We start from the raw sequence: 562,276 nt of genomic DNA, 5'->3' as shown, positions 1-562,276 counted from the left end.
AAGACCTGGTTGGAAATAATACTAAAACTAAATTGGATTCAAACCACAGAAATCTGCATTTGGGGATAATACCAACAAAAGGTGTATAGAACACTTAAATATATTTATTCCAAAATTTACCGTTTCTTGGGTTTCTTTCCAATCATCCCCAGTCATCGGTGCAGATGCAGATGCGTCGTGGCTGTACCTTCATCTTCCTCTTTCCGCTCTGTGCTTTTGGGCACAAATGCAGGAGGTGTGCAATAGCATCAATATTTTGCAACGTGGGAGTCAGGAGAACCTCGAGCCAAACATTATTTAAAAAACCCCAGTCTTTCCTGAGGCCATATTCTAATATTAGGTCTCCGTTATCGCCTCTCCTCCTTTCCCCACCCCAACCACCGACTTCCTCCTTCCTTCCATATTTGGTATCTCCAGGTTTCTGTCCCCACTCACTGCTGCACATTCATTCCACAAAACGTGTATTGGCAGGCGGTGTTCTGAGCGCTGAGAATACAGCAGTGCTGGAATGAAGCGTCCACACCAGTGCAGTGGACGGGGTCTGATGGCCGCCACTTCCTGTGTCACCATGCCTCACTCCCACGGACTGCAGCATGGCGTGGAGAATGGGGCAGGCACTGGGCAAATCAAACATATGGACACGTTGCTCGGGGTCTTCTTTGCATGCAACCTGCCATCTGTACCGTGGGAACCACGTCTTACGGTTCCCAGGGGCACGGGCTCCTTACCCCGTGTAGCCAGTGGCCACTCAGCAATATTGTGTGCTCTGCCATCAGGCAGCCCACAGGAAGCGAGGCAACATTTTATCCAAGAAGGTGAAGTGGGCACAGAATTGCGTGTTGGAGCTCGCGCCCCGTTTCATTGTGTGTTTACTGGAAACCGACACAGAACAAGGAAAAATAGGCTTGGGCTCAATGATAATGCCCTTGTCTCCTGGTTACAGCTTTCATCAGCTATTAAATCACATCAATCCTGTTCACTCAGATTAATTTAACTCACCATCAGTGGCTGTGGATGGATGTCAGGACCTGTTTCAGTTTCAGCTGTCGGCCAAGAGCCCTCAGCGACGTGAAAGACAGAAATGTCAAACTCTTCTCCTTGGAAGGACTTCAGAGCTTCCGTCACTGGACCTCTAATTTCTTAGCACAACAAAACCTGCTAAAAGAACATCTCAGGCTAAATGCTTCCGCTCTCGTGAAGTTAATCAGTGTGCCCCCTTTTGTTTCCATGAGTCGGTGAGTGGCGTGTGCAGACATTGGACTTGGATGAACGTTCTTGAGAACTCTGCAAGTTTTCTTGACTGTCCAAGAGGGATTGGATGCAGGTGGGTGAGCCTTTGGCAGACTATTTGCCCTGGCAAATCTCCCAACAGAAGTCAGAAAGAAGGCAAGGAAGATGAAGAAAGGCACACGTGGAGGGAGAGGCTGGACGGGACATCTTTTCTCTCCGTGTGGATTTCCAAGTTGGCCACCATTTAGTTGTTACGCTGCAGCTTAGGGAGGACAGTTTGGGGACCTGGAAAGTGTTGTATTAAGCTTGGCCATAACCGTGGGTAGCATTTGATCTTCCTCCGAATTTCATACTCTTACGTCAGAAACAGTCTATTACACAGAGGGAACAATAACTTAGGACACACGCCACATGTTTTGGCCGAAGAGCTTGGGCAAAAGAGAAAACAGAAGTCATTTTATTAAATGCTTACTGTTTTGGTTCCGTGAAATAAAGGATTGATTAGTGTTTTTTTTTTCTTAAGTAAGCTGTTCATTAATTTGATTCATTTAGTGTCCATACAGCTAACTGATTTAGATTTGACATTGCTTCTATGTTTTTGCAGGTTGCATTAAAGAAAAGGGAGATTTTTCATGGAATGAAATTTCATGGAATCCCTTTCAACTAAAATGATCTAAACACAGAAACACTGACATTGAACGGCATCCAGGGTATAGAAATAAGTCACGAACGCGTGACCCAGAGTGAAATATTAAATGACTGATTGGGTGCCACAGAAGGGTGGGCCCTGTGGGACCAGTGTGGCAGTGCTTATTTTATTTTCTGTAAGCATACGGTTGTCATCTCAAAGCTAACATGCACTTCGACAGTCTTTTTGAGTAGCTTTTCCTCTTCCGTGTCCGAGAGACACGTTATATTGGGGTGAAGGAGATAGTTTGCTACAGAACTGTGGGTGGCAAAGCTCTTCTCCGTTTGCTTGCAGGCTCACGCAGCCGTGGGATGGCACGGGGCGGGGGGCGGGGTACGCTGGCTTCATGCTCAGTGTGGCAGAGCCGAGGAGCGTCTCATTGCCTCTTGCCTCGTCCGGAAAGCTTAGAACTCATCTTCAACACTTGCCTAGAGCTTTGGTCTGTATGGCTGTTCTTGTCGGGGTCTGGTACCCCTCAAGGCAGGAAGGAAATACTGATTCCGTGATCTCCTGCAGTGTTCATCTCTCACGAGTGCTGCATGGGAAGTGCACCCACATTGCCAAAGGGGCTTCACCAGAGTTCAGAGTTGTCGATGGAAAGGGTCTCCTAATGAGTCCCTGTCTCTGGTCCTTTGCCACCTGCCTCTACCCATCGGCACGCTAATAATGAACTTCCCTTTTCTACCGATATGAGCACATGTTTTGTTTTTTTCTCGAGATCGAAACTGGCCCGTATCCAGTAGGAAGCGGGATGTCACACTCACCGGTCTGACTTTGTAATCTCTCCGGGCCGGAATCTCTCCATTCTTGGGGTTCCGTGTGTCTCCTGGTACACACGGTCCTACCTACACCTACTGCAAGACCGAAACATGCACTGAAGTCCCCACGCACTTCGGGGTGTGCCTGCAGCGCCCCCTCCCATCGTGGCTCCTGCGTATCCCGCCAGGCGCGCCCCCAGACGTGCCCCCTTTCTCTTTGCATCCTTCACGTCCCCGTCGGCCTCTTCCACCCACAAGCATCTGGAAGCCACACGTTGTCCCAGTGTCTCTGTTGTGCATCTGCAGTGTGTTTTAAACTTCCGGTTTGTTCGTTAACAGTGTGAGTCCCATCTCCTCCGAAATATTGAGAGTGACCTGTCAGCAAGCGGTGTTTCCTGGAATTTCGATCAGACTCTGGTACCCTTGCCTTGAATAACTGTTGAGTAAATAAACACCTTGGGGCAAGAAGAGTGTGGTTTTACCTACAGAGAGAGGACGTGGCACACACACGTGCCTCCGGCTACATTAAGTAACTATACTTACTCTCACTTCCCGCGTTGATTATTCAGGTGCGTGAAGTGGCACATGTGTGTTTCGTAACCATGAACGTGTGCCCTACACCCACTCATATGCCAGCACCCAGAACAGGGCGATGCCCTGTGGGGCACTGACGTTAGGAACAGGGGATGCCTGAGAAGTCGAGCGGCCAGAACCATCCTCCTCTTGGTTAGGGTGGCGTGAAGCTGCCCCATTCGTGCTCTGTGGGCAGAAAAGAGACTCAATCGTGTGACTTTTTTTTTTTTCCATGATGGGTGTTTTTGTTTTTGTTTTTTTTTAGTTACAAACTTGATTGTTTATTCACTTTCATGTTTTAATTAGGAGTGGAGAAGTACCAGTGAAAAGCTTACAATTATGGGAACATTTTTCTATACATAAATGTGTGTGTGTATGTAGGTAGGTATCTTTTATTTATTTATTTATTTATTTATTTATTTTTTAATTTATTGGGGTGACAATTGTTAGTAAAATTACATAGATTTCAGGTGTACAATTCTGTATCACATCATCTATAAATCCCATTGTGTGTTCACCACCCAGAGTCAGTTCTCCTTTCATCACCATATATTGGATCCCCCTTACCCTCATCTCCCACCTCCCACCCCCCCTTACCCTCTGGTAACCACTAAACTATTGTCTGTCTTGTCTATGAGGTTTTTTTTTTTTTTTACTTAGACGTTTATCATTTATATCCCTCACACTGTGGACACTTCCCCCATCCACTATCTCTCTGACATTGCACCGAGCCATCTCATTTCCACTGTCTCCACTCCCAATGCTGTACTCTGCCTCTTGTAAATGTATACATACCTATATATACATATATATATATATAATATTATAGTTGGCATTCATTATTGTTCAGCTTCAGGTGTACAGTGCAGTGATCAGGCTCCATGATGTTCTTGAATGCAGAGGTGACCCAATGGAAGAAAGAAAACGCAATTTATTTCTAACACTATTGTTTCTTGTCAGTTTCCTTTGTAATTTTTAACAAAATGCCTGACAAGTAAGTTAAGTGAGGAGTGTGAGCCGTGCGGACGTGGCTTTTAAGGAGTAGTGAACAGTGATGGGAAACATTGTTTTCAACATAAAGGGTTGTTTTCAGTATATAGGCTGTCTTCCCAGTGTGGTTCCAGGGCTTAGCAAGCTGAAAGGCTAAGCTTGCCCCCTGCTGGAACGCCACGTTATGCCACTGGCAGTTTGATGAGTGCAGGGACGGGCGGATCTGTGTGTCTTTGCTTTGCACGTTTCAAATGTAAGCCTCCTTTTACCAGCTTGGTTAATCCGTCTTTGTTCTAAGCATAGATCCAACTATAAGAACCCACCATTTTGGGGGTACAGTGTCAGTGTCCGTGGAAGACAGCTTTGGATAGCAAGTGATCAGGTGGTCTGCAAAGTCCCCTGACAGTGATTTTTGCAAAACAGGAGTGATCAAATAACAGATAATTAGAGGTTCTGGTAGTTTCGGATTCGGATTCGTGTTAGGGACCTAACATAACCCCAGGAATGAAATCGTGCCGAAATCGAACACATCAAACACGTGGCCATGAGGGCAGACCTGAGAGTTAAAAGGGAAGGGTGGCGGTGGGGTCAGGGTGCTGGTCACTCACCTTTGGGAGAAATGGCTCTCCCAGCTCACGGGCTCTGAGCAGTGGTCTGGGAGGTGGTGGGATCGTGGCACCTGCCGCTGGACCGATACCCGTGAGGGCTGCAGGCTGGAGACTCTTGGGGAGGTGGAGTCAAAAATAGGGATCAGCAGGAAGGGAGGGCCCTGACAGTGGACGTCAGGCAGAGGACGTGGCCCCTCACGCCCTCTCCTTCCAGGCAAACACTTAGGTCTCCTCTTGGCTGATGCCTGTGTCATGTCGGAACCCAACCATGTGTATCTGTGCACAGGTCTCAGAAACGGGAAACCGGAAAGTTGGCCGTGTGGGAGGCTAATGCCACTCAGCTAATGAAATCATTGCGTCTGCTTTCTTGGCTCAAAGCTTCGTCACCTTTTATTGTGTCGGGTCAAAGTTTCAGAGAGAAAACAGGGGCAGTGTTACCTCACAAAGCGAGAGCAAGTGTTTGAGGCGGGAGGAAAGCACCCCCTGACCTAGCCAGTACCTGCTCTTTAGAAGTAGTGTCTACAAATAACGGTTTGCTCTGATTTCAAGGCAGCCAGAGGAAAGTGGGCTCAGAAGTTATTTATGCCTCTGCAAAGGACATTATGGAAGCTTGCCTGGCTTTCTTTCATAGTAGAAACGGCCTCCTATTCCCTCGACCAAGGTGTGATGCTGCAAATACAGAATGATGCCATTTCCCCCCAGTTTGCATCAAAGTTGTGGACTAAACTTTAGAGTTCTTCTCTCAATACTTGACATAAGTCCTGCCAGGACTCATCTTTACCAGAAGGTAGCTTATTCTAGTCTCCAGGACGTGTGTTCAGAGTTAGATCATTTATGTTGAACTTATCATGATGCTTCCTGAGCAGGCCATGCATTTCCGGGCTCTGCCAGGTAGACAAATCTTAGAGACACTCTGAATTCTGCTTAAAATTATGATCGAAGTTCAGATGGATTGTGGAAATCAAAGGTGTTCTGACGCTGCCGAGACAGAAGCTTCCGGGTAAACTCTGGTTCCACTTGGGGTTCAGCAGTGTCCCCCTTTGGTCGCAGATGTACCGACACCACCAGGTGCAGGACACAACGTGGAGACTTAATTATTATCCTGCACCACTGAGAAAGTATCTGCTTGTAAACAATGGGGTCAGAAGACAAGAGTTGATAGGGTTTCTTTTCAGAGCATAATCACTTCTAAACATTGGGAGATTCGACAGGATTCTACCTCAAGAAAAATGAGAAAGTTCAAGGTATTTTATCTCCCAAAATATAGAAGCTGTCAGTTACAATGGGATGGTGCATGATTTTATATCTGCAAAAAAAAAAAAAAAAAAAGGATTTTTCTGTTTAATCCAGGCATTTACAGTAATATCTATCAATTGTTGACTGTCAGCTATGAGCCGTGAGTGTTACAAAAATTAATGAATTTGCTGTTGCTGCAAACCTGCAAGGCTGGTAATTACTACCTTAAGGTTTAGCTTTTTTAAAAAAAAAAAAAAAAATGGAGGCTCACACAACTTAAATGGCTTAACCGAACTCACTTAAGCTGAAAAATAGTGGATACAGGAGTTGGATGCATGTTTGTCTAACACTCAAGCTCAGATCTGTGCCCTGCCAACTCCCCAGGAAAGGTATTTCATTATAAGCATTTTCCCGCCCTGAGTAAATAAATTTCAGCACCAGTGCAGAACCAGTTTTCTACGACTGTCTTGGTGAATATGTAAAGGGCCAACGATAGTCTTTCAAAGTACCGTAGATTTTTTTGTTTTTAAGATTTTATTGGGGAAGGGGAACAGGACTTTATTGGGGGAACAGTGTGTACTTCCAGGACTTTTTTCCAAGTCAAGTTCTTGTCCTTTCAGTCTTAGTTGTGGAGGGTGCAGCTCAGCTCCAGGTCCAGTTGCCATTGCTAGTTGCAGGGGGTGCAGCCCACCATCCCTTGGGGGAGTCGAACCGGCAACCTTGTGGTTGAGAGGACGCGCTCCAACTAACTGAGCCATCTGGAAGGCAGCTCAGCTCAAGGTGCCTGTTCAATCTTAGTTGCAGGGGAGGGAGCCCACCATCCCTTGCGGGACTCGAGGAGTTGAACCAGCAACCTTGTGGTTGAGAGCCCACTGGCCCATGTGGGAATTGAACCGGCAGCCTTCGGAGTTAGGAGCACGGAGCTCCAACCGCCTGAGCCACTGGGCCGGCCCCCTACTGTACATTTTATAGCTCCTTTTAGATCTCACTACCTGCCTCCCAGGTGGGTATGAACGAAGCTAGCTTTGGGAAGGGGGTTCCGTGGGAAAAGAAAGACAAAGCTATTCTTGGAGTGGTGACATAAATGGGGCCAGGGTGACATCGCCCAAGCAGGTAGTGACAGTGTGTTTGCACGTGAAGCTGCAGTGTTCGCACGCGCCCTCCTGGGGATGAGCGAGGGTGTCAGGAAGAGGGAGGACCTGTCATCTCCCCGGGGACACGGGTTCTTCCTGAGACCACAGCCCAAGCGGCCGAGGTGTGTCCGGAGGTCAGAGTCCACAGGCAGCCAGACGCTGGGTGTGGGGTCCGTTTGCAGATCACAGAGGGCTTCTTGCTCATCTGGGCTTTACTCTGCAGTGCGTGTTGGGTCAATGGCTCTGGACCGGAGACGCTGATGAAAATGAGCGGACAGTTCCCAACCTGGAGGTTAGCTCTGCCCCTAACGGAGGCACGCAGCAAGAACTGAGAATTATGTGACTATATCGTTGTGGCTGAAACAAGGTAGAGATAGAACAGAAACAGAGTAAGTGGCGAGCAGGACCCAGTGCCTCCCATGTCTGCGGCACCGAGAACGTGTGCTGATCTAAATGACAGAGCACAAGTTAGTGCAGAAGACACATCTAGTCTCATCTGTCACCTTATTCCAGCTCAGAAGTCGGAAACTCATCCAAAACCTCTAACAAGAACACAGCCAATGGCTGGGTGGAAACAGCCTGGGTCGTGTTTTGCCCGTAGCTGGTTTAGCTGGAAGGGGGCATTTCCTTCAGCTTTAGCTAAATTAATGCTAGTTCACTAAATATTGCCCCGGTTGGAGCTTATAAATGAAGCTCTTCCCCATTTAAAACTGGGAAATTCGGAGCATTGGGAGCTTTGGAATAACATTGAGTCCTCTACCCCAGTGGTTCTCAAACTTGCCATTAGAATGGCCCGCGGGACTGCCGGCCCCTCTCCCACAGCTTCTGATTCAGTCCATCTGGGGTAGGGACTGAGAATTTGTATCTGTAAAGGTCCCAGGTGACATGGATGCTGCAGGTCCGAGGACCCCAATGACAAAATCTGCTCCACACGGATGCCTCAGACGCTATGATGAAACTCTTTCTGTATATTACTCTGGTAAACCTCACCTTTTAATCTGGCAGATGAAATAAAACATACGTGCAAGGTGATCCCAGTAAGGTATAAAAATATTGAATCACTATATTGTACACCTGAAACTAATATAAGCAATGTAAAATTGTGTACCACCTATACTTGAATAAAAAGGGAATAAGAGACTTAAAAAAAACACACACAAAAAAAACGTAGATGCAAAGGCATCTTATCATTCGTCAGCTCCGAGGTTCTTAGGGGTGGGTGTTCCCTGTGTGTTGAGACCTTGAGAGTGTTGTTCCTTCCCAGACGTTTATCAGTGGGTGGCAGCCATGGGCAAAGGCACAGGTGTTTCTGCCCAGGACGCAGTACGTGCTCATCAAAGGGGCCTGGGCTGGGATCGTCGGGCGGGGTGCTGTATTCACCTCCAGCGATAACAGAACCTGCCCCTGACTCCTTACTTCAAGGAACAAGAGAGCTTTTCTATTTGAGCCCCGCCTGTGAAACCAGAGGCCAATGACGTGTCAGGGGAGCAGCGCACTTCTCACGGCCCTGACCCACCAGGGAAAGGGTGCCTGATGAGACAGCAGATGAAAACTCTTCCTCCTGTAAGAGAAACAAGCGAGAACTGGAAAGAGAGCAGAACCTGCACCCAGCACCTCCCCAGTGTGCCCTGGTTTGAGACTCAGACAGGACAGAAGCGCCTCCCACTCCGATCTAATGAAAAAAAACACCAGCCAAACTCCTCATCAGATCCTGATGATACTAAACGTCGTCGTAATAAATATTACATAACAGTGGAGATTATGTAACCGTGGTGCAAAGAACTCTGGAGAAATGGATTCCCAGACTTACACGCTTCTGATTATGTTGCTTATGCTCCAAGATGACTTCTCAGTTTGAAAGTCCGAATGTCACGTATTTCATCCCTTAATTACATGAGTAACCTCCAGGAAGTTGCACAGGGAAAGCCTCGGTTCACAGGTGACAAACGATCTGAGTAATTGAGGTACCCTTCTTCAAGATTTAAACCATCTCGTCTCGTTGACTGCCCATTCCAAATGCTAAGTTCAGTCTCCTCCAACTCATTTTTCTTGTGCTGAATGAGGCATTGAATTAAATTTTCTAAACACAAATTAAAGGGTATCTCTGTATTACCAGAAAGATTTGTGTCTCGTTAAACAATATAATGGTTTGAGTCCAATGAGTTTGCAAGAACTACTCAAACCAAATTGGTTTTGCCCATATTTTAAGATCTTTTCACATTCTGCTTATATATTCCACACAAATGCATAAATCTTAAAGCAACTAACGTCAGCTGAAAAAGCAATGTTCTAAGCATTTACCGTGAAAGAAAAATTCGAAAAAGTAAGCTGAGGAAGGTTAGGAAGAAACTGAAATGAGCAGCAGTGACTGATGAGCTGTGTTGATTTAACATACTTCAGGAAGACAGTAGACCAGCAGTCATGTGACATAGTGGTTTTCCTTCTATGTGAAGTATTTATCTTGTGAAAGAAACTTCCAAGTACAAAGTAACTGTCATAATTGTCACTATGTTTTTAACTGTATCTGATTCACTAATGTAATGTAGCCATGTTCTTCCTGGCTTCTCATTGATGGCTAAATGGAAATTAACAACAAATGATTCTGAGATGGAGGGAGTTACCATGAAATGTAAATAGATAAAAACAAGAGCTTGTTGCCTAGATTTATTTCCCGAGAAGTGAATGTCAAATACACATATTTAAATCTTTTAATCAATACAGCAAATTTGCCCTTTAGAGTGGTTACCCAGGTTTATAGTCCAAGTATACAGAAATGCTACTAAACTTGACTCATCCCAAAATAATTTAGTATTGCTTCGAAAAAATATTTCATTATTGGATTAATTTGCATTATCTTCATTTATATTATCTAGTTGTATTGCTTCTTTCTAATTTATCATTCTTATTCTGGGCCAATCATTTTGACTAAGATATTTGATCAATAATTAATATTTCAGCTCTTATAATGCAGTTTGCTTGTGGTTAATATTCTTGTTATTTGCCTCATAGTTTATCTCTCTTTTTTTTTTTCAGACACAGTAGTTTTTTGTACATATTTTGCATTCCGTCTTTTCCTTTACTGTTTCTCACTGTATATTCATGTTTACAACTGCCTTCCTACTCCAAAATTATATAAATCTTTATCTTAATTTTCTTGTAGTCTTTTAATGGCTTCATGTTTTACATCATCTATATCTTCAAACCATTGGATTTTACTTTACTACAGTGTGTGACAAAGAGTTTACCTTAATTTTTTTCCAAAATTGAATAGCCAGTGGTCACAATACCTTTTGAAGTAATGCTTTCTTTTCTGATTGGAAATTCACTTTGATCATATAGTAAATTATTATTTATATTCATTGCTATAGTTCGGAGACAAATGTTAGTTCAGAAATAGAAAAACTATACAGATGATGTATTATAGAAATGTACACTTGAAACCTGTATAATTTTATTAACCAGTGTCACCCCCAATAAATTTAATAAAAGTATAAAAAAAAGAAATAGACCCAAATATTGGAAAAAATTTTAGGACATGTAAGGTGTGCTATATTCAACTCTCCTCTAAAAATGCAACTAGTGATATTCAACTCTCATTCTAATGTGTTTAGTCCTTTTTCCTGATAACTTAGAATGTTGAGCAACTTCTTTTTCTCCAGTGCTATTGGCTCTCAGATTAATTCTTCTCTGAAGTGTCTCTTCAAATCCTTTTACCATTTTATTATCGGGTGGTTTATGTTCTTGCTATTGATTTTTAGGGATTCCACATGTATTCTAGATACAAGTCCCTTGTCTGATATATGCAAATGTATTCTCCCGCTGCCTTTCATTCTGTTCGTAGTGTCTTCTGGTGAGCAAAAATTGTCAACATTTGTGATGTCGGATTTATCGGTATTTTTTGTGTTTATTTCTTTGTGTGACTTTTCTGCGAAACATATTAAGATCTGTTTTGTGGTTCAGCATATGCTGTGCTTCAGTGAAGTGTCACGAGCGTCACTTTCTCTGCCTCATTCTCTCTCTCCTTCTGGAACTCCAATTATATGTATATTCATTCTCCCATGTGATATTGTCTGAGAGCCTAACATGACTTTGTCCTCTTGTTTAAATCTCTTTTTTCCTCACTGTTCTTCTGATGGAACAATGGCTATTGATCTATCTTCAGTTCAGGTTCATAAACTATTTCTCCAGATATCTCCAATCTGGTGTTAAGAACATCCAGTGGTTTTTGTTTGTTTTAATTTCCCATCGACTGGAGGGTGTCATTAAGAGGAAGCTGTATGAACATGGCTTTAACTTGGTGGACTTTTCTACTTTCAAGCGTTCGGCTTATCCCTACATTCAGGAATGTTCTAGAACCATCAAAGTGTGTTACATTTATATTTCCCCCCAAAGTTTATAAGGTTGGCCTGATAGAAGCTACTTTACCATCAGTAGCATGAGAATTATCCAAATCGATATTGTAATTCATGGACTCTCTCTCGAGCTGTATTTTATATGTTGTTATATCCATCCTTTAAGATTCTATTTTTGCTTTATATATTTTTATTTCTATACATTCTCTTTGGATATTCTCCTAATTTGGTTTGTCAGTTTCCATAGTCTCTTGTTCTGTTGTCAGGCTGTCAATTACTTCTTGAAGCACATTGGGCCTGGTCATTTTCTTTGATCATTCCATTCTCTTCTGTATCTTGGGCTCTGATGTGTAGGGGGAGGGTTGTTTCTTTAGATTTTAATATTTTAATTTATGGTGACTTATTTCTTTCTGTTCATTCGAATTGTTTTCATTGTAAGCTTTTCCCCTTTGGAACTTTATACAAATCTTTGAGGATAGACATTCAAGTGCATTCCTATAGAGAAGAATTTGTCTTTTCTTTAACCAAAATATGGGGGCTATATCCAAAATTGGATGGCCTTAAACTAATGTTTGACTTGATGTTTTCTGGGCAACACAATTCCTGTGAATGGAGGCTCTAAACCCAGAAGCTGTTAGGAATAATTAGTAGGGAGATATTATTTTCCTGTTTTGAATGTTCCGTGGAGTCTGAAGGCTGTGTCAGACGGTGACCCCATGGGTCCCTCTGCAGAGCTGGGCCACCTCAGGTCCCCGACTGCTGTCCTCCTGCCGTGTCCCAGCCTTCAGCCCCGTGTCCCCGATTTCCCGGGATCTGGACCCGTCTCTTTTCCTGATGCTCCCTAAAACCCGAGATTTTCTCCCACTTTGACCCCTATCAGGCCAAATATGTTTTAAAAGAAAGACTAGTTCAACATTTTATTCATCTTATTATTTTTTTGAATGGCATAAGAGTCAGGTTTCCCCCAAACCTGTCTAAAATTGTCTGTTTAACAATTTTACCGGAAATGGAAGTTTTCCTAGCAGCTTTTGCCTCATATATATCGAGGCTGTGTTTTTAGGTACAAAAGGGCTTCTGACTTTTTTCTTTTTTTAATGTTCTTGGAGAAGTGTGCTCGTCACCAAAATGAGACGTCATTCTGTGTCCATTTCACTGCTGTTCACTTGGTACTCCCCTTTGTCGTATACAAACGTTGTCACCTGTCTTCTCTTTGTCAGCATTTGCTTGGTGTTCTCTTTATAGACCTTTATTTTCATCCCTCCTATATCGTGTTAAGTGTCTTTTGTATTGAGTGAAAAGTCAAAGTTAATTTGTGTTCTATTTACAAGAACATCTGTGATTTAACAGGTAAATCGGCCCCGTTGGTAATTATTGACAGTGTTAATATTCTGGGACAGACGCCTCCTGTACTGTTTTCTGTTTTCTTCTTTTAATGCTTTCCAGTTGCTCCCTCCCTCCCTTCCCGTATTGTTATGTTTCTGTATAACTAACAATGCTACTGTACTTGGTGGCTCAAACAACACACATTTATTCCCTCGGTGTCCATGGGTCAGGAGCCCAGACACTTACTGGCTGCCCTGCTCAGGCTCTCACGAGGCTGTAATGAGTCTCACGGGGGAACACCCCACCTCCAATTCAGCTCCCGGTGGGCTGTTGGACTGAGGGCTCGTTTCTGCTGGTTGTTACCTGGAAGCCGCCTTCCTTGCCACGTGGGCCTCTCGTCTGACAGCTCACACACAGCAGTTTGCTTCTTCAGAATCGGCAGGGAGCAGGCTAGGAGAGGGCTGCGGGCATTGCCCTGGCCATGCTCTGTTGGCGGAAGCAAACCCTGGTCCCCCACACTCAGGAGAAGGGGTCCACCAGCTCATGAGTCACCGTCACGTCTCTCCACCACTTCCCATGCTTTTTTCCTGGGTTGCTCTCATTTTCTCAGTCGTATTTTTTAATGGTTTGGGTTATTTATATTTTCGCATTCCAACTTACACCCATCCTTTCCCAACAGTGTCTAGAGTTGATCAGATTATATATCGTTCCCCCAAATGATCCAAGGTTATTTAACTCATAATATTATGGATGAATTTGCACGAGTGCAAATCCAGGGCATCGGATGTGATCTGGAGAAGAGGTGGCCCTAAGCGTAATTCTGATTTAGGAGGAGTTACCCACTGTGGCTTCATAGGTGACCCACCCGTAGAGCAGTGGACTTTGCGTTGTCACCTCTGAGCCCAACTACAGACACACCTGCCCCACATCCCAGCCAAGGGGACTTATTTGCTAATAAGTTTGCTAATGTCGTAGGATAGTGAATTTTGGTTCAAGTGTGAATGCCTGGGAACATCTTCGTACAATATGTGATGGGCCAAATCACATTTTCAGGGTAAGCAGGGCCTCAGCGCCTTAACCCGAGGGGGCAGCATGTGAGGACAGACTCCGTGACAGGGTCACTGTGCCCCACAGAACGAGCTCCCCGTGAGACGAGGAGCCAGGCAAGTCACGAGCGGAGGCAGAGCTTCCTCCGCTGACAACGCCAAACACAGCTGTACCCCGACATCTCAGAAACAGCAGACTTCCGTCACCTAACTCACTGCCTCGCGCTGTTCACTTTACACGTGTAGAAAATGCAGACGACAAGTGTAACGCAGGCTCCGCATTAATTCCTTGTCTGTTATGAAGAAGATTTTAAAACTGGAAGTACTTTGTTTCCTTAAAGACCACATTTTTTAGGTTACACACTAGACTAAAGCTTTCCTGTAACATTTTTAGTCATTTCCCTTTCTAACCGGGTTAAGCAAAATCCTTTGTAATTATTTAGAAAATATTGGACATGATTCCAGTTTATGCTTCTTAGTATGTGTGTCATTAGAACTCAGAAATTCTGTGTGTGCGCGTGTACGTGAGAGAGAGAGAGAGAGAGAGAGAGAAAGAGAGAGAGAGAGAGAGAGAGAGAGAGAGAGAGAGAGAGAGAAATTGCTGGCAATGGGTGTTCTAGTCAATATTTAAAGTGCTAAGCTCAACAGAAAATTTAAAATTCTGTCAGAAAGCAGCTATTTCTACCACTTGAAAAATGTCCTCTCTGCCTGGCCCCTGCTCACAGCTTTCTGGCTGTGACGTTGGACCAAAGCCATGGTTCTTCTACCAAAACACGCTTGGGGATACACTTTGAACGTTGAGCCATTTGGGATGATGTGTTTTTCATTCGACGCCAGCTAGCATCACCATTCATGCAGTATTAAGACATCCGTTAACCTGAAGAGCATGCAAAGTAGATATTATATTGAGACTAATTATGTGGTTTGCATATAAGCATTTACCTGGCATCGTTTCTTATAAAAAATATGGCTGTGGAGACGTTAGAAAGGTTTGGTTTGCCTGGTATAATTCCGATCAGACCTGCAGAGGACTGAGACCTCCCTGGGAAGAGTCCCGCATATTTGGAATGTGTGACAGTTCAGTTGTGACCAAGGTAGGTCGTCCTTTGTATAAATGGAGAGCAGGTTCGCAAGGTACACTGATTGTATAAAAATATAAATTGAGTTCTCAGTTGACGCAAAGGTTCTCTCTCGCTCCAAACTTGTGATGATGTGATATTTCTTTTAAGCACCATTTGCACACAGATGTGTGTGTTCCATCTCATTCTAATCAGTCGTTAACGCACATCTTCTAAGGCCAGTGTCAGGGACAGTCCCTCAGCAGGGCCTGAGTTAGGGGTTCTTGCTTTGAGTTGTTTCTTCTTCTCTTTCTCCCTTCCCTTCTTGCTTAAACACAATGAGATAGTTTTCTGTGCGATCAGTTGAAAGAGACTCGACAGAATCAGAATGAACTGATTAACTGTAGGTGCGTGGTCACCAAATCTGTGGGAAAGACACGGCACAGATGCTGACAGCCCCCAGGGACAAGGTTGTGGTGCCCAAGTTTGGGGGAGTCTCCCCAGGCGGGTGGTGCTCCTGCAGCAACGGGATGGGACAGTCCCCACCCCACCCGCCCGTGTGAAGGGAGAACAGAGGGGCTGGATGCGCACGTCCTTTTCTCTAGGGCAGCTCTGTGCTTGCCCAAGACGGATGCTTCTCAGCCTCCTGCTTCCCGTGCATTCTTTGGCCGCCCCCAGAGGACAAGAGAGGCTTCACATGGTTGTATCGTTGGTGTGTCAGGTATTTATTTCCAAGGACGATTTGCTCCTCCGGAAGCCCTACCTGTGAGGTGCTTCTAGCTTGTCATGTGAGGGCCACTGTGTCGGAGGACGTGGGGCTGTACAAGGCACCCCTCTTACCAGTGCCTCTCATCTTCTCCCCCATCTCAGTGCCTCAGGAGGCTGGCTGGCATGGCTGGCATCCTTGCCCTGTGGCTTCTGACTACAGTGGGAGGCGCCTGCAGGAGGTGGGGGGCAGAGGGACCCGAGGTCCCAGCATCTCCTCCCCAACTGTCAGGCAGTCTCTGCCTGCAGCCACTCTTCCTGGGGTGCAGCCTCTGCTCCCCACCTCTAGCCCCTTCAAGCCTAAGATGGGGAATGGCTCCCCAATCAGTAGCCCGGGGTACTGCACAAAAAGTTGGTTTTCCCAAATCTTGCCGGCACCTTTAAAAATGTCCCTTCATTGAACTTCCCTGCCTTTGGTGTGAAGGCACCGTCTCCTTCCTGCAGGGACACTTGGTCGTCTATAAACCACACCCTATAGCTCCCAGGCCTTCTCGACTATTTAGAGAACATCCTGCCTCATTCCTTCTTTTCTCAGCCCCTAAAACAGCTGACAGTTTAACCTTTGGCAGAGAGACCCTCAGGCACACACTTAACATCCAGACAATGCCAGGAGAAATGCACTAATGCTCTGTGCTGCCTGTCCCTGTGTTAATTATGTAGACGATGGTTATTTTTAAGAGCATTACTGGGAGGTTTAGTAAAGTCGCAGGTGTGACAAAATTGGATTTTCATTATCCTTCCCCATATCAGACGTGGCAATTATGGTCTCTCCCGCTATTTTGCCATTTGCTAAATGTTCCTAGTCGGTTATCACAGATAATGCTTCTTTTTAAATCATATGCAGACACTTAGAAACTTTTAGGTTAATTAATTTTCTGTATTAGAAGGAAATAATTACATAAATTCAAGGCAATGGGATTAATATTATTAATAACAACAGTTATCACAAGCCATAAATGTATTTATAATGTTCACCTACAAAAATGGAGCCCTTGCTGTAAAAATACTGAACATTATAGTTAATCCAATTTTCAGTCTCAAAATGAAAACTTTCTGCATAGCTCCACTTTGTAAGTGAGATCTACCGTGTTTCCCCGAAAATCAGACCTAGCTGGACCATCAGCTCTAATGCGTCTTTTGGAGCAAAAATTAATATAAGGCCTGGTATTATATTATATTATATTATATTATATTATATTATATTATATTATATTATATTATATTATATTATATTATACCCGGTCTTATATTATAGTAAAATATAATATAAGTCTTATTTTCGGGGAAACATGGTATCTGGCTAATGGCTTAATATAAGTAAATAGAAATCGATCATCCACACGTAACCATTATTCTCTAGTGCATCTGGCATATCCAAAAGATACATGGCATCCCCCAAACGGCCCTGCCAAGTTGGGTAAGGAAGAAAGTTTTGGTGAAGTTACAGTAAACAGGAGTTGATAAGAAGCCAGGAGTTGGGTTTGAGATAAAGGTTGCCCGAAGCTTCTCCACTGAGCTGTGGGCTCCACACAGCTGAGGGAAGTGCCCGCAGGTCATTGTACACGTGACCCCGCAGGCAGCGCTCCAGCACCTGGCCAGGTGAAGCGGATCCCTGACCAGGACTGAGTTAAAGACGAGTCAACGCATCAAAAGCAACTTTGTGGCAACGCGAGCAAGAAGGCGCCAGGGGACGTCGTTAAACTGATTTCATAGGACTGTTTTTATTTTTTTTAATTGAACTCTTCAAGGTAGACAGATAGCGTACCCCAAAGGACAATTTGGTGTAGCGCTCCTTCAAAGAAAAGGCTGTACAAGGAAACAAGTGTTTTTCCTTCCCGACACACACAGCAGTTCTGTCCCCACACATGTGGGAGTTTTCTCCACACCAACCAGCTCTCCCACCTCTGGACCCAACTGCACAGCCCACAGTTTCCTTCAGTTCTGACACTGTCTCCCTGGAGTGAGCACAGACCCCACAGGGTAAGGGCTCAGCGCCACCACCTCAGATGCCAACAGCAGGTTGTGGCCCCGTGGGTGACCCACACCTCTGTCCACGACCTCCTCTCAGGGTCAATAATTTGGTAGGATGGCTCACAGACCTCAGGGAAACACATTACTTGTATTTACTGGTTCCTTATACCGGGTACCCGTGGAACGCTGTGATAAATGAGGAGGTGCATGGGGCAAGGCCTGGGGAGGCGGGCAGAGCTTCATGCCCTCTCCTGGCACATCTCCCTCCCAGGACCCCCGAGCGTCATCAGCCGGGGAGTTCTCCAGACCCCTTCAGTTGGAGTTCTTTATGGAGGCTTCCTCACGCAGGTGTGGTTATTAACTCAGCCTCTCTCTGCACAGAGGATGCGCGGCGGGCAGAAAGTTCTAAGGTTCTAAATCATGGCAGGTCCCACCCAGAGTCACCTCATTACAACAGAAGACACACTCCTGTCACCCAGAAATCTCCAGGGAACTAAGAGCTCTGTGTCAGGAACCAGGGTCAAAGCCCAAATGTCGGAACAAAAGCTGCTCCTAGCACCCCCATTGCTCAGGAAATGACAAGTGTTTTCAGAACTCAGTGCTAGGAAATGGGGGCCGACACCAAATATCTATTTCTTATTACGTCCAAGTCTCATAGTGGTATAGACAGGTAAAATGCTGGGATGATGGTGCAATCAGAGCTGTCAGTTTATTTTTCCTTCCCCACATTTTGTTGTATCTGAGAAGATGGATCTCTCAGGAGAATCCCAAGAACTAAAATACAATGAGCAGTGGCGGGGAACTTACACGGGAAAAGGTGAGGGAAAGGTGCCACATCTGCTCTCACGCTTGACTTTGTTCATCTGCATCCCTGCAGAGCCTGTCACGGCTCTGGATTTCAGGGTAGTGGCTGAAGCTGCCACACGTCACTCAGTTTGGACTTGAGAAATAAGAGGGAAGATGAAGATGAGAAGAGGCAGAAAACTTAGAAACAGTCAGGCTGGAGTTATAGTAGATGCAGTTGGAAAAGATGAAATAAAGTACAGAAGGAGGGGAGGGGAAAAGGAGACGAGGGGAGGGGAATGGAAGGGAGAGGAGGACCTGTAACTTTAATAGAGTCTATGATGCACCGAAGCTCAGAGAAGCCTTGAAAGCCTCCATCCTTTGCTCAGACATTGGCTGGTTCGCATCAGAGTCAGATGTGATACCAGCTTCCCCTCCAGCATCTCAACGCTACGTTTTGAATTATGAGCCTCTCACCGTCAACAGCACCTACTGGTCTGTAATTGACCTTCACCTTCACTTCGCTCAGACTGGGCTGAGTTCACAAAACAGCCCCGGCTAATTCTCAACTCAAACTCTGGGTTTTTGTTTGGTTTTGCGACGTTGTACCTAAATAATGCCTAGAATGTTTTCTCATAGGAGACAGGTTTGTTTTTCTTCCCTACTATCTCCACAAGTCAAGAGTCAATCTTGATGCATTAAAATACTTGAAATATATTTATAAAAAATTTATACTATTAAGTTTAGAGTTAAACAACAAATGGTGAACATGTTCCTTAAGACACATATCAAGGGTCAATTTTCTTAATGCAAAAAAGTCATGGAAATCAATACAAGAAAAAAATAAATAGACCAACAGGGGAAAATAGGCAAATATTGTAAGCCAGACAACTTACAAGAAAAAAGATATATAAGAAGATGGATTTACCTTAAATAATATTAGTTAAATAAGATGTTATCATAAATGTTTTAGTCATACTAAAAAAATTTAAATGTACATTTGTTAGCCAATCTTTTGACATAATTGGCCTTTCATGTTTTTAAATTACATAACTATACCCATAATGCCTTTTATTTCCAATTTTAGTTTCTTTAAATTAAAACTTAAAAATCTTCTAAGTGCAGAATCCTTTTAGGATTCCTTTTACTTATTTTTCCCTCAGATCTTTTTAAGACAGTTTTATTAAGATATAATTTTCATTAAAAAATGTTCACTCATTTACAACTTACAATTCAATAATTTTTAGCATGTTTACAGAGGTGTGCAGCCATTACCTTAATCTAATTTTAGAGCATTTCATCACTCAGAAAGAAAGGCGTCCTTCGAGCCATCAGTCCTTACACTCCCCACCCTCAGCCAGCACCGACCCCTCCCTCTACCCCAGCCCTCTCTCCCGTATCCAGTCCTAACCAATCACTTTTCTTCCGTCTCTCTAGATTTACCTAAGCTGGACACTTCATGTAACAGGAACCATCTAACATGTAGCCTTTTGTAACTGGCTTCTTTCAGTCAGCGTAAACTGGGGGTAAGATTCCTCGATGTGGCAGTGTGGCTGCGTAGTCGTTCCTTTCGTGGTTGAATAATACTCCATTGTGGGGCTAGACCACATTGTTGATTCATTCTTTGCCACATGGACAATCGGTTTATTTCCCCCTTTGCCCATCCTATACACAATGCTGCTCTGAGCATTTGCGTGCAAGTTTTTGGTGGGCATTCGCTTTCACTTCTCTTTCGTCTGACATTTTGAGGACGTGCCAGACTTTTCCACAGCAGCTGCACCATGTCACACTCCCAGCAGCAGTGAATGAGGGTCCCCGTTTCTCCACATCCTTGCCAACACCGGGTACTATCTGACTTTTTTATTATAGCAATTTTAATGGGTGTGAAATGGCAACTCATTGTGGCTTCAAGTTAATATGACTTAGAAAAGCAGAAAGAGTCAAACTTATGTTTTTAAAACTAGGTGCTTGGGGCATGTTTAGTAGAGAAGAAACAGCGGGTGTTGTGTGGCTTCTTCGGCCACAGATTGGCAACTCCCAAACATGAAGGGTAGTGATAATTATTCAGGTTTTCCTTTCTTTCTGGGCATAGATAGCCCGTCAGGCTCAGTGAAAAGAACCCTGGCAGAAGTCAAGACACCTGTGTCTTCCCTAAACGGGCTGCAGAATCTTAAACACAAGTGAAAATGCCTACATTTTCTACGTCCGTTACTTTCATTGTGTGTTGGCCATTTCTCTTTTATAAAAGATTGCACAGGAACCCTAGAATATGTATTCTGTTCCACTGATCCTGTAAAGTAGATATGTCATGTAAAGGAATTTCACGCTGCCTAACGATAAGGGGGTTCCCATATGCTTAACTGCTTATTTTTTCCAATAATTTGCTGATTTACAAAGCTTTTTTATATAGATACTCTTATATGTAATACTTCTTCCCTCTCCTTAAGAAGGCTGTTAATACCCACAAACTGCTGCACGAGTCAAGAGGTCTTAACTGACCAGTTAGAATGAATATTAGCTGAGTGGTTGAATCGTTGCGGTTTTACCTTACGTGCTGAAGAGTGAGGCCTGATCCTGGATCTGACCCCAGCTTCCGCATCCTTTGTCGCTCCACCTGTGCACTGGGTATAGGGTTCAACACACGCACTGATGCTCAAGACACCAGTATGAGGAGGGAAGAGAGACACCGACCCACACGTGCTTTTGTCCTTAGACACCTGTTGCCGGGATGAGAAGACCACTGTGGTCAGTCTGATGTAAGGGACTGGGTCAGAACTATCTCGTTCCCAAGAAGTCTGGCTTCAGCAGGCCAGGAAGTACCCCGTTCAGTTGAACGAGGCCAGAGATAGAGATTAACTTACTTTCCTTGACTCTTGGTCTGCTCTGGCAAAAGGAAACATGGCCGAAGGTGGGGATCTTCTCATTAAATTTGGCAGGTTGTTTATGTATACACTCGGGATTGCTCAGATATATTTTTCAATAGATCAATGTGTGTAGATGTAAAAAGTGATTTATGTAAAAATTGTCTGATGTCATTTTTTTTTTTTAACTGGGGAATATTAGGGAACAGTGTGTTTCTCCAGGGCCCACCAGCTCCAAGTCAAGTTGTTGTCCTTCAATCTAGTTGTGGAAGGCACAGCCCAGCTCCAAGTCTAGTCGCAGTTTTTCAATCTTTAGTTGCAGGGGGCCCAGCCCACCATCCCACGTGGGAATTGAACCCGTAACCTTGTTGTTGAGAGCTCACACTCTAACCAACTGAGCCATCGGCCACCCCTCTGGAAGCTCAGAGGCAGCTCGTTGTCTTCAATCTAGCTGTGGAGGCCGCAGCTCACTGGCCCATGTGGGAATCGAACCAGCAACCCTGTTGTTCAGAGCTCGCACACTAACCAACTGAGCCATCTGGCTGCCCCCTGATGTCAATTCTTGGTTGAGAGGGCAGTGGAAGGAGACACAGTGACACAGATGCCGCTCCATTCATTGTTTCATTTCTTCTAGAAACACGTATTGGACCCCTGCTGTTCATGAGTCAGTTTGAGAGCATGCAGATGCAAAGAAAAGCACGATGTCATATGCCCTCCGTTGTGCACAGGGAGGCAGACATGTGAAGGGGCATCGTAACGATGAGAAATCGGTGCCTACGTGGCCAACAGAGCAGCTGGAATGTTACATTATCACTCAGTTAATAATTAATTTCATTTCCATTTCTCGGGAATGTGCCACCGCGTGGCTGTGCAAATGTAGTTGAGAAATGTGTCAGACGCCAGCCTTGGTGACGCTGGACTTACTTGTTTTATGTCCACGACCCATAAGTGACTCTTCTGTCCTCTGGACTTCCGGCCCCCATACTCACAGCCTCGTTGTCCCGCCTCACAATTCACGCAGGAGCTTCTGCACGGCCTTGCCTCTTTGTCTTTGGAGGGTAAATTAGAGGAGAAGACACTCATTCTTCCCCTGCATGGATGTGGCCGTGCCATTCTTGATGTGGGGGCCTCCCCCTGGGCACTCCGTTTCCCGTAGGAAATGGCTCCCACAGCTTTCACTACTGTGCCTTCCACTCGTGTCTCCGTCACCCACCCCAGCCTCCATGCGTTAGCTCTCTGAACTGTGAAATCCCCCTGCTGGCCTCACCTCCCCTGCTCCAGGGCCCTACGTGCTAAATTTACATTGCTGCTTTGAGATGTGTTTCAGCTGGCACCACTTGTTTTAGCTTTCTCCGATATTTGCCCAAACACTTCACAAGCCCTATTATTTAAGTTCCCGTATCACGTTTTTATTCTTAATATTGATGCTGTGCGTGTTGCTAATTTTGATGTCTCCCACCAGACACTGTAAAATCCTTGACGATAAAGACTGTTTCCTATACTGAAATCACTGTGATTGGCATATCATTTGTGTTGCTGCGTATTTTAAGATAATTTGTTTAATTCCTAAATTTTTTCTCTAAACCACTGTTGTTATACCTGTACATTTTGTAAAATAAATACTGACAGATCTCATTTTTTTCCCCCCGAAGATAATGTCCTGAAAATTCATGGGTAAATCAAATTATATGGAATGAATGATGTTTTCTATGCAATAAGAAGGCTCACAGTTTAAAAAATGTCAATAATGAATTAATCTGTGAGTAAAAGAATAGTTTGTAATCAGAATAATCACTCTTTTTTCCTGTGCACTGTGATGGTTAATTTTAGGAGTCAACTACACTGGGCCACAGGGTTAAACGTTATTCAGGGTGTGTCTGTGAGGATGTTTCTGGATGAGATGAACATTTGAATCAGTAGACTGACTAAAGCAGATTGCCCTCCCCAGGGTGGGTGGGCCACATCCAATCAGGTGAAGACCTGAACAGAACAGAAAGGCGAAGTAATGGGGAACTTCCACCTGACTGCTTGGAACTGGGACATCCGATTTTTCCTACCTTTGGGCTCAAATTGAAACATTAGCTCTTCTTGGGGAGTCAATCGACCTTTGTACTTGAACTTAAACCGTTGGTTCTTCTGGGGCTCCAGCTTGCTGACTGCAGATCTTGAGGTTTGCCACTCTCCAAATTTGAGTGAGCCACGTCCTTTAATATATAGATGTGTATATTTCCACCCCATTGGTTCTGTTTCTCTCACTTTCACTTTGATGAATTGGAAATTTCACAGGCTGAGTTTCCTGACAGTGGAATTCACGGTGGTAAACTTAAACTTGTAGTCCTATGTAACAAGAAAAGAGCACTGATAAACTGACACAACAACTCTGCTCTTCTGTCGTGAATATTACCTGATGTCAAATGTGAAACTGAATATTTTGCCAAAAGCCTCACCTTCAATCAAATCTATTTTAGTCAGAGCTGTCTCTAAGCCAACAATGTGTAAATTCAGGATGGACAAAACCAGGGGTTGTGTTACAGCCAGCTTGGAGAAAGCCTGCCAGGTTTCAGTTGATACCCATGACTCAACACTGAGCAAGCGTAAAGGGGACGTAGGTACCATGAAACATGGCAGGTCCTACCTGCTCAAGCCCAGCAGAAACACTGTGCTGCAAATCAGGAGCTAAATAAACATGCTCTTTTGCAGATTGGAAAGCAAACAGGAAATACAACTGCAAGAACTAGAGACACGAGCCAAATGTGTTGATAAATATGGGACCCCGGGGACACCCCCTGCTCACAGATGCCCACTGGTTCACAAATGTGATCACACAGGAGAAAACCTTTCAGGGGTGGGGGTGGGGAGAGAGGTCCCGCTGGCCAGGTCGTTTTCAAGTATTTTCCAATCGAATTTTCTCATAAAATTGAATATCCCAAATTAATATAGCAACTGAGCCTCCTCCTATTTTAAGCAGTTTTTAAAAATGCTCGTCTTGCCCGCCCGCTCTCTTCTGGATCCCTCTATCTGTGCACGTCCTTTCTCTCCCAGCGTTCTCCAAGCCAGTGACTACAAGCAGCTGAGTGAAGAGTCACCGTTGACTATTCAGAGTTGCTTTGCACTTTTCTTCCATGCAGTGTCCTCTCTTGGTGCCTGCTCTTGATCCTGCCACTCTGGGGGGCTTTCTGCCAGAGGCCAGGTGGGACAGCCACAGATGCTGATAGCTGTGGGGGGAGTGTTGGGAAAAACATTTAGTGTACTACGGCATTTGCTTATTCATTGATTAACGTGAAGTTGGATGCGTGGTCTCTCACTTTCCATTTCCAGAGAGAATTTAAAGGAAGCTATAACAATGACAGGTTAATAATATTGTTTTTCCCCCTGTTTTCTTGATTTTCCCCTCCCCATTCCATTCTAGGGGGATGCGGCAGGAAAAGCAGGTTGTAGGGGGAGGGGCCGTTCCAACTGGCTGGTTATTGGTGGGAAAGAGAGGGAAGGAGATTCCAAATGCATTTGTGCTGTTTTAGATAAACAGAAAGAACGTCTTCATGCTGCTTACAGACAGAATTTCGATTGGCTGTCTTTTCTTTCTCTTTCTTTTTTTGTCTACGTAAGGCTGAGTTTTAGTGTAAAGTTCAACTGTGCAAGGATTTTCTGGACCATGTTCATTTCTAGAGGAAAGTTGTCATTAAGAATCTTTAACACAGGAGGAGAGAGCTTGTAAAACGAAGTCTTCTGCCTGCCACTTTCCAAGCAAAGCCACGGTCACTGAAAAGCTACTTTATAAGCTTTCAGTTTTGTTCACCCATTTCTTCCACCTACGTTTTAAGCCGAATTTGTTCGCTTGCAGTAGCTTGCACCTAAAACCCAACTGCTTGTGTGTGCTTATATGAGTATATATTGTGTGTATATATTATATGAACATGTTTTTTATACATACATATATTATGTATATAATGTATAATACGTGCATGCATGCTGGCATTGCGGGTAATTTACATATAATTTTGTAATTGCTCAGAATTTTCTGCTGCAGCATGGGTTCGAAACTGGCCTCTTCCTCATTCTTGCACACGATTTTTTTGTGAATGTAAAAAAATAGAAAGGCGACTCAAACCCCTCCCAGCTTTTCGTGCCGGCCACTGTCCCCCTGGCGAGGGCACGCTGTCTCTCTCTCTCTCTCTCTCTCTCTCTCTCTCTCTCTCTCTCTCTCTTTCTCTTTCTCTCTCTCTCACACACACACACACACCAACGTGAGTTCAAGCCTGTTGGCGTCCATGCTGGTTGGAACGGCTCCAAATCCTGGTTTAGGGGCGGCCTGGTCCCCGGTGGAGCAACGCCGCGGCGTGGGAAGACCTCCTGTCGGCTCTTCCACCCGCCTGGCTGGGTTGGTCAGCATTAGAATTGGACCATCCTCTGCGTGCGCGCTCTCGGAAGCGCGCGTCCGTGTGTGATTGCAGGAGAGACCCCGCGGTTGTGATTTATTAATCCCAGGAGCGCCCAGGGGTGGCGATCGGGGAACCCAGAGCCCGGTCGTTGGGCCACCGGCAGCTTGGAGTGGAGGTTGTGTCGGGGAAGCGGGACTGATTTGGGCGTGGGGAACGCACTGGGGCTCCGGGGCCATGCAGACCCCTTGGCGCCTCCCTAGGCTGTAGGAAGCAGATGGGATCAGGTCCGTAGAAACAAAGGCTCCCGGGGGCCGCGGCTGGCGCCGAGGCCCTGTGGGAAGTGGAGCCTGGGAAGCCAGGTGTGTGACTAAGGGCGGCGGTGCCAGCCCGCGCGGAGCTGTCCAGCACGGTGCCGGGGCCGTGCAGCTGCCAGCAGCAGAATCAGGTGCAGACCCGGGCGCAACCATGGAGACGCAACGTGTGTCCCTTAGTAACCCGAAACAACATGATTTATAAGCTGCCATCCCTGCCGGCCCTCGGCTTTCCCCCTCAGCGTCCCCACTCTCGCGGCCGCGGCGCACCGCGCGCCTGGCGCGCCCCCTGCCTCTCCCTGCCTCCCCCTCCCCTCTGGCAGCGTGGCCAGGAGGGATTCACAGCCCATCCAATTCACCCCAGGGCAGGAGGAGGCGGCTCCGTCACCGCAGAAATCACGGTGTGCGTGTTTGTAAAAACCCAGCGTGCGTGCCCGCCCCGTGCACTGGGCCCCACTGGGAGGGCGCGGCTGCCTCGGAGCCGGAGCCGATGTTTGCGGAAGGTCTCCCAGCTCTCCCGTTTGGGCTCGCCTAACCTCCATGCAGCCTGAGCCTTCCTGGTCCAAGCAAAGCACCCAGGGTGTACACACACGCGCAGACGACGACGACACACACACACACACACACACACACACACACGCCCCTCCCCGCCCACACGCCCCTGGCGTCACGGCGGCCCCGCCGGGGCCCCCGCCCTTAGGGACAAGTGCAGCGACTGCTGCACCCCGCGCTGCCAGCCGGAGAAGCCCCCAGCCGGCCGAGCCGCCACTGTGCCCGAGTGCGCCGAGCGCGCGTCGTGCCGCTGTCGCCGCTGAGCGCTGAGGGCGAGCCGCCGGACACAGAGGCGGTGTGAGCGGGTCGCTGCCTGTCCTCCTCCCCGGCTCGGCTCCCGCTTTTGTTTAAAGCGGCAGCAACCCCGCAGTGTCCTCTTTGGCTTTTATTTTTCTTCCTCGGCGGCGGCCAAAGGAGTTGATTGCTATCGTGACCTGCCTGGGAGAGCAGAGGGCAGGGCGGGCGCAGGTGGGCCAGCCGAAGACCAGGAAGAATTCTCTCCTCCAGAGCCAACTCCACCCAGTCGCTGGCGGGTCCAGTCTCCACTTGGATCACCACCCAGACGATGGATTAAGTTACTCTTTCCTGGGCCGAGAGTCGGGTTCAGATTTGGGGCAAAATGAAGGAAAAAGCAATGATTAAGACGGCTAAGATGCAGGGGAACGTGATGGTGAGTGCGGGTGGGCGAGACTTGGGGGTGGGTGGGCCACCGTAGGGAACGATGACGGTGGGGGTGGGGGGGCTGGTCTCTCGAGTCCTGAACCTCCCGGGGTGGCTGCGATCCGTGCTGCATGCAGCAGCGCCTCCCCCAGTTCCCAGCCGAACCCGCCTTTGGCTTTAGGGTGCAGAGGACCAGGTGTTTATTTGCAAATCGCAACTTTGCTGCTTCCTGGTCCCTCTGCTTTGGGCATGTGGCTGGTGTGGGCGAGGGGTACGGGCTGTGCGCGGGGAGGAAGGGGCCTGTCGGAGTTCCCAGCAGACCCCCAGGGCTGTGCTGGGGGAAACACGGAGGGAGGAGGTCTTCGCGGTCACGGAAGGGCCAAGGGGCCTGATGCCTGCGCGGGCCTTGGGCTGCGAGTCCCAGGAGCCGAGACCTGTTGGGGTTAGCTGAGCCTTTGGTATGCTCGGCGCGCGCCGTTCCTCTGCTCTGATGTTGCCCCCGCGGCCGCGGCCACCCACCGGGTTTGAAAAAGATGATTCCCAAGAAGGGTGACCGTGCCAGGGAGCGTAATCGTGGCAGGTGGTCCCGCAGGATTACTGTGCGCCTGCAAACACTTCTGGTCCACGGGAGGCGCGGGGCTGCAGGCCCAGGGATATCTCAGCATGGACAAGTTTGCTAACTCAGAATCCCGGCGCCCAGCCTCTCCAGCGAGCCCACCCCTCGCCTGCCCCCGGGACCTGGCCGCCTTTGGCGCTCCTGCTGTCCGGTTTCCCTGGCGTGGGGAGGAGGGGTCAGGGTGCTGGCACCTCCTGGTGAGGACGCCGAGGTTGCCATCTTGTTCTGTTGAAATTATGCGTGTGCCTGCGTGTTTGTTTGGGTGATGTCTTAACCCTGGCGGTGTTGGTGTAGGATGGGTAGGACGAGGGTCTGCGTTTTTATATTGCTCGAGGATACTTTTTTGTAAGGGAAGGACCGCAGATGGGGATTGCCCCTGTACTTTTGAAGGTGCAGCTGGAAGTGCAGGAATTCTTTCGGGTTCAGGGTCTGGAGTTGTTTACGTGCGAGGTGGGTTGGGTCCACGTGATGGGGGTGGGGGAGTGGTGTGTGTGTGACAGCCCAGTCAGTGATCCATTTTGGAGTCTCGCTTTAAACAAAAAGAGCCAAGAAATGAAAAATGGATTGGACTTGAGCAAATCCTCAGCCGGCTTAACCACACCCACAGCAAGACACCTGTTGCTTGGTGGAAGGAAGAGCACGTCTGCTCAGAACCTGACTTCTGGCCCGAGGGGGGCATGTTCCATTCACCACAGCCCTAAGGGGCGCAGTAACTGTGTGTGTGGGGGTATTCTGCAGGCCCCCACTCCCCACACCGCACGCCCCTCATTCAGGGCCTTTCATCAGTCTGTGGGTTCTCCCGCTGGCTGACCTAATTGTTTGTTTGTGAAAATACACGTTTCCTGAATTTCCCCACTCCCTTTTCAGCCATGGTGTTGTTCAGCATAATTTCTTGTATAAACAGGGCAGAACCGTGTGTGGAGTGATGTTTTCCGATGACTTCCCCCGCCCCCCATAATTCCTCTTTTATTTTATGCCTGGCAATGTGGTATTAAAACCTCCACATTTAGGACTGAGGCAGAAGGAAGGGTTTGATTTAATTATACTGATGGTAGTGATAGTGATATATTATGGATTTGTTACCTAAATCTGTTGTCAAATACGTTCCTTCTCACATCTTAGATGCTCGGTTATGACAAAGCAATGTCTTTATTACCAACTTTACGGTACTTCCCCCCCCCCGCCCCCTCTGTCTTTACTTACGAAAATGAAGACTAAAAGGAATGCTAGTGGCATTTCTCACTCATCCCCTGTACTAGGATGGTCCACGGTGCCCACTGCACAGCCTCCTCTGTCTGCTGTTAATAAGTAGAATTAGAGCACGTTGAGCTGCGCCTAGAGAATTCTACAGCAACTGGTCATACTTTTAGGATCACCCGATGGCCTAACAGAAAGCTGAGGCACAGGCTTACTCACCTTTGAAGTATTCTATCAGTTCTGGTTGATAATCATTACTCTGTGGTCTGCTTTCTACCTCCAACGAAATCCACATGGCTTTAATTGAATGATCGTTCTGCACCGAAATCGTTATTTTGGGATTTACCCATCACTAATTTTTCACCAGTTGTTGGGAAAGCCTCTAGCCAATCACAGCGTCTCTTGGATTAGGTGCTGGCAAACTCCTTGCACTCACAGCTTCATTGCACTCCAGTGATATTTTTCCATCTGAGATGGGGACAGGGTCATTCATCTGGCTTCCTGATGGCTGAGTGGGTGCACGTGTGTCTGCTGTGAAACGCTGCAGAATGTGTTACCTTATCCAGCATCGGTGCGTCCACTGACCCAGAGACACGGAGACGCAAACCACAGCTCAGGGCAGAGCGCTGGCATCCTTTGGGCCATCTAGACTCACATTTGAGGTGAGATGTTTAAAAGAGGGACACTTGGTAGTGCCTGGGGTAACAGAAGGGCCACATGCTGTGACCGCCATGCATGTAAACTGCTGTGTAAGCCAGTCTCGTCCATCCACTTGTGTTCACACTGTGTGATGATCCTGGCTGTGCCACTGGCCCCTTCCAAGATCTGTGGCCTTCGCACCCGACTGCCTTGGCCGTACTCCATTGTGCAGTGGAAAGGGAATTTTTATAAAAGAGAGTGTTTTATTCCTCACACGCTGCTTTAGACATTGAGTTCTGACGAACAATGAGATGATGAAGAGAAAGCAAACTTAGTGGTACACTCTCTGCTCTGCTGTTAGGTTTAACGAGTGAAAGGAACGGCCTCGGTGGGAGCTGTGCACAAGCTATATTTTAATTCTGGAGAAGAGTCTGTGTCATAAACTTTAGTTTGAACATGGTGAGAACCCCCAGTCTGTGCCTGCCACATTCTGTCTGCAGTTTCATACACTGAGAAAGACATAGAAATTTTTCCATTCTCTCAGAAAAAGAATTTTTTTTTTTAAATTAACTGTATTTTCATCAAATCTTTGGAAATTCATGGGGGATGACTTGCATATTTTCTCAGTCTTCCTTGATCACTAATACATTGACGTCCTACTACCTTAACCACTGTTTAAATTGAAGGGGCTGTTTCAGAGGCATATTCTCTTGCAATAGGCTCTAGGGGCAGTGGAAAACTTTATTGTCCAAATCAGGTCCCCTCCTCTGTCCATATGAGCTTTCCCCAGACATTTAGTTGCTTAATGGAGGCTAAGTAATGGTTGGTTAAAGAAACGAAAGTCTTGGGGACCATCCTATGCCCATGGGACAGCCTCCCCCTTCCTTGGTGTGTGTGGGGCTCTACAAGTAGATGGTGAGTGAGTGATGGTGCCGCCACAGGAGGCTCAGGAAACAGACATGGAGGCTCGGAGGTCTGCAAGCGTCAGGGACACCTGAACATCTCCCGGTCACTCGATGTCGGGTTTACATTAAAGAAAATGTGGGGATTTCCTGGACAGGGAATGCTGAGGTTTTCTCCTTCTGGTCGCGGGAACTGATTTGAGGTCTTTGGTCACTGATGGGATGTAGCTGCCATATTAGCAGCCTAGGATCTTTTCAGGTCTGGTCTTTCCCTTCCTGTGTTGGGTGAAAAACCCCGCTGAAAGGAAGAGGCTGTTTCCTGGGTTTGGAGTCCCTAAGTGCGTCCGTTAGGTGAAACGGTGGCTTTCTGGCACTGATGCCTGACTTGCGTACAGCCCAGGTGAGCAGGGGAGGCTCTCTGAGGTTCTTTCTCTTTGAGGTTTTTTGACAAGATGTCGGGTTGTGTGGGCCACAAGCCTCCGGGTATGGAGCTCCGCTGGGGAGCAGAACGGACATTCGTGAGGCGACTTCTAGGGGTGCAGCTTGTAGTGATGTGTGGAGGGGGTACCTGGAAACACAGCTCCCGCTGCCTTATACTGGTTGGCACCTGGTGCCACGAAAGCATGGTGCTGCTTCTCGGTGACCACCATAGCATGTATTTGGGGAGGAATTTACCTTCTTGAAATGGGATCCAAAAATTACTTCTTAGGTCACAGGTCATTGAGGTATCACTGTGCGCCACGCCACGTTGGGGTAACGATGTTGATATTTCTCTACTCCCTGGTTGTGCCCCAGCCCTGCATAAAATCAACCCTATAACTGGCTCCCATCTCATGCCTGAAGCCTGGGGGCCTCTCTCTCACCTCTCTCACAAGATTTCCAGGATTGGGGCAATTTCCAATTAAATGCCAATGAGAGATACCCAGAATTGCTAGAATTTGCAGGACGAAGTTCCCAAAGCTAGAAAGGGGTGGTCAGCCATTTATAAAATGTCTTAACTGACACTTTGGTGACTAGGGCTGTTCTGTTTTCCCAGAGTCCCTTGCGGGTCCCGAGTCGTGGATCATGGGGTGTTGCTGCTGAGACGTCAAAGTACCCTAAGTTGGCCTTTTCTGTACCAAAGTCACCCCCCCCCCTTTCTGTGACCTGTCCTGGTCGCTAAACACATTACTCCAAACTAGTTCATCATTTGGACTTTGAACTCCCTGCGTTATTCCTGGGAGGTGCGGTGCATTTTGAAATATTAGCATCTTTTGTTCATCTCTAGCCAGGAGTTGTGCATAGTGAGTGCTCAGATAGATGACTGTTACATGAACGGACAGATGTTCGTCTCTGTGCACTGACTGTGCTTTCGTGAGACAGGTCCAGGATTTCAGCTGCACGTTCCTCTTTTTTGAAGAACTTCAAATTCGAATGTATCAGATACGTGTATGAGAGAACTCCATGGATGGAGTGTTTCCCACTTACACGGTTACAATACAATTGAAGGTCTTGCTCACTTTAGGGGTTTTATATGTAGTTTTTTCCAACACCATCAAACAATTGTCTGACACCAGCTGGGTGTGCTACAATTCAGCTCGGTTCCAGCAGCAGAGGTTCTGTCAGATCCCACAGGTTAGGGGCTCTGTCCCACAAAACTGCCCCCATTTCAGACGTCAGTGTCAAGTCCAGGTGTTCTGTGCTTCTGACAGATAGGCCAGAAGCAGAGGTACCCGCCACCCCCTGCTCAGGTTCAACTGATTTGCTAGAGTGGTTCTCAGAACTCGGGAAGCTACTCACGAGGTTACCGGTTCATTACAGAGGATATTAAAGGATACAAATGAACAGCCAGATGAAGAGATACTTAGGGCAAGGTCCAGGAGGGTCCCAAACGCAGGAACCAGGTTTATTTGATTAATCTGATTAACAGGACCACATGTTAGAACGCAAGAAGGAGAGAATCCCAGCCCTTTAGGACACGTGTGTATACTGAGCGGAGAACAGAGCGGGCCAGCACCAATGGGAATCCGCCTTCGTCACTGTGCTTCCTGTGAGGATGGCGGAAGGGTTCCAGTCGAAAGGTAGAAGGTCTGAAACCCCACCTGGGAAAATAGGTCAGCAAAGGCCGGACGAGAGAATGAGCAGGGAGGTTTTGAGAAACTCGGGGGCGTCACGTGATCCTCTGGGCAGGCAGAGTTGAGGCTTGTTTTTAGATAAAGATCGTCATCAATACCGGAGGAAATAATCATACCCTTTATAAGGAGCCCTTCGGTTCGTGGAAAAGCAACCAAGTGGAGGAAGCAGAAAGTCTGGAAGGAGAGGTAGACATCACAGAATAAAGAGACGTGAAGTGACACCGGAAGAAGCGATACGGAAATGGCGTCGAGCAGGGGACAAGCTGAGGGAATGTGCTGAGTCTTTACTGCCAGTTTCTCGCCTCATGTGTAGGCTGCAGGTGGGGAAAGCCAGACGCTGGGAGGAAATCAGTGGGCTTCCTCTCCTGTGTCTTCGCACCCAGCGAGGAGCAATTCTTTGACTGTAGGATCCTCTGTCATTTGTCTGTGACCCACCTGAAAATATATTTCAAACCAAGTGGAACTAGTACAAACAAGGAGGGTAAAAGAGAGCGTAGTTTCTGGACCAGCAGGAGACGTTCTGGAATTTGCCACCAGCACAGGGTGGTCTCTGCAGGAGGCCCTGGACCTCTGTTTCCTCATGTGTAAGATCAGGAAATTTGGAAAGACTGATCATTCCAAAGTCCCTTTCAACACCCTCTCCCCAGCCTTGGTTGGCTTATGATGGTGTCTTCAACATTGACCCCAGGACATGCTTGAGAAGTAACTTTCCACGCCAGAGCACAGATTTGGCTGACATTGTAATCTTTCTGCCCCGACTTCTGTGGCATCTCCCAGGCCACCAGTCTGCCTTGCAGTGTGTCACTGTTAATAGGCAAAGAAAAGAGATGGTGAGGTCACAGAATCTGGAGCTGTCATGCCAAAGGCTCTGGTGACCCAGGCAGAACTGTGTGTGTGCGCTCGCATGCCCAACACGCATGTGCAATCACACTTCTCAGCGGTAAAATGCATGCATCCCCGTTGAGCATAGCCGTGGGTCCTTGGAGAGCTGCTGTGACACAACCACTCTGATTGCTTAACTTCCTCAGTTATTAAAAACCTGTAACACACTGTAATATAACCATGTGCCGAGGGTGTTCTCGTTTCCAGGAGGAGTTACTCATTGGTGGGAAGGACAGAGATCGCTGGCCAGCTGGCCAGCCATGAGACCCGGTTGACAATGGACCCATCGCTGGATAGGGTGGGGTGGGTCAGACCACGGGGAGAAGCAGGGGATTGATCCCAATTTCTTCACCCTGATGGCGTTTGAAAAGTACGCTTTTCCTCTCTCTCTTTTTTTTCTCACACTACTAGGCTAAAGCCTCTATTAGGCAACATATAATTTTACTTCAAATAATTCTTATTTTATGACTTTAGTTATGTATAAACATGTAGGAAAATCTCTACCCATGGGAACCCAACAATGAACTTGAATAAATTAGATTAACAATCTCGTACGGGTCCAACACTTGAAGCTAAAATGGAAGTCTTAGGGGACATCCTTGCAACCATATCCATTCAGCTCAATTTCCTACATCTTCTAGAATATTCTATCTTTTTGGGAAATGAGAATTAATGATCTTCGAGGCAAAATTCTTTGATCCTTACACAAAAGACTGATGGACTAGATTCTCTATGCTCAGGCAGAAAAAAAGAACACATAAAAGTTATCTATAATTATGTGTAACAGAAAACCAAAGATTTCCTGGTTAAATACTTGTTTTCCAGAATGAAATCCCGAGCAAACTTTTTATACGAGGATTTTTTTTTTTTTTTTTTGCTATCCTTCTTCCTATGACTCTGTAAATTGAGCATATATTTTTAAGATTCTACACCCTTTCATTTCAAAACCGAATTATATTAATAACTTACGGTTTGCATTGCACCTTTACAGATCACAAAGTAATTTCACATGGCCTATTTTATTATATTCGAAGAACCCATTGTGAAGGCCGGACAAATATTAGTTCTCTCTGTGACTGAAAGAGTTAAGCCTTGGAGAGAGGGCTCTGCAGGGAAGCGAGGAGCTCAGCTGGCCATCCGTTTCCGGGCCACTTTCCTCGTAGTCTAGGCCATAGCCTAGCCTTCCAGAAATTCTCTTTTCCAGTCACAACTGGAAGGAAACAAAGAGCCTGGAACATGGAGGGGAACCTAAAGAGGCCTAGAACGACACCTCTTTGTACTCTCTATCCATGTAGGGCTTCTAGCTTTTTCTGGTTGACCAGAGTTTACAGGCCACTGCATAATCCTTTTCCCTGTGTCTGGTGTTGGGTGTCCTTTTCCATGTCTGTGTTGCAGTTCACAACGCTCAGAGACACTCTAAGATGTATTTTGCATCTTCCAGTGAATGTGCGGTGCCACTGTGGTAGGTGGACATACCTCACTTCCCCCTGTGGAGCGAAGTCAGGGCCCTTAGAGGTCCAAGGGGCCGTGACGTTCAGTATGCCTTCACCCACAAGGGCACCATGTGTTCCCATCCCCAAAGGTATAACTGCTGCTTTGGGCAGCTACCAGTGAATGGATGGAAAACGATGGCCTCCAGCAGCTGGGTGGCCTGGGAACGTGAGAGAAAGGTCATGGCAAGGTCAGAGCATTAGGAACTAGAATGGGTCTGTCAGGAAGTTGAGACAGTGGGAAACACGAACAGAGCCTTTGAGAACTTCTGATTCCCGACCCTGGAGAGAAGGACAGAGGCCTCCCTCAGCTGTGGGCTTCACAGGCCTTCCAGGAAGAGCAGAGGTGGCCGGGAGAGAGGCTGTGTGAAAACACAAGTGATAAAAGCTGCCCTGATTTCCACTAGCATCCGAGGTCCTGCCTGACTTACGTGCCATCTGTGTGTCACAGTCACGTCTGAGACTGTCATCGCATCTCTTGGGCTTTGCTGATTTCTGTATAAATTCTACTCAGAGGTCCTTCACTCTAATAATGTAGTTGTTGTTTGCATTCTGATGACTTGGCATTACAAAATCTTCCTGATGAGTCATAATATGTAAGGAGGGACAGAGAGAAAAATGGAGGCCCTGGGCTTCCCTTCAGATTCAGAAGTACGGCTGCACGGTAGTTCCAAGGTGAGCGAAAGCAAACCCCTTCTCCTACAGCCGCTGCTTTCCCCTCTTCCTCCCCTTCCTTCCTTTGGGTCCCCTAAACTGGATTTTTACTCTTACCTGAGGTTGTGAAGTGCCACCTTTGTTTGTACAGTGGGAGACTGCACTCCGTCGCTCGGGGAACTGAGCCCAGCTCCCAGAACAGGCCCACGCCTCCCACCTCACCATCCTGCCATAATCTCAGCCTAAGAGAAATAATTCCTTACCACTCACGAGAGTCCGGAGCTGGCTGACCAAGCCATGTGACAGACGAGTCTTGTCCCTTACCCACATTGTGTTTGTGTGCTTGTTGTGTTTTCTCCTGAATGATGTTTTCCTCTGAAACTGTAAGTTTGGGTTCATAAGCCTGCTGGCGAGGGAGTGACCAAACAGTCACTGGTTTCTTGGAAGAAAAGGAGGCTGAATTGGTCAACTTGGTGAGACCAGCGTAGCACATACCATTTTCACAGGTAGACTTACTTTAGGATTGATTGCCTTCGTCTCGGATTTTGAATGTCATTCCAGTTCTCCAAGAGCCTTGCAAGTAGCTGCTTTGTGAAACGCAGCAGTTGAGCCTGATTTGACCTCTCACGTGCCGGGCTTCTGAGAAGTATTATGCTCAGAGCGTGTAAGCTTTCGCTCACACCGAGGGTGCTGCACTCATCAGTACGCACTGACTCCGTGTGAGTGTGTCTGAGTGTGCACATGGGGAAGGACGTTCACCCACGGGTACGTGAACGTTAGGAGGCTGGACTCGGTGTCCCTCTCGTCATGGTGCTGTAAGACCATCCGTTAGAATCTAACCGTGAAAGTAAAACAAACACCAGTATTAGCCTGACGTAATTCTGAAGATAAACTAGTCGTCAGTTTGGTTTCTGAAGATAAACTAGTCGTTCCTGCTCTGAAGTATATTCCGGAGAGCAGTTCTCAAAGTGTGGCACCTAGATTGGCAATACCTGTGTCACTGGGAACCTTAGAAAGACACATTCTCAGCCCTCCCCCCAGACCTACCCAGCTGGAAGGGGACGCCCACATCTGTACCTGAACAGGTGATTCTGGGATGTGTTAAAATGTAGCTCCGAATTTACCAGTGTTCAGACTAACTGTGTTGAAGGGCTAGTGTTTTCTTTTCTTAAAATGTCTCTTCCATCATGGATCGGTACTTTTATAAAATATAGTAAAAATGAAATAATTACAAAATAAAAGATGTACAGCATACACCCCAGGTTTTGTATTATTAGACCCAAAGATGCAAAGTTACGCCGTCGCCTTGCTATAAACCTTTCCACTTGGCGCAATCTCACTTTCTGTACTTCTCTCTTAGAGAACCAGGGACCAGCAGTTTGACCTTGGGCTCTAGCCTGTGACCACACCCAGAGTCGCCCTGGGTTGGTGGCCTCAGGAACCTCCCTCACTGGTGAAAGCGCCTGGTGTGGACATGCAATTAAAACAAAATCTTTTCCCAACCCAGAAAACCTGCCACAAAGTCAGAAGAGAAAGCAGCTACTTTTATTGTTGAATAAGCATGAAACCACACTGCCAAGACAGAAAGAAACCTCAGTCTTTTGTGGAGCTAGGGGTATATAACCAGTTATCTAAGGGAGGTTGAAGACTGGTGTCAAGTCAGGCTCCTGTCTCCCCAGGGAATGGGGTGGGGGTTGGGGCCTTCTCTTTCTTGGTGGTCATTTTCCAAAGACATGGCTCCCAGGTCCTTGATGAAACACCTCTGAGTTGTGAGGCTGGCCTGAGATTTTTTAGCTGTTAAAAAGACAGACATATAAACAAGTTTTGAAAAGGCCAGAGAAAGAAATTCTGAAAGAAATTTCCAAAGGGAGAATTTTCAACGGGGAGAATTAAGCCTCTTAGTTTTAATTTGTATTTGCCCCTACCCAGCCCCAGTTTTTTTCCTTTTCAGCTTTATTTATAGCGTGCTTTTTGGTAGCAAGCAAGCCTGTGAGTTATGACTCCAAAATGAATTTACTTTATTGGTGTAACCATTTTGTTTTATATTTGATTGAGGTGGGTAGAGTTTGGGTCAAAGAGATGGTTTTCCTCTTGGAGATGGGGGATTCGAAAGAATTGGGTAGTATCCCACTTTTCTCTAAAGTTTTTATTTTTGAGCCATGATTATTTAAAATGACTCATTTTTTTTTTTAAACCTCTAGGGAACGTTAATTGCTCCCGAGAAGAGTAATCTGAAGCCTGCCACAAGGCTTTTCTTCCTTCTTCTTCTAAAGGCGGTAAAGTCAAAATGCTCTTATGCAGATTTTCAATTCCAGGTTCCATTAACATTGCTAATGACAGTGAATGCATTCCCAAGGCTTCTGCCCGATCCAGAATGTTCCCAGGGCTCAGCAGTGTTTCAGGACCACCTGCAAATAGATGAGATTGTTCCACAAGCCTAGTTCCTTGAATACGATTCAGGACGAATTGCAGGGCTGAGGAAGTGCAGGACAGAGACCCCGAGGATACACTGAAAACCTTCTCTTCCCAGATCCCCACCTCGGGGGCAGCTACAGCATCTGCTATGAATGGTCATGGCCTTAAGTGAGCAGGAGAAATGGTCCTTCGGAAAGCAAAGAGAGGAAGGGGAGGAGAGGGCCATCACAAGCAAAGATCCACCCTCTCGATGAGGGTAATGTCACACTTCCACCGGGACCAGCTGGAATGACTGCAGGCAAAGACGTCCCTTAGCTGGTTTCTGCCTTCAGCTCCAATCACGTGAGACAGGGGCTGATGCTTGTCTACTGACCAAGGGACCTCTTCCTGCAGTGCCTTTGAAGAATGAAGATTCAGACTGTTTGCAGATAGCTATGTAGGTTAGATCAATTTCTGAAGAGTCGTATTCTAGAAGCTTCTGACTACCTCAACCTATAATAAGTCTTTCTTCCTTTCCTTTTTGAACTCCGTAATATTAAACACAAATGAGGAAAGAAGGGAGGAAATCTCGCCTCGTCATGTGGCCAAGCATCCAGCCTACTCCATAGGTGTTTTCACGATACGCAGTGACTAGTCCTCAGGTAAGAGGACTTTACAGCACTGTTTGTCACACAGTTTGTCCTGACTTTACCTGGTAATTGGGGTGGCCATCCGTGGCAGGGTGTTGGCTTTATCCTGCGGAAAACCACTCTCAAGTCTGTGGGCAGGAGGTAGTTTTCCATGTTGGAAGAACCAGGAGATGGGGAGCTCTCTCTCTCTGGACGTTTGCTTTTCAAAAAGATGGTTCCCAGGTTCCTGGGAGAGGCCTTCCTGGGTCAGAAAGCTGACAAAAGGCCTATCTAGCCTTCAAAAGGACACATTTCAGAGATGAAAAAGTTTTCTAAGGTAAATGCTGTAAGAAGAAGGGGAGGAGAGAAACCTTTTCGCTTATTTTCAACCAGGAAAATCACACCTCTTATTATTATTATTATTATTTTAATGCATATGGGACCTTAAAGCCAGGACATTCAAAAGAGTAACCTGTACAACAGCCGGCAAAACCACGGACACTCACCCAGAGTGAATGGAGCCAGGTTTAGAGGCTGAGGGCTTACGATGTCAACGTGATTCAGGCCAGACAGGCTCAGGTGACTGACTGCGAAGGACGCCGGTGCAGCATGGAACCATTCCTTCTTCCAAGAATCTAAGAGCGAGAAACACACTCAGCAGAGCCTCCGGTCCTGGACCCTGTGGGGGAGAGGCTGTCTGGGGCGGCGGCAGAGGCAGTCACAGACCTTCTTATTCAGGAGTCCTTCTGCAGCCAGCCTTCCAAGAGCAGGGATTTATTCGTGTGGCAGTGAGGTAGCGCTTGGCGTGCTGCATCTCCCTCAATTCCCATAACAGCCCTGGAGGGAGCTCATATTATCTCCGTTTATCAAATGAGGCTCAAAGTCGATCAGTTGGAAAATTGCCTGTGGTCACGGTAGTAGGTAGAAGCCAGTGTCCAGCTCAGATGTCAGCCACCAACTCGCTTTTCAGATACAGGTCAGTTTCCTTCACTGCCGTGTTTCCCTGAAAATAAGACCTAGCCGGACAAACAGCTCTAATGCGTCTTTTGGAGAAAAAATTAATATAAGACCCCGTCTTATTTTACTATAAGACCGGGTATAATGTAATAATATAATAATATTATAATATAATATAATATAATATAATATAATATAATATAATACCAGGTCTTATCTTAATTTTTGCTCCAAAAAAATGCATTAGAGCTGATTGTCCGGCTAGGTCTTATTTTTGGGTAAACAGGTAATGGGCGTCTCACCTTACCTGGATAAGACCCACATTCTTCCCTGGACACTACCTGGTTGCTGCAAATGGCTGCAAGCTCACCTGCTGCCTCCCGCCCTCCTCCAGCCTCCTGGCCTCACTGAGGTGCCAGGGCATGTCTCCTCAGCCTCTGTTCCCTTCACCTGCTTTTCCTCTACCTGGAACTCTCTCTCCCTAGATGTTGGCTCCTTCTTTCTGGAATGCTTTGCCTCTAGACCTCACACAAAATCCTTCTCCAGCCTCTCTTGCAATCTTATTATTTATTTATTGGTTGGATTTACATCTCCAAATTAGAATGTGAGCTCCCCCATTGGGGATTTCCCTTGTTCACTTCCTGCTCCCCCATGCCTGCCAAGGAGTGGGTCTTCTGTTGAATCTGGGTGGAGTGAGTTATGCAGGCCAGGGGGTGTTCAGATTATGAATGTTTACAAACGTTTTGGGCTGGCCATCTCCCTTTTTGAAGATTGAAATGGAAAATGATCGCAAGGCAAAGGAAGCACTAGTTGGTAATGAATTGGAGCCGAGGGGAAGGAGAGCAGTGCAGCAGTTTTCCTGTGAAAGTCCTGTGCTGACTGTCACGTATGAATGCAAAGACGGCTGTGTCAGATAGCTTCCAGTGGCGCCGTTATGGCACCCAGATTCGTACACCGGGGTCGAAAGAAATTCCTCTGCGTGCGCAGAGCACGGAAAGAAGCAGCACAAGTCGTGGTACATCACGATCACCAACTCAGTTGCAATGCTGTTGTGTTTTGACACCTGCTTTTAAGTACTTTTCCTGTTACGTCCCCTTGCCTTTCCCTCAGGCCCCGCGGAGTGTTTTCGGCAGGCTGACATCCATTAAGCACTGGTCAAGGTGATAAAGAAAATGCCTCGTTGGATGCTGTGTGGCCGGCCGCGTGGCAAGCCCTCAACGCTTCTCTGAGAACCTCGGGCTCAGTTTCCCGAGTTTAAGGAACAAGCTCAGTGCTTTCATATTAGGTAACAGCCTCAGGGGTGTCTGGGGTGCCACCCCCTAAACAAACTCACTGTAATTCCTGCAAGAAAAGAATGCCCACACGAAGTGGAATAAATAGAAGTATCAGTTGCTTCCTATTGGTTCTACTAAGTTTTACCACCAGATGGGTTCAGGTCAGAGCAGATTTGGTTCCCAAATGGTCTCACAGGGCTTTGTGGGTTTAGAATCTGTGGCCTACATAGGCGGAAAGCATTGCCAAGTCGGGATGTATACATACTCAACTGAAGGGAACGGGTGTCGACACGCAGGGTACAGATCAGCTAGGAGAGGGGGACCCGTGGGGACCCAGGCAGCAAGCATGTCACGGAAAAGGTGCCCCCTGAGTTTGAGCTTTAGGTGCAGGACCCTCTGCAAAAAGCTGAAGCCTCATCAGCCTGGACCCAAATTCTCTTTCCCTTACATTTCAGCTGCCAAAATAGGTCTTTGATTTTGGTGCTTAGAAGGGTTTAAAGAGACTAAAAATTGCAGCATTTCCTACAGGGCTGTTTGTAAGAAGAAAGAAGTGGAGGTAGAGAAGTGGGTTGTTGAAAATAACAGGGTGAACTTGAAAAAGGGGAAAAAATGAGGATTGAAATAAGGGCAATCTTCCTCATATTGAAACTGCTCCAACTCAATATTCTCTAACAGGTTTCACTCTCATTTTTCTTAAGGGGTAGAAAATTAAACTTTAGAAATCATATCTATATGTATTCTTGTTTTGCAGGAAGGTAGATGTGAGCTGTTAGAGTTCCACCTACCAGGTAACCCTCTGTCGCTCCCTCATTGAGACTCTCATGAGCCGCTAGGCAGCTATGATAACTTGAGAAAACTAGTAAACCTGTGGAATAACCTGAAAAAGGCGAGTGTGAGCATCTTCAGTCTAGCTTTTGAACATTGTGGTGTCTGGTGAAAACCCTGCTGTTATGTTAGCTGGTAACCCGGGCTGGACGTCTCTTTTCTAGCAGTAACTGTTTGTAAAATGTCTTCTGGGTAAACTGTGTTTGGAAGGCACGATCCATCTTCTCCTCTTCAAATAATGGGTTTCAATTAAAAATGAGGTTCTTTCTAGTTCTGAAATTTGCCGTCTTTGATTTGATCTAGGATATATCACCGTAACTTAAAGCAGAGGTCCATGACTTCTTCGTGTTTCTATAAACTCCCTTCTGGTGTTGTTGCGTCTCAGCATTGGGAAGTGTGCTGGTTAGAGATCATTTGCTATGGCTTCCTCCTGACTGTAAAATTGCCATTTCTGACCTGAATTTCTACCTCCCTGTACTCATGGGTTCTAGAGCTGCAGGTTGGACCAGTACGTCTTACCTTCGCTCACTGGGTATATATTCAGGGTCTGAGGAAACCCATCACGTCTTCCTCTTAGCGTTCCTTTTGCAAGGGAAAAGGCTGTTGAGTCCATCTTGGGGGCTATCATTGCATTTTACTTTTCTAGACCTTGGCAACACTTTAAAGCTCTGCAGGGGAGCCCTTTGTTATTGCATGACGTGGTGGGGGAGCCTCCAAAGTGTCCACAGAGCACAGAGAATGTTCCAATAGGTCTCTAGCTGAGTAATGATGGCAGAGCTGGTTCTGGAGGCGTTTTATTTGCAGTGCATTACCAAAATTTTCACATTTGAGAGTTATATGCTAGAAATACGGAGTTTCTTATGAATGGTAAGAAGCTAGTATATTTCTCTTGTCTGAACAGCCAGAGAAAAAACCTGGATTTTGGTCTTCACTGAACACGGACTTACTTGGCCAAGCCAGTTCCTGACCCAGGAAACCCCAGGTCTCCTTGCGTTACCTGCCAGCTGTGTGTTGATTAGAATTGTTTCATAGGAGGGAGCACTTGTAAGTTCCAGAAGTACTTTCTCCTTTCTCACCAGAAGTAGATGGGGTAGGGGTGGGGGGACAGCGTCTGGGAGGAAAGGTCTGCTTGGAGAAAAGATGTCCCCTTTCCTGTCTCTTACCAATTTTCTAATGAGGCGTCCTGGGCTCATGCATACGGTGAGGAGTGTATGCCGCCTTCGGGAAGTCGCAAACCCTGGGCTGTTGTACTGGAGGTTGCGTCAGGCCCGCGCTGGCAACAGGTTGGTCCTTCTCCAGTACTGTCCCCAGGGCCACAGGAAGCGCTGCCACAGGTCTCCTCCCAGACAGTTAAGGTCCCTGACAGTTGTCTAAAGGCTCATGGAAGATAGACATGAAGTACCTCCCTTCAAAGAACAAGTTTCTAAAATCTTACTTTTTGGTTCACGTATCTCCCGTGGGCTATCTGTGACTTTCTAGTCTGCTAGTCTAAGAATGGACTGAGCCCTCTGTTTAAAAGCGGGACTTTGGAAAACAAACAAACAAATAAATAAAACACAGGACTTTGGTTTTGCCTGTTTAACGTTGCCACTGTTTCAAACTGCACCAGGCTTAACTCTCAGCAAAAGTGTCAATGACTTTCATCTTTCTCCTGATGGAAACATAAAAGGAACATTTGAAAGACCTTTCCAAAGATGATTGATCCCCTCAGTTTTTCTCTTGAGGTAGAATTGGTCTATACCATTATATAAGGTTCAGGTGTATAACATTGTAATTTGACGTCTGTGTACGCTACAAAGTGCCCACCTCCAAAAGTCTAGGACCTTCTCTCACCATGGAGTGGACCTGCACCCACTTTGCTCCCCCAACCCCCTCCCCTCCGGTAACCAGCAGTCTGTCCTCTGTGTCTATGAATTTGTTTTTGTTTTTCTTTGATCTCCTCCATCGTAGCACCCTTAGTGACAAACTTCAGAAATTGCATATTCCTGTATGAACAGTTTCTTTGGTCATTTGTGGTGTTTTCTGTCATCCCAGAAGAGCCCTTCAAGGCTGCAGGATGTGGGTCTGGTGTATTGGTTGTGAGTTTTAAGCAAACGAGGACACATCACACCTGGCTGTTGGAACTCACGAACAGAGCTGTTACGGTAACTACCACATGTTCCGTCTTTCCCAAAGCTATTGTGGCAGACAGCACTTTCTGGAAAGAACGTAGTTATAAATCATCATGTCTTACCATTCTCCACGACACAATCTTAAGATGTACTTTGACTACTGTGGAGATTGACATTTAATTCACAGTGAAATATCATTTTAAATTGCCTGTTTGAAGGTTTCTTCATTATTTCTTATTACAAGCTGTGGAAATAATGTGTCACTAAAGACTCCATTCCACTGAATATCTTTTGCTGTTTTAACATGATTGATCGCATTAATCACTGCGGCCATTTCTACCAAGGCAAGAGGAGGAGGTCATTTTTTAAAACATTACTGAGTGATATCATCTCTAGGAAGCCAAGCAAACCACCACAGAGCCTTATCTTCAAGAAGTTCTGAGTGGCAAAATCAGAACTAGTATGTGTCCCTGGGGAAGGTCGTGTGCTGTCCCCACTATGGGGCAGCTGTAGAATTCATGGACTGGAAATAAGTTCTAAACCACAGGTGGATTTCCTTGGTCTTACCCATGAACTGTTTGTAACCAGCGAGAACGCTATGAGCCCAGCAGAGGGAGAAGATGCTGCACGAAGACACTCTGTGTCATTCAGGTGCCAGGTGGCCTGCTCTTATGTCCCTTGTCCCTCACTGGAGGGTCAGGTTATGCATTTCTCTTAGCAGCTTCTCATGCAGTCTTCTGGGAAGCCGGGCATCCGTTTGCAGGATGCCTGGCTGGGCTGAAAAGACAGAGCATTTACGCAGGCTGGTTCCAATACGGTCCCCACCTCCGTTCCGGCCTCAGCCACACGAGTCCTTACCCACTGTTTTCTGTACGTTCAATTCCACAGCAAACGGTCTTCTCTGTCTATGCTGCACAGGTGTCGACTTTGATGAAAAGAAATGTGTTTAACGTAAGGTTTCCTGATTTTTCCTGATTTTCAGAGAATTCGAAAAATGAAATACACTTTATTCAAAGAAATACAAATTCAGGTGGATGGATTGTAGAGGGCATTGATCCCACCCCTTTCATTTACAAAAGGGGACTTTTGTTCCCAGGGTATTAGTCAGAGCTCTGCAGAGAAACAGAACCAATGGGACATAGAGGGAGAGAGATACCTGTGTGTGTGAGATCTATGAGCTGTTGTTTCATATACTTTAGAGCAGAGAAATGAACTAGGAGCTATTGATGGTGCAGCCGTCTTTATTTGTGGGTTGCTTGTTGGTGCAGAGTACTGTAAAGCTGGCCAGAAAATGGATAGACTTTCAAAGCTATAGATACATCTGTCCCGAAAAATAACCCCTCCGGCTAGCAGGGGAGTAACAGTATCTGGAGGTAACATGATCTTATTAATGGATGTTTGCTGCTGTGTGAGGCCAGACTCCCTACAAAATGTCTTACAGTTACAGTGACTCAGATGGATCTCATGGAAAGTCAAGTGAGGTCACATAAAGAATGGGAAATCTGCAGATTTGCAGCGAAGGGCGGAATCCTGTTCCCAGCAGGTGTAGCCAACAAGCCGCTCTAGTCTCACTTATAATTAGCTTTCTGACAGAAGTTTGGGAGAGGAAGTGTAGACAGGTCAATGGATTAATAATTGTGTGTGTGTGCGTGTCAGTGAGTGTGTGTGTGTGTATACTAAGCATTTGACATTTAACTTACAGTCGATCGCACTAAGCTGAGGGCTACGCTGATACCTTCTCAGGCAGTTCACCAGCCTATGGAAGCCGTGTCTGTGACTCCTCCACCTTGGCAGGGCGGGGGCCGAGGGAGGAACCATTGTGTGTCACTCTTAGGATTCTCGTGTCATCATCAGCGAGTCTCTTTAGATCTCCAGGCTGCCACGCCTGGGATACAAAGGGGTAGCGTGGACACACACTCGTCAGCAGCATGTTGTGCATGCCATGGTGACATGGCGCCCAGCTGGTTAAATCTGTGAATAAAGTTGTAGCTGGATGACTAGTGATTGCACTAGTGATTTCTCTGTGCCTTGTTTCCTCATGTGTGTCACATGGAATACTACCCTGTTTCCCTGGAAAGGAGACCAAGCCAGACCATCAGCTCTAATGTGTCTTTTGGAGCAAAAATTAATATAAGGCCCGGTCTTATTTTACTACAGTGTAAGACCGGGTCTTATATAATACAATGTAAGACCAAGTCTTATATTAATTTTTGCTCTAAAAGACGCACTGGAGCTGATTGTCCGGCTAGGTCTTATTTTCAGGGAAACACTGTAATAGTATCACCATTTAGGGTTTTGAGGAAGTTTGAATGAATACACATTATATATATTCATATATGCATTGATGTTGGTTAAAGTTGTTACTAAGCCATCTGTCTCACCCCGTGGCCACGTTTTTCTCCTCCTTAGAGAGCTTACTCAGACTCTCAGCTTTCTGGGCCCTTTTCAGGGTTTTGCTTCCTCTCTATGGATCTGCGCTTTGGCGGGTGGCTCTGAGCGTGGCCCGTGCTCTGGGAAGTGGGAGAACGATCATAGCTGTGACTGGCTGGTCTTCGATGCTGCTGAGCATGGTGAGCCTGGTGGTTGGTCTGAGTCATCAAGGACCTGATGCAAAGAGCCGCGGGCTCCTGGGGCAGATGCTGGAGCAAGGGAGGCTGCCTGCGGAGACAGCTGCAGAACGGATATTCTGTGGGCTGAGGGAACTGCCAGGGACCTGTTGAGAAATCAGGATCCTGGGCCTCAGGGTTTGGGGGGACAGGTTCCCTGAGCTGGGGGTAAGGCAGTCAAGTAAGATTCTGAACTTGACACTGACAATGTCTTCACCTGCTTGGCAACACTTGGTCTGGTCATCGACAGTGACTTCCAGGGCCGTGGGTCTCCCAAGGCAAGGACAGAAGCCTGCTGGCTCGCCCCCAGGTGGACCATGGAAGCTGTGGAGCTGTGCTGAAGGGTGGGAGAGGAGCCCAATGACTTGAAGCTCAGAGAGAGCTCTGGCTCCCTATGAAGGCTCGTCCACGAAGCAGCTGAATGAAGTGCTAGGTTCTAATGAAGGCTGGCCATCCAGCGTGGCGGAAGAGCTAGCCTAGCAGTGTGGCCTGAGGGAGGTGCCCTAATCTTCCTGTGCCTGTGTCCCTACAAACTCCACACGCCTCTTCATTAGGGGTAATTGTATTTACGTTTGCTGCATAGAGTAAGTGCCTGGTGTCTTCTAGTTGCACCCTGGGTATTCCTCGTGTGACGTGATGGTGATGGAGGCTTAGTCCACTGCCGTCCACGGTAGGTACCTGTGATCACTGGGATTTCTCGGAGGTACATTTCTGGTCCCCCTACCAGCTGCTCACCACCTCCTCCTAGCATCTGCCCCTTTAGAGCCGCTCCAGCCAAACTCAGTGACCCATTCATTCAACAAAAAGTGACCAAGCCCTGAGGAAGCACCAGCCATTCTTCTTTGCTGACATTCACGTCCTGATTCACAGCCCCTTGGTCCCTGTGTCATCTGTTTCCTGTCACTAATCATGTACATGTTTCCCTGTCCCTTCTTGTGCTTCTCCATACATGTCAGTCACACCGGAGCAGGAAATTGCTTAATGGATTGTTGGTGAAATTCTGTTGCAAATTGCTTGAAATCACATTTGTATCCTAATAGGAAACAGAGAGCCTAGAACAGCAGATGCCCAATTTTGTGTAAGAAAATGGCTGGATGAGGCAGGGGAAATGGTGCTTTGGATCCAGCAGGGGGAGGATGGCGCCAGTCCTGACTGCCTTGCCTTTGTCACCCAGTAGGGGTTTTGAGGACAGTATTTGGGAAGATGGGCGAGTTCTATCTACTTAGGTTCAAATGTCTGACGTGGAGAAGTTTGATGGATATTGATAGGTAATTGTTATTTGATCAAAGAACGAATGAAGAGTACAAAAGTCAAATACACAGTTTTCCTCCTCCATCTTTTCCTTGGCTACGGATGCCAAGACCTGAGACTATGTCTTTGTTATAGAAATTGGTTGTTCCATGGACAGGGTTGGAGAAATCATTTGCTGTTTAGAATTTCTCCTTACCAAATATACAGGTAGCTGTTCCCAGGTCCTCCTACCAAATATACAGGTAGCTGTTCCCAGGTCCACTGGAAAAATGCAAATTTTTAAAAGTGGTATTTGTCACCAAAGTGTTTCCTGGGTATGTGTTTTCACTTGATAAGAAAAATTCATGTGTTTTACTCAAAACTCTTGTTGCAAAAAATGCTCATTGTAAGAAATTCCAAAGTAAAATTATACCTGAACGTTCTGTCCTGCTGATGTAGTTCACCTGTGATCTCCTGAGGGCACCTGCATATGTCCGTAGGTAGTGGAGCATTTGCATGTCCTGAATGAGACCGTGATTTCTGCTTCGGTTATATTCATTATAGCATCCACCAGCAATGTGGGGTGCCTTCGAGACATGGCCAGCTAAGTGACTGCATGCGTGAGCAAGAATATCATGTTAGCTTCAGGTTATTATGTTCTGACACGTGTTCATTGTGGATGGATGAGTTAGAAAATACGGAGAACGTAGAGAGAAAAAGCCACAACCCTGTAATCCTACCACCCAGGGAAGACCATATTATGCCATATTATACATTCCCCCCAGGATTTCTCTCTGTCTCTCTTTGTCTCTCTGTCCCTTTCTCTCTCTCCATACACATGCATGCGTGCACACACACACACCTACACACATACACACACACACACACACACACACACACACCGTGTTTCCCTGAAAATAAGACCTAGCTGGACCATCAGCTCTAATACGTCTTTTGGAGCAAAAATTATTATAAGACCTAGTCTTATTTTACTATAATATAAGACCCGGTCTTATATGATATGATATGATATGACATATATAGTAAATATATTATAATATAGTAAAAAATATATATAAACACCTAAGCAGAAGAGTATCACTGACAGACAAGCCTGGTGGGTGCGTCCACATGGGGGTGGAGGGGCAGTTAGAGCAGGGACCCTAAGCAGGGAGGTGGCCGGCATGTTGAAAGTCAGCAGATGAACAGGAGGGAAAGTGAGAAGGGCAGGTAGGAGAGGTCCGAGAAAGACCAAGGGGCAGTGACCGGGACCTCACGGCTGTGGAAAAACGTTGACGTTTCTCTGGTGAGATGCAGGTGATTGTAAGGCTTAGAGCAGAGACGTGGGGCGGTCTGACTTGGCTTCACAGGATCCCACTGCCTGCTCTGCTGGGAAGAGCCGGCAGGTGGGGAGGTGAGGCAGGGAGACCTCCCGGGAGGCTGTTTCTGTAATCCAACCAAGAAGTGATGGGTGGTGGCCCCGACGAGGGGGGTCGTGCTCAGGTACGAAAAATAGGATTTCAGGTCTGATTCGATTTGGGGGATAAGACACAAAGCGGGGCCAAGGCTGCCATCATGATTTGGGCCCGTGGCACTGGACTAGTGAAGTGACATTTTACTGAGGTTGGGAAAGCTGTGGCTGAAGCCATTTGGGGCTGAAGGTTTCTGTTTTGTGCATGTTGAGTTCAGAGTTCACCTTCGGAGATGTCGTGCAGGAAATTGAATGAATGAGTCTGGGGTTTGAGAGCAGGCTGGAGGCTGGGGGCATCCTTTTAGGAGCCATCAGCAAACGATGATATTTTGGACAACCTTAAGATAGAAGAGCTGATGAGGGAGCAATGATGGGGAGAAAGACAAAGCCTTGGGGCAAACAGGAAGACTTCAGGCTGCTGGTGACGTTTGCAGTGGCTTTGGAGAAAGGAACCAGGGCGTTTTCCCACCCACATGTGGGTTGGTTGATTCACTCACCGTGCCCTCATCGGGTCTATTACCAATTTTTCAATCACGGCCAACTTCAAAAGAAACATTTTGTGCTGAATTACTTACTGAGTTTGAATTGCAATTGATTTGATCGTCAGAAACAGTGAATTTTCATAAATGTATTAGTCATTTGCATTACTTAGACCAAAGTGTGAATTATTGGTTCCTTTTCTATAATTCCAAGTCAGAGAGATTGTGTTTTATTCTCTCGTAGTGGAAGCCGCTGGACATTATAAAGAGCACAGCATGAGCGGGTGGTCATTTAGGGCATTAACAGGCGCGCGTCTGTCTCTGCGTCCTCTCTTACAATTCACTGCTGAGGGAGCTTCAATCTTCTGGAAAGTATGGAGAAACTGGTTTGGGATAACTCTTTGTCGACTGTGCACGAGTGAACTGAGTATGAATGAAATGAAACCCCTAGAGTTCTGGTTGGCCACGATGGAACAACCCCCTCGAGTCATGTCAGCCGTAAAGCCCAGCCCCTGAGTGTAGGAGAAGAGACTTTACCCTTGTCCTTAAAGCCATTGATCCCCTCTAGCCCCTATCAGTAATAAAACGGGAAGTGACGGCGCCATTCATACCCAACTGAAGCAATGCGTGTGTAGTCACAGAGTGACTTGTGGGTCGTTGTTTTCAGGGGAGGTGACATGATGTCCATGCTTGGCAGCCAGTGTCCTCCCAGTGGTCTCAGTAGGATGTGGTCCCAAAAGACGTCTTAAAAGCAGAAGCCATCACAGACCCTCTTGTGGCTGTCCCCGAACCTTGAACGTGCTCAAAATGTTACCGGTAGGTAGCCAGCTCGGGTGGCCGGCTTCAGCGTTGGAACCGCCTGTCGAGTCTGGGGTTTATTCTAAGGATGTGTTCTCTCCAGTCTGGCTTGGGGAAATAAGTACTAAAGTTGGCTTCGGGTGAGCTAGCAACGGCGCCATGCTTCATCCACATGCCTTCTTTTAGGGCAGTGTGACTCATTTTCCTTGATGGTCCTGAACAAGACTCTCGAAAAGGAAGTCCGAAACTATCGAGCACAGTGACAGCACTATGAGAATTCGCTGTGTTCCCTCCTCAGGTGACTCTCCTGCCGGAGATGACATTTGGGTGTGTGTGTCTTGGTTGGCCTTTGAAAAGCAGCCTCGTGAAACTAGAGTTGCAATTGTGTACTTAGAGCTTCCCCCATTGAAGTAACAACACGAAATAATTACTAGACGCTATGCGCTGATATTCACCATCGATCAGAATCACACAGAACTAAGAGACCACATTACCCCCTTTCTTTAAGAAAGTCTAATTCAGCACTTAAAATCAGAATGGAGGCACGTGAAAGATTTGCCCTTTTATGGGGGAAGAAGAGTATCCCATTCCTGACAGCAGGTGCCACGAGGAAATGACAGCGGTAGGTTACCTCTGGCTTCTGGAACCTGTGGCTGACTTTCTATGATGTTAAATAAGACAAGTCTTGCCGTCATTTCAGGCTCATAGTTATCTGTGCCTTTTCTGTCTTCAGGTAAACGTCTAGGAAGAAAAATATTGCACTTTGCTGAACAACGTAGTTAAAGTATTTCATGGGAGAAAGAAAAAACGATTTAAATTTATTATTCTGCTGGCTTTGGCTGAAGCCCTCCAAGGCTGTCAGTAACAGCCTTTTCTCTGCACAGTTGTTTTTGTTGTACCCTGAGTACACAAATTCTTTTTACAAATGATTTTTCCTTGGACTGCAGTTGAATTTTAATATGTTTATCTTGAACTTGTACTATGGCTGGTAGCCGAAGCATTGTATTTCAACAGCCTCTTAACAGTGTCCGTAATGGGTGTGTGAAATCAAAGTGCCACCAGCCAGTGGTTTCTTCCGCCTTTTGCACCTTCATTTGCACGGCTGGGTCAGCGGACCGTCTGCCTCCAGCAGCCGGCATGTGCCATGCTCTCACGGCGCTGCAGACTCGTGGGTCTCCCAGCCACGTGTGAGAAAGCGGTTCCTTCTCATGGGCTGTTCGATCAGACCTGCAGAAGGGACTTCATTGTTAGTCATTTACAAATGACAGAAACAGGAGCTTTGATAAAAGGTAGGAGGAAATCCTCTCTTTTATTTTAGGTCCCTACTTGCCTTTGACTTATCATTGTGTTTCTGCAAAGTGTGGGCCACCACCATCCACAGAGGGAACATGTCTTCTGATCACTGTAGCTTTCTTTTCTTTTTCAAAAGAACCCTGAGAGAGAAATGGCCATTGCTCAGGACAACAGGCCGCTTTGTCATCCCACCTCGCGTTATGTGGTGGGAACAGGCAGGTGGAGAAGCTGGTGACAGTGAAGCCACACTGCTCACTAGACTTGCTCCAGACCTAGGGGGACACAGTGAACCTGGTCCATTTACCCGGCAAACCATTGTCATGGTTTACAGAATGCTGGACGGGTCCCCGAAACCTGGCTTCTCTTCCAAGATCTGCCAGCGTGTCTTTGTCCCTGGGTGGTTATCTCTACATGTGTAAGGCCTTGGTTTCTTCAGGTGTAAATGAGGGTCATTTTTGACTTTAGCTTTGACCTTCAGTGACCCCATGAAAACGGCTCCATCTGCTTGGGAAGCATTCGACTTCTTGTCTCTGTCGGGACAGAGTAGTCCTGTGGGTGCTGCGAAGGGGGACTGACTGTGCCCACATGCTGTCCAGTTCAATTCAGGTAAACCTTTGTCACTGTTGAAAGTATCATTGCGTTTCTGATAGCTGGAAGGAAAAGCCATTCGAGAATCGTCTCAGTACCTTTATCAGTTCTAGGAACGCTTGTGCCATTGCAAACAATGCCCGTCGGAGGAGCCTCAGGAATGGCGGTGGTCAGCCTGACCTGAGTCTGAGCCAGTCCCCGTGGGGGCTGTGGAACTGAGATGGAAGGACTGGCTCTGAGGACAGTGACAGTTGAATAAACTCATCACTTCTGGGCTCTGTGGACAAGTGACAGGGCGGACGGTGGAGGGAACTGCTCACTGTGGAGAGAGAGTTGGTGGGAAAGAAGGGCCAGGAATCCTTTTGCCCTGGAAATAGGCACATGGGGACCTGGGGTTGTCTGGAGGGAGAAGGAGTGAGAATCAGAGCCTGCATGAAGCCCAGGCTGGGTGTCACAAAGTGGTGCAGTAGGGTGCAAGTTTTCTTTAGAATCTTATAAACTAGTCGGTGGAGACCAGGCTAAATATCGTAATACACCATTATAAGCAAGGCAGCAATGTACAAGAAATCACCTAGCAATACAGGAAATGTTTGGGAGGTGATCAGCTAATTTGTGCGATGAATTGAAATCAGTGAGGCGTGTGGGCCGGAGTGGCCGTGCCAGGCTCAGGGTGCAGGGCGTGGGTCAGACAGTGTGATGGGGACCCAGGTTCACGTCCCGCGTGGCACAGCTGGGCACTGTTCCCCATCTCCTTGCAGCGGGACGTAGCTCTGAGGCTGATTTACTGCCCTTGCCGTAGGGGAGGATGTGACGTCCGGCGCTTCCAACAGCCTCCAGAACCGCGAGGATAAACGTCTGTGCGAGCCGCCCTGCGTGTGGTGTTTCTGTGGCAGCCTGAGCAGAGTAATCCACCGTCTAAACAGCAGTGTGATTCCTCAGGGAGAAAAATGCAGGGTGGGGACACTCAGGCACCTTGACAGTGGGGCTGACATGTGGTTGGCTCCCTGCACAGTGTGGTTGGCAGGGGACAGAGAGTCACACGGGGTCACCCTGCAGAGGCTGGCATCAGTGACTAGTGTTGGGGCCGTGCTGCCTGGGTGGGAACCTCTGACTTAACAAAAAGTGTCTTGTCTCAAATTAAGGGGCCACATTTAGGATAGACAGATGGGGCCCTAGTAAGTCCCACGAGCCCCACGCCCCTGGCTACCCAACGGCGAGATGGGGCTATCAGATTCTGTGCGCTGGCGCTACCTCGAAAGATGAGTTTATTACATAAAAGCAGCCCCCATTCCTTCCTAATTGTCAGTGAAAAGGAGGGTTGTGCCACCAATTCTTTCAGGACACCTATCCTGAGTTTCTGCTTTTGTGTCTTCCACCTGCAAAGCTGCCCTTAGTACCCATTTGAATTGGACCTGACCTGGTGAGGAGAGGGTACCGGAGATTTGTCCACAGGGGGCTCTAGGGGTCGTCCTTGAGCTGCCCCTTGGAGTCCCGGGCAGCTGGTGGCGCAAGAATGCACACCTTTTGGTTAAAACCAATGAAATTAGACAAGCTAAGTGCCATTCTTCTAAGAGACAGGGTGGCATAGGTTGGGACATAGGTGACATAGGGTGACAAGATGACTCCAGGGACTTCACGGGCTAGCCTTGTTCTGTGTTAGGAATGAGAGCTGTGAGTCAGCCATTCTCCTGCATGTTGCTTTCTAACCAAGGTCCCTTCTTTCTCGGGAGAATGTGACGAGTCTTTTCCCAAATTCTGATCTCACTGATTAGAGGCGTGAGTGGACCCTGAAGAACAGGGCATTTTTCTCGTGTCTGGCATCTGATGTATTACTGTTTTCCTGCCTGCCTCTTTTATCTTCCTTCTGTTCACACATTTGCCTCAGATGAGCAGGTAAGCTTTTCAGATCTGGAGATGAGGGACTTCCCATTCTGTCCTGAAATCTGTCATCGGATCTGCTAGAAAGGGGCATAAGGAATCAGTCAGATTTACTCTCTGGATATCCAGAACAGACATTCACATCCTTCTAGAAAAAAATGAAGCTTTTCAGGGTAGAGAGCCAAACCTCTAAGTCTTAAGGGAGCAAAGCAAGGAAAAGGATATTTGATCTTTCAGAAACCATAAAGATTTCCTGCTTGGAGGACACTAGAAAAAGCCCAGTACATGACTTGAGAGAACACAGCGTGAATCAAAGTTGATAATACAGCCACCCCAGGCCTGCGTGTGCTTTGCCTTGTAAAGGTACCGGCGGTCAGTCCCACAAGAATTGTGTCGTCCCCATTTAGCGTGGCTTGTCCATGTCCCTCTCCTTCACGGCGCTCGCCAGTTTTCTATTCTTCATCCCCTTGAAGAAAGCAAGTGAAGAATGGTGGGAAAATCCACACACAGAGGAACGACTGTTCTCACAGCCGGGAGCTCTGTGGGGTCATGTGAGTTGTCACACTGCAGGGCACACCGGATGCCTGATTGAATGTCGTCAGTGTGGCGTGGTCACACAATACTCAGTTTGCCCCACCAAATCCTCTAATTACAAATTCTTAGGCCATAGACACAAAAGCACTTTTCCAACACACATCAATGCCAGCACCAAAGTAGGTTTTCTTTCATTTGTATGTTCTTGTAATACAAAGGTTGGCTGTTTTTTGGATATTTTTTTTTTTTGCCTTTACCTAAATGAAATGCATTTTTCTGGGCCACCACTGTCATTCTTTACAATCAAGATAAAAATACTCAGTAAGAGGGAGAATGATGTCATTTTGGATCACGTTATTTTTATTTTTCAATGCCTCAAAGAAGCTGCATTGAGGTCCTCGTCCGTTAAATTAGAAGTGGCGCCATTGCTCACATGTTTTATGTATAGTCCAACCTCACTGTCACTGTTTAACACTGACTCACACGCACATCCTGGGGGCTTCCCGGAGTCGTTCCAGGACAAGCGTGACATGACAGCAGTGTGTAGTCCTCCTCTGATGGCCCAAAATTATTCTCTTATTTATTCAACAAATAATACGCGTTAAGTGCCTGCCTTGTGCCAGAGCTGTGAGCAAATGAGACATGGTCCCAGGGCTTGTCAGGAGTGCAGGTTCACAGCCTAGCGAGGCAGACAGATATTCAACAAACTGTCACCCACCTCAGGCTTCAGTTATCCTTGCGATGGGGACGCAGGTGAGTGGTGGACGTGAGGGCAGCGATGACAGCACTTACCTCTGCTTGGAGCACCCTCCCCGAGGCCTGGTTTTGTTCAGTGGCTGCATTCATTTCCTTTTCATTTATTGGAATGTGCTGAGCCCTGTGCTGGATTCAGGGACATAAGGTGAGGATGACAAAATGCCTATTTTCGGGGAGCTCACCCCCCAGGAAGACACATGTAAAAGCTAATAAGCGACAGAGCCCTGCGGTCACTTACCGCACTGCGCAGTGAGAGGTAGCGTGCTGACACAGCCACCTGGGACGTGGCACTGAGTGACAGCTGCACAGAGCGCCGAGAAACCGGGAGGGTCTTCGAGGGAGGGGTGGGATGTCAGCGCAGCACCCCGGTGGCGCTCACTGACCTGAAGGAAGGAGCAGCGTCAGAGCGGCAGGAGGTAGAAAAACCCCGCTGAGTCTGACCCCGCCGGTGACGGAGATGCGAGGAGAAGTGGAACGGCTCCTTTCCGCCAATCAAACCGCCCTCACCACGAGTGCTTTTCCTCCTCCATCTTTTGCGTCTGCTTCCCTGGAAGTGACTTAGCCCGTTCCTACCTATGGAACGCAGACAGCAGCAGGAGGAAACGGGGCCAGCCATCCAGGGGCTCCACTCAGAAGCTGACACTGACCCACCCTCCCCGGGGGGAGGGTCAGCCAGGGCCATGGACGTCCAGTTCCCTGGGTTGTGGCTTCAGGAGGCTGATCCACGTGACACAGGCAGTAACTCAAGGCCGCAGGCCAACCAGACCAAACTTTCAGCCACGCGAACTCAACATACACTGAGAATTAATTGTGAGCGGGTTTGCACTGAAATAGCCTTTACAGGATGGGACGAGGGGATCCTAATGGCTGGGACACGAAGGTCCCAGAGAAATAAAGTGGTCAGGAGAGACACGGGAGCCCGGTCCACCCACTCCACCTCCTGTGCCCCTGCACTGTACCCACCCCTCTTTATCCCCAAACGGCTCTGGTGTCCACAGGTGCCGCAGGTCATCCGCAGCCCTCAGCTCTGGAGGAGAAAGCTCATCCCGCCCACCCCACTCCCGGCTTCTGGAGCAATTTGCATTGCCCCCTTTCTTGTACCCCAAATGCACATAAGATCTAAATAAATAAAAACCATGTGTTTTCTAAGCGCATGTCCCTTCAGGACTGGTCACTGGACCTCTTCTTTCAGCCCGATCGCTGCTCCTTGTCTCTCCCGTGGAGAAATTCTGGGGCTCCCACACTCATGACTGGCCAGTATTTGTGGCGCTGGGTCTTGTCAGAAATGTGGATTCAAAGGATAGGGTCTTCAGAGTTCGTTGTCCGTGGAGCTAAAGGAGTACCCAGCACATACCGGGATAAGAAGTATAATCCTGTTCAAAAAGGATAAATTTTTGTCACTGAAGCTTCTGCATGAATAATCAGAGGAGTTTCCACAGTATGAATAAGAAAGAACGAATCTCTGTCTCTCCCCGTCTCTGTCTGATGTGACACCTCCCTAGCACACGTTTCTATGAAAAACAGGAAGGGACAGCCGTCCCTTCACTCAGTCCTGCAGCAGCTCTTCATTATATCGTCTTCATGCCAGGCATTGCCCGTGCCCTGGCATCCTCGCCCTTCAGTCCTTCCCGGGCAGGATTTTGCATCTTCTTTCTCTGTGATACCCTCTCACATGTCACCATGTGATGAGATGGGAAATGCAAGTCCCCTGGGAACCAGTGGGCGTGGGCACGTGGCCCCAGAGGCTCTTGCTGTCGTTGGTCTTTGCTGAGAGTTCACGTTGTAGAAATGGGCACAGCAGTGAGCAAAAGGGACACAGCTGCCCAGGGAGGGTGATGGCAGGGGTGTGGAGAGTGCAGGGAGGGAGGCTGGGCCACCTCAACATTGGTGTCAGGGGGGGTACCCTTGCCTGGTCTCCTTAGTGGGCAGGCTGGCTGGTCTCTGTGACCTCTCTTGGCAGGGCAGGTGGCACCTGGTGCCGTAGGCACCTGGAAGGTGGGATCCTTGGGGTGTCCACGTATCTGCCCTGGGCCCGGCTCTGAGGGACCGATTCTGGCTGCCTGTGAGTCTGCCTCTTTCCTCCCACCCTCACAAAACCTTTATTTTTGTTGCTTATCTCTGCGCCCGTCCAGCAATCAGAGGATTTGGCAGCCAAGCCGTGTGCTAACTGTCCCATGGCCCCTGTCCTCAGAACTGACTTTCTCAATTGCTGGCGAGCACTTCACTGGAGGCTGGGCCAGCTGAATTCTGGACGGCGAAGCAGCGCGTGAGCCGGTGGTGCGATTTCCCAGCCCCCGTCCTGCCCCGTCTGTTTCATGTCCTGTCCCCTTTTAGACGGTTCTGATTTTGTAAGAGCCTTGCTCTTCACTACCTATCAGCATAGTCCTGATAAAGTTTCATTAAAAAGGGCCCGGAGGTCATTGTTTTATGAATTGGGGAACTCCTAAATACAAAAACGTAAAGATCCAAAGGAATGAATCTCTAATGGCTAATTTGTGGCCCTCTGCCTGGCAGCTGGGGAGATAAATTGAGGCAAACAGGCCTTCTCATGTCTCTCAAATTCTGTAAATACACGCCTGCTGGTTTTGTAGGTTTGGTCTATCCGAAAGAATGGCTCGTCGTGGAAATATCAGGCTTTAGGTTCATTCAGTACTTTTGACCCGTGTCGGGGGTCCCTGCAGGACTGTCCACCAGTCCGGCCTTGTGTGCAGACGTCCCTCGTCTCCTCGTCTGCTCACCTGACCCGCTCAGTCCCAGGGCTCCATCATGGTTTCCTTCGTGTGCTCTGGTTTCAGACACTCATTTGCTTTCTAATGACTCGCCTCTGTTTTCATTCCCAGTCTAGCGTCAACCTCAATTGCAAACACCCCCAGGAAGCCACACACTGGGCCCCATTCAGCTCCTGCCGTGGTGAGAATGAACAAGGAACCCAGAAGAGTTTTCTTAGATTATTGCCAGAAAAATGTGTCTGCCAGCCTCAGTGTTTATAAAAAGCAATGTCACTTCCCCATAAGCCGCAGTGTTTATTAAACACGTAATAGGGAATTCATATTCCACAGCTCAGTGTCTGTGTACTTCGGTCTGAGTCATGCGCGGCTGCATGTTTCAGGAAGGAGGTTTTGAAAGGAGGCTGAACGCCGGCTCACAGCCCAAAACGCAGGCCGTGCTACTCCGCCCTGGCGTCCCCTCCTCAGGGGCGGGCTCATGGTTCCCACACCGGCACGTGGCCATCTGCTGTGGCCCTGACGGCGGTCCACGCCCCGCCGTGTGACACGGCCCCTGAGCGATGAACTGAAATAGGACTGCGTAACGCACCCGCTGTGATGGGCCTCTGCCCACAGCCCGCAGCACCCCAGGTCCGGCTGTGCGGCCGTTCCCGGAGGCCAGCACAGGCTCCTGTCCTCTGTCAGTGCACTTGCACGTGTGTGCGTGTGTGCGTGTCCGTGTGTGTCTGTCTGTCTGTCCATGTTTGTCTGTGTGTGTATGTGTCCGTGTGTGTCTGTGTGTCTGTCCATGTTTGTCTCTGTGTGTGTGTGTCCGTGTATGTCTGTGTGTGTGTCTGTGTGTTTGAGTGTGTGTCCGTGTGTCCTCGTGTGTCTCCGTGTGTGTCCGTGTGTGTCTGTGTGTGACCGTATGTCAGTCTGTGTGTGTCCGTGTGTGTCTGTGTGTGTGTCCGTGTGTTTGTGTGTGTGTCCGTATGTCCTCATGTGTCTCCGTGTGTGTCCGTGTGTGTGTCTGTGTGTGTGTGGGGGGGTGTGTCCATGCTTACTCAGCACTAAAGTCAGATCGTTTTCAGCCATTTGTTTGAACAGCCATTTAGGACGGACAAGTGCTTTCTTTGGTTTTACTTAGAAATTGAAGCATTACTATGTTGGTGTATGTGAGAGAGAGAGGCAGAGGGGGCAGGGAGAGAGGGAGAGAACACAGAATACCGTCTGACAGTAAGATTGATGGTGCGTGGCGACTTCTGTCCTGCATTTTGGACACATTACGAGCAGACCAGCAAGCCTACGGCAGTTGTTCGTACGTGAGCCAGGACTCGCTTGTCCTGATCAATAACTAGCCTCAGGGCTTTCAAATATGAATATTAATATTGCGATGGATAAGTGTGGCCTGGACAGATTTCCTAGTCTACCTCCTTACAGGGATTCTTAAGGTAAAATATGCAAACTGATTACAGAATGTGTGAGGTTGGACAATTAAGTTCACAAACTCCTCTACATAGCTCACTGCTGAATATCACTACGGTCACTTTCAAAGGACTCCCCTTGGCAAGCTATGCACCGACGCCAGTGCCTAGTTCACCCTTCAAAGCAATTTTGGAACTGTTTTTCTGGAATGGCCATCAGAGCTGTCGTCGTATTACCCTTGATGTCCTGAATGTCATCAAAATGTCTTCCTTCCTATATTTCCTTTATCTTTGGGTAAAGAAAGAAGTTATTGGGGGCCAGATCAGGTGAGTAGGGGGGGTGTTCCAATTTATTTGTTATTTGTGTACTGGCTAAAAGCTCCCTCACAGACAGTGCCGTGTGAGCTGGTGCATATCGTGATGAATTGTGGGTGAAAAGTTCAGGTTGTCTAACTTTTTCACGCAGCCTTTTCAGCCCTTCCAAATAGTAAACTTGGTTACCTGTTTGTCCAGTTGGTACAAATTCATAATGAATAATCCCTTTGGTATCAAAAAAAGGGTAGCAACATCGGTGCAACAAGTTTGCGAACTTAATTGTCAGACCTCGTACAAAATGCAATACATGTTAAAAGAAGGTTCTACTTGACTGTCACCTCTAACTCAGAGCCCCTTCCCCACCCCAAAGCCTCCCTGAGAACAGTAACTGTCGCCCCTGGAGAGGAGCTCTGCTTCCTTTCACTCCGGCAGGCATCAAGACTATCCAGTGTGACGTGTTAGCAGGTGCTGAACAAGTAGGTGCCGTTAACGACACCTGAAGATGTGGCTTTGACTCCCATTTGGGGTGTGTCCTTCCATCAGCCAAAGTTGGGAAAGAATATGCAAGAGAAAATATGCGTGGTCCGTACTCGAAAAAGCCCAGAATTCATTTTGCCCTGATTTTGAAGATAAATTAAAAAGACATGCATGTAAAACAGAGTACTATGTGACTGAAGGAGTTCTAGAAGCATTAGCCAGAAGCCATGTGTGAGCTGGTGCTGTGCTGATATCCGTCCTCAGGCCCCTCCGGTGATCTGTGCCCAGCCTGCTTGCCTGGGGTGGGGCGTGCTCAGACTCCTGTCCTTTCCTGTACACATGGATAGAACATTGTAAATGTAGCTGTTACACGTAGCCATAAACATTCAGTATAGCAGCCGGGACCCTTTACTTTGAGGAAGGAGAAGCGGTAATTACGCCACAGACCCAGACTCGGTGGTCCGTTTGCCCCGATGCTGCTACTGGAACAGCCCCGAGAGGACCCAGCCGTCATTTTCTTGCAGCTAAAGCCTCGTTTTGCTGTTCTCATAACTCCATCCCGGGCTTGCAGGCTACGTGACGCTGGCCCTGCTTTCACAGTCTTCTTGAGAAAGATGTTACAAGATCCCTCTACAAGTCTTTCATATCTCGAGAAATAGGTTTCATCTTAGTGAAGACATTTGAAAATCAGAAAAGGGTAAGAGGGTGGCATCTGTCAAAGGGAATCATGAAATTGACTTGCATCTCCTCCAAAAAAACGAGCTGGTTGATTCCTCTTACACCTAAAGGTTAGAAAATTCCCTTTCTGTCACTCAAGCTCTGGACTTGAGCACCCATCCTGTGTATGCACCTTATCAGCTTTATTTTCTTCTCACCATTTGGAAGAAGAATTCAGTTTATTCTGTGCATCTCTGGGGTGGTGGTGCTGGTGGCGGTGTTACAGGTAGACATCCGAAGATTCTTCTTGTCTAAGCTGAACCTGCCTAAACACTGGGGGACCCGCTGGTGACAATACACTGAGCATCACTGCAAGGGCTCGCACAGGCCTGGAGGATGAGTGGCGGGTGTGCCAGCACTGGGAGAGGCTAAACCAGAGGGGTCCAGCCCACAGATCCTAGTTCTCCCACTCTGGGCTGGGACTGAGGGTGCTGGTGGCTGAGCCTGAAAGGACGCTTGTCGTACAGGGGACACAAGTGGGGAAAGAGCAATTACTCTCAGAATTGCTATAAAAAGGGATAATTAGTCTCAGGCGCTAGGTGGTACAGGAGCCTACCGGAAAGAGCACCTGAGTTGACCTGAGGGCAGGCAGGTGAGGCCTCGTGGGTGAAGGAGAATTTAAGAAATGGAAATGGAAAGCTGAGGCTCTGAAGTTGCCAGGAGTTTGTCAGCTAGTCATGTGGTGGGAAGGGGTTGCCGGCAGAGGTGGCAGTGTGCACAGAGGCGGAGGGCCCAGAGAGCATCTGAAGCTCACCTGCTAGGTAGGCTTACCTGGTGGGATGCAAATGTGTCGGGCAAATAGTAGGAGAAGTCAGAGCTGGACCAGGAGTCAGAGCCTGGTTGTGAAGACCCTTCCGTGTCACACAAAGGGACTCCGTAGGTGACGGGGAGCCATGAAATTAATCTGAGCGAGGGAGCACTGTGGTCACATCTGCTTCTTAGGATGGTTTTGAGGGTGGGGAGCAGACTGGTAGAAGTGTGGCTGGGGAAAGAAAGGCTTCGGGGAGCTTCTGTCCAGGAGAGCATGTCTGAGGTGGACATGGACAGGAAAGGTGGAACGACTCTTTAGGGACAGACTTAGGCTTAATAGGACTTTATAACTGCTTATGGATGGAGGGGTATGTCTCATATTTCCTACCTTGACAATTGGCTGGATGCTGGCTGGCCTCATCCACTGAAAACAGTGATGGAGAAGGAGCAGAGGACAGAGAAGATGGGAAATTCAGACTTGGGGACATAAGGCTGAAAGGGACACATCAGGGCAGGATGGTAAAGAGCTGGTTGGATGTACAGGTCTGGACCTTGGAGAGAGGGCAAACCTCAAGGTCAAGTGGGGGTCACTGACGTTATCTGTAGTAATGGAAGCCACAGGCACACATGTGACTTTTTATGGAGCATAGGAAGGACCCAGGGCACAGCCAACATTTGGGAGGTGAGCACATGAATAGGCCACTGGCAGGGAGCTGCTGGGAGGAGAAAGGGTGAGACCGGAAGTGCTGACAGCAAATCTGGGGGAAAGGGGCAATTCAAGTAGGAGAAGAAGAGGAAGAATGGGATTAAGATGCCCTTCGTACATCCTCAGCTCTTTAACAACCGTGGCGAGAGCCATTTTGAGGACAAATGGCGATGGAAAGCCAACACTTGGGTGGCACCCTGAATAGACAGGGAAAAAAAATAGCTAAAATCAGGCAGATACTCCATCTATAAAGACAGCTGCTATGCAACTACTAACCAGTACTGACCGAGCTAGTCATAAAATAGATGAGAAGAAGGGTTTGTTTGTTTTTCTTATTCGGGGAGGATCTGAAAATATTCGTGTGTGAAGGTGAGATGCTAACGGGTAAGGAGAGCTTTGGGAGAAATCGGGCAGGACGGGAAGAGAAGGACAGGCGGAGGGTCGCCTGTCGCTAGGGAGAACAGCTTCCTGCTTTTCTTCTTTGTTTCATCTGCAGAACTTTGTGCATCTTTTAAGGGTTTCCTTGTGGGTCCCCCCTCCGTGTTGGGCTGACCCAGGCTGCGGGGAACTGCCTGTCTCTGTCCAAACTCCCGTCCTCGGTGATCTTTAGTGGCGGATGTTATTGAATAATAACGATATGCAGAAATGCAAATAATTGCATTTAATGGCCTTACCACGGAGGAATTTATGGGCGAGTTGGTGAGAGACTTATTTTATTTTACTTCATCTTGGATGATCTCCTCCTATCCCTGCTAGCACCAAGCATGAGAAAGTTTCCCTTGTATGTTTTCTCCCAACAAACAACAGAGCCGAGAAAACCTTACTGAATTTATCTTGTCACCCAGTTGAACGGTTCTGGGCTTGACAAAAGCTTGTCTTCGTGGATTGTGGTGGAATTTGCACCTCCTACATGTAAGATCTGCTGTGTGTTGTTCTTTGTATCGAGAATACTGTGCTGACACATAGTACATGCTCAGTTAACACTAAATTGGATTTTGTGCCCACGGCGTTATTTCTGTGTTGCTACCGTGCCCCAGTGCCTGGCAGCCATACTGAGGAGGATGTGGTATCCTGCCTGCTTCACAGAGGATTGAATTCAGGCCAGAGGATTAAGCAACTGTTTCAGAGGGATGCCGGCTGTTGACATCGCTGGGTGAATCTTGAGATTCAAATCCAGATTTTAATCTTCTAAAGTATCTAGAAATCAAATAATACATTTATTTATTTATTTATTTTTCCTTGAGAGGATTTCAGGAAGAAGGGCAATTTGATTTTGCCGAATGCAGACTGTGATGTGCTTATTCGCAGAGCTTATTACCGATGTAGGCACTCCCAGAAGGGCTGAGGGGCCAAGGGGGGGTGTGCCTCTCAGGATGGGTATACTGACTCCTTTAAGGGAAGAAAGGACAACTCGAAAGGCAGATATATTCCCTTATACCCGCCACACTTATTATTAATAGTTTATGAGTCTCTGCTAAATCTCTAGGGCGTGATAAATCACCTCCTTCCCCGTGAGAACTTGAGATGAACAGAAGCACTCAGTTATAACAATGTATGGTGAATGCTTAAAATCAGTATGCCGCAGAATCCTTCAAGGTTTCGGCAAGTACAGAAGTCAGATACAATTTTCAAAGGCTGACTGTAGAAAACTCCAAATCTTTGCATAGTCAAGTACATCTTCATCTAGGAGAAAATTATTTTTGTACATCTTTTCCTAGAAGAGCTTTCATGTTCTCTTCTATAATCTTGTGATGCAGTGTGATGGTGGGGGAGAGAGAAAACTGCTGCAGCGGTGAAATGAGGTAGGTCAGACGGTATTCCTTGGGAACCCCTGGAAATAAATGGGAATACAGCATTCTCTTCTTTTATTCGGTTGTCTCCCCCACTTCTCAGAAAACATTTTGTCATTTTCTTTACCTTTTCAGAGTGCCATCCCATCTCTATTTTATTTTATCCTGAAACCCATTACAATTAAAGCAGGGTTTTGTTATCACTGACACTTCGCAGATAAGAAAACGGAAGTCAAGGGAGTCTGGGTAATTTGCCCAAGGTCACAAGGCTGGTTACAGATGGAAGCAGGACAATGGGGCAGATCTCCCTGCAATTTTTTTTTTAAGTAAAACAACGTTTAATCTCTTCAGTATTTACCCTCAAATACTGTGTGTTTTCACTCATTCAAGAATTGGGGTGGTTTGGGGGACAGAGCACATCAGGAGGGGAGTGGCAAGGAGGGCCCCACACCCCCTTCCTCTAATTCACTGCCCTGTTTGGGCAAGTCTGTCCTTTTTCAGTGTCACCATTTCCTCCTTTGTAAAATGATGGAGCTGGAAAACAATGGTCGCCTGATTATCTGGGCTAAACTTTGAGATTTGAGATTTTTTTTATGCTGTTATATCTGCAGGGGTTCTCCAGACAAACGGAATCAACAGGTGTGTGTGTGTGTGTGTGTGTACATACCTAAACAGATTAGACATTTTAATTTCATTAGTTTTGCGATTTGATTATCAAAAAAGGAAATTCTTTCTTTGACAGAAAGAGACTTACTGTAAGGAATTGTCTTACTTGTGGGACTGGTGAGCGTGGAGTTGGTGGGGCAGAGCAGGCAGGCTGCACAGTCAGGAGTGACTTTTGTTACCATCTCGGGGGCAGTTACTTCTTCCCCTGGAGACATCAGGGTTTGTCCTTAGGGCCTTCAATTTATCAGATAAGGCCCATCCACATTATTGAGAGTAATCTCCTTTACTTATAATTCAAATGACTGTAGATTTTAACCACATTTACAAAATCCCTTTACAGAAACACGTGTTTGACCAAACAACACGGCGCCGTAGCCTATCCAAGTGGACAGGTAAGATTAGGACACATGATGAGACGTCTCCTTGGACTTGGTGATATGTGTCCTTTTGGACCAAAGATACATCAGTTACGTACTAGTAAGCTATGACAAAACATGTCCTGTCCTAAAGACAGGGCAGTGGCAGCCGCCATCTTAGAGGGCTGCCGCACGTGGACTTGCTGGGCACAGCCCGTTTGACTCGGGCATCCAGGGTGCCCAGCCTGGCACTTTCTCCAGCACTGACCATGACGATGGGCCATGTTCAGTTGGTATGGCCAACCACAGCCCTCTGTCATTTTCAAGAATTTCATTCTTCTAGCCTGTCATTGGGCAGGTTTCTTAAATGCAGCCCAACCCTGGGAGACCCTCTCTTGCACACTGGCCCAGTCCCAGCTCAGCACAGAGAGTTAGGGCGTGCCACGGCTCTTGTCAGGTACCTGGCATGTGTGTTCTTCTTTAACTACTCCTGGGAGCAGCGTGAGTGTGGGGCTCCGTTGCTGTCTGTGGTTCCATTGCTGCTCTGGTCGTTCTCCTCAATCAGTTCTACCCAGCGCCTTCAAAACTGTCTTCCATCTGAAAGCTCTTCGGAGTTTTATAGAGTTAAAAAAATAGTAAAACAAAAACGAGACAGATGTAATTTTAGTTCTAAATTCTGACTAATCAAGGAGTTAGGAGAAAGCAGGCTCTGGATGAGTCTGTTTGTAAGTTCTTCCTTCCGTTGTTCCTAAGTGGAATAGATTACCTGGGGAGCAAGTGAGTTCCCGTCACTTGTGACATTCGAGGAGAGAGGCAGGGGTTCAAGCACGAGATGGGAACTAGAATGATCCAAGGATGAGAGGAAGGAAACATGAATGGCATCGCAGTCACAGTTGTGAGATGTCAGAAAATAAGGATCAAGTTGGAGAGGGGGTGGGTGAGGGTTAGAAGAGCCCTACGTGCCCTTTGAACTCTGAGTCCCCCCAGATCGTGACAGAATCAACACTCTCTGGTCCATGTGTCTGCAGACGGGAAGCAAGACACCGCGGTGCCCGTAGCTGTACTGATGGGTGAGCACAGGCCTGGAGAGGTGGGAGGAGTCTGCTCCGGCCACACACGAGACCCTGCAGAGCCAGCCCTTCTTCCAGAGCTTGTGAAAAGATCATGTCAACCTACTTCCCATTTGGCCAGAGACCGTGGAGCGTAGAGTGGGTGGGACTTGCACACAGGCAAACCCCTCAGTTCATGGGGTGAGGATGAGGCCTGCGTAGGAAAAATGGCATGGCCTGCCTGTCCCATGTGAGCAGTTTCTGGAAGCATCAGCCGGCCCCGAACACCCCTGGCTCTAATCCAGCTGGTCATCCCTCCCGTTCTCCACTCTGTTTTCAGCTGCTCGGGAATAACACATCCAGAACCACCTGACTGTGCTTCTCACCCCTCTTCCATCTGCAGCCGGCTGCTAATTTGCCTTCTCAGCGCTTCCACATGCTCCTTGGTCAGTGGCTGTGGGCAGGTTCGGTGTGTCACTGTGCGTAGGGCAGGGGAACTGCTACAGCAGACAGACCCTAGGATACGTCTCGGCTCAAACACGATAAACGCCTTCTTAGGCCGGTGCATTAGGTCATTGGGGCAGGAGCCGGCACCTCTCGGTTGTCTCTGCCATCTCCACTGCAGGGGGGCTTCATTCACCACCTGGAGGGTACAGGGCGGGAGGCTGGATGGTCCTGCACGCATCCCGTTATGGTGCGCAAAATGCAATCATGTGACCAGGCCTCGCTGCAAGGCAGGCTGGGAAGTGCAGGCAGGGTGGGTGAGCTCAGAAAGAAGGGGAGCCCTCGCCTTGCCCCGGCTTCACTGGTAGGTGCGGCCAAGCGCTGAGGGTTTGCATACTGCTGGGCACGTTTCTTTTGAGCCTGCTGCCTGGTTTCTTTCTGAGCCATAGGGTCACTGGGTGGGGCACGTGCCCAGTCTGCTTTCTCCCTCCCATGCACCCAGAGCTCTTCTCAGGCGGGTGGAGGACAGCAGGAGCGGGTGTTCCAGCTCAGGGCAGCTCTCTGGGCTGCGTCCCCTGGAAGCCCAATGCCTAGTCTCCTGCAACCTGGCTCGTTTCCTGCCGTGTGTAGAGAGGCCCCCGTCCCTGCAGGTCCTCGGCTCAGCACCTGTGAACATGACAGATGGGTTAGAACAGGGGTGTCCAAACTTTTTTCAACGGTTTTCACCAAGGGCCCTATGCAGTAAAATACACAAACAGCCGGGCCACTCACTCGAGGTGAAGGACATGTTGCCTCACCTGGTTTATTTAAGTAAACTAAATATATTTTTGGAATTTGCTGCGGGCCAATTAACAATGGATTGCGGGCCGCCGTTGGCCCGCGGGCTGCAGTTTGGACACCCCTGGGTTAGAACAACAGAAACACGTCCCGAGCTCTCGGAGCACCGTCTGCTCTGCGGACACCCTCCGCTCCCTCTCCGTGTGACAATATTTACATGTGGGTCGTGATGGAAAGCTGCAGGGGGACTAGTGTCCACCAGCTGTGATGAGTTCAGAAACTCTCTAACAAAAGGCATTTGGTGGCAAGAATTAATTGTGGCAAGTTCCAAAGGCAAGCCAAGAACGTGGCCCCCTTCTGGCTCGGGGTCCAGCCTCTATTCTCCCGGTGCTCACCGCGGGTAAGAGGCTGACAGTAACAGTGAGGTAGGACGGTTTTGCCTTTTGTGTTTTGCTGTAATAGACACAGTGGGGTCTTCACTGGCTTCTGACCTGCGCCCCACAGCCTCTGACTGCAGTGACTCTGTTCCCCGCACGCGGCAGGCTTGTTCTTCACGGGTCCCAGAGAAACCCACGTGTGCTAGTGGTGCTCATGGTGGTGCAAACCCACAGGCTCAGCGAGGGCACGACCCCCACTGCCGTCATTGGATTTGGGGGGAATGCAAATGGTTGCCCTTATTTTTTATAGCAGTATCCTACGGAGAAGCATCTGATTTGTTGAGACAGTAAGAGAAACACATTAGTGGCAGACACTTCAGGTGGAAAGCCAAATTGTTAACTTTTTCCTGATTAATTCCCATATGGAAGAATTACATAGAGTTCATTGTCCACTGAGTTTGGGGAGAGCTGACTGCAATGAGATTGATGCCGGTCGTGCTTCTGGGTGTGGGCACTACGCAATGTGGTGCTTATTTCTTCACTTTTTATTTACCATCTCCTGTTCTCATTCTCTCTCTGTCTCTCTGTCTCTCTGTCTCTCTGTCTCTCTCTGTCTCTCTCTCAGCACATGTTTAAGACCTGAAATTGGTGTGTGTGCTCAATAAACTTGCTGGCACTGTTGGTGTTGAATGAGTTTGCACGAGTGCTTGGTGAGAAGATTGTAGAGGGCTCCTTTCAAGGTGGCTTCAGTCCCTGTCACATGCCCTTGACTGTGTGTCTGTGTGTGTGTCCTGAGGGGTCGATATGTGGACCATGGGCAGATACAGGACTGTGCACGGAGATGTTGTATATACTTTAAACGTTAATTGAAAAGGACAAGTCCTATTCCAAGTGGTGGCCCCAGGTACCGTCCCTCCGGCAGTGTATGAAATACACATGTCCCTCACTTTTTCTGATAGATTGGTTTTTTAAGCAGCTGGAATCTGGGAAGACTCATGAGCATTTGTGATTTTCCCCCTGTATTTTTTAGACAACATGTACTGCTCTGTGAAGTGCATAGAGGCAAGACTACTTAGGGATGAAACTGACTTCTGTCAAATTTACTACAGATGGTGACCCGCGTGAGAGGCCCTCCCCACAGCACATGGCATAACGCCAAGGTCGTCACGGGAACAGTTTTGTATCTTTGGAATTCTGTGACACATCCTTTTGAATCTCTTCAGAAACGGGGGGCAGCAAGGGATCCCTTGAAGATAGATTTTTGGTTTCTGAAAACTGTCCAAAGCCGTTGGGAGCCAGACCTGCGAGTGAGGTGTGTGGTCCACCAGCGCTGGCTCAGACGTCTGGGGCCGTGCAGCAGAGAGCTGGTCTTCTTTGCGTAGATATCATCTGACCACTGGAATAATTTTCGTTTCTCAAAACAACTTAGTCCCATTCTTTGTAGTCACACGCCATCTGACTCAGGAAAAATTCTTGTGGGAAAAACCTATAGGTATTTGCTCTTCTCATTGCTGTGAAAGAAAGGTCACTGATGGTGGATGTGGGAGGGAAAGTGGAAATTGAAAAGTGGGAGCAATATGGAACTTGGTCCCAGGGGTAAAATACGGTACTTTCTCCTCTGAACTTAGCAGTCTTTGGCTGGGACCTTAATTTAAGCAAAACACTGCAGCCCAGCTCACTGTCAGCACATGAGGTTTCATCTCAAAGGAAAGGTGTGTGGTTCACCTGTCCAGATGCCTGGTTGCCAGGTAGTGGTGACTGCATTTATGACCTGTCTCACTGAGTGTGTGTGGGTGATCTGAGATCGCGTCATTGCCTGAGGACAGATGTCCCGTTTCACTGGTATCTCCTCAGGAAAGCATCTTGTGTTTCACGGGTGCTTTCCTTCCAAAGGCCACTCCACTCTGCAAGGACGTGGGTGGGATGGGCCTTACTGCTCTTCCCTCTCCATGGGGCACAGCAGCATGTTAATGAGGTAGCTGGGAAATCCTGCTGTGCTTTCAGTTTCCCGATGTGATTCTGCCCATTTTATGACAACTGTTCCCTGCAAATGGCTCAGACCTATTTTAAGGAGCCTCAGAATAACAAGATACTCTCCAGGAAGGTGACAGAAACAGATGCCGAGGGCTGCTGAGAACTATGGTTGTTGGCATGTATCCGGTCCCCTGTCCTTGCAGTTCAGAGGCTCACTGAACTCACCTGGCTACATCGGCTTCAGGGATGCGAGAGCAGTGAGCTGAAACCTCGTCTCCTCTGCTTCTCCTCTGGGGACGAGGACACATCCTGTCCCTCGCCACTTGCCCACGGGGGCTGCTTTGGCTTGGAGGCGTAGGAGGTCGGGCCATATGGAGCACGATTCCAGGAGAACGGAGATGCTGTTCTCCAAAGGGGCTGCACACTGTTGTCTGCGTCTGTCCCTTACCTGCCCAGAGCACCTGGGCGGCCACCGTGTGCATAGCTGGTGGCTGATGCGTTTCCCATACCAGCACCCGTTACACAAAAGGGGTGCGTGTAGCTGGGGAGAAAAGAAACCCAGACAGCACCCATCTCCCTGAAAGCCTGTTTAAAGGTCACCCAGATGGGTCTTCGTAAAACGTTATATAAAAGAGCCTGAGTGGGTGACTCTAGGTGTCTAAAAGGGAAGCGCTGGAAAGGGCAGTGGGAATGCTGAGGGACACCTATCCCATCGGACCCAGTGTGGACGACAGCTCTGTGCAGTAGTTTTCTTTTTTGTCTTGGATTCAGTGGTTCGTGTTAGGTCCTTATCCTACTTGAGTTTTCTCTGTGGGATTTGATACTAACGACCACTCATTCCTGTTTGAGGTTTGGTCTTCCCTTTGCTACCGTGATAACACCTGCTCTTGCCTTTTCTGGAAACTTACCCAGTTCCATCCTTTTTGCCTTCGGGCTCTTCTCTTCCTCTGCCTGTACTCTCAGGACTGGTGTTTCCGGCCATCCTGTCCTCGGTCCCGTTCATTACCTGACGTCACTGTGCTTTCTGTTTACTCCTATGGTCTCATATTCCACAACCATCACACCATGGGTTCAATCCCAACCCGTCTGGAAGCTTGATTTTTATTTTGCTACTTCCTCACAAACGTTTCCAAATGGAGCACCGAGGAGGCCTCGTGCTCAACACATCAGAAAGGAAACACACCCACTGCCCCTGGAAACTCTCTCCTTCCTATTTTTCCTACCTCGGTTAATGGTACCACCATCTGTACCCCAAAGGAACCATCTAGAAACCCGAGAATCAGCTTCCATCCCTGATAAGCATAGCATGTGACGTCATTTAGTTCTCGGTTTCCCTTCAGGAGATTTCCTGGCATTTTGAACTCCAGTTGTTGCTAGGAGCCACTGAGGTCGATGGGCCAGCCACTGTGTGACGTCAGTGTGACAGGCCAGCAGCCCACAGTCAGCGGGTATAGCAACCCTCTGCCCGAAATTACCTGGAGCTCCTTGCAGTGAGGGGCGGGGTTTTGGCGTCATGGCCCCATCTTTTCTGTGACGCTGCTCACGGGCAGTCTGTCTAGCCACGTCGTCCTGCACACGACCACTGACGGAGTACTTGGCAGGTGGACCTATGTGTGCAGATCCAATAGCCTGTAAAGGAGCAGGCACACTGAGCTTGACCTGCCGGGGACGTCTCAGGCACTGGGTGACCTCTGCTGCCTTCTAGCGGGGCCATGGCCTTTTTTGCCTGGGGCCGAGCACGAAGCCTTGGGGGACCACAGCGAGGGGCCACAGCTTCGACTGGGTGTGTCCCTGGTCAGCCCCTCGCACCTTTCCTCAGAGGCTCTCCCCTGAGTGGGGGTAATTCAGTGGGGTAGCTGCCGTAGGCAGGCGTCTTCATAGTGGACCGGGAAGGGGTCTGTCACGTTTGTCCTGTGGAAGCGTGACCATCGGGCTGAGTATTTTCAAAGATTCAGCTCCTAGAGAAGGAACTATTGTAACTCGTCTGTTTCCTCCCTGGTGATCCCCCGCTGCCCCCCAAAAGGGGTTTGGGTTAAACGGCTTCCAAGACTCCTTTGGCTTTCAGAATCTACAGCACACATCCTGGTTCAGAATCATAAATGTGTGGGAGTGTGTAAGTGTGTGAGAGCAAGGGTGGACTAGAACACACACACACACACACACACACACACACACACACACACACACACCTCTAACACAGTTAAGTGGGAGCACATTCTTCCCCTCCCCCTTTCTCTTCCGTCTCTCCGTACGTCTCTCAGGCTCACCTCCCAAGCACTCTGCCCTGAGGGTCACTTGCAAGGAGCTCCAACGTGAAGTCCCTCCTGGAGCCTTTAGTTTCATTTCAGGGGCTGTTGGCTCACACTTGAAGTCAAGGCTCCGGTGGCCAGAGGGACCGTGGTCTGCAGCGGCCGGCTGTGGACCGCTGCGCTCTCGGCTCCCTGTCAGCAGGCGAGGAGGGCGCCCAGGGCCACAGACCAGGCCTGAGTCTCTGCAGGGCTCAGCTACGCTGTCACAAGTGCTCCGATCACTGGGGCTGCAGCTCAGCCTTTTTCAGGTGTGTACGTGCTGGGGCTCGCATGTGGGTGAATACATCTGAACCCCATCTCAGGGAATTCGGTTTATTCAGTGCTCCTCTTTGTGTAGCAAACACTTGGTACCTGCCATGTGCCAGCCACCGGGGAGATGGGAGGACCCGCGAGGACCAGTCCAGGCCCACAGTGAGAAGGGTAAACTGGACTGGAGAATCCAGGTTCCTATCCAAACTAAGAAAACCTAGTAGAAGAAATGTCAGATGTCAAAAGAAACAAGGCTTCTTAGCCTTGCAAAGAATTGTTTCACTTACAAGAAGAGTCATCTGGGACACCACCCTTAGGCACAAATTTTGAGGCTAGATCACTGGAAATAGGACAAAAAAAGCCCCACAAAGTGCCTGGGAACTTGAGCCTATAGAGACTTTTTAGACTGTCTGTTAGAGAAATTTTACCAAAAGGTTATCTTTCAGGAAAATGGGAATCATTTTGCCCAGAGGCCCTTGTGAGTTCAGAGCAAAGTCTTGTTGTTATGGGTCTGTAGGGAATTGAGGCAGCTTGAACTAAAAGAGAAAATATGGTACATTCTCCAAAAAATACTGCGATGACCGTTCTTTTTCTTTACTTGGCAAAGTAAGTCATACCTATAATTTCCCTGTGAGGCCTTGGTCAAGATAAGAGGTTTCTTACAACTTTGGCTGAACCTCAAAACAGTGCAAACAGGACACAGAAGTCAGGAGAGTGATTTTCTTTACGTCTTCATTGCAGATCCTTGAAAAAATAATAAAAGCATCGTAGCACAGAAATGAAAAGTGGAGGTTTTGGAGTCAAAATACCTGGGATCAAATAATGGCTCTCTATCTCACACGATGTGTGATCTGAAGCAACTCACTCAACCTCCCTCAGCCTCAGTTTTCTCATCTGTAAAGTGGGGGCGATGACAGAATCTACTTCACAGAGTTGTTATGAGAACCAACCACGTTAATTATTGAAACGCCCTTTAGCAGGTGCTCAGCACATGGGCATTTCCCAGAAATTTCAGTGACTGTTGTTGTTTTCATTTTATGATCATGATGACCTACAACGTGCAAGGTGTTGGGAGGGCCTTGAACTTGGGAAGGCGTGGAGGCGGGTGTGCTGCAGACAGGACCCAAAGTCAGTGTTTGTGACAGAAAGAGAAGCTGCATGCCATGGAGTCGGGGAGGAGACTGTTGAAGATGTAGACCTTTTAGAGCCTGGCAGCGTCGCCTGGTCCCAAATAGTGAGGCATCTGGGACGCTGTATTGATTCTCTTGGGGACATTTGTCTAAACCACAATAATGAGGAAACCAAATCTAACCAACACCACCATCCAAAACCGGTTCGTTCCACATTGCCAAGCGTGAGCCGAGGCTGAACGTAAGGTTTTCCTCTGTGCTCGAGGACGAATCTCTCTTCAGGGACTCAGACGTTTAAACACTAATCATAGAAAATGAATTTTGTTAAAAAAAAAAAAGAAGAAAAAAAGCAAGAACTTCAACTTCAGTCGAAATATGTCGGAGAAATAATTTCATAGCGAAAGTAAAAGATCTGATGTTAAACCAGGTTGGGAGGGCAAGAAATTATTTTCATGGGAAGCGAAAAAATAAAATTGTGAGCATTTAGCAGTTTCAAAAGCTCAGCTGCTAGGAGGTTATAATGAGGGATGAAGGAACATTGCACACAGGGGAGAGACATAATACAACAAGAGGGGCCCACAGGGACCCCAGTGCTGGACACAGAAATGAAATGTTAGGCCAGGCGTGCTCATGAGGATCATCGAGAGATGGAAGGGACATCGGGCTGCGAGCTGGCTCCCTCTGTCAGCTGTTCCCTCCCTGCTGCTCTCGCCAGGCCGACCCCCGACCTGCCCCCTCCCCCAGCATTACCTACCCAGGCTTGGCGGCTTCTGGTTCTTTTTCATGTCACCAATGTGTCTTGAATACATAAATCTTGGACTTTCTTCCACCCCCTGTCTCCTATTGTCATTGTCCAAGGCCCGATGCGGTCGCATGTGCTCCACTGGTACCATCCTACTCTCGTCACAGAACCGACCACGCCACACGTTCATGCAAGGGATGCTGGGACATTTAGCCCTGGGCTGGTGGGAGCAGAATCACACAAGGGGGCACGTGCTTGTGGTTGACAGTCACAGCTCCGCCACGATGGGGAGTGTCCTTCTACTCTGTCACATGTGTTGTCACAGCTCCCAGGCACATCCATCTCTAGGTTATCAGCTCCTTGAGATACATGCTGAGGCTTCTTTATCGTTGCTTCCCCAAGACTCAGATCCATTTCTCACACATGTTATACACACACACACACACACACACACACACACACACATGCATGTACTTTACAGATGCAATTTTGGTCAATACGAGGTCTCTGAATATCATTTAACATACAAAATACATAATACACACAAATACAAAATTCATGTCAATCAACCATTTATGTTATCAGAAAGGCTTGTGGTCACCTTGGGTTATGACTAGCTAAGTTTTGGGGGAGTCAGAAGTTATACATGGGTTCTGACTCGTGGGAGGTCAGTGTCCCCAGTCTCTGTGTTGTTCACGGATCAACTGTATAACTTCTTTTCAAAAGAAAACACACACTTGATATGTTGTTTAAAAACTCTCTCTCTAGAGAGAGGCGGGGGGAGAAATACCCCTTCGGTTCCAGTGGTTGCGCAGTCTAGTGTCTGAACTACATGCCTTCTTCTGAAATCCAAACCCAGTTATTCTCTTTCTCAGTCCCCATTGGAATCAGAAAATACATATCCATTTGTCACTCTTTAAAGATGACTTCATGTAAAAAATGGTTTTTGGACTCCTTCCACGCCATCATGTTTTCCTCAGAAAGTCTCACTGCCTTTGGTCTGTTTGTGTAAGTAGAGAAATAGGTTATCTTACTGACTCTTTCACGGCTTGTTCTGAACTCCTTCCAAGATCTGTTCATCTCCTCTCTGCACGCCCCACACTGGACACAGTAGTTTTAATTAAGATGTGATCCAGCCAGGCGTGTGCTTAGATTTGCAGATCTGAAAAAGTGCCCTGAAGAAAAGATTGGGCAAATAGAAAGCACTGAACCTCCTTGTCTCGGGACACACTTTAAAGGACTCACGGTCAGCCAGAGCAGGCGCAGAAAACCACAGGGGTCACGCAGGAACTCAGTGGACGCTCTGCAAGGTCCATGAGATGCCAGGACTCTGAGTCCAGCTTTGAGCAAGAATCACCAGTGAGCTTGTCCTTTAAAGTCCTGCACGTTCTTGATTTTTCAGGCATAAATGAATTTATCCTAAAAATATCATAGATGATTTAAATTTCAGCAAGGGATGCCACCGACTTCCTTTGAGGAAAACTCGGGAAGCAGTTTGTAAATTCTAAGGGCAGGAGGCATTCATACTTCATATTTCTCCTCATACAACCCCTCGCACAGAGATGGGCTCCTACGTGGGTGCTCAAAAAGTTAAAGCCAAATCATTTAATTTCAATGAAGCCTAAAGAAAAAGAAGGGAACAGAGACGTGTGTAAAATGAGTTTGTTATGCAGTCACGTTATCCCAGATTAAGGCTTGCTTGGTTCGGTTTGATTTGTTTAATTTTTAGGCAGGCACAGGCGATTTTGAAAATAACTCTCTCTCCCCCCGCCCCCCTTTTTTTATTTGTTTGGATGTTATTTGCTGTTTGGTAAAAATTGTAGTGCACCGAGATGTAAGATGTCATACCTTTCAATTGCACGGTGTCACCCCTGTTGATTTATTTATGATCAGGAAACCCACAGTAACAAGGAGCAGATTGAAATACAAATTGTTGTTGTTTTTAGACGCAGTCCGTGCCTAGCTGCTCAACCCAGGAAGACGCTGGTGTGGTTACTGTGGCTCAAATGCCTTTTCATTTTGTGGCCTCACTTGCTGTCAGTCTCCCTTTGTGCACCGAGCAGTTTTAAAAACCCACCCCAATGTAGGTCTGTTTGCCGTGGTCTCAGCACAGAGCTCCTGGATGCTCACGCCCCCCTAGGGGAGATGAGAGAAGTGCCCTCTTGGAGTGGCCGTAGAACTAACAGACCTGGGAAGGGATGACATCGGACCAGCATTTCTTTTTGCCCTTGGAAAACTAAACTAAGTGTCGGTCCCATCCCCTTCATGTTGGGCCTCAGTGCTTGGTCTCCTCACCCAGGAGCAGTGACACTGGACCAGGGGCAGCGGCCAGGTGAGTGGTGGTGGCCCTGAGTGCCACCCTGCCTTCCTGGGGTGTGTGGCCGTCCCAGGTCCAGTGGCGAGGCGTGCAGCCTTAGCCCAGACGACACACAAAGGTTTCTTCATGTGCCTCTCCTTGGCACCGCTGATTTGTTGTCTGATTCAAATGTACATCGTGCGGGTTTGTTAGTGTGGCATAGAGAAATGGGGTCCTCCTTCAGGGCAAGGGGCTCCTGGTGAGGAGCAGGCGGCAGCACCGTGGGTGGTGCCCTGTCACCAGCCAGCGTGGAACTGGTCAGACAGATGAGCTTAGAGGGGAGTCGCGGGAAGGGGAGGATAGGATGCCAGCTGGAGCTAAACGGGGGCACCGGGGCCTGCACCCCAGAAGCCAGCCCAGAAGACACAGAGCTGCTCCGTACTGACCCTTTGTCCAGGGAGGAACCCCCAGGGCAAGCGTGGGGTTTTCTCCATGAGCTTCCCGCAGGTGGGTGGTTTGCTCCCCCCTTTTCTTGCCCTTGATGGAGGTGGGCGGGAAGGCATGGAAGGTAATGCAACAAGCAGGATGACAAGAAGCTGGCGGCTCTGGCTCCACTTCCCGGCCAGCAGGGTTGGAAGTGCTGGAGTGGGACACGGTGAGGAGCGCCTGGGACCTGGGTGCCGGCGAGCGAGGCGAGTGGCTGGCATGGCCGCCATGTCCCTCCTGATCGCAGCCCATCCGAAGGTGGAGACCACGGTGTCCTCGGGGGTTCCTGGCGTGCTGGTAAGGGGTGTGGCGGCGGCTGTGTGTGTGAAAGGGAACAGGCCCTGACAGTTTTACCTTTATGCTGTGGAGTGTGGATTGCGTCTTCAATCCCATTTTTCTTTAAATCGTCCAAGTTCGGATCTCACCCAGCCCTTTTCCAAACTTGAATGTCACCCAGTCTGCAGAGGAAGCAAAGAGGAGAGGGGTGAGGGAGGGAAGTCTTTCCCAGTCCCCCAGCTGAGGGGACATGGGGGATGCCCGGGGTGGCCCTGAGAAGAAGGGGAGCCTGAGCTCATCCCTGCTCATTTGCTGGTGGGGCTGGGCAGGCTGGGGGCAGGGGCAGGGGAGTGCTTCCTAGAGAACCAGGGAAATGACAAACAGTGGAGACTCCAGCAGTCCCTCCGAGGAGTAAATGAACGCCCCAAGTGCCGTTCCTGTGAACTCTGGATTACTATGGAGATTGCATTGTTTTCCGGAGACGGGAAAATGAGGAGTCAGTGAAAGGTGTGAGAGTCTGACGCATGGCCGCCAAGCGGGCGCGTGGGTGCAGTGCCGGAGATGGATTATTCATTCCATTAAACAGGGATTTCTTTGCACAGAAAAGCTCCATTAGCGTTTTGACCCAGCGGGGAATCGATGTGTGTTTCCGGAGATAAGGCCCCTCCATCCCCTCACAGAGACCACCACCCTGTAGGCTGCGGGGGCAGCATTGTGACGAGTGTGAGTGTGACAGGATGAGTCTGCGGTGTGAGGACACGTGCGGAGTGTGTGAGTGAGCAAGCGGGTATGCGTGTGAGTGGGTGTGCATGAGCAGAGCTCTGCGTTTGTAAGTGTGAGACCATGTGTACGTGTGTGAGACTGTGTGTGAGCGTGTGACTCTGAACGTGTGTAAGTGAGGGGGTGAGTGGCTGAGTGCCTCTTACCTGTGCTCAGGGAAGCGCCTCTGGGCACCTCTGCAGCCCGTCCTTCAGAGGTGCTGCTGCGACTACGCGAGTGGCCGTTGGCTAAGTGTGTTGTCCCATCGGTTTCCTTCTGTAGGAGACTCCTGAAGAAACGTGTGTCAGAGCGGCTGGGTCAGGGTCTAACATAGCAGACGTAGGCTCTATCTACAGTGTTAGATCTGGCAGGAGCCTGAGGAACACAACTCCGTCCTTTTACAGGTGGAGGTGAACGGTGTCTCTCGGGTGAGTGGTAACGAGTTCTAATTGGGCCGTATCACTAACTCCCATCTCAGCGTGTTTCGCTATCGCGTGCTGCCTCTTCCCTAAAAAGACTCAAAGGAAGAGAGTTACAGTGAGGGAATAAAAAAGTGTGACGCTGTTTTTAGGAAGGTGGACTGTCTCTCTACTCATCTTCTGTAACAGCAACTTCTCTGCCCGTGGAGCTCACACCGTCGGTTTTCAGTGAAACATCACTGTAATATTCATGGAATAATAGGGCGTGCGGCTGGGCACTGCACTGAAGATACCTAGGGGCTAATTCTTAAATCATTTTCGTATCCAATATTAAATGTATTGTTAGCGACTCCAGGCATATCTGAGATAAATGTTGCACCGTGGAGAGTGGAGTCTAGAGAGAACCATCCATCTGTGAGAACGACGGCAGGTTGAGACGTGTGTGGAACGTAGGGCTTATGCGATAAGGCTGTTTCGATAGAGATTCCCAAACATCTGCTAGAAGTCGCCTGTAAGCCAGGGGTCTCAACTCACTTTTCTGGTGTTTTGTTTCTTTTTATGAAATGCTCTCTCCTCAAATTCTTATTCTATGGGAATTCTGATTAGTTGGGAAGTAATTTTTTCTAATTGAAATACAACTCAAAAGTACTATTGACTTCGGGCATGAAATCCTTCCGTAGTGCTTGTGAAAAAATTAAACTGTCCTGTGCACAGATGTGCCTGCCGAGACCCCTAGCGGTTTCTGGAAGATGCTCGGAGGCTCTTCACTGGCCCCATGCAGGCATCCAGCATCCGTCAGGGGATGTGGGATCCAGCGTTAGAGCTCTCTGTTTACTTCGCATCTGCCTTTTCCCTGAGAGTTTCAGGAGCTTCCAAAATACATGTCCTTTAGTGTGTAAGTAATCAATGGCAGCGATCCTGGGGCAGCAGAGCCAGTGGAGTGTTTGAGGGCAGGTACCAGACATCAGCCATAGGTTGAGCTCCAAGCTTTCTCAGAGCAAGCAAGGAGGGAAAGCCATGGACAGGCCGTCCGCAGAAGTCAGCTGGTGGAACAACGCAGCCGTTCCCTGGGCAGGTCCTGCTAGTGAAACTCAAGGGTGATTTCTCTCCAGGGACGGACTGAAGGCAGATGCTGTGGGATCCAGGGATTTAGTGGCTGCCGTGCTTGATAATGTCCCTCAAAAAAAAAAAAAATACAGCTTTCCTTAGAAAGTGCCATCCACATATATTGACATATGGTAATTATATGTAATTCAGGAAAGGCCATTCTTAGCGGGGATAAACACACCTGGTGGGAGGTGGCGGTGCCGTCACTTCCCTCTTAGTCCTACGTACCTTCACGTCCCACACGAAGCACCGTTTCCTCCAAGGAGCCTCCTCTGAGGGACTCAAGCCACATTGGTCACGGTCTTTCCAAACCTCTGTGGCATTTACTGACCTTCCGTTTACTTAACAGTGAGGGAGACCGCATGGCTCCAGGTCTGTGTCTAGTGGGCACCGTCCCGCACGGGCTGGGGTTGCGTCATATGCTGTTGTAAAGCCAGTGTCTGGTTCATGTCCTGGCACACAGTAGGCTCTTGGTTCCGTTGCCGTCGATGAGTGAACGCAAAGCCAGAGCCGCCGCTGGCACTGGGGACCACAGCCTCGCGCTTCCAGTGGCGCTCTGTGCCTGCATGTCATGGAGACACGAGAATTAATGCCATATTGAAGAGTGACAGTGTCTGCTTTCATTTCATTTGGTATTGGTTTGAAGAGATCAATGATTTAGGGTACAAACAGTAGTGTTCTGTATTTGGACATTTTAAAAATGATGATTTCTTCAGTGTTCTCATTAGGTAACGATTTCCTCCAGTTTTAGAAAGATATGGAGGAAGAGAGAACATAGAAATTCATACTCATCCTTCAAGGCTCAGTCTGCAGTCTTTTCCTCCCGAAAACCTCGAGCCCCCCCAGTACACACATGGCTGCCTCGGTCCCCAGACACGCCTGTGTGACGTGGCTTCAGCCCTGAGGATTAACTGAAATAAGCCTTCTTCTTGTGTATTATCAATGTTTTATAACCACAGTGTATGATAAATGGTTTGGGGGTGGGGTGGGTCGGGGGGGAACAGACCAGAAACACACACACACCAGAAGGTGTCTTTTCTTTTCCCTTCAGACTCCTTACTTTGGTAGTTGTCTTGTGTGATTGCCTTTGAAGCCTTTAGAATGACGTTGAGGTTTGCAAGTTTTTAAATCACCCCAACCGATAACTTGTGCAAACAATCTGCAAACAACACAAAGTCATTCAGTGCCACGAATTCCAAACAAAACAAATATTCAAAATGTGATATGAGGTCTGGTTTCCAACAAACAGTTGCCCTAAAAGTCAGGAACCTGGTTGTGTCTGTTTCCTAAATGCGGGGCCCGTTTTGGAATTACCCACAGAGCGAACGTGCCCTCACCATGGCAGGGACACAGAAGTAAATGAGAAGGCAGCGTCCTCTTTGAAGTAAACATGGGTACCCCTCTCTCAGGACAGGGTGTCCATTCCGCCAAACTGAGGCTCCGGTCAGGAAGCCTGAATGCTGCACCGCTTTCTGGATTATACTGCAGCCCCAGTGCTGACCTCCAGCGGCTCTCCTCATATGGAAACCATGGCTGGGCCGTCCAAGATTGGACTGAAGGGAACCGTCACCATGGGATGAAGCCCCTGCACCATACGTCACAGTAGCCCCACTCCTGAGACTCACCTGCATTTTGGGGTGCTCAGAACCACCCCTGTCCCCCAGCTGGATCTGGGACTGCCGCTCCCTCTCTAACTGTCCTGCCCAAGGGTTAACTCCTGACATGTTTAGCCGAATGCCTCAGAGATGGGAGCCTTGTTTCTTTTTAGGATATCCTTTTCCCGTGCTCTCTGGTAATGAGTGAATCATATGCCATTTGTAAGTCAGTTTCATGCATCACATTGTAGTGAGCACGTCCTCTGAGTGAGGCGTGCACCTGGTGGTCAGCTCGGGCTTGTTTCCAGGCCTCCAGCTTGCTCACGTATAATAGGCTCTCTCAGAATGAACATGCACACACACACACACGCCTGTTTTATATTCAAACAAGCTCAGCATGCTTATGTACATACAGCATTTCCCTTATCTTAGGTGCCACAAAAATGAAGGCAGCCGACAATCGGATCAGGCAAATGCATTTATCAAACATTCAGCCACAATTAGTCCCTGGACATCCAGACCACGCAGAACAGTCCAGAGGTTGGGGACATACCTGGTGCAAAAGAGACCACGTGTCTGCGTTCATGCCACTTGCATTTTCATGAGAGAAGACAAAATAAAAGAAACACTTGTCTGTTGATGACCAGTGCAAAGGAGAAAAATAAAGGAAGGGACATGGCGCGATGGGGAAAGCTTATTTCAGAAAGAAAGTGACTCGTGAGAGGAGCTGCGTGAGGAGAGGGATGGAGCCATGAGGATATCTCAGGGAAGAGGACAGCATTCCTTGTTTTGTCTCCGCCGAGTTCTACCCTGCTCTGGGTCCCAGCACGTGACAGTGGGATGGCATGTTGGTATCGTGTACTGTAGCTAGCACCCTTCATTTGACACTTTAGAAAAGTGAGACCGAGAACAGGCCACTAGTCCAAGTTCAGCTTCACAAAGACATATCTCTAGGTAGGAGGGGAAAAAAGAGAGACAGAAAATCTCAGACATCAACTATGCAGAGAACCTGCCAAAACATGTAACAAAATGTGTAATAAACTAGCTGAAAGAGAAGTTCTTGAATGTTTTGTATTTGATTTCATGCAGTGGTACAGTAAATATTTTTCTCTGAGTTCGCAGCAACCATTGACGTCGTTTATAAAGTTAGGTAATGTATCGATCCATAGCATACCCTTAGGTTATAAGAAAAAAATGTCAGGGAACTGTCATCCCAAATCCTTAAATGCAGCTGATACCCTGGTTTCAAAACTCAGAAAAACTTTTGATGTCTGCTTCTACCACCTTATTCTAGACCTTAGTCTCCAGGGAGGATGACCGAGAAACTGGTCATATATCTAAGAGAGAACATTACAGAAAACCGACTAAGAAACTCACGTGCAGTGAGATGGGAAGTGATTCTGTTATTCTTCTTAATACAGTTTATAGTTTTAAAGGCCTTCTCTGGCCCGTTCTCCTGGAAATTCAATGTTCCCGTGACTGACATTTTCCTATTAAAGCGTCCATAACAAGTGGTGTTTGTAGAACTGTCTGTCCTTTCTCTTAGTCTGGGTGCCGTGCGTCCACCTTTCTCAGGGCCTGAGCTGCATGGCTTCAGGTTGGTGCAGGGACCGTCTCAGTGTCAAGGCTTTGGGCTCACGAGGGAAGTGATGGAGGCAGTGACCTTGGGCTGCAGCTCACTGAGCGAGCGCACGACAGGGGCCGGAAAAGAGTTTGTGCCGCTTTTGGTTGTAGTGAACTCCGCGAGGTCCCCGGCACCGTGTGCAAATACGATTGGTCCTGCAGGCGGTGCCGGACCTGATAGGAGACTGCTGACCGCTCAGGGAGACTGGCCTCGGGTCTTGTTCATTCACTCTGCTGTTTCCCTTGCTTGGCTGCCGGGCGCTCAGTGACTCCTTGCTTCTCTAAACCCACGTAGCATGTACTGTTTCAGCCTGTCGGTTCTCTCCGTGACTGTTTCCTGAGTGCCCTTTATGGCCCATGTAATGGAAACAGTCATAATTGGGGGCAGTGAACTCTGTAGAGAGGCCTTTTCATCATGGAATTCTACCCTTTGTAATAGCAGTCTTTAGTTTCGGTCTGGCTGGAGAAAGAAGATGAAAACACAGTTTTTAAAAAAAGGCTCCTCAAAGGTGGAAAATTTATATGCAGATCGTTGCGGAAATCCGTGTTAGTAACTTTGCTGTGTAATGTTTACAGATGTACGGTGCGCGTAGCATGTATGGCGTACGTGGCGGCGGACGTGAGTAGGTTCTGGGTGCAAGTGTTTTCTTTGAGCACAAATATATCTTGCGTCTGTCAGACCAGTGGGGGAAATTACTAAAGGACCTAAACATTGTTTCACTGGGACAAAATACTTTGACATTTTCATTTCAAATCAAGATGCTGAGATACGATTCCCCAAGGAGCAGAAACCCGCATGTCAATGGGGTTTGGTTTCCTCATTAGCTTCATGTTCATCGTGAACCAGGGGCATCTGCAAAGGTTTTAGTCCCTGGTCAGCTGCCGGAGGAATCAGTGCCCACGTCTCTATGTCCCTGATATGCACTTGCTGATACAGAGATGTCGTGGGTGACAGCCCCTGCCCTGGTCCCCATGTGCTCTCAGGAGAAAGGACGCCCTTTCTGACACACAGAGCCCAGGACCTGGCATTGGACGTGGCACCAGGCAGGCTCAGTACCGACGTTCCAATCTTTACATCACAAGAACTGCGTTTCTTGACCTTGGGAAACCATTGTGGCTTCAGTGTTCTCATCTTTAAGAAGAAGGGTTTGGAATAACAGAAGAAATAGCAACAATAATTAGCGTGGCTTGGGCACTTACAGTACGTACCAGCTACTGTACTGTTTTAATTCACGCAGCGCAAACAACTCTGTGACTACGTACTAGAGCTATCTCTCTCTCAGAGATGGAGACCTGAGTGACAGGTCCCAGGTCACACAGCTAGTAGGCCAGGCAGTGAGATGGTGGATGGATGGGTCCAGGCGAATAGTTGGCTTGTGAAATGGAAACTGTCCCTGGAGGGAGCAGTGATGAGAAGGACTGGAGCATTCCCCCACTGGTGGTAGAGGAAGGATGCTGAGGTTAGCCACCAGTGTCCGTCATGGCAGCATGAGGGAGGACAGATACCAGGTGTGTCTTAAAGTGTCACCTCTGCTTTAGAGTTTGAAGCCCCTGCAGGCGGCAGGCAGCTGACAACAGACCCAAGCCCAGAGTGACAACTGTACGAGGGTGGGTTTGACTCAGAGATTTGGTAACATGCTCGCAAAGAGAGACGTACGTGTGACTAGAAGACTCCACGCCCGCTCGTGTTCCCGTTCTGCCCAAGTCTGTCACATTGCTGTTCTGCAAATGTCAGGATAGCTTTCCTCATGGCATTTCAGGACCTTGAGTTGCGATTCAAACAGGACATTTAGAGGGGAAGGGGGACAAAAAAGAAGAAGAGGGGGATAAAAAAGAATGAAGGATGATTTTTCTAGACAGGTTTTCAAGAATGAAGACAAGGGCTCCGGTTAATTTTTGAGACCCCTCCCCCGAAAGGTCAGGTTATAACTAAAGGGACGGGGAAAGGTGGTGCTGATTTTACAGGAACTGCTTTGCTCATTTCTGCTCTGTGAGCAGACGTCGTTATCAGTGTGGGTGACCTGTGGAACCCTGTGTGAGCAGTCCAGTGGCTGCAGGACAGCACCCGAAACGCGCTACTTGCATCCGACAAATCTTCCCTAACGTGTACGTCCCAGATAACAACCTTGAAACACACAAAATTAAACCTGTGTGCATATTTCGGGGATCCGAGTTTTGGACAACAAAGGATGCTTTGAGGGAGAAATCAGCATTACACCAGCTGAGCCATGCTCGGGATCGATCGTCAGATCGTAGTCACAGACGCTAAGCTTGTCTGACGTCATCCTGACATGAACTCCTGTGACAATTTGGGGGATGCCTTTGCTGGGTGTATCAGTTAGATACACTCCAGCACTCAGGGGGCTTAACACGTCTGCCATTTAGTTGCTAAAATCCTGCTTCCGGGCTTGGCTGGTCTTGGCTGTGTTTTGTCATATGTCAGCTACTTGGCTGGCTTGCTGCTGCATATGTTGTGTCCCCTACTGTAGACTGAGCTTGCCGGGGCATCTTAGCTGGGGCAGCCCTGCCCTGAGTGTCTCTCCTTCTCTGCCTCCTCAGACTAGGAGGAATGGTCTTTGCAGGGCCACGGCAGAAATGCAAGAAGGCAAGTAGACACATGCAAAGTCTCTTGAGGTGTAGACTCAGGACAGACGCACTGTCCTGTCCCCATCATTCCATTGCCCCAAGTAAGTCACATAGCCAAGGGATGGGGAAAGGCGTCCCGTCCCTTTGGGGGAAGGAACCGCAATGACATGTGGGGTATGGAAAAAGGGAGGCGTGAAGAATGGAGACCATGAGTGCAACTTACCACACTTGGACAGGTCTTGTGAGCTCACAGATTATAGTAAGGACAGGTCAGATCCTGAGAGTGCCCGGGAAGCTGCTCAGGTGGAGGCTGTATTGTCATGGCTTTTACTCTCACTTTCAGGATTGTTTTCTGTAGATTTGTTGAGGTTTAGATATCTGTGTTGCTATAGAAGTGTAGTGCTTGGAACTTTTTTCTGTCTTCAGTTAATAAATCAGCCAGCATCAACTGGGTAGCTACTGGATGAGAAGCAACCGCTACTTCTTGGTTTGTGGAGACAAAGCATAAGGAGGACTGACATTTTGTGGGTAACCACCTCATGTCAGGAGCTGTGGTATGAACTTTGCAATCTGCAAATTAAATGCATGAGACATTTTAGTAGAGATACTATGTGCCTTCTTTTATTGTCCGTTTGGGCCTATTTCCCAAGGGTGAAGGTTTTTTAAAGCCATCGAGGCTGAAGAAAGGGGACTCAGATGAGGTCTTCAAGAAAGGAGAAACGGGCTCCAGTTCATTTCCAGGGTTTGGGTTTGAGTGCAGAAAATCAATATGTGAAAGTTTTCTGTACCTTTGCTGATGGCTGTTTTTGATATGTAGAAAACAATAACTAGTACTCCGCCAAAGTCGGACTTCATTTTAAAGGATGTCTGTGTGCAGAGTTTAAAGGCACAAAGATTGCTTTCAGAAGGCGAGAGGCCATTTTCTCCTTGCTCTGTAAGATTATCTGAATTGTGCCCATGAGCTTTGGAGGGCTTAAGTGATTGTAGTTTACATGGAGAATTAATTATTAATGCTTTAATAAGGCACATTTCTCTTAATAATGCCCTCTGCACCTCTGTCGCCTAGAATAGTTGTTGATCGTTTTAAAGGTCATCATGACTGGTTATGTCGAAACGTATTTCATTTCTTTCTGCCTTTTTCTGTGTGTTCATGGTTTTCAAAATGAGGGTACAGTCAGACCTGGAAAAAAATATGACTTTCCTTCCTGACCTACGAAAAGCAGTGTTAGGCATGACACAGTTCTTACTCTCCAAGTGTCCATGGTGGCAAGTGACGGAAAGAAGTCAAGATCATATGAAAAGGCCACTTTTCAGATTGCACCGTGGAGGTCTTTAATTACAAGTCTTACCCACAGAAAATAACTAATTTGGTTAGACTCTGGTATGACTCTGCTCCGCCCACAGAATGGTCAGATGAAAGGCAAACTATTTAGTGGTTGGTCCATGTGGTCAGACCTGGGATCTGGCTTTCAATCCTCTTTAAATGAGAATTGCTCCGGAAGGAAGTATATGAATCATAACATTAATGAATGACTCATCAAGAATTTGGTTTGGGGGCTGGGAGACTCTAGAAATAGGCTTGAGGATGGAACTCGGGGGACAAAGCTAGAAGGGGAGATGGCAGGGGGAGCCCAGATGGGGCTGCTGATGCCCAAGAGGCGGGTGTGGTGGGTTGCTGTCCTGCCAAGACAGGATGGTTTTGAGGTGCGAGGTGTGGTCTGCTGCTTACCTGGAGGGAAGAATGACCAGAGACAAGGGGTGAGCTTTTCCTCAGACTCCCGTGTCACCTCCCACGTCCCCCTCCAGTTGGCCAGGCGGTGTGTGTGTGTGTGTTTCCCTCTCTGCGTTCCAGAGTTCTGGCAAGTGTGGACAGGTGGCAGGCCCACAGCCTTGACTGCGTGCATCCAACCAGCTCTGATGGGCACTGTGCCCAGTGAGAAGACTGATTCCTGCCACCTTATGTCAGTGGGGTGGCCAGGCCTGGAGGCTTGCAGGGGGCATCTGGGGTGGGGCTGGCCCTGGATGGGACGTGAGCAGCTGCAGGGCTGGAGGAGTGCCTGGCAACTAAAGTCCTGTCTGAAGGGTGAGTGCCAGCGGCTCCCACCAGTGGGTGTGGTACAATAACAGGGAACGCAGCTCTCTGGAGACACGAATGTCTGACCATCCTCGGTCCTGTAATAATGCGCACGTTGTCCAAGACGAGTAAATAATAGCCAACAGTAGGCTGGCCCCTCAGCTGTTCTCCCTCCATGCTGGGTGGACCCCAATATGTTGGGGTGCAAGGTTTTTATAATATTATACCTAGTCAGAAGCAGAATCCATCCTACCTGTAGACCTCAGGATGTCTGGGTGTAATAAGAAGGGAAATTCAGTGGCTGGAGGCAGAAATAGGTTTTCTTCTGGCTCTGTTATCTGTGGTTCTTTCCAGGTTCCCAATGTCCCCAGGCCATGCTCCAGTGCTAAATTCAGCTTCCTTTGAAATCACAAAAAGGGCTCACCCCGGGCTATGCCAGGCTCTTCCCAGCAGCCAAGCAGAAGCTTACATAATTGAGCAGCGGGCAGGTCTGCAGCCACGTGGTCTGGGCGCCCTGTCCTTACCACTCACAGCTAGTGGGACCTTGCCTGAGCTAACCAACCTCTCTGTGCTTTGGTTCCTCACCAAACCTGGAGGCCACACCTTGTACATTGTTCCTGCTAGGGCCACCATGAAAATTAAATGTATTCATCCACGGGAGGGCATGTGAGCCTCCAGTTTATGGGAAGCCATCAGTATGAAGGTCACCCTACGTGCAGCCAGGGATGCCGTCATTTGCCCTGGTTGGCGTCACTGGCTGTTTGGTGCAAGGACGGCCATGACAGGAACTGGGCCTTTTTAGGCAGGTCACTGCTTCCCCTGAAGGGACCTGAGTCCTGTTGTTTTCAGCCTCACTGCAGCTGTTCCCCTGGGAAGATACTCGACTCTTCCTAAACTACTGGGGGTTTAGGAGGTGACTGCACAGGGTCCTGTCATCCGGTGGGTCACGGAGGTGCAGGGCCACCACACTGCACCAGCCTGGACCGCTCGGCACTCTGCCAGGGGCTGTGAGAGGCGCCCCCTGGAGTTGTGAGACATGGTGACTCAGAGGGAAGGCCACTTAGCATTCGTCTGCTCCCCAAGCTTTTCACCTTCCCACTCAGACTGATGTGTGTTTGGTCTTCTTGAAAAAGAATCCCATATCACATCTTAGGGTGAGACTCTGCCATCTGTGCTTCTCCCTGTTGGAGTGACTTAATAGTTTGGATGGTGGCTGTCGGCCTCTGCTGTTCTTCCAGGTCCCACGGGGAGCACTGGAAACGTCCCCTGTGAGGGTCCCACTGAGGGCCGACCAGGAGACGTGCTCTAGTGGGACTTCCAAGAAAACTCAGATATTGATGTTTTAGAAAACTCCTCAGACCAGCAGCCAGGGGAGAATAACCTCTGATCGGTTCTCTTATGGTTGCTCTCACAACCACGCTGTGAGAGAATGGGACCGATGTCACTGTCCCCATTTTATAGGCTAGGAAGCCAGTCCCTAGAGGTTAAGAGTTGTCTGAGGTCACCTCATTAGTTCGTGTATTGTTCAGGGTCATTATAGCTCCATGCATCAGCCAACACTTCCTGAATCTCAATGGCTTAGCCGGGAACATGTATGTCTTACCACACAGTTACATGTCAGCGGTGGCTCCCCTGGACACTGTTTGAGGAGGGTCCTGGGGTCTTTCCATCCTTTTGTCAAAACCCCTTTCCTGTCCTCTGTAGTCGCACATCTCAGCGTCCTTCATTCCCAGGTGTGTGGGCAGAAGATACAGCACAGTCATGCTGTGGCCCTGACTGTGGCAGTCATGGCCCTCCTTCAGTACCCATTCTGCTGCCCTGACCTCCAGCATGCAGGCTACCTGGGTGCAAGGGGTTCTGGGAAAAAGGTAGTCTTCTCGTGTGTTCAGAAGGACCAACTCAAGTTTGTTGGACACACTGAGTAGTTTCTACAACGATTAACACCCGTGATGCAATGAAATCTAAGAAGTGGGACTCTTCTTTATGTTAGAACTATATTTCCACTGACATTTTATCACCACAATCCAACGAGGTTGTTACTTACCTCCCCATTTTTTTTAGGATGAACAAACAGATTCAGGAAACTTAAGCGACTTGCAAAAGGCCATACCCCTAAGCAAGGAGGGAGACAGCTGACTCAACTTCGCCTCCCAGCTCTGAAGTGGGGTGCTTTGGCCAGACCACACCTGCTCCCCAAAGCACGTGGGGCTAGGAAACAAAGCTGGATCTAAACTCAGGTTTCTTGACTGCCGCTGTGGTGTTACTTTTTCCACCACATGTGTTGAGCGTGCTATAGTCCTATATGGACTGTGGACTCAGGTTTAGAAGTTGCTGGAAGGTTTTCCTGTTACCAAGTAGAAATACGGAACTTTCCTTCTTCCTTAAATCTGTTCATCCCTCTCCTGAGGGCCCTCTCTCTAACAGCCTCACAGAACATTCCATCTTTCCCAGATGAGCGGCTGCAGGATTTAAGAATATTATTTACAACACACAAGAGTCCTTCTGCGTGTCTCCCTCCCAGAGAAAAATATCCTCCACTGCTGTTTTCCCATGTGAAATTTCCAAACATTTTCACCCCTGCTGTAAATTGATGAGCGAGGAAGTTTTGGAAGCCAGTGATCTAGGACGAGTTTGTCTTCCCACGTTGCATTTCTCCTCACTTTAGCTCCTTCTCCCTGATGGTAGAGTTTGTTCCAGTCGAGCCCAGCAGAAGCCGGTTCCTCTGGGAGCTCAGCACCCGAACACTGGTGGGGAGCCACCCACTACCTGACAATAGCATATGGCCTGAGGGCACCACAGCAGCTCCAGCCCGTCCAGCCCGAGCAGCCAGCCCTGGACTTTGAACTGTGAGCTCAGGCTTCTTGGAAGACAAATGGCAACACTCCCCTTGGCCTGCTGACCTCCCAGCAGGGAGGCTCCAGGACCACTGCACAGATGTCCAGGCCCCAGGTGGGACTGCACAGACATAGCTGAGGCCTGATGCGTCTCCATGCTGGCCCTTTCCTGCCCTGAGACTGCTTGCCTCTGAGGAGGTGAGGCTCACCGCTTCAGCAACACGGGGTTTTGGTTGTTAGTCAAAAGCCTCCAAGGAAAGACTACAAATAAGCTTAGCTTCTCCTCCGAGGCCTTGCCTGATCGGCCTTTCCGACACAGAACATAGCGCACGTGTGCTCACAACTTCACCTGAGCTGCCAGAAGGCAGTGTAGACACAGCCATAGCTCCGGGGCCCTGGCACGTTCCAACATCAGATAGAATCCAGAAATCTCAGTGGCCGCGACCCCCATTTAGGCCTCTGGAAGTACCGGAAGGCAGAGGCAAACTCATCCCTGAGAGCAGAATCATGTGTTTATCAGAATGTCTGCTGTCCGTGGCTTCAAATGATTTCTCCTGAAATAATGAGCCTATCTACTTGCGTATCAGTATCACGGTTTGTTTTAAACCAGAAAATAAAACGCAGGCTTAGGCTTTGTTCTCAATGTCTATTTTTTCTATTTTATCGATCCAGGTAGCAACTAAAGATTGAACTGCAGAATGGATTCTTTTTTTAATTCTTCTCCTTCTCTTCCTCCTCCTCCTCTTTCTTCTTCCTCCTTCCCTTCTCCTTCTCCTTCTTCTTTTTAAATGGGCTTTAGCGGTGATGATTGAAGGGAGCTTGGCTTGAGCAGATGTAGACTGAGGTCACTGAAGTGGTCCATAGTTTGGAAATTCTTATAAAACCCAACTGTGCAACTGGATGGAAATGGTGCTAAGAACAAGCTTCTGTGCAAGACCAGTGCCCAGTTTCATTTGGTTTCTAGCATAAAACCCTTGAAGGACGGTACTTGATTTTGTTTATTTGGCATTTTGAATGCTGGTGCGTCTGGCTTCCGTCTGGTCTGAAGTGGTCAGAGCTGGAAGTGACAGCATCTAGACTAGGTCCCCAGCATGCCATCACCATGGTGGTGAGTGCAGGATAACCTGTCATGCGGTACCGCTGTGTCCCCTCCTCTGGCCTCGTGGTGGATGCGGTCATCTTCCCTCAGGCCACAAATAGCTCTGCACGGCCCAGACAAGAAACGCCAATGAAGAACTCCCCGATCCAGCCCCGTTTTCCAGGGCCTACCTCGTGCATCACAGAATTTCCCCTTGGGAGGTGCAGGGATGGTGGCATTGGGGACCGTGCTGCTTTTCAGCAAGGAAAAATGAGCGTGTGGGATAATGGGAACTGATGATAAAGGGAACTCATCTCTTTAAAGAGCTGGGTTTCCATCAGGAGATCCCACTGCTTGATTTGTAGTGTTTAGGACCAACACTCTGAGTGCAGGAGGCAGCTGAAAGCTAAGCTTATCTCACCGGGCATAAATCATTTTTAAGTGGGCTATGAGTCCTAAAAAATAAACCTCGGTGCACAAACTTTAAAAACTCAGAAATGATAAAAAAAAAAATTGTATTTGTCTTTTTACTAAGAAAATACTGTCCCAGGTAAGAGATGCCGATTTTAAGTATTATCTTCTCTACCAAAAGTATTCTCTCTCTCGCTTGAGACAAATGTGTTTTTGGAAGCTGCAATTGCTGCGGTGAAGCCAAAGCTACCAAACTAAAAGGCAGTTTTTTAAACAAAATGTTATGCCCTACGTGTGAATCTAAACAAATTGCCAAATGCATTCTTGAGGTTATAACAGAAAGCTTAGCCCTGGAAAGGACCTGAACGACCGTCTAACTCATCCTCCATTTCACAGATGAGGAAACTGAGCTTTGGAGACGCAAACACATGTCACGTCACAGAACTGGGACGTTGGAGAGCTGGTTTGAATACTTGTGATCAGTGATGACAGGTTAATGTTCTTGGGATGAAACTGTACAAAATGATGGAAAAAATGTAATAATGGCCAAAACAGCTATTGACAAGGTGATGTTCTCATCTTCATCTTGCAGGGGGAAAAACTCAGGCTCAGAAACATTAAGTAGGCTTCCTGGTATCCCGTGAGGCTAGTACCTGGGCTGGTCTCACCAGATAGCCAATCTCTTTGTTAATTTTCTTTCCATTATATGAGACTGCCTTTTTGTTGTCTTTATTATTATTATTATTAAGCAGAAATCTTTCTTTCAAAGAAACCAATGGTCAAAAGCCTAAATGTAAGAGCTAAAACTACTAAACTCTTAGAAGAAAACATAGTCATATATCTACTATAAAATAAAACCACATGGAAATTTTTGAACTGAAAAAGACATATCTGAAAAGAAAGAAAATCGTTAAATATGACCTTGGATTAGGCAATGATTTCTTAGATGTGACACCAAGAGCACAAATGACAAAGGAAAGAGTAAATTGGACTTGATCAAAATTAAAAACTTTTGTGCATCAGTGAACACCAATAAGGAAGTGAAAAGACGACACTCTGAATGGGAGAAAATGTTCTCACATCGTACATCTGACAGAGATGTGTATCTAGAACATACAAAGAAGACTAGAATTCAATAGTATAAAGACAAATGACCCAATTAAAAAGGAGCACATATTATATACACATCTTTATTTAAATCATTGAAGAGTTTATGCTAGCTCTTGCCTCATTCATCCATCCATTCATCCATCCAACCACCCATCCTCTCAGTCTATTTCAGTAGAATTATTTTCTCCTGGTTATGGCTCGGTTTCCTGGTCCTCTGTGTGTCTGATAACTTTGCACTTGAGTGTAGCACCTTGTGGATTCTATGCTGTTGAGAAGATGAACTTCAAAAATGTCTTGGTAGAGAGTTTGCGTTTTGTTCTGAGAGGCAGTTACTTTACTGGCTGTTCAGGCTGCTTTCTGGTGTTGTCAGGAGCAGAGGTCTACTCACCACCCCCATTCCCCGCTGCCTGGCTGACCGGCTCTGCTCCTGCTTCTCCCCTCGCCGGGACACGGCTGCCTGGTGGTGTCCACTTCTCTGCTGCAGGTTGGAGAGTGACCCAATGCAGACAGCTGGTGCGATGCCCAGCACACCTTCTGCTTCCGCTCTCTCAAAGGTCACAACCTTGCTCTGTCTGAAAGACGCCTGTTTTATTATTTTGTCCAGTTTTATAATACCTTGTAGTAAGAAGGTGAGTCTGATTGCTCATTGTCCTCAGCAGAACCACAGGTCCCTCCTACCTCATTTTTATTCATTCTGTTTGAGATACACTTAAGTGCTTTGCCATGTGTAAATTCCTTGATGGGGAGAAGTTCAAGATAAATAATAAAATTAAGAAGACTTTTAGTGTAGTATGGATTCCTTAGAGAAACCTCAGGTTTATTTAAACAAATTTAGATCTTTATAATATTTTAGAAGTCAAAAATTTGGTAAAACCTCATATAGTTAAAACAAGGGGTGTCTATTTGAATGAACCTCATACCATTGTGCTTGAGTGGATGTCATGTTCAGAAAAATCACATCTGTTATAGCTGTAAAAACGCAGAGGTCAGCTTCTCTGTGTAATCGGATCACAGGGGGCAATCACTTAGAGCACGTCCTCTTGTCTGGAGCTGCTCGTGTTCAGACTGCTCTCTATTCTTAGTGCACTTTTCTGTTTTGACTGGCATGCGATTTGCCCCACCCCCTCAGACATGCATTCTTTTAGAAAATTCTCTAGGACTCTAAAAGAGACAGAATAGAAGCTCTCCTGCAAGTCCCTTTCAAATAACTCCACTGTCTTTTGGCTTTCAACAAGAGAAGTCTGAGTCTTAACCTGCTTGTAGTCAAACCAACGGAGAAGAGATTTGGGGCCGTTTGCTTACTGTTTCTCGTTGATCTCTCTTTGGCCATCAAGATGCCTTCAGCTTTCCAATCTCTCTCTGCCATGTTTTTCAGGCCAGACGTGCCTCTCAGCCTCAGGTTCTGGGACTGCTAAACTAGTTCCCCCAAGGTGTGAGTGACTCAGGCTGACTCCCTGTGTTTTGGAAAGCATAGCTAAGATGGGACCCTCGAGAACACCATCTCAAAGTGACGAGAACTGTGGGAATTTCTGAGCACGGAAGGCATTGGGGGCAGGGACACATCTTTCCTCAGTGTGTGTCTGCCCCTGTCATTTATATAACGTTTCAATTTCTTACGCGCTCAACATTGTTCCTTTACCACAGCTCCCCAGCTCAGTAACTGGCACCGCCAAGCTCCCCGTTGATCCAGTCAAAGCCCTTGGACCTCTCCTGGGTTCGCCTTTTCCATCACACCCCATCTCATTCCGTTGGCAGGTCCTGTCAGTCTCATCTTCAGTCCACACCCCCAGTCAGTCCACGATACCCCGCTCCCACTGCCACCATGCCAGTCCCGGCCTCCATCGCCTCTCGGCTGGGTCACTGACACCTCTCCCCAAGGGCGCCCCTGCTTCCGTTCTGCCCTCCTGTGGCCCGTTCTCCATGTGGAAGGCAGAGTGACCCTGTTAAAATGTAAATCAGGTCAGATCCCTCCCCGGCTTTGGTTGGCTTTGTTTGCACTTCACAAATGGCAGCTCCTTCCCGGAAGCTCCAGCTGTCCACACCCTGTTTCTCCAGCGTATTAGATCCCTCTCCCCTGCTCGCCAGGCCCGGCCATGTTGGTCCATGCCAAGTTGTTTCTGTGTGACAGCCTTCGTCTCTGCTGTGTCCTCTGCCTGGACTCTTCACGCTCTGTCCTTCATTGTCCCGTCAACCAAATGGCCGCTCCTCAGAGAAGATTCTCCCGAACATGCTAACTAAAATCTCTGCTCCAGCCCATCACGCTCTTTCCTCCTTCTGTTTTATTTCCTTCTAAGCGTGTATCACTATTAGGGTAAAATGAGGAAATAATCATAAATTATCATTTTAGTTTCCCCGTGCAAGTAGGGCAGGACCTTGTGTATCGTTGCTTGCTTTGTCGCCAGTGTGCTTGATGAATATTTATGAAGTCAGTGGATTTCAATTTTAAAAATTGAAGCATTCAGTTTTAAAGGTGGGTTTATTTGTCTCTGTGTTGCCAAGTAGCTGGTGTGCGTCGTAATAAAACATCTGAATTAGGATCCAGAAGGCTTGAAACCTAGCCAAGACTCTGCATTACCTGGGGTGACCCTGAGCTTCCATTTGTTCATCTGTTAGATGCCCGTCGTCTCCTCCTTGTCTCCTTCATGGGGTTAGTGAGACGGTCAGATGAAATAAGCCTTTGTCCAGTACAAAGAGAATCGTAAAGCGCCACACATGTACGTGGGAGGGTCTTGTTTATTTGACCCTGCTAGCGCCCCCTGAGGGCTTTTCTTTGGCGCTGTGTAAAACCAGGTGAAGTTCGTGTGAATGAGGCTGTGTCAGGACGCCCGCACCTCATGGCCCGACGTTATCGTGCGTCCCCACAGGACCAGCTGGTGGCCAGAGCAGGTGATCTGCAGCTACCACGCCCACACCCACCCAGGTGCCACACCGGGATGTTCCCTTTGCTCTGTCCCGTGTCGCATTAGACACTGCCTCCTGCTGGCCTTGACCTTCGCCCCCTGGGTTGCCCATTGCAGCACCACAGAGCCCAACACCATACCTGGCACATGCTACACGCTCAATGACTATAAGTTCATAAGGGAGCGGGGAAGGGCTGCTGGTGTGAAACAGGGGAGAAGGGCCCCGGCAGGGAGGAAGCTCCTCGGAGGCCACGTTTTGCCCATTCAGTGGTATTTCATACCCTCTGCAGCTGGTCTCCAGGTCCCAGGTTTATTTTTCACGCACATGAGTGGAAGCCCACTCTTCGTGGAGTCGAGGGACAGGAAACTGTCCCTGTGTTTGCAAAAGAAAGAGCCGTTCACAGCCTTTCGAAACTCACAACCCGCCTGCCTGGCTTTTCAATAGAGTGGTTGCCATGACATTACGTAACTTGTGCCAGAGGAGAACCTTCCAGGCAGTTCCCATGCTCAGGGCACAGGGTGACTGTGATATTAAAGGAAGCATTTGTTGGTCTTTATACTCAGAGGAAATCAAAGTGAACTCAGACTCATTAAGAGCAGGGTGAGCGCATTTCCATGAGCAGAATGTGGGTCCAGGTGGCGTTTGGCTGACCATTCTCTCCTGCAGGGAAGGCGGGAGCTCCACCTGCCACCGTTTGTTCTTAAATAAGAGGGGTCCTTGGGGGATAAGGAAGCACCCTAATGGCACGGCCACCACCCGTCACAGCGTCTGGGTACCTTCCCCCACATCTTCAGAGCTCCACAGACAGCCCTTACAGCAAACTGAAAAGGGGAATTGCAGCAAAATGCACAACAAACACAACAACTTCAGAAGATTCTAACACAGGTGAATAATGCACTCCCCACCCGCCGTGTTTCTTATGTAGGAGACAAACATTTAATACTAATCCTTTACCCAGAAAAACGGCCGTCACTGGTGGTTAACGAGGCGCGTGTGTCTGGCTGCAGAGCTTAGGTGAGCTGCCGTTCCCACAGGGCCCGTCTTATTAAGAGTTGATCCTTTCGGGGCAGCTGGTTAGCTCGGTTGGAGCGCGGTGCTCATAACACCAAGGTTGCTGGTTTGATCCCCACATGGGCCACTGTGAGCTGTGCCCTCCTTAAAAAAGAAAAAGAAGAGTTTATTCTTTTAAAATTTAATTTTGTGAATAATATAATGTTTAGAAGAGGAAAAAATGTCCTATCTAAAGCCAGACTTTCCTCACTCCCTCCCACGTCTATTGAATATTTATCTGCCTCTGCCATTTTCTTTTCATTCCGTTTTTTTTTTTTTAAAGATTTTATTGGGGAAGGGGAACAGGACTTTATTGGGGAACAGTGTGTACTGCCAGGCCTTTTTTCCAAGTCAAGTTGTTGTCCTTTCAGTCTTAGTTGTGGAGGGCGCAGCTGAGTTCCAGGTCCAGTTGCCGTTGCTAGTTGCAGGGGGCACAGCCCACCATCCCTTGCGGGAGTCGAACCGGCAACCTTGTGGTTGAGAGGACATGCTCCAACCAACTGAGCCATCCGGGAGCTCAGCGGCAGCTCAGCGGCAGCTCAGCTCAAGGTGCCGTGTTCAATCTTAGTTGCAGGGGGCGCAGCCCACCATCCCTTGCGGGACTCGAGGAATTGAACCGGCAACCTTGTGGTTGAGAGCCCACTGGCCCATGTGGGAATCGAACCGGCAGCCTTCAGAGTTAGGAGCACGGAGCTCCAACCGCCTGAGCCACCAAGCCAGCCCGTGTTTCCATTTTTTTTAACTTAATTTTCAATGCCAGCCTTCATATTTCATACACACAGTGTAACCAGCTTCAGGAGTCAATCATTTTTGTCTTCAGAGATGTTTTAATACGAGGCAGGGAGCATATGCAAAGAAGTTGCCTTGTTTTTGTTCACAGAAATTCCCTTTTCTGTGACTATAGCCATTAAACAGTTGTCTCAAGAGGAAACACTTCTGTGATGTGACTGGTTTCGAACTGTGGAGGTGGTGTTCTTATTGATCTAGTAATAGCTTATAAGAGTGATCCCAAATAAGTTCTTCTGAGCTTATGGTTTTCCCCTCTTCATAAAACCTTTATTAAGCAACCGTTGCCAATAAGAGTAGATGCTCCGCTATTAAGTTCAGTCTTCCTAGAGGTCACACGAAGCCTCCTTCAGGAGGCCCTCCTTCGTGTGAGGGCCCAGGCAGCCTGCATCTGCTTCGGTTTCTGCAGGAACCGCTTTCGTTGTGGCGTCTGGCTGGTCACATGGCCCCCACCGCAGTCTGTCTGTGGAATGCATGGATTATCCGTCTCGCTGTGTCCTGCTGACCTCACCCTGCGCATGCAGGTTTTACATGAAACCTCATGAGATTTTACACACACACACACACACACACACACACACACACACACACCCCTTACACTCTCATACATAGCCCTACTCTCTAAGATGTCACAATGCAGGGTTTGTTTTGTTTACATTCTGAATTCTGGGTCCATAGGTGTTTCATTTTTTTCTTCAGATACAACCGCAGTAGAGCTTCTGCACAGAGAATTCATGTAAGAACTCCCACGACTGGATGCAGTACAGGGTGAAGGTACAGGTGCCGAGAGGGGAGGAGAAACATGAGGGGCGGAGAGGTAGAGAGGATAGTAAGTGGAGAAGCTGACCGATGACTTTGAACCCTTGTACATCACAAAATCGAAACCTCCCATTTTGCAGGGAGTTTTGAGAGCATCACAAGATGAGCCTGGAATGGGAGGGGCAGCACTGGGACCAGGTCTTCTCAGTTCTGACCCAGACCCTTCTACGTGGCCGCGGCCTCCATCCCATCCATGTTATGTGCTAAGTATTTCAGCAAGTATTCATTTAGGGCTGATGTTTCCCCAGCGTGATGGTCAAGCCTCTGAAAGTTGCAAGGGCCTTGAAACAGTCTCTGACCATCGTGAGCTCAAATTCTCACTGTGGAGGCGGCTCCCAGCCCACACACTGCCCCACGGCACACAGGCCAGTGCAAAGGTGACTGGAGGCGCGTGTGGGTTCTAGAAATGCCTGGGGGATGGAAGGCGGCAGGAGATGGAAGACGAGGTGTGCAGAACGCAAAGAGCTGTGAGCCCTCTCCCCAACAAGCTATGGTCCACGACCGGGACGTGGAGGAAGCAGCAGGCAGAGGGGAGGAGCGACAGCTGGACAATGGCACCGTCTGTGCTAAGAGCTGACACACAGATGGGTGCCACCACCCGCACCCTCAGCCCCAGCCGTGATGACACTTAACTTTGTGACACTTGTCGCCCACGGGCTGCGCTCAGCACGCAGTGAACATTTGCTGCTGCTACTGCTTATGGTCCCCGTGAGCCTCCCAACTGCCCTGGGGGGTCGCCACCATTTTCTCCATGTCGTGGATGAGGCCAGGAAGTCACAAAGGGAGCCTTCGGTCTTAGGGTTTGAGGGGTCATTTAGCCATCAGCACGGTTCCCATCATTTCCTTTCACTGGGTCCCCATGAGTCCTCACGGGGTGCATGCTGGCTCTCAGGGGTGCACTGCTCCAGAGTCCAGCTGCTCCCGGAGGGCTGGCCCCGATGGAGAAGCCTTGGCTCCACGCCGTCTTACAGCAGCACACCCAGTTTCTTCTTCCTCCCTCCTCTTCCCTTCACTCTGCTGAGTCAGATGCAATCAGGAGAAGCCCAGAGAGGACTCTGGGAAGGACATTCGGTGCTTCCCCATTCCCTTGCAGCCTTCATCCATCTTCACATGAAAATGGGAAGCCCTGAAGTAGGAGAAACCAGGCGTTCTGGAACGCGGGCCAGCGTTCCCCTGGTAATGATGGTTGGGCTGGAGACACATGATATTATGAGCTACTGTTTCCTTCCTTGAGGTGCAGTGAAAGAGGTTGGGGGTGTGCCAGCTCCACTGGCTCACTCGTTCTTTAACAGAGGCGATTATACTTTATGCAATTACTTGCAAAATGCTATGCACACTCTGCTCCTGTCCCTTCTCCCGACCCAGGCCTTTGGACCTGAAGCCTCTCTCTTTTATTTACATATGGCTGCCTTAAAAACCATACAAAGAGGTTTTCAACAATTATTTTATATTTTTATAATTTTCATGGGTATTTTCTGGCAAGGCTGGGCCGGGCCACTTTCCATGGATTGTCACCTAAGGCCCCTTGGAAAGGCTGGTCTGTAGGATCCCACATTATCGGCACTCACAGGTCTGGTCCTGGGCAGAGCAGCCTCACGTCCTCATTTTTGTGACTCGGGACTCCGCCAAGCTGGCATCCTGGAGTCTCAGGCAGGAGCTCTGGGGCTTCTTCCGGTGTAGCCTCGGAAGTCCTCAACAGAAATCGGCTGCATTCTGTTGGTCTAGGAAGTCATTCTGGCTGCTCGGACATCAGGGCAGAGGGATTAGATTCCTCGTCTCAGTGGCAGGGCTCTCAGAGCCACCAAGGTTTCCCACCAATATTCTTACCAAGGGCATGAAATGAGAATGAATTGGAAACACTTGAGAGTTGCGAAAGATAATGGAAGATGTGGTGCAGGGGCTTCTGTGACGATGACAGTTTCACTTACATGTTTTCTGGTACGGAAGCAAAAGTAAATTATTGTAACATTGGCCACCAGACCTTTTCGTAGTGAGAGAATGTACTTTCTTTAGAAAAATAACTTGAAGAGTTGCTTGAATGTGAAAAGTCATACGCCGAGGACCCAAACCACACAGAGATGGCTGAGCCCCACTGGGTAGGATGTGGGGGACATTTGCATTTGCCCGGGAGTGGGAAGGAGAGAGGAGCGGATAGAGAGACAAGAAGGGCAGGTGTGAGGGAAGAACAGAAAGACAGTGAGCATGATGTGAAAGTGGAGGCTAGGCGAAAATCGTAGTGATCAGGTGGAGACGAGACCTTCTGGCGTTGCCTAACACGTGCTAGGAACAGGCATGTCATGCTTCCCGCCTTAGACCTGCTCTCCTCACATCTGAAGGCAAGTTGTGTGGACTAACAGCTGCTGTGTGTGCGTGCAGTGTGTACGTGTGCGTGTGGAGCATGAGTCGAGGAGTCAGCTGGAGTTTGCCCAATTCCTCATGAGTTTCATCGCATTGCAGGGCATGGGCAAAGAGACAGAAGCAGAAGGAGGAGCTCACCAGCCGCGGGGTGGGCATGACCTCCCTGGGAATCCAAGGAAATCTTACTCAGGATTTTGGACTTCTGCCGAGAAAGGCAAAGAGGTCAGAGCTAGTCTTAATCAGACCTCAGAGGGTGAGGAGAACCCAGCTACCATCTGGATTTCATGTGGAATCAACAGCTGTTTCTTTCTCAAGTGCCAGCCTAAGAGTCAGTGCAGGACCTTTTCCCCTCCCGTCACGCGCTTAGGACCAGGCATGTGTCTGATCAAGAGCTAGTAGGGCTATTTCCCTTAGCACTCAGGACACCGTGCGTGGACCCTTTGAGACCCAGGAGACCCAGTGTGTGGTACCAGGCCTGCCTCTGACACACACTTACCCTTGGCACCTTTGCAACCTGTGTCCACCGCGTCCACATCTAGTGTGGCCCCAGGCTCTGGGCCAGCTAGTGGTGTGACCTGACAGGGAGGAGTGATACCTCCTAGAGCAGGTTCTGGAGGTCGTCGTACATACATACATCACCACATGCACACACACACAAACGGCTCCCATGCACACATGCTAACACACACGCGCGCACACACATGCACTCCCCCTGTATTCTCACACACACACACACACACATTTCTTAGCCTGCATTCCCCAAAGCACAGTAAGAGGCATGTGTCTTTCTAGCGTCTTGCACTGCAAAGCTGGTGGGGCCCTACCAGATGAGCTGATGGGTTGGGTCCATTGGAAGCCGTGCCTGTGCATTTTTCAGGTGGCAGATTGTGGTAGTACAATGACCTACACTCCTCCAATGATAATTTAGGTCGTTTTTCTAATGACTCAAAAATGGAGAAAATGATGATAAAAATGTATCTGTCGCTGTTAAAAATACATCCAAACACGTATTGGAAGTTAGGGCTGTCAAAACACCTTCCCTGGATTGATTTCAAGTTGAGTCCCGCTACTTTTACGGGTTTACCTGTGCCCTTGATGCTCTGATTACTCTCGGAGCTTCCGGGGCGTGGATTCCCTCCGTCTGCCGAGAGGAAGCTGCAGTACCTGGCTGCATCCTGTCCTTCTCAGCTGTAAAATACTTCTATAAAACAAAGTGTGTAGAAGAAGGAATTATGGGAGCAAATACGGTATTTATCATTTGAATTAAAAGACTAGACCTGGCAGACAGTCCCGCCATCAATCCCGGAGTAGGGTCTGTTGTTGGGTGCTTAATTCAGAGAATTTGATGAGCTGATATATTGTGTGAGCATCATGACCATCGAAACCACTTTCTTGTGTATTATTTTTCTTGTCACCCACAAATCACATTGCAAAGAGATTGATGGTAATTGAATAAATTGCTGTATGTACTTAAAGACTGGGCTTGTTGGAGACAGATTTATTAGACGATCGGTTGCGGCGTTCTCCTTTCTGCCGGTGCTCATCAGAACACAGCAAACATAGGAAACCAGAAGAAACAGGCTGAGGTGTGAAGGGAGGGTCTCTGAAAGGTGATGTCATGTTCGGGAAAACGCTGAACTGGAAATCAGCGTCCCGTGTACAGACCCCGAGGCGGCGCTCTGTGCCTTAGATCATGTCTGGCGTCCCTCTTAGCCCGGGCATGTTATGATTCCACAGTGCGGTTCCTGTTCAGAGGTGTGTTGGCTGGCTCTTACCTAAACTATTGCAGTGCCCGGAAATGGTGTTTTGACAGGTGAGCTTCTGCCCCCATGAGCGGGAGACCTGGGTGCTGACATCTTTACTCTCTTACTTTCTTTACCAGGAATCAGAGTCTGTGTAAGATGCTACGAGGCGATGTTTTGTAATATCAGGGTTACAAACATGTGGTTCCCTGCCCCTGAACGGGAGGCCTCCAGGGTCACCTCCTCACCCAGGAGCTCTGGGTAGGTTATAAAGCCACGTGGCAGGAAGTGAGGGTCCTTGGCTCTTCCAGGGCTTTGAAGTCTCATCTGCTGGCTTGCCAGACTCCAAATGTCATGATTTTATTGGGGTGTGGGGGATTAAAATAGTGTCACTTCTAAGATGCCTCCTTTAAAATGTCAGTACCCATCGGAAATAATTATCGACTTACCAACACTTAACCCTTTGTGCTAGTCAGGTCATCTGGTTATTTTCTTATTTCGTGGTCTCTGTCTGAGACAAAATAAGGGCCAATGGAAGTCAGAGATAAAGAACAAATTTCTCAGAAGACAAGAAAAGGCCACGGTGTGCGTGTTTGTCTGTCGGACTGGGGAAAGGAGAGTGGAGAAGCAACAAGGTAGTCAGGAGGTGATGGGAACCTCGAGAGGGAGAGTTTGGAGGGTGCACAGAACATGTTGTCTCATTAGAATTTGACCAGCGTGGTGCATGTTTGACTTAGCCAGAATCTCCTTTCTTGCTGTCACGCTGTTTTGTTTATCTATGCGATACCCAACCTGACCACTGGCACAGGGAACGACCCAAAGTCCTGCATGGTTACGAACGTGGCTGCCATTTCTCACAATAAGGGTTGTGAGCCCCTTGGCACTGTAAATGTTTCAATTCTCTGGCATATTCATTTTAGCAAATGTAGGTTATAACACGTGAGAAGGTCATGAAATTAATTTAGTGGGTCATGATCAGCTTAAAAGATAAAATGCACCATAAAACAATACCCAGTGTGCAGTAGCCAACAGAATGAAATCTTATATTGTGGAATTTGGTCTATTATTTATGGATTTAGTAAGTATATCAGTTGCTGTGGAAAGCATGTTTCTCGTAATAGATGGCAGTCACAAAAGTCTGTAAACTTCTGACCCCCCCCCCTTTTATTTTGACCAATAAAAGAAAGAGGGACGCTGACCAGGAAAGGGGTAGCTCAGCAGGCCTGCACTGCTCAACCCTTGGTCCTTCAGAAAGGCCTGACCCTTGGCTGATTTCCATGATTTCCATGGGAAATCAGCTCCCAGCCCTTGCAAAATTCCGCTTCATGTGACCATTTTCTATTCCTGAGCCAGTTAAGTCAGATCATTTGTCCTAACGGTGTGATTTATGGTGAATGCTTGATTTTGCTCTGGGGTTGAGGGGTGACTAGCTGGGTTCAGTCGTGCAGAAACTACATGCCTATGTGTCCAACCCCCAGTAAAAACCCTGAGCTCCTAGGCTGGGGCGAGCTTCCTTGGTTGGAAACATGGTTTCTGGGAGAATTAAACATGTCTAGGCACCTCCACCAGCAAAGGACACCTGGGAAGTTACACCTGGGTTCTGCTGGACTCTGCCTCATGCACCTTTTCCTGTTTCTGATTTCAGCCTGTATCCTTTGGCTGTAATAACAACTGTGAGTAGAACAGCTTTTCCGAGTCTTGTGAATCCTAGTGAATCCTACAGCTTTGGGGCGGTCTCAGGGCCCCCCGACATAGCTGCAGAGGTAGGAACTGGGGCCTGGAGAGGTGGTGCTGCCTGCTGGACTGCACACATTGAATCTGAACCTGGATGCTTAGGGGGCGTCGGGCTGCAACGGTCCACACTGAATGAGTACGTTTTTGCTGAGGTCGTAGGAAGGCGTCGCCTTCCAACACTAGTGACAACCGTGATTCCTGGGCACTGCTTGTTCAAGTGTCACTGGGTGGTTGTCAGTAGATGACAGCCCATCTCAGTCTCCATCAGCGGAACGGACGGCAGGAGCCTGGTACAGAATAACAGGCCTCACTGGGAGCTTTATCTCCAAAAGTCGTTCTAGCTTTCTGAGATCCTTCAGCTGGGTCTATTCTGTCTATTACGTAATGATCTCAGAGGTACTTAACTTTTAAAGTTATTTTTAATTATGGTGTATTAGAAACCAGTGAGATATCTCTTCAAAGTCTGCATGAATTAAAATCAATGTACGATTCAAATCCAAGACACGAAAAGAAAGTTTGTGAAGCTCTCTTCTGCCTTACAGGAGGGCTTACTGTTGTCTTTCCTTGTTTTGTTTGGGAAAATAATACCAAGAGATTAGTAGTACAAGCTTTGCAATTTACTTATTATATAATGAGGGAGTTCTAAAGGAAATTAAACACAGCCCGATTACTTTTGAAAAATATAAATGGAGAACAGCATCTTAGCAAATCACCTTATCCACACTGCTTGCTCATTTCCCTTTAGGAGGTAGGAAAGAATTTTTGAGAACTCTTATGACCTAAAAATAGTGTCTGGATTTTTAGGACACTTGTACTTTTTCTAAACAGTTTCATGTATCGTCAGCTTACGTGAGTCTCCCAGGTTGTACGTGTCATTGCAGTCATGCTCACACAGTACACGGTTTGAGAACTAACTCAGGATGCCCTCTCGGGATTCTAAAAGCACTGGGTGTGTAGTGGCAGGTCCCAACTCAGACGGGATTGAGGGCAGGAAAAGGAAGGCACAGTGAATAGCCACGGCTGTTCTCCTCCCTCGCTTCACCGAGAGTAGCCGGAAAATGTGGGGAGCCATTGGGTGGGGGGCGGGAGTCCTGAGATGGACACCAGTGGACCTTGATTCTTTCTGGGACTCTCCTGCTCAGGAGAACCTACCCTGCCCTAAAACATGGCTTTAGCTTCTCTCCTTTTCCCTGGACTTTTCACCATTTTCTGTGCCTTGAGGAATTTTCTCATCTTCCACCTGTCATGCTGAATTCCTTAGGTTTTGATCAATTCATTTTGGCTGTCACCACAGCATGATCAGAAAAGACAGCACCGCCCGCGAGATGTCCACGTGCTCTGTTCTTTCTTGACCATAAATCTTGTCAGCGGCACTTACCCACTTTCCTCCTTTAAATCTTCATCCAACACATTTTACTTTTAATCTAAGTAAGCGGCTGTCAGCCCTCCATTCTTATACACCTAAATCTAACTGTTTGGTCTCCTAGGTCTCTCTTATTTATTCTCAACCCTCATCTTTTTCTGAAACCCAGTTAAATTTCATTCTCCACACCCCCCTTCTTATTGGAAAGGCTCTACTTTTAAACGATTTTGTTCCTTCATCATTTCTTCAGTGTACAGAGGATTTTACACATGGAATCTTCCACCTTCCCTATCACATACCTTTCAATTTGAGGACAAAGAACTTCCATATGTCATTTATTAAACAGAAATCTCATCCATGTTGACTCTACTTTTCTCTCTCAAATGTCAGGAATCTCAAACTCATAAGTTTTGTCTGCAGCGCGATTCCTTTTTCCTATCACCTCTGCCTCTCGGTCAAAGGTTGAACCAGGTCTCTGTTTTCACTGGGCTGTGTGGACACGTCTTAGCTTCCTGCATTTCATGTCATGTAACCCTGCATTTCTGGCTAAGCTGTGCTCTCCCCTTCTCTGCAGCATTGTTTAAACCTTTGAGGCTGCTTGTGAGGCCCCCCCTTTCCCCGTTTTGTCTTCCTCTTCTCGCAAGCCCTTCTCCGAGGCCCTTGCTTCTCTCTGTTGTTGTCCCTCCTCCCTCTGGGGCATGTGCTCCTGGTCTGGTCTCCTGGCCGCCTTTCCTCTGGTCTCCGCCGGCGTATTCCTCAGATCGCCCCTGCTCCCCAGGCTCCCTCATGCTTCTGCTGTGGTCTCAGGAAAACAGAGCCGTCTGGGGTCAGTTCTCTCCCACCACCTCTGCCCGCTGCTTCTTGCTCACCCTGGGCACGTCCTGGTCCCTTCTGCGTCTTCTCCAGATGATAAACCCCTCTTCCTCCCCATCTCCTCCCCCAGGAGTGCCCTGTCTCAGCTTCCTTCTCACACAAGCGCTGGGAAATTTGTCTGCTTCTCCTGAAGTGATAACGCAGCCCAGATGTGTCTTTCCACGGTCCATCCTGGGCCCCGAGACAAGGGAGCTGGCTGCCTTGTTTTGCTCCATTCCCTTAGCGGTCTGAGACCTTGGATTTTGTTGGGAGGGACAGGGTTGTATAATCCACAGATGCGGTGGGTGTGGCGTCTCTTTCCCTACTCTCAGGGGCTCCCGGTGTGGCCTTACTGCACTGTCCCAAGGAAGAAGTGGGCCCGAAGCCAAATAAAAATGGCCTTGGCCCTCACTTCAACCTGATGGAGAAAAGATGGCAGAAAATTGCTCTTTGGGGCCCCACTTCTCATGTCCACAGCTACCCCCGGGTCAGCTCTGGCACTGGTGGATTTTTTAATATGTTGAATGGGACATGCCCAATATGTGAGAACCACAACGTCCCAAACAAGCCCTCATGTGTTGTTTCATTTGCTGAAATTCTTTCTTTATTTTTTTGACATTCAATATTATTTTACGTTAATTTCAGATGTACAGTATACTGGTTAGACATTTGTATAACTTAAGAAGCGATTCCCCCCGATGAGTCTAGTACCCACCTGGCACTATACATAGTTATTACCATATTATTGACTATCATTTGCTGAAACTTAAAATGCATCACGTCTGGTATCTCAACAAGGTGACACCTATGTCCCATCAGCCACTTCAGTCCTGAGTGGGTGGGGCGTCTCTACCCCTGCCCGTCTATGGGGTCCCAGCCCAGCCCCCCCACAGCCCTTATAGTACTGCTCTCTCTGCACAGAAACCCCACGTGTTCTGCTCTGGGAGATACATATGAAATGGCTCAGTGCCTGGGGTCAGAATACGTATGTGTGCGTGTGTGTACACACACACACACACACACACACACACACACACCCTCTTCTCTCCCCCAGCCCCACCTGGTCCTGCAGCCTGGCCTGTCTGTCTCTGGGGGGCTGAGTTCACGGGGGGGCCACTGTGGTACCCATTGTGATCTAGGGTGTTTCTCTCTGAAAAAGTCCCAACTATCAGTTTTCTGCCATATTTTCAATCAGAATGAAGTGAGGGGCATGACACCTTGTGTTGACTCCAGGCCCATGTCTTCTCTGGGACAGCGCAGTAAAGACGAGAAATGCGGTTTGGGCCTCTGGCTATTTCTCTGCGCCTGAGCCACGTGCTCCCAAAACGTCATTGACCTACATCTTCCGAACGGAATGAACCAGTGTCAGAAGTCGCTCGTTTGTTCCCTTCATCACACAGTGTCCTGGCGGACAGGTCGGGAGCCTTCTGGGGCCGGGGGTGGGTGTGGGGGGTGTGGCGGGAGCGTCCAGCCGCGGTCAGGGACCTGGGCTCATCCTCATCTTAGGTCGTGATGCTGATGCCATGGGTCCCATCAGGAAGCCGCCGGTTCACTCACCTCGGGGGTGTGCCTGAGCGAGGTCTCGGGGGGCCACATGCCCACGACGCTTCCACTGCCGGGAGGTTGTAAGGTGTGATGCCTCTGAAAGCTCGCCGGGCAGACGTGGCCTCAGTTCTGGTGAGGTGACAGGCTTTGTCAGCTCCCAGCACAGCGCTCTCCCTGTTGCCTTGGGACTCTCGGCCTCACCCCGGGATTTCCCTCCCCGACCACTGCCACTGTCCTGGAAACTCCCCTCTGGAAGCCTCAGGGGACCTGCCACTCAGCCAGACCTGTTACCAACGCTTCCCTTCTGTTGGCAACTTGCCAGCTCAGAAATGTTTCAGAGTACCATGTCCCGGAAGCGTTTGTAAACATGCGTGTCCTACGTACTAGCACAAAATGCCTCTTCTTCCTTGGTGCCCATTCCTGTGCGAACAGGAACAAACAAAATCTCGTACGAATGGCTGCTGCTTCGGTGCATTCTAGTAGACACGGTTTCTAGACCCCTTTGCAATCTGAATGGAATTAATTAAATAGAACTCATTAATAGGCACCAATCAGGATCGTGTCTAGAGATACTCAGCAGAATACGTCCACCGTGGTGGTCACTGAGGCGATTTCTAGGAATAATGTGAACGCTACAATTCTCGTAATACTGTTTACAGCTGAATCAAATGATGGCTTCCTAACGGGGGGCCAACTAAATCACCCCGCTTTTCCTACATGACTGTTGCCAGGCTGTGTGTGTTCCTCTCCAGAAACCGTACAATCTCTATTTTTATCTGAAGACAGACCCTTACCTGGTCAGATTCTTTCATAGCAAGGAAGGTATTTCTGCTGCTCAGTATCTTTCACAAGGCTTACAAAATGGAAGGACCTGAAGCGTTCCATTGTTTGAGTCCTTTGGATTTGTAGTTGAGCAAATAGAAATCTAGGGGAGACGTGAGCCTCGTGGAGAGTCGTACAGACAGAGGACATGGAGCCTACACCACATTCACTGCCCCGGTACCTGGCCGCGGCCTCATGTGAACCACGGCTACTGCCAGGGCCTCTCAGCTATGGCCATGGCCCCTGCTGCCAATAAATGCATGTTCCTTCCTCCCTGTCTCTGTCCTGCCCGCTCTCCTTCCTTCCTGTGTGCGTGTGGCTGTCAAGGTCAGTTGTTCCTCTTTTGTCCTGCTTTTGACTTAAGTCAAGATACAATTTGTTTGGGAGCGTGCCATGTATTGCTCCACTGAGCAGCACTCCCCTTTTTGTTAGTATAAATAGTGTAGACCCATTCTTACGCCCGTTATCAATACATATACTGCCACGATCGAGTGGCCGGAAGTAGCCACGGACAGCTAGGTTGTCCTGCGAACGTCTGGCCATGGCTTGACTCTCCCTTCACTGATCTTGGCATCTGAGATGCATTTCGATTTTTTTGGTCTCTAGTCTCTTTTCCCTAGTTCTATCATCAGTTTACTTGAATGTTGGTCTTGTTTCATGAAGACTCAACCAGTAGAAAATTGAGAAGCTTCATCTATCAGTTTATTTGGTCCGTCCTCATCAGTGGTTTGATCCAAAGCCCCACACTCATCCATTTCAAGTAGAGAAAACTGATCTTTTCTCGAGCTAAAACATATATAAACCACATGGCCAATGTCTGCAGCTTCAACTTGACCTGCTCCTAGAGTTTGGTTTCCTGTAGGAGCAACCCCCCCACCCAATCCTGAGATCCCTGGATCCAGCAAACTCCCTGTGCACTAAGATTTCCAACCTTGAGGGTCTTTCCCGGGGTCTGTTTTGGGGAGGTAAAGTCTTTATCCTTCCTTGTGGAGAATTTGCTCCCTACCTAATCACGAGGTTTCAGTGGGCAGTGTGTTCTTCTGTGCCATCTCTGAATGAGAGAGTGAAAAGGCTCCATTAGAAAAGAATTATGATGTGGTCAAGTAATGGATTCCCGTTAAGACGTGGAAATAGATAACTAAAGTGAATAAGTTGCACTCTGGAATTCACCTTTCATATATAACAATGATACAATAATTACTTTGGCTTTCAATGTTAAATTACGTGGATCGTTTCATTCATTACAGATAATGAGCCAGTAACACAAGCCTGAAGTGATGTCTCCCTCACACCTCTAATTCACTTTATTTCCTTTCCGCCCCACATCGGTGGACAAAGATCTTTTTCTTTTTTCCTTGTAGGAATTACTCGTGATGATGGCAGTAAAACTAGGGATTGAGGCATCTGGCTTCTGATGAACAAATTTCATCTGTATGTACAGTTAACCCTTGAACAATATGGGTTTGAATTGCTCGACTTCACGTATACGTGGATTTCTTTCAACGAATACTATAAATGTATTTTTTTCGATGACTTTCTTAAAAACATTTTTCCCATCTTACTTCATTGTAAGAATACAGTATGTAATGCATATAACACAAGATATGTGTCAATCGACTGTTTATGTTATCGGTAAGGCTTCCGGTCAACAGTCGGCTGTTAGGAGGTAAGTTTTGGGGGAGTCAGAAGTTATACATGGATTTTTGACTCTGCGGGGGGTCAGCACCCCTAACACCCCCATTGTTCAAGAGTCAACTATACTATCATTATGCTTTTATCCATAGAGGCATTTATCAGTTTAAACACAACTAGAAAGAGTATATGGAAGATATAAAAGCATCCCGAAGCTCAAAATTACAGCAGAAGCACAGAACGAGTGCTTTTTAAATCTTGTCTCAGCCAAAGATATCCACAAAGCTTTTTTCAATACATCATTATGCCACCACTTGCCCTTTTAACATCTTCAGTACAATATACGTATTAGCTATATTTTAAAAAATGAATAGACTATCTCATAAATGTGAACCATTGGCTGAATCACTCAATGAAAGGGCAGTAATGGTGTGACACCACAGAGGTTGATGAAAAGTGTGGTGTGTATGCGTGAATATAAACATCATATATAAGTTTATTGAATCTTTTAAACAATCCTCTGAAGTAGGAATTCTCTCTCCTTTCTCTAGTAAGAAATCTAAAGGAAGGGAGCTTCAAATGTCTTGCCTATGGGGATTTCGCAGCCGTGAGTTAGGGTTTTTCTTCTGCCATTTATGAAGTCATCCAGTTGTGGGGTTCCACTAGTCACGAGCAGGTGGGATGTAGGAAGCGCCCCAGCTCAGGAGGCGATCATACCCTGGTCGTCGTTTTACCCATCTTTGGCACATAGGACTAGAAAGGGCCTGCAAATGACTTTCCTTTATGGCGATGTTCTACCCAAGCAAGGAGACATTGTTCCACTAGGAAATAAGGTTTGTGAACAGAACTGCCACTTCAGCAGTCACTCGTTATACTTCAGTATCCACGGGAGACCGAGCGAGTGTCGTGAGAGGGTGTGGTGACAGAAGTGTCACCCGCTGCATTATTAATGTCTCACCACTTAACCACGACATGTGTTCCAATGAGCGGGTGATGTTTCTTAGCATCTAGAGACCCAATGGGCTCATCTTTGGTGAGGGTACCTGGTCATCAGTGAATTCAGTAGAAATTATACCTCCAGGCAAAAGGAAATCAAGAAGCAATTTATCTTAGAATTCTATTAAAAACTGTGACATCGTTTTGTTGCATCTTTCTTCGTCCTCCCAGTTCACGGTGGATTTAGACCTGCGAGTCTTGATTCAGACATGCGGAAATCCCTGGGCTCCGTGGAAAACCAGGGTAACTGCCAAATCAGTGAGCAAGTTGTCCGTGAGCTGTGTTGGGCTTGGTAGGAAGGCAGCCCTCCCAACAATCAGAAAGGAGAGAGGTAATTGGCTGCGACTAGCTTCAACCGTGGCAGGTACCTTGGAGGAACGGTTTCAGTCTGTTTACATTCTTGAATCCATTTGCCCTGCTAGTATTCTCAGGGTTCGCTGGGACCAAACCAACATTTGAAAGCACGTGTAAGTCTCCCAGGACCACATGGCAGCTGGTTCAAAGGCTCTGCCTGGAGTCACACATATTTTTCTGAGGTTCACAGGTAGCCCTCTAAGCAAAGTTGTACAGAGTTGTTTTTAAAGAATCACTGGTGCTGTAATGAAAAACAACACTTACCCTTTAAAAATGACTTACTAGAGGAAAAAATAAGGGAACAGCCGATGGTAGGTAGTCCTTGATACCAGCAGATTATTGCTCACCTCCAGCATTGCAGAAACTGTGACAGCTGCTGGTTCTGACCAGTGAAGAGGATGGCGGCAGTCCCTCCTCTCAGGGAGTTTGTCCTCCGGGGGAGGAGACCTTCCATCAGGACAGCCGGTCTGTCTGGGAGGAGTCCAAGGTGCCTACAGGAGGAAGACACACACAGGGTGGACGATTTTTCCAAAGTTTCTTTAAAGTCACGCACTGATTTCATAGCTAACATGACCTCCTAATGGATTACAGCCCATAGTTTCTGAAAGAGTCTGTCGTGGGTAAGAAAGCCTCTCCCTGTTGCTGGTGTTTCAGCAGCCACCAACGCGAGTGCCTCCAAACAGACTCTCAGGTGGTATGTTCCAGAAGACCTCCTCTGTGAAGACTGACTGTACATAAGTGTGGCTGGCATGAACTTCCTGCTAGTTGGAACACCTCCTCTGCACACCAGAGAGTTCCTGGTATGAACTTGAATCAGACATATGTCTTCTTATCAAGGAACTTAGAATGGGGAGATAAGATGTGACCAGCCACGGAGAATGTTCCCTAATGTGTGCTGCATGAATCCCTGAACGAATAGCACAGGTAGAGACTGGCATGTTTTGTGAAGCAGGTACTTACAGACGTTACAAGAGCTCAGCAAGACTTGTACTAACTTCAGAAAAATCATGGAAGGCTTCTTGGAGGGAGTGGCTTTTGATCTGGGCTTGGAAGTAGGGTTATGATTGTGCCACCAGGAAATTCAATTTCAGAACTTCCTGGGATGTGTTTAAGTGCGTGACTCACCAAAATGACAGCAATAAGTGTGGAGAAAACAGGTGGGGATGTTCTCTTATAATGTAGCCCTCAGACAAACCTGAACGCTGATATCTGCACCTTGAGGCTTGTATGATTATTAAATGTGATGATCTATGTAAAACATAGGCTTATAAAGCTCCCCTCCCAATTGAATCTAAGATTATTCATCTAAGAGTATAGATCAAAAGTTTACACATAAAAAAAAAAAGTTTACACATAAGTTCAGAGCTCATGTGGAGGTGTCCAGTGGACCTCCTGATGCCCTCACTTCCCAGATCCATTGTCCTTTTATATAAACACATACGTTTTAAAATATGACTGAAAATAAATTGTAAGGCTGATTTTTTCCAAATTAACGAATAGCTCTTCAAAGAGCGTAAAACTCATGTTCCCCGAGACTTGTGCAGACCTGACCATCAGAAGGCTGCTGTGCATGGTCCTCAATTTGTTGGCCATTTCCTCGGAAAGGGTGTCAGCTGTCATAGCATAACCTCTAGTCTCTGGATGCTTTTTATCCTGGAAGAAGGAGGAGAAGGAGGAGAAAGAAGGAGTGGAGGAGCAAGAGGAGGGGAGAAGAAGCAAGTGACAGGTGGAATAAGCCAACCCCGGCCCAAGGCAGCTTGTTTACAGTCCAGCCACCGCTTCCCTCTCCGTGGCTCCCTTTCTGCTCCCCGCTCATCAATGCCTGAAAGCCCACCATCCCATCCACTGAGGGCCCAGTGGACAAAACGGCCAAAGGCGATGCACGATCCCTTCTGAACCACGGACTTCTTGGCACACGCACCCGTCTATGTGACAGGTGCGTCCTCCAGGACGAATGGGAATTTAACTCGTTATTGTTCCGCCACCCCCCACCCCCCACGAGTATCTGAATCTTCAATAAATGGAAAGACAGTTATGGTTCACTTACTGACTTGACTTTAATATTTCTGAGAGCATTTAAAACATTTATGGAGCAGCAGTGTTCTTTTTCATTGGAAACAAACGTCTTTCAAAGGCTGCCTCATTTCCTGTGTGATCCCTTGAATGCAGAAGTGGTGTGATCAGGACGAGGGCCGCCCCTCGCCAGCCAGGGCCGAGCCAGCCTGCATTTCTGCGCACCCTAGCACCCTCAAGCGGCCGTGTCAGGCTCTGAGCTGCTCTCCCTCCTTGGCTCTACTCCGGCTGTTTGTTCGGCTTTCCTTCTCTGTCGTTTGTTTGTTGCTTTTATGTTTGCAGTTGATGGAGTTCATGCCAGCATTGTCAAAATAAAAAGCTGTCTGGGAATTTGCCAGGTTGTTTGAAATGACGGGGATGCCGCCGCAGGTGCTGTGGGTGTGGACCCGGCGAGAGAAGCGCTAGGAACAGAGCCAGTCAGTGAGCCTGTGAGGAATGTGTTTGTCTGGTTCCTCCTGTTTCCTTCTCCCGGATCAAGGCAAAGAATGAACAACAACACACAGGGTCCAGACAATCAAAACAGGCTGCGCGGTGAAGGGAACACACTCTACGAGCTTGTTTCTCTTGCTTTTCTCCCAGTCCTGGGGAAATCGTCTGAAACATTGCTGGCCCTGGCCCTTTGCTAAACAGGGCTGGTAATGACGACGTGGAATTCACATTCATCCAACTTTTGGGGGGGCGCCACCTCTGGGGGCTGGGTTAAGACTCGAAGACCTTGCCCCTGCCACGTGCGAGTCCAAAATGACATTTTTTTTTGTGACATAATAAAAAACATATACATGTACTGAACATAAGCTCCCTCCCAGGTGTTCTGAATGCTGAGTTCTGCATGTTCATCAGACCTGGGTATCTTTGCTTGTGTCTTGAATTCTTCCTTTGATTCCTGGTGCCTGGACTTAGGCTTTGCTTGCCTGTGGCACAGCCGTGTCACCCCTGGGGACTCAGGGCTTCCAGTCCTGTCATCTGCTCACAGCAGCACTGGTAGAAGGGACTCCAAACTGGCTGATCTGATGCCAACTCAACCTGTGCTTCTTAGGAGCTGTTCAGGGCCAGGAGGTGGCACATTCGAAAGCACTTTGAGTCAAAAGTACTGATGAACATAAGAGTTTTTTTTTGTTGTTGTTGTTGTTTTTGTTTTTTAATTGGTAAAGCAGCAATGCTCTTGTCCCTGGCCGCTCCTGCTCTGGACCCACACGCCTTCTCTGTGGCGTTAGCACCCCTGGATAGAGACTATCTCACTGAACATCTTTCTTCACTTCACATATATGACAGTTCTTGGGGAGCTGAGATCCATTTTCCTCCAAATGAAGTAGTTGGAGGAACGTGTAAAAGTCAGTAAAGACTCCAAATACAGTGGCATTTCTCCTCAGAATCATAGACAATAGTGGGGAAGCTGAATGCTGTGTTCTGTGGATTGTTAGCTAGAGGCAGCCACGATTTTCCTGAAGGGCAGGTGTGTAGGAGAAGCTCGGTCCCTCCACAATAACACTCTCTGTGCTGTGGGTGAGGCTGATGGGAGGAGCTTCTCGAAAGACCCCCCTCCGCCCCCCCACCCCCGTTGCCCATGAGAAAACTGGTGCACGTTCATTCTCCTCATGCAAAGAGCCCATCTGTGGGGGAGCTGCAGGGCACACTGTGTCTGTTAATTAAACTTTTGGGGACCTATCAATTCCTGATGAAAAGGGGCTATAACAGAGGGGTGTCTGTGTGGAGTGGGGGGCTTCTGGTTTTAGTTCAGCTCCCTGCTGTTAGTTACGGCCCTGGGCCTCCATCTTCGCCAGGATGGTCCTCTCTTCTCATGGCTACAAAGAGGTGCAGCCGCTCTCAGCCTTCTGGTCTTCATACAACTGTGTTTAGAGACAGAGAACTCAGGGGACAGAGCTGGCAGGGGGCAGGGGAAAGGAGGGTCCCTTCTCTTACCCCTCTCTGTTATCAGGAAGGAAAAAAGTCTTTCCAATGACCACCCAGAGAACTTTTTACGTCTTCAGCCATGTAGATGCCCTGAACTGAGAATACAAATCCGGTATTGGTCGGCAAAAAGGGAGAGGGCGAGGAGCTAGATTTGGGCTAGAAAAGGTCGGTGACATTGGCAGTGGTCATCACTGAGAGTGAAGTGTGAGAGGAAGGATGTGCGTACAGAAAGATTTCCCATAATTTCCTCTGGAAAACAAAACGATGCTTTGGCTTTCTCCAAAGCACCAACTCAATGAGTAATGTCCGGCCCTTTCCCCGGGTGCAGTGCAGTACAAGTCTAAGGTGGTTTTCTAAGTCAATGAACACTAAGGAGATAGCTCTGTAGAAACCCTCCCGGATGCCTTGAGCTGTGCGAGCTGATCAACACCATACAGGGAAATGGTAAGAAGATAAAAGTCACAGAAGCTGGGAGTAGGTCAGGGCTAGTCACTCTGTCAGCACCCCCCGACGTCCTCCCAAGGTGAGACTTGAAACACCTAGAATTGTGATCCTCTGAGTGATGATTTCTTCCCCTCAAACATCAGTGACATCAATGGGAGAAGGAAGAGTCTCTAGATCCGTTGCTGTGTTTTTCTTCCTGTCGCCGTGCTAGCTTGTTCAGGAGGTTACCGTCACTCCACTGTCATCGGAAATGGTCACCAAGGGCCGGGTGTGGCCTAACCATTGGGGTGCTCTGTGCGGGAGAAATGCCATCATTTCCAGGGGCTGTTTTTCATCATGTGGATAAAGCCCAAGCAGGCAACCTTCCCAAGGAATCAGCTGCTAGCTGTTAAGTTCCGGGCCTGCAGTTCACAGTTTTTGATGGGAAGATGGAATAAAATGCAGCTGAAATCAGGGGATAAAATGGTAGACTAGTACCTAGTCCAAGTTTTCCATTAAAGTGCCCCCACCTTTTTTTTTTTTTTTTTTTGCGTTTTCAAATAGCTAACTTTATTGTAAGTGGAAAGGTAGACACAGAGTAGATTCAAACCTGCTTAACTTTATTGGAACTAGCTCAGGTGACTACAGAATGGGGTCTTCATCATAACGGGACCACATGCATTTCAAACCAAAGGTGATCCTTCTCTAGCCATCTGCCAACCCCAGCTGGATCTGAAGCCTTATATTTTATTTTGGCATCCTCATGAATTCTGTAGCCTATCTCATAGGATATTAGATTTGATAATGTTACAGTATTTTTCTTTGAGCAAATGAAGTGCTCAAGAAAGATAATCATCTGATGGATTTGGGTATTTCAACTTGGAAACAGGATTTATTTAGATCACAATCCGCCATTTACATCTCATTTGGCATTGAACTTGAGACTGTGTGATGTCAGAGCTCTGAGAGAGAGAGAACTACAGGAATCCTGAAAGACAGATAGGAATATAGCCATCTGGTGCTTTTCCTCTTGTCACAAAATGGCTAGCACTCCTACAGTCCTTTGAAAGCATTCAGCTACCCATCGTTTTTCATGAAGATCGAACAGGTTCTGTATAAATGGTGCAATTTAGGTATTGTTGGGTTACACAGAAACAAAATGGTGGTGATTATGGGTGCAATACAGAGGGTTGAGGTCACCGGGATCCGTCAGGGACTCAAAGTACAACCCCCACAACAGATGGGACCCACCTCATCCTACTGCAGCTGAGAGTCAATTTTGTTTTTGCTGTGAGCAAGGAAAAAACTGTCCAAATTGCAGGCTGATTGCACTAATGGATTTATTTCACCAGCAGGCAATTTCTGTTTACCTGTCAAGCAAAATAGAAATATAAGTAATTGTTAGGGGACTCCCTTTTTTGAGTGCCAGTTCCAATGATTTGAAATGCAATTAGTCGTATAGACAAACCTGAACTTCCCCTTTATGGGAAGAAAATTGTTCAGAAATGGGCAGACTGGAGTTGACAGAGTTACCGTGCACGGTGACTTGAACTCCCCCTGTGCAGCACACGTGTGCCCTCATTTCAGTTTTATTGCTCCTAATGTAATGTTTGCACGAATGAGAACCCACTCACTGCTTCTGGTGTCGGACACGTCGGCATAGGCACGAATCAGCATTTTGCACGGATACCTCTTGTGTGTGCGTGAGACGATGTGAAGATCCAGAGCTTGACGTTTCTTTTCTGTCCCAGGGTTGAGTCCCAGCCTTCACATTTGGCATCAGTTGTGTGTATATGGATTGTTACCCATAAATGGTAAACATGAGGATGTGATCCGGAGAGCGTGTTAAAATTCAAAAACTGTTGAGCCACCTTAAGTGACATCAGTCCATTTTTTAATTTGTAGGTATGTCCCATGGACATTTGGAGGGAATCTTAAGAGACGGAGGAAAAAAATAACGAAGTGGATTGTGTAATGAACATTTTAAGGTGCTGTAAGGAGTAGATTCAGGAAAATTAAGTTCATAAAAGTCAGTTTTCAACTTAAATATGTTTATTAACTTCATCGATTTTTAATTCACGACAAGGTTTTTTTTATTGCATTAAAAAAAAGAGCAATGAGTCTAAATGAGAGGCATGGAGGACTTTTTAATGAAATCAGTTTTTGAAAGTAAGGCTTTTTTTTCTTCTTGCAATTCTGCAGAGCTGATCTGCCCAATTGCATATATTCTGGCAAAATGGGAGAGGCTTTCTGCTAATGTGCAAAACCAAAGTCCCTCTGAGATCTACCCCAGTAGGCGTGGTATTTTAGCTTTGACAGTGTCTTTGGAGTCTGCTTTGTCATTTTGAAACCCGAGGCCAAAGGAGTCCGGGTCTCACGCTGCCTGCGCCACTCAGCCAATAGACTGACAGGGACTTGGGTCACAGAATGAGCGTGTATTGTCGGAGCACTGGTGGTCTGAGAAGGCAGCGGGTTAAAACCTCCAAAAACTGCCGTAACCTTCTCAGAGCAGCCTGGGATCTTTAAGGGAAAATCTGGGCATTCCTCCAGAGGCTACCTGATGGTTCCGGGGGTCTGCGTGGAGCCTCCGCTCTGGCGGTGTGGCTCTCAAATGTGGTCACCAACCCAGGTGCAGCGATGACAGTAACCTGGAAAGAATGCTAGGCCCTAAAGATTGTAATCGTCAAGCACGGGGGCGGGGGGCGGGGGGCGGGGGAGCGGGAGCGTTGTGACTGGTGAGCAAACATAAGTTTCAGGGTCATTATCTAAAGCAGGGAACTGGGACAGGGGACATCCTAAGCTCAGAAACTGGGACAGGGGACATTCCAAGCTCAAACCGCAGGGAGGGGGTTGATCATTTGTCAAGCTTGAGCGCAGGGAGAGGTGAGGCCGCTTTTGTGGGGGTCCCAACAGGGCCCTGTTTCAATTGCCCTTTTGGCCACTGTCTTCTTCCTGAGACGAGCCTTAAACATCTCCATTCAAGGGCAAAACAGCCTTCTGAAAATGTCCTGCAAAGACCAGCTGCACTCCATTCTACTCGGGCTTTGAATCAACTGCTGACATAACTGCTGTTCAAATGAGGTAGATGGGCCTTTGCACATTCTCGAAAAACTCCTGCCATCTGGAGAAACCCTGCTACGTCCTTGAAATTGGTAAGCCCCGAGAATGAGCCCATGTGGTGGGAACCTTCTAGGTCACCGGGATGCCGGGTAGAAAAGCATTGTTTTGCATTATTCTAAGGCGGTGTTTCTCAAGCTTGAGTGTGCGGCACCATCACTTACTAAAATGCAGATTGCCAGCCGCTGCCTTGAGTTCTGATCCAATAGGTTTGGGATGGGTCCCCCGATTTTCATTTCTAACAAATTCGTGGGTGATCCTTGCAGGACTGGCCCAGAGGCCACTCTTGCAGGGCCGCTGCGTTACTGGATTGAAAATGCTGCTGTCCTGCAATAAGTCAGGCGGGCTTTGTGGGCGTGTTTGGGATCTAGTGGTTTCTAACAGCCTTCTCCTAATAAAACTAGCAGAGCTGTAAACCTAGCAAAATGAATAAGAAATTGAGAAAACTACATCTGTTCACAAAAAGAAAGTCTTTATCGATCTGGCCGTGGAATCGACAGCGTCTGTCCTCAGGCAGTGTTGGCTGTGATCTGCTTGAAAACAAAGACTGGGCTCATTTTAGTTCCGCATTTCTTCCCGAGAACGTAGCACAGTGACTGGCTCAGAGTCGGTGCTCAGGCATTTCCTGGATAGGCGAGCGGGATGCTTACAGTTAGCACTCACCTAAGCCTTCCCACTGCTCACGCGTGGGTGTGGGTTTTGTTTTAGGGAGCTGGCGATGCAAGCACACTCTATAACAGAGCATCCCAAAGTTGACGGCTCATACCACACATATTTAGTCCAAGACCCACACTCCTGCAGGACTGACATGTCCAGGAAGCAGGTGGCCCTTCTCCTGCCCTTGCCGTGCCTCAGAGATGGCTTCCGGTCCTGACTCGAAGACGTCTTACTGTCCCTCTTCACCACTTAGAGGAGGCCCTCTTTTCTCTTCCCTCTGTGTCACCCAGCCAGATGCAAGGATACACTGACATATGCATGCGTGGCCAGCTCACGGGGCTTGCATCTCTTCCTTTTGCTATTTCTGGTGGACCAGCGCCATCTTCCTAGGGTGCGTTAAATCAGCCCCACACTCAGCCTCCCTAAATTTCAGGCCTGCCTGCCGCCATACCCCCTCCTGTTCTTCACAACTGGCGTCCTGTTTAGTGGAGTCGCATTTTAAATTTTCTGTGACTATTTCCATTGCTGTGTGAGTGAGGGTAACTTGCATGGCATGACAGGAACAGTAGTCCTGTTCTCTAGGATCTAAAGAAGACCCTGCGTCTGAATGACCTTGTCTCTAGCTATCCTTTTCTAGTCCATTGCTGCTTTCAAGAAAAACCCTGAGAATCCCTTTGGGTGCCGTGATGCAAAAACAAAAGCCCCACGTGAGGGTGTGAGCCCTGGGTCCCCCATTTAGTTCTGTGGCAGACTCGGCTTTGGTCTTTCCACACGCTTGCTGTCGGTCACGAGATAAAAGCTTTCTCTTCCTCCAGAAAACAACCGTTGCCTCTGTTGCTTGGAAAATTGGAGCTCTGAATTGCAGAGGCTCACCAGCGTCACTTTAGCTTCAAAGGGAAGCAGATTTAACTTAATTCACCGGACTCAGATAAGCGCAAGGTTGGAAAGAGCACAGAGCCCTAAGGGCAGAGCAGTCACTTCCTTTCAGAGAGAATATGCCTGATACAGAAATGGAGACATTTCAGGTAATGGCTTGGTGACACTCAAATAATCACTGGGGACACACAGTGATCACAGCCTCTCTTCTTTATCTCATGCTCTAAAAATCTTAAGAGCTCTTGGCAAACATCGTGGCAACTATCATCAACCTTTAGAAAATGTGAAAAGACAGAAGTTGGTGCGTCCTCTAGGAGGTAAAGTGATTATTTGGATCATTTCTGAGACAACGTTGGTCACAAAGAGCAAGGTTTTGTAAGTATTCAGAGACCGGCAAGGAATTTTTAGAGAAACAAAATAGATAGCTCACTATTGATCGATCAAGAGCAAAGACAAGAATGAGTGACAAGAAAGAGAAAGGGAAGAGAGGAAGATAAAAGGTGGGAGGAAAGAGAAAGTGGGTTATGGTCCAGCCTCCGAGGGGGAGGTGACAAGTGAGAGGGAGAATCTGCAAAGAAAGGAAGGGCAGGTCCTCACATGTTCTCACTAGGGGGACATGAGCCTTTCAGCTGCATGGATGGTTGTTTCACTTCCTTGGCCATTAGCTCTGCCACTCCTCTTGATTAAGCATGTGCGGCTGTGTGTGGGCTGCTAGGGTGGTTAGTTGTACTTCTGTTTTCAACTGTGTGTACCTACCAGGCGGCTGGCTGCACGATGGCAGTCCTGACATGCAGAGAAAAGTGCTCTTGGCAGATTAAAATTGAACTTCATTAATTTTACAATAAGCCTTTTTCGTTGGGTTGAAATAAATGTTTTTCTTTAAAACATATGAATCTTTCAGTACCAATTTGGAAAGCTCAAAATGAACTTCATTCATTCTTGAGTGCTGTGGTTTTTAAAAGCCAGGGACAGCCATTCTTTCTCTCTTGTGCTGGACATTGCCTGTTTGTAAAGTTTGTAAAGAAGTCATACTACCCAGTCCCTAATTGGTAGTCATCTTGCAAAACCCATTTTTTAAATAAAGAAAGACAGAGGGAGAGGGAGAGGGAGGTGGAGAGACGTGAGAATATCCTTTTTATGTGTTTAGCACTGTTTTCTCAAGCTACCCAATTATTGCTTCATTTCTCCTGATTTACGTGAGTTCAGGTGCTATTATCAGAAAGATACCGATGTCCAGTGTTTTAGGAAGTTCTTCCTTCAGAGTGTGCTACGTTGGCCATTTCACTTCTCCAATATCAGTGTTTGGAAAAGACTGAAAGTCTGAAATGGGGTTCTGCCCTCCTCCTTCTCACAGAGAAAGGAGAAGTAAACTATGGGATATAATTCTCTCCTAGCAATAAGAAAACCTCTTAGCTAATAAAAATCATGCTTAGGCTGCTGAACTCAGGGTGCTTTTGGTATTTTTATAATGCTTAGCTTGCATGGAGACCCAAAAGTTGCCTTTACTGTCATTAAAAAAAAAAAAAAAAAAAAAGACTACCCACCATATTTTGCAGCATCTGCCCAAATCCATTGAGTTAACATATTTGTTTTGTGATTTGGTTCCAGGGAAAATAAACACACTCGTGCCTTTATTTAATAAAAAGGAAGACATAATCCTAGGAAACTAGGTAGGGAAAAGGGTCAGTGGACATAGTTTTTAGTATTGAGGAATTAAAATCTTGGTATGAAACAATCTGCAGAATATGTTTTTAAACAAACCTTCCCATACTTGCCCAATAAGCAGGAATGGAAATCTACTGCAATACCGCCTATTGGGGGGTGTTCAATGATAGGTTGGTTGAGAGGGGACAGTTCTTGATGCCATGTTCCCTTTTGAAATGCCACAGCTATATTTAAATGCCCACTGCAATGCTTTGCTGCTTTTCCAAATATCTTTTTCCTTATTCGGGGGATGGGGTTCTGAAAAGTTATTGAAGGCAAACAGTAAATTAATTATGTATCGTATACGTTAGGTGGCACCATTTGTACGTCTCTGCTTTGCATTACTTCACTCATCCTACAGTATTCACCGGTGTACTCTTTTGCATTTGGGACTTCAGAGTCCTGACAGTATATATAAAGGGATAGCCTGCAATCCATGTATCAGTGTGTAGGGCAGATTTGGACATGTGCATGCACACATGCTGGAAACACGCGTGCACAGGCTTGCACAGCAAGTCGAAAACGTCCTTTGAAGTGAATCGTGTTCCATGTGCAAGGTGGAAGAACGTAGCCAAATTCTTTTTAAGTTACCCACTGGGCCCTCAGTCTAGACGCACCTGAGAACCCCTCCCCGCAATGTGTCATCGTGTGATTTCTCCTTTCACACTTGTCTCAGAGGGGTCGTGCTTGTCCTGAATCCCCATTTCTGTTGTTCAATTTTCGGATTTGCTTCTCTCAACACAAATTTGTGCCTCAGTTCTTCCCCCTACTGTTTATGAGTTTTATAGCTATGTTTTTTTAATTTTTAAAATAATTTTGAAGGGAAATCACTTATCCTATTGTCTGAATATTTTAATTAGGATTTTTAACTTGGACCAAATGGCAGCTTGAATATCTACGCGCTCACCTGAAAACATAGCTTTTAAAAGTGAGGGACACGTGTATCTTCTTTATCTCATGTTCAATCTATTATCGTGGATATCCATAGGTTTATAAATAATCGTGCACGCTATATAACTATTTCCATAGAAATACTGTTTTGTATAAAATGTTAATACGGAAATATGTATATGCTTCTCACACAGTTGCTATAACACATGCATGCATATTTCCTCTATCTACATATATATTACGTAAGTTAGACCCTAACGGCATCTATATTTAGTGAAATGTCAGGATCTGGCCCCACGGCTAGCAGCAGGAGCTTTCCTTTCAACTCCCTCTTAGGGAAAGGCAGCCCAGCTGGGGCGAGGGATGAGAGCAAGGTTTTCTATTTATCTAAATGTGATGACTTTTAAAGTTTATCGCTTTGTGGCTCTTATAATTGTTGCCTCTGTCTTCCAAAGTAAAGTGGGGCGGGGAAGCTCTCTCCGCCCCCCAGGCCTGTGGTGGCACCTCTGCTTGTGTAGGGGGCATCAGCCTGGCAGAGAGCCTCTTCCTATGGGGACACTGGCTTTCCTTGTTTTTGTAGCTGCTGTAAAGAAACGTGTTTTTAAACTACCTGAAGGATTGCACTTCCTACACAGTGATAGGAAAAACACACAGGATTGAACAGAGGATGGGTGTGTATGAATTTTGATTACAACGGAAAACTGCCCCTCAGGCTCCAAGCTTAGGGAGAGTGTGGAAGGGCCTGGAAGTTGTCCTTTCCCAGGAGATCTATCCGTGAGCATCCAGTTCTCCCTCCGGGGAAAGGAGACAGAGGGAGGGGACAAGTTCAGGACTAGGCTGGGTCTGTCTGGGATTTCTGGTCTTGGGCAGTGGTGCCAGGAGATGGCCTTGGACTCAGACCCAACAAAGGCTGGCGACCAACAAAGGCCTGCTGAGTGGTGGCCTCACCTGAATAGAAGTCATCCTGGAACCTCAGTGGAGCAGGGAGCACTGTGGAGTCCTGGCGGAGGATCTGAGCAGGTGCAGAATCCCACCTGTCCCCTCCCTCTGGAGTTTGGGGTCCTAGTCCCGGATGGCACTTAAGATGGCACAGATCATGGCAAATGCAAGGGCTGCCAACAAAAGTGAAGGGACCTCATGTGGAGGATGGTGGGGGGCGGGGGAGGAGGAGCCGGGGGACAGGTGGGCTCCAGACGGGAACCAGTACTGCCCAGAGCCTCTAGAAGGATGATAGCGCGGATTCCAGAAGGTGGGAGAGGGACCCAGAGGCCAGGAGGGAGGAATCCACGCTAGGAAAGGGAGGGCGGTCTGAGTGGGAGCCGAGCCCTGAGCCATAGTTCGCGTCTCTCCACACAGGGGCGCTGGAGCACGTTGTAATGCAGCAACAGCGAGCGCGCACCCTGACCCGAGCACCTTTCCGTGTCCTTTCTACGCACCCCCACTAACCCCCAGAGGGGCAGGTGTGGGAGTTGGGGTGCGAGGAGCAAGCTTTAGAAAAGTTGTCCGCATCCCAAGTGTTTCAGCCTCTGCCTGAATTTATTGAAAACGAAAATGGAGTTGGCGACCTACACAAATAGGGGACGTGTGGGGAGGGGCGTTGAATTGAGTTGCTGAGGCCCCAGCAGGCCTCCCCACCCCCGACCCCCACCCCAGTCTCCCGCCCCAGCTTGCCTTCCCTGGCCTTGCCTTTCCTTCCTTTTGAGGCTGGGTGGAGGGAAATGAATCTGTTTTCGGAAAACAGCTTGGTTTGAAAAGGAAAGAGGGCGCATCAGAAAGCGGCTTCCCCAGAGCTCCTTCCCTGCCAGCCCTACTGTTTACTCTCCCGCACCCCATGTACACCCCCAGGGGTCCTGGCTGTTGTGATTTCAAGTTAGGGAGAAAAGCTGGGGGGGGACACCGGTGGGAGCCAAGGCTGCAGCTGCTAGGGATGCCAGCGCGTGGATGGAGCACAGCGCAGAGGAGGGCGCCCTGGGGTGCTGTCCCCCCAGACCCCCCACTCCTCACCTTCGGCCTCTTCTCATGCTTTGTCCCCCGTGCGACCTCCGGTGGGGACAGCAGAGCTGAGAGCCCCCAGCGCATACCCACTCCTTGCCCTCGCTCCCAGCTGGTACCCACAACCTGCCAGCCCCCCTTTCATCGCGCCCCCCCCCCCGTGCCCGCCCCTCCTCGCCGCCAGCCCCTGGCCACCCAGGCGCCATTACCCGGCGGGTGGCGGGCCGCGTGGGGAGGAGGAGCCGCGTGGGGGCCGGGCGGGGAGCGTGGCGATCTCCGTGCAGGTTCGCGGCTCTCTCGGTGGTGCTGACGCTGGGGCCTAGGCATTTCCCTCCCTTTATGCTGTTCTGGATGTTCCTTCCTTTCATTAGGCCCTACGTGGCCCGGGCGAGGAGTTGAAAACAACAGAAAGGGAAAGAGAAAGAGAACACGCCCCCAGACCCCGGCCGCGGACGCCAGGGAGGGGGCCGCGGAGGCTGAGCCAGGCGGTGGCCGGCGGCGAGCGGAGTGGGAGCCGAGGAGCGGCCGCTGCCCCTTGCCTTCCGCCTTCCTCCTCTTCTTCCCTTTCCCCCTGGAGGGGGTGGGGAGCGGGAACCCGAGAGGGAGGACGCGAAATAGAAAACCGCCCCGCAGACAACCAGCCGGAGCGCGCGGGGACCCATGGCTTCGCTGTACCAGAGGTTTACGGGCAAGATTAACACCTCCCGGTCGTTCCCGGCGCCGCCGGAGGCGAGCCACCTCCTGGGCGGCCAGGGGCCTGAGGACGACGGCGCGGGGCCCAAGCCCCTCGGAGCCCAGGCGACCGCGGCGGCTCCCCGGGCGCGCGGCAGCGGCGCGGGTGGCCGGCCCCGGTTCCAGTACCAGGCGCGGAGCGACTGTGACGACGAGGACGTAAGACCCTCCTGGTGGGTGGGAGGCGGCACGGGCTTGGGGCCGAGCGCCAGGGGAGAGGCGTCCACCCGCATCTCGGATGGTGTTTGGCGGTCCTCCTCCCCCTCCCTCCCCCACCGCTCCCGGGAGCGCCCCCAAATACACCCTTAACGGCAATCGCTATCACCACGGTCCTGGCGCGGGTCTCTGTCACAGCGGCGGCGGCCAGGAGTTGGTGGCTTGAGAGCCGCGTCTGTGGTGCTGAGCTGCGGGAATGTGGAATTCCTGGGGGTTTCCAGGACGCGTGGACGTCTGCTGTTCAGCGCGTGGGGCGGTGGGTCCTAAGCAGAGAATTCAGTCTGGTTGTACTTACAAGTTGATTTTTCTTTCTTTTTCTGTTTTAAGACTCTGGGAAGATAATGTCCCAGGCTCTTTTTCTCTCCCTTCCACCTGTCACTAGATTCTATCCATTGTTTGCACCCCCCCCCAGCTGCCCTGACCACGCTGTCTACTTCTCACTTCTCCAAGGCACTCCCCCCTCCCCGCCATTGCTGGTGGCGGCCTGGGTGGTGGTGGTGGTGGTGGTGGTGGTGGTGGTTAACAACAACAAAATAGAAGCACCAGCACCCGAGGCCCAACCACCTGTCCCAGGGCCCAGCACAATTACTGCTGCTGGGCTTCAGGCCCCACCTCTTCATCACACCTAGTCTTGGACTGGCAACTCTACCTTAGACTGTGTTAGCTGAAAACTTCTCAGCCAGCACGTTTCCTACTCTTCTCCTCCGAGCTGGAAGCCTGGGTTTCAGAGGTTGGATTTGCATATCACCTTAGTAACCAATGACTCAGGCAGGACAGCAGGGGGCTGCATAGGTGGATGTGTTCTACCATTTCTGTTGACCCCATCCAGCTATTCAGAGGGCCATGGGCGACCACGAAGAGAGGCAACAACTGTTTTTGAGACCTTCTCTTCCCAGGGAAAAGAGAAAAATCCCAGACAAGCTCTCAGACAGGCAGCAGGGCTGGCTTGGCTGGTGCAGCCCCTAGAGATATGCAGGGTGGTAGAACCCAGCGCGTGTACCTTTGAGGAATTCCCACCTGGGCACTGGTCCTCACACGGGACTCTCAGCGGCCCCTGTCATAGCCGGGGAGGTACAGGTCCCTGCACCGAGTAGGAGTTGTGGTTATTAAACAAGTCCTGCCTTGCATCACACTGCTTCACCATTGGCTGTTGCTTTTATAGTGCAAGATAGGTGAGTGGGGGGCGGAGTTCGAGTGCTTTTCACTTGGGCAATTCTGAAAAAGTCACTGTTGTTGCTACTGGTCATCTTTGGTGTGTTTTATGAATGGAGGATGTAGAGACTGTAATAAAGATGACCTAAATTTGTGCGTGCGTGCACAGACACACACACACAAACACACACACACACACACACACTGCATCCGATCTTGCATGAGATTCTCTTATTTTCTTTTGGAGTCTCCCCTGGTTCCATGGAGACAATCAGAGAGATGTCCCTCACTTCAGTGGGTCAGGACCTAAGGGAAAATCAGGAATTCTTCAGGCTTCTAATTTGAGGAACTGGACGTCTTTGAGGAAAGGTTTCATTGGGGTTGGTGAAAAATTCTGGAGGATTATACTACTGGAAATCTTGGGAAAGACAATTCAGCTGCAGTGCAGACAGAAATGATGCACTTTTTGCCTTAAATCTAACTTAAAACTGTCCAATTGTGCTATGCTTGGGGTGAGAACGATGCAATTTCTTCTCACAGTCTCTAGGTGTCGCTAAGGGAAAGGAGAGGCAAGATATTCTGAATTCTGTTTCAGATGATCTCCACCCATCCTTTTTTTTTTTTCTTCTTCTTTTTCATCTTCGCCTGGGGCACATAGTTCCTTCTTTTCAGGCTGACATTTGTCTAGAACTGTTTCTCAGAGGAGCAAAAGAGTTGAACTAAGGAACAAATCGAGGATTTAACATTTGCAAATGATTTCCACTGACAAGGCCTGAACAGCATCTGTAACTCAAATTCATTAAGTCCTGACATCGTTGTTTTTTCTCGGAAAATTTAGAAGTGTGTGTGTGTGTTGTATGTAATTATAAGGATAGCATATGTATATGCAGTATCTTTATGAAGTATATAAACATATTTGAACTGTGCAATTAAACCTATGACACGGGGCTCAAAGGTAACATCAATTTCTTAAAATCTTTATGTGCTCTTCTCAGAAAAATTATTAAAATTGGAAAAATATGTCTGAAAATTGACTCAGAGATAGATGTGCGTGGTAAACAAATCGCTTTACTTCCAGGAACACCGTGCGTAATTAACTTAAGATAAGAGGAACTAGTTAAACACAGAGCTATGAAAAACTGCTTTTCTGATACCAGCCCTTGTCAAGATTAAAGAATCTTGAGTGATCATTTTGCTGCCCAAATTTAATCCTGAGCATGTACGACTAACTGGCAACATGTGGCCCGTTATTCTACGTGTCTTGACTCAACCATGTGAAACATGGACTTAAGCAGTTTGGGGAGCGGCCTGCTTAGGTGGGCGCTGTCTGCGGTGCTGAAGTAGGCTCTGTGTTAGCGCCCGGGAAATCGTGGGCAGTTCTCTCTGCTCAGTTCCAAACTAAGGTGAGTGGGTGGCTTTCCTGCTCTTCTGTGGCTTGTCAGTCAGAGAAAGCTGTTCCGTGACACAGAAACAGCTGCCCCGCCTTGGTCACTGAAATGGTGATAAGCAGCATGCTTTTGAAACCCAGTGGGCTCTGTACCTCTTGCCTTTCATCCGCAAAGGGGAAACTACAATGAGTTCTTGACCTCTGTATTTGTGCACCATGCATGCCTGAATGAGACTGAGAATGGATAATTCCCCCCTCCCACATTTAAGTTTAAGGGAGTCCCAAGGTCTCGCCGACATAAATCAGATGCTGAGGTTTGCGTAGCAGGTATGAACTAGCATTGCATCACCTACCTGCACAAACTAAACGTGTACGGGAACCCCCCCTGCCCCCCAATATAGCACCACAGAAAAGCCTGTTTGGGGCGGTCAGTTCTAAGATGTGAAGTTTAACTGTGACGTAGAAATACAGCCAGAGCGTCTTTCCTGTCAGGGTTTCCTCCTCCATCTTAGATTTATTTAAATGTGAAGTCAATTACTTGAGCAACCCCTCTGAGGAATCAATGGCTATTTTGATTTAAAGTTCATTTTGTAGGTTTAAAAATAAGTTGACTCTTAAAGGAAATGTTGATGGAAGTGACTTTTAATAGAATTTAGTCACTTCCAACAGGAATTAACTGTGATGAATTTTAAAATACTGAACTTTGTCACACCCCTGCTTGAGCATTTCCTTTTGATTTCTTTTAAAACGATTTTTCGTTAAAATGTAGTTGGCAGACAATATGATGTTAGTTTCAGGTGTATCTTTATGATTTCTTAAAGGACTTTGGAGGCCTTGGTGATGGTCAAAACAATCGTCTTGTTGAGGTCACATCAGCATATGTCTTTATTCTCCATTTTTTGGTGACATGTGATTTCCTAACAATACAAATGCAGTGACAACAGGATTTTAAAACAGCAAATTGGCCGAAGCGGGGATTGACCAACGAGTCACTGCCCATGATCTCATGATGTCTGCTGGCCGGACGGGGCCAAGGTCACGGCCCTTTCAGCAGCCAGCCCGTCTTTCTCTCCGTCTTGATTTTTTCCACTGGTATGATGTCAGCATCCTGTTCATCTCTCCTTGGGATTCATCAACTTGAATGTTTTAAGTAGCTTGACTCTGCAAATATGTTTATGTGCCCTATTATTTCTCTTCTGCTCTGGTTGTAAATGTTGTTTTTAAAATATGTAATTCCACCTTATTATCCTAACACACGAAAAAAAAAGGGCTAAAGCATCCAGTTCTCTCTTCATACTTGATCCCATTCCTGTCGTTACTAACTTGGAAATGCTGAGTGGACCAACCGACGGCCTGGCTGTGGGACAGTCTAGGATAGCTTTCACTGAGGATGCTTGTAGAGTTACGACCTCCACTCCTCATAAAGAAAGTACCTACAGAACAGGTGCTGTTGTGTGCTGGGTCCTGGGAAGTGTTCAGTGAATATATTAACATGTTGTTGCTATTACTAATAATATTACCATGTTTCCCTGAAAATAAGACCAAGCCGGACAATCAGCTCTACTGTGTCTCCTGGAGCAAAAATTAACATAAGACCTGGTATGATATTATATTTATATTATATTATATTATATAGACCTGGTAATAAAATAAGACTGGGTCTTATATTAATTTTTTCTCCAAAAGACGCATTAAAGCTGATTGTCTGGCTAGGTCTTATTTTCAGAGGAACACGGTACCCCTTACTCTTTCCTTCTCCACCAGTTCTTTCTTCTTTCCCTGCAAAGAGAAACAAAGATCAGCTTCATTGGCCCCTACTGCCAGCTCTGCCTGCTGTCCTGTTTTTCTTGTCTTCTTTTCCTGTCCAACTTCTTAACCAAGTAGTTACCCCTGATTACTTGTTATCAATAATCCTTGTTTCCTTATGTAGCCTGGTGGCAGGCTTACACTCTTACTGTCTTCACTACAGACGCTGCACACAGAATGCCATCGATGTTCTCTTGATGACCTGATACATGGCCTCTCGGATTCCTCTCTGGTCTTCGTGCCTATAGCCTTTGATCTTGATGACCATCCTCCTTCACATGAAGCTTTTGCGTCATGTCTTTCCTGATGCGACATGAATTCATGCCCTGCCCCTCCTCTCTCTCTCTCCCTCTCTCTCTGAACTTGGCCTTGGAGCTCTTTGGTAAATCGTTTCCTTCTCCTGCCCTTAATGTCGGAGTGTGGGAGAACCTACGTTCCAAGGTTTGGGTCTCCACGATTCTATTCTTGCCTTTCCTGCCTTCCTTCTCAAGATAAATTAGATATTAGGTAAATTGGAATGAAGACAAAGGGAGCTGAGTATATTCTGCAGCTTCTGTATTAGAAGACGATGGAAGCAGCATCATTCGGCTGACGTACATCTCGGAGCATTTCTTCTGAAGATACTTTGCTTTTCTGTTTTACAGACATGTAGAATTGGAAGCGCCCAGTGGCCACCTTCCTGAGCTCTCTGCCAAGCTTTTGTTGCACAGGTCAGGCAGCTCGACGCTGTATCAGTTCTGTGGTGGTGACAAGACATCCACATGCAGTGTATACCTAACTTTGCCATTGCTCCTCTCTTTACATCTGCTTAGTCTAAATACCTTTCTGCCTAATCTCCTTCATTCTCCTGCTACTGGTGTTGCCATTCCTTCCACTTCCGAGCTTGGTGTACAGTATATGTAAGCATGTACACATGACTTTCTCTCAACGTCTTAGTTTCTTTCTTGTAACATGAAGTGTCCCCTAGCTCAGCCTTGAGGTCCCCTGTGGGTTTAATGCCCTGTAACACTATATCGTAGCGCCCTGCTGGATGCAGTAGCCATCCTCCTGAAAAGTTGAGTTTTTGCACGTCAGAACATAATTTAAACACAGGGCAAGTGTTTACTACCTAAAACCATCTCTCTGTGAATGTTTTCATAAAGCGAATGATCGCTCAACTTTTTAAACTATCATTCGATACCTTTAGAGAATTTTCTGAAATTTTGTCTATAACAAAATTACATGACATTTTGCTGACTGTCTAGCACAGAGAATGTGTTGATAATTAGGGAGTTGTCTGTATTAAGGGAAGTGAGACCAGTGACGTGGACAGAGAGTTCCAGCCGAGTGACAGGTGAAGCCATATATAGCAACAAAACACCTGGCCTCTGCACTGTGCTTTGTAGTCTTTTAAAGCTGGCCTGCATGTCCCTCGTGTCTCCATAATTGCCTTGGCTAGAGAGGAAACCCATAGCAAAGAGCTAATCTGTTGGCTTGAAAAATTAATAAGGGGAAGCCTAATTTCTTTTCATTTGGATGAGTCAATTGTCAACTGCAAATTATAGCAAACAAATGTCAGTGTGTTAACAAGCCTTTGCTATCTATAACCAGTCAAAAACGTATGTATTTGCTTAAAGCCAAATTTGTTTGTGAAACATGACAATTGTGCCTTCCCCATGGATTTGAGCTCTGTGTCACAGGAAGGCATTTGCAGGTGGGCATGGAAGCCTACTTTCTATGGCATGCGTTTTATTGCTGCCCGTGCAGCTTTTTAATAATTTACTTGTACATGCTACCTTAGATTTAAGGAGGTCTGAAGCATTAGACTAACATAATATTAGATTTTTGACAATGGAATCCACTTATTTTCACACACGAGATTAATATTGTAGCGTCACTACGTACACAGGAATTTCTCTAGTTGTTAGTTTTGGATATTTTTTTTTTCTTCATAAAATAGAGCTTTTTTAAAATTTCGTACCCAAAGCTTTTTCTCCTTTTGAGTCAGAATGATTAATGAGCTTAATTTTTGCAAACAACTGGCAGGAGTGGCTGAGTAAGATGTTCACGCCGATGGTATATAACCCTGTTCCTTTTAATTACTGTGACGATAACCGCACATTTACCAAGTGCGTGCGGACTGCTTCTCTGCAACTTATAGTATTGATCCCAGGCGTGGAGCCTTGCCTTTCCAAGTAATATGGAGAGTGATCCTTTCCAAACGAAATTCTGCCCAATGTAGTGTTTAGGGCCACAAGCACCCACGCGCCCTGTTAGGATTTGCTTCCATTTTAAGCGCATTGGTTTGATTTTATGTACACGCAAGAACTATTCAGGCTTTCTGGTTAATGACTTGGGGAGCGTTATATATACATTGCTGCATTAATTACAGTGATTCTGTCTTTAAAATAAATCTTGCTAAATAGTAAACAATAGGAGGTAGAAAGGATAAATTGGTCTGGACAATTCCAAATCGGAGAAGATGCATGTATTGCATATATGTCAGGAAGACTGGAAGCCAATAAGGCCTGCAAGGTCCAGCAGGTGGGATTCTAGGCATCGAACCCCCTGCTTCCCCGAGTCAGAACACCTCAGGTGACAATGCAGAGGCTTTGGGGGTGAAAGCTCAGTACAAGGCAGGGATTGGACGTGCGGAGGGCTGCGGGGAAGACCCCTGTAGCTGCTGAGAGCATGGTTCCCGGGTCCTGCAACGGCCTGTGCCTTTAATAAAAGGCAAGCCTGCTCTCCGTCATCTCTGCGTATGCAGATAAACAGCTTGGGTGCGTTCACATCATCCTAACAGTGTATCTAATGGAAATGGGGGCAAAATACACACACACACACACTTTTATTTTTAATTGAAAAGGCACTGAAGGATTTTCCAGGGTACCACAGTCATTGTAAAACTGTATTTTTAACTTCTATAGTGTTCAGATTTCACTTGACATCTTAGATAATTTTTGGTCAACTTCAACCTGTTTATGTTTTTTAAAAACGGGAATAGAGAATATAAGCATCTTCTCCAATTTGGAATTGAGAAGAGCAATTCATCCTTTCTACCGCCTCTTGTTTACTATTTAGGAAGATTTATTTCAAAGACAGAATTACCGGAATTAACACAGCAGCTTTCATATAGCAATGGGCTCTTTGTTATACCATCTGTGACATTTATGTAATTGTACGTATCCATTATATTTTATATATTGTGCACATAATATATTTAAGGTGGCATCGGCCAGAAGAAGACCTGAAATGGAATAAGCACTGAAAGACCCAGGAATCCAGGCAGCTGTATAAAGGGAGATGGGGCAGGATGAAGCAGAAGTTAAAGGTGGAGAAATCCAAGAGAGAATCTCTGGTTTCCAGTTCCCCCAGGCATTCTGTCCAAAACACTCATGTTTTCTAAGCTGCATTCAAACCCTTTATATGCCTCATGCAAAAATCCCATCCAGTCACTTTTTAAAAAAATTAAAAATGAGTGGAAATGAGAAACCTTTGTGAAAAGTCTGGAGAGGTGACGTTATTTCATCTCTGAAAACTTTTAGAGTCACGGGGTGTTTACACCCTTATGAGGGAGCCAACCCCGTGGGAGCAGCTCTGGTCCCTGGGGAGGCATGTCCGGTCCTCTGCGCCTCTGTACCTTCTGCTCATGACCCTCATGTAGCTTCCGAGCCAAGGCACAGCTGTCCTCACACACTGGACGAAGTCACGTGGTCCCATGTCCTCCCTTCTCATTTTCTGCCTCAAGGGTTAGTTTCCTCACCGCCCACCTTTGCACATTTTCTCATGAATCTGCGTGAACGGAATTGATGTATCATGATTTTCTAGGACACGTGGGCTCCACGACAGGATACGGAGCTACTTTCCCAGGTGAGCTTTCAGGTCTTCATCGTGCACATTCCGTCTTTCCCAACCTGGGAGCGGACGTCTCCAGGGCCAAGTTGAAGAGAAATGGGCTGCGGGTGGGTCGCCGAGTCTGGAGGGGGCCCACCTGTGAGCAGCTGCGTGCTCGTGGTTCCTCCCCTGCCAGGGCCCACTGCCAGCCCTTCAGAAGGGACACAGGCCTGGCTGAAACTTACAGGAGGATGCGGTTAGGTGGACGGAGGCCGAGGAGATGCCATTGGGTAGAGGAAGGGAGTGGAGAAGTCGAGTTTGGTTCAAACTGGAGCTCACGCTCAGGGTTTGGAGAGGCCTGGCTTCTCGCGTGGGCATGTGTGGGGGTCGTCCCTGCGGCTCTGCAGTGTTTCCCGTCTTGTGGACACTGATAGCACTGCGCTTCTCTTCCCCTTTCGTGTGGCCATGCGGGTTCCTGGCGGGTGCAATGGGGTGTCAGCGGGCACAGCTCCTGTAAGTGGAGCTTCAAGACCCAGCGCATGAGTTGCTGTGCTGTCTCTTTCCATTTGCCATGGAAACCACCCATATTTCAGGTAGTGTTTGTTCAATGAGCAAGAGACAGACTTTGGTTTGTGAGATGGTGTTAGTACGGCATAACCCACCCTGAGCTGACAGACCCAGTGGGATAAATGTGAGTGGGGGTGGGTCGCCGTTCCTTGTTTCTGGGTGTCCGTGGCGTCATTTTCAATGGACAAAATTGGCACTTTCTAAACTTCTCTGCCTTCCTGTGTCGCACAGGAAACTTCAGTTCTCAAGGAGACTGAAGCGGAAAGGCCCCCGAGGACGGTGGAGAGCACGAGTCTCACCAGTTCCTTCGCCTGTCCCCGGGGTCTGGGTGCTGGCAGAGGGACCGGGCCGTCAGTGGAGGGGGCGTGATGGGCTGCTCCACGGCCGTGAGGACAGCAAGCGGTGCAGCCTGGGGCACCGAGGGTCGCGCTCAGAGGCTGTGAAGGTTCCCGTGCGGAGAAGAATCTCGGTCCCTCACGCGTGTCCCCACTGTGTGCATGCCCTTCCATCGCAGGTGGATTCAGGCCCCGCTTATTTACAGTGTAGCCATTGAAGGGTACGTGTCTTCATCTAAAGAATAGAAGTGGCAGCAGAAACCTCTAGCTCGAGCACAACGCTCTTCCTCCCTTAGTGAGTGTCCTGCCCGTGACCATTTCATTTGCGGTTTGTAGGTGGAAACGTGTCGTGCGTTTCCCTTCCCTCTTTGCAGACTTTCCATTCCTCTGAGTGGAGAGGAGATTTGGCTCCTAAGTGACTGGTTAGCTATTAAAGGGAGGAGGGGAAGCCGGGAAAGACGGGCCCTGTTGCTATAGAAACGGGCGCTGCTGGCGGGGAGCGGGGCGTCTGGTTTGCTTGTTGGGCGCTGGCTTCCTGAGGATGCGATCCCTGCCACGCTTCCTCACCACTGTCCTGTGGCTCCGTCAGCACATCGGTCAGCAAAGCTTCTGTTTCCTCAGGTGCCAGGCGAGCACCTGAGCAGAATCCTAACGTCCCCATTCCCTTTCTAGTCCTGCCTCTGCTCCAACAAGTCTTGTGTCCACCACAAGGAAAAGCGCAGTCTTGTCCTTCAGCCTTTCATTGCTCCCGGAGCTAATGGCAGTGTCTCCCAGGCAGGGAGGACCTCGTCTGGCCGTCTGCCTCGTTATCTATCAGTCCCTCTGACACCCGACAGTCCTTTTCTCCTCTCATGGTCGCCCTCCTGGGGAAGGAGTTCCCACCTTTGTCCATGATACACATGCTCTGGCTCCAATCGGTCCATCGTGCTACAGATCACGTCCATCTCCTTGTGTTCTGACCTCACCACAAACAGGCCTTCCTCCCGGTTCCTATGGTGACAGGAAGGCCCTCCCCACTCTCACTGTTCGGCCTTCGCATGGGCTGTTCCATCTGCCGGAACATTCTTCCCTGCGTCCCCTTCTCTGGTGCCTTCATGCCTTTCGGTCGCTGCTCCGGCGTCATTCCCCAGTCGAGTCTGCATTACCCACCCTGTCCTGCTGTGCTTTTCTATTACCTGGTGTTTTTCAGCTTCCAGAATGGACTTTTCTTACTGTGCCTCTGTTAGTTGTGTCTCCCCTGTCAGAATAGTAGCTGAGCTAGAACGAGGATCTTTGGCTGACGCGTCCTCTGACGTATTCAGGTACCCAGGACAGTGCCTGGCACAGCCAAGGTCTCAATAACTACTTGTTGAATGAATGGATGGATGAATGAACGGTATCCTCTCTGAAGAAAATCTCTATTCTTCTCTAGCTGAATAATCAGAGTTCCTTTAACCCTGTTCTCCAAACTTTTTTTGAAATTCAAGTGTTCTGCCCCTAGAGCTCTGAACCCCTTCTCTGGCTGCTTACACGTGTCTGCAAATTGATCCTCTTCGTTTCAGGATTTCCTTTATTGTTTGGTTATAAACAGGCCCCTCCTGATGGCCCAGTGTAAGACGATGGTTGAGAAGTCAAGGGACTGATTACAGAAACAGTGTAATTAACTTTTGTTGGACCTGCTTAAAATGTGTAATACTGTGTCTGAATTTAAAACTAAGCATGAGTTAAATATTTTTTTTATGCATGACTATTTTTGCTGACTCTTTTATGTGGTTATCAGAGAAAGTAGTAAGACGGGAAGATGCCAATCCGTGAGCAGAAGAGTTTCCCATAAATATAGAGGGATGATAAGTTGCTTTTGATTAGAAATTTGCATTACCTAATTTTCAATTTAAGTGAGAGAAGAAGACTACAGCTTCTTTTTCATCCCTTTATCTGGCAGGTAGAAAGTCAAATCAGAGTAGTTTTTGTAGTGAGTATCAGTAGAGGAAAACTAAAGACCCTGGACCACAATGCAGAGTTGCTGGCAGAAGAAAGCAGTTTCTGGAATCTGGAATCTATCTGAAACTGCCTGAGGCCCCTTAATGACCCATGACATACAGTTAGGATAATATAATCAGAGCTACGTGGATCCCGGGAGGATAGGAGCCGGAATGCTTCAGGTTCCATCCTGATTCTCTGCCGACCTGCCCGCACTCCCCTCCTGAGGAGTCTCAAGGCTGCAACGAGACTTTGATTTGAGACCCTTGAAATACATTATGCAAAGTAAAGATTTGCAGTTTGCATTTTCTGCTGCCAGACAGGGTTGGAACGCTGCTACGTGCTGTGAGTGTTCTGTTGGCATCAGACCAAGCTGAACGGTGGGACCGCCCTGGGGGCGTCACCGCCACCCTCCCGTTTGAATCCTGTGTGTGTCCCAGGCAGCACGTGGAACAGGTGACCCCGAATCTGCAAGCAGGCCGCATCCGTCCCCTAAAGATGTGATAATAAGCATGTGTAGTCCTGGATTTGTCAAATGGGGCCGAAGTGCACGCAATTAGTGCAAGATAGGCAACAGGCAATGAGGAGATGCGTAGCTGTGAGAGACCGCTCTCTGACCGCGGAGGGCGAGTAGTCAGCGCCTCACAAAAGCACACTTAATGCTATGATTACGTGAAGAACAGGTGTGTGAGTGAATGTGCCAAAGTTTCAGGGCTCAGCGCCCCTTCGCATCCAGGGCAAGAGAGGAGCCTATGGCACGCACACCTGGCCTGGGGGGACCCAGGAGCCCTGGACACCTGCAGACCTGCCAGCTACCCGCCTAGCAGCCCAGGCAGGGTCCAGCTGGGGTGTCCTGCTGTCCCCCCCTTATGTCTCTGAGGGGTCAGAGAGTATGATTTCCGGTGCCTGGGATGATCCCGGGCCACCACACTCAGCCTCTCACTGGCACAGCACAGTGACGTGCCAGTCATTGGGGACATGCACACGGCCCGAGGAGGAGGAAGGAGGACACTGGGCACTGGGGCGGGGATCTGGACGGGGAAACCTCAGACAGGATAGCAGAGTACAGCCTGGCAAGCAGATGTGGGGTCCTGGGGACCCTGGGGAGCACATGGAATTCAGCCAGGAAGGTTAAAGGTCTCCGGTGACAGCATGCAAGCCACACTGTGCGTCAGTGATACCCACTTTACCTGGCCCCAAGGAGCCTGATCCAGGCTTTGGTTTGGAGCCATGATTTTCAAAATCTGCTTCCCAAAGTCACGGGATTTTGGACGGGAGCCGCCCAGCGGGGCAGGAGAGACGGAGCCAACAGAACTTGGCCCCCTCCTGGAACCAAGTGCCCTTTTTAATACTTCACTTGTGTACACAGGCTCAGTCACCCAGTAAACTCAGATGCGGGCAGGGTTCTGTCATGAGCTGCGCTCGTCACGGTGTATAAAAGTGTCGCACGTAGAATTTGGTCATGAATGTGCCTAATACCATGATTGCAGGAGACACGGCCGGGTCCTCGTTTGATGGCTGTCTCAGGGGTGCTGCAGCTCGTCCCACATCACAGAGGGTGGGTGTGCGCCCCTAGACTCAGTCTGCCCGAGCCTGAATACTCCCCACCTACCCCGACTCACCACTTAGCCTTATGAAGTTCCTGAACCGTATTTGTTCTGCAGTTTCCTCATTTGTACACGTCAGGAAAACATTGTGGCGTCTGTGTCATGAGTCTGTTGGGAAGGTGGACTTAATACAGGTAAAACCCTGAGGCCGGCCCCTGGCACGCCCTATATAAATGCAACGTTGTCTGGCAGACCTTCTTACGAGGGCTGGTTGCTCTTGGGAGGAAGGAGGAAAGACTGTTCGGGCAGAGCGGCTTGGGTTAGAAGTGTGGAGAGGAGGGAAGCTGATGAGCCCTCAGGGCTCACGTGTGTCCTGGTGATGTAACTGCAGCCCCACGTATTTATGACTCAACTGTAATTCTGACGTGGAGGTGAGGTGAGTGGTTTGGTTACGGGAGAACGGGGCTGATGGACACATGGTTTTAGGAGGAGCCCACGATGACAGGCTCCGTCCAGCTCTCCCATGGCGTGGCTTTGCCGCTGCACCCACGTTCGTGGAGGAAACATGGGGAGCTTTGAAACAGTGGCTTCTAGGTCAGCCTCCCCTTCTGAGCGGAGGACACCGAGGACGTGCATTCTGATCCTACGTTAACTCCTGGGTCCCTGTCACCTCAACCAAGAGCAGACACAGTCACCAAGGTCGTTCACACAAAGGTCCCCGCTGCCTTCAAATTCAACTAGAAGACGGTTGTGGAAAAACATTGTTTCTCTCGGAGTCCATTTTATGGTTGAGAACTTGAAATATTACACACAGTAAACAGCTTGTCCCCGTCGTGGCCAGAGTGGGCCCACCCAAAAGACATTTAAAAGATCACTGAGGCACTGGCTGCAAGGCAAAGAAAAGCCATAAATGCAGGTGAGACTCACCTGGGGAATTTGTTCCAACAGGACACACCAGCAAGCGTGGCCGTGTGTGACACAGAGTGGAAATCAAGGGGGAGCTTGGTGGCGCTATTTACGGAAACAGTGGGACATTGTCCAGATGAGGATTCTATTGTAGTCATTTAAAAACAAAAATATTGAACCCACTTCTCATTATGTTTCTCCTAAAAATTTCACTTTAATGTAGTCGTTGACCTTTAATGACCTGTCTTCTATATGAGCAATTAGACCGGGAACTTTCCTGTTCCTTGTCAACACTCCAGAAGTCTCTTCACTCAGGCTCCAAAACCAGATGGATGGCGAGCTGGGTGTGTCATCGAATTCTGAGACACCACGGTAGATTTGAAGTGGTTTCTGTAGCTTTGGGAGGTTGGGGCGGTCTCTCCACTCCGCCCCAACAAGGGAGCATGTCCTGGCTGTCCGGAGTGGAGAGCAGAGGACAGGTGCAAAGGATATTAGAGGTGAAACAGCATGGGGTGACATTTCTTCTCGCAGAAAAAATCAAGGAAGCCAATACATTTCTTTCACTCATGTTGGGCTTATCTAGTCAATTTTGGGTTTTACCATTGTGCACGCGTGTGCAGACACACACACACACACACACACACGATCACACAGACAGGTGAACGGCTAGCACAGTGATGAGCCCAAAGCAATGTGACGCACCACCCTTTAAATCCGGGGTGTCAAGACCTTCATCTGAGGTGTTCTCAGAGGTCAGAAGACGGCGCTCACACAGGCAGATTCTGGCCTGGTCCTTGCTGTGGCCCAGGGCACACACCTGTGTGATTTTCCCGGACTCAAGTGATGGTGCAAAGACAGACCGTGGACAAAACGTCACGGGTGGAGTCTCTCCTTTGATGTGGGTGGTCGTCTACTGAGAGCACTGATCTCAGAGCAGCCCGTTAGCTAACGTGCCAGAGAATTCAACACCACTGGAGAGAGAGAGAGAGAGAGAGAGAGAGAGAGAGAGAGAGAGAGAGAGAGAACACATAGGTTTTCCCCAAATGAAACAGAACCAGTGCTCCATTCAAAGTGTCTTTGGAGAGTTTTCTACAAACTCAAAAGTCTTCAGGATCAAAATGCTCCGAGATGGACTCAATGGTCAGTGAAAGCTTTGCAAAAGTATCGTGTCTCATGGACAATGGTCAGCCCTGTGGCCTCAGACAACTTGGGGTCACTTGTGGGCATCAAGGATTCCAAGTTTGCGATGCCTGGAACTCGGAACGTCAGCAGTGAACTAGGAGGGCCTAGAAACATCTCTGGGCACGTGGCTCGCCTCTGAGTCAGTGTCTTCCAAGCATCACGCCCACCAGCAAAGGCCCTCCCAAGAAGGCGGCATCTCCAGCTGACAGCCCTCCTGCACGTTTCCTCCTGTCACGTGTTTCTAGTCCAACATGGAAAAGTCAGAGGACAGCTCATTGTTTCAAATTATCAGCAGGTCTGGCACTTTTCCTGGTCTCTGTGGCTCCGGGACTGGCCTGTTCTCTCATTCATAAAGCTTGAATGAAATCTGTTGACTTGTAGAATAGAAAATTCCACTTAAAAATATAATTATGAGGACCCTAATTTAATCTAATTCTTTTGACATCCATAGTGCATCTATATATTTAACTGTCAGCTTTACAGTGCCTTTTAAATCAGATTGGGTCCTCGTCAGCACAGAGCTTAGGGGAAACCATACAGGGCCATTGTCCAAGCTGCCCCTTTAAAAATCTGTTCTTGAGCAGAGAAGAGGTCGTGGCCAAAAAGTCTGGGGAACACTGAGTTCTTCAACATCATCTTTGTGCTTTAAGTAAGAGTTTCACTGGTAATAGGAGAATATTACGTCAATATTTATGGCAGGATTTCTCACTTGTTTGTGTCAGTTTGTGGCAATGGCTGTATTTTGGGAACAGAGAGTGTCTCTCTCTCCTTTAGAAGGAAGAGGAAATCTTCACTTCAGGCTCCTGCAGACTCTTCTGGTTACTTTACATCATGTCCAGGTTAAAGAGTCAGCCTCTCTGTGACTATTAGTTTCCCAGGGCTGCTGTAACAGAATTTCACCAATTGGGCGGATTAAATCAACAGAGATGTATTGTCCCACAGTTCTGGGGCCAGAAGTCCCAAATGAAGGCATGAGCCGGGCTGTGCTCCTCTGAAACCTGTGGGGGGAGGGCCTCTCCCAGCTGCTGGTCGCCCCAGGTGTTCCTTGGCCTGTGGCCACATCACTTCAGTCTCTGCCTCCATCGTCACGTGACCATCTTCTCTATGTATCTCTTCCCTTCTTCTTCGAGGGACACCAGGCACATTGAATGAGGACCCACCCTCCCCCAGCATGACTTCATCTCAACTTAAGTAATGACATCTGCAATGATCCTACTTCCAAATAAGGTCACAGACTGAAGTGCTGGATTAGGACAGCGTATCTTTTGGGGGGGGTATGCAATTTAACTCATAACACTGGCTTACTGACATTTTTCTCAAAGCGTATAGGCTTTTTGGTGATTTTAAACTATTGAAAGGGTCGCTGTCTATCCTGTGGAGATTTTAAGGCATAATATGTTTGTTGCTGCGTTCGACTCATCTGCTCTGTGTAGTGGATCAGTGGTCAATCATTATTGCCAGTCGATTGGTACTTAGCGTTCTCGGTGGCTTTTCTTTGCTGAGAAGCAATGAGGGAAGCAGAGAGGAAACAGATTGCGATGTACACAAGTAGGATGGCCAGAACGATACCACCTCATCCATTGTGCTTTGGGGGATCTAGAATCAAGCAGAGACACATCACAGCTGGATGCATTGACAGGAAAGGGATTGTCGTAGGTTAGTTGGTGCCACCGGGCTCCAGAGAATGGCAGCAAGATGTTCCAAACCCAGAGCCAGCCCCTTGTTTGCAGGCAGCTCAGTCTGCACAGACTTCTGGTCGGTCAGGCTCGGAGATGCTGCAGTGGTGCTGGTCTTGGAATGAAGGCACAGCTAATTATGTGACAGTGAGACGCCGGGACATGACACACCTGTTTCTGTCATCCTGTTGTTCCAAGAACTGGCACACCGGCCTCTGGCAGGGTCACTGCTGGCCGCGAATGCCAGGCTTTATTTGTATGTCTCCTTTCTGTAGATTGCAAACATGAGTAGCGGGGAAATTAGAAAATGAAATGAAAGACGATGGCTGCCAGACTACACACCAAAACCTCTGTGTTCTGTGCTGTTGCAACAGAAAGGCCTGTAGAACCTGGTGCTAGGAAGGAACCTAAACAACATCGCACCGCTGCCTAGAACCAGGCTGGATCCTCAGTGGGCCACGTCGTTGGCACATTATTTCCTCTGCTCCTAAAGCGTGGGGCGGGGGCTCCCGGGAGCCCGGGGTGGTAGGAGACAGGTGTGTACTGAGCCCTCGTATAAGGATTGCAGGTTCCAGGGAGCCAGCCCTAAGCTGCCTGTGGGTTTAGACCTACCTTCAGAGGGGTGGCGGGGTAACGTCCTGATGGGGCCCTGAGGTGTGGAAGCGCGGGAGCTCCGTGAGGACAGCGCGAAGCCGGGTGATCTGCTCCACCAGCGGCTCCCTGCCTCTGTCCGTGGTCCTGACGTGTCACTGGAGCCCCTGTGCCTGAAATCTATGGCTTCCCGACTGTGTTTGGCGCGGCAAGGCTGTGGCCACCGGACTTTTGGTTGACCTGCACTCTCCCTTCTCCCTTTGCGTCTCGGGTTACAGTTCAGACTCTGCTGTTTCCGCGGAAGCTTTCAGGGGCCAGTATGTGGCCCTTCCTCCTGGAAGCCACCCTAACCCCCTGATGACAGGCTTCTGGAACGCTCCGTGTGCTCAGTTGTGACAGCGCCTATCACACCTCACCGGAATCGGCGCTTCTGGAGGACGGTGGCCGTGCGTCGTCCTCCAGGCGTCTCCGGGACCCAGCCCTGTGCTTGCTATGTGGTCGAGACTCAACATTTGTGCTGTCTGCCTCCGCTCGTCACGCTAGTTCTTCATTAGTCCACCAACAAACAGTCCAGGGTGGGAAATGAGGACATAAATAATGAATTCCCAGTGCCGCACATGGAGAAGTAGGAAGTTCTGCGGCACGTCCTCCAGCCCCGCGTCCCTGACATTTCTCCATTATTCATTACTTCCGACCCAGGCACCTCATTTCATGCTGCGTCCAACTTAAAAGAAATGAGGTTATTTTTAAGATGTGTCCTTTCGGTAGCCACAGCTGCATCTCTCTTGGGGTTTCCATGCCTTCCTGGGCAGTGGATAAAATCTATGTTTGGGGTTGAACAATACAAGGGAAACGTTTCCCTGGGAAAGAAAGAAATGTAAAATGTCACAAGCTATTAAAGAGGCATTGCCTTCATTCCTTTTCCGGTCTAGTCCGTCAACTGAGTAAGCGTATACCTCAGGGGACGTTTCACTGCCACAAGTTAGCTTTCCAAGGTGACCCATTTCTGTCCTTGGTTGGGACTCGAGTGTCATCTTTATGGCCTGTCTCACAGTCCAGCACCTTTTGGGTGCACCCTCTCCATCTGACACCTCTTTCTGTGGGCCTGTGCCACAACGGTGGGCCCTTTGTGCTTTCTTCCAACCTCCCACGCTCTGACTTGTCTGTACTTTGGTGTACAGGGTGCCCCATTGCCCCTCTGGCTGCCTCCCTTTCCGGAAAGCACCTACACACCCTTCAAGCCCAGCATGTGTCACATCCTGTGAGGTAAGTTTTGAGGAGGGAAGAGGCCAGCCAGTGGTTCCCTCCTCTTTGCTCCTGTAGCACCGGGCCACACAGCCAGGGCAGAACCAGGTGATTTCCTCACAGGCCAGCATTGCCGCTCAGCCAGAGCCCTTTAAAGCGAGGTGTGTCCTATTCCTCTGGAGTCCCCAGTGCTGGAAGCACATACACGCTTGGAGTGCAGGCAGGACAGTGTGGATGGTGATAGACAGATGTCCCGTTGCTTTATTTCTAGAACATCTCCAGCTCTCTGCTTTCTGAAATAGGAACTTATCAATAAAACTAGTGGAGGCACCAATAAAATGGATTTGCAGATCACTGGTCTGGTCCAGGAACCAAGTTTTCGGACCCAAATTTTTCTAGGACGAGCCAGATCGTACGTACTCTTGGGTTTGTGGGCCATTTGGCCTGTCATAGCTACTGCATTCTCTGAGACAGGATGGCAACCATAGACTACACACAAATGCACAGACATGGCTGCGTCCAGCACGACAGGCAGTGAGCAGGATTTATCCCCTGGGAGGCACTTTGCAGACTCCCGAGTTAGAGGAATGAGACTTGTGACAACGGCGCATCAACATAAAAGTGGGGACACAGTGGTCTACTGACCGAAGGCGAGTTTTATAGAGGGCCTTGGTGACCCGGAAAGTAAAGAGTCTCCCAGTGGATGTGTCATAGGCACGGGTGGGTCAGTTCTGGATGCTGATTTGCCAGGACAGCTCTGGAAGATGGCAGTTTTGGCTCTTGGGTCATTTGAAAAGGAGTGAGTGTGAAACACCAACAAAGAAGACAGTGATGGGAAGTCATGTCAGGAGATGAACAGCAGCCAGTTCCGGGAAGATTCCAGTCAGATGATGGAGCCAAGTGCCCAGGGAAATGAGAAGAACCCACGAGGAAAGCAGGCCCGGGACGTGGCGCTGTGCTTGAGAAAAGAGTCGGCAAGTTACTACGACCCAGCCCCCAGTCGAGGCCCGGGATGAATGATCTGATAGTGGCTGGTGCAGTTGGGATCGATACAGACTATATCCTGGCCACGCGAGTTCAGATTGGAGGAAATCAGGTGTTTTATTTTATTTCTGTCACTAACATGAGGCATCGGCTTGAAGAGCTAGGAAGATTTGACACTAGGGGCATTATTTTTCCAAAGGCATGTTAGTATCGTGCTAATAAGGCAATTTCGAAGCCTCCAAATAATGGCTCCAAAGGCTCCCATTTGGCTTCGTTAGAAAGCTCTGTGAAGACAGATCCTCAGAAGCTTCCTGGGTGTCCCCAGCCTTGCTGGGCCATTTCTCCGTGTTGAACTCCTCCAAGAGGCATCTGCCCTCCTGCTGCTGTGGACAGCGGAGGGCTGAGCCCTGAGTCAGGCCAGGTTCCGCTTGGGAGTGGTGAGAGCTCAGAGCCTGCCCGAGAGCTTCCAAATAGGAGTTGTGTTTTCTCCTGTGGGCGGCCGTCTGGGGTCCCACGGGCCTTAACACACACCCAGAATACCTCTCCTTTTAAATGTCGGAAACCTCCGTCTTTTTCTAAGCCTCGTCTTGCCATGTCTGTAAGTACTGAAGTAAATATCAGCCATGACCAGGTTCCAGCTTCCCTACAGGAATGCTGCAGGACAGTTCACGGGACTGGTCCCTGCAAGACTCAGCCCTCCGCTGGGCTGCGGTGGGGCCAGCCTGCCAGGCTGTACTCCACTGACCGGGCTCAGGGGCTTCCTGGACCCCAAAACCTACCTATGGTCAGATGGAAACCACACAATGACATAAGTAGAGCAGCTCAGGAGAAGGGGCTCCTGGGCCCAATCTCTGGAATCTGGCGAATGAACTGTAGTATATAAAGATAATCTCACAGTATTGATGGCAGTTATTCCTTCAAAATGTCTTTAAACCATCCTCTCTGGATAGTTTAAATGGAGGCTTGAGATACATAAGGGGTGGCAAGCAGGGATGTTTTCATATTGAAACAACCGAGAATAACATATAGTATAAAATAGTAGCTTATCGTATACCTACATGCATGTTACTTTTTTGCTGGTACAATTTCAAGGATCTTATGACAAATTTCAAGGTGAGAGGCTGACACAGAGCTAAGTAACCATTTCGACCAGGGCTAACAAGTGAGTTCTCAGTGGTTGTATTAATGACCATTGAAATTTGCATGTATCTGGGGGTTGCTGGAAAGTGGAGAAAGGGAAGCTGTGTCCTTTGCCTGCTGGATGCTGAGCATGTAAATACATTCTCTCACTTTATCTCCATAGTGACCCTGGCTGGTAAGTTTTATTATTCCCATTTCACAAATGTGGAAACTGAGTCTAGAGTTAGTGACCTGCCCAAGGCGTCCCAGTTAGTGGGAGGCAGAAGCTTGAACTTTCTGAGTTCAAAGCCCATGTTTCTCCCACTCCCCAGTTCCCACATCAGAATGTCTCGTCTTCATCCTTCAGCTTCCGGTGCTCAGTCTTCATGAAACTTAGGTGGCGGGAGCCTAGGTCACGGGCATTTCCAAATGCACGTAACAGTAGAGGGCATTACCTAATGAACTCAGCACACCCATTTCCCAGCTTGGTGGTTCCCCACCCTTGGGGAATCGTGCTTCTTCCATTTCACCACCACTGTAATCTCCAGGTAAATCCCAGCTATCATGCAGTTTCCACGGAAAATATTTCATCATATCAGTGGCCGTGGGTCCCATTTGCCTCCTCTTTTGTGGTAAGACTTCACAGGAAGGATGTTCTAAGATGTCTTCAAAAGAGTGTTAAGAGGGTACCTCTCCTTGTTCATAAAAGACGGGTTATTGGGGAAAGGGAGGGGTTTTCCTTCTTTCTTCAACTTCCCGAGGTATTTCAAGGAAAAATGCAACTAGTGAAATTAGCCTGAAAAAAGCTCAACGCCTTGTAAACTGAAAAATCAGCAGTTTTCAGCACACGCATTTCACCCCCGAGGTAGCTTATGGTTTCCATCCACCTGCCTGAAGTTCGTGCTAATGTGGAGGCAATAGGATTATGTGCTTCCTAAGTGTGGGCAGCAGAGGGCAGAGTTTACTGCTTAGAGCCTGTTTTCGGGCTTTGCAATCCTGCCGTGAGGCTGGAGGGGGAGAAGCTGCAGCCGATGAAAAACCGTTCTTTATGCTGATAGAGCAATCGTGTTACGTAAGGGAGAACCGGGCAGATGCAAGTGCTCCTCACCCTTGCCATCCAGTCAGTGCCCCTTAAATTCTGTACATCTTCGCAGGATTTTCATGACAAATGCTTCTGAGGGTGTTGAAGTTTCGTGACACACAAAAACCCTGTCTGGAGGCAAGACCCTCTGGAGCATGCTCGCAGCCCAGCTGAGCAGAGCGAGGTGGGCTGAGAACCTCCAGGAGTTCACGGCACACCTAAAGGAATAACTGCGGCCGACAGGCAGGATTTGATTCCGTTCGGTCCTGAGAGAGCGCCCTGGCTGTGCATTTGCAATGCAGGGGTCAACCCTGCTTCTAGGCTCCCGTGGCGGAGTTGGGCCGCCATTTCCTATGTCGTTCTTCTGACACAACAGTAGGTGCTGGAAGAACAATGTTATCGGTTATCAATAGGCTTGTGCTTGTAAGTGTGGTGTTTTCATTCCCTGTCCACCAAGCATTGCTAGGCTGCACTGAGTCCGATATCAATAAGAATTGTCGATCACCTGAACTGAACCGTGTGAGGACATGAGCTCAGGGACATGGCCTCACTCTCTGGTGGGCTGGGCAGTGTGGCCTGGACGACCACGTCTGTCAGAAGCCACCCTAGCCCTGACTCTGGCCTGTCCTGTGAGTGACTGCTGTCCTCATAGGGACCCCAGGCTGGGAGGGAAGAGCCATAGGGCCCCATTGTACGCACATGCCCTGCCTGTGACAGTGAGGCCTGATGACTGTGAGCTGGGGGAGTGCCGATCACCCCATCTGCTGATCCTGCCGCCTCTAGTTTGTCACCACTTCTGGTCCAGGACATAGGGACCTTGGCGTGGCCACCTAAGTGCTCGGTGGAACTTCTCTGAGGTGGTAGAAATCCCCAGTGGGACCCTAACTAGATGACACATCTAATCCTTCTGTTGTTCTGTTACAAAATCCTGACCCCGGCCACCTCCTCTCTTCATTATCTCAACTCCTTCTGTCATTTCCATTTGAAGGACTCCTGGACTTTATTGTAGGTCTCATCTCTCTATATTGTGACCTTATATTTTAATTCACTTTTTCCAACCAGCTATTAAGTGTGCCGAAGACAGAAGATGATGTCACCTGCTTCTCTTGAATCTTTTAGAAATTCTAGCACCGGGCTGAGAATATGATAAATGCTCTGAGGGAAAAAAAAAGAAGCATGTAGATAGAATGATTAAAGAACGAATCCGTCCTTAATTCGTGTTGCAGCTCGTCAGCCTACCTGCACACACACGGCACTTTTTAGGCCTCATTAAATCTGCATTCATCTTCCACCCTGAAGACGGAGAAAGATTTCAAAATGTCAGAAATTTTTAAAATTCTCTTAGATTGTGAGCAATATGGGGGAGAAGTCACGCTCTTGAATTATTCCCTGAAGCTCGTTTAGTGACAAAGTTGTGGGTTGGTGAAGTCAGCAGAAGCCCAAGCCAAGTATTAGTTATGGAGTGGGGAAAACCGGAGACGAGTAGAGGCTATAAATTAAGATGATCTGGGAGCTAGGAAGATTTGGGGATTTTTGTTGTTGTTGTTGTGAGACTGTCTAGGCAACTCCTGAGAAATAATGAGTGGTTGCCATAGCAACCGCACTCTCACATGGCGCTGGGAAGAACAGGAAATGGATTCGGCATGAAAGAAAGACACCTGGTTTTAGACTTTGGTTTTGCAGAAAGACATTCACCCCCAAATGAATTTCAAAACACACTCTTTGATTTCCTTTCCAAAATTAATACAGAAAAGAATGATTTTCCTTTTAAAAATTCAACACCTTGATGTCAATCCTGTTGAGAAAATTGCTCCGTCCGTCCTCCCCCCGTGCACCCCCTGGAATGGAGCTGTTTGGGGCATAACTGTCCTTACATGTCAGCTCACATGTGTGTCACCGAGCCCCTGTCACCTGCGGGGGCTTCTTGTGGCCTCTGCTCTCCAGGGGCTGCTGTGCAGGGGACCAAATGAGAACTACTCTTGGGAAACGTGGGGGGAAAGGAAACAGTCAGCAAAGGAAAAGGAAGGATGTGTTCTGGGAGAGGCTCGGCTGAGGGCGAGGCGGGCCTGACATCTTCATCAAGGCGACTGGGGGGAGGCGGGGGCAGGTGACACGGGAGGGGGCGGGGGAGGGGCGCTGCCCAGAGGAAGACATGTGCACGGCCGCATGCGCTGGAGAAGGGGCCTGCGGCGCGGGGGGGATGCAGAGCTGGGAGACGAGGACCGAGAGGCTCCAGGACAAGATGGGACCTGGGGACTCGGGTAGTGGGCTTCGGGCTCCAGGCAGTGACGTGGCTGACAGCAGCAGGCTCCTCAGACAGGGGGGTGGGGGTCCCTAGCCCTGTGTGCTGGTCCCTGCTGCCTCCACGGCTCCTTCAGTGTGCTGCTCACCCCAGCCACCGTCTGCACCCCTCGCTGGTCCAGCGTTTATGCTCCTGCTCGGTCACATCCAGTAGCGCCCCATGCGACATGGGCCTGGGAGCCAGCAGTGGTGCTGCCAGCCTAAGTCCTGGAGGAAGTGCCAGGCCAGGAGAGGAACCTGTGACACCGTGTCAGGGCCCCAGGGGAACAGACGGGGCACCAAGTTAGGACAGTCCAAGGCGGGTGTTAAAAAGGCACCAAACACAGCTGGGGGAGTGGCAGGGGACCCGCAAGGGACGTGGTGGGACATCTCAGGGACATCTCGGGGGATTTAGCTTCAGAAGTTCCCAGTACAGAAGGAGGAGGGGAGGCACAGCTCGTCGCTTGTCACCAGCTGTGCAAGCCCACAGCATCTTCTGCGGGAGGGCACCCGTCGCCGGTGTGCTTCCGCCAGAAGGCCAGGGCATGTGGGGGAAACGCCCCCACATGGGAGGGGAGCAGCCTCACACATGGCCTGGGTTTCCTCGGCCTTGAAACTAGAACGGAGACGAGCAGTGTTCTAGGAGTCCTCGGAGAACTGCCGTCGTGAATGCCGTGCTTCAGAGCTCATGGTGGGCTTTGCTGGTCCCTGCAGACAGTGCGTCCCCTGACTCTCTCCCCCTGGGAACTGGGGACGTCGGCTCTTATCATGTAGCCAGAAAGCGTCTGAGACTTGGGGTCTGAACCCAGGCGCGTAACACAGGGCAGGGCCGTGTGAAGCCCCGGAAGTTGCCAGAAGGAACAAGAGTGGGGGCTGAGCCCTCGGGAAGAGTGGAGATGGACACGGCCTCCATTTTGCAGAAGGAGAACGGTAACAGTAACACGAGCAGATAAAACATACGCCATTTGTTTGACTTAAAACAAGGGATTATTAACAGGCTTTACCTGAGAGTGGCGTCTTCTAAGGAGACCATGCGTTCCTCCCAGTGTCTGTCCACCTTCCGCCTTTCTCAGAAGCGTTTCTAGCATCCTCGAGGGCAAACGGAGACCTGGGTCTAAGTTTGCGCAGGCGGGCCTCCCGTCTCCCTGACCAAGTCCCATGTCCGGGAACGCTGCCCCAGCTTCCCGTCCCCGGGCAGGCTGTCCGCCCTTCCCAGGAGAGCTGTCCTAACCGGACACTCCCAGCTTGTCCCGGCGTGAGCTCCCTGGAAAAAAGAAGGCAAAACTGCCATCTTCTTAACTTCCTAAAAGAAAGGACATGTTAACATTCTGAATACATACCATAGTCTTTAATTATGTATATATATATATATAAAAAAAACACTTTCCTTGACAAAACACTCATTATCGCTTTCTACCTTTTGAAAATTTTACCGCAAACTGAAAACTCTTCATTTAGGACCAGCAGGTCACGGTTGGGCACTTCCTGGTTGCTGACAGGTCTCACCGGGCAGATAATACTTCTCCATCCAGAATGTCGTCTTATACTTCGTTTTATCCAGACCCCAACTGCCCTTCCCAGCCCCAGGGGCTCCCCTCCTCCGTTCCACGGCCTCCCCTCCCCAGCCATCCTGCAGCAATCTCCTCCTCATCTGGCCCCAAGCTCTTGTCCACTCTACTCAGGTTGCCTTTGTCACACAGTCTTGTGGCATCTCTTATGTAGGCACTCGTTTCGAATATGTCTTGCCAGCTAGACAACAGCATTTTAGATCTCTTTTTAATTTCTATTATTTTTGTCAACATGGAGTTCTTGCTAAGTAAGCGTTGGGAGTTTGCTGAACGCACAGAGTAAGTTGTACATGATACTTCCTGTTCCAGGAACTGTGTTTCCATTTGATTATATAGCCACATAAGCAGGGGCAGGAAGGAATTGAGAAACTGGCCCCTGACGTGTGTCATAGTGAGAAATCAGAAGCTAAAAACATTAAGCCATGGCTTTCTATTCTAACGCATATGACACTTAGCTTTGTTTCTAACCCCAAAGCAAAAATACAGATCTTTGATTAAAGCTTACGAGAAGGTAGCATTGTACTTGTTATTTGCAAGTAGATACATAGATTCTCTCTGCTTTCCCGGAGCCCAGTGGTTCTGAGACAGATCAGGACGCAGTGAGTGTAAATGGGAGACTATCACAGTGAATCAGAGTCCGGAGAGACCAAGAGGCAGCAGGTTTTGACAACTTGGAGAAACGCTCTGGATCCAGGAGACACTGAGCCATAACTGAGGAAGGAAGAAAAAGTGGCCTGGTGGACAGAGTGTGGAAAGCTTACAGATATGCGTTTCTTTGGCTTTGGTTCTGTGCTGGCCTCACATGTGAGGACTGAAGGGGAGTGACTGCAGGCAGAGAAGGGTGACCGAGCTCTGGTGAGTCAACACGCTCTGCGGTCTGCAGGCTGGACCCCAGGAGCGCCGGTGTGTGACTCAGCGTGAGTCTCAAGGGGGCGGCGACAGGGTGAATCCCATCCGAGGGCAGAAGGGATGTCCTCTGTCTATCAGGGAGGCAGGAAAAAGCGTAAGTACCCCTTGCTCCCCTTCTGTTGTACTCGGGGCCTCCAGTGACTGGACGTGGTCACCGCCTGGGGGATGGCGGTCTCCCCCCCTGAATGCACTGCCTCCCATGAGGCCTCGTTCGGAAACAGTGTCACAGACACGCCAGAGATCGTGTTTCATCTGGGCACCCCGTGGCCACTCAGGTTGACACACACAATTAACCGTCATGGACCTAAAGAGTTTAAACAGGAAAGTGACAAGATCTGAAACGTGCTTTTAAAAGATTAATTTGTCTACTGCCTGCAGTGTGGAGAGGGACGACTGGATCAGACAAGACAGAGAGCAGAGGTGATTGGGAGTAAATACGGGGAGACGCGAGTGGAGGAGACAGCGTGTGGGAGGCTCGGGACCCACAAGGAGTGTCTCTGACTGTGGGTGTCCGGAGGCATACCACACAGCCCTCTTTCGAGTGAGCGGTCCTTTCCCTGGTGTTTCTCTCACTGCCCATCCCTAACCCAGACCAGGAGAGGAGGAGAGCTCTCTATCTGAAAGGCTCCTTAGTGTTCTGCTGCCTTTTCCTGCTTTTCTAACTGGGTCTTGGTTCTCTGAACGTATATTGTTGGCAGCCAAGGAATTTCAGGGCTCAGTGGTTAACTCTACATGGGGTGGTCCCCAAAGCTCAGTGGTGTCTGTGACCCAAAGATACCACGCTCGGGGATTACCGCGCACACACACACACACACACACACACGCGCGCACACACACGCGCACAGTGTCCCTGGGTCGGCGTGGTTACCTGGGAACAGGGAACTTCTGCTGATGTTGGCTGTGCACAATGCACTTTGCACAGCTGGAAAATCGGGGTGTTCACCGAATGCACAGACCCGCCTCAAGCCTGGCCTTGGTGCCCCTGTTCATTTTCTCAGGTGTGCTGGGGTGGGCGTCCAATCATATGTCCTCTGTCAGGCTCTGCCTGCTCCGCCAGTCTTGTCCAGCAGGAAGCTGTCCTGGCACAGAGCTTCACGGGCACCCTGGGCCGAAACGGAAAAAGCCACACGTGGCCTGGAAACGTGGCTGTTGCCATGGCTTGGCCCTCGGAAGGCCTGTGCGCCTCGCCTGCCCATCGTCCCACGTGCAGCCCGATTACACTACACGTGGCCTTGGGCAACAGCAGCTGCACTCCCTGCCCACCTGTAGGCTCATGAGGGAGCCGTGACTGATGCTGTCCTCCCGGACACATTACATGCCGTCTCCTCTGAGACGGTTCTGAGCACAGCTGCTTGGCGGTGTCCGTCCTTCAAGGGTTATGGGCTGAAAGCAGCACGACATGTAGGAAGCTCGCTGAGTCAGTCAGTAATGTCCGTGCATTCAGGCAGCCCCCAAACCGTGCTAGGCCCCTCCTTCCTGCAAATCCTGTTTGGAAGCCCCGGATGGTGTCTGGGGACGGCAAGTACAAGGGGGATGCACGTCACTGTGTGAAAGGCTTGCAGGTTTTAATTGATTCTCAGTGCAAGACATGTCATCCAGGTGACACGGCCACCAGGAGAGCTAATGCAATGACAGTCGGAATCTGTAGAAAGGCACTGACTGTCACCTACATCTGAGGCCCTGAGATCAGTTCTGGAAGACACGTGTGTGGAGAAACGGGTACTTTCCTGGAGGCTCCAGGGCTGTGACTGATGTGGTGGCCACTAAGCAAACGTAGGCATTTACATTTTAAGTCATCGCAATCATTAAAGGTAAAAGCTCCATTCCTCCAGCACTAGCCACGTTTCAAGTGAGTGAGTGGCTGTGCCTACTTGCTAGAGAGTGGGGCAGCACAGATACGCAGCAATTCCTTCTAGAAAGTTCCACCGGCCACTGCTTCTCGAGGGAAAGGCCAACCATTATGGAGAGAATCTGGAAATATTATGCAGTGAGGAATGGATGAAAAACTTAAAGCTGTTTACCCTGAAAAATTGTCCCCAAGCAGGCCAGGGTCTACGATATGGAAACAGAGACTGGATTTCTTAGGAATGACTCGAGAGAGCTTAACTTGGACTAACGAAAGCAATGTAAAATGAGCGGGTTTTAGCTCAATATAAGTCCCCCGTTTCTATCAGAAATGTTCAAAATGTGGAATGTAATGTTTCCAGGTACTGAGATGGTCCTTTCATTCAGGATGTTCAAAGACAGACGTGTGTGCAATTAGTGGAGGTACTGAGGACAGAGTTCCTACCCTGGACAGAGGCTGTGCGGCCCAGAGAGGATTGGTCCTCATCCTGGTCCTGTCATCCAGCTATATCCGTGCTCAACTCACCAAACCCCTCAAGAGTCTTCCCAATACGTGGGATGATGGTAACCATGGTCTCAGAACACCATTTTGGGTGTTACATGAGACAGTGAATATGAAATGTCAAGGGCAGTCCTGACACACAGTAGGTGCACAGGATGAGCTGGTTTGCATCCTCCCTTCCTCTCATCAGACAGACAGCTGCGCTGGACACACCCCAGCCTCAGAAGCAAGTCATTCCCAGGGCCATTCTTCTGCGCTCTCGAAAACACCCCACTTGAGACATCAAATCGAAATGCAAGGAAATGACAGAGAGGCCCGTCTAGGGATAACCCTTAATCCTCTGTAGCTTGTGTCTTAGGTGCGTTATTTGCAGAGTAAGACCTCAGTCTGACTGGCAGCAGCTGAGTTACGGCGCACTGCACAGTTATCAAACGCTGTGACCCAGGAGTAGAGAACCGTCATCTTTGGTGGGTTCTAGGTCCTGTGCAGCTTGGGGGTGAGGTCACAGTGCTTTCAAGAAGCTTTGTGTTTTAAGGTTCCTGCTGTTTTATTCCAGGGGAATTTAACTGAGACCGGGTAGTTGCAAGGGGAGGTGTTGTGCTTTCTTGATATTTTTTTAGTGAGACCTTGGGAAATGTTGCTTCCTGGACAGGTTAGTCATATTTTAGGAAGACCATTCGTCAGTGGCTAGAAACTCGGACACGTATGATATATGCCTGGGGAGGGCTGCTGAGCGGGGCTCTTCCTTCAGCATTTCGTCGCAGTCAGGTGTGATGCCCAGATTAGAACTCACTTGTGTCTTCTCAAAAGAATCTGCTGCCGTGAGTTTATGTGGTTCCTTAGATGTGGGACACATTTGGGACTTTTCCTCAGGGACCCGACAACGCTCAGACACCTCTGGGTCTGTGCTATTTGTGAATCTACTTCTGCATGTTTCACTCTTAACCGTGGAGGCATTCATTCGACACGTCACACCCGAACAGGGATAAACACTCAAAGTGAGAGCAGACTCCGCTCCAGCCTGCTTGTGCCTCACCGATACTCTAATACGTCAGACATGGACAACAGAAGGCGGGGGGGTGGGGGTAAGACCCGGCACTGGCCCGGTGCCTCTTCCTCCTTTGATGCCATCGTGAGCGTGCGGAATCGGCCAAGAAACTTAAAGTGGACCGTCCTCCATTTGAGGGACTAATCAGAGGAGCATCTGCCTCTGGGGTTCCCAGTGGAGCCCAGTCCCCTCAGGGCTGAGCCTGACCTCTGATTCGTGTTACCAGACATGGCTCCAGTCCCCACTCAGCCCTTCTTCCTAACTCTCCAGCGCACACCTGCCTACCCCCGTGTGAGGTGCCCTGATCGCAGACTTTCCACAGCTGCGTCTTCAGGAGGAGCCCTCACTGCCCGTCACAGCTCCGAGGCTCTCAGGGCATGGCGGGGGTCCCTCCCCCTCATGCACCTGAAGGGTTGGCTGGAACCCATTGACGTGTCCTCCCGAGCGCCCCCAGATTCTGAGCCTTTGCACACCCCGTTTCCACTGGCCCAGGGAGAAGGGAGCGGAGCCTTTCTTGCGATGGGCCTCTCCATCTTGAGACTTTCCCAGAGTTAACTGCTTTCAGAAAACACCCTGATCACCAGGCCCAACTCCTTCCTTCTTTGTTCCCAGAGTATCACCCCATGAAGACTTCCTGTTGTAATAACCACGTTTTCATGCTTGTCTGTCTTCCCTGCCAGGGCTCAGACCCTGACTTTCCAGGGGTGAGCAGAACAGGTGTGATTTATCATCTCACGAAAGGGTTAAACAAATGCAATTCAATGTATATTTTAAAAAAAAAACCATAATAATTGTCACAAAAGGGAAAACAAAACCAAACCAAAAAACGCAGGATCATGAATCCGTGCTCTGGCTGCCTCACAGCATTGGTCGTGGGGATCAAACCCTGAATGATGGCAGCAGCCCTGACACACAACACTTGCTAGTTCATGGGGTCCTTTCCTTTGTAGTTTTTTATGAGCAGATACTGGCAGGTGGATCCTGCCGTGTCCCCTGTACCCGCCTGGGGGCTGACGGTTTGGTACCATATATTCAGTTTGTGTTCTGCTGGAGGTCAGAGGCCATAGATAAATGCAAACCTGATAATAATAATCAAGTGATCACGACATTTAGGAGATGGTGAAGGGTGAGCTTTGGATGGGGAACCTTGGAGAGGGGGTTCTGGAAGCGCTTTTCTCTGAGAAGGTGACATCTGAGCTGAGACCAAAGGGTGAAATGCAGCCAGCTGTCACGCAGGGGGAGGTCAGAGCTCCTGCAGGACCCTGCAGGGGCAGAAACTGGACACTAGTGGCAGGGCCAGGGGCCTGGCGTGGCTGGGCGGCGTGAGTATAGGGCAGGGCGAAGGCTCAAGTCCGAGGCCTGTGAGTCTGGGGGCAGCGCCCAGACAGTGACCCCTGCAGCCGGGGAGCCCTGGGACTGGGTTTCCCCTCCAGTGGATGTGCAGGCTGGGGGCAGTGACCATGGTGGTGTGAGAAGGGCAGGGCGGCGGTGGCTCTGGGTGGCATGTTGCGACCAAAGAGGAAAGCCTGAGCCAGGCACCGGCAAGACGGCCCTGGCTCTGGGGCTCGGTTGGTCACTCTGTGGTATTGGCACTGCCCGGGGACCTTCCCCGCCTGGTGACACCCATCCCAGACTCAGGCCCAGGAAACCCTCCTTAGGGTCCTTCCCTGAAACTCACCCAGTATCTGTGTCCCCCCGAGCTCATAGTGGTCGTTTGATGGCATTTGATCTTTAGCAGTTTCCATGACCTTTGAAATCTCATTCAGTTGAATTTAATAACAAATAAATAATTCAGGAGGGCTGGGAAATGAATGGAAAAGGAAAATAAAGAAATGTATTCACCCCAACATATAAACAGGCACCGTGTCACTCAGCCCTGTCCCCTACGTCTGAGCTCAGCAGGTCCGCTTCCTTCTGAGCAGAGGGAGGTGCACTCACTGTCAGCACCCCCGGGTTCCCACGTCACAGGACTTCAGTGGGCCACAGGCTGGGACAAGATGGACCAGTGCCCCCACTGCAGGCCCATGGCCCACGGCTCGCCCCGCTCTCAGCCACCAAACCGCCAGTGTCCCAGCAGTCTTCTCTCAGCCTCTGTGCGCTTGCGTGTAAAATGTAGGAGCTTTTTGTAAAATAATTGATTCAGGCAAATGTCCTGACTGCATATAAAAGCAGTTAGATCAGGGTATTTCCATGGTGCTAAAGTGTCACGTCGTCAGAGCTTTATCGTGGGCAGGGGTGACTGCCACCACCATAGCTCACCCAGTCACCGCACTCCACACCTCCCACAGTGGCACAGACGTTTGGTGATGCAGCCTGATGCTCCCAACGTCACCTGTGAAAAAGTGCCAAAGTGTTGAGGCCGAAGTTCATCAAGCTCTCAGGTCTCACTCCGAGTTTTTAGGAAAACACAGGGCACAGAGTAGCTTGACGATGGGCACCAGGAGGAGACAACCGGAAGAATCCAGAAAGTGAGAAGTCCCACAGAACAACTGGCCCATGACGTGTGGTGGGGCTGGAGGGCGGCCAGAGTGTCTCCTTCTAAACGAAAACACGTGGAACCACAGAGGGAATGCGTGGGCCTTGGCTACGTCCTCTCCAGTTCCACATCCACAGCCATGTTTGAATAATTAGGGCAGTTATTAGATCAGAGTGTATGTGACACGAGGAAATTGTGTTCATTTTTTTATATTGTGAAAATGTTCTCAATTGTATAGGAAAACATCTAGGGCCTGGGGTCCCCATTCTTGAGAGGTGACCAGCACTCACATTATAGGTTTAAGATGAGTAGAAAATTATTTAGGGGCAAAGTGTCTTAACGTCTGTATTTACCTGAAAGGATTTTTAAAATAGGTAAAGAATAAATAAGAAAAATGAGTAGCAATCGTCAACATCTGGATGATGGGAATATGAAAATGAATTATGCTCTCTGCTGCCCTCTGTTCTTCTAAATGTTTTCAATAACATTTTTTTAAGTTGCTCACAGTTTTATTGGTGATATGTACATTTTGTCTCTAGGAGGACATTATTCTCCCGGGAGGGGGACACGGTAAGCATGTGTTGATCTGATTAGCAAATCTTGGCCACCCATTGCCACCCATCAAAGGACCCTCAATCCCTGAAAAGATAAGGCCTGGAACAGGCATGTTTGATGGCAGAACAAGGAGAGGGGACCCATCTGAGCTCAGTGTCTTTGTGGAAGAAGGGTCTGCAAGGCCAGCAGCCTCCGGTACCTGGAGGGTCCACACCAGGGCAAGGTGACAAAGGCTGAATTGGAACCACGATGGGGAGAAGGTGAGGGCCTGCAGAATTCAAAACCCAGCTCTTCAGACTTTGACTCAATGCTGATTGCTACTTGTTTTTAACGACTGGAGGGCTTTCCGTGGCTCCGGAGTGGTGTTGGTGACCAAACAAGTCAAAGAAGGAGGAATGGCAGCCATGCTTTGCTGGGGCGCTTGACGGCTGTGTGTGTATCGGGGGGTTTTCAGGCTGCAGACGGGAGGGGGCTGTGTGTGGGAGGAGGGCCCAGACGGCATCCTGTCGTTCGCCCAGTGGGGTTTCGGATGCAGAAGTAGTGAATTCCAAACGTTTTTCAGTTCACTCCAACTCGAGTAAACTCACTTCAAGTAAATACAGTGTTTCTGCTCTTCTGGTGCCGGCTGCGGGAGACACGGAGATGTGGTTCCAATCCCGTGTTTCTCTGAGGGGTTGAGTTCCTCATAACAGAGAACCCCTGAATGGATCTCTCTGCTTGGACAACCAGAGCCGAATCTTTGTTGCCCCTCGAACCTGGAGTTTACCGCAAAGCAGACGAACACTAATAGCCAGAGATTGGCAAATAGACAAGAACAGAAAGGGAGAGAAAACCGCGGCGGTTCCTCAGGCTCTTATCATACAGGTGCACATAATGTGACAGACCAGGGACCGCGCACAGCTGTCATTCATGGGATGGAACCAGAGACATGGGGCATGGCAGGCTGAGTGCTTTGCCACGGGCGCAGCCAGCCTTGACCTGAATGGCGGGCTTTCTGAGAAGGTTCCGCCTTTAGATCTCATCCTGCCAACCAGAAAAGGTAGGGAGGCCTCCGCAGTCTGAAGGTCATCGAGCAGACAGACCGTGGTTACAGGACAGGCTCTGGAAGGTGTTCTTCTGGCCAGTTATAAAACCTTCCAGAGCCTGGGGTGTCCGAAGGCCTGGACAGATAGACAAGCAGCAACCAGAGGACATGAGGGCTCAGTGTGGGCTGGAGGGGTCAGCGAGCGCAGTTTTAGGGTAATGGGGAGTTAGAGACAAGTGGGGAGGGGCACAGAGGGCGGACACAGTGAGGAGAAAGGCCTGAAGGAAGCTGATGAGTCCTGGGACAGAGGAGGACCCAGCCCATGCGGCATGGCGATTCCAAGTTCAAGTACCAAAATAGATGTCAGGTGGGTACAGAAAAAGGGGCTGGACAGCACCACACACTAGGACAGACACGTGCACCCTTTGCTGTGATTGGTGATCGTTTTTAGTTCCATCACTCGTGGAACTGAGCGTGATGCTTTCTGAGCAGGGCTCTCGGAACAGGCGGCTGGGGTTCCGCGCACGAGCAGAGTAGGCCTCCAGTGGCAGGAGAACGGAGCTGAGTTAACAGAACAACTCCTGGGCAGAACCGCTTCACCCTACGGTGTCTCGCGGTCCTCACCTGTAACACATGAAAATTTGTGTCTCCCTCATAACAACTCGGTGAGAATCAATAAGAAAACCTACGTCGGGCTCTCCGAAAAGTGCCTGGCACACAATCAGCACTCAATAACCGTTAGCCATTATTATTATTATGACAGGTGTTTATTCCCCGGAGGCACCTGTCAGAGTGAATCATGATGTATGCCAGCGGCTAATGGGAAATAGTTATTTCAGTTCTTTTCTTGTCTGGGCAGTTCTAGTGGGGAATGTAAGAATACAAGCACACAGGTTATTTGGTCTGTTTGTTTGCAGGCATGATTTAATTGATGCAATTAGATGTCTCGTCTGATCTGTTTTCTCTTTGTCCTTAGACTGGAGCACACAGTCCCGTCTAAATTTAACTAAAGAAAATCTCCATGCAGTGTCTTGCTGGGAGCATGGACAAATCTTCAGAATGCTCGTGCGTCGATGGGTAGGCAGGTTGTATAATTAAGGGTAATTTCTCCACATCGTTAAACTATTTTTAGGCATGAGGCATGATCCTTTTTCTTAACAGAAAAATAGTGAAACACACATATTTCTACATTTTTAAAAAAGTTATGTTTAAAGCTCATGTAGACCAGAACAGGCAGGGCCTGGGTGAAAGAGCCATGTCTTCCAGCTGGCCTTCCTCTTCTCCAAAAGGTTGCCCTGCCTGTTGGCTGTCATGCGTCACACAGATGGAGAGCTAGGAATGTCCACCGTCTTTGAAGTCCAGTGAATTCAGGTGGGCCTTGAGGTGGGCAGTAGCTACTGCAGTGAATGGGATGAAACCATCCCCAACACTGACAGTTCCCATCAGACACCAAGGAATTTGCTGGCAAAGAGAGATCAATCACTTGGCGAATTTAAATCAAAGCTACATTATCAACCAAGGAAGAGTGAAGAAATCTATCAAGCTTTTTAGCTAGGGATGCGTTGACAATAGGTAAAAGGGATCCTTCTGTAAGAATTAGGGAAAGATGCTACAAAATGGCTTATCTTCACAGACTACTTGGCAAGAATATTTTGCAAGAGTTGAGCTCCTGGAAATGGATCTCAGGTCATTTCTTTCTCTGGCCAGTAACAGGGTCACCCTACCCAGAGCTTCGCTTATCATAGCCCTGGACCCACCAGTAGGTCTCCACCAATGCTGGGCAATGTCCAATTCAATGGCACGCTCTCGGTGATCCATGGCAGAACCATACCTTTTGGGTTATCTCCGCTCTGTCATGTACTAGCTGAGTTACCTTGGGCATGTTACTTAAACTAAGAAAACTCTCGGTTTTGTTAACAGTGCTTATGCCACGGGGATGTTATAAAGATGAAATAGATCATGTCAAGCCATCCAGCCAAGCCGTCTGTCCTGAGACTGACACATGATAACAAAAGCTAACACTTATATAATGATTGAGGTGGGGGAAGGCGGAGAAAGAGTAGGACCAAAGCACAGAGGTTGTTTCCCAATGAAGTTCAAAACTTCCCCCGTGAGTTTCACCTTCTTGAGTAGGTGGTCCTTAACATGTTCATGTTAAGGTGGATTCCTCCCTCTTTCTCCTCTAGCTTCTCTTGCAAACCTTTATTTTTTCCATTGTTCAACTTGAGCTGGAAACTGCCAGCCCCTATGACTCACAATGATGTTTGCAAAATGCCTTGAACTTGGGAACTATTCATAGTGGAGACTGCTGCTTAATGAGCTGAAAGGAACTAGTCATTTGCTAAACCTGCTTTGCCTGGTGGGGTGGGTGGGAGAATGTCAGATAAGGTGTGACTAAAACAGGTGAGCACACAGGTAGCAGAGCCATGTACGGGGTTTCTGAGTGAGGACCACGGCATGGCCTGGGGTGGCACTAAACATCTCTGACTGTCTGCGGCAGGGCTAAGCCTGCTGATTGTGACAACTGAGAAAAGTAGCAACTGGGTGAGATTGAACTTGCCCGAGGCAATGGTACTAGGGAGGATATGCCTGTACCTAAAAGTCATATTCCTTCCTGGGCCGGCAAGAGAGGAGTAGGCAGTGGCGGTTGAGTTTTGCTTCTTCTCTACCTTGTTGACATCATATCTTCATCACAGATCTTTAAAATCCATCCCCCATTACCCCTGTGCCTCCACAAAAACCTGGAAAGTTCTTTCTTCCAATGCGCTACCTTTGGAATTTTTCCAGCTTGGTGAGAGGTGGTCATGTAACCCTGGACATGTCTGAGAGATTGTGGGAGCTGGAAGGGATCTCAGCGAAGGTGTCCTCCAGTCTGGTCGCAGGAGTTAGAGTACCCAAGGTGCTACGTAGGAGGGTGACTCTACCCAGGGGACCTCTCCAGCTAGCCAGGCCAGGTTTGCGCCTCGCTGTATGGCTGAGGTGTTTTGGGGGGTGGCTCCCTTCTAACCTGAGGTGGTTCATGTCAGAATTGTGGATTAGCATTCTGGTGGTTTGGTTTCATTGTTTGTTTTGATGCTGAAGCCCGAGATCTAGAGTTCTTTTGTTTTGAAGACAAAACTGCCAAATGGAAGTGACAGATGGCCCAACTTAACCTTCCTGCCTTGCTCCATCTGCCTCTCGCTGCTTTAACCTGAGAACATAGGCGTGTTCAAAGAGGACATCCTCTAGACCTTCAGTATAAACATGAGTATAAGCATAAATACGGCTGTACTTACAGGTTTCACAGTACAAACCACACAAAGCGAAGCTGGGCTTCTCGAGATGTGGCACAGGCCGCTACTGAACAACTCACCAAGGACAGTGTCACGGCAGACGTTCACGGGTCCTTCTGGAACACACTCCCATAGGGGAAATGATACTTTTGGTCGAGTGTAGCGAGCATCCACGTGGACATGAATGAGGCCGTGGGTTATGGTACATACATGATGACCCAGGGTCAGTCAGTGGCCCACTCAGAACCAGGAGCCAGATCCCTACCCGAGGGAACTCCGGCAAACGACTGGACTTCCTGAGCCTTGTCTTTAAGATGGGGGTGGGTTAGATCGCTCTCTTCCATCATTCCACAGGGTGGTAGGTGGGGGGAAGAGATGACCGAAGATGTTTGAGAATTCTGGATTCTGCACAATTACATTTACTCATTTGTCCTAAGACTTAGAACCTACGCTAAGCTGATGTGAAATACAAAAGTCCCAGAAGGGAGTGTGGTGTGCGCATACATGGCCCAAGCTGACGTGGCCGTGACATCTTGTTTGTAAGGAGTGTCTTGTGACTGATGCTATCCTAGACCCATGCTGGGGAAGCTGAAGAGCTGGTCTCAGAGGACTCTGCCCTTCTACCTCCTCTGGCTCTGGCTGCAGAGAGGAGCCAGAATTAGAGCTTCACGTCAGAGGTCCTCGGTGCTCGGTGAAGGAGGAGCTGAGCAAGATCAGTGAGGTCCACTTGGAAATAGGTCCTCTCCTTCATTTACTTCCTGGCTTTTGTTCTGTAATTACAATGTGCATCAGGAAAGGTATCAAATCCTATTTGGAGAATATTGGATTAGCAGAAGTTTTGATTAAATCAATAATTGGAATGGTAAGGGACTTTTCTCGTACTAATTACATCTGGAAGAACTAATGCTGTCTGTGGGGATAAAATGTGAAGCTTTGATCATTATGTAAATGAAGATAACTCAAGGAAAAAAATATTTTGAAAAAGTGCCCTTAGGACTCTGGCTTAGATATGTCTAATGGAGAGATACTCAAGGAGAAAAGGATAAACAGTCTCCTGAAACTTTACATGAATTCTAATTATAATAGAAATGAGTTCAATTCATAAATTGTGCACTACTCTGAACAGTCAAATGTTAGCCTGGAAATATAAAAATAAATTGGATCTTGCATTTTTATAGGCACACACTCCTTTTTTCCCTTCAAATAGATAAAACAATATCCTTGAAGGAAAAATATGGCAAGCTCGAGTGTTCTGCAAATTAGGGTCAGGCCTTATTCTTCCTAAATTTAACCTGGGGGAAGAAGTAGTTTCAGTTTCTGTACGTTGAATTCTAGGCCTTGACATTCCACCTGGTCATGACAGGTACTGAGACAGGAATCACCAACCTCATATCTCCATCAGCCGTTATCATCAGAGAAACTTGGGTTGGGCAGCTGATGGATGTGCTGGTTTTACCGCTGGCTGGTCATCGATCCAAGTACTCCCCTTGGCTTGCTAAATATATTCTGTGTACATCGAGCAAGGTTGTTGATGTCTTGAAAGGAAATGAGACTGTAGTGATCGCCTAAGACCCGGGGAGCCGCAGTGGGGCAGCGCATGGCGTCATCGTCGCCACCTCTCAAACCACAACTGGAGCTGCACTTTGGCCCCTCCCTCTCCCTTCCCCTGTATCTCTGGTCTGCAGTCCCCATCGTCCCCACCTCTGCTGCCTCTCTCTCATCTCACTCTTCTTCCTCCTCATTTTCCATGGCCACTGCCCTGCCCCGTGCCTCACGCCAACTTAGTCGTCTTGTAAGAGGCTCCCTCCTGCTCCTTCTTCCAGGGCATTGTGTGCTCTGCAGCAAAAAGGGATGTTTCCTGTCTTTGGGGGGATTTCCATTGCCTTAATGATAAAAGCAGCGAAAAGACTTCCATCACGTGGCGCCGGCCACCATGCCGCCCATATGCTCACACAGGAAGCACGTGGCCCAGCTCACTGGCCCTGGTACGGAATGTGCATCTGTGTCTTCGCCCTTTGTCCCATATGATTCTCTTTTCCTGCACTTCCCTGCAGGTGGAAACATGGCTGCATCCAAGCCCCAGTGAGTGTTAGCTCCCCTGGAATGCTGTCCTACCTGTGGGATGGGACCATGCCGTCCCCCATGCCCTGTACCGTGTTGTATGCAGCGCTGTGTGTTGGACGCATGCATCTTCCGTGTGTCCCTGGTTTATGAACCCTGGACAACGAGAGCAACAGAGACAGATAATGTAATTAAAGCAGCAGTTATCCTCATTATCGCCCATATGAATGTATATATTTAGAAAGGTAGCCCTGGGCCAGAACTATTTCGGTTCCTTAAAAATGGTATCTGATTTCATCTTTAAAATACGCCATTTTATCCTACCTCATCAATAAAGAAACAGGTTCAGGGAGGTGAAATACAGTCCTCAAGTTCACACAGCAATTAGCTGTAGCTTTGGGATTTGTCCCTTCCTGCTGCTGCTTCAGCGCTCACCTGCCCGGTCACGTGTGCCCTTCAGAGGTTAGTCACGACACTTCGTGGCTACAGAAATGTGTCTGCGTGGAACCACATGGCTTCTTCTCGGAAGAGAGTTCTTTGTGAGGAAATGTGAAGACACCCCAAGGTAGAAGAAGATACTGTACCCTCCCCAGGGCGCTCACGAGCCAGAGAGAGGAGATAAGTGAGGAAGTGTTTTGAAGTGGACACAGGCTGATACCAGTCAAGCACAAAGTGTAATACCACTGGGAGAAGACAGAAAAATCATTCCCTTTCAACATCCTAACTTCATAGTTTTTATACAATTTGGAGTTCGTCAAAGAATAGATCATGCAGGGAAAAGGTAGGTCTTTAGGAGGAAAAATGACAGGGGCAGGAAGGACTATTCCAAATCGGAAGGGGCAAGTTCCCATCGTTTCTGGGACAGAGTAATTATTCTCAGTAGTACCTTTTTTTTTTTTGACTGTATACCCTGTGCTGTAATTTCCACCCCCGTGACTGTTTGGTGACCACCAATGTGTACTTCTTAATCCCTTCTCCTTCCTCACCCAGCCTCCCAACCCTGCTCCCATCTGGCAACCATGAGTTTGTTCTCTGTATCTATGAGTCTGTTTCTGGTTTTTTGTGGTTGTTGTTGTTGTTGTTGTTGTGTATTCTGGTTTTTAGATTCCACATACAGGTGAGATCATAGGGTGTTTGTCTGTCTGTGTCTGACTTTTGAGTCAATGGGCCACACTTCATCTTTCGCTTCCATAGCTCAGTGCCTCGTTCTCCTGGCATCACTTGGCCTTATCCCAGGGAGGTAGAGAACGGACTCAGTGGTTCCCACAGGACCAGGCAAGTCTCCCACAGGCTCTATCGACCCTCCGTTGCCTCTGCTAATTAGGTTCACCTCGCTGCTCAGCAGGCCGCTAATGGCACGACACACACCCCACGTGGAAATAGCTTCCGACCTGGAGTTCATGGAAACTCATGCCTGAAAGTTCAAAATGGTTAATTCTGTTTCACACGGGGCCGTGCTGCAACTCATTACAACCTTTGTGTTTAGAAATATTCCCTCCCTCAGCGGGCAGTTTGGCTGTGAATCAGTGAGATGGGTCGTTTCCGTATATCACACCGGGGACTCCAAGAATGAAGCAAAATAAGGCTAATTCTTTGTTTTGCTGTTTGTCCGCTGGACACTCCTCCCCCTTCAGGCAGAGACTGCTCTTTCTAGCATAGAAACCCAGGGAGGAACCTTAGAGTTTTAGTGCCAGAAGTCTCTAGATCTAGGATCTCATGCTCATGCCCCTGACCCCGTTCCAGTGACGTCATTCGGTTCATTGACAGACACCTGCAGAGAGCGGTGTCAAAGTGGGGAAAGCGTCAGCGCGCGCTTTGGGGTTGCTCACGGGAGAAAGGAGATGCTGTGAGAAATGGCCTGATTCCCAGACCTGCTTGTTCCTACTGGCTCCCTTCCTCACAGTCAGATTCCATTCAATGCTGGGTCACATCCTGACTCCTCCATGCTGACAATTCCTCTGGGCAGATGTGGACAGAACCCAAATGGTGTGTGAATATAATGCTGTTTTTCTTCCTCAAGTAGTCTTGTGTGATCTGGCCCCTGCTGGTATGTCCACCTTCCACTTCCTGTGAGCACGTGCTTCCCGTGAGTGCACACTTCCTGTGTGGGTACTTCCTGTGTGCATACACTTCCTGCGAGTGTGTACTTTTTGTGAGTGCACCCTTTTCTGAACTCTTACCTGCATGGTCGCTCCAGACCCACTGGGCCTTCTGGTTCCGAGGACACACAGCGTTCTTTACCCTGGAACCTGAACCTTTGAACAAGTTGCTTTCTCAGACTTTTTCCTCTCTCTTCTTCACCCAATATCAATTCATCCTTTAGCTCTCTCCTTAAGTATTGTTGATCTCCCTGTGGTGTTGAGACCTGTGTTTTTCCTCGTGACACAAACTTAGAAGGATCCTTATTTAATGACAGTGGACATCTCCCCCATTTTAAAGGGCAAGTTCCAAGGTGGCAGAACTAAGTCGATGTTGTTCTTTGCAGAATCTCCAGGGTGCTCACCAAATGTTTCTTAACTGAAAGGATTTATTGCAGTTGGGGTTTCTCTCTTTAGGAGAAATAATTAAATTTAAATATGGGCTTAAGCATTTTTCTTATGCATCTTTTACGAGTGAAATTTATGTCAACACATACAACCTATTGATTTCTCAGCAATACTTCTAAGCACATTACAGAATCCTTATTCCAGATTTTTGGAAAGGTGGAGAGTAGGTTTTATTTAGTTTCATTTATTCTGGTGGCAATATTTGTATCCTCTTATCAATACATCTTCAGACACACTTCACTTGTGAAACTCCTAAGATCCTTTGAAAATGCTCTCACAATCCATTTAAACACATTGCTTCTCTCTTATTATTCAGACACTTCAGACCTAGAGAATTGCTTTTGGAAATCTTGATTCATAATTCCTCAAAGATAGTTTTCTTGAGAAAGGTAAGGTCCAGTAAAATGTTATTATTACAACCTTGGAACCTTATGAAAAGAAGATCCAAATCAGACTGATAATTGAGGCAGAGTTCTGGAAAACATGAATCTCCTAATATATGTCTAATAGTGAAAAAGTTGCGAAAATGGCCGCAAACATCATATTATTCCAGCTGCTGAGTGTGGTGCATTAAGAGCGCCCTAAAGATTACAGTGCAGTCTGATCGCACAACCGTGTGCTCAGTGATTTATCTGTACACACAGGTGGCAGGATTGCCCTGTCTTGTCACAGTGCAGCGACCTGGGAAGATACCTCTCGGGAGATGTGCTTGGGAACCTCAGGTGTCTCCTGATCATTTTTTATAGTCTTCTGGATTATTTATTAGGGTAGAGACCTAACCAGATTGTTAGGGGGTAACTTCTTTGTTACCCCCTTTGAGGGCAGCTTCCTAGGCCGACTTTCATGCCAATCCCCTGGCCTGTCCAGTTGGGGGGCTAGCCCTTGCCACCCCCCGAGTGGTCCTTCCTTGAGTGAAGTCCATGCTGGAGGTCAGCCGTCTTCCCATTCACAGCCCATCTGTGTCGCACAGCCTCTGCATGCCTTCCTCTTTAATGAGGTCAACCGTTCCAGTCACCTGCTCCAGGGCTCCTACAAAAGCAGAACCATAATCTTGGGACATGGAGGGAGCTTAGCGATGTATGGGTCCAGTCAGTGCTTGCTTACCAAATCTCATCCCACTGACGAAATGTGGTATTTTTATACATAATTAAAATCTCTGAAGAACGGCTTACAGTGAGAAATTCATACATCACTGATAGCAAAGAGCCACTTGGCTGGTGTCAGGTTCTTTGCCAAGGGTCTGTGGTGCTTCTGTCACAGGGAGAATGACGCTGAGGGAGGGGCAGCAGCAGGGGGAGGCACATGGCAAAGGTAACTATCCGTGTTGGAAAGAGCCCAAGACCGTTGGATGAACACACTCCTTTCCGCTGAAGAAAGTGCTCAGGGGACCATCATGGCCGCCAGCTGCCGTGACCTCCATTTCTCCTCTCCCAGGGCACTGAGCCAACATACATCACAGGGAAGGTCGTTAGTGATTTAAATCGAAAATGACTGTAATCTGCAGGGGGTGATCAGTGTGGCTTCTTCCTCCTGCAGCATAGGGCCATTATCACCGCTGTACCTCAGTTCTTTCAGAAGGCACTGCTCTCATCCTAGTCTCGTCCCCTAGGCCTTAGCTAACATGATTCCTTGGATCAGGGACCCGTCCACACTTCTTTTCTTCTGTTCAGATAAAAGCACACCAACATTCAGAAATCGCCATCCTGGCTTCTGCTACCCTGTCTGGTTTTTCCATCCTTTCTTCCCTCCTTCCTTCTTTCTTTCCTTTTTTCCTTCTTTCCTTCCTTCCTTCCTTGCTTCTTTCCTTCCTTTCTTCCTTCCTTTTGTCCTTCCTTCCTCCCTCCCTTCCTTTTTTGAATACATACCCCTTTGCAAACAAGGCGTTTTCAGGAACAGAAATGGTGTAGACTTTACTACTTCACTAGCTATCTCCAAAGTTTATGAAAAGCTTGCGAGCGCACCAATCAAAGCTTTTTATCAGTCACAGCCGAGATGTTTCACGCGTGTGGTGTCAATAAACACACTTCTCCAAAAGGAACCAGTACTACGTACATAAAGAAGACGCTTAATTCAAGTGAATGGAAGGAGAAATTAGGGAAGGCTTGATTATGGTCTTGAAGGGGTTTTTGGAATGAAGATATGATTTGGCAAAGCTTGCTCAGATCTTGAGGACAGCCTGGATCAGGCAGGTAGCTCCCTGTCATCAGCCTGGATGGAGACTCTAATTCTGGGCCAGCCCAGCTCACCTGGAAGGCTCAGCTCCGCAGGAGACAGGTCAAGCGGATCCCTTTGATGTGTCAACAGTAGGGTGTGTTTGTCACTCCCACTCTGGTTGTGAGACTTGAGGCCGATCCTCTGTGGGCACCAGCATATTGGGTCAGCTCTGAAGCTAGTGTTGTCACAGCCTGGACCTATGACAGCACAGGTGGACCTATGACAGCACAGGTGGGAAGGGAGAAATGTCACCACATGTTTTGGGGGACTTCTGCTCCCACTCACAATTCGAAGCCCACATTTGTACTTTATTTGCCCCAACCAGAGAGCTCTTCATTTATATGCCTTTTTAACAAAGGGGCCAGATCTAATTAAACAAGCATGATTCTGTGAGCACACATCAACCCACGTATTATAACAGAGAGCCCAAATACCCCAATGTAATTGTGTTCACAGCATTGCTCTGTAGGATTACATAAGACAGTCACGTAAACGTGGGTTACCCTTCACCACAGTGTAGTTCCCATGCTTGCCTTATACAAACCCATGAGGTTGGTTTTAGGAATCCTTTGAATTATCAGGAGGATTCAGCTTGTTAGTATTTCTTTCAAAATGCCACCATGTAGGAACCCAATAACTTGAATCATTTACCTAGTGTGGTCTAAATCCATGGAGTTTTAGAAACATTATTTTTCAAAGTCTCACTTCTAATAACAACACAATGATTGGAAAATTGCCTCAGCGCCTTTCTGGAGGTCAGCAGAGTATAACTAAATCAGCTGATATGAAGTAAGATGCTTGAAGCTTTGTGACCTTCTGGCTCTCAGGTTTCTACATATCGAATTAGAGGTCGACCCCGTTAAGATATCTCTAAAGTCTCTGTAATGTAGAATTCTATGAATTTTCTGTGAATCCATGTTAAGTTGGAGGCCAGTTGACTTTTGTATTGTTGACCATCTTTTGTAAAAATGGAGTCCACTTTCCTGCCAAGTTCAATGAGCTGGGATGCACGTGTCATGTCCAGGCTCTGAAGGACTCTGAGGTCATTCTCATTGTACTGTGAGGGTGTGTGGGGGCTGTGGCTGGGTGCGCACTGTGTGCTGCGACAATGATTTGAGAAAGCCATAATTCGTAGTTTATTTTCTTTTTCTTTGAAGAAGGTAGCTTGTTGCCTTCCGGAAAATTAGAATTTCACCACACATTTCAGTTGAGAAAGTACAGCTTGTTCTAAGAGCACCACATGTGCTTCCTCCATCTTCCTTCTCTTGCCTTCTGCTATAAGAGCCCCTCATTTTACAGATGGAGACCATGAGGAGTGCGCCTTGCTTTCCCTGAGCTTCCAGAAACATCAGGGTTTTGATTCTGTGTTGTTGACTGCTATATCCCTATGACCCAGCCCTCTGCTTAGCACACAGTGGCTGCTCAAGGATAACATTTGAATGAATGAAGGAACGAATGAATGAGGGACATGTTTCTGAATTCCTCTGGGCCCTGTCTGTGCTTTACAACACTTCCATGGCTTCTGCTTCTATCAGAGGGAACTTGATAAACTTGATGAGCAGAGCTGCCTACACAGCTCATGTTGTCACTATTCTAACAGAGGAGTCACAGTTGCACGAAATTAGTGTTTCTGTCCAGGATCATTTAAAGTAAGTGGCTTATCCTTCATGTGATGAAAAGAAACCCTCAATTGAATATTTCTCAGTGGTAGCAGCAGGGAGACCCACATTCGAGGCAATCCTGGAAGAAGAGTTGCCAAAGATGAGCAGGGTACCAGAGAAATTCGTATGTATGGGTTTGAGAAATTCATAGCAATGTGCTCGTGTGACAAATGGATTTGGATATCACTTACTGACTGCAGTTCATGCCAACTGCTTGCTTGCAGCAGAGCTAATAAAAAAGAGCGAAACCTGAAGCCCAGAAAGAGATGTTGAACGACTGTAGCTGAGCTTATGCCATTAATTAAGCGTCACCTTCAGAATCTACTTCTTGTGGCTGAGAGTTGAAAGACACCATCTTCCCAAGAAAGGTACAAAGATGACCACAGATATAAACCGATAATTACCTCATCCTCAGTTCATTCCACACGTACTCACTTAAGTGGTTAAAATAAGTGATAGAGGCTGTTATTTCAAAGTATATTCATGGGAGAATATTTGAATTTAAGTGAGGTTAACATAACGTGCTGAGTAATGGGTGAGCAACTGGTGTTTGGTTGGCATTAGATAACTTACTTGGTTTGGGATTTGGGGTTCCAGACTGAACCTGTCAATGCATGGGCAGGGAAATAGTGAACACAAATGTAAATAAAGACAATCTGTGTTTCTCGTTAGTAATGTATTCTCCAAAATACGTACGAAAGTGGAATGTGAAAACAGTCAGTAGTGACCTTCCATGTTACGAGATGGGGGAGATTGTTCTAAAAGCTACGAAGGGTTAAGAAGTCTCTCGTTGCATCTCATCTTTAAGATACAAGACTCACCAGTGTATCTGTAGTGTTTACGCATATTATTTCCTTTTGTTCTTGTCTAGCCAGATGAGTACACAGTGGACTACCTTTGGGTGGGCTGTCATTGCCATTTATCCCTTGAGCATAAGTTAGTCCGGTCATATAACTGAGAAACCTATGGAAAATGAGTTGATGTGATCTATGCGTCTTCCCTTTGGAATCACTGCTTCAATTTTCGCAGTTTTTTAAATTCATTTTCACCATGCGAGCAAATTGTGAAAGGAAAAAAACACATAAACACTTATAGGTGTGTGTGGGAGGGCGGGTCCTGATGCCAGGCAAACAGAGTCACAGCAAACAGTCCCTCGGCAGCTCTGAACGGAGTTTGGAATTTGACGTCCCAGGTGGCCTTCCAGATGGCAGCTCCCACGTGGGGCTCCCAGTGTGTGCCGTCCCAAGGTCAGATGAATCCTCCAAAGGATTGGTCCTTTCTGGTGCTCTGCACTGAATAGTAGGGGGTCCCTAAGGTGTGAGAAAGCTGGCATAGGTGCCGGGGGCTTCATGCTCCATGGTGCTGTAATGTCTGCGGGCTGTCGGTGACGACAGGGCAGTTTCGCATCCGCTTCCTGGGTGGTGGACAGCTCCAGGTTGTGTACCAGGAAAGAAGACAGGAGAAGCAGGGTCTGCCTGTTGCCAGAATCAACAGGCAACAAGACCGAATGTTCTAGGGGTGCCAGATGCATCTTTCCCGATGACTGATCACCATTCTTGAAAGTTCTAAATCGAGACTCCTTGGTATGAAGTCTTTGAGGCTGACGCCACGCATTGAATCGATCACACATGGTCATGGTGTCAGTAAATTTGACGGTAGATGTAGCTGGAGCATAGACGTGAGCCTGGGGGGTGGGGGGCTTCACGCCCCAGAGGAAGCACAGCCCGGGCTGCTCTCCTTGTGCAGTCTCCGTCCCCTCCCATGGCACCCAGCCTTTTCCACAGTGGCAGCTCACTATGCATTTGTGCAAATGCATTCTCCTAACTGAATACCCACATTGCCTAAGCATTTCATGTCGCCTCTGTACTGGGTGTCTATTGTCCTTGTAAATAGACGAGGTCGACCTGTCAAAGCAGCCTGTATTGAGAAAGATTGGCTAAAGAGGCCAGCATGTAACGTACCCATAAAAAAAGGGGTAGAGGGAGTAACCAAAGGGTTGGCGAGGCCACCTCTGCCCCTGATTCAGGCTTCCTTCTCCATGGAGGGCACCCTTCTCTGACGCCAGGCTGCTTGTCGGTCACAGATGTCATCCCTGTCTTGTTCTGCCCTGGCAGCCTTCTCTTATCTCCACATATCTGAGGTGATTCAAATAAGAAACAAACAAACAAAAAACTCGAGCCATGAAGATTTCCAGATGGTTTTGTTGCCTCGCCTCTGTTTGTGCCATGATGTCTCTCTGTTGTCTCGGATCCCTTTACCAGGGATCCCAGTAAATAGTCACTCATTCTCTTTCCGTCCTCCTTAAATCGGGGTTGTTCTTTGCTATCCAGAAGAGCCAAAGGTTGTGTGTGTGGTCACGGGGTCTTAGAGACGCGGGAGGTCTCTCTGTCCCTACCGCACCTGTTACTTTCTCTTGCCCGTTGTTTCTTCTCCATTCCAATCAATCTCCCTCCCTCCCTCACACACACTCTTTTCTTTCTCTTTCTGAGAACGGGTCCTTGCATAAGCATGAAAACAAAGGAAACCTGAGGACATCTGTACAACTGTTCTATCTGTTCTATCTGCCTGTAGGTTGGGTGCAGGACTTTTACTTTTTACTTGATTAATTTCTGCATGTGATTTTCTTCCCCAACACACATGCAATACTTTTACAATTTTCACAGAGCACAGCAAACACACAGTGTTATGTGTATCTCAGCTTTATCTTTCCTCAATGAACTCAGGCCTCACTGTTACGTCCCCTGATGCCCCCTCACCCACCCCGACTGCATCGCTTCCCATGTGGACTGCAGTTGAGAGCAGCACCCCAAAGTTTTCTGGGAGCCAGCAGAGGTCTAGGAGAGTCTGGTCGCCGAGGTCCTGCAGTCATTTCATTTCGAATTTGCAGTTAGAAGACCCCAGGCTGTGGCCCCACGGGAGAAGTCACCTCCCTCACTTGAGCGCAAACTTGGGTGAACGAGGGAAGGTCCCTGCCTGGCCTATTCCTGTGTCATCGTCCCTTTGGGGGCTCCTGTAACAAATACCATAGACGGGTGGCTTCAGCAGCAAACATCCATTTCTCACAATTCTGGAAGCTGGGAAGTCCAGCAGATGTGGTGTCTGGGGAGAGCCGGCTTCCCTGGGTGCAGAAGGCCACCTGGTCCCTCTGTCGCCACATGGCAGAAATAGGGCTCATTAGCCTCCGCCTCTTCTTACGAGGACACTGATCCTGTCACGACCTCACATAATCTCCTAATAATCTAATAATATAGTGAGGTGGTCACAGCTCAGGACTTTGGGTGAGGCTCTGTTCCTCACATGTGGCTTTGTCACACGCTTTGTCCTAAGTCTGACTCGCCTCATCTGGGAACCGACTAACACTTGTCAGCAACTGTGGAAATTACAGGAGAATTCGGTGGGTGCTCATGTGTGCCAGGTGCTGTCATTGGTGCTGTCCGGGTGTCCCTGGGTCACTCACGGATGCTGGTAAGACGCTTGAGCGTGACTAAAGCGGCCTTAGTTTCCGAAGCAATGATATTTTAATTGATGAAATTTCAAATGTCGTTAAAGGAGCAATGCTACTTTTAGGGCATGAACTTAACATGCTTCCCAAATACCTCACCCTCGTCCTTCTTATTTAAAGCATGTGTTAGTTGTTCCCATGACTTGCTGAAGCTCCACGTACAGAGTCCCCTGTGCCTGAGGCGGGGCCACGGGACGTGCACACACACACGCGCGTGTGCCAAAGCGTGGATCCAGCTCAGACTAAAAGAGTGTTAAGTAAATGGATGTAACCTTGACTGGGTCCAGCGGGCCCTCTTTGGTGGCACATGGCAATAGTAGAAGACCACAGAATCCTTCTTGAAAGCAAATGTCACATGTGTAGCTACATCTCCAATTCGTAGGAAACGCCCTTGCGGTATTGCCCTTGTTTACCCGAATCACCCTCCTAATCAATACCTCTTAGTAAGTGGACAGAGCCGGGCATAGTTTGGTCTCTTGATCCAATTTAGACCTTGAATTTAATAGGGCCTATATAAACAGATGACCAGTGAGTATCAAAGGATTCCATCTGGATCAAATTTAGCCAGAAGAGACCCAATGATCTAATAAACTTGTTCTTACAGGGAAAGCACTTTCAAAAACCATGCTCTGTTGGCAGGCAGGGGAGTTACATATTGGTGCCCTTGTTTGTATCGCTCTGTGCTGTTTTACTAGAGGCAAAGAACAAGGTACCTTTGTCATTTCTGGAGAAGAATTGAATTTAAGAGCTATGCCCTCATTGAGATAATTAAGTCTTGATATGTATGATTCTTTCTGTTTCTCGGGTAGAAGAAGATGTACTTCAGATATTCACAGTTTGGTTATTCTGAACACTTTTACTGAATACACCACAGAGTTGCAATACTTCAGGGCATAATATTTTTGCATATATAAGAAATATCCTCATTTGAATTCTTTGAGCCAAAGGAAGAGAGGAATCGGGGAATGCTAACTCAGTGATTTAAGCTGCCACACAGGCTCTCTGCCCAATGCGTGTGAGGGAACTGGCAGGAATTTTCAGCCAGCATCCTGACACAGAGTTCTCGTTCCCTGCCCTGCTCCCCCTCCCAGTTTCTGTTTCTAGAACACCTGAGAGAGACTGCAAGCGGGCGAGAGGAGAAGCTCTCTGTGGATGGGAATGGACTCTCTTGAATTCTCAAATACAGAATTCTCTGTAACCTGCTGCCTCAGGTGACAGAGGACCCATTTCTGTTCCCCAGAGCCTGGCACCCACCACCCTCCTTCCCACACCAGCAGGCGGAGACGAGCCTGATATGTGGGATCCCTGGACTGACAGTGTTCTGAGCTGGCTGTGATTTTCTGTTGCAATCATTTTGTTTGTCTCTTTGTTTCTTTTCCATTTCAACTCACCCTTTAATTATCTTTAGCATTTTCTGTTTCATTTGTTGGCTTAACCAAATAATCCACCACAGATCTATTCCAAAAACTATTCGACCTCAAATTTCCCAAAACTCATGCATAAGAGTTGTATGTGTTGTAGCTCAAATGTAAATGATAAATGCTCTGATTAGGAAGGCAGATGCTTTAATGAGATCTCCCAGGGTGCTAGTAGCATAGTGACGCTTTCTTATTTCCACAAATTCTTTCTCCAGTGGGGTTGGTGGGCTGGAAGGTGATTTATCCTGTGAAAGCTGTGGTCAGAAAGGTTTATCAGCCACCAGAAAGGATCTGTGGCTTTCAAAGGGCTCCGTGGAGCTGCAGAAGGACCCGGGCCCTGGAAATCCAGTGAGGAAGGCAGGACTCCTGCCCCGTCCTACGTCAGCCATCACTGCTTTCTCCCTCAGGCACCAGGGTGTACCTTCCTACCAGCTGCCCTCAGGGACAGGCATGTCCCTGGGCTCCAGCCTGGCACTCAGGCCTTCCTCTCTGCCTGCCAGTGACCCTTTGTGATGTTGCTGTCCCTTCCTCTGGGAATCCCGAGTGGACATGGCGCCCTCACTTTTCCATCTCCCTGCCTGGCTTGCCCACCACCACTAAGCCCTGTGCTGTGCCTGAGCAGAGCCTCTTCCTGGCACCTACAGCCTGGCCTCCTGCACGGTCCAGGCCGACAGGTGCTGGACCGTCTGTACATTTCCTTTCCCAGTATCGGTTATAGGAACCTGGGCTCTTCTGACTGTTTTCCAATATAAGGCCTTTAAGAGATCGCTCACTCTCCCCACCTCCGTCCCTCCAGGAATTAAGACATTGAATATTCTAGCTCACATCCATGATTTTTCGCCAGAAAGCCGACAAATGACCATAATTATCTCCAGATTCCTGTTGCAAACATCATTTGTTTGACTTAATATGGCACTTCACATTGACCATTACGTTTGTTTTACGGCTTCACTGAGGTATAATTTACATACCATAAACTCCACTCTTTTATAGGGTGCAATTCAATGGTTTTTAGTGTATTCACAGAATTACGCAACAGTCACCTCAGTCTAATTCTACAGCATTTTCATCACCTCAAAAAGAAAGCCAGTCTCCATTGGCAGTCACTTCCCATCCATCCCTCCCCGGCTTCTGGCAACCTCTACTTGTTGTCTCTTTTTGTCTTTTTGCCTATTCGAGTCATGTCATATAAATGGAATCATATAACATGTGCTCTTATGTAAACGGCTGCTTTCACTAATGAAGTTGTAAAGTAACACTGTTTTAAAGATTCGTCCGTGTCGCAGCGTGTGTCAGAACTCACTCCTATTTGTGGCTCAACACCATCGCTGTGAATGGACATAATCCCACCTTTTGTTTATCCGTTCATCATTTGACGGCTGTTTGGGCGGGTTCCCTATTTTGTCGCTTATGCATAAGGCTGCTGTGACCAGACATGGATGCGTCTTTCGAGGGTGTGGCCACTAGACTGTGCGATGGGCTGTGTGGAGAGGCAGCAGTCACGGAGTCTTGCTGTGACAGGGAGGCGTAGAGCTTGCCCTTAAGGAGTGTCCTCTCTCTTAAAGATTCTGGGCACCATCCTAGTTCTTCTTCTCTGTCCTCCCTTGTTTCATTCATTCATTCGTTTACTTACCCAGAAGGTCAGCGATAGGCCCTATTTGTGGGGTATTTGACTAGGTTCTGGTGATACTCTATTAATCAGCCATTTTTATGTCTTTAAACGAAATTGGCTGTTTTCTTCCTTAGAGAGAGAACGTTTTAAATTCCAGAAGTACGTTGTGTTTGAGAATATTGGTGCCGCCTCTTCCGGGCATCAAACACTCGTTTAAGAGATTCCAAGATACTGGGTTTCGCTCCAGCTGCTGCCTCACCTGCCGTTGTTCTTGGTCAGTTTATTTTTGTGTGTGTCTTACAATTTCTTCCACCCCTGGCGTCCATCCCCAGAGCACTCTATTCTGCAGTATTTTAAAGAAACTTTGTTTCCTAACTGGGACCTGTAATACAGTATGAGTCTGCATTCTTATTAAAGTCCCCCAGTTGGCGACGTTCTTTCATGCTAGGTTTTGGATTTGTCAATCAGAGCAGGTCTGGTAAGGTGTTTGCAGCTCTGCAAAGCCCCCTGCTCAGTGCTGAGGCCAAGACAAAGCCATCGCATCCCGACGGCGATCGTCCCCAGGTCTTGCAGTGCACTCGCAGGGAGGGCTGTGGGTGAGGTCCCCGTGGAGGGCCTGCCTCCGGGTCTCGTGAGGTGTCCTTGCCAGAGGCTAGCAGGGTAGGGAGCCAAGGGAGTGGAATGGAAGCTGAGCCAGGAGGGAACATTCATGCAACATAAGGGGAGAGGAGAGACAAGTCCACATGGCAGGTGGCAGGGAGTTCTGGCATGCTGAGGGAGGGAGTAGAGCGCCAGCCATCACCTGAAGGACTTTTGAGAATACAGAACGAGGACACCTTGCCTGCTCTCCCAAATCCAACAGCCCAGTGCTGGAACCCAGGTACGAGTGTCTACAAACAATTTCATAGGTTGGCTGGCATCCTCTCTTCTGGAGAATGGAAATTGTTAAGATCGTGACTCGGAAGGTAGGCCTCTACCCCTTTACTCAAGCCTGGGCATGCCCCACTCCCTCCACAGCTGCTGGTCCAAGGTGAGGCGTCATGTGCAGAAGAGAGGGTACCTGCCCTCATGTAGGGCAGCGTAGGGAGCATAGACCCATGAAAGCCACGAGGCTATTCATAGGGACAGTCACAGGACAGCACATTGAGTTCTGCACTGACCAGAGGAAGGAAAGGGCAGCCCAGAGATCCAGGGCTCAAGAAGGCTTGGGTGAGAGGTGGGTGACGAGTCTGCACTTGAAGGAGAGTTTTCTCTGAGAAGGACCCCATGAACCACCCTGTTTCTTCCTTTGTATCTCCTCCTCATATCCAGTTCCTTAACTCATTAAGTCCACGAGGAACCATGTATGAAGCACTATCTGTGTGTTAGGTCCCAGCGATACTCCATCTTTCGATGCCCCATAATCTGGTGGAGGCAGGAGTAAGTGCATTGTAGGTTTCCTTGTGTGATTCGCTGTCATAGTTGTCACGACAGACGCTGTGTGTGCCGGAGGAAGGTCACTTAGCAGCTTCCCCGCAGAAGGTGTCATAGCTCAGTGTGGATTTGAACAAGGGGCAAGGTTTTTCCGATCACCAAGAGCCTCACCTTTCTGATTTTTCTCTTTATTTCTTTTCTTGCTGCATACTTTTCCATATTGCTCCCTTCCTGGTCCGTCAGTCTATCTAGATCTTTCTGTATGTCAACTCGTATCCATCCTATACGTCTCTCCTCTTTTCTTCAATGTTTCTTCGTATAGTTTTGAGCAGGACTAATAATAGATGACTTCAATAGGAGAAAACGTAAGCATGAAGGAATCTGTGTGTCATTACATTTGGAGAAAAAGCTTTAAGATATTCTGTAGGCACACATTTAACTCTGGAAAGATAAAGTGGTTTCCGGTCTCCTGAAAAGGGGAAAGGGTCTGTCCTTCCTTCTCAGCGTCGCTTCTTCCCCTGCTGACGGCCAATGAAATCTGAGATTTTATCTCCCTCCTACCCCCCGACCAGCAGTACCACCAGATTATTCTGCCGTAGATTCTGGTGCATTGACCTAAACGGGAAGAGTGTTGGGGTCCTGGAGGAAATACTCTTCACTGGCGATTCTGGTTTTCTCAGGAGCTGCTGCAGTGGGGTCAGCTGGGCAGCATAGTCGTGCAAATGCAAATATGGGAGAACTGTTCCCTGTTCTCAAGTCCCCAGTTTGCGAAAGATGAGATAAATATTTTCGTATTTAGTGGCTGAGAGGAAGTTACTCACCGGTTTGAAGGCAGCCTAGCCCATTTCTACACCAGTCACCAAGCATCTGTTAAGTGTCTCTTCAAAACCCAAGCCTGTTCTGGACGTTTGGGGCTTTGAAGCAGAGAGGGAGATATTTTCCATCCAAGAGTTTGAAATTAGATTGCAAACCCCTGTGTGTGTTCATGTGCGGGTCTTGGTAAGGGAACTCTCCCAGGCCCCCACGTCTGTCTTCAGAAAACCACCAGCTGGGAGACCCCCTTCACCCCACAGCTTCTCCTGGTGCCAGCCCCGCCTTCCTGTCACATAAGTGACGACTGGGAACCACACCTTGTTGGAAGGCACCAGGAATGGCGAGAAGGCATTGCGGAGAGGGTGGGCAGATACACAGAAAGTCAGCACTGTCACAGAAATCACTCTGGACCTCAGAGTTTAGCAGCATAGAAAAACTGACAAGTGGCGTTTCCCAGGAAGCTCCTTGATTCATGCCAGACGTCTGCATGCAGACAGGGTGGTAGGTGCCAGGTAAGCTCTAAGCAAAGCCATGCTCAGAATGTTTCAAGCTGGCGTTTCAATTCCTCAGCAGGAGCTTACCTGCTGAAGGCATGTGTGTTGCCCAAGGCAAATGATCGCTTGGAAACGCTTTCATATTTTAAGCCAGATCTTTAGATTTGAGGAGCTAAACTCGCTGCATAAGCATTTTACAGCTTCCCAAAGTGACTGCCCTCCTGAGGGGTCTCACCAGCCACTCCACCTGGTGCTTCCCGGGACAGATTTCCGGGTGGAGAGCTGCTGCATTCCAGGAAATGCACACCCTTCCTGGAGCTAGGACTCTGGGAGCGCTTGGGTCCTGTTTCCCAGGGGGCTTTGATCTCCCTACTCAGGCCCTACAACATTAGCTCTGTGTTGACTTAGCCAGAAGAATCCAGACTTTTCAGTGAATTTAGTGCCTTCATCAGTTTGTTAACCCGTTCTTCCTGTTCATAAACTGCTCAGCACAAATGATGTTCTTTAATCTCCAAAAATGCTGCAAGATAGTGACCATCACCCTTATTCTTCAGAAGAGTAAACTGAGGCTCAAGTGGGATGATCTGTGGGCCTCAGTCAGAGAGCCCACCATGAGAAGAGTGTAGATTCCCACCAGCTTGCCCTTGACGTTCCACGATGCCTGTCGGTCTCCCAGGGCTGCAGATGGAGTCTTCTTGGAGCAAATGGTGCTGCTCTGCCTCACCCAGGACAGACCGGCCTGTCTCGCACCTGTCAGGCAACTTTTGTCCTCACAATGCTTTCTGGGCCCCAATCCAAACTCATTTGGAGCCGTTATCAGTGTGCAAATCTGTTTCTTTCTATCAGATTCAAGGAGGCAGAGAAACACTAGGAATAGACGAGTGGCTGCAGATAACACCAGGAAACCAGCCTCCAAGGAAGGAGCAGAGCCACTGCAATTAAAACTGTCACTCAACCCAGGGGTTATGGAGTCAGTAGAAAAGCAGCTCAGAGTCAGTCTAGACTGTAGCAGCCCAGACAGACGGGAGAGAGGAACAGCTCAGGAGGCCTTATTATTCCAGCTGTAGGAAGATCCATGGGATCAATCAAATAAGTGAGCTGTTTATCCAGGCCAGCCATTGTAACGCAGAGACAGACACACATATACACACTTGACCACCCCACCAGAGCCTGCTGGTCTACCCTTCAAGGAAAATGCAAGTGGAAAGAATGTATAGAAGAGACACTACATATATTGGGGCCATAGGTCTGACCACGGTCACCTCTTTCTCTCTGAGGAGGGCAGGACACACTGTGATCTGTCCTTCAAAGCAGAGGCCGAGGTCATGAGCATCACACGGCCGATGTGCTCCAGGCTGCGGCTGAGGCTTGACTGTTCCAACAGGTGCCGCTGCCCAGGGCCTTGATGCGGCGCTTCAAAGCCAGTGTCTCCTGATCGTGGACTCTAACTTGACTCGTGTGCCGCTGAGATTGGGGCTGGGTAGGTGGCAGGATTTACAGGACCTGTCGGAGGGTAGGAAGTGCATTCCTCTAATAATAACGGCAGGAGCAGTAGTGACCCTTCCTGGAGGGTCACGAACCAGGCAGTACTCTCAGGACTCCTAAGTACCAGCTTTTAAACCTCAGCACTACCCCGTGGACTGTCATTGTCCCCATTCTTACATGAGGACACTGACGTTTAGGTAGCGTATACTTGGTAGGTATGTTTGTATAGCACAGATGAGACTCAACTTGAACTTCCCTCAGCTGAAAAAAGGCGAAGCTGTGGATCAGGCATGAGCCAGGCTGGTCTTGGGGATGGCTGTGCAGGAACTCGGGTGCAGGAAGTCCCCTCCCCCCACCACTCCTAACTCTGGCTTATCACGTAAGGGAGGGGAGGACATGACCACCTGCTATTATGAGGTCATTTCCTCGGGTCCCTGAGTAAAGCTGAGAGAAGCCTTCTCCAGCTCCAGTTTGAAGAACCTCAGGCAGGAATCCTGCTGGCCTGGCCTCGACCCTAGACCCAGCCCTGAACCAGTCCTATCGTTGGGGTATCAGATACTCAAATTGGTCCTGAAAACTGTGCCATCCTGTGGCAGGGGTGCGGGGGCGCAGAACCCATCCCCAGCGAGAGAGGGCATAGGGAGCACAGAGGGAGTTGGCATGAAGCAGGCCTTCACGCCGGTCTCCACTTCCACGTGGGAAAGTACCGCGTTCACGTCCCAGCGCCAATACCGCCTAGCTCTGCGTCTGTACAAAGACTGCTTTCTCTCGGTGTCTCCGTTTCCTTCACTCCAACACGGTGATCGTCACATCTAATGCACAGGATTAGTGGGCGAGTTACGCGGGTGACCACCTTAGCACAGCGCCTGGTACAAGCTAGGTCGTCGTGAACGTTAGCTAAAATACTTATCATCACGCTCGCTGTTGCTGTTACTGTAAGGAGCTGAGTATCTGGTCCAAGGCTCCTCCTACAGCTAGTAAGAGTGAGAGTCAGGATTGTTCCAAGGTTACAATGGGCGATGCGAGCTCGTCTTCCTCAGAGTGTCCTGGGCCCTCGTTCGCACACCCCTCCTTCATTCCGAGGTTACACTGATTGACTCGACAGGCATCCCAGAGGCTCTGATCAAAGCCATCTGTGTCTCAGCTGACCCACCACTGTGCCAGCTCCATCCAGACTGGGGCATGTCTTAGGCCCGTCCTGGAAGCGTCTCCTCTTATCAACCATTGTCCTGAGGGATCTTCCCATGTCCCACGGCCCAATACTAGCTCTAAATGTGGTGTATCACCCTGGACCCCTTTGTGGTTAACCCTAGTCTTCCTCTCGGCCCACCCCTTGGACGTGCTGCTTTAGACGGCCCCTGCTTCTTAAACCAGCTCTTCTCGCCGTCCGTTTGTTCTCTTTCCTGAAGGCCGTGCCCACGACCTGGCCCAGGCTCTTCTTCATCACAGGGGGTCAGCCATGGCCTGTGACCTCAGGACCTGTATAGAGATTCCTCACTTGTTACAAGTTAGGGCCCGAGGTGCCTCCTAGGTTTTGACAAGACCTCGCTGCCATGGCTGAGCTTCGCCTGTCTAAAACCTCACCATTTCCACAATGAGAGAGGATGCAAAGACTGACCGTCGCTGGGGAGAGGAAGGAGGAGGAGCCTACATATGCAAGGGCGCAAGCCACAGGCGTAGAACATACTGGAACTTCTCCTCCAACACGGAACTCTATGGATTAGTTCAACCTCGGTCGCTGCGTTCGCCACGTGTTCCCAAAGGCTGGGTTTGTGTTGCAGAAGTCACTGTCCAGCCTGCAGAATTGGTTGACCAGGATGATAGGACTCACAGTATTCCCTCGGGGGTTGATTTCTGCCACAAAGGAATGATGACATCTCTGCAATCACAGTGCCGCTCCCTTGGTACCTACACTACCTCCTTCTCTCCCCGCTGCTGGCAGGTGTATGCTTGGAAAACCAAGTCCTTTACTTACTGGCTTAAAGCAAGAGGCATGTTCTCTGAGTTTGTAGGTGAACTTCAAATTGAGCTTTTGTTCTTATGGCGTGGGTTGTTTGACTTCAGGCTGATTGCCTCATTTCTCTGGGCTTGCACTTCTCCCAGGCAAATGCAGGCTTCCGCCAGATGGTATCCTCTGACTCTAAACATCCCGTGTTCTCCAAGACAACTCTGCTGTTAATAGGACCTCCCAGCAACTCTGCGATTCGTGTCGTTTCCTACCCTCGGAAACTCTGAGGTCAGGGACGTCCTTCGCACCCCGGCACCACCAGTGTCTATCCCAATGCCAGGCACATGGCAGGTGTGCTATAAATTGTGCTTTGGACGAGCGCACAGTGTGGCCTTTCGCTCCTCGAGCACAGCTAATAGAGGAGGCACTTGAGTCAGAGTCTGAAAATTCCCTCAGGGAGCTTGCCTGGGTTCTTAGCTTATCTCAGTGCCGCTGCCTGCTTGATGGGTGGGGGCCAATTGAGTGTGAGTGCCAAGAACTCACCTGTGTGTCATTTCAAGCACCATGTAGAAAGCAAGCCTCTGCTTGAAGCGCACTATCGTCTCCCAACTGGAACTCTGGGCCTCAGAGGCACATAACATGCAAGCAGAATACAGCCCGGCCTTAGCTGAGAGCGCTGACAGCCCAGGTCCAAGGAGAGAGTGTACTGGAATATTCCATAGCCTCGCTGTCTATCTTTATAATCCTCAAAAAGAGTCCAAGTGTCCCCACCAAAACCTGTGACTTCGGAACCGCCCCCACTCTTTCCTATTCTCCCCACCCTGCTCCAACTACATATATGTACTAGATGTATGTAAAATTGAAACTACATGTTGTCCCTGATGCTTAAAATGCACAGCCTCTAGCATGCCAATCTCGCTCTTCAGCATGTTTTACATTGGTAAATGATTTCTATTTTTCCTCACTAATATGATGAATGAAATAGGGCAAACATTATTATTCGCATTTTACCAAGACACACAGTTGGATCCAGAGAGATTATGTGACCCAAAACAGGCCCAAGGTCAAGTCTCCTTTGGCTTCTGTCTCCCGTTAGAAAGGATGTGCTTCCCTCTAACTGAGCCACGTCCCCAAATTATAAGGACACCATGCCAGTTCCTTCCTTCTTTCATTTATGCTGCACGTATTTAATGAGCACCAGTGGTGTGCCAGGGGCAGTGAAGTGTACTGGAAATAATGCCAGTACATTATTTAATAAGAAAGTGCCAAGGCGTGGTAAGAGCCCCGGGGGAAAAAAAACGTAAATGGTGAGATTGCAAATAATTCATGAGAGCAGGACCAAGCAGACCATTGTCATTTGAGCAGCCTACCCTGTGAAGAAATGGACAAAGAACATTCCAGGTAGAGAGACTCGTATAGTTAGGGTCTTTGCATGTGGTCATCAGCTTCGTAGTTCTGCGCATGGGGATATTAACTGAGACTTTCACGCTTGACCTCCTTGCCTCGGAGAAGGTGCATCTCCATGTCCTGGACCACCCTTAGGAAATTCGTTTTGGCAAATGTGATTGGCTCTCCCGACGTTTGGAGACTGTTGTGGTTGGAGGCTTTAACGGAAGACATTATTTACCAGCGTGTCTTCACCAGGAAATTTATTTTGTTCATTAAAAATCCGTAGTGGGAAAGGAACTGCAGGAAAGGGCAGGCTATTTTTGCATTTAAAAGCCGCATTTGGAGTAAATGGATTTCCTGGTGAATTCCAGTAGAATGAGTCTCAAACCCGAACTACTTTCACTTACTTCAGAGGAATTGTGTCTAACAGAGTTTGCTGCTTGTTCTAATTGATGGTCCTGGTTAATGTGTCCCAATAATAACAACCTTACGAGTATTTGTGTAACGAAAACTATTTCTGGCTGTGCCAGCATGGATGAGATGAAAGTCATCATAACTTGCTTTAAGGAATGCAGATTTGGATGATTAAGACAATTCTAAGTGAAATATATGGACAGGAGTTTTGTTCTTCGTGGTTTTCTACAAGTCCAGTAAAGGAAACAGTTCAGGTTAAGTCCCAGCTTCTCCATCCGGTGTTTAGGTTAGTTGGGCAGCCCCCAGATATGAAGTTGACGTGAGTTTGACAAGTCTCCTGCTTTTCCGGAAGTAAGTGTTTCTTTCTGGAGGCTCTGGGAAGAGCGTGCTTCCTAGCTCCATCTGTTGTAGGATCCTCTTCTGCATTTTAGGACGCTGTGGTTCCATTGCCTCCCCCCAGATAATCCAAGATAACTCCCTATTGTAAGGCCCACAGCTTAGTACACGTAATGCCTTCTGCAAAGTCCCTTTTGTATGTACCTTAATGCATCCATGGGTGTGACACCAGGGGACAGTGACCACTGGAGCCAAAATTCTGCCTACTACAGTGGGTCAGAAACAACTTTTTTTTGCATGGAAGTCAGTATTAAATATTAAGAATAATTCAAGCATAAGGCATTTTAACGGGGAGATAACTCCATATTATGTGATATTAAAAACAAATAAAAATTAAATTAATGAGGGTTTGCCCTATTGAACACCAATTCATCCAGAAGTCTTTGCACAGGCAAATAAATGACTCAAACATAGTGTTTGGTTACAGTTTTCAGAGGTTGGGAGCCAGCAAGAATCCTCCAAAACTTTCTTGAATAATTTATTTGCATAGTTGGTTTTGCCAAAAGGAAACTCAGTTATGAGGACAAAAGCAGCCCTTTAGCCACAAATGTCAAGTCCTTTCCCTCCTCAACTAGCACTGCCCTGCGTCCCTTCGGCTTTGCCAGGGCTCAATACTGTTTTCATTTGAAAATCAAGTTCTAAGTATGTCCACTGGAAAAATAAAATGGTAGGAATACCAACCTTGCATGGTTGGGGAGAATGAGATGAGCTGATCCATTTATAGTGCACAGCACATTTTTAAAATTATTATTGAGGGCCTGACGCTGCCAGGTATCCAGGACACCACGCTGCCTGCCACCGAGCAGTGCCACCCCTTTGACCAACCACGGCGCTTCGGAGAGAGTGAGGGGTGAACCCAACCTCGGCACAGATCCTGGGAGTCAGTTGTAAGTCTTTATGCTGCTTAATCCCTCCCGAAGGTGGAAGCTGCATGTTGTGTTCAATGAGCCCTGAAGAACGAAAGGTCATTGCTAATTTGAAGGTAAAACCTTTATATAGACAACGTCCAGCACTTACTGCACGGCGGTTGGCATCCGCCATTGGCTCAGGAAGCAGAGAAGGCGTTGTCGAGCTGCCTCTGAAGTCCCCGAGGCCTCACGGGTCAGCAACGCCGTTTCTAAAGTGCTTTCTTGCTGAGCATCATGTTTGCTCTTCTTCCTCTGGCTCACAGCTTCAGTCCCAGACCACAAAGTCAAAGCCACAGGAAGGCACAGAGGCACAGTCATGGCTGCCCTCCACCCACCCCTGGCAGACGTACCGTAGTTTCCATAAGTTGTGAGGGCTTGGAAAAGGAACACCCGAAAAGCACTAATTCTACGTGAGCAGTAAAATGGCATTCTGCTGGACACGGAACTTCGGACACAAATATCTGGATATCTGAAGGAAGTCACCAACCCTGGCTTTATCCTGAAAGGGACAGCTAACATTTGTATAGAACTGTACACCTTGAAAAGATCCCTTCTCCTAGATGATCCTGGCTCGTTCTGTGACAGCGCTTTCCAGTTTATGTCAGGGTCCCAGACTGGGAGGGGGAGGCTGGAGAGCCTTTGAAAGACCTAAGAGAAGAAATATCCCCAGACTAGGAAGGGAAGCAAAGTTGGCCTGTCCACCTGAATGGGGGCCTGTGTGCTGCTTCTGCACAGAACCCAAGGAGAGAGACAAGACCCCAAGGGGAAGCCTGGATGGTGCCCTTGCTAAGACTGCGTCCTGGGCCCTTGGGCCTCCATCCCATTAGAGAGTTCCGTGTCCCAAGCCAGCTTCTAGATAAGTGGCAGGTCTACCACACCTGCAGGCAGGATGCCGCATGAAATAATGTCCTGTAACCCAGATGATCCGAAGGTCCCTCCGCTCTGCTTTGTCACCACATAAACCCACAGCCTTGGTGTGGACCTGGAAGGATGTCCCAGTGATGACGAGACAGAGTGGCCTGTCGTCCAGCCAGACAGAACATGAAATTCCAATTCTATTTGCCATAAAGAAAGTAAGGAAACGTGACATTTCTTGCACACTTGAATGTGTAGATTACACACAGAACAAAGAAAGGACAGAATGAAGGTGCAAATGGTCGTGCCGTGTGTTTATGTGAAGTTTGAGGGAATGGAGAGTAACCAGACTTAAGTGGCCACTGGCGTCAGATTAGCTGGTGTGAGTCCTGAGATGGTTTTTCACACTAGAAGCTATTAATATTCTGAAGCTAAAATTTTCACTACCTAAATTTCAGCCTTTATACATACAAGTGATAATTATTTGATGAATGCTGACCCTGAAAGTCAAATGGTAAATTCCTTGTGATTACCTATAACGCAGGGGAGACCATAAAGACCTGTTAAGCATGACCTCCCCGGCTCCCTACTACCAACCCAGCCCCTAAAACGGCTGTCACTTCCTGTTCCCCTAAATCAAAACCCTAGTTTTCCTGCAAGGCTTAGTGTCAGGCTTACTTATGCTAAGGATCACTACCTTGCTCTGGAAAGCTGGCCTGGTTTTATGGCACTTTCATCTTTTTAAAGTATAAAAATTGCATCTGCGAGTTGTTAATTTTCTATGTAACCTCCCAGATGTGGTATTTCATGCTACTCAGTGATCACTTTGGGTCTATTCACTTTATACCATTTTTAAAAAGCAAGAAGGAAGTGAAGACATGCTTCTTCGTTTATGTAAAAATCAATATGTCATTCGTGTTACTTTTGATACAATTTAAACCAAAATGACATTACAATCCTTGGTTTGCCGACAGTGTCATAAAAACTTAGACTCTCACAAGTGGATTCTGATTTCAAACAGAGAAAAATCCTTTTTATACAGAAATGTAAGAAAGTGCACTTTTAAATATGGCGTATTAACAGAATATTTGAGTTAATATCAACATTTATTAAACTTTAACAGCTGTTCCTTTTAGCCCAAATTCTGAGGCCCATGTCCTATTTCTTTAGAGACGACAAAACTACAGATGAATTGGAAAACATATGATACGTTTGACAGAATCTAATTTTTTAAAAGCTTTGCATGATGAAGAAGTGTCCGAAACCTACATTTTCTTCATCAGATTTTTCAGTGATTTACAGTTTTTCTGATGCGAAGTTCCTCCATGGTCTCTTTCCAGGGTTACGAATCCATCATGCCTCCCTTGCAAAAATCATATGCATTCAAATTCACTTTTTTTTTTTTTAATCAGCCATCAATTAAATATGCGCCAGCTTTTCCTGGTCCTTGGCCCACAGACCTTACTTATAAAACTCTTTGAGAGACGATACTGGAAGCCCTGCCAGTTCAAAGTCCTTGGCTTGGAATCCTGTCATTAGCGATCCCCATTTCAATAGCCATCTGTGTTGCTTAACTTGCGACTTCTCTTAAGTGGAAAGTTGAAGAGCTTGCTGGGTACTCACTTGCTGTTTCCATATCGACAGGATCAATGCTCCACATGCAGACCTGATGCATTTAGGTCCTCAAATAAAGGGACACACCCGTTGGAAACTGCTTGTGAGAGCTTCTAAATTCCAGTAAAGCTTTTAAGCTCAGATGGTGATGACTATTTCTTTATCTTCGTTTTCCATTCAAAGAAAATAATGTGCTGTCTTGCAGATAAGAAGGGAACGTTACTGTCCAGACAGTGGGGACGTGGCATAATTTGAGAGGCACTAAAACATCTCCCCACCCCACCCCACCTCTACCAACCTCTTTGCACTGGCCGGCTCTGGTGCCGGAAATGCTCCAGTGTTTTGTTGGTTTCAAGTGAGGCATCACTTGCTTGAATGTGCGTGGCTTAAATAGCAATAACCTATCATCGATGGCCTTAAATAGAACTCCTGAGGTCTCTGTCCTCTCCGTTCAGTGCAGGAAATTCAAGAAAACCTCGACTTCATTTACACCAATGGCAGAAAATGTATATCTTATTTTACAAACAGATTTAGTATATAAGCTGCTACGATAGTAGTATATAAGCAGTCGTTTAGATCCCTTGTATCTTTCCATGTACTTAAATTGTACCTTTTGCTGTTTTAAAAACGTTGGAGGTGTAGAGAAGTCAGGGACATGTATATCCTAATGCTCTCTGGGCTCAGCCATGGGCTGTCCGTCTGGGCCGTTGCCGTGTGATCCTGCCTGGGGTCAGCTGATCTCCCTTCAAAAACTGCAAAGTCCAGTGACACATCGAAACCTTTACAAAGTCACTTGGGCCGAAGTATTGATGGCTTTGGGAGAAGACAACGTAAGGAACTAACTTTAGGAGTTGCAACAGCCAGCGTAGGCCAGATTGTGCTCCAGTAACGAGCAACTCCGAGAGCTCCGAGGCTGGAAGAAGAAAGACTTGTTTCTCACTCGTGCCACGTGTCCAGCGCTGGTCTACAACGGGCCCTGCTCTGCACGTCCTCACCCCACCACCAAGTCAGACGGAGAGCTGGGAGCATTTACAGTGGCCATTTGGGGCGCTGATGCTGAAGTGGCACTTGCTTCCTTCCGGAACACATGGACCAGAACTGTCACCTGGTTCCTTCCAACCACAGGGACCAGGAATGATCACCTAACATGCGCCCAGAGCTGGAGAGCCAAAAATACTTGGGGACCAGCATGACTGCCACGCAATGGACAGACGTGTGGTTTTTCCCGGAAAGACAAGCCTCCTTCTGGTAATGAGATCCTCGGTACTCGGTCCTCTCTCCCCGGAGTCTTGCTGCCTCTCTTCCCTTTTTCTCTCTGTGCCTTACAGCCCCTTCCTTGGACTCAAAGGTGGCGTTCTTCCTGATGACTGCTCTGCAGGACTAGAGGTGACACTGCCGAGAGGCTAACGCACCAGTTATTGAAATCGCTTCCCAAGCACAGACTCGCGACAGTTGTGTTAATGTTTTGCCATCTGCCCACTTGAATCACCAACCACCTGGGTCTCCTGGGCTTTATCGCTTTTCTATTCCTCCTCCCTTCCTTGCCCCTTTGGGTTTAGTTGCACTGATTTTTCTCAAGCTCTTTGGTCTATTCATTTTACCCCTGCCTCTAAGCCACCTTTTGAGTGCATGATTTTCAGGACACTAAGATACCCTATAACACGAAAATCCCCCAAAATGCCCGCTCGCTGCTGGCGTGTGCTAACTAGCACTTCTCCCAATGCTAGAGGCTCTTCCAGTGCGTTACGACCAGAACAGACGGTGTGTGGGCGAGTTGGAGGAATGGTTTAGATGCAGCGCCTCTTGTAAAAGGTATCTGGGTGGGAGTTAGCTAAACGTGTCCCGTCCCCCTGCTGAATTTCGGTGCAGGTAGAGTCACTTCCCAGGTTGGTGACGGGACCCCTGAGTGCCATGCAGACAGCCCTGGTTTCGTTGATCTGTGCGCTGCTGTATTTCTTCCTCCTCTTCTTCCTCCTCCTCAGTCACTGAGAACTGTGAGGCTCCCCACACCGTGCTGGGCATTGGGTCGGGTACCAAGAAGGTGGCCGCCCGTCTCCACCCTGGAGAAGCTCCGGGTTTCACTGGCGAGTTGGTGTGCCCATGGGGACAATAGAAGATAACTAAATCACTGCAACGCTGGACTGCAAGTGTCACAAGCACAGAGTTTGCGCCTGTCTGGCTCACACTTCTGCACCCAGAATCTGCCGTCGGGTCTAGTATAGAGTCATGACTCAAATAGTGTGTGTTGAATGAGTCAGTGACCGCCGTGGCTCTACTGGAAGTGCGTGTGGTAGACGGTGGGTCTTTCTCTCTGCAAACGGCTTTCTCTGCCAGGAGATCTCTATGAACGCACCTGCAGGTTGACTCCTCTGTTTCCTCAACCTGCTTACCACCACTCAGAACACCTGTCTATTTTAGCATAATAGTAAGTGGACAATGGCCGGATCTCTATTTCTCTAAGTAATCAGCCTTTACCCTTTATGGGGAATCGTGGAGAGAAGGCCCAGCCTCCACTACTGCAGACATGCAGCTGCCCATGGTTAGAACCCAAAACCAGAAGCAAGGACCAGCTGAGCCCTGCAGGGACCCTCAGCACTAGGCAGGCTGGTGGTGTTGGGGTGAGACGAATGTGTGCGTCTGTCTTTCTCAGGCAGATGCGATCCTTGCTCTAGCCCATGTGAAGTAACAAGAGAGGGCCGGGGTTTAGGAAACAGCCCCAGTTTCTCCCAGGAGGCTGGCGTGGGGGCATTTGCAGACACTCGGGTCCCCATCTGCCTGCAGCAGCTCGCAGTGGGGATCTGGGCTGCTCTCTCATCCCCAGAGGCTGGAGAATGTCAAGTGCAGCTATTGGTCGCTGTGTGCCGAGCGGCAGACTCTGTGGTCATTGGCAGGCTGCCTTAAAAGCCGGGGCACGTCTCTGGTTGCAAGAACCCCAGGCGTCGGGCATCCACCATCTCAGACCAGCTGTGGGAGCCCGCTGACGTCCTGGCAGCTGCTGCAAAGGGTCCCCTTCTGCCCTGAGACCAGCAGGCATGAGCGCTTCCAGGCTGCCCAGGGTGAACAGATTAAAACAATGTTGGAGGGTGAGTAAAAGGAGACAAATCAACGTATGGGAAAAACAAGAAAGTTTAATTTGGGGGTGTGGGGGGAAACAACAAAAAGCTAACCTGCTGTTGGAGACGTGCAGTTCTTGCGTTATCTTCCAGAACTCCCGTGGGGAGAGTCAACCGTGCGTTTTGGATGTCTTGCCAAAGGTTTAGCATTTAATTTTAACTAAGCGGCAGCAGATTCGATCAGCAGCCGGTTCAGCTTTGGATGTTTACTCAGAGACAAATTTGTTTTTCTAGAAAAGGCACTTTAGCCTCCGAGCCACAGGACAATGCCTGACCCCGTTCCCTGCCAGCCCTGCCTCACCCGGCCTGTTCTGATCTCAGCCTCTGGGAACTCTGTTGCAGGTGATGGCTAACAGACAGAATCCTGAAATGAAGCCTGTATGTGTTTTGTTTCAGGCTGCATAGTCTATCAGAAGTCCTGTGTGACTAGAAAGAGAATGCTAAGAAAAATCTCAAGCTTTGTGTGACACTATTGTGGCATTAAGCATTACTAAGGCAACTATAATCACCAGCCATTCAAAGGTGTGATACACACGGTCTGTTATCATCAACTTCTGGAATTTCAGCCTCTCCCCCCAGAGTGACAAAACACCTGTGGAAATCAGCGCTTATTTTCAGTTGTCAGAATCTGGATTCAGGGCGATAAGCAAAGTATTCTTTTCTTAGTTGCGTGGTCTTCCGGGAGATGGCTGTCTGTGCCGTGTGTCAGTAACAGTCAGTCCCTTGAGACTTTAGGACCTCGGGAGACAGGAATGGTCCTAACGTGGATTTTCAATGACCCCCGTGATGCATAGTACAGAGCTGGAATAAAATCCTGCATACATTTCCACTTGGCTTTCATGTTAGTTGATTCCATGATTGTGTGTGTGTGTGTGTGTGTGTGTGTGTGTGTTTGCTAGTATTAGCGTGCTACTCATGAGAAATCACTTCACTAGAGGAGTAAATAAGCCGTTCGTGTGTCTAATGCATTTTTGACTCTCGGTGAACTGTTTTGCTTTCTGTGTGACGCTCTAAGCCATTTAAGAGGGCCCGGGGTAACGGATGTGCTGTCAGTGACCTAGTGAGTCATCATATCTCTTCATCGAGACTTGCGATGCCCAGCTAATGAGTTTGCCGGTAATTTTGAAATTACTTCTTTAGCAATGATCTACATTCGACTGGGTAGAACCAAAACAGTTTCTTCCTAAACTGAAGCACGTGTGTGGTATGTAAATGGAGCATAGTAAAAACATGAATGAGGAAGCTGTGCAGAAGACGCGCCCTAGTCCAGCTTTGGGCTGGAAGGCCGACCCCCACCTGTGTCGTCTCTGGGATCAGACTCTTGGGCTTGGCCAAATCGCTGAATAGCTTTCACGCCCTGCCTATAAAGCGAGCGATTCCTCCCAACTCTGAGATGTCATCTGCTCTAAATTCACCATCTCTGTCTGTGTTGTGTCTGGAGAAGTCTGACTACCTATGTTGAGTGTCACGGTTTTCCGCTGCTCGGGGGCTCTGAGGATGTCTCATTGAAATCAAGCTCAGATCTGGCTTCCCAATTCGGAAAGGTCCCTTCTCTGCACCATCAGGGATCAGGGATCAAAGTCACGTGTAGAGATGTTGGTGACCAGTAGGATAATTTGTATTTTCTCTGTCCCAGAGTGTCCCCGTGAACATCTCCAGTGGTCTGAAAAGTGATTGCATGCAACACCCCAAAGTTTCAGGTGAACCCCTCCATACACTGTGTCTGGAAGGGAGACCTCAGGGCCATGTAGCATCCACTGAGAGGGTGTTGTCCCAGGTGCCTAATGCTTGCAGGCTCCAAACTCACAGCACTCACGCCGGCCCCGGTGGAGGCCTCAGCTCCATAGGAAAGACACTCTGGGTTTCACTAGCCAACAGCACGGTCCAGATAGGAGAGCACATTCTAAATAAGCTGGCGCATTCCTTAATTATTTACGGGTGGGGAGTGTACATGGGTGATGTAATTACTGTGTCGTCTCAGCTCTGCATTATTCATTCCCTTTGTCATGGTGGTTTGATGCTAATTCCAGACTATTGTTAATAAAATTTTTAAAAATCAGAGATAGAGCAGAAAACAGTTTCAAAGACAGGATCTAAAAAGCCTCTTAGTGCAGGAGTGGCAATGTAGCGTCCATTCAAGCAGCTGAAGTGGAAGCCAACTGTTCGGCTTCCTGCCGTCTGTCTGCCTGGTTTCCTGAGCCCGTGCCCGCTCAGAGTCCTGGGCTAGATGGAGAGTCCTGTGCGGTCAGTGGACGCAGCGGAAATCCTTGCTTGCGTTGAGAACAGCTGGAAGGAAGCACACCCAGGGCAGTCCGCAGCCAGGGTTCCTTTGAAGACATGGGTGAGGAGTTTCAAAGTCTGGACCGTGAGCCCTGCCGTGAAATAACGCTTGGATCCCACCGATGTATGCTCATTAACAAACAATGGCAGTCTTCCCATGATTCCCTGTACTTATATATATATTTTTAGTAGTAGCAAATAGGCACAAGAAAGGTATTGTTTAAACAAACCCGTGACTGGTACACCTGACGTCGTCAGAAACAGAAAACCTTTGGAGTCGCTTCTTTAGATGACGTGGTTATTTCAACGGCATGCACATGACAGTTGCCAAATGACATTTGATATCACCAGGAAATCTGCAAATCCCGTTCTAGGGTACCGTGTGAAACCGTTTGACTCTACAGAGGTCTGACAACAGACATCTATGTACCAAAGAGCTGGTCCAACTTTACCAGTGGATGCAAAATAGGCTGTTTCCCCCTGTGGACTTTCTATTATTGATTACAATGACGACACAATCCACACCTGAACATTTAAGAACAGCCACAATCATGAAAGGCTGTGTGACTCAATAGAGCAGGGAACAGCATGCAAGAAGTCCCATCTTTTCATTATTTTGCCGAAAGCGGTCCCTTTACCTCTCTAAGCCTTGGTTTTCTCACCTGTGAAATTAGGAAGGAGGGTGTGATCCATCGATGTGATTGTGTGTCCAGGTAGCATACAATGATCTCCCAGAAAGCTTTCTTTAAGTGTCCCTTCCCACAGCAGGTAAGTCAGAGTCACAGTGGGAGGGGCCCGTGACACCAATATATGTTTTTAAAGCTGCACATTTCACTGTAATGGGCAGCCTGAATCGAGAACAGTTAGACATCTGAAGGTCCCTTTCAACCCAGCGTTCTATAGACTAAGAGTCTAATGGTTAGTTCTCAAGGTAAAAGCACCACACAGTTTATTTTGTGGTGGTTCTTCCTCCCCTTCTGGGCTCTCCAAGAGTTGATGACGTGAAAGTGATCAAGCATAGGATACAAAGGACTTACCCCTAAAGTGGCTTTTCAAGCTAAAGGCTCTGAGTATCTTTGGTGTGGACAAAGCATCCAGTGGCCACCTGAATTTTTAACTCCCTAATGGGATATTTTTGCTCCTAAGAGCAATGAACTCTTGTTTCAAGGGTGAAAATGATACTCTCCCTCAAATATTAGCTTGTCTTGGTTGGCACTGAAGTCTAATCAGGTGTTAGGTATACCACGATGACGAAGACACTTCTGGCTTTAATTAATTTGCGACCTAGTGGAGGTGAGAAAAAAATGGTGGCCGTGCGGTTTGGGGTATCTGATGTTGCTTGACTACGCAACTGTCCCGTCTCATACACTTTTCTGATGCATTCTGACCTGGAAGGAAGACCCCCCCTCCCCATCATTTGCCCGTGGAAATGTAGCTGAGTTGCGCAGGTGAGCGTTTCATTATGCTGTCCACATTTCTGTGAGACGCAAAGATGGCCAATAAGCACGTGGACTCCTAGACCTCTACCTCCAGATATTCTGATAACACAAGGGTTTAGACTGATGCTCAACAAACATGTATGCATTTAAATATGCAGACCTACGTTTATGCATTTCAGTGAAAGAAGAAGAAACACTGGGATATTTCATAAGTATTGACACTGGTGGGAAAACCAGTGTAAAACCTTGGCTCACTTTTGATTCCCAGGCAGTTCCCTTATCGCGATACTGAGTCTCCCTGTCCTGGCTTTGCCTCCGTGTCTAACCCGCAGTCCAGATTTCTCCAGATCTCAGGGACAAATGATGGTCTGGGCCCCTGGGTTCTGGTTCCAGCTTTGTCTCTCAGGGGTTCGGTGAAACAGGACACGTGACTTCCTCTCTGTGGACCTTTGTCTCTTTTCTGTGATATGATGAGTATGGACCAGACTTCTGGGGGGTCTCCTCTTGATATCTTCTGATTCCTCCTGAATCATTTCCTTTGTGCTGTTACGAAGCAGGGACATCTACTCTAAAACCGTTAATCCAAAGAGGAAATCAGACAGGCTAGCGATTCCTTCCCACCCCCAAGGGGCCAACTGTGCAGAAAAGGCATTTGTACATCAGACACGTCAGCATTTGATGGCGTTAGGACTGGTGGGTTTCAGTCCCCCTGAACTCACGTTTCCTCCTGTGTGAGATGAAGACGGTCATGCTTCTGCCTAGTGTCTGGGGAAGAAGAGCAAATCTGCTCAGATCAGTGAAGCCCCTGTGAAGCGACTAGCACATAGTGGGTGCTCCATGAGTGGCCTCCAGGATCCGTGCTCACCATTGAGGGGGTCTTAGCCGATGTTTGCTCCCGCAACTCAAGTATCTACTTAGTGGCTCTGTGAGGTCCTGGGGGTGCAGTGGTGCTTTTGCAAACAGGAAACCACTACACCTTAACCTCCCAAGATACTAGAGTAAATTGCACAGATTTATATCAACCAGTTCCCCTCTTGCCCTCTTCCTGGGCGTCTCCGGGTCGGAACCTTTGAGGCTGTCTTGTGTTGGAATCTCTCTTTGCAGTCTGGCATGTGGTGTGTGTGTGTGTGTGTATCTTTCTGCACAAACCAGACCACAGAGGATAACAAAGAAACAAAATACAACGCATCCCAACAATTTTACTTCTCAATGCCTGTGTGACTCCGGTGACCCAGGGCAGTTTGCAGCCACGCGTCCTACTGTCACATAGAAACCAGTCACGCCTCTTTATGTGGCCTTCAGTTCTGTCCCTTTGGAGACCATTTGCAGTGTCTTTTTAACCAACACTCAAAAATTATTAATTTGGCTCTTTATTCATGAACATTAAAAGCTGGAAGTTAATAAATATTTTATGATCCTAAAGCTGAAATGCATATCTGATTGATATTGAGGGTTGAACAACTGAGGGCAGGGAAAAGGTCTCCTCTTTCCAGAATTTGCAAAATCGATGTAAAGTGGGCTTGTGCTAACCTGCCAAGTGCATAACTAACATGGGCTGGGGCAGGCAATCTCTGACGGAATGGCACTGCCTGGAAATGGTGGCGTTGTCAGCTCTTCCTTCTCAAAAGGTGATGGGATTCTGGGCTAGATGTAGGTTTGAAAATCCAATGTCAGTCGTGGAATAAAAAGCCTTTCTTTCTTGTACCCACTGCTGGTGTAAAAGAGGCTTAAGTACACATTTAGTTCGTGCTGTGTAATTTTTTTTCTGCAAATATGTTGAGGGACTCAGCTACAGTGTTGGTTTTCTTTAAAGATTTTTTCTTACCCCTAGTGAGCCAGAACATATTCTTTGGGTTTGCTATCGATTAAACAGATAGATGGAACCAGGATAAATAGGGCCTCTCTTTTCCTAAGGTCTAAAAAGCACATGAATTCACCTTGTGTGCTGGCAAAAGCTGTTATTCCTTAAAGAAAGAAAAGAACATCAAATAGATTTTTCATGGGGTGGTCTTTCAAAGAACCAGTCCTAGCCAACAAAATCTTTAAGAAGGTTGCATTGCCTGTGCTCATGGAGGAAACATATGAGACATAAATTCTCAGTTGTGTTTGATAGCTAATAACCAAAGAACAACTGACGAGGGTGGTGGAGAAGCCCAGTGGTCAGATTTATGAACTGGGAGTCTGCTGGTATTTGAGGAATGTATGCGATTGAGAGTGCATGCTTTGACTGTTGGTGCCATTTTCTGCCCGTTGTTGCCTGGGCCAGGTCACTGATTGAAAAGATGAGTTGTGTGAAGTATACTTGTAAGATTTTAAAAAATATTACAATGTAACTGTGGTTCCTGGCATGTTAACAAAGAAAAGACTGATAATTATCCTTGACAATGAACATGCAGAGAACCCTCTTTGGTAGGCAGATGGCCTTACTAAGGTAACTTGAGTGGTTCTTTTTAAAAGATTTTTATTAAAATATAGCTAACATACAATATTATACAAATTTCAGAGGTCCACCATAGTTAGTCATCATTCATATACCTAAAGAAGTCCAGCAACCATCTGACACCGTACCACACTACCATATTTTTAACTTGGGTGGTTTCCTTAAACACCTGATCTCAGTTGACTTATCTGTGAAATAGTGACAAGATTTTGAGAGAATTAAGTAAGATCCCAAATGTAATATGCAAGCAGAGGGTCTGTCACTTCTCAACAAATGCTTTTCTCACTTTCTGTGGGAACTAGTCCAGTTTTAGCTATAGCATGTAGGCTAAGCGTTGTGTGCTGAGTAAATATCCATTGGATAGATGGATAGATGGATGGATGGATGGATGGATGGATGGATGGATGATGGATGGGTGGATGAAGTTAGCTTGAATCCAATTTATGTCAACATTAAAATTTATGATTGGATATGAATCACTTAGGAATTCACCCCATCCATTTTTAGTTTGCATGTGTTTCTGCCCCATTGCTGGTGTTCACCTTAGCATGTCACCTGAGGACAACAGAAAAGGTTCCTTTCCTCTGTTGTATTTTTCTTGCTTGGCCCCCGTTAGGAAATGAACATTACTAGGTAGTTTGGCTATGAGCCATTGTGTGTATACATACAGACATTATGAATGCGCTGTTTGTTATTCACCTTTAAATTTAAGACAGCCCTTTGATAGAGGAAGTAGAATTCTGCTCTGCAATTTATCAGTTAGGAAAGGAAGGCAGGGGAAAAAAATAACATTTGACCTAAGCCTTTTAGGGGACAGATGGTGTGGATTTCTTAAAGCTTGAGTATCTTCCTCCTGCTTTCAGCTGCAGGAATGCTGACAGGGAGGTAAAGATGAATTTAAAAGAGCCTTTTAGACCATGATGCCTTGTCTTTGCAAAGATTTGAAAGGATAAAGTCTCCGGCTGAGTAGGCAGTTATCACTGAATTTCCATTTTTTTTCCTCAGTGGTAGAACTTGTTGATAGCATCATGTATTCCTCACTAAAACTCCCATTTCCTGTTTGATGAGCCCACCTACAAGTCACAAACTCCTCCCAGATTTGATCCCTGCCAAAGCTAAGACCTAGTCGCTGGTTAATCTAGTAGCCATTTCAGCCCCTTGACTGTTCCCAGGTACCAGGTGTTGTACGGGCAGCACGGCAGGCGGCGTGGGAGAGAGGTAAATCAGGTGCTGTGAGCTTGCGGCCTGGCTCAGGAGTTCAGCGTCAGGAAACGTAGTACAGTGTGCAAAGTGCCAGGTGGAGATGGGTCAGGTGTTCTGGCAAAACCCCAACGGGCAACTCACTTCACCTGGAAGGCAGGGCGCTTGGGGGAAGACCACAGAACGGACATTTCAGTTAGACACTTAAAGTCAGTACAAACATCCCCAGATGGGCCAAATGGGTTCCAAGCGGAGAAAACAGTGTGATTCAACGCATTGAACGTAAAATGTTATGGAAACGGAACGCAAACAAGAATGTTCCAAACCAGCCAGTGAGGTGAGTTGGGAGGTGGGGAGCTGGAGCGAGGGGGGACCGAGATGACAGAGCAGGGTGTGAACACATCTGTGTGTCGATGGGTGTGAAGACGGCAGAGCAACTGAGCTGAGCGAGGCCCAGGAATTATTTCAGTGAACTTAGAAATTAACGCCCTTTGTGTTTGGGGTGTTCAGTGCAGAATTCATGGAGATAATGCCTCCGAGACATACGTGTATTACTGGGGGCAAAACTAGAGGCTCTGAGGCACTTTTTACCTTCTGTTGCCATGGAGCTGCTAACCAACTATGCATGTGGGTGCAGGAGTCCTTCTTCGAGGCTATTTACATGCAAATTTCAATACCAGATGGAAAGTGTTGGAATGATTTTGCTATAAATAAAAAGCACATTATACTTTTAGATCCTCTCCAGGCTCTGCTTTTGCGCATTACCTGTGTGTGTGGCTACGTGCTGGAAATCTCGGGGGTAACGGAAAGAACAGGCGAGACCAACTTTCATATGTGCAATAACTAGATCCCTCTATCACATAATGTTTCCTGTATCTTTTCCATTTGATATCACGCTCTCCTCTACCTTCTATGAAGAAGCAAGACTTGGATATTTGTTGGAGCCTCACTTGGGTCAAATTCAAATAAAGGAGTGAGCTTTTGATGGAAGCCTTGGATGGCGCGTACCATTTTAACAGACAGAGAATTTGGTGGAGGCGCTGTGAGGAGCAGGGTGAAGGAGGGGCACAGGCAAGAAGGCAGAACCCCGGACGGTACGGCTGACCCCGGGGCTATGGCATGTGTTGGCGAGAGTGGTCAACAAGTGTGAAAGGCTGGGTTGAGACCTGAGTGTGGGAAATCTTAAGACCCTTTATTCTTCTCATAGAGGGTCTCCCTTTACCCGCAGGGAGGAAAGAGAAATCCTCATGGCCTCGGGATAATTAGGACCTGTGAAGGAAGGTTTTACACTGAGACTTATTGTCCATGTGGAGATAACTTTTGCATGTCAGAGGAAGCATGGATTGAAACTCATTGTTTTGCATACAGATATCCAATTGTTCCAACACCATTTCTTGAAAAGGTAACCTTTCTCCATGAAATATGGACTCGTCCTCGTAACTAAAATTCATCTCCCTCCCCAAACAACCCCGTACGTTCCTACCTACATGACTCTTTGCCTAGAAATTCCCTGAGAGTCAAGTAAAATCACGCTTCTCTTTCATCACCCACTTCCCCCATTTGGGGGCCCATCTGAGTCTCATCCCCTCCGTGAGGTCTCCCTTCTGAGCTCACAGCTTCCACTGTGCCTTCCACACATAACCCAGCACTGGCGTTGTTACCGAGCTTGGCGGCCCGACCTGATTGTGTGTGCAACGTGGTGCAAGCTAACGTGGTGCAACCCCGTAGTTACACATGGATATGATGATGGTGGTGAACTTGGGGATGGGTAAGAGTTTGTTGATGGTGAAGCAGATGTAGGAAAGGCTGTACCTGTAGAGAGCGATTATTGATTTGGAGAAATAAGTGAATCCACAGAGAATGAGTGGAACACGGCTTCCTTCTGGGCAGGAGCACTCATTCCTTTGCACGCGTGTGTCCCTTTGTCCCCTTGGACAGTGTCTCTCCCAGTCCAGCGCAGTCTTGAATACCACACATAGGGACAATGGAAACCTGAAGAAGAGCCTTCCATCCTTCCCACAGATGTTCAGGTGAGGTCCTTCCCTCAGGATACCTCTTCATCCATGGACGTTCCTGATCTCTGCTTTCGCAAACAAGAGGTAGCTCAGCTGGAGGGAAAAAAGAAGCATCCCCTGAGAGCCACCTCCTCTTGTCCACTTTCTGCTCTGACACATAACAAAGGGCAGCAGGAGGCGGTGCCTGCTGACCCAGTTCCATCAGCTTTATCCACAAGCGATGAGGTACTATAATGCAGCCCTTCTGACATGTCAATATTCCGTGCCAAGATACCCATTTGTTCTGAAGAAGAATCAATAATGCGCAATTAATATAGATTATCTCACCCAGCAGTTAATTTGGACTGTCGTTGCTTTGCAGTTCATATCCCGACCATCTGAGCCTAATAACATTCACCCAGTGGGTCACACCTTTAGGATGGAAAAGGTCAGAGCACCAACAGCACCAGCTCCCAGACTAGAACTTCACACCAGCAGGAGCCGCCCGCTCACGGCCCCTCTCCCCACGAGCAGAAGAAAGAGGACTCACGCGCTTTGATGACACCACTGGCTTCTGGGAAGGCAGCAAAGCCCTTTGGGGGGTCACAGATGGAATCAGCTGTACACGTTAGAACCTGTGACCATCCAGGAGCATGGAGCCCCTGAAAGTGGGTCATGCTTCGTGGGTGCAGATTGCAGTGTCACTCTTTTGGGGCTCCTGCCTTTTCTTTGTCTGTAGACAGGGTTGTTTTCTTGCTTAATGCCATCTTTTGCCTGTTCTCTCTCATTCATGCAGAGGCTCGGGGAATGGACACATAGGGCCACTTCTTCCATTTTAAAATTACTCCAAACAGTCTAAGCATTACACCACTCCGATTATATAACAAAGACAACCCTCCATCCAAATGGTCACAGATCTTAACTAGAGCATTTGTTGTTATGCAAAAGTCATATGATTGCGTACATTAGGGTTCTCCAGAGGACCAGAACCCACAGTGAGTGTGTGTGTGTGTGTGTGTGTGTGTGTGTGTGTGTGTGTCAGGGATATAGTGTAAGGACTTGGCTCACACATTCATGGAGGCTGACAAGCCCCAGGAGGTGCAGATGAGTTGGCAGGCTAAAGACCCAGGATGCACTGATGTTTGAGTCAAGTCCAAAGGCCAGAAAAGATCAATGTCTCAGCAAAACACATCACGCAGGAGCAGTTTCCTCTTACTTGTAGGACGGTCAGCTTTTTTTGTGCTATTCAGGCCTTCAGCTGGTTAGACACGGCCCACCGACGTAAGGGAGAGCAATCTGTGTCACTCACTTTTCTGCTCCGAATGGTACTCTCATCCAGAAACACCCAGAATAATGTTTGACCAAGAGTCTGGCGACCCCGCGGTGCATCAAGCTGACACATACAATAAGCCATTGCAGTGCACCTGGACGTCAGAGGATTCTTAATGCCTCTCTCCTCTGTTTTGGAACTTGCCCTTCGGCCTCTAAGCTCAGGAATACATCTTGGCGTTAGATGAGGGCCTGATGAAGATGGAATTGCTGGGGCCTAGTATCTATCTTATTTTGCTGTCCTTCAGAAGCCACAGCCCCTCTCCGGACTTTCTCTGACAAAGCCCCTGGTGAACGCTCCTTTGATCAAGCTGCTGCTGCAGGCCTGTGACCCCGTTAGGTCACCCCAGTCTGCTCTGCAGTCGTTTCCAAAACCTTATTATTAGGCAAAAGTTGGCTAGCAAAATCGAAGCATTTCCTAGGAGAGAACTAGAGTAGAACGGTGCTCATCCCAGCTGCCAGTGGCACGTTGCAGACTTACTTCTCTCCAGTATTCGAGGAGCCATGGAAAAACAAAGATACCCAGGGCTCAGCAATATCCAGACAGCCTGGCTGACTCATCCCATCTGGAACGTGCAGTGGGCCATTTGTCACTGCTCTTGTCATACTCTGCTCGGCCCAACATAATAAATATTAAGCAAGTGCTATGTACTTACATAATCTGCAGAATTGCTCGGCTGACTTAAAAGCTTGGTTCCCCAACAGAAGAAAACGGAGTGCTCTGTGCAAAGGTTAGAGGGACAGCTTAATTGGCGATTGTGCGTTGGAATCCTATTGTAAGACAATCACAGTTTGAGGGGATGCTTCAGACCAGGGAAGTACGTTTTCGGCTATTTAAAAAAAGAAATCAAGTCCTAGAATTGAAGTGGAAAAACGGGGCAGCCTCAGTGTGGATAACTGTTTTACCGGAATGTAATTTTGTTCCTCCTGCACTCTACCTCTTAACTAACTCAGCATTTAGAACATATTAGATATGCAGATTTCAAAAATCATTTCCTTGCCTAAATAATTTACCCGAAATCTGTCAAATTGTTAAATTTCACAACACATACACACACACACACACACACACTATCTTGGTCATGTGTGTTTACCGTGTAAGTTAAAGGAAGTGACTGTCTAGAGAAGTCTTAGGAAAGTAATTCAGACTGAATAACAGCATTTATTAATGGTGATTTCCCCAAAATAGTTAAGAGAATGCCTCTGAAGGTCATCTTTGAGGTCACCTTCGAGGAAGAACAGGAACTCTAGTTGCTGCCAGCGGTCGGTACTGTCCAGTTTTAACCTGAGACCGTCTTAGGAGCTAGATATTCAGACCCTCATTTTGCAGACCCTCGGGCCCAGTGCCTCACAGCCAGGGCGTTGTGGAGCTGGGATCTCCACCAGGTCACTGCCCAAGGGTTCGAATCCACGTACCCTGTGGCTGGGTCCTCCTAGCTGTCAGGCCAAGTGCTGGTGGGATCGGGCCCCTGAGGCAGTCCCAGGAAACAGTGCAGCCAAGAGTCTGTAACACAGGGCGATGTGAGCACAGGCTGGGTGGGGGCTCTTTGGAACACGAAGGAAAGAGATGGAGAGGAGACACCACCTTTCCAGCGACCAGGCTCCATTCCAGCCCAGGCAGCTCTCGGCCTTCCCACACATCACACCAGAGGGGAACACACTGGAAGACGGCCTGGAGGGTCGTCGATGTCCTCCTGTCCTGCAGCTAACGTGGGTCTCTGAACATCAGTTCTGAGCAGACGTGAGCCCCCAAGGACAGGTGCTGGAGACCCTCAAAGCTTTGCCGGCACTGCCACAAGTGAGGAACAAAGTCACTATTTATCTGAAATGGTGACACAGCCCCAGAAGCTATCAGCACACTCCACACATTTCAAATTTGTGTTTAGGTTCCAAATGACAGGGATTTCGAGACCAAAGTCTGTCTGGAAAGCCCGGCAACCCACTTTGTCCCCCAAAGCATTAAGCCAGCATCCTCTGTTACCTCAGACTGTTTGAAATGGAGATTTGGGGAGTTCTCTTGATGTAGTGCCTCCAGAAAAAGACTTTAGATGCTGGGGGATTCTCAGGACCTTCAAGGGCTTCTCTGGGGAGTGTTAACGAGCCCTGGTTCGTCCCGGGGGGCTCTTCAAAGGTATTAGCTGATGTGCAGAGCAGAGTGTAGGCTTTGGAGTCAGACACACCCAGGTACAGATATCAACCTGTCCCCCTCGGACTGACATTGTCAGCAAAGTAAACTTTCTAAGTCTCTGTTTGCTATCTGTGCACTAGGGTTGAAATACGTAGCTCGTCGTCTCGTTGCAAGGCTCCCATGAGCTCTTTCTTGGTGTACAGAAGCAGGTGAATAATGTCAGCTCATCAGTGGCCTTTCCATTGGATGGGGGACCAGGAGACTTGGTCATCTCCAGTACAGCTGGAGAAATGAGAGAGGCTGGGAAGCTCAGGGCTGTTTGGAAGGGCCCCAGAGGTTAAATGAAACACAGGATACTGATACCCGAGTTTCTTTCTCCAAAACCAATTGAGGTCTCTTGTTTGCAGTCAAGGTCTCGTCTTGACCCAGTGGCTGGAGGGAAATACGTTTCCTTGCTTTGCCTTCTAGCTTTGCTTCTCACGGGTCTGGTCTACAGACCAGCATCTTGGCTTCATCTGAGAGCCTTTTGGAAATGCCGCGTCCCAGCTCCCACCACAGGCAGGGTGAGCCAGAACCCGCATTTTCACGACATCCCCAGATGGCTCATTTGCACTTGGAAAGGACACACTGGCCTATAGCTCGTTAGTCATCCCTGGGTTACTGGCTTCATTGATTAGGTCCCCGTGGATGAGCCAAGTGGGGGGAAGAGGGAGCCATTTTGGAGATTTTTTTGAATATTAGGTGGAATTCTTCAACCAGCCAACAAAACACCAGAACAGATCTATCTTTTTCTAGACAACTACTGCTTTTTTAAGGGGCAACAAAGGGACCAGTCATGGCCACAGTAAACAGATGCATTTGCTGGGTCCTCTTGTTTCCTCCCCTGCCAAAAACGACAACAATTTTGAGGTCCTGTAAGGACATGCCCAGTTGTCAGCCAGTATATTTCTGAGTGTCTGAATGGCAGGAGAAGTCAATACTGCTTGACACCAGCCGTCCCACGGGAGCCATCAGGGACCCCGCGCACTCCATGTGGATGAAAACACGAAAAATACGAGCTCTGGGAAATCAGGGGAAGGGTGGGCCTCCGTGGATCCACCCTCCTCCCACGCTGGACCCAATCTGCCCACAGCTTTCAGCACCCACAGATCATGCTGGACAGCTCCTACAAGCTTCCCTTCTGGAAAGCAATGATAACCCCTTATTGGAGAACATGGAGTCAGGTGTGCTGCCATAGAAAACCAGAAGGGAGGGTTTGGAAGGTCTGTGGTATGCAGGGGCCCACGTTCCAGGGACGGAGGTCACACTTGGCCCAAGGACCAAGGCAGGGGCTGCAGAGCTCCTGGCTTTGGGGGGGTGGGGATAGAGGAGAAGGGTCTGCGGGAAGGGCTCAGACATTTTTACAAACCATTTCTCATCCAGAAGAAGGAGGAAGGGTTTATCATGACCTGTTGTTGTTGTTGTTTTTTTTTAAAGGGGGAGGGTCTTGCTCAGATGAGAGAGCCGCTGTTAGTGGCCCTCTCTAGTGAGCCAGCCCAGATTTCCGCCTGGTGCCGACTCCCAGAGGAAGACCGCGTGTCCTCACTCTCACACACCTGTCCTATGCGCGGTGTGTCCCCAGGTCACCTGGACTTGGAGGTCACCTTTGTTGTTTCAGCACCAGGTTTGGTGTGATTGTTTTTGCCCAACTACAGATGCACATATGTGTTCAGGCTTTCACACTTTTCAGCTAAATTCAGTCTGACTTAGTGATTGAACCATGGAAGCGCAAACCCTCTGTGAAAGAGAAAAAGGAAAAAGGTCCAAGGAAACGATGAAAAACGGACTATACCAACTCTGACTGGATATGGCATATGGAAGCAGTTTCACTTCCCACAAAATGGGAATAAAAAACGTTACCCTGTCACGTTTCTTTGGGGGTTGTGGACCAGCATCAATCAGTCTGCATTGCTGGCCCTTGTCAAGTTTTAAACACCATCCCCCACCTTAAGAAAATTGAACCAAAAAGAAAAAAACTCTCACGTTATCACTGGGTAAATATTCCATTTAGACGCCTTTTGTCAAAAGCATAAACCTGCACAGATAAAGGAGGGTGTGGTCAGCCCCACTGTAGACGCATGGTTTGAGGGTTTGTACCTATTTTATCAGCCCATTGACTACACGTGATTTTATCCGACAGGCAGGTAGGCGCTCCAGCTTTCTGCAGTGCATTTTAAGTAAGACTGGTCCTAGGAACTTTCAGATGTTGATTTATATACAATGGCTAATCATTTGACCTCTTCTCCCCAACACACACATGAAAGATAAAATGGGACGGAACAGAAACTCAAACTTAAAGTATTAAGAGCTTTGGCCGACTGAAAATCATGTTTCTCCGAAATGTTGCTGTATACCTAGGACAATAAGATTCAGTTTATGAGCTATTATAGAATTATAATAACTAGAATTATACTCAATTTTGTAGGAAATTACATTTAGAAAAATTACATTTTAAAAAGAAAAATAAAAGCCCATAAGCTATAAACATATTCTTTTTTTAAATTTATTGGGGTAACTGGTAAATGACATTACATAAGTTTCCCGTGTACATTTCTATAATCCATCGTCTGTATATTGCACTGTGTGTTCACCACCCAAAGTTAGTTCTCCTTCCATCATCATATATGTGACCCCCCCTTTACCCACTTTATCCTCCCTGGTAATTATATCTTCCCCTCTGGTAACCACCGACTGTTGGCCATGGCTATGAGTTTGTTTGTGTTGTTTGTCTGTTTGCTGCTTTCTGTTTTATATCCCACATATGGGTGAAATCACATGGTTCTTGTCCTTTTCCGTCTGACTTATTTCATTTAGCATGACACTTTCAAATTCCATCCATGTTGTTGCAAATGGCAGTATTTCGTCTTTTCTTATGGCCGAGTAGTATTCCACTGTGTATGTTTTACATCTTCTTTATGCAATTATCCATTGAAGGACACCTTGGTTGTTTCCATGTCTTGGCCACCGTGAATAATGCTGCAGTGAACATAGGGGTACACATATCTTTATGAATAAATGTTTTCGATTTGGGGGCGTACATACCGAGCAGAGGAATTGCTGGATCATATGGTAGCTCTATTCCTAATTGTTTGAGGACCCTCCATACTGTTTTCCATAGTGGCTGCACCAGTTTACGTTCCCACCTGCAGTGGTGCCTTTTTCCCCACATCCTCTCACCACTTGTTATTTCTTGTCTTGTTGATGACAGCCATTCTAACCAGTATGAGGTGGTATCTTATTGTGGTCTTAATTTGCATTTTCCTAATAGCTAGTGAATTTCAGTATCTTTTCATGTATCTGTTGGCCATTTGTATGTCTTCTTGGGACAAGTGTCTATTTAGTTCCTCTGCCCATTTTTTTTTTTTTTTGGTTTGTTTGTTTTTTGTTCTTTTTTTGTTTTTTTTTTTGTTTTTTTTTTAGTTTCAGGTGTACAAAACAATGTAAAGTTAGATATTTACAATTTATATCCCTCACAAAGTGATAACCCCACTCCCTCAACCTACTACCCCTCTGACATCGCATACAGCTGTTACATTTTCACTGTCTCTGTTCCTAATGCTGTACTCCGCTTCTTGTGTGTGTGTGTGTGTGTGTGTGTGTATATATATATATATATAAAAGTATAGTTGACATTCATTATTGTTCAGCTTCAGGTGCACAGTGCAGTGATCAGGCATCTACCTCATCCCTGAGGTGGTCTCCCTAGTAAGACAAATGTCCATCGGAAACCCTACAAAATCTTTATAACATTACCGATTACATTCCCCAAATTGACTTTTGTATCCCCGTCCTCTGCCCATTTTTGAATTGGGTTCTTTGTTTTTGTTGTTGTTGTTGTTGAGTTGTGTGAGTTCTTTATATATTTTGGATATTAGCCCCTTATTGGAAGGACCATTTGCAAATATCTTCTCCCATTTGATTGGTTGCCTTTTTGTTGTGTTGATGGCAGAGGGCGTTTTGTGAACTTGGCCCCAAAGGCAGACATACTATTCTTTAAAAAAAGAGTACGTTCGTAGTCAACTTCCACTTGCCTAGGCTCGTGGAAGCAAGGAGATGTCTATGAAGGGAACATATAGGCAATCAATGCCCAGAGCTTCCGGGCGTCTGTGCCCCCACCCCCGTCCCTTCCTTACTCAGATAGATAGAGGTGCCACTGAAGTCCTTTATTGTTTCCATTTTCGTCTGCCCAGCTCAGGACAGAGAAGCTGAAAAGCACAGATGTGACCACAAAGGCAGAAGAAAGGTGAGTGGGCCCAGGTTACCCACAAAGTGCCAGCTGGATAATCCATCTCGGAGTTTGGGGCTGATGAGCAGAGGACACGTAGGTTCAGGGGCGCCAGGTCGGAAGGAGTGAGTTGTGACTCATTGTACCTTCTCACCCTGCTGTAGCCGGCTGGGTATTAACGGCCATTTCTCTGAGCACCCTGAATGTAATTACTATAAAAAGGAAGCAAAATAAATCAAGGAATGGAGAAGCACTTCACATTTAAAATCCATCCAGCGTCGGTTTTCCCTTCTTATCAACAGAAAACAAATGATGTTGGTCCCCTGATAACGAGATGGATTTTGCATTCATACTGCCTTTGGGTGGAGGGTCCGTTGGAATGTTGGGGAAGCCAGCCACCTGCCATCAAAGGGAGCAGAGTGGATGCAGAAAGCGCCATTGTCCCCAGGCTCCTGGTTTCCTAATTCACACACTGGGTGCCCTCCCCACCTCCCCCACCTGAGCCATACAGCCTTCAGCACTTACCGTCACCCTAAATTGCCTGGACTTACAGATTACCTTCAAAGAGGCGTGAGAAGGCAACTCGGTCTTCCAAGGTAACTGAAATATCATATTGTCATTAAATCAAATTATTCAGCTAATGTACCAGTTACCTTCAGACTTAAGGGCACTGCATGTGTGCTCACCTTTGGTGGCCTAATGCGTGGGGGCATAAATTATTCATGGGCTACCCGTGGTGGCAGGAAACCTTAATATAGCTTTTGTTTCCTAATGTATTTGATAGGCTCTTTTAGTATGATCACATTATATGGACATCACTGGCAGTAAATTTTAAATTATATAGTCTGCAGTTTTGCTCTGAGAGATGGTAAGAGATGATTCATCCTTTTCCTTGTCTTCCTGTTTACATGCAGACACATAATTCATGCTCAGAAACCATCTTTCAACTCTTCTGGAAGCGCTCCACTGCGCTGCCACAAAATCTGTGTCTGCCAATCTGACATTATAAATCACTTTTCTATTAAACAGTGGGGCTAAAAATGCAAGCATACGTACTTTAAATATATGTAGCCATCTCTAATTCCCAGCAGATGACCCCAACTTAAAGGATTGTCCAAGGAAAAAAGCAAGAGCTAGGATTTACTGAATGAATTCTTTGACTTTCGGGCATGTGACATTTGCATCTCTATACACTTATTAAAGAGACATAGGTGTATAGATTTCCCAGGTGGGTCCTTTTTTGGGGACAGCGTATTTTGCAGAATTCTTGGCACACTAAATCTTGATTGTTCTGAAATTTCACTCCCTAAGGTTTTCGCCCAGGCAGTGTTCTAAGACAGTGCGTGGCAGGGGAAAGCATCTGCTTAAATTCTGGGCTGAGCGCCACCTGAAGCTCTTGCCTGCCTTCTCCTTGGTACTTCAGCTTCAGATCAGGAAGATGAAGCCACTAGCTCAATTGATGGCCCCAGCCATTCATCTCCAAACAAAGACAAAATTCTGTTCACCAAACCCACTTACTACTATGGGGTGCGGTTGAGACATTCCAGAACTATTTTCACCAGTAACTGTTTCTTCCCAACAAATAAACACAGTCATAGCGCTGGACTCCCGGGAACTTCCGTATGAACTGATTTAAACTAAGATTGTAGATAACACACATCCTTGCTGACAACACATACATGCACATCGAAACCCCCTTTATCTGATGTTCTTGAGGAAGAGAGAGCTTTCCAGGTAACTAGCCGAAGGTCAGCCATTTAAAATGTTTTAGTTTAACATCACAACTGTGTTATTGGAATCTTTCTGAAACTTTCTTAAGCAAAAGGCACCAAACACAGTTTTGTTTCATTCTTTGATTCTGCTGGTTTGTGTGATGACGACGTGGGTTTCGCTGTAGCCCGCCAGGTGCCTTCCTCGGAGCTCACCTGGCCTTTTACCTGCGTCTTTTATCAGCACGTTCCAAGAACCAGCTTGCTGGACTTCTATTGTAAATTGGGAGTTGGGAAGCTCTGAAGAAATGACTGAGTCCCCTTCTTACAGAGTCAAGCGTGAAGGCTTTCGTGAACAAGTCTTGCCTTAGCATGTTTAGAGGCCCCAAAGCTCTTTGTCGGGGTGGGGGCACATGAATGCTTTCGTCCTCCTCTCGTGGTTGGTGTTCTCCAAATCAGCAGGGTCTCACCTTATGTGTGGGCAGCATGCACACAGCTCAGTTGAAACTCGAGTCTGAAGAGCTTTGGCCAGTTGCCTGGCCCGGAAACAGGGGTCCCTGCTTATCACTCAGGTTCCCTTCTTTTCCCACCCAGCCTCCCTTCCTTTATTACTCTTATAAACCGGCCTAGTCAATGACCTTCTCAGGCCTGTGATTCAGTGCCTTCATTTATTTAGCAATAGATCTCAAAAAGGTGGCTTCACTATTGAAAGTTTTATTAAAATGGTTACGATAATGACTTCATTACTCTCTGAGGTTCCCAGATCTTGTCCAAGACCCGGGGAAGCCGGCCGTGCGAAGGCATCTGAGAATTGCTCTTAACCTCCGCTGAATTCAAAATAGGGCTGGATGAACCACGCTGGAAGCAGGCCAAAGCCGTTTTCAGAGGAAATGGTCATATTATAGCATCCCTGGTTTAAATATAACTCTTCTGCATTATTAAAACAAAAGTATATTAATTCCTGGTAAATGGAGAATTTAATTTAATTTTTCCTAAATTAGTTAGAAGATAATGAAGAGCCTTGACTATGTTTAATTCAGTGGCCACAGGGACAAAGTCTTTGTGGCAGACCCCCTGTGACATGTCACGGGACCGGCTGCATTTTACCCAAAATGCTCAGCGCTGTCTCCCCATGTACTTTTCTCCATGAGTCTGCCGTAGCATCCACAGTTCTTGGTCTTCTCTGGGACGTGCGTCTGTTCAAAACACATTTCCATCTGTAAGGCTTTACTGCTGGTCACTTCTGCCCCGCCCCCCCCCCCCCCCCACAAGCCCCATTTTTTGCATCTTCCAAAGCGAAGCTCAAAGCCTACAGGCTCCACCCTTTCTCCAAGCCACAGGCCGACATCTGGCTTGGCCCCCTAAGCTCCTCGGGTTTCCACAGTCGAGTGGGGGATGAGAGAACTGAGCAATCTGAAATAAAATAAAACACTGTATCGTGCAGTGGAGGGGACTCTTGCAGTCCATTTGCCCAGGTCACGAAGCTGTTTCCTGCATGTTTTTACCTGCCTTGTGAACACCTGCCCCCTTACCTTTGGGTCTCTGCCGAACGGTGCACCAGGTTGTGGTGAAAGCTCCCGTGCTCCCCCGGGAACCTTTGATGGCTCAGTGGGTGAGAGCAGCGTCACCCTAACCTTGCGGGTCACGGGAAGTGTTGGTTTGCTGTCCACCATCTGGGACCTGAACATGCCTTCTGAAAGCTCTATACTGTTCACCTAAAAAGAGAAGGTAACCAGCTCTTATTCGAGGTCAAAGAATAGCTATGTGGGAACCACTGATTCAGGCCGAAGCCCAAATGGTGTTCCAAGGAGGAGACAAAGGTGATGGATATTTATGAGAAGGGGAGGGGACAGTGACATCCACAGAAGGAAGGCGTGGCTCTTGGGGCGGAAAGCTCTCACAGAGATGCTGATTCTAAGCAATGGTTGACTTTTCAGTCCGGTTGGCATCGTACCTGATTTCTTGTTACCCTCGGGAGCAGCTCTCTGGGACACAGAGTTGCTGTAGGGCCCCGTCCAAGGTTATGTTGCTCTGTTTGAACATTCCAGAGGTTTGCCACCTGCAAGGCGGTTCCTCTGGGGTGGAGCTCCGGCTCCATTTTAAACTGGCTCTGTTTGTTTTATTTTTCTTTACAATACTGTATAATTATTTGTCAAGAGAAAATCCTTGTGAAAATTGGAAGCAGCCCAGGGAGGTTGTAGAGCCCAAGGTGAAAACTGTGGTGCCAGAGCGCTAACGAGAAGCATCTTCGTCTCCAGTCCTGCGGCCGTTAGACTATGTGCAGCAGCCAAGTCCACTCCACAGCCCACCACAGACTCCCGGCCCCACGCTAGCCATTACAGGGATGCTGCTCCTGGTCCACACCAGGCGGTGACTGAGGACAAGCAGGGTCTTCTCTGCTGGCAGAAGCACAAGTGACCAGGGCCTCCCCACTGATTGTAGGTGACAAACAGGTGTGCTTACTACCCCCTCATTCCATTGTTCGTCCATCCATTACCGCATTCTGCAGATAATTCGTGGGCATCCATTACGTGCCAAGGATCAATGGTGAGCACACATAGAACTACTGATATGTATTCAGGGGGACAGATAAGAATCAATGTCACTACGTGACAAATGTGAGCTAGTAACTGACCAGCATTCTGAACCCGAGAGGGAGGTGAGAGGTGCTAGACAGGGCCCCAGGCCTTAAATTTAAGCCAGACTGCTCTGAGGGGCCAAGCAGAAGCTGAGACCTGGAGGATGAGCAGAAGATAAGTGAAGAAGTGTGGGAAGAATATTGTAGAGAGAAAGAAGGGGCTGGTGGTTGAGTGTCGCCAGGGTAAAGAGAGGAAGGGAGAGGGTGGCAGGTGGATAGCCCTGCAATGTCCTGGGGGGCCGTGTTGTAGAGTTTAATGACATTCTAAGAGCTACGGGAACCCACGACCAGGGGTCCAGAGTATCAGAGTAACGTGGGGATGATACCACATCTGCACATAGAAAAATCCCTTCTTCTTTGGAGTGGAGAGCAGATGGTGGTGAGTCAGCGTGGAGGAAATAGAGTAGCTCAGAGGTCACATGGTACCCAAACCAGGACACAGCCAGCAGGGACCACGGTGATGGCTGAGGTGGGGAGAAGCAGACACAGCAGAGATTGAACGGTGTAAAATCCATGTGACGCGGTATTGGGGGACAGGAAAGTGGGGTATCCAGGATGGCAGCTACGTTCTGTGCCCCAAGGTAGCAATATAACCAAACTTAGAGGAAACTGTATACAGTAAATGTTTCTGAATTGGCCCCCAGGCCACTCCAATCAACTGCAAAGCTTCATCTCATAAAACATGACATTAAATTAAAACCTAATGAACTTGAAATTTGCCATGTACGTCGAACAGTATGATGAATAATATGAAAATGATCATTTCCAGATTCTTTGTTTAACGACGACGGCTTGAGTCATTGTGTTTTCAAAACAGAAGTCCAAACTGTCCCCCATTTACAGAGAGAGTTAGGTTTCACTGTTTACAAAAATTTATTAACTACAAAAATTCCAGTTATAGCCAGAAGAAATTAACATGAGCAACACAATTTGATGATGTAAGAAGACTTTTGCAACATATGATTAGTTCCTTAACTTTTACCATTTTGAAAAGGTTTTGGGCCGGCCCGGTGGTTCAGGCGGTTAGAGCTCCATGCTCCTAACTCCGAAGGCTGCCGGTTCGATTCCCACATGGGCCAGTGGGCTCTCAACCACAAAGCTACCAGTTCTATTCCTCGAGTCCCACAAGGGATGGTGGGCTGCGCCCCCTGCAACTAGCGACGGCAACTGGGCCTGGAGCTGAGCTGCGCCCTCCACAACTAAGATTGAAAGGACAACAACTTGACGTGGAAAAAAGTCCTGGAAGTACACACTGTTCCCCAATAAAGTCCTGTTCCCCTTCCCCAATAAAAAAAAAAAAAAATCTTAAAAAAAAAAAAAAAAGATTTTGATGTCAGAGTAAGCATATTATGAATAAGAAATGACACTTAAATCTTTCATCCTTTTCTTATTCTTAGAAAAATATTTCTATACATGCAGTTTTCTGAGAATAGTCTGCAAAAAGTTAAGAAAATAAGAGTTTCCTTACAGAGACTATGTATGTTACACATATACATGTATCATGTGTGTATATACCTATATGTGTTTATATACCGGGGGTGCCAAAAAATGTATACACATGACTTGTATTCATCTTTTGTTATTGGTATATATTGAGTATTACAATTTTAATACAGTTTTTTCCTTTCTTAAAATGTGCATGCACTTTTTGGTGCCCTCTATAAATGAATGTGTAATAGGCACATGACTTCGAGCAAATCACATGACTTCTCTCAACCTCACCTTGTTTTATGATGGAGAGCTGGGAAAATATATTCTCTAAATTCTTTTCAGCTTTCCAGATATTTTATTTCAACTATTTTAATGTCACTACTTCTCCCCAGCAATAAAAGAATGCTGATTGATACTTTCCCCTTTATTATAAAAAAATATTGGGCAGAACACAGAATCTCATTGGTTTGGGAGTCAAGTATGTAACAGGCTGTGTGTGTGTGTGTGTGTGTGTGTGTGTGAAATCTCACTAGTAATCACAGTACTTGTAATACCTGTGTGGGTAAGGTTTCATTTCACCCCATCTCTGGATTAGTAAGCTGATTTTTAAAGGACAGACATATTCATTAATTTCCCTGAAGTTACTCAGGGCAGGATTTAAACACAGGATGGTCCGGCTTCAGGGACAAAATTCTTTCCCTGGGTCCTTAGAATCCGTCATCTGCCGTCAGACCGGCTCTCCATGGAGATGGTAATACTTGAACTTCGATTAGCAAGTAATGCTTTAAAGCAAGCTCACAGTTTTCATCCCAATCGCCCGTAAATTTGGACGGCAACTGTTATTACCCACTTGTCATGAATGAGCCAATGAAATGATTAAGCAGCTGCAGAGTGACAGACAACTAGAGCTGTGTCGGAAACACTCATGCATTTCTGATGGCACAGTGCTCCACCTTGAGATTCTGGGGAGATGGAGCCCCCAGAGAGGAAGGAGGAAGAGAAACTGGGGAGGAGGAAAGATGGGAGCCTTAAGCTGGATGGAGGTCAGGGCTGGAGAAGGGGAAAAGAGAAGACAGAACCTTTCACCAAACCGCGTTATGTGTTGCAAGATACTCCTCAAGAAACTCCCGTAAGACTCCAACGTGCCAGAACCTTCCCTGTGTTTTGGTGGTGGGAACCCCAGTCATTTATGTGAATGGCCCAGCAGACAAAGCTAGGCCGTGCCATGTGTGGTTCCACGTCGGCCTTTTATCCCATATTTCCTACTCGCTTTCGTTCAGTGTAGGTACAGTTTATTTCACCTGCTTAGAAGTTTCAGGAGGAAAATAAGTGGATGAGAAGTCAGTCAGTAGTAATGAACCAGCTCCCATTCAGAAATATCATCAGAGATTATTTCTCCTTATCCCGCTAGTAACAGCGAATTTAAAAGACGTGATCGTTACAAACTTGATAGCTTCAGCTTGATAGAATTAATAATCAAACAGGACCTTCAGATCAATAATGCTCAAATTGTTTTGTGTAGTTCGGTAATTCCCAGTCACTACTTCAGATTGAGTCTGACACAATTTTTAAAATAATTTGGAGTGACTTGTGTTCCTATGAAAGATGCCAAATTGCTAGTTGATGAAATGGATAGTTGAAACCCCGCACTGAAGAGGCGGTGTGTGATCAGTCCTTTCTCTGCATTTCACTGGGGTCTTTGACTCATCAAACCACTTTGAAGCGCTTATTTATTTAATTCCCACTACAAAAGAGACTTGTAAAAAGGTACGATGCTCTTGCAGTGAGTTAGGAGTAAAAGAGGTTGACACAATGTTCCTTTCAAAAAGTCATTATTTTGTTTTGATAGTTAAACAGCAGAGATGCCTCACTGAAAGGAAAAGAGACGGAGGTTGGGAAAGGATCTGTTTGTCTTCATTTTAAGTAGGCCCCTCCAGGTATTGTCCTGAGTTTCCCGAGGGACGGGAGGATCTGAGTTCGCATTAGTAATGATTTTTGAAAAGAACGACATTATTTTTGAATAGTGCTTTTATATTTTAAAAAAATACCTTTTAGCATTATAAAGAGATTTGAGAAAAGATATTTCTGGTTTGGGAACTGAAGGTCACAAAGGAAAGTCAAAGTTACAAGATCTGAACTGGTGACCTGAGAAGCCTTTCGACTATTAAGGGTCCCCTCTGCTCCCTTTCTGCACCCCCCTCTGCTCCCGCCTCCCCCAAAACACACACACACAAATATCGACCTGATGTCACATGCTAAGCACATGAAAAGTTCTGTGGGGAAGCGAGAAAACAAGATACAGTCCCCACCCTTAGTAAGTAGCTGGAGAGGGTTTGCTCCACAAAAAAAAAAAAAAAAAAAGGCAACCAGTAAACTATTTGGGACTGCTCACGAGGACAGAGGAGACGAGCGGCCGTGGTCACAGGCGGGGAGCTGACACTGCACGGGCTTCTCTCACGCGTCTTTCTCCCGCTGCTGTGGCTTCCTCCTCATGGCGGGATCACGCCACTACTCCCACCTGGGAACTGTTCCCTTGGGTTTTAGTTGAAAGTTCCTCCCAAGCCATGAACTTGAGCCATAGGCTGTCGCACTGTCTTCTGGTCCAGTCCCCTCCTTCTACAGCTGAGAGGCTTGTGGCTCAGACGATGACACAGCTGGGCCAGCACCCCTCCCTGAGTGAGGTGTACGACTGGGACCAGCCCAAGAGCTCTGGACTCAGTCACCGCCCTCTATCCCTGTCCCTTGTGCTTCTCTCTGTCCTCGCTGGAAGACAAACACCAGGGGCTGTGATTTTCCAGACACTCGGTCACATGTTGGTCCTTGTAGATTTTCTGGTTCATATCATGTTCGCCACTCAAAAACACTCATTGCATGAGTTCTATGAGCCAGGTACTACACTAATCTATAGAATATTTTATAAACAGCAGGACCAAAGTAAAACGCAGCTGATGACACATCAAAATCAATCCAAATTATTCTACCTGTGAGTGCTTCAAATGGTAATGCGTATGTTTGCATGTCTGTAAAGAGAAATGCTTTATCTCACCCGTTTACTTCAGGGCACCATAATTTCCAGTTATTCTTGACATTTGGAAGAGACTATGCATCCTGCATCTAGAGATAGATTATTTTTGCACGTGGACCATTTCATTACCTTCTCCTTGCTTTAAACCTGAATATCGACTGGAACCCCACGAGTTCCTGGCAGGGTCTTCTGAGCTCAGGAGCTTAGCTGGCATCCCTGGCTTAGTGCTCATCACACCAAATCCCATCTTGGAAGCCGTGTCTCTGGTGTGGAGAGACGGCCATCGTGACCCTGTCGGCTGCCTCTGCCCTTCCTTGTGGCATAGACGTTTCTGATAAACACTGGCCATTCCTGAGACAGAGATAGAGACATCCCAGGATGAGGCTGCGACCTGCTGAGCTCCACCGTTTCGGGCACTTGGTTAGAGATGTGGCAGGAGCAGGTCAGACCATCCCTGAGACCACAGGTCCTCACCTTGGTACATCAGGCTGACATGAGACGAGACGCAATGTCAGGATGAGGTCAGGCCAGGGAGTCAGAAAGATGCCCCTCTCCGGGCTGGTAACACAGAACAGCAGGCGTCTCAGCAAGCAGAAGCACTGGGGACATCAACGTGAAATGTTCTTGCTAGCTCAAGGAACAGGCATGCTCCCCAGCCCTGACACCCAGCTGGCAGCATGGATCAGAGAGTGTCAGCCCGGCCCCTGGGGGAGGGGTGGGCTGGACACGCTCAAGGTTCTCACCTCAGACGGTTGAGTTCCAGTCGAAGTATCAACACGGCGCTCGGGCTCAGGAGGACGAAAAGGGCAGGCAGAGGCAGACGGGGGCCACGGCAATGGGAGGCTGCGGCCGGAGGGCTGGACCGCAGGGCACCTCCCCGTGGCAGGGCTGGCGGTTTGCTGCTTATGTTCCGGAAGGATTCTCTCATTGCTGTTGTGCAGTAAGTGACCTGATAACAAGCCTTGGCTTCGGCAGTGTTTGAACTTACAGCGCTGGAAGTCCAGGCCGGGCAGTGAACCAAAAAAGTCTATACGAATGAGCTACTTTTGACCTTGAACGAGGTGACTCTTGCCTCCATCAAAAAAGCAGGAACGGACTGTGGGAAGGAGGTCTGCTATCTGAGATGGGCTGGGGAGAAGGACAAAGAAGGGGGTGGGCTGAGTGAGCCTTACAGTAGAGCATGGGCCTGGGGACACAGGTGGATGCTAACTAACGAGTGATGCCTGGTTTCCAAAGACAGAGCTGTCGGCGGCCCTTCTGACTCCGCCGTGCGTCCTTGACTTGTCTGTGACATGGTGAGCCTTTGTCCCTACCTACTCCTGCGCTCGCCCTGGTCCTTCCCCATCATTCTCCCACCCTGTGTGTCCCTCCGTACGTCTCCGCTTCTCTTACGTCTCCCCTGACCCCCAGGTCTCCTTTGTCCTAGATCATTTTCCAATCATTGATATGAGGTAATGCACCGGCGCCTTCCCACAACCTGAGAGGTACGGGCGCTCACCTCGCTGAGGGCTGTCACTCGCTTATGGATGAGTAGCTAACGTTTGAGCATCCTCGTGGCCGTTGACGTCAGTGGGTAGCCCTGAAGGTAGCCATCTTCTTACCCCTCCCACCGGGGAGGGACATGGCCCTGGCCTGCGGCGTCAGGAAAGAGACCAGGAGCTGGGAGGGAGCTGACAGGCAGGAGAGGACGATGGGGTGGGGTGGATGAGGTGGGGTGGGGAGGGGACAGGTGCTGGAATAAACCCCGCTCCCTGACAGGCACGCTCTTCGATGGGCTGGGTGATGTCTGGTCCAAATGGCCAGCAATCAGGGGTACCAGGAAGCAAATCCCGGGACCCAGACACGGACTGGAGGGTGCACACACCTGGACGTTCAGACAGGGAGTCCTCCGATGTGGGACGTTATCCACCAGCAGCAACAGCGCAGGCACGGAGCAGGGTTTGGGTCAGGGCCCCAGTCTCTACAGAGAGAACACAGCAAGTAGAGCGGTATGTCCGGATCAGACCAGCATGGAGGGGGCTCGATAACCATCCTCCCTGCTTTGTTCTGTTTGCATTTTGTCAATTCCACAGTCTTCACACATCATACCTGTGCCGCTCAGATCAGGTATCTTTATCCGTTTGTCCAGCTGTATCTGTATTTGTATCTCCCTGCTGCCAAGCCCAGGGAAGGCAGGCATAAGCCAGCAGTCAGCAGAAAACCGTTGAGATAAATCACACACGACGCAGAAGGGACGCAGATGGCAAGAGATGGCACAGGAATTTGAAGAGCCCAGGACTCGTGCAGGGCTCCAGTCAGCAAGGAGGGAGGCTCTCGCGCCTTTCACTGTTTATACTCGATGGCTATGTTTCCTGCTGGTGTCAAAATAAGTCATTGCCAGTTGCTCTGTTCTGAAGAGATGGGCATGGTTAAAATTATTCCACTCAGAGACCAAGGATGACACTCTTGGCTGCAGGAAGGGACTCTGTGTGGATAGTCAGCTCTACGAGCTGTGAACCAGGGCAATCTCTAAGAGCTGAATTCAGATTTTTTTTTTTTCTTTTTGAGAAAAGCTGGGACAGAGAGGGAAGCACTGTAGCTGGCAAACATAGCAGGAGGATGCAGTTATGAATTCTAAGTAGTTGAGGAGAGACGAGGCTTCTGCAGGCATTCCTTTGTTGAATAATGTTTCAATAATAATGTTTTCTTCATCACAGTGATACAAAATAGCAAGCACGGCGCCTGTGGCGAAGGCGCTTATGCTGCGATGAAATGTTAAGCATACAGGTTATGGCTGGAATTGTGTCCACAAAAAATGCGTATGTTGGAGTCCTAACCCGTGGGACCTCAGAATGTGGCCTCCTTTGGAAATAGGGTCGTTGAAGATGTGATTAGTCAAGATGAGGTCCCACTGGAGCAGGGTGGTACTTAATCCAGTATGACTGGTGTCCTTGTGAAAAAGGGACGTTTGGGGACGCACACACACACACACACACACCCATGCAAAACAGGGTGTGTACAGGCCAGTATTAGGTTTGCTTTATGGAGCGTAAGAAGGTGGGTTGGGGGGACCGTGGAAAAGCCTCATAGAAAATTCGAGCTGAATTTTGAAGGGAAAGTGGGGTTGGTCTGGGAAAAGGAAGGGAAGGAAAAGAGAATGGATTTTTTTAACACTTACTCTTCAGTCAAGCGGCCCAGCCTATTTTCGGGGGGCCTGTGGGGTGCCAGGTGTCCTGCTGGGTGCTGGCAGAAAGAACTGAGTTTGGAAAATGCAGCGATGGAGTCTTTCAACAAGAAGGAGCGCGCAGACAGAGAAAGCAGCAGGAACAGGGGTGAGGCTTTGAAGATGTGCCTGCCCTGAAGGTCTTGTCGGGGGAGGACGTAACTGTGGTGCTTCAGCCGCTAGTTAGACGGGACTCTCTCCGCAACAGCCTGTGTGGTATTTGCTGTGTAAGGTGTGGGAGGTAATCAGCTTTCAGTAATGGTAAAACTCTGCCATCTTAAATGTATGCATGAAAAAAGTCAGCTCTGAGCGGGAAGCTTCACAGAAAATTCCACTGACAGCTGTTGACCTGTAACATCTTCCTCTATTTTTAGCTTCCTAAGCACCTGTCTTAGAACAGCCAGGACCAGCTTTTCCTTCTGGATTCCAGTAACCAGGCTTTTCCTCATAGATTTTTCTCCAAGCTCTATCTCTGGGTCCTGATCCCCACTTCTGGACTTGCCCTGGGGGACCTTAAATGTCATCACTTAAATGGACAAACCGTCCAATTCAAGCCCCCACCTCCCGCCCCCGCATACACAAAGCCAGGTCTCTGGAGAATTATTACAGGCAGATAATTAATAGAAGTTATCACCTTTACTTTCATTTCTTAGATGATACAATTACAAACAATGTATTGAAAGGATCATTTCAGAAGCTCAATAAAGTCTAACAGAATGGCACATTTAAGCTAGAGAAACCAGAAATTTGGAACCACACAGCACTTTGGAGATGAGAAGTCTGAGGTCTCCACGGGCCAGCTGGCCTGCCCTGAGTCTGGGGGTCCACAGGGGGTCTTCCCTGAGTCTGGGGGTCCCCACGGACCAGCTGATCTACCCTGAGTCTGGGGGTCCCCATGGACCAGCTGGCCTGCCCTGTGTAGGGAGGGGTGAGGAACAGGAGTGGAGAACAGGGGATGGGTCATGACTTTTCTAGCTCAGACGCACCACGGCTGGAATACTATTTCCCAAACTTTCTGATTGAAACATCGTAAGTAAATCATCTAACTTTTGTAACCTTCCAGTTTCCTCACTTGTGAAACAAGGCTACTAGAACTGTTGAGATGCAGTGCTGTGTGGACCAGCTGGCATGGCGTCTGCAGGCCGCGCAAGTAAAGTGAATGTTTCCACTCTCGGTCACCAGGCCCGATGCTGGTCACCTCACCTGGGCCTCTGGCCTCGGCCCTTCCTCCCTTACAGCGTCCTGGGCGTGGAACAGACCTGGCACAGAGGGCCTGGTATCCCAGTGCTCCTGTCACCTCCCATCCCAAACCTCGTCGAGGGTGAAGGGAGGAAAGTACCACCATCAGGCAGTGCGCTGTTTGGTGTGGTAGCGCCTTTATCGAGAGCTAAGTCACACGCCACGCAGTTCTCAGCCTTCTCCAATATGTTCGCAGACTGTGCAGCCATCACCCGTCAGCGTGACATCCCCCCGCCCAGCCAAACCCAGCTCCACCGTGACCGCGCGTCCTACCCTCCCCCAGCCCCTGGCAAGAGCGAAGCCACTTTCTGTCTCTGTGGGTTTGCCTGTTCTGAACTCTTCACGTAAGTGCAGCCGTACGACACGTGGCCTTGTGTGGCCTGCTTCTTTCAATAACCACAGGGTGTTCTGAAAATCCCCTTTCTGTGTCATTAGTCCCACCGGTGTGCCTGACCCCATTTTCAGTGCGAAAAGCCAGGGAATTCTTGTCTTGTTTTTGGTTTCTCCTCCCTATAAAGACCAACTGTAGGTGGCGAGTAGACTGTGGGCTTTGAAGCCCAGTCTGCTGGGTGCCAGTTCCGCCGTGCCTGCCGCAGGTGTCCCACGTGGGTGCCGGCTCTCCTCAGTCTTCTTCTCTTTAACATGGGTTTAATGAAACGGCCAGACTCACAGGGTTGTTGTTAAACTGAATGATTTAATAAGTCATTAAGTCACACGGAATGGGACCTGACCCACAACAATCACCCGTGGAAATCCGATATTGTATTCTGTTCTTTAACACAAACGCGTTGTGTTTACGGTGTGTCAGCACACAGATGCAGGCTTCCCATCCCTCCCACTGACTACTTCTGATCATTACGACCCCAAGTGCCCCCACAGCCCAAGTAAACAATCTCCCTTATAATTTTAGGCAACAAAAATTGAGATTTGTACCGACGATCTGAAAGAAGTTTAAATTCCTGGAATAATTTCTTAGTCCTTAATGAAATAGGCACTTTCTTGTTTTAAAAGATCAGTGGGATTTTAGGAGAAATGTACGTTAAGCCATTACTCTGAACGGGAAGGTGACCCACAGCCTGCGTGTTGGGCTCACGGTCCTTTGCGTGGAGTCATGGAACCCACAGCCCCCACCCCTAAGCAGAGAACCGTGCAGCGGTGTGCGTCTCTGACGTCCGCACTGTCCTGTGACGTCACACTGTCCCGTGACATCAGCACTGTCCCCTGACGTCCGCACGGGTGCCCAGGACTGGGATGGCTGGCGTCACTCATTCCTCTTTCCATTCTGTTGCCATTTTCTCTCACTCACACTTCCGAGCAGATAAAAAGACCTCATGCCAGGGAGGAAGTAGCGATCAGAGGGCCACCCGCTTTCCTAGTCCAGCACGGGGTCCCCGCTGCACCCCCATGGTGTCCGTGCTCCAGTCCTGCCACCCTCGCTTGTAGAAATCCTAGACTCATTCCCTGTGAGGTTCAAATGACTGGTGAGGCCTCACAGCGTCACAGCCGGGAGGCCGCGTCGGCTGCAGGGACAGACACGGTGACACACATCTCCATCGGCCGCTGGTGGCAGAATTGCAGCCGGCAGCCGTGGTGCGGAGGGTTCGGGTTTGGGGCACCGACTCCCCTACACCCTTTTGAACCCTGCGCGGTCCGCAGTGGCCCTGAGTGCCCCGAAGGTTGCCCTGGGCACTGCCTTAGTGTCTGAGTTTGCGCGGATGTCACCCGTTCATCGGAAAGGCCAACGAAGGAGAAAGTCCCGCAAACCACTTTAAGGCGGCCGCTGTTCGCAGTTTGTAGCGCTGAGTCCGACTCTCCAGAAAACGCCCATAAGGTTCAAACTGCCGATGTGGGGTACCCCCGCTGATATAAGTGGTCTGTTTCCCGCCGCGTCACGCTTGCCTTTGCTGCGCGAGATTCACCCGCGCCCTTTTGGGCTCAGAAAAGGGACGCGTTAGTGACGGGCAGATCTGCAGCCAGGTGCCTGGTCACCTCGGACCCCCCGGAACCCATGGGACTGCCCGGCTCTGGGAGGTGACTGGCTCATCTGCTCAGTGGTCACCAGGGCCTCAGGCAGATCATTTTCATCTAGAGACTCTCCTCTTCCGTCTCTCTTCTCTGTTCTTGCAGCTGATGGGCTGTGGACAAGCCACCCATGGTGCGTTGGGGGTCAGGGCCGTCCTGGCCAGCGGACGCCTCAGGGGTCTGGCTCCAACCCTGCACACTCAGATATTCGCGCTCCCAGGAAAGGACGCGAAAGGAAGAATAGCACTGGGTCTGTAGTAGGCGACCCCTCAGCATGCCCTGAAATGATACTTTGTAGGAAGGAGATGGCAGGTCCAAGTGTAAGGTGGCCCTGGGGGCCCAGAGATTCACTGAAGGGCAGGGCAGCTGGTCAGACGTGCAGCTGTTAGCACACAGGGTGTGGGTGAGGGCGACAATGGGGGCTTGTCCCGGGGGTATCGCTAGTTGGGGGGTAAATGCCGAGCAACACCACCCTTTAGAAGCTCGTGGCTTCTAAAGTGGGGGGTGAAACTTCACCGAGACATGGTAGACGCCGAGAGATCCTTTTCCTCACCAAACAGATGTGTTAGTTGGTATTTTTAATAGCCCCAACTGTCAGCCAGGGAAAGCTCCGAGTTGCAATATTGATCTTGTCACTTTGGGGAACAGTTTGATATTTGGGATTATAAATAACATTTTCATTTGCTCTGTGATCGTGTTCACCTTGTGTTTGACAACTGAACCCAAGGATATCATTTCTTATCAAATATGAAAATGTGTACTTTTCTTGCGGTCCGCATCCTGAATTCTGAAATGCCATTGGCATGTGTTAAAGAGGAATTCACTCTAAAGCCATCACAATTCGAAGGAGCTAAACATTTTCTCCTTTAAAATTAAACAGAGGACAGTAAGAGTTAGTAATAGCAGTAAATGGCTAACATTTATTATGCCCTGACTTTGAGTCAGGTTACAGTATCTGATTCAAGTCCTGCAACCGCCTAGTAATGAAATGCCACTGTTATTACCGTGACTTATATAATGTGTGTGTGTGTGTATATATATATATATATATATTATAATAATACATGATAATAATCTCCATATAGTCTCTTATTATTATGTTTTCAATGTCTTCAATATTTCATTTCACATGTTTTGCTTTGTTTTTTTCCTCTCCCTTGATCCTTCCAAAAACCCTTTGAAGTACACGGGATAAATATTATCCCTACCTTGCAAATTAAAAACCCGAGGCCCTGGGATAACAAAGCATTTCCCAATGCCGTATGGTAGTCAACAGCACACACACTGCCTCACTCAGACTCACTTCTTTCTTTGATTTGAGCAACATGAAATTTTCAGCATTATGGTCATTATTGAAAAGTACCATGGTTACATGGCAAAGATAAGGCAAGCTGTGCATATCTCTGGGTGACTAGGCAGGTAAAGAGTGCATGCACGGGGTCTCTGATGACCAGCTCTGAGAGAATGTTTTAAATGGGTTTATTCCCTTTTTGGGGGGTGCCAATTGGAGCCCATTTCTCTGCCTTTTCCCAAGAAGGATCCTCAGCTCACCCTTTCATGGGATTAAGCTTGAGCTATATTTCCATGGACCAATTGTATTGCACTAGAGAGTATCTGGTTTCCTACTTGGAATCGAGTCCTTGTGTTTTCAAGAGAACAACAGAGCTACCCCTCACCCATCCCCCCGAAAACCTCCTGCCTTTTTAGCTCTTGATTTCTTCTTTATATATGCCTTTTGCTGTGGTGTAAAATATTCCAGAACCGCATTTAGTGTTAATTTATCTTGTAAATTTTAAAAGTAAAAGGATCAACTCTTTGCTGTGTTCATGTCTGTGTGTAGCTAAGTTGTGTCCCGTGATGTGATTCTAGTAATATTTCAAGACACTCCCTATGGAGATTCTGACTGTCCTCACCGAACGCCACTCTTTAGAAGGCACTTGTCCCACACGTCAAGCAGTGCGAAGGAAACAATCGGGTCTTCCTTTGATTGGCCAGCCCTGCCTACCTGTGCACGCTAATTTCATCTGAACACAATCCACAGGCTTTTGTCTTTTGATTAGCTTCCCTCTACATTAAGAACCGAAATAGAAAATGACCACTGAGATCTAGAAAATGACCCTGTGCCTCTCCCAAGGCAAGATGGCATAAGGTGAAATAATGGCTAGCGTATGAGGAACAACCGTCTCCTGTGAAATTATGAACAGTGTGGCGTCAGTTAGAGATATGCAAATCCTACGTCCTTGATGTTTATTGGTTGATATTTCCTATGAATGTTCCCTCCGTGTTCCAAGATTCAGCATATAGCTGCGTGGGCAAAGGATCTGAGCTGATATTTGCCTTTCACCTGATTCTTTAGGGACTGACTCCATTTCATCACGTCCGGCTAATGTGTATAATGATTATTCCAGTATTTTCTTACTAGCAAATCAACAGCGGCAGGGTTTAATTGCTGTCGGCGGATTTTATGCATGATAGACAGTGAGGTACGACCATTCGATTCATTTGTCATGGACAGTATTCCACCTTGAACTGATGTTACATATTTGGTATTTCCATGATGTACTGGGCCTGGACCAATGGAAGTTTTGGGGAATAGTCTGTGGCTTTAAGGAATTCAAACTAAGAATAATACAGGCTAGCTCATTCTCAGGTCAGGATTCTATTTGTTGTTAGAACACTGAGAAGTTTCACCGATAAAGAAATTGTTAAAACTTCCTTCTTTATAATGTAAGCAGATTGTGTTTTGCACCACTGGTCAGGCTCAAAGAAAGCATATTATCAAATAGCAGATAATTTAATAAGCTTGGATATATACAAGTTGTCTTTTTGTACTTTAGAAAAAACAAACATATTCTTAATTATGTTTTCTTTTAAAATGTTATTAATAAGAGTGTCTTCCTGCCTTTCCCTATTTTAACCACACCATCAACTTTCTTAAAGATCTAACTTCACGCCTATGTACTCAAAAAAAAAAAAAAAAAAAAAAAAAAGAGCTTTCCTTCCTTAAATATCCTTGTATCCATTAATTCATTCCTCCTCAACATTTTATTACTTTTTGACTCAGTGTTATACTACCTGGCACTGGATTATCGTAATTCTATTTTATTTTTGCCAAAAGAAACATGTATGTTTAACTGCCTCTCCCGTAAAGTTTCAAGTTAAAATAATACCTGCTGACTGCAAGTCTATCTCAAAACTAAAGAAAAGAATGACGTCTTCCGTTTCCCTGAATTAGAGCAGTGGGTCCTCTCGTTGCCCGCTCCTCACACACATTCCATATTATTTGTCTTCTGCAATGTGCAGAGGATTGGGGTCCTAATAAGTAAACACTTAATGGCTTGGTGTTTGGTTACTAGGTCTCTTACATTGAAGAGGGATCGCAACGTAATCGAACAAAGAACAAGTTCAGAAGTCACTCTTGACTTTTCAATGTTCCTGTTTCATAGACTCTGCTTCCATTTCCCTCTCTGAGGGAGACTGTAAAATGTATGACAATAATAGCATACAGGACATAGAGTTAAAAGGTGTGAAATTGTTATATATTTCTTACGTGTCTGTGAATTGGTATAATACTGACTTTACATAGACTAGGGGAAGGGAAGGGTGCACATTGGAATCCTAGAGGAGCAAACAGACAAAAATAATACCAAGCGGTCTTAGGAAAGGATGGTAAAACACATCCCATGAAAACAGTAAGCGTGCAAAGTGGCTATGGCTGTGTTAACATCAGACAAGGTCTACTGCTGAAGACTAAGACAGATACTTGATAACAATAAAATTGATAACTTACCAGGAAGCCATAAACATAATAAACATGTATGTATCTAGTAATAAAGCTTTGAAATACATAAGTCAAAAAATGGACAGAACTCAAAAGATAGTGGATAAGTTCATAAATTTTTGGAGAGTTTAACGTTCTTCCCTCAGTAATTGATAGAACAATTAGACATAATTTCAGCAAATATGTAGATTTAAAGTACATTATTAAAGTACATTATCAAAATGCCTTCCTTTCAATATTTCCTTTATCTTCGGGTAAAGAAAGAAGTCGTTGGGGGCCAGGTCAGGTGAGTAGGGAGGGTGTTCCAATACAGTTATTTGTTTACTGGCTCAAAACTCCCTCACAGACAGTGCCGTGTGAGCTGGTACATTGTCGTGATGCAAGAGCCACGAATTGTTGGCGAAAAGTTCAGGTCGTCTAACTTTCTCACGCAGACTTTTCAGCACGTCCAAATAGTAAACTTGGTGAACTGTTTGTCCAGTTGGTACAAATTCATAATGAATAATCCCTCTGATGTCAAAAAAAGGTGAGCAACATGGTTGCAACAAGCTCACAAACTTAGTTGTCAGAGCTCATGTAAACGGTCAATACACACACGAAATGGTGCTTAGCGTCATTCATCGGTAAGAAATACCAGTTAAAACCACATTGAGATACCATTTCACAACCCACTGCAATGGCTGTATCAAAAAGGTTGACAGCACCAGATATTGGCAAGAATGGGAAACCATACGAACGGCCATACATTGTTGGTGGGAGTGTACAAGAGGTAGGACTACCTTGGATAACTCTTTGGAAGTTTCTTGTTTGGCTAAATTTGGAGCTTCCCACTGCAGTCGATTGCACTCCTAGTTATTGGCCAACAGCAGTGAAAACACAAGTCCACAAAAAGATTTGTACAGAAATGTTTACAGCAGTCCTAGTCATAGCACCCAAAACAGGAAAGAACCAAGATATCCTTCAGCAAGATAATAAAAACATAAACTGGTATAGTCACACGAGGAAGTACTTGTGAGCAGTAAGGAGACCTCATTTCCAACACGCACCACGCTGAGGGTGCATCACGGCTGGGAGTGTCACGTCTGGCTGGATAAAGCCAGACAGAAAGGACACGCTCGTAATTCTGTGTATAAGTTCAAGCAAGTGGAGGAAGTCAGAACAGGGGTCGCCTCTGGGAGGGAGGGGTTGGCGTGGAACTGGAAGGGGAACCAAAGGAAATGTGGGAGAGGATGAAAAGGTTCTACATCCTACTAAGTGCGTACAGTTGTCAAAACAATGAATTGTATACTTAAGGTCTGTGCATTGTACTGTATCTGAATGTCACCGCAGTGGGAAAGCGTGGGGCACGTCTTGATATGTGCGTCCATTCTTGAAGCATCATGAGGACGACACTGGGTTTCTCAGATCCTCCAGCGTAACCATGAGTAGGGTTGTCTAGGAGGCAGAGACATGAAGCTGGGGCCCGAGGGCGTTGAAGACTCAGGCTGACCGTGGTCGTTATCTGGTTTTTGGTACCGTCTCAGACTCTGACCCATGATGTTGATATTCATCCAGAAACACTTGTGAGCGCAGGGTAAATCGCTTCACGAGACATGAGGCTTTCTCTGTCCGAACATGCCAGCAAGAGGCCATTTTCTGCTTTTGTGTATCAAGCATCTGATGCATTTCTGGAAACCAAATCAAACTTGAGGAAAGCAGCTTTCATGTGACAGGGAACGAAAAATATCAATTAACCTATTAATTAACCCAGAGAAAGTCTTAGCCAGGGAGATCATCGATTGCTTTTTAAAAGATTCCCTGACAACAGACAAACTGCACAAATAATGACCTGTGCAGATATCATTGTTCCTCTTTGTTGTCTGAGACGCTTGAGAAAATGTAGGTGTCAGAGAATCCTGAATCCTTCCTGGCTCGTCAGCTTCATCGATGCCATGTGTGTGTTTCAAGGAGTCTGCTGGGTTTGGCTTCGCACGGGGAGTGGGGAGCTTCGGCGCCGTTCCAGGCCTTGGTCTCCTGCTTCAGAGCCCGTCATGGGTCCTGGCTCTGTGACAGAGTGACAGGTGCCATGGAGTTGTCCACAGGTGCCTTCTCTTACGGCTGCAGGCATCACACAGAACTGAGCGTGTGGTTTCAGGTTTGAGGGCCCCTAGCATTTGTCTGGAGGTCACTGTAATCTGGATGAAAAGCTCTAGTTCTCATGCACTCTCCTCTAATAAAAAAATAAAGCGGTCTGTCTGTTGGCATGTGGAATGCGGGTCTGCACCGCGGGGTGTGCTCGCAGGGACAGGCTGGGGGGGGGGGGGTTACCCACACTGTCCACCTCACAGGTCTTTGAAAAAGGCACTGGCGGCTTCATTCTCTGCCTGTGAATTCAAGGAGGAGACAAATGGCTTTCTCCCCTCTTTCTAATCCTGTGTGGGAACTACAGAAAAACGGGTGTTTCTCCCTCGTTAGAAAGAAATGCCTTTCCCAAAGATGAATTCAGACAGCTTTATTTAATGGGAAAACGGACTCGTCTGTCTCTACATGCAAGCTTCCCTGGTGGCTTCTATATGGCAAAAAGAAAAATTAGTCTCTCCACTGGAAGGAGGCTGTGTCAAGATGAAGGAAAGTAAAGGAGAAACAAGGCCTGGGGTGGGGGTGGGGTGGGGGGCGTGGAATGGAAGCCAAGCCAGGGAGGCGAGGCAGAGGATTGCCTGGGGGTGTGCCAGGTGGCACAGCAGTTCGGACGTGCTCATGCGTGGGCCGTGAGAGAACTAGACCCAGGACACTGAGCGGCCACATGCCAGGTGTGAGACTCAGAACACCAGCTCACGGCTGGCTGCGTTCGGGGACGTTCCCTCGCCGTGTGAGACTCCGTTTCTCCATCTGTATGTGGCAGCAATGTCCCAAGTGTTCTCCAGAGTAAATGGGCAGGCACTCAGGGGCGTGTGGGTCGCTGCGGGAGTGTCGATGTGCGGAGCTTCCTCCTCCCTCAGCAGTGCAGCCAGGCTGCCGAAAGCCTGCCCACCGCAAAGGAGAAAGACCTGGAGAAAGGCAGCAGATAGCTGCTCAGGCCGCATCAGCGCACGGGTGTTTCACAAAAGCCATTTGTCTCACAGGAGCAGGGGGCGCTGGGGAACGTTGGGAGGTGGGGTGCTGCTCTTGGAAGGAGGGCAGGAGGGCAGCCCAGGAAATGAAGTCACGAGGCCACCATGCAGCCTACACTTTCAGGCCAAGGCCGCAGACCACTGTGCAGGTTCCATGGGGACAGGCGTGCAGTGGAGATGGCGTGGGGGGTGGGGTCGGGACGAGAACGCTGGCCGTGCACAGCCTGGCATTGGCCTGTCCCCGCACAGGGACTTAATTCTTGGGTAGACATGGAGATGCCCGGCTACTGGATTTCACTAACTATCGTCCACAGAGGGACAGCAGATTTATCCAATTCAACTGAAAGCCGAGGCCCCTGGAGTTCACAGTGTCACGTGTGTGCAGGTGTGTGAGCGTGGTGACAATGCAGGAAGAATGACGGAGATAACGCTAACCTTGGGTAGGATTCCTTCTGTGCTGTGGCGAAGCAGGGCTGGGGACAGAAGTGTGGGGAGCAGACCGCCCGGGCAGGGGGCCAAGCGTGGCTCACCGCGTTCAGAATTGTGGTCTGTGGTCTACACAAGGCCCACCTGCCCTTAGTCAGATCTGTCATGCTTTACATTCTCAAAGGACAATGTTCTTTCTTATTTCCACACCTGGACAGGCTCCTCCCCTGCCAAACCCACCCCACTTCCCCGCCACGCACACTGCTGTTCCCATCAATAGCTTATGAACAAATTTCATTAAAACTGTTCCCGGCCAATCATTGCCCTCTCCTCCAAGCAGGGAACGCTTTAGCGTTGAAGGGTTATACCAGCGGTTATAACAACAAACATTTCCATGAAAGAAAGACTTAGATTCCTGCGCTGAGAGTGTCCGAGCCAGTTGGAAAGGGGAGACTAACTCACCTCAAACCTGAATGAACTGCTTTGCCCGTCTCTTGCCTCTCGTGCACACGTCGGCTGAAGCTACCTTCCAAACCCTTCCTGAGCCCTGTCTGTCCCCAGATGTCACTACAAAGACTTAAGTCCTGGGAAAGGCGACCTGAAGCTCATTTAAGGTTTCCCCTTGTGTTGAAGGGCATCCTAATCTGCCAGAAGCAAACTACAATGGCAAGAAAACATAACTTAGAATATCGCTGGTAAGCGGCCAGGGTGAAAGACGATGGAAGGAAAACTGGGGGAGCCCGGGGTGACTGGGCTGTTTTGAGGAATTAGCAAAACCATCTCAGACATTCTGTGCACCGTAAAGCTGTGCCTATGCAATAAATTCAGGGAAGATGGCCGTGAGTGACAGAGAGCCCCGTTTCCACCATCACCAGTCTCTGCCAAGGGGAAAAAAAAAAGGAAATAGTCTCATTTTTCTTGCAGCTGAGTTGACTGAAAAGCAAGGGAAGCAGCAGATGGGGCCCGTCGGAGAGATCGTTCTGAGAGGCAGGTAGTGTTACATAAGGTGTCACTTCACACCTCATTCTCGTCCCTAACTGGAGCAGACTGAGATACGCAAAAGTGAGTGGAGGTGACACAGACAAGCAGAGGCCATGCCACACGTGCAGGCGGAGCACACAAAGAAAGTCCTGCAAGCGGGTCGGTAATGCAAATTGATTCCATCACGCCCGCTGCGCTCTACGCACACTCCCCTTAAGTGTTACCGTTCCTCTAACACGTGCCTTTGTGCTGTTTTAAAGTAGGGGATGAGTTGACGTTTATCATTATTTAGCAGAATACTTGTAGTTTTATAGGACTGCACATACGAGTAGAATTACATGCTACTCAGCCTCCTGAGGATAAAAACAATGGAGATAAGAATGATCGGTGACGGTGACGGTGACGGTGATGGTGGTGGTTTGCTCTCCGTGAAGACGAACCATGCCCCAGTATTTCAATATGTTGTCCAATTTGTTCATTCCGACGGTCCTTCCCAGCAGCCATTGTTATCCCCTTTCGATAGCTTTGGAGACGGTGAGGAAATTGCCCACAAGGACAGCTTTGCCCGTAGCGGTGCCCAGTCTAACCGTTGTGCCATCAAGTCCACCTGCATCTGTGCCCTGGCCTCGCTCAAACGCGAAGATTCCTTTTAAATCATTATTTCCCTTTTGCTGTCACAAACCCACCGCTGAGGAATCTCATTGCAAGTCCATATATTCCAGGTGCACTTGGAGGCAGGTTTGCTTTTTCTGTTTACTTACAGGCTTGGTTTACAGTGTACTGCCAGTGACGTGATGGCAGATGTCACAGCCCACCATGAATTCTGGTGGGACAAGCAGTTGCACTGAGCTGCTAAGAAAAACCCCAGTGGGGAAGCACGAGTTCTGCAGCCTTGAGTGCACTGTCTTAATGCAATTACTTAGATGCTTCTGTTGTGCGTTTGTGGGGGTGGGGTACATGCGCCGTTTAATGAGTCACCAAGGACAGACAGAGGGCGTGTCTTGGTGGGTGGTCCCGTTCTCACTGTGTTAGGAATTCAAACAGGAATAAAAGCTGCAATGCGGGGAAAGCATAAATCACCCGTGTTATTGAGCGTGAGGGCTAGAGCGTGTCTGAGGGGAGGCGTGCAGACCGATCCAAAGGTAGGGGCGGGATGGTGGTGAAAGCTAAGGAGACAGGAGGAACTAGGAGGCCATGCGTTACTAAGGAGAAGGAGACCGGTCACTGCACATCTGAAGAAAGGGGGTGACTATGAGAACCGTGGGGACCAAACAACTCAAGATGCGAGAAAACTTCTGGTAATGTCGACACATGAATAAAGGCGCACACCCCTCATTGGCTTAGGGCAACTCGTCTGTCCAGGCGGGAGAGTGGAGGATGGTTGGGGCGTCAGGGACAGGAGGAGGCAACAGACGAGGGCGTGTAGCTGAAGCCTGAGTGACCTCCTGCCTCCATGTTACACAAGAAGAGCTGAAAGTCACATTCTGGAAACTGACATCTGTTTCCTGGGGGCAGCGTGAAATGTGGAAAGGTTTTATGATGATGCCGAGCTGGTGGGTAGACAACTGGACCTATTTGGAGGTTGACAAGGCAGCAGGTGAATTACGTCCCGGAAGTGGGGAGAGGAAAAGCCAGTGTAATGGGAAATTGGGAGAGGTGGAGCCACTCCCCAGAGTGGCGGAGGGAGGCACGGGACCGAGCAGCTTGCCTGAGAGCAGGGGACTGGCTGAGCATGGAAGCCAGGGGCCCACGGCGCTTACGGCACTTTATCCCATCGCGCGGTCTGGAGCAGGCCCAGGAGTCTCTTCTCTCACTTCCTCCCACCCCCCGAGAAGAGCAGTGTCTCCTCTCATTCTGTTTCTATTTCATCTTCATCCTGCCCTTCCTGACGAGTGCATGGCTGGTCTGTCCCACTGCAGAACAGGAACGAGATGTTTCCAGAGTTTTCAGGCCGCAGTTCTTGAACGTGCTCTGGTTTCACGATGCTTTGACACTTCAGAGACAATATGATACAGGGAACGATTCTAATGTGAAAAACGACGGTCACGTGAATTAGAACACCTGGTTTCTACATCCGACAACAGCAGTATTGTTTCGCTCGCCTGTCTGAACTTCTCCATGTTTATTTTGCTACCTGTAAAATCAGAATAGTATTATTAGCTGCTTTCTCTGCCATTTTTCCTAAGGACCCCGTGAGCTAAATCCATGAAACACACTGTGAAAAGCACGAAATGTTTTATAACCTATGGTACTATTTTTGTAAGGATCAAGCAAAACTATAATTTGTCTGAAATCTAAAAATTAATAAGGGAAAGATATATTTTGCTGCAGATGCTAACAAAGTATAATTAAAGTCTGACTACAAAAAATCACTTCCTGATGAATTGTGGGATAAATTATTGGACTGGCTTTTTTTTTTAAGTCCAATAGCAGTGATAATTTATCTTGATTAGGAGAAAGGTTTCATAAGCTATAATGTACAGAACATTGATCCGCCCGGTAAGCGCGCCATGCTGACAGCTGTGCCCAAGCCCGACGTCACTTGCCCTGCAGAGGGCAGCTTGGTAGCGTGATGTGTTCGTCACCGTCGTGGGACTAAGGAGAGTGGCATCATGATTGTAATGGAAAACCATCAGTCTGCATGGCCGGTGCTCAGAAATGAGGCGTGACCTTTGAAAACACATTTCCTCCAACGACTTTGAAAGACTTTTGAAATAGAGTTCGTCCCCGTATCTCTGTCCTGCAGATTATAAAGGCAGCCATTGCCGATTTGGGGGTTGCCCCCCGCCCCATGGCTTTGCTGTCCCTTGCGCTTGTAATTTATTTTTGCTACCTGCTCAGGCCATTGCCAAAGAACAGAAAGAAACCAGGAGGCTATCGCAGTGTGGTTAGCCCCCGCTGGAGACGGCTTTGGGGGAAGGAGAGAAAATGAGACTCTGGGCCCTTAGTTAGCTGCTCTTGGGGAAGGTGGGGTGATGACAGCCTGAGGTCTGATAAGGGCTTAGGAAGGGGTCGCACCTGGAGTTCCACCATATTTCCTCCTCAGCTTCTCGTTAGGGAGGTCAAGTGTGTTTAGAAAATGTTAGGCTTCAGAATGATGGCATGAAATAGTCCTCTCATTTCTTTAGCAGAATATACTTGAGAAATTCTCGCCCTACCCAGCGGCTCTTCTCTCATGGCACCTGGCCAAACCCTCCCCTCCAGCCACACCCCTCCGCCCCACCCGTCCCCAGCTTCCCTGTGTCATTCATCCTCCGGCGTCACACGCCTGTTGTGACATGGACACACACCGCTGTCCTCAGTCGGCATTTCAACAATTTAGAATAATCCAATTTAACACAAATGGGAGAGCCGTCAAATAAGGCACGAGGCGGTAATTTCAAACCTTTGCATATGAAACTCGTGTTCGGGCACGTGGCATACATGGGAAAGCTGTGAGGACCTGGCATGGCTGCACTGTTAGGAGAGACCCTGACAGCAACCCCACCCGTCTGCTTTCCGGACTCTTAGCTTTTTCTCTCCTTGGTTCCCAAGCACAAATACTAAAGGGCAAACCACTTGACATCATTTCTAGTTGTCATGTCTTAATGCAGGGATCTTAATGGCTGAGAAGCCAAAGCCATCACTGAAAATTACACATATCATTGGGCAGAAGTGGACGTTGGAGCAAGAGAGGCTGGACGGGGGTTAAGAGGAGGGTAAATGGCGGGCGAGAAGTGCCCCACGGTCGACGCCTGTCCAGATACGTCCGGCAGCTTCTGAGGACACTCGGGTCATGTTTCAGGTGAAGTGCAGCAAAACTATCAATTAGATGTTACATCGCGCTAATACACCTCTTGTTTGATTGTCGTAGCAGCGCAGTGTCTGTTTTGATCAGGCCCATTTGAGAGGTGAGGGAGCCAGGCTTAGCCCGACGTATGCTCCCTACCCAGAAGGGCAAAGCTAATTGGTCACAGAACTTGAACAGGAGTGGAGACCCCGTAGAAAGGCAGCAGCCAGGGAGCTCGCCTTGGTTTCAGGAATGTGTGTGTTTCATCTGTTATTCCACCCCTACCCCCTTTTTTTTATCACTCTGTACAAGCAATAGCAAAGGCTACACGTATACGTTATAGGGCAATGCAAAATGAATAGAATCCTATTGAAGTGCATTTTTAACCTAACAGTAAATATTGAATTAGAAGTGTTTAACGATGCCCATTTCTTCAAAGTGTGTATTGGAGCCACCAGGTACCATGGCGTTCCCTCACACAACGTGCCTTCCTTGGCACTTAGAACGGGGACACAGAAAGTCAGAGGGTCAATGCTAGATACATGGGCTCATCGGGCTGCCATCCCGTGAAGTGACACACAAATGTTGTCTCGATCATTAGATGTGAAAGGAAGGCCAACATACCCTGAAGGGAAAAGACCAAAGAAAGGGGGACAGGATTATTCATCGAGGCCTGGGGGTGTTTCTGTCTCCGTAGATTGGCCGCAGAGGATTGATTGGCTTAGTAACGAGAGCTTTGGATAAAGTCTGTAACCAAATCCCTTCGGTTTTATTGAAGGACCACTGTAGGAGTTTCCTGGTTTGTAGTAAAAATTGCTCAGAATTCCCTCTCCACCCAGTATCTGGATGGACCCTGGATCCTGTCCACCTGGATAGATGGTTAACGTCCTGAGCTCTTGTTCACCTGCAGATGCCCGGCCCTGGCTCAGTGCCGTGAAGTGAAGTAAACGTCCACACACACGTTCCAGATCTTCTGCTAAAACGGGCCGCGTGCACCACCCGTTTGTGACACGGCTCTCCTAGTATTTGCTTTTCATTAAATGGAATGTCGGTCAAAGTGAAAACCATGCTCCACTCAGGACATTCCCTCCCACTACAAAGCGCACCTCTCTTCACTTCTCACGGTCCTTCGGGGACGCTGTGAGTTTCATCCCCTAGACTGCGTTGGTGTAATTGAAAAGGACGTTACCGCAGGGAAAGCGTTTTGTACGCTGCCTGGGGAAAGCGTGTCTGAATCTGGTCCTGTCGGCCCTGTGCTGGCTCCTCCCATTCCGCCTACAGAGCCGTTGCTAAGCCCACAGCCAGAGTTCCCTTTTCTTATCTGGAATTCGATTTTCGAAATGAGGGGATCTCCAGAATGTCACTGAGTCTCATTTCAAAAATACCATTGTGCGGGGGCAGCCCGTTCGGAGTGCCGTTGGGGGAACAACAGGGAGGTATTTAAAATCCTCAGGAAAAGGGGGTCAGAGCAAGAGCCAGTGCAGGATGAGAGGTGACAGCAGTGACGTCCCTCAGCCCATGTCGGGGGCACACTGAGGAGCTGACAGGGCTCCCTGTGGTGTCTGAGGCTGTGTCTGGCCCATCTCATCACAAGCCCCCAACACTGAGTCCCATCCCGTCCCAAGGTCTGGACACGTCGCTAATGCATGGAGCTCCCCAAAATTCTGCTTTGCAAGACAGCCTTCTCCAAACCAGCCCCGTGGGGTTCACATGCTGTTGAGCACACACTCCATTTCGTTTTGTTCCCACCCAGGGCTCTTTTGCCATTTCTCTCACAGAGAACGTTAGGCATTTTCAATCTTCCTGATCTAGAATCTAGAAGAGTTTCATTGATCTGGGGACACAATAAATATTTGTGGCTGCTCGTCTCTCACACTCCCTTTGTCCCCAGGGTCTTTTGATCTGTGTTGATTCAAGTCCAAATGATTTGAAATTCCTAACACCGGAGGGCCCGCGCTCTTTGCTCGGCTCAGCCTCTCTGTCACCAGCTGTGCGACGTCCCACAATAGAGTAAAGGACGCAGAACAGAGAGAGGACGTCCAGATGGGCGAGAAGGAGCCTTAGATGAAGGGTCAGGGCCGGGGCCCGTCCCTGCAAAGACAGGCTAATTTAATGACCAAGCACAACTTGTGTCCCAGCCCGCGGCGCCGGAAGCCGCCTGTTCTGTGCAAAGAGGCGCATGATTCTCTCCCCGTCACGGTGACCATTAGGTTTAAAGTCACCAAGTGTCCATTACCCGTATGTGGGCACAGGGCACCTTTTCTGGCTGAAGCGACATACAGGCTTGTCGGATAATTGTCTGTGTAAGCGTTCTCTTCATTATGTAACATAGAAGAAAAGAGGACGGGTAATTTTCTCCATGTTCTGTACATTATTTGATCATGTTCACTTTTATTAAGAAACAGCGTATTTTAAATGACAATTTCAAAGTAAAACATAACCTTTGGCGGGTTTTTATGTATAAGAGATTCAGGGGGGAACCGGTTTGTTTGTTAGAATGATTGATTTTTTTTTTTTTTTTAGATGTAGCCGTTATATTCAGATTGGCACTCACAGAAAACCATCGTTATAGTAGCACCAACAATTAGGAGAAAACCTGCACGTCACGTGAAACAGTTCTAGGTGTCTCACTGTAAATGTTTGTCCCTGCCTTTACTGCTTGTTCCAGAAAGCCAGATAATAAGCCTTGTTAAGAGTTGGCTGTGCCACGTGGGACTCTAGAACACTGCATCAGGAGGCAAGGTAGTTTCTGCATTTGCTCTCTCACTGATTTAGACAAAGTACAGATTGGTGTTAACTCATCTGCAAGGACCTTTTCAACTGTAGACTTCCGGCCCTCTGTCCGTCCCTTTCACTATCCAAAACTCCTCATTGTAAAATGGAAACCTCATTCCAAGTTCCAAGTCCCACCAGCGTTTCGATGGCATTCCATGGTCCTCTGGCATGGCACAAGCAATACCAGTAACAGTATTACACATGCACGTATGGCCGCCACTTCCCCACAACAGAACACGTAGGAGCCATTTCTAACTGGAGCTGCTCTTGTGTACAAGTCGGCTGCTTCTAAGACTTGAGGCCCATTTGCTCACCCCTGGACTGTCTGCATGGCCACTGACGATCTGGCCTGCTGGCAAGGGGAGTCCTTGACTTCTAGGCACCTAGACGTGTTACACCCTAATTTAGCATTTCCTAAATCAGGATTCTTCCATACACATAAGAAGCAGATTTAATCCTTCAGTAAGTTAAATTCAGACATGCAAACTAAGATTTTTTTTTTCATGTTCTCCAACACTAGTTGCCAAAATCTGCAAATCGGTCTCAATTTTTAACTTGGCCTTCTTTTCAAAGCATTTCACTGCCTACACGTACATGTGCTTCCAAACCTGGCTCTGGAAAATCATCGGTTTCATTTTAAACCTAGTGAGTTCTGAAGTCACTGCTCTCTTTGCGTTTCATTACAAAACGTCAGAAGTTTTTAGAATTAAAATTGAGCCTTTTTTTAGATACACGCCCCTTGATCTCCATCAATGTCACCACATTCTAGGGCAGTTGCAGGACACTGAAGCACATTTCTCACCAACGTGACCATCCTGGCATGGTGTGACCATCAGACGTGCTTTGCTGTGTGACGTTGGGCCGATTGCTGTCCCCGTGCACACCTGCCCTGGTGAGCTTTCACGCCCGAGGCCAGCAGCTGTGTGTCCAGTTAGAGAAGCCTCCCAGGACAGACCCTGCTGTGGTTCTCACACAAGTCAACTTCCTGATTCTTTTCAGAAGCTATCCTGATTTGAACCATTCTGCCCTGAGCCGTTTGTTTTGAGAATTGTTGAAACTATAGCTAAATTAATTGCTCATTCATAATAAATGCAAAAATGTCTAAAAAACGATCAAGCCAGTCAGTAAGGCCGCGGCCGTGCTTCCTCCGCCAGCCTCTCTCTCCACGTCTGATTGCTCTGGATTCAGAAGGCAGTTTAAACACTCTTAGGAGGCCAGGCTCTTCTCCTGTGAGTCTTGTCTCGGAGGTTTGTCGGACCTTGCTAGTGTCTAGGAGATAGCTGTTTAACCTAGAAAGGCGGTCAGTGTGGAAGCAGAGATGTGCATTTCTAGGCTCACCGGCGGGTAATGCTGCTGCTGATGGTGGTTGTGCCAGAACAGTACCACACTTTTGTCGGGGGTGTACCTGTGCTGCTTCAAACCTACGGGCATCAGCTTAGAAACGCATACTAAGCCCCAGCGTAGGGATCATTCCCATTTTAGAAACAAGGCAGCTTTGACTCAGAATTGCTAACTGGTTTTTCCCAGGGTCACCCAGCTAAACATGGCCAATCCCAAGTTCATATTTGGGCCTACCTGCTGTTAATGTCCCTCAGGCCTCTCACTAACCAAATGCCATATAGAGTCACTGTGGGGGTGGTACAGGTACAGTTGAGGAAGGAAGGAAGCTTCCCTTTCAACGGCTAGAATAGTAGCGATTCGGAAATAGTATCGATGAGGTCGAGAATTACACTGGACATGAGACACTGGACACATGTTCCGGCCTCTGGGGTGACACGTGCTGGTGGACAGTGGAACCTCCACTCAGCTTTCGGTGACAAGGGACACAGATCGTGACCGAGCCCCGGACATGCGTCAGTTCTCACTCCTTGCAGTAATTATGTTCTGTAAAGTCATCAAGAGCACAGAGTTGACAAATACTGAACCCCTGCTCCCAGCAGGAGTATAGGGCTGGGTTCCCACAAACCTCCGGTCACGATGCCGTCTTCAGCCAGTCAGCAAACCTCCTCTCATGTGTTTCTGTTTAAAGACACGTTATTGAGAGTCTGCTGCTGATTCGTTCCCACTGGACTCGCAGTCAGTCAGCAGCCCCGACTCAGGCCGGAACCGAGCTCATCGAACGCGTTTTCTCCCCCTGCCACATCTCGGCCCCCTGGGTGTCTAAACACTAGACAGCAGTTCAGCGCTATGCTTAGGGGTCATTTAAAAGAGCAAAACCATCACCACGAGGCCAAAAAAAGAGCGAGCCGCATGGCGCTAACCCAAACAGTCAGACGAGCTGTAATGCCCGCTCAAGACAAACAGGAGGGGGCGGCATGAGAAGACCCTTGTGTCCGTAGTTGTACAGGTCACCTTAAAAGGCGGGCAGGAACCCAGGAGGTCCTGAATCGTCCTGCTGTGGCTTGTGGATGTGTTTGCTTTCCACGCAAATGTGAAACAGTGTTGCTGGCATGTCACGTGCTAGGTGGAGGGCACACAGCGCCGTCTGACAAGAGTTTCCCAAGCGTTTGCTGAGTCACCGTGAGGAAGCTCGATTGACTCTTCCCACCGACTCAGAAAACACGCCAGACCCTCCGTGCGACTGCATCACGTGACCTCTGAGTTTCATGAAACGGGAGATTCGTGCACAGGCCGTTCTCTGGACGTGGAGGGAGGAACAGGGGGCCGTCTGACTGCACGTCTATGAAACACAAGCACTGGAATATCACGGCCGTTCACCAACTTGCTAAGGAAAAACAAATAGCTCAGAACACTTTGAGACAGTCTTCACACACCAGAACCTTCTCCCTGACTTTCATTGGCTGTTGGATCAGATGCCCTTGGGAAGAATTCCCTCGCGACCGTGTTTTCCTACGCAGCTTGAAGGACCCAGAAGAATGGATGCAATTCAGGCTGCGATGCCTGCGCTGTGACCATATCCTGGTGCTCGTCCTGCAGTGTCCTGTCTGTCACGACTACAGCACTTACACCCACGTCCCCACGTAGGAAATAGGTACAAGGAGCCTGGGCGGTGGGCTGATGCGACTTGTCAGTCGTGTTACCCAGCCCAGCCGTCCACACACGTCTTCCCGTTCAGGGGTGGGGGCTGCTTCGGGGGCAGTGTCCTGGTTCCATGAGGGACGCTGCTGTGTCCACCGTGTTTGCAAGTGTGTGAAGTGTTTAATGACATGAAATCACAGTCCCTTAAGGAAAGATGCACGTGTGTGTGTGTGTGCGTGTCCAGTGTATGTGTGGTGTGAATGTGTGTGGTGTGTGGTATGTGTTGTGTATGTGTGTGTGTTTTATGTGTGTTGTGTCTATTGTGTGTGGTGTGCATGTATGTGTGTGTGTGTTTTATGTGTGTTGTGTCTATTGTGTGTGGTGTGCATGTATGTGTGTGTGTGTTTTATGTGTGTTGTGTCTATTGTGTGTGGTGTGCATGTATGTCTGTGTGTAGTTTATGTGTGTTGTGTCTATTGTGTGTGGTGTGTATGTATGTGTGTGTGTTTGTATGGTGGGTGTTGTGTGTCTGTGTGACTTGTACGTAGGGTGTGTGTGTATGCAGTATGTGTGTGTCTGCAAAAACACGCACGTGTGTAGATCTAATCATTTGGAAGCAAGTATGGTGAATACCATGGTTGGTCATCTCGATAGTTTTGTGTGGATTAAAAAAGATGAGATGTGTGATTATAAAACTTTGTGGTTGACTTTGTTTCATGGTCCAAAACTGACCCTGGCCGGATGTTGTGGGTTGCCTTCAGTGGCGGTGTCGTGGGGATAAGAATCTGGCTTTCAGCGGTGGCGGCCGTGATAAGTAGAGTAATATGCAGAGTGCGACGCCGTGCTTGCGGATTAAGAAGTTTCGCGTTAATGGGAGGGTTTCTTACCGTGGGACTGATGATAATTGTGTTTAGATTGCAGAGGCTCATTAGTTTGATTTTTGAATCCAAGATAAACGCTTTCGAGAGGGTATGATGTCCCCACTGAACACTGAGAAGGCCCTGGATGGAAACCTAACTTCTAATCACGTGGGGGGCAGGACGTGTCCCCATTTAAAGGACTTGCTTGCCTAAGAGCGTGTTGGCAGCTCCTGTGATTTTGTCTAACTTTTAGACCACTTGTCCTCAGATGGACTTTGCTTTCAGTGAAGAACCTGCCTCAGTAACTGCTCAGGGGTGAGCCTCTGAAAACACAATTCTGAAAACCTCTGGAGTCGCTTGTGGTTTTTTTCCCCGTTGCGATAATAAGCGTGTTGGTCATTGTTTTGAATGATATCACTTATATCATATTCAAAGCCTGGAACATTTTATTACTCAATAAATGGTAAGAGCAGTCAGCAGGATATCTTGAAAGAAAAGTTACAGTTAGCATAGATAAGAGCAAAATAATTGTTTATCTCCTATAACTGCATTCAAATGGGCCAGCAGCAGGAGCAATCACGCCAGAACCAGTGACAGGGTAACAGGCCATGACTGTAAACTGCATATTTATCACTCTTGCTGCTATTTTCGTGGGTGTTTTTAGGTTTCCGTCACAGCTGTTGGCTTAGACTTGAGCTAAGGAAGCAGCACGTCTTAAACCCAATGCCCCTGGTGGCACGAGTGCTGGACCCCCATGTGTGGGGACAGCGGGACCTGGGCTGACACTGACCCTCCACTTCCTCTGTCCAGGGCTTAGGCAAGTCACGTCCCCGCTGACTTTGCTCCTTCGTCAGGGAGGCAGTGACACCCCTGCGGGGCTGCTGTGGGGACTCGCAATGGGGCCCCCGACAGGAGCACGGGCTCCCCTAGTGATCAAAGAGTGAGGACAGGACCGTGCCTGCTAATAGTTAATCAGCCACTAATTCAGTCTGCGTGTGGGTTTCCGCAGCGATGGTGCTGCGTGGGTTCCTTACCACTCCGATGGCAGCACGTTTGGAAGGTAACAATTGCTCCAAGGGAATCACCAGCTGGGTACCTTTCTGTTCTTTACGACTCGTTGTTCCAACGCAACATTGATGGCTCACAGTGTGTCAAGCCACCTGCTAAGCGCTTGGCAAACACTTTTTTTCCAATGACAGTCGACATTCGACATTACATGAGTTGCAGGTGTGCAGCCTAGTGGCCACAAGTGTGGATCCCTTACGAGGTGATGTTGCCCGATCCGTCGGGTCCCCACCTGACACCATCCAGAGTTATTACAATATCGTTGACCATGTTCCCTATGCTGTGCCTTGCATCACAGCCACCCAGGAGGTAAGGACAATTATTATCCCATTTTTATGGATGGGGAAACTGAGGCAGGTTAAGAGATTTGACGAAAGGTACACAGTTAGTAAGTGGTCGACGTAGAATTATTAAATGGCAAGAATCGGGTTTTAAAAGCCAGGATTTCTATCTCCGAATAAGACGGCTGCCCCATACAGGACTGGCACATGGCTTCTCCCTGTGCTGCAACCTTTGCTCCTGAATTGTGTTCAGAACCATTTCTGAGTCACACTTGGATTGCGTCTCTTCATGCTGCTACTTGTCCGTAACCCCAAACAGTATTATGCAACCTCACACAGCCCTGTCCATTGTAAATGGACATAACTGGTGACCGAATTTTGCCAAAAACAAATATAGCCACAAAGCCCAAAGATTTAGCACGCCTGACTACCTAAGAGAATGAACTAGAAGCCCTTAGGGTACCAGGCCAAGTGGTATTTTGGGGGCATTTTGCGTCTCAGTGTGAGATCTCTGGAGTAAGGATGGCATTTGTCGAGGACCTGCTTGGAAATGGGCCAAACAGATGGATTTTAGCACCAGAATTTATTCATTTATATCAGTGGCCCCTTTTTATAGTCACACCACAGATTTCTATGCTTGAGCTCTCTCTAATGCAGCAGGAAAAGGCAAGAGCTTCCCCTTCATTCTCAGGGTCAAGGACACAAAGACGGTGCAGTGAGGGGTTCAAGGTCAAACATTGGCTTGAGTCACAGTCTCAGTGGCAGCCTGTCTGTGCCTCAGTTTCCTCGCCTGTCCAAGTTGGAGTCACCCTGCCTAAGGGAGTTCTTGAGAGGATTCTGCATCCTAATGAGTGCCTTTGGGGGCCATGCAGGGTCTGGCATGTTTTCACCAAGCATGTTACCTGCTTTCCCTCCATATCCCGTTCTGTCTGTGGCCCCATCAGGTAGGCTCGGGTCTATAGTTTGCGTCTGACAGTGGTTCCTTTTCCCAGACATTCTGCCCTCAGCTGAGCCCCTGAGTTACGGCACTTTCCTGGGAGCTGTGCTTGGGTATCCTGGCACAGGTGTGCCCGGCGGCCCGCGGAAAAGACTGTCTCAAACGCTACATGCATAGAGGTACAAAGTGGAGATGACGAACGGCTGTGGGGAGAGGAAATAGCACTTTTGGCTGAATGGTTACAAAGTTTCTATTTGGGGTGATGAAAACGTTTTGGGTACAGTTAGTGGTGATGGTTGCCTACTATTGTGGATACACTTTCTGCCACTGAATGACACCCTTAAAACTGGTTACAGTGGCAAACCTTACGATACATAAAATGTATATAACCACAATTCAAAAACACTGCTCTAGGAAATTTCTGTGAGGAAATGGTTTTAAACAGGGAGGCGATGGCAACCTATGGAATATTATAAATTAGGAGAAGGATGATAAGTTCTTAGATTCCCAGGAGAACGAGTACGATGTCACAATGCAGAAGTGATCTTAGTATAATTTGAAGACTGCTTATTACTGCTGTACCTTTATGAGATATGTGTAGAGTACTGAGCGTTTAGAATACAGAAAAGATAGAGTCAGGAAAGAGGTAACAATTTAACTTTGCAAGAAATCTGGTGTGTTTGTCTCTGACAAATTGATGACAGGAAGGATGTGGGGACTACTTCTGTAAACTTGTTTATCCTTCTCAGGAGCCATTTGTCATCTGTTTTTCCTTGTCACACGGAAATATACCTCTAAGCAAACGTAGCTAATTTCTCAATATTGTTTTTGCCCTTGGTCGGTGTGCCGTATAGTTCATAGTTTGTATGCTGTACATTGGAAAAGAATAGGGTGCGTTTTCTAAAACCATGGGACCAAAAAGAGCACTTACATTTTACAGAATGGTCAGGAAGGTTCCCTGAGAGGGGTGCAGGTTTGTGGAGTAATGAGGGACAGAGGACGTGATCGCAGGTCCTGGTCCCAAGGCAGCTCATCAGAAGACTTGGGCAGCGCCGTCATCTCTGCATCTGGATGCAGCCATGAGCAAATGGTGTGTGACACTTGTTTGTCCCCAGGCTGCATGTGCAGGACAGACGCTGAGCCTGGGGGCCACGGGCCATGCAGGCTCCCGCGCCTCAGGCCACTGTGGAACATTCAGACTGGACAATACAGCAGAATGCTTGCTTAGGTCAAGGCAGCAGGGTGTTTGTCCATTGGACGACCTTGCCAGGAGATGACTTTGGAAAGCGCTTTCCCCTCCAAACAGGAATTATTGAGAAGACCTGAACTTAAGGCCAGGCTCCCCCAGTAACTGAGAGATAGGGGCCAGTTGACCTTGCAGACTTCACTGGGGCCCGGGAACTGTCCAGCCAGTGCCAGGGGAGCGGCTCTTCGCTCCTGACCCTCCTTGCCCCCCGAGGCCAACATCCCACTGTCCACACCCCCACCAGCTCCACTCCTGGCATTTCTCGACTTTGGGGAAGTAAAACCCAGACAGTGTTTGTCTCCTGAGAAGGCTTAAGATTCCCACCAGCAAGACGGGTGTTACAGGGCTGGAGACACTAACACTTAGACAGGAGGAGAGATGTGTGCGGTGAGGACCAGGTCCCCTCGGTGGTCAGCTTGTGAAACATGTAAAATGACCACAGAGAGAAGGAGAACGGAGAAATCAAACATTGCTGACTCTCAAGTGTGTCCCGTTTCAGCACAGATGACCCTGTCTTTATAAAGGCAGGGGACGATTTCATCCAGCCTCGTGGCTGCATTTCATTCCTTTTTGGAGAAGTTCTACTCAGTGCGACAAGCATCCCAAGTTAACACTCTAAATCATCTGGTTCAGGGAAGTATCGCGTGGTCATGCAGACAGACAGATGTCATTGGGCCTGTCCTCTGCTGTTTGATCTATTTTCCAAGAGTTCTGTCCTCAAGAAAAGGAAAAAGGAACACAGCCTGGAGCTTAATCAACAGACATGTGTTGCTCACAGCTCTGGAGGCTGGAAGTGCAAGGTCACGGTGCTGGCCGATAGTGTCTGGTGAAAACCTGCTTCTTGGTTCATAGGCTGCCTTGTCGCCATGTCCTTACGTGGGGATGGAGTGAGGGGCTCTGGGGGCGGCCTTGAACAGGACACTAACCCCACTCTCAGGGGGGGCCCCACACTCAGGACCTAATTATCTCTCAGAGTCGCCACTCCCTAATGCCAGCACACTGGAGTTAGATTTTAACCTATGAATTGGGGGGCCGGGGGTGCAGACAGTCCATCTGCAGCACGTACTGGGACTGCATGTCCTGACGCCTCCTCTAGGCTTGTCCCACAAGCCCACTGACGAGGTCCATCACACAAGCAGCCGAGAGAGCCCTCAGGTTGAACTGCAGGGCTTGGGAGAAAGAATAATGCCTGGAAGAACGACCAGATGGAGCGGATGTTGAAAAATAAATGAGGTGTGATCATTGCCATTCATCCCCATCGTTAGGAAATGACTTATTAATAAGTCCCACCCGGGCACAGTGCAGTGCCAGGGGAAAGTACGAGAGAAAGGTGAAAGTAAATGACAGTGGTTTCTCATGTGCCCAGTGCCTGGTTCTGGGCCCTCCGGAGAATCATTTGTGTGGCTGTAGCTAAAGTGATCGAAAGGAAATGGATCAAATCTTAATTGGTCAACAGGTCCGTTCAGGTCTACCCTGATACCACAACTTTAGTTTTCCTTTCTTCCCCACGCCGACCGTGCTCCTTCAGGCACTTCTTCTCCCTTGCTGGGACGACTCCAGAAACCTCCTCAACTGGTGTTTCTGTCCCCGTTCATTTTCCACACTCTGAAATGAGACCGTTCTAAATGACACATCTGCTCGTGACAGTTTAGTGCCGAAATGTCTTCAGTCGTCTGCAGGGTAGAATCGGTACCTTTGGTGAACGAGAGTCTTCCTGCTCTGGGCTACCGCACACACCGCCCGCAGGCTCAACCCCTGCCACCCCCTCAGAGAACCTTCGTCCTGCATCCCCCTCCCCTTTATTTATGCACGATGCCCCGGCCGGCCCTTTCTCCACGGACCACCTGGCCCCTACTCTTCCAATGGGACTTCTTACAAGCCTTCGGAAACCCCAGGCCCCTTGCATTTCCTCTGTGTTCAAGGACCTTAATGGTCGTCTAAAGATATCCTGTTGGTGAGTGGACACATTGGAGAGGGGCAGACTCTGAGGGGTGGGGCTCAGGCTGCTTGTGGAGCGGGCTCTGGGCTCCGCTTCTGAGGCTTCCTGGATGAGCTACGGGCTCGGGGCGGTCTCAGAAAGGGAGAGAGACGCTGTGGAAGAAAAGAGAACACGGACCCGGCACAGGCAGTTTCTCTTTTGGCTGCTTATAGAGCCCAGAATGGTGGCTTTCTCATATGCCCCGGGTGACCCTTCTCACGAAGGTTTTTAAAAAGAATAATACCCTTACTAAGAGCTGTATCCACCAGTGTTTTCTGTTTCCTTCTTCCCTCTCTGTTTATGCTGGTTGACACAAGCAGTGACGGAGTGAGTTCATCTCATAACGTAAATCTTGTGTTTTACTATTTTAGGGGGGTAGCTGTCCTCATTTGGTTGGTTTTGTGTTCACACCCAGTGGTCATCTTTTCTGGTTCTTGTGGGGGTGTGTGGGGGTCCCACCTTTCCACTGAACACTCACATTGGAGATTTTGTCACTATTTGATCGGCTGGGCTCTAATACTCAAGGACTATCACTTAGTTCTAACTTCCAGCAAAGGAGACTCTTAGAAAAGACATAGCAAGGCACGTAATTTATGCCTGCCTGATGGATTGATGAAATCTATCCTTCTCGTGTGTTTCATCTTTGACTTCTATAATGTAAGAGGTGTTTTTCTCATGTGTGGCCGTTGTTCTTCCCTTATCCTTCTTCCTCCTTTGAAAAGGGGTCGTCCTCAGTGAGGGACTCGCTGGTCCTCAGGTGTTTTAAGCTGTGGAGCCCTTTGTTCCAGTGACGTGCACTCCAGTCAAGGAGACGCCGGGGAGGTTCCCTGGCTGGAGGCTAGAATGGGGTGGGGTAGGGATGGAGCCAGAGCCCCACGTTTTAGGGAAGCCCCCCAACCGCGCCGTCTTGGCAGTGTGTAAGGTTTCCTGTAGCACCACTTGAAAACATCTAGCGTCTGTGCCTTTCCTACATTCCGTCCTGCATTTCCTTCCTGGGCTCCTCTTCTGTGCTCCCAGAACACACGTACGTGTTTGCTGTTCTGTGTTCCCACCAATCAGTGCCACGTGGATTGAGACCACGCTGCCCCCGCAGGCTCCACAAGGAGTGCTGCGTGTAACGATTCTGTCTGCGTTTCCCTGCTACTCGTGAGTTGCTGGAAATGGACAACCTCTCCCCGTGCATCGCGGGGACAGAGAATCTTGATTTCAGCCCAGGAGACTCTCGAGTTTTCCACGCGTTTTCTCCCCGACACACCCGTTGTTGTCTGTGTGCTAAGAAGAAGACAGGCCCTTCAGGTGGTCTCCGCCGAGCAAGGACAAGTGCCATTTATCGAGCTTCTACCCTATGTACCCAGGTGATGCGGTTCATCTCCCCTACTTCTGACGGCATTCAGCAAGCCTCCTTCTAGTGTGTTCATTTAACAGCTGAAACCTGCACTCAGTGGTGTGCGCGTAGCCGGCAAGTGGACAGACCTGGGATTTATTCTGACCTCGGAGGCCACTTTTAACTGATATGCAGCAGCTCATGTTAGTGAGGCCCTGCCCTGGGAAAACCTACAAGGCAGCCAGGAAGCCAGGCAGGAGGTAGGCAGTGATGCTGTGATGTGACCAGGACTTCCCCCAAGTGTGGTCCATAACCGGTGTGATGGGAGACCAGTGGGCCAGAGGTCAAGCCTTCGGGGAAGGGGGAGGTGGCTTTCTATCTGGGTGTTGAAGGATGAATAGGAGCTCACCAAATGGAAGTGGCTGGGATGGAGCTAGTGTGTTGGTGGAAGTCGAGGTCTCTGGCTCTCCTGAGTGAATGCCCTTGCTTTGGCAATGCCTTCCAAGAGAAAACACCGTGTCTTAGATTGCCATTGCTTTATACATGTCCCTAACTTCAAGTGGCCCATTTGGATGTCATCCATGTCGTCATTGACACTCAGCCCCAAAGCCATCCCAGATGTGTTTTTGCAAAGCTGGACAATAGGGGTGTCACTGACTGATCCTTCTCTGGGAATTTTCTGCAGGGATCTGCTTATTCGTTTATTTGGGGTTGAAAACGGAGTGTGAGAACTTAGAAGTTTGGGGGACCTGTCACATAAGACATATTTTCCTCCACGGGTATGAAAACGCTTCCTGACCCCTGCCCCCCTGCTGAACACCACACCTAGGCCAGGTGGGGAGGAGAGCCGAGGTTGAGGGTGTGAAGGCCCACACCCACGCCAGGAGGATCACCCAGGGGACTGCACCCAGGCTCGCCTTTCTGAACCACCACTGGAGACAGTGTGACAGTGGAAATTCCCAAGTCCCCCTCCCCGTACCTTGTGTTACACAAACGTGAGAGGCACTTCCACAGCTGGCACCAAACAAGGACCGTGTAAACAGCCCCAGAAATGTCCACTGGGGCCGTTAGAACCATAGCCAGGATGTCTTCAGAGCTGCTGTTGCCAAGGTCATCCTGGTGGCATGAGAGGCCCGAGGAGGAGCAGGGAGCACCCGGCCGTGACCGGCTGTGACCTGCCAGCTCGCGCGGCCCAGCTGCCTGGGCGCCAGTGTCCCCTTGCTCTGCGGCCCTGTTTACAGGTGCAAGGTGGCTCAGGGGAGACAAAAAGGCAAAGCATTTCAAATGGGATTCAACTACTTTGGGATGAAACACAAAAATCTGACAACGAGGTTTTCCGAATGTCACACTGTTAGCATTACTTTTGGTCCCTGTCGCAGCTGACGTGAAGCTGCCGTCTGAGAACTGGGGTGTGAACATAAGAGTGAGTTGGTTTAAAGGTCTTTTCGCAATAATAACAATTTTCAGAAATTTGATCATTGACATTGGGAAATCTACTCAGACTGACAAAATGGAATTTTCCAGCTGGACGCTAATTTAGGGAACGCCTAATTTAGAGAGCGTGGTTCTCCTACACACAGAGCAGACAGGGGGGCTTAGATGTGGATTCACGCCCAAGCCCAGCAGTCAAACCACCGTCTGTGCAAATGGTCTGTTCTAAGGCCCCGTTTCCTGATCTCTAAGTAAAGAATGAGAACTGTGGTTTCCCAGGCTCCTTGTCCGGGTTGAATGTTAGCGAACAGCTGCTGGGGGCTCTGACGCCGATTGCATTGACTTCCCGCCCCCCCTTACTTACAGGACAGGAAACGAGGATTACGGAGGTGCAGTTTGTAGCATATGAATCCTCAGTGGTCCCGGCAACACCCCCTTCCTTCTGCCTTGATTCCCTTTTTTTCCATCTCCCTCCTTCCTGCTTTCCTCCTTCTCTTCCTTTTTCATTATTCAGCTCATAATCTAGTCCCCTTTCCCTCCCATCACCAGCAAACACTACATTATGTTTGATGGGTACCTTTTTGTTTGTCTATATTTTTGCAAAACACACATTTTGCACGACTGTGTTTTTTATTTGTTGAAAGGTTCGAGTTTATGTTAGCTAGACATAGATGTGTTTTGTGTACGTGTACTTATGTAAATGTGTATTTACATGCATCTGTATTTATGTATGCATGTGTAAATAAGTGTTGGTAGTTCTTACTTTTTGCCCTGACACAGTTTAGAACCCGTCCATGCTGCTCCGTGTACACAGTTCTTAATTCACATTGCTTGGGGCCCGTCCTACATAGCCCCGCCCACCTACATAGCCCCGCCCACCTACATAGCCCCGCCCACCAGGATGGGCCCCCAGGTCTCCTCCTACATTTCTCCTTGTATTTCCTAAGGCAGGACCAAAAGACGTTTATTTCTTACTACAAGTTTGCCTCCCCTGTGAGGCCACGAGAGCAGACTTCCCGACTTACATGCAGAGTCCATGGTGTCCCCGGCAGCTGGACGCCTGGCTCAGGCTGAACACCCGGTGGCCGTGGCCCCCAGGACAAGTGGTCAGAAGTACCTTATCTCATAATGGTTTGTGATCAGCAAGGGAACCATCTTTTAGGGCAAGAAAAGATGAAAATATTCAAGTGTGACTTATCACTGAATTCCTTTGGATACACCACCTTTTTCGTTTATCCAAACAAATACTTTTGATCTCTTCCTCTAAGTGACGGAGGGATGCATTTGACAAAGCACTTGAATGCTTCCAGGAGTTCTCAAATCCTCAGGCGATCCCTGCCTCCAGGGCACTGAGCCCTTTCCGTGAAGACACTGTTCCGATGTACACATGGGAGGGCATACTCAGGCCCGTTCAGCAGCCTCAGTTTACCTTACAAGACATGAGACGTACTCGACGAGCAGTGTGAGAGGTGAACGGTCGAAACGAGCACAGATATTCCTGCGAGTTATGTCTGCTAGGCTGGTTAGTATTTTCAGTTATGTTAATATTGTGTTAGTATTTTTTCCTATTATCTTGCCTTTTGTGGGGTAGGGCAGAGAGTCTGCCTGGCTGCTGGAGATTGTTCTCTGTTGAACTGGTGATTCTGAGTGAGTCAGCACATATAATATGACGTGACACAGAGTCCCTTGAGACCAGGGGTCTGCAACCTTCTGCAAAAAGCTAGACAGTAAATATTCCAGGCCACGTGGCTTTGTCACAAGTGTCACCTCTGCCGTTGTAGTACAGAGCCGCCATTGAACAGTACATGAGTGGGCACAGCTGTGTTCAAATAAAACTTTATTTAAAAAAGCAGGAAGCGGAATCGTACTGGCCTGTGGGACATAGTACTGGCCTGTGGACCCTGGTTTAGATGCTCACTTGTTTGCTCCATGTAGACATTGCCGTAGTTTAATAGATCTAAAGATAGTTGACTCGCGAAGTCAAAAATAGTACTAACGCATTGTGGGTTTATAGTGTAAAAATGAGACGGCTTATAATAACGTAAACGTTGAAAGGGAAGAACTGGGATCGTCCTGTTGAAGGTCCTTACACGGCAGATGAAGAAGAACAATATTACACGGAGGGAGGCCATGTGAATTAAATATGCCTGTTTTAAAAAACAGCATGTCTAATAAGACAGATCAACTACCGTTCCTTCCTAATTTAATCAGCTGTGACCTTAGGGGGACACCCTTCACATAGCGGTTAGGAGTGAGGCACACAAGGGGAGTTTGTACCTCATTAATTGGAGTTCAGCGTGGGTGTGTGTGCCATGCCAGAACACCTAAAAGAACAGGGACGCATAGAACACAGAACTTCAGTTCCTTTTGCTGTGTATAAAATTTGCAGGTGAACCGCCGGGATGCGATGGCAGCCCCCACAAGACACTCAGTCGTGTCGGCTCCCTCTGTTTCTCCCAGGAATGGTCTTGGTCTCATGGTACAAGACTGCAGCCAGCACGCCAGGTAGAAAGATGGGAAAAGAGAGGGAGCAGAAGGAGAGGAAATGAAGAACACTCATCGTGCCTGGCAGACCCTGCCACCAGTCCCTTCTGCATGTAGCTGAGCCGGGGTACCCCGTTTTGGGTCAGATTAGATGTTGCTATGCCGGTTTCATGTGTGTGCGTGTGCATGTGTGTGCATGTGATTAACATTTAAATCAGCAGAGTGTGACTAAAACATCCCCCACGATGTAGGTGGGCCTCACCTAATCAGTTGAAGGCCATAGGTGAAAAAAGGTAGATCTCCACCTAGGAAGAGGGCGTCCTGCCTCCAGATGGCCTTTGAACTTGACTTGCAGTATCAACTGTTCCGTGTGTTTCTGGCCTGCAAATTCCTTCCAACGCCCACAATCAAGGGAGCCACTCCTTTTCTCTCTCTCTCTCTCTCTCTCTCTCTCTCTCTCTCTCTCTCTGTTTTTGAATCCTAACCTGACTCTCCAGGGACTGTTTACTGGCTGCCCATATTCTTTTCTATTTTCAGGGACTTGTAAGTTAGAGATAGCTTCTCTTGCAGAGGGTTTATGCAAAATGGAACATCTTCATGGATCCTACTCTAAAGACATTTTCACCTGTACCTCACAGCAACAAGGCAGCCAGCGTGCCTGTTTCATGTAGGTGGTTTTGCTGTCTGCATATAGTAGGTGCTTGGGAAAAATGCTGAGGGAGGGATTCTTGAAGCAAAACTGTTTTGGAAATCAGAGGAGTGAGCAGTTGCATTTGGCTGCAGAGGGATCCAGGCCTGCATGTCTACAAACAAGCCTAATTAGCTGAGCCTGCGCCAGCTGCCCTGGTCAGACATACCTGGAGGGTACAGAGGATCGTGGCTCAATCAGCGTGGCCACGTGAGCCAGCCTCTATCCAGGAGAACCTGCAAACACCTGAAGTGTCTCAGACATTTTTAATGGAACTGGGCAACTGTGCCAGTGAGAATGGGGGTGAATAGCATGGCAAGACAAGCAGCTGGTAGCGTCCTCCTTGGCAGGCAAGCCTGCCCCGGGCTCTGCCAGGCTCCAGCTGCCTGGGCCCCACACAGGCGCAGTGAAGAGATGTTTGGCCGAGAATCGGGCACCAGCTCACTCCTCACTCGGGGTGCTGTGGCTTCAGACACTCCCCCTGCAGAGAAGGTCCGTCCACTGGCAGCTGCTTCTCTCCCTGCACCCCTGGCAGCAGGAGCATCACCCGGGAAAGGCTGACACGCGGTGAAACAGGATCACATGGGCTGGATCCTTGCTAGACACGAAGCGGGGTCTCGCCCAGAGGACAGCCTTAGCAGGACCGCCCGGCTGCCTGCTGGATCTAAAAGCCTGACTACTGCCTCCGTGACTCTGGAAGTGCTTCTCAATCATTTCGATCTCAATTTCCTCATCATAGTAAGTGTTAGAGGCTGAATCGTGCCCTCCCCCCATTTGTGAAGTCCTAACCCCCCAGTACCTCAGAGGTGACTGCATTTGGAGAAAGGGCCTTTAAAGAGGTGATTAGTAGTACACGTTTCTCCCAAGAAGACATGCAGATGGCCACACGGGCTTGTGAAAAGATGCTCAACATCACTAATCATCGGGGAAATGCAGATCAAAACCACGGCGAGGTAACACCTCACATCTGTCGGAGTGGCACCATCAATAAATCAACAGACCAAGTTTGGCGGGGATGTGGAGGAAAGGGAACCCTCATGCACTGGTGCTGGGAATGTAAATTAGGGCAGCCACCATGGAAAACAGTGCGGAGGGTCCTCAGAAAATTAAAAATGGAACTACCTTATGACCCAGCAATTCCACTCCTGGGTATTTACCTGAAGAAATCCAAAACACTAATTCGAAAAGATATCTGTTCCCTTATGTTCACTGCAGCACTATTTACAATAGCCAAGATACGGAAGCCACCTAGCTTTCCATCAGGAGATGAACCGGCGAAGACACGGTACATTTATACAAGGGAATATTCATCAACAATAAAAAGAATGAAATCTTGCCCCTTGTGAAAACATGGATAGATCGAGAGGGTATTATGCCACGTGAAATAAGTCAGACAGAGAAAGACAAATACCATACGATCCCGTTTATATGACTATGTGGAATCAAAAAAGAAAACAAATGAATAAACAAAGCAAAACAGAAACAGACCCATAGATAGGGAACAAGCTGATGGTTGCCAAAGGGGAGAGGGGTGGGGAGGTAGACAAAAATTAATAAGTAAGAAGAAAAGGAAATTTGGGGGGAAAAAAGAGAAAGAGAGAGAGAGAGGAAGAGAGAGAGAGAGAGAGAAGAAAAATAAATAAGCAAGTTGTTTTCAACAGGAGATAGTCACTGAATAATATTTGTAGTATCTGGAAATTATGTGCCCTTCCATTTTCTTTAAAAGTGATTCACTCCAGGTAAATAAAAAGTAAAAAAATAAAGAGGTGACTAAGGTCAAATGAAGTCATGCAGGTGAAGCCCTGATCCAGTCTGCCTGGCGTCCTTACCTGCAGAGGAGATTAGGACAGACACACAGAGAGGGACGGCCCTGTGAGGACACGGGGAGAACTCCCCCAAGGAGAGAGGCCTCAGAAGGAACCAACACCTTCCTCTTGGATTTCTAGCCCCCGGAACTGTAAGAAAGTCAATTTCTGTTGTGTAGGTCACAGAGTCTGTGCTACTTTGTTGTGGCAGTTGTAGCAAATTAACGCAACATGTATCTAAGATTTTAAAGGGTGAAGATACTATGTATAACATGTTGCCCTGGAGCACAGAGACCAGGTAAATATTTCCACCGGTCTGTCCAGGCATCTCAAGGCTGCAGTAGGGTCGGCCCCGCCTGAGCTGCCCCGGGAGAATTAAGTTCTGGTTTGACTGCTTATTGGCGGGGTAACCATGGGTTGCCTATTTAATTTCTCTAAATACCAATTTCCTTTTGCGAAATGGGGGAAATCCCAGAGCCTGCTGTCACAGAGTTGTTGGGGGTTGGGTGGCCTTTGTCATTGTCATTATTATGGAGGCAGAAGAGCACTGACTTTCTCCCTTTGTTAGGTGTGTCTGGTGTCAATTAAATTCCCATTGAGAAAGGTGTGGGGAAGGGGTGTAGACGCACATTTTGGCTACACTGCTGCCCATACTGGACTCAACTCTCCTCTGAGCTGTATTCCTGCAATCTATAATTATTGAGAACCATAGTGTTTATATGCTGCTTTCCAGAAATGTATCTATAAATTCCTTTTATTTTTGATCTGCCCAGCGGTGGGGGGCAGCGTGCTCTATCCTTGCCGGCGGTTAACCTTGTCTCTGCCCCATGAGTCTTAGCTGATCCTGGGATAACACACAGGAGACTTCACTTGTAGTCTCTCCCTGGAGGTGGGTCCCTCCGTTTCCATAGTAACACTCACATGCCTTTACCGTGAAGGATAAACTTGAGGTGTCTGTCCTCTGGAGGGCTACTGATTCATTTTAAAATATGGATTAAGGGCAGCCTTTCCCTCACTCTACGGACCCTCTTAACAGATTTTTAAGTGAACAGTGTGGTGTTGTAAACGAGAAGCACGATGTTGCAGAGTTCTAGAACTTTTCATCTTGCATAATGGAAACCGTACACCAATTGAGCAGCACCTCCCAGTTCTCCTCCCTCAGCCCCTGGCAGCCACATGGTCCTCTCTTCCAGGAGTTGGACGAGTGCAGATTCCTCACAGAAGTGGAATCGTGCCGTATTTGTCCTGAGACTGGCTTAGCTCACTGCGAGTGACCTCCTCCAGGCTCATTCTCGTCATCACATTTCACAGGAGGTCCTGCCCTTTCTTTCCAAAAGGAGTCAACGTCAAGTATGCAGAAAAGTTGGCCTCCGGGGTCCTGGGGCCAGAAAACACCAGGGGAAGGTCTGAGAGGCCCAGCCTGTCCTGTCCCTGGGCCAGGCCTTCTCCCACGTGTCCACCCAGGGTCCCTTGAAGAACAGAGTTGACAAATGAGTGTGAGGGGCCTTGGGGGGTGCTGGACGGGGCAGGTGCCCAAGTGATGTGATGATCTGATGCCAGCAGACTCCTTTGAAGCATCAAGTAGCATCTTGCAAGGATGTGTAAACTCTGCCTTACATCCGTATTCACTTTAGATGTAAAATAATGTTCAAGGTCTTTACCATGAAGAAGTAAGACAGACAGAAGTGCCCCAGGGGGTTTCCTGTTGTCACCACCACACACATCCGAGCCCCCAGCGGGTACCAGGAACTCAGTTTAGAAACAGTGGCGAGGGGCTGGGTCCTGGGTCCCTTCACGTCCCCCTCCCCCCACCTCATCCCTGTCCTGGGTGGTGGTCGCGGCCCCGTGGGTTCACAGTGGATCCTTTCAGAGATGTTAACAGATGGTGGTTTAAGGTGTGACCCACCTCAGGGGTTTCAGCTCTGAGAACAGGCCAGTTCTGAGATGCTCAGGAATGAGACCGAAACCGTGAAAGGACATTTTGCGGCAGGGCTGCTGATCACACCCTTCAGCAGGGTCCCCCCGGGGCTGCTGTGCTCCAGGTGTGTGGGGGAGAGTTTGCACCCACCTCACTGCGCAGGCGTCCGTTCCGAGTCCCTGCCTCCGTGGCAGGTTTGTTTGGGGAATCAGTGGCTTCCGTTCTCACTGAGGAGCTAGAACTGTACAGGGACTCCCCCGAGCGCGTGCTGGCACACTCCTTTCAGCCAACACTGATAATAACTCATGTTTAGACACTCTGGGAGCGGAGTCACAAAGATGAATTAGACAGGGATGCACACAGCCGGCCGGGGTTCCCGCCCTGGAACCTTCCCATTCTGCAGGGGGTGGAGACAAAAGGCCTACATTACACACACCACAGCCTTCCTGTGGGAAGGGTCTTCCATGGGGTGCTCCCTTCTGGGACCCGTGGCCAAACCATGCAGCACCCAGCTGCCTATGCTGACCTTCTGGAATCTGTGCCAAGGAAATACTTAGACCAGAATGTAGTTCAGGCTGTGGCAGAGGTGACCAGGCAGCTCACCAGCCACCCCTAAAAGACACAGCACCTGATTTTGCCGGTCTGTGTGTGTTTTGTAAAATAACTGGGGCCAGGGGCTTTGGGAAGTCGCTGAGCAGGGAAGGGAAGGCTTCTCTTAAACACCTTTCCGATGGAAACCTGTCTCCTTTGCCTTCTGTCTCCAAGGAGCTCCCTGGACTTCCCAGAGGAGCCAGGCAAGGACATCCAATGCATCTGGAAGGGTTTTCTCCCAGACAGTATTTGTTGATGGTGTGTGGGGGCCGTTGCGCTCTCCCAGGCCAGCAAGTGCTCCAGCTGAAGCCCTTCTGGGGGCGGCAGAGGGTCAAGGCTGGGGAGAGCTGGAGGAGAGGAACAGAGGGCGCCTCATACCCTCAGGGGCAGGCAGGAGCCCTCTGGCACAGGTTAGTCCTCATTTTTGCAAAGCCACCTGCAAACTATCAGCCAGTGGAGCTCCACTCAGAGCTCCCCACGGTATTTCTCTTCTGGTGGCCACCTTGGGTCCGCCCAGGGGTAGGAGCCTGGGAGGGACAGAGCCCCTCCCCCACCCCAGACAAGGCAGCAAAGACCAGAGGCAGGGAGAGCGGGACTGCCACCTCTGTCCCTGCTTCTCCTTGAGCTCCAGACTCAGCAGGGAGCCCTTCCCTTCCTGTAAGGTCACCCCACAGGCTTTTAAAATTTTCTTTTAACTAAGAGACACCCTTGAGGTTCTGACTGATTTTACAAGAGAAACAGGAGATTCTTGGAGTTAAAAGTGAAACATAAGTTTTCTGAATTTTAAGGACCATAAAGGCCAAGATTTCCATCCACAACTCGCATTTGCACAACTCACCGGGCACACAGAAAAGATGTCATTTTCGGTGCCTACAGATCACCTGTCTTCTCAAATGTGCCGGGCACTTGGCAGAGGGGAAAACAAAGAAGATCCTCCTGTGGTTCCCTCGTGCCCCCCGCCCAGGTGTGACCTGCCAGGCAGCGCTGCTGAGGGGCGCAGGCTCGGCCATCTGCACCGGGCGCAAGGGAGGCGACAACTTCCCGGGGATATGGACCGCCACCCCCTCCGGGTCCCTGCCCGGTTCCCTACTCCGTCCCTGGCGCCCTCTCCCTAGCCTCCTTTCCCACGGCGTGCCCACTCCTTCCAGGCGCCCCCTCCCCAGCCCTCCCCAGCCCGTGTCACCTACCTAGCCTGTACCCCGAGCCCCCTCCCCAGCCCCGCCCCCGGCGCCCCCTCCCCAGCCCCGCCCCCGCCGCCCCGTCCCCAGCCCCCCCCCCGGCGCCCCCTCCCCAGCCCCGCCCCCGGCGCCCCCTCCCCAGCCCCGCCCCCGCCGTCCCCTCCCCAGCTCCCCCCCCCCTGGCGCCCCCTCCCCAGCCCCGCCAGGCTGCAGGAGAGCATGCGCCGTGCGCGGGTAGGCGGGCGGGAGCGGCGCGCATCACTCGGGTCCCCTTCCTGCACGGCGCCGCCAGTTGCCGGTTGCTAAGCAGTTACCGTTGTTTCTGGGGCGATTGCAGAGGCTGCTGCCAGTTGGAGAGGCCCCACTAAGCCGTAGCATCTGCCCTCCTCGGATCCGCTCGACTCTGGGCGGATTGAAAGGGGAAACTAGGCTGCTGCACCCACCTTCCCTCTCCCACCCTCCCCAAAATAGCCGTGCGGGGTCGGAAGTATGGACTGAAGCCCAGTCGTGCCCGCCGGTTGCACAGTGGGGGCTCCACGCTGACCGTCACGCCGCGCGTGCCCCCGAGCCGGTGAGCGCCCGGCCCGGAGACCATGACCACCGCCAAGGAGCCCAGCGCTTCGGGGAAATCCGCGCAGCAGCAGGAGCAGGTAACGCTGCCCGGCGTGTGCTCGTGAGAGGTGTTCCGAGCGGTTTTGTGTTCGTGATGACCGCGGCCCCCCGAGCCGCAAAGCAGGGCTGTGGAAGAAAGTGCTGAGCGGCTGCCGCAGGGGGCTGCCTTCCCCCTCCCTCCCCACTTCTATTTTTGAATGATCCCCTGGTGTGTCCCTTCGCGCGGCACCGGGAGCATCTGCTGAGGTCAACTTGATGGGAAGAGACCTTCCCACAAAGGCCTGTCTGGGCAGAGCTGCCTGATGGAGCGTGTGTCAGCCGTGAAGGTTTCCACTACTCGCTGGGCTTTTCTTCTGGGGGGTGGAATGGAGGAGGCGGGCAGCGCCCCCTCAACGTTCAGCTTATGGTGACCCTCCATCCAGTAGGACTTTGCTCCGGTTCAGACCTAAGTCACATGCAGATGCCTGTGCTATGTTTAAAGGACTTTTCTCTTCCCAGCTATGTCCCTTTTCTCGTTTTCTCCTGAAGTGTTTCTGAAGGAATGACAGACAGCTGCTGCTTCTCCTGGGCAGGCTCTCCCTGTGAGGAAAGCTGCAGATGCAGAGTCAGGGCCCACTGGGACCCCCGGCTGAGAGGTGGCAGGTCTTAAAGGGCTGGCCAGGGTGCCAGGACTGCCCCTGGGGTGCCCATAGGGCCCAGGGCAGCCCCCCCCCCCCAACCTGCAGGGAGGAGGCCCACCACCAGCAGCATCTCCGGGCAAGCTGGGTTTTACCACTCGTGGAGATATCGAACTTCCATTCTCAGAAGATCTGGAGGGTGCTTATCTTTTAATCACTGCTTAGTTCTCCTCAGGCAGATCATTAAAATAGCCCCTGGGAGACCCCAGCAGAGTCACAAAGCAGTTTGCTCAAGCTCGGTAAATCAACAGCATCCGCTGATTTCAGTGTTGATGTGAGGCCTGTGCTTGCTAGGACTGGGGCCAGGAAAGGAGACCCCTCTCGAGTTCAGGAAAGCAAAGAGCCTCTTTGGGGACATTGTGTGACAATCCCATCATCAACTATTCAGAGACCGTGTGAAGGGAACTTAGGATCTGTATGTAGTGCCAGCTGTGTTTTTTTGGGTCGTTTCCTCAAAGCCCATTTTCGATTTAAAAAAGAGAGCCCATCTTATTTGTAGCGTCACCCCCATCATCAGCTGGAGAACTTACATGCAATTTGATTTCTTCAGGGAAGAAGATTTTGTAAATGCAGAAATCTAAGAATTCTCATATTCAGGGGCAGAGGTTGTGTGAGAGCTGATGGTCCCTGTAGCGTGAACACGGGGGCCGGCCAGTCAGCAGACTACCAGGCCTCCTCCTTGCAAATAATTCTACACGATTGTTCCCTAAAGAAACATGTCCACCCTGAGTTAGCATTCTGTGACCAACAGGGCCTCCTTTCAGGACCGTTCCACTCCCTAACTGGCTGTGACATAAACGTGCCCTGGGCTTCCAGGCTCCCCCAGCAAGGACCCGTAGCATTTCTGACCACGGGACAGAGGTAATAATAATAATTAGGGAGCGAACACATTGCCATTCACAGGTCCAAACCCAGGGCGGGCACTCAGACACCCCGTCTGTGTTACATAAACGAAGGTCCGTGGCTCCTGCAGGACCTTGGTTCTCATTTTCCCGTTACCTCCACCTGCCAGGAGAGTGGAGATAATTCGGTGTAGGGTTTTGGAGGATGCATGAGCTCTTGTTTGATTTAATGCCTGTTGATCATTGGAAACACTTCATACACGCACCTGCTTTACTCATGGAAGACCTTACAGCTGGTGTAGCACCGATGGCCGGAGGTGCTATGGGTCCAGAGAGCAGGTGGGACATCCATTCTCAGGGCGGCGTCTTCTTGACACTGAGAAATGCACAGAGCCCACCCTGCGAAGTTGAACAAATAGAGGGTCCACACAGGAGTCAAGTATGGTGTTTCCCCAAAAATAAGACCTAGCCGGACCATCAGCTCTAATGCATCATTTGGAGCAAAAATTAATATAATACCCGGTCTAATTTAATATAAGCCCAGGTACTATAATATAATATAATATAACATAATACAATATAATACAATATGATACAATATAATATAATAATATAATACCAGGTCTTATACAATACATAATGCCGGGTCTTATATTAATTTTTGCTCCAAAATACGCATTAGAGCTGCTGGCCCGGCTAGGTCTTATTTTCAGGGAAACACGGTAAGAGGCAAAGTCAGGTGGAGCACAGAGATCTCACCTCTCAAACAAACACCCCCGTAGGTGACTTGGGTTCAAATTTTAACAAACTGCTCAAAACACAGAGAGGTCAGTAAAACACCTATTTCATGAAGATGGTCTCTTGTTCTTTCATTATCAATTTTTTTAAAAGGCATTTGGACTATTTATGTGCTCAGACCGCAGAGCTCTTAATGGGTTGTCAGGTTCCCTGTGTGGTCCATCCTTTGCCTCTGAAGCCAATCGGATGACAGACGCTCCTCCTGAGACCGCATTGGCCCGCCCCCTGGGTTCACCGCATGTCCAGTTAAGCCTAGTAGGTGATGTAGAAAAAGCTGAGGCTGATTTGGTTTAAATTTAGTGTATTCTCACAAACACACTAAATCCTTTCTGAGCCAAATAAAGGATTTTCCCTTTATCGTAAATAAAAGCACAGATTTGTTTTAAAATCTGCTGTCCTCATTCCAAGTGACTTAACATTGGAAAGCAGTGATCAGTGACGCTGTTGAGAAGTCATAAAGACTAGGTCTCCACACTCCCAATGAATCGTGACACATTTTGGTTCCAATATTGAGCAGGGGTCAGTTTTTAGTGGCAGATTTTGTATGTGTGTGAGTGTGTGTGTGTGTGTGTGTCTGTGTACACACACACACACAGGGGCCTCCTGCATCACAAAATCAGGGTGGAAAGGTCCTGACATTTGCACCCCAGGACCCGACCCTCTTGGGCTCAGGAATCTCACAAATAAATGAGAACATGGCTTTCCGTAAAAGATCTTCAGAAAGCCTCTTTTCGTGTGGAGATGTTCTGTGTTTTGTTGATTAACTTGGATCTTTGGTTCTACGTTCAGTTCAGTCACCTCTGTAACTTCTTTAGACCTGAAAACTGGCTGGTCTGCTGTACTTCGCGGATGTAACAGTTAGTTTTGTATTGCGTCTTGGTTTTCTTTCAGCGGCACAGTTCCTAGTATATAGCCCTTACGCATCTATTCTCTTAAATGATGTGCCCCAGGACCTCGTGTTGGCTGATGTGTTACATTATTTATCTGACCCTTTGTAATAATGAGGCTGGTAGAGAAGGGTTGTCTGAAGTGAGTGGAATTGTAGAAACGCACATTCTGTAAAGTGGACGTTCAGATGCCTGGGGCCTGGAATTCTGAGCAAGGACAGCCCTTGCCAAGCACACGTCGGTGACGACCTCTGACATTCTTTGTGCAGTCTTCTTTGCATGAGATCCTGTTGCTTCTTTCAGTAGTAAAATTAGATACTGAAACAGAGGGCCCAGCTTTGACCATTGTAAGAGTTGAATGTTTTATGTTAGTTGTTATAGGAAAAGGCAGTAGGAGGCGTCTGCCGCGAAGGTGAATGTGTTGTTAAAAAAAAAAAGAAGTGGAAAGAAACCCAGAAAAACAAGATTCAGTGTTAGGACTTCTTTTATGAGTCTCCCAATAAGGGAAGTGGTCCTTTCACGATTCCAAAAGTGGCCACGGGTGCAGTCATTGCGTGACTGTAAGTTAAATTCTATGATCTAAGTTAGCTGCGACCCTCAGGACAGAAAGGAAACTTGGAGGAAATGGGTGAAGAATAGGGAGGACAGCTGATTAAGATTGGGCAGAAATGCTTCTAGGATTCGTGAACTTCTAGAAAGAACAGGGAGAAAGAAGCACTGTGGCTGCAAAATGGGCTGATATGGGAAGGTTTGAGGGGAGACCTCGAGTTGTGGGTGCCCTGGAGAGAGCATGTGCAGGACACGATCTCCATGGCTTGTCCTGGCGTGGACGGTGAGGGGGCGTGAGTGGGGGAGCGGAGAGGAGGGGTCGGGGGGCCTGGCCCGGCGGGGGCGTGGAGCAGGGGGAGCACGGCGTGAAGTCTTCGAGGAGACGGGGGAAGGTGGCAGGTGTGGTGCTCTTCTCAGAGGAGGGAGATGACGTTTAGTGTCGTCACCAGACCAGAGGGAACAGCATGGCAACAACACAAGCCACTAGCCTGACGCCATCATCTGTTGGGCTGTGGGATCTCCAGGGCATTAGTGCCCAGTCTTGTGAGATACAAGTCACCTGATTATTGAAAGTCAGTCAGCAGGCATCACGTCATAGACTAAATGAGAACACAGACAAGCCCAGATGGGCTACAGGCACAGCCGAAATTCAGCCCAAGTGGAAGGTAGTTGACTTTTCCTCCTGGAGGGAAAAGACACACACACCAAACTCTTCTCTGTGCATAAACCCTGACGTTCCATTGAGCTCCATCCTCCCCTTCCTTGTCAATACTGGAGTCACCCTGGAAAGCTTAGCCAAGACCTTCAGAGGCTCCAGAGGAAACCCGGGCGACTTGGGGGCTAGGAAACGTTTTCCATCGACCTTCACCAAAGCATCTCCACCCTGGCGGCCTGTGGAGAATGGTAAGACGCTCATCACTTAGAGTAATGAACAGTCGCCATGCTTCTGCCTCGCCGGGACTTGGAGCCTTATTACCTGGTATGGAAACGAGCCATGCCTGTCTGTGACATTAACTGATTAGGTTTTGCAATAGACATCTTTCACCTTCTCTCCATAAGAAAGGGAGGGCAGCATGAGTCTGCTGATTTAGAGTCCTAAAAATTGAGGGAAATAATATAATTTGGGGGAAGCAGTGGTTCTCTGCGAGCTTTGAGAGATCAATGGTTGTTTGAAGTCATAGCTTTAAAAAGATCAGACAAGCGGAGGTTGTGTATTCTGGTTTCAGACGAGCTTTGGAAAGCCAAAATGAACTACGATGCTTTTATTTCAGGCTTTAGGTTTGGTTACCTTGTGGCCTCAAAGCTCGGGAGTAGAGAACCGTGTCAGTTTGGGTGAAACTCAAATCAAGCGTCACGTCTCTCTGTTGTAATTTTCTGAAATGCGGCTGGCATTCTCAACTCCTCCCTGACTTGGGTAGCCTGTGTTCCTTGATGTAGGAAAATAAGTGAAAGGGGGTGCAGTCATGGTGGAGAGGGTTCAAGAAACTAGCCCACGTAACGTGATCTAATCAGAAAGTTCATGCTCAGTCCTGCTTCTCCTCCATCTGTTGTTTTCTCGTCCGGACTCTTCACTGCTTGTCCCACGTCAGTCTTTGATCACCACTAGCACCTGTAATGTGCCATTTTTTGCTTATAGCCGAGTCTCTAGCAAAACCTTTCCATGAGCTGTCCCACCCGGGCCTTGCTAAATAACTGAGACCAATCCGATCACTCAAAAAAATGTGGAAGGTCACTGCAATGCGTTATTTCTCCTTGAGAGCATTTGTTATTTAACAATAGCTGTTGATGATGAAACCCAGTGGGCTTATTAATGGTTAGAATTCCAGGTACAAGGTTAGGGAAGAGCTGATGGACAGTAATAATTATAATAATAATATGTAAGCTGTTTAGTCACAATCACTAATGAAGGATTCCGTGGAGGTCACCCCGTGAGGACAGCCTTAGCCCCCTAAAATCACTGATAGGCTGTGGATACCCTCTGAGTACCTGTTAATTCTCTATTTATATTTAGAGCTGACCTGTATCAGGCAAGTAGCAAGTGACATACCGTTGCTGCTCTCAGCTCCCAATTCTAGGAGGATTTTATGGTAATGGAGGTGAAATGTGCAGCAACCTCTTCTCGAGAAAAATTGCCATAAGCTCAGAGCCAGTGCTGGGGCCCCACTTCCCTTGGGGTGTCACAGACTGTTAGCCACGGTGGCCTGGCTGCCATGGGACCCGGAACGCAGCCCTCCACAGACAGCTTTATACAACACATTACTGAGATAGTAAAGTCTTGATAATAGAATTTTCTGTGGCAATTTATACATTATTTCCACACTAGTATCTGATCAACTTTTTAAGAGATTCAACCTCACCAGTCGGAACCCAAGAAAGACTGCCTGAGATTCTGAGCATCAACTCAAGCTGCTAAGCTGGTGATTTGAAACACCAGCTTCTAAGAAATGTCTGTGTGTGCACCTTTTTGTGCATGTGTGTGCACGTGTCTGTACATGTGTGTGCACGTGTGCATGTGAGTGTGTGCGCATGTATGCACGTGTGTTTGTGCATGTATGTGGGTGTGTGTGCATACACATGTGTGCATGTGTGTGTACACGTGTGCAAGTGTGTGAGTGTGTGTGTGTGTGTGTGTTTGTGTAAACAGAACAAAGGCACCAGCACAATCTGCTGATTAAAACAGGCAAACGGTGGTTGGGGCACCGGGGGTGGACTGGGAGGGGGAACACTCTTTTAAATATTTTAGCAGGTCAAGCCCATGTGCTGACGTGCTTTTGAAGGTAGTGGGGACTCGCGCTCCGGGAAGGACAGAGCCAACCCTTTCTGTAGCTTACCCATAGCAAGACGGACACCCCACCCAAGGAACTCGAAACATGCCCGTAGTCTTTCTCTCATAGAAATGAATGTGTCGCAGAGATGTGCTTGGATGGCACGATGGACGTTTTCAAATTAAGGAAAGGATTTTACCTCTCAGTTTGGAAGAGGCATTTTTAAAATTTTTCCTGTTAGAATATTTGAGGCTGTAGAAGCGTTCGTTTGGGACATTCTAAAATGATGGCAGTGACCTATGTATCTTAAATCGGGTCCCTAAATGAATCGGGAGAGGCAAATAAACATTTTTTTAAATTTTAACAGCCTGCCTAATACCCCATCTGTGTATTAGACAGATGTTGGATCAGAGGAAGAGTTTTGTTTTGATAAAACAGGTGACACAGTAAGAGGAGAGGCAAAGTCAGGGAAACGGAGAGCTCGGGGGGACGGCGCCAGGTTGGGAGAGCTGGGAGATTCTCATCTGTGCCCTCGGACCCCGCGGCGGGCTGAGTAGTCGGCTTTGGAAGGTAGAGTGTGTCTGGGCCTGGAGAAGGTTCCGGAAAACAGGAAACGTTTACCTAAGAGGGTTTCAAAGTCACGGTGGCTTGAAGAGTATTAGACCTGAAGCAGCCGAGACTTTGTCAAATTCTGGAAGAAAGGGGAGAAATCGTAGCTGAATGTGACAGGTTCCTGCTTAAAAGAATAGGAATTTGGGGTTACATGAAACTGAACCAAGGCCTGGACATAAAACTGACACTGTGTCAGTGTGTGATTGATCCAGGCTTGTCGTGATGGACTGACAAGGGCACTAGAAGCTTCCGGTTGTCAGGGGCCTCCAAGGGTTTGAGAAGTCCCAAATTAAATTCAAGCTCACGTGGAAGCAACAGGGTATTGAAGGCATTATGGCTGTGTACACACAGACTTACGTGTCTGTGTGTATGTGTACGTAGTAGTTCTTGAAATGGCCTGAGAAATGTTGAAGACTCATGACAATGAGAGTTTCTGCCTCTGACTTTGAAAGGCACCCTAAACACTGCACTGCATTCCGTCAGCTACGGCGCAGGGTGCCCAGTAAAAGAATGAGGTTAACCGATCAGAGCGCTTCAGCAGGAAAAACTGTTTTATCCTTAAAAATCATGACACTGTAACGCTCCCTGATGCATCCCACTCATTTCACCTGCTTGTGGCAGGTGGAGCAGGGACGGGCACGTCACCTCCCACCTTGACCAGAGCCCTCTTTCCGGGCCCCTGGACCTGGATTCCCTGACTTCCGGTCCCGGCTCTTTCCCTGCCAGCTGAGGGGCCTTGGGCACATCTGGTCCGTCCCCGCTCTGGAGGTAATGCCTGGAGCACTGCTGCTGGGAAGACAACGTTAGTTCAGCACAAATCCTGTTCTTAGCATGGAGATTCCAAACTACTGTTCAGTAAGATCTTACTCCACGTGTCGATGTAACAGTGACATTGGAGTAGGTCTCCTTTTCAGCGTTTGGTGAAGGCTCGTGCGTCCGTCCTAAGAGGGGCTGTGCGATCGAATCGTAAAGTATTCGATTCTAAGGCATTTTATAGAGCATCTTGCGCAGTGATTTGTTTTGGACTCTTATGTTAGTAACAGAAGCCCTTTCCCCATCGGAAATAAGCCAAGTCTGACATGTGAAAGAGGTCAGAGCACTCCCTGGGGCCCCCAGGTGTGTCGGGGAGCTCCAGAGCAGTGGGGAGCCGGGCCTACAAACTGGGCATCTAATTCAGCAGCCTGATTTTGTACAGCAGGAAAGAAGGCTGAGAGGGGCTGAGTGAACTACCAAAGCCACACAGCTTGCAGACTGCACAGTCACACACAAACCTACTTTTTTTTGTCTGCACTAGATTGAGCCGTCCTGGGTGAGATGCAGTAAAAATAATATACCAAGAAAATGAATATAAAAACTGATATTCATCACAAACTGCGAAGGAAATAAATGAATTAAACATAGATGCATTTTAAAAATCTTTGTCTGGAGATCCGTTGAGAAAAGTTATATACTTAAGGCAGTTAATTCCGTGATTGATGGAGAGACAGCTGTTTCTTCCTTTTTAAAGGCATTAGGTTTTCCATAGCAACTTTCCATATTTAAGGAATTAGTTCTTTAATGAGTTGCTTTTGAAACAGGGAGATATGAGGGTGTAGCAAATGTTTTTCTCCCCAGATTTTAAAAGTAAGCAGCAGATAATAAACGCTGCATGTTTTGGAAGTAGGCAGGAGGTAATTTCCAGCCTCATCTTACCCTTGAATAACTTCAAAGGCAGTCGTTACACAACAGGTGTGGGAAGACGGAGAGATACCCCGGCATCTCCCCCGTACACACTGGAGGGTTCCCCACAGTGGGAGTCCAGGTGTTGAAAATCTGGACATTTTATTCATTCACAAGCTTACTCTGAATCAGTGGTACGGTATTCATTACCCTTGGGTTACTGGTGCCTTTTGAGGAGGTGATGAAAGCCAGGGACCTGCTCAGCAGAAAATGTCACCTACCTCCCGATTACGTGAGGCTCACAGATGCCGTCATGTCTGTCTGTGGACTCCAGGCTGAGTTTCTGATCCCTTAACGTGGTCTTCCAGCCAGCGAGCAGCCTTACGAGGTATCATTGGAGATGTGCTCCGTGCTCAGACCTCACAGCTACACGCCACACATCAATGTTCACTCCTGCCACGACTCACATTCATAAAACTCTCTCGTTTACCAACTGAGTGGATTAGCAAGAAAACCCATGGGTGGGAAAAGGGGACCTGCTGGGCACTGGGCAGTGTGCAGCCCCAAAGCGCCTGGTCCTCACTGAGGTGGAGTCACTGGGCGCTTTCCGTTCACTGAAAAGTGATGGGCTGAAGTGAGAAGATGACGAGATCCACGCTGCATCACCTTCTCCCAGACGCAGAGGATGCTGGCGTGGAGACGCGGTCGGTCTCCTAAAACTCATGTGGAGGAAGGGTTTTGGGGGAAGGAGAGAGAAAGAGAAACACAATGAACGGAATGGAAAGGTCTGGGGCGTCTGCCCAATTTGCCCTCCGCTGGGTGTGGATTGGCCAACTTTGTTGCATTTTTTTTATGAAGCAACACAGGTTCAAGAGCGCTTTCCGGGGTGGATAACAGGATGAAGTACTGTGTTAAGAAGAACTAATGAAACAGTGACACTGTGGCCAAGGGCAGGGGTGGTGGTGTTAGAGGACGAGGACCGGCTTTGCACTCAGGCTGCTCTGAGTTTCAGTCCCCGCTCTGGCCCTTACCAGCCAGGCAGCGTTGGACAATTTGGGTGCCCTCAGTTTCCACACTGAGCAAACGCTCCAGTAGTAATAGCTGCACGTGTTACTCGTGTGGTAATTAGGGTATCATAACATGTAAAGAAGTAGAGACGCAATGACATGATAAGAGTGGGATCAAGGTTTTTATTGCCTCCATGCCCCTCCGCAGTCTGGCTGTAGGACATAAGCTGACAAATGGATACAAAAGTCTCCTTCACACAAAGTGTGTTTGCCGCATCGAATGAAGCCGTTTATTTTTCCTAAACTGCCTCTGTGTTAGAAATTGCACAGATAATAAGCTGCGCTTGACGCAATTAGCCTGCAGTTTTTGACTCTATTAAATTCGCTTGGGCATGCGGCTGAATAGTCGTGCTAAGCGCCTTGAAGCTCAGCTGTGGGTTACTAGTGGTCAGAAATGTATTTGCGACTTAGATGCTTATGTGACTTAGTTCAGTATGATGCTGTTAGGGACCTGGCGTTGTCAGGCAGCTCACGCATGTCCTTTGGCACGCAAACTCGGCGCTGTGTTTTACATTTATTAAAATCTGACAGTGTGGCCAGGTTTGAAGATGAATTTGGGTGTTGAAGCATTATGGTCCTTGTAACAAATGGATATACGATTAGAATTTTTTTATTAGTTTACTTCTATGCTGTAATAGCTCCGTTGAAAATTTCAGATTTATATAATGGCGTTGTCATTGCTTGCATGAGGAAATTGCATTGAAGGTAACAGACAGTAATGGAATCCAAGGAAAACAGTAAAGCAAATGAAGATCACCATGCAGTGAGACGTAAGCGTGTGTCTTCTGTGGAGCTCATGGCGGCTTCTAGAACATGTTCTCACCAAATGACTATGAACGAAAGGAAATACTAAACTTCTGTGTGTGTTGCACACAAGTCTCAATTGCATGAAAGAAACTGAAAACTTCTTTAAGTGTGTAGTAGCATCTAAGCTGGTGTACTGTCTTGAATTTTAGGAGTATACGGAGAAGTTTGAAAAACATCAGATTTTAAATTTTCAGAAAGTAAAATTTTACAAGCTCTCTCCTATGGGAAAATCTTTACTTCTAGCCTCAAATCACCTGTGTGTTGGCATTGCAATACTCATGACGATTGTGTTTTCTATAGTTTTCTTTATAAGGTGTGTGAGAGTTTAAGAATGTCAGGCTCATTCTTTATTTTTTTGCCACTCTTGCTGTGCTTAGGCATGTGAATTGTTTTCTGTCGTTATCCTGTGTAGAGGTGTAAAGCATTTGGAGGTGATGAGCATGATTTTGGGGAGGAAATCCTTAACCAACAAATCACCTACACCCATCAATCGCACTGTCTCCTGGACTCCTTACCCTTCTTGCAGCTCCCAAATAAAGGACCAAAAAGCTAGGGCTCACTTCACTGAAGGTTCTTTGCAAATGATTTGCACTCTGATAAAACTCTCTGGAAAGATACATCCCTTGACTGATTTTCGTTAAGCAGATTGAAAATTCCCCCATTCAGGCCTATTGTAGCAGAACTAAAAACCAATGACAGAAGGTAAGTTACACCTGCAAGGTAGGAAGGGGGAGATGTATTTCTTCTGTCCCTTGGTCCATCAGGATGTATCATTTTATTGCTTGTTAGGTTCAGTAAAAAGAGTGTAGTGACAGGCCAACATCATGTGTCCCTGCCCATATGCGTGGACATGCATGTTGAGAGAAAAGAAGAGGCTTTAGTGTGGTTGACCATGTTAGAGATATGACCTCTCTTAGTTTCTTTGTTGGAAGAATCGTGGGTATAGAGGGTGTGTGCTGACACACGTGTATCTGTCCTTCCGTCCATCCTGTCCCCCTGCCCCGGTGGGTGGATACACATCAGTTTGGTGCTGTGTGCATTTATTTATTGGGTGCCTCACACTTGCAACTAAGGAAGGTGGCTGTCGTGTCAGAGGAAAGTAATAAAGTATAAACACCCCAGGATTGCCCAAATGCCGTCTCTCAGGGGGTACGTGTCCTCATGAATGTCTTCAACCGTTTCACTGATTTTCTTAAAGCAAAAATTACACCTGATGATTTTCTATTTCATGTAAAAGTACAAAGACAGTTTTGATGTAAGGATTGAAATAAAGCATCACTTTTTTTTTTTTTTTTTTTTTGCCCTCAAATTGTTTTTGCTTTAATACAGGTGAAAATGTTATTTCCAAGGGCAAGGATATAGCCCCTAATTTTTCTCACTATAATTTTAATATTTAGAATAGAGGAATAATACATTTTATACAAATTATATGGTTGTATAACATTTGACACCAGTGCTAATAAAAATGTAACACAAGATACATATACAACTTAAAATTTTTTAGTAGCTACATTAAACATTAAAAAGAAATTGGACTTAATTTCATAATACATTTTATTTAACTCAATATATCCGAAGTCTTATTATTCCAACATGAAACCAATATCAAAAATTAGTAGTGAAGTCTTTTACATTCTTTTGTTCATATTAAGTGTTTGAAATTGGCTGTGCCTTTTAAACCCACAGCACATCTGGGTTCAGACCAGCACATTTCAAGTGCTGACTTTCCATATGCCGCCAGTGTTAACAGCCTGGTTAGCAGCTCTATAATGTACTTGGTTTCACAGAAATCATCTCATATCCTCTTCTGCTGTCTTCATTTCTGTGGTAAAATCAAAGATTCATCTCCAGACAATAGAAACTATATCTTAGGTCCATATTGTGAAGAGAAAAACTAGCGAGTTTTGTCCCTGTTTGAACTTACAAATTGGCAAATGTAATAATTTTTCTGAAGTCTCAGAAGAGGAAGTATTCTTTCTATATAAATATTCACTGGGAACTAACTGAGAAAAAAGTAGTATTCCTTCATTATAAGTATTTACTGGGCATCTACTAGGTGTTAAGCAAACGCTGGGCACCATGGATCCAGAGGAAATAAAAGAATATTAAATTTAGCAAGTTTTGATTATGTGCTAGGCATTGTTCTGTGCACTAATAGAATTTACACCTGTGGCCTGGATTAGCTTTTACCAAAAAAAATGCACGGCGATTTTTTAAGACCTGCTTTCTTTGTGTCCCTTTCTATTCTCCTTAAGATGAATACTGGGTCTGGAATGAGGCTCCGGAATGAGGTGGCAGCCTCAGCTCGTTGAGGAGGGAGTTGGGAGAGGAATCGGAACCTGAGTTTGTTTGTTTGTTTTTAGGTTATTTTGTTATCTGCTCCGTGGAGGTTGGTGAAAATTAGAAATGGGAGACGGGCATATACAGGAGGTTTGGTAATTGTTCTTCTCTCCCCTGCAGACATAGGCCTGTGGACGTGTGTTTGTTTTAAGCCCGAATGAGATTTATTGGAAAGATGCTGGGGTTGATGATGTGGAATTGCAGAGGGCTGAGAAATGGAGACTCGGGGAGAGCAGCAGCTGTGCTCTCATGGCCCCTCATTTTGCTCATACGGAGAAGCTGCCTGCAGCAGTTTCCTCATCCGCACCCCAAGGCTTAGTCTCTAGGGCAGGCTGTCCCCTCACTGCCATCCCCAGCCAGAAAAAACTCGTGGAAGGACTCGGCTTGGCCTGGCTGAGTCACGAGTCCAGAGTCCGTCTGTAATCCACCTCCTGGTCTCGGGGCAGATGCACTGTGAGCCCACATTCTGAATGTAAAAGGTGACCATTGGGAGGAGAGGCCAAACGCGCATACCTTGTTATGATGCTATGCGTATTTGTGTTTTCAGAAGGAAAAGCACGTGAAATTAGAGAAGCAGAACAGCGGGCTCTCCCCTCACTTCTCTTTGGGCAGCATAAGCCCAATCTGACTACACCTGTGTTTCTGATCTCGTCATGCTCTGACACTTTAACAACAACAAAAATAAAACTATATGAGCAGAATGGTCCACGACAGAAGGAAGGCAAGTTTAGTTTGGTCCCAAACTTTGTACCTGATGATTTTCTCTGCCACGAAGAGAATCATTCTTAATAATTCATTTTTCAGCTTTGTTAGGCGACGTGGAAGGTTGTAAACAGCACACAACCTTCAGGGAGCTTGTTGTTTTCTGTGCAGGGGAATTAGAGTAGGTTCGTGAAACCATAGTGGTATAGGATGTAAAATGTCCTAGGCGCTAACAAACCTCTTAATCCCAGGTGTGCTCAGGAAGGTGGTGGCATTTATTGGAGATCTGCTATGAAGAGAAAGGGTTCAAACACTGAGAGGAATTGTATAGGCATAACCAGTGTAGCCCTTGTCTTCGAGACGTCTGAAACAAAACACGTTCACATGAGCTAAATATGCTTCAAATGCCTGCCCTTACGTCACATGGCTGTGAAGTTACCACCGTGCTTTCAGAAGCCATGCAAAAATCAAGCCAGGTCACGTGTGTCCGAGTTTATCCAAGGTTATCGAGAACTGTAGTACCATACAGACCAAGGTCATATGACTGTGGTCGTACCTTCCCATGTTTGGTTCACCATGGAAGCTGGTCTGCTTGCAGGAAGGAAGGGCCCGTTAGCCCCGTTCAGGAAAAATAAATGGAATAATGAAGATGATTCAAGACCACATGAAATGCCATTCCATATGCACCTTGAAAAAGGTTATAAAGTGGTTTAGGCATGAAAGGCTATTGTAAGCCTAACAATAAAGTGTAAGGATATCGCTTTCTTTCCAAGACTCAGTTTTCTGAGATGTCTCTAACATGAAAGTCTCTTTTGGAGTTAATGTATAGTTCTTTAAGTTGGCACAGTAGCCTGAAGCTAAAACTCTGTAGTTTGTATTGAAAAAGGAAGAAAGGAAGTGGCCATGTTGCACAGAGGCTGAGGGAGGTGAGGGCTGTGTATAAAAAAAGAGCGTTTGGGTGGTTGATGCCACGTGTACGAGATCCAGCTGCCATTTGGCATGGCCCCTGCTCGGGGCAAGCTCTGATCTGGCTGATGGATGATATTGTCAAGCTCTGTACAAAAGGTACATGTCTATTTTCATCATCAACTAACTTCTATCGAGCACTTGCTGCTTTTGGTCCCCCAACCGTGAAGTTTTATTGACCCATTTGCCATCTCTCATATAAGTAGATGGAATCATCTTTCTTGACGGGAGAACTCCAAGAAAAATAGGAGACTTGTTTCTAAGCAGTTTGAGCTTGCTGATTTTTATAGATTTCGGTATTAGCTCTCGTCTTCTTTTTCTGCGGGGTGGGAGGGCGGTCAGGCATGGTCCTTAGCTTCAGTAGAAATTTCATAATAGTTCTAAGTCCCCTCTTTAGCTGATACCCACAAGTTCACAATGGTTTGATCTCAGCTTGTTGAAGTTTGTAATACATAAAACCAATCTGGTTTCATTATAGCAAAGGTCTGATGGGTTTGGTATCAGACCTTTGGGTGAAGGCTGTCTAGAGGTCCAAGTGGATTGTTACGGGTGGAAACTTTAGAAACAGTCTAGTAAAACAAATGCATATCATACACACACACACACATACACGCACGCACGCACGCACGCACTTACATACACTTTCCATTTACAGTTTAGAGGAGTGAGGACAAGAGGAAAAGCTGAGTACATATACAGTGTACCATTTCTTCAATCAGGGCCAAGCGTTGAATGAGGATTAAGTGGGCAGGGCTCCGTGGAAGAAACAGAACATCTTTTTTCCTTTCTGGAGATAGCCTGCGTGTTGATTATATTCTGACGGCCGCCACGCTTGCTGAACACTTCCCGTTCACAGTTACCGTCTACTTCGATAAGAAGTTGCTTGGGAAGGTTTCTATTCCAATCCTTACCATTCTAATCCCTCTGCCTGCTTTAACCGTGCTCCCACTAATTGAGAAATGCCGTGTTTGCTAGTGAACCGTTCTCTTTTTTGTCCCTTCCATTCAGGCACAGCTTTCTACTGGTTTGTTTCCATTTGCCCGTTTCCTTTACCTCTCATTGGTCCTTCTCAGAACCAAGCTTCACCCTTGCATTTTGTCTCTGACCACAGACATCCCAGTGTCTGGTCGTCCCCACCGGGTTTGTCTCCCTGTCTCCTCTTTAATCACACCCACATCTCGTCATTTCCCCAGGCCACCGAACTCCACACCAGTTTCTGAGTGAATTCTGGTCCAACGGGCACTTTTTAAACCCAGACAGGAGGTTGTGTCTTTTATGGATATTCTGAATTTCAACATGATTTAGAAACCATGCTGCTGACTGACACTGCAGGCGACTTCACGGGTTGCTCAGGGGCAGGCGTTGATCTGGTCCTCCCAATATCTTGGGGGGGGATGGTTACTGTCCCCATGTCCCCCCTGAGGAAATGGAAGCTCAGTGAGAGATTATGTCCAGGACCACGGAAGCTGGAAAGTTATTGGCTTTTCTCTGTCCATGCCCGCTGCACCAGCCCTTCCGTTAGGGGGGACTTGGCACCCATATAGCAAGTGATGTTTTTCAGGGAAACTTTTTACAACAAGAACATTTTCCTGTGTGGCATATTTATGCCTGGCCTTGAGAACTGGGGTCCCCTATGCTCACCATTCCCTCTGGGACTGATTCCACGGCTTTGTTTCAAATGTGAACTGGGTTCTCATGATTTGGCGTTACACTTGATCCCTTTACACACTGCCCTAGGAAGCACTTTTAAAATCCTCAGAAGTTTAGCTAGAGTCTCTCTTCTGTGATGGAAATTCCATTCCCAAAGAAATAGAGCAATGTTTTTAAATTAGGGATTTATGCTAATGATTCAGAAAGAGACTCAGTTGGTCCCATTTGCTTTATTTTCATTGTAAATCAAAGATTTGGGTGGTGCTTTCATAATTTATTGAGAACTGCACCAAGACTGTCAATATTCAATAAATATTATGAATAATCAGAGGAAGGACACTTATGTTTCCATCATACACACATCCCTAAATATTTAGGCCAAGAGCACATTTTTAATGGCGTCAAGTAACAAATATAAATTGTGCCTCTCTGTTAAAACTTAACTATCTTACCTTTTTGGAGGTTTTAGAACATGCATGCATCATTTGAATTGAACCTCAAGCCTGACACTTTTATTGAAAAAAAAAAAAAAGAATTTCAAGTTATTTTTCATACATACAGCCTGCTAAGCCTATGCTTCACTGGTGAAGGCTATCTCAGATGTGGATGTTTCAGGAAAAAATAAAACCTCACTGTCTCATATCCTTGAGATGTGGCAACAATTAATCAGTATGTCTCCAAAGACCTATAATGAAATGACTGTATTGTGTCCACTTCAGGTCATCAAAATACGTGGGGCCCTGTAGCAGAGATGCCTGTGGCATTCGAGCCTGGGGTTCTGCTTATGGTGACGTCACCCTCGTGTGACTAGTCGGAAACAGGACACGGTCACACCTCTGGCAGTTCCTAATTCGCATGACAAAACTTTATCCAAGCTGTCGTGAAATTTTCTTTCCATGGTAGAACTGGAATTCAGAACTCGAAAACTCCATTGTTTGTACTAACATCCACCCCATAAGGTTGGGGAAATGGAAAAAGCCAAAGAAATAATCGGTTGGAATGGATGTGTCTCTTTCCTCTGTTTTGAGCTTGTCCCTCAACTATCACCATTTACACTGGATATGCGATTTGGTTTGCCAGAATAGCAAAGAAAAAAGACAGATATTACAAGCCTTGCGATACTTGGAAAGGAAATCTCATTTGGCCAGGCTATTACATTTCTGTTCTGCCTTCAATGGAAATACACATTACTATGAGTAATACCCGACACCCCAACGCTTTTAAAACAGGAGTGCTAGCTGTGTTGGTTTCCTGGGGCCCCTCTCAGGGTAGTGGTTGTTATTCATGTTTGCAGAAACAATCTTCACGAGGTCCACGGACTCAGGGAGGTCACGGTCTCAGAACCGTAGAGCCCCGATTGTCAGAGACTAAAAGAAAAGGGACAACGTGTTTCCTCAGATCTCCATGGGCCATTGCCATCACTTAGAGCATTCTGTGTGATCAGGGCAGAAGGCAGCCTGGGGAACGGCCGCGTGTGGTGGGTATGGGCTCCCAGGGAGATAGTCGAGGAGCTGACGAGGCCGGGTGAGGTGAGGAAGTGCAGAACTGAGACCTGCGATAATCAGGATGCCGTCTCCCTCAGCAGCACAGAAATTCTCAGCACAACGACGGGCGCGGAAGAGTCGTACTCAGTCAGCGGAACAGTCACTGAAGTGTTTTTCTGAAAATGGACATAATTAATGATGTACCTGGAAGGTGAAATAAAATGAAGGGAGAAATGGGGATGGGGAATTATTTTGGCACGGATGTGGCCTTGAAAATACTGTTCGTCGGTCTGCCCGGAGTGGTCTAAAACAGCAGGGGAAGCCTTGGGAATCCTGCCGATTTTCGGTATCGGGGAACCAGAAACTGTTATAGCAGAAGGGAGCCTGGGTGACCACTGTTCATTGTGAAGTGAGAAAAAGTCAAGCCCCTAGAAATACAGCATTTCCTGAACTCCCAAGTTTACAGGCTCATCGGTGGCAGGAATCAGGGGTACACACACCTGCTGCCTCCCTGACGTCAAGCCCATTTCCCTAGAGAGCAGAGGGGACCCTATGGCCATCTGTGACAGACGCAGTGTGGGCAAGGTCAGAGCCAAGACCTTGGGAAGGAGGCTGTCACTTCACGGACATGGGTAGGAGTCTCCCACTAGGTTATTTCTTTACGTTTCTCATCAAGAAGTTTCTTCTAAACAGCCAGGATTGTTTAGAAACAATGAAAATAAATGTTTCTAAACGTACACATCCCTGTTAGTAGGATCTTGCCTCTTTGTAACACTTATTACAATTAGTTTTCCTGTAACAATTTTGAATGAGAAGTCGAAACCAGTGGTTTTGACCTATCTCAGGGGAGTACAGATAGCAGGACACAGATGTCTTTTTGTTGCTGAATTTACTTAAGTGTTCTGTATTTAAGCCGTCAGTGGTGTCTGATTTCACCACGACTCTACTGTGCTCCAAATACAGTATTTCCTAGATCAGCCTGGTCCAATGGAACTTGATGCGATGACAGAATTGTCCAGTACCTGCACTGACTGGTATGACCAACAGGCTAGCCACCAGTGCATGCTGCTATTGAGTGCTTAAGGGATAACTGAGAAATGGAATTTTTAATTGTATTTAGTTTTAATAAATTAACATTGAAATGTCTACAAATGGCTAGACATTTGTACAGCACAGTTCTAGATGCTGGTATTGGGTGGAAAAAAGAAAAATAAGTCATGACCTCTGACTACAAGACACTCGCAGTCCAGAGGGGGGTGGAAGGGCAGGAGATGGGTAAAAGGTCATGACCCTGAGGGGGACATACATACATACATTTATAAGTATGTGTGTTCTCCGTCCCCCCGAGGGGTGAACGAGCGGTGGCTCAGGTGAGAATTTACCCTGTGGTATTCTGCACATTTTAGCCCTTGTTCATCTATAACGTGCTGTGTGACCTCAGACAAACCAACCTGCTGCTTGGAACTTCAGACTCCTCTTCGGGAAATGAGAAGTTGTGACGTGAAGCCTGAGGCATGGCTGGGCTCGTTTGGAGACTCTTTCCCACCGCTAGCCTTAGTAGTTTTTAGCTTCAGTCCAGTTAGCCACAGGTAGCTCTTGCATTCACTACTTCCTATGATGGCCTTCCTTCAAGACCACGAAAGCGTTCTTGGTGTGGTCTTTGACACTGGGTAGTATTTAACAAGGATTCCTGGAGATCTCTGACAAGTTGAATAGACTGCCCTGTGTGCTCCTCTCCAGCTGGCTTCACTGTTTCGTGCCCTGAGTGTATGTACGGTAGCTGTATGATTTCCTCCCATTTTAGGTGTCATAGACCCCAAAGATAAATGGCTTTCTGTAGAGCTTGTGTAAAGACTGAGTGGTATTTGGAGCTGGTGGGCAGAGGTATGATTTTGGAGGTTCATTCATCTGTCATTACCGCAATCAGCGGTGCCCAGTTCACAGGGACCGTCTGTGTGGCTTTTTGCGAGAAGAATAGAAGATGTTTTTTTTTCCATGCCCTACCTGCTGGCAAGGCACACAAGGTCTCCACCAAGCCCCAAGGGACCTCAGTAGAGCTCTACTAATAGGCAGATGGATCACTGGTCGACCAGAAGACCACAGCTGAGAAGAAAGAGCTCACTTTTGTCAGTGACCCTCTCAGCCTTTTGATTACGTGGCCCCTGGATTCTCTCTTCATCCAGCGTGGTCACGCTAACCTGTAGGGGAGCTAGTTTTACGAGAAATGTAACAGGAGGGAGCTGCTGTTGGATGAGGAGGATCCAGCTTTGATAGGTATTAATGGGGGAGAATAGCCATCAATTTGGTGTTCTCGTGTGTTCTATCCATCCACAGCACACCCAGGGCGTTTCGTATCTGTCATCTCTCAAGGTGGACAGAGCATCACACGTGATGGCATCATTAACTCAGCAGGTGTGGTTAAATATAGAGGTTGAGTGTGAACTTAATAGCCTACTGAAGAGCTGAGCCAGTCTCCCAGGGTCCATAAAAACATGCTCTTTCATTTTCCCAAAATAGGGTTACTATGCAGACGCCTCGCAAAGTTCAGTATTTTTTTTTTTTATTATGGTGTGCATGTGTCAATACCCACACTCATGTATATGTGTACTTGGGAGTGGGCTACGCACATTATGCCTTTTATGTTTTCACCTGTTCGTGTGATGGGGTGTGTGGCCACTTTTCTGTGGTTACAGAAAGGAACGCTGAAGGGATAAAAAAGTGTGTTCTTCATTAGGTCTTAACCTAAGCTCTTCAAACGTCTGTGTGCACACACATCACCTGGAGGTTTGGCCAAAACGCAGACTCTGATTCGGTGGGTTTGGTGCGGGACCTAGGATTCCGCCTTTCTAACGAGCTCCGCTGTGATGAGGCTGCTGCGGGCCCCTGGATAAGCCTTTGGGGAGGGAAGCTTCGGGGTCTCCGTATGTGTGTCCACTAGGAAGCAGCTGTCCGAAATCAGATGGCAGCCTCGTGGAGCTGGAAGCTCCAGGAGCAACAGAATCGGAGAAATAAAGAGCTGTGATTGTTTAGCCGTGGACCCAGGTTTAGACGGTGTGCGCAGACATTTTGGGATCCTGGGGTTTTTCCAAAGAGAAGCAAAATGAAGTCTTCCATTGTCAAGGTCTATGAATAATTTGTTTATCTCAAATGCATGGTGGAGAATGTGTGTGTGGCCCTTTCTGGAACACTCACATTGGACTCCAGTGTCCCTGACAGCACCTTGGCACCGCGATAGTTGGAAACGGTAGAGAAGTCTGGCCTTGGAAGTGAGATGCTTATCTGGGTCTTGGGCTCTGGAGAGTTGCAGGAGCGGCTGGAGGCAGAGTGCGGTCTCACGAACAGCTGCTTCCCTCCTGCAGGAGGAAGCGCCTGATGTCGAAAAGCCTGTGATGGATGCGATAGCAGCCAGCCCCTGTCTCATTAGAGAAGATAGCTCTATGCCTCCATATAACCACGGCAAATGTTCCCTTTGGGTTGTTTTAATAGTTCTGCTTCAAGCATATTTGTTTTTCCTTATTTTCCAGTGTCTTTGAGCAGAATCTATCTTCTACTATATAACCCAGTTTGGAGAGAAACGGCGTGTTTGACTCTGGGAGCAAATATACATATTTCTTGGGTTTTTGGTTTTTTTTTTTCACTTGAGTATTATTAAGCTGTGATGTTTGATTTCTAGGCAGTCTTTCATGTGAAAGACACACACATTTATTTTCTACCAATTCCTGGAAAATGTTCCCCATTTTACAATGTCTAGACTGGTCCTGCCAGTACAGCAATGAAATGACAGTTACTCTTCCATAATTCTAGTGCTTGAATCGCGAGCAGCTGGTAGTAAGGATGAGCGCGTGGCACTGCCAAGGCTGCGTCCCCGTGCTACATTTGGATGGTTTAAAGCACTGAGTCCTCTCTCTGACAATGCTTAAGATATTGGTTGCCCAAAAATGGGGGAGGGTTGGTTAATCTCTACGGTACATATGTTGCTGGCTGTAGAGAATGTGGGTGAAACATGTCACTTTGCTTTATTATACAATGCACCAGAAATACGAAGAGTGCTTTAAATCATCGTGAAAATTGGAATCAGAAAACAAGACTTCCCCGACAAACTCAAGAATTTAGAATTCAAAACAGCATTCCGTTAGAGATTTGGACATTTATCCAACATCGGACTTTATGTAATTTTAATTAGTAAGGTCAATCATTACAATTAAATTACATTTTGTAATGGTCTCTATCAAGCCTTTTAAAAAACACACTCATGGACAAAATGTTATAGAAATGGAAGAGGAAGTAACTGAATTCAAATTCCTTAATATCATCTGTTGTAGTTAGAAATGCGGTTTTAGTAGTCGTTTTCCATAATACAGTCCCCGATCCTTTTTATAATCTAATAAAATAAATAAAGAATAATCTTAGTGAGGAGGAGTGATCTCAGCTTTGCCAGGTGCTAATTTTAATTACTCTGCTCAGGGGCTCGTTATCACCACCTCATCCTCAGAATTTTAAATACACACTGAGTTTGTCATTTGTTACTTGTTTTAAAAAATGGGAGTGGGGGGCGGAGAACCCTTATCAAAGTTCCTCTTTTGAGTGCTAGCTTTCCCTGAGCCCTAGGTATTGTGTTTCCTGTTCGAGGGAACACCACGCCCTCTAGAATAAAGGTTTGGGGAGGGAAGTAACACGGTGCTAAAGTAACAGGAAGTAACAGGGCAGGTGACGTCCATGCCCGTATTGGTAGTTGTCACATGTCCTTATCATTGTGATACAGGAACAAACACACTGGATACCAGACTGTGACATGTACAAGTCCCAAGACTCCTCCACCTTCTGCCATCAATTGCAAGTTCAGGGGTCCCCCCGGACACCCTCAGCTTCAATCATCCTCTAGACGGACTCACAGAACTCAGGAAGCCTTAAACCTATAGTGATGGTTTATTACAGTGACAGGACGTAGACTAAGATCAGCCACAGGAAGGGACGCGTGGGCCGGGGCGGGACAGCGGCAGGCGTGGGCTTTTGGTTGTCCTCCCAGTGGAGCTGTGCATTGCCCAGCACTAACTTCTCCGTCACCAATGCACGGAGTGTTGCCAACCAGGGACGCCCACCCCGCCGTGGTGTCCCTAGTTTTTATTGCGAAGTGGTTGACCACCCACAAGGCTGAGCTCGGTGTACGGCCCCTCCAGAAGTCAAGCTGAGACCCCAGGCCCGATCGTATCAGGCAGGATGATCCACGGGCTCGGAGGTGATATCCCAGGAGCCAACGTCACAAGCCAGACCTCTCTTTGGCCAAGGTTAATCCTTAGACAAATCAATATGGGACCTGAAAGGTGGGAAGGGAGGTGGGAAGTTAGAGGAACGGAATCTTTTAGCGCTTAGAGTGGGTTTCTCCTCACAGCCCCGAGGACAATAAGATCCCCTGCGTTTACTCGACGTGAGTTTAGACACGTCCATTAGAGACAGATCTGGGTTACAGCTGAATGGAAGATGGAGAAATGCCTGTTCAAATTCAGAGTATTATCAAAATAACCCCATCTGCCCATGTTATGTTATGTTACTTAGCAATAACAACAAAGATTGTATCTATGCTCCTTTGTCTTGTCACACATAATTTGGAAGTAACAAAAATGTTCAGTGATTGTTTGGCCTTTGATAACGGCTTTCATTTTGAGCTTTATTTTCAGGGACTCTGTAATTTCATTTCTGCATTTGCTAATTAGCTAACAAATGATTTTCAACCTATCTCCTGTAACCGTGAAGTAAAATATCACTAAACTGGGGGGAGGGGTCTTCTCTGAGTCTTCGTCACGGCATATTCTTCTGCAATATGAATGGTGGGCTTTGCTAGGGCCCTGTACCTTCCAAAGAAACCCAATACAATCGATGCAGGACGTGCTGTGCACAAATAGCCTTATCGATCAGGTTAGCCTTCAGACTCCATTAACCGGCAATTCCATTCCTAGTTATTTAAGCGTGGAAATAATCACACATGCACCAAAACTTTACATGTAAGCAAGAGTATTTGTCAGAGCGTTATGTATGTGATAAAGAGCCTAGAGAAAGGGCGACAGTCTCTCTTATCTTTGAGGGACACGAACATCAATATTTAAGAATTAAACACGGTTACAAAGAGAGGGTTGGATATCCTCTGCAGCCGTGAAAAATTATGTCCAAACGAAAGTACTTAGGAATATATGGAAATGCTTCAATTATATTAAGAAAATGTTGCAAACGATAGACGAAGATAGTACTATGCCAATTGTGTGTGTGTGTGTGTGTGTGTGTGTGTGTGTGTGTGTCTGTATAATGGGCTGAAAATAATATTAAAAAATAAATTGTCCTTTCGTCAGCTGGGGTCAGGTTTGTAGGGAGAAGCTGAGCAGGGACAACGGTGGCATAATGCTTTTCGGCCCCCGTCCTTACAGGGACAATAACCCCCAAGCCGCTCTCACTGGGCTGGTTGGAGTCCCGAAGTCTGCAAGTGCAGGGGTGGGGCTGGAGTCGAGGAGGTCTGGGAGCGGGATTTCTCTCCATGATAAGGTGAGCTGAATTGAGTCCCTGAGGGTATCAAACAGGAGGAGTTCCCAAATTACTGAGCGCGTGAGAGGGCAGAGAAATGATGCTGAGAAGTAGAGAAAGATCGTCCAGGAAAAAAATGTTGGTGAGCGGACAGCCAGAAACTTTTAAGCAGAGGGCTGGCTGATGTTACGTTTTAAGGTTATGTCTCCAGGATGAACCTGGCTAAGTCTTGAGCCCGGAGTGAAGCGTGTGGTCTCCCCATGAGCTTTATGTGAGTGACGGGGGTCAAGGAAGGACAGCATTGGACCCAGCGTTGGAGGGAGGCAGCCCTCCGTGGCCTGGGGGATGCTGGTGCCATGGACCGTGGCACCAGCAGTGACCATGGAAACGGAGGACATAGCAGTGAGCAGGTCGGGCTTCCCACACTCACAGGGCTGGTGGCGAACTTCGCTTGACTTCAAATCTTCAGTGGGAGGGTGGCCTCCACGAATGTTTAGGTAACTAAGTCAAGGTCGTGTACATGCACAGCCCCTAGAGAAAGGACTGGAGACATGTGTCCACTTCTATCAGGCTTTGCCTCTGAGTGTTAAAATAAGTAGAATTTACTTAATTTTGTCCTCTGCGCTTTTCATCCCTTTCCAAATGTGTTAGGGTGAGTCTGACTGTTTTCGAAATGGGGGATGGGATCGCTGAGCGCTATTTCGCAAAATTGCAGACTTTCTTTGAGGCGCTTCCCTTGTTTCTGCAGATCACTGCGGTTCCTGGGTTCATGCGCTGAGGTAGGACATTTGCAGGTCGGACTTTACAGATTTGCGAAGCCTCAGTTTACATTTGCAGCATATGCTGTGCCCGTGGCGTCCTCACACCCACACTGGCCTTCTGTCACAATTCAGAGGCAACGCGGAGAACAGGAAGCGAGAGGCCGCGGTTGTGTCTCGTGCCCCACCATGTTCTCCCTGGGCTCTCACTGGAGTCTGGGGTCAGGACACACGCGACACTGTAGAACTGGTGTCAGAGGAGCACGGATTGTGCGCTGCCGTTTAGACCATTTGAAGACCTCCAGTCCGCTTTGCAAACCCCAGACCAGAGCAGACAGTTCCCTCAATTTAAAGCCTGAGATGGGAGGAGGTAAATGAGCGTCAGCTCCTGGACAGTGTAGGTGGCAGGGACCCTCCATCAGAGTCCATCCCAAACGTCCATCCGGTGTGTCTCAGCAACACGCTCTGAACCACCCCCGAAGGCGTGTTCCTTTCTCCGGGAAGGAGCAGCTTCACGGTGCTCCGTGTTCTCACTGTGCCCGGCTCCCGGTGCCTCACACACATCCCTGTCTGTTACCATCACTGGGGACTCGGCCGTCCTCTGCTGGGCTGGATGGGAGGAACCCCACGGAAGGAAGGAACCCGCGCTGCCTCTCTCACCATCTGCCGCAGTGACGGTTCGTAGAACAGCCATCCGTGTGAGCTGAAAGAGGAATGAGCAAAGCTACGTATGTTCAATAACTAGGTAAAGAGTTTTATTTGAATATAAACCTGAGAGGCAGGCGTGGATTATGGGGAGAAGGAGAGAGGAAGAGAGTCATGCAGACAGAAGCCACAGGGGGTTCTTCACCCCTTTTCCTCAGAAAGTATTTGGGGGAGGCGAGCTCGACGCGCTCAAGGTACGGTCTAGTGGACAGTGAAGGAGCCTCTTTTTTGGAAGGTGGATGTTTCAGTTTTGAGGCAACAATGTCATTCAGGCCCCTGGGCTCCAGACAGTAATCTTGTGTCTCTTATCTGCAATACTGAACTCTCCTCCCAGTGTGAGATGGGAAGGCTGTGGGCATCCACTGGGTGCAAAGGCCGAGATGTCTAGGGCACACTGACGGCTCAGGACCTGCCGGGAGCACCGCGACTTGGTGACACTTCTCAGCGTCACACGCGTAGTTGCAGGGGGTCCTTATCTTCACTCCAAGCTTCTTTCTGCCCCAACGCGTTGCCTTCGACTTGTGTTTGTGACATCAGGTTTCATATGCCAGCAAATCCTATTCTTGCAATTGAAATGATTATTTCTTTTTTTTTTCCCCAATGCTCACAGATAGAAAATACACAGGCATCCGCGATGCACAGAGAAAAGCTGAGAACAATAGGAAGGAGAGGGTGGTGGCAGCTCACAGATGGTTTCACGCCCTGGCTGTGGAGCGTTGCCACATTAATTGCATTAGGAAGAAGCAGTGGGTCTTAATTAGAAGACTTCCGTTACGGTTTTCCCCGGGGAAGGTAGGGGACGAGCCGCATGCTCCCTCACCTCCTACATTGTTGACTGAGCGTATAAGTGAGAGATTTCTTTCAAACACATCTCCCCATGCACACACCTGAATTAGGAGTGTTTCTTTCACCTAACAAGTATCAATCCTTTGCCACTTATGGGCCGTGTAAGTGACCGTAAGATGGTTTGTTGGACACAGCTCACAGTACTGACCTCTAAACCAGGGACCGTAAAGGAGACAGTCCCCACATCTCAGAAGACAATTACTGCAGTGGATTAAGGAGACGGAATCCATGCAGGAGGCCGATAAATTGGAATTAGCTGCCGTAATCCCCGTGCCGTGTGCTGACATGGTGACCACCCCTGCTGTTTGCCACGCCGCAGGCTGCGGTCGCAGCCACCCGCCAGTGCAGGCTTCCGGAAAGCGGTCCCTGCTTAGGATTCTAATTTGGAATTCTAAAGGTGTTTGTGGGAAAGTGCCGGCCAGTATGTTAATAGAATGTGTGCCGTTTCCGGTGCTGATGGCTGTTCGTTCTGTGCTCGGTGGGAGGCAGTAACATGTGACGTAGTCCTGTGGCTTAGATGGAGAGCCCACCCCTGGAGCCCTTATAAACGGGAGCGGACGTTACACAACTCTCGAGTCGTACAGAGTTGGGGACCTAGAAGAACTCAAAATGGTCTGGAGCCCAGCCCTGTACTTGAGGGAGGCCGGAATCGCATCTAAAAGATAGGAAGTGTCTGGTCTGAGCTTACAGAACGGCAGAGCTGGGACTGCAGGCCTTTTCAGGTCCATCTGGAGGGCTCTTATTGCCTCAGGGACAAGTGTGGGACGTGTGGGAAGGTGACAAGTGCCACAGCCGTGCTGGGGGCAGGAGGGAGCCTCAAAGACGTGGCCGCTTCCGGTGCTGGGCCTGGCTGTGGGTGAACCGCCCATCCAGGCTTCTCGAGGGGATGCTGACACTGTCAAGTTCTGTGCTGGCATGGCGTTGCCTACATGACACGGGTCTACGTGGGTGACAGGAGTCGCTGAGAGCTGTGGGACGTACGCACCCCACACTTTGGAGTGAGAGTGAGACAGAGCGTGCTGTGTGATCCAATGCCAAGCTCATCAGAGTGGTGCAAGAGTGAGGGAGCTGAGACCCCGCGTGGGACTTTGGTCAGTGGGAGGGAGGTGGGGGGACCACGATCAAAGATGCAGGAGGGTGGGATGGGGACGCGCCCTGCCCGCTAGAGCAGGTGGGCACTGAAGAAGCTGCCTTTGTAGCTTCCTCCTCTGGGGAAGTCACCAGCTGGAAGTGGTATCGAAGGGCTGGGAGGCACAGTCCTCGGGCTCCTTGTGGTGTCACCGGGGGTGTGGGGGCCAGAGGAGCTGGGTGGAGAAGAAGGAGACGCGTTTAGATGCCCAAGTAGCTCCTTTCAAAGAATCTCAGGTATCGAAAGGCAGGTCACTCCTGATACATGGTGCAGCATTTCGGAGTTGAACCTGAGCTGACTCCTGCAGGGGCCAGAGGAGGGGACAGTGGCTGTAAGTGTCGTCAGACGTGTGGCTGAGTCACGGGGTGGAGTCCCATAGACGGGCCCCTCGTGTGTGCAGACTGCGCAAGCAGGACGGTGTGTACCCACATCCTCGGCCCTCTCCCAAAGCCCTCCTCCTTTTGCGAACAGAAAGTTTTAATGACAGTGGCCTATGCTCAGGGTCTGAACTTTTAGAAAAACATCCAAAACCTAGACTCATTGGCAGGGTGCTGGTCTCAGTAGATACAGCCCCGCCAGGCTCAGTGGGGTCCAGCTCAGCGGCACCCCAGCGTCCTGCATCTCATCCTCACCCAGGACCCTCCCTATTTCTTCTCAGGCAGGTCTGAGCAAACCCTGTGCCCCGGAAAGGATCCCATGAAACCACCCCACAAGGCGTGATAGATGAAGAGAGTCACCCCTTTCAGCACTGTTTGCATTGTGGGGACAGAGGCTGCTGCCCACGGAGGGCGCAGAAGGTAGAATTTTAAGCACCAGTGGCAAGTGGCTTTGTTTGCTGCCCCCTGAAGGATTTGTGGTTTGGGGACTCTTGTCTGGGGCCCCCAAGATTGCGCCACATTGAACATGAGCCCCATGTGTCGGGCCGGCGGGAGTCACAGGGTCTGGCGGCTTTTCACCGATGGCGTTTCTTGCTAAGCACATATCATCAGCCTTACCTTCTGGCAGATAGTTTCCATATGGCATTTTGCTTATTTTTATCCTGGATTCAAGTTGCTTCCTGCAGAAGACAAGGTCCTTTGCCAAAATGTCACAGAAAAAAAAGGGGATGACAAAGGTAGAAGTTGCTGAAATGGTTCCACAGGGCGCTGGACGCAGAGTGTTATTCTGAGGGATCTGTCACTGTGACCTTGACCCTCCACCAGGCCTGCGAAGTCCTTTTCTGAGAATCTGCATGTCCCCGAGCCCCTCTGATACATTGTCTGAGAGGCCCTTGCAAACGTGTCAGGAATGCTACGGTCTGAGTGGCTTCTTCTCTACTATGAAAGCCAATAGCTGGAGGATAGTAAACCTGGGTAAAGAATCAAGAAAACATCTCAGGAAAATCTAGAAGTAACTCATGGTTCAGAGAAATTTAAACTCCAGACGTGTACAGTGAAATGAAAACGGCAGACATGGTACCTCAATGATTCAAACCACAGGAAGGAAAGAAAAGGGGTCAGAAGAACCCAGTGACTGGTCAGTCTCAACACTTAACTCAGGACCGGTGCGAACGGCTACACCTGGGGAACTTGCACTCAACGACCCTGTCTGTAAGGGTGTCTTTTTGAGCAAGCGTACTCGGGTTCATGGTGTTACCTCTTCCTTCAGCGTCAGAAAGGGGAACCGTGGTGTTCCTGTGCCTCCAGCTGCGTCACAAGTGTCTGGGCCCGTTAGCGAGCAGAACCCCCAGTGAGTTCTAGGGCCACAAGCAGTCTGCACCCCCAGTGTCCGCTTTCACACTTCTTCAGCAATGCCAGGCCTGTCCCTCTCTCACTGTTGCCTTTGGTTTTTCTTCCTTCTGAACATGATCCGAAAGCAAATGTTTGGGGACACTTGCGGCAGTGACAGCCCTGCCCTCATGTGTGTCAGTGTCCACCTATTCCGCTTTCCTCCTGAGCCTGCTCCTGCTGCTCCAGCAAAGGACCATGCCAACCTGTGTCCCCAAGCTTAGTAAGCACCCGAAGTTGGTTTTGAATCTCCAGGTTTCTAAACGTGCGCCAGACTGGATGGATGTGAAGAGGCCAGATTATTTGTTTCCTTTTAAATAAAGTGCTCGACGGCAGGGCTGTGTGGCGTCGGTCCTTGGCGATCATCACTAGCCTAAGAAGCAGGCAGGGGCTGCGTGAGAATGTGACTGAAGAACACATTCTGCTGCTTTTCCTTCTCGGAGATGTGTTCAGTGGTGCGTGTTATGCTTTGAAAATGCTACTAATTCAGAATTTACGGGGAAAGGGAGGAAAGCAGGGGACTGCACAGGGCAGAATACAGGGGTTCAGGCCGGTTTATCTTTCATACTGTAGTTTGGTTGGTGGGAACGTGGAGTGGAGAAGAGGTGATGGACGGCTGCCTGTCCCAGAGGGGAGGGGCCTTGGCAGCTCGGTATGTGGACCCGAAGGTTCCTGAGTGGCGTTTCAGAAAGAGCCCACAGGACACCGAAACCTCACTGCCCACAAGTTCCCAAGAAGCTTCTTGCACTTAGCGACGTGTCCTGCATAACAGTCCATTTGAAGTCAGCCATAAATTGTCAAGCCATTAACAGGAGTAGATTAAATTTCAGTCCCCATTTCAGGGAATGGTTACTTTGACACCCAGTTCAGTTCTTCATGTTTTTCATTGCAGTGGATGAGGGATTTTGCATCTGACAAACTAAAGTGGATGTTGCTAGTCTTTTGGGCCAGAGTTGTATTTTCGGTTCCTGGGGGTTTTACCTGTGGCGACTGCCTGCTGCCATCGCTCAGCAGTTTAACGTGCTCCACCAGCATAAGCACAGCTTCGGATTTTCTTTGCAGCCATCTTAGTCGAGCGTGACTGACACACAAAGATCAAATGCTGGGCTTGGCACTTAGAAAAGGACGTACTATAGATTTTTGTTCATCTGTGTCAGATAAAGAGTTGCAAAAAAGTCCTGATGCCTTAATTGGACAGAAATGGATACTCCGTCATCACTAAGGTTATTTATATTCTGTGAGCAATGGCAGTGAATGGATGAGCAGTTTGACAGTGAAATGAATCAAGAATCCCAAAACATGTCCCCGTCGGCTCAGCCCACAAATGCCTGTTTGGGTCTCTTTTGTTCTGGTCCTTCCCAACCCTTCTGCAGGGCTGTCAGAGAGCCAGTGTACAGAAATATCCTCCTCTCCCCTGCCCTTCCTTCAGCTTTCCTGGGTCTCTGGCTAGAGCGAATAATGTATCCCTATGCCTAAAGTTAAGGCAGTGTGTTTTCTTGTTGTTAAAAATTAGAGACCCAAACTGTTGGTCACGATGTCTCTTTGTTTAAAACTGTAGTTTAAAAAAAAAAAAAAAGTGTTTCGTTTCGTTTTCCAGGCGTCGAGTAGAGAAGTGTTGGTGATGGCAGCAGTCGCTGACACGTATTAACCACGCAGTAGGTGCCAACTGGTTCGCCACGTGTCTCAATTAATACCACAGTCGTCTTCATCACTGCTAGTGTGCCTGCCTCACCACTGCGAAAAGTGACCCTTACACAGTGTGCGTCTCTCGCTGGAGTCTCAGGGCAGCAAGGGGCAGACGTGGGCCTGTAAAGCCACGTCCACTGCACACAGGTGTACGGCGCTCGGGGCCTGACAGGCTGTGTTTGCAGTTTTTCCAGGAATGCTTTCCTTGGGGCCTCCTTTCCCTGTCTGACTTGGGCTCTTTTCAATTTCTTGTTATGTACACATATAGATTACAGTCTCTAATGAGTGGATTTATGGCTGTCCGCGTAGACACTCATTTTTTAAAGCTATTTTATTACTGGTAATAAATCACACTTAAATAGCGTTTAATCTGAATTCTAATAAATTGTTCTCCTTTTGGTATTTGGAAAACACAGAAATCCATGTTTATAAAAGATGTCACGGGCAGTTTCTAAGTAATGGGATTGAGCAGGGAATGCGCTGTGAGGACCCAGAGGAGTCTGAGTATCTTTCTTTCACGTCAGGAGACAAATACCGGGTCAGAGGGATGTTCTCTGGTTCTTACCTTGCTCGGGGACTATGGTCCAGATTTATACACAACTCAGGGAAGTGAGTGATATTGGTATTCCCTTCGTCCAGGGTTTAGAAATGGAGCTGACACTTGTAGGTGCCTTAGCCACTCTCTCTTCGAAAATCTGATGAAACAAACTGGAGGCGGGTGGAAGAGAGACAAACTGCCACCCGGTTTGTCTCCTCATCACTTGCCAAAACCAGTCCAGGTGCAGGCCTTTGTTCTTCTGAAGCAGCATTGTCACTCGGAAGTGGCGAAACGCCCTGCTGCTGGGTTAACCTCTTAGCCTTTATGTTTGGTCTGGGCCCATGCACTTCAGGCCCATCCACCGATGTCCTCTGCCCATCTGAGTTTCTTTACCCGGGGAATTACTGGTGGTCCTACTATAAACACTGACCATTTCAACGTCCGGCTCACCCTAAAATCCAGCAGTGGTCGGTTACCATGTCAGCACCGGTATCACCACTAATGTCTGTGCCCCTCAGCTTGGAAGAAGTGGATGATAATTCTGCCGTCAGCGGGGACTCCCATTGGGAAGGACAGTGGCCTAATTCATCTGTGGTTCCCATAACTCTAAACAGTCCCCATGTTTTTACTTGGAGCGTACTGTTCAAAACTCCTCTTGCCACTGAGACACAACCAGACTGTCAGCTTGGCCGAAAATGATTCAGGTGTAGCTACATCGGGCAACATGAAACAGGTTTGAATGCCCTAAAAACAGGCGGGAACCCTTGCGTCAGGACTGCGTGAGGGCAGGTCCGTGTCACTGTCCTTCCTTCTCTTAGTCACCAGGACACCATGCACTGGGCAGCGTCTGGTTTTACAGATGAGAAACGAGGGCTCAGACAGAGTATGCAGACCGCCCCGGAGAGCGTGGCTAGGAAACCGGGGCCCGAGCTCCAAGCAAAGGCTGTCTGTCCCTGGGTGCAGGCGTTGTCCCGGGGCAGCCTCAGAAAGGGACAGCCAGTCTCATTCGGTGGCACTGAAACTGACAGCCCGTCACGTCTGGATTTGCAGACAGTGCAGGTCTCAGGGCTCTGCGCTGTGCACCAGTGCAGGTGTGAGGCCGCTGTCTCGCGTGTCCCTGCACCTGTTCTCCTCAGGGAACAGTCTGCTGTGTCCCTCTGCTTCTCTTTTCTAGCGCCATTATAAAGGACCATGACATGGGAGGAGCTAAGAGTGACGAGGGTAGGGAGGAGGGTCACTGCTCTGTCCTTGGCCCCATGTCGTCTCCCTTAACCCCCGTCATTCGTGTTAAGGCGCGTTCCCTTGGCAGAAACCCCACACCCCTGGTTGTTGTCCAGCAAGCCTCCGTGTCGGCATGCTTGCTCCCCCTTTCATCGGCTTCCTCTCAATAACACAGGGAGTTTGGAAGTGCCCCGGGTTAACGTGCTAAGAGGGAAAGAGTTAAAAGTGAGCGCTGCTACAGCTGTGCCAGCGTGTATCCGGGAAAGGACGCAGGTGTCACGTAAAGCCTGTCTGACGTCCGACCCCAAGTTCGTGCCCCAGGAGCCACACAACTGCCCACCGATCACTGGCCCCTCTCTGTCTCTCTTTCCTCATTTGTGGACGACGAATGGTAACCTCGAAGGACTATTGTAGGGAGTAAGAAGAGGATGTGTTTCAAGTGCTTATTACCAGCCACCTCCAGAAACATAAATGAGAAATCCTATAGAGCAGCCACTGGTCGGCTGTCTCCAGCGCATTTGGATTATGTCACCTCAGTTGCACTGACGGGTGGATCTCCCAAGCATATCCTGGGACCTGTCACCATTTGCCACCCTCTGTTCCTTCTTCTTTCTCATCACCAGCCATCCCTTCTGTCCGTGTGGACTCCACAGTACACATCCACTACCAGACAAACTCATCAGCGCCGGGTCCCTCACTTCTGGTCCCTAAACCAGGGCGTCTGTGTGCCCTGCCGCACTCTTCCTTTACCTGCCGTGTCCAAGTGTTGAAGGAGAAAGGATGGTCTGGTCGCAAGAACAAGTCCTACTGGACACTCTCTCTGTACATCATTTCTTTTTATGCAAAGTACCTTCTTGGTGTCACTAGACATTTCTGTGAGTTCAAGTCGACGTAGTTACTATTATATAATAGAAATACTCTGATCAAGAAGGGGGAGGGCTGCTTCTTTCCATTCCTGTCACCAAATGGATCCTCTCTGAGAGTCAAAAAGCCACCACCCCCCCGCCACACACACACAAACACACACTTTCTAACAACTTTCTACAGGGAGGATCCAAATTTCATGAACTTCCTGCTTCACAGCCTCTCTAAAGTTCCTAGTGATGAAATTACCTGTGAGTCAAGTATAGCTCAGTCTTTCCCAGACATTGGCTCAGACCCTAAGATAAAGGAAACACCGCTGGGTCTTCACACACTGAGTGGAGACAACGCGAAGCGCTCTGAAGCATCTCAGACCTACGTCACAGGTGGTCTCTCACTCACCCTTCTCGTTGGCCACCTGTGTCCTGAGGGACCATGAGGGCCGTTACCACGTCTCTTTAACCCTGTCACTTGGGGCACTGAGTTCATGGCCAGGTGTGCTGGGGCATCACGAGTAAGGCATTAAAGGTGCCGCCATGCCTCATGAGGGTGCTCTGAGCAGCGACACCTTACATGTTGACTCTGGGTTTCAGGTAACTGCAGGTCTACTCATCTCAATGAACTTTCGCCTACAGTAAAACGTCTTCCATTCATTCCTCTTCCCTGTATCTCTCTTCACGTAAGCAAAACCCACTTCAGTCACAGTGTGTGTCATTTGTAGGCACACACGATCCTCGTAGCGTCGCTCTGTGTCGGACTGCTGTCTTTGACCAAACCCGATGAATTAGAACATTTTCCAGTTCAAGCCACAGAGTACAGAGGACGAGGCTAACAGTATCCTTCCTGTCTTGACATGGGTTGAAGACACATCACAGTGACAAAAACTCTTGATCTGGGGTTTTAAAAAATCTGAATGGTTTTGTGTTAAATGAAAAAGATCCAACAGATAATCCTAGCCTTGGATAAAACTGTTTGTTGAAAGAGTGACGTGTTAGGCAGAAATTAGTTTTCAGAACATTAAAAGATTCCAGTGATAATATTTGCAAATCCTTTCATTGGCATGAAAAATTAGCAACCAGATCTGGCCGTGAACGCATAATCTTTATTTGACCAAAGCACGATATACAAATGGAATGAACTGTAATTTGTCTTCACTGACAGCTAATTACCTGGAAGTCTGATTAAAAGGAAAACAAAATTTACTTAATTAGTGTTTTGGTGTTTAGTCTGTATACACATAAATATGCCCATCTCTTTTCCTACATTGCTAGAAATAAATTACCATTTTTATTTGGTCCCATTCAAATGTTGCCAAACCCGGAATCACATGGGAAGAATGGCTATTTCACTGACAATGATAACAGGTGTCGGTAGAGCATGAGCCTGACAGAGGAGGAGAGCCCATTAGCACAAGCTTGGGGTGCTTCTGACTAAATGCTTTTGCTTCGTAATTGTCAGCAAGAGGAGAGCCAACTTGTGGGGTGAGCCACCTTCACCCCCTCGGGCAAATGGGCTTTGATAGATTCTCAGGTTTCTTTGAAAGCCTCAGCATCTTGCTGTTTGTTAGGCGTGGTATTTGGGGGTGGTGCTTTCTTAGGGTTTAAAGAAGTGTATTGTAAATACAGTATTCCCTCCTCACCTGCAGTTTTGCTTTCTGCAGTTTCAGTTACCTGTGGTCAACCATGGTCCGAAAATATGAAATGGAAAATTCCAGAAATAAACAATTCATAACTTTTGAAGTGAGCACCCTTCTGAGTGGCGTGATGAAATCTCCCACCCTCCATTGCCATCCCACCCCGGCCATAAATCATGGCTTTTTCCAGCATCTCCCCGCTGTATCCCCCCCACCTGTTACCTGCTATTAGTCACTCAGTAGCTGCCTCGGTTATCAGATCAGCTATCAGAGAAAGACAGAGAGACCATATTTACATAACTATTATTACTATATATTATTATTGTTCTATTCGCTTATTAGTTATTGTTAATTTCTTACTGTGCCTAATTTATAAATTAAACTTTGTCATAGGTATATAGGTACATAGTGTATATAGGGCTCAGTGCGATCCTTGGTTTCTGGCATCCACTGGGGGTCTTGGAGCGTAACCCCCATGGATACAGGGGGACGACTGTCCAGCTGAAGGAGGAGGACATTTTATGAAACCATCTCAGTTCTCACCCACATGTCTGATGCCTCAGCGTTCCCCTGGCAGATGCAGTTTAAACAGGTGGCATATGTAACACACCGAAAGTCACGGAAGGAAATCATCTTCCTCTGTGAACTGCTGAAAGTCAAAGAAACTCATATTAATTTTTGTAAGTGATCTGAAAGTCACAGGACGCCCTGAAACAGAGACGTCTCTGTGGTGTATATGGCAGGCCCACCAGTATTCAGTTATACGCATATAAATAATTGGACTAAAATATTATTTTTGAAAAGCATTTCAGGTTTTAATCAAAATCCCTAAAGAAATGAAAGTCTTAATTAAATCTGAAACTGTCCTTCCCAGGCCTGAGGTTTCCAGTGTTATTTTTCATCCTCCACCAAACATCCTCTCTGATGAAAGTAGAATGTAAGTGGTGAAATAGCCAATTATTTAAAGGATGGTTCATTGAAATGAACCCAAAGCAAATAAAAATCGTTCTGGACTCACGGAACGAAGCAGATGAAAGGGGTTTGTACAACGGCATCTTCATTTCATGGAGACTTTCCGCCAGGGTCTGTTCGTTTCATTATCCTCCCTCGTCTCCGTCGCAGAATTGTCTGGTATAATTGGAAAGTCTCCAAAGTAACGACTTCTGACAGTATTTCAGAAAATTGCAGAGTAGAGATTAAAAAAGGGGAAAGTATTCTTAATGATTTGTTAAAGATTGCAATAGCGGTTGCTGGGAGCATTGCGTTCTGCCCGCCGCCTGTCACCTCCCATTCCTTTTCTCTAGTCCGTCTGGAATCCTGTCTCTTGCTGACTTCACCACTGGACTGGATGGCCGTGAGGTTACAGGAAGTAAAGGGACTGTGATAAAGTCAACAGACACCCCCAGTTGTTAAGATGCCATTGACAGTGCAGCTTACCTGTGCTCTGCCATAGTTTTTCAGGATAGTTTGTAGGAAAACGTCATTGTCGAGTAAATGACCACAAGGTGATGGCGTTCAGAGTGTTAGCTGTTTCGATCAAGTATTCAGTTCAGTATAGGAGGGTATACCGTCCTAATATCCTCTTCTGGTGACAGAGGGCGTGCGAGCAGGGAGGCCGCCGAAGGGTCCTGGAAAACGTGCTGTGACACCGAGGCCATCAGGAGGATGACTGGTTTCCGCGTTTGCTCCTTTGTGATGATGACGTTTTCGGTGAATCCCACCGACACTTGGCTCACAGACCCGTGGCTCTAACCTGGGTTTGTGCGCTCAGCTGGGAAGTGTCAGTGCCAGGGTGAAGGTGGAGTTGTATTTAGGGCTTGTCTGCAAGAGGTGGTTGTGAGACATGTGTTTTTTAGGAAATGGTGAACTTCTGATACTTTTGGCACGTGTGACCCACTGACGGCCGTGTGGCTGCAAGTCCGCGTGCCCGTCCAAGTGCCGCCATAGCCTGAGCCTGGGAAGCCGTCGGCCAAGGTCCCCTGAAAACAGCACGTGCATCCGCAGAGGTCCCAGTTCCTAGGGAATCTCAGCCATCTATTCCGGAAGTAGAGTAAGAAAGTAAATGTTAAGACTGATTTATGGATTTTTTTACATGGACAGCCTGTTGAGGCAGGAAGCAGGCCAGAGCTGCCTTCAGTCCCACTTCATAGCAGGGACCATCAACAAAAGTCTGTTCTGGGGACGCCGAGGAGAGCATGCCGCCTCTCTGCCCACAGCGGGAGGACAGGCAGACCTGGGGGGGAGCAGTAAGTAAAGTGTGAGTCAGACAGATGACCTCTATGAAGAAACAACCAACCCGGGCTCCAGGGGTACAGATGAGCCCCCATGACGTCCCCTGGAGAGTGGGGCGCAGGCTTCCCCAGGTAATTCACAGGGGGTGGGGTCACTGCTCGCAGTGCTGGGGTCCAGGCCTGAGCAGGCACACCTGGTAAGCATTTGGTTGTAGAGAATGGGACCCTGGAGGAGACCGGTCCTCACGGCCACTCCTCATCCTCACCCCCTCCCATCTCACTCTCACCCCAAAGACTGTACCTGGGGAAGTGGCGAGGTGCCCCACTTTGGGGGCCTGGCCCCAGCTCACAGCCCTGGAGCACCCCCTGCTTCCTAGCACCTAGGTGTGAATCACACGTCAGCAGCGTCAGCCCCACTGGGAACTGCCACCCTCAGGTCTCAGCCGCCCTCATCCAAACCCGCCTTTTCTCAGCACCTGCCGTGAGCTGCACACACGGAAGTCCGAGAGGCACTGTTTCAGGACAACAGGCCGGGGGGAGTGATCTGTGTAATACACCAGCCCCCCTTATCTGCTGTTCCTTTCCCCGCGGTTAACCAAGGTCCGAAAATATTAAATGGAAAATCCCAGAGGTAAACAATCCCTAAGTTTTACATCGGGCGCCACTCTGAGGAGCAGGATGAAATCTCGCGAGTCCCGCCCTGTACGTGACTCACCCCGGAGTCCAGCATCTCCACGCAGGACACGTTCCCCGCCCGTGAGACACTTGGTCGCCTTCTCAGTTATCAGATCGACTGCGGAGGTTTGGAAGGGCTGGTGTTCAAGTCACCCTGAAATTACTTCTTAATGGCCCCGAAGCGCAAGGGTGTGATGCTGGCAATTCAGACGCGCCCGAGGGAAGCGGTGACAGGCTTCCTCCGAGTGGAAAGGTGAAAGTTCTCACCTGATAAGGCGCTTTATCACCTCACATCATCACTACCGGAAGGTGAGTACAGGACAATGAGGTGTTTGGGGAGAGAGAGAGACCACGTGCACACAGCTTTTATTACAGTATATGGTTGTAATTGCTCTATTTTGTTATTAGTTCCTGCTGTTAGTATCTTACTATGCCTGATTTATAAACGAAACCTTATCATTCACACGTATGTCTAGGAAAAAGCATAGTGTATGTAGGGTTCCGTACTATCTGTGATTTCAGGCATCCTTTGGGGCGGGTCTTGGCGCTTACCCCCCTCCGATAAGTGGGGGCTGCTGTCGTATATTTGGTGAACTTTTCAGTAAAGTTTCCTCTTCCTTCCTGGTTGAACTGCGTTTCCTTTTTCGTAACCATGGCCTAGGCTTAGCTTTCCTGGTTTGAATCGATGTAGGAGGATGTGATGGTGTGTTGCGAGCAGGATTGCCGCCCGCTGGAAATGGTGAGGGCCTTCGGAGAAGCCGAGCACGCTGCCTTGACGTTGGCATCAAGGACCCGGCCCAGTAGTCTAATCTGATTAGGGAATTCTCCATCACCAGCGAGCGACAGAAGGGGGAATTTTACTTTCTTTCCTGTGTGTTTCTTCTGGCAAGTGGACAGGCCTTTCGATGAACCCTCGGCCTAATTATAGGGTCTTTAATGCAAAAGACAAAACCAGACGAGACAGCTAACCTATTAGCCTTGACCCCAGCGAATGAGTGATGTTTCTCTGCTGTAAATCAACAGGCCTCATGCAAACAGCAGACAGCCTGACGCTAATCTGATTCGGGGCAGGAAGCCTGCAGTGGAGATGAGCCGCGGGACTGCAAGCTTCCGAGGAAAAGGACTGGCTCATCTGAGTGGTTCACAGAACAAGTAATACACCGTCATGGCAAGGCCTTTTCCCCAGAAACTCCTTCTTGAGACTATAAATCCCGTGTCAAGTTTCCTTTCCCATTCTGTACTGCCCTTTAGTGTCCAGGGGGAATGTCCAGTGAGGTCCATGAGGACGAGAGTTATTCCACTCATCATCTATTTATGAAACCTTTGCTACGTGTGGGCACAGGGGATTAAAAGCAGTAAGTCAGCCACGGTCCCTGAGTCTCTGCACCAGCCCTGACTCGGTGAAATCGATAAAGCGGGAGGAAATAAAGTGTGCCAAGTACATGCCTGTGCAAGTGTCACCCCCCACGTCTCCTGCAGGCAGCCACCCGAGGCTTTCCTGTGCTGTCTTCCATAGCCTGTCACAGAGCTCCCAGCTTTTCTGACAGAATGCCTTCCCCAGGTGTTCTTTCTGTTCCATTTCCACAGTTCCCTGTCTGACAATCATAACGGCCAATATTTCTTGAATGTGTCTTGTGACAGCCTGTGAGGCATCTCCTGTGCTTTTTGCCACTTAATAGAACAGCCCCGTGTGGGGGGCACTACCTCCACCCCCCGTCCAGACACCCACCCTCCTGGGCCCAGCCCCCGGCACCAATTGTGGACTTTCCCTCCTGGTTCCTAGTTTCCCCTTCCCGATATGTCCTGCAGACCCCCTCCCCGGGAACTAATAATACTAAATCAGGGTTTCGTCGGATGCCTCTTCTCCTCCCAGAGGCAGACCCCATTCTGACAGCTCTCACCGTCCGCTGTTGTTGCTTGCTTTGAACTGTACATAAGTGGAATCGTGAAATCCATATTCTTTTGTTTCAGATTTAATTTGCTCACAATTAGTCTGAAAGAGTCCTCTCACATGTAGCTTTTGCATGTCTGTAACGTCTTGCATTGTACGAACGCACCACCATTTATCCCTTCTGCTGGTGGACATTCTGGTGGTGGGCATCCAAGCTGTTTCCAGACTCGCCTCTCCTGCTCAGTGCTGCTCACGTCCTTGTACATTATGTCAGTGGGTAAACACATGCGTTCACATTGAGGGTTGCCACCGATGGGTGTGATTCTGCCAGAGATTTCCAAAGTCGTCATTCCAGTTTCTACTCCCATCAACAGTGGAGGAGCTCACCACTGTCCCCACACCCTCTCCTCACCAACACCTGGAGTGGTGCAGGCAGTGTAACGGTGGTGGCCGTGGTTGACATTCTAGTAGGTGTGTGATAGGGTCTCTTCGTCATTTGAATTTCCATTTCTCTGATGGCGAAGGAGCTGGAGAACCTTTTCAAGTGCTTGTTTTCCATCTTATTTAGTTTCTCTGCTGAAGTGCCTGTCCAAGTTTTTTCCCCTATTTTTATGGCATTGGGTTGTCTGACCACCCTTTCCCTTGTGGGTTTGTAAATGATATTTATATATTCTGGATATGAGACTCTCATCAGATATACAATTGCAAATATTCTCCTCTCTCCGTAGCTTTCCTTCTTGTAGTATTTTTTGCAATAGTGTCTCTTGAAGGACAGAATTTTAAAATTTTGGTGAAGTAAATTTTGTTAATCTTTGCTTTTTGTTTAGTGTTTTATTTTTGTTATCCTTTAATGAAATCTTTGCCTTATTCAAGGACATGGAAATATTTTCCTTTGTTATTGTGTAAGAGCTTTATTATTTTACCTTCAACATTTAGGTCTGTGATTAATCCAGGATGTATTTTTTTTTTTTAAATTTATTTTTAATTTATTGGGGGTGACAATTGTTAGTAGAATTACATAGATTTCAGTTGTGCAATTCTGTACGGTGTGAGGTAGGGATCACGATTCATTTATTTCCATATGGGTATTAAATTAGTCCAGCACCAGGTCGTACACTAACATCATTTCCCTACAACAGTGCTGTGGCACCTTTATTAAAAGTCAGGGACATGGGTCTGTTTCTGGACTGTCTGTTCCACTGGTTTGTTTATCCTTAGACTGAAATCACACTGTTTAAATTACTGCACCTTTAAAAAAGTCTTGATCACTGGTAGTTTGAATGCTTCAGATGTCACCTTCAAGATTGCATTTTCTGTTCTTCACCCTTTACGTTTTCATAACAATTTTAGAATCAGCTTGAGAAATAACACACACACACACACAGCACCTGGGATTTGGGGTTGAGATTGCATTCCATCTATAGAAGATGAAACTGGTGAGAATTTACATATTTACAGTATAAAATTTTCCAATCTATGAATGTGATAACCCCTCCATTCATTTAGATCTTTCATTTCTTCTAATGACCTTTTAACGTTTTCTGTGTAGAGATCATGTGCATTTCTATGAGGTTGATTTCTAAGTATTTGGGAGTTTATGCTAATATAAATGCTTTCATTTTTTTTCCTTTTTATTTTGTTTTTTAAATTTATTTTTTAATTGTACATGACAAACAATATTATATTAGTTTCAGGTGTACGACATAGTGATTAGAATTTCTATACCTTATGAAGTGATCACCATAAGTCTAGTACCCATCTGGTACCATAAGTAGTTATTACAATATTATTGTAATGTTACAATATTGTATTTTATATTCTCTATGCTGTACTTAAAAACTATATTCTCTGTGCTGTAATTTCCATCCCCATGACTATTTTGTAACTACCAATTCGTGCTTCTTAATCCCTTCCCCTTTCTCACCCAGCCCCCCAGCCCCCTCCCACCTGGCAACCATCAGTTTGTTCTCTGTATCTATGAGTCTGTTTCTGTTTTGTTTGGTTTGGTTTACTGTGTTTTTTAGATTCCACATATAAATGAAATTATATGGTATTTGTCTTTGTCTGTCTGACTTATTTCACTCAGCGTAATACCCTGTAGATCCATCCGTGTTGTGACAAATGGAATGATCTTATTCTTTCCTATGGCTGAGTAACATTCCATCGAATATATGTACCACCTCTTCCTTATCCAATCCTCTATTGACGGACATTAAGGTTGCCTCCATATTTGGCTATTGTAAATAATGTTGCATTTTCTTTTCATTTTCTGTGTTTTCTATTTCATTTCTATTCTGTTCCCTTTCTATTCGATTGTATTAGTGAAATGGAAATACAATTAAGATTAATTTTATATAGACTTTGCATTTTCTTTGTCTGAATTTAAAACTTAATATTTTGTTTTTACGGTTTTGTAATTTTATTTTTCATGATGGTAAGAGGCTATTTTGGATTTGGTTCCCTATCCTCATAGTACTTAGCCAGATATGGATAAATAAATTGCTTAACTACTGTTGACTTGTCCCTTGATGACTCGTGTAAGAAACTTTAGTCTTTTCTGGTTACTTTAAAAGTGATAACTTATTAGACCAATGGCCAGACCATTCTACCTACATCTAAGAAGTTAAATGTACCTAAATTCCATGGACTTGTAAATTACAACTTCTAAAATAAAAGAGTAACCTCCTCTTACCTCAGATATGCACACATTCCTGCAAATGCTTCTGTACTGCACCACATCTTACTGAAGTCATTTTGGTTGGATTAATGTAAAATTCAGGGTGCATGAAATAAAGAATAAAAATAATAAGATAAAAAAACAGAGAATTTAAAAAATTGAAAGCTGATTAGAAAACTTGGTTGAAATTTGATGCTACTGACATTAGCAGCTCCAGTTTTATGAGGCTTTAGGTGTCACCATCTAGACAACATTACCTTGTATGTTAAGAGTTAAAAAATAAATAACAGTTCAGTGGGAAAATGTTTTACTCAAACATAGCTTTTAATGGGGAAGCCATTGTTAACATGAAAGAATTCTAATACTGCGTTTTATCGTCCTCATGGTCTATTTTAAATGAACAGTGAACAATCAATACCTGACCTTAATATGTAAAGCAAGAGGTTAAAGTAAAACCAAATTCATCTAAAATTAAAATTAAAAAACCACATTAGTTCTCTTTGATCTTATGGCAAATATGTGCAGTGCCTCTTTCATTAACACATTATCTTTAGGAAGTAGTCCGGGTTTGTCGGAATTAAAACAGGATTCATTTAATCAGCTATTGTAGTTCATCTGTTAAATTACAGCACTTTGCTGCCCATTTGTACAATAATCTTCAAACTAATGAAGTAAGGTCAATCGCATGCAGTTTTATTCTAGCCAAATTGCTGTTAATTACATCAGAAGCTTTGGTAAGGTCAATAAATGTCGCCTTTTTTATATTCTGTCTTGAAAATGGCAGAAAGTAAACTCCTTTTCTCTGTAATGCATTCAGGTTTGGGGCAACTCATAGCAGGTAGACTGTTGGAGTTTTCATGACCTGGTTTGAAAGTGTTCCAGGTCTAAAGAATGGTCGGAGGGATTTGGAGTCAGCACAGCAGCTTTGAAAAGAGCCATTTACCACTGGTTCTCTTGTGACTCTTTGCTAGTGTAGGTAGTGGCGTCCCTCACATAGAGACAGGCTCTACGGAACAACTCAGTAAAGACCCTGGGCTTTGATGTTCATATTTCCATGGTGGTCAGTCTGGACCACGTCACCCCTTCTCCCCTAACTTGCCTTGCTACAAACAGTAAGAGTTTGCAAGTCAGTTCAACTCCACTTACAATGTGAGTTGTGCAAACCGGCTGACTTGGTGCATTGGGCAGCTTGGGCCAGTGTAATGACAGGCACAGGTACCAGGACCCCAGCGGGCGGTCAGGGACTTGCAGTGGCCTTGTTAATTCTTTGACCGAACACAGTCCTTAGGACTTGGTCAGATCTTCAGTACGTTTTATACTTTCATGTGCACGTTTTTCTAACCATTTCAATTTCTGAACTTAATTCCGAGTGTGTGTGTTTGTGTTTCTCAAACAATGCAGATACAGGTTATGAGGTGTATGGCAAGGAAAGCCAGAAAATGACAAATCAAAGATGCAGATGGAAGGGGAGTGAGGGCAGGGAGTGTGGCAAGGCATTGGAGCTAGGCTGAGGCTGCGTGGGTCTGCTTTCAAGCTGCCACTTAGCTGCTGGAACAGTGTGGTAGGTTAACTTAGTTATTCCTGAGATATTATCAGGGTGCCCCAGATAACTCTGAATAGGGAGCTTCAAGGGGTCACTACCCATGGGATTCTCGGGGAAATTAGGCCACATCCAGACCCCCATTTCCAATCCCCCTTTGTCTCTCAAGTCTCTATACTCTGATCGAAAATCCTAAATGACTTCTCTTAGTTTCCTCTCTTCACAGCCCCAAGATCAGGCCCAGGGTGTGTCCCAATTTCTGAGGCCAACCTGCCCCAAACCAGGACAGGGTGATCTTTCAAAGACAGAGACTCATTAGACCTAAAAAATAACCTAGAATGGACCTAACTAGAGTAGTGCCTGCAATGTTTTGATACCTCTGAGAATACTTTGAGCTCATGCTTCCCAGCAAAAGTTTTACATGACATGTTAGCTGGCTCCACTCTGTATAAAGAAGCTGAAAGCACAGTAGAAAGTGATTGCTTTGTTTAACACTAGCCAGGCACAGAATGAGTTGTTCCTAAGTGACCACATGCGTGATTTATGAGTGTATTATAGAAAATTAAATTATGTGACATATTAAGTAGAGAGTTAGTCTGGGGCTTCAGAATAGCAGGAAGCAGTGTATTTATCGTCCTCTCCACTGGGACTCCACCCCTGATGGCCTTGGGCTGGATCTGCCTTCTGTTGTGCATGAAATTTTCATGGAACGGGAGGAGAGTCTGTTTATAAGAGAGTCTGTCATGGGCCAGCGGCTTACTGAGACCCTCTAACGGTGCCTCGTGTACCGAGTCATCCGATGGGATGCAAGTTGCCATTGCAGGCGCTACTATTTATTTGTGACAATGACAGCCAGCTGAGTGACAGTACACTGCCACGTCACGGGCTTCCAGATACCAAACACCATGCATTCGTTCCTTATTGTTTCTGGAAAGGCTCTAGCTCAAGGGTGGGGTGAGATGAAAGGACGTTTTTGGTTTCTTCCTGCCTGTATTTGTGAGGACGTTATTTAACCATGTTGCTTTGTTTGCGTTATAACATGCATGTGGGATGGAAGTCAACAGGTAAAATTTATCAACGATAATGTCATCTTTCATGTAGGTTTAGGAAAAAAAACAAAAACAGTTTGGAAAACACCTGAGCAGAGAGCTCTTCAGAATACTTACTAGCAAAACAAAGCAAGAACAACAACAAAAAACCACCTTGAGTCTTAGCTGATCTCACACATTTCATATGGGGCTACTCTTGATACACTCTTGCAGAAGCTGCAATAAATATGTATTTTGCTCAGTCACCTCTCATTAATATTAATATTTGTGCAAGTAGCTAATATTGAATTATTGCTCATTTATTGACCATTATGTGGCCGGTCCTTGGACCTGTGCTTCCATGTATTCCCTCGTGTACCCCACACACAGCCCTAGAGAGTAAGCGCTGTTATTAACCCACCATATCGAGGAGGAAACTGAATGGAAGACGAGTGAGGTAACAGCCCCCGTCAGGCAGGGTGAGCTGCGGGGCTGGGTTTTGAAGCCAGTTCGTCTGTAGGGTTCCCACCTCACTGCACTCGGCAATGAGCTCTCCACATCTGGAACCTTCTGTTCATGTTACTGGGTGGGGAGCACTGGCAATCGAGAGGCCCCTGTGTCTGCAGGAGAGGAGCTGAGGAGAGGAGCCGCTGGGGCAGTGATGGGAGAGGAGCAGCTGACTGACCGGTAAAGCCAGCGTCTCGGGAGGTGTGGACTAACTCGGCAGTGTCCTTTCTTGCTCCAGTCCCAGGCAGCCCAATCTCAATGTGGCGGACTTGGGCCAGAAGACCCTGCGGTCATGTCAGAGGCTTTGCTCAGGGGAGCCAGGCGTTTTGAATCCTCCTTGTACAAAAGGGGTGACACACGTGCCCTGAGCCAACGGCACCGTCCCCCTGCCCCAGGTCATTCTGGTGCCATGGATGGTCAGAGCCACCGCAGTTGGAGCCTGGCAACTCAGAGTGCAGCCCCCTGAGCTGCAGCTTCAGAATCAGGTGGAGCTCCTCGAAATGCAGGGCCGGGGTCCCCAGCCCTGACCTGTGCTTGGCCCTGCAGGTGTGCAAGGTCTCAGGTGGCCTGCGTGCACAGGAACTTGGGAAACCAGCCTGGAATCAGGATGCCCCATCTCGGCTGTACTTTAGAGTCACCTGGGGGGAGGGGGCGGAGGGACCTTCAGCAGCCTGAGGTCGGCGTCCTTTCTCCTCCCGCGTTGGTGTGGGTGAGTCCTAGGCTCACATAGCGCTCCAGACGGTTCTCTGTGCAGCCCAGTTGGGCCAAGAGACCCGCCACAGGAACTGGCCCTCTGGGGGGCTGACAGGAAGGGCTGGCTGCCCTGCGCTCTTCTTAGCCTTTGGAACAGTTTAGGTCCAGAAGAAGTGCATTTGTTTTGAGACATTCTCAGTGCTAGCAAGAGCTCCAGGCCCCACATCAGGACTTGTCTATGGCGGTTTCATTCCAGTTGGTGCCAAACTCTCCAAGAAACGGTTGGGTAGGGCCTTGTGTTTAGGGAAATGCCGCAGAAAGCAGCCGAATGACTGACTGAGCCCTTTTCTTATAAAGTGGTATGAAGGTATCCAGGGGGAGCGTGGGGAGCCTCCCCGGTGTGGACCTCAGGGTCCTCTAAATGGCAGTCTTGCAGGTCTCAAGGGAGGGGATGGGGAACCATTCTTGTCTGTGTCCCCAGCGATCGCCCCTGGGTCCCCATGCGCCCCTGAACTGTGGTCTGCATATATTGACAGCTGCCAGTTTGTTTCTTTTTAAAATAATTATCTGTTTTTTAAGACTATTTTAGCTGAACTTGCTAATGTAAGTGCTTTCATTTTAACATGTGACCATTTTCTTTAGCTAACATGTGCTCTTATTTTCATTTCACTTGGTTTTACTATTGGGTTACTGCAAACAATTCCATCATGTTTGTGTCCGTGAGTTCATTAAATTGTAGGTATCTCGTGCCTTCTTGGAGCCATTTTATCTGCTTGGTTTTAATATTTTAACATGTTAGGAATTTGGTGGTGATTTACTTGTTTGAGAAAATAACGCTCTGCTTGAACAGCTAGAAGAAGGAGAACGTGGGAAGGAAATACGTGGTCTGTAACTCGACTCCGATGTCCTGTTCTTACCTTAAGGGCTAGTTGGTTACTATAATTACCACCAGGAAATACAAACCCATCAGACTCATCATAAATATAAAATTTCAGCAAAGTTTACTGTCTCAAACCTGAAGAAATGAAAGTGATCGAGAGCATAATTTGACATTCCCCCTTCTCACATGTATTATGTCCCCATCTGCATATTTTTCCCATCTTTCTTTCTGTCGGTGTCTTAGGGACAGAGGCCCACTCAGGGCACAGAGCATGCTATGGCCAAGTCCCCCAGCCGCTGACCTGCCAGGCCTGCCTGATATTCTTTCATGAAGTACCCAGTTTATATCTGAGCACAAGAGAAACAAGGTCTGATGTGGAGTTTGAGCGTGCCTGCAGAACTTTCTGACTTCGTTAATTTGCCTCGGAGACACGCTTGTCTAATAGAAGAACATGCGTTCTTAGCATGGTAGTCCTGTTTGGGGGGAGGACTCTGCCTTTCCCAGGGGAGGACACATCGGCTGAAAGGATGAGGGTTCCTGAGGTCTCATGGGTAATTGAGAGACAAGACTTGACATAATCAAGGATTGTTTCACACAGTGGAGCCAATCCCTGTTTCCCAAGGTTACTGCCAAGGTGACAGGCAGTGACAGCTGGGGACAGCGACCAGGACAGCTCCTTACTGAAAGGGGTCCCAGCATCAGCCACAGGCTCCACTCTTGCTTGGTCGCCGTTGACATTGATGATGAGCCACCTCATAACGAAAAGAAAAAGCGTGCTCTGTCCATAGTGTAAGGTTGGACTTCACGGTTTACCAAGGTGGAAAACCTTTTCTTTTTTATTTCAAGTCTACTAGTCAGGATTCCTCAAGTGACTGACAAGTATTTCTGCATTTACACTTCTGGCAGGCCTCCCGTGATCACCTCCAACAATTTGGAAAACACGAGCTAGTAAAAATCTGCACCAACAGTCATTCTGTGCTTTTTCCAGAGTATATCAATTTCTTTTATTATTATTAAGTTTACTGGGGTGATAATGGTTAGTAAAATTACATGGGTTTCAAGTGTACATTTCTATAATACACCATCGATTTCTTATTGAATCTAAAAGCCACAAGTCCGTTTTTCATGGCACGGGTTTGTTTCCTTGACTTCCCCCCCAAAATATCGCTAGAATTCCATTTAAAAGAAAGTCAAAGAAGAGCATGTCCAACATTTTCTTTTAATGAAAGTGAGTAGAAGAGGGAAAAAACTGGAAAATAGCAGAGTACAAGGAGTGGGGCAAACCTTGTGTCCTGAAACCGTCCTTTCCGCTGCGTGTGTGTGTGTGTGTGTGTGTGTGTGGCTGGGCTGTCGTGTAAAGTTGATTTTACGTAGTGGTGTGTGAGGACGACTCTGAGCTGTTAGATAATGGTATTAGTTAAGGTAATCTCACTGCTCGCCCAAATCAGGAACATCAAGTCAGTGGACTCTCTCCTATTTTCTGATAAATACGCGAATCAGGAGAAACGGAGAGCCACCTGACTCGTCCTTCTCCCCAGTGGTTCTCAGAGACTGGTCCCCAGGCCGGCGGCAGCGTCACCGAGAGCCCGTTGGAAAAGCACATCCCTGGTCCTGTCACAAAGCCACCCCTCAGAGCGCTGGGTGTGGGGCTCAGCAAACTGTTTAACAAACCGTCCGGGTCATTCTCTTCTGCTGTGTGGCCACGGTCGGGACACCTGGCCAGCCGGGTGTGCAGATGGTCCTTGAACTCCTTAGAGAAGACCCATATCTGCACGACCTCCGTAAGCCCCACGGGCATTTAGGTCTGCACATCGATCGATTGGTGGAGTGCGCTTTGTTTTCTGTCTTCTCATTTTTGTAGCTAACATTTGTCATTGATTTTGTGTTAACTGCCACTTGAATCAGCGCTCGACGACCCTTGGAAGCTACGGACTGCCGGTGTGTTCTCGTCCCCCATCTCCCAGCCAGCCTGTGCCTCTCACAGACTCCTCACTCGGCCTGGCTGTTCTGGCCGGATTTCACAGTCCGTACCGCCTGGCTTCCCTGACCCGTCTGGAAAACGTGCAGCACGCATTGTCCGGGTGCCTAATGGTTACAACCCAGAACATGCGCGCGTGGTGACATGCTCCTGCTGCAGCCGACAGGCGGTGTCGGGGTCACGTGCCTGAAAGCACATGCCCGCCGTATTAGACCCACGAGCAAGGCTGCGGGAGCACATCTTTTTCCATTTTTTTGGTCTTTTTGGGATGGGGAGCTGGACGAGAGAACAGGACGGTCTCGTGCGTGTCAGATCAGCCCCGGCAGGTAATTGCTTTCTCTGCCCGGTCTCAGGCTGGTTTAGATCTTGTGACAACGTAGCACTGGCAGTTGACTCTTGAGTAGTTGACAAGTGACATGACAGTTCTTTGTTGAATTCAAACTCTTTGTCCATCTAAATCTGGGCTTTATCCTGTTCGCATATCCCTCATCTCTCTTGAAAAATGTTAGTTCAGCACCTTTAGCCAATTAATGAAAATAGGGAGATAGCTCAGAAAAAAGCATTGAATTCCACACGTGACTCAGAACTCTTCTGTTTCTTTGTGGAAAGAGTAGAATAAACTCCTTCAAATACTCTCACCTCAGGACCAGAGAGCATACCTGCAGAATTTTTCTGGTGGTGTTTTATGTCTTCTTAAAGTCGGTAAACACACCTCACTAAAACGCTGTCCTTTGAGAAACAGTGCAGAAGTCTGATGGCTTAGGCACCCTGGTTTCTTCCGCCAAGTCCCAAGGCATCTCTTGGGCTTGAATAACGAGGCCATTCGGCTGTACCCACCGGGGCATGGGGCGGGCTCCCAGCACCGCCATGGAATTGTCTGCTTGTTTGAGTCAGAAGTCTTCTCCCAAGTCAGGGCAGTGTCAGCTGCTGCCAAAGGAAGTCCTCTTGCAACTTCAGATGAAATGCCAAAACGAAAAAGGATCGCCTCATTGTGTGATCAGACCTGTATTTCTGCCATTCTCCAGAGTAGGCTCTAGCTTCTGAACACAGAGGACGCGGCAGCGGGTGCATATTTTATGGTGCTCACCTGGGATGGCTGAGGTGCAGACCGGCCGCGTCCAGGGGTCCTGGGTTGGCAGTCCTGGGAGTTAGAGGAGACTTGTGATGAATTCCCTCCAGGGGTCCTTGAGCTGGGGGCTTGAGAGTGGCATTTCGGGACAGATCGCCTATTGGGGTATAAAGGAGTGGGCAGGAAAAGGCCAGCTGTGCAGCTGGGTGATCACCCATGTCATGTGACTTCAGGGATGACAGAAAAATGGACCAAGGGTCCAAAAACAAATCTGCAAAGTCAAGACCACTCCCAGTGACCTGCTGAGACGTTACTGGTTGCTGGTCCACCATTTGCTCTGGTTCAGGGAGGACGCACACAGCCACGGGCCAGAGGTGCTGGGCCCTCCTGGTCATGTGGCAGTGCGACAAAGTTATCAAGCTCTCTCCTGAGCACAGGCTTTGATTGGCCAGCGTGCAGGGAAGGGTGTCGAGGGAGGAAAGGTGAGCACACCTTATGGTGATCGATGCTTCAGCCAAGCTGAGAACACTCTGGTGGGGCCGGGAGGGCTGGAGAGTTTGGGGTGGACCAGAATCAAAGCCACTTCCTTACGGCTTTCCCAGGGCCAGCCCACGTGGACACTGCTGTTTGCTTTTGTGCCATCGGATCATATTCTGCAGGCAGAAATCATTACACCTATCTGGGCCTTTGAAGGCTGGCTCTCCACAATCGTGGGCGTGTGTGAAAGCACAGCACAGGGCAATCTGAGACATCTCGGTTATTCAAAAAGGAACGATGTCTTACTGGGACTGAAACAGCTTTCTGAAAGGAAAGACACGTGCCCGGTCACTGGGCCAGCACGCTCTGCTCCCACCATGGGGACATGCATGTCGGCCGTCCCCAGGGTGCAGGGCAGGGAACACATGGCGTGGCCATGGCATTGCATTACTTCCCAGCCCATTTCCTGAACGGGGCAGAGACATATTGACCCTGTTGGTTTACCTGTTGGGACTTCGAGCCAAGATGCTGTGGCTATCCAAAGATGCCTTTGAAAAAGTTACTTCCTGGAAAGTGGTTAAGGTTAGGGTTAGGGTTAGGGTTACGATTAGGGGCTTAATAGAAGTATTTCTTACTAATGTTAAGTGACCTCTTCTTAGTATATAGCAACAGGGTGTGGAAAGGTCTTATTGAAGATAGAAACTATGTCGTCTTTACTCTTCCATTCCCAGGACCCAGCAAAATGAGGAGGCCACACAAATGTTTTCGAGTGAATGCTCGTCATTTTTTCAAAGCTGCAGGATTTTATACATCATTTTCTACCTATCGCCAGATATTTTCTCTCTGTATATTTGATACAGCCCGTGAAAGCAGCACAGTAGAATAAGCTGTTGTATCATTTCAGAGGGAAAAGCGAAGAAATTGGAGGTAGTTGTAGAAAAATAGATGTACTATCAAACTATCGTCAGAAAGTAATAGATGGACATCAGGCCCTCTTGAAAATGTGGTGATGTGACCAGTGCAACCTCTTCACAGGCCACGGAGACCCCCAGAACTAAGGGCTGCGTGGGATGCAGCAGTGAATTTTTAGATCTAAAGCTTTGCTTTAATAATTTACCTTAAAAACTGTGGGTAGTGTAAAGAGAGAGGAAAGCTCTCTTTTTCAGAAAAAAAATGTTCCCTGATAAATATAGAAAGTATGATGGATTTAGAAAATTACGGTTTTGCAAGTCCCGGTATCATAACTGATCCAGGCAGAAATCACGAGTGAATGCTAAAGTCACTAAATGACAGGCTGTTGCAGAATAAGATATCCCACATATCTTTGAGTATCATCCCACAGGTTCTTATTAACTAAAAATGAAAAAATACAATTAACTTTCTAATGGAGAGATCTAAGGATCACTACGTAACCAAACGGGCAAACTCAGCGTTGCCGATGTTGGAACAAATTATGTGCTTTCTGATCTGATGCAATAAGCAGCCCGCAGCATTCCTTATGCAGTGTCATTGCCACAAATGTTTAAGGGAATCTGATCATGAGAAAAGAAACGGGTGAATCCAGGTTGTGGGACTTACTAGAAGACAGCTGGCCTGGATTCATAAAAACAAAACTAAACAAAATAAAAAAACAGTGTCATTATGGAAAACAAAACTAACTAAGAAGTGGTGAGGTAGAGGAGGGATGTATTAAAAGATATAAAATAAAAGTAACAAATGCAAAACATTAATTTTTATTATTTTTTATTTTTCAATTATAGTCGACACTCAATATTATTTTATATTAGTTTCCAGTGTACAGTGTAGTGATTAGACATTTGTATAATTTGTGAAGGGATCCCCCAATAAGGCTTGTCCCCACCTGGCACTATACAGACTTATTACAATATTATTGACTATATTCTCTATGCTGTACTTTACATTCCCATGACTATTTTGTAACCACCAGTTTGTAGTTCTTTGATTGGTTCTTTAATAAAAATAAATAGATAGAAAAGAAATTTGGGGACAATTAGGGACGTTGAATAGGGCTCTATATTAATGTTAAATATTTTAGGTGTTATAATGGAGGGAGTGGTGGTACAGGTAGGGGAATATCCTTTTAGGAAATTCATGCCAAAGTATGTGGGGTGTTGCTTGCAAGTGACTTTCGAGTGGTTTAGCAAAACAAAGTTTGTATGATTTACACTCATATATGAGTACAGGTAATATGTCTTATATGTATGAGTATACAGTGAGAGAGAGAAAGAGAGCAAGCACGTGCCGGCAGCAACATGTTAACAGTGAGTGACGTCTGCATGAAGTGTACCCGGGTGTTCATTGTACTATTTATTTAGCTTTTTCCTCGCTTTGTGATTGTTCAAAATAAAACGTGTTGGGAGGAGGCGATACCTGCATACTGGGTGAAGCTGATTATGGGAAAATGTCAGGCTGGGTCCCGGCAATATTACCTGTCTCTTCTCAGACACCCTTTTCTTTGGTGATGGATGTGTTTCATTGCTTTTCAGGGTGCCGAGGGAGCTTCCATTCATGATTTCCCCTTTCTCTGTGCCGTAAATCTCCAGTTGTCAGCAGAAGGGCTTGGCAGGGGATTATTTGTGTAGCTTCCTGTCAAGCTGTGTCCTGCATGGGACGTGTGCCTGGGGCCATTGCCCTGGGTAAGTCCCTACCTGGTGCTAGCATTCTGGACATGTGTGGCTCTGTGTTGTCGAGGAAAGCGTGTTTTATCAGAGCTTCCTCCCTGCAAAGTGGGTGGGGTAGGTATTGTGCCATCACCTTGCAGAGGTGGAGACAGGCGGAGACGAAGAAGGCTCCCCAAAATCACCCACCATTTAGGGTGTATAGGACAGGCATCTCCACCCGCTCACATCAGTGCTCAAGCCCCTGGGGACACCCAGCCCGAGTGGTGGAGTATCTCTGCCTGTGAGGAGCATCGGGGGGAAAATACTGCTGCTGTGGTCATGTCACAGGTATTGAGCCAAAGTGGCCTTAGGGTACCAAACATGACGGTTTCTGGTGGAGCTTGCATCTTACTTTCACATTCAACACTTCCAGACTCTTGGCCTAAAAGGCCACTAAGCAAACCTGAAAACCTTTGTCACTTACGGCCATCCAACTTCTGTCCCCTGCCTGTGAGCAGTGTGATTACACACAGGCCCACGTTTCTCCCCACACAGGGCGCTGGCTGTGAGATCAGCCAGGAGAGGAATCAAAGGTTACAGGGAAACCAGGTTGTGCGTCCATGTGGGAGGCGTTTGCTTTGGGAGCCTGTGTTCTTGTGCACTGAGCTTTGCTGGGACAGCAGCAGAAGGTACGTGTGTGACGTGCACGTGGACCATAGGCTGGCTCCCAAGTCACTCCCGCGGCCTGGAGTCACCTGCCAAGGCAGAGCGTGGGGTGGTCTGCGGCCCGAGTGCGGGCGGGCATCAGGAGACAGGCTCTGGGTCTGCGTCTGTGCCAGGGCGTGTCCTGGGCATACGGTGGCCTCTCTGGGTTTCAAGTTTCTCACTTGGGAAATGAGGGTACCTGACTGCTGGGCACAGAGCTTGCGGTGTCCTTCCCAAGTATCGGTTGAACTCTGATTGGCTGCTGAGGCAGCTCGCAGGTGTATCTGCTTCGGTGGGAATGTCTGTTCTCCCAGCTCAAGGATTCGTCCTGTATCTGTCCAATCACTAAGATAACAATAGCAATAAAAACAACAGCACGGAAACTCACTGTGGGCTCAAATCAGTGCCAAGTGCTTTCTGTACTTCCGTCCCTTTATCATCAGTACAGAGTAACCTCAGTAGTTACCTGCTCTTATCACATTTTCCCTTCCTTTCCCACGCATGGGTGGTGGCGTGTATCTCAGTGTTCCTCTTGAAAGCCTCACACCTGCCAAACCACAGAGGAGGCAGAATTATTAGCTCATCCGATTCCGTGCATCAAGATGGATTTGGTGACAAAGTGGCACATACTTCATAGACGATGACGGTTGTTAACATGAGACGGTTTCTGGCAAGGCCCAGAGTGAACAATCAGGAAACTACTGTCAGGCCGAAGTTGGGAAGGTCGACGGGCAAGTACTTGGCATTCCTGTGTTACTTCCTTGAACTGTTCCCTGTTCTTCCGAACCAAAGACTAACAGATGCACAAAATATTCTCATTTCCCGTCCCTCACTTTGCCACCTCATGCTCGTCGTTTTTCTTTTGGATCCTACGATTAGTGGAAGCACGTTTCAGTTTGTGTCTGCTTTTAATACACTATTTGACGCTACAGTGTGTTCTCCTGGGGCGTGCTGATTATCTCATGTGCCAAACAGAATGACTTCTGGTCAGTTTTAATACGTGGAAGTTATGTGCACCGTCAGTCATTATATGAAAAAATGCAGTGGAGCTTTTTGTCTCCACCTGATTTATGACGCTTCTGTCCTGTCTTCTTGATGTGGTAAACAGGGTCACATGACTTCTCTAGACCCTGAAACGGGTGTTCTGCGAGTTTACATGTGTCCACGTAGCTTTTCCTTTACTGCAATAATGTGCAGTTCTGTGGGGACCAGGAGCGTCATCACAGGGTAAGTTCACGCCCTGTGGTGCTTCCTCTTCCCGTTTGTCTCTGCCTGTCTTGCCCATTGTCCCCAGGAGATCTAGCTCTCACTGCACCCTGATGGCCTTGCCAACATTACGTCAGCCTTCGTAGATAAGTACAGGAGTTACAGAAACCTTCCAGGCCAACCAAGGTAGGGGAGAGGGCAACTGTTCTAAGACAGAGGAGGTTCCGGATGTCCGCCACATCACCCTGTGTCATCCATAGGAGGAAGGTTGACTCAGGATAAGAGATGCAAAGAGCTCCCCCGATTACAGCAAGCATTGCAGAACCAAAGGAGCGTTGGCACACCATGGTGCCACATACTGGCACGTCCCCAGAGCTCCTGCCGTACCGATCAAAGCCACCACCAACAGAAAAGAAATGGCACCGTCCTGTGCGCGAGCCCTGGAGATAGCACTGCAGAGCGCCAGGCGGGGGGCGGTGGCAAGAGCAGGTGACCAAACAGAGGAAGACGTAAGAGGGGTAGTTCGTGCACGGTGGGCAACTCCGGACAAACTCTTCAAGTGGCCTGCGTCATTCACAGAGGCAGAAGGCATCACTCAGTCCCACAAACGTCCGTGGATTGCCACCATGCACTGGATCCCTTGCCACACACACCCTCCTTGCTTCAGGAGAGACTGGGAGGGAGAGGAGGTGAGGTCCTGTCATTCTAAGCCAGCATCACCATCCTTAGGACGTGAGGGTGGGATGCTGAGATCACCTAGGGAAGGCTTTCAAACGAATCTTGAGAGAGGTAAGGACGGCTTCCTGGAGGCAAAGACATGTGCTCCGGGGTTAAAGAAAACCAGCTCGTCCAGTGAGGGGAGCCAGGCCCATGGTGACCGTTTCTGGCTTTAGCTTCAAGTCCCCATGGAAACGGCGTCTGGGAGGATATGTGGTCAGCCCAAAACTCTGCATGTAGCTGGTTTTCAGCACACAGTCCCTATCATTTACTTTGTAACTCAGGCCAGGATGGCCCCTTTGCCAGCCCCCACATTATTGTAGCTGGAGGAACAATGCACCCCCTTCCAGCCTTTTCCCTGCCTCCCCCAGCCCAGCAGCCACCAGCCCTGTGGTCTGTGACACGGTCACTGGCATTGGCACATTGCGGACTCACGTTCTTTACATAAGAGTGTATGGCAGGCGACAGGCACTCACAAAACAGTTGTTGAATGAGTGGATTGCAATGCTGAGATTCCCCAAGCCCCGTCCTACTGTGTTTGTATCCTCAGAAGTTCCATGGAGACTTTGAAGTCAATTGTGACCTTCAAATCCAGTTGTTCCCAAGTTTAGATGAACACCCCACATACTGGAGCTCTTAAAAGTGTCTCTGGGTGTCCTGGCTTCTGGAGATGGGACCCAGGGTTTCTGTTTTGGACGCAGAAGGTAGTCCAGGTTTGGGAACCACAGATCTAGTGTATCACGTCTGCTTTGTATGGGAGCGAGCAGGCCCAGAGACAGAAAACGCATCTGGGGTCCCTGCCGGGTGTGTGAGGGGACCTTCCCTCCCACCCAGGCCAGTGCACGTCCCTGCCCCCAGGCCATGTCTGACTGAGCCCAGAGCCACTCATCACCCCGAGGGAATGTAGGCTTATGACGCCTAAACGGTCATCAGAACTTGATTCTAGTTGAAGAAAACGTATGTCTGTTGCCATTTAAGTACCATTAAGATCATAGGACCTGGATAATTTAATACAGATTTCCACTTGTGAAAGGTGTACGTCGTACTTCTTGGTGATTTGTTTCCTTTTCTAACATGCTGTGTACTGCGGGTGACATTCCCAGAGCCCGTTTCAGCGCCCGAGCTCGAGTCCCTTCCGGCCAGTACGCGTGCTCCAGCGCAGGCTCGTTTGGGAAACCAGCTCTCGCTGACGGACCAGCTCCCCCGGAGTGAGCTCTCACCTTCCACAAAGTTCTCAGCTCCCTTCCCTTAAGTCCCCGGAGAAAGGGCAGTCAATTGTGTAGGAGGGCATCCCTGCTGATTTCAGTAATTCCTGAGCAACTCCGGGTAGGAGGAAACAGAGGGAGGACTCTGAAAGTCACGGTCAGTGTCGGCTGTTGCACCGCGGTACCCAGGGACCTCAGAGAACGGTAAGATAAGGGAGCTAAATGGATGCTGTCTCCTTCCTCCAGGACGGCCGTGCTTGAAATTTAGATGTTTTCGTTTCAGCATGAAAACAATGGGTTATAAATTAACACAGTTGAAAAGCTTTCATCTAGCCAGGATGTCCTTAAGATTTCAAGAAAGTCTTACTTACGTTCTCTTTCACTGCAGACATCAGTGTTCTCATCATTTCATGAAGTAGCCTATGATGATTTCATTGTCTCTTTGCACTTGGAAATTAACCTTTGGTGCCTTGGAATGAGTATAAAACAACACTATGTCTTATAATAGTTGTATGATGAATTATCTCAGTGCCTAAGTGTTTAGGAGACTAAGAGAATGAGTTGGGGTTAATTTCAAATTTTTCAGCCAGATAATATTTTTGAACATGTATGACATAGTACATTGGTTTCCCTTGTAGTCTGACATTCCCCAAAATATAACTGCAAGTTTATTCTTAGATAAAATTAATTTAATCAAATTCCCCATGGTAACTTTCATATGTAGCCATTGGCTTTCTTCTGAAAGGGTTGAGTATCAAACCTTTGAAGGCAGATGGGTGATTATTACAAAAGCTAGATTAATACCGTTTGACCTGATGTCTGAACAGTGACATTACGAGTAGCTGTGCAAGAATAGCTATTATTGAAAATATATTTTTTTGTGACGCATGATTCTAAAATAGTCTTTTTTTTTTTTTTTTTTCATACCAGAAGGTATGCGTTCCAGTGCATGCCCCCACCCCCGGGGGCTTTCACTGGTGGTCAAATGATGTTACTCTGGGACGGAGCTGGAGTCTTCCGTTCATTTATTCATCGATTCATTAATTCAACAAATAATCCGCTGAGCGTGTACCTTATGCCAGTTACCTTCTAGGTGCTTAGATCCAAGTGGGGAAGATAATGCTAAACAAGGACATGTAATATGTACATAGAGAGATATGAAAATGTAGGATGGGGGTGAAAGCGTGATGGAGGGCAATGCTCCACAGGGAGATCAGGGAAGGGCTGTCACGTACGTGTCACCACCTGGCCCCAGGTCCAGACTCTCCTAAGCCCAGCAGGGTGTTTCTCATTCTCACACACCTGTCTGGATGGGTGTCCTCCCAGACTCAAATTCAGTGAGTCCTAACCCTTCCTCCCCTCATGCGCGGGTCTCCTGAATCCATCCTCAGGGAGCACGACTGCCGTTAATCCGTCAGCCAGGCAGGAAGCCTCTGGGGTTCTTTCTCTTGGCTCAGACTTCCCTTATCTCTTTCCGGGACAACTTGCCAGCCCCTGCCAGGCCACAGGACCAAAACCCTGCCTGTGGGAGCTCCCCGTCAAAAGCATCCCTGTGAGCACAGATCGGTCCTACAAGTGTGAGGGTAAAGCGTGGGCACCGCTGAGGGCAGGGGGGTGACTTGAGTCAGGCTTCTCTGAACGCTGCACACATTAACCATCACTGCCCAGTACAGAGACCACTTGGCACGATGAAAGCTCGGTGTCTCCTCTTAATGACGGTGGTCCTGCCACTATTATTCTGTTAACAAGAGAAAGATGCCTGTGTGTCCAAGTGCTTGAGAGTCCATGTGATGAAAGGCACTTTTTCAATATTCAACTGAGAAGTGGCTGTATGTACATAATTTAACCAGAGCTCAGCTGAGCAGAAACCTCCAATGATAACCTTTTCTTTCTTTTATTAACTCAACTTTTAAAAGTGGTAAGTGACAATAAAGTGACCCCCACGCGCTCCTTTATCTGGAAGGAGCATGGCCTCACCAACCCCCTTCACGTCCTGTCCAGCTAGACCCACGTTCAGTGACCGATGGTCTTGGGCGTCCAGGCGATGAGACCTTCCGCCATCCAAGGCAGACTGTGCTTATTTGACTTTGCTCAGGGCACACGTTGGAGCAGTCAGTGTTGCCTTAAGAAGCTTTTAATGGACAGCGGAAACTGAGCAGCATTTCCTGTTAGTCCTCAGTTAATTAGAAAATTAAATTAACCACAACTCTCCTTCTCAGAGCTTTCTGGTTAATTGATGTTTTGTTGTGTTTGGATTAGAGGAGCCCCCAGGAGGCTCAAGGCTATAATTGTGTAGAATTAGAGATTCGGGGAAGAAGGAAGCAGGCGGTTCTCAAAAGTCCAAGCACAGGTCCCGTGGAAAGGCGTCGCCCTAGGAGAGTGTGCACCAGCCTGAGTGACCAGGGGACACCAGCTTGGGTCAAGAGCTTTTGGAAGAGAGTTCAGGAGATGAAAATGTTGTCTCCTATTCCTAGCAGAAGGAAGTAAATCTAAAGTTTATACCCTAGAATTAGAATCATTTTAGTGCTTTTAATTTGCGTTTAGCATCTAAATGTTTTTCTTCCTCAAACATCAGTCATTTTCTATGGTCTCCACATAAGTGGACTAGACTTACTTAGAAATATACAAAGTGGAGGTCGGTCTAGACTCTTGAGAGCCAAACGTCCAAATGGCGGAGGGATTTAGGTTAGACACTTTCCGTCTTAACTGCCCCAAATGGAGAAGCTTCTACCAGGAAACAAATTATTATGCAATCTGAAGGATCCATGCTAAAGCCTAATGCATGTCTGTCGGAGAAAACGATTCGAGTTCCGTAATAGCACTTGCCTTGGAAGGTTCTAGTGCATCCTGAGGCTGGTGTGTGGACTGGTAGTGTTTGTGACTCGACAGAAACACTCACAAGTTACTCAGGGTGGGTGCTGAGTAAAGAGACAGCCACTTACAGTTGATGTTCAGACTGGTGCTTTTCTGGCCCTGGGGACCTGGGGCTCCCTGAGGGCCGTGGCTGTGCGGGAGCTTTGGAGTTGGCCCGAGCACAGGAAACTGCCTTTTTATTTCTCTTTTACAACCCAATAACTTTAAGCTTTGCAATGACTGCTTTTTAAAAAGGTCTTCAAGCTCTTAGGTGACAATATCATTGCTGAGCTGATTTTTTTCATTTTTTTTAATTGACCCGGTGTGACTCTCCAGTCATTGAAATAACAGCAAAAATGAAAATAATAACGGCTCCGACTGTGTGTGCTTCCTCTATGCCTGGCACTCTGCTGAGTAATTCCTGTTTGTTGTCTTCTTAATACTCAGCACAGCACACCTTCTGGGTAGGAGCTTTCAGAGCCCCCGCAGTCCAGGGGGCTCTGCTTCTGTCGGAGAAGGAAGGAGGAAAGGGAGGGCAGAGATGGCTCCTCTTTTCCTTGTAACTTCACGGAGAAAAACGGACCGGTTAGCACCGGCTGTCACACAGAAATGCTGTCTGCTGCTCACATTGGAACAAGGATGAGAACACAGCCCTTGACGGATTGTAGGGACAGGGAAATGACACAACGCCTGGAGCATAACCTTGACTTCCTGCATGTTCCGTGCCGTGGTTTCACTGCTTAGTAGGGCACACACAGAAGATACACTTCTGGGCAGAGGCAGGCCGTCACAGTAGACGACTAAATGTAGAGGAAATAAGAATGAGAGGGGACCTGCTTTTAGAATCATCTAATTATTTTAGAACAGAACGAAGCCACGTCTGTGATTTGTCTCCTGCCTGTCGAGCACGGAGCACCCACTGAATACTGGTAGAGAGTGCCTCCCCCCAAAAGGAGGGAAAAATATGCATGATGCTAAATTGTAACCTGCGCCGTATGAAAACAGTAATGGAGGGGACAGTGTGTGAGACAGGAATAAAAGGATTGCATTTCGGTTTTAATTCCTTCTCCATCAGCTTCGTTAGGAAAGGAGAGAGAATTCTAGAATCATCAAACTGATCGAAAGTGATGGTTCCCCTGCAAGAAAGAAAAAAGGAGTGTCTTTCTGACAAAGTAGCACCTGCATTATTGAATAAAAGGTAAGGCACGTGGTGTGCCATGTGATTTCAGCGGAAGAAATTACAAGCAAATGACCCGTAATAAATCATAGTCCACTGATGCTGCTGCCGATATGAAAATTAATTCTCTCCTGATGAGGACGCTGCTCGAGTTCTGATGGAAATATTGATGTTGCTGGGTTCTGATATTTTAGGTTGGTGCAAAAGGCATCGCGGTTTTTGCAGTTATTTTTAACGTTTTAAACCGCAAGTACTTTTGCACCAACCTAAAATTTGCGTTATTTTTAAACACTCGTGAGATGCTGATGGAACAGCTGACCAGCAGGTACATGACACGTTCAGTTGCTTTGTCCTCCCTGTGGGGAGAAGAGACCAGCGGGGGCTGGGGGGGGAAGAAAAGTCTTTTCTTTTTTTTTTTTTTTTTTTTTTTTAATATTTTTTTATTTTTTTAATTTATTGGGGTGACAATTGTTAGTAGAATTACATAGATTTCAGTTGTGCAATTCTGAATCACATCATCCATAAATCACACTGTGTGTTCACCACCCAGAGACAGCTCCCCTTCCATCACCGTACATTTGATCCCCCTCACCCTCATCCCCCACCCCCCAACCCCCTTACGCTCTGGTAACCACCAAATTACGTTCCCCAGATTAATCAAGTCTTTTCTAATAAACACCCCTCTCTCTCCTTCCGCGTCTCCAGATATTTCTGACTCTCGGTGCCTTTGGGCTTTCTAGCCAGTCTTTCAAGTAAAACAGTTTTCAGGGAGAATCTTCATGTGAACGTCACCTTTCCCTGAATGTATATTTCCAGGTTTATGTCCCACAGCTGTAACAGGTCCTTGTGGACGCTGCCCCGGGGACGTGTGATGTGTCCGGGTGTGACGTTGAGGGACTAGTGACAGTGTCTGGGGGGCCGTATGCCGAGCGCCTGTGACGTGCCCGGCAGTGACCTGGACACTGCATGTACGCACGTGGAACTTACTGATCTCCCCAATACCTGCATTATTGACCCCCTCTTAAAAACTGCGGCAACTGAGGTGCAGATCATTTAAACAGCTTGCCTAAAATTTTTCAACAATTTGTAGCAGAAGTTGGAGTCAGTCACGGGTGAATTTGACTCCAAAATTGGCATGCTGCCCCATCACACACCAAATTTATCTCTTAGATGCATTTAGAAGAAGTTGATGCGACAGTAGAATCTCCTTTCCTTTTATGTGCTTCAGAGACGTCACAACCCATTGAGACACCTGGGTCTTTAGGTGACCAAAGTGATCATGAGAAGAAAAATATTCTCTCTCGTTATCATATTTCTTTTTCCTTTCTATTTTATGATCATAATTTTTTCTCCATGTCACGTGAATGGGCAGCCTTCTTGTCTCTCATTCTCTCTCTATTCTGGTTATGCTGTTTCATTTTGCAACGTGAAGCAGCGCCCAGAAGCAGAATAGCAGAATATTAGGTGTGTCCGTGCATCCCGTGTCACTTTCTTCCAGGCTATCAAATTTTGGGGTCACCGAGGCATAATTCTCTTGGGCAGAAAATTACATTGTGCCGACCGTGTTCATTTATCACTTCCATCTCATAAGTTCTCTTCTTAAAAACAGCAAGACTCAGGCTCACTGTGGACCATCTTTGTATGGCGCACTTGATTGCTTAGGAAAACACATTTTAAAAGCACTCTCTTTAGAAGGAAATGGATTGTGTCTCCAGGGTGAACTATTTCAGCCAGATCCTCGTGAGGACTTGTCTCTAAACAACGCTGTTTTGACGTGGGCTGCTGGAACAGGGTGTTGTTAATTGAATAGTAGCTGCTTGCACAGTTAACAGTGGATGGCATATTCAAAACTTCAACATGATGTCGGTCCTTCCCGAGTGTATGAGGTGAGTGAGAACAAAGCAACGCCAATAATGAATGTCTGGAGTCTAGAAAGTCAAGAGAAACCATACTATTGCTAAAGAGTTATTGCCTCTCCTTTTGAAGAGGAGGAGCAGTCCTCTCTCCAAAGGGAAGTTTCCTTCCCAGGAAACCGTGTCTGGTGTGGCTTTACATGTGTCCCTCCAGGTTAAACACAACCGTGCGGTAAAATGGTTGGAGAATCCAGACATCTGGATTATTCCTCAAACACTTTCCTTCATTTCTTATAGTTATACTGCGTCGGTCATGTAGTTTTTCCAGGACCACATTGTCCTTTCTGTAAAATGGGGATCTTCAGGCCTTCCCTATGGGCGTCACAGAGTTGCTGGGAGGACGAAATGAAGCAGTACACGTATTAGAACTTGGAAAGACCCAAGCTCCAGTGCCAGGTGTGAGATTGTTTATACTTGGGCTGAAGTCAACAAATAGTGATTTTTTTTTTTAGCGTTTCCATTGCAGGCTTACTCCGCGCAAAGAACTGTGTTCACCGTGCCGTAGAAAATGAGTCTGTCTGTGTGCACCCCACAAGCTGGTAGCATTCAGTTGGCACTGCCGGAGGAGTGGCACGCCAGGGGGCACAGGGGACAGGAGAAAGAAAGCCGTCAGGTGCCTTCTGTTCCGCCACACTTTGAGGTCTGTTCTTTAAAAGGCTTAAGGAAGGATGTAATTCCTGTCTGAGTGGAAGATGGGGGTACTTCATGGAAGAGATTGAATTTTAACTCACCCTTGGCTGATAGGGATAATTTAATAAGATATGTATCTTGAAAAGGTCCTTCAGGGACGAGAGATGCCAAGGTCACACGGGCAGAGAAGCGAGGGTATGTTTGAAGAAGGCTGAGTGGCTCAGCTTGGAGGGAGAGTGGGGGGGGTGTGGGAGTGGGGCAGAGTCTAGCAAGAGCAAGGGGGCGTTTGCCGAGGGCTGTGAATATTGCTGAACTTTTTGTTTTGAAGACGTAATGGCAAGTAATGGAGGCCAGAAAGTGGCGTGACTATACAAGGAGCAGTTGAGATTGGAATACTTGCCTTGGAAAAATGAAAGCCCAAGTGCTCTTGTTGGGGTAGATGCCAGCTGGCCTTCCCCGGCCAAACAGAGGCCGGTTTGGTGGCGAGAAGCACCAGACACAGGTGCCATTGCCGGAAGTCTTTCTGGGGGTGAAATGGAGGTCCCTTGAGAGGAGGGCAGGACGCCGATTAATGTTTAAGCGTAGGCGAGGCAGCCACGTAGAAGGGATGCAGGGGAGTAAAGCTTCAGGAAGTGTGTTTGCAATGAGTTGGGGGTGTGTCTTGGCCAAAGGTTCCTCTTATGTAATCGCTGGAATCATGAGCCTGAATGAGATGGGGAAGGAAAAGAATTTTGAAAGAGCAGAGGGCTGAAACCAGACTGTCAGAACCAGCAAAGGAAGAGAAGCAGGTCCAGCCATCCGTTCCCAGGGCAGGTGGGAGGGTCAACTAGGATAGGTGCTCGGGGAGAGTAGGACGTGGCAAAGCTTCTTGGTTTCATCCATCGGAACTTCAGGCTTCTGTTTGGTCGAGATGCATTTGCAATGAGGTGCGATCCTCCAGATTTTAGATTCAGTTTTGGTCCCTTCATTTCATGGAGCTTGATTTCTTTCTTTCTTTACACCCCTGAGCATTTCTTCATTGCAAAGACCTCCCTGAACTCATCCCTTCTACATGCAGTCATCCCCCCTTATCTATGGTTGCACATTCCTAGGTTTCAGCTACCCTCGGTCAACCATGGTCTGGAAACATTATATGGAAAATTCCAGAAGTAAATGCTTCATAAGTTTTACATTGGGAACCGTGTTGAGTAACGCGATGAAATCTTGTGAGTCTCCCTCTGTCCACCTGGGACATGAATCACATGTCTTCATGCTGCAGACGCTCCTCACCCGTTAGTCACTTTGTTGCTATCTCGGTTATCAGACCAACTGTTGAGGTTTCAAAGGGCTGGTGTTCAAGTCACCCTGCAGTGACTTCTAATGGCCCCAAAGCACAAGGGTGGTGATGCTGGTGATTTGGATACGCCAAAGGGAAGCTGTAACATGTGTACTTCCTCTGAATGGAAAGGTGAAAGTTCTCACCTAATAAGGCACTTTATCACCTCACATCACAACAAGGAGAGTGCAGGACAATAAGGTATTTTAGGGGAGAGACCACGTGCACATAACTTTTATTACAGTATATTGTTGTAATTGCTCTATTTTGTTCCTAGTTGCTATTGTTAATCTCTTACTGTGCCTAATTTATAAAGTAAACTTTATTATAGGTACATATATCTAGGAAAAAGCATAGTATATGTAGGGTTCAGTGTTATCCGCGGTTTCAGGCATCCACTGGGGGTCTTGGAACGTATCCCCCTCAGATAAACGGAGACTACTGTATTGATAGAACGCTCCTAGAAATAGATGCCCTCTCGAGGTGATGAGCAGTCAGGTGCCCAGTACGTTTGCTCAAGGATGGGAGGGGGAGGGAATTTGAGAACTGGGGGGGGGGGGGGGGGGTCAGAGTGTCCCTTGCTGACCAGGAAGCATAACCCAGCATGGAGCAGTCTGCTTCTGGGGGCCCCCAACAGGCCGTGGTGCAAGCGAAGCAAGTCTAGAACTGGGTAAGTGGTTGAAAAACTGGGGTTTTATACTTTGTGTGTATTGATTTATCTGAGTGGCTAAATGAATATTCATTTTGCCTCTCATTGTCTCGGTTTTGCATGAATCAATGTAGAAAACAGAGACTTCTCTGAAGACACTCGCTCTGCTGGCTTGTCTGTGAGTCTTGGAATGGTACATCACGAAGAGAATTTCTTCCCGTAACCTAGTCCCAGACAGGGCGGGATGCCTTAGTTACAAATACTCGCAGAAAGCAGGTTTCATCTCCTTGCATCTGTTGGCACTAGAAAGGATTTTAGGAGTCGTCTGGGACCCCCATACAATGTAAGGACCAGGAAGCAAGCTCAGGAGGGGAAGTGACTACCAGTTCTTATTCCTGTCAGGTAGGGGTATATGTGCTCAAGTGAGGGCCAGATGCCTCCCAGGTAAGGAAAGGGGGCCAGCGACTGAGCTCTTGCTTGCCTGAGCCATCCAGATCCTAGCACAGTTTGAGAGTCTTAATTTAGGTTTAATAATTACCTGCCAGCACCCCAAGGACACTCTATAAGCAGCCTGGTTATCACTATTCCTGGTTGGGATTCACAGACAAGGAGGCGATGAAACTGGAAATCCCCAGCACCAGCCACTTACTAAAAAAAACCCTAATGTTACGAGGCCCAAAATTAGTGCTGGTCCATTCATGTCTGGACATAATGAGGCTTCATCACAACCCTGCTTAGTGAAGTTGGTTGAAGAAAGGAGCCCGTTGAGTCAGCAGGTCTTCCCGAGGCACCAACTCCCTAATGGTCGCTGATGGATGACTTGAAATCTACAACATGCTTTTTTCTAGAGGAGACAATTCTGAACTGAAAGTCTCTACTGGGTCAGATTCTGAAAACATTTCCTCCCCAGGTATTTGGTATCTATTGCTGCCTCACAGATTACCCCAAAGCTTGGCAACTTGAAAGGACGAACACGCTGTGGCTCCCAGTTTCTTAGGGTCAAGGAGTGAGAGGTAGCTCAGACGTGCTCATGAGGTCATGGTGCAGCCGTGGGTTAGGGCCCCGTGGTCCCAGGAGTGGAACCTGATGGGCGGTCCTCAGGCTCCCCCACGAGGCTGGCTGCGCCCAGAGCGAGTGACCCCAGAGAGCGCATCCCGCTGACACAAAGCTGCCGTGGCTCTTGTAACTTAACCTTGAGATCAGTGTCCCATCCTTTTCCATATCCCACTGGTCACTCAAACTAACCCAGGCACAATGTGGGGGGGCTACACAAGGATGTGAATACCAGGAGGAGGGGGGCCCTGGGGTGCCCACCACTCCCGTGTCTGACTACATTGCTGTTTCTCCTTGGTGCCATCCAAAGAAGCATTTTATCCCGTTTAAATCTCCCATTACCAGACGGCTTAAGTTTGGTTTAGAATACAGAACCCACTATCAGCCAGATGGGCAACAAAGAATCACACATCCCTACACAAAATACATCTTTAGGGGGAGAGAGAGACAGTTATACATAATTGTTTTGAGGTAAAAACTTTATACACATTTTGTACACTTTAGATTACTCATTGACATTGTATGATAACAGGAGAGGACCCTGAGTTACTCCTGATGTTCATTCTGTCCTTTCCTAACCGGTTATTATCCTAGTTTAAAAAATTAAGCATTAAATATTAGGTAAAATGCATTGTAAAGTGAATTCAAAGGTGATATGGCTCACCCCCTTGAAAAACAATACACCAAATTATACTGTGCCCAGTTCAAAGGGGAGAAAATTTGGGGATCCCTTAAAGAGGAAACAGAGACATGTTAAAATAATTACAACTTCAGAAACTAATAAATTTCCCATTGCTTACTTTGTTCACTGCAACCCAAATAATTTCCCAATGAGTCTTTGTGACCTTGGGAAGCTGCCGACGCCATATGCTTTCTCTTGCCCTCCTGTCCTGGCAGCTGAGATCCTCTCTGCTGAGCCAATAGTCGCCTTTGAAAATCTGGGATGAAAAAGGCAGACTGATAATTTCCCAACACCAATTTTGGGAAAGGAACAGGCTGAATGAAAGGAAAAAGGCTTAGTAATAGTAGGAAAGATTTAGCTGCGATGCAAGAGGGTGCTAGGAGTTTAGAGGAAAGAGACCCAGTGATGGGTGGAGTCGCCATGGATGGCTCGTGGGCTTTGGAGAGTCGGAAGGATTCAGAGTGGCAGAGAGTTGAAAGGAAAACTGGACCAGGTACGAAGTACAAAGTGTGCAGGGCAGCCCCGGAACCTTCCTGGCTGTTTCCTCATTTCCCTTCCCTCCCCACCCTCCCCCCCAGCTGTTGCAGGAATTGGAAAGCGTTTCCAACCTGGGCATGGAGGGGAGGGAGCAGATGGGGCAGTGCCTGTGGGAGGGGAAAATGAGAGGTTACTACCTGACCCTGTCTGAGGCGTTGATGGGATGGGCCTCTGTGTGAGGTTCTACTTCTGTGGTTATGGTGTCAGGAAACTCGGGAGCGGGGAGGGAAGGCGTGGGCGTCCAGGCCCTTGAATCCCCTCCCTCTGTAATGGGCCCGGCCTTTGGGGTTCTCAGTAGGGTTGCCCTTCGTCTGGTTGTAAATGCCCACACACTCCCTTTTCACCCCTCACTCAGGAAGCACGTCATTTCCTTCTGTAAAACATGGGAAGCTCAGGTGTCCAAAGGCCACTGACTTTTAAGCTCATTCAAGTCACATTCGCCTTCGTCTTTTGTTTGAAAAAAAATCTATCTTATTTTCCAAGGGGCCACAGGAGAGTATGGTGTGGAAGTTATATGCCGTCCTTCTTCATAAGCACACCCCCTGAACTTAACCTGTCGTAGGTTTTTCTCTCTTTTTTAAAAACAAATTAATGACTTCAGACAGTAAGGTGAGTCTCAGTGATGGACTTGGAGCTGATTGGGGAGGGGGCCCCCTCTCACTGGATCCAGATAGAAACTGGGTCAAAGTGACTCTCCTAGTTCCACTCCTCCCCCCAACCCGCACCCGCCCATTCCGTGCAGAAGGCTGTAAGTGGCGTTCAGAAAGCACAAAATCAAAGACATAACAAGGTTGATATTAGCAGCATGTATCACGTAAATGAGAGTAGCCATCAGAAGCTATGCCAGCCAAGTATGGGGTTTTGTGCTCAAAAGCAATGGAAGAAATCAGACAGGAAAAACCAATACATGTTGTATAAAGACAAAAACATGCATTTTATAAAGTACCACATAGGACGTCAGAAGAGAAAGAGAGATTGTGTAAAATGTTCACAACAAATAGGAAAAGACACTAATATCTTTGAGCTACCAGAGTGCTCGTAAGGAAGAATCGATCAGAAGAAAATTACAAAAGCCAAACACATAGCGAGCCGTGGACATGAACAGATGAGTTAGAACAAGAGGAAATAAGACGACCGCTGGGTCAGTCGGAAAGGTTCAGCTCCCCCAGGAATGAAGGGCACGCCGACCAAGACTGAGAGGAGATACTTTGCTTATGAAATTAGTAAATATTTCAAAACCAGATAATTCCCAGTTGTTGTGGTGCTACAATAAGACGGACACCATCTCTCAACACTCGGTGAGGCTGAAAATTGGATAGAAGTGTTTCAGCAAGCATACTGCCTTCTGTTGCCAGAGTATTGAAAATGTTCATGTGCTTTGATCCAGAAATTCCCCTTCTAGAAATGTATTCCGAGTAAATAATATTTGGTAGGAGAAACTACACAAGAATATGTTTATGGGGAATTTTTTTAGACGACAAAAACTCAAAAAGGCAACTGTTAAAAATGTTTAAAAATAAGCTTACTAGTAATAGCAACCATTTATTTTGCACCTGTGTACCAGACACTGCCTGTGTGTATACATCTAGGTTTGTGTACACACTTACATGCGTATGTATACACACATGCCTGTGTCCACACGTGAGTACATGTATGTGTAAGTATGTGTGTATATGTGTGTATGTCCACATGCATGTTCTTATTTAGTTTTCAGAACCAACCCTATATAATGTAGGAACCGTTAGTACCCCCAATTTACAGGTGAGAAACCTGATGTGGGCAGGGTCACACACCCATTGAGGTGCATGGCTCTTACCCCAGATCTTCCGGTCGGATCCAATGAAAAAGGATACAGTATTTAATAGAAGCCCCCAGATCTTGCTCTGGGATAAGTGGTTTTGTCAAGTGCATAGGGTAGTTTTGTGCTTGTTTTTTTATTTCTTTTTCTAGCTACAAATAAAAATAAAGGTATTCACTTCATCAATATCGAAGTATTATATGTTCCTTTAGGAGATGCTGTCCCCCTTGCTTTCTGTCTCTTGAGCAACAGAAATGCTTTAGAAGCTGACTGAGACAGGTCTGTGTTAAATGCACGGTATTCGTTTGGCTATTCTCACTCTTCTAAAAAGGGAAACCTAGAAGTTCAGCAGTCAACCTTGACATTTAAATCTTGAAAAGGTAAGTCTGCGGTGTAGTGTCCATAGGTTTTAAAAGCAGATGAACATTTTATTTTATTAAACTCATTTCACAGTTTCGTTGTAATTTCTGGGCCAATCTTTTCTTCAGTTATTTCACAATTCCACAACTCTTAAGAGCTGGCTATCCATCCAACCTGTGGGGAAGACAAAGAGTGGACAATGGACGTGCACACACAGGGGCACACACACACACACACACACACACAGTCACATGGCACTGAGCACCAGCAGTCTAACCAGGCAGTTCCAGGAGGCCTGTGGGTTCCCTGTAGACCTCTAGACAGACCTCTAGGCCGAGCTTCTCAAAGTGTGGGCTTCAGAGCAGTGCCCCCGGCATCACTTGGGACCGACCTTGTTAGGAGGGCAAATGGTCGCAGGCATCCCGGCCGCAGTGGGTCCGACTGTGTCATTGCTTTCCGTGAGTACCTTCCCACATCGCAGTTCTGCTGGAGCTCACGGCGGTCAAAGGCTGAGCAAGTGTGCAGAACACCAGATGTGGCCTCTTCAGACCACGGACACACATCTGTTCTTGGGAAAAGAAGGAATTGTGCAAAGTGACACATCAGTGGTCTTCTTATCAGTGTCACCTGACCATCTGAGAGTAGCTCAGGCAGATGTCACCTTTTCTGTCAGGGTACAAATCAGCTATTAGTATCCTAGCCTCTCATCTTTGCGATCCCGAGATCTGGTGTTGTACGTCCATTAATTTTCTCGACTCACTCCAGGCAGATAACAGCCTCTCTGTGTAGCAGAGACACCGTCTCTGGCCTCTGATTTTTGTGATTTTCTGCCAACCTTCTGCTCCAACTAGAATTCCTACTCCCAACTTAAATTTTCAGTTTAAGTTAAGCTCCTTGGAGAAGATTTCTCCGAGTGTCCCGTTTTTTGAATCGTGTCTACAGCGGTCATTCAGTCCATCACACTTCATTTAAAAAGAAATTGTTTCAGGCATGTTCTATCTTGACTGCCCCAAATTATTTAAAAAAGGTTTTGAAAGGAAGACTTACGTCTCCCATTTTTTTGTATCTTTTCAGCACTCAACCAAGTGCCTGTGAGTCATCGTTTATGGTGTATATTTTGGCGCCCCTGCAGGACATGTAGCTTTTCCCTGCCATGATTTTACCAGGATGTGCTTACATATATTCATTCTCAGTTCCTCTCCCCTGTCTGCATTTCCTTAGCAATGCTTCTCTAAGAAAATGCCACCAGTGGGCAGATCGTGGGACAGGCTTTTTCTTTCAAACCTCAATTTAAAAATGTGGAAATTTCATGTACAAAGTAAAACATATGGCTTCCTTTGCAATAAAAGATGTAGATGCTAAATCTTCATTCCTGAGGGGAGTTGGTTAGTGGTTATGCCCCTTTGAGAGGAGTAATGCATCCCAGGCTGCCCCAGTTCTAGCACTTCCCATTCCAGGCTCAGTGTGGATGCTGAGAGGCTGGGAAACATCACACGTGCACTGTGGATTTTCTTCCGCTGGAGACGGTTCTCTGTCAGAACCGCCTGGTTTCAACTGTTGGCTCTGCAACTTACAAGCTGTATGTCAGCCGCCTGGCAGAGGGCGTTTAACCTCGGTCTCTCAGTTTCCCTTCTGTAAACTGGGCATGGTAATGGTACCCAACGTAGGGACCATTTACCTCAGCTACTGAGGATTAAATGAGTTAAGATAGGAAGTACTATCAAGCAAACCTGGCACATGCTGAGTGCTCAAGGAGGGTTTGCTGTTGCTGTTATTATTGTTCTGAGGGCTAGCCCTGATAGCAGTGGCAGTGATAGTTAAATCCAACATTTCTCTTCTAAGTAGAAAAGCAAAAGATGGATTAAGAAGTCGTGTGTTTCAAGAAAAATGGGACAAAGCAAATTTGTTTTTAAAAGTGAAGAATTTTCCTCTATGTCTAATGTGTAAATACAGTGTTTCCATGTGAAGGGGGCTGTAGTCCAATTTCACCAGTTACCTGGTTTGGTCTTTGTTAGATGGAGGTTGGAAAAACAGGTTGGTTCTTGATTTCCTTGAGCCAAATCTAGTCCTAGGTTTGTATGGTTTGGGGTTTGTTTGTTTGCTCTTTTTCATCTTTATTTTTTAATTCAGGGATAATTTTGGATTTTCAAAAATGTTGCAGTGATAATCCAGAGAGTTCTTGTATACCCTCACCCAATTTTCCCCTTGTTATCATGGGGAAATTTCCCTGGTAATGCCATGGAATTACCTTCCCATGGCACATTAGCCCAGACTAAGAAACTGAGATTAGTAAATTATTAATAGTTAGCTGAAGTCTAGACTTGACTTGGAGCCCACCTGCTCCTGCATTAATTGCCTCTTTCTGTCCCAGAATCCAGTCCTTAGTGCCACATTGTATGTGGGTGTCAGGTCTCTCCAGTGGCCTCTGGTCTGCGAGAGTGTCTCAGTCTTCCCTTGTTTTCCCTGACCTCGGGTCATTCACTTATACCAGTGTTGTCCTCGGCTGAATCGTAGCCCCACAAATGTAAACGCTGACTTCCTGAGCCACTGTCCCTCAGCAGGTGACTGTATTTGGAGTGAGTCCTTTCAAGAAGTAATTCAGTTAAAATGATGTCCTGTCGAGGTGCTTGTCCAATATGACTGCAAGGCGGATAGGACACAGACACACAGGGGGACAACCCTGTGAGGACAAGGGGAGGACACAGCCGTCTCCAAGCAGAGGACAGCTGCCTCAGAAGGAGCCAGCTGGACCAACCCTTGATCGTAGATTTCTAGTCCCCATTGCTTTCAGGAAGTAAATGTCTGGTGTCCAAACCACCCAGCCTGTGGCGGTTGTTATGGCCGCCCTGGTAGACTAATCCAAGCGTGGGCTCATACATGTTTGTTTTACACATTCCCTAAAATCCAGTCCTGTGTCGTTGATATTGTTGGTCGGGTTGTCCCAGCTTTGGCGGCTGGAGCTCTTTCAGATCAGTTGCTGTGTTCCTTTGGCATGTCCCATACTTTTGAAGTTGAGTGCTTCTTTTCTGGAAATATAAGATGCTCCAGGCTCATGGTGTAGTTTTCTTACCCTGGCCCTAGAATCAGCCATTTCTCCAAAGAGTGTAGGTTCCTTTTATTTGAAAGTGGCATTTCGAAACCACAATCTGTGGTACCGGGTTTTGGTTCTTGACCTGCGGCACCAGCTGTAACATACTGTGATTCTATAACAAGACCAGGGAGGCTGCTTAACGCCTGCTTGATAAAGCACGTTCCCCGTGTTGGAAGCATAGTCACTCTCCAAGGTGCTGGTCGGGAAAGGCTTCTGTGCTGCTGGAGAGAGAAACTAACAAGATCACGTTTCAGCCCAGTTACAGTCATTCTCTGTTCACATTTGTGATGCCAATAAAGGATGGAAAACATATCACTTGGGAGAAATAAATTCAGAAATCTTAGAATTTAATGAGTAGTACCTGTCTCTTTGCAAATCCCTTGAAGAGGACAAGAAAGCCTCTTTAAGAGGAGATAGAAGGCATCGTCCAACATGTTCCGAGTGAGCAAAGACCATGCGACTAACTGCAGGCTTTCCTAATCCCATGTCTCAGTGATGGCAGGTTCGGAGGCGGTGTGTCAGAGCTGCGGCTTAGATGTGTGTGTTGTCTCGCAGGTAAGGTTAGTGGATTTTGGAGAAAGCAGTAATGAGGTTCACCGAATTTTCTTCTAACTCTGCTAATAAACAGGAGCAAACTGCCTTAAATGTCTACTTGGATTAAAATATTCCAGATTCAGTATTTTATTGGATTTAAAGATTTGTGTTGTTTCTCCATCATTGAAGCATATGAAATACTGAGATTCTTCTTGTTCTGTGCACACATGATTGATGGGTAACCGATATTATGATATACTATGCTTTTTTCCTACACCTGCCTACTGTGTTGATCTCTGGAGATAGGGGTAAGAGCCAGTGCTGGTTATAATTACAACCAAATACTATTTTTCACTTCAGGATCTTTAATCAACGGATGTTAAGAGCAGAACGGATTCTGCTTCATTCCTGCAGTGGGTTTTTCATTTCACTGCTAATAAGCATTAAAGTCCCATAGTGTGAGACCGTTTGTTTGTTTCCTTTAAAAAAGAAAAAACTAAGGTTGGTGTTTTCCCTTAGAGCCTGATTCATTTGCTAGATTAAAAAGCATTTAAAATCATTGTTTAACACATAGAAAAACACACTGATTGTTGCAATTCTTTGTTTTAATAAAAAAAAAGAAGTGCACATTTTGTGTCGTTAGGTCCCAGTGAATTCCATCTAGGCTGGCCTTTTGTAATAGGTGCTGTTTGGGTGACTGTCCTGGAAGTTGCCTATATGATGGCACTATTTTACAAGAGCGTAATATCCGTACGATCTGGTATTGAATGTTGATGCTGCCATCACTCAGTAACCGTGGTCAGAATTTATTGGTACAAACATTTGTGGTCCTGAGTCCTGGGAAATCTGCTGCTTGATATATTTCTCAACAGTTTGCAAAAGAAGAGGCAACCGTGGGATAATGAGGTAGCCTTTTCCTAGGGCTATTCTCCTTTCTTCACATTGACCTAGGGGCTTTGGGTGTCAAGTGTATCTAGTCCCTTTTCAGTCAGGAGAGAAAGTGCACTGTTCTTACCATCCATTTTATTTAGAGGAACAGCCTTTCTGCTGCTACAATGGATTTATAATCCGTTTGAGTTTTATCGATATTGTTTTATTGATTAATTGATTGATCGATGGATCAGTGGGTGTTACCCGCAATGCTTGTATATGCTGAACTTGGTTTTTAAACTTTGAGTTTTGTTGAAACATGCAAGACACAGGAGTGGGCAAAACAATATCGTGAGTTCTCTGTTTAATAATGATGTCACTGGTCGTCCAAGCTGTTTCTGGTGAAGGGAGCTGCGTCTTAGGGATCGCGCCCTAACACTGAGGTAAAGGAAGCCGGCCTTGGGACAGGGTTTGGCGCTGGCGTCCTGAGGGTACCAGCCAGAGTTTTGTTCCTATGCGGGCACGTTTTCAGACTGATCTGTAGTGTGCCGATGCTTAGATTCTTGTGTTTGAAAAATTGCCATTGCAAATTCTTACTTTCATGTAATTGTAAAGTGCCGTAGAGAGTGTAGATTTGTGGTTGGGACATGAGCCACTGGTGTTTCCAATAGGTAGCAGCCACGTGCACCCCTGAACTTTTCATGTTCCAAGCAGGAAGGTCGGCTTTCCTTAAAACCTCTCCAATTAACAGTAATTGTCCAAAAACCAGTAATGTTCCCGTCCGCCAGAAGGAAATACCTGTAAGGAGAATGGGATGTCTCTTACATGTTTCAAACAAAGGAGGGTCTTCATTCTGAGGATGTCACTAGGTCCTCGCAGTAATGAACCCTCATCCATGTAGATGGGAAACGTCAAGTGCACGGTTGCTGTGCTGAATGTTACGTGTCTACTAGCCGTTCCCCTTGCATGGGACAATGGCAGCTGAAGCACGACCTCTTGGCTGTGTGTTCTACCGGATTAAAGAAAACACGATTTCATCAAGCAGTAAAGCGCATGTCCTTCAGGGCCTACACAATATACTGTATGTGGCTCTGTGGGTCGGTGTTCCCTAGGGGACTTCACATTTACTTGGAGACACAGTGGTGCCTCTGTGCTGAGGGCTAGCGGGGTGTCACCGACAGTGCACGGTGTGTGTCGGTTGTAGGTGTAGTAAGCTTCGTGGGTCTGTTAGTCAGGGTCATGGCAGGGACCAAAGCCAGCCCAGGTGGCTCCAGATCTGGTTGGGAAGGACTGTTTGCAGAGCATGGCAGGGTTAGGGGGGCAGTCAGACAGGTCAGGCCTCAGAACTGCACAGCCTGAGACTGACGCCTGCCCTAAGCTAGGCTCGAAGGGTCCACGGTGGCCCCCGATGGAAGCAGTCATGAAAGGAAGCCACTCCTGCCATGCAAGCTGGCCAGAGCAGGGGGAGCCCGGCAAAGAAATCTGGGGGCCTCTCCCCTCCCCACTACCAGCGTCACCTGGAAGCCACCAGCAAAGCTATGTGGGGAGATGAAGTTTGTAGGGTCCGGGGCCAGCCTCAGGACACAGTGCAGGGCACAGGAGGAGCAGATGGCATTTGGACCGGTGCAGAGGGAGGACACCCAACACAAGTACCGTGGAGCCTTCACTTTGGAAGAGGAGAAGGTCAGAGGTCAGGGTGGTCTGATGAACATGGTGGCCTTGCATCCGTGGGCCAGGAGGCCAGCCGGTGGTGAACGTTAAAGCACTTCTCCCTGGTCCCTGCCCCAAAGCCGCATAGTATGAGCTTTCCAATTGTCAACACGTCTTGAGGGAACTTGCTAAACTGATGTGCCTGGATACAGGTACATGGTGAGACGGTCCTGTAGGCAGTGGTTCTCACGCTTCAGGATCTGTAAACATCGCCTGGGCAGATGGTAAGACACGTCCTCTTCTCCTGCCCCCAGAGACGGCAGGTCAGTAGGCTTCAGAGGGCCCGGGATCTGCATTTTCACATGCTGACCCAGGGGATTCTGGCGAAGCTTCTGTAGCATCGTTGTGAAAAATACGTGACGTTGTTTCTGATCATCTTCCCTGTCATGTCAAATAGTTTTCTCCTTCTGTCCCAGACACTAGACAATTAGTATTTGTGTCATCCAAAAATCTTTGTGTTACTATACAGGGAGGCAGCCATTAAGTTCTGGCCTGAGCCATTTTTCTTCAGATAAGTAGACCCATTACACTGGGCTGAGAAAATGGAAGCAAAAACATTAACAATCTGAATTTAGGTTACAGTATAAACTTACCTGGCTCGTTCCTGCTGTGTGCCACTTCCTGATAACTAAACTTTTGCCACTTAAAGGGCAGAATTTGTTTTCATAGTTTCAGGTAGAAATTATTTGAGCATGTGTCATGTAAATAGGTGTCCTAAAGAGGCCACCGTAACCTACATGTTCCCTTTTCTTAGTATTGCAGAAACCTAATTGCACACGAACCGTGGTACCGCAGGTCCCCTGTCATGTTGGCTGTTTGCTCCACTCCAGAGACGAAAAGTGTGGCCCCTTCAGACGTGTCCTCCGCCTTCCTCATCTGGTGTCACGCTGTGCCACCCCCCTCCCTCTGTGTGACGTTCCCTTCCGTTTTCCCCTCGGTGCCTTTGAAATTCTTTTTTTGTATTCCTTCTTTTCTCCCCACTCACCTGTGCTGTGCTGGCGTGTTATTTAGATCATTAGCCTTTTCTTACCAAAGCGTTTTTATTTTCGGGCCTGTAAAGAAACTCATCGCAGAAATGACCGAATTCCCCTCTAGATAGTTGCGTCTCTTCAGATTTTGGGGTCAGTGCTTGTGTAGACTCTGAAGCTCCTTGTCTGTTATTCTTGCTGTTGTGTGCGTGGCTATTCCCGAGGGCAGAGAATTTCATTTTAATCCTGGATCCGGGGTGTCAGGTGTGTGAGAGAGAGTGGTGAAGGGCATTGAGAGACACACGGGGAGGACCCCACAGCCTCTGAGCGTCCCTGACACACTCCCAGGCCTGTGCCGGGGGTGACCCTTTCGCTCCGGTTTCCCTGGTGAGGACTGGTCTCATCCCACGCTCATCCCCGCCCGTGGGGAGGGGGCCAGCAGAGTCCTGCTTTCTGCTGGGAGCTCTACTTAGGTCACCGGGCGAATTCTTTGTTGTGTTTTTAGCACCTTTAAGAAGAGATAAGAGCCATCATTAAGGCAGAGAGATTAAATGAGCCAATAAAACAGATATGGGGACGGGCAGGCTGACAGCGGGGAATGCTGATGGACATGTGTCAGTTGCTAAATGTTATTTAAAACTTGTTCTTGCCGTCCTCAAGTCATTTGTCGTCATCCTGAATATGGAAATACAATGATTAGGAAACTGCTTTACCATCCTGAGAAATATGCATCATTGATTTTGTAATTTGCTGCTACCTTCTACTTATCGTAAATGGTCCATGATACATAAAAGAAATTTATGTCGGAGCTTTTCACGGTGAATAAATATTAGAAGGAAAATACATGGAGACCGCAGGCTGCAGAAATGGAATGGGAGATCCCATGGTCGGTTTCCACAGTTTATTTTCTCCTGGTAATTTTAATTGTCACTTTGTGAATATTTTACTTTTTAGGGCATTTGATTCTACGTTGGCCCAAAATTTGACACATGTTAAGGCACGGAGAGAGACATAACTAGTCCCAGTCTTTCACAGTGCTGGAAGTTACTGAAGGTGGCTGACAGAATCCTTCACTGACTTCCCATGGCATTTTGGATTAAGCACAAAATACATGGCGTTGTCTGCAAAGGGGGCCTGGTTTTATCTGTGCCTCATCGTGGGACGCTCGCTGTGGCCCAGTCTCTAAGGCACGTGAGCGACAGGCTCACGCCGTCCGACCTATGCTTCCTCTGCCCCGAGAACCGTCCAGCTAGTCACCCGGCTCGTTCCTGCACACCCTTCTACTCCCACGTAAATTCCACTTCCCTGGAGAGCCCTTGCCTTCCCGTGGCTCCCCCATCAGAACTGTCCCCTGTCACTCTGCTCCCTGACTTACTGTCCATTGCGCTCAGGTCAGGTGTCATTTCACTGCCCTGGTGTCTGTCTGGCTCTCCTGTGCGGGGTGAGTGCGGGGGGAGTATGTCCACTTCACCCTTGGCCCACGGTCAGTCACAGAGTTGTCACACACTGCGCATGGCTAACCGCTGCCCCTGTCAACTTGACCACACCAAAGCTGTCTGACGTGCCGTCATCCCGCTTAGTGGGTTAGCACAGCCTGAAGCAGCCTGAGACCTCCATCCTGGTCAAGAGAGAGCACTGCCGACACCCCAAAACCCCTGCACCATGCCTCCCCCTTTCCAATGGCGACTTCTCCCCCCACCCCACCCAGTTAGGCAACATCTGCATTTCACTGAAATTCCTGTCTTTGCTTGTCTTCATAGATGTAAGCCTGAGCCCCATACTTGTAGTTTGCCCGTTGGTGAACTTGATACAAACGGACTCATTCAGCATATATTCTTCAGTGTGTGACCCATTTCACTTAAAATTATATTTGTGCTGTTCACCCAAGCTGTGCATGGTGGCGTCGGTGGTTATTTTCTTTGATGCGTCACATTTTATGGAACGAGCCACTATGGGAGGTCACATAAGGACCCACCCCTCAAAGAGGGCCACATCCCGTCAGTGTACAGGACCTGTGGGGCTCTGTGGCACATGGGCTGTAAGGTTGTGGGCGGAGCTAAGACTGCTGGTCTCGTGTCTCCATGGGTAACGATTTCTCTAATGCTGCATGTCTCTCTGTTCAGCTGAACCAAATGAAAATACCATTATTAGACCATCCTTGATGACAAAAGGAGCTGTGACATATGGGTCTACCGAATAGATCCATTCTTGGCCAGCTAGGGTTTAAAAATGCTGGAACTTTCTTTTTGAGTATCAAGTTGATACCTCAAACAGTTATTGCCTCAGGAATAGCCCACAAGACTGGTGTGGAGATTCTGTGGCGCCAGCTCTCGGCTGCCACTGGCTTTAGCTTGAATGACCCCTCCTGTCTCGAGGGGGGGGCTATACTTCAACGCTGATAGGTTATGATAAGTGTGGATTCTTGAGGGCCTGTGAAGGTAATTGCTAAGTTCCACTCGGTTTCTCTGGGGAAAGAACGATACATGCTGGTAGAAAAGCCAGTCTTTTCAAAGAAAATTATATGTCAAATTAGCAATTCTTGAAATTATAAACTTAAGCAAGTAGTTAAATTTTTCACCTGGTTCTTGAGTGTAGGTTTGGCCACAAAAAGTAGAGCATGTGATTTCTCCAGTGACCTTGGAATGCCCTGTCAGATGGGGCCCAAATGGGGTCACGGGGCTGCCTGACTGCATAGCTTGCCGTGCAGTCTGTTCAGCTTCTGTGTTCTCAGGATTCACAAACCAGCTCAAACTAATTTATGTAAAACAGGAAATAAAATATTTCTTAGAGAAACAGGAGTGTCTTATTAAATCTCAGGGGAAAATTCCTGCAGGCTCAGAAAAGTTAAGTCAAGAAATGGAAAACCAATGGGGACTTTTCTCTCTCTCTGCCTCTTGTCTCTTTGCCCCTCTGTCTCTTTCCTTCATTCCTCTCATTCTAGAAATCTGTGCTATTTTCTTTGGAATCCACGTGCCATGTGGCAGTAGACACATCCCCCACCATCACCCTCCTTTCCTTCTCATGTTTCATGGTAATCATCAAGAATAAACTGGAATATTTTAATCCTGTCCCTAAAATCCTGGAGCAGACTTCTGACCCAGGTGGGGCCGCTTACTTGTGTTTGGGGGGCAGTGGAGAGGGCTGACAGGATGGAAATGTGGGTCCTGGCACCATGGGCAGAGGAGAGGGGAAGCTGGCATCGTTCTGACTGATGCACTTGGCACACCACACCTGGAGGTTGTTCTCAGGGTGGCCAGCCTGCCTGAAACAGTGCGCTCAAATTATTTTAGTCTCTACCATTCTCTTTTAGTCTCTACCATTCTCTTACTAGTGGTTCTTGCCTTTGAGACTTGTTTCTTAGTGACTTAATATTTTTGGAGAGTCTGCGAGCATTTTGACCTTGAGAAGTGACGTGTTGAGCTTGCCAAAAAGCTGCCAGCCTCAAACGTGTCTCAAAATTGCCTGTAGCTTTCAGTGAGTCTGTGTAAAGATACCCATGACCTAAACATGATTTGAAGACATTGTAATCATACACAGGAATGAGAAAGATACGAACGCTCAACTTTACATTCTGCGACCTACTTCTGTAGTCGTATTTTCACTGGAAGGGATTTCTCCTGGGTGTGATAGATGGTGACACGTCTTCTAACTACAATCAGGCCACAGTGCCGTTGCTTGTGCTGATTTATGGGACAACACGGCCCCTTTAAAACAGGATATCAAGTTAGACTGCGCTCCGGAGGTAAGAATAACTAAGATTTTGAATTTCATCAAGCCACCGTAAGACAGAGTCAGTTACAATGAAGAGCCTAGAGACATTTGAGCTCTGGTGTTGACTTTGCAGGTAAAAAATAATGAAGAAGTTTTAAAATATCCATAATTATAGCCAGCCATTTGCCTGTTGCTGTTTTTCTAGCAGGACTGGTAGAGCAGGAGCTCGTGTTCCAAATGCAGTTTTGCTGAGCCGCAGGCAGAGGTTGACAGCTGCCTTGGTACATGGCGGTGGATATGATTTCAAAGTGGTCTGCCCTCAGGCAGGAATAGAAAGGCATGTTATGCAAAATAGTCAACTTCAGAAATTTCCAAATTCATGGAAAAAGACAGTGGATCCCAGGCCTGTCCCTGAGGCAGATGTACAATGGGTGGTGGGAGCCCAGGAGCACCCGAGTGGAGGACAGCCGTGAGAGACCCCGAGGAGGCAGGTGGAGACTGTCGACAGGAAGGGGGGCCCCTGAGAGCGTCTGATGGCCCCGGAGGACCAGCTCCTCTCTGTCACGAAGACGCTGATGACTCATAATTAAGTGCTAGACCTTAGCAGTGCAGCCTGTCAACCAAACTTAGTTTCTAATGAATGACATCAGTGGAAGTTCTCTGCAGAGAAAGGTTCCATCCTCCCCGACCAGCGCTCTCCTGCTCACTCCCGTCCTGCTCCCATCTGCTCAGCCTGCCCCAGACCTGCCGTCGGTCATTGACATGGACTTGGCATGAATCCGTACCTGGTGGCCACAACCCTCATGCATTCCATACACTCACAACGAGCCAAAGCGCCGCAGGGCACTGAGGAGACAGAACAGCCTCCCCGAGCAGGGGAGCGATTCCGGGAGAGGGAGACCACGCAGCCCCTGCTGGACGCCCGTCCACTCAGGCAGCAGTGGCTTCTGTCTTCACTTCTGGCCTAACCTGTGGAGCCCCCCTTGCTTCTCATGGGCATAGGTCCTCCGGAAACTTTTTAAACCCTCAGTTCCCTGAACGTGGGCCTACTTTTATCCTAGGAAAGGCCGCTTTCAGTATTGGGGGCCAGAATCCGTCTTCTCGTCATAGGTAGGGATAGACTCCCGAAAGCTCCCTGGCCGACGAGGCCATTGATTGGCTCAAAGACAGATGATTGTGAGAGAAATAATTGAATTCACTTCCTCCTTCCCTAGTGAGCGGGCCATCTGGTTGACCCCTCTGTCTTTAGCAAAGGGAAATAAAATGCAAAACTGCCAGCTGTCCCCATCACGGCTGGCAAGGTCTGGACCTTCACTGTCACTGCAGTGTCAGCCCTCCTCCATCACCCTCGCCAGCCCTGTGTTTGCAGCTTTCCACGCTCCGAGCTTCTGTGGCCGTGCTGCTTCCTTAGGAAGAGGCCTTCGTTTGCTGTGGGAGTCGTCTTCTGCTCTCTTCTGCTGGATGTTACTCCTTCCGCCCCTTTAGCTGCACGGGGCTATGCTTGTAGTGTAGAAAACAAACGTGCCAGATGATGTGTGCCCGAAACATGCCAGGGGGGTATTTGCTGCTTGAGAAATGCATCGCTTTATTGTGGGGTCACGTAGCTGTGCCCTGGATCACCCTACTTTGAAGTGAAATTTCTGAAGTGAAATTTCCCCTCCTTAGCGCTCAGGATGCGACCGTGACACGTGGACAACAGGAAGGTGATGTTCCTGTAACCGTACATTCCTTAAGTTGTGTAAAAAATTGAATGTGCTTTGACTCCTTCCTATGTGATATAGCAGATGTTACTGAGACATCATTTGGCAGTGACAGCAATAACTAGTAAAGCAATATCTTATGCTCCTATGATGTTTATAAATTACAATGTGCTTTCACACACGTTTGCATTGGTCCTTATAACACCTAAGCAATAGATTCCTTCTGACTCCCACCCTACTTTCCTCTTTCCTACTTTCGTAGCTTCCAGTTTCTGTAGCCATCACTCAGGGTTTTCATTTGACTCTCTACTCCTGATCATAAGGCACGAGGTGTGATGAAGGTCGCAGGAGAAATTCTGGGATCTATGTGAAGCTCAGGCCAAGATGAGATGCGTCCGACTCTAACAGAGAGGAGAGGTGGTGGGTGCGTGACCTGATGTCAGCGTTCGGTGATGTCACCCTGGGGGAGGGCAAGGACATTGTGCTGTGGGGACCTTCTGGCACCAGTCCCCAGCACGTGGTGTCTTTAATTCTGATTCTAATTTGTATTTCTGCCACTTCAATTGTACAATCCCACATAAAGCATCAATCTCTGATCACAAATGACTCAGGTAATCGCACCTGAAAAGATGAATTTTGTATTTCAGACATCAAACAACCTAGGAAAAGGTTTAGTCTGTTTTCAGTTCCTTGTTTTCTTTTTGCCGATGTTAAAAATAAATATGAGCAACCTTCTGCCACTGGGGGAAGACGATTGCCAACTGTAGGTGTCAGCTTGCATTACGTCTTTAGGACCCATTGCTGTTTCTGGCCTCGTTAATGTACCTGGGCTTGTTAACGCTTTGCTTTCCACATCAGTCAACAGTGGCTTGACTGCCAGACCTGCCAGCAAACGACAGAGTCGCGTCCCAGAAGGGCACTCACAGATTCGTTCCTTCAGCTCCCTGAGCACTGTGGCGACCCCAGTTTTTTACAGGCCTGGGAACAGGAGCACACGGTGGTTACTCGCCCTTAAGCCGCTTACCTGACGACATACACAGGCGATGCGTACACAGCTCAGTAGTGCAGTAATGTCCCAGGAAAGCATTTACAGAGTGTCGCAGCTCCGTCCGGGTGACAGAGGAGTGAACTCCGCGCGTGAAACCAGGCAGGGCTCCCCGACGTGTCCAGACGAGAACTAAAGAACGTGAAGGGGGTTTGTCTGACGGCCAGAATACAGAGAGGAGCGTTGGGAAACAGAGATCGCGTGCAGCTTGGTGGGTGGGCAGGGGACGTGGAGGGGAAGACTTGTCCCGGGGCAGTACACTCTGAGCAGAGAGGGAAGACCTTCGAGTGGCTCAGAGGGAGGGGAGGAGCGCAGACTCCCTGGGCAGTGATGTGCAAAGGGCTTTCATCTTGAGGACAGCAGCCAAGAGCCTCAGACAGGGGCTCTAAATGCAAAAGGGAGACAGAAATGCGTCCTGACACCGAGGTGTGTGTGAGCCACTCCAGATCGCGCTGGGGACCCACCTTTTCTGTGATGTGCCCAGGACCCACCACTTACCACCACCACCACCTGGGACAGACCTCCATCACCCTGGTTTCCTTGCACCTGCCCCACTTCCCACCCTCACTTCCCTATGTTTTGTTCTCAGCAGCTCCCCCGTGATCTATTCAAATGGGACTCCCATCATGCCCTGCTGTGTGCACACACCTGGCACTCGAAAAGCTAAAGCCACCACCTTGGCTTTCAGTCCCTTCTCTCTCTGGCCCCCGCTCCCCACCCCTCCCCCGGCCTTCTCACTCAGCTGGGTCCCCTCACTCAGGCCACTGTCTCCTTGCTGTCACCGCAGCACTCCTGCTGCTCCCTCTCCCCAGATTGTGTGTTCTCAGACATCAGCCCGGGTCTTACTCTGCTCAGGCTGTTAGCGCAAAATACCACAGACAAGTGGCTTAGTCAGCAGGGATTTATTCCTCATAGTTCTGAAGATTGGACCTCCAAGGTCAAGGTGCAAGCTGTGGTATCTGGTGAGCGCCCTCTCCTTGGGTTGAAGATGGTGACTTCTCGCTGTGTCCTCATATAGCCTTTCCTTGATGTATGTGGATGGATGGAGAGAGAGAGAGAGAGAGAGAGAGAGAGAGAGAGAGAGAGAGAGCGCTCTAGTATCTTTTCTTATAAGAGCACCAATATCCTGAGGGCCCCACCCTATGACCTCATGTAACCCTAATTACCACCCAAAGGCCCATCTCCAAATGGGGGTTAGAGCTTCAATATGTGAATTTGGAGGCAGGGGGCACAGCTTAGTCCATAACAGGCTGATGTGCCTCCTCCCAGCTAATTTCAGTTTCCGTTCAAATGGCACTTTACTACCAGGTCACTCTGACCTCCATATATCCAATCATCTCACAAGACCCTCTCATCCTGCTTTTCTCTCCTTCTCTTAATGGGTTTATCTGTTTATTATTTGTCCCCTCATCCCTGCACTAGAATACGAGAAAGGAATATAGAAAAAATGAAAGCTGTTCAACTTGTTGGGTTGATAACAAGGTTTTTGTTCTGTTCAATGTGGTACCCAAGGTTCTTAGAACAGGGCCGGGAAGAGTAATCCCTGGATAACTGTGTTGGATGGATGGATGGAGGATGGAGGATGGATAGATGGATGTATGGATGGATGGATGATGGATGGATGGACGGATGATGGATGGATGGATGGAGGATGCATGAATAGATGGATCAATGAGTGCATGGAGGATTTGTTTACCTTCTTAGAGCAAATGGTTAATTGTAAACATGCTTTTCCACTTTATTTGGACTTCCAAGGCATGTATGTAGTACCAAACAGAACAGGGAATATATTAGTGTCTCATTTTTACCATTCTAGGCAAAAATACAAAATTCTGCTGAGAAATAACACTGACGCTCAATGTTTTGGGGTAATTTATTAACTTTCCTGCCCTTCATGGGAAGCAGGATCATTTCTACTCAAATTTTAAATAATTCAACTCCATAAGTTAAGATGAGAAAGTCTGAATTTGGAGATCCAAATTAGATGTTCAAAGAAACATATGTTAACCTGCATCCAAAAACTATCTCTGTGCTCTGGTTATACCCATGTGAAAATTAAATGTGCATTATAAACCAGGACAAGAAAGGAAGATGGAAAAAATGAAAAATTTTGTTTCCTTGGATTAGCAAGATTGTTAATTATGTTTTTCCTCTTTAATTTGTTTCCTCTTGTTACAATATTGCTGTGTAGAAAAAAATTACCTGCACTCTGAAAAATGAAATTCGGCAAATGAAAGGTCAATTTAATAAAGAATGCCTGCTTTCCTGCGGGTATAATTACCCTGCTTTTTAAATGTAAGAATGTTGCCTGAAAGGGAATATGACACATTTGTTCTTAAGAAATGGTGTAAATGATCCAGAATCACTTCGCTGAAGTGGGCTGTGCTGTCAGCACTGGTTTGGTTAGCTGATTATGCATTCTCCCGTTCGATAAAGTCCACCGCAGTGGTTTTCTGTGCACATCCTTAGTCCAGTGAGCAGAGATTTTATCCTCTCTCTGGAACTGTCCTGACTCTCATTCATTTTTCCACCCACAGTAGCAATGTCACAGTTTTGCATCTTGCTTTTGCATCCTGTATGTGTCCATAGAACTTATACTGTGTTGGGCACCCTGGAGGTTATTTCTTTCCACCTTCCTCCCTGGAGGACTGAGCCGCCAGGGGCCCCGTTAGATGCTTGCTCACCCGTTACCATCTTGCTCACTTGCCTGTGAAGAGCCCACCCTTTTACTAGGCAACATTAATGGCTAGAGATGCTGAAGTTGTATTGATACAGAATTCTGTCTCTGGAAATTTCCTTTTGGTTCCAACTCTACCTTCTGGAGCTATAAGAATAAGTCTTCTTTCTTTTCCATGTGATGATGAAGGCTAAGTATTTAGTTTTTGCATGTGAACACCCCCTTCAACCTTATTTCATATGACACATATTGTAAATGTCTCCTGGTTGTCTCTGTAGATACATTCTCTCAATCATTATCTCTGGCAATACCCAGCCCGGACCTGGACATCGTATTGTGGATGTGTTTAGATCAGAGACGGGACACACTGGGAATGTCAGAAGGACTTTTGTCCCTGCAACATTTGTTCAAGAGTGCTCTTGCAAGTTAATCAGTTACACTACTATTAATAGCTGGCCACAAAACTGACAGAAAGCAAAAGTCCTAGGCTTTTTGCATGTAAACTTTGACGGATGCGTCAAACAGAGCTGTTTAAAATAGAATTTAGAATTCTAGATGATTCTTATTAGAAACAGGATTCTACACAGGTCGCTTGTGTGAGCTGCTGAGGACACAACATTAATTTTATCGTTCTGGATCTGGAATAAGTTTGGTATTGAGTAGTAAAACGTTTTGGGTTTCGATGGTGCCCCTGGGATTTAATGCGATCAGTGTTCGAGAAATGTCTGTCGGGCTCTGCGAGCGACTGCACACACTACATTGGTCACAGGAAGAGGACTGCTTCAAGGTTTATGCGATTCACAAATTTAGTGAGAAGGGATTATTTTCCTTGTAAACGTGGGTCAGGTGAAAACCTGCCGAATCAGCAGGAGCCGATCACTCCCCCTGCGTATTGACCAGTGACTTTCTCATGTAGAAAGTCCTACCCAATAGGAAATGAGATTGGCTCCGGGTAACTCTTTGTCCTGATTCCATGCTTATGTTTAGTCTTATTTTTAAGTGCCAAAGAGCCACTTGTTAATAGATAAATTAAATTCTGAATGACAAATAAGAATACCGAGAGAAATTTCTAAATCACGGTAGAGCTCTTTCCTGCTAAGGCTGTAATGGCTCTCAAAATTTGTCTTACTTTGATAACCTAGATAGCCAATGTCAAATACTGGGATGTCGAGTATTAATTACTTGCCATCGTGCGGCTAAGTCCTGTCTTTACTTGGATATGCAGCAATTTGATATGTTCTAACGATCTTAAGTTTTGGGTGATGACGCACTTAGGTGTTGGAGGCCATCTCCATTCGGTTTCGTCTTGACTTGGAGTTAATAGGGGTGACAGTTATGGGCTATAACAGAGAATGTTTTGCAATCTATATATAGGCAGAAGTAGCAATCGTCCGTTTACAGTGTGACCATGTCTTTACTTACCCTGGAGAGTCCCAGTTGCTCTTGTGTAATTAATAGTTATAATTATTAATATAAGACTATTAAATTCTTAACTTATTATTAATGATCAATTTTACTTTTTTGTCTCAAAGGACCCCAGTTTGGACTATAAATTATATAATCATTATAATTTGAAAGACTGAAAGTTTGGTCTCAACAGCCAATATGCCTGATTAAGATCCTAGGTTTATTTAACCTTTAGCCCCCTTTAGCAGTGTCTCCAGAACCCCCCTCCCACCCCCAATTCCTGCTACAATGCAAATGTGGTTCCCTGGAAGGGACTCCAACCTAGAATAGGGATAGGTGAGTTACCTGGTGAAGACAGACCTGGGAGATCTTGAAGCCTTGTATGAGCAGCTATAGAAGGAATACCCGAGAGATGGTGAGCAGTGGGCAGAGGTTGATTGAAACTGGCACATAGGACATGCTAAATAAACATTTGAATTTGGTACCCTGAAATAAAAGCTGCCCGGGCGATGTAAAGAAAGAGAAAGGAGAGAGGACTAAGGGCTGGAAGATATAACCTACTTGGGTTTGATTGTGTGGGAGTTCATAGGCTGGCTGCCACGAAGAGAAGACTCTGTAGCTACACTACGCTGTACATCCTGGTTTATTGGGTGGAGAAACAGTAAGTTCACACAGAAGCTGTCAACGTAAAATACGAGGTTCTTTCTTAAGATAAGGTTTGCCATGACGCCAGGAGGGCAGCAGGGCAGAGGGAAGCGTGAACCGTAGCCTCCAGGATGAGAATATGCCTTGTTTACTGTGTCGTATCTCTGTTCTTGACTAAAGTAGCATGTGTGTATTTGGCTTGTTTCCAATTTCACTCATCGTGTTTCTTTTTTCCATTGTTTTCAGGAGCTGGTGGGGAGTAATCCCCCACAGAGGAATTGGAAAGGAATAGCAATCGCACTGCTTGTGATTCTCGTGATCTGCTCCTTGATTGTCACCTCAGTCATACTGCTGACACCAGGTACTTCTAGTTCTTCTTGGAGAAGTAACTCACCGTGTAGAGAAAGAACATCATTTTAGCTTGTAATTGTTTTAAAGTAACTATCTCTTATATACGTTATGTTTCCCAGGTTCTAATTCTCATCGTGCCGTATGGTAAAGTGATGTTATACGCTTTCAGTGGAAAAGATCCATTTCATATGCTTTGAAATTGTTTATACAATTGGTGACTATCGGAAATGCTTGGTATCTATTAAAATTCGCAATTACTCATTCGTGCTTGATGAGCTTAAGGGCAGTGGCATTATATTATAAATAGAATAATTTTATATATCTCATACTATTCCTGGGTATTCCATAGTATCAAGGATGAATTAAGAAAATTATTAACACAGCATATGTTTTGCATAGGTTAAGAATAAAGTACATGTTAGATACGACTGATGCAATAAAGAAATATAAAAAGGGAGTTAGAACTCAGGGAAGAAAAAAACACAAAAGTCATCAGCAAAAACCTACAGCAAAGACCTGTATGCACATGGACTTTGAATATTTCAAAAGTAAGTGGTATAAAAGTGTACAGGAAAGAGAGAGATCCTTTGTGAGAAAGTTCGTGGAGACGGTCAGATGTGAAGTGGTCTGTGACAGAGTGGTGAGATGAGAGAGAAGAGAGCCTTTTCCTAGAAGATCACCATGTGGAAGTTATGATAGAAAAACCATTATGACTACAAACTGTGTGCAACTATTTTATCCATTCTCATTGTTAGATTAGGTACCTATTTGTGTGAACAAAAACATGTTTCAGTCCTCAATAAATAGACTGTGCCAGTGTTAGACTTCAACATGGAAAAAATGCAATGTAAAAAAAATTGTTTTGATAGGTACAAAAAGTGCAGGCAAATTGTGGTGTGTGTTTAAACTATAATCACAAAACTTAAATGAAAAACAGAGTAATCGGTACCCTGAGACCCAAACTACATAAGTATATCACAAGGAAAGAAAACTATAAACCAGCATCTCTTACGAATATAGGTGCAAAAATCTCAACAAAATACTAGCAAACTGAATCCAGCAACATATAAAAAGGATTATGCACCATGACCAAATGGGATTTATCCCAGGAAAGAAAATTTGGTTTAACATAAAGTCTCAATGTAATACACCCATGTTAATAGAATAAAGGGGGAAAAAACCAACAACATGATCATCTCATTAGATGCAGAATAAGCATTGGACAAAATCCAAAATCCTTTCATGATAAAACACTCAACAAGTAAGAATAGAAAGAAACTTCCCCCACCTGATAAACAGCGTCTATGAAAAGCCCATAGGTAATATCACAGTTAACGGTGAAATACTGCCAGCAGTCCTCCTAAGATCCGGAATGACTGTTTCTATTTAATATTGTTTTGGAGATTCTAACCAAGGCAGTTAGGCAAGGGGAAAAAATGACATCCAGATGGGGAAGAAAGAAGTAAAACTATTTCTATTCATAGATGACTTGATGCTGTATATGGAAAATCTTAAGGAATACACACACACACACACACACACATACACACACACAACCCTATTATAACTAACAAATGAGTTCAGCAACCTTGGAAGATACATCTTTATTCAAAAATAATTTGTATTTCTATACACTAGTAATGAACAATTCAGAAATGAAATTAAGAAATGATTCACTTAGATTAATTTTTTAAAGTATAAGATAAGAGGAATCAATTTAACAAAAGAAGTATAAGACTTGTCCACTGAAAACCACCAAACATAACTGAAAGAAATTAAAGAAGACTTAAGTAAGTGGAAAGGTATTCTATGTTCATGGATTGGAAGATGTAATATTATTAACATGGCAGTGATTCCCAAATTTATATAGAGATTCAACCTCACCCCGATCAAAATCCAAGTTGTTTTTATTGTAGAAATTTACAGGCTGAATCTAAAATTCAGGTAAAATGTGAAAGACTTAAAATAGCCAGAACAATCTTTAAAAAGAACAGTTAGAAGACATATATATACCAATTTTAAAACTTGCTCTAAAGCTACAGTAATCAAAAGATTATACTATCATAAGTATAAATATAAAAGATCAACAGAATAGAATTGAGAGTTCAGAAATAAACCTGTATACATCTATGGTCAGTTCATTTTTGACAAAGGTGCTAAGACCATTTGATGGGGAAAAAAATAGTCTTTTCAACAAATGGTGCTTATACCACTGGGTATATACATGCAGAAAAAACAAGTGTAGTTTTACCTCACACTATATACAAAGATTAACTAGGTGTGGATTAACCGCCTAAATATAAGAGCTAAAACTATAAAACTCTTAGGAAAAAAATAGGTAAATCATTGTGACCTTGTATTAGGCAACTGTTTCTTAGATATGACATCAAAAGCACAAGCAACCAAAGGAAAAAAATAGATAAACTGGACTTCATCAAACACAAAAACTTTTGTGCCTCAAAAGACACAATTGAGAAAGTGAAGACAACCAACAAAATGGGACAAAATATTTGCAAACCACATATTTACTTAAAGTCTAGTATCCAGATTATATAAGGAACTCTTACAACTCAAAACAAAGTAACACATAATTTAATTTAAAAAGTGGGCAAAGGATTTGAATAACCTTTCTCCACCAAAATACAAAAGGCACGAGAAAAAATGTTCACCATCCTTAATCATCAGAGAAACGCAAATCAAAGCCACAGTGAGAAGCCACTTCACACCCACTAGGAGGGCTGTATTTGGAGAAAAACACAAGTATTGGTGAGGATATAGAACAACTGGAACCTTCACACATTCCTAGTAGGAATGTAAAATCGTCTCACCTCTGTGGAAAACATTTTGGTAGTTCCTCAAAAAGTTGAACGTAAAGGTACCCAGTAATTAATTTCAACATATGACCCAGTAATTCCACTCCAGGTATACATCCCCCAAAACTGAAAACATGCGCTACAGAAACTTGTACACGAGTGTCCATAGCAACCTTATTCGTAATAGTCAGAAAGTGGAGACAACCGAAATAGTCTTCACCTGGTGAGTAGATGAACACATGTGGTCTGGCCATACGGGGGAGATTATTCACGAGGAATGAAATACTGATATATACTACAACATGGATGAAGCTTGAAAGCATTACTGAAGGGAAGGAAGTTAGGCTCCAAAGCCACAGGTTGTCATTCCAGAAAATGCAAGTGCATGGCCACAGAAAGTAGAATAGTGGTTAGAGTCTGGAGGAGTGGAGAATAGGAAGTGACTGCTAATAGGTGTGAAAACATTGTAAGACACTGTACATTTGGAGACGTTTTAGGTTGCAGCAAAATGGAGAGGAAGGTACAGAGGTTTCCCGTTCACCCGCCCCCACCACCCTATCCCCAGACACCAACAGCCTCCCCCATTGTCAACACCTGCACCAGATGGGACATTCAACACAAGGGGTAAACCTCCACTGACACATCCTAATGAGATTTCTTTTGGGGGTGATGAAACTCTTCTGGAACTTGACAGTGGATGATGGATGCACAACACTTTGTAAAAAGTGCATTTCATCTCAGTTACGCTGTTAGTTTAAACAATGTTGAGAAAGTTATAAACAAACCAAAAAAGAAGGGTGCAATTTGGCCATTTGTATACTGAAGTGCCGTAAAAACTTACTTAACTTTAAAGACGTTTCAGCAGCAATTCTGGAGCGTGTTTCCGCTCCTTGAACGGGGGGCAAGGGGGGTCCTGAATAAGTGAGAGGGGCCAGAAACCTTGTAGTTGGGATGCAGTACAGTGCGTCTGAGTGATCAGGAAAAATCGATTCTGCTGCTGAAATTGAAACGAGTAGAGTTGAGAGGGATTAGGGGAGGATTAATGGAGACAAATACTCGTTCTGCTTTGTGACTATGCAGCTGCTGAGTCGACTTAGCTGGGAACATTTGCAGATGCGTGTTTTAAATGAATATAAAGGAAACCAGGGCCCCCTCGGGGCTTGAGGACCCATGTTCCTACCTCTGGTTTACTTCGAACAGAGCTGTGCCCTATATAAGAAAATGATCATTGAAGATTTGATTCTGCCGTTGTCCAGCACTCACTGGGGGAGCCCAGAAAGCAGCAATGTTTTAGGTTATTTGTAGACACACATGAGCGTTCGTATCGCCCAGCGTTGGAGGGCTCCTGCCATCGTCATTTTGAGGTGGGGTGGAGTGGCTGCCTGGAGCTCCTGTTACCAGTGGTCCAGAGCCACCAGCCTGGGTGGAAAATGTCTGCACAGGGTACCTGAGTGCGTAGCACCAGTTCTGAGACCCTTCCCTCCACGTGCTCCGCACCATGCCACACGGGGGGAGAGCTGGCACTCTAGGGAAGCACGTCCAGTCCTGTGCTCTCAAACGCAGCCGCTGGTCCTAAAGGACTTTACCTCCAGCCCTGGTGTCGCAGAAGCAGTCACAGCAGCAATCTTCCGCCATTAAACAGGGCGTCCAGCCGTGGTCCACCGTTACCTCTGACGCTGACGGCCAGTTTTCAGGGCAACAGCGATGAGTCAGAGGCGTCCTCCATGGTGGGGCTCCAGGGACCCCGGAATTCCAGAAGAGGCTTGGAGAAGCGGGATTTCTTCTGTTCTCTGTTGCAACAACAATGTGGCTGTACTCTGCCTCACCCTCAGCTCCCTAGGATTTCCTTCTCCAGGCTGTGCTGCTCAGCAGCTGGTGTGTGAGGTTTGGGACTGTCGGACGTGCCAGTTCGACGCGAGCAGCCCCCTGCTGTGCCCACCACCACAGCTGTCTGCATCCACTCTCCCAGCTGTGGCAGTGGCTTTGGCACTCTGAACTCTGTCAGGCAGAGGACAGTGTCATGTCGTTCAGCCTGCCATGAGCTCCACAGCTTCCTGAGTCCACTCCCATGCAGTCCCTGCCCACTGGTCACGTGGGAATGAGCCCCTGACAGAACCGAGGGTGTGAAACTAAGTGCTGAGTAAAATGTGCCGAGAGAAGACACATACTGTCCGGGAGAGCTCAGAGTCTGCTGAAAAAGACAGACTGTGCACAGCAGCATTTCGCAGGAGTGTGACCATTAAGCTGCAACAAAACAAGTCATCTGCAGGGCTTGCTTAGAAGCCTCCGGAGAAGTGAACCATTGACCTACAAACTGTGAACATAACTGAGTGGCTTCCACAGGATGAGGGATGCCATTTAGTCTCGAAGATGGAGAGTCCTAGTGCGAAGTAATCAGTAATCACACCTGGACACACCTGGACACACCTGGACACACCAGCACAGTCTCGGGTGCCTCCCCACAGTGTCAGTCAGGATGGCCACGCAGGCTGGCTTCCACTGCAATAGAGTGACTTACAAATCACATTGTGTCCTTTTCAAAAATAATCTTTTTTCAAGTACTACCTGTTTCCAGTCTTGTATTCTGGTTTATTGAAACTCAGCTTATAGTACTTGCGTTCTACTTACCCCCAGAGTCCATTCTGAACTCACTGGAGTCAGTCCTTTGGTGAAAGCATTTTCCGTGAAAGTATTTCCGTGTCCACATGGGTCCCCTTTCCGTCTCGGTACGAGCCGTCATCCGGGATGTCTCAGGACAATCACTCTCAGCGACAACAACCTTGTTCTGTAGTTCAGTCTAATTGTCACCAGTTATGCGCAAGTTACGTCGTAAAGATCAAATTAAAAGTGTTTAAGGCAATCTTAGTTCCAGGGGGATTCGCCAAATGAGAATATGTCCTTTTCAATTTTGTCATTCATTCCTCCCTTGCCGGTCTGTGCTCTTTTCTAAATTTCTCTTTGGAATAATAGACTCAAAGTTACCCTTTTTTATTTTCAGGTATTAAATATGTCTTGCTAGGTCACACACGGCATATGTCTTTGGGGGCAGCTACAGTTCGTGCATTCTGATGGCAAGGACTGTCGTATTCTCCAGTGCCACAGTGATGGTTGTGGGAGCAGAAAAATCCAGCAGAAGCATATTGGCATGAAACCCACCCTGACATTGGACTTTTACGGATTTTCACATTAGAAAAGATAGACAGCAGCTTGTGACGGAAAATGCTAGAACACTTTCAGGTGGTATAGAAATGAAAAGCCTTGGATATTGGAAAGTCGTATTAAAGGTAGACTTGGGGATAAGGCTAAGCAGAGGTTATCAGAACATACGAGTATGATTCACTTGTCGTTTGTGTAGGAGCAAAACATGGAGATTCTTTTCATGGAATTGAGATTTCATCACTGTTTGATTTAGGCCCACTGTCTGTGACTGCATTGTAGCTCTCAGCTTATCTTTTTTAAAAAAACCTCAATTGGGCTCAGTAGGCTGTACTGAGAGGAGAGAACTCTAGTAAATTGGCCATTATAGCTCATACATCAGCTCTCGTACAGGGGAGTGTAGGTACAAGCCAAGTCACAAACTGAATCATGTGTTCTGAATTTCTACTAGAGTCCAAACAGGATGAAGTGGGTTTATGGGGGGGGAAAGCTACATTACAGTCGCCTTCGAGAGAAGCCCCCACTCAGGAGTTGTTAATGCTAGTTGATAAAGCAAGTTCTATAATAACATTGTCACGGATTTTTAAACTAGATTTTCTGTTTTGGAGCAATTTTAGGTTCACAGTGAAATAGGATGCAAGGCACAGAGATTTCCCAGACACCCACAGCCTCCCCCGCTGTCAGCATCCCCACCAGGTGGTCCATTTGTGACAGCGATGAACCTACAGGACATCATCTCACCCAGAGCCCACAGCTCGTGGTGTTGGACATTCCGTGGGTTTAGACAAAAGTGTAATGACGTGCACCCACCATTATGGCATCAGGCAGAGTAATTTCACTGCCCTAAAAACCCTCTGTGCTCCCCCCAACCCATGGCACCTACTGATCTTTTTATTGTCTCCATAGTAGAAGGCATGTAGTTGGAATCATCCAGGACGTTTCAGACTGGCTTCTTTCACTTAGTCATACGCATTTAAGGTTCTTCCACATCTTTGCATGGCTGATAGCTCGTTTCTTTTTAGCGCTGAATCCTGCCCCGTTGTCTGGATGGACCACAGTTTATTCATCCATCACCCACTGAAGGACATCATGATTGCTTTGAGGTGTTGGCAATTGTGAGTGAAGCTGGTATAAACATTTGTGTTCAGGTTTTCATGTGGACACACGTCTTCAACTCCGTTGGGTAAACAGCTACGAGAGTGATCACTGAATCATATGTTGAGTGTGTGTTTAGTTTGTAAGAAACCGCCAAACTGTAACCAAAGTGGCTGCACCCTTTTGCGTCCCCACCAAAAGTGACTGAGAGTTCCCGTGGCTCCACAGCCTTACCAGCGTTTGGTGGTGTCAGCATTCTGGATATTGGCCATTCCAATAGAAGTATAGCGGTATCGCATTGTTTTAAGCTTATCTATTTAAAATTCTGGAGCAAGGATTTTTAAAACATTTATTAACACATAAATATATTATATATAAGTATATATAATAAATATATCGGTAATGTTATATTGTTTGATGAATTTTCAAAATAAACTGACTCCTATAGCCAGCACCTAGAAAACAGGAGGTAGCCAACACCCAAAAGTGCCTCCCCATATGTTCTCGTTACTAGTCCCCGAAGGGTCACCTAATTTCTAATGTTGTAGGATAGTTTTGCATGCCTTTATACTTTTTATATTTACACTACAATGTAATCATATAGTATGTATACTTTCACCCCTGATTCTTGTTTGACATAATGTTCATGGCATTCATTGTTGTATTTTAGATTGTACTGTCGCTCAAATTTAAACCTATGCTGCATTATCTCACCAGGAGACTGCATCCTCATAGAGTCCCCAGGAAAATTACAAAGTAGCTTAACAGTAATTTAATAACTTGCATATATTTCATGACAAGTAATGTGTACCTCATTTTTCTTATACAAAGAGGTGGTTTCCCCCTCTCCTCCAGGCATTTTCTGTGTTCTCCTTCCTGCATTGAACTCAGCTCTCAAGCTGGTCCATCTGTGATCAGTGACCGTGACCCAGTCTGCAGTGCGGAGGCACAGCTTCTTGATGGCTCTCTGCCCTGCGGCATCTGTGGCTGTGTTTCTAGGCTCCTTTGTGTCTGGTCACACTCGCCTGCCAGCTGACTTACTGGGTGATGGTGTCTCCTCTGGTCATGAAATGGGTTTTTGTTTTTGCTGCTAAAACTCTTGTGACTGTGTCTGACTGAAGTTAGTTTGTGCATGTTGACCAAGACCGAATGCTGTGAATGGCTAGTGTAGGTAATATCCGTTACGACAGCCCAGAATACGCAAGGGATGTGGTGAAGACAGGAAGGATTTATAGATGAGGAATTAGAGACTTTGAAAGACAGATCCAATGGCAATGGAAGGATACCCGTGCGGGAAGGGTCAGCACGAGCGTTCACTGGACAGAGGGTGCCTGGCCCGGAAGCTGTGGAGGGACATCATGAGTGTCAGGAATGACGGCTGAAAGGAGGGCTGGCAGTGCATGGGGAGAGTCTGGGATGCCAGGGGCTGGATTTGAGATCGTACTAATGTCCTGTGACAGTCATAACTACTTTGAGAATCTAATAAAACTCTAAGTCGTCTTATCATTGGCAGGAGCAAATAGGGCGTCTATGTACTCATAAAAACTTGAATACTTCTCATGAAGTTCATGGACCTGCTCAACCCACCCATGGGCCAGCTGAGGGATCAGCTTGAGCATCTATCTAAAGCCCAGAGGTTACAGTGTATCAGTTAAAGTGAAGTTACTGTTGCCCACAAGTAACAGAATACCTAAAATCATTCAAACCGTAGGCGTCTGTATCATTTCACGACCCCAGAAGGCCACAGGTAGCCAGTCCCAGGGTGATTCAGTGTCTCATAGATTACCTTTGTCTACTGCCATAATCAGCTGGGGCAGTGTCTGTGGTGACTTCACACATCGCATATCGTACCCTCCTAGGAAGGAAGGGAACGTCACAGAACTTGCCTCGTGGACCTGCACCTTCCCCTGAAACTAGCCAGGAGACAGCTTATTTCTACAGCTATGTTGCAGAACCGCCCTTAGCTGTAAGGGGGTTGAAGAAGCAAGCATTCCGCAGGAGTCAGCCTCTGCTCGGTTGGAAGAGTGCAGTGTCTGCCCCACAAGCAAAAGCCCTTGATGAATGAAATACTTCAGAATGAGGTCTACATTTGTTGAACTTGAACATTCTTTAAATGGTGCAATTGCACCGTTCTTTAAATTGAAACAAATCGGAAAAGAGGGACTTCCGACAGGTTCTCATACAAGAAAGATTTAGTTTACACCACTACTAACCTTATCGTTAGTAGCAAGCTTCCAAAGCACTGAAGAGTGGGTCCCTAGGAGAATCTTAACAGTCTCTCTTTTGACTTTTCATCATTAGTTCTAGAAGGAATGTTAGGTGCATCCTGCTTATTTATTGAATCCTTACACTAAAGAACCATTTATCTAAAGGATGGCAATAGATGCTTATTATTCATGCATGCACTCAGACTGTAAGCTAAGGCACGAGCGCCTGCATATTTATCCATAAAGTGGCACTTTTCAAAGCATTGCCACATTATGCGTCGTATCTTAGAGGCATAATTGTATATGAACCATGAAGAGGACTAAATCTCATCCTGACCCTGGTTTTCCTAGAGTCTGTTGCCTGGTTTAAATTAGGGCCTCTCTTGGGCCAGCCTGGTGGCTCAAGTGGTTGGAGTGCTGTGCTCCTAACGCTGAGGTCGCCGGTTCAATTCCTGCATGGGCCAGCGAGCTGCACCGTGTCCTACACAACTAGACTGAGAAGCAATGGCTTGAACCGGAGTCGGGGGTGGGAGGTGAAAGAAGGGGAAAAAAACTAATTCGTTAACTTAATTAAGGGCCTCTGGGTAAATGTCAAGTGAGTTTGGGGAGCCTTGGGGACCATATGTTATAAGGGGCCAGCTGATTGAGTAGTTATTATTTGAGGGGGAACTGTGGCCAGTCCGGAACCTGGCAGTGATTCAGGAGTCTACACCAGGGTCAAGAGCACAGAAATCGATGACATAATAAAACCAGAGACTTGGGGAGAGATCCTCCACAATGGAGGAGAACACTCCAGGCTGAAACTGTCCACTTCCTCTTTGAGGCAGAACTCTCAACTGAAGTCCTGCTGTACAACCAGTTCCCACTTATGTATGTAGAAAGCACATATATGTACTTTCTCAGACTGCGATTGCACCATCCCCAGAACCCAGTTTATTTCTAAATTGGCTCAGTGCTTTTATACAAAGTATTAAAATCACCAGAAATTAGGTTACGTGATTCAATCAGTCTCCACCACCCCCACCCCCTTGCTTTTCCTTATCCAGATTCTTCATGTCTTTTTTTTTTTTTTAACTCAGTGAATGTATGATTATTGCATTTTCAGCAGATACCTTCTAAAGTGGTGGGTTGGTTGGAAATGGGGAGAAAGGTCTTAAGGGATGGGATATGTGAAAAATGTCTCCCCCAAATATATCCATGACCTAATCCCTGAAACCTATGAATATTACCTATGTGGCAAAAGAGGGGTTGTCGCAGCTGTGGTTACCTTAAGCATTTTGAGATGGGGGGATTTGCCTGGATTGTCCAGGGTCCTACGGGTTTCTTTATAAGAAGGAGGCAGAGGATGATTGGACACAGGGAGGCAGAGCCCAGGAACGCCCACAGCCACCAGAAGCTGGAGGAGACAAAAGAGGCTTTCTCCCCTAGAACGTCCAGGAGAGGTAGCCCTGCTGACACATTGCTTTTGTCCCAGTGACACAGATTTTGGACTTCTGGCTTCCAGAACTGTGAGAGAATAAATTTCTATTGCTGTAAGCCACCAGATACATTTGTGATAATGTCTTACAGCAGCCACAGGAAACCAATGCCTTGGCCAGTTCTACAGTGGCCGTAGCTTACAGGCAGGCGTAACCACGGGTCTGTGGAGAGAGACCAGAACTAGAGGGGGATGGCTGGGTACTTTGGGGACCATGAACGAGATGACGACGGTGTTCGTGCCTCGTCTTCCTGCTTCTCTCCTCACTCACCAGTAGGGTCCATGCCGGACCCATCTGTCCTCTCTGACACGCCTCTCAACTTCCCAGTTTGGTTCGTTATCATCTCTGCCACCGGAAAAGGAATGAAAAGTCATTCACATTAAGGTAGACACTGGTGTTTTCAACCTTTGAGAGGAAAAGACAATGCCTGTCTCCCTCATTGACTTCATTCTTTCTGTTATTCTGCTTATCTGCATTAAACAGATATCAATTCCACTTACAGTTCTTATTAAATTAACAGAATTCACCAGTTATACCGGATGTTCCTTGTTGACCTGATTCAGAGGCTGATAGGTTTTTTCTAATTAAGGAAATTCGTGCATTGACATGTTTTCTTAACCTGTTTTAAATTTACAGATAAGTTTTTTATTTTCACCTGGAGGATTTAGTGTTATCATTAACATTCCCTGCTTCATATTTTCTATATTTTGAGATTTTATTAGCATCCCTCTTCTGCAATCGGTTGGGAACATGCCATGTTCTGTGAATAGCCTCGGTATTCCGGTTTGTGACTACCCCCACATCCTTGGAGAAGCCATATAACCTCTCGGTAGCCCAGGTGTACCTTCCATAAAATGCCTTTCCTTTCCTCTCCTCCTTGAAGGATCAAGAGGTAACGAATGTCAGTGTACTCTGAAGACCGTAGCATGTAGAGTTGTCCGTTATTCAATTTCTAACAACAGCACAACTTGCAAGAGACTTCTGACTAATCTGGGTAGATTTTATTTGTAAGCAAACCGGATTTGTCAATAGCTAACATCCATTGAAGTGATTGAAAACACCTAGAGAGGTTATGCTTCAGTTTAATCCATTGTAGGGTGACAGAATTTGCTTCTAATTTAAAACATCTCTGAGAAGAAGTCCCAAAATATTATCCAATCATTGCACTACTGACCTACCTAACTATTTCACAAGCATCATGACAGGAAGCAGCGTTACATCCTGACCTACATAAAGAGTAGCCACGTTACTGCAGACGATAGCATGCCTTCGCATGCCGGGGAGCTGACCAGATGCATAGTCCGACTATGTGCTCATCCAGCCAAGGGGTTGAAGGAAACTTTACTGGTCAGTCGTTCTTCAGTTGTGTTCAGGATGACAAACATGCAAACTGTCAAAGCCACCCGCCACGTCTATCTTTATGTTAATTTTGAGCACGTAGAAATGAGGGGAAAATAAATAACAAAAACATAACTGCATTTGAAAACAAAGCAGGGAGTTCTTTGTACACCTGAAATAGAAAGGTGCCCTTCAAAGCAGGACCAGGTAAAAACCCACAGCCACAAGTAAGGCCAAATTCCTGCCACCTTCAAGAGACAGAGACTAAATAAACTGAAGCCTAACAGAAGGAACTGGGATAGTAGTCTCCATGAGAGGCCAGGGGCTGGACAGGTGTCCCCTGTCTTAAAACTGGGGTCACAGACAGACAGACTGGAGTCACATCATCCATGTGGGGTGAAGGGCTCCAGCCCAAACAGCCACCCAAGGGCTGGGGAGAGCCGTTTCCCAGCCAGAGCCTCGAACTGCCCAGGACATTCTTGCGACCACCAACCAGGAGTCCCTTGTGACACAGGACACTTGTGGGGAAGAAGCTTACAACCAAGAATCACAAGGACCCGCAGAGACCAACACCAGCATAACACACATGTGAACTTATAAATCCATAGGGAAAACAGAAAATGACATTTTAGGGGTTTTTTTTAAAAAAAAAAATTATCAATGTGATAAAGGAGCTTGCGACTGTAAGAGGCGATGCTCTTGAAAAAGAGCTAATTGGGAATATTAGGAATTAAGATATAATCATGTCAAATTGTAAAACTCAGTAGTGGGGTGGGAGAGCAGAATAGACATGCTAAAGAAAAAAATGGGTAAACCAGAAGATGGAACTGAAGAAATCACGCAGATGCTCCCAAAAGCATAAAAATGTGGGAAACATAAAAGGACCTAGAAGCTTCTGCATGGGCCTGGTTGGTGTTCTGGAAGGAGGGAATAGAATGATGGAGACGTCGTATGGAGTGAGGTGATGACTGGTAATACTCCTGATATTTACCTGGGCTGAAAATATCACTGACAGGTAAGCAAAATCTATAAAGAAAATCCACAGTGGATATGTTCTAATGGGATTTCAGAATATCCACTGTGACGCCACATCTCTGGACACTTCCAGCTCACTGTCTCCTGCACCAACGCCAACGCACTCAGTGTCCTGAGAATATCGCATCCACTGGATCCCTGCCTGTCCTTGCAACCCTCATCGCTAGAATGTTCTTTAATCTCTTTTATCTGGGCTTGCAGGTTCTTTCCTTGGAATTCTTTCCAGAATTCCACTCTTTTATTCCTGAGCTCTCCAAACATCACCAGGGCAGGTCCCATGCTCTCTGCCCTGCCACTGTTGCAACGACTTGTTATTCTTCCGACTTCGGCTCCCTCTGTTCCTGGAGCTTCGTAAAGTCAGTTATAAGGTCTTTTACTGGTGGCTCTTCTGGGCTCAGCCTGGTTCTGGGACACGGCCGTCACTCATGCATGTTACCACCTCAAAAGATTTTTGGAAAAGCATCAAACTACAAGCCACTGGCTCAGTTAGGTGGCAGCTGAGTCTGAGAAGGAAGTGAAGCTTCCATCAGCCCCAGAAGCTTAGCAGTGACCTGCAAGTGACCAACCTGATTCCGGACGGTCTGGCATCCTGGCTTGGTCACAGCACCCTGTATATCGTATGTAGTCACACTGCCAACTGTCCCTACATCAAAGCCTTGTAAGTTTTTAAAACTGTCTTTTAAATACAAAGAAAGTGATATTTTTTTAAAAAAAAAATAAAACACATTTTTGGGGATGAATAGAACAGTCATTTGTGAAAAAAATTTTCAGAAAGTGAATAAATTACCCTCCCATCTTTGACCCAAAGTTTGTTTAAATGGCAGTCATAATTCCTCTCTTATTAGACATATGGATACGTCAAAATGTGGAGCTAGAATCATCCTTGAGTAGTGAAGTATAGTCAGATAAAGTTCAAATTGTAATATGATTATTTTCTATGTAACTATTTGCATAAAAATGTGTTAGAAATTTTTATACTTTTTTGTTTGCTCTCATCTTATTTGATTTATTGTATTTTTATTGAAATATATGTGACATATAACATTGGGTGAGTTTGAGGTGTACAGTGTGTTGATTTGATACATTTACACGTTGCACTATGATTGACTAGCATTAGCTAACACTTTTATCATGTCACACAATTATCGTTTCCTTTTTTTGTGTGGGAATAATGAAGACGTAGTCTCTTAGCCAGTTTGATGACCGTGCTGCAGTAATGTTGTCTCTAATCAGTACTTACTGCACATTAGAGCTCCAGGACTTACTCATCAGATCCATGTCTAGTAATCTTTAAATTTTTCATTTGTTGCTTTTTATCCATACTGAAATGCATTGTGTATGAAGCTGTGTGTGGGTTTATAGAACTGCTTTAGTGACAGATACAAAGGTTCTAGAGAGGCAAACTTGGCTTCTGGTTTCACCTGTTTTGTTTAGCACCTGGGAGAGGTTCACATACAATCAGGTCTCACAGGAAGGCCACCTTGAATTGCGTCATCTATAAGTGTCAAAAGACTGTGGACGCACATTAATCCTGCTTGCTATTCAAGAGTCAATGCACAACGTAACATCTGACTTTTCTGACAACTTCAGTCAGAAAAGTCAGATGTTTCTTTTGTGCAGAGAGCCCAGAAGAAAGAAATCATCGGAGACGAAATAAAATCTATGCCCTAGAATCATTCAAGCTTTGGGAGTTTCATTCCGAGATCATTTATTCTTGTTTCATTATGTAATCGAACAAAACTTCTTATTGTTTCCCAACCTGGCACAGGTTTTGAAATAGAGAATTCAAAGAGGCAGAGGGTAGGTACAGTTGACAGCCAGCAGTATGACAGCCCAAGAAGTGGAAGCTGGCTCCACTGCCAGAGACTGAAGAGACAAAAAGACCAAAAAACCAAACGTCAAAGTGTCAACACACAGGATGCGGAAACGCCTGCCATATGGTGCACGGACCTGCACACCTTGGTTTGTGCTGAGGCTGGCCCCACGCAAAGGCACAGCCCAAAGCTGAAGCGACAAGGACCCGAGTCCTCCAGAAAAGTGCAGCGACAGTCACTGTCTTATGTCTAAGAGGACAGGGCCATAAGCAGGCTCTTGAGGGGGCTGGTGTACCTCAGAAATGGCCAGGATCAAGAGTTTCCCACCAATGTAACGGACATGAAGGGGTTTTGATGTGCCACCCTCATGTGTTTCATCTGTTAGCTTAGTCAGACGGGCGGATGGCCCTTTGTCTTTTCAAAGCAGATGAATGGACTTCTGGCTTGAATGCAGAGAGCTTCTTCTGACGCAGATCTAAGACCCCACAAGCTTTAAGCTCGGGAAATAGGATGAAAGCTGCCAGGTTTCCAAGGTGTCCCCTCTCTGCTGCTGGCGTGCACTGCACACAGCCTCTCATTTGTACCTTGAAGGTTGTCCCAGGCGCAGTGACCACAGTGAGGCAGGGCGCAGGCTGGGAGCTGGCACGCAGACTTTTGGCAGGTGGTCCCGTCTGAGCAAGATCTAATCCCCAACTCAGAGCCAGCCGGGACAGTGAGGTGTATGGAGCGCGGGCAGCTGAGGGTTGTCAGTTGTCTTTTAATTCCTGGCACACACCATGCTGAAATACCGTCGGCATCTAACAAATAAATGCTTGATTACGTAACACAGCCAAGAGCCTTTCTAGACATTTGTTCATCCTCTCTGACTGTTCCCACCAGATTTTGTCATAAATCAGTCTTGAGACTGATTTACCTCCACACCTAAGAAATAGGATCGTTTATGTGTTTGCAGCGGAGGGGGCGAAATGATGCTGTTTTTCTGAATCGTGATCCCTTCATCATGGTTTCTCATGGTTTAATTAAGACCAGAAAGCATGACTGGCTTTTGTGCAGCTTTTATTTGTAGACATTACCTGTTTTTACCATCCATACTATTTCTGGATGGCAATCAGAATGTTTTATGGTCCTCTCTTTCACCAGAAAAGAAAAAGTTTAACCGTTTGCCTCGTTTCTTTCTAGTGGAAGACAACAGTTTGTCTCAGAAGAAGAAGGTCACATTGGAAGATCTCTTCAGTGACGAGTTCAAAGTTCACGACCCGGAGGCCAAGTGGATAAGTGGTGAGTGCAGGGTCCCAGGGGCCCGTGAGAAACCCCTTCCCCTCTCCCCGCCACTTGTTGACAGCTTGGCTTTCGTGGTTTGCCTCTCAGGTTTCTCCTGGGCTGAGGCAAAGGGTCCACAGAGCTCTGGCTGTGATAATCATCTTATTATCATTCTAAGAAAATGCGTATCTGATCAAACAGGGCGGCTCCTTGTGTCATCTCCCCATATCATTCCTCCCACAGAGATGGGAGGTGTTGCTAAGCAACAAGAACAGGCAGAGTCTCAGCAGAGCTGAGCTCCTTCCTTCCCCCACACCTGGTTCCCCGGCATGCTCTTCTGGCTCACACTCCCCACTAGAGCTAAATGGATTCTTCTAGAATGCCACCAAATAAATGCAACCGTGCAGCTCAGTGCCCAGATGCAGGTACACTCATTTTCCTCTTGAACTTGAATCCGGATGAAATCTACTTTTCTTGTTTGGGTGGCTCTTGTTTTTCAACAAAACACAATAGAATTGAAGACAAAAGAATTGCGATTTTCGGTCCAGGACGTCATCCATTCCCTCGCGTTGGGTGTGAAATGATTTTCGAGTGAAGTCACGGGAGAAAAGCTTCAAATGACTGCTCAGCCGTCCTCGGCAGCTGGTCCGTCCGGGGTCGTCTCGCCAGGACGCCTCTCCGGTTGTCTCCAGAATGTTGTTTGCATTTAGTTTTAGCCTCGGTAAGGGGCACTGGACAAGTAGTCGCCAGGTCAGAGGACCTGGGCAATAACGTCCTAGAGGTCTGACTCAAATCCTGGCTTTTACAGCGGACGAGGCCCAGAGACAGTAAGTGAGGTTTCGGAGGCCGCAGAACCCGTGGCACAGCTATAGCTGCAGGTCACCTCCTGTTTAGTACTCTGTCCACTCTGTTTTGCTGAGTGACACAGTGTCGTTGTGTTCTCTTGCTGTCACCCTGCTTCTGAAATGCTTCTCATGCTTCACAAATTCTCAAACAGCGACTGGCAGGGACCCTTTACCCTTTATCTCCCATCCGAGCAACAGCTTGTCCTCTGTGCTGTGCTGTGGCTTCAGGGTAATTTCTGATCTCAGGTTGGCTCCGCCTCCAAAATGCCCGGTGCCCACCTCAGCCTCAGCGAGACATTTGGGCTCCTGACCTCCACTGGCATTCTGGCAGCAGCCCACTCAGAACAGGGCAGGACTGGGGACACGTGTGAAGGGGCAGCCTTCTCAGGCAGTGGCCCCTCAGGCAGTGGCTCTGGTAAGAGGAGGAGGGATCCCTGAAGGGACTGGAGTGGAGGTTTTAGGGTTCCAGCCTGTGGGTGTCTGCATTCCTCAGATGTCTTCTTTCTTCTCGCTGTGCCCCCCACCCCCCAGGAAATCACTCACTCCCACAACTTTAGTTACTATCTGTCCATAAGTTTCTTTTCTTTTTAACTGTCTGTCGAATTTTCAGTGTTATTTGATTTGTTCTTGTTTTTTATTTTTTTAATTTATTTTCTCATTACAGTTGACATACAATAGTGTATTACTTTCCAGTGTAGAGCATAGTGGTTAGACATTTCTATAATTTGTAAAGTGATCCCCTGATAAGTCTAGTCCCCTCCTGGCACCACACACAGTTATTACGATATTACTGACTGTATTCCCTGTGCTGTACTTTACATCCCCGTGACTACTTTGTAACTACCAATTTGTGCGTCTTAATCCCCTAAACTTTGCCACCCAGCCCTCCAAACTCCCTCCCGTCTGCCAACCACCAGTTTGTTCTCTGTGTCTATGACTTTATTTCTGTTTTCTTTGTTCTTTTTTCTTAATTCCACATATAAATGAAATCATATGGTATTTGTCTTTCTCTGTCTGACTTGATTCACTCCGCATAGTTCCCTCCAAGTCCATCCATGTGATTGCAGATGACACGATTTCCTTCTTTTTGGTGCCGAGTGATATTCCATTGTTGATAGTTTCAGTTCTATACCTGCAGCTCAAATGCTTTTCAGAGCTATGGACTTGTACAGTGGCGTGCGTGCGTGTGTGTGTGTGTATGTCACTGACTTCCTTGCATGTCCCCTGGGATGTCTTGCAAACATCTCGGGCTCACACGTCCTGTACTAAGCTGCCCTGCCAGTCTCTCCATCACAGAACTTCCTCTGCTTCCCGCTGCTCTGAGGAGGAGACACAGTCCCAGCCCACGAGCCCTCGGGGCTTGGACCCCACAATCAGTATCCTGCTTCCTTTTCCTGCCTCGACCTCTGGCATCTCTTCAGCCGACTTGAACTTCCTTTGATTGCTTCAGAAGCCCACCTTCTTTTTCCCTTAGGGTGGTTCTTACGTAGGAATTTCCTTCTGCCCAGAACCTTCCCTCTTCCCCCCTGCTCACTTTCCATCTGTCCCCACTGCACCCCTACAAATTGTCATTTTCCTTCAGGCCCCTTTCTAGGTCTCAGTCCCCAAGGAGGCTTTCCTGCCCTGCCTTAACTTGTAGCTCTAGGCTCTCATGGATCCTGGGTTCAACCTCGGGTTACATGCCTTACGTGAGATTATTGACTCCACATCTGTCCTTCCTTCTGCTCGCGTAGGAATCACTTCTGTTCATTTTCCATGGTATCCCCAGCACCTGCAAAGGGCCTGGCATACGCATGGTGGTAATTCTGGAACATGTCCTCACTGATGCTCACACAGCCTAGTTTTAAAGATAAGGAAACATATGGGCTTGCTACTTTCCACATAGTGGTTGGGAATCTTTTCTGATGACGTGATTTTAAGCAGAGGCTTGACTGGGAATCTTGCAGAGGAGCTGTCTGCGGGAAAAGCATCGCAGGTGGCATGGAACAGCCATTGCAAAGGCCATGATGCAGGAGTGCGCTTGGCACATCCACAGACAAGGTGGAGCCAGGGGAGGAGAAGCAGCAGTTGGGACCAGGGTGGAAAGTGGGATCAGGTTATGCAGCAAATACGCGCTTACTAATCCTGTTTCAGTCCAAATGGGGGAAAGGCTGATTGTAGAGAGAGGGTGTAATATCGACCTACCAGCCGCTGTCCGCCCTCCTCTCTCTGCACCTGTACACAACAGAGCAGTGTCCTCTGTATCCATGGAACTGGTCACTCTGCACAGCTGGCCTGATGCCGGAGCTCCTGGTCACACCACAGGCTGATACATGCACATACGCATGTTTGCTTCTGCAGAGTCGCCTCTCACCAAGGCAGCCTGGACCCCGCCCTGGACGTGCTCTGAGCCCCGTGCTGTGCTCTGAGCAAGCCGAGGCCACCTGCACCCTCAGGGGCTACTGTCCCCTCCCGGGGTCTGTAGGGTGCAGGCAGGCCCGGGGCTGAATGGCACGTGCTGCTGGCCTCGCAACTGCTCTGCCCCTCCCTGTGACCTGGCCATGTCAGCCGGAAGCAGGCGGAGACCCTGTGGGGGTTCCAGAAGCTCCACCGTCTGTCTGTTTCTGCTCATCTCTGTTAATCCAGCCTTGTGAACAGAGAGCCTTCTGTGTCTCTCATGCAACACTAGAGAGACGGTAAAATTGGAGAAAATTGCTTCCTTTGAATGTAGAAAAATATCGGCTGGCTGGTCAATCCTGGGAAAGTGTATGTTTCCGAAGACAAAATTGGAGAAAGCACCCAGGACTCACCCAAAGCAGCTTGATGCCCTGTTTGCTCTGCCATCTTCCCTCCTGTTATTCGGATAAATGTTTTGTTTTGTTTTGTTTTTATAAAGCTGATGGGGTTACATAGAGGGGAATTTGAGTGTGAAACGGTTTGGGTATTTCTGCTGCCTTTTGAAGGCTACGTTTTTCTAACACGACTGAGTGTTAGAATCGTGGCGAGTGAGAAAGTCGCCTGGAGGTCATTCGTGCAGCCGACACCAAGTAGCCACAGTAACTGCAGAGAGGAGGGCGGAAAGGAGAGGATCCACAGAGCACAGGTGCTCGTCACGGGCTCAGAGCTGAATGGAGATAACACCAGTCATCCCGGGAAGGCAGTACGTCCAATAGGCGCCGGAGAATGTCACCATTGGTGCCTTCTCAGAGCTTCTCGGGAATAGAAGGGATGTAATCACAGCACACAGCTGTGAAAACCACCGCTGTATTTCCTCTCTTTTGGTTGTAGTTTTCAAAATCCCCCCTTGTTTTGGGAGAAGAGCACCCCAGTTGCCTGGCATGTTACGTCCTGGACTATTTAATGCTGTAAAGCTCGCCCACACCGTCCCGGCCACTTACTCGGCCTGAGACCCTGTCAACAGCCACCTGTGTGCATTGTTCTGTGAGTCCTAATGTGCTTTCCACACTTCCAGAGTCTCAGCTAAAGCTGTCATCCACTTACGTCCCGCAGAAGTTTCCCTGGAGTTTCCGGGAGGTAACGTGGGAGACACAGGGCATTCAGTGGCAGTGCACACGCTCATAGCAGGTCACAGAAATACTGACGGTAGCCACACTAAACACCTCGGTTACTTCCTTTTCATTTCACGAACACCCAGGAAGGTGGGAGTTTTATCTTCACCTTAGAATTGAGGAAACTGCTGGGCCATCAGGTTGGTGGCTTTGTGCTTCTGTCTCTGTTGTCTTTTTTCTGAAAATGCCGTTATCCAGCACTTCTCTGCTTCAGAGACTCCCTCTCGTCCTTTATGGCTGATGCAAAATAAACTCTCTCTGGATTTTCCTGAGTGGAATTAGTGGCTCACGGCTCCAGGTTGGGATGCAACCCCGTAAAAGTTTGGTCGGAGCGCCAGCTGGCACATCACCTGAGGGTCCCCAGCCCTGAGGACGCAGGCCACTCTGTGAGGCTGGACCTGCGTCAGCAGCAGCTAAAGGAGCGTCTCCGGGCAGCGACGGCAGCCAGCTGCATTCTTCCCTCCAGAGGGGCGCAGACACTGTCTGAACGCCACACCCAAAGCCTGGGTCCTCTGCCTGAGGGGACACTCCTGTCCCCTCAGCGACAGCAGGACACTGGGCCCTGCTGCTGGTCTTGTTTCATTCATGATTTGGGGACTCACATCTCTGCAGGCTCCGCAGGGCCCTTGCTCTCCCAGCAGAGAGAGGTGTCTTCTGAATCTTTCAATTGCTGCCCCTGCAGCGGGGGCCGCTCCCCGGGGAACCACGGCCTCTATGTTTGTTGAACCAAATGCAGGCGCTCGCCGGGGTGCAGTCCCATTTCCATTTTGTGTGCGTTCCGTGGGGACAGGCTTTGCCCCCGTTTTGTCCCTGGGGCAGTGTACCTCTGTGTACACACAAAGGCATGTACCGTGCTTTCTCGACAAAGGGGTCTCGGGTGAGGTTTACGTGTAATTTTTCCTCTTCAAGTGGGCTGGCGTTTCCCAGGATGTTATAGGGTTGTTCAGGCTTCCAAGGCTTTTCGGGACTTTTCCGGAAGGTCCCCACAACCCTCAGCTCCTCCAGTTTCCTACCCAGTGAGACGGACGAGCACGACGGCGTCCAAGGCGCCATCACAGGGCGGGCAGGTGACCGCCTGACAACGCTGTCGGGGAACGTCACGCCCACGGTCACCCCAGCAGCCCGCAGAGCAGGACTCGCTCACCCCTTGTCTTGTTTTACTTTCCTCCATATTAGGAGAGCCAGGGAAGGACTGAGCCCAACGGTGCAGGTCCCCTGGGTGCTCTTTCTCGAACGGTCTTTTGAAAGCCGATCAGGAAATCCTGTTCATTAGACTCTGCACCCGTGAGTGCCGTGACCCTCACGCGAGCACAGCCGTTACCATTTATTGCTTCAATTAAATTATCACTCCACGTCCTTCACCACGTCAGCCGGCTAGAGGCTAATTAATTACCATTGACATCTTTTCAAACATCGATCACCTTCTTAATTAATAAAAAACGAATCACTTGATCTCTTCCATAATTGAGTGTAATCCCCTGTGACCTGTCAATCTCCACACGCAGCGGCTCTGATTTTATATTCAGGTGTTTGTTTACATTGCTGTCTTGCCCTGGACAGCAAACTTCTTAGGGCCGTAAGTGTGCCGTCGCGACTGCTCTAGTTCCTGGCGTGTTAGGTCTCCCTAAATACTGACTCACTGACTGACAGACTCAGCCAGGGGCCAGGTGTGTGGGCATGGAAAAGGACTGGGTAACCATGCCCGGCCGTTTCTGAGGCCGGAATGGGAACGGGCCGACTTGTGCAGACCCTCCTCGTCCGCGGTCTTGCCTCCGGTAACATGGTTGGTAGAGCGATGGCAGAGCCCAGGAGTGCGCTGCAGAAGTCACTGTGTTTATTTGCTGTCGTGTTGAAACGGCCTCAGGAACGAGACCCGCGTCCCACTGTGGGGTCCCCCCCGCATGCTGTCTGCCCATGGACGTGCACACGGGGCGCCAGGGAGAGCAGGCTGTGCTCTGATGAGCGCGTGACGAGGAGCCTTTGGGGCTGAAATCGGGGGGCACCGGCACCGTATGTCACTCCGGTCTTTCGTGGAATGTTTTCTTTTCCCACTTTCTTCTCAGTGACTCTCCACATTAAAGTAGGTTTTTACTGAACACAGAATGCCTAGGTTGGCTGTTTATCCTTAAGCCAAATTGGTGGGTTTTATTTTTTTTTAACAATGTTGAGTTAAGATCCCCAAGTAAGTAAAGCTACACAAACAGACCTTACGCCCTTGAATGAGAATGAGAGTCTGTTCATTTACTCTCTGAACATCATTGCTTAGCGGTTCCCTGGGGTTCTTCTTTACGCTGTTCAGAGCCTTTCTTCCTGACTGCCCAAACCCTGGGGACAGGCCTGGAGGACGTCTCTAAGTGACTAGCAGAAGACGCAGCCCACGGAGGCCAAAGCGAGGTTCTGTCTCACTCTGACCCTCATGTAACCCCTCCCTCTCCCCTACCCTCCCTCTGCCTTCAGAGCCCCACCTCTGCCCAGAAACTGGGACTCCTCCCCTTTGGAATCAGTACTGGATGGAGTTTAGAAGAACAGGAACACGTCCACGTCATCTCGTCCCCACCCATCTGACCCCTGACCTTAATGAACAGAGAAAATGAATCGGACCGGGAAGCAAGGGCATTCTCTAACTTTTACTTGGGAGCTCAGATTTTAAACGAACACCGTTGCCTGTGATCGTTGGATGCCTACTCCAGCTGCTGTGGAAATGTCCTGGGCATACGTGGGGGGTTGTAACTGGGCTCCCATTCTCTGCTTGCTGGTGACCTTAGCAAAGCTTCTACTGGTGTGTCCTTGCAGGCTTTCCTTCTGGGGTCATATCTGAGTCTCTTTAAGTGATTTATCTGCAGCCTCCCTAGCTCAAGAAGTCCATCATGGCCCCAGAGCAGACGGAGTCTCCAGGGACCAAACCCTGCGCTGCAGTGTGAACGGGTCAGGCAGTGTCCCAGGAGCAACCTCAGCAACTCTGCCTGACCTTCTCCGCGTGTTGTTAGCATCACTCGACGCCTAGAACTCCGGTCTGCTCGATGATTTGGGTCATGACGAGATACAGGACACGGTTTTTCCTTGTGCATAGAGCATACGGCATATTGTATGTGGTAACTTACAAAGCATCCGGTTGTTTTCACTTGCTGGTCTGTGCTGGGGACTGGACCCCTGCCCCCAGTGCAGTGCCTAGGAAGTGTTACTTAAAGGCATGCACAGGTGAGCACACCGTTTTGTTCCAGAAAGGAGTGGGGGCAAGTCAGTACAAACAGCGAGCAGCAATGCAGCATCCCGACAACCCCCCAAAATGGAAAGGGTAGAAAAGAGACGCGTGCCCACGGTGCACGCGGATTTTATAGGAATTTCAAAGGAATGCACTGGGATGGTCCCAGGAGGCCCCTTCCTTCTGCTGTCTTCCCAGCCCTCATTCTCGTCCTCGTCCGCCTCTCCCACCTCGTCCCCCTTCCGGCCACACACCATTGCTACGCATACCTTAGCTCACGGGATCCTCACAGCAGAGCTTTGCGGCTGCTGGTGTCTCCATTCTACATGTGAGGAAAACTGAGGCTGGGAGAGGCAGCCAATCAGTTGAGTCACATGGCAGTGTCAGGCGAGGACATGTGACTTCAGGTCTGTCTGTGTCCCAAACCTGCAGTGTGGCCCCTCCGTGCTACAAGGAGGGGGTCCTTTAAGCAGCAGGAAGGTCTTATTCTCATGTTCCCCTTCCTATTCCACGTGAGGCTTTGTCCTGAAGACCAGCTGTGAAATCTCAGTTAGGGGGTGAGACTCCTGTTAGACTGGCCCAGAAACAAGATGGGGCCCAGCCAGCCACAATCCAGAACGTTCCCCTCCTGTCTGATTAGTGCCCCCGGTTTGCAGTTTAACCAGAGGTTTCTTTAGAAGATAGCACTTCTCATATCACGGGAAGTCAGAGCAGGGTTTAACGTGGGATCTTGCAGAAATCTCGCTCCACCCAAGGATATGACCCCCAGGGCTGTTGCAGGGGCCAGACCTGAGGGAGAACCAGGCCTTCTTGAGGCTCAGCTTCGGTAGTTTTCAACCTCCATCCTGATCTTGGGTCACGCGTGACTTTAGTGAATGAATCAGAGGCTGGGTGGGAGTCACTGCACAAGAGCCCAAAAGGATGACTTGAATCTCATCCTCCATTCGTCCTTGCGGTGTCATCAGGAAGCACAGACCTGTGACTTCCCGGGGTTCAGTGAACTGGGGAACCCGCCACTAACAGGTTCACTCATTGGAGGTCTCCAGGGAAATTTTATTCAACCTGATGTGAAACAATGGAGGCCTGATAGCCCATGACTGGCAGGTGTGGAAGGCGGAACTGAACTATTTGGATTCATTTTGTTCGGAAATGGAATTCCTCTGTCTTTGGCACGCCTAGTGAGATTCAAATAGTTATAGTATGATGACAACCACCATCTTCCATAAATGGAAACGTGGTTTATGATATGGAATCTTCCTAGGTTTAAGACACAAAAGTTCTGGGAGTGGTTCTTCTCTACTAAGCGGCCTGATCTTTGGCTTTCTTGAATTAGGTCGATGATTCTGAACTTTTAAAAGAATTCAAGGGCCAGAGGTCCCATTTCTGATACTGCACGTGACCACACTCTGATTGACCAGCTTCTGTGCATAGATGCAAGGCTGTGTGTCTTGCATGAAACACCGGGGGTCTGTAAAAGCCACCTGTCCACCATGGGGGCCCTTTCCAATATGGAAGAGCTGGGCCTCTCCCAGGACAGGCAGGGTGTGAGATGAGCCAAGTGTGAGACCGTCTGACAGGGTTCCCACGATGCTTCGATGGAGAGAGTGAGTGATCCAGGCTATACATCAGCCTCATGATTCCCAGGCCAGTGTTTTTTCCACCATTCTGCCTCCTCCAAATTAGTCGATTTCACTCATTCATTCATTTATGTCAATAATTGGGAAAAGGTATAAAGAAAAATGAGGTACAGGCCTTGCCCTTAGGCACTTGCATGCTAGGGGGACGTTGAGATCGTGAGATGACCCATAGAAGCATGAGGACTTTCCCAGGACGCAGAATGTACTGAGAGTAAAAGGGGCAGCAGCTTCTGGCCTTGGATGCCCAGGGAGGGAGCCAAGGGTGACATTCGAGCCAAGAGGATATTTGAACCAAACTAGGACTGTGTCAGGTAAATATGTTTGGTGGTGTAAAGAGGGAGTAGGGAATTGTGTTAACAGTGCGGAGAGCAACGGGCTAGGAGAAGATCTGTGGCGTGTCCAGGAACTGATCTGAACGTCGGTTTGTCAGCTGGGGACGTCGGGGAGACGGGTAGGCGATGAGGCCGGACGTGCAGGTGGGGGCCAGACCGTGAGGACCCCTCTGGGGCTACCCCTGTGGTCTCTGATGGTGAGACCTGCCCTGCTTTGTTTCTTGGATGATGCAGGGCTGACAGCACAACGTTCACATGTTCTGATGAATCACTTTCTTCATGCAAAGTCTTTGCAGGGCACAGTGGGGGACAGAGGACAGCTTAAGCAAGGTTGCTCAGGGATGGTGAGTCGTACACACACAGCTGTGGGTGGACCTGGATGCAGAAGGGGAAGAGGAGGAAAACAGCACTGAGGCTCGGCCTGGCAGTGCCTCGACCCGGGGTCCCAGGAGTCCCAGGGGCTGCGTGCTGCGGCCCTTGTTAGTGACCGTTAAATAAGCACCTACCGGAGTAGAGTCCGTCTCCTCCACCAGGACCCAGCACTAATTCGTAACAGGGGACCTGCTGGGCAAAGTCTTACATTTTCATGGGAAGGAATCTCTTAAGATTTGAAAATTTCATAGATCTTAATTTTTAACCATATGGCTGTGATGCGTTTTTAAGATATTTTCCTCTCTGGGATAAATACCAGGAAATTTAAAATATTTCAGGAGAAACACAGATGTAAGTGGCCCGCTTAAATGCACCAACTATAATCCCTTTTTCTGAGGAGCTGAGCCTGCAAATCTCCTGTCTGGAAGGAGTGAATTAATTTTTGAAAAGCCGCATGAAGACGTTATGAACATTAAAGCTGCGAGACTTCATTTAATATAGTTAACTTGACCCAAACGGGGGAGAGGGCAGCCTGGAGATTTGAGGCTTTTGCTGTGAGAACATCCCATTACCAGGTATCGTGTATTTATCCTGTAATCGTCAGCGTTTTCCCTGGAGGGTGATTGTTCGACAGTTGCTGTCCCCTGAGCACTGAGAATGGCACGCACACCTGGAGAGACCCAGCAGGAAAGTCACACCATTAGACCCACGGCGGTAACGGCGTCTGTGGCTCTCTTATATTCTCTGTGAGGGGGCCCCGTCCGTCACGAGCCCCCAGTCTTACACGAGCCACCACGATGCGCCTGCCGCCTGCTCTCGCCGTCACGCCAGCACGCTGGGAAACGGCCGCACGTCATGCCCGGTGGCACTTCAAAGTTTAGAAATGTACAGCTGACACCCACTTTTCTTTAAATGCCCAATGCTGGTCATCCCACCGTGATTATAGCTAGAGAATTTTGGATATGTTTTTATTGTTTAGCTTGTATTACACTTCAAGACGACAAAAGAAAATGTATCCCCCGTCTTCAAGGAAGTAGACCTCTAGTGCATTCATTCATTCAGTCAGTCATTCAACATTGTGTGGAGGACCTACTGTGTGCCAGGCACTGTTTGGGGCACCAGAGGTGAAGAGGTGAAGACACCCCCCCACCACCACCACCATGAAGCTGGCGTCATAGTTAGGCCAAAGCTCCAGACTTGGGAGAACTGAGGAGAACCTTTGTGATCTTATAGCGCAACTTCTCCTTTTACAGGTTAAAAACCTGAAAACACTAGAAGAACCTGTCCAACTAGATAGAGCACCTTCCAATTTTAACTGTATCTTCTGAGAGATTTCAACCTGGAGTTGAGACTCAGAGAGAGACAGAGGGTAGGTGGTTCTATCCTCAAAATGGGGATGGGAGAAGGCCTGTGGAGACCGTCAGCCGCAGAAAGATGTTCATGATGTAATATTGATGAAAAAACTGAAAATAGCATCAAATGTGCCCATGGTTCATGAAAACGGGCTTACTTTCCCCACATATACTTGGGGAGGGAAAGGGGGAATTACGGAAGAAAATAAAATAATGTGTTAGCAACATTTACCTCCGAGGATTACAATTATGCCTGTTTTTCTCTTTTCTATAACTTACCCTTCTATTATCCCTCAAAGCTGGACTCCCCTGTTTATTTTTGTGCCGGAAGCCAGCCAGCCTGCTCGGCGAGATCTCAAGAGGCTTCCTGGTCAGCGGGGCAATGGGGAGAGCACTGTTGTGTCTCTGTCATGGGCGTAAGAAAAAGGATAAGATCCCGTCTGGAAGGAGCGCTGTGGTCCGGGACCAGTGTGCACAGAGACATGGAAGAGAATGGTGTCAGAGGCAACTGCCTGCGCTAAACGTAGTTACAGAAAACGCCAGCGCTGACACAAGACTGAAGTCGGATTGTCGTGGTTGGCATAGATCAGAGCAGAGCCGTCTGAAAACCCTGAGGTCAGAAGAGAAGAAAAGAAAATAGAGTGAATCACCTGGGCTGATTTTGATGGGAACCCCCGTGAGTGGCTTAACCCACTAAGAAATTAATTTTCCTCACACACAACACACCTAAGACAGACGATCTATGGCTAGTGTTACTGCCCGCAAAATGTCACCAAGACTCCCTCCCGCTTCTGCCAGATCAGGGTTTCTCAGCCTCGACTCTGTTGGCATTTGGACCAGGTGTTTCTTTGCACAGGGCCATCCTATGTCCTGCAGGATATTTAGCTCCATACCTGGCCTCCGTCCACTACGTGCCAGGAGCACCCACCACCTACATGGTGAAAACCACCCCCAGTAGGAGGCAGCTGGTGGAGCTTCTCCCAGCCTCTCTTCTCTGGGATTTTTCATCCAATGATGGGAAATTGTTCAAGTAGAGCGTACTGAGCCTTTGGCTCTGCAAGCTTCAAGTGTATGGAATAGTAAAAACAAAGCGAAAACAATGCCAATGGCAATCTATCTGCGTGACATGCTGCAGGAGTTCTCTGGGAACACTTCACAGAACTTGACGCATACCTCCATCCTCTCGTGACAGCGGTGGGACTCATTCTGAAAGTCATGATAATTTCAAAAAAGTGCGAAAATAAACTCAGACCTATGTAAGTGAGCCAAGCTGCCTTATAAAAAGGTATGTGCCTGACATCCAACACGAACCCCTTATCTTTTCTCTAGCGTGTGTGCTTGACTGCGTGTGCCCCGGTGTGAGTGCAGGAAGCTGATAGATCCGTCCAGGGCTTTGCACAAGCAGACGGTGAGTGCTGGAGAAGGGTCACTGCGAGAGCTTCCCCAAAGCGTAGAGGACATCTGCACTAATGATTTAGGAAGACGTTTCACATTTGCACTGCAGCTTCAATAAGACGTGAGAGGAAGTCGGGAAGGGTGAGAGAAGAATGTTCCCAACAGAAAGAAGGGCTTGAGTGGACGAAGAAAGAACTGTACCTCTGTGGCAGGTCATCCATGTTACCGGCTGTTATCCCTGATGACCCCGAGTGGAGGAGGGACACGTGGCACAAGCTTTGATCGGATGCATTGGAGGAGCTCTGACTGCGGAAGACCCTAAATACTGTGCTAGGGACTTCGTGGGAAGAGTCTGTGAGCATTTGGGGTGCTCTGAGCCTGGGAACCACGTGATCAGAACTGGGTTGCAGCAGAAAAAGGACAAGGTGCCAGTGAAGGCGCAGGCTTGGGTCACATTTTCATTAGAGTCTTTTAAAGTTTGAGGGCCATTGAGGCTGCAGTGCTCACGACCAGGAACTTGAACTTGCCTTCCAGGGTTTCTGTCTGCTCAGCACGATGTGCTGTGATCATGGCTTATTCTGCCCAAGTGTTTTTCTGGATCCCCCGAGAATTCCATTTATTTTTGCTGCTTCTGTTCCTTCTCTGACAGGGAACATTGAGAATTGGTGAGCTGAAGGTACATTTCTCGATGCGGCACAGCCGTTGTTGATTGTGGCATTTCCTCGGTCAAGTAGACAAAATAAATACACGCTCAGCCTTTTGTGCGTTTGTCCTTATGTTTGTTTGTTTATTTGGCAAATAGTCACTGAGCATCTTCTACAGGCCGGACCAAGCCGTCACCTTGGTTCCATTCCTGCTACCTGGGCCTCTTGTCACTTGGTCTTCATCTGGAAAATAGGCCTAAAATCACGCTTCCCTCGGGTAATTCTTTGGGGCCAGATGAGGCCACTTGTCTGAGAGCACTTTGTAAACGTGACCTCGGCCGTTGTAAACTGTGGTAAAAGAAGGTGGCTCTGGCTTTGGAATCTGATCTGCCCGTTCGGCTGCACCTAAAAGCATCCGGTCGCCTCCAACAAAAAACCTTCCCAATAAAGGAGCGTTTCAAGAACCCTGTGAAACTAATAGCTACACCGTTTAAGATCAGAATCATATGTTTTGTGAAAATATTCCATATATGGTATGAAAGATTCCACAGATGTGTGGTTTTCTGGTACAGAATCGGAGGTTTTCAGACGTGCATGGAAACGCGCTGAGTTTACATGTCAGCACCCCCAACGGACTGAGAGTAAAACCTACTGCTCCCACCTATGGATCAGCCACACGAACAATATAATACTAGCTTTCCTGAGTGACCCCTGCATACCAGCGCTGATGGATTCTGAGCTGTCTTCACTCGACCTGCACCTGCTATTATTTTTGGTTTTAAAAGCCTCGGTTCGGCTCAGAGGATTTTATGAAACAGTGCCCCCCAGTGGCTCGGGAGGCACACGAACATCCCAGTTAAAGGTGCTATTTTTAGCCTAGCTGGAGAATGGATTGTAAGGCCAGCATTTCAGGAGATTTATGCTTGTGCTGTCAATGTATACATTGTATGTGTAGCAAATAAGCACGGAGACAGATGGGGTCTGGCTTGTTAACTGGGTGTGTGATTTCTTGATCACTGACCTGTTAATTCACTTATTAATAGATAATGTTCCTTTGAGTGTAAATTTAGCTGCCTCTCATTTATAAAAGCACTAGCAATGTGACATGGTCATTTGAGCAAGAGCCGTGCTTTCTGCCAAAGCCAAGAGCCTCCATGATTATTTTTTTTAATGTAGTTAGGTGTGATACGGAAGAGAGATGAGGCCAGGAATAGACAAGTCAAAGGATCAACTTATGGGACCTAATTTTTATGAAATATTACTCTTGTCTCATCCTTCTTTTTTTGTCCAACAGATCATTACAGCCCGAAACCTCCATACCACATTTCTGAGAATGAATATTAGATACTGCCTCTAAATATAGCCCTTCTTACCTAAAAATACCCAAGTTTATCTTTAAAGATGTAGGTAGCTTTTGGTTAAAAAGACAAAGCAGCACATGGAAAATACACAATATCAATTTTTTTTTTCCCTGTGGAACTCTATTAAAACTAGATGAGGTTTTGAAACTTGTAGTTCGTGCATTTAAATCCTCCATCGTGTGTTACCTGGGACATGGGTCATGTGTGTCTGGGACCACGAAGTCAACGTTGCCGTATTGAAAGTGACTTTGTAGTTTGGGAAACAAAAGGCTGTAAATGTTTGCTGAGTTGAACTGAGAACAACTGTTCCGTTTTGTCACTGCAGAGTTAGAACCAGAGGAATGTCTCTCGCCGACCAGGAATATGTTCTTTTCACTGCATTCTGGGTGCAGCATCTGAAACGTGTGAGCGTGGGAAGTCTTATGAGACTTCCGACCCTGACATTCCCTGTTATTATCATCTGACATTCGGATGGGACCTTTCTCACAATTAGCCAACCAATGCTGACACGTCATTATTAACTAAAATCTGTCCTGAATTCAGATTTCCTTAGTTTTTTTCCTGACATCCTTTGTGTTGCAGGATCGCATCCAGCTTACCACGTTACATTCAGTCTTCCTGGCTACTTACACGCTTCTTGTGATAACTTCTCAGACATTCCTTGCTTTCGATGACCTTGATAGGGGTCAGAGTCCGGTGTTTTGAGGGATATCGGTGAGGTCTCTTGCAGCACGTTCCTAAGTTGCAGTTTTCTGATTTTGCTTCCTCATTAGACTGGTGTGACGGGTTTGGGAAGGAAGACCAAGTCATGAAGCACTATTCTGCTCGCATCATGATAGGGTACATGCTGTCACATGACATGTGGCTCTCGATGTCACCACTGGTCACCTGGCTGAGTTCACGTCTGTCAGCTGTCTCCATATAGAGTTTCTCTTTTCCTCTCTTCCCATACTGTCCTGTGTGGATGGAGCCACTGTGCACAGCCCACCCTTAGGAGTGGAAGGTCATTTCTACCTTCTTGTGAGCACAGTGTCTGTATAAATTATTGAGAATTCTTAGGCATTGGAGATTTGTCTATTCTCCACCATTTATTTATTTATTGAGTCATTATTTGTATTAATCTCAACTCATGGATATTTATTTTAAACATTGTGTTATAATCCAATGCTACTTTTTTTCCCCCCCTCAAATGGTCCAGCTTGGTCCATCAGGCACTCTTTCAGCTCTCCTGTACCATTAGACATGTCTCCATCATTGTGGGATTTTCTCACCCTCTCTCCTCCCTCCCTTCCCAACTTTTTTTCTTTCTTTCTCCTTCCTCTTTCTTTTCTTTCTTTCTCTCTTGTTCTTTCTTTCTTCTTCCTTCCTTCCTTCTCCCTTTTTCTTTCTCTCTAATACAAGATGCTACAGAGTTATCTGATATTTCCCCTGCCCCAGCCCTAGAATTAGCCATTTCTCCAAGGAGCCCTGGTTTCTTCTGTTGAATAATGGTATGAGAAACCACATCTATACTCACTGGTTCCAGGCCATGCTTGCTTCTAAAAGGCTGTCTTCACAGCTGATAGAGTGAGGGTATATTTGTGTGTACACTAATCTGTGTGCGTGCATATCTATCCATCTCTTTCCATCTGTATCTTAGTAAGCTAGATATAAGTTTATATTGATGTCTCTCCATGGAACACTTTATCTGTGATATTTTATATATATATATATATCTACCAGGTGTGCCAAAAAATGTATACACATAACTTGTTTTCAACTTTTGTTGTCGGTATATATTGAGTATTACAATTTTAATACAGTTTTTTCCTGTCTTAAAATGTGTGTACATTTTTTGGCACTCTCTGTATATTTGTACACACACAGCATTATTCATAATCATCAAAATGCAGAAACAACCAAAGTATTCATCCATCAAAAAGAGATAAACAAGATGTGGTATACACATAATGGAATTATTCAGCCCTTAAAAAGGAATGAAATGCTAGTTTCACTACAATGTGGATAGATCCTGAAAACACTGCACTAAGTGAAATAAGCCAGACACAAAAGGACCAATACTTTATTTTGGCTGCGTAATACTCCGTTGTATAAATGTACCACAGTTTCTTAATCTAGTCGGCTACCGATGGGCATTTTGGTTGTTTCCATGTCTTGGCTATTGTGTATAATGCTGCGATCTCACTTATATGTGGAATCTAAAGAATAGAATAAATGAACAAACTAATCAGGAACCGTCTCAGAGATATAGGAAAAAAACTGAGGGTTGCTAGATGGGAGAAGGGTGGGGATACGGGGGAAGGTGACGGGATTAGAGAGCACAGTCAGTAACCACAAGATTGCCACGGGGATACGAAAGTCAATTTGGGGAATATAATCAGTGACGTTGTAAAGATTTGGTAGGGTATCCGATGGACACTTGTCTACTAGGGAGACCACTTCATGGATAGTGTAGATGCCTGACCACTGCAGTGTACACCTGAAGCTGAATAATAATAAATGTCGACTATAATTTATTTATATATATTTTTTTTTCATAGGAGGTGGAGTACAGCCTAAGGAACAGAGTCAGTGGAATTGTAGCAGCTGTATACGATGTCAGAGGGGTAGTAGATTGGGGGAGAAGGATTATCACTTTGTGAGGGGTGTAAATATCTAACTATTATTGTTTTGTGCACCTGAAACTAATAAAAAAAACTTTAAAAAGGACCAATACTTCATTGCATTGCTTGAGTTCCTACCGTGTTTCCCCGAAAATAAGACCTACCCGGAAAATAAGCCCTAGCATGATTTTTCAGGACATCCCCTGAATATAAGCTCTGATGCGTCTTTTGGAGCAAAAATTAATATAAGACCCGGTCTTATTTGCAGGGAAACACAGTATGTTGAATTAACCTTATATTTTTGAGATACATTCCACTTTGTCATGGTGTATAATTCTGTTTAGGTTTCAGGATTTGGTTTGCTAATATTTTGTTGAGGGTTTTTGCATTTATATTCATTCATAAGTAATATCGGTCTATAGTTTTCTTGTGACGTCTTTGTTTTTTGTATCAAGGTTAATACTAGCCTCATAGAATGAGCTGAAAAGGGTTCACTTCTCTAGTATTTTTTGCCGTTATTTCCTTAAATATTATTTCTGCCCTTTTCTCTCTCACGACTCCTTTTAGACCCCTGTTATGTTGATACACTTGATGTCACGTGGGTCTCTGAAAGTCTGTTAATTTTTCTTCATTCTTTTTTCTTTCTTTTCCTCAAACTAGGTGATTGAGTTCATTGCTCCTTTCTTCTGCCAAATCAAATTTTATTTTTGCACCCCTCTTGAATTTTTCATTTCCGATATTGTACTTTTAACTCCAGGATTTGTATTTGGTTCGTTTCAAATAATTTCCATCTCTTTATTGCTCTTTTTCATTGGGTGAGATGTAGTTCTCATTCTTTTTAATTCTTCAGACATGGCGGTTTTTTTTAGCTCTTTGAGCATATTTATAATAGCAAACTTAAAGGCTTTTTTCCTAATATGTCTAATGCCTGAATCTCCCCGGGGATAGTTTTTCTTAACCACAACTTTTCCTGTGTGGAAGCCATACTGTTCTGTTTGTTTATGTGTCTCATGATTTTTGTTAAATACTGGTATTTTAAATAATATAGTATGACAGCTCTGGAAGTTAGGTAACCCACTCCCCAGGTCCTGTGCTGTTCATTATTGCTGTTGCTGTTCATGTGTTCAATGGATTCCCTGAACCAATTCAGTAAAGTCTGCATTCTTTTCATACATGGCCACTCAAGTGTCTGCTACATTAGCTTAGTGGTCCTATGATGGTTGGACAGAATTTTCCTTATATTCCTTGAACTAGTAAGTCTCCCAGCTTCTGCCAACACATTCTGTGTGTATATTAGTTTATAACCCTGCTATAACCTTCCTTTCCTGCTTACTCAGAGTCTCAAGGTCAGCCAGAGGTGAGTGATGAGAGCATTCTCACAAATTCCTGGGCATTCATATAGCCCCACCAATGTGCCTTCTAGATTCCCAGCAATATTTCAACTTTTTCAAAGCCCTCATGGACATCTTGTTCCCTAGCTTTTGCTTTTAGTATCTTGGTCAACTTTTCATTTACTCCAACTGTTACCATCATCTCGAGCAGCTGCTATTTTAAACAGTTGTCACAGATTGTTTTTGACAAATGCCCCAGGGAAAGGGCTTTTGCAGTGAGCAAGCTCTGAGTCAGATCCAATAAAGACAAGCTGTGTGAGTGCAGTTTTCAGGAAGCTGCCAAGCAGGTGAAATAATGACAGTCCTCCAAGAATCGGGGCTTTGGGAGATCTACAAAGAAGCTACTGTCCCTCCCCCTTCCAGTAGCTTCTACAGTGATGATTTTAATGGCTGCCATGATTGTGAAGCTGTTGGTTTTCCAAGCTACCATGGAGCTGGGGAGAAGGCTATGGGAATATGGCTTTTTATTATTATTATTATTACACTAAACGCATCTCTGATTGTTGGAAGCCATTGGTTAATTGCCAAAGTTTGGGAAAAGTTGATTTTGATAACTTTTGCAATCTCATTACTTGCATGAAGGAGCAGATTATCAGAGGTCCTTACGCTGCTAAGTTAGGAATGGCTCCTCCTCCTTCCATAGCATTTTGCATGTAGATCTTTCCTTTGTGTTCAAAATGACCTGTTTCTCAACTCTGACAGATGTGATATTGGATGACACTCGAAAAGGTGCTTGTTCCCCATCAGCGCTTTCAAGAATTCTCAGGGAAGATCAAGATGTTTACCATTTTCTGTGCTACTAGGAGCAATGTGTCTCTGTGGGGGTGAGGTTTGAGTAGATTGAAACCCATATTTCTGACATTTTTAGTGTTTTATGACATATAACAATACAATTACCTGAAAAGGAGTTGTATCGGCACGTTTACCCTGTAGTGCTGAAATGGCTGATGCTTTGAGAAAGAATCTTTTGAATAGTTAGATGCATGCTGTCTTGTTTTCTTATTCACTGTATCAGATTAGTGTGATACTCAGTATTTAGCTAAATTCCTCCAAATAACCACTTTAAAGGCAATTTTTCTTTTATTCTTTTCTGTATAGAATGCTAAAAGCATATAACAGCTGCTCCCCCCCAATGCCTAAAAGCGAAAAACGTTTTTCTTTTCTCTGTTGAAATGAAGACATGTATTTAGGATAGAAGAAGCATAGCGCTCCCCTTCCTAGGAGCTGGTTGGTGTGGTCGTGGAGAAGCATTATCACCATTTCCTTCTGCTCTTTCAGCTTGGAGCGTAATTAATGTGTACTCATACGTCTTCCCTTCCTACTAGTAATTGATTAACAAAGATGGGGACAATTTCCCTAGAAACTCCCTCTGGCAGCCAGAAATATTATACCATGCTTTTCTAGGCCTGGGGCATTTGGGGTTTGCCAGAGTCTCCAGCAGATACAGAAATTGGCTTTCAAGTGAACAAAATGTATTATCTAATCTCCTGCGGCACTTTTTTCTTTGATGACCATTCAGTGTATTAAATACCAACTGTATGCCCTTCATAATGAAAAGCACTTTAGGTTGAGTGATTAAAGGCCCTTGGTACTTATGAAATGACAAGGAAGTTTTAAAACATGAGCTTGGTGCAACTGGAGAATATTCAGAAAGTATAACGAAATTAAGAGGTTCCAAAAAAACCACAGTACCTTTAAAGTCAAAGTGAATTTGTCACATCCAGAGATGTGTCAGTCTTCAGAGATTTGGTAGAGATGATTAAATGAGACCGTGAAGGAATTTTGGAATGGTTCTTAGCAGGGCCCTCTGTGCATTCTGTAGTAAGACTGCTGTGGACACTGGTCATCGTGTGTGGCGACAGCAGGCAGAAGCAGGATGGGGAGGGGTTGAATGGTATGTCGCCGTCCACCATGGCGAAATCTGTCCATGAGCCCTGGCTGCGCTCACCCAGGCTGTGTCTGAACGTCCCACTTAGGGCAGCGCGGTGACTTTGAAAGCCTGCACTGATTGTCAGGTAGTTCTTTATAATATTAATCAAAAATGTATCCCTAAGAGTCTCTATCTTTAGGCCTAATTATTTCTTTTGAAGCAACTCAGAATCAATGTGACTCTTTCTTGACAGTTCTTAAAATCTTGGAGAAGGTAGCTATTATCGCCCTTCCCTATTCCGTTCAATTGAAAGAGCCTCAGATTACAAATCTTAGACGAGAGCTTTGAGCTGCTGTCTGGTTAGTTCTTACCCTTGTGTGCAAAGGGCAGTTCACCTGTGTGAGCTGCTGCCCGTGGGTACAGGTGCCCGCTCATCTCTGCTCACTCCCTGCCCAGCACTTAGCCTGACTCTCGCTTTCCAGCGTGGGGCATCTCTGGGGACCACCCCCTTCATGAAGTCCCTCTACCCCAATCTCAGGAACTGAGGCCGGTCTTGTTATACCTGAATCCTTGTCTCTGCCTAAGCACTTGATAATACAGTCAGGTCCAAAGCGAGTTCGGACGCACCTCTTCCTGGCTCAGGAGGCGGAATGAAAAGGCTGGAGCATGTGTTTGCGAAGTCAGGGCAGGTGTAAAGGAGCCTGGTTTGTATCACTGACATTTGGTTCAGAAGTCAGATATGCGCTTCCTAACTGACATTACCCAACTTGTCAAGGAAATTACAAAATCACTGTAAATAGTCTACAAGGATGTATGGCCCATGAGAGAGGAGATCAAAGGCTGGGGGAAAAGAAAAGTATCGCACTCATCGTCAAAAAGGGTAAAATTAGGCAAAATTCTAGAACAGATGCATACACAGTGTATCTTGTAAAGTATACCCTGGTGTCACTGAACTGTAGGCCATACAAATCCTCCATTTCCCTAACTTTTTGTAGAGAACCTCTTAGCATCCTGCTATAGTGTTGTTTTAATAGCTTTTATGTTTTCAAATGAGATTGATTGATTCAAACGTTACTTGATAATATTGTCTGCATGACGTACATGATCCAAATAGAATTTGTTAAGACGTTTAAATTATTGATACAATGCAATCCTCTAGGTTTGTGCTAGACTAAGGCTCGCCATAAACTGTCACGTGGTGATGTCCATGATTCTCCATGGGACTGGAATCCACCCACAAAATTGGTCCAGTGACTAAGGATAAAAGTTAAAAGTCATTGAGGTCTTTGCCAGAAAGCTGGGTGTGTTTTTTCCTAAAGTCACTGTACTCAATATATAAACATTATACATTTTTCTTCTAAACTGTGTACACTTTTAAACGTAATTGTGTTTTACTTTGCCCAGTTAATGGAAAAAGCTTTTAAATCTGAGAGAGTCTTTATAACGGCATTATGAAGTCTATTTGGGCTTTCAGATAATCCTATCACAGAAATGACATTTTTTGTTCTCTGTTCCTGGCGAGCCCCAGTGCCCCTTGTCCTTTGATATGGAATGTCGCACAAGGTACTTTAGGGGAGGTTGTATTATATTATTTTTCATGATAGAAGCACTGGTCATTCTATTAGTCATTTTTCCTTCACACTTGGTAGCTTCCAGGCATAACGTCACATCGCTAAAGCTCTGACTGATCAAGCGCCTTCCTCATGGGTGAAGAAGAGAGAATTATAAGCTAAAATTAACCATTTCATCCCCGTTTACACTGCAATGAGGTACTCCCTTTTGTGGCAGTAGCGTCCCCCCGGAGAAGGTGACAGAGATGAGGGCAGGGAGCTGAGCGGAACCTCAGCGCCCGGCCAGTGTGTCCTACAAATGAAACCTCACGTTACACGGAGACCCCAGCGGGCTGAGGCCATCTCCCTTGGCAGTTACAAGTTCCTGTCAGGCATCGATGACATCACGCTGTACAAATACCCTGTGGTCTGCAGGCTGTTGGCTGCACAGTCTCATCTGTTGGCTGATACATTTTGGGAGGACAGAAACAGGTGTAGATGTTGCGATGCCCGTCTCATTACACAGAAGGACACATACTTCAGTGGCAATTTGTGAGGCCACAGGCCATACGATGAGTCTTCATAGAGCTATAGGATCTTTCTTAAATTGACAGACGTGGTTCTTTTCATGCTGAATTGTTTTAAGAACCCATGATTTCCAAAGCCGTACATTTGGGTCTGGAGGAAAGCAAGAAGAGGTTGAAGAACAGCTATACACTTGGTAAGACCCTCTGTTTTGGCCATACTCCACATCCAACCCATTTTTCTGTCCCAGGAACTTTTTCTTCAATTGCTGTAAAATGCCTGTAATACAAAATTTACCATTTTAACCTATTTACCGACAGTTTAGAGGCATTCAGTGTAGTCTCATTGTTATGTAACCATTCCCACCATCCATCTCCAGAATTTTATCCTCTGCCCTAAAGGAAACTGTGTCCGTTAACCATGCACCCCTCCTCCCCCTCTTTCCAGGCCCTGGCCCCCACCCTTCTACTTCCTGTCTCTATGAATTTGACCACTCTAGATTCTCATATAAGTGGAATCACACAGTATTTGTCCTTTGGTGACTGGCTTCTTTCACTTGGAGTAACGTCTTCAGAGTTCATCCATGTTGTAGCAGGTATCAGAATTTCCTTCCTTTTTAGGGCTAATTAATATTCCAGTGGTGTGTGTGTGTGTGTGTGTGTGTGATGTTTTTATCCATCCATCCATCCATCAGTAGAAACGTGGATTGCTTCCAACTTTGAACTGCACTGTAATGAACACGAGTGTACGCATAACTGCTTGAGTCCCTGCTTTCATGGTTCTGTCTGAACCAACAACTTTTTGGGTAAGATGACCAGAAATGGAATCGCAGGATCATGTTGTAATTCTGTGTTTCATGCTTTTTGGAATCATATGTGTCTCAGGAATTCTTCATGTTTTCAGAAATTAGGCCTGAAGAAAAAACAATGCTTAATGTCCTAACCAACAGATGCTACATAATTCTCTTTCTTCCATTCAAATAGGGTTGTTTCTGTGTGTTGATCTATTGCTGCACTATGCAAAAGGGGCTTTAGGGATGATCTGGTTTAGGAAGTCTTCTTAGAAGGGTCTGACATAAAATGTACTTTGGGGGACCCTCGTGTGGCACTTCAGAGATTAGGCACCCTCCCTGGAATGCAGGATGACGAGAGAAGCAGACGTGTTCTGTTTCCTCACTGAATGGTTTCTGTGTTATCCTTTCTGCACATTCTGCAGCTATCCTGATCCACCAGGAAAGTGAGAGGCAAGACGACAGGACGGTCGGGGGCGAGTCCTCTGCCATCCATAGGCCTCAGCTCTTTGAGTCTGAGTGTCTCTTTTAGTAAAGGAAATAAGCTAAGTAGTGGAGGCAGCTCCAGTGTCTTCCAGCTCTAGTCCCGCTCTGCAAGTCCCCTCAGCATCCCAGGTGCTCAGCGAATATCACCAGATTCGGTCCCCAGTACGCACAGAACCTACTAGCTTTTCGTTTTCCTTTTTCTCTTTTCTGCACAAATACTCTCTCGTTCTCGGGCGACAGTCCAGTGAACTTTGGACTGAGTCTTAGAGATTTTGTTGTTGTTGTTGGCCAAGCAGTTTTTTGGCAGCAGCTTTGTTTAATTTCACTTCGTGAGACTACCTGCCCCACAGCACAGCTTCCTGGATGATTGTTTCCTGCTTTTCCTGGTGGTCAAAAGAAGTTCTTCAATAGCTGCACAAAGTACCAGGTGGTTGTTGGTTCAGACAGAAGCATGAAAACGCGCCAAGACGTGCGGAGCCCAAAAGACGTGACCTAAGACCGTGCTTATCATCCTGAGACAGCACTGAGAGCACTGTGCTACGTGAACGAGAAAAACGACGCCGAGCAAGGGAGGCTGTGGCGGCGTTCAAGCTCTCCCCGGCGAAATGCACCACGTGAACTGATTCAGGAAAGCGTGGGCTGTCGTCACCATGGGCCGTGAACGCTGTGGCTGGTTCCTGGAGGAGAGAGAAGCATGCAGGCAAATCTGTGTAGGGAAGGACCCTTATTTGTCACTTCATAAGACCCTGCGCTTTGACTTAGTACATGGAACAATGGTTAAGACCAGCAGTGTTATGAGAAATGTAAGATGCATAAAATTCAACACTACAGGTGAAATATTTATTTGCTATAAGAATCTTTAAAAAAAGAAATATTTAGTTGCTACTGGTTTAACTAGGTAGAAAACAGAATAGAAACCTAAGTAGAACTCAACCTGTCATACTTGCGAACTTGCAAAGTCCGGAAACTTTTTGTGTCATTGCCAGAAGGCCACGGGCTCGGATATCACCTTGGTGCGGTTTGTTTCAGCACTCGGTGTTTGTTGTGGTGACAGTATGCCTTTGGCTATTCCACCGCACCAAAATGTCACACCTCATTTTCCACTTTCACCGTCATGCTTTCAGTCTTTATCACAATTTTAATGTTTTTCTTCTTTTGAAATATCCATTATGTGTTGGCTACATGAAAACACATCAAAATGTACCATAACATGGTTTCTCCCTTCAAAGGACAGTAACACAAACCAAGAACAGAGTTTGGAAGGGTAGTTCGTTGTTCATCAAATCAGATTCATTGGCCCTAGTCAGGTAGGGTGTGAGTGTGTATGAGTGTGTGTGTGTGTGTATGTATATGTTTGTGTGTGTTTACGTGTGTGTGTGTGAGTGTGTGTACACACCCACAGGAGAGTTACTAATGTTGATCTGGCTGATGTCATTCTGTTCTGTAGAATAAATAAGGTAGAAAGAGATTGTTTAAGGGAGGAAATTGACATTGTAATTCCCTGGAGTTGAAGGTAGGGGAAGACAGCCTTTTTCTGCGTCGACTGGACTCGCTCTAATAATCCCAGCAAAGTCTCCACAGGTCAGAGCCAGAGCTCTGGAGTCAGCGCCAGTCCTGAGACAGAAGCGGATGTAGGAGAATGATGCGTCGGGCAGACTTCTAGGTACTCACCTGGAGGAGGGGTCTGGGCAGGTGGGGGCACTGTGGTGGGCTGTGCCACCGAACGAGGCTTCAGGCTCTTCCCACACGGCCAAACCAGGCAGCCACACACCACGGCACAGATATGCCTCTGTCATCCCCTGTTTCTTACACGCACCAAATCCGCTCTGAAAGCAACAGCTCTCGCTGCCTAGTGTCCATGACTTAACCCCGCGCTCAGAGGCTTGACAGGTCTGAGGGGTGAGGAGTCCTCCAAGGGGCGCCTGCCTTCTACCCTGGGCGAGGAAAGATCCTCCAATCGTCGATGCTCTGATTTCCCACCCCAGGGAACAGACAGCATTGTTTCCTCAAATGACTGTCTTCATTCTGTATAGCAGGCTGCCTGCTGCTTTTTGAGTTATTTTGTTTACTTTTAAGTCAGAAGGATGAGAGTGGTGCAGAGGCAAGCTTTTTCACAGATCCCACCCAGAGTTCTCTGAGAATGTGATCCGTCACGTTTCCTTCCCTTACAAATAAAATAGTAGGTGAATATGTGGTAGAAAGACCAAACCATTTCTCCTCTTCAGAGGTCTGAGCGCTACTGGTGGAGGTAGCATCTTATACCTATTTATGCAACTTCTTCCTTCTTTTTCTCTCACTTTCAAAATGTCTCTTTATGGCTGATATCAGTGAATGAGCACAGTTACCTTTCAGAAAAATAAGGCATTTCCGTATTGAAATAAGAGGCTGAGAGATAAGGTAACATGGCTAAGGAAACGCTGCCGCGGGGTTAGAACCAAATCACTTTCCTCCTTGAGGAGGCGTTAATGCCCACTCTCTCTCGTCGTGTAGGGTGGCAGTCCTTGGTGATGGACGCTTTGACTCACTAGGAGCTGCGGGAAGGGGACATGCTAACTCCAGCAACCCTTTCACGCCCTGACTGGTTCTCTAAGATGAAACATCCCCCCAGTGATACAGTTTGCGCAGGAAAGAAGGGGAATTGATGCTTTCCTTTTCCTTTACCAATTTTTAAGTAATATGTTGACTTACAAGCATCCTCCAGTGATGACCAATTTAATGAGTTGTTCCTTCATAAATTCATGAGCTTAAAACGTGAGTATCGTTTTAAGTTCATGAATTTATACCTAGTTAATGAGCTCTAATCCACTGCAGTTATTCTTGTTGATGCTGTAAATGTCCCATCTTGGTCAGTGGGAGCCTCTGCTACTTGGTTTCTGAGTCATTTTGACGTGGTCCTGACAGACCGTGACACCTTTCTTGGTATCAGATACAGTTCTGGCCCCAGACCTGGAACCAGCCAATGACAGAAGGGACCCTGATTTCCTTTGGTGCAAAATGGTGTTTCTAGACGACAGTGTGGATGGTAGGGATTACAAATCAGGTTTCGTATCTTATGACCATCTATGGATGTTGACGGTTTTAGGAACTGTAGTGTGTGCTGGGTGTTATCAGGACATACATGAATACAAGTAAATTATATCTGAGAAGAAAAGAAAAGAAGCAATAATGGGACGTTGTTTCCATTAGCAGTAATTTAAAATTAAAAGGAGATAATCATGAGAAAAATCAAATTTACTCCATTTATTATGTGCACTGTTTGTTTCAAATATTAAAATCTATTCATATGCAAAGATCCTTTGTGATAATTTATATAATCAAGGACTAATAAACTCTTCAAAACCAACCAGAACTAAATTATCTCAATTGTTAAGAAATCTATAGTACCATAAAATGCCACCGCATTTTTAAAATTTCCATCATGGGAGAGACCTTTGAAAGCTTTCTACAAAATGCATTATTGTCGAGCAAAAATAAGTCCCACGTAGATTCAGATGATATATGACACTCACGGTAAATGACTGGAATTTTATCTTATTTCGGGAAGAGTAAAAAAAATAATTTGTCACCTTGCTATATATTTTTATATCACAGTTTACAGAAACAAAATAAAATGAAAAGTAAACATTTTTCTTGTGCTAGCTACCAGTGCAACTCATTTCTATTTTTTAAGTATTTTCAGTTTTGAAGGATTACTAAAGTACACAGAACAATGAAATGAATGACAGATTTTAAATGCAGAGTATGGGATATTTGGCATATGAAAAATAACTAGCAGTGGGTGGTGCTATCAAGATTTTCTTTAGGAACTCTTTCCTTAAGCCCCTCAGACTCGGTATTTCCTAGAATCCCACTGAGCATGACTTCCATTTTATCCCTCCATCTTCACAGCCTTCACATGGCCTTGGCACTCCCCTTTTCGCACCTTATTGTGTGTCAGTGACGGGGGACAAAGTAGCTGCCACAGACTCATGAAGAGGCACTGAAGCTATGATTTGAGAAAACCACCACCTCCAGCCCTGCGTCCTCTTGCTTCACCTTTGATATGCCCCCCTCCGCCCGGGGCAGCCCCGCTTCCACCATGGCTCTGCTTTGTGTTCCCCGTGGACGTTGGATCATTGGTGACTCAGACTCGTGATAGTATTAGTTCATTAAATGCATCCAGCATTACTTTTAGCACCTCATTCCATATCAGTCATGACGTTAGAGATAGAAAATCAGCAAGGGGTGGCCTCTTCCCTTGACAGGCAGGCACTCGAGTGGGGGAAGCAGAGTGTTCACAGACAGATAGCTAATGTGCTGTGATGCTGCAATGAGCGTGAAACAGGTGCATAGAGTGTGGGGCACGAGCAGAGAGGGCTTCATTCTGCCTGGTGGGACGTGGGAACGTCACAAGGCAGAGACCTTTCTGCTGAGCCCAGACAGCTGTTACCTGGCGAGAGTGGGGAAGAGTGCTACAGCGAGCTGGGAGTTGTAAAATACACGGCAGTGTGTTCAGGATGCTTAATGGAGGGGGAGGGGACAGCAAATTAAAAGGGAAGACCGACCCAGGGGAACACAAAGGAGCTTGAGTGTCAGACGAAGGAGTTTGGCCAAAGTAATCTCTGCCAAAGGAGCCAGAAAAAGAAAAAACAAAAAAGTTTTTTAAAAAGAAGTGTGGGCTTGTTTGCATAGAGAATGGAACTAAGGGAGAGAGTCCCATTGTAGTCCATGGAGAACGTCAGGACAGGATACAGGAAATGAGCAGTAGGACATGGTTCCTGAAGGCTTCCGGAGGCGAGGGGTGGGATACTGAAGATGAGAGACAGAAAGGAGACGGAGATGACTCCACATCTTCCGCTGTGACAACGGGAGCAGCCAACATGTCCCGGAGCCAGGCGTTGCTGTAACTAAGCACATGTATGTACTACGTATATTAGTATCCCCTGGAATTGTCACATGAGAAATACCAGCTGTATCTTACCTAGGCTACAAACCAGAAATCATTTTTTAAACAGCAAAATGTAGTTAAATAATACAAATTGCAAATCGCCAGGAAGATACTGAAAATTCTGAACTTGCATTTATCTAGTAAAATAGTCAAAATATGTAAAACAAAATGTAGGGGATCCACAGGAGAGAACTAATCAATCCATCATGATGGATTTTAACATTACGTTCTTGATTTGTCTTTGATTTCAAAATGTCAACATCAGGTTCTTACTTGATGCGAAGGTCAAGCACATAAAAACAAGTAGCTGTGAAAGAGGCAATTTAATAACACAACCAGCACGGTTAATTTAACGAATGTGCACTTGGACTCCCAGGAGAGGTGATGGATAGAGAAGTAGAAAATACATTTGGCAAATTCATAGCTAAAGATTTGATGGAGACATAAACTGGCAACTACAAGATGCCAGGAAGCATCAAATAAAATAAACACAGAGAATCCCAGTATAAAGTCTGCGTAGCCAAACTGTTGGAAACCAAAGACAGCAAGTAAATCTTGAAAGCAGCAAAAGAAAAATGCATGGGAATAACAGGCAAGGAAATAGCAATTCAATTAATAGCTGACTTCTCATCAGAAACCATGGTGACCAGAAGAGAGTAGAAAAAAATGTCAAAAAAAAAAATTTCAAAATGCCGAAAGGAAAAACTAAAACTGTCAACCTAGAAATCTCTGTTAAGAGAATGCGTCCTTCAAGAATGAAGGTTAATTGAAGACATTTTCAGATAAAACCAAGGTGAAAGAATTGGTTGCCGATAGATCCATACAACCAGAAATCCTAAAGAAAGTTCTTCACCAACTGGGAAAATGATATCCGATGGAAACTCAGGTCTTTGATAAAGAATAAAAAGCGTCAGAAATGGTTAATAGTGGGTAAATGCAAAAAACATTTTTTCTTTTTGAGTTTTTCTTCTTGATCTCTTTATAAACCCTATACTGTCATAAGTAATAATTATCGCATTGTCTTGTAGAATACGTAAAGTATGTTGATGTAATGCACATAATTATGGTGGTGTGTGCCTGGATATGGACCTGAAAAGTGACAGGCTTCTATATTTAATGACAAACGGTACATTATTAACTCTTTGTAGACTGCGAAAAGGTAAGAGTATATATTATAATCCCTAGGGCAACTACTAAAAAAATGCAAAGAAATACAGCTACAAATAGGGAAATTAAAACTCTAAAAATATTTCAACAACAAAATGAAAGTCAGGAAACAAGAAAGGGGGAAACAAGAAGCAGAGGGAACAAGTAGAAAACAACACCCCCAAAAAGATGGACCCAACCTAGCCGTATCAATAATTTCATTAAACTTGCATATGGTACTTTTACCAGAACAGACCATCTCGTGGGCCACAAAAATGTCTTAATGAGTTATAAAAGACTGAAATCATGTAAAGGGTATTCTTTGATCCAGTGAATTTAAATTACAAAGCTGTACACCTGAAGCTGAAGCTGAATAATATTGAATGTCAACTATAATTTAATATATAGTATATAGTCAGAGGATGTGGAGTCCAGCATAGGGAATAGAGTCAATGGAATTGTAACAGCTACATACGATGTCAGAGGGCTAATAGAGTGGGGGAGGGATGTAGATTGTGAGGGGTGTAAATGTCTAAGTATTGCATTGTTTTGTACACCTGAAACTAATACAAAAGAAGCAATAAAAATGAGAGGGCCAGAATAACTTCCCATACTTGGGAATTAAACAACATATTTCTAAATATTCATCCGGCCAAACAGACGTTACAGGGAAAATTAGAAAGAATTTGAACTGAATGATAATGTAATTCAGCCTATCAAAATTTGTGAGACGTAGCTAACACCATCCACCGAGGGATATTTTTAGCTTTAATAGTTTTGTTCGAAAAGATGGAAAATGAAACCAAAGATCTAAGCTTCCACCTGAACAAACTAGAAAAAGAAAAGTAAAGCCAAGGCAACTAGAAGAAAGGCATAAAAAAGAAAGAATAGAAATGATAATAGCATTTGAGTTAATCAGTCTGCACAGTGTTCTTCATTGTACTGTGAAATGCCTTTCCCATCAGACGGCATCAGTGTTACCACATTTGCCCAGGAAGATAGTATTTTTATTTTTCCTTCTTCCCGTCGTGTGCCCTGCCTCTCCTCCAACAATGCTATCTTCAGAAAGTTAACGCTTTCTGTCACAGCGTGTATACACGCACGCACGCACGCACGCACCAACACGCCTGTCCTGACATACTAGTCAGTGTAAGTGGTTGATTAGTTTTCTAAGGGGATATTCGAAATCTCGGTCGATTATACAAAGGACCAGTGTCACTGAGGATTCAAATATATTTGTGACAGCAAAACTGCCAGTTCCTCCAGGAATGGCAAAGGGAGTCTGTGAACAAAATGAAAACAATTCTGCAAGATATGGAGGTAGATAGATAGATGCATAGATAGATAGATAGATAGATAGATAGATAGATAGATAGATAGATAGATAGATAGATAGATAGACAGACAGATAGACGGACAGATTTTGCCCCAAAATTTCAGATATAAGACATTCGTCCCTTTCTCTTCTAACCCTTATGGGAGCAGGTTCTTAATCTGCTCCCAGTGTCCACTCTGTGTGTGCTACTCAAGAAAGGTCTAGAATATTCTAAAGATGTTGTGAGTGTATGTCCTTGAGCTTTATATGTCAGTGTATAGAACAGGAGATAAGATTCAGAGAGAAGCTTCCCAAGAGGTTAAAGGAGCTGAATATATTTCACCACATTTAAAGGACCCTTTGATGAAATGCAGGGCATGTTTTTTTCAGAAGTAGTCCCTTCATTTTTGCATAAATGTCCTTCAAAGACTTCTGAGCTCGTTCACATTTCATGCTTCTCTTTTTATTTCCTCTCTTGTAGATAAAGAATTCATCTACAGAGAACAGAAAGGAAGTGTGATACTGCGGAATGTTGAAACAAATACTTCCACGGTGTTAATAGAAGGCAAAAAACTTGTAAGTACTCCCTTTAATGACGGGGATAATTTCAATGTTCACTTCTCTAAGTCAATAAAGCAGAAAATGACTTTGGGTTTCAACTCTCCGTAGAGCCAAGTAGAGGCAATGAACTTGTAACACTACAGGCTGAGCAATGACAGATAATATGAAACAGAAACCACACTAAGTTAATAAGATGAAAGCCCAGTCTCTTTCCGTGTTCGGGAAATTTCTGTACAGGTGCGGGAAGCAAATGTTGCAGATCATGAGTACCTGAAAGATCAAGCCCCAAGGCTTTACACGGTTTCTGGACAATTCCAGTAATGCGTGGGAAACGGTCTGGAGGACTTGCTTGGTCTCTATTGCATTCTTTTGTACACCTGAAACTACAAAAAAAATAACTCCTCATCTCCAGGCCCAGGGAATATTAACCTGGGCACTAACTGTACTTACTCTGATGACAGTAAGTGATGTTTTTGTTTGAAAGTGGCCACTGGATCCATAGGGATGTCACTGCTCTGCCATCTGGGAAAATCTGTTTTTTCCCGAAGATTCAAACAGCATTAAGACTGGGGGTTTGTGTACAGTTAAAGATGTTTACTAAAAACATCGACTGAAGTTCTGTGGCCAAAATCAATTTAAAGAGAGGTAGCTTTTTTATACATATAATGTATTCATGCTTGCTTTTAGAAGGAACACCTCTCCAGGTTAGGGAGGTGGCCACGTGCTGTCCAGTACACTGGGGAAGTGGAAGGAGGAAACGAAGGCAGATTCCAAATCAGAATGCTCACGACACACCTCTGGGGCGAGTCAGAAACTGAGAAATCCCAGAACTCTATAATCTGGGGACTAGGGTGGCTCCTGGTTTTACAGGTGGGGAGCCCAGAGTGAGTGAATGAGCTTCCTGGGGTTGGGCAGGTCGCAGGCAGGATGGCTCCATTTTTGTGCCTGCCACCCCATCCCCGGACGTGTACAAATGCTTCTCCACCTTCCTTTCCCTCCTCAATCACATTTCACTCGCTGTTTAAATACTTTGTGTTCCTTTTTGGTGTGGCAATGGCTTTTTCTTTAAAAATAAAACTTGGGTGAGGTTTAGGATCGGATGGACCCTGCCGTCTGGAGAGACTGCTTGCTGGAGGCAGGTAGGCCCAGCAAGATGGCATTATGGCGTAGTTCCCAGAACGATCGCTTCAAAGCATTCAACTGTAGTCTGCAAAGTAAAACCCAGACACAATGAAAGTGCCTGCATTTTTGCATTTAAAAAAAAAAATCATCCTTGATAGAATTACCCCTCGGCGAAAATCGGATTCAGCCCACTTAAAAATACTGAAGTTGCAGAAATGGTTTTCCAATATTAATCGAGAGGAGAAAATGATCAGACTGTGGCCGAGGGTAAGTGCCTTTTAATGTCGGAACGTTATCAGCGTTTCCTGGGAGGATGACAGCTTGGTGAACGCATGGCGCTGTGCATACAGCTGCACTTAGCCAGGAAATACGAGACTAGGGGCTGCCTTCGCTTTCTCTGATCAATAGCGATGACAGATCATATATTCTAACCAAAGTCGTGCTCGCCAAGTAATAAGGCAACTTCACAAACCGCGTCAGGCAAAGCAGAAAGGAGGACCTCGTCTTGCAAACCGGCAGCCTTGTTCTTAAAACGTCCTGTAGTCACTCACAGTACAGACATTTATTAAGCACCCAATGTGTACCGTCTGGGCAATACTATTGACGATCACGTCGCGTTTATTCTGGTCTCAAAGCTGCATTTATGCGCCCCCATAAACAGACCTCAAAAGGTGGCCCAAGAGCAAGTGTCTTTTAGGGGCCTGCATTGTCATCTAGAACATCAGAGCTCTGGACTGACGTTCTGCCGGGCCACGCTGTCCTGCCAACTTCTGGCAACTCCTCCCACCAGCCTCGAGCGTGACTCTGCTGCGGGACCCAGCCATGGAATGTCTGTCTCCTCTCTTCTTCATGAGAAAGTGTCGAGGGAAAGAAGCATGGTGTCGTGAAGGGCCCCCTGCCCCCGGGGAGGGTGACAGCACTGGCTCTTCAGCATAGCGTTCTGTCTTCTTACCTCTCTGATGACGCCCCAGGTGGCCTCTTCTGATTTGAAGTCCAGAAGCTTTCAGATTATTGAAAGGCAGTCTCGGGAAAAGAGCTGTGTGTACACGTGAGGCCCGCTGCAGTGGGCCAGTAAAACACCCTGAAACCAGGGGCAGGGGAACAAAGCCATCAATGTGGTGACCAGCAGAATTTTAGAATTTTCCCTACAACCTTGACCTCTAACCTCAGTCTTTTCCCCTGGCCGCTACGAAAGCCATTTCCCACACAAGGTCACGTGAGGGGATCCAAGCCCGTTGCCTTCAGCTTCCTCTTGGCTGCTGGGCTTCCAAGACCGGCTCTTTCCTGGAATGGAGCAATGGAAGGGATGCAAATGAATGCAGGAGGGTGTGATCTGGGGCCTGCCCCCCAAGTGTGATCTGCGCCCTGCTCAGTAGGGACAGGACCTCGGCGGTTGTGTACGCGCTGTGCACCCGCCTACCTCTCAGGACTGTTGTGAGGTCTGTGTGAGCATTCGCAGCCGGCTGCCATGTGGGCATAAGTCACCTGGGGTTCCAGAGTGGTAGGCGGGGCCAGAGCTGAACAGCTCAGGGGCTTCTAGCAGGACACACAGGTGGCCCAGTCAGAGCAGTGGATGGCGGGGTCCCCACGGCCTGGATTGAGGCTCCTCCCCTGTAGGAGTTGGGGCTGGGCCGCTTCCAGAGCCAGGCGGGGCCTTCCTTCCAAGCCGGTTATTACAGCAAGGGACACTCTCAGATTTCTGCAAATAAAGAGAAAAGAAGAAAACAACCTAATTTTTGCTTGAATGACAGTGTTTGATATCCGAAGCATTCTGGGACATTATACGTTACTCTCATTTTTAAAATAATTTAAATGTCAAGCAAGGCGTTTTATTTTTATGCTCCTGTAAGACTCTCTTGTCCACAAATTAACAAATTATAAGAGGTCTTTGTTATATTATGTGTCCCATTTTTTTTCCCCTGTAAAATGAAACAATTAATACATCTCATGCTCAAATTGGGTCTTTGGATGTTTGAACAATAGCTGTCTGGTTCCTGAAAAGTCTCATGAATCTTTTCTCCACTGAGTGGAATACGACTCCTTTCTTCCCTCCCTTCCTCTCTCGAGCGTCACTCTTCTGCGGGACTCTCTCCCTGTCTCCTTCCTTCCTTCCTTCCTTCCTTCCTTCCTTCCTTCCTGCCTTCCTTCCTCTCTCCTTCCCTCTCATTCTATCTGTCTCTCTGTCTCTCTGTCTCTCTCTCTCTCTCTCTCTCTCTCTCTCTTTCCAGTAGAAGTACATTTAAAATGGACTACATACATTCTGCTAACCTCTAACCTCAACTAGATTTCACAAGGACTGTAATTCTTACAGGGACTTAGCATCATTTCTCCAATTCTTCCAAAACAAAATTCTCACAAGGGTGAAGTGTTTAGCTTTTGCTTGAGAATTAGACATTTAAAGTCTAACAGTGGAATAGTCTCTGAAGATGACATCATTCAAACCCTTCTTTTCTCAGATGAGGAAACCAAGAAGGCCCACAAGCAAAACTTTGGCCGGATGTTCACGTATAGGGCTGTTGACCTCACAGACCCGTTCAGAATATCCACAGTATTGACCTGTGATATTGATACTTTTATGCCCCTTTTATTGATAATACCAGTGGTGACAGGAAGTGGTAAGACTGATACAGTCATTCATCACGTCGTTCTAATTGGCCCAGGGGTTTGGACAGCAACTTAGCAAGACATTCAAGATTAGCAAAAATATTTATGCATTTTGACTCGCTCTAGGGACTTTTTCATACGTAAATAATCTAAAAAGTTTTTTTAAAAAAACCTAAAGCTAGAGAAATAAGATAAGGAAATAAAAGTAGATGACATGTGATGTAGCTATTAAAATACTAGTTATGAAAGCTATATAGTAATATTAAAAAGTTATGATGTTATATTAAATTAACCCAGAATGCAGTATTATCTGCACACTTTAATTAACTGTAAATATCGTCTATGTGTATTGAAAAGGTTGACAGTGAACATTGAACTATGAAAATAGTTCATCTTGGTGGGTGGTAAAATTTTGTATGTTATTTTCCAGTTTGGTGATTTCCATAATGGCGGTTTCAATGCCATTTAGTCAGTAATTGTAATCACATTTTTAAAAATTCAACCTCATGTTTCAAAGAGATTAGACTTCCTCCAATGATGAATATGTAAGAGAATTCCTGGAAATACTTAGAAGGGAAAACAAGTAAACTGAAAGAAAAAAAAAAAAAGACATCCTTTTGTTATGCTTATGTCAGTTTGTCTCACTTTTTGTGTCTGTATTTGTTGTAATTACTAATCTACTTGTTTTAATTATGTATTTAAAATCCTAAATTAGCATTTCAGTAAAGTCTTGTTTCTCTAGTTTATGACCTCCTTTGATTTTATATAATCATTAGACTGCAGAGTTTGAATTTTTATCTGTCTCTGAAAATTAATGAATTCTGCCTCCTCACAGAGATGGACATAATCACAAGGATTATTAGACCCCTTCCAGAATCAAGGAGAGAATGCTACAGGGCAAGTCCAGGACTGGGCTGAGATTAATACTTGCGACCACTTTTTTGTTTATTATACTTCATCCAATGTATTGGACTTTCACTGTTAACTTCACTTCATTCTACTTCATTTAATTTCCATCACATGCTTCATATGCTCACGTTCTCACGTTTGGAGGGGAAGAAGCCCACCTTCCTGGGCCTCCCGCCCCGTCTGTCCTCCCTAGAGCCCATGTGCGATGCCTTAGGTGTCCTCCCATCTGCTGCCCACCAGGTGGGAAACGGCCCGTAGGCTCTGTCCCATTTGCATTCCTGGGCTGACACTCCCCTGCCACCAGACCTACAACCAGCTCAGCGTCTAAGACCGGAGCAGGCGGCGTGTCCAGCAAGCTCTCCCGTCCGAGGCTGAGGGCACTTGGCACACATGTCAAACCGTGACAGAGAAGGAGCCGTGTTTCTGTCTGTAGGCCAGAGGGCAAACACTGACACCCACAATGCCCACTGCACTGTCCGTTTACCTCTCCGCATTGGTTTTTTGACAAATTCAAATACAGATTTCTGGCTTACCTTGAAAAGATGAAAGATCTGGCAGCAGAAAGGTCTCATGTTCTCACAGACGGCAAAACGTGGCCGGTGGAGCAGGTGGCAGCTGGTCGGTCCCCACAGTGGCCACATGTGCTGACTTCTAACCAGACTGACTTTGGAGTTTCAAACCCCCTTATTCCAGGAACCAAAATTTGGCATACAGCGTCAGCGTTGTGGCAAAATCCTGTAAAAAGCCATGGCACACACTATCCTTACGTCTGCATTTGTTTCTGCTCGTCCTCTTCGTCCCTGTGGGTTTGTTTCCCCTTATGTCTCAGGTGATCTCTTTCTTTTTTCTCCTTGTTTCTTTCTTTTCCTTATTTCTCTCTTCCTCCTCTCTTTTCGTACTTCCCTTATTTAAAAACAAGGGTTTTTTTAACTTATTTTTATTCCGATTTTTATTTCATAAGTTTTTCTGTTTTTAATTTTCTAAGTAGGTGAGTAGAATATTTTATACCTATGTCTGTAGCAGACCTGAAAAGATATTGGCCCCAAGCCCGCTGTTCTTTGTAGGTTAAGGGAGATCTGATGTAATTCTTTTTGTCGCACCTGGACTCTGTCATTTGACATTAAATGAATGTCTTCTCCAAGCAAGGCCCGGGCCTAGACAAGGTAGGGGAGTGGACACAAGGATTGATAAAATGCAGTTTTAATTTTTGGGTAGTTTTCAGTCTAGATCTAAAAGAAGTAACTGTTTCAATAAAATATGTGTATTCTGCAATAGAGGAACCGTATGCAATGAGAACAAGGTGACGAATGGAGAGGAAGAAAGACTTAAAAAAAAATCTTGATCAGAGGCTCCGTGACTTGTTGGACAACATAAGGTGGACGAATATACTTGCTAGTAAAGCCCCAGAAGGAGAAGAGGGCAAAGAAGGCAAAACAAACTTTTAAAGAAATAATGACTGCATTTATACCAAATTTGATACAGGAACTCAGTAAACTCTGAGCATAGAAACATAGAGAAAGCCACCCCAAAGCATATCATAAAGTTTTGAAAACCAGTGAAAAATAGAACCCAAAGGCAGCCAAAGGAAAGAGACACATTATCTATAGAAAAACAAACAGAAGAATGACGCAGACCCTTCCCCAGACACTGTGCAATCCAGAAGACAGTGGAGTGGGAGAAAAATAAAACTGTCAACCTAGAATTCTATATGCCGCAAAAAACATCTTTCAAAAATAAAATAAAGAACTTAAAAATCTTAGAGAAGTATTGGCCACGTACCTGCACATTGAGAAATTAGAATGAATTTCTTTAGAGTAAGAAAGTTTATACGTGGTGAAAAGTTGGGAGTACATAATAGAATGACAAGTGCTGAAATGATAAATATAGTCCACGTGTAAGTAGACTTTTGGTGGAAACTTATGTACAATGAATTAACTACTCCTGAGAAATACATCCATCTTTTTAAAAGAGGGTCCCTTAACTATGGTGAAGTATGTTCACGCCTCTTACGATAACCTCATCTAAGACTTCTGAACCTTTGCTCATACGCTAAACATTGACATAAAAAAACACAAACATATACACATAAAATCTTTGAAATGTGTTAAACTTTGTTGAGCGTGCGTACGCACAGGGGCAGAAATCTTACACACTTTGGAGTGGAAGACAAGGGCACTGTTAAGGGCAGATTTTCCTTATGGTCACACATTCATTGTGTCCACAAGCTCCCCTTACTACTCCTGGAGGAGGATTTGGGGATTAGTTTTAAAAAGCAAGACCCAATTATAAACCATCTGTGGTCTCTATATTAAACATAAAGTCATAGGTTAAAAGTGAGTGAGTGTAAAAAGGTGAACCATCCAAATACTAACCGACGGAAAGCTTGAATGGTCATGTTACCATCACCCAAAGTAGACCACAGAACGAGGACTATTACCAGAAATAAAAAGAAATACTTCATAATGACAAAGGAGTCTGTTTATTAAGAAGACATAAGAATCCTGAAGGTGTGCAACCAGCAATAGAGCTATAAGATTTGAAGCGTTGAGCAAAAGCAGAAATGGGCAAATCCGCAGTTGTAACTGGAGATTCCCACAAGCCTCTCTGAGTAATTGATATAATACGTAGGAAAAAAAGGTCAGTAAAGATACAGAAGTCTTTTGTTGAAATTGGAAAAACTACGAAGAAAATGTGCAAAAGCATCACTTAACTGAATGGTATTCAGTTAACAAAAAAAGGATATTGCCATTTTAACAGACTTAAGCAAGTTGGCTGCGTACTAATTTTGTTAGCAAATTTTGAAAACGGCACCAGCAAGCACAATTTCACAAGAGTCTGAGTTATGTGTAACTCTTTAAAATCCTTTCTTTTTTTCGTTTTAGGAATCACTAAGAGCCATCAGATATGAAATATCTCCAGATAAAGAATATGCTCTCTTTTCATATAACGTGGAACCCGTGAGTACCACTCTTTTTTGTCTATAGAAGAACTGTTCTCTGTTCTGATATCTTATTAAGTATTTTTCCTAGAACCTTTAATCTTAGTGATCTTTGAATCCTGAAATAGTGGGTTCTGGGATATTCTCTTTTTATGCCACACTGCCACCTAGGAGAGAGGAAAGGTATAAAAAATCCCTTTGGCAGAAAAAAGCTCACTCCTGTTAGGGGCTGTTGAATAGGATTTTCTTGGGGAGATGGTAAGAGTTGTGTCTTTCTAGAGATTTATCTTACCCTCTTGTGCAATTATTTTTCTTGCCATTTTCCCAATTGCATCATCAATTTTATCCTAAGAACAAAAAGCAACTGTCAGGGTCTCCCGAAACTAAAATGTTAATTATCTCCTAGCCATCATAGTATTCTAGAGCTCGGAGAGTTGAACTATCACTTTCATTATAGGAAACCCCTGTTTTCAGTGCTTCATACATGAGTCTCCCGTAAAATCTCACCAGAATTTTCTATAAAGTCTCATCCTGGTCTTTAGTGGCAGCCTAAGCTGAGTCTTTCTTAGTTGTTGGGTTGTTGTTGTTTTTTTTCTTTCTTTTAACATGCTCATATTTTAAATTTAATTTTGCCTCTTTAATTTTCAATGAGCCAAAAGGTGAAATTTATTTGTATGAGTGAAGCAGGTGTTCCGCTTATAAGAGATTTAGAAAGGTGCATTTGTGGAACTTTATTTTCTGGCAAATAAAATGCAGACCTCGCTGCCTTGCTAGTTCTTGTAAGGCTATTTCCACGAGAGTTTGTGAAGCTCCTGTGACAGTCAGGTCCCTGCCCTGTCACGCAGGTCGCAATAGCCCCGGGCAACTCAGAGACTCGTTCGGTTACGTCCTTTTGGGAACCCGGGCGATGGGTATGTGTGGAGGTACAAGTCCAATTCTAGAATTTTTCAAATTTCTTTTAAAAGCTATTTGACCACTGGATTCTTTATTGGAGATTTCAATTTTATTCCCCTCAATGTAGATCTTTGCAAAATTCTGTCTCTTCAGTTTTCCATTTTCTGTGTTTTTGCTTTGTTTTTTTTTTAGTGTCCATTATATAAAAGTTCTCATTTCCTCCACAAAGATTCTTGGGAACAACTGGTCATGTCTGTCTTTTTCATTGGGGAAAGGTAGCGACCTTGACATAGTAAAAGGAGACTTTTAGCCTTGGGACCCTACCTTACACTGGCTTCTCTGAGCTTCAAGCACGTGAGCCTGATGTGCAGGGATCGTAGAGGGTTTCGGCGCCTTTCCTACCCCGGACCTCTCCTCTAATCTCCAGGGCAGTGCTGACACAGCATGTTTATTGGATTGGTCGCCATCATGACCAACTTATTCTGGTGTCTTTGGGACCCTCTCTCAAGCCTCATGCACCTTGGAGCTGTCTGCCTGGGGGACTAAAAGAGGAAGAAGCATGTATCCCTCGGCTTCTGTCCTCCCCTGGTGAAGGGGGACGTCAGCAGCCCCACACTTGTAGGATGTGTATGTCTAAGCAGAGAGGCTCCAGGCGGAGGGCCCTGTCCCATCGCTCCGGAGTGAGGTGGGCTGAAACCTGTGTGTCATTCGACCCCCCTGGGCAGTGGCTGCAGTCGCGTGGGTTGTAAGGACCGAATGGGCAGTGAGAGAGAGTGACTCTGCCTGTTCAGTTAGGGAGCTTGGGGCAAAGACCAAGGCCCTGTGTTGAGGACAGGAAGAGGCACAGGAGAGATGCTGCAGTTTAATTTTGTAATATTCCTTGGGAACCACTTCCTCTCATTTATTCAGACGAGTTGCATGTTGCATCATTTCCCAGTTGTTTGCCGTAAACCAGTGTCATTGGCCAATTTTTACGTGGTCAGCCACTCCGACAAGGGAGGTCTTTTCATCCGCTGTCTGTCCCCACCCAGCCTTGGGGATCTCGCACAGGCCATCTTGTATACTTGGTGCTAACCAGATCCGTCGGGGGAAGCTTCCTCTCTCTGAACTTCTTAGCAGGGTTTGATAGCGGTCTAAGTGCTTGAAATTCCATCACCTACACAAAACGATAAAATTACGTCACAAAAGCATTAGATCTTATCCGTGAGACATCTTAGTAACATTCCATGTTTATTCTAGAAATGTGGGATCGTGCTCAATAGCATACTTTTCTTTCCTACTAAACTGCTCCAATGTTACTAAATCTAGAACGTGGCTAAGACCCTTGCACATCTACCCGTTAGCTGCTTTTGACTATGTCATCTCTGTTTTGTTGATGGTCTCAAAACTACCCTTTTAAAAAGTGTAAGAAATCGTCAGTTAGATTCAGGGAAGAACAAAGCCACGCACGTGCTGCCCGGCCTCCGACACACACACACACACTCAGACCTCCCTCCCCACTGCACAGCCTGCAGGCTGTTGCCCACCTGGCCTCCAGGACGGCCTTTCCAAAGTGCCAGTTGGTTTAGCCCGTTGCCCCGTTTGCATGTGTTCGGCTCCCTCTCCTCCTGCCAGCCTCCTTCATAACGCCCTTCAGGAAGAGGTCCGTGTTGGTTTGACAAGTCTCCATCTATCTGTGACGTACAGACCTGCTCCAAACCTCAGCACTTGTTATGCGAGACAACTGAAGGCCTGTTTGTCGAAGCCACTGCCCGTGTCACTTTCTGTACCTGCAGAGAAGTGAATCCCGAGTGACAACACGTGCTCTTTCCTCCACTCCGATCTCCTTGACCTTGTGTGGCAGGCGATCTCACCGGTGCAGAAATGTGCTTTCCCTACAGAAGCGTTCCCAGACGCCCCTGGCACCGCATGGAATTTAAGAAACTGCTTAACGTGCCCATGTCCCCTGTCACTGAGCAGGGAGCTGAACGATCGCTGTTTCTCTCTGCACCTGGCAGATAAGGAATGATCGGCAAATGTCGTTGGGATAAACAAAAGCAGGAATGAATGCCAGAGGAGAGGGAAAACGGGACCTGGTTCTGTAAACTCCTGTGGCCTTTGTCCCACCACAGAAGGGAGTGTGGTCGGCTGAGGGTTTGCGTCTGTCCACCCAGGTGGTGACTCGCTGCATTTTATCAGGGCCGCCCCTTCTGGACCAGCAGCACACTGCATGTGCTGAAGTGCGTTGTGTGCGTCCAGCTGGCCTCTCCCCTAAACCACAGGCCATCGGCTCTCCGTCATGTCTGACCGATGTGGTACACGGCTGCTTTGTTCCTGAATCGAACCACATGGACCACATGATTTGCCCCTGTAACTTGGAACCCTGTTTCTTTCTTGCATTCCTGCTGCTACGGCCTTCATCTAGACACTGGCTACCTCTTGTCGGGACCAGTCAGTACCACGGCTCCCTACCGCATCCTTCGCTGTGTGCAGCCCCCACAAGCTGTTGGGGTGAAGTTGCCTAACATGGCTCCAATCATGGCACTTACCTGCACGTAATGACTCCTGCGTGGAGATCACACGGGTTTCATTTCTCGATCCCTTTAGCCGAAACAACATCACAGAACTGCAGAGCTGAACGAGCTGAATGGAGCTTTGTAAGATGGACCATCCCCCACTTCACAGGTGGGGAAAGCAAAGCCTGGAGAGTTGAAGCTGACTCAGCCAGAGTCCTGTGACTCATTGGTGGTAAAGTCAAGGCCACAACCCCCCTTTTAATCCCAGGGCTGTGTCCCCCATTTCACTGCTTTGTGTGGACAGAAACAACTGAGACTGCAGGCTTGCGTGTGTGCAGGGCTGATCTGTTTCCAATATTCTGTGTGAGGAGCTGGCCAGACGCTTAAAGCGGAAGCCGAGAAGGAGGGTTGCAAAGAGCATGAGGCTTTGCAAACACGCACTGCCGTCCCTGGGCAGCTGTCATCCGCCGGGACGCGTGTGTGGTGGGGACGAGGCTTCAGTCAGTCTTTTTCCTCCAGTCACATCTGCTCTCCCAGATGACAACGCACAGCTGCAGTCAGGTCTCAGGTCAGGGGAGCGCAGGGCGAGAGTTCTTGCGGCATCTTCAGCGCTGGTGGGAAGTGACATGCTCTCACCCAGCTTAGTCAGTGCTGCTTCTCTTCTTCCTGCTTGATGCTGGTGTCCCCACAAGTGTGCCATGGCGGAGAGAGGGGTCTTACACCGGTTCAAATGACTTGTTCTACAAGATGGCAGTGATGGAATTCCTGAGACTATTTCAACTCGCCGTCACAGGGAGGATCTGGTTCTCCTGGGTTCCTTCGTGACGCCAGAGGGACATGTGATGCTGGTGCAGGAGGCCTTTCTCTGGGTCAACTGCACACCTGAGGTCTCCAGTCCTGTCCAGGAAACCTGTGTCCTCACGATTGTGCTGAGAAGTAGTCCCCGTCCTGGGTTTCTCAGTCCTGAGACTCTCTCACCTTCTTTATTAGCATGGGGTTTATTCCAGGGCATCATCCAACCACCTCAGACTCAGGACATTGTAATAACACCAGCTGAGTAAAAGAGGTAGCTTTTCTCTGGGAACGAAATATCCCTGGGCCTCAACAAATTAAAAATGTAGGTATTCCTAGAAAATTGTTTTCTAAATGAAACCAAATTTTAATTGTGAGTTTGAAATAACCGTGTGGACCTGATCTCTGCGTCTACAGCTCGTAATCGCGGTTTATTTATTGTCGTGTGGACTCTGACGCCCACCTGGTGACTTGGTGGACAAACGTTTTCTCCGTTAATGAGCACGAGGCTCGTTAAACTGATAGATTGGCCTGTTCTCACAGAGCCATTTGTCAGTGGAAACCAGAATCTCGATGCAGAAAACTGGCCGTGTGATTCAGTGTACCCAAATCTTTCTTCCAGCTGCCACCTGAGTATGTGTGTTCCCGGGTTTGCTGACTAGTTTTGTTTAATGTTTTGTTTCACTTTCGTTGACCGGTGGGGCTGGGTGGGACGTAAATGTCTGCTTTTGTTGTTGCTTAGCATGTCACTTAAGAATTTTAACGAGTCCCAGAATTTCTTCTACTTGTATTATTAACTGAATGGATATTAAGCGGGTGCCTTCTAACTCTCCCTTTCTTCCTTTCTCATCATGCGTGTGTGTGTCTGTGATCATTCTAACTTGTGCTGTGGTTTACACAACCAGAGAGCTCCATGACTCAGGGGTGCTGGCAGGTCTCTCTGTCACCGTACAGCACAACTCCCTGGGGAAGACATTTCCTCTCTCGTTATTCCTTGGTTCTGTTGACACAGAGTTCTTTCCCTGTAGACCTCCCTCTCCCAAGTGGAATGGTCCTGGTTGTCAGAGACTCCTTCTGTAGACTGATGGAAGTCGAAAGTTGAGAACTTCCCATCTGTCAAATCTCCTGCCTCTGTTGACACAGCAGTGGCCAATGAGACTTCCCGCAGTGATGAAAATGCTCTCTCTATGTGCTGGAAGGGCAGCTGCTCCATCCCCTCTGACCCTGCTTCATCACCACAGGTGCCCAGAATGAGCTTTTACTTTGCAGAAAGCTTTTTGATACAGGAAAGGAGCCATTGCTAGAGATGAGGGTTAAGACTCACAGTTGAACCAAATGATGGCAGCGGCCGAAAGTGATGACGATGAAGGAGAAGGCAGCAACGGCAAGGATGGTGACCAGCGCTGATTGTCATGGCGCCCACGTGTACGATAATCACGGCGGTGGTAACGGTCACAGAGAAGGAGGTACTGTCATTTTTCTCGGTGGCCTCTCTTTGGGAAGACAGCCTGAGATAATTAAAAGTCTGGAAGGAGACGGGAACAAAGGGCGTGTGGCAGATCGCATTGTGTGCCCTGCTGCATGCTGGGAGCGAAACTGCCCAGATTAAGGCCCTGCTGTTTCAACAGCATTTCCACTGTCTAAATATAAGCAGGCCCTGGTCCAGCAGAGGAGATAACAGCTGCCAGCTCAGAACCTGGCAGATCAGAACCAGATCAAACAGGAAAAGCAAATCCCTCTACCATTTAACCATGGGCCCAATTTCTGCACAAAACGATTCTGCTTGTGAATTAGGCAGCATTGTTCACAGCTGTCACCTACCGGAATTGCACTGACAACAATTTAGCTGCTAATAACATCATCAGCATGTGATACGTGTGGTCTACAGTCTTAAAGCAGCCTCCATATAGGCAGAAGAAGCGCGAGGCTCTCTTCAGAAGGAAATGTGCCATTTATTGGTCACCCAGGGGAAATTGCAGAAATGACGACCGGTCCCCTAATCTTCCAAGGCAGTAGGTTCTGATGGATTCTCATTCTTTCGTGAACCAAAGGATTACTCAAGGAGGCATGTTTATCCCATGGTTGTCCTAATATAGGTGATTCTTATGGACGGGAAATCCTGCTCAGGAAGGACAGCTCAGGGGAGTGTGGACGGAAGTTCTCACGTCGTACGAGCCTTCTACCAGCACTCAGCCATTCTGTAATGTGCTCAGGTGCTACTGCTGTTTGCAAACCGGCATGACAGATCACTGTGTGTGTGTGTGTGTGTGTGTGTGTGTGTGTCCCTTGCTAGACTCAAGCTCCATGGAGGTAGGGAGTATATCTTACTCATTATCGTCTCCTCTGTGTCTTGCCCCACCATGTAACCTAAGAAAATACTGATTGAATGAATGAATGAATGAATGAATGAATAGATGTTAGTGGGTTAATGAGTTTTAGGTGCAATAATTGTCCTTCTCACCCCAGGTCACCTCTGGCCAGAAGCTGCTTGTGACACTGAATTCCTGTAGTGTTTGCTGCCTCTGAGCCTGTGACATGTAATCATACCCACTCTTGCATTTGTATTTGGCTTCCTTAATACATGCGTCTGATTAAGGATTGGAGAGGAATACGAAGTATTGCTTCTGCCGTCACCTCTGCGCTCGCCTCACAGCACCGACCGCCATGCTGCCACGTAGGGAGCTCTCCGTGGTGAGGTTCAGTCGGACAAAACCGGGTGAAGAGGCTGTGTGGGTTCCAGTGGGGCTCTGCTCTGACGTGGACCAAACGGACATGGCCTGGCTGCACAGCCGGGCTTTCCCCGGGCGCAGTGTGGGAGACGTGAGTAGAGACCCGACCTGTGTGGACTGCTGAGACGGGGCTCCTGGACCCAGGTCCAGGGCAGGACGTGCTTACAAGGGCATCGCATTCGTATTTTGATCAACTTTGTGTTTTTTCGACCCCTCATTGAATAATTGATCTCTTGTGATGTTGAGGTCCAAGTTTTTATGGGATGTTGATGAATGTAAAAATAGCCTCGCGCTTTGGAATGTAACTAAATCAAAAAGGACGTAAGGTGTCCCCTAGGACCACTCCCTCGCTTCCCGTTGCCTCCCTCACCTCGCCCGCTCCATCACGCTCCTCCGGCCGCGTTCTCCCGCTGTTGCTGCCCTGCTTGTGTTCTTGTCTCCTTAGCTCCTCCCTCTCCTGCCCTCCCCCCGCCTCCGTCTCCTGTAGCGTCCTTCCCAAAGCCACCTGTGCCGGGGAGAGTCCTGGGCTCTCACCAGGTGGCCCCCTGAACTGCAGCTTTCTGACCTTGAGAACTCTTCGGGCCTGAATCACCCCACCCGCAAAGGGAGTGAATAGATCATTTAGTAAAGACCACCCACTGTGGGTTTATCAACTACAGGCTGCTTTCATGAGTGTGCGTCTAAGAGGGTGGTGCTGGCTGAATGAGCGATATTCCTTCCACGGTTACAGTGAGTTCAGAAGTCCCGGCGAGGTGGCCCTGGCCATCAGAGTGCAGAGGACGCCGATGACAAGGCCCTCCCTTGCTAAGTGCAGAAGCTCTTCTCGTCTTCTCTCAGTTCCTTCCGTGGAGGGGAGAGTAAGGCAGGCAGAGGCAGGGCGGCCTTGATTTGTAGCACTTCCCTTTAGCTTAGCATGCTAATAAGTTCTGGCACCCTGGTGGAGTTTGCACTTGGGAGCATATTTCTTTGTACATAAAAACCCTCATCTCACATTTTAGAACAGCGTGGGACTCACTTTTCCCAGAATCAGGTATTCATTTTAGTCATGGACAGGAAAGGGGGCATTTGACCCAAATTACGAAAATCATTCAAGTAAAACCGTTCCATTTTTTTCTCCGTGCTGACAGTGAAAAATGCCTTGAGTGTCTCCCACTAGCCCGGTGCTCCGCTGCTTGCTCACAGGAGTAGAGGGGGAGGGACTAACTCCTGCTTTGAGGAATTTGCCTTCTAGCTGTGGACGTGGAGCCTGGTCAGCGTTGGGCTGTGTTAATTGTGACAATACGCAAGCACAACGTTGAGAAAACCGTAAAGATGCCCATGACGTGTTTATACCCATGGTATATGAAGGTGTGAAGGACACAGAAAGCAAGAGAAAGCCTGGCATGCTATAGATTAATATGGGAGAAACTTCTAGAAAGAAAATGGATGTTGAGGCAGGCCTTGAAGGAATAGCTGAGGGGACTAGAGTGTCTGTGCCTATGCAGAGAACATTGAAGAAACCGTGTCAACCTTCCGGAGAGCCTGAGAGGCCCAACCCACAGATGTAGACAGAGGAGTCAAATCTGAGCATCTTGAGGAAAGGGATATCTTCCCGCTTCATTTGAGATAAAACCCACTTCTTCAGATTTTTTGAAAGCACGAGGCAGTATTCTTATGGGTCCATTTGTTTTTTTTAAGATCATTTAAAATACGAGGTTTGAAAAGACTGTGACTAAAGTATTTTTGGAGTTATTAGCTAATAATTGGCGGGAAGGTGATTATCTAATGAACTGGTCCACTGTCACGAAAGTCTGAAAGGAGTAAAGAAGCAGCCTAGGACTTCTCAGGACTCGGAGGCAGAGGGAAGACTATCTATAAAAGCCCTGAGGTGGGAAAACGGGGCTGTCAGGACGTCGAAGCTGCCGTGACAGGAGCACAGCGTGGGAAAGAGAGGAACAAAAGTGGGGTGCCCACCGCCCAGGCTCACCGCCCTGAGTGACCACCTCCAGAGTGCATCGGTTTGCTGGGGCTGCAGACACAGCCCCCAGGGAGTAGTCCAGACAGCAGAAATGCACCGGCCTCACTCGGCTCTGAAGGCTGCAAGCCCAAGGTCACGGTGCGGGCAGGGTTGGCTCCTTCTGAAGCCGTGAGCGAGACGCTGTCCCGGGCCTCTCTCCCAGCCTGTGGGGGTTTGCTGGCCATGGTTGGAGTCCCTTGGCTTGTAGAAGCACCCCCGTCCCTGCCTTCATTGTCACGTGGCGTCTCCCTCTGTGTGTGCCTGTCTGTGTCCACATTTCCCTTTGGGGGGACACCATCCATTGGATTAGGGCCCACCCACAAGACCTCATTTTAACTTGATGATTTCCGTCAAGTCCTTGCCCAAATAAAGTCACATTCTGAGGTCCTGGGGCGGGGTAAGACTCCAACAATATCATTTTAGGGGGGAACACAATTCAACCCATAACCAATAGTTAAGAAAAAATAGCCAATGTGGTCAATGTTTTCTGTTTAGACTTCTGTTAAAACAGTGAGATGTTTGTTTACTAAAATCAAGATAACTTATAGACCAATACTACCTATTAGTTTGTGAGCCTGTGCTTGCATTTCCCAAGCACACTTAAATTTCAAGTCCTGAATTTGATACCAAGAGACAGAGCTTATTCAACACTTCATTATAAGGTGGAAACCACTTCATAAGGTAAAAAAAGACGTTCCCGGATGGAAACATTCGAACAGTGAGCTTCTACATGTGAACTGTGCAGAACAAACGGTTTTTCGGGTTTTCATTCAGCTGATGTTATGTATTGCAGACCCTCCTGAGCCATGGCGCTGGCCCTGCTCCCATGTCATTGCCCAGTTTCCAACTGGCCACCCAAGTGCATTGTCAATTGTCACTGATTCCAACAGCCGAACAATGGTGCACAAGACTAGCGACATTCTAACTAGGTTGCAGCAGCTCTGACAGACAAAAGGCGGCCGTTATCCCCTGGAAACCAGGGAACACAATTCCCGCCCACTCTTGCCCAATCCGTCCTTGTGATCCAGGAAAGGAGCCTAACAGTAGGTCAGCGGCGCTGCTTTCTTCTTTGGGTTCTGGAATGAACTCTGCCACACTGTAACGGACATAGGCCAGTGCAGTCCGGATGCACCTGTTTGGCATTACCTGTCTTTAGGGACCCACCCACGAGACCACCCTGGTCGCGCTAACGATGGCGGCCACCATGGAGCCTGGATTAAAGGAGCGCCGTGGTGTCTGCTGTGACGAGGGGACTCTATTTGGGGTGGATTTTAGGTGCACACTGGACACTTCGGCGGTCGACTGCTGCCTGATCAAGTGTCGTAACAGTAATGACATGAATTTAGCGTGGAAGTAGGGGCTCTAAAATTGCTCGCTGGCTTGATTACTGATAAATGATAAATGCTGATTACTGATTCTGATAAATGATAAATTACTGATGACTGATAAATGTTGGTTATTCCTAAAATCATATTTTGTTTTTTCTACATACCATGCTTTCTCTTCATTGCCCAGGTTGCTCCCTATTGCATTTTTTCCTAGGGTTGATCAAATGTTCTTGGCAGCTGTTTTCTCTGCATCGTCTCTGGCCCCACTTCATGTGCTACTGCTGTCCAGCATTCCAGTTCCGTCTTGTGTAACCCTTCCCCAAAGAGTCACAACGATCACCATTGCTTCATACACCTGTTTGGCTTGCCCTACCTCCTTAGCCATTTCTTTGCTCTCTGTTGATAGCTGACCTCGTTTCTCCTTTCGCGGCTCAGTCTCCTTTCCTGGGCATCTCAGTGAATGTCTGTGATGATAAACTGCTTCGGTTTTTTTGTTTGGCCATCATCATATAGATAATAGCTTAGCTGAAATAATGGGTTTCTTTTTCTTCCATTTTTGAAGATGATAATCCATTTTCTTGGAGCCTCTATTGTTGCTGATAGAAATTCTGCATACGATCAAATCTTTGTTCTTCTGTAGGAAATCTTTTTTCCCTGATTGCTTTTCACTGTGATTTATATAAATGGAGATTTATTTTTATTTATGCTGCTCCTGACTAGTTATACTTCTTCACTTTGAGGCACCGTGTTTTAACTCTAAATGAATTCATACCATAGTCTCTTTATTCAGAGAAAATGTTTTTCTTATTTTCTTTCCTTCTAGAATGTCTTCTATATGTATGGCTTTCTTACTTTATTCTTACGTGTCTTTTAATGTTTATTTCTATCTCATTATCTCTCAATGCTATATGGTACACACTTTGCTCTAATCTGTATTCTAGTTCATTAATTTCATTTCAATTATGTTTAATCTGTTGCATAATGGGTCCATTAACTTTATATTTCAGTGGGTATATGTTTTGTACTATCTAGAAATACTGTGTGGTTCTTTAAAAACCTTTTGGGAGGAGGGTGAAGATTTTTTTTATTTACTCTGCTCATCTTCAGGATGGTTTATTTTTTATGATTTATAATTTTTCCCTGAGAGCTCTTCTCAAGCGAGAGTGGTTTAACTGTGTGCTCTCCGCTGTCAAGGTGACCCTACAGAGTGGTTTGCTGCTGCTGCTGCAGGAGTTCTAACGTCCCTGGACTGTGTTTGTGTTCATTTCTCTCTGGAGACTGCCTGACCAGTAGGTGGTGCAAATACGACTCCACATATACACAAGGCAAAGTTTCACTCCCACCCCACCCCACCTTATCCCACCCAGAGCTCTGGCGAGACAGAAAACTGGATTGCCCCTGCTTGGGGCTGGTAGATAGAGTTTTCTCGTCCCACTTTCAAGAGAAGCTAATCCATACGTGGATTTTTTAGGGGTCCACAGTTTCGGCTCATGACCACACTGAGGCCCAAGGTACCAACCCTGCCCCCAAGAGGGCATTCAAACCTCAGACCGGACCTAAGCCTGGATTCAGACCTGACGCCCCCATTACACTGCCCAGGCTGAAGCTGAACCTCGATGTTCTTATCACGAATTTTACCTTCACTTCCGGCCCCTGGAAATTTCCCTTATTTCCAGCTTGACGTATTTTCCATAAGCTTCATGCTGTTGTGTCTGTGTGTGTTTAAGGGAAGGGTATTCTCTGTCAGCTTTACCGACCATGCCTGGGGAGCCAGTGACGCCTCTGTTCTGTGCACTGTCCCTGTGAGCGAGCCCCCAGGTGACTTTCCTTGTCTGCTGCTGCTGCGATCGTACACATTTCCCACCGACGGTTTCCTGAAGCGGTCACATCCAGGATGCAAACTCTCAGGTCCGTGCACTAAGGGACTGACTCTCGAGCCAAATTCAGTGCTCTGGTTTGGTTCACGTGTACTTGGTTACTTCCCTGTACTTGTGACATATTGTCCTGTGCCCTGAAGTGCCTTTTGTGCATGTCTACTGCTTCTATAGTACACACACAGGCATACACACACACACACATGTGCACACATGCACTCACATGTACACACTTAGACATAAACACATGCATGCACTCACGTGTGTACACACATGCACACGTATGCTCACACGCACACATGCACTCACACGTACAGTTAGACACATGCACTCACACGTGTACTCACACATGCACATGTGTACTCACACATGCACACATGCACTCAGACATGCATACACATGCATGCATTCACACATGTGCACATGAACACATGCTCTCACACATGTATACACACATGTACATACTCACACACATGTAGCACACGGTGTGGCAGTCTGATCACAGTCAGTATAGAACACACCACCTCTGCTTCCAGGCACCAGTGTCCACCCGTCCTGGTCTTCCCAGGTCTTTGCTCCTTTACCTCCGGCCCACCTCCTAGGCTGTCCATGTAACGTATTGTAAGTCATGTGCTCCTTTTCTGGACTCAATCTATCTTCAGTACATCTGTTGGTTCCTTTCACCCCAGCATTCTTCCAGAATTTATTCTGCTTTCCACATTCTCTTTGGAAACCCAAGCACCGGTCTCGACCTTCTCTCCCATGTCAGACGCAGCCATGCACAGCTCGTCGGTCTAGTCACTCCCTGATTCCTTTGCTTACCAGACACTTACCGAGTGACTGCCATGCTGCGGGTGGTGCGTTAGATGCTGAGTGTGCCCTAGTGGGCAAAAGGACAGAGTCTTGCCCCCTGAAAGAGAAAGAACGCCCTGCCTCTACTTTACCGGCTCGTAATCCAGCCAAAGGGATGAGATTTCTGTTCACTCGTGTTAAGCAGCAAATTCTGAGTGTGAAATGAGTGGTGACCGTGTTCACTGCTGCACGTTAGAGGCAGCAAGAAGCATGGTGGCTGCACGTAATTCCAAATGGCCTCATCCAACAGAGAGACTCGAAATTCAGTGTCTGGCAAAAGAGGAGAATGATCCAGTCCTGAAATGCGGATGGGCAGGCATCCCACTGAGAAGGCGGGAATGAATGAGGACCGTGAGGTGCGAATACACCCAGGGTTGTGTGGGCAGACAAAGGACGGCTGCAGAAGTTGGGCTGCAAATGAATCTCCTGCCCCTGGGCGCTTCCAGCTTCTGACACTGAGTCTGTCATTTCTTGCCGGAAGTGTCTCCTGTGGAACTGGACTCTGCTGAGTTCTGCCTCGGCGCGTGGCTCCCAGCCAACCTGTGATCTCTGCATCAGTGTTACGTCACATTTTGTATTGAACCCCAAGTAACGTCTGTTCTGTGTGTGTTTATATCCTCTTTGTGCTCGTGTGTCCGTGTGTGCGCAAATGCGTGAACCTGCTTCCATTTGCCATGCTCTGGAAAATTCTATTAGGTTCTATTAGGTTCTCTTCTTTCCAGAGTCCACACTGATTTTTCACTCTTCCCCACCCGTCTGACATGTCCTTTCATAAACCCTGGCAGTTTGTGTGGCATTGGGCTTTTTCTTACTGAACTGTCATTCCCAACTCCCAGCCTCTCACCTCCATCAGAAATTGATGCTGACTCATCGTTCCTACAGTTCCTTCAAGCTCTCTGTCTAAATGGTGCTTTAACCTGAGACGGCTGCCAGCAAAATTCACTTGCTGTGCTAATGCCTACTTGGCAACTTGCCTGAGACGAATTGGTATCATTATTACATTCTGGATAGTTTCTTGCAGTTAACTAGGCACAGGCCTAACAATAGCTGTGGTGGCCAAAAGTGTTACATCCTGACATCCACTGCCAGGTGGCTTGTGAATGTTGCTACAATGAATGGTTCTACCACCACCTGGGGAGATGAGGTAGAATCTTTTCAAGGAAAGACATGCGTTTGAGGCGCCCCTATCAAATGAACCTTCTCATTGATAATCCCATCGACTAGTCTTAAAACCGTGAGGAGGAGGCAACCCCTCCCCTGAACTTCGACCTTAGCTGGACATCGTCAAGCGCATGCTGAAGCCGCAGGAGTGCGTCCGCAGAGGGAAAGAGGGAAAGGAACCAGTGGCCAGTCACGCCCGGGCTCCAGGCGCAGTGTTCCTGGTGACACGTCCTTTCCATGACGCCTCTTCAGAGCCACTCGCCAGCTGCACACACTCTCTCCGCCTTTCTCTCCATCACCTTGTCTCCACGGTTACCGCTCTCCTCCCCTCCACTCCCTTCTGCTGTGCTCTCTCCTTTCTGCTGGTCCCCCTTTCCTATCCAGCACCTCCACGTGGCCCCGCGTCCTGCACTCTGTTCCCTCCTTCCCTCCCTCCTTCCCTTCTTTCTCTCTTCAAGGAAACAGGGCTGACGGAGGGTTCCCTTGTGTAGCTCAGCTTCTTTAACTGGTTTTGTTCCGCCTGTTTATAATTTTCCTGTTTCCTGAGTCTCTTTCATTATGGGAAGAGTTGGAGCCTGTGTCATAACCAACTGATAATGGTATTCGACTGTGACGTGTGAAGGGAAGAGGGAGGAAAGTGGTGTTCCCTTGTTTGCATTTTCTTTCTCCTGCAAGTGTTGATGTAGCTTTCTTCCAGGCAGAAGTCAGATGCAAACGGAACACGTTTCCACTCAAGACAGATTTCCATGCCTTGCTTTGAATGGTTTATTGGGTTTTATAGCTCTGTTTTCTGTTCTCTGACATAGTTGGCCTACCTTTCTTTGAAAACCATGTTATTCAGGTCTATCTGGGGTCCCTTTATCGTGTGCACTTGAATTAATGTCAGCAGCAAAGCAACCAGCAGAAACTTGCAGTTCAGTTCTCCTGGGAGGAGCCACACACTGTGAATCTGTCCTTTAATGGAAGCATCCCGAGGTGTTAGCGTTAACCACTTGGCACACGTGGATCAGCTAACAAAGCCGAGGGAGGGAGGCAGGGCCTGCCCTGCTGTACCCCTTGCCACTGGGTGTTTACTGAGGACTGGCCCTCGATCAGAAATTGCAAACTGGGTGAGGTGTGTCCATTTTGTTGTCCCCTGGTCCCCAGGTCAACGTGCAAACTTGGCACAAGTCAGGCTCCTTTAAGACCCAGTTTATCATCTGTGACGTGAAGATAACATGTCACCTGGGGCCCTCATGGGTTGGTGTGAGGCTTACCTGGGCAAACACGTGAGGAGCCTTCAGGTAGAGGGTTTCAGGCAGAGGTCTGCCTTGGGCACTGCGGTCAGGTCAGCCGGAGGGCCCGCTCTGACAGGAGGTAGCTGGTCAGAACGTAAAGTGTGCACCTCCTTGGGGCGTTTCGCTTTCCCTTTGAGGAGCGTGCAGTGAGGCGCGTTGGGCTGGACGTCAGGAGGCCAGGCCCTGGCCATCTTTATCATTAAAAGATTGCTGGGACCAGAAACCAGAGCCAGCTAGCTTCCTCAACTAGTCCTTAATGACCCTTGAGCCCTATGATTTTAGCCGTTACATAGATTCTGTGAATGGCCACCCAATGGGCAATCACTACCAGGGTCCAGGCTAAGGGAAGACAGTTTGGGGAGAGAGAGAGAATGTTTAAGAGCATTTAAAGTGAGGAGGTGATTGGCATGTGTCATGCTTTTTTTTTTTCCCCATGTGAAAGAAAACTTGACGTGGCTTAAGTAAAGAAGGGGGAGGGACTGACAACTTCCTGTCCAAAGCTGGGCCATCGGGGCTGCAGCCCAGGACTCGAATGACGTGAGCTGGATTCGGTGACTCTGTTTCTGGGGCTCAGTGTTGCCTGCACTCCCCAGCTCTTTCCCTCATGTGTCTGTAGGATGGCTACTAGAAGCTTCCGGGGGGCGGGGGGCACACCTTAAAAAAGTCTGCCGTGGCACCCAGCTCTCCGAAAAGCCCTCAGCTGCCATCTGGTGTCCAGAGGAGCCACGCTCCCTAATGAGCTTCTGTATTTCTAGCTCCGGGAAAAGCGACACAGAATTCAGAATCCACTCCAAACATGGCAGGGTTCTTCCTCCAGTGCCCATTAGACGGCCTGAAGCATATGGCAAACACATAGTCGGTACTGACAGATCACTTTCTGATGCCAGCATCATCGTAATCTTGTGGCGTCTGAAAATGCCGCCTCCCTTTCTTCTAACCCTTATTTAAACTTCTTCCCAAAGGCGACACACACTGTGATTCCTCAAAGGTTTTTGGAATTGTCAACCCCAGATGATATATTTGGAGCCCTTTTGTGTAGAACACAGAATTTCTCTCCATGCAGAATTGCCACAAGCCAACCTTTTCCCCTCTGCTGTACAAGAGTCATTTTTAGGATCTGTTCACTCTGAATGAGTCTTTCTTCTTCTGATGCTGCCTATAGAGTGTTCTTCACGATCTTAAAAGCAATAAGCGTCGTCCTCACAGCTGTCACAGCCCTTTTCCATTTGTGCTACTTTAGTTTCATACCTTCATTTGCCTAGTTTGTCCTCATACCCAGGATGGAGCCCAAAATCAGACAGTACTTTCCCGTATTGTTTCGGTAAATTCTTCCCCATCCCCAAAGGCAGACAAGTCGCATTATATCCAAGAGATGCCATCTTACGATCGCCTGTCCTTGACTTTAGAATGCCCTGCGCTGTGAGATCTGCTAAGACCACGAGAAATGTGGGGGCATTCATAGATGAAAGTGAAGTCGCTTTTTAGAACCCAGAATTGAAAACACCGACTACCCCCACATTTTCAAGAGTTCTTTTTTCCCCAAGGAGAGTCTACTGTGGACTTGCCTTTCTTTTTTTTTGTTGTTTCTATTTACTTTTTGTTTCTGCCTGGGAAACTGTACATTCGCTCCTTTTGGCTGCTTCTGGCAAATGCGGCATGATTTGGAAGACTGCTGAGAGTGTGTGTATAGCACGTTTCCGGTGTGTACTGACAACCTCTGAGGTTGTGACGAGCGGACAGAACCCTCGTGTAACCAGTTATCACATGGCTTCGTCCACATTTGTTTCAATATTTGCTTTCTAAATTTTTTCTCAAATTTTGCGTTCGACACAAAAGGGCTCTAAACGTTACCTCTCTTGACTTGATGGAAAAGGGTCTTTCCAGCCCCTCGTCATCAAGTTTTCTCTTCACACCCCATGGTCACTGTCCATCCACCTGCCACCTTCCCTCTCACCTCAAGATGGACACAGAGCTCCTGGCAGCACACGGTGCCGTCCCCCACGGACGCGTGACGTCCACGTCGAGGCCTGGGAAAGGGGCGCGTGCCGTGTGATGTCAGACGATGCACTCATCACTCGTAGGGACTCCTTCGAAAGGTGTGCTCACCACATCCCCCCGCCTTTGCTTTTCTGTCGATTTTCAGACCCGGTTACCGATTTTCAGACCCAGTTACCAGTTCCTTGGTGAATTTCTCCTTTTGATAAGTGCCTTCCCCTCATTAAACGGAGAAAACAACTTATTATTCCACCGGCTGTGGGATCACTCACAAGGTGAGGAGGAGGAGACCATATGTCCTGGGTTGTGTCCTGGCCTGTCCGGACCAGGTCGCTGCAGACCGCTTCTGTCTGTTTTCCCAACCCAGTGATGGATCACTCCGCTCTCCCTGTGCCTGTCTGGGTGGAAAGTGGCATTGCATTTGGTCATTCCAGTCCAGAGGTCATCACAGAGGCAGGTCATGACAACTGTCACACATGCCAGATTTGGTGATCCTGGAAATGTAGAGAGGCCCCTGGTTGACCCTCATGGCCCCGGTTTACCTGTAGATTCTATGTCAGTGTGGGACTGTTGCAGAATATTCCAGACCTCCAGGTGTGAACAGCTCGACAAGACCCACTGAATTTCCTGCAGTCGCCGCCATCCATGGCTGAGGGTACAAGTCCTAGCCTGTGGCTCACACGGCTGGATTCTTCCAGAAAGATGTAGCCAAAAGGATGGAAAGCGAGCTAGAATCAGAGCCTGCGAGCCACAAAGATAAGCAACCCTGAGCAGACACAGAACTCGAGAAAATCACCTTCCACCTGGGAACACTCTTCCCGAGCTGGTCCTCGCAGGTCTAAGGACGGGGAGAGGGAGGAAACGGGACGATGGTAGTTGATGGCAGGAAGAGAATTAGGAAACAACAGGTGTACACTGTCAGGCTGACTTACGGGGAACCCAGGTTTCATTTCCATAGTGTTCGGGAGCTGGCTGCCGGCTTCCCATTCTCAGCAGTGATTTCCAGGCTGAAAGCTGTGTCTTAATTCCAGGTTTACTGCTGCTGCAAAGGACACCAGTAGTCCGGTCTCTGGGGCAGACAGTGTAGAAAAGCTCTGGTTATTGGCAGAGCCTCTTACTCAACTGAGGAAACGGACAGGAGGGTTGATTACATTGCAAGTCTCTATGATGGTTTAATGAGGCCCCTGGATGAGGTGTTGAATACACCCCCACCCCCGTTACAGCTCTTCCACCCCACAGGCTTGTTCTGGAGAGAACGGAGAACATGTGAAAAATCACTCCTCGTCTATTTTGTGTTTACTTCATCAAATACAAAAAAAAAGAAAGAAAGAAAGAAATTTTGGATGAAACCCCAGTGGCTAGGAAATATTTGGGTTTCTCCTGTTTGGGGGCCGATGCTCTGAAAACCACCGCATCTGTAGCGTTTGTGGGAGGGCGGTGTCAGCGTAACTTCCTTGTGGTTAATGATGTGGCTGGAAAGCTTATTCCTGCATCAGCTGAGTTCTGGCCACCGTTCACAAAACTGTGCATGGTCCTCACCGTATTTTCAGGAATTGAAGGAACCCTATTCTGTGAGTGGCGATCTCTCTCCAAATTGTTGGCCATGCCAGGTGCTTGTGCAAATTACACACCTGAGTCACCTCGGGGGCTGTTGACGCACGTCCTGTGGGCGTCCACGCCCGGGGACTCTGGTGCAGTGGGATGATGTGTATCTCTAACAAGGTCCCGGGTGGTGCTGGTACTGACAGGGCTCCTGCTTGGTGTGTCAGCTTCCGAGGGCTGTTGTAACAAAGTACCCAGCCTGGGTGGCACAGAACAACAGAAATGTATGGTCTCACAGTCCAGAGGCCAGAGTCCAAAAGCAGGGTGTCTGCGGGGCTGCGACCCTCTGAAACCTGCAGGGGAGCCTCCTTCCTCACCCTGTCCAGCTTCCGGTGGCGTCAGCAATCCTTGGTGCTTCAGGTTAGAGATGCATCACCCAGTCCTGTCGTCACACAGCTTCTCCCTGTGGCACTTGATGCAGGCTGTCCACTATGTGTGTCTGTCTCTTTGTCCAGATGTCCTCTTGAGAGTCACAATGGATTAGCACCCACCCTCATGCTGTCATCGTAACTAGAGTACCGCTGAGAAGACCCAATGTCCCAATTAGATCACAGTCTAGCATATGGGGGAGGAGGTTAGGGCTTGAACATATGAATTTGCGGGGGACAGAATTCAACCCGTAACACTGGGAGAGCCCCTGCGACACAACAACAGCTCACACTTTTTTGCATCATGACACATAGCAAGACAGCAAGAAGTACATTTTACATCCTGAGCTAGTGTTCAAGTACACGTACAGAACTGAAATAAAATTTCACGATACAACCCCTTCACTGTGTGTTACATACTCCGGTGTTTTCTTGTTCCCTATCCTATTTCCTTTGGAAAAAAAATGACGTGTACAAATGGGGCGGAAAACCCAAGTGGAGGTGAAGCAGGTGATAACAGAGTGAGGACTGGAAATACAGACTGGAAAGTCAGGCCAGTGCAGCTGGCTTGCCCGCAGTCAGCCAGCTGTGGAGTATCGGGCCTGTGCACACAGAGACTTTATGGGGGAGGGGGGAACGGGGGCGGGGGAGAGGAAAAGTTGAGTGGGTTCCTCCTTGCGAGCCTTTGGTGCCGGCCTGGATTGGACGCAGCCTGGCACCTGGAAGCACATGGGTGTTTCCAGTGTGTCTTCTTACAAAGGAGGGACTTGTAGACGTGTCCGGTCTCATGGTGCTGAGATGCCGAATGAGATTCTCTACTCCTAAGGCTCTTTTCCCAGAGAAGAGAACAAGATAGTCGTGCGCCATCTTCCTTGTCTGTTCTTGGAAGTAAGTTCAATGCACGTGACCTGCAGTGTCAAGAGAGACCAGGGGTCAGGGTCGTGAGCTCTGCTAGGAGGGGCCAGGAAGACATGCGTGTGCTGCTATGGCAGGAGCTCTTCGAGCGTGTCGTGCAGACAGCTCAGCCCTGTGTTTGCCAAAAAGAAGCAGCTTCGCCGTCGCCCTTGTCACCTCTTTTGGTTGTCGTCCTTTCTTCCCGGCTTCCCCCGACCGCCAGGACCCACCGGATTCTGTGCCGTTCTCAGAGGCCTTGATTTGACCACCGACGCCTTTCAGTAGGTGAGCTAGTCGTGGTCATCTTCTCAGGGTCATTTTCTTCTTGATATTGTTCTCTATCAGCAGCATTTCTGGCTGGTAAAGAAAAGGTGGTCTAGGGGACAGAAGATGGCAGCCGGGAAGAGTCTCCTGGATGCTCGTAACTGCAGATAGACAGGTGTCTCCTTGGGGCACGCTGGTTCCCTTTTTCTTTCCAACATGGTGGAGTAGAAACAATTTTAAGCCGCACATGAAAAGGCCTTAACCTCCCAGTCCTCTTCCTTCGACATTGCATGACCTTGGACCAGTCCATTTGTATTTCTGAGCCTCAGTTTTTTTAATTTAAAAGACAAAGCAAGAAGTAGCTGCTCCAGCCTGTGAGGGTTAAGTTAAAGGGTGTCGGGAAATGTTCTGTCCACCTTTAGAGGCTCACACAACGTAAGGAAGTTTTATTTATTTTCATCTCGCCTGTCCACAAGCCTGGTCCCACAGGTTGTGTGTGCAGGTGAGAAAAAGAAGACAGAAAATAAGGACAAAAAAAAGAGGGTGTTGTGTTCTCAAGCCAAATCAGGAATGAGTCAGCAGAACGTCCTAGCCAAAAACAACAAAACAGAAAAAGCAGTGAAGAGGGAAATCGGCCGCCAGCCCCAGTATGAAAAGCAGGTGTTTGCTGCTTAGTGGCCGTCGAGGAGAGGGGACAGAGGGATGGGACTAGGCTCCCAGGAAGTCAGCACCGCCTGGTGTGTGCCCTTGAAAATTAGTTCGGAAGGAAAGTCTCATGGAGCCCATCCTCTGACTGTCTTCCCAGCAACACGACGACTGATTTCATTTGTTTCCTGGAGGTGAGCCTGAGACACAGGGACAGACGCCCGGAATTGCAATGGCTGCAGTGGGGATGGGAGGAAATGGTAAAGAACAATTACTCAGCTATGTGGGGGTGTCAGAGATGCACTTGAAATGGACATTTGGAAACAGAATGAGAATCACAGTTGAAATATTTACTGTTCATCTCTGAACTATTTCCTCTATGTAAATGCATCTTCGTCTTTCATCATATTCTGTTGATACTCAGGTATCTTCATAGTAACTCGTCACTAAAAAGCATGATATGTGGAGGACACAGGATGAAGGAAACATTCTCTCCTAATAAGTTAGGTAAATGGGAATTGGCCGCAAAAGAATGAGTTAAAGTGCATGAAGGTTGGGCACAGCGTGGAGAGCAAAACAAGGCCTCCCGAGAGACTCCAGGTGCAGGAGGAAATCACCGTCTCTGCTCTCTTCTATTTAAAACGTTTTGTGGAAGACCAGTTATCCCAGGAGGGAAGAAGGAGTTGAGGTATAAATACTGAAGCCTGAGGATTTTTCATTACTTTTGTATTTTAAAACTGACAACTGTGTGTCTCCCGTGTTTTCACTAGATTTTTACAGTGAATTATAAGTTCCATATGGATGGGAAGAAAAGTCATGCAACCAGGGGAAGAAACAGAACATTTGGTTTATATATTGAGTCATTTCCTAATATTTGACTTATGTCACAGGAGCTAAACATCTTTACCTTTCACTAAATATTTCAGTCTGTACTTACTTGGGTCTCGAAGGTTGTTCTTTTTAAATCATTGCAGCAAGAGGTTTAACTTCATGAATAAGATATAAAATACCCTGGAGGGTGTGTGGAAATGTGTGCCCAATGGAGACATTAGCACATGGGGGTGATGGTGACATTCTGCTTGGAAGAAGGGGTCGCCCCTCTAGGAAGGACTGATTTATTCGGGAAACTTTCCACCATCACTCAGCTTCAACATCAAGACTTACTGCTCCTTGGACCGCCAGCCCTAAGCGTGGGGGCAGAGACGAGGCGGGAAGTAATACATTTGGCAAAATGTTGGGTCACTGGGATAATGCCAGTGACTGAACGACAGGAATGAAACAGGAGATTCAAAATTCAGAGAGACTGGCTCTGCCATGAGATGGGATTTCTGCAGGATCTTGGAAGGGAAAGCCTGTGGAGGGACACAAGGCACTTCCGTGCAGTCGGGAGCTCGTCACATGGGGCACGCTAAGGCTTGAGCTCCCGAGCCAGGTGTTCGGGGTAGTTGAAGAGCTTCTTTTGGAGAATACTGAGTTTGGGACGCCTGTGAGGTGTGTGGTGGAGAGGCAGAGGTGGAAATCTGGTGTATTGGTCTACAATTGAGGTGGATCTGTGGGATTCACCAATATTTAGGTCACAATGGCCTAAAACTACAAAATGGGTGATTTCCTAGAGGAAGGCCGTGGAAAGTGAGTCTATGTGTGCGTGCTGGGCAGAGGCAGGAAAGACCAGAGCGAAATTCAAAGTATGGCTCAGTGGGGCTGAGGGAGGGGAGGGGATGAGGAAGAAAGCTGTGGGCTGCAGACGCTTCAGCAATATAAGAAGCAAACCAAATGGGAACGTACCCCAGGACAAATCCTTGACTGGTTATTCCCCGTCCCGCAGTTATTGAATGCCAATAGCAACTATTTCACATGATGCATTTAAAAAATAATTTGCTGAGATTGTGTTCCCTTCCTGTGAAAGGTATTTTGGGAAACAAGTTTTCACATATTCATTTTGCAAGGGACATTTGATGTGTAGGAAGAAACCGAAGTAACTCATTTTCGTGAACGTCTAAAAGTGTAGTCTTAGAAAATAACCCGTCTTACTACATTCCCACTCTTTATACTTAGGCTCTATTTAAAGATTAGAAGTACTTAGGGTCTATTTTAAAGGAAGAAACATGAGTACAACAGATAAACAGAGACCACAAAAAAAGAAAGACTTCTCTCTGTAAGGAACAAATTCTTTCAGTGAAGATGAAGCTTTTTTTTATGCCTTTCAAGATAAGGCATTGTGCAAATGAAAACTTGAAATCTGTGGTCTTTTAAAGAGATGTGTCATTTATGCCTGTGGTTCTTTTGGCCCCGGGAGAGAGGCTGTTTTGTGGAACAGAGTATTAGATTGTTTCATCTCAGAGCAATGAGAAAATTCTTCCGTCTCCCTCCCACTTCCCCCTTTTTTAAAAGTGACATGTGAATCATAATTGCGCTTTGACTTTTGAGGTTTCCATGAACAGTTTACCAACATTCGCACTACTTCTTTTACATAGATACTTGGCAGACCCAGTGTCTCAGGTTTTATCTGTCTCTCTCATTTTTCTTTGAATCTTTCTAATTAGTGATTCAGTCTTCAAGATATTTTATTACACTTGCCATCCATTTATGCTTTTTTTTTTTTTTCCCCTCTTTGCCTGGCAATGCAGACATAGAATTGAAAATGTATAGTTCACTCATCTTCTTACCATTGACCTTAGAAGGTTGTTTTCATTTGGTCTCCCTTTTCTTCCTTGGTTCCACTCAGAAGATATTCACAGAGTGGAATTTCAGGACATTTAGTACGCTATTTCAAGATGTATGCAAAGAGATAAGTCTAGGTGTTTGATTGGGAATGCTATAACCAGGGAATGAATTGAAATCACTATTCCCAGGTGGATTCAAGAAATCGGCTTTCAACCTTACTTTGCATATTTATTATATCTTTTGATATCCTGGATTTTTCAGTTAATAGCAATCAACTTGGACTTGTAACTTGAGAATTAAGAGATGCACCCTTTATTTGGGCAATTTCCAATGTAGTGATTAGAGAGAGACCACCCTCAGATGAAATCTTGCTTGGGTTGGACTTAAATGCCTTACAATTCAGTTTTCCTGTACCCAGATGCTCCCCTTATTCCACATGCTTTCCAAGGGGTGTGTCTTGTTTGGCGGCTTGTCCCTCACCTACTGTTTTTAGGAAGGTGGCTTTAAATGCTAGTCACTGGACACTTCCTTAGGGTACCAACTATCAGAAGTTAGTTACAAAGGGAAGTGAACTACGGTTCTCAGGAGTTGAAGGGGCATCTGAGATTTGGGGTTTACAGGATTTTGGAAGCGCTGTTTTGGTGTTTTCTTACCATCGCTTTGAAAGCCACGCCCCGCCCCTGCGATGAGTTTCAGCGTATGGACCACTCTCTGAAGCTAAACCGTGTGCATCAAACTGGACTGAGGGACAGGGTTTGTCCACTGAAGCATCTTGGCTTCAGTACCACCCCTCCCTCAGGACACACCGTGGAATTTGCCATAATGTACAGGAAAGTCCCAAAGCACAGGGTCTTCCTGTCCCATTGGGTCTCGCTGGCTACGTGACAGTCCCTGCTGGCTACAGTGTCCCCATTAGTTCTGTGCTCCATTTAGTTGAGCTGGAAATCTGTGCCCCTGATTTAATCAGCAACCTGGTAGCCATGGAGATGACTTCAAGCCTCCAGCTGCCCTGGGCTGCCCAGTAAACCATGTGCAAATGATGAAAATAAAATAAACAGGATATGTAAATGAACTTCCTAAATAAATCAAAGGCTTTGCCCCCGGGGTCTCCTGCTTAACGACTTTTGGCCCCTGATGTTTGTCAGGATCCACAGTGATTTGAAAACGCCCACAGTCACGGCCTTTGTCTCAATGCTTGTTTTGTTTTGTTGTTTGTTTTGTCCTTTGTCTGTTTCAGATCTATCAGCACTCCTATACTGGATATTACGTCCTGAGCAAAATTCCTCACGGGTAAGATTGTGTTTTCATTTTCTTTTAATGAGAAATCTGCAGAGCCAAGCCAAGGGCAGAACACTGACTCGTGGTTTCATTCTCGGAAATTCACGGCAGGAGACGGGGCATCTTCACTTTTGATGGCAAAGTGCCCTGGTGTGGTGGGATCTCCGTGACTCCTCCCTAGGTAACAGCGCCCAGGGTCAGGGGGTCAGCTAAGCCCTGCCCTAGCCCACTGTGAAGCCCCGTGGCAGGCCAACCCCGCCACCCCCTGCCCTGGTTCCCTGTGCTTTGTAATCAGCTGCAAGAATGGGGGGCTGGCTGGCCCCAGGGCTCCCGATGATACACACAGTAGAGAGGGCGGCACTGTAGGCTCATCGGTCTCTCAAAAATACGTGATTTGGAACCCAAAAGTGTTGGGGGGAGGAAAGAGGTGAGAGCAAGCGTGATTTAGAAAGGTTTTCAGTAGATACCCCCACACCCCACACACGGGCTCATCGTTGGAGCCCAAAGGCAGGACGACATGGCTAATGTTTGGTGAAGCCGTTTGCAGAGTCGGACACACAGAAAAACACTTTCAGAACTAGGAAAGCGGGGCAGGAATGGCTTTTTGTTTTCATTTCTTTCTTTGTCTCCCCTCCTCCTCCTTCTCCCTCCTTTCCTCCCCTCCCCCGTCCTCTGGTAACCCAGACCCCATCCACCTTCTTGTGCTCCATCCCATCTTTCTCCTTCATACCCCACCCCCATGGTTTCTTTCACAGTGTTTTGAGAAGGTGAGGTTTTGGGGAAATGGTCAAAGAACTTGGATTGTGTTGCTGATGATGCTATGTAGGTCCCTGTGAGTGTTTTAGGGGTGGCCCCCTAATTTTCCCATGCAGATTTAAACAAACAGCAGGTGTTGCTAACAAGTATTGTCCCCCTGGAGGGCTCATCAGAGTGTGAATGTTTACAGCTGCTGCCGTCCGTTTTCCACTAGGTTTAGGTAAAATCCGGGCATATCCTTGGAAAACAAACACGGAGAAAATAATTTCAGTTGGACTTTGGACAAATGAAAGATGCATGTAGATATGCTGCAAAATGTGACCTGTAGTTTCTATTTGGACTGGGAGAAAAATCCAGCCCCAAGGAATGGAAAAAGAGCCACAATAGTAAAAATAAAGCATCCATAAGCATGTTTCATTACAGTCATATTTCAAATAGAAACTCAAATGTTTTTCACTAAGGAAGAATCGTTCTGTTATTTTTCAAGCAGATACACATCTTCAAAGGTCACGGCAGGCAGAGTATAATTACGCCTTGAGATTTATCTCCCCCTTCTGGGAACAATAGAATTTATTGTAGATGATGGCTATTTCAGTCCATTTCCTATAAATCTGTAAAACTCAAAAAACTCTAAAAGCATTGTAGGCTTAACACCTTGCGTTAATATTTTACTAAACCCGTTAGCATTGACGAGAAATGGATTCTGAGAACCTGGCTCAAGAGTGTGTCCAGTCAGCTGCAAACCTGAGGACAAAATGGTCTGTGTTGAACACGCAGGAGAAAAGAACTTCAGGCCTGTACCCCCTACACCTGAACTTGAGTCCCCAGAGCTGCTGGCTTCTGGCTGTGGGGCCTGGAGAGCTGTTGTACTAATACAGATGTCATTGTCCACATTTTTAAAGAGGTGGTAATAGTGCCCACCTTCTAGGCACATTATAAGAATTAAGTCAAGTGATATGTGCCAAACAAAGGTACAGCAGACGGTTCTGCTTCTAGTGAACTCTTGGGAATGTCATTTTTTTAATATTGGAATATGTACCCAATATATATATATATATCTGCGGTCCTATAATATAAATGTTATCAGACTTTACTTTCTAGCCAGCTCAAATCCTGTCTGTTACAAAGGAAGGAGTGATGTATCCCATATAATAAAATTCCCTTTAATAATTTTCAAAGCTGAGGCTTGTTCCGTGACACTCATGTAATTATAATGCACACGATTTTAATTTCTCTCTTAAAAGAGACGTCTATAGCCTCAACTCTCCACAGTTCTCAATATTCAATAAATGGTTTAATCTCATCTCAATCTGATTGAGCAATGAATTTTAAGGCATTCTTGTTTTGCCTCAGAAAAGATAATATATATCAACAAATACTGAAATGCTGTATTGAGCAACAAAAGTGATGGTTGCTATCCTTCAGAAGTTTAAAATCTTGTTGAAAAGGAAAAACAGAGACTTATATCACAATATACGGCTATAATTAAGTGCCCCCAAATGAGTGTTTTTTTAATAAATTATATTGGGGAACAGTGTGTTTCTCCAGGGCCCATCAGCTCCAAGTCATTGTCCTTCAATCTAGTTGTGGAGGGCGCAGCTCAGCTCCAAGTCCAGTTGCTGTTTTCAATCTTTAGTTGCAGGGGGCGCAGCCCACCTTCCCATGCAGGAATTGAACCGGCAACCTTGTTGTTGAGAGCTCGTGCTCTAACCAACTGAGCCATCCGGCTGCCCCAAAATGAGTATTTTAAACACTGAACACAGAAGAAGTGCTGCAGGCATCAGGGATGTTGCAAAGGGTCTCTAAAGAAAGTCTGGCTTGAGCTGAGCCTTACAGTTGAATCAGTTTTTTTATTTTGTTTTGTTTAATAGATGGAGACAGAGAGAAGATCTTCCAGGTTGGGTAAATTATTAGCCAGGCTTGCCTTTTGCAGTGAGCCAGCATCTTCCTGGAAGGAGCCTGAGTAGAGAGGACCTAACACCACCCCAGAGATGGGTCTTTACAGTGAGAACACAGTGGACACTTTCAGCAGTAAAGAGCTCGGATGAAAAGGGCCGGCTTCAGTTAGCTTTTTGCTTGTCTGTAGAGTGGAGTGAAGGGAAGGGAAGGTTAGGAGCACAGATTCAATTAGGAGGCCTGATGGGGAGTCGTGAAGCCCGGGGATGTGGGAGCACTCGGTGCAGGCACCGCACCAATTGCGATTATGGGTCGCTGGTAGCTTGGAAAATGAAGACAAAGTTCAAATGTTCATATTCCACATCCCCTTAATTAAGTCTTTGGCAGCCCGTGTCTCGTTGTGAGTTGAGCCTGGTTCTTGAATCTTCAGATTCAAAGTGGTGAGTTCACGAGGGCAGAAACAAGAATCCTCAGCCTCACTGTCAGCTCCTCTGTGCCTTACGTAGCACATTTCCGTCCCAGCCTGCTCTTGTTTTGCTGGCATCCCCAGGGACTCAAGCTGGCCCTTCTGCAGACACACTTTGGCCCTGCAGGTCAGGCAACCTTCACAGCTGCCAGAGGTTGCATGAATAAGACTGTTTGTATACCCTGGGGAGGTAGCCAGTGTGAAGCCAAAATGTAGAAGAAAGAGATGTTCTTAAAATGGCGCTTTATGTGTCCCTGCCATGGTACCCCGGGGCAGACTCCTGCTGGTACTGCGTGCACGGATTTTCAGGACCATGGTTTTTTTCTTGGGGGGGGGCCTCCAAGTGAGATGGTCGTGGCTGCTTCCCCCTCTTCTCCAACCCCTCCCCTCCTCCTTCTCTCTCTTCCTTCCTCTCTCTGACATACGAACTCTGAGCGAGCAGCAACAAGAACATGGGCTGTAGAGTCCAATAGATCTGGGAATAAATTCTCAGTCAGCCTCTCTACCTGTGTTATCATGGAAAAGTTACTTTCCTTCTCTGGGCACAGTTACTCCATATACGGAATGGAAATCAAGTGTCTGACTCGGAGGGTTCACGCAGAGGTGCTGTGAAATGCTGCAGAATGATGAGGTGGTGCATTTAAGTGCCCACTGTGGTGTGCAGAGAGCTCTCCAGGCCTAGTTCGCGGTGGAACTAAGATCTTCCGTAATATGGCCAAACCAAATTAATCACGCTTCCCCACAAGTCCCTTACCTCTGGACAGAAACTAAATTTCAACCTCAATGTCAAGTCTGATTGATTGTAATGGCTTCCTGGAGCTCTGAGTTTGAACGTAGTCTAGAGTTATGCCCGAGCTCTGTGGAAACACCCGTGATCGATGAGTGTTGCCTGCGGTGAGGGAGGGGAGGACGACGCATAGGTGCCCATCCTGCCTCCGTGAACGACCAAATCCGCCAGGTGTCCCATTGCTGCTTAAGCACAAGCTGCTCCCGGGCGTCCACGGCTTTGCACGCTGCATTCTCCCCCACCCCCACCCCACAGACAGATGCCAGAAGCTTCGTGCTCACTGCATCTCGTGGCCAACAAATCTCCCTGAGCCTTCAAGACCCAACGTCAAAATGCCTTCCTCTGAAAAACCCTGCTCCTACTTGCTAACTCCTAGGTAAGCGTGCTCCTCATTCCCGCTGTCATTTGTTCTTGCGTTAACTTGCCAGTTCCCTTGCTGTGCATATGCCATTGTTCTGAGCAGGGTGTTTAGGAGTGTTTTCGGTGTGCGTTTCCTGCCTGACACATTCCTTGTTCCAAGGTGTCAGTCAGAGAGGGGCTTCTCTGGGAGGGGCTTGCACGGTGTCTGTCACCAGTGGTGTTGCCCAGGATGAGAACGCGCCTACGCAAAACGCAGGAGCTGCACCTTCCTGTGTGTGTCAGTCAGCGGGGGAAGCCACCAGCCCCACGTGAAGGGAGCCTGTTTCCACCATTCCTTCCCCTTGAATCACTTGCTCTCCTCAAGGACTCCTGGCACAGCTACAAGATTTCCACACAGACAAACGCGCTTGGAAACGGGGTGAAAAGACGCGTGGTGCATCTTTGCGCCAGGTTCCTTGCTGATCCGAAACTGCATGTTTGTGTCCCGTGAATTGTCCCCAGCACTGGAGGTTTCCCCTGGGTGCTGGTCGATAGTTGGAGGCGATTAACTATGTCATTAAGCGGCGTTGACCGTAAGAAGGTGCTCACCTGGGTGTGTGGCACCCCAGATCAGCCAGCTAAGGGAGAGGCTCTGGGGGTGGGACCTTAGGAAGGCTTTCAAAGTTGGGTGGTTTTAATTTGCATCTGGGGTCAGCTGTCCCTGCGCCGCCTTCACTTGCTGTCATCACTCAGTGACAACGGGAATTGTAGTTGGAGCTGAGAAATAACCCATCCAGCTCTGGAAACAAGGGACTTAAGTTTCCCCCTGACATTCGTTTCCTTGCCCTCGACAGACTCAGAGAAACAAGCAGGTCTCAGGTTAACAGAGATCCTGGAGATTTATTTCATGCTATTCAGTTAAGGTCCATAGTCTAGGGGTCTGCACGAGGCAGACGAGGTGCAGGCGGCTGGCTCCTGGGTCCCCTGAGGCCACCCCAGGAGGGGACAGTGCAGACTGGAGTTTGCCTCGGGCTCCACCTAGTGGGATCAGCAGTGAAGTGGCCTGTTCCTGCTTGTGCCCCTGGGGACTCTGCTGCCTCCTGTGCAGAATCCTCACAGGGCCCGCTGTACGTCACACCCAGTGAGAGGCGGGTGTGCTGCTGACGCCATGCAGTCAGGCCTGCGAGACGGGCACCTGAGAAGGACGGGTCTGCGTCCCCCGAGGAGCTCTCGTCTGCTCACAGACCTTCTCCTAAGAGATGCCCCCGTGTTTGTGGCCAGCACCCGGGGTGCTGAGCCGGCCAGAGGTCTGCAGCGTGTGCTGTGCCCCCACTCCTGCTACACGGTGATTGAGTGCCCGGCGTGTGCCAGGACGGTGCTAGCTGCAGAACGGACGGTGGAAAGGCCACGCGCGTCCCTTCCTGTCACGTTTATTTTTTTGTTTTTACATCACCTTTCTCCCTTCTCTGTGCTCCAGACTGTCCCTACCGAGGGCTGGACACAAAGCCCCCACCTTATTTACATTGGTGACATTGCCCAGGTGACTGGCAGCTGTGACCAAGAAAGCAGCCCTCAGGACGGAGACGGTGGGGTGGGGAGGCTGAGGAAGAGACGAGCAGGCACTGACCGCATGTGTGTAGTCGCAGACTCGTTGCAGCATAAATGCCTTGTAGTGAAGCACACTTGTTAAACAAGTTTTCAGTAAGTTTTGACTGATGGATACAATCTCAGAAGCACCCCCACAACAAAGGGAGAGACCTTTCATTTCCATCTCCCCCAAATATTCCATCGTGCCCCGCCTCCACGCCCTGTGGTTGTCCGTGGCAACCGATCACAGGTCGTCCGTCCAACAGTTTCTCCCTTTCTCCAATGTCTCCTGGTGGAGCCAGACTTCTGTAGGCTTATGTGGCTGGCTTCTTCATTAGCATAACGGCTTTCCACATTCGCCCACGTGGTTGCCTGTGTCTGATTCGTTCTCCCTGGTGAGGGGTGCCCCAGGGCGTGGATGTGCCGTGGTTGGGTTATGCATTCCGCTGAGACATTTGAGTTGTTTCCACTGTGGGGCTATTGTGGATGAAATGGCTGTGCGTGTTTGCCTCCAGAATTTCATGTGAACATGTTTCCATTTCTCCTGGGTAAATCACTAGAAGTGGAATCGCTGGGTCGTACGGAAAATGCATGTTTAACTTGATAAACCACCAGATTCTTACCATAGCAGCTGTAGTCTTTAGACCCCCTTTTTTAAATTCGCTACCCTGTAGGGCTGGGTTTTGCAGCCCTGTCCTGGGCGTGGCTGGCGGGTGTGACCCGGCAGGTTCCCGTCCCAGGACACAAGTCCATGCTGGGCCTGCTCTCCCTGCCCTGTGTGGAGGCACACGGATATGCCACCTAACCTGACTGCACGTTTCTTGTCCCCACAATTATTCTCTTGGAGCACACTGGAAGTGTGCTCAGGTCCACTGAGGCAGCCAGTGGCAGGCTGAAGAGGACATACGAGGCGGGAGGCAGCACAGAAACTTCGGAAGCGGCTGTTTACATGTGGCCCTGGGCAGAAACCCCAGGAGCTGTTGAGAAAGCCCCGAACATCCCTTGCCTCTTGGGCAGATTTCAGGGGAGAGTTTTCTTTTCGAGAATCACCTCTTTTGGAGGAAACTGCACATGTCTGCGTGACGTGGTCCTGTGCGGGGTCTGTCTGCTTCAAGGCCAGAGCAGGGGCACGGAGCCCCCCACACCCACTGGGGTCTGTGCAGCGGAAACCTGCCTTCTGACCTGGCGTCCCCTCCTGCGCTGGCCGAGGCAGGCAGTAGAGGCTTTCTGACTCGTTGCCATTCCTGTGTTGTATCTTGACTGCAACAGCCTGAAGAAAAGGGGCAGGCGGTGTTGGCCCTCCCTGGGAGGCCATTGGTTTGCAAAGTGCCACCAACCCTGGCTGAATGCGTGCCTAACGCTGGAAGTGTTTCTAAACTGCTGACAGTGGACTGTACAAGACAAGGTATGCCGTGGATTTCCTCACCGAGAAGGCACAGTGCTCGGTGGGGAGGACGCAGCGTTGTGTTATCCATGGGGCTTCCCAGCACCCAGGGCTCAGCTCAGTCAGCTGCGCTGGCACACACTGAGGGCAAGGTCACCACGCCGCCGGGGTCACAGCGCCCGGAGGAAGACGGAGGCACACCAAACAAATGCTCTGCCTGTCTGGACTGGAAATCAACTCCCCCTCGCCTGTAGCCGTGTCTTTTCAACATCTGTCCAGATGGACGAAGGTACCCACACCGTACGGGCAGAGCTGGGGGAATAGGGCTCTTTCGAGAATTAACCTTTTCATAAACGCGTAAGTTTGGATGACCAGTCCCCAATTACTAATGCAAAGGTCAAGCTTTGTACGTCTGTGTGCATCTTCACTCTGATTCACCTCATCATGGTCCTCATGTAAATACCCGTTGACCTTTTGAAATACTCGGCATGGCTTTGGGGGCGGGCTAACAACTCCTCCCCCAGCACCCATCGTGAACAGCCCAACACTGAGGATAAGAGAACATTTCTTAAAGGAGAGAAAACACTCCAAATCCAGGGCTGAGATGAGCCAGGCACTTACGAACCGGTGTATCAAAACTAGAATTCCTCAGCCAGGACGGAAGCTAAGGGCAAACATCCTGCTGGAGGCCCGTGAACTTGGCCAGCTCCCCAGCGAGTGTCACCATCGTCCTCTGCCAGGTCAGCTTCTCCCTCAGCCTCTGGTCTGTCTCCTTCAAATAACTGACCCTATCAAAATAACATTGTACATGTTTACATGTTAAATACAAGTATTCCAAGGTGCCAAACGGGGAGATACCTGGAAGACCCCATAAGTCACGGTTGATCTCAGAACAGTGGTTTGGGACCACAGCTCCAGGCAGGCCCAGCGCCGATCCACTGTGCTCTGTGCCAGTTTGTCAAACAAAACAGCCTGTCCTGACTGAGACGCCACGAGCGGCCTGAAGGAGAGGCTCTCAGTGGTTTGGAAGGAGTGAAGTGGCATTTCTTGGTAGAAAGTCACCCCTGGGGGCTTCTGTCCCGTGAGGAAGTGGAGAGCTGTGCACCGTGATGGACGTGATCTTGCTGAACCTGGGCTGAAGGTCGCGGAGGTGGGCTCTCCTGCCCACACGGCCTCCTGTGTAACCGTGGGCACTGCTCTCATCTCCTCATTCCTCAAATGGAGCTAAAGGTAACCACTGAGGATCTCAAAGGGTTGTCCTGTCCGAGTCATCGTATGCCTTTGGAAAAACAAAGGGTTACATGAGCATATTGTCCTTCTTTGGCATTAAAATTCATGCGTACAGGTGTTGAGCAAACATGAGCTTAAAAGTAACCAGCCCCAGCCCCCCACCCTTTGAAGAAAGTCTGGGTGGAGAGAAACACACTTGTGTGCAGCAGAGCTCGTCCTGACTGTGTCGGACGCGGCTGTGGACGGGCCGCGGGATTCCTTCTGTGAGGACCTCCCAGCACATTAGTGACTGTCCACATGCCTCTGGCTTGGCCTCTGTCATTTACACATGGGAAGGATGGGACGGGGCGCAGGACCTCTGGGGCCAGGACTGTCCCTGAGGACTTCCTCCTGCCCGCCCCGGAGGCAGGTGGCAGACAATTGCCGCGAGCAGGACCTGTTCCCAGAGCAGGCTCACGCAAACTCTCTCTGAATAACAAGGCTGTTTCAAGTCTGATTCTACAAAATCAATGTGAAAGTTCTGAGCTGTGCCTTAGTGATCGGAAGGGATGACAGAGCTGGCTGACAGGCCCATCTGTAATCAGGGAAGGAGGAGATGGAGCAACTCGGAATGCAGAGCCATGAATTAGCAGGGCACCTTGCAGTAGAAAGGACGTGTCTCTGCAGGCTCCCACACATGAGAGAGTGACTGATGTTACCTAGTGATTATAGCTAGTGATTATGACTAGTGATTGTACCTGGTGATTATACCCAGTGATTATAACTGGTGATTGTACCTAGTGATTGTACCTAGTGATTATACCCAGTGATTATGACTAGTGATTGTACCTAGTGATTGTACCTAGTGATTATACCCAGTGATTATGACTAGTGATTGTACCTAGTGATTGTACCTAGTGATTATAACTGGTGATTATACCTAGTGATTGTATCTAGTGATTATACCCAGTGATTATACCCAGTGATTACACCCAGTGATTATAACTGGTGATTATACCCAGTGATTACACCCAGTGATTATAACTGGTGATTATACCTAGTGATTGTACCTAGTGATTGTACCTAGTGATTATACCCAGTGATTGTACCTAGTGATTGTACCTAGTGATTATACCCAGTGATTACACCCAGTGATTATAACTGGTGATTATACCCAGTGATTACACCCAGTGATTATAACTGGTGATTATACCTAGTGATTGTACCTAGTGATTATACCTAGTGATTGTACCTAGTGATTATACCCAGTGATTGTACCTAGTGATTGTACCTAGTGATTATACCCAGTGATTACACCCAGTGATTATAACTGGTGATTATACCTAGTGATTGTACCTAGTGATTATACCCAGTGATTGTACCTAGTGATTGTACCTAGTGATTATACCCAGTGATTATGACTGGTGATTATACCTAGTGATTGTACCTAGTGATTGTACCTAGTGATTATACCCAGTGATTGTACCTAGTGATTATACCCAGTGATTACACCCAGTGATTATAACTGGTGATTATACCTAGTGATTGTACCTAGTGATTATACCTAGTGATTGTACCTAGTGATTATACCCAGTGATTGTACCTAGTGGTTGTACCTAGTGATTATAACTGGTGATTGTACCTAGTGGTTGTACCTAGTGGTTGTCCCTAGTGGTTGTACCTAGTGATTATAACTGGTGATTGTACCTAGTGATTGTACCTAGTGGTTGTACCTAGTGGTTGTACCTAGTGGTTGTACCTAGCACCAGGAAGCTGGAGAGTTATAGAGGAGAGGCAAGGTATCTGGAACGCATTATCTTCTCCAGGGTCTGGCTTTGCTAATTAGCTGTAGAATCTGAATTGCTTTTGCTCGACAGATTTTTTTCCTCTACTGTTCAGTACCATTGTGCTTTCCAATGTATTGCTTTTCATTCCCTTCCTGAGCTGTTGGAGATGTGATATTGTCCGGCTTCTCCAGGTTGTTCTTTGGTCAAATTTATCATCATGAAGCTTGTGCTTTTTTCTGTTTTGTTAGCAATATACACAGTGAAATGGGTTTAAAATAATTCCATGAAGGGCCTCAATCGTGTCTTCAGATAACAGACTCAGTTCTCAGTCAGAAGGAGCTTTCATCAGGAATCCCAGCTCATCAGCGACCTCAGCCTGGGGCCCTCCACCTGGCGCTCCTTGGTGGCGGCTCCAGGTCTAGGCGTCACGTAGAATGTTCAGCTCGCAGGAAGGCACACAGGGAAGGGGTATGCCCCCTCCATTTGAGGGGCTTCTGAAGAGCTGCACACACCACTTCACCACGGTGAATTCAGTGCAGGGCAGCTGGGAAGTGGAGTCTTCATGCCCGCGGCCAGGGCTAGCGGTCAGGGCACGGGCGCGATGCGCTTGAGACCAGAAATCATGCTGCGGCCGTGTTTGGAAAAGCCCAGGATGCAGCTGGGTTTTCTCTCTGCAGCTTGGGCTTTGAATTTAGGAAGTATGTTAAATACGCGTTTTTAACTACACCACACGCTTTGTCCTGAAGTTTAGGCATGGACCTTCTTGCAGTTCGTGTACAGCAAGATGGTCTCACGGAGCCCTGTTTTTGTGTGTGAAAGGCAGCCTTCCTTTTCTCAGCTTTCTGCAGCTTAAATGTAAGCACTGCTCCAGGTCCATTCTTAATAAGGGAGACGTGTGGCCTCTATTTAAATGGTACGATTTCTCACTGCCTGAACCATGAACGGCTCATCTCCAAACGGTCTCCTCCACTGCATGTCCCAGCTGGTTCTTTTCCCAACTCTTCTTGGAAGAGATGATTGACTAGAAAACTAGAAATTGGTTACAAATACCTCTAAGGAAGAGTGGAAGCAAGTGTTTGAAGTACAGGAGCAGGAAACTGAGAACGCGACCTCCCGCGTATCTGTGACTACACTTGCCGGGGGTAGAGGAGTGTTTGGGCTTCTGTGGGCTCGTGGACGTTTGTAACGAAGCTCGGAGACCTCAGGAGTCCCCTCCAGGTTCAATTCTAGCCTAGTCAACCTCAGGAGTCCCCTCCAGGTTCAACTCTAGCCTAGTCATTCCATGTGTTTATTCTCCAGAAGTTGTGGCAGGCTGTGTGTCTACCTGTTGTTTGATTAATTGCTGAACATCATAAACTCGAAAAGACTCATTGCTTCAGAACCTTGTCTCCCTCCAAGACCCCACAGAGCCGTGTATGCTCTTCAGAGAGCTACACGCACAGTGTTTCCTTCTCGGATACTGTGAGGTCACGGGGCTGTCGACCAGTCTGCTTCCGGCTCTGTGACACGGGGATAAGTGATGTGGCCAAGACGCTGAATTGGGGGTCAGCAGGGCTGGGACACAGTCCTAGCCCCTTCCCTGCCACACACAGCCTTCCTGGGCCTGTCCTCACCCCTCAGCTCCATGGGGCAGGTCCTTGATACCAACTTTCCTTCTAAACCACAGGCAAGCACTTTCAAGCAGCAGGGCATCTTAACATTTTGATAACTCGTCCATCTTTTGCCCCGTTTATGTTTGTAGAAACTACATCTTGAGTGACGGGTTGTGGGCAGTTTGTTTTTTAGGCCAACGAGGGCAGATCCCCCCGAAGTGGGTGGGTGTCAGTGAGTTGGTGGACAAAGTGAGAAGGTTCCTTGGGGAAGGACTGGGAGCAAACACAACACTCTCGGTGGCTCTGCTGAACTGCGTCCATTCTCACCGCTGCACGTCCCTCAGGGGCTGCTCTCTGGCCGGTCCGCAAAGCCCATTTCCTCGTCTCCAAGGCTGGCGTCTCATTTTGCGCCTGCCCCGCGCTGAGAAGAAGTCACGGACTTCCTCTTAGCCTGTATTTCAGGGCGGCCTCTGGAGTTCTTTTGTTCTGAAATGAGATTTCACTGAAGAGTGGGAGCGAAAAGGTCCTTGATCACACCCTTGTGTTTCCTGCTGCGTGGTGTCAGGCGAAGCCTACAGGAGGGAAACAAGTGTATTTGTTCTGACTGTGAGGGAGCCAAGTGTTACGCTCATCGTTCTGATCCCCTAGAGGAGTCGGCTCAGATGCCCCGGCTGCCCGGTCTTTGTATGCCGAACGTGGACGTGGAGGGTGTCCCCACTGCCGTCCCCGCTGCAGATCCCCGGGTCCTGAAGTTGCATGAGGACCCCCAACCCCCTCCACCCTGGTGTTTCCAACAACACAGATACCATTGTTTTGGAGAGACCGGGACAACTGAACTGGAGACACCTCTACTTTTCTCCCGTTCCCCCTTCTCCATCGTCGGCAGCGGTGACATCATGGCAGTAACGCTTCTGGACTGATTTCCAGGCCCCCGGTGCTGAGCTAGGCTTTTCTGTTCCTCCCCATGTCTAAACCTCACGACAACCCAGTGAGGACTCACCCCATCGCACAGAGAAGAAAAGCGACGCTCCGATCGGAGAAGTGATTTCCCCGAGACCACACAGCTCGGCAGTGAAGCTCCCTGGGGTTCCAGCCATTGCAGCGTCCAAGGCCACAGTGTCTCGTGCTCAGGACAGCAGCGTTCAGACCTCGCTTCCCAGCAGCCCCTGTGTGATTTCACCTGCGAGCCTGTTCCCGCTGCGTATCTCCTCCACTAGATGTCTGCTCAGGGAGCAGGCCCTGGAGGCGTGGGAGCAAGGTGGTTATGCTGCCGTCGGAAGACAGGATGGAAAGTCGGGGTCATCCACAGCTGCTGACAGTGAGCAGTCTTGGGGCACCAGGGGGTGGGCTGGGACCTCCCCTGCTTCTCTCTGACCTGGAGCTATTGACGTATAATTCCATGCCATGCAATCTCTCCATTTATATTGCACAATGCAGTGGCTTCTAGTGTATTCCCAGAGTTGTGCAAACGTCACCTCATTCCATTGTACAACTTTTCATCATCCCCGAAACACACTTTGTCATTCAGCTAGCACTCCAGCCTCCTTCCCTCCTCTGTCAATCCTCTTCGGACAGAGGTTTATTGAGCCCCAGCCAGGCTAGACACTGCGTATACAGTGACATGAGACACAGGTCCCCTTTGTATAAAACTTGTCTCTCTGTGGCTTTATTTGTACTTACATTGGTGATCCTGTATGTGAAACTGTCCCCGGGAATTAGGTGGGGGATATGTCACAAGTATGTCAGAACGCGTCACCTCCATCAATCTTTCAGTGAAGAGAGCACCTCAGTGTCAGAACTTCTATATCCAAACCCGTCACCAGGAAAGGAACTTAGGCTACGCCATCGACACAGAGACATCTTAAATTAGTAGTAGGACATGTACTGATTCGAATGTCGGCCACTCAGGAAGGGTTTATGCCAGCAAGGACCCCTTGCCCTCAAGAACTTAACTGTGTAATTTAAGATACATGTAAAAAATGGTAACACAAATCTTTAAATGCTGTATGAGTTTGAGGATTTACTGGCCCTACCTGGTCATAAACTGATGGTTAGGCTGGATCCCATTTATGAGTCCTTTCCTCTATCTATCCATTTACTCGTTATTCAGCTAATATTTAGGAGCATCTGTGATATGCCAAATGCTCTTCTAGGGCTGGAAGTGTGTCTTTTGTTTTTATATTACCCACCATACTAAGCATATAGGAGGACTCGGAAAACATGTGTTATTTGACATTGAAAATGCTATTTTTTTAATGTGTTTAGCCGTGAAAGGTTAGGAGCCAGAAAAGCAATTTTTAGCTTATCTTTTTCAAATGCTCTTTTGTTGGGAAGCTTTTCAATCCCTTCAAGCAGCGTAGGAAGATAAATGAGTAAACTTTGCTACACTAATTTACTCTTCAAAATTCCACATGATTTATGCCTTGTTTGGTTTAGTGCTCAAATAAGCAAAATTGGAACGCATGGCATGATTATTTTGAGCTATAATGAAGTCCAGATAATTGTATTCATCCTTAATCATTTTTTTTTTTTAACCAATCCATCTCCACCCTGGAGATGATTCATACAGAGCCTGGCATGGATTCTTTAAAAATAAATGAATAAATAAAAAGGAAGATACAGAAAAATGAGGGAAGCACACTAAACAACACCAAAATAAATAAATACTTTCATGCATTCCCATTCTCTTTCTCTCTCTCTCTCTCTCTCACACACACACACACACACACACACACACGCATCTGCACCTGAGCGTTTCAGAATAGACCAGTGCACGATGGAAAGTCACTTGATGACAGTCAACCTGGCCGTGGGCTTAGGCAGAGGGCACTGTGAGCTCCATGAGCAAAGGCGGCATCTGGACCGTCTTCTCTAATGGAAGAACGTGCTCCACAAGGAAGCACAGTGAGAAGCTGGCAGATAAAACGCTCGCTGGTCTCTCTCAGGGTCTTTCTACTTTGCTCCTTAAGTCAGTCGAGAATGTTTTTCCCTTTGACCAAAGCAGGAGATTAATTTTTAAATTAAGCGATGTGTGACACGGAGACTTTCCGTTCTGATCACAAACTACAGTGAGTACTGCTGCCGAGTGCCATCCAATGGAGAGGCAGGGATCTTCAATACGGGAAGCGGTGCATCAAACCTTAGTAACCGTGTGTGACAAGTTTCACCTTGTTCGGTGCAGTCAGTCAGGTGTGAGCTACGGTTGAGAGAAGGTGTTTTTTAAAGTGTGCGGCAAATCATCCTCCATCATGACAACGCTCCGTGTCACACATCGCTTCTAGTATACGGCAATTTCTGTCAAATAAAAACATTACGGTATGTCCTCCTCATCCACCTTAGTCACCGGATCTGGCACCCTGCGACTCCTGCGACTCTTCCCCAAAGTCACAATGATTCAGGACATCAAAGCAGCCACAACAGCACAACTAAAGACGCTAACGAAAGAGGACTTCCAGAACTGCTTCAGAAAGTGGCAAGAATGATGGGATAAGTGTGTTCAAAGCGAGGGGGAGTATTTTGAGGGGGATTAATGGCAATGTGTCTTTCACTGTAATAAATTTTTTTAAACATTCACTGTATTGTTTGATCACACCTCGTACATGTATATCTTCCTATTCTCTTCTTATGTGAGGGATCTCATACAACAGACACTGTGTTGGTCTTTGCATAACTCCACCATGGAAATCACTACATATCCGTTTATAGAGACTTCTGTTCATTTTTTACAGCTGTATCCTGCTTCACTGTATGGGTTCAGCCACATATTGTTTCTAATATTTTGTCATTACAAAGTCTGCAATGAATTCTATCTTCTGCATGTGCATTTTTGTATCATTGGAGGTGTATCTTCTAGGAAGCAGTCTGGGTGAAAAGTTAAGTGTGTGTTTTATCAGGTATCACCAAGTTTCCCTCTGAAAGGATTGTACCAATTTGCATCCTCGCCAGCAAAGCACGAGATCGCCTGTTTCCCCACAGCCTCTCCATGATGTTATACTTTTCTTTCCTTTTTACTTTTAGCCAGTTTTATAGCTGAGAATGACTCAGTATAGTTTCAATTTGCAGTTCCCTAAGTTTGCATGCGTTTGAGTACTTTTCCATATGTTCAAGGGCTATTTTGTGTGTATGAATTGTCTGTTCGTGTCTTTTTTCATAGTTCTATCATTTTGGAGTCTTTTGTAACCTTAATTTCAGAGTTCTTCATATGGTAGAGATATTAGCCATTTGCCTATAGTTTGTGTAGTGGGAGTATTTTCTCCCAGTTCCTCAGTTGTCTTTTGGTTGTGATGTTTCTGTCGTGCACATTTTTGAAAATGTTTATGTAGTCAGATTTATTACTGATTGATTTTATTGCTTCTGGATTTTGAGTTGTCCTTAGAAAGCCTTTCCCTACACAAGGTTGAAGAGGAAATCACCCATGTGTGTGAAAACACTTTGTTACGTTCAAGAAAGGTAGGGTTTGTTGAAGTTCATTTGCAACCTGGAAGTTGAGACTCCCGCTCTTACTCTTCTGACGTCCTGGGGCTCGGCCTCCCCGTCTGACCCTGTTGTCACTGTCAACCTTACGTGGCTCTTTATCACCCCATCTTTACGTCCCCCTCGTTTCTCCAGACCTAGGGGCACCAACTAAAACTACCTGGGGCATTGCAGGCTGACTGCTCACCTTCCCCAGTGCTTTTTATTCTGAAATGTATTCCATTTGTCCTGGTAGGATTATTAAGCAATTACTTTAGAACTTTCTACCGATTCAAGCCGAATCAGCACGTCCTTACCCACTTCACCTCCCTTCCCTTCTTGCCTTACCTCCTTTATTCAAGCAGCTCCGAAAATGGAGTGTCTTCCTTTTCCAAAGACCATGCAACCATAGTCTTCCTATAGATGGATGGACATGTGCCTAGCTGTGTCTCTAGCATAAGAAACATTGTAGCCACGCGATACGGTGCTCACCTGACGGAGTCTGGCCCATTCAGCAGAGCACAGGTACCATCCTTCACCGGCAGTAGCACCACCCAAAAGAAATATGAAGCTCAGCCTTTCCTGCACATTGTAGACCGTGGTAGCTACAGAATATACTGAAATATTTCATACTGGTAAAAGTGTTAGAGTTTTTAAGTTTTTCCATTATGGTTTTGTTTATTATGACCTTTAAATACATAGGCAAGATTTTGTTGGCGTGGTATTTTGCATATAGTAAATGGAAAATGTAAGTGATGTTTGAAAGGGAAACAATCTTTCTCTTAATCTCTCCCTCCTCTCCCCACTTTCTCCTTCCTTCCTTCCCTCCCTCCCTCTTTCTGAAGAGCTGAATCTATCAGCACAAGACAAAGGATGGTACCCGTCCTTGAGGCCACTGGTTTTGGAAGGTCAGAATGACCTGGCTTTATGCTCAGAAAAGTACCAATCTGGCAGGAAAGCCAAAGATGGAAACATAAGTTGTGGAGATCTCCTGCTGCATAGCTTTGCATTTCAATTTTCAGTTTTGACTGTTCTGGGTATATTTTTTAAAAGCTGATCTATAAACTTCTCTGCACACTCTTTCTTGCTGAATATTTACTATTTGGGTTAAGCAGCGATGGACCGATTTCAGCTTCACATAAATTACATACATCTGGAGAAATCTAGTGGAGGCTGAATGAGACAGAGGATTTAATAACACAAGCTCCTGAAACTGAGGCAATGAAAGAAGGGAGGGAGGTACTGCTGGGAGATAAAACTGTAGCCTCTTAATGTCTTGTTTTCCACCATTTTGCTTTTATTTCCACAGGGATCCTCAAAGTCTAGACCCCCCAGAAGTCAGCAATGCCAAGCTTCAGTACGCGGGATGGGGCCCGAAGGGTCAGCAGCTGGTAAGCAGCACGTCACAGCACTGACTGTGTTTGAATGTGACGGACGACGTTGGCGTTTTATAGACTTGACGCTGTCTGACTGCTCAGTCTCCGCATGTGTGTGTGTGTCTGCATGTGTGTGCATGTGCCACATGCGTGAGAGAGAGAGAGAGACAGAGACAGAAGAATCACATCTGGGGTAAGTACACCAGGGTGTCTGCACATGTAAAGCATCCCCATTCCTTTTTGATAGAGAATCCTCTTAAAACCTGAACGGCATGCGCTTTGATCTCCAGGACGTTTATCCTCACACTGGTCCCGACCTGCAGCTGTGTGCCCAGGTCGCAGATTTACCGTGAGCTACAGGTGGCAATTCTCAGAATTGTGGAGTCACGGAGCCTGGTTTCCTTTGTTTTGCCTTTGGGACACTGGCGCTTTTCTTTGGAGGGTTAATGAAGAAGAAAAACTTGCTGGTCATTATGGAGTTCAGCCCCCTGCATGTAGCATCTCCCTGCAGACCTCCCCACAGCTTGCGTGACCCTCTCAGCTTTACATCACACGTCTTCCCAGGTTCCTACTCAAATTGGCAAAACTAAGAGATTCGGAGACACTGGGAGGGGCAGGAAGGGCCTAGTGAGAGGTCTCTGAGCAAGTGGTTAGAGATGCGGGTTCTGCCCCCGGGGTGTCTCCTGACCAGCCGACGGGAGCAGCTCATGCAGGTCAGGCTGCCGGCAGCTGGCCCAGCTACGACGCGAAAGCTCTGGGTAAGAGGATCCCCCAGGCTTGTTCCAGCGCCAGCACTGCACTTGTCTAAAACCAGGTGATACTTGTCAGTTCTGTTTTGCTTTATCTCAAGAGGTCGCATCACCTCTTTGCCGAAAGACCCCACAGCCTGGAGATCCGGTGTCTGGCTGTGGGCAAGTCACCACGTTCTTCTGCATCTTTAAGCTGATTAACTAAAGCTGCATTTTAGAGGCTCTTTTTTCCTAAAATTGCACAGAAACGATCATTTTTGTAAGCTTGGGGTGAGATTTATTGTGTAGGCTGTCTAGTGTCTTAGAAATTAAAATCGCCTTCTTTTCCCCAACAGAATCGTTATATTTTCTTGGTTGCGTAGTAGTTCCATTGCCTTCCACTGATTTAAAGAAACAGGAGTACAGAGGCCACAAACTCCCTTAGCTATCACTGAGGTGTCCCTTACGCTGCACATTTCGTAATGAGAGGTTTTGAAAAGCACATTAAATTGATCAAAATCAGACTGTGGCAGAAGGCCAGGAGGACGTTGTCAGCTGACTTGGCAGAGGGACGCCAATCCGTCAGCTCAGGCACAACGATGAGATAAGATCCATCTTTCCTCAAAAGCTCTCACTCTCCCACAAGGAAAAAGTGCGGTTTCGTAGGAGATAGTAGAAGACCTGAGTGTTCAAGACTCAAGTGACTGAATCTCTCATAGTCAACTTGAAATGTCTCTGAAAGTCGGTTCCTGAGAAGCAGTCTTTCCCGTGTCCATTCAGTCATTCTGTGAATGTGACGCTGAGCCTCCGTGGGGGCCGTCCCTGCTTTCCACGGACCCACCACAGCACAGCTTCACCCCCAGCCTGCTCCCACCACGCGGGGACGAGCATGGGTCTGGGCCACCTCTCTGAGTGGCTGTTGTCCCTTCCAGTCCTCAAGAAAAAGGCATCGTGAGCTAACCACTGGCCAAGCTCTCTCCTCCAGACCTGCTGCCTCTTCCTATGTCTCCCCATGGTCCCCATGAAGCTTCGAGGCTCACACCTCACCACCAGCACATGGGAGGGGCCAGCTTGTCTGACTTCAGCCTGCCTCCTCGAAAGGGCTTGCAACTTACAGAAAAATGCACCCCACAACTGCACAAGGAGGAGGTGTATGTGTGTGCGTGCACACACTTCAGAATTACTTCTAGTGGGCAGAGGAGGGCGGGGTGATTACAGAGCTTACCGTATTTGATCTCTTAGAGAAGAACCAGCCCCCATCCCGCCCGTAACCCTCTGGGACTCCCATCTCTCACCGTGCGAACGCCTGTCGCACGTGATTTCTTGTTTCAAGCTGGTGTGTCTGCCCTCAGTTAGGCGGGCTCTAGTCTAAGCTTCCATCATGTCTGTCTTTGTATTTCGAGTGTCCAGAGCTCAGTCAGTATTTGTTGAGACCCAAAATGAATGTATGAACGGATTAATCAATTAACTAATTGGTTGATGTGCTTGTGGTCCTCAGCCGTGTGCGCTAAAATACTTGGATGGAGGCCAATAGCTGGCATCCGTGTCCATGCTGAGGACGTCACTACCGGCAAGGGACGTCCGACTTCCTTTCTCCTTCAAGGAAGTGAGCGTTGGTGAAGTAGTACGTGCTAATATTTGGGCGTAGTACCAACGTGCTGATGTGCTTGTGGGATTTTGGAGTTTTTACAGTTTTCCGGGTGTTGAGGTTTTTGCTGTGCTTTCTTGTTCTACATATAGTAGCACTATGACTCGTCGCCGAGCGCACGTCCTGATGGGGGAGCAGCGTCAGCAAGGGGGCAGGTGGCAAGTGTTTTAGGCTGCGAGGCCCAGCGCCCCCACTGCACTGTTATAAAGACAAGGCAGCCGTAGGCCGCACAGAAGCAGATGGGACAGAAGTTCCGGTAAAGCCCTGTTTGCAAAGGCAGGTCTCTGGCCCACAGGCTGTGCTATCTGACCCTTGTTCGAGGGGACCCCCTGCTCCATGTGTGTCCCCAGCCGGGAAGCCTGATCCCCCCTCCCCACCGCGAGCAGTGCCCTGCTGGCTCTCTCAGCGAAGCAAACCCACCATCCACGAGCCAGCCTTGCAGACGCTCACAGGTCCCTCGTTACCATTTTGTTTCAAAAAGTAAAGCTTGCTCCCCAGAGGACGTCGACTCTAATCACGATGAGTGACACCCAAATGGGGAGGCCTCCTTGGCAGCAGAGACCTCAGCCGCAGTGACAGCGCACGAGGGGCTGGCGAGCACCGTCCCCTCCTGGTGGGCAGCGATCCCAGTGGTACCTGGGGCCGCGAACCCCACAAATGACAGGAAGAGGGTGCCAGTACCGGGAGTGGGTCACCGGCGCTCTCTCCTCGGCCTGGATGTGGCCTCCAAGCCGTGGCTCTTACTGTTCAGAGGAAATGTTGTCAGAGCTTCCGATCACATAAACACAGCCGGGCTGGCCATGCATTGCTAGAGGACAGAGAGGAACTTGAACGTGGGGAGGCCTCCTTTCTGCTGAAAATTCGCTTCTGCGATGATGCCACTCTGTGGTGGTAGTTGTTCACTACGGATAACCAGGTCGTTTCCAGAATCTGACGTTAATCTGCTGAGCCTAGAAATGGGAAAAGGGATTTGGCTGGATGACTCAGTGAGAAAATACATGCAAAATGTTAAACGTGAGTCTGTCCCCTGCTGTCCCTTCTTGTCCCTCTTCATGTGGTCAGTGTGTACAGCAGTTTCCACTGAAAACACACTATTTCAACATTTAGGTTGAAATGGAGAAGGTACATCCTTCTCCATTTATCCGCAGATGAGCTCTGCCTAAGTCGAAAACTTTTCTGAGTCTCTTTCTTTGCTCTTTTCTTGAAGCCCTGCCTGCCATCTGTGCTTGTCCACTTATGTAGGGTTTTGTGTCTGCTAACGTAGAACTTTGATTAAATTGTCTGTTTAGAACTATCCTTCCGTTTTCTTACTTGTTGTCTCTGCTAGAGACATGTAATGAAAACACACAAAGGCTGAGGGCCGCTGCGGTGGCCTGCGTTGTGCCACGACAAACAGCTGGAGGTCAGGTTCCCATGCCAGCGCGGGGCACTCATGTGACACTGCAGCACAACAAGGATTTTCCTTTGGAACCGAGAACCAGGGACATTTTTGCCAATGCGACCGCCCAGCAGTAGACAACATGAAGGATTCAAGGCTGGCGTCTGGGCTGCCACACTCGGAGCTCAGCAACAAGAAGGGGTCTCTCTCGGGTTGGCTTGGTACCGTGACGGTGGTGAAGGAACAGCTTGAAAGGGGTACTGACTACGTGTGCTGGGGCGTCTTCTGTACAGAGACAGCTTCAGAGTGTGAGCCACGGAGACCAAGCCCAGTAGTTGGCGGGGAATCTGCTGGAGCTGGAGCTGTCCTGGGGGGACCGTGGGAAGGTACAAGGACAGACACCCCAGGGGAAGAAAGGAGGCAGGCTCACAGGCTGTGCTTTCCCAGTTAGAAGTGGAAGCCGACGTACAGTCTCCCGGGACACGAAAGCGGTGGTATGGAGACAAGAGAATAAAATCAAGTACGTTTACCAAAATGGAGTGATTTCGGATGTTTTCAAGAATTGCCTTAATTTCATGGCTTCTTAGGCCCTGGGATACGTTTCCAGGGAAAGTCGTGAGTCATGGAGAGAATAGCGTACTGAGGGTGGCCAAGGAATCTGTGTTCGATTGCAGACAGCAGCTCTCCCGATGACGTCTCAGGGAGGGCAAACTGGGCTTTCAGACAGTGGCCCACTCCTGGAGCTGTCGGGGGGACAGGTGTGCCGCGGCCGATCCGCCACCAAAGGTGAAGGCAAGTCCTTCAGCGCACGGACCATGCGACGTGCACTGTTCACTCGCTTGTTTCCGGTTTCACTAAATTCCTCTGGGAGGCTTCTGTGTTCTAGACCCTTGCCCCATTCCGGAGAGGGAGGGGACAGCATGCTTCTTTCCTACTGACGTCGGCTTCTAAGAGAGGCGTCTGTGGCGGCATTTTGTAGCTGGCAGCGGCTGCGCTGGCTGTGTGATGGATGCCCTGCCCTCCTGCCGGGCCCCCTCAGCGTGCTCCCCACTCCCTCCTCCTGCAGTGTGTCCACTCGGCCCACGCTCTGTGTTCCACCGACACCCGGGGCTAGGAGTTAACGTGTGTGCGCATCTTGTTTTTCCCCAAGACTCTTGGTTCCTCCGTCGGTGATAAAACGATGGCCCCTGGCACTACACACACCCAGTTGTCCCTCCTCTCTCCAGTTGCTCCCTCGGTGTTGTTCCCGTCAGACCAGTTCAGCTGTCAGCTCCCCACCAAGACCTTGAAGTCTGATCTCCTGCAAAGCACATCACCCGGGCCAGGACCTCTGGTGGTTGGCGGTTGGCGGTCCTTCCCGAGCAGAAGTGGGGCGAGCTGCCTGTCCGAGGTCCCAAGGGCGTCATTGCTCACCCAGTTCTGAGTAACGGAGGGCAGGGAGCATGTTATCCGCATTGACAAATCCAGCAAGGGGAGAAAGATGGATTTTTTTCTTCCCAGCAAAAGGAGATTATTTCATGAAATGTCGCATACACGGAGAGGACCAGACTGAAGTGACACCCCATTAATAACTTATAAAAGCCTCTAACCAGTTTGGGTTAATTTGGTATTCATTGTAAAAACATTCATCATGGACCCTGAAGTCCGTGATAGTCGCCAAGAAATGAATCACGGGGATGGAAATCGCCGTACGTATCCTCAAATAACGGACGGGCCCGGGTGCTGACTTACTAGCTCGCCAAGGGTACCCACCACACCGAGCGCTACGTGTCATCACTTCCTGGCTCTGCAGGACTCGATGGCTTCCCTCTTCACTTGCACTCACGTAAATAAGCTGAGCTTGTGGTAACTTGACTGGATGGGCCGCTGTACGGAGACGCTCCCACATACGGAGGGAGAAGAGTCAGGGAGGGACCCTTTGGGCCTTTCTCTTTCAACCAGTGCTCTGAGCGTGCGGGGAATTCCAGCCACAAAAGCCGCTTCCTGAGCCTGCAGTTAGAGCGGAAGCGAGGGAAACGACGTCAACGCAAAGCTGGGGTTCAGGGGAGACTTTTTTTTTTAATTTTTTTAAATTATTATTTTTTTAAATACTTTTTTTAATTTTCCAATTACAATTGACCTGCTATATCAGTGGAGATTTTTTAAAACTCTTGTCACGCTGTAGGAATGAAAGGGAGGTGCACGGGAGAAAATTCATTCTGAAGACAATGTGGAAATACGTTGAGTCATAAAGACATTCCTACACTTTAACACAGAAACCCCTCTTAAAGAGAACCCAAAACGATGTAAACACAGACACCGGCCCCACTAATCTCTATGCTAATAATGTTGAGGCTGGAAATACCCTGAGTGTAGATGGGAGAGCAGTTTGTCACGTTTGGTACGTTGACAGGACGCATGATTGTGCAGCGATTAAAACAGTAGGAGCCTGTATGCACACGGAAGCTGCATTGTCTGTGAAAGCATAGTAGGACTACAGCAAGCTGCTTAGTATGTGTTTGCACACATGGAAAGGGCGTCGCTTTGGCCTGGCCAGACTATGGGCATTTTACCTGCTTCTAAAAGTTTCTTTGATGCTGCAACATTGCATATTCATTAAAATTAAAAAGAAAAGGAAATTTCTCGTTAGCTGTGACCTCTGGGAATTCTGCTTCGTAAAAGCCACTGACGGGTGACGTGCGGTGCTTTTGGGGGCGTGAGCAGCCTGGTCCTCGGGGATGATGGCACCTTTCATGCCGCTCGTTTCTAACACCGTGCGATGTGGTCTTTCTCCCCGTCTGTGCTTCCAGCCTGTAAGAGGCACTGTCCAAAACGCATTTGTAAGCCAAGCAAAGTGGAGAAAATGGTGGGCTTAGGGCTGGCCGACCTGTGCACGCAGATCTGTAAGGAGAAACCAGGTTGTCTTCATTCTCAAGAGAGTCCCTGGTGGCTTGAGATGGAAGCAATGTATTGTCTTTTAGGGGAATCTAATTCAGGAGGGTGCCCACATCAGCCTGGCAGTATTAGCTTGGAGACTCTCAGGATAACCCATCAGGTAGAATTTAGAAGCAGGACCAGAGTTCTGCATTAAGAAAGACCCTTTAATGATAGGTCCCTTAGATACTGTAACAAGGCGATTATAAGTGAAAACAACCTTTATAGACGTTAAGATAGGGGTGGAGGCCACAGTTGCATCGCAGCCCTGGGCCATCCCATCTCTCCCATTACGTGGAGAGAACAGGCTCTGGACACGAAGATTTTTCCAGGAGCCTTGGGGTGATCTACACTGTGTGTGCTGCTCAGAGCTCTCCTCAGTGCCCGTAAGGGGCTTTGATAGGCTGTTTTCTGTGTTCCTCCCGTTTGGGTGGAGGGAACAGCTCTTTATCATAACTCCTAAAGTGGTTCACCCGTGGAAAATATCAGAGTAATGGTTTTACCTCCTCGTCTGTGCAGAATAGCCGTGACTTTTTCTTCCTCTAAACTGCTATGCTGTTGTCAGTCCCATTTACTGTAGCAGTTAACCGTAGGCTTCTTCATTTTATCATTCAACTATTTCCCTTCGGAGTGGCTTTATTTCCCAGACCCAATGCAGTCTGCTCCAGGAAACAGGATGTTTCGTTGCATGTTGATCTTTCCCGGCCTGTTGCTCTGTACTAATTACAGGGTGTCAATTTGTTAAATGAATGATACCCAGAAGGGTGAGTAGAATTAAGTGTCAGATTTATGGGTATGAGGTCCAAAATTCATGGAGACTGCGAAAACTTGATGTTATCACCTAGAAAATTTAAGGCTTAACAACTTGCCTGATGCTTAATTAACTCAGCAATTCAGAGCATGAGCAACACCCTGGAACAAATTCTAGGTTTTTGAGTCAGACATTTTTTCCTTAAGGTATTTGTTACGCCGTGAAAGTTCTCAAAACAAAGATGTGAGTTTTCACTGTTCACCCTTGAGGGGAATAACAGGCTCTGGCCTGAGCATTTGACTGAAGGGTCAGAATACAGCTCACAGGAATTTCAGAGGATAAAACACACCCATTCCTGCCCCACGCAGACCGCACAGGTGACTCTGTTGGGTCTAAGTCAGAGAGAACAGTAGGACCTCACTAGTGTGTGTTCCTCGCTCGTCCTCCCCTTATTGTGTCTGACTGGTAACAATGCAGACAGGTAGTTACCAACCGAAAGGTGTTGCTCCCTTGAAACAAGATGCTTTCAGGAACTTTTGGAAACATGTTAGCAACGTCTAAGTCAGTTGTTTGCAAGCGATTCCTCCTGACTTTTCTACTAAACAGGCTTCACAGTTTCCTCCTTTGTAGCATTTTGTGAGCCTTTACCGACTTTTACACATCAGTTATAAATACTGGGAAGTCGTAGTACTGCCCCTTTTAAACAGCCCTGCGTCATCCAGGTGGCTTTCTGCTCTTGGACCCGGTTACTCCCACAGTCCATGAGGTTTCATTTTACCCATCTGTCTCCCGGGGGTCACGGGTGCCTACTCCTGACAGAGCGCTGATACACGCGGGCATAGCCAATCGATGAGTCAGTTCAAACAACAAACTCAGTTTTATTCATTTTAGACAGTGTTTACGTTTATGTACATCATGGCTAGTTCAAAATCTAGTTCAGCTATTTCCACTTATAACGAACAATTAGCAAATTAGTGAATTGATTTTTCTGTTTGTTCTTCAATTTGGAAATCTTTCTCATTTACCTGAATGGTTTTAGGTTTTACCTTACTGGGCTCGATGGCCATGAACAGCTGGAATTATGTGTTAATTCCCTCGGTGGGGCCTGATTCCAGGGTATGATCACACACACAGTGAGCCATGTTGAAGCCAGCACTCGTTCCCGGCGTTGCCCACGGAGGTGCCATCTGAGCCTCCAGCCCAGACCAGTCCTACATCCTGTCCCGTGTGTGCAGTGCCTGCTGCGCACCCCACCCAGGCTTCTCAGCAGCTCCCAGACTCAGCTTCTCCATAAGCTGGACTCACTATGCTCCCGCCAAACCTTCCGCGGCTCGCCTTGCAAGGAGCCACTGTTCATGACAGGCCCCCCCACGCGCGAAACCGGGCAGCCTTGGCTTCTCTGCCTTCCTCATCCCCAGCTTGTTCCGTCAACAGGTCCTGTGACTCCTACTGTCCTGGTGCCATTAAAACCCACCCGGTTCTCTCCGTTCCCCCCCTCACCTCACGCCTGGATTCCTGTACAGCTGCCTGCTGGGCACCCTCCCTGAATCTACCCGGGGTCCAGAATGTTCTTTCTGCAACTGCGGGATCTTGCCAGCTTTCCTATGTAAAGCCCTCTTACCCATGCACTGCCTTTAGGATAAAGCCCAGACTCCTTTAGCCTTCCCGAGAGGCTGGTCCTGTCGTCTCTAGCCACCCACCCCTCCCAGGCTGACAGCCGGTCATAATGAACTACAGCCGGTTCTCAAACGTCCTCGGCCCTCTGTCACCTCAACGCCTCTGTACTTTCTGTCCCTTCATCCAGAACACACCCAATCGCAGCCCTCCCCAACACCACCCTCCGGTGCCTGGTGAAAGCCACCTCGCCTTCAGACTCCCCCTGAGTCCTCCCTGCCTTCTGGAAGTTTCCGCAGACCCTCCCCCTCAGCCAGGACTCTGTGGAGACCCTTCCGCCTCGTCCCCCACCACTGCGCCCTCACCGCCATCACCGCCGTCCTCACGCTGTGACGTCTGCCCTGTTTACTTCCTCTTCCTCACCAGCAGGCTGTCATCCCCGTAAGGACCCTCTCCTGTTCACTGATGTACTCTCAGCCCCGTATTGAATGCTTGAGTATGAGTCAGCCCTGAGTGAAGATCAAAGGCTGAAAGAGGCTCTCGATCAAGCTAGGCATATTCTTTACCCCAGGGGACAATCGGGTACCTTGTCTGACATAAGTGTAAACCCCAGGCTCATTTGTCATATTTTCCCATATTGTCACCTTTTACAGAAGTCAGCTTCCTTTCGGCCATCACTAGTGACATACGTCTCTTAAATCTTAACCTTTCCAGACTCCAAATGAGCCGTGATTACCCATCACATCAAGTTCAAGCTCAGGCTCAACGAAATTCCAGTAAACTGGCAGATTTCTTAAAAAATTATAATTGCACGTACATGTATTTAGTTAATTAACCTAATTTTCTCCATAGCCATACAGCTCCTACTTTTTTAATTAGCTGAGAAATATGAATATTTAATGGAACTCGAGTTATTGAAATGTCCTCTGGAGTCACCGCTCTCTGTTTCCCATAAATGTAATCACCCCGAGACAGGGTTCATGGTGGACGCCCTCGTGGATTCTGCCTTTTAAATTTCCTGTGTCGCTGCATTACAAAATCAGTTGACTCCAAAATCTTCCTACCAGAAGGCACAGAATAATAAAAGCATAAGTGAATCCTTCAATGGAAAAGTGAGCTGTCTAATCCAGACAGAGGCAGCATAAAGGAGTCTTGCTGTAGCACATCTCATTGCTATGGACCTTGAGCCGACGCCACACATCCCTGCGGAATCATATCTGAACAGGAAACTATGTCACAACAAAGCCAGCCTGTGAGGCAGCTGGCAGACCTGCTCCTCACCTCCTGGGTCATAAATAATTGTGCCCGCGCATTTGTAACTTCCCGGTGAGGTCGCAGAGTCTGTAAACCCTTTCCTCCAATACCCTAAAAGCATGGCTGGCCAAGGGTTCCACCGCCTGGCACACACTTAGTAAAACAAGGGTTATGGTGGCAGAGGACCGTTGAGACAAGTAGTGGTTTTTAATGCAGTGACACTAACGTTCAAAAGTTAGTGTCAGCGGTTCGGGTGTATTTGGACCAGGGCATTGGTATATTATAAACCCCCCGTGTGCTTCTCATGGGCCCCGAGACTTGAGCACCGTGGGGTTGGATGCTGGCGGCAGGGTGGGGGTGGGATGGGCTCGTCCAATAACTTTGAAGGGTCATGGTCACCGTTCCAACGTCAGGACACAGCGAGGAATCTGTGAGGTTCTGTTTGTCGTCCCCAGGCCTGGAACGAAGGACTGGTTCCCACACGCAATCGCCCATCATCAGAACATTCCCTGGTGAAAGGGTCACGTCCTGAGGCCGTTGTTTCCGGTTGGACCAGGGGGCCTCCCGCTGGCGCGGGCTGCACCACCGCTGTCCTTGGTCCTGGTCGAGCAGCTCAGGTCGAAATTAAGACCAGGATGTCACGCGGTCGTTTTGTCTTCTCTTGCCCACGTGGGCAGAGGTTCTATGCGATAGCAATCATTTTTTGTGTGAATTGTCTCCAATCAAACCTGTCAATAACGACGTATACGACAAAGACAGCCTGAACTAACGAAGCACTGGATTTTGGACAGAGTTGTCACCACATGGCCATGTCACTTGGGAAATAACAAATAACAAAGCAGCTTTTATTCACGGCTCCCGGTGCGCTCATCACCAAGCCAGGCATTTCTCATAGACTGTCTTTTTTTCGTTTACCATGTCGCCATCCAGCAGTGAGAAAGCTGAAGTTCAGAAAATGGAAGTGATTTGCCCAAGTTCATGCACTAGTGGTGGCTTCAGAACTGAACCCCAAGTCCTGACATCGCCTGCTGCTCTGCCTGCTCTGAGCTGTGTCTCAGGGCCCAATGTCCTCCGTCAAAGCCACAGTGACTTGTCTCAAGGCAGACGAGTTCACGTCTATGAAAAGTCTTTGAAAATATTTTAAATGCCCTGCAAATACGAAGTGTCACTACTGTGAGTATTTGTATTCAAGGCCACCCACAAGGACCTTTTTTTCATTTTGTTTTGCCACATCTAGAAACTGGCTGTTTTCCTGATACAACCTCTGGTGTAATGAATCTAACACCCTTATCTTCCTCCCTCCCGGCATCCTGAAGGGACATGAAACATTGACCTAACCGGCATTTCCATCTGAGTTTTCTGCAGCTTCCACAAATGAGCTGCCGGAGCCTAGATAAGACTCTCAACCCCGAGCAGAGCAAAATGTTCCTCCTGCGAGGTCTGTCTGGGCCATCAGTCCAGCACCGCGTACACACACTGGACTGATGCACAGGGCCCTTTTACAGCGGGTTAGACAAAGAAAATCTGAATGTCTCCTTCCCCGGGGCTGACCTCAACATTTTTTTCAGTTTTCTGCATTTAAGTGTTTTTTGTTTCAGACGCAGTTTATATGTTAATGAAACACTTTAGAAAGACAAAAGAATATGTATGAAGTATGAAGAATAGTAAAAGGAACAGGCACACCCCCCTCCACTGGGCACAGAACACAGGACGTGACGAGGATGGCCACAGCCCTCAGCCCGCCCCATCCGACCCCGTCCCCTGCCAGGCAAAAGCGCCGCTCAGACTTTGCTTCGTGGGTCTCAGCCGCTTTTCAAACAGTTGCACCCCTTACTTACCGCGAGCTAGCATACCGTTGCCGTATGTCGTGTACACGCGGTTGTTTGGCTTTGCACTCAGCATCGTCTGCAATATTGGTGCAAAGGAGGCAATGCAGCTGCAGTGCTCTCTGTTCCAGTCCTGTGGCGGCCCATTATATACGAATATATATATACATTTATAAAACTTCTGTTCACCTAGACTTCAGATGGGTCTTCACGTTAACTGTTCTGTAATTTAGTTGTGATTTGAGTGGGTTCATGGAAGGAAGCGGGCACAGTGGTGGTCTACTCCGCCCTCTTGGATCTCCTAGTCTCTCTCATTTTACAGCTGGTCTTTTCACTCTCGTTTTGCTGTACTGTGGTAGGGATAGATGATAATGCCATTATTTATTTATGGTTTGCATTTTGTATGTCTTTTTAAAGAAATTCCTCCATACCCCGAGGACATGAAGCTATTCTCTAACGTTTTTATAATTTCATCTTTCACAATTATGTCTTTGATCTGCCTGAAACAGATCTTGGGGAAAGGCGTGAAGCATACTTAACGCTTATTTTTTCATCGGACTAACCAGTGGTCCCAAAACCGTTTATTGAAAACGTCCCCCATTCTTTACCAGTCTTCAGGGCTGCTCGGTCCTTTGTCACCTTTTCGTGTATGTGTGGGTTTGGCGTCAGCGCCTCATTATGTCCCACTGGTCTTTTGTCTGTCGGTGCAACAGAAACACACGTTTTTAATTCCTATGGCTTTATAATAGTCGTGCCATGACGCCTATTATGCAGTAGGTATTATTATGTCTGTCGTACACACCTAGTTCCCTGGCCACGTTCCCAAGGAAAATCTTGGCTGTCTTTGGCACTTGCATGTGTGTGTGTGTGTGTGTGTGTGTACGTACACATATGCGTGTGCAAATACAGACAGACACAGAGTTTAAAATAAGCTTGTTCCGTCCTTTTAAAAGCACTTTTGGGATATTAGTTGTAATTGCATAATTTATACATCAGCTAAGGGAGAGTTTATGAATTTCAGGTATTGAAGTTTCTAATACATGGTCTAGTTGACAGTTTATGTTTTCAAAATATGTCTTTCACTCAAGTCTTACAATCTTCTTCATAAACTTATTGCAAATGTCTTGTTCAAATTTATTCCTAGGTATTGGATAACTTTGGAACTATTTAATCTGTTTCATTTTTTTTTCAGTATAATTTTTCTAATTATATTTGCTGCTGAATAGACTTGCACGTGACTTTTTTTTTTTGCAATTGACTTTGTACATTGATTTTGTATCCAGCAAACTTGCTTAAACTCATTTAATGGTAATAATTTATCGATGGTTTCTTTTGGAATGTGGATTTAGACAGTCATATTATCTCCAAATGATGACCAATTTATTGACTTCGTCCTCTTGCGTCTCACAGTCTCTGCTCCTTTTTCCCGTCTTACCAGACTCCCTGAGTGGAACGTTAATTGCGGGAGTCCAATCCTTGTCCTGTGTCTCTTCATGAAAAAAGCACTTTCCTGCTTCACCCGTGAGAGCAGGTGCTGTGGGCTTGTTTGCTAGCTGTCCCCCATCAGTTTCAAGAACGTCACTTCTGTTTCTAGTTTATTCTGAAGTTGTTTGTTTCTTTGTTTTGTTTGGTTGTTGCAGTTGTGGTTTCTGTTCTATTTTTCTTTATCTTGAGTGGATTTTGGATTTGGTGTGTCTTATGGAGAAGAAGATGGAGAAGACCAAGTGGTTTTTCTGCTTTGTCACTGAGGTATATTGTATCGGTCAACAGACAACCAGCCTTATGTTACTAGGATCAGTCCAATTGGTGATGATGTGTTTTCTGTGTGTACATATATGTCTTGCTACTTTTTTTTGAACTAATACTTTTTTAAGATTGTTTTTCATCTATGTTCATGAGTAAAATCGATCTACTGATGTGGTAAATTACATGATTGAATTCAACTTAAATCACTTCATTAACATGGCACTTAACCAGGGACAAACACAAACGGTATAGACTTGTATGACTCACGGTGCCAAGTAGAGCTTAGCAATTAACTTCAACAACGCTACAAAGCCCTTCTAATTTAAAAGCAATAATATCAATTGACCGTGCTGGTGCTGTGATTACAGCAGCAACAGTTTCTGAGCAAGTCCTTTTATTTTCCATGCTTGTCACCCTGTGCCATGCTGTGACTCAATGTCCCACGATGTTTCTAACTGACCTACTCAGAAGCATCCTCTGGAATAACACAGCATGATATTATTGTCACTTTGCTTGGCAGGAATGTGTCATTTACATTGTCAAGTGCACTTTTGTTCTCGCCACACTGGCCCACGGCCACTAAAGCAGCACCACGTGACACCAGTGCTCTTGTCAACATAAACTCAGGAAATTATGTAATGGGACTCGGTTAGTAATCTAGCATATTTCATATTCATTGTATTAAGATTTGCATCAAAATGAACATGTGAAAATGAAGCATCTCTTAAATGAACACCTGTCCTCAGATCCTAGGTTATTGTCACTCAGTTTGGGAGATATCCATCTAGAATTTTTTTCCCAGAAGGAACTATCAGTAAAGTTTGTTGGGCTGCTGTCACCCTTCCGGTAGGAACAGCACAGACGATAAATATATGAACAGAACCTCCATGGATAGCTCTGTTTTTCCACACGGAGCTCTCCCAGCCGAGGGAAGAGGGGAAAAGGTCCTGCCAGCTGGGACCCTGTCCCATCAGGGTGTGAACCGGAGCCTGGCGTCACCCCCACACGTGCCCTACAGAAGGTCCTCTGGTTAGTTCCCCCTAATGGCCGCCACCGTTGTACTGATTCTTACCTCATTTGCAAAGAGTGAAAGTGTTGAGGACGGAGAAAAATGCCTGGTTGCATTGCCTCTGATTTCTTCCCTGTTCTGGGAATGGTCGCAAGCCTCATTCATTCCACAGTATTTGAGCATCTTCTGTAAGCCAGGCAACCCCTGCCGTAAGGGCCGCCAGCTCAATAACTGTTCCCAGTGGCTCCACCATCCTGCGTTGTTGGTTTTTAGTTCAAAAATACGCCCTCTTTTTTACGCAGGATGGATTGCTTTCTGAGGACCACCTGTGACAAGAAGCTTTAAAGTGTTCTGAGGCCACTCCAAGGCTTTCCTGAGATTGCTCTCGTGCACGTTATCCAGGCAACCTTCCCTGAGGTTATGGAGAAAAGTGCTGCGTGTCCGGTGCGGGGTCTGGATGCAACTGTAGAAGTTACTAAGAGAGGAGAGTAGGCAGGAAGAGGGAAGGACGTAGGAAAGAAATTATTCCGTTTTCAATTCTTTCAGATTTTGGCTTACAGAAGAGGAGAAAGTCTGACAGCTCCTAACACCTGCTAATCTCCCTTTTCAACAAAGAGAGCTTAAGCTTCAGGCCCAGACTTTAAAACAGACCTGGGTGGAATTACTGATACTGTTTTGTTTTGTCTGTGCTCGTTTCATGCCTGCCACCTCTTCCCTGCTAAGGATTCTAGAGTTCCACTTACACTAGTGATGCAAATTTCCCCTTATAAATGAACTTGATTCCATCAAAAGGGAATTGATTGGGAAAAATAAATAACGTACCCGTGATACTCAAAACTTGCAGCAAATCCTCAGGTGGTTGGTGTTGACCAGCCTTTGGGAAACTCCTATAGTGAAGACATCCAGGGTTCAGAGTCAGCCCAAGTGCAATGGAAACCTGGCACTGCCACTCACAGGACTGTGTGACTCTATGACCCCTGAGCCTCAGTTTCCCCATCTGTAAATAGGGCAGGAAAACCACGCGGTGAAGCTGTAAAGGCTTCTGGCACAACCCCTTACGTGATGCACCAAGTGTTGATTCCCTTCCTTGGCCACTGATGTAGAAGCAGAACTCTAATAGTATCTTGACTCTGGGCCAAGTTAATTTTTGCTCAAATGGTGAGAACATTACAAAATGGAAAAACATAGACTTAGGAGCCAAGACAACCCTGTTAGCTTTCCTGACCTTGAAACTTGAGTCATTTCCCTCATCCGTACCATGGGAATGACTGAGAGTCCTATTTTGCATGATTATTGGGAGAATCCCAGGTAATAGGTATAATTAAATCACGTCGTCGGGATTGTGTAAAGTATGTAGTAGGTACTCAATGAATAATGGCGATTTGTCACAGTCCAGACTTGGGAATTGCCACCGTTCCCTTCTTTGTGCAGTCGCTGCCTTTTCCTTTTAGGTTGTCTCTTCATGGGCATCCAACATTTCCCAGTGTTTGGAGGGAAATCTAATACATGCCTGGGGTGAAGAAGCCCCAAGACGCTTCGGGTCATTCCCAGGGCTTTGAGAATTTGGGTTTCCCGACCATAGTTTATGTGATTCAGATGGAGATGCAGATTCTAAACAGAGATGCACCCACCTCATTCATTCAAGTTTCAGGGTGTTGAAAGCATGTCTACTCACCTTCCTTTTCTCTGGGTGGTACTTTCTCTGGATAACTGTGATCTCTCATTGTTTTCCTACTCATGGTTTCATTCTGCCTTTCAAGAGGTCTCTTTTAAGGACTAAAGGTGATAATCTAGCTCCTCTAAGAGGAGTTTTCGTAAGACAATAGCCTCTAAATTTAATGTGAATTGTTGTGTAGCTGTTACATTGTGATGGTGACATCATGCTGGTTCCCACAGAGGGAAAGGGAGTGCCGAGTGGCCGGGAAGGAAGACCCTCGCTGAGGTCTCCTCCAAGACACATTTCTATAACCCTAAATGATATTAGGCAGCATGAACGTCTCCTGATATTCTAAGGAGTTTGAAATTTTGCTTCATGAATTAACATTTTAATTTTGCGAAAAATTTGGAGTGCACTGATTTTTGCAGAAGTACTAATTACCAAGCTCGGAGCAGGAGCTTGACTGCATGTTAAAATATTTCATCACATGCTCCCAGCTGAGCTCAGCCGAGCCAGTGTCCAGATGGCTGAGCGGCCCCTGGCCCGCACGGCTCACAGAGTTGGGGGCCTCGTCTGAACCCGGCAGAGCGCTGGGGTCCAACAGTCCACACTCCCAAAGCGGCCACTCCCACACCTGTCTTTAGGAGAAGTCTGTCCCTCAGTGTAAAAACCTGATGTGGGACATCAGGTAGCAGGAGTCTCCTGGCAACCCCTCCTCCCCCACCTCCAGGTACCGAGCTCCGTGTCATGTGACATGTCACAGTCATGGGGCTCCTTGGGAGCCTAGAAGGCTCTGGAAGGTTCTAGCTAAGTCTGAGCAAAATCAGAGGGACTCTCCTGAAACTCCCTCCCGGATGTCAAAGTAACAGGTTTGCGCACACACGTGTGAAGGCTCATGTGTGGCTTTTGTGCATTGTGGAGTAGAGGAAGTGAGAAAGGCAGCTGGTCCCCTCAGGAGATGGGCGGACTGGGGCCCTGCACAACAGATAGGAAAGTGTTAATGTGGACTCTGAATGTGGACTGAATGTGTGCGTCCCCCAAAATTTATTAACCGTTTTCCTGTTGGACATCGAAACATGTCACAATCGATTCGGTAGAATGCCTTTGGCCCTAAAATGTTTCTGATGTGAAACTACTGAGTCAAAAACCAGGAACATGTTTTTTTCAAGGCTCTTGACACATACTTACAGATTGTTTTCCTCATGCTTAATCATTCATTCTGATTGCATATTCACCAGCACCAGGCTTTATCAGTTAAAAACAAAAAAATCTAATTCTATCATTAAAAAAGTTTTGCTAGTATAATTCAATTGCATAGTTGTTTAAATCAGCATAAATTTAATTACATCCCACAGTTGATTAAATTAACATGCGTTTAATAGTAAAACTATTATTTTCCATAAATGAATACCCACGATTTCTTTCTTGTGAATTATCTGGTTTTATTCTTGGTCCAAGACGATCTTGGATTGTGTAAATAACAAAAGAAAAGATCGCTGAGGGGGAAACGGAGAGGTAGCAGCAATCGTCTTTGAGTGCTTCACAGTTTAACCGGCAACCAGTCCTGGCTGTACCACTGCAGATGTCCCATGGACATAAATGCCAAACACTGGGGACCTCTGAGCCGCACCTTCTGTAATCCCCCTGCCCGCCCTCTGGGGAGCTGCTGATGAACAGTAACAAGTGGCAGAGATACAGAGCCACAGGAAATAGAGGCTCCAAAGACCTGCAGTAGTCTACAGACTAGATAATGAGCCCCTGTTGGCTGGAGAGAAGGTTTGCTGTTTTCACATCACCTTGGAGAACAGAGTTCTGAGACCAGTCACCCCAGGAGCACGCGAGGGAAAGCGTCTGAAAGAGATGGCTCGTGTTGTCTCGGAAGCGTGTTTGTGACTTCAATACACCTTTAAACCAAACACTGTAACACTTCAAGGACCTGGCACGAGTCAGGTGATTGAACCAGGAAAACGTGCGCGGTGTGTCACTGGTAGCGTTTCCGCCTTGCAGGCTTCCAGACGCCATCTCTGTTTGGACCACGTACAGAGAGGCCCAGAGACTTACCGGGGGCGGGGTGGGCGGGGAATGGAGTTTTCCATCACCTTAGGAAGATATTGGAAAATTCATTCACTGCTTTGGAGTCAGAAGACTGCTTTTGGCAACCGATGAGGCTTGAATTTAACCGCAATATAAAAAGATTTGTCGGGTGAGAGAGTGCCTCAGACGCTTTTCTCCCAGTCAATAAATTTGTCAGAAAGGCCCAGCGGCCCAGCCATTCTTACCAGTAGATGTGCTCAAAATTAGTGTTTATTATTTGAACCTGGAAGAAGCCACGGGGACTAACCCCGGGGTGCTCTAAGTTCAGTATGCGTCAGACTCACCGGGAAGCCTTGCTGAGACACAGCGGGCCTGGGGGGAGCCGGGAAGGAGCATTCCTAGTGAGCTCCCTGGCCCTGCCAATGCTGCAGACCCTGGCGCATCCTCTGAGAATCGCTCGCGCCATGGGGGAAACAATATGCTTTTCTAATCCCACCTCTTACTAGCCAGTGGTGTGACCTTGGGTCAAAGCTTAACTTTTCTAAGCCTGCATCTCGTTTCTATAAAATAGGGGTAACACCTTCCTTTTCAAGGTGTCTGGCTAATCAGAGGCCATAGATCACAGGCTCTAGTCCATGACCAGGGGCCAAATCGTGGCTCTGGAACTTATGAGGTGCGTCATCGTGGGAAATGTGATCTTTCTGAGCCCTAGTCTTGCTACCCCTAAAATGGGGACAATAATTCATAATCATACGTATCTCCCAGTATCAAGTAAAGTATCACATGAAAGTGTTTAGACCAACCAATGTTGGGCCAACAGTAAATACCATGTAAGTGTAAAATAAAAACAGATACATACAAAGCATCTGTGAATACACACGTGCTAGTGAGCCCTCGACAAATAGTAATTATTTCTGCAGCCGTTGGTATGAGTCCATTAATCAGGAACAGGACACTGAAATGATGCATACGAGTTGTGCCACGTGTATGCAGAGCAATGGAAGAAAAGTGAAAAACTCAGCCACTCACCCCAATATCTGATCTCGCCAGGGCCCAGCACCCCAGACTTCCTACCATCCCTGAGCTTGGCGTTGCATAACCACAGACAAAACGGTAACTCCCATCATCTTTTATTCGGATGTCTTGACTGGATGTCAGAAGGGAAATGTAGACCATCGTCACAGCAAACACACGCTTCCTTACAACTTTTTTCCTTTTCGTTTCCTTCCATTCAAAATAAAGCCAAGGTGAAAACGGATTTAATATCTATCATAGCATATTTTACTTAAAATATTAATTGGCGACCGCCTGATGTGATTCAGAAATTTACTTATAGGCTTAGAATGCATAAAAGAAGTTAAAGTTTTGTAATACAGCTTACCCTTCGGCAAACTCATAAGAACAGCTACTGAAATTAAATCAGGATGTATTGTGTCTGGACGTTATCCATCTCATTTCTGGTTGGAGTGAATTCTTTAGGCTCCATGAGGCCTGAGCAGAAAACGGGTACTTGATACTGCTTTTACGTCCATCCTTCTGTGAGAACAATTTAGGGAAATGGCTTTTTTTTTTTTTTTCATTTTCAATGAAAAAAAAAAAAATGTCAGTATTGTCACCATTTCCTGTACCGTGCAAATTGCCCTCTCTCAATGGTCTCTGAAATGATACTGACAATATTTTCTCTAGAGTTTCTTTTTTTAAAATTGTTGTGAGAGCGGTGCTTAGTCCACGTAGCTCATTTTCCATACATGTCGGGCATTTGCAAAATACGCGTATGACAGCACCATGTGCTAAAGTACCTGTGGGGTATGAGGCTGGGGGACGGAAAGCGCAGGACGGAAGTGATGAGTGCCTCAGAGAACACAGATGTTCTGTCGGCTGATTTGTACTGTAAGAGTCTCAGGAGACGTAAGACTTTCCCGGGCCACTGGCTCATACATTTGGTTACACATCGGCATCTCCTGGGGTGTATCTAAAATTTTGGATCCCGGGGTCTCACCCCTCGACACTGACCATGGGGCTAGGCTGACGGCCTGGGCAGTAGGAATTTTTAAAGCTCCCAGATCATTGTAACATGCGTCAGAACTCAGGAGCCGCTGACCAAAGCCATGTTCCTCCCATCCCCAGAGTTTGTCATCGGCCCAGGGTCAGAATTGTCCTATCTTCCACTTCCCCCAACCCTGCAAATGGATCACTGTCACCCAGCTTGAGAGAAGAGCTTGAGAAAAGACTTTGCCTCACGCCCTAGACTGCAGTCCACTCCCGCTCGCCAGTGCGTCCTGCCAGCTCTCCTGGCCCGGCTGGGCTGGCTCTGTCCATGCCATCAGCACGCACGCCGGTGACCGGGCGACTCCTGCCGGGGCCACCCGTCCACGGCCTTGCAAATCCCGTCGCCGTTTCTAACCCTCTCTCTGTTAACACTGTGTTTTTTTCTCTTTCCAAATTAGATATTTATCTTTGAAAACAACATCTACTACTGTGCACACGTCGGAAAGCAGGCTATCCGCGTGGTCTCGACCGGGAAGGAAGGTGTGATTTACAACGGCCTGAGCGACTGGCTCTACGAAGGTAGGACACGCGCGCGGGCAGGAAGCGGGCGGTCGTGTGGTCGCTGAGGCTGTCGCTGCTGGATCGGAGGGGCCGCCGCGATCGTTTCCTTTGAGTTGAGCTGCAGATGAAACTCCACTTCCTTGAGGTTGTGCTAAGTTGAAAAGATACTGTTGGAGCTTCAGGGTGCGTCAGGCACTCAGCGGGAGGCTAAGGTGCAGAGCGCTCACCTGGTGGCCAGGTGTGGGGGCTTCCCAGGACCCAAGCTGCCCCCAGAGGGCAGGTGGCCAGTACTGGGAGGTGTCTTGTACCAGGAGGTGACTTGTGGAAACAGAATATGCACAGGTTTGTGACTCCCACTCCAACAGGTAAAGTGCCTTGTTTTGTGTGTGTGGTGGGGGTGGGGGGAGCTTAGAAAAGAAATCATAGGTTAAAGCTTCAAAAAGGGGCCAGTTGAGTGACACGCTGTCCCAAGTCCATCCGCCCTGTTGGACATTCTCTACCAGTGCTTTTCCTTTGGCACCAGAGGACTCCCGTGTGCATTATTAAATCATTAGAAATCTGCGTGAGAAGCTCTCTTCTTAGACACGTAGCGCCCGCCTCCGTGCTGATGGGACCGTCACCATCACGTATGGACTGCTGTTCGGTGCCAGACACCGTGCTAAGTACCCTGTTGTCTGTCCCCTCGTTCACCCTCCGTCTCGGTCAGCTCCGGCCTCTGTCACAGAACGCCACAGCAGCTCTGGAGGCTGGAAGCCCAGACCAAGGCTCCGGCAGGTGGGGGAATGGGGAGAGCTCCCTTCCTGCTGTGCAGGCGGCTGCCTTCTCTCAGCGTCCTCAGCTGCTGTGGCCTCCACATCCCCACGTGAGGGCTCTAGTCCCACCTCTCAGAGGCCCCGCCCCCTAGCGCCCTCGCAGGAGGGGTTTAGGCTTCGCCGTGAATTCTGGGGTGCAGGGGCTGCGGCTCCGTCCATAGCACCCCCTAACAACACTGTGAGCTGAGTCCAGTTACTGACATCTCCCAGCTGAGGACGGGGAGGTTGTCACGTGTCCCCATTTACACCAGGTTGAGGGAGCGTATTGGGGAATACCATTGCTCAAGTCCAGGACGATTTCCTCCCTAAAAATAAGACGTGAATCAGGGTGCTTGTGCCCTCCCCCAACCCCCGCCGCCCCCCTGCGCTGGGCTGATAAACGGTCACTCGCCCCTCGGCCCACCCGCCTGAGACCATGTGGTCACAGAAGAGCTCCCCCTGCCAGGCTGGGCCGGGTGGGGGGTGGTCAGTGGACGCTCTGGGCGTTATGAGGTCCAGAAAGTACCGTTTCTCCCCAGCTCTGTGATTCCTCAAGCTGGGATTCTGCATGGCAGGGGCTTTATGCGTAAAGCAGGTGGACCCGTGAGCTGAGTATTACTTCCCGTCCTTACGTCACTGAGTGAAGACACTGCGGCATAAAGTTCTGTGACTTGGTTTCTCATTTTTTAATTGAGGTGTAGGTGGTACACAATGGAATGCACACTTATCAGAGCACTGTTTGATGAGTTTGATAAACGTGTGTACTGTGTAGCCCCATCACAACACAGGACACTCCATCATTCCAGAACGTTGTCCGAGCCCCTTTCCAGCCAACTCCCCCCCACCCCGAGTCTGCTGCCTAAGGCCACCGCTGTCCTGGTCCCTTGCAGCTTGTTTGCCCACCGACATGCTGGCCCTGGGGCCCCGGTCGAGGCTGTCCTGTCCAGTGTGGTCACCTGGGAGCCCCATGTTTATTCTGGCGTGGCCACGCTGCTCAGACCACCCGGGATTCCAGGTCTTTCTGAGTTGCCTTCGGGGCCCCAGGCAATCAACCTGGAAGTTTTATTGTCACATTTTCCTCTGCCCCACATGAGGGTGTCACTAGAATGAAACTAACACTGACCACTGTGGTTACGCCCTTCTGGGCACAGACAGCCACTAGTGGCAGGCCCCAAGTTCCAGAGAACTCAGCAACAGGGCACCCTGGAGGCCTGAGGCAAGAGCCTGCTACGCTGTAGGACTAATCTTAAAAAATCTATTAATACAATCGGGAGATTTAAAATATCATTTTAGTATCTTCCTAATAAAATACTAAGCTCATTGCTTTGCAATTCGAGTTAAGCTTTTGCTTTAGTAAATCCACTGAAAGGAAATTTTTCTTCGAGGCATTTACATGAAATTGTGCTGGCATGATGGCGGTGCCCCAAATATTTTACATCAATCGCAGCTGATGTGGCAGCTTAATCAACTTCGGGTTGTTCCCTGGGAGGTTCTAGACGCTGATGCTTAGATTTCTGAAGGTGGGAGGGAGGGAGCCCTGGGGGATCTTGGTTCCTTTTTTCATAACGGAAAGGTAAACTTTGAAATTGCCTTTTCTAATCTGTGACTTAATGGGTTCATTTCCAGACACTGTCTTTACAAAAAAGGAAAAGAAAGATTGAGAGGAAAAATACCCGGAAAGCGTGTGCAGAGGGCCTAAGTGGCTTGGAGGTGTTAGTTCTGAGAGGAAGCTAAGCTATAGCAACGGGGGACGCCCCTGCAGTCTGAGGCTTGTTGGCAGCAAAATGCCACATTGATTTGTTTCCCAAAAAGGATCTTAAACATATTGAACATTTCTGGAGATGGAGGGCTCCAGGAGCGAAGAGGTAGGAGACGTAGGGCTGCCGGGAATCTCTGTCCCGTGAGAAAGTGTTACACATACTGCGCAGGAAAACCTTCCCCGGTTAGCGGAAGCCATGGCCACGCACTGAAATGCCCCCCTGACACTGGCTTTGAACTCAGGCCACGTGCCGCTGGTCCTCTGGACGCCCTGCCTCGCGGTGACCGTCACACACAGCCTTTCATGAGTGAAGTGTGTATCTTGATTTTATTCTTCTGGGCAAGTGTCACGTTCACTTGTAGGCTGGCGTGGCAGAGGTGGGATGTGGCCAGGCCAGCCAAAGAGGCCTTTCCAGGGCTGCTGCCATTGGACGTATGTTTAGCTCTTTCTGAGTTCAAGCTCAGAATGTTCTAGAAACACTGTTCCCACTGTAGTCTAACCTGCCATGAAAGTAGGGCTGGAGCTTAGAAAAGTGGACTCATTCATTGCTGCCCATTTGATGCCCGAGCCGGGTCATGTGGTCCCTACCCTTCAGGTTCAGACTTTCGTCCAGAGGCTTCAAAGCCGGGACAAGCCTAAGGCCTGTTTTGTAATGCTTTACACAGTTCCCTAAGGCGTCTTCCACAGAGTCCACACGAGTGACCCGGCAGGTTTTTATGCCAGTGAGGTGCTCTGGAGACACGAGCAGCAGGTCAGGTGGGCCCCAGGGGATACCTGGGAGTTACTTGCTGATTTCTGTTTTTGATGTCATCCCATGCGTCCTCATTTTGATTATTCAAGGAGGCAGGGAGCGGACGGGCAGGTGGCTTCCGTGGGAAGAAACATTATCATGACGGAAGTGCTCCTGGAGACCCCTGGGATGGTTCTGAGGGCGTGCGCTTTTCACAGGAAATGCACCCTCCGAAAGAAGGGGGCTCTTTCCTGTTCATCAGATCACCCCACACTTTCTAGGTTCCATGGAAGTGAAACAAAATCCAGTAACACTTCCCACGGAACGTGCGCACGGGCTGTAACTTACACTGGTGGTTGACGAGGGGTTTGGTGAGCTGTGTGTGCGGCACTGGGCCTGGGTGTCCCGTGAGCCCTGAGCCCCCCTGTGTGTGTCCTAAGCAGACCATGCCGGTCGGGACCTCCGTGGCGGTCACGTCCAGTGACGGGCCCTACCCTTGCACGTGGCACGCATCCCATGTCCTGACCAGCGAGGCAGGGCTTCTAACGCCTCTCACGCTGTTTTCAAAACTCCCTGCCATACATTTAGATAATGATGTTTGGAAATGCTCTGGAACCGCTGTGGGGTGTGGGTTCCTTATGTGAGCCGTCTCTGGAATACCTGGCTCGGGCACTTCGGTTACTCGCACACTGTGCCCAGGTGGAGGGTGGCCGTGAATTATGCATCCATCACACCCGACTCCGACCAGACACACTGCTTTGCAGTAAGTTACGTGGCCAAGAGTTCAATGGGTTGGGCGTCACGTTCAAATCTGTGTGTTATTATCCAAACCACAGGTCTGTGGTTCTTCGCACTTAGTGTCGGGTACTTCTCTGATTTACAGGACGGGAAATCTTTGCTCAGACCATGAAATCTCTGTCCATACATTTCCAGAAGCTGTGACTGGCCTTGCCAAGCTCTCTCGTGAGGGTGACACAGCTGTGATAAAGCCGGGGGGAGCTTCTCAGGAACAGTGATTGTGCCTGCATTTCGATAATCGTTTCTCCGCTGAAAAGCTACGTGTACTTGGGTGGATATGGAGCTTTCTGGGTCTCTGTTTTCTCGTTCCCACTCCACTTTTTCATCTAACGTGGTCAGGAGTCAGGACCATTAACGTGTAGTTAGTCCCCCCCCCCAATATCAGTGCTGAACTATTGATCTCTATTCACCCACCAATTATTGTCTATAAGACGTTTCTATAGGAAGTGCGTTTCGCGGTGCCAATCAGCCTGGACAGGATACATGCACAGACAGGAACCTTGCCCGCGCAGTCTGCGCTCTGCGTTAGAGTCATTGGAATCACACCCCTGATTCCTCAGTGACACCCGACAGACACAGCTGTTTCCTTGGTGAGCCCCAAAGATCTCATAACTCAGCAACGATGATGCTTCACGGTCGCGTGTAGACATGAAGTACACGAGAAAAATTACGTCACCCTTCACCTGTGACTTCTAGAAGAAGATGTGAACGTGACAGTGATGATGAAAAGAGCTAAGGTTTCGTCAGCGTCTGGGAAAGCCAGCCAACCTGTGAGGCACCCTGGCGTGGAGGGCGCTCGGGCTCAAGCCGACCGCAGCGAGCTGAGCAGGGAGCGAAGGCGTCCGGTATCCCGTGTAACTGGAATGAGCGTTTTCCTGTCTAGCCCTAGTCTCCAGCCCCATCAAGGATTAATGACCTTGCCTTGGAAAGCATGTAAATTTTACCTCAGAGAGAGACACAGAGAAAAAGCTAAAACTGTTCGATAGAGACTCATTAAGCTCTGACAAAGAAATGGATGAGGTGACCCAGTACAGGCTCGTCCTTCCATGCTCTCACTGATCCAGTCAGAGCCGACGTCGGGTTTCTGGACTGCTGTACCCATCTGCATAAGAACAGCGGTCTGAGGCAGGGACCGACATGTCAGGAGCAGGGGAGGAGGGTGATAGCCAGGCTGGCAAGCCCTCCTCACCCACCAGACTGGTCCGGCCACATCTATGCCCACCACTTCCGCCTATGCCCTTCAAGCCCATCCGACCCTCCCCGGCCAGCACGTGTCCCAACCGGGCTGCTCGCAACCCACGACCTGTCCTCACGGTGCTCCCTCAGCGCTCAGGTGCACGTAGGTCTTCAGTAAACACAAACACCTAATTCATCTCCTTTTCTGGGAATGAGTGCAGGTCACAAAGTGCTGTGACCTCCCTGACATGTGTTCCAGCTGAGTTTTCTTGAAAGAAGACCACGTGGTTATCGGTTCTTTAACCCCAGAAGTACAGAGTGTTAGAGCTGAAATGGACCTTTGCAGCCATCTCGTCCCAGAGTCAGCAAACGTCTCTCTGAAGGGCCAGGTGGTAAATATTCTAGGCTGGGGCACCACCTGGTCTCTGCCACCATTCCCCAAGTCTGTCATCACAGTGTGAAAGCAGCCACAGGCCACACGTCGACACACTTATTTATGGACACTAAAGTTTGCATTTCATGTAATTCTCACATGTCATGAAATATTATTATTCTGAGGGGTTTCAGCCGTTTAAAAATGCAAAACCATGTCTTGGTTCACCGGTCATAGAAAAGAAGATGGCAAGCAGATCTTCAATCCCAATGCATCCGTTCGTCACACTGGCAGAGGTGGTAGCTGACACCCAAGGACGGGGCGTGTGGATTCTTCTCATCCATCATGTTTCTGATGATAAGCAATTACTCCAAATTTGTCTGTCCAAACAAGTCCAAGGTACTTGCAGGCGCGGACTGTATTTTATATTTGTGTGTCTCCCATAAGGACTAAGCGAATCCCTGAGTACCGCCTAGACATTCATAAAATCTCTGGGTGCCTTAATGCAGAGAAGGAAACGTGTGTACTCTAGAAAACTCCCCAAGGATGTCATATTGGTCTCCCTTATTTCACTCTCATCAGAATTTCCATTGCCACCAACTTCCCTCAGCAAAACTAAAAACAAATACCCTGATTATCAAAAATCAACGGTAACTGCTAACCTCATTGTAATTATCAGGTTCACTTTTTGTCCCCAGAGATAGAGGAAGCGGGAGTGACATTTGGGATGGTGGCAGTCCTCTTACGAAGAGCCGAGGGGTATGGAATCGTAGCTGAGCAGCCCCCAGACCACCCCTAGTGAATGCAAGGCACGGCTTACGTACGACTCAGAAAAAGCATCTCTGACTTTCACCGAACGTTTCTTCCGTACAACACCTGATGGGAATAAATGCATTGAATCCCGCGTGTGAAAACCTATGAAGAAAGTGCTGCCATTGTCCTATGTTGCAGCCGTGGAAACTTTGGTTTGACGTCATTAAGTGACTTGTCTGTGCTCACACGGCCAGTAAGTAGCTGCAACCTCCCTACCACCCGCCCATTTTGTTACTTTTGCGTCCGGAAAGCTGTATTAATTTTTGCACCTATGAATAGGCTTGACTCAGAGCTCAAGTTAGGCACTGCCCACCCGGGGCACACGTGGTGTTAGTGAATTGCTGTGGACAGAAATGCCATGCCCCCCCGCCATTGGACCAGCCACCTTACGACTAGGGTGGGGTACCCCCAGGAAAAGCTAGGTCTGTAACTGTCACTGCAAACGCGTTTCACACTTACCGGTGCACACTTGATGGGAGTCAAGTACTGTAGCTTGTGTGATTGCTTCCACGGGAAGGTTGATAAATGTCACAGGCCCCCTTGCCATCCGCTCCCTTTTCCTTGGCATCTCCTTGGAGTCTGTGAATTAATGGACCTGCTTCCAGATGAGCAGCCCCCAAGGACAGTCCAGCCCCCAGAGCCCGGCCAGCATGTGGCACTGATGCAGGGTAACTGTGAACCCCTGGGCCTCAGGGCCACGAGCTGAGTCTGCATCTGAAAACCCAGGACAGGCTTTGTTAGTATCTTAGAGAGATGAGTGATTGTTTTAATTCAACGTGAAGAGACAATCTGCTTGGACTTGTAAGATAAGAAATAAGAGAAATGTGAGAGGAAAACAGGCTTTAAGGGTATGGGAAGAATTCCCACCAATCCTGGGAGCTGTTTCTTACAATTAATTACCCAATCTGGGGAGATTTTGATAAATAATATATGTATGTTCAGTAGTCAGACTTTTAAAGCTTTTAAATTATGCATCGACTGTGAGATTCAGACAAACACATCATCATCTTTTTGCCATGGGGTCTTCATGAAATTTGAGTATTTGTGGCTGAAATCCTTGGGAATTCCTGTTCTTTTGCAGTTTTTGTCTTCTTTAATCACCTTAGGACACTGGGCCCCATACCCTGGTGGGGAGAGTTTTGTTAGTGCTGCCAGCGCTGGAAGGAAGACAGGCCAGGCTCCGCTCGTACGTACTGGAAATAGTTTCATTTGCGACTCAGATGCTGATTCCAGCCTTTGCTCTTTTTGCCATTGAACCTGTTTCCACGCCTCTTTGGGCCTTGGCTTCTTTTCCCTGGTCTGCACACATCATAGGGGCAGGCTGGCTAACCCTAAGGCCCCTCCCTCACTGACGTCTTTCTGTTTAAATATCAGTGCCGTAAACACACAGTGTGATGGCAGGAAGTGTGTATTCATTCCTGGTGACTTTGTAATGAAACATCCACCTGTGTGGGTGGTGCGGGGTCGCCGCTGTCACTGGTGGGGGCAGGGCACAGCACAGGGCTGTCTCTATCTCGTCCCCGTCCCCTCTCCCACTCAGACATCTGTCTATTGGGAAGTTCATCAGAGGATGTGGACACTCCCTCTCCCTAACCCTGCTGAAACTACCTGCTCTAAAGAAAGCAGCCTGCTTCTCTCTTTTACCCCCTTTTCCTTTCTTTCTATAAAATCCGCATTAGTGGTATAATGTTTCCCTTTGCTCAGGGATGCCCAAGGAAGGTGCAGGTGGGTGAAATGAGAGCTTCCCACGTCACAGCAACTTGAACTTGGAATCCTGGAGACTCAAGCCTGTCACTGATTCTATGAACTAGGACCAGTGACTGGAAGGAGATCCGAGAAGTCAGGTTTCAGGTTCTTAGTCGGCTCCCAACAGTGGGAGAGGCTGTTCTGGGAAGGTCAGACGGAGGGCGTTCCCCGCCATTGTGTGGGGTTATCCTGAAGTGCTTCCTGCCCTGGCTGGGGGTCAGACACTGGCCTGGTGTCTACAGCCACACAAGCTTGTGGTTCTGAGCCCCTGCCTATGCCCGTCCCCGAGCCCCAGAGGGTCCCTGTTCCCTCTGGGCTCAGGCTGATGAACCAGCCCCTCCCCAGACACGGTGCATCCACACGAGGCCAGGAAAATGCGCCCCTGAGCACGGGAACTGCCCAGATGCTTCTGTGCCCAAAGAGGTGACCTTTCAGCTCTTGAAAAAAAAAATCCTTCCGGCACCTTGTTCTTTTTTGCAGGAATAAGTCCATTTGCAATTTGCTTTATTAAAAGAAAAGCCAAACTGCTATGTAGACACCAAGCCGGTAAATAGATGTTCCTGGGAAGGTTGCTGCGTCACTTCTTGGTGAAAGCAGGGTCTGGCTAGCCCTCCAGACAGGCCCAGGCCTCCCGGAAGGTGGTGGATCCCTTGTTTCTCTGCTTCACGCCCTGATCTTTTCAGCACAGAGAGAAGCATTGTTGTCTTTTGTGCCCCAGCATGAAAAAAAAGGAGAAAGGTAGAATTAAGGCAGTCGATCAGAGGGCTGGGAGCAACTGCAAATTAGCAGCTAGGAAGGTTATAATGAAAATCTGACCAATCACGGCGACGGAATAGAAAATCACTCCCTCACTTCATTTCTTCCTCCCCAAGGGCACAGGGAGGAACGCTGCCCTCTGGTGGCCAGCCGGGCACATCGCGGCGCGGCGTCCCTGTGCTGGGGGGTGGATTTGCTAGAACTGGCAGGTCTGTCTAATGATAATGAGATGCTTGCAGTGTGTCATATGCAAACCACACAACGCTGATTAGCGAGGGAGGCTGGAGCTTTGCAAGGCAGCAGCTCCATCTGCCTCCTGGCGTGACGTTCGCCAATTTCTTTTTCAGCCTCGCCTCCCTCCTTCCCCCATTTGATTCTGCTCGTATAAAATATTTAGTGGCAGGAAAAAGGCAACAGATGCAAGTGGGAATAAATAAGATTTCCTGTATTTAGAATGAGGCCATTTATTTCCAAATACAGATCTGTCAGGCATGTTATTTATGTCTTCTGAGATTTTCCAGGACCCAGGTTTCTCAGGGCGCTTTGATTTTCTCCAGTATATACAGCACAGGGGTATAGGGAGCAGGCACTGGTTAACAGTCAGAAGCCACACGGCCATTCTATTCAGGAACGACCCTCAGCCCCGGCTCACTGTCTGCATTCTGTTTGGATGTGTATCTTGCCTCATTAAAACATGACAATCGGCAAGACTCATGTTACTCAGGCAGATGGAGTCACCAAATGTCAAACAGTCATCTGAGCTGCCAGACTGCTGAGGAACCCAGCTGTGCTCTGGTCGGCCAGGCCCACGGTATCGTGGGAAGATCAGTGAAGACCCTGAGCCAGGCTGTGGTGTCTCGGTCCTGTGGTCTGGATAAATGGCTCGGTCTCCTGCTGGAGGTCTCCCCTCCACCACTCCTCAAAGCTGGAGTGGGAGTGACACTGTACCTGGAGTCAAAATGGGTTCTGGCCCTTCCTTTGAGCAAGTTGTCAGTATCCCGGGGCCTCAACTTTCTCCTCTGTAAAATGGGCTAGCAGAGGCAGACAGATTGCCTGCCAGGCAGAGAATGCCAGCCCTGCCCATCCCACCAGATTGTGGTAAAGCTCAGAGGATGCAGGGCACCTTTGTATGAAAGTCAGGGTGCTGGCTGGAGAATATTATTATTCCTGCAGTATTTATCAAGGAGAGAAGAGCTCAGGGCGCATGTGAATGATGGTCTGTGAGGGAAGCAGAGAACGTTCCAGCGTGTCCAGAGGATGTGGCTAAGCTGGGTTCTCTCTTCACAGGAAGCCACCTCCCCTTTGAGTCCCAAAGGCACAACTTCAAAAACTCACCAGACGCTGCCCACTCTGTACGAGCCCCCCAAGAAGCCCGAGGCTCCCTGGTCCTTTGACCAGGGTGAGAACTCAGCCCCATGTGAGAAAGGGGACTGCATGTTTGCAGAGAGGACCCCCCCAAGTGGATCCCACCCTCTCTGCACACCATTTAGAATCTGATCCAGGAGGGGGCTTGGGGCCACATCCGTGGCTTGTGAGATGCTCCCGCCCCCATGCTCGATTGTGCCCCTTGCGTGGGGCCACACTAAGTACACAGCTTTAGAAGAAAATAGGGCATAGCAACAGGTCGTTTGATGGCAGACACGTGTGTGCCGTTTCGACTTTGGCAGGGGGAGACTTCCCTGGGACTGTTGCTTTTCACTCTAAAAACAAGTTGAAATTTTCTGCCATCTATTGTGGAGAAACAGAAGATGCATTGAAAGCACCAGAGAAACAGCTGATCCCACAAAATACAACTGAAATATCTGCTCTTTGTCTTGGAAACGACTCCCCAAGCGGATGGGAAACAGGCCCCAGGCTGGGCACCCTTATGACTGGAATCACGGCTGCTATCCCCGCTCTTCCCAGGGCCAGCGGACCTCATGCTTTCTGCTCCGTTATAGCTCACGCTACAGACCATCTCCTACTGGGTTATCTAGGAACAAACGCCTCGGGAGGAAGCAGCCGGACGGCTAAAGTAAGGGCTGGCTTTGCAGAAAACAGCGTGGACACTGTGAGCCCACACGGGGTAACTGCCCCTCTCAGCACCACCGTCCGCTGGCCGGGCTGCCCCTCGGAGGCAGGCCTGAGGCTTCCCGGAGCCTCATCGAAGAGCTGGGTTTTAGCCCTCAACCTCGTCCTCCCCATTTGCGTCCCATGGCTGTCTGCCTTAGAGGGTAGCTATTGTCATTTTACTGCACAAATGGAATCCTGAGTCATAGGTGCCGGGAACATGGCAGACCTGCGGCTGTCACAGGTGAGAGCTGAGCATCCAGGGAAGGGTGGTGGGAGCCGGCATCGGTCTCCCCTGACTGCTGAGAGGCAGGCAGGCAGGGGCTGTGGAGGTTTGAGGAGAGCACGCAGGGACGTCTTTCTCCAGGACAGAGGGAGAAGCACTGGGTTAGGGAAAGGCAGCGAGCAGGAGCGACCTGGGCCGACTTGGAGCTACAGGTCATGAATCCAAAGTGGAACGAGGCAGCGTGGTTGTGTGTTGTCCCCAAGCCGCCTTCAGCCGCATGGCACAGGCGTCACGTCAGAGATTAGGGTTTCCCCAAAGGATGACAACAGACTGATAGGCCGGGGAAGGGCAGAGTAAGGAGGGACGTGGGGACACAGCAGTGGGACCGCCCAGAACAGCGGGCCCCTGGGCCATAGAACCTCTGGCATCAAGTCCTGAGAGGAAGAAAGCTGGAAGTAGTGAGATGAAGATGGAACAGGTTGCAACTGACACAGGCGGTCGGGGGAGGGCTGCTGGGACAAAGGTTATTGGAGGAGAGATCAGAGGACACCAAGACACAGGTGAAGGGTCACCTGTGTGGATCCTGAAACTGTGAACAGTGAAAGAGATTGGCGTGAGCTGGCAGCCGAAATCCTCAAGACCTCTATAGATAGTTTAACCAGGAGAAGTTAGTGTAGGACAGTGCCAGGGCGTGTGCCCCAGAGCTGGGGTTCCAGGGAGCACGGTGGCACGGCCGTGTGAAAGCAGCCACAGAAACCAGCAAGCCCCAAGAGATGCTAAGCCTGTTAGCATTTGCCAGGTGGGAAAAAGCCCCTTTGAAGCCCCTTCAAAGCCCCTTTGAAGAAGCAGAAGGAAGGTGGTGCCCTTGGGGAGAGCCTGACTCCAGTTGAAGCACACAGGCACCGTGAACGTTCAGAGAAGAGCGATTGGGAAAGAGGGCAGTAGGCCGGTGAGGGACCCCGAGAGGTACCGTGGGAAGACAGAAAGGTGACAGAGCGTGTGGTCACACCAGTCTTCTTGCGTTTGGTGTATGGTGTCTAGAACCTACACACCTAAACCTAGGCATGCAGGGAGATCTGAGCACGGGAGGGGTGGCCCGTGCTGGTGCCGTGACCGCCGGCAGCAGAGGGTGGAGCCCTCGCTCGTCCTGGGTCCAAGGTCCTCTCACGTAAGGCTTTGGCAGCACACGATAAACCCCCTGCCCGTGGAAACCCCCTGCCCAACTGAATCTTCCCCAGATTCCCCTGGATGCCCTGGCTCTAGCTGTGTCCCCGGCACGTCACTCTCTAAGATCAGGGACAACCCCATGTGATGCCAGAGAGGGTGGGGCACGGTGCCTGGCTCCTGGAAAACCCGCAGGAAACGTGTGGTGGTTCTTACACTTACACTCGCTTTGGAAACATCGGCCGAGCACTTCCTATTTGCATGGCACTTTTGAAGGACAATACGTGGTGACGGGCGCCGCTGTCCCAGGGCCATCCTAGGACAGGGATGGCACAGTCTGGGCCTGGAGAGCTGGGGGCTGTGGGCCCACGGGGGGCTTCTGAGTCCTATCAGGTACCACATCAAAGGGAAGGGGAAAGATGAGGTGGACAGGTGCAGCCCCGGCGAATGGGACGGGTCCCCTCGCTTTGGCTCATCTCCGTTTAGTTCCGTATAAGCCACTTGCTGAGCACCTGCTGTGCTGGGTGCTTTGCCCTCCACCCTGGGGTCATGCTTCTCGATGGAGGTGAGTAGCTGTGGACGCACAGGACTGATTATGACTGAAGGAGCTGGACGTCTGCAGGGGAAAGTCACCCTGGGGATGGGCCCGTCCTCCTTTTCCACCAAGGCATTCCTGTCTGCGACCTTGGGTCCTGCCCAGACTCCAGCCTTACATTACCTCCTTCTAAACCCCTGCAGAACTGGAAATTAGTCCTGACTTGTTGGGTGGCCAGTTACACAGCAGGAGTCAGTGGGTGGCTTTGCAGAACTTGGTCGTTACTCAGATGAATTGTAGCCTTATACAACGGTACACAGAGGTGCAGCCAGGGTCCCCTGGGAACCTGTTTTTCACTTGAAAAGAGCCCATGCCCTGTGCCAGAGAGGGCACTGAGTGTGTGAGCAACACCCAACAGGGATTGGTTGAGTCACCAGTGTTGTCCCCATGTCACATCCATGAGTCACCCACCTCAGGAAGTAGACGGTCATCATGGCAGCTGTTCTCAAAGGAAGGGCAGGCATAGACGTCCGCTGAGCTTTCGTCTCTCGTCCATTCTCTCCCCTTCACAAGCACAGCCTGTGTTTCGGGAAGAGCTGTCCAGCTCAGGTTCAGGGTCCAGCCCGGAGCAGGACAAAGCTCGGGTGCCCATGGACGGGGCACCGTGCCTCTTCAGCCTAACGCGCACAGTCCACAGAAGCTATGGCAACAGTCGCAGGAAGTTCAGAGGACAGAGGTGGGGACGGGGGGGGGGGCAGGGGTCACTGTCGGGAGTGGCTGAGCCCTGAGCTTGGGGATTTTCCCAGCTTTGCCATCCCATCTCTCCCACTTCTCCCCATCTGCATCCGAGAAACAGCTGGCAACACCCTGTGCCGGTACCTGTGGTGAGGGGGACCCCATCCCTTCTCGTCCATACTGAATTCTCGAGCTGCTGCGCCAGTCAGGATGTGTCTGTACAAGCTGAAAGGCAGACTCTTGTTCTTTGAACAATAGAACAAAGAAAAATTAATAACTTGGTGCAGTTGGGTATTGCAACTGTTCCGAGTGTTTATAATTTGCAGTTAATTAACCTTCCTCTTTAAAAAAAAAAAATTCTTCAGGCCTAATTTCCTATCTGATACACATTGCTTTTGATAACCGTTATTTTTAAAATATGTTGTCACTAATATTAAGAAATAATTATGCGGAATAGCTCAGACTGATTAAGGTGACGATTGCTCTGTGAGGGTTTTCTTTTGAAAATATGTATTATAATCAGCTTCTCTGCGATGCATCCTAAGAAGAAACATTATTTCCATTGTATAATTTTAAAGCTAAAGCTTTAAAGGAAACGTGTATAAAGGAAACGTTATGTATAATTTCAAGGGGCATAATTTTTGCTTTGTGGTGAAAACTTCTAAGTTTCAGAAGAAGGCAACGTAAAATCAGCACTTTTAAGAAGCTCTTCATCAATGCAAACCGTGGTCCATCTCAGTTGTCATCCAGTTAAAATTCCAGTTTTGGAATCTCAATCATGTTTAACTTGTGATTGTGAACAAGACAATCAGCTTTGGCAAAATACCAGGAAGAAATATAACCTCTAAGGAAATTAAAAACCATGGTAGGGTTGATAATACCCTAACGCAATCTCTGCAGAGATTATTAAATTAGTATCGAGTGGCTGTGCCAGAATTTGACTCTGGAAAGTCGAGCTCCCGAGCGCTGCACAGCGACCCCTACAGGCAGGATGCTGCGGAGCCTTCCGCCTCCTCCCTGGGCCCCTCCAGGGAGCCCTCCAGGATGCTCCTAGTCACTGTCCTGATCGCCAGCCCTTTGTGACCACGCGATTTAGCGCAGGCGCTACTCACGGAACCACTAGGGGAGAGCCAAGGAGGATGAGGTCAGCCACGGTCAGGTCCTCCCGCGTCCACCTGTCTCCTTCCTGTTGGGTGTGAACGCAAGCGCCCCGCAGGGACCGCCATGGTGTGGGCAGAAGCACCTGCCTGTGGCCAGTTGCTCAGCCACGCAAGCGCCCTTCTCTCCTCCTGCCTCCCTCCGTCCTCACTCAAAGACAAGGCGAAACTAGAATCGGACCAACAGGCCTTCCTTTCTTAGGGCCTCGAGTGATTTTTAAATGCACACAAAGTCATTTTGCAGCAAGAGCACCTCCTTACAATGGCCGCCTGCACGGAGGAGGTGGGAGGCCAGACGCTTTCGTCCCTCTTATGTTTCCCGATCCACCCCCCGTTCCTTGGTGAGACCCGATGGCAGAAGCCGATGTCCTACGACCTTTTCCGTTCTCCCGAGCTGCCCCAGCGTGCTTGGACGGTTGGCGCTCAGTGTGGTCCGTCACTGGCGTGGAAAATTCTGGGCACACACATGGGAATGTTGACCCTAAACAAAGGTCCATGCTCACTCTCCTTAACAACAGGATATTTGGGGCTTTACAGTTCACTGGAGGCCATACATCATTGAAAGGTCTTCTCCACTCTGCGGGAGGACAGTCTGTAGCTCAGGAGATGGCTCGGAGAGGTCAGCAGCCACCGAGGAGCGGGTGGCTGAGCGCGACCTCAGAGCGTGTCCTTACCAAGCGCCATGTGCTTCTCTGCGTTCCCCTCCCACGTGGGGCCCCCTGTGGCCAGACTTACTTTCAGGCTGTTCAAAACACACTATTTTCCAGAAAGTGCAGGCTTGGCAGACCTCTGCTTGTAGTTGGTGGTTACTTTTCCGAGCGCTCAGGAAACGGGATGGTGTCCCCCTGGTGACAGGTGTCGTAGAATCCGCTCAAAGGAAGCCCCGTGAGTGTCTGAGTCAGGGCCCCAGCCAGTCGGGGTGGGGAAGGAGGCTGCGGCAGGGAGTCTGCTGGTCCGTGCCCACACGGGGTTGTACACAGGACAAATAAACGGTATGTCACAGCACATTTGAATGTCTGTCCAATATATACACATGCTGTTGTGATGAACGAAATCCAAATTATTTTTAAAGAAATGCTGAGCATTTCAAGTTGAATTAAGATGTGGTTTCTGCCTTTTGTTTTCCCCCCTGTAAGAAGGGGTGCTCATATTCAGGAAGGATGAAAGAAAGTGACAACCCCCTTATTTTATGGTCGAGGAAAAGATGTCTGGAGAGGAGAGTTACAGCTGGAGCCCCGGTCTCCCAGGACAGCACGGTCCTAGAAGTAGCAGGTGGAAACCAGGCATTTTCCTACATGACACTATGTTTGTGTGGATTTTTCTCCAAAAGTCACTTCTCTCTCTACTGGGACTGAGCCTGATTTTGTGGGGCCCGAAGCTTATGTGATTTGGGGGACCCTCTTTAGAAAAAAATCCACCTGATGACACACATAAGGTTCAGCCTGAGAAGAGGGGCCTGGGACTTCAGCTTCTCCTACTGCGCCACCTCTGCCCCCCCAGCCTCTGCCCCCCCAGCGGTCCCCGCCCAACGAGCTCCCTCCGTGCCCTCCTCTCTTCTCCCCAGAAAGCACGCCCTCCAACTCCGTGCTTACTTACTTAATCGTCACCTAATCGTCCCATCTGTTTCATTATCACTTGATTACGTCCCCGATGAGGACCCACTTGTACTTTAAATACCTCCTTCACGTCGGCACAGTAATTGAGAGTAAAGGAAGGGTGAGCAGGGAGAATTGGCGAGGCTCCTTCCTACTTAGGAAATAAGGTTAAGGTGCACAACTGGAGAGCTTCTTTCCAGAGCCACTTGTCCTCTCGCTCAGCAGGAGGGCGGGTGACGATAAAAGGTGACAGGAGGCCAGGACCGACCCCAGGGCCAGGCCACAGGGCCAACCAATACCAGAGACCAGACACCAGCGTCTCTGCTCCCTTCGGAAGTGCAGCTCTTGGCTGGGTCTCCAGCCCTTCTCACACGGGGCTGAATCCCAGCCAAGGCCAAAGCGGGGACCCCGTACCTCAAAAATAAACTTGAATTCAGACTGAGAGCATTGTTCTCAAGTGCACCGTCAGGAGTTGGAGTCAGCAAGCGCCCGTTCTTGTTCTCTGGCTCATTGGAAGACCCCGAGCCCGTGCTTCTACGTGTTCACACAACTAGCACATTCTCTGTCTGCCTTACTAGGATGGTCACTCATCCCCTGAGCCTGGGGTGCGCAGGGGGGATGAATCAGTGAGCCAATGAAGGAGAAACGAGAGCATCTCGAGATGCGTACCTGCCTGGGTGGGCAGTACGTCAATAGAAGGCATCATCGGGTGTACGTTCCGAAAGCTTCCTTGAGGCCCCAAGGTAAAAATGAAGAGGAAAGAGTGAGGAGAGCCAAAGAAAGAGGGTCACAGAAGACGAGGAGCCCAACACACTCACCCAGGTTTCCTCACTGCCTTGTTATCTTTCTGTTCTTAACTGAAGTTGATTCGGTGATTTGAGTAAACGGCTTCAAACAGTGGCCTCTGTAAGTTGGTCAGAGCTCAGCAGACATAGCTCTTCTGTCTGTCTGGCACCATTGGCGCAACTGGAAGGCTGGGGCAGGAGCCACCAAAGGGCTGGCTCACTTGTGTGTCCCGTGGTGGCTGTGAGCTCACTCGTGTGTCCCGTAGTGGCTGTGAGCACACTCGTGTGTCCCGTGGTGGCTGCCAGCTCACTCGTGTGTCCCGTAGTGGCTGTGAGCACACTCATGTGTCCCGTGGTGGCTGCCAGCTCAGACCTGGTCCACGTCAGCTGGGACACCTACAGTGGCCCCTCCGCCTGGCCCAGGCTTCCCCACAGCATGGAGAGTGGCCTCAAGGGGCAGCACCCCTAATAGGAAAGCCAAGGGGACGTCTACCGTCACTTATGACCTTAGGCATCACCTCCACTGTCAGGCCGCCACAGGACTGCCCCCGTTCAAAGGGAAGAGACCTCACCTCTTAATGGTGGGAGTGTTAGCTCCTAGAACAGCATGTGGGACCACATGTCGCCAGGACCCATTTTGGAAAATACAGTCGACCACACTCAGCAAAGAGTCGAGTTCAGTAGAGTAATTTATACTAAAGTATAAGTGACTTCCCAGAAAAAGTGAGCATTAATAACCCCAAATAACGGCAAGTGGTTTTTATGAGTTCGGCGTCGGAAGGTTTTTCTGATGTTGTTTGTGTACTCCAGGCCGCGTGTACCCTGATCTTCCCCAAATTAGTCCCCCCGGGTAGTTAATTCCCGCACCGACCATGGCATTGCAGCCCACAGACTGACTTTCACTAAGGTCTCGGGAAAAGCAGCAAAATAGTAACTGCTGAGCCCTGGGGGTTTAGACCCACAGACATAGAAGTTCTCCTGCGAGCCTCTAAGTTCACGCGATGGTCTGGCCATCGGGGCAGCAGTTATAAATTCAGGACGACTGCATTTTCTGCTTTCGGAGGCAGCCACCGCTGTGCGTTCTGTCGCTGAAAAAACATGAGCTGCCCCCTAAAATGCTGCCTTCCTGACAGACCATCCAGACAGTGGGAGTGAACGGCGTGGCCGCCGTACGTGAAACATCCAGTGTAGGGGAATCAGCGAAGTGTAGAATGGCAGGCGATCGAGTTAAAAGCAGGGGACCAAGAACCCGCGGTCTCGTCAGCCCAGCGTCGTGGCCGTCAGTGTCCAGCGATGCAGAGATGCAGTCATCGCGTGTCGGCGCCCTCGCCACCCCCGAGCCCACGCAGCTGTGGTGGGATTCAGGTGTGCGGCCTCGGCCCGCGCGCCCCTGGCCTCCCACCCTCACCTGGCCTCGCCCAGGGGAATGAGGCCTCCAGGAGCCCTGCTGCGTGTGTTGGAAGAGCTCAGGGAGCCAGGAGCAAACAGAACGAGTCCCCAGAGCACTCGAAGGCCTGTGTCCTTTGCTGTCTCGTGCCTGTGCGGCCCTCATCCGCCCTGCATTTCTCTGAAGACAGACTTCCACCCCATGCGGGGCTGTGTCCGGGGAACCATCAAGTGCTTTTAGGCCCTGGCCTCCGGGTGCCTTTGGTGACTCTCGGGGCTGCTGTCTCCCCATCTCGCCCTTCCAGGCCTGGGTGACCTTCCATCAAACCTGGGGATCCCATTCTCCACAGTTACAGCTGACTCAGCGTCTGCTGCCCGGACACGTAACCAGAATGCACACCAAAGTCACCTAGAGAGAGCTTCTGCAGAAAAGGGGGCTGTGCCCTCCCTGCGACCCCAACAAATACTGATTGTTCTGCGTGCAGTGGGGCCTGGGCCGCTGTACCAGAAAGCACACGCATCGCCACCGCTCCCCTGAGAAGCGCCCTAACTCCCAGGAGACTGTCAGGGAAGGATACTGTGGACCCTCTTGTTCTGGAAACTGCGAGGATTCCTCCTCTTTGCTGGACTGGCCTCGATCACCTTGAGGTAGCACCAAAGGGATTTGAGCTACTGGATACGCCCTAACGTTGTTGGCAATGAGTGAGTCGTACCCCACGCCGTGGAGTTGGGTTCTTCACGATCTGGTGACAAGAAATAGGGACCATCGGCCCACATTCTACTATGCGCTTACGCCACATGGGTAAAATTTTCCGTCCCTTCAAGGGAGAGGCGGTCGTGACTAGTGAATGTCCCCAAATGTGTCTTTCTTGTTTGATGCTAACATGGCCCCCGGAGAGGACGGGGTAGGCAGACGGAAGATGTATTTTCACAAGTTATTTGTATTTGTTAGAAAGACAACTTTCTCGTTTTGTTCCAAGGCAAGAGCTCATGCAATTAATTTAGTCAACGAAATAGGGTGGTGGTTGTGTTTTTCCCTGCAATTCTGTTTCTAAACTTCCTTGGGTTCACGGCATGTAAGCCATCTGCCTCATTAAGCTGGAGATGCAGGAGAAAACATGTGCAGAACAGGCACATTTGTAATTAACTCAAAAATGTCAGGATTGCATCTTCCTGGTTCCTCCCCCTCAGTTTCTCCTACTTAATTATCCCTTTACTGAGCAACTCGCACACAGGAAAATAAAAGCAAGGAAAATATGTCCAAGGGCCTTTGGAGAACACCAACAGAAGCCACGCTGCTTTGTACGCCTGGCCTGTGGCTTGGCAGAGTTTCTTCTATTTGCCATCATGTGCTGCAGGGTGGGATGGAAAGGGACTAGCCTTTGTCCACACACCTCAGGTATTTGTCCTCCCTGGTCTCTCGGTTCCCGCCAACCAGCATGTGGTACAGTCAGGAGTCATCCTTAGTCTGAATTCTCCGAACAGTGACGTGAGCTCAGTGGAAATACTGTGGCGTTGGCTGACGGAAGTGACAGAAAGACGCTTTTCTCAGCCCAGCCTCAGCCCTCGCCTCCACCCCATATTTTCTCTCTCACATCCTGTGCTGGCCAGACCGAAGTTGTGCTGTTTCCTTTGGCTCTGAGGGCAAGTCTAGAAATGAGATAGACACAGAGATGGGTGCAAAGGGGCAGCGAGCGGAGCCCTCCCTCGCCTGGTCGTCTCTCACCACGCATGTGGGTCTGTCTGACAGTAGGCGGCACGACTTTGCACAAGCGTGTGGATATGTCATCCTGTCCTTTCAGGAGATTGCTCCGGGCTCCGAGAGAAGACACAGACGAGTTGTCTCTGCAGGGGCCGTCGGGGTGTTTGTTTGTTTCTGTCCAACATGCTTCATTCGTGAGCCTTTGCTGCAGCTGGCCGTTTTCCTGCTAGGGTTTTCCTGAGGCCACAAACTGAGGACCCTGACACCCGTGGCCAGGCTCCCCACCACTGGTCTTGGGGGCCTCTGCATCCTTCTCCGTGTGCCCCCAGAATTCCGCGCGTCCCAATGACGGTGCTCAGACCCTGATGCGTTCCCACCCCGCTCCCCCCCGCCCGCCCTGCAGCACAGACCTGATGGACTAGAAGTACCCAGACTGCATTGCAAATGGTGCCTGTTTTTTCCACCAGACCATCTGCCGGACACGGTTCCTCACCATCCCACCCGGACGAATCAGGTGATTCCGCCTCAAGTCACTTCTGAATCACCTCATTCCAAACTCGCACCTGAAAGCACTTTGCTGGCTGCTGAAGGCACTGGAAAATTACAAGCCCTTGAGCGTTGGCTGTCTTTCTTTTCTTCTTCTTCTTCTTTTATGTTTTTAACCTCAGCAGACCTTTGCATTTTTTAGGCTCTGGAAAAGCTTCTGAGTTGATTCGCGGGGTGCCCTGAGCTCTCAGAATGCCGGAGGGGGGGATGTTGGAGCTGACCCGTCTGATGTGGAAGCAGAAGCGGGGCCGGAAGCCACGGCCCCGGGCCCGTCGCCCAGTGTTCACTGAGCAGGTTGTGTCCGGGGCTGGTGGACAGTCCATACGCCGACGGCTTCGTGGTGGATGAGACGCTGCTGTCTGGTGACAGAGTCCAGCAGCAAGCCCACGTCTCTGCGGGCTGCTGGCAGGCCTGGAGGACAGCACTCCGAAGGGAAGAAGAATTGTTTAGGAGAATGACACGTAATGAATTGTGTGACTCCCGGCACTGCTGCTGCAGGCCCCAAAGACATCGGGGATCCTCCCCCTAAGAAACGAGGCTGAGGAAGCCAGCCGTGGAGGGACAAACTGTCCCAGCCATCAGCTGCCCCCAGGCCCAGGAGTCTGCCTCTGGTACCCACTCCAGAAGGAAGAACGGCAGCGTACCCCACTGTCAGTCCCTGAACTTGGCTATGGAACGCGTGCGTAGCTGGCAGCCGCGGGGCCCCACGTGGCCCTGAGCTCTCACCTCCATCCCACACCATCTGGTCCCGCCGACAGCCACGCACCCAGCAGGCTCCCACGCCTTCCTGCCTCGCTTCCTGCCCTGTCTGTGAGCCTTTCCGCTTGTGGGCTGTCATCCCCGGGCGTTATTCCAGCATATGTTGTTCTCTGCTGTGTTCTAGGCGCTCGGTTTGTTTCTTCAACGTGATTTCAGGTTCCCCAGTTGCCTTCTGTCACTATAGATGCAGGGAGCCGTATATGGTACACACCTAATAACGGCCAGTTGATGCATATTATGTGATTGTAAAATTATAGTGATCATTATTTCCAAAACAAATCTAGAGGGAATTACTTCACACACAGGCCGTGTACAACAAAGACTCTTTCTTGATCTCAGGGCCGGTTGCACTGAGATGGAGCCTCTGGTTCCTAGTTCTCTGACTTGTGACACTTGGGATGTCTTCTCTTGGCTTGTTTTTAAAAAATCAGTAGACTTATTCTTCCTGGAATAGATCTCAGATCCTGCAAAACTCGTCCACAGTTAAAACTCTCATTCGCTAAGACGCTTGTGGGATGGGACGGAATAGTGAGTGTTTCTGGTGGAAACCTAAGCAGTTCTGTTTCAGTTCCGGCGAAGATGTGGTCATTTTTTTTTTCTGCTGTATGGATGAAATCACGTCCTTTCTTTAAGACTGAAGGGCACGCTGCGCCTTGAGCTCATTCTGTTCTGTGTGTAGGTTGGGAGCTCCATCAGTAGACATACACACACTATACACACAGTAGATGTGAATATATAGTGTACACACAGTATATACACAGTAGGCACAAATACACAGTATGCACACAGTAGGTACAAATACACAGTCTACACACACTACGCACATTAGGTTTGACTGTATAGTGTACACACAGTATATACACAGTAGGCACAAATACAGTCTACACACACTGTACACACAGTAGGTGTGAATATATAGTGTACACACAGTATATACACAGTAGGCACAAATACACAATATGCACACAGTAGGTACAAATACACAGTCTACACACACTGTACACACAGTAGGTGTGAATATATAGTGTACACACAGTATATACGTAGTAGGCACAAATACACAGTATGCACACACTGTACACACAGTAGGTGTGAATATATAATGTACACACAGTATACACACAGTAGGCACAAATACATAGTACGTACACAGTAGCCATGAATATATAGTGTACACTATTCTAACCATCTTAAAATAATAACCCTCAGCAGCACCGTAATAATTCAACTCAAAGCACTTGTTAGGCTCAGAGAGCTCAGATTTGTGTCCCAAAACATCTGTGTCCCGACAGCCGGCCTCTGTTCTGCGGGGACTTGACCGGTGGTTGTGCTGTCCTGCGCCCTCCCTGAGCCCAGGGAGTCAGGGCCACACAGGGCACAGTGGAGACCTGTCACAGTTGCCAAAGATCCGTGTCCCCAGGGACTCACTGCTTCCCCGGCAGCTCCCGGCCGTGTCTGCTCTTCGCTGGACCCCACTCCCTCTGTCGCCTGTCCCCATCTCTCCACTTGGTTTTCCCCTAGAGGAGATTCTGAAGACCTACATCGCGCACTGGTGGTCTCCGGATGGCACGCGGCTTGCCTACACCACCATCAACGACTCCCGCGTGCCCATCATGGAGCTCCCGACCTACACGGGCGCCGTGTACCCCACCGTGAAGCCGTACCACTACCCCAAGGTAGGCAAGAAGCAACGGGGACCCGGTGCCTTGTCCCTCGGCTCCCCACCCAGCCGACCGCATGTCTGTGATAACCAGACACGTTAGGACCAGTGCAGTAAACAAGGCGAGACCCATTATCTCCCGTTACACTGCGCTCAGGTTCCATCGTGGCTGAGTTCAGTTTCTTGGCAGATTTACTTTATTTTACATAATTGAACTGCCGCTGATCTTTTGTCTAACCTTCACCCGAACCACAATAAATACATTCCCTCCACCGTGCTTCCCTGACAACAAAACTTCACACTGCGCATTCTTGGGGCACTGTTTCCTCATCGCTTTTTAGGATTTGGCTTCTGAGAGACCAGAGGGAACGTGTGCCCCTGGGCCCCAGGTCTGGGCTGGACGGTGGTGCTTGGTCATGTTCTGACCGGTGATGTGTCTGATTGCTTCCCAGACCAAGCTGCCAGGAGAGGAGCAAGGGCGCAGTGGTGGGAAGGGGGGCCAACAACCGTGACCACGTGGGAGGAATGAGAGGGGAGTGGGCTTCTTGGGGCAGAGACGAAATCGGTCCACTTGTCTCCGGTCCTAACATTCCACGCAGGTCGACCTGCTCTCGGCAAGTTTGCTCCTTAGTGCTGAGCTCCAGGGTTTGCGGGGTGCTGCCTGTGGCCAAGCTCGCAGTGCTCAGGCTGACTCACGTCTCTGTCCCTTTGTACTTCCCAGGCTGGATGTGAGAACCCCAGTATTTCCCTACACGTCATTGGTTTGAACGGACCCACCCACGACCTGGAGATGATGCCACCGGACGACCCACGAATGAGGTTTGCTTCCTTCCCTGACTTACGTCAACACATAGTGATAATTAGGTGACTGTTCCTTTACATGGTCGTTTTCGGGTTCAGATGGTTCTACCGCTAATTTAAATACCCAAGAAAAAGGTACATTATCTGAAGTTTTCCTTACTGCTTTGGGAGTCGGTTTTCTGGGGAAAGAACACCAGTGAACCCAGCATTGCTGTTTCTTACCTACGTCAGGAGCCGGTTCTGACAGGCGGGGCCCCTCCCAGAAGGGGGCCATCCGGTCAACCACATGCGTCCAGCAGGGGGCGCACTGTCTGGCACTGTCGTCGGACGAACTGACGCCGTCTTTCCCCAAAAATCCATGTACTCAGACATTCTGCCCATGGCGCCCCATTTTGACAGCATTTTTTTTTAGAGCATTACTGGACCCTGCTGGGTCCAGGAACCGAAGCGTGAATCCTGTTCCATGAGCCAGATCTCCCAGGGGGGAGGTAACGCGCGTGTAGTTGGTGGAACACGTTGACCCAGGTGATTGTCCTGTTATTATCGAGGTCTGCTGTCCGTGGAGTTTTCTTTTAGGTCCAAATAACTGAGCAGCATCTATCAACGGGAAGGGGTCTGAATATCAGCTTCATTTTGTCCCAAAGTTCCAGCAGCCTAGGGACAGATGAACATCCAGAGCCCACTTACATCACCGTTACACCTCTCTGCTGAGAATACGGATGGGAGAAGCAGAAAAAAAAGAGGAGGGACTTGGGCTGGCCTCAGGGCCCACTCATTTATAATTCCCTGTACGTCCATAAATGGGCCCAGTGCAGCCAAAAATGATGCCTTCTGAGACTCAGCAAATTCCCCACCCAAATTTGGCCAGAACTCTCGCCTGGCTCCTTACTAGTCAGTTACAAAAACCCCACCTGATTCGTAGCTTGCGGCAGCTTCTGGCAGGGCAGGAGCCGTGGCCCCCGCCACTCTGGCTCCCCCCGGGCCCAGCGCAGGCCTGCATGTGTGGGCTCCGCTGGTGTGCTGGGAGTGGTATGTGTGCTCTTCTCCTGCGGCTGCTTCCGCGGTCAGACCCTCTGCCCGGATCCCAGAAGCCTGAGGCCCCTGTGCAATTCTGCAGAGGGTTTTGCAACCCTTCCTTCTTCAGGGAAGTGTAGAATCCCGTGAGGCCCTCAGCTGCACAGACCAACGCTCTCTAACGGGCCTGACTCTCCCGCCCTGGACTTACATCGTCCCTCTTGCAGCCGGCCCCTGGGGCCTGACGCCTTTATGGCACCCCCTTGGGGAGTAGGCCCTTCACATGTGCTGGTCGGGGGAGTCAAATCCATGTGCCTGGTACTGTTTTTGCTGGGATAGAGAAACGTTCAGATTATTGCTCTCTCTTCTCTCCTGACGATCTGCAGATTTCATTGTTTTCCCTCGGCCTCCATCCCTGCCAAGCCTCCTGGGGCCTGGTCCAGCAAATTCACTGAATTAATATGGAAAGTCACCTGGAAAATTTCAGCCATCTGTCTGAGTTAATTGGAAATCTCGTTTAGTCAATTTGGTGATGCTGTTTCCGCAGGCTTGATTAGCTTCAAGGACAATGAAAAATTAGCCTCCGTCAGAGCTGGAAGCTCGGGTGCTGGCTGCAGGGTCCTGCTTGCTCCCATGTGCTGAGCTAGATGCAGGAATGCTTGTCCTAGGCAGGAGAAGTTTGTGGCACGTAAAGGTCACCCTTTGTCATGTTCCTTCTCTGTCACAGACTTTTCACAGGGGAGCACAGATAGGTCAGGAGTCGTGCACTGAATGAGTGAGTATTTATTGAGCATCTATTATTTGCCAACCATTAGACTGAGAACTTAGTGGTGAACGAAGCACGGAGGTTACGATGCAGAGGCGCCTGGACCTTGAGCAAATGGTCACAAGCACGTGCACAATCGCAGGCGTGAGCAGGGGCTGGGCTGTAGGCCACAGGCCTTGCTCTAGAGCCGGCATTTCTGGCATTTGGGGCCGGTGGTTCTTGCTGTGGGGCGTCCTGTGCATCACACAGTGGTTGGCGGTGCCATTGGGCCCCACGCGCTGGATGCCAGTAGTACCTTCCCTCCCTGGCCCCCGAGCTATGACAATCACAACTGTCCCCAGTCATTGCCCACCGGCCCCACGCTGAGAGCCACTAGTTTAGAGTGAATGCACTCAAGCCAGCGTCTGCATTCAGGTCCTCATTCCGGTTGTGGCCCTGCTTCCGTTTCCTCATCGACAAAATGGAGGTGAATGTCAATGACACGCGTTTACTCACGTGGGCGGTTGCGGAAATGGAATGAGATGGTGCCCGGAGCGCGGGGGTGGCTCGTGGGATCAGCCGTCTCACGGCCCTGAATACCGCCGGGGCCTCACGTCCTTCTCGGCCCGTAGAACGCAGGCCTGCCCGGTCCGCAGACCTTCCGGTTCACACGCCAGCCGCCCACCCACCATCTGGCTTCAACTGGCCAAACTGGGCTTCTCGGGGAAAGCAAATGAACGTGCATCTAAGATTTTATTTCACTCATTAATAAGGGAACCAGTGAGGTGTTAGAACCGGTCCGAAGGGTGTTTGAGTAACTAGGTGTATGTGGACCGTTTGGCAAACGTAAGGGTCAGTGTGCTGGTTACGGATCCAACAGGGTCCTCCACTGAGATCTGGTCCATCAGACACAAGGGACAAGTGCTGGCCGCCCCAGCAGAGGGATCTGCCAATGGAAAGCAAGCCCAGCAGTGCCCTGGGAGCACTTCCGCTGATCTCATTTGCCTCTTTGCAGGTTTTAGATAAATTTCCTGACAGTCTCTAAATGGCAACTCAAGCTAAACACCCCAGAGTCACCTCTAAACAAGGTCAGAGCACATACATGCTCCCTCTGCTTCCAATCCCCCCGTGGTTTTTCTTTTCTCTCGGGGTAGAAGGCATGGCCCACAGCCCCAAATGCCTGCGAGGGCCACTCCGACCCTTTATGCCCCTGCCTCCCCAATTCTGCTGGGCCCGCCCTTTTGGGGGGCTTTGCTCAGGCCTCCTCAGCCTGGAAAGCCGGGTGTTGAATAGAGATGGAGCAGGCGCTGCGGGGCCCTTTGAAGCCCTGTGTCTGTGCTGTGCGTGTGTGTGTGTGTGTGTGTGTCTGTGAGTGTGTCTGTGTGTGTGTGTATGTGTGTGTCTGTGCTGTGTGTGTCTGTGTGTGTGTCTGTGTGTGTGTGTTTGCGGTGTGTGTGTATGTGTGTGTGTCTGTGTCTGTGTGTGTCTTGCTGTGCGTGTGTGTGTCTGTGTGTGTATGTGTGTGCCTGTGGTGTGTGTCTGTGTGTGTGTCTGTGTGTGTGTCTGTGTGTGTGTGTGTCTGTGTGTATGTGTCTGTGTGTCTGTATGTGTGTGTCTGTGTCTGTGTGTGTGTGTGTCTGTGTGTGCGTGTGTGTGTTCTCCTCCAGTATCCGCCCAGGTGTAGTCCTGCAGCCCCACGCGGTCTCCTGACGGCCTGGCCACAGGCTGTAACAGCACGATGGGGCGCCTGGCACTTGCCTGTCATGGTGTTTTGCATCAGGGATGGAACCAGGACGTCAACACCGGGCCGCTGGCCCCTCACCCACTGCTCACGTCATCGCTCAGGGCTGTCACCCCTTCTGAGTTTCACGTTGTGCTGAAACTCTCAGGTGGCACCAGGCTAAACTGGAAGGTTTAATTGCGGTAAATCTCTCCTTCCTGGTTTCTTTCATCAGGGGTGTGGTCTGAGTTTGGGGGACTTTTTTAGAGCTCCTCAGGTGATTCCAAAGTGTGGCCAAAGCAGAGAAGCCCGTCTCGGTGGCAGTGGTTTTCACCTGGAGTGGAAGAACTTTCTCATTTTCAAATGCTGCTCCCGTCCCCCACTTCCATCCTTGAATCTGCCATCCTACTCACATAGTTCTAATCAAATCTTTCGTCTTCATAGTAATGACTCTGGGAACATGTTTGTTTTACCTGAACTTGACTTTCAGGTGTCCTTGACAGCGTCCTGGGTGTGAATTACAGGTGCATAAATGCTGTCTGTGGCCCTCAGAGCCGGCCCTGTCTCTAGTGCTGCTTCATGGGCCAGTGTAATGACCTGGGTGCCTGAGTAATTCCAGTGAGTTCATCCCAGGGAGCCGTTCAAGGGGACGGGCCCAACCAGACAGCTTCTGTGTGTAGGGTGCCAGGTCGCACGTGGCCTCCGTTATGCACTAGGGCAAGACGCTATTCGTGGTGGCTGCAGACAGGTAGCAGCTCCCGGCTGGGCTTTATCTGTGGGTGCCCTGAAACGGGAATCGCAGGTCTCTCTGCTCCCATCAGGAAACGTGTCCAGAGCGTTAGAAAGCGGGCAGTCTGAGTCTTGGACGTCCGGGCAGATGGGTTTCTGGTGAAGAAATCACGCTCTACGTTGTGTGGTCCATGTTTGAACAGATACACAGGGCGGCTGAGCTGCTTGGCAGGCTTACACGTAGCAGGAGATGCCAAGAAAAATAAAATGCGATTCCTCCTGCCCCATCCTCGGTGAGACACCGTGTCGGCCAACAAGCTCTTTCAGCCAGAAAAACAGTGTTGACATTTGAAGATGTCAGAACGCAATGGACAAGGTTTTTCGAGGCCACGTCTCAGGGCTGGGTGAGCAGTGATGGTCAATTCAGAGGGCGTAAGTGACAGGTACAGCTTCCCCCATGGGCCACAGCTAGCAAATCAGACATGGAATGGGTGGGATGGCATCTGCAGGAGAACGAGACTTAGCAAAGCTGACCAGCCTTCGTGTTTCTAAATGTGTAGGGTGTGCAGTGAGGTGTGGACGCAGGGTTCAGAGCTGCCACCCACGGGGGGGCAGTCCCTTCCTCTCATCTTCTTACTGGCTTCCTGTTTCTAGCACTCTGTGGCCAGAGGGGCTCAGAAGGTACCCCTCTTTCCCTCGTGCTTCCCCCACAATGTACAGAGGAGAGGGAGGCCCCAGCAGGCAGGTGACTTGTTCAGAGTCACAGTTGACTCATTACAGGGCAGGCCCGGAGCCCAGGTCTCCAAAACTGGAGTCCCTTGGTGTACCATCTGTGTCTGCTCTGTCTGCTCAGGCTCCCTCTGGCTCCCAGGGCCTCTGGGAGCAGACCCTCCCCAGCTCCCCAACTGTGCCCACTTGTTTTGTCACCATCAGTGCCCACTCTGGGCCAGACCACCTGCTCGGTGCCATAAACAGGGAACCCGATGACGTACGGGACACGCCCCCCACCCAAGGCACTGACGAGAGGAGACAATTCCTGCTGCCTACTTGCTGAGGCCAGGGGAGGTTCCCGAGCACTGAGCTATTCCTCTCCCTACTGGGCGAGGATGATGGGTGATGGATAGATGGATGGATGATGGGTGGATGGATGGAAGGATGATGGATGGTGGATGGATGGAAGGATGGATGAATGAAAGGATGGATGATGGGTGATGGATGCATGGATGGATGGATAGACTGACACACAGACGGATGGGTGCTGAGTGTGTGAAATGAAGGCTTAAGAAGGGACAACGTGAGATTGGCCTCCACCTCTCGTTTTCAGTGGATACTTTCATGTTTAAAGCATGTAAACTGTTGACTAAGGACTTCACAACCCTGAAGATGACACCTGTCTTACTTCCTTCTCCCTCCTCCTAACAGTTGGCCCTGCATTACAGCCAGCCCCTAAGACAGAAGGAAAAGGCAACGTGCTATTTAGTAGTTTACAACAGACTATTTGTGAAATATCAAACTTTATACCACCTTCTCCCTAATGCAACCCACATACTGTGTTTCCTCAAAAATAAGACCTCGCTGGACAATCAGCTCTAATGTGTCTTTTGGAGCAAAAATTAATATAAGACCCGGTATTATATTATATTATATTCATTATATTTATTATATAATATTATATTTATTTATTATATTATATTATGACCCGGTCTTATAGTAAAATAAGACCAGATCTTACATTAACTTTTGCTCCAAAAGACACGTTGGAGCTGATTGTCTGGCTAGGTCTTATTTTGGGGGAAACATGGTAGTACTCAGTTTGCTACCCACCTGATCTAACCTTACAACCTTTATGTTTGCTGAGTGATTTTCATTTTGTTGATCAGATTGGTAGACATTATTAAGTGTTCTGTTGCTTTTATGCCCTCTTCTGTCCTCTTTTCTTTTCACGTCAATTCACTTCCTGAGGAGCTCAGGAAAAATACCTTGTTTTTATGAACTCAGTCTGGCAGAAGCGCCCACAGCAGCCACGATCGGGCGTGTCCAGCGGGCAGACACCTGTCCTTAAGCCCCCGTGTGCCAGCCAGCAGGCCCAGCCTCATCCGGGATCACCGAAATGTTTCCCCACAACTCCATGCATTTAGTTTTTTGTTAATTTTTATTTCGTTTTAACTTTACATTTCCTTTGTATCAAAGTATTCCATATTAATGCTTAAGATAAAATCCTACAGAAGAGCTTAGAGTGAAAAGCAACAGGCCCTTCCTACCTCTCTCACCCACCCTCACCCTCCTCAACGCTTCTGATAGCAATGAACGTATTGCTAAATAATATGCTCATTTCACTGCTTTCTACTAAGCAATTTATGCATTATTTGTTCTTTTTCTTGTGGTAGACAGGAAATTGGCACACTCACTCCACCCCCTCCCACCGACGCCATGTGTATATGCATTTTATTGTCTCTGTGGGTTGCCTATTTAAACGTAAATAATACTCTTTCAGGTTGCTTCCATAACTATGGATGAGAAGTCGTAACTCCAGGACGGTGGCATTTGCATTCCGTCCTGTAACCAAGGCTGAATCTCCCTTACTTACCTACAGGTTGATTCTAAAAGGTTAAAATCAATCAATAGCACTGACTTCATCCTAAGTAATTATCTGTTAGGTGACAGCTAAGTACTGTCCTGTGATTGTCTCTTTTGCTTCAGCTTTTCGTTTTCTTCCTAGAGTTTTAAGTTGTGTTTCTGTTTCCCTTGGACTGTTTGACTTCATCGTACGCTCATTTTTGTCTTCAGCCTCTATCAGGGGTTCCGTTGCATTGCCCTTTGCCCCAAACCTCTCCGTCCAAGTCCCCTCCACTGCCCCATTCCAGTCGGCTCTAGTCAGTCCTTACAGCATGTGCACTCCTGCCATCTGGGACCTCCCCGGCTGTTCTCCCTGGTTGGAGCCTCTGTTTCCTAGCTGTCGTGTCCCCTTCTTTCTTGATTTACTCCCACTTTTGTCTGGAGTACATCCTCCAGATGCTTTCCTAACAAAGGACTCTGGGAGGTAAACGTCCTATGTTCTTAAATATCTAAAACTGTCCTTTTCCTCACATTTGTTGAAAGTTTTAGCTGTCTGGAGAATCGCAGTTTGAAACCATTGCCCCTCAAATGTGGGAGTGTAGCTCCGTTGCTTCTAGCGTTCAGTGTTGTTGATGTCAAACTTGGTGTTGACTGTGGAGCATGTAATTTTTTTTTCCTCCTGAACGCTTTTTGGATTTTGAAATAACATATCTCAGTGTGTTATTTCGTTATCATCTACCTCATTCGGAGACTCTCAAATGATACTCCTGTTCAACTACATTTCTCAACGTCAATACGGGCACCTCAGTCTCCCAAGTCCCCAAAATTCCCTCTGGGGTTTCAACTCTGTAGGCGTTGTAAGTTGCTGCTCTTTTCTACGAGGCTTATCACTCTCCAGTCTGCTCCCTCCCTTCCAGAAATGTGGCGCAATCTTAGTCCCTTTCCTGTTACCTTTATTAATGTGGGCACGTACCTATTTTGTTCCTTTATTATCATCCCAGTTAGGTTTCTTAAGGATGAATCCCTTAAATGTGATAAATCTACCAAGTTAAATTGAAACTTCCAGTTTATCCTTAATAACCTTCTTGTTTAAAAAGTAATCTCTGCTTTATAGAAAATAATAATCACTTGCCATCCCACTAACTCTAGTGAGCATTTTGATAAATTTCCCTTTGAGATGTTTTTTCTAGAAATGCAGACTTCTTTGTTTGCTGGTCTGTTTTTTCATAATTAAGCCATGTTCCCAGCACCATTTATTGTGTAAATCTTCCTTTCCCCACTGGTTTGGGATGATACTTCCATTAAATATTAAGTTGTTATATAAACTAGTCTGTTCTTACATAACGCGTTGTGGATTAAGGCCATCTATCCACTTGTAAGTCTACTGATTGTCACATCAGTAAAAAGTCTAGAGCTAAACGATATCATGAGCCATCTTTTGTATAATCCCCTCTCATCAGGAGAAGACTTTTTAAAAGCACTTGGCCATTTTTGTCTATTTCTTCTTATGTGAACTTTAGAATCATTTCATTGGATGCCTGTCCTCTCAGGAAAGAAACCCGTTGCTCTTTCTGTGGGAGTTAAATTCCTTTCTTTAACAAATCTCATATTCCCATGTGTGAAGCGCTGTCAGGGTGCTGAAGACACAGAAACGCATGAGGCAGATACTGTGTCCGTCCTTGCGAAGCTTAAACGCAGGCATTTCAGTTCTTCCCCGGCTGATTGTCATCTTGAAAACTTCACCGTATCCAGTGTCGTGTTCCAGGAACATGGTGCGTTGGTATCTTTTTTTTCTGAAATGGTTTCTTCTTTCTGAAACAGTTCCATCATTTATGATGTGCGCTACCATTTGTTTTTAATCTTCTTTGAAAGAGTTCCTAAATGTTTATCGTTCTGCGAAATAGTCACCCAGTGTTTTTGATTTTATGTTGTTGTATCACTGAGTAATCACTTTGCTGGTATTGAGAGTCGAGCCTGCTCTCTGACCGCAAAACCCCACGCAATGCAGTGGGGCCCACACCTGTCGTGATAGGACTAAAATCCGCCTTCCCTTGCTAACAACCGTCAGGATAATTTCTTTCTTTCCTTGTTGGCCTATATGGAGTCTTTCTATGCGAAGCAACACCAGAGAAATTAGACAGAGAAATAGGATGAATGAATGTTTTCAATAAAGGAAACAAGAGTAGGGCTCTCCCTAGTTGGCATGGAGGCCCTGGAAAACAATAACCGCCCCAGGAGATCTGACGCTTTCTTCCGTGGCCTCATCTAGAGGCGATAGGTTTGCTGATAAAGTAAGTGCGTGTCACTGGGGCCTCACACACCGTACCTTCACCATGAACATCTACATCTAACAGTCCCGAGTGCTGTGCAAGAAAATGGGAGCTGGCTCGTGCCCACCCCGTCGGGGCCCTGGAGGCTGTCGGTCTCCCTTCAGTATGTCTCCCACAGGGACCCAAAGAGCAGTCACGACGTAATTAAAATAGAAAGTCTTTCATGTGAAGCAAGGGCTGGGCGCAGACCTTGAGTTGTTTTCAAGGACCAAAGCTACAGAAGTGTTTGTATGGCTACACATCAAACCCCACCATCACAAATGTGTCTCCAAGCCCTCAGGCAGCGACACAGCCAGCAAAGCAGGATCCAGGGAGAACATCGCTAAAAGGACACGTTACCTTTCAGAGTAGGAGCCACGAGAGGGCAGGTGACAGAGCAGATACCATAAACCCCACAGGCCCAGAGTCCCCGGGGCCGGCAGGCTGGCTGGGCAGGTGGCATGAACCAAAATGGCCATGTTTCAAAGATCACAGAAATCTAGAAGGTTGAAAACCATAGCGGTTATGCCTGAATGACCCACCTCCCATGTCCTCAGTAAATCTACCAAGACTGCTGAGAGCAGCTTCCCAGCCTGTACTCCGGGCCACGTGGGCGCTGGCCGCCCGAGCCAGAGGCCTTCACCGTCTTGTTTGCCACACGCTCTAGACTTATGCGAAGTTAGTTAAAACTTTGGTAACAGCTAGACTTGAGAACCAGGGCACACAGCAGTTGACTCTCCTGACTGACTGAGGCTTAGTTCAAAGCACTTGGTTATTTAGGCCTTTCTGATGAAAATCATTAGTAAATGTACTACCATATTTCCCTGAAAATAAGACCTAGCCGGACAGTCAGCTCTAATGCATTTTTTGGAGCAAAAATTAATATGAGATCCGGTCTTATTTTACTATAATATTAGACTGGATCTTATAATATAATATGTAATATAATACCAGGTATAATATAATACCGGGTCTTATATTAATTTTTGCACCAAAAGACACATTAGAACTGATGGTCCAGCTCGGTCTTATTTTTTGGGGAGCACGGTACGTAAGGTCCCTTTCCAGCTTGCTAGTTGTCGTCTAGTGAGGGTCCTGCGGTGTTCAGTGACAGGGGGTCTCGTATGTCCACAAAGTAATCACACCGGACAGCAGATCTCAGTATAGATCTTGGAGGGGCAGGCGATGGAGTGTTAGCCGGCCTCGGAACTTTCTCCAAGTTCACCTGAGGAATTCTTCTTGCGTACTTATTTCCTGACATTTACTTCTTTCCTCTTAAATGCTGTTCCCTCTAAAGAGCCCGTTTCTGAAGGTCCTGGGCAAGTGAACTAATTACCAGCAATCCCCATAACACCCCCCTCGTGCTAAGTTCAGGGCAGGTCCAAACACGCTGCTGGTGTGACAAGTGTGTGACATCAGATGTCCGAGCAGGCGTGTGACATCTGGGCTGTCAAATCAGTTTGCCTGCTGCCCGGAGTGGTGCCCAGTTTCCGGGGTTAGCGAGAGTCCGCCCTGGGGGCTTGATCTTTACAGGACAGGGAACAGGGCAGCATATTCTTCCTGGCACGGCCGGGCCTGCTCTGTCAGCCGCTCGTGGGACCTCTTCGCTGCTTCCCGGGACGCGAAGTTGTGCCTTTGCCCTGGGCGGTGGCAGGAGAACCACGGCAGTGGGACAGCTGGTTGTCGGGCCACGCGCACATCACACACCGCTCTTGAGGGAACAGCCCGGGAAGGACACATTTCCTTCGGCTTTTCCCAGCACGCGCCAACGACTCGGTTTCCCACCGGGTTCGTTATCAACGCGCGTTATGAGAAGCCGTGTTTCGGAGCCTCGCGGGTGTGTCCACGCCAGGCGGCTCCAGCCGTGGGCCGGGGTGCAGGGCTGGGCTGTGCGCGTCTGGTCTCCGCGGGCCCCGCGCAGCCGCTCATCCCGGGCGTGTGCGTGTGCTTCCAGGGAGTATTACATCACCATGGTGAAGTGGGCCACCAGCACCAAGGTCGCCGTCAACTGGCTGAGCCGGGCGCAGAACGTGTCCATTCTCACCCTCTGCGACGCCACCACGGGGGTGTGCACCAAGGTACGGGCGAGGGACGGGAGGGCAGGAGGCACCGAGGTGGGGTGGGGACCTCCAGGCCCCCTTGGAGCCCTTTGTCCTGCTCGCTGGTGGCAACGCCCAGCCGCCCAGCTGGAGGTGAAGGTGGCGACCTGCGTCCGCGTCTCTGCTTTGGCGCCACCTGGTGGACGCCTGGAGTACTGCTCCGAAACTCAGGGCTGGTCCTTCAGAGGCTCCCAGCTGGGCGTCCTGCTCCTAGATGTGTCATCTCCCGTCCTCTATGTGTTCTGCCTCCTCCTCGTTTTCCAGTTGACGCTCAGAGAGGGGAAGCCACTGACACGAGGCCCCAGGTGCCGGGGTCAAGGCGACACCCCTTGGCTTGCCCGGTTTCAGTGGCTCTGTCCCCTAAGCAGTGTTCCTAGGGGCGTCAGGCTGACTTAACAAGTGGTTAGAGGAGACAGCCGTAGAGAAGACAAAATGCAAAGAACACACAGAGGGAGCAAAGAAAAAATGGAAATCTGAAGGAAGGGCTGTAGCTGCGCACGACCCCCCGGCCACAGCCGGTCCACCCTCCACCCCGCAGGCTCGAGCTTCTGCACTCGCTACCCCTGAGAGCACATCTCCTAGTGTTGGGGCAAAATCAAAGTCAATTAATAAATTCAGGCAGGTCTTTTGGAACTTTTTTGTTTTTTGGAGACTGAATTTTTATTTCTCAACTGAGGAGAGAGGCTTGCAAAGCAGCTTTTTTGTGACTCAGGAAGCTCAGAGCAGCGGCTCTCGCTGCACGGCCTACGTGTGTTTTTGAGGAAAGGAACAGGGATCTGTCGCTGACACTGACGTCTTCAAATGGGTCAGTGACTTACCTGGGTTTTGTGTCTAATTTAGAGCAGATTCCAGGTTATTCTGATGGACATGCGTGAGAGGAAGGAGGGAAAGAGCGGACACACAGCTGGCAAGCTGGGAGTTGCTCATAATTCTCTTGCCTGTGGCCCTGATGCTATGAGTGTCCATTGCCACCAACTGCCCTGGGCCTGCAGAGGCCAGATCAGCACCAGGGACAGGTCCATGGACCCTGGGATGGCGGGTTGTGCTGAGTAGCCTTACACTGGTGTTTCTGGTTTCGTTTTGTTTGATCTTCTGTTAGGTGTCATTCCACATCATTCTGTGTGATTGACTTTGCATATTTTTTAAACCCCTCTTAATGTTTTGTTCTACCAGGATGGTTACTCAGAGTGGCGAGCTGGAAAGTTGACACACGTCCACATATACACATGCATGCACATATGCCTGCACACACTCGGTCAGGGATGACCACTGACGTCTTCCAAAGGATTTCTACCTGCCAGGGATTTGTCCTTGTTGCTGGGGAGAGTGACACTTTTCTTGTTCAGGGACACGGGTCCAGCTCGGAGTCACAGTAGGAGACAAAGCAGAGAGCCAGGGTGGCCACAGCACTGTCTGTACTTATGCAGCTGTCGTGCACAGGAAACGAATTGTTTCTGCACTGTCGCTAAGACACAATACCTGCCAAAAGTCCTTTCTCTCATGCTCTTATTCCCTTTCAGAAACACGAGGATGAAAGCGAAGCCTGGCTCCACAGACAGGTAACTATTCCCCACCTTCTCCACCACACCAAGCACCATCGCCCACATGGGGGCGTGGAGTGTCTGCACAGCAGACCAGCTTCATACAGTAAATCCTACAGCAGTCCCACGTAGACCAGACATGGCGTGGCCCTGGTGGAAGGTGGGGGGCTGCCCAGCCCTTCCCCCGCTCCCCTCTGTGGCCCCTGAGGCACAACTGGAGAGGCATGGCTCCGTGGAAGGAGGTTAGAAAGTCACTGCTCTTGAGATCTTGAGAACCTGTGATGTTTGGTGAGACCTCAGCTCTCAGTTAGATGACGTCCTTTGGGTGAATTAAAAATGAGGAGTCTGTAAAAGTTGCCTAGCTATGACCTACTACATACGGTAAAAGAGAATTAAAATGTGGCTGGTGTTCATGTTTTCTCCACGTGGTTTGTGGTTGTCTCGTTTGGGTTGGACACCACAGTGGCTCAGCATGGCCCTTCAGAACCAATCCTGGCCTTTCTGTCCCTACCTCAGACCAGAAATGCCCATCAGACAGGCTCTAGAGATTGGAAGCAATCAGAAGACTACAGTAACTCATTATAACCAAAAAAAAAAAAAGTTAAGCTTACACAAAAAGTAAAACCTTAGACATTGGAATTTCCTTTATTTATTTTTTTCTCATTCCACACCTGACATTAGAAAGAACAGGTGGGGAAGTTTTGGATGCTTCTTTATCCTACCTAATGGGATGAAAATTATCTGAAAATCCTCTGGGGAAAATTGAAGGAGATCTGAGTCTCGAGAATTATGGGAGGAGGGCACATATTCGTCATTGATATGATGGATTACGTGTATGGACAATAACAGAATCTGAACAATACAGATTTTGGCATTGGCTCTCCAAGAACGTTCTAGCATCTCTGACTGGTGTGCCCTTCTTTCATCTGTGGAATTAGTGACCTATCCCAGCTTTCCATCCATTATCTCAGGGGAGGTAGCCTCAGAAGTGGACACTGTTGTTTTTGAACATATATATTTTTTCTGCTCTGTGCCAGTCTTATCCAAAAGATGATGGCCCACTGTGGCCACTTTTGTTTTCCTGCATCCAAGTTTGGATGTGAAGCCCAAGCTAAGAAAATGCCAAGAATGAGGACGTGTTTAGGAACCCTACGGCGTTCGCTGCGGAGTGGATTATGCCAGGGTTCGGGGTTCTGCTGGCCTGTCCCTGACTGCCACCTGGACCGACGACACAAGCACAGATATCTAAAGTAATGTTATGACGTTCCTCTTATGTCAGAGAAAATGCCAGAGAAGTGGAATGAACGGATCAGGAAAAGATCTATCATCTGTTAGGCGAATATTTGTGGATTGTACCAGGCACGTGCTGGGCTTTGTGGGTTTTAGTAAAAGTGAACAAATCTGACACTGAGCACCTTCGTGACGCTGCACAACAACCGTCTGTGTCCGCTTCCAGAATATTTCCATCGCCCCCAGTGAAACCGCCACCCACTGAGCTGCTACTGCCCACCCCTTCCCCCAGCCTGACACCCACAAAACAGCTTCTGGTTTCTGCGACTTTATCGATTCTGGAGGTTTCACGTAAATGCCGTCATACAATGGGGTCTTGTGTGTCTGGCTGCAGTTTCCTGCAGAGCTCCGTGGTCAGCAAGAAAGTCCAGTTTCAACAGTTCGTCATGACATGCCTCTCGAAGACATTTTTCATGAAGGAACTCGTAGACATTCTTTTTCAAAAATAATCTCATTTTCCACATCCTTCACGATCCCGGGAGGTCCTAGAGGACGAGTTAGGAATTTATTTGGGGCTGGACCCACCGTCTGCTGCCAGGGAGGCTGCTGACCACCAGCCACGTCCGGCACATTCATCACAAAAGGGTTACAGGCGCCCGCCCCAGTGGCCCAGGCACAGGGTCATTTGTTGAGAAGACAAGAGTCTGGAAGTCCTAACAACCTCGTGGAGCCCCCGTCGGCTCAGATCACCTAGGCTTCTGATCGCTTGCGGCCACGGAGGGTGAGAGCAACCCTGGACGTCCACCTGAGGCCATCTCCCTCCCTTTCCTCCTGTCTCCGTTCCGAGGGCTCAGCATGGGTCCCCATGGAGACTCCCAAGAACCAACAAGAAGAGGCAAATGCGTATGAGCGTCCCATGGTGGAGACCCTCCAAGTTCCCTCTCCTCTGGGAATATTCCAGAGAGAGAGAGGCAGCCCCCTCCAGCACACGAACCCCCCATCTCTGCTGCCTGTGACCTTCAAAGTTCTGACACAAATCCATCAGTGGCCCTGCGCCAGGCCCATCACCTTTGAAGGATGGGTCTGTCCTATAGGTCAGTACCTGACAGTCTTTCTTCTTTAACCAGAATTTCGGTTTTGTGATTTCACATCTGGGCCGGGACGTTAGAAAGGATGACTGCATCTGAACCGTGGACAGAACTGGCAGGAAGGAGACATGTGTCTCAGGAAGAGTCACCATGGAAAGGTCTCCGTCTGCATAGACCTGCTATGAACGCAGGTTCGGACACCAGCACCGTGTGTGATAGACTCCCTTTTATCCACAGGGACTAGGCATGCCTCCCCCCAAATCCACGAGAGTCAGACCTGGATTAAAGTCCAGCTCTCCTCACCAAAAGTCACTGCACTTTCTCACTAAAAATCCACTTACTGCACGAGAAACCGTGCCTCGGAGAGGCTCAACGGCAGGTCCTTTGCCTGCCCACCGTGAAAGTTCCATGGGTCAGTGTGATGCCATTCCAGGGACAGGGCCTTCTCAGTGTAAAAACACTGCTTCCGGCCAGAAGGAGCTGTTTATCACATTTATTCAGAGTATTTTTCTCTGCCCAAGGTGCAAACCCTTCCCCAGAAAACTGAAGCTGTTGCAGTATGGGACTGCAGTTGGCAGACATTTAAAAAGCCTGATTTCTTGCTGGGTCTTCCATTGCCTCTGCTTTTAAATGCCATGCATCCAACGCTCGATGGAAAAAATAAATATTTGCAGATTAAAGGTTTCATTTTATTGCAAATACTCCTGGAGATTCAATGTCATTTTAATCACACGTTAGTTTTATTTCTCTGGGCACATTGCATTTGCATGCGTTCGTGGGCGGCAGGAGACGAGTTTCCTTGTGCCAGCTGGGGCTTATTTACCATGCGTTCTCATGCCCAACCAGCGTGGAGCTCCTTGAATCGGAAAATGTGTATCGTAGCTAACTAATTGGCATTCACAGATGGAAACTTTCAAACTGGAGCTTCGAGAGGCTGAGACGATGCTGGAGCAAAATCCCTGTTTGCCCATCAAGGCGACAGCCACCCACGGAGGGCTGGCGGGGGGGCTGAGCAGTTTGGGGGGCCCGGCGGAAACGTGGCTATGCACCTCAGCCCCTGGCTTTCAGTCCAGCCTGGAATTCATCCCCCGGGGAAAACTGAGGATATTCGTTTTGTTTCCAGGGAAAAGTGACAGTAGGTCCAAGCAAACACGTATCATTGAATGAACGTCTTGGTAGAACGCTCTTCTAGCTAGAAGCCACGCAGTCACACGTGGCTCCTGGGAGGACCGGCCGCTCTCATCCACGTCCTAAATTGTATGCAGTGTGTCCTGGTTTTCCGTTCCTTCTTCTTCTCTCCTTGGTGGGCTATTCAGCGTGAGCTGGATTTTATAAAATAAAAGAACAAAGACAGCGTGGAAAGAGTGGAATTCACTTTTAGGCAAAATCAGGTTTGGGTTGTTCAGAATTCTGTTCCTTGTGATAGATACTAAATGCGCCCAGAGGAATTCTGCAAAATGCTCTGGCTTCAACGGGCCACTACTGTCCTGACACATGTCCCCTCTTTTTACTGGTGCTTTGTAAACGAAGGGTGCCTCCTTCTCTGCCTCTGTGTAGGCATTGCCTCTGGATTCCTCCTTATTCCTCTTCTCAGAAAACTGAAGGCTTGACTCCTGATTCCCAAGGAAAGGAGAAGCCCCATACAGCGCTCTTTTCACGTGCACCTCTGATTAGAAATTACACAGAAAATGCCCCCCAGCTGCATGCTATCCCGGCTCAGCCTCTTCGGAATAGAATGAAGCCTTTCCAAGTACTAACTGGCCTCTGTTGTCTGCGGAGTGACCCAAGCACTGGTCTCTGTCGTTCTCGTAACGACCGAGCTCTGACCCGTCTCTGTCGCCCGCAGAATGAAGAGCCCGCCTTCTCCCGGGACGGAGGAAAGTTGTTCTTCGTCAGAGCGATCCCGCAGGGAGGCCAGGGGAAGTTCCACCACATTGCCGTGTCCTCGTCCCAGGTAAACCCTGCTCCTTCCCAAAACTGGTTGGCGGGGTTGGCGACGGGCTCTAGTGGGTGAGCGCTCTGAGTGCACTTGCCACCATTGAGGTCCCCAACATGAAGCCCAGGTACTTCAACTGGCGGGGTGGTTCCCGAAGGTGGGGTGGAATGGGGCACTCGTGCAGTGCAGGCGTTCTCATGGGGTGGCGGGTCACGTTGTGCCCTTTCTGTCATCCCAGAAATACAAATGACGCTCTGACAGTCTCAGAGGAGACTGGCATCCGTTGTTGGGTGTGAGCCTGAGGACTCTTGTCTCATGACGTTGCTGTGCCCATCAGCCTTTCCTCTCCGTCTGCAGGGGGTCCCCTCACACTCCCTGAGGCCGGGCACCAGGGCACACCGCCCCCTCCCAGGCAGCCCACCTTCACTTTTAGCCAAAAGCAGGTATTACTCTATTGCGCTGTCACTACCAGTTGTCACTCCCCTGGTTCTCAGGTCTGACAGGGAACGCCAGAGCTTACTCCCTGTGGATGGAGAACCAAAAGTGGGTGCTGTCTCCTGCAGAGCGGTCACCCAGCTGCCCCCCCAGGGGCGCTCCCCTGGCACTGAATTTTGAGGGACTCTGCCTGGGGAAAAGGTGGAGGCGGTGGCATCTCCTGGAGCACAGCCTTCATCCTCGGTGTAAAGTTACTTGAGGTCGGGGCAGGTGAAGAAAACTTGATTTTTAAAAAGCTTCTCAAAAATAATCTGTGGCTATAGAGTAAAAGGCTGATGTTTATGAGATGGCACAAAAGGCAACGTCAAAACAATTCCAGTGAAGAATGTCTGCCCCCCACGAGAGCAGCTTGCACGGCACAGAAGGGGACTGGGCTGTGACTCCGTGCTAGGGACCCGTCACTCAAAGGCGGAGACCCAGCCGTCTTCATTTTCAGGCCACTAATTACATCACATAGAATTTGTGCAGACTAGCTGATGTCCATCTCTTTGCTCCTGTGGCTTTCGTTCTGCAGCCCCGAGCCCCGAGTTCTGCCGTTTTGGATCCTGTCATCAGGATTTCAGTGTGTTTAGACGTTTTCATTCAGCCCCAGACTCTGGGTGCATCCACGTAATCAGCATTTTCTGAGAACCCTGTAGGTTCTTTCCAGTAGGAAGCAGGTCCCCACCTGCTGCCCACGAGCCCCTCACGCCCCCCGCTTTTCCACCCTCCTACTCCCCACAGGCTGTCCCTTCTCGTTCCCTCTTTCCTTCCCTTCCTTCCTTCCTTGCCTTCTTTCTCTATTTCCTTTGCCCTATTTCACCCGCTCCCCCATATTTCTCTCTTTCTTCCCTCCCCATGCCCCATAATAATGCCTCCGCTAATCGGATTTAGAAATTTTAAAGGAAAAGTGGTCCTTCTCTTAAGCTGCGCAGACCTCGGCGGGCGTCATGGCGATGGGGGACCTCGCTGATAAGCAGCACAGACGTGGGCCGCGCTGTTCTCTCCGTCACTGAAATTCAGAGTCGGGGACAGGCTGTGGGCTGGGTGGTGAGCCCGCCTCGCCTCCCAGGGGGGGACCCAGTGGGCGGGGCCGACGGCACCCATCTCGCTCCTGGTGCCTGAGCCGCTCTGGGGTGAAGAAGCACAGCTCAGGCCGGGCCCAGCCCTCCTGCCGCTCATGGCCCGTCTGTGTTCCAGCCCAACAGCAGCAATGACAACATACAGTCCATCACCTCTGGGGACTGGGACGTGACCAAGATTCTGTCGTACGACGAGAAGCGGAACAAGATGTGAGTGGGCCCGGCCCCTGCCATCCCAGGGCCCTTCCTCCTGCTGACTGTACCCCGTCCGCTAAGTTATACTCCGTGAGCGCAGAGCGTGGCCCGGGGGCCGGGCTGCCGGTCTTAGACAGTGTCACGGGGACCTGGTGTCTTCACGGGCGTGTGCACGCGCTCCTGTGTGACAGCCCCCCTGCTGGGCCAGGAGATGCCGTGGGGAAGCCAGGCGGGAAGCTGAGCGGCTGAGTAGTGCTGGCCCAGGAGCACGCGTCACAGTTCTGAGGGTCACGGCGGCTCTGCCTTACGCACATCGTCTCATGTGACACAGCGGTCCCACGACCGAGGTGTATTGCCTTCCCCATCTCAAAAATCTATGAGCTAAGACAAAAAGAAGTCAAATGATTTAGCCCTGGTTATTCAGTCAGTAACGGGAGCTGGATTCTCCTCGGACGGTGGGAGGACAGGTCCCCGTGCCACTCGTCCTTCCTGATCCTGTGATGAGAGCCCAGGTTTGCACGTCTGGGGCTCCGGTGAAAATCCGTCAGTGAGAGTTACTGATCCAGAGTTCACATCTGTACTTGTAGTGAGCGGGATCCCTGCCCTCCAGGGTGGGACCTGTAACGAAATTCCTGCACCCAAGTCCAGGGTGCAGGGCCACCACCCTCGCCCCTGCGGCAGAGCCCCGTGGGCCAGTGTGGGGCACCCAGGCCAACAGAGGCTCAGCCTGCCCACACGCTGAGGGGAGCCATGCTCACTGTAGCCACTGAATGAGGGTCCCTGGGAAGGGGGTGCACGTGCAGAGCCTGGCATGTGAGCTGCACGCTGCCCGGCAGCCCACTGACTCCCGTGCCCCTGCTGGTCTTTGCAGCTACTTCCTGAGCACAGAGGACCTGCCCAGGAGACGGCAGCTCTACAGGTGCGTGGGGCCCTGCAGCGCGGGGAGGCTGCTGGAGGAGGTTGTCGAGCGGGCAGAAATGTGCCTGTCTGCAGCCCACTCGGGAGGCAGCAAAGGCACCCACCTCACGTGCGGGGCTGTCAAGTCGGGAGAGAAGTCAGGACACGTGCTCAGGCCACCAGATTTGAAGCATTATTTTATTTTTCTGCTTCTGCTGCATTGAGTTTTGCCCCTGTTACTGTCTCCTCTTCATAACCAGTGGGCTTCTAACGGTCTTTCCTTTTCACCGTTATTCAAATACTGATTTGCAGGGGGTGGTCTCACCTGGGTTTTTTCGGAGGGAGAGCCTGGCTTGGGAAGACCACTGGCTGGGGGCAAGGAGGCCGGCTCCGCCAGCTCCACCGGGTCCCCGTCACGGCTGCCATGCCGTGTGACGCTGGTCAGATTCCGTAATCTCAAGGGGGAGGGGTGACCGCTGAATCCTGGAGAAAGACGAGGGTTTTTCCACGGTCTGTCCATCTTCGGCATAAATCTTTGTCGACTGCGCAGTTACTATTCTGACTAACGTTTATGGTTCTGAAGTGGGGTTCACAGAGGGGGACGTGGGGCAATCTGTCACGTCCTCAATGCTTTCCAGACTGGGAGGGTGGTAGCTGGTGACAGCCACACGCTCATGGGCCCTGGAGAGGAGCCCAGGTTTGATGTAGACCTAAGGGCTTGAGGCAGGCGACTCACAGCCTGAGGAGCCGAGGCCCGGCCGCCCCCCACCCCGACAACAGGAAGACTGTGTCCCCTGCCACCCGCTGGTCCATGCAGAGAGTAGAAGGCCGCAGAGGGTCCTTGGCAGCTTCAGGGGGCCACAGACGTGCTCCCCTCAGGGACTGTTCCTCACTGCATGTCTGGCCGGATGACTCAGATGTGTCCTGTCACCAAGCTGGTCAAAGGTGACCGAGTCACACCACCTAGCTTCTCTCTGTCCCATGAAACAGCTTCACTGTTGTAGGCAGGTTTCGTATTGGGACCTTGCAGTACACCCTTCCCACACAAAGTGCTCAGACAAGAACTCCTCCCAGGTACCTGAGAAGATACCTTGGCATCTTCTCCCTTTTGGAAGCACCTTTAGGCCTTTCCAATGTGAACTCACACCTGACCAGGGGGTCTTGAGGTGCCCGCTCTTCTAAGTCCATCGAGTGAGAAGCAGCGTCTCACCATGGACACAAAGCAGGAGGTAATAACACGAAGCACTGCACTGTCCTCGCATCTGGGACGTGCCCGGGGCCTGGTGAAAGTGTAGAGGACCCAGGAGACTGGTCCATAGAGCAGACATGCTGAGAGCTCCCCCAGGTGGAGGCTTTGGCAGCCAGGGAAGGTGAGCGCAGGCATCCCAGCCGGCGGGTGCAAGGACAGGAGCCCAGCGGTGAGGGTCGGGGTGCCTGAGCCACTTGGATGGAGAGAGCTCAGCCAGCTGGCAGTGCCCAGCGGGGGCAGGGCCCTGGCCTCTGGGACGGCTTCCTCCCGGCCCCAGTTCACTCTGTGCCTCCTTCGCCCCTGCAGTGCTAGCACGGTGGGCAGCTTCAACCGGCAGTGCTTGTCCTGCGACCTGGTGGAGAACTGCACCTACTTCAGTGCCTCCTTCAGCCACAACATGGACTTCTTCCTGCTCAAGTGCGAAGGTACGTTCCAGCCGCAGTTCCTGGCCCAGCTCTAAACCCACGCTGACATCCAAAAGGGCGGGCACACCTGCAGGTGGCGAGGCAGGCTTTATTCTAGACCAGGTGAGGGTCCTGCCCAGCCAATGGCACGGGCCGACAGGAGCAAGGCCACTGCGTCACCTCCCAGGCTGCTGCGGTGTGGGTATCCTGCACACTGCACAGGCGTACCGCTCATCAGAGGGCCCGCGTGCTATGCCAGTCAATCCCAAAGTCCGCCGACATTTCCCGTCTCAGTGATCCCAAGAGCAGTGTGGGCTGAGTGTCTCACACTGAGGGACCTAGGCCATCTGTGATGGTAGTAAAATCACTTCAAAGATCAGCCTCCTAAGCAAACAGAAGGATTGAGGTTGTATAAGAGAAGTCTCGGTTCTGTTATGGGGCAGCTGCTGGGTGCTGCTCAGGCCTGGGAGTCCAAGGATTAGAGTTCCTGCCTTGAGGGACTCATGGGGGTGGGGGGTCGTCACTTAACAGAAATGGGATTTAGCGTGGTCAGTGCCATTGCAAAGACGTGTGCAGGGGCTGGGGGAGCCCGGAGGAATTCTCAGTCCTGTGCTGCCCGCGAGCCAAAAATATGCATCTGAATGAGACGTCATCCTTGACCTCGGGGAGTTACACACACGGTGAGACGACCTAACAAAAACTCATAGAAGCTGCTGTAAGAGTCCAGCCGTCCATTTCCTCCCTCCCACCAGCAAAGCCGTTTGGCAGATGAGAAGGGCAAGACACTTATGCGTCTTGCCCAAAAGCACACGGCTAGTCAGGGGCCACGCCAGCACTGGAATCAGCACGTTTTCCACGTCTGCATACCCCAGGTGTCCGTAAACGCCTCTTCTGCTCCCTCCTGTGCACAGGGAGAAACTAACATTTTGGCTGATTATTTTCCACGACGCATCTCTCTCTCCTGCAGACCTAAGTGTTTGGAGCCCTCGCGGAGCTCCAGACACAAGGGGGCATTGCAGCCCTGCATGTCTGTATCTGTCCTCCCAGGACTGCTGTGGGGGCGGGAGCTACTGGTAACTTGCTAGGGTCTGGTGTGTCCTCCAGTGTATAAATCACAACCGCCTCGAATGCAGGTGTCAGTGGGGCCGCAGAGGACTGAACCGCCCAATTCGAGTTGTTCTCTGATGCCCCGTTATTTGCCAGACGTGGGGCTGAATGCCGGGTATGGAAAGACGAACAAGAGGGAATGAGGCCCTGCCCGCAAGCAACCCAACGTCTGATAAATTAGCAGCACCGTGATAGTAGCCCAGGGACCAGCATGGGGAGGGGAGCTGGCGCTGGCACTGGCGTGGCGAGAGCCTCTGCTAGGATAAGCGTCCTCATCCATGTGAGGGGAGGGAGGGCTCCAGGTCCCTGGGCCCAGGAACCCACCCTCAAAGAAACCAGCACGTACAACCACCTGGAGAATGTGGCAGAGTGTTTGGGAAAGACCATCCATGCTGTAGGGGCTCAGGAAAGGGAGTGTTTGGTAACTGGTGAAAATGGGGAGGAAAGAAGACAAATTGTCCTTCATCAAGGAGGAAGCAAGAGGCAGTGACCTCCTGGGCCTTGGCCACTCGTCTACAAAACCAGGGGAGTAAAACCCCTGTAGGGTTGTGATCAAGATTAAATTATTATTTATCCAACTGTTCAGCGGGGTTTAGGGTGGGGATGGTGATGATAGTGGAGATGGTGGTGGTGGTGGTGGTGGTGATGGTGGTGATGGTGATGATGATATTGCTGTGGATGATGGCGGTGGTCCTGTTGGTGACGATGACAATGATGTTGCTATTGTTCCCCTGAGTCTGACTCAGTGTCTCTGAGGCAGGGCTTCCGTCATTCTCACCTGTTCTCTTTAGTGGAGAAATTCCACCTCTTGTTTCTGAGGACTGGAAACAGATTTGCATCGTAGTCTGTTAATGGTTATTAAGTTTCCATGCTGTGCAAAAATTAGGCTAAAATGACCAAAGTTTCTCAGGGAACCTGTCTGTGGACACAGGGTTCTTATTTACTTTTTGGGTCCTAGAAACAGTCAGCCTTCGAGGCTAGCTGAAGTGGAGGTCAGCGGTGTGTGCTGGGACTTGAACCATCCTGGACAGCGTGGAAAGTGTGCCTGGGGGGTGGGGGGCACATCCTCCCACAGGCAGTGAGACACTGACCTCTGGGCACTCACCACCGAGACAGACCACACGACCGTTTCCAAGTAGAAACCAGATGAAGAAACAGCTTGATGATGCCTCCGGCCTTGCCTGGAGCAGGCAGACACACAGCCCCCCCAGGTCACACGCATAGCATCAGACTCCTGTCTCCCTGGGATTCCCAGCTGCCACTGAGGAAGATGTACATTGTTCATACTTATTAGTAAAGCTCCTATCTGTTTTGCTCCTGCAATGGCACATAGACTAAGAACAAGGTTTTGTTGCGTGGAGGATTTCCGCAGGAGCACTCTGCTGCATGGGAGCTCCCGTCGCTCCTTGATGGGGTCCTTCCGCCCATCAGCCATCTCATCAATGCGCCCATTTGCCCAAGGAACCCCAGGCAAGAGTGTGGGTGAATGGATGTTAATAACTCCTTGACTCGATAAGGATCATATAGAAATAACAGTGATAGGCACACCTATTGAGAGCATACAAGGTGCATGGCATATTCTAGGCATTTTGTGTGTGTCATTTAATCTTCAGAACAGATCTGTAAGACGAGTGATAGTATTATCACCATTTCACAGATGAAGAAACTGGAGACCAGCTAATTCAAGTAACTTGCCCACCTCCCCTCAGCTAGCACACGGTGCAGCTAAGAAGGACGCTCACGTTTGCTGTGCTTTATAATAAATACACATAGACAAGCAGAGTGGAGAGGCCATAGAGCACGGGGATGAGAGGACGGCATCTGTGGCCACACTGCCTGGTGTCGATTTTGGCACTGCCACGGACACTTCTGTGCCTCTATTTACTCATCTCTTAAATGGGGGTGTAGTACCTACTTCAAAGGGCTATTTTAAGGATGAAATGAATTGATATATGTCACACACTTAGAACAATGCCTGGCACATTGTCAGCCTGGTATAATTGTAAACTATTGCTATTGTTGTTGCTGTAACTAGTTTTATTGTTATTATGACTGTGATGTGACAAAGAAGGGACTAGTCAGAGAAGACCTTTGAACTGAGTTTTGCAGCCCACGCAGAGCTTGAGCAGGAGAGCAGGAGGGAAGGGCAGGGACACAGGTATGAACCAGCACAGCTCCTCCGCAGAATGAGGCATCCAGAGTGGCTGGAGCCCCAGGCTTGTGTGGAGAGCGATAGAAGGTTAGGTCTGTAAAGGGGAACTTTATCCTCTGCGCGGTGGAGAAGGGCCTTAATCAGAAGAGTGCCGTGATCAGACGTGTGGGGTCCTTGGGCAGAGAGGTGCGGGGCAGCCCTGAGGATGTTATTGGCGGAAGGGGTGGCGAAAGATGCTTCAACAGGCACAAGTGAGAGAACTACAGAAGAATCGGAGGTTGAGGGAGAGCGGAGAGTGAACTATCTCCCTTTAAAGGATGTGATCTGCTGGTTCTATATCCTGAGTCCAGAAGAAAAGCAAGGAATTTTGTATCTTCAGTGGGGCCCACCAGGTGTCAGGAGGTTTAGGGGGTCAGCTCCTCGTCTACCTGGCAGGCAGGTGGCATCCTCCCCACCTCACGGATCTGAGAACTGAGGTCTCTGCCATCAGGACCCACACCCAGGTGTGGCCTGCTTTCACTGGGTGGCAGACTGACCATGAGAGGGTGGGAGAGACATGGGCAGGCATCTCCGCAGTGAGGCAGAATGGAAGGTCAGCAAGAGGCAGAGGCAAGCAGGGGCCGCCCCCATCTCATTAGTCTCCCACTCGCCAAAGCGCCCCAGCCTGTGTCCAGATCTGATCCAATCTGAAACCAAAGACCTAAATTGTGGTCTGCAATGATAATAAACGAAGGAGCCCTGTTTATTCACACACCATCATTTGTGCATCCAAATGAACATTGTTCTTCTCTGGGAGCTGAGCACTCACTGCTGTGTGAGGACATCGTTCAGAAGACTTTAGAATCCCTCTTATATGACCTTTATGTGCCCGACTCCTCAGGAATGGACAGTTCCTTCCTGTTTAGCAGGCTTGATTGGTGACCGTTGATGTAATCATCAAGCTTAACAAAACCTCATTAAAAAGTTTAGCTCTGAGTGGTCTTTTGCACTTATTGAACACCAAGGCTAACCTCTAAAGCAGGACTTGCAACTTTGGAAACGTTCAAGATAACATTTCATGGCCTTGGGACTGACGATACCAACTGCACAATTTCCCAAGACATTGCATCCCATTGGTGAATTCTTTGTCCATTCAGTTAATCAGCAAGTATCCATTAGCCACCTACTGTTAATAAGACACTGCATTTTTCTATGTGGATACAAGTATCGTTGGAGAGAGAAGACCTAAGTATATCATGAGAGCTCAAATTAGAACTTAACTGCTTTGCTGGAAAATCATCACAGAACTTCTGGAATCACAAGGGAGGCAGGTGGTGAGACGTGTTATCACAGCTCTGAGAGACATGACAATACATACCAGGGGCTGCGGGAAGTGTATTTGGAAGAGATGTGAATAGGAGTGAGAGACCCCAGTCCAGATCCTCCTAGCTCGGCCCTGCACAGGGACAAATGAAACAGCCAATGCACGTGGCCTCGTTTTTCCTGTAGTTTACCTAATCTCACAAAGCAAAGAAAATGCAGCTCCTTCCTTCGTACTTTGAGTCAGTGAATGATGCTAAACGTCTAGAAACTCCATCCAGGCTGGTGTGTATGGGGCATAGAAGTGGTGCTGACGTGCAGATTGTTACTAAAGCCTAAAGCTTTTATGAATCAACTGCCCAAATATACTAGTGAGTTTTGAGGACACACAGAAGCCCCTTCCTTCTTTATGATTGGGATGGCTTCTCTTATTAAAAATAAGTGCCTGTCACGTGCCCCGTCACTCGTAATTTCTAGAGCAAGAGGTCACACGTGACTGTAAAAAGTTACCATGACATTCTGCACCATCATTTGAGGGTGTGTTCAAGCACCCCGCCGACCTCTGAACCTGCTGAGTGCTGTCCCTTAGGCTGCTGCATGGGCCGTGCGATCACTTTCAAGTTCCCTGGACACAGAAAATGGGATTAAAGCAAACTCATTGCTGTGGGACATGGGAGGGGGGCCCCCAAATCCCAGGTTTGATGTCAGCAATAACAAGATTTCGAAATCAGACAGCGACAAAATGTACTAGGAAATACAGGCGTGGGGACGGTGGTTTCCTCACTGCCAGTAGTTTCAGCACCTCAGCCAGCTCCCCGTGTGTGCGCGTGATAATAGCGCCTCTGTGCGTGAACCTTGTGGGTCGGGGGTGCATAATTCATGAACTGGCAAATAAAGAGATCTCAGTTGGCCAGAGCTTTCCTCCTGGTCACCCTCCTGGCCTCTGTGCTCTGAAACCATCAGCGCTTAAGAGATATGCTGTGGTGGCCGTGACGCTGCCTGAGTCTCCATGGTTTTCGTACCATGAGTTTAGCTTCTGGTTGGAAATTATCTGTCACCTACGCACCCCCTGAGGATACAGATGAGAGGAATGAGGGCAAGTATTGTCTCTGATTCTTTTTTATTTGTTCTGATGACTCCCCACCCCACCCCCGGCCAGTTTTGTGTCCTTTTTAATTACTTCATTTTCATCTGTAATTGTCACGTTTCTCCATCCAGTGAAGCAGGTGTAAATTAATGTTCTGAAATGAATGGGACCAGAAGCCAGAGATGCAGAAATAAATAGTTTCTGTTTGCAAGTCTGTTGTGTGATTCAAACCTTTTCTGTCTGCAATTTGAATTTCCCCGTCTGGCTGCAGGGTCCTTATTGATCCAAAAAACTACCATCTGTGTTGCTTGTGAATTCACTCGCTTCACTTTGTTTGTTTCTTCCCTCAGGGACAATATAAATTTGGAAGTCAGATATTTAACTTGAGCCAAAATAATCTCTCTGACTAACCGAAGGTTTTTAAAGGCCAGATACTGTTTTTATTGGAGTTATCTCTTTGTCAGCAGAGGCCGAGGAGATATAACCACTTTTCTGCATGTGGATATTTTCAGCATGGATATTAATGCCCCTACTGCCAGCTCCCAGGGACAGCAGCTAGGGGACAGGCTTACCTGCCAAGGACTTTAGGAATATTAGGACAGGACCAAGACAAGTACAATAAATATTTTTATGTCCGCACGATACTCCTATGTTCATATATGCGTGCCCGTATGAATATAGGGGTGTTTGCCTACGATTGTACAGATAGAATCAAATATTTGATGTTTGACCTCATTGACAGAGGAGTTTGCTGGGAAATGTAATTATGTTTTCCAAAGCATACCCAGTGTCCTAAGACTGGACACAACCATACAGATACCAGAAGGGCTAGCTGAGAAGAACGGAGAAGCAATGCTGCTTTTTCCTCTGACCTTCTTCCTGCTCCTCACCTTCCAGCTCAGGCAGAGAAGAGAAGCTCCTTCTCAGTGCAGGCATGGACTTGTCCGTGCCGACATTTCCGAGGGAGGTTCCCGTCATAGATTCTCACCTCTAGAACAGGACATGCTGTCTCACCAGTGCTGGCGAGATGGGGCAGTGTCTCTCCAGCACCCAGCTCCATGTCTTGGTTATCGTAGGAATCCAGAAGTGGTGGCTGCTGTTGGTGTTGCTGCCGCCTCTGTTACTTTTGCTAAGAACACACCTTAGCAGCCCTGCACTTACAGGTGAGACCCAGAGATGACAATGCTCTTAGCTGGAACCACAGCACACCCTTCCTTGTGCTGACCTCTGAGCCGAGTGCCTGACTCTGGTGACTGCGCACCACGCAGCAGCTAAGTGTGTTTATGTGCATGCACCGTCCCTGCCGGGCTCTGGGCTCCCGACAGCAAGTACTTTGTCCTTTTCGGTCTGTCTCCTGAACCTGGACTGTGCTTTCCACGTGGTAGGATCTCAAAATTTGTTGAATTGAATTACGTGCAAATAAAAAGAAACGGTGAGCTGGAGCTGTCAGTGGGCAGAGTCCTGCAACTTTCTAGCCACCTGGGAAGCAAACAGCAAGATTTTCCAGATTCGTGCACAGACATCAGAGAGCAAGTGCCTTCCAGGCAGCAGTGACAAAATAGCCAAAGCTCTGTACTGTACAAAGCAACACATTCTATCAGTTAGTTGCTGGCTAGACGCACGTAAGATGGTTTGGGAGAAGAAGAAAAGTAAAGAAACTCAGTTTAACACTTTACTGGTGAAGTCCCTCCTGACTCATTAGTAAAACGTTATGAGAGCCCCCAAAATCTGGTGTAAGCTGTTAAGTGTTGAGCATGTCCTTTCTTTTGGTAGAGAAATCTCAGGTGACCACGGCCCAGGTCTGAGCAAGTATCACAAAGTCCAAGTTTCTTACTCCAAATTGGGAATGTCCTGCTTTTTCTTTTCTTCTTATGAGAAAATTCAGTTTGATTTAGGTGTTTTCCTAAATCACCTGCCAATTTTCCAGGAGCCTGCCATCATAGACATCTCGAAGCCGGTGGGTGATCTTAAAATTCACACAGAGCAGTGGGTCTGGACCACCGGGGCCAGAGTAGCCCGCGTAATGGTACTTGGAGGACAGCCTGGCTCCTGGACCCCAGATGGCCACGGACCCAGGGGCGCCGGCCTCCCAGAGGAGGGTCTGACCTTCAGGCAGGATCTGTGTGGTCGCGTGGGATTAGATTAGAATCAATAGTTTTACATTACACATAGGGCTGCTTTTTCACTTTGGCTTTGTGTCATCTTTCAGATGTAGTTTTTCTCTGTATTGTTTCTGTTCAGCTATTCAAAAGGCTGTTCTATATTAAGATAGCAGTGAAGATGAAATAGTTGTGGCTCTCCAAAAAAAAAAAAAAAAAGAATACAAGTCAGGTCCTGTAAATGGAGTCAGCTAACCTTGGAGCTACGTACCTCAGAGAGACAAATACCTGAACCATGAAACACAGGGCCACAGAGATGGTCTTGAGCGATCCTTCCTTAGCTGAAGTTCAGTGTGCTCTCTTGATCCGTCACGGGCAAGTGTAGGCTTAGGAGGTCTTCACACATTGACCGTTCATCTATACAGCAAACATTGTGTGTACCACACTGACTCCCAATTCTGAAGAGGCACCAGGGTGACACAGATTCAGGCCCCAGGATTCCAGGGTCCGTCTGTCTTCTGTGTCTGGGTGCGGTGCAAACCTGGTAGGTGCACTTATGTGTTTCTAAAATTGCAATTCAGTAGGACAGTTGCTACCGCTGGTACTTAGGGCCCGCCTTCTTTGAGGCAGGACAATCCTGTTACATTCGTAAGTTTTTACAAAGTGCCACAAGGGGCCAGTGGAGGGAGTGACTTCCTCCTGGATGAGCCCTCCCAGGCGATGTTGGAAAGGTGACGCCAGACGGAGATTGAGTGACTTGCCAGAACGCAGGGAAGGCTGCGTGGACAGTGAAAATGAGGTTAGAAGGACGGAAACCAAATGATGCTTCGTAAGGTGATTTTTACAGTATTTCAGTAATCTGAAAATAGGTACTTTGATTGTGGTCATGGTAGTTACGTGGGTACAGAGCCTTCTGCACCCCGCAGGCCTAGCCTCTGCCCTCTGTCCGTCCCTCCATGCTGACCTTCCGTGGACCAGAGTCCCCGGACGTCGAGTCATAGCAAAGGCTCAGATGCTCCTCGGTTCTCAGCAACACTAACAGCCTTTTTTCTGTTTCTTTTCTGGCTTCTCGTCTCCACCCGACGCAGGTCCTGGCGTCCCCAGGGTGACCGTGCACAACACAACAGACAAAGAAAGTAAGTGCCTTGGTCTTTGTTTACATCTGTCTGCACTTTGGGAGAAGGAGGCAGCTGGAGGAGATAATCCAGCTCCTCCCACTTGGAGGCAGACATGGGTCACATCCACGCAGTTCAGAATGAGCCCCGCCAATCTCCAGTATTGCTCACATGTGATGGAGTCACAGTGACCGTCCCCCAGCCAGGAGGTCGCACCCCCATGAGTGCTGAGGGCTGGAGGCCACGGAGGGCCACGGGGGGACTTGTGTGCGACACAGAGCGGAGCCCACGGCTGTGAGCACGAGCTGCAGCCCCGCCCAGTCTCCCCCCACCCCCGTAGCCAGCGCTTGATGGCACGTGGAGGCTCATCTGTCCTTGTGGGTCGGGGTGCGCCTTTGTGGCAGGAAGGCGTCCATCCCTCCCTTCCAGGGCCTTCCTCTGCCCTGTCCCCGGGGATCCCTGGGCCTTCCTCTGCCCTGTCCCCGAGGATCCCTGGGCCTTCCCCCTTACCCTACTCCTTCACACGGTGGCACCACTTCCCCGGCAGGACTCTGCTCTGTACCCTCCCTTCTTACAGAAAGTCACACCTGTGGCAGTTGCTATAATTCCCTCAGGGCCTGGTGGCAGGAGTGAGTGTGCAGTTCCTCTGAATATCCAGGCAGCCAGGTGTGAGTGAGTCTGTGACACCTGTCTCTGTGGTAGAGTTCCAAGGACCACAGAGCTGGAAAGGAGACCTCCAGTAGCATATGTAGACTCCGGTTAAAAGGTGATTAAAGTGGTCAGAGGTAGGTAAAATAGAGAGACAGCATTTAGGAAACATCCAAAATAATGGTAACATGCCACGCATCTATCAAATTATTAGAAATTCAAAATTAAGTAGTAATAAAATCAGAAATAAATCGATTTTTAAAAGTAAGTTAAATGCAAAAAACAAAAAACACAAAACGCACGTCAGAATGGATACAAAACCCACTCAGAACCCTCGCTGGCCGTCAGAGGGAACAGGTGGGAGAGGGAGCTGTGTCCTCCCCGAGGCGGGGTTGGTTTTCTGGGGGAAGAGGTGCACCCGCCCCAGGCCGTATCTCCAGCACAAGTAGGGAGCGTGCAAGGAGCTGGTGAGGTCTGGGGGTCTGGCCGTACGTCCAGGAGGGACAGGGTCCCCGCAGGCCTGGGGGCCGATGGCCTGGGCTGCACCACGCCCCTCCCCCACCTGTCCACAAGCTTCCCAGACTCCATCGTAAAGCCTGGGAACCGGGGACATGCTGCAGGTCATACAGCTCACTGCACGCGTCGGCCTCACACCCAGTTTATTGTTTTCTTCTCTGGAAAAATGATTTCCCTTGGTCCTGCCTGGTTGTCAGGCCTCATGTGAACACCCATCCTGGGTTCCTCTCTGGGAATAACCTCAGCGGTCACCATCCCCGGGCCTTGAGTAGGTGCTACCCCCGGCCTTGCTGACCTAACGTGGACCCCACTTCCGAGGGCTGCGATGATCACGGCCCCAGGTGAGCATGCATCAGGAAGCCCGTCCACCTGCATCCCTTCCCTCGCCCCCGACAGTCAGCACTGTGAGGGAGGCAGCACGGGTCCCTGTTTTTACCTCCACTCACGGGCAGGAAAAGCAAGATTCAAGCTGCAAGCATATCGACAGCTAAGACATTGTTTGTTCAGCCAATCTGACTGCCCGAGAACACGTTACCTCAATAAGTGGAGAAAGTGGGAAGTCATTTAAAAAAGAGAAAGAGGTGGGAGGGCGAAAGGGAGGAGGGAAGGAAAACAGAAGTAGCCACGTAGTGAAGCCTCTGCTGAGCTCAGGGGTTTGAAAGATCATATCAAATGTTTGAATTTTTCAGCTCGCAGTAAACACTGCCTACGACGCATCACATGCCAGTCACAGGTGTGGGCCGCAAGGACATGTGACTTGCCCACGGTTATTGGGCAGGGGACCCAAGCCCTGGGACCCCGGCGGTGGCCCCAGGCCCTTCCCCTCCGTCCTGGAGGAGGACCCCCCGTAGGAAAGGCTCAGGTCCCCCTGGAAAAGAAGGGCAGCAGTTTGCAGGTCCTGATAACTTGTCAGACCCAGCGTGCGGCGTTCCCGCCTCTCGGTGTTGTCGGCGGGAGGTGTGTGGGCTGGGCGTACTTTTCCTGTGCACTTAACTTTCTATGTGTCTGATGTCCAATTGTAGCCCTTCCCATCCCCAGCTGTGTGGGCGTGGAACAAAATGCCCTCAGTTTGCCGTTTGTCTGTCAAACAGTGTGAGTCCCTCGGGTGAGGATGGAGCAGGGGCCCCACGTCCTCGGGCCGGAGCCGGTGTGCTGTCCGAGCTGCCGTCTGCGCATCGTGGTGGCCTCTGCCTTCAGCACCTCGGCAGGCCCTCGAGTGGCTGGCAGGCCAGCACGTCACAGGCGAGCCTTCGGGCCTCAGCCGTGCCTCACATTAGCTGTGCTCCGCGTGGCTGAGGCCACTGGGAAAATCCCAGGAGCATCCCCACGGCCAATAGTGAGTCTCTGTCCCCACTGTGGCCCCTGCACCTCCACAGGCCCCCTGCCTGCAGTCCTGCATCGTCCAACTCTGCAAAGCCCGCCACCTGTGTGCTTCTCCTCAGCTGCGTCCTGAACGTCTTAGGTAAATGTGTCCCAGTCAAGGGTCCAGGCAAAATGGAGGCCTCAGGGGGTGATGGTGACACCGGTGCCCTCAGCCAGCATTCAGGACGCACTTGACAGGGGCGGATGCACTTGTACATGCACTTCATGTCCTCACTTATTTCATCTCCCCACGGCCTGTGACGCAGGGACTGTTACCACCCCGTTTTTCAGTTCAGAAAACCGAGGCAAGGGACCATGACTGGATTGCTTGGGTGCCACGGCTAGAAAGCGGTGGATGCCATCTGGAAGCCTGGGGCTGGCTGGGCAGAGCCTGGCACCCCTGCAGTCCACTGTCCAGTTCAGCCCGGCCGTCAGCGCAGCCCGAGGGGGCTACTCCAGGTCTCGCCTGTACCAAGACGGCCTGGGGCAGAAGGGACATGCCCCCCCCACCTGGCCTTCGTCACCTTTTCCCCCACACCCGCCCATCAAGCCAGCCCTGGGTGGATGCAGCCTCGCCCCTTTCCTGCTCCAAGTCGCGGCAGCAGAGGGTTCTCTGGCGTGAACCGTGCTCAGCCTCGGCCTGCAGCCTGGGGTAGCGTGCTGACAGTTGGGAGGTCTGAGCCCTTGAACTTCACCCTCTGATGCTGGCCATTTAGTCTTGTTATGACCACCTGGCTGGGCGTCCATTACTTGAACAGAATCGAGCAGCCACCGTGTCCTGTGGACCAACTGGCCTGAGGCTTTGCAGAGGGACCGGGCACTGCCTCGTAACAGCAACGTACCCGAGATCATATCCACGTCCAGGACTAGAAGCTCGGGTCGTCTGACCCCCGAGCACGTGGGCCTGACCATGGGGGCCTCCCCGCCAGGACCCAGGACCCAGGAGTTCAGGCCTTTGCACTGTTGTCACCTAAGTAAGGTGCTCACAGCTGCAGCAATTCAGATCAAGGCTGCAAAACCACCCCGGTTCCATCTGACACGACGCTGAGTCCCCGATGGTGGTTGAAGCGCGTGCTGCGTTTGAACGAGGTGAGCAGAGTGACCGAGCCACCTCGGGAGCCGGGCAAGGCGGACAGGAAGCGGGGGCTGTGTGCCTGCAGCAAAGTGGCAGGGAGGCGAGAGAGCCCTTGGGGAGGAGCGTCTGGGCAGACTGGAAAGCTCTGCCCACCAGGTCATGTGTGGCCCGCACTGTGTGACAGTGACAGAACAGAGCCACAGGACACCGCACGGCGGCCCTGGTGGGTTCTGGGTCTGACTCTGAAGGCAGCTGCTCATCCATCACCCAGCCCTGCTCTGAAATTTGAAATTACTGTTTCAGAATTCTGTGTCCTTCCGTCCTGTCCCCGTGACCCCAGAGCCACCCTGGGAATACTTGACTCTTTCCCTTTAGAAAAGCTTATCGACAAACAGAGCCTGCGGGCCGTTCCCAGATGTGACTCTGAATTATTTAAAAGCCGTTTCCCTAAGAACGTAATTATGGTTGGGACCAAAGCATACTCATTTGGTGCCTGGGTACTCAAACAACTCAGGTGCCGCGGCGGAAAACCAACAAAGCCACGGATCGCTGCTTTCACGTGAGCGTGAAAAGGTGTGCGGCTGATGCTCACAGGGCCAGGCCCGGGGTGAGGGGACGGCCGTCACCAGGCGACACAGCCTGCAGTCGCCCGAAGAAAACGCAGGGGCCGCGGGAGTTCAAGCGTGACGTGCACTCTCCGATGGCACCCACAGCCTCTCGTCAGCGTGTTCGTGGACTCCAGGTTCCTGGGCTGCCCGGGCACCACCCCTCCACCCACCCTCAAAGATACGACGCATGATCAAAACATACGGTGAACGTCTGAATTTAAAAAAAGTTTATTACAGTAAAAGACACATTGGCCTCAGTCGCCCTCAAAATACTCCCCCTCGCTTCGAACACACTTCTCCCATCCTTCTGGCCACTTTCTGAAGCAGTTCTGGACGTCCTGTTTCGTGAGTGTCTCTAGTTGCGCTGCCGTGGCTGCCTCGATGTCCTGAATCCATTCAACCTGTTTTCGTGGTCATTTTGACTTTGGGGACGAGCCAGAAGTCACATGGTACCAGATCCGGTCAATAAGGTGGATGAGGACACACTGTAATGATTTTATTTGACAGAAATTGCCGTACCAGAAGCGATGTGTGACACGGAGCGTTGTCATGATGGAGGATGACTTACGGCACACTTTACAAGTAAAACACACCTTCTCTCCATCGTAGCTCACACCCGACTGACTGCACCGAACAAGTTGAAACTTGTCACACACTGACGGTTTGATGTGCCGCTTCCCGTTATATGAAGGTCCCTGCCTTTCCGCTGGATGGCACTCGGCGGCAGCAGTCACCATATTTTGTGATCACACCTGGTGGGTGCCTCTCCCACTACTACATTCCTCTGATGGGTTTTTATAAAGAAGCGTCTGCCGCTCCCACTGCCAGCCAGCACCAAGGCAGCTCCCATACGAAATCCAACCAGACGCGGTCTATTCACTCCAGGTCCCACCCGGGGCCACCCTGCCCCGCCCCGTCTCCTTCCTGACTAACCACCCACAGGCGTCACCTCTTCGCTCAGGTAGGAGAGAAGACAGGAGATGCCAGGAGTTGCCGTCAAGCCCTCGGTTGTCTGTGTACCTGGAACGTCTCCTGGGTCCCCAGGGCGCCCCACGCGGCAGCCTTTCTGGAGGGATGGGGTGAGGATCAGGTCTTCACATGTCTCATTCTAGACCAAAGGCAGCATGTTTGGGGGGCGCGCTGGCGTCTAGCTGCCACAGAGCTGAGAACACGTGAGCGTGTGGCGTCCTGCACACCTCGGGGCACCAGCCTCGTCCTCTCTCCTCTCCCGGGAACACCAGACGGCTGCCGGCCCCACGGCCACCGGGCAGATCCCATGGCGCTGTGCCAACCCCACGCCCGCTCCTGAGTGGGGTGTATTGGGGTACAGTCCCTCATTAACCCGGTCACCTGCCCAGCACGACGCTAGCGGCTGAGAGAGACCAAAGGTGCATTGACTTATTGGACCCTGCCTTCAAGTTGCTTACAATCCGGCTGGAGAAAAAACAGGCACAGCAGAACAATTATTACCCCAACTGTGCGGCACCGACTCTAACAGCTAGACATTCAGAGATCTCCAGTGAGGTGTGAACTCTCAGAAGTATGAGTGCCGGCCCTGGGCCCGGGTCTGCTCTGCGCGGCACAGCCCCAGGGTGGCCGGACGGCCTCCGTGATGTCCAGTCATTGGGCACGGGAGGGCGGGGTCGTGACTCCACAGCGAGGGATGCACGTGAGGACATGATCCGACATAACCAGGGCAGGCCTCGGCTAGGGAAGGCACAGAAAGTCCAGGCAGAGGGTCAGAGCACCACCAGCAGGCGACCCTGCAGACTGATCACCGTGCACGCATACACTGCACAAACACTGTACATGCACACGTTACACACGTTACACACACACACACACACACACACAGTCCTATGCTCTGCCTCCTGCAGAAAGGAGAGGGATGGAGCAGGCTGCCCGTCTGCTTTAGACCAGTTGCCTATTAGCTCCCATTAGATTCTGGCCACCAATTTCCCCACATTCATCCAAGTAGAGATTCCACAATGCCCTGGCCAGCAGGGTCTGGGACAGCCCAGGGGCCAGGCTGCATCCACCTCGGGGCACAGCCGGAAAGGTCCCCCTCGGGAGCAGGCTTTGTTCATCCACATCTGATAATCGTTAATTCCACCCAATATTAGGGGAGGCTCACATTTAATTAAGGAGGGTCATTTGTATGCTCCAGACTGGAGGTACCCACAGCCCCAGAGTCAAAAGCAAATTCCTTCGGGGCACATGGCAATCTTTTCTTCTTTCCTCCAGAGAGACCTGGCCCTCTTTGAATGCAATTGAATGCAATTATATGAACAAATAAAATGGCTCACCTCAATCCCCCGCTGGGACAGCAGCTCTCTGCTGATAAAACCAGTTGTGTGGGCAATCATTAAATGAGAAATCTAATATTTAACTAAATGTAATAGTCTGTTGCCTTGGTGCCTTTCTGTGAAGGGTGGGATTTCAGTGCAGAGAGGCGGCTTTTCAAATGCAGGCCGTGAACCCGCGTGCGATTAGAGCAGGGCGCTCCCACGCGCCACCACAGCTCCGAGGGCCAGGAATTGGTCATGGCTGCTTCAGCGGCAAGTCTCTGTCCTCTGTCCTCTGTCCTCTGTCCTTCAGGCCAGCTGAACTCAGCAGGCTGCCAGACAGCACTGCAACCTGGGTGACGTTTCTCCTGCAGGATCAGCATTGAAGACTGCTAGGTGATGTCAGAAACAGCCAAGTCAAGTGCACACACAGAGAGAAGTGTGTATTGTAGCAACTGGAGTTTCGTGGTCCCGCCAGCACTGCCCCCAGCAGGCTCCCCAGCAGAAGCCCTCGCGGCTCCAGAGCCGGAGGCTCGGTGCGGCTGGTCTGATGGGGGCGGGTGGGTCTCTGTTCTTGTCAGTGATGGCCCTGCACCTGTGTGCCGGCCAATTCCACTCAGGTTGTGAGTTTCCATTTCTCTAGTTTGACCCACATCCGCACACCCCCAGGTCCCTTCCCTGTCACCCCTGGCCAGAGAGGTAAAGCTCGCAGGTCTTGGCCAGTGGAGGCTTCTGTGTAAGCTCTGTGCCCTGGCTCCTACAATAAGCCTGGGTTTGGGGAGCATTGGTGGATTTCCTCATAGTCCCAGAACTAACTAAACGTCGTAACTTGGGGGTGTCGTTAGTCCCTTGAGCACCGTAGACCTGCCAATCAATTTAATGCAAGTGTCCTTTGGTGTCGGTATAGGCTGTTTTACGCCCGGAGCAGTGGTGGATGGGCCTCGATGGCTCCAACTCGTATCACTCAAGAGTCTCAACCTTCTGACAGCCTTCGGGCTTTCAGAAACACCCAGGAGGACCTCTCGGTCCTTCCTACTTTCTTCTCCAGCACAGACCTTCTTGGAAACACTTAGGAACAGGGAGAAAGAGTTGAGTTGAAACCCAGACGCAGTTACCACGGAGATATGTCATTTCCAAGTTCTGAATCAGATTTCCACAAACAGGTCTTCCCCGGTTTCCCCTGAGATGGGACTGAACACTGATGTCTTAGGTGAGGAGATAAGGAGGGAACCAGGCAAATGACCAAAATTAGTGCAGTTGGTGTTCAGTGTACCTGAGAGGGATGGTCTCTCTGCCAAGGTGACGGCTGGGTTGGTGGAGGAGGAGGAGCCAGCAGAGAGAACGCCAAGCAGAGAACAGCACGTGCAAAGGCCCTGGGGCAGCGAAGAACGTGAAAATACTACACTTCTCATTATCCTGCGGAGCTCCCTTCTAGTCTCCCCACCCTGTAAATCTGAAAAGAACATGGGTAATAAATAGTTACTGTCTTCTAAACCACCTCCTCTCGACTGACCGTGTGTGCCTGGAACTCCGCGCTAAGGATGAAGGGCATTTGGACTCAGAAAACTAACTGCCATCTCTGCTCCACTAGGAGTGTGGGCGTGGGTGTGGAGCAGGCAGGGGCACGCGTGTTCCTTCCTCGCCATGCATGTGCGGCCGCAAGGTGGGACGCGGCATCGCTCAGGCCACATCTCCGGGCGTCAGGATTGGGGTCGCGTCTGCTCAGACCTGCATGCACATCCCGTAGACACAGCTGTCCTTTCCAGCGGTCTGCAAAGGGCACCCTTTCCTGCATGCTGTGTGGTGTTCAGAATCTGCCGTCGCCGTGGTCCAACTTCGGATTTGTTTTAAACTCTACCTGTTAGAAAATCACTTTCACCATTTCTCCCCTCAGCTCTTCACCCAAGTTAAATGTTCAAATACGTGTCCAGCCACGTCTAAAACACATTTTTGTTTTGTTTCTGTGCTCGTCACAAGCCTTGGGAACATTCGCTCCCCTCTGGCCCTGTAGCAGTTTGTGGTCTTGCTCAGTGACGGTCCCCTGGATCCTGCGGCCCCACTGACAGCCGTGTGTTGCTTCCCAGACAAAGACAGTCAGTGCTGGCACCGCTTGTTGTGACACTGTAGCCTGCAGGTGCCTTTGCGGTGTCACTGTCGAGTGCCTGTTGTCCTTATAGGGAGTTACTGTGGGAGGATGGTTTAACGGTCATTGTAACCCTGCTTGTGATGTTCATTTATTCTTTAAAATGTTCCTGAAGGTTTCAAATTGATTTGATGAGCGAAAGGTCAAGTCTCTCGAAGACAAAATTCCCTTTCACGGTGAACCACACGTTGTCCTCATGTGGAGGCTTGACGTGAGAAAGGAAAAAAGGAGGTCAGATGGTTCTTACGACATATCAGCTGGTGACACGCAGTGGGAAGGCCATTTCTGTAGGAGGTTAATGACGCAGAGGACGGCACCCTTGCAATGGGAGAACTGTGCACGCAGGGCATCTGTGTCTTGTGACAAGCGAAGGAGCGAGGGGGGTGCTGAGCGCCCTGGGGCGCAGACACAGTCCCACGTGTCTCTAACGTGGGGGGCACAGGGCTGGTCCCCTGCGTTGTCATCACTGCTCATGTGGCTGCATTCACTGTCAGCTCACGTGCCCCTCCCAGCTAAGGGCTCCAAAGCCAGATCACCTCCTGTGGATGGGAGGAAACCGGAATCCGGTTTTCCTGGAGACTTTCGTAAAGATCAGAGAGCAGCTTCTCTCCTTTCCTCCTTTGGGAATTGTGGTCCCTGGCTTTGGAGAACCGCGTGTCCTAACAGATACACAATCTTGGTTTCCCCAGCCCAGCAAGCAGTCTTGAGATAAACCGTACCCAGACTGATTTGTGTAGGGAGAAAAGCCACAGAGAGCAGAAACCTGAGAGGCAGGGGCGCCGGCCCCAGGGGGAAGGGTCTTCCGCTGCCCCAGCTCCTGGCTGGAGACCAGGCCTCCCCCTCATTATCGTGTGGCCTCTGCAGGGGATTGAATGTTTCCGTGTCTTGGTCCGTGAGATAGAAACAGTGCCGATCGCCTGCAGAACTGGTGTACGAATCGGAGGCGTGACGTCCATGAAGACGCATGGCTCCCCTCACTGGTGGCTGAATCTGAATGAGCCCTTTTTGTTTCTCTCTTTCAGAAATGTTTGACCTGGAAACAAACGAACACGTACAGAAGGCCATAGACAACCGACAGATGCCTAAGACGGAATACAGGAAAATCTACGTGGAGGATTATAGTAAGTGCTCCTTTTCCCCTTTGAAAGGGAAAGCAAGCCACCTGCCACGCATGGCTCCCCAACCCAGTCCTGGCCTGACGGCTGGAAAAGCCTCCCCACCAGCCCCCAAGGGAGCCTGGGGCTGGGGAGTGGGGAGGCCCCCTGTACTGAGCTTGCAGGGCGGATGGTTTAAGTAAGGTCCCAGGCTGAAACACTGTCCTTTAGGGACGTGTCGTGACACCGTCCAGGGAGAACATCCTCCCCTGGGAAAGAAATTCCTTTCCTGTGCCACGTGCTACTTTTGCTACTTCTTCATCTTAACCTCTAAGTCCTGATCCTTGCACCTGGAGGGATACGCGATGAGGGATTTGTGTGTTGACACAACCTGAGACACATCCAGCCGTCTGCCTTTCAAAGAGAGCCTGACCCTGGGCTGGGGTCACGGGACGGTACCGAGGACGGTGCCACTTGAATGGGCTCCATGCAGTCAGCTTTGGGTTGGCCAAGAAGAGGGGAGAGTGCATTTCTGCGGAGGGAGCCCCATGAGCCGGCGCTCAGGCAAGAATAAGCATCACTCATTGTTGGGGGTCGGGAGCCTGTAGGCTGTCAGCGATTCAGAGAGACCCCCACTCCCCAGAGCCTCCAGTCCCTTCAGAGGCCACCTGCCAAGACACCCTGGTCCCATCATCGGGCCACATGGAGTCACACAAGATTAGAACTTTTCTGCCCATGGCTAGAGATACGTGTAGGGCCCCGTGTTCACTCCAGAGAGTCAGAAATATGATGTGTTTCAGATCCCTCTTCTCCACCCCCACAGCTCAGAGATTCTCTTTTAAAATACCAGTGTGAGCACTCGATAAAGGAATGAATAAGGAAGGATCTAGAGGTGGAGAAGTAGTAAACTTAGGAAAACCTTAAATGGAGGCTGTGAAGTTTTGCTTTGGCCAAGAAATGTGGTTCTGTCCAGTGACTTCCCACAAGTTCAAAGGCCATTCCCACCATCTCACTGGGGCTTGGGTTTCTCTCGGATTTCCATGAGCTGCACTCAGATACCACAGGGCGCACCCAGCCCTGGAACCACGGGCAGCTTTGAGTGTCCCTGGAGCCTACGACACGGCAGGCAGAGCCCACAGGCAGATGCATGTGCAAGTAGGAGAGGAGCCGTAAATGAAAGAGGGAGACGGGGCATCCACACGCCAGTCGTCAGGGCTCAGAGGAATCGGAGAAGAAAACGGAGAGGCAGGAAGGCCGCAAGTCCAGGCAGAATGCGAGGACACACGAGCCTCCAGAGTGCCAAGTCCGATGGAAGGAAGGGACAAAGGATGAGACACCAGCAAGAATCATGAGCCTCTGTATGGTGTCCGTCAGGACAAAATCAAGCCACCAAGTCCGGCTGGCCTGAAACCTACAGGCAGCGGGCAGGACGTGGAAACCCCTCCCAACATGAGGGGGCTACGTGTGCCAAGCAGGACGCCGAGCCAACCGAGTAACTGCTTGTTCGTCTTAACGAACCCTTTTCCCTGCAGAGGTGTTTTCTACATAGAGAGTTACCCTGGAGAGTGCAGTGTATTCTGGGGTAGAGAGCCCAGCTGGGAAGACTTTATATTCCAAGGCCTCGTGTTAAAGGAAACTGTCCCGCCCACTGGATAATGTCCTTGACGGGTTCAAACTCCCACACAGAACCTGGAGTCCAGGCACTCAGATTCAAGTTCATGAGGAACCTCACATTAACTGGATAGATATTTTTGTGCTGTCCTTTTATAAGGAAGAACCAAACGGCAAGAAAACAAGACAATTTTACATTGATAGTGGATGGATGATAGATAGGTGATGGATGGATGGATGGACGATGGATGGATGGATAGATGGATGGATGAATCCACAAGCAAGCAGCTTCTACATGTTTGTTGCAATCCCCCTATACCTTCCATATCCATCCATAGACCTCAGGACAGGCTCCATAATTTGCAGGACCCAGTGCAAAAGGAAACCATGGAGCTCTTCACTCACAGCTTATTACAACAGCAGAGCATGAAGCCGACGCGCCCTGCCTGCCTGCACAGGTCGCAGGCCTGAACGCCAGCCCACTGGACCTCTAGGGCCACACGTTAGGTGCCTGACATCCTCCCACCCTCCACCCCCATCGCAAGTTTTCTGGAACCCTCCCTCACATCTGTTGCTTCTGACCGCAGCCTTTGAGGCCAGAGCCTAGTCCTTTGCGAGATTCCTTCTCATCCCCTAAACCCAGTGTCCGCCTCCATCCACTCTGCACACTGCTGTTACGGTACATTTCCCAAACCCGACAGCACTAATGGGGGGAATGCCATCCCTCCTCAAACAATGCGTAGAAGACCTTTAGAAACCAGTACGCTTCCACCTTTTGCCACACGCGCGTTCTTGTCCACTGAGGTTTTCCTTGACGGGGATGGAAGTGAAGAAGCAAGGCCAGCAGGCACGGCTGTGTGTCGGCCCAGCACCTGAGCCGCACGCCTTTGGGGCCACAGACAATCAGAAAAATACCACTTTGCCGACCTGTTTCTGGCTTGTGTTGTTACGTTTTTTCATTTGATGCTACCAGGGGCTACAGCTTTAACCTGAACCAATACAGCTTCTGGAAAGGCTGTCAGGAAAGGCCGTCTGCCCGTCCTGGCCGAGTCCCGCCCGCGGGCTTCTCCGTGGCAGAGGGCAGCCCACACCATGTTTTATGGATGTTTCGGTGATGAAGTCTCAGCTTGCCTTTCTGCAGGTCCCCGAGCTATTGATCCAATTTGCAGGCCATTAACATTGGGCAGAATCAGGAATGAGGCCCTGGTCAGAGAGGCAGCTGAGCCACCCCCGAGCTGGGGTGGATCTATAGTAATTCTCCTGAAAAAGCCACTAACTCCCATTTAATTGCTAATCTGGGTTGTAGTTCACATCAATAAACAATTTGTAACTTAGGCCAGAGGTTTGTTTTAGGGGGAGACAGAGGGAACTGCTAAGGAAAATTCCCCGCCCTCCGTCACTGGATCCTAGGCTGCCCAGAACCAGTCAGATGACCCAGCTCCCATGGTGTGTGTGTGTGTGTGTGTGTGTGTGTGTGTGTGTGTCCGTGTCCGCAGGCAGGCACACCTGCCCAGCACCAGCCTGCAAACAGTGAGGCCTGCAGAGCCCCCTGGCTTTGCACAGAGGGTCCCCATGGGCTCTCAGCCTCTCCCTCCGGGCTGCACCCCCAGCCTCACAGCCCGCGGTACCCTCGGTCTCTTCCGAGGGCACATGCTGCAGCCGTGCCCCCTGGTAGAGAGACACAAGCTGCCCTCAGGTTTCATTTCTCCCTACCTGGCTCTAACCACTCGCAAGCACTCAGAGCAATACAGCTGTTTCTGTTTTCCAGCACACTATGAGGTTGAATGGAAGCTTCAGATCGAGACACTAAGCCTCAAAGATGTCGGGTGTCGCACGCCAGACCCCGCAGGGAGCCTGGGTCACGAGACGAAGGCCGGAGCCAGGCCTGTGTGTGGCTGAGCCCCGTGTCCCCCAGGGTGCCCTCCTCCCCACTCCCGAGAGTCAGACACCCGGTGCCCTGCCCCCGCCCGCCCCTGCCTCCCTGGCCCGCGTGGCACCTGACCTGCCACCTTCTGTTGCTTCTCCTAGGTCTACCTGTGCAGATTCTCAAGCCGGCGGTCTTCACGGACACCTCCCACTACCCCTTGCTGCTGGTGGTGTGAGTACTGTGCCGCTTCTTCTCTCGGGGTGCTTGCTGGGGCCTCGGGAACACATGAAAAAACAGTATCAGACTTAAGTCAGTGACAAGAGGGAGGAATGTTGCAAAGCAAACGCTTGGGTCGTCATCTGCCAACGTCGTCAGGTTCTTTTCATAATTATCAGTGACCCCAGATGTCAAAGGACAGGGCTCTGTGTCCCCTTGGGGCAGTTTGTTACAGAGAGCAGCTCTTCAGTCACGCCCCGTGGTCGCTGGCTCAGACGCAGGCAGGAAAGCTGGTGACACAGTCAGGCCGTACCTGGGTGGGCAGGTGCTCTGAGGCTCACCTGGGCCCGAGAAGCAGAGGCCGGACACCCGAGAGCTGGCTCTGCCCACTGCCCGCCGGGCTGGCCTGAGCAGCATTTTCAACAACGAAACTGCCCTGAAGCCCGTGCGTTTGCCAGCCAAGAGCTGTTCCGGATACTCCTGCTGATGGACAGACAGACGCCCTGGTTCTGGTTCTGAGAACGTCCCCGAGCTGTCTGACCACTCCGGAGGCGTGCAGTCCTGCCTCGGGCTGTTACTGGGAGGGAGGCTGGCCAGGTGCTGCTTTCCCTCCTGTTCATCCTGTTCCCCCCAAAAGGAAAATCATGGGGAAGCCTCCCCACACCCACCGGCGTACTAGTGAGTGATTAGTACCCGCGTGTCCATTTAAAAGGCCCACTGGCAGCACTGGCCCACCTCTAAGGAGTCGGCACATGGTGGCCTGGGGTTGTGGGTCCCCTGCTGGGTGGCACAGCCCTCTGGGAAGAATCCCATGTCCCCAGGGTCTGTGACACAGCGTGCCAAGGACCTGGACTGTCTTTTCCAGGGACGGCACCCCGGGCAGCCAGAGTGTGGCTGAGAAGTTCGAGGTGACCTGGGAAACGGTGATGGTGAGCAGCCACGGAGCCGTGGTGGTGAAGTGTGACGGCCGAGGCAGTGGCTTCCAAGGCACGAAGCTGCTGCACGAAGTGAGGCGACGGCTGGGCTTCCTGGAGGAGGAGGACCAGGTGGAGGCTGTGCGGTGAGGCTCCCCCCGCACCCCCCGGGGCCCCAACCCAACAGGAGAGGCAGGAGGGGGCACGTTTTCTGCGGGACCACACTAATCCTCCAAGATGTGTGTCCTGTCAGTGCACGCACTTTGCATGTGAAATATTCCAGAGTGAGTATCCCCACCAGTGACGCTCTCCCACAGACTTTTACACTGGTTTTCCACAGCGAGGTAGCTTGTCTGTTTGGTCCAAAAACAAGGTACAGAGGCCGTGCCAGGTGCTGGGCACAGACCTCAGCCAGTGTCCACGCTCCTCTCTGCCGTTCTTCACGAGGGGGAGAGGAAGGAGGGGGAAGGACAGACAGACGGAGAGAGACAGAGTGTGAGTGAGGATGGGTCCATGGAGTGGGTCACCTTGTCACTGAGAAAAGGACCCCTGTGCACATCCAGGTGGCCAGTCAGAACGTCCTGTGCAGCCCAAAGAGCGGCACTGTTTTTGACATGCCTGTCACGGACTCAGCAAGACCAGCAGTGTTCTGGGGACCAGAAGGAGGCTTAGCACCAAGGGACGGATACTCAGGATTATTGTTGAGTTTTATTGTTGCCCTGGAAAAAAAAAAACACAAGACCCTGTGCTGGATGATGCCTGGCCTTCAGGCTCCCCGGGTAGAAGTGCAGTTTTCAGTCGTGTGGTGCAGTGGGCGGTGGCACCAAACAGACTAACTGCCGAGACGTGTTGCGGGAACATTTCAACCCAACCAACAGACTCACATACTTAGAAGGACGAGAAGGGCCAGGAAAACACAGATAATGGGGCCCCACATGGTGATCAGCATCGTGGATGGGAGGGCCGTGACGCTGGAGCCTGGGCTGGTGGAGAAGGTGGCACACAGAGCCCAGGCTGGTGCACCTCTGTGGACTGAAGGACCGTAAGGAAGCATGGCACCTCATGCCACCTGTCATCATGCCTGTGTGCGTTGCAGGTTTAAAAAATTCGGGGGTGGCTAGTTAGCTCAGTTGGTTAGAGCGTGGTGCTGGTAGCACCAAGGTTGCCGGTTCGATCCCCGCATTGGGCCGCTGTGAGCTGAGCCCGCCTTTAAAAAAAAAAAAAAAAAAAGTTATTGATTGCTTTAAAAATTCACTTCATTGCCTTTCCAAAACATTTGCTCTCTTGTAAAAAGACGGTGTGCACTGAGTTGGTAATCTTTAAATGGATGAAGCAACGAATGAGGAACTGAAGGGCCCCAGGTCCTCCAGGGAGATAGGAGCTAGTGGCAGAGCGGCAGGGGCCATATCCAGAGCCCAGCGTGGGTCCCAGACAGAAGATACAGAGCAGGGAGGAATGTCTGCAGACCTCATAGCCAAGGAAGCTGCGTCTGTTAGAAGCTTCGGCCCGGAAGTTTACAACACACACACCAGGTCAAACGTGCGTCAAAGATAAGATCTCCGTGGGCCCTGGAAGTCCAGAGGACCAGCAGTGCCACCAGAGCCCCAGGCCTCTGCGTCTCTCCACGTGGCCCACCCCCGTGGCCTCATCCAGGGCTGACTCCCCTGGGCTCGCAGGATGGCCGCCTGGGCTCCTCCCTGCCTCCGAGACCCTCCTCCTTTACGCCTTTGCCACCCCCCTGCTGCTTCCTGTCCTCGCCCACCCTGGTCTGACCCCTCCCAGTGGGGCCCAGGCCTCCGGCCCACCAAGGACACGGCGTCCTTCAGGCACACCGCAGCCCCCGCCCTGCAGCTGCTCACGCGTGGAGCTGCCCCACCTCTGAGAACGGGACAAAAGGACAAAAGGCTGTTTCACACGCGCAGTGTTTCCTAAAAAGAAGGAATTCCTAAAAACAGGCAGACCCTGTTCCAGAAAACCAGTAAATAATGTAAACTCTTAAGCCACTGAAGCTTTCAAGAATGGGACCCCATCGCACATGCACGGCCGTCAGAAAACACGCAGACTTTCCTGGGAAGCTGGCACCCCAGTGTTTCAAGCCAAAGCACACGTGCGAAGCTCCGTGTAGGATGTGGGCTGTGTTGTCGTTAGTCAGAGAGAAACAGCCCAGTTCTATCAGGTGAAGAACCATGAACACAGCTCCCAAAGCTCCTGGGCCCTTTCCTGATTCTCCAGCCTTCCTCCACCTCACGGGCCTGTCCTGGAGCCTGTGGGTGACACTTCCCATAGCAGATGACACAGCAGAGTCCCCTCGCAAGCCAAGCCGCTGTGTAAGGGAAGAGGACAGCTGTGAATGGACAGTGTGGACGCAGCTGGCACTCGGAGCGCAGGCGCAGAGCAAACAGCCTGGACCGGCTCCTGGGGACAAGCCCGCCCCTCGAAGGACAGATGTGGAAAGTGGGAGACACACATTCCAGACAGAACACACTGGGAGAGGCTGGAGGGGGCGCAAAGGCACAGCCTTGCAGGCACACTGACCACCAGTGTGGGTGGGGCTGGGGGCCGGGGGGGGAGGAGGACAGGAGGGGCTAGAAGCACGCAAACTGAGTGATTTGAGGGCAGATGAATAAAGGAAGCACCAGCCATGGGGGATTCTGCCACCCAACAGGCACAGGACAGGGACCCTCCTACACCGCCCCCCCCCCCGGGAGCTGGGGACAAAGGACACTGCAGGGTAATGGAGACCAGTGCAGCACAGAACCAGAGCTCCTTCCTCTTCTCCCCGCTGACCCCGGAGGAGGCTGCCAAGGGTCGGGGTGGATGGGAGTCATGTGAGCCAAGGGAGGGGGGTGGCAAGGGGAGGAGAGGGACCCCAGCAGGGCCCAAAGGTCTCCAGAACGGCCTCGGCACAGCAAGCTTTACGTCCCTGGGTGCTCTGCAGAGCTACTGCGGGGACGCCTGCAGTGTTTAAGGTGGGTACGGCCTGTGCACCCCCAGAGAGAAGCAGCAGGGAACTGGATTAGAATCCTAACATTCCCTTGATTTAAATAGGGTCGTCATGCTTGACGCGGGTGGGAGGCACAGCTCCGGGCCCCGGGGACGCAGGACACGCCACGCTGCGTCCTGAACACCCACTCTCTTCTTGGGCCTTGCAGGACGATGCTGAGGGAGCAGTACATTGATAAGACGCGCGTGGCCGTGTTTGGGAAGGTGAGCTCTGCTGTCGCGTGTCACCAGCCCCTGCTCAGGAGCGCCAGCTGCGTCACCCCCCAGACCCAGTCCTGGTTTACTGGGAATGTCGCCGGCCTGGTGGCGTGTCAGCAATCTCTGCTTTAAGAGTGAGAGGTTGGGTGTTTTGTGATTCCAGCAAGGGGAGCCCCGCGTGTGACCGCTCGTTTGTCGGAGTTGCTTTGTACATTATCGCAGGAAAGACAGAAAGAAGTCGACCCTGGAGGGCGCACGTTCTCTGGTTCCTAAGGGCCTGCCGTCGTTCTGGCTGTGCAGCCAGGAGAGAAGGGAAGGCAGGAATTCATGTTCTGTCTTTATCTCTGTCTGTCTCCACATGCGGTCCCTCCATTAGTTTACCAAGTTCACTACAGAGAAGGAAGGGCACGGAGGGGCACGCTCTGAGCCAACCAACCCGTAGCTTCTGTGGGGTGGGCCGTGTCCGGGGGCTGCAGCCTGAGGCATGGCCGTGGCTGAGGCAGGTGCCGGGAGGGCCACCTCGTACCTCCCATTCTCACACGGCCCAGAGACCCTCGGCCTCTTGCGATCCAGAAGGCAGGAGGCTGATGGAGAGACACAGGTCCGTCTGCCTGAGGGAGGGTGAGTCACAGCACAAGCCGCACAGTGGTCCCCCTGCAGATGGCAGCTTGGACAGGTAGCCATCAGAATACCTGCCTCGTCAGCACCTCCGGAGCCTGTGATGGGAGCTGTGTGCCAGCTCCTCGGGTGCTCCCTGCCGGAGGTGAGGTGGGGGGAGGCCCGGTGGCTCCCCTCCGTGGCTGAGGGCCAGACCAGAGCCTGGACACAGAGGCCAGAGGCGCATCGGTACGTGCAGGACCCCACTGCTGTGTGGGGCTCAGAGCCAGTGGGATTCTTCATGAGTGTGACTCGAGTGTCCACCCTGGTCACACGCCCAACCCCACGTGGGGAAGTTACTGGCCAACAGCCCAGGGCAGGGCGCCAGGCCCCGGCCAGTCTACGCCCACCCTTCACTGCTCCCAAAACACACAGTACCATTCCCGAGGGCTGGGCCTCCCATGTCAGGCACCGAAGGAAGCACAGACCCCACCCGGGACCTGTGAGCATGCACGGGGGAGGCAGAAGACGGAGCAGTCATCGCGTGGAAAGCTGGCTTTCAGCACGTGGGCAGCGAGCGTGCTGTACAGCCTCAGAGAGCTGCTCACGACCGTCTGTCAGCGAGACGGGCCTAGGAAGTGTGCTCACTGCTCGTGGATGCTCCTTAGTCATTCCGAGAGCGTGGGCTCCGTAACCACACCCACCCGCCTGGCGCTCATCAGCATTCTGCAGGCTGTCCTCACACCCCTTTCTACCCCCGAAATGAGTCTCGCCTGCCCCCGGAGCTATGGCCTCTCTACAGGTGTCCTGGGGACCTGGGGAGGGACACCCGCCCACGGCGGAATTTGGCTCCTGCTAAAACCCTGGGAGGCCCTGGGGTCCCTAGGGAAAATACGTGCAGGAGCTTTTTTTAAAAAAAGACTATTTTTGGGAGCAGTTGTAAGTTCACAGCAAAATTGAGGCATAAAAGAACTCCCCCCGGCACCACCCCCACACAGCCCCCACCACTAGCAAATCCCCCACCAGACGGTACGTTTGTGACGCTGGATGAACCTACAGCACACGTCATCACCACCCGGAGCCCATCGCGGGCATTAGGGGTCCCTCGTGGTGGTGGCCATTCCGTGGGTTCGGACAAATGTGGAATGACATGTACCCACCATCAATTAAACTGTCACACAGACTAGTTTCATTGCCTTAAAAGCCTCTTTGTTCCACCTGTTCACCCCTCCGCCCCGCAGCCCCTGGCAAACACTGACCTTTGTACTGTCACCATGGTGTTGCCGACCCAGCGTGTCACGTGGCTGGAATCGTCCAGGTGTGGCCCTCGCAGTCCGGCTGCGTTCACTGGGCAGCATCCCAGCTTCCTTGGTCTGCACGAGGACTCTAACAAAACGGCATCGAACAAAAGCCAAGCCAGAGAATAAACAGGCATGAATCATTGATTTCCCACAAACAACTGGGTGGGGGGGATCCATTATATTAAAACAAACAATAATAAAGTGAAGAAGCGAAGTCAGGTGGATTTTGACGATGCCGAGGAGTGAAGGAAACGGCCGCTCCCAGCTGTTCCGTAATGTGCCTCGCATCTTTCCATGGCTTGGGCGCTCGTTGCTTTTAGGTGCTGAGCAAGGTCTCAGTGTCTGGACCGACCGCAGTTTGTTTTTCCTTCACCTCCTGAAGGGCGTCTTGGCTGCTTCCATGTTTGGGCAATTATGAGTGAAGCTGCTGTAAGCGTCTGTGTGCAGGTTTCTGTGTGGACGTAGTTTTCAGCTCCTCTGGGTAAATACCAAGGAGCGCAATTGCTGGGTCGTATGGTGACAGCGTGTTTAGTTCTGTAAGAAACCACCACTGTCTCCAAAGTGGCTGCACCCTTTGCGTCCCCACCAGCAGTGACTGAGAGTTCCTGTGGCTCCACGTCCTCGCCAGCGTTTGGTGCTGTCGGTCAACACATTTTTAAAAAAAACAAACGGCAGAATGACTTGGAAGGACTTGCAGATTCCATCAACAATAAGTATTACCAGCCAGAAACCAAAAAGCATCTTGCATTGTCATTAAGACAAGGTATTGCTGTTCTACTAAAGGGACGCTGTTCTAATGTAACACAAACAGTTAATTGTATGGTGAGTTGGGCGTGGTCTCCTTCAGGCACGTGGGTTCCCCACACTCCGCTGTCTCACCCAGGTGCTCACACAGCTCGAGCCACCCCCGGGCCCTGCCCTGCTTCTCTCGGGCCTGTGCTCCCCTCGCTGCCACCTTTGCTCATCAGAACATCTGTGGCCTATTCCCTCTGGGTCTTCCAGGACACATCGGAACCAACGGGCTTTGACGGCTCCCATGACACAGAATGTTGCAACGTCTTGCTTCCTCTGGGAGGCCCCGCTGGAAGTGGGGTCTTTTATGTGGACCCCAAGACAAGGGCAATTTGGAACGTAAGGGATTACCCATGCCCGTGACACACGGAGCTGAGCAGGACGGGGGCCCTCTGATACCGCTTCCTCTTTGCCCCCCACCCCTCCAAAATCACACAGAACAGTCGGCTCTGCCCGCAGACAAGGCGTCCGCCAGAAACACTGTGTGACGGTGCCCAGCTGGGACGCACTTGATAATGACCCTCTTACCTAGCGGCCCACAGCCTACCTCCGGGTCACTGCGTTTTTCTTCGTGTCACTTGAAACTGAGGCCCCAAAGAGGGAAAGGCTTACACTACATAATAGTTAGTTGGAAAGGTCGTTGCTTTCCATGTACCTCCCTTAAAATTTTTTCTAAGTTGAAATTAAGACAAGGGGAGGGGGTGCTCCATGAAAATGGATGCTTGCGTCTGAAGCTGTCTTCGTGGCTGAATCGTTGACGTTTCGTGCCCCCACTTCCCTCCCTTTCTCTCTCTCCCAGGATTACGGTGGGTACCTGAGCACCTACATCCTCCCGGCGAAGGATGAAAACCAAGGTCAGATTTTCACCTGTGGCTCTGCTCTCTCTCCAGTAACAGACTTCAAGCTCTACGGTACGGTCTGGGCTAGACAAAGAGCCGGGCCCCCCGCACGGCCACCTGCCTTCCCTTCCGCTCTGCGTCCCCACCTGCCTCCCCCACCTCGGGCGCCCACAGTCCACGATAAACAACATGCGGTTGTAAGGCTCACGGGTGAAACCTGGGAGAGGAGAGGGAGGGTTTCAAGCCACGTGTTCTGAGTGAAAGTGGCCCGTCCACTGATGCCCTGAACCGTGTCCCAACATACATGACCAGGCCCTGAAAACACAGCCGTAGCCGGAGCAGGAAAGCCAGCGGGGTGGGGGGAGGGGGCGGTGTGCTGCAGACCCCACCAGGGCCCCTCCTGGGCTCTGGGTCCCGGCAGGGGGTTGGTGGGCAGGTGGGCAGTTGGGAGAGTTGCTACTTGGTGGTAAGTGAGTGGAGAGCTGAGCGGTCAGCCTGCTGGGCTGTGTTCCCACCTTCGTCCCGCAGTGCCGGACACTCCTGGAGAGAGTGGCTTTCTCGTGGGCAGGAGCCGTAGGCCAGGGACGGTGCCAGGATGACTGGCTGCAGGGAGCAGACAGAGATCAGATTGCCCTGCTGTGGGAACCAGGCCTCCGCCCGGGGAGCAGCCCCACACATGGCTCGATGTCACGATGTCACGGTGGGGGTCCGGGCTCCCTCCACTCCCCCTTCTCTGGTCAGCCAGCCCCTTTTCTCTGAATGGGCGTGGCTTTGTGACATTAACCCCTTTTTAAATGCCCCATGGCGGCACCCTCCCATGTACCCCATCTCCGTGGGCCCCCTGGAGGGACCCAGCAGGCCACAGGCTGCCCACAGATGCACGGACCTTTGCAAAGTGCGTTAATGCAAATTTCAACTTCTAATCATACAAGAACTCTGAACTTGAACTTTTAATCATCTAAAATTAATTTTCCCACGGGAGTGCACGTAGCATATTTTATCTTTTTCAAATTCAGTGAGTCTTTCTTAATTTTTTTAATCACGCCATTTCCAATTTGCCTGCTTTGAATGCACATACATTGACACCCCTTGACTTGTCACCGTGCCCGAGACGGGGAGGGCCTCACGGTGTCCCTCCCACCTGACTGAGGATTTCCCTGGAACCTGTGGAGGCTGTTTGGAGCTTTCCTCCCGCCTTTGCTGGCTGCCCCGGGGTTTTCCTCACAGCCTGGACCAGGGTTCAGAATAGAACCGAGACATGCCAAGACTTTCTTCAAAAATAAGTAAATCCTGATGGGAGTTTGCTTTCCTAGTATTTGTTCCCTCTCCCATATGTGGAAATGAAGTGTACAGTTATCCTGTTTATTTAGGATTCTGACGAATTTGGTTTTTGCTTCATCCGGGTTTCACCATCCCGCTAAAATCCCAGCCCCCGACACTAATATATTTAAGTGTTACCATGGTACCATCTCATTCCCAAGAGATTGCGTGTGGTGTTTTGAAAGCTAACACTTGCCATTCCAGTGGAAGGGAGCCCCCAGCCCCAGCCCTGTCCCCAGCACCCCCGAGTCTGGGGGCTCTGCACAGATGTAGGTACCCCTCTCTTCCTCTGTTTGTGTCCAGCGTCTGCATTTTCCGAGAGGTACTTGGGCCTCCACGGACTTGACAACAGAGCATACGAGGTAGGTTTGGGCACAACTGCCACTTGTCCAGTGGGGCATGTGATGAACCCGGTCACCTCTTCTCTGGGTTCCGCTCTCCCACCCTCCCAGCCCCGGCCCGTGGGGAGCCCACACTCCCTTCCCGGGGCTACTGCTCTCCCCATCGTCCATCAGCGCCCACTCAGAAAAGGCCTGATCCTCCGTGCACCATTCTGTGGTGTGGACTGAGGCGACAGTGACCCCTCGGGCCCGTGTCTCTTCCCGTTCTGGGACTGGAGCCGTCGTCGACTCAATGTGCACATTGCACATGGTGTAGAGAGGAGGCCAGAGTCCCCCGCGGGGCAGGGCTGTGGCCTCCACATTGAACAATGGGAACTGTCTGCCCAGAATGTCACGTCCCTCTGAGGCTGCCTTTTCTCCCTCTTCGCTGTCCCCGTCCTCCTCCCCAAAGGCGTCCACAGGGGGAAGCTGAGGTTCCTGAGCATGCTGTGCATTTCATTGCAGATAGAGAGTACCCCAGTTCCTGGGGCACTGCCCTTAGCCCTCACTCCCTCTCCAGTGCAAATGCCGTGCCCCCTGCAGTGTGGCCACTGACTGTCCCCTTGTCCCTGTGTGCAGATGACCAGGGTGGCGCACCGAGTGGCCGCGTTGGAAGAGCAGCAGTTTCTTATCATTCACGCGACCGCTGACGGTGAGACTCAAGGACAGACCCACTGCAAATCTGGTGGTACGTCGTCGATGGTGGTACGGGTTTTGACAAACACTTTCCTCTTTTTTTTTCTTTTTTTTTTCTTTAACAGAGAAAATCCACTTCCAGCACACAGCAGAACTCATTACACACCTAATTAAGGGCAAGGCGAATTACAGCCTACAGGTAAGTGTGCACACCTCCTCTGTTCACACCTCCTGGAGAGGGGCTCCTCTCTACAGAGAAGGAACCCACAGGGATTCAGCCCGGCCCGTTTCCTCTGTGGGTGCATCTATGCGTGGCTGTCGGAGCCGGGCGGGCCTCAGAATGACAGGCGGACACTTGTGTCCTTTTGCTACTAATGACGCTAGCTCGCCCTGCGCTCAGGCTCTGCTCACACCCCTGAGAAGTCCAGCCCCGCCACCCACTCCCACCTCCACTCAGGCAGTGAGCAGGCCAAGCCAGCAGCACCCGACAGTGACGTTGGTGGTGCCACTGGCCTGTGACAAGGAGGCTGCTGTCCCAGCGTTGCTGAGAGCAATGCTAGCAGGTCCTAAGCCTTCCTCTCACTTACCTCCCTCTGGACAACACCACGTGTTCACTAAACACTAGCTGGGTGTTCCGGAGTTATCTGCGCTGAGCAGTAGGTAAAGAGCGTTACCCTTTCCAAGAGCCAGACTCTCAGCCTTCTCATGGCATCAAGTTCAAATGTAGGCTCTTTCCAGCCATGCACAGTGCTGCTTCTGGAAACTTCTTCCATTTCCTTCCTGACCACCGGTTCCCTTAGGAAAACAGGTATGACCCCACTGGTCTTTTCCGGTCCAGAGATAAATGGGAGGTTTGCTCATCCACGCACCCCATCCACGAGGGTGCTGGCACGGACCTCTGCCTGCCTCCGTCTCCCAGCTCCTGACCTTCCTGCATCCCCGCCTTGTGGAGGGTCACGTGTGGGCTGGGCCGGTCAGGAAGAGGCTCCTGCAAGAACGGGGTTTGGCTCAGGTGGTGATGGATGGGGCCGACAGGATGCTTAATGTTCCGTTTGTTAGGGCATCTTCCACATGGCAGCAGCCTTGGCAGGTTGGCAGGGAGACCTCTATGTGCTAATGCGGACTGCTCCCCGAAACAGCTGTTAAATCAGCTAGGTGCTAAAGTGTGCACACCAGACCCCACGGGTCAGTAAAGGGACCCAGCCAGGGCTGTGTGTGCAGGCACAGCAAATGCCTTAGCAGGCACTCGGTGAATTTGTACCAGTCATCGTCCAGGTAAGGGCATGGGGCCTGGGGACCCAGGGCAGGAGGAGATGTACTTTCTACTGTTTTTTCTGTTCTTCCAAATGTATTCCTCTTGTACTATTTGATGTTCAATGTACATAGAATAGCTCAGCAACATCATTAATGAATAGTCTAAAATAAAAGTGAATACCGTCCTTCAAAGACATAAGAGGAAGACACAATTCAAAATGCAGGAGGCAGCCTGGTATCATGGAAAGAAGGGGGGCTCCCAGGTCAGTTAGACTTGGCTTTGAATCGTGCTGGGGCAGGTACCTGTGTGTGGAAGTGGCGCAGCGCCCCTCGTGTGGAGGAGGTGCCATTACCTTGGGCAATAGAACAGTTAGCGACCATCTTTCTAGCACTCTCCACGGTGCAGGCCTCGTTTGAAGTGTTTCCCGGCTATTATAGCATTTAATTCCCACGACACTGTAAGAGTTCGATGGCACCATGGTAATCATTACCACGTGACACAAGCAGAAACTGAGGCCCAGGAAGCGTACGTGTCCATGCCCACCCGGTGAGTGAGCGGTGCAGCCAGGTGGTGAGCCAGGCTCACCAAGCCCAGGACCGGGCGTGAGCGTGGGACAGCTCCCGTGTCACGGGGGTTATAGAGCTAGCGCAGGCTTCTGGCCACTTCTTCTGGGAGCCCTGAGCCCTGGAGCCTTGGGTCCCCGAGCAAGTATTCGTGTTGCAGACCCCACAGCAGGGGCGGCTGCAGACTCGGCGACGCAGCACCGCGTAACTTAGCGGGTGCGCTGCGCGCAGTGGAGCCTCAGGAGGAAAAGGCACGGGCTGTGCACTGAGGCGCCCCGAGCAGCTCATCTCGGGGGTGGTGGTGGTCAGACGTGGCCGGTGCCTGGCCCGGGCCGTCCATGCAGCCCCCGGGAGGTGGAGCAGGGCCGGTCACCTGTGCGTCTTCCTCGCAGATCTACCCGGACGAAAGCCATTACTTCCACAGCGCCCCCCTCAGGCAGCACCTGTACCGCTCCATCATCAACTTCTTCGAGGAATGCTTCCGGGCCCAGGACAGCGTCCCGACGGTCACAGTGAAGGAGGACGAGGAGGACTGAGCCGGGGCCGCAGCCGGCGCAGCGCGCGCCCTCCCAGAGCAGCACTGGGAACCCCGCCCCCCGCCCCCGCCAGGGCTGGGGTGGGGGGCAGGAAGCGTTCCCGTTCCGTAGCATGTGTGTCTCGGGTCCTGAAGGCGGTTTGGCTTCAGACACCAGCTCCTTCCCGGTGGAGATGCGGCGTGGCTCCCAGGGGCCCCAGGGACATGGGACCATCGTGGCGGGGCCTCCTGCTGGCCGCAGAGTGACTGGTGCCCCCCGCTCGCCCCCAGGAACACAGGACGGGCGGCAGTGAAGACTGGCAGCAGCATGAAGCCCCACCTGCGTGGAGCCCCGCGGTCGCACGGCCGGCCGCTGTCCCCCGCGTGGGGCCCGCTATAGCACAATGTTAACGCACTCGCGCGGAGGTTGGCTTGGTCCTCGCTGTAACTAGGAGACGCGCACTGAAGGGGCTGTACAAAGGATCACTGTAGCTTGGCTAATGGTTAACCTGACGGAATTAATTCGTATTTTTCTATGGTTTTTACCTGACACTGTCTGCGGTCACGGGGTTGTTTTGCTGTGCTGTTTTTTTTTGGTTGTTGTTGTTTGTTTTCCCTTTGTTTTGCTCTGTTTTCTTCAGTCAGTGTGTAAGCCTTTCACTCCTTTAGATGAAGAAACAGATCAGAAGTAACTAACTGCTCTCTCCTCAAGGTCGTCTTCAGACTTCGGAGCTCTTTGAAAACACGGACGGGAAAGAAAACATCCGATACTATTTACTAAAACAAGAAAATGCATAAATAAAAGCTCTCTCCCAGCCAGCGGTATTAGGATTTGGCTTAGCTTTTCTTTGTCCATTTACGTATGTCCTTCGACCTATGCTTTCCTTCCTCGATAAGTTATCCAGTCTTTTCAGATGACCTTTGGTGAAAAAACAGAAGAAGACAAAGCGTTGAGTCCCCCCCCAGCTCTGTCACCTGTGCTGGGGAGACCGGAACCCTCGAGGAAAGTGTCGGCACGTGCCGGCATGTCTCCCGTCCTGCTGCCACGTGCCAGCAGCCGTGTGGACGTTCTGTGCTGGCCTTGGAAGGTGCCCTCTGACCATGCGTACAGCCGGCGTGCCCATGTGTATTTCACGTTGTATATAAAGACGGGCATGTGTGCCAGGCATTGTGCAGTGTCCCCCGCCCCTTCCACGGCCCCCATCGTGAGTTTCGCTTGCATGCCGACACGCTGGCTGGTCTGCACTAAAAGTGCTGGTTTGAACCATACCGCTTACTGTCGTTTCCTCTGGAGCTTGTTCACAAGCCGAGTGTCAGTCCTGAGTTCCGCAGCTCCCGCTCCTGCTGGGGGGTCCTGGACATCTTGCCAGCAGAGAAGATGTGTCCATGTTGCTTTGTGGTGTGTGGGGCTTTGGGTTTCATCTGCGCAAGCTGTGAATGTCAGTCTCGCGAGTCCCACTGGAAGGTGCCTAGCGGGGTTCTTTCTAAGGTGACAACGTCACCTGTTGTGAGAAGGATCGATGTGCCGACCGACAGGACCCCTGGGAATGCTACGTGATCACGCTTTTGCTGTTTCCGTGGCCTTGACCAACTGCAAAGCCGATTAGGTCTGACAGGGACACCAGCTCTGGCCACGAGATCTGGTAGGAGGGACACGAGAATGTGGCATGGTGCGTTTGTTCATCCATGGAATAAAACATTATTTTACCACTTGGAGAGCTCTTTTCTTGCTTTTGCCCCAGCGTGTCACCTTGGAGAACACGCAGAGCGTCATGAAATCTTTCAGGTGCCCACTGAGCCCATGGCCGTGTGTTCTGCAGAGCACGGTGGGGGCAGCCAACACGCCACGTCGAGGCTCCAACAGCGTTGCTCGTAGGAAGGGTGGGACCGATCCTCTGTCCTTGAGTCCACAGTCAGTCAGAAAACGAAAGCCTTGGGGTGAAGACAGATGTCCCCTAAGTAGACTAAAACAGCTCTGCTGAGGCCACAGCACTGCCCACTAGGAAACTTTAGAGAATCCTGCATCTGTTGAAATTTGTTCCCTCATTTGTTGTTGTGACTGCAGTGAGTCCAGTGTAAACATATCCCAGCCTGAAAGCAGAGGGATTGACTAAACCCTTTCAAACCACTGCCCAGCTGGCGCCTCAAAGAAACCAGGTCAGCCCAGTGGACCCCGCTGGGTCAGCCGAACCTTGTCACCCTTCTTGACCAAGAACCAGCAGCAGGCCTGGGTGAGCAGCCCTCTCGGTGCTGGTCCTGAAGGACCCGGGTTCCCTTCTGCAAAGCACAAGCTCCGAAAAGCCAGTTACCATCTGAATCTTGTCCCTCCCATCGCACAGACAGGGGGTCGATTTTAGGCCTGGGAGTCACCTAAAATCACACAGGACGGCAGCTGCAGTGGCAGTCAGATGCCGGCTATTTCCATCGGCAAGACCCCATTTTTAGCCAAAGCGCCATGAAGCCAGGGACCTGTGGGCCTCCTACACTGGTTAGTGGCTTTCAGCGCCAGAGTTTCGGGTATATTCACATCGAGACACTTGGCACACTTGTTGACGGGTGAGGAAATGGGCCCCAACGCCTCCACTTTCTGCTCTGACCACGTTAAGAATGTTAGAGCTTTATGGCTTGAGTTACATCAGCAGATGTGTGGTTTCTAAGTTAGCATTTGTACAGAAAGCTTCATATTCTCTCCAAGTCACACAGACCTTTCGCCAAATGACACCATCACTTGCCTGACTTCAGGAGTGGCTGGGTGGTATGTCTCTCAAAGGAAAGTGTTAGCTTGACCTGCGTGTCTGCCGGGAGGTGGGGTCCTGCTCCCCACTTTCAGGTCTGGATCCCAGCCTGGGGGAGGAGGGCAGGGAGCACGGCTTGCAGTGAGCTGGGGGGCAGGGGTGCACAGTGCACGGACAGGCAGGGAGCGGAGGCTGGGGCCGAAATCTCCCACTGTGCACTGCGCTGGCCCCTGGTAAGTCCCGTCACGGCCACCACCACTGTGGGCACTGCGGCCCAGATGCTGCACACGTGTCACTGTGCTCGGGACTAGTTGGCTGCTTCAGTTACACCCGTGACAGAGGGTTAAGCTCTTCAGCCTGCAAAGGCAAAATCCTCTCTCTCTCTCTCTGTGTCTCTGTCCCTGCCTCTCTCTCCCTCCTTCTCTCTCTCTCTCTGCCTCTCTCTCCCTCCTTCTCTCTCTCTCTCTCTCTGCCTCTCTCTCCCTCCTTCTCTCTCTCTCTCTCTCTCTCTCCTTCCCTCTCTCTCTGCCTCTCTCTCCCTCCTTCTCTCTCTCTCTGCCCCTCCCCCAACAGGGGCCATCGGTCGGACAAAAGGTGGAGTGTGGGGCGCACAGCAGAGTGGGGAGCAGTCTGGCAGCGTGTACAGCTAGGAGAAGACCAGCCCACTGGAGTAAGGAGGGTGGGGGTGCAGGGCTGGGGGACGACCCTGTGGCCCTGATTCTGGGTGCAGGGTGAGCGCTGGCTCCCGCAGTGCCCCAGCTGTCTGGCCCTGGTGTGTTGCTTGTCTTTCTGAATTTCTGTGGCATTACTTGTGAAAATGAGTAGGGCCAGTGTACTGCTTTCCTGCGGCTGCCAGAACAGAGTGCCACAAACGGAGCGCTTCGGCAACAAAAACGCATTGTCTCTCCGTCTGGAGGCCGGAATCCAGGATCGAGGTGTCGCAGGGCCGTACTTTCTCCGGGAGGACCTGCTCCTGCCTGTCTCCTGGCTCTGGTGGTCCCTTGGCGGGCAGTCTCACAACGAGGGAAGCTCCTCACAAGGCTTCCCCTGTGTGTGTCTTCTGGCTCCTATATGATCAAATGAAGAGCTGCAAATAGAGTCACACTTGGAGGTCGTGGGGTTTCGTCAGGATGTTAGTGTATCTTTGCGGGGACAATTCAGCCCATAAGAGCAGGGTTTCCTACGAGGGTGAATTGGGGTGTATGGAAGGAGAAAGAAGTCGCTGGAGCTGCAGGGGACTGTGCCTGTGAGTGGCCCTGCCCGCCCTGCCCCAGTGGCCGAGGTGGGTGTGGGAACACGAGTGCCAGCCGTGTCCTCCACTGGGCTTTGCGTCCCACCCGGATGGTGTCTGCCTGTGCTAAGGGCCAGATGCCCAGCATCAACCCCAGGTTCTGCAGCTCCTGGAGCCTGGAGAGAGCCCGGGCTTATGTCCACCCCAAGCGAGCAGTCTGGTCACAGAGAGGAAACTATCACACCCCACACAGGATTGTCAGGAGGTTTATGACAAGGTGCTCTGTACACTGAACTTCATCAGATCACAAGTGTGTAAAACGACCGGGCAAGGAGCCCCATCTCAGGATGGAAATGGGTCACAGCAGATGCAGAGAGGGGGGACCCCCTGGGACCGCAGTGAGCCTGAAGCTGGAGCCTGATCCCAGCTCAGAAGCTGCTGGGGAGGCGCCAGCAAAGCCTGCAGGGCAGTGGTGGTGGGGGGACTGGGGAGGAGCTGCAGACCTGCACCTCCTTTCTGACCTGCGGGACACCCCGCCCCTGCAGGCCCCACCGCACCCCAACCCTTCCCTGTGGCCACTTCCGTCCCACGGCTCCCCCTGGCTGCCCAAACCCCGGATGGCACCCGGGCACCATGTCCCTCAGATTCTGGAACCCCAGCCTTCCCTCAGCGCCTCTCCCGCCCGGTGCTGGTCCTCGGGCCACGACCACCACGCTCCACAGCGGCCATCGGCTAATGTGAGTCACCTCTGCACACAATTCAGGGTCTGAGATCAGCGGGGAAGGGCGTACATTGCATTGTGGCCGTGGGCGGAAATAAGTGAATAGGGAATACAGAGGTGAGTATTGTGTCAGCTTGGCTGGGCCACGGTCCCCACCCAGGGCACTGGCCAAACACCAGTCCAGGTGTTTCTATGCAGCCACTTTGCAGATGAGATTCACATTTAAATCAGGAGACTGAGGACAGCAGCTGCCCTCCATAATGAGGTGGGCCTGGTCCAACCAGTTGAAGGCCTTCAGGGGAAAAGCCCGAGGTTCCCTGGGGAAGGGGTTCTGCCTGAAGACGGCCTGGCCGTCGGACTCGAGCTGCAGCACCAGCTCTCCCCTGGGGCCGCAGCCTGACAGCCTGCCCTGCGGGTCACAGACTTGCAGCTCCCCAATCATGTGAGCCGTTCTCTTAAGAGAAATCTCTCACCATCAAAGGACAGGTGGGCCCACTGCTTGGGAGCGGGTGTCTTTGCAGTTCCAGAAGTCACAGCGAGTGCCTGCACCTCCCCCAGACAAGTGAGCTGCAGTGAGCTCACGGGGCAGCCAACGCGCAGGAGCAGTGCCAGCCCTCCCCGCCAGCCTCTGTGTTCTGATGATGAGAGGGCTGAATGCGGCACAGGGACGTGCACGTCCGTTGGAAGGACTGACAGACGGTTGGGAGAACGCATTCGCCACTCCCCGCGGGCACTCACGTGTCGCTCATCCCCTCGTTAGCCAGCCGCCCAAGGGGAGAGCTAGGACAGAGCACAGCAAAGTTCAAGCTGACGTATTGGAAGTCTCCAGACCGCCGGGCTCTATACTTGGAAACTCCCTGACTCTCCCCAGCCCCACGTCCTTTCCCCGTTGCTGCCTCTGTGGTCTTTGTGGGTTCCATCCTCCCATCTGGGGTGCTGTGCCCCCAACCCCCCTTCCCTCAGCTCCTGGTGCTTGTTGGATACACACACACACACACACACACACACACACAGAGGCTCTTCCCCTCCTCGGAAACCTCTGGCACCCCCATTCTCCCAGCTTCCACCTTGACGGGGCTGGGGAGACACCGGGACCCCCATCGCAGGCCTGCCATTGGCCACAGGTCAGGGAGAGGCAAGGGCCGACTCCACGCCCCAGAAGCCAGGCGCGGAGGGAGCGGGGTGTGAGCCCTGGGCTCCGTGGCTCTCTCCGCTGTCAGCAGGCCACGTCTCGGGCCCCAGCCACCGTGGGCTCCCCCTCAGGCTCCCCCTCGGGGGTCGGAGGCAGCCTGCCAGCCCCACTCCCCACCCCAGGCCTGTCTACCTCCGCAGCCTCGGAAGCAGACGCCCTGCCCGCCCTGGCAGGGCCTGCTGTCTGTTTGGGGTGAAGTTGGCCTGTAAGACCCTCAGAACTGAGATAACCAGCGTTTACTGTTTTAAGCGGCTACGTGTTGGGGTTGTTTGTCACACACAACCAGTCAGTAGTAGAATCTGATCAAGACGAACTGGGACTTTAAGGAAACTCGGCTGGGTGGAGCTGGGCGCAGGTGAGCTGGGGTTCTAACTTCCTGTCTCCCGCTATAAATAGCCTTCACCTTTACACACAGCAGGATGTGCAGGTGGCTTGCCGGGCCGCACGTTCGGATGCTGGCAGCACTTTTCCCTCTTTCTTTTTCCTTTTCCCCAATAAATCCTTTTGGTGACGGACTACCTAGCTGATGTTTGTCAATCGACAAATCCCAAACGCCAATCACCTGAGCTTCCTATTCACCAGGAAATTGTCTGTCTGAAGGGTGTCCTTGGTCCGTGAATCCCTTGACCTGGTGCTAAGACCTGGGCGTCTCCTGCTAACGTGGACACTCCTCCAGGCCGGCAGTAGAGCTTTGTCTGCGGGTCCCCAATGGGCCTTGTCCCAGCCCGGGCCAGGGAGGGCCTGTGCCCAGCCCTCCCTCCAACCCCAGGCGGTTCCCACATGTCTGTTGGGTTCCCGCGTGCTGCTGAAGGCCTTTCCTGCTCATTTTAGGAAATCACCATCTGCAGCTTAATGACAAGCAGGAAAAATGATCATTGGATCGGGGCCACCTGTGACAGGAGCCTGGGGCCAGCGCCAGGCTGCGTTTTCTCACTGTCCCCACCACCCAGGTCAGCAGGAATGTTTGTTTTGCTCACACCTGCTGTCTGAATTGGTTTTATTTCTCTAGCTAGACTGAAACCTCCTTGTGCACCCAAAGGAATGTCTCCCATTATTCTCACAGGCAACAGGGTGGCTCTGGGGGCCGCCTGCCTTGTTCTGGGTCATCAGGCCCTTAGCAAGCCATGCACCAGACACAGGTGACAATGATTAACAGCCGGACATGGGATGGCAAGTTCCTCCATTCTCCGTAGCCAGCCACTCAACTGCTTCCCTGATAGCGAAAGACCCTCCTGGAGAGGAAGGGCGAGAACTGCCAGAAAGCAGCTGCCACTGGCAAACAGCACCGTGAACTCGGTGCTGGGAGGCCTGTGCCCTTTCACTGCCAGGCTGGCACCGCCCTCTGTGGCCGTGAGGTGTGCTTCCTCAGACCTGGGCCACTGAGGCCCTCCTAAGCCTCGGGGGGGTCAGGGGAGAAGGAAAGGCATGTCCTCAGGCTGGACAAACATGGTCTGGCCACCAAGAATCCTTTCAAATGTCTGAGTAAGAAACGCCCAACCCTGTAGAGAGTTTTTATAAGAGTTTATTAGAGCCAAACGGAGGACTCAGAGGCACCTGGGAAGGACAGTTTACAGTTTGTCTTATGATGTGGCATTAAGGCGGGGAGAAGAGAGATGACAGGAAGGTGGGAGAAAGCAGAGGGGGCTGGATTGCAGGAGAGCTAACAGTGCGGTGCTCTCCTGAGGGTGGATGTTTCACGCGTGTGGTTACCCGGATGCACAGAAACGTCGGTCAGGGCTGCTTAAGGCGAAGAGAACTCTTTCCCTACAGACGTGCTAGGCCTGGGGCGTGACCCCCCACCTGACCGGTCCAATTGGGGCCTGAGGACCCGCCCACCCGGTGCGGTTCTTTCCTTCAGGGCCAAACCACGTCCATCATGCTGTGGGAGTTTGTTCTGCTTCCTGGTTTTGCTTTAGGAAATGAAAAGTGCCAAAAAGTCATTTGTACCCGTTGACAAGCTCAAAAGCAGATGTGTTCAATCGTCCTGCGTGGGCGAAAGTGCGCGGGGGCGTCCCCCGGGGCTCAGGCCCGCTGCCCCTGCGCTGCGGCTGTTCCTGACACAGGTGTGTCCGGGCAAGCCCCGGGGAGCAGGCACGCAGCAGTGCCCAGTGCAGGTGCCAGGCCTGCCCCAGCGGCCCCAGAGGCCCCGGGCGTGGGCTCACGGAGCGGGAGCCGGGAGGGTCCTCCGCCCACTTCTGGCCGCAGAGCGCCTTGCTGTTCCTCAAGGCACCGGCAGAGGGCGGCAGAGGACAAGCGCTGGGCCCTGCGTCCCTCCCACTGCTGTCCCCGGTCCTGGCCCGCGACGGGGACCACAGGCGGGGCCTCCAGGCGGCCACCGTGGCGGCGGGCACGGCGTGAGGGCGCCTGGGGCGGGAGCGTAGGGCAGACCCTGCCTCCACAGTGCAGGGCGGACGACGGGCTCCAGGAGCAGGCGACAGTGGCGGCTGTGAAGGACAGAGCTCCAGGGAGGGGCGGGCAGAGGGGCTCCGGAGTGAGGACAGAGGCGGGGAAGGCTGAGAGCTGCGTCTGGGCCGCCGCGAAGGGAGTCGCTGGGGTGGCAGGGGCTTGAGCGCCCGGCTGGGAAACGGGTTGTGGCCACCCAGCTTTCCGTGTCATTCCTACACGACACCAACTCGGCCATCTGGGGCTGAAGCCTGTGGACGAGAAAGGGGACCTATGAGGGAGAGTGGGTCCTCCATCCCTAACTGGGCAGGTCAGGGTGAGCGGTCACGCCCCAGGCGAAGAACGTCCTGGTCATAGGTTTATCTTTGCCTTGAATAAGCCCCGTCCTTTATTTCTGTGCATCCAGGTGAGCACACCCTTGAGATGCCAGAAGTAACACCCCTGGAGGCGTAACCATGCTCCGGAGAGCACCGACCCTAACTGTCCTGTCATCTGATCCCCGCCTTGCCTTCTTCCCTCACGGCCATGGCATCTTCCAGGGGTGGCCTCCATCCCAGAGGCATAAAAGAAACTGTAAAACTTATTCTCCGGGGCATTTGAGAACTTGCTCCCTGGCAATGTTGTAAGTTTGGCTCAAACTCTTATTAAAAATTCTCTCCGGGTTTGGACATTCTTACATCGACAAGCTACAGCAAGAAACCAACCAGAGGCCGTGAGCCCCCATAGGCAGGAGGACCAGCCGGGTGTGGGAAGCAGAGCAGCACACAGGAGGCAGATCCGGGCAGGAGATGCCTGGCTCACCCAGGACGCACTCAGGGGCACCCTTGGACCCCACCGTGATGGAGCCCTTCTCATAGGCTGTGTGGGGTAAGGAAACAGAGGCTTAGAGCAGCAAGGTCCCGTTAGGGCAAACCACCCTCCGACCCAGCGCCCGGTGCCCTCCCTTGCATGTGTGCCCCACAGCACTTCCAGTCCAGGCTGGTGACTGCCAAAGGTTCCAGAGAGCCCTGGGGGGGCGGGTACCAGAGGCAGGTCCAGGCCTTGTGTTCTCGGAGAGGCAGTGTCCGGGACACCTGATGGCTACACACCTTCCACCCAGACCCCTGACACCACACCACCTGCACCAATGTGCCATTTTGGAAACATCAGGTAATGTTGGCTTCAGGAAAATTCATTTGCGGACTTCTCTGTGAATCAGGCATGTGGTGCCTGAATCTCGGGGCATTCCGAAGGACCTTTCAACGCTCCACAGTGGCTGTGACCTCACGGCAGGTCTCACTGGTTCCAAGTCGTTCATTGGTACTTTGAATCTGTCATTCTTTGCAGTTTACCTGGTGCTTCTTTCCAGAACAAGCAATGTTCTTACAGGTGCTTCTCTTCAAGGATTCTAACCAGGGCTGTAAGTGAGCAGTTAACCAGTCTGTAAAGTCGTCACTCTGCTACAGTCATCTTTGGGATTAGCTGGATGCCATCGGCCATCTCTTCCATGCATCAACCTAAGGTATTACTCCAGAGGCTGTTTCTGTTTCCTGCCGTCACTGATCCCCAAAGCAACTGTGTTGCTAATTCTCAAGAGCCGTTAAATCATTTTGCAACTGTGTGAAGCATTTGTTACGAATTGTGCAACCTAGTAACCTGTGCTTAAGCTCTGATACTACTGTAGCCAAACTCAGGAAATAACTGTGTTCTTTATTACCTACAGGCAGAGACTTTAAAGGTTCAAATGTTTTCTGGGGAAAATAGGTCTAGTGCACATGTGTGTAAAGGTGCCAGCCTAAGCAGCATACTCCTTCTGCAGGTAATTGCCCATACAAAAAGACACATTCTAGGAAGAGAGGTATCACCACACACACACTCCCAACTGCAAACATCTTCATCCTGTAGCCTAATGGCACCAGGTGACACTAATGATGACAGCAATCACGTCATTTGTTGGGGAAAATATGAACAGGAGCAAACTGAAATAAAAACCAAGTATTTGACACGCAAAACAAACTACCAATGATTAACAAACAACTAACGCAGGGCCACTGGGATAGTTACGAAGAAAGATTGGGCGGGGGCGGGGGGTGCTGACCACTCTGCTCATGACCTCGACCTTCCATGTCCAATGCTGCAGTAAATTCCTACCTGAAAACAAAAATATTGCTGGGGAAAGCTTGTAGAGGGAAGTATACAATGGTGCTCAAACAAAACTTTAGCCGTTGTAAATCTGTATCAATATAAACTGTAACCTCAGCGCCTAGCGCCCGGCCTCTTGGGCATACCTGCAGGGAAGCTCAGCGCCCCATGTGACCCTCCAGTGGCCCCTCTGGTGGCCTAGGCTGTTTGGTTGTTCCTAAGACAGATCTGTGAGTCTTCATTTGAAAAACGAAGGCGTGATTGAGTTAATACACCAGCTCATGTGACCGTGCCAACGGTTGGAGGACGCAATGTTTCCCTAATTGCAGCAATAAACCTTCAGGGAATGGTGTGGCGTGAAGTGTGGCACATACTATGGTTACTTCAAATATTTTTTGTGAATTTCTTCAGAGATTATTGCAGAAATTGGATGAAGATAATCTGGAGGAAGTGTGGTTTGTTTTGGACACTGTAAGCCTCCACAAACCCAGGAAGTACGTGACCTTGTTGGTCAGACAAGACACACTTTATTATTTCTGCCACCATACTCTCCAATGATGAACGCCATTAAAGAAGTTTTTTCAAAAATTAAGTTCTGTGCAAGAAATATTTTGGCTGATCCATCAAACCATGAACAGTTAGTAGATGTTATTAATCATTCCGTTGCAACTATTACTCCTACAGATTGTCATAGTTATTTTATGAATCTGTATATGAAATTACCACGAGCCAGCGGCAGGAGAACCATTATAAATGAAGCTATAAGTAATAAGCATTTCTGATGTTAAATAAGTATTTTTTGTTCATTATTAAATACATGCAATAAAATATTTAATTTTAACAATAACTTAACAGTGGCTTTATTTTTATTACAATGATTAAGGAGGGTGGCTGGTTAGCTCACTTGGTTAGTGCTGGTTGCCGGTTCTATCCCCGCATGGGCCACTTTGCTATGCCCTCTGAAAAAAAACAAAAAACAAAGATTAAGAAAACAGTTTTGTGGAAAAATTTGATCTGCAAAAGGATGAATTTGATTTGCAAAAGGGTGAATTTGATTTGCAAAAGGGTGAATTTGGAGTGCAAAACCTGTATGGTTTCTGCGTCTTTTTTTAATGCTTGCTATCCACATGTTGAAGTTCTCACTAAGTTCCTTGAGCATCCTTATAACCATTGTTGTGAACTCTGTCTCTGGTAGGTTGCTTGCCTCCATTTCACTTAGTTCTTTTTCTGGAGTTTTCTCCTGTTCTTTCATTCAGGACACATTTGTTTCCTCATTTTGGCTGCCTCTCTG

General features: G+C 48.5%; 1 protein-coding gene and 1 non-coding gene across 2 annotated transcripts; both read left to right on the top strand.

Annotated features, from left to right (window-relative positions):
• The first annotated feature begins 126,092 nt into the window (after positions 1 to 126,092).
• DPP6 (dipeptidyl peptidase like 6) lies at positions 126,093 to 552,298 on the top strand. Its single transcript, XM_033098964.1, has 26 exons — positions 126,093 to 126,694; positions 351,104 to 351,218; positions 367,324 to 367,422; positions 399,177 to 399,271; positions 406,774 to 406,848; positions 431,897 to 431,949; positions 449,502 to 449,583; positions 470,574 to 470,694; positions 493,779 to 493,933; positions 494,639 to 494,736; positions 505,746 to 505,869; positions 507,411 to 507,449; positions 511,596 to 511,703; positions 513,360 to 513,451; positions 514,308 to 514,355; positions 515,889 to 516,007; positions 524,819 to 524,866; positions 534,505 to 534,603; positions 538,216 to 538,285; positions 539,136 to 539,330; positions 542,337 to 542,391; positions 545,875 to 545,986; positions 547,538 to 547,596; positions 548,194 to 548,266; positions 548,376 to 548,449; positions 550,461 to 552,298. Exons 1-26 carry the CDS (start codon positions 126,464 to 126,466, stop codon positions 550,602 to 550,604), a joined length of 2,583 nt encoding a protein of 860 aa, XP_032954855.1. The 5' UTR covers positions 126,093 to 126,463; the 3' UTR covers positions 550,605 to 552,298.
• TRNAT-GGU (transfer RNA threonine (anticodon GGU)) lies at positions 540,300 to 540,373 on the top strand. Its single transcript has one exon. It is a non-coding gene; the product is annotated as a tRNA-Thr (tRNA).
• Positions 552,299 to 562,276: the final 9,978 nt, after the last annotated feature.

This window comes from Rhinolophus ferrumequinum, chromosome 26, assembly GCF_004115265.2.
Source record: "Rhinolophus ferrumequinum isolate MPI-CBG mRhiFer1 chromosome 26, mRhiFer1_v1.p, whole genome shotgun sequence".
Taxonomy (NCBI): Eukaryota; Metazoa; Chordata; class Mammalia; order Chiroptera; family Rhinolophidae; genus Rhinolophus; species Rhinolophus ferrumequinum.
Note: the sequence above shows the minus strand (reverse complement) of the source record. Positions and strands in the feature narration are given on the sequence as shown.

Coding starts and splice junctions, on each gene's coding strand:
- DPP6 (XM_033098964.1), top strand. CDS start 126,464: ATGGCTTCGCTGTACCAGAGGTTTACGGGCAAGATTAACACCTCCCGG. Junction 524,867..534,504: donor CAACACAACAGACAAAGAAA/GTAAGTGCCTTG, acceptor TCTCTCTTTCAG/AAATGTTTGACCTGGAAACA. Junction 548,450..550,460: donor AGGCGAATTACAGCCTACAG/GTAAGTGTGCAC, acceptor TCTTCCTCGCAG/ATCTACCCGGACGAAAGCCA.